We start from the raw sequence: 553288 nt of genomic DNA, 5'->3' as shown, positions 1-553288 counted from the left end.
TGCCCCTTCTCCCGCCGTGGCCACCCCCGCCTCTCCGCCGGCCTGGGCGCTCTGTGTGTGGCGGGGGCGGCGGGGGGGGGAGACGGGGACGCGGCGCCCGCCCGCAGCCGCCCGTGCGGGGCGAGGCGTGGGCACCGCCGGCGGCACAGCGGCCTTAAAGGCAAAGCAAGGGCGGAGGAAATGGCGCCTCCATGTGACCGAGCGGGCGGCCGCCGCTGCCGGCTGTGGGAGCCCGTCGCTGCCGGGCGGCCGCTGAGGCGCTGAGCTGACATCTTGCCCGCCCCACATTTCCACCGCCCCGGGCGGCGGTTGCGGGCCAACGGTTGCGGACCAACCGCCGCGGGCCAACCGCCGCTCGGCGCGGGGGCGGCCCTGAGGCGGCCGCACCGGCGGGGGCTGGCGACGCTCCCCAGCGTTTTTCGGGCGGCTGCGGCACGGCCCCAAACTTTGCTGTGCCTCCAACCTGATAAAAGGCCAGCCTGTGGTCTCCCTGGGCTCTGGTGGAAATCCGACTTTCCGGGGCGCTCCGCTGTGAGGCCAAACCCGTCCCCCTCTGGTAAAACTGAGGGGTGCCCGGCTCCTGGGACCCCCCGAGGTGGTTCCCCACCTGACTCTAGAGCGGAGGGCTGGCGCGCGTTTTCGGCGTTAGAAACGTTGAGAAATGTGCAGCTGGTTGGTCATAGGAGAGCAGTCACAGCACCAGCCACCTGGAGCTGCCCCTGCATAATAATTTCCTATTTTAGTACGTGTAGAGGAGCAACAGGGAGCTTTTTTTTTTTGCCCTCCATAGCATAGAGGAGCCTGATTTGTGACTTTGCTCCATTTTCAATGGCTAGCCATTGTTTAACATGCAGTCGCAAACCCCCCCTAGAATTACACATGCTGGGTCCATCTACATCCTTTGGCACAGGGATCAATACAGGGTTACCAGATATCATATGAGATGACTTTCACAGGAGCTTTGAGCCTTGAAGTCTATTTAATTATTAAGTCAGTGGGTTGTAAGATTTGGACTTCTTTGGAAGGCGCATGAGCTAAGCCTTGTCAGTGACTGGAAACAAGCACGGGAGGATCATGGCTGGCTTCCCTTCCTCAGACACATTGCAGGATGAGGTAGTGCTCTCTTCTTTATCTCACAGTTGCACACATCGGGTCAACACCCTGCCTCCAGCAGAGCTCTTTTACACCTCTTTGTCCAAGTGTCCCAGATATGACTGAGCACATGGGCTTTACACAGCAGGCATGGCATTTGAGTGCTTGCAGTTTTGAATGGCCAGCTTGAGGGGTCTTGAGTCTGGTTTCCAGGAAGCCTTGAGGCTTCAGGACTCCAGATGATGTTCCAGGAGAGCCTTGCCACTGTGGGTATTTCCCACAGAAATATGCAGGTGAAACAGGACCCTTTATAATTAGTCTCATCTGCATAACAAAGGCTAGTCGCTCGGTGGTTTATCCACTGGATTCAACAATACAACAGAACTACTGAAATTTATCCTTCAGGCAGATAGCCACATCTCCCACCATTTACTGTTCAATAATAAACATTTTGTTCTGGAGCAGAGAGTACTGATGAGAATGGGTTCTGTGAAAGTGGCATGCTTGTAGCAGAGGATTGAGAATGGAGAAAAAACAAATGCCTTCTGTCTGTGCCTGGCACCATGTCTTCTCTTTGCCCTCATGGCAGGCATGTGATGCTGAGAAGAAAGAAGCCACTGCGCTGCACTGTGAATGCAAAAGGTCAGCACTGTCATGGGGAGTCGGAGATGGAGGCTAGCAGTGATACTTGTAAGCCCCAGAAAATCATGCCTGATGCTGTTTTTCATTTCCCCTATTTTAATTAGTCTCCACTCACAGAACTCATAGTGCTATTTTTCTGTAGATTACAGTATCTGCTAATATCCAATATTTTCCCCATGTACATATATCAACAGACTGGTTGGGTCTCTCAGATCAGCTCTGGTCATCTGGAAAATTTACAAAATTCTCCAGTTTCTTACTTCAAGATGTATTTCCTGTAATTAAAATCATGGTTTCTTGCTGAACCACCTCTGTCTTTTTCAGTGTCCTTTCTGAAGTATGAACACCAGAAAGGACATGATCAGTAATCACATTAATATCATAGCCAGAAATGAAGATCACGTCATTATGTATCTTTGCTATTCCTATTTATACCTGCAGTGATCCCATATTATCTCCTTGTGCTATGGAAGAAAGAGCTGTTCAGCCAGGCTGTATACAGTTTTGGTATTTATCCTGTAAGTGCAAATGAGCTATCACTGATTTCAGAAATTAGCATATGTAAATTATTCCAGCTACTTTCTTTCAGAGCTGTTCTTTTCTCTACTTCGTTGTTTTATATTTATACTTAAAAGCAGATGGAACAATGCACTCAGAAGAGAACTTATCAGCCACTGTAGCTGAAAAGACCAATGCCAGTGTAGCTTCAGAGGTCTTCTGACAGTTTCCTGAACTTGGTGTTTTTGAGAAGAGGGAGAAGTGGTCATAATAATGCAAATAGTTATTACTGTGTCTCAAGAAGAAGTATCTATCTGTCTTCAGCCTATGATTATCTAAGAGTTATTGTTGTCCTTGTGATTTTCATCCTGTTAATGTAATTGTAAACGCTGTTGTATTTCATAAGAGAAATGAGTTCACAAATGGCATCTGGTGACAAAGGACATGGAAGAGGCAGAGGTACTCATTGGCATCTTCACCTTGGTCTTCCCTGTAAGATTTGCCTCAGGAATCCCAGGCCTCTGAGACCCATGGGAAAGTCAGAAGCAGTGAAGACTTGCCCTCAGAAGAGCAGGATCAGGTTGGGGGGAGGACAGGGGAAGGCTTCCTGAGCACTAGAAAAAGCAAAAGTCAGTCTTGTCTTTGGGGAGAGCAAGAAGGAGGAAGGATCTGGGAAACTACAGGCCAGTCAGCCTCACTTTGATGCCTGGGAACATGATGGAGCAAATAGTCCTGGAAAACACTTCCAAACGCATGAAGGACAAGAAGGTGACTGGAAGTAGTTGGCATGAATTTACAAACACAAAATCATGCTCAGCTAACTTGATTACCTTCTGTGATGAAATGACTAGTTTGGTGGATGAGGGGAGAGCAATGGATGTTTTTTATTTTGACTTTGGCAAGGCTTTTGACAGACTCCCGTAACATCTTCATAGACAAACTGAAGTGCGGACTAGCTAAAAGGGCAATGAAGTGGATTGCAAACTGACTGAACTTCTGGGTTTAAAGGGCTGTGATCAGTGAGATGAAGTCCAGCTGGAGGTCAGCCATTTGTGGTGTACCAGGTTAATTGTATATGGCATTAAAACCAGCCCTTTTTATCCGTGCTTGGTTTTCTTCTAATTTAAATAAGAACACTTTCCTCACCAACTCCTTGGTGCTGAAAAAGGCATTCAGTGATAACCTTAAAGTATGAGCACTTCTAAGCACCAGAAACACCTCTACAGTGAATGCTTAATGAGGTTGTCATTATTTATCAGGAGAAACTCTGGCTGCAGCAGATGCACAGCTGACACAACTGAAGGCACATGCTCACTTCTTCGCTGTGGTTCCTAGGAAAATATTATATCCTCATATAGCTCCATACAGACAGCCTGTAACGTAACTAGCATGCATGTTTAAGGAGTGTGGTGAGCAGTAGTGAAAGCATTGCTCAGCTGGCAAGTGCTCCCGCAAACTGTGTGTCACAATTTCCCAGCAAAATCCCATATCTGGAAAGAAGAAGATGCTGCAGGACATGTGCAATGAAGATCTTCACTGTTAAGGAGAAGCAGTGCATTTGGGAAAAGAGCCTTGGTTTTTTTGCGAGAAATTTAGATCACTTTTATTATTCTGTTTGAATTTGGGCCATGTTTATGCTGAATAGCATTTCCCAGTAGATGGATGTTGTGGTTTAGCCCCAGCCAGCAATTAAGCACCACGCAGCCGCTCGCTCACTCCCCCTACCCCGATGGGATGGGGGACAGAATTGGAGGAGTAAGAGTGAGAAACACTCCTGGGTTGAGATAAGAACAGTTTAATAATTGAAATAAAGTAAAATAGTAATGATAATAATAACAATATAATAATGATGATAATAATAATATACCAAGCAAGTGATGCACAATGCAATTGCTCACCACCCACTGACCAATACCCAGACAGTGCCCAAGCAGTGATTGCTGCTCCCCCGCCAACCGCCCCCAGTTTCTATACTGAGCATGATGTCACATGGTATGGAATAGCCCTTTGGTCAGTTTGGATCAACTATTCTGGCTGTGCCCCCTCCCAGTTTCTTGTGTACCTGGCAGAGCATGGGAAGCTGAAAAGTCCTTGACTAGTATAAGCGGTACTTAGCAACAACTAAAAACATCAGTGTGTTATCAACATTCTTCTGGTACTAAATCCAAAACACAGCACTATGCCTGCTACTAGGAGGAAAATTAACTCTATCCCAGCTGAAATGAGGACAATGGATCAAGAGACCTAACTCAGCAAACCCTGCAAACTCAAGCAGAAGATTTCTTTTGCTTGTGGAGATAAGGGGGTTTCTCTGAACTATCACTAGTATTACAGCATCTACACCAGGGCTTTTGCTGGCCTTGATAGCCACCAGAAATGGGAGGAGCAGGGCTGACACCCCTGACTTACACAGCTGTGTCAAGCAGACTTCAGCCACATGCATGAAGATTGCTTGTTATGAAGAGACTCGTATGCCATAAGTATTTTCAATAAATTCAAAGGTCTTAGGGTAGACTGCTAATCATAAGCTGAATCCCGGGCCCACACTGAATTCACTATGACAACCTCTCATTCAAGGTATGATTTACTTAGGAGTAAGTGACAGTATCCATTCCCATTTGATTTCAGCAGGATTCAAATGCTAATTCTAAGTAATCACATCAGTTAATAATTAATGAGACTCCAACCTTCCTTGGCTTATGTCATATGTTTAGAATATGTCTGTGCTGATAAATAGAATGGACCAAGCCCAATCTCTGTCCCTGCAAGGCAAGAGACAGAGTGTTGCTCACATATAGCATCTGTTTAGATGCCATATGGGAGCTTCAAGGGGTTTCACTCATACTGCATATTGGAAACAGTCTGATGCTGTTCCCTGAACTGGTCCTCAGACTACTGGCACTGTGCTAGCTGGCCAGGTCATCCAAGGGAGTGCGATACTAAAGAGTATGGACCATTGGATGGTAGAGCTTATGGCCATGCACTGGTCCAGTTTGGTTTACTACAGGGCTTTAGTGTTATGAAAAAGGTCTGTAGATTTTATTTAAATGGGACAAAACCTGTTGTATACTATCCATTGTGACCTGATATTTCTGTAAATTACTTTCAAGTCCCACATACTGTAAAAGAAAGTGAGCTTCTCTCCATGGAAATTTTAAGCCATCTCACAGGATGGAACAGGTTTTCTGTTGCTGCTATTTGGGTATAGACCCAGCCTCTCCTCAGTGGTGCTCACTGGCAGAACGAGAAGCAATGGGCACAAACTGAAACACATGAAATTCCATCTGAACATAAGAAAACACTTTTTTTCCTGTGAGGGTGGTGGAACACAGGCACAGGTTGCCCAGAGAGACTGTGGAGTCTCTGTCCTTGGAGACATTCAAAACCTGACTGGACGCGGTCCTGGGCAACCTGCCTTGGCTGACCCTGCTTGAGCAGGGGTTGGACTACATGATCTTGAGAGGTCCCTACCAACCTCAGCCACTCTGTGATTCAGTGCTTCTGTACATGACTTTGTCATTACAGAGTATCTTCCCTTGCAAGATCTCGAGGGGCTTTAAAAATTCCAGTAATTAAATACTTTATTTGATGGTCATAAGCATTGGTAAAGCTTGTTTACATAAGACAAAGGCATGAAAAGACAAATTCAGGGATGAAGCAAAGTCCTATCCAAGTTTCACATCAGAACTCTGATTATGATCTCACACTGGCTTTATAGCAGTAAAACTCTACTGTCTTCAGTGGAGTTGTCCCTGCTTAATACCAGTACAGGGAGAAATAGTCTGTGGAGTGAACTCATCAGAGACAAGTGGCAAAGTGCCATAGCCTACATTGATTTGGCATTTATAGCACGTTGACTTCAGGCAGCAGATACAGCAGACTCACTCCTATTAGCATCACTAGGATTTGTTACCACCAAAACATAGTGAAATTTGGCCTTGAGTTGTAAGCCCTCATGGCTGAAGTCATACAGAGGGTCATTTTTAGGGTTGGTACTGAAACCAAAAAGGAGTTCTCAACTCTCATCTCAGGGTATGTTCAGCCTGGCAGGACTCCATGTCATGTTCGCTGTTCGAGCTCCTCCTCTGCTCTCATGAGGTTTTGTCTCTGTGTTGTATACACACATCACCTGCAGGCCCACAAAGTCACTTCTTCATCAGCCTCTTCCTAGCTGCACCCAGTGTGGTTATCCACAACACCACAAAGCTCAGTAAGGAAGGGGCTCTCTGACAACGGACCCGATCTACTCTTTTTCCTTACATCTCTGAAAAAGTTCCTTGGTGTGGCATTCGTGACTTCTTGGACTCCTTTTGGGAGGGGTGGACGTTTCTAGGGCCTCTCGTGTTTTCCTCCTTCAGAATCTTTCTTTGGCCCTGGAGCCTCATGCATGCCCATGTTTTTGCATCTGTTGTCCTCTAAACTCATTAGACAGCCTGCCTACTTGGCCTCCCCATCTCAGATTGAGGGGATGGAGGTCTTTTGTCCCACTGGACATTAGCTGATTTACCAGGATTTTCCAAAAGATACTGGACCAAACAGCAACGCAGGTGAGATAGCAAAGCTGCATCAGTAAATAAGGAATTATATTTCCAAATAAATAAATAAAAGCAATAGTGCACAACTGCAGAACGATTTGGACTGAGAAGAACTCAGCAAAAATGAACTTCTGATGTTGCCTGTGTACCAGCTGATGATTTTTTGTCAGCAAATCACCTACTGTCACGACAGTACGTGACAATTTCACTATGTGACAAGCCAGACTCTAATGGGTCTGGCCGTAGTCTCTCCTCCCCCCAGTGTTTGCATTCAGACTTGGATGCAAGCTTGCACTTGAGCTTCATCCGTCATTTCTAGCCTAGAAACTCCCAAGAATCCATTGTCAATTCAGCCTGCTCATGTAAAGAGGGGATAATACTGGATTCAAAGAAGCAATTTTGCACAAGTGTTTTTCTTGCCAGCAGTTGATTTTACAGTATGCAATAGAGAAGTCACAGCACTGCTGGGGCAGTGCAAATACTAATATTGCTTTTTGCCTCTTAATTTTTTAATTTTTATTTTTAATGTACCTGTATCAACATGCTGCTTCCTTCATGTTAACCTAGTTCTTGTGGAATTAGTGAGTTGTTGGTTTATCCCTGAGTTTGTGTTGCTCAGGATCAAGGTGGTTAACACAGAAAAGAAAAAAAAAATAGTTCTCTTGCGCTTGACACCACTGACTTGGTCAGTCCCTTGGGCATAAGACAGACTAAGGCCCTGAAAGTCCATTTCCTGCTTATAGAGAAGGGTCAGGACATTGCCTCTTTTAACTCTGGCAATTGTTTTTCTTTGGTTTGCTGCCCACAGCCTGTTTGAATAAGCACACTGCCATTGCTATATGAAAGAAATGAAAGGCACATCATTAATTAAAAAAACCCCATTATATAACCAAATGGCATTTTCTTTATCTTCTGGGCTTTCCTTGACATTTTTGTGTTAGGTGGAAATCTTGCTACAAATTTTAAACTGGAAAAATGTTTCTAAACTATGAAGATCTGGTAATGACTAGCTTTCAAACCCAATTTAATCTTTATTTAAAGAAAAACTTAGTAACTTTGCTGCCCAACTGCACCATCTACAGGCAAAACCCCTCCATGTTGTGGTTATTACAAAATGTTAGAACTGTATTAGGCACTTTAATCATTGCAATTAATAACTAGAAGTGGAATTTTCCACGTTTAATCTCAATAAGTATGAGGTTTTTACATCTTTTGTGTTTAAAATTACACTTCCCACAACTTTAAATACCTTGTACGCTTTGGCCAGGGAGTTTTGCTTCTGCAGAACTTGTGTTATTTTGCATTTATCATGGGGAAACAGAAAACAAGATTGCCTTGGACCTTTGTTGTATTTTAAGAGTTTAATGGGATCTAGATAAAAGCTGCTGCATTTATGAGCTGTCACACACTTTTTCATAAAGACACCTGCATAAGGATTATCATAGAATAGAATCATAGAATACCAGGTTGGAAAGGACCTCAAGGATCATGATTAACATCAACTCAGTTGTCACCACTATGCCGTTCTTACCATAATTCCTCACTGCCTAAGGTTAAAGATACTCTTAAAATGACCTAGAAAATGCTGCCTCTCTTTCCCACAGCAAATAAAACCTTGCTAAATATTCTTGTATATCATTATGATAAAATGGGAAGAGAAAATTTAATGCCTGAGCTTGTAAAATAGGCACTAGTTTTGCAAGGCTGTTTAAAAAGTGAAGACTATTAGTATGTGAGGCCACAGTAGTTGCACATCTGTAGCTATGGCTTATATCTAACATGTGGTTTGGGTGTCTGTGATATTTCAGTAATCAAATAGGAGAAATATGATGTGAAACTGATGGATCAAATCTCATGAATTGCCCTCCTCCTTTTTAGGAAGAAAGCAGATCCTCTTCAGCTGTTGTCTCCTTCCTGTGAACACATGTGTTTAAAAAAATATATCCAGGGATAAACTAAAATGAAATACAGTCCTTAAAAGTGGTACATAGATATATGCATTCTGTCAAGAAAATTCAGAGGAATTTAAGTGATTTTGTTCTGGTAAGGGAACAAGGGGCTAAATTCAGGATAATTTCTCTACTTGGATTTTAGTCTCGTATGTAGTGCCTTTGCTGGGAAACTCTGTGGAGCAAGAACATTGTTTCTCTCAGTGTGTATGCAGCACCCAGAGTCAGTAAGGCATGGATCCTGATTACAGCCTTTTTGCATTAGTATAATGAATACTTCCTCAAATGCTGCATATTTTTGGTCTGCTTTTGCACATCCTTGCCTAGCAAATTGTCTATTATTTTGCATTTTGGTTGTTGTCTACCTGTCTCTCAGTTTTTCCCTTTTTGTGTGCAGCAGTGCTGGTTTTTGGTGTTAAAAAGAGTTGGCATGTTTCATCCCTGTCGTCCATATTTCAGCAAAGGCAGAAGTGACTTCCATACGTGTTTTGCAGAGTGCTTTGGGATCCTTCAGGATGAAAGGTGTGATATAAATATAGGCTACCATTCATTCCCTTTTTTCCGCAGCGCACACAGTGCTGATAGGTTTTGCTTTCATCTTGAGCTCCCTTGACTAAATTGTCAAACATCTCAGTAATACCATGAACGTTTGCTTCAGGCACAGTCATAATCACTGTTCTGTTAGCTCCGTCCTTACAAAAGGATGGCTATTCTCTGGGCACACAATTGACTTTCCTACTACCAAATGTCTCTTTATTCCTGTGGTCCTCAATAGCTTCTCTTACAATTTCCTTTGAGTTTCCTTGCTCAGGTCTAATCCTCTGGATCTCATTCAGGTCCCATTTCCCATTTGCCGTGTCAGTTCACCTGCAGTACATAGTAAAGTCTGTGCTGATCCTGTATCCTGAGCAAAAAGGACCAGCGTAGGAGTATTTCTTTGGACTTCTGAGTCCTGTGGCTGTCTTTCTTCCTTCCACTGTGTTTAGATGGCAAAGGCTCTTCCTCTTTAGGCAGAGCGCTGTGAGAAAAGCAATAATCAGCTTCTCCAGGCTACCTAAGCAGCACCTCATTCTCTTCTCAGAAAGAAAGAGGCAAAACACAACTGCTTTTCTGAGCCCTTCTGCCCAAATCTGTGGGAAAGGGAATAATTAGCCTCATTAAGCTACAGGGCCAGCAGCCCCTTGCCTTCCCTGCCATCCCCTTAGTTGACCCCACTGTACAGGCTGCAGCCAGTCCCACAGTAAATACAGCTGAGCAGGTGAGCTGCTCCCAGCTGTGGCCACATCCCCGCTTCCTGCGCTTTCTCATGTGCTGCCGTGGCACCCACCCAAGGCTGCACAATTGGCCCTTAGAGAGCACAGATGGTTAATGCAGAACATGGCGGGGCATTTCCTCACACTCCCCCTTTTTCATTCCTCATTATTTTAGCTCAATTATCTTTGCTCCCATGTTTCTGGAGCCTCTTGCATTCAACTGCAGGCTACTTCTTTTCACCCTGACACACTGCTGTCAGGTGGTAATATATCGCTTACCCAAACATGAGCCTGTCAAGAAAATCAATGAGCTGCAGCGTCCCTTTGGGGCCAGGCAAACAAGTCTTGTGTGATTTGTTAAAAGAGATGTGTGGGGCTACACTGTCATGTAGGGAAAAAGACAGGAATAAATAAATGGCTATAAACATTTGATTTCCTGATCTTTGAAATTGATCCACTTGAATCACTGTGTCTGGTGCCCAATTCAGCAAAACCACATCTTTCTTTACTCCTGATTACTTTCCTGAGCATACATTTGGGCTGCAGTGTAGCAGACTGGTATATTCCATGGCATAGGATCTAGCTTCCCTCATTTTTACATAAGTGTAAACTGGGACTACATCTATAGAAGCCAGTGATAGCGTCATCATGTAAAACTCATGTGTGTATGATCAAAAGGAGTCCTTGTTTTTCTTTTCCCACAACTCAGAACAGAGCTCAGAAATGCAGAACCATTTTGATATTTAAAACACATTTGATATTTAATCAAAACAGAAATGTGGCATGTGAAGAACATGGGCATATATCTGCACTGAGCTTTGGGAGACATTAATAATGAATTATGCTGATAAAGAACAGCTGTATTCTTACATCAGAAACCATGGGGACAAATAATTAATTTGCCTTCGCTAATTTCCCAATTTTTTCCTGGCAAAAAGTCTAGAAATGCTTAGACTACAGATCTAATTGCCATGACAAGAGTGTATGCATTAAGAGATTGTATCAGTTATTGGCCCATCAGATGTTATTATGAAAGCTGAGTTCTGCTTCTGCAATGTTAAGACCATCCCTCCCCTCTCCCCACCCTGTCGCTTCTTTTAGTTGGCTAGTAACAGGAAGTCTGGAGAAAAGAACGTGATAAAATGTCAGTGATAACTTTCTTATTTGATAGAGAGGAGTCTGAGTCTGTTTCTGAATCTCAGCTGAGCAGGGCTGCACACAGCTGTGAGGTGGAAGCGGGGAACAGGGTACAATGTTAATTCCCTCTTGAATGACAACAATATGCAGGCCACAGCTTATTTGTCCCCTGCTCACTCTAGACTATGGAAAAAAAGTAAACCCTTACGTTTAAATTTGCTGGCTTGAGTGTGGCTTTAAAAAAAAAAGAAAAATCAAACCAGTTGACCAGATGAACGTGGGAGTTGAGTTGGCTGGCAGAGGAGAAGGGTAATGGAGGGATGATGGTTTGAGTATCAAATGTTTTTGAAGGGAGGATGCAGATTCCACTTACCATGCAGGAGAGGAGCACTGTGCCCCTGCTACCATAGGGAGTGCAAGCCAGAGGGCAGGGAAATTGCCGTGACACAAGCAAAGCTCAGCTGCCCCCAGCTCCCAATGAGCCATCTTGTGCAACAGCCCCTTCCAGGAGAGAGCTTGGCACTGACTTCTCTGCCCAGCAGTGGCCCATGGTAGCATTGCAGGGTGCAATGGGATATGTGGTGGTGGGCTTGGCTGGAGGGGAAATACAACCAAGATTTTGTCTAGCTTGTCCACCCTACAGATGGACCCTTCTTCCCTTATATGCCTCTGATGCCGGAGCATAATGTGGGTTTAAATGTGTGTTTTAGAGAACAATAGGGACATAGACATATACAGAGTACATACATACAACAACTATACATCACAAACACTCCTATTGCAGCAAGCCTACAGACTGAGGAAATTATTAGGAACTGGTAGATACTCAAAGGACAGAATGGAACTCCAGTTCCTGGGAAATACAGGCTAAACTTCAGCTGGTATAGCTCTTCTGAAGGATGTATACCTTATATTTATAACTGATCAAGGGCCTTTGAATGAGTCAAATTTTCTTTTGGTGGCAGGCAGATCAGAAATCTTGGCATTGTTTTTTGTCATGAAGTAATCTTGACAAGTATATATGGCTGCTACTTAAAAATTCCTACTGCGTCGTTGAAACACTTCCAGGCATCACTTAATCAGGTGAAGGAGATCTTAGCTCACTCCTTGTTCTCATTCAGGTTTGCCAATTATAGCTTGTCTAGAATTTTGTCTCCTCTTACTTGCAAACGTGTCTTCAATTCTTGCTAATTTCTGCAGCTAGACCAAGCGATCAGAACCGACGTTTCTGGCATGTATGGTATGTGCTCTCTCCCTGTGCACCATGCTGGCCACACTGGTGAGCTCCGTGAGCCCTCCAGCCTGGCTGGATATAGGTCTGGTATTTTGTTTAGCATGGGCTGGGAGGGCTTGAGAGGCAGAGGTGCATGGCTGCATGGCACTCCTTCGTTACATAGTGCAGGTTACACATCAGTACCAGGAGTGCCAGCTGTGTAGATCCCCTACAAAATCTGTGCACATGGAATGATTTGGGGAAGCTATTTATGTATAGTTTGTAAATTCAGGTTTTTACTGTGGGCTCTTTATGCTAACCACTGGATGAACTGGACTCCATTTTGGATATCTGCTGCTGTTTTTCTCCCATGTTGGACTGTAATCTTGGGTGCTGGAGACACCAGGCTGTCCTGACAGGGGAGCTACCTGAGGTGCTTTCTTCCAGGCAACAAGCTGGCTCCTACCCCAGAACAGATTTATCAGAGAGTGCTTGTTGAGCATGAAAATCATCTCGTAGAAGTCCTTGTACTTAACAGAGCAGGCGTTCTTCTATTTTGGTCACCCAGTTTTAGAGCCTGGTATTACAGCTGACCCCACTGACTCTGATGAGAAAGACTGGTGGAGTCTTGAGGGAATATGTGCCACGCTTGTGACATGCTACACTAGTGCATGTTCCTGAAGAGGTGACCTTCAGGAGAAGTGGGGACTTGAGGGAGACATCACTGCTTCTAGTGCCTAAGCAGCTGGATGGGAGCATCAAAGAGAAGGCTCAGACATTCAAAAGCCATCAGAACATGGACCTGAGCAACTGGCTCTAGGTGACACTGCTTGAGTAGGAGGATTGGACTAGATGACCTCCAGAGGTCCCTTCCAGCTTCAACCGTTCTCTTGTTCTGTCATGTAAGCATGCAAATGGTATATACCTTGACATGCAAGACCTGGAAAAGATCCTTAAACATTGTCAAGAGCATGTAGGAATGAACATCTGATCCCTTCACAGCAATTTAGTAAGCAGCCAGCAGGGAAAGCTCATCGAGAGCTGACACAAGAGTCTCTAACATAATGTAGAGGAATCAAATGAGCAACGATTGACAGCAGCCATCTCCACTTCTACAATAGCACAGCTTGTAACAAGTCTGTGATGCCACAGCTGTGGCTTCAGGGGTTTTGGCAGGTGGGTGTTGCTGCAGGTGACATTGAGCTTGTAAGCTTTGTAGGTAAGGAACAGGCCTACATGCAGCATGGCCACAACAGTCCTGTCCTTCCTTGTCCACGCCTTTGTGCAGTCTGTGTTTCACAGGCTCAGGTTTCATGTTTGGCTATAGGATTGATCCAACTCCTCCCCTTTTTCCTCCTCCCCTTCCTCTTCCTCCATGCTTCCCCACACCCCTTCCATTGCAAAAGTCCCTCTGCCTGTGCCTCTGCACAATAACTACATGAGAAGTGCTGCTCAACTCGAAAGATAATCCAGCAAAAGAAGTTTTATTTATCCCCTGACCTGCTTTCATGTGTGGTGACATGAACGGCTGGGCCAGAGCTTCAGTGAGAACGACAGAGGCGCTGGAGCAAGCGGAGACTTAAGTGCCCAGGGAAAACGCACATGGCAGCATCTCTGGAAACTATGGGTGTGCTGGAGGGACTGCAGAAGGGTTCAGAAGTGGTTGCAAATATTAGATGAGTTAGGTGGTATCAGACAGGTTGGGAGGTAGGGTGTCAGTGAGTGGGAAGGCATTAGTGACTGCCAGAGGATTGTACACTCTGTATCCCTCATCCAGGGAACTGCAAATTGCTCTTAGTCGTTAGCAGCAGCTCAGTATCCTTTGAGGTGAGGGAGATTTAGCATCACCTCTGCAGCCAGGAGCAACAAAGCCAATGCCATTCTGGGGCACGCACAAGCCAGAAAGGGGGAAGAGCCACTTTCAGACAGTTCAGGAAATGCCCTCTGTGTGTCGGCGGTACCACACTCCTTTCTTCAGCGCCTTGTACCAGGACGCAAAGGGAATGAGTGCTTGCAGTGAAGCTCCCTGCAGCTCTGGCTCTCTGCCCACTGCCACCAGCCCACAGACCCCGGCCCAGGGGCTCAGAGGGGTTGCAGCCAGACACCCGTCTCACACCACAGGCTGGGCAGGCTGAGAGCCAGTCCCTGCGTTCGGCCTTGCCTCGGGGCCAGAGCTTGAGTGTACGGAGGGATTCCCACTGGAAAATGGTGATGCCACATCGTCCAGATTCTGTTTTGGTGGGGTTTTTTATTTTATTATTTTTTTCCGGTTAAGATAAACTGTTAGCATCATAGTGTGAAACGATTTATTCCCCAGATCTCTGGACCACTTCATTACGCCCTTTAGATGCTGTGACGTGATTTATTGTGTGTGACAGAGTAACCTGCAGAGGGCAGCTTTACTCTTGCATCGTAGGCCTCCGCCGCTTGCTTTGTGTCATCAGCACTGCTCAGAGCTGATTTCGGTGCTGATTTCTTTCATTCCTGCAAGATAAAATAACAGTTTACATCATGTAATTTTTCTCTGTTTCCTTTTCTGTAGCCTGCTTGTGACAGAGGAAGTCGCCCAATCTACTATAATCTATTTGGCTAAATAACATACAGTTCATTTGCATGGCATGTGATTACAAGGTTCTAGAGGACACTAATTAGGAAGAAAATCTGGGGAGAGAATAGGGATTAGAAAGTATCCGTCAGTCAGATGCCTGTCAGCCAGCATAATAATAATAATTAATCATAATTAACAATATGTTCTGTGTCAGTAGTGCATCTTATCTGAGGACTCTACAAGCATTTTGAGTTTAATCTGCACAGCTCCTTCTGAGGGGAATAGACACGATCAAATATTTAGAACTAAATTTGCAAATGGCATTTCTGAAATGAGACCCCTAAGGCAGTTGTACACAAGTGCCACAATAAAATGCCTGATTTTCAGACGTGCTGAGCATCTGCAAACCCCAGAGTTTGTGTGCTAGTATTAACTTAGATGTCTTCTAGCACAGACGACATGAGTGCTGCCTGTTTCCTTGTGAAGGACAGCAACGTTTCAAGTGATAGGCAGGCTGTGCTGAGAAATGCAAGTCTGACCCTGTGGTCATGACTGGGTTTACCTCTACGCTATACTATTTGCATGCAAGCACGTGCTCTGCAAGGGAAGAACCTGATCATGCATGCAGGACCAAGTTCTTATTCATAACCTGTGCACAGGTTGGGGATGTGCAAGGGCAAGCATGCCACAGGTCGGTTCACCTGCAAATATTCCAGTTCCAGCTCTTCTTTAACCACAGTGTGAATGCTTTGAATACAGCTGGGACATTGCCAGCAAGGATGGAAAATGTGCTTTTTGCAGGACTCAGTGTACTTACTCCTGCTAAATCAGCTCTCAAATCATTGTACAGACATTGTCCAAAGCACCAAGTGTTCTGGTAAACAAAATACCAAGTTGCCTTATAAGTCAAACTTCTGAGTCATAACCAAATCAACAGTGATGAGAAAAAACTTCCAGCAGTTTTGTGAAATATCTTTTGTTTTATATCTACACACTTGTTTCAGTGTTTTTTCCCTCAGATAGGATCTCAGGATGTGTAATGCTATTTTTATTGGGATCAGAAAAAACAAAAAAAATCCAGATTTTGACCTCGCACATACAATGCCTTGCTGCCGCATTTCCCACACACAGATGATTTCTATCATTTTCATACTCAGCAACCCTGAAATCAGAAGTGTTACACCCTTAAAGGTCAGCCCCCCCATCTATCCAGGCTCGCTGGGGAGATACATATGCCATTTCAGGTGAAAAGTGTTTGTTTTGTCCAACTAATAGTGTGGTTAGTCACTAAATTGGATGCTACTCCACCTCCTGCAGACCTGGCAATTTTTTTACTAACACAAGTTAACTGAATAAAGGCAAATAAACCTGTGCCACAAATGACTTTCTGCAACCCCAGGGTATATAGCCCTTCCTGGCCTGTGTTCAGTCTTTTTTGTCCTTTTTTTTTCTATCACTGTTGTAACAAAGAACTGGTATACTCTGTGGGGAGAGAAGCCTAAATGCTGCCACATGATCTCCTAGGTCTGTAGCACAATGGTAGAAATCCTCCAAGTTCTGTAACAAATGCAGATTAGTTAGAAAATCCCTCTTTAGAATTGATTTTAGTATGGAAGGAAAAAATACATCCAGTGTTGCAGCTTTAGTGCTACTTATTTGAGATCAAAAATTTTTCCCTCTCTTTTTTTTGCTAGTTCTCAAATTTTCTGTTTCTGCTATGCTGCAGTGCTTTTGAATCAGAATAACACAAACCCTTAGAAAATGATGCATATAGGACAAAAGGTTAGGAGTTCTGGCAGTGGACCAAGCAGCAGATTATAGATTTGTAATGTTGCTTTTGAGTCACAGAGTTATCACCACTTTGTAAACAAATGGGCAAGCTTCACAATCATCCTAGCTATTGTTTTAAGTTGCCTGGGAATACAGGCAGAGTGTTCTACACTAGTGACTATCTGATACTAAAGTCAGTAATAATCACTACCATGGGGCCCAACACATTTCCTCTGTCTTTAAAGATAAAATTCTGCTATTCTGTTCAACACAATACATAAAAATCTTGTTTGTAGATTTGGTGATGTGGCTGCAGAGGTTTCTAGGGGTGTTGAGAGCCCACTGTGACTTTTCTCCAATGCTCAGCTGGAGAGATGTAGTCTGAGCTCCTGCAGAAATCTGTCTTTGAATTTTTTGCAGAAGGGTCTTTTTATTTCCACAGATGTTACTGTCTTTTCCACCCTACAGGCAGTCTCAACCGTGCTGTGACTAAATCCACTTAAACTACAGTTACCCCTGTGCCTGCAGCGGACAGTATCACTTGGGGCAGGAAGTGAAAGTTCATCCCTTAGGAAGGAGCTTGCCATGATTTTGAAACGCACAGCAGTAACCTGGTAACCGACATATCCATTCCTGTTACATTTTCTAGGTCAGCATGAATCATTCTTAAGGGACCAAATTTAACCAGGCAAGTTGAAAGCACTGTAACCACCCTGCGCTCCCCCTTCCCCAGCTAGTACTGCCCAAGGAGAGGTTTGTGCTTTCATGGCACATGGTGTGATCAGGGCGATGCAGTCCCCATCCCCTCCCCATCCTCTCGGGGTGCTGCACACCCCTGCTTTGCTATTGACAGCGAGGCTAACAATGATTCTGGTTCCGAGGATCCTGTCCCTGGGATCCCACTGAGCAAATGCAGAATAAAATGAGAGAATAAAGCAATTTCAGTCTGAGTCAGGAGACAGGAGGTGTACATGTAAGGGCACAAGGAACCAGCGGGAAGCCACTGCTCAAAATGAGAGGCAGATCCCAAAGCAAGGTGCCAGGCAGAGAGGCAGTGCTGGTCTACACCCCAGTCTAGCCCTATATCAGGACATGAGAAGGAATCCATGAGCTGGAAATACTAAGGGTTCCCCATGACACACATTCAAGGGTAGCAACATATGTATGAAAACAATACTCTTCCCTTTCCATATGCTGTGAACAACAGCATCAGCAGCTGACACATGACTCCTTTTTATCCAGTTGAATAATACTTTCCTGCAAAACAACAGTGTATAGCATGTACATTTGACCACACTGCAATATTTCTTTGGTGTTATCTCTGAAGATACTGTGGGCCAGAGTCTTGACTGTTTTAAAACCTGAAGCTCTCATGCCATAAAGCTAAAAAATGTGCTGGCAGGGGTTACAGACTGCAGTGATTTGGGCTGAGGACCAACAGGGTATGATATACTGATTAACATTCAGTCTTGGTGCAGCAGTTTGTGGGCAAAGAGCATCTCTCAGCAGGAATAAATCATGAAAAACACAGAACACATCTTCATCAGTTACAAGTATTTTTTAGCCCACGGTTATAACCAATTAGAAAAACTCTTTTTGCTTGTGATGAACTCCTTTTTTGACCTTTTATAAGATACTCCACTTCCTCATGCCTCAGTTTCCACACGGGGGATAAAAATATTCCTTTACCTTGCAGGGTTGTTGTGCTGATTAATTAATGCACAGGCTGCACTTTTTAGGCTCTTGAGATTAAAAGTGCAATGTATGTATTTACTTTTAAAACTGTATTTTACTATCTTGCTGAAAAAGACATCATTTGGACCACTGCCAGCATGGGGAGGGAAGAGTTCTCAGTGGTCACAGGAAATCAGAGCTAAGCATACCTTGTGCACCCCCCAAACCCTGCTCTTCCAGGACTTGCTCAATGCTCATTGCAAGACCAGAATATCTGGAAAATACCTGCTGTCTCTATCCAGGTTTAATTTTGGCTAAATACTGTTCAGGGAACAAATTGTGACAGGTGATGTTCAAACACAGTGGGCCTTCTGTTGGCATCAGTAGTTGTATGAGAGACAAATTTGGCTTGCTATCCCATTTTAATGAGTGCATGAGTGTATGTGTCTCCTGTGTGTAACACTGAGACGGTGTTAAAGCAGGCCAGGATTTGGTTTAAATTCCTCAGCCTCTGGGGCTCTCTTATTTTCAGCTGAAGAAATCAGCTCTTCAGCAAAACGTATGTCACCATAGCAGAATCAGGGATGCCATCTGCAGTTTGAAAGCTGGACTCCACAAAATGATGCCTTTGCTTTCAATGTCTGCATTGCAGCTCCTCATGGAGCCTCTTCAGTGTGGGCCTTCATTTTAAAAGAGAGGTCCTGGTTTGTTCTCTTGGAGCAGCGCTCACTGTTTCTCAGGCTGCTGTGCAGGGTAAGGTGAGTACAGTTTTTCTTTTAATCTACCTGTGCAATAACGCCCAAAAGTGTGTGACAGGGAGAAATGCCACTGTGCAGAGGACAGCAGGCTCCAAAGCGAATTTTTAGGTACAAAGAATGTGTGGGTTGAATGAGTAGCTGACCAACAACTGAGAAGCTGTGGAAACCAGAATTTTCCTAGATCTAAGAGATTTAAATTTTTTGATGGAGAATAGCTGTGCCGCATTGTAACAAAGCTGAACCGTTTTTTTGACTTTGTATAAACCCTTGATTTTCACAAATCTTGATTTTCGCTGACTGGGAAGCTGGAAGCCGTGTGCTGTGCATGCAGTCTGTGAGCCTTTTGTCGTTCTGAATGTTGGTTCAAGTAATCTTTCTTTGACAGCTCATTTGCATCTAAGCTATCCCCAAAGAGTCTGAGAGTTTGGAAATAATAGAGATGACATTTGGGTAAGTGTTTAAAAATGCACAGCGGCAGCATGCTCGGAGGCTTGCATTAACAAGCAGAAACGAATCCTGAAAGTGAGCTATAAAAAAAGTAGAGAATCTGTCTGAATGAAGTAAGCTTCACTGGGCTTCTGATGACTAAGTAGGAAATGTTTTGTGCCAAAACCTGGGAAGGTAAGCGTTACTCGCAAGATGACAGCACCAGAAAATAAACCAACACCAATGAGGCTTATGGCTAGAATGCAGTATTGAGCACAGTGTACTCCCAGCCTCTGTGAAGTGCTCCATTGAGAAAATTTCTTGCAAATCAGGCTGAATGGCAATGGAAAAACAGGGCAATAGAATGGTTTCAATGAGCCAAAAAAATTATGTGATTTTAAACGGTCCTGTCCTCTAGCACAGGCACGGTGCCAACAAATCTGTTCAAGCAAGCTTTGAGGATTAGGGAGATGCAATTTTGCTAGTTCCCAGGCAGTCGATGTCATGTGCAACTCTAGAGATGTTGATCAGTACCAGTGGGGTGTATCCTGACAGGAAAAGAGCTGGTGGCTGGTGAGTTTGGAAGAAAACTGCTTATGCCAGGATGGGTACATTGAAACTCTCCAGGTGTTAGGTAGCTCCATGAAACCAAAGCAACACAGAATTGTAGGTATCGGGAGCACTAAAGTTCATAAATTGGATTTACCACTGGTGTTTCCGTGATGTGCAAATATTCTAATTTTTACTCTGATTGCTATTGTAATAGCTCGTAAGGGCAACAGTTCAGCTGAGGGCCTGATTTTTACAAACATATAATAAGAGACAGTATTTGCCTGAAAGCTTTTTAGTCCAAATGGGGTGAAATGAATAAAGAATTGAAGAAGAAGAAAAAAAAGCAAGGGGAGGGGAGGAATTGCCCTGAAGTAAAAGCATAAATTAGGGGAAAGCCAGGATTTCCAAGTTCAGCATCATGTCCATAACAACCGTGCAGAGCTGCTCAGTGGGTATAAACCACAACTGTATCATGACCAACATTTTATACTCATTTTGTAAAACATAATTGCCTTCATAAGGGAAAGCAATGTGACATGTCAGGCCCTCTGAAGAAAGAGGACAGAAACACTCAGGAATTTAGCTCTAAAATGGGTATTTTGGGTTCTGGAATATTACAGAAGTATATTAATTTGCTGTGGAGGAACAGAGATCAAATTCAGGCTGTGTACAGATTCAGGACCTAGCTATGAGCACCAAGGCCTGATCCTGCTAGGGGAGGCACAGGGATATAGGATTTACGTGGTGTTCACAACAGCATTGAATCATGGCTCACTCCTGGCCAAACTCCTGCCTGCCACTGTCTATACTTAACAAAACACAGCAAGAACTGCTGAGCATTGGAAATAAGTTTTAAAGGTCATCGATTTCAGCCATTTATCCTTCCCTGTTTTCCACATGCTGGATTATGTGGTTTTACCTGGAGCTTTTTCTGAGCTTTCTTTCTCTCCTGTGGCATAAAAAGTCAGCCTGCAGTCTAAGTTCCTTTGCCCACCAGCGTCATGCTCAAGAGCACACAAAAGCCAGAAACACTCATATAAGTTACCTGCAAAGGAAGATCAAAGGCAATGAACTAGTGGTGACTGTTCTCATTCGTTTCAGTAAGCAGCCGTAGTGCTGCAGAGCTCCTGCTGAGTGCCAGTGTAGCCTGCCCTATTTCCTTCAGACCTCTCACCCCAAATAGTGCCTGTTCAGCTGTATTGCTGGCTTCTTTTAGATCCAGAGGAAACACTTGAATTATAAGGAGGTAATAGCATCCTGCAGTAACATATGGGGAAAAGTCTTTTATATCTGTGTTCCTGCCTGGAAAGCCAACTGGCTCAGTCAAGTCTAGATGCAGGCAATAAGCCGGCAGGTAGGCAGCGTGGGCAACGGGGAGTTTGGGCTTAGCAGGACTGAGACCCCAAGCTAACACAACAGCACAGACAAAATCCGTCTCAATCGCTTTTTTGCAGAGGGCAATTAGCCATTAGGGGGCATTTTTACAGAGAATCTCTAATAAATAACTCAGAAGGGAACAGGATTTTCTCTGTGATGTGAAAGATGGAGATTTTGAAAACTCATTGGCTTCCTCTTATTCTGGAACAAAATCTCAGAGGTTTTTTTGCAATACCTGTCTGTATCCTGTTTCCCAGCTAAGCACTTTCCCTTCTTTCCAAGTGGACTGCACGGAGAAATGGCCAGGGGAGGAACTAGCTGCTTGGGCACTTAAGTGAGGAGCAGACTGAGGAAACATTTTGATAACTGATGTTTCAAAAAACCCAAACCTTTTGTTTTAAGAATTTCTGAATTCCCTTGGGGAATAAAATAAATAAGATCCCAACTCAGAAATAGAATTGAAATATCCTGCAACACCCAACTGCTATTCTGGAATGGGATACAAGTAAAAATGTGATGAAAGACTCAGATGAAATTGTCATTCAAAAGAAGGTTTCTTGTTAAACAAATAGACATTTTTAAAATGCCAGCAAGGTCAGTTTAAGAAGGAAGCATCTGATTATTGACAGATTTTTCACAGAGATTGTAAAAACTCTGAAAGCCAAATGCTTTGTCAAGTGGAAATTTTGTGTTCATCTACTAAAGATAAAATTATTTTCTACTTTTTTTTTCTGTCTTATCCAGCCTTTCACCAAAGGTTTGAGAATTTTTTGGGGAAAAAAAACTGCATGGAAATCTTTAGGGTTGTATTTTTTTTTTTTTAAAGATTTCTGCAGAACCCAACCCATTTCAGAGTATGGCCAGCTGTAGTGAGAACACAGAAAAAAGTAAACAGCAGAGGACAACAGAACTGCTCCTCCCCATAGAAATGCTTCTCAGAAATATGGATGGAAGTAGCTGGAGAGTTCTGGGGCGATCCTGGGTTTTGTCTTGGAGTGGTGAGCTGGAGAAATATTTATTTGCAAACCTCAGTCAGGGAATAAGGAGCCAGAGAAATGACTGATCGGAATCCTAGACCTGCTGAATAAGACCTGTTTGAAATGACAGCCCACTGAAGAGTACAGTATTTCTTGAATCAGTTTAGAGCTTCAGTGTAGAACTTCTGTGATCACAAAAATACCTTAAACGCTTTTTAATTTCCTTAGTGCATCAACTCCTACAGATTCTGGACACTCCCAAACAGAACAAAGCAGGTGACTTGCTTGTTCTTCTGGACTAATGTGAGAAGCAGGCTATATCTTTATTTTAAGAAAGTGGGAGTGGATGTGCCTCTTTGGTCCACATTCTAAGAAAGTCCCTGTGCTGTTTGGGAACAGGCAGCTGTGACATGCCTTGACAGGGGTTTTGCAAAGGAAGGCAATATCCCATTCACTCCCCTCTTTCTAACTCTAACCCTAACTCCCTCTAGAGCAAGGAGTTCTCACAAACAGGCTGCAGCCTGTAAAACATGATAAAATTCACCAAGTCCATTAATATTCATAAACTACAAGAGGCTCTGGAGAGATTCTCGAATGCTTTATTACTCAGGTAATTTCCATGCTTTTTCTAGATTTTATTCCTTCAGGCTTCTCCACAATATTTCCAAATCACCCATGTCACATATCTGGGGGAAATAAAGACATCTCCAAAGAGCACAGTCCATAATCTGAGTACTTTTTTGTTGTTTGCTCTTGTTTCAGATAGATAAGGTTGAACAACGTGATTGCATATGTGGTTAGTGTGTATGGTTAGTAACATTGAATGCCTTATCTGTGGCTGCATCTACAGTTGCATTTTGATGTGGTACAGTAGTGTAGTGTTGAAATGAACCCCCTGGTCATTCCCATTTCTGGTACACAGAATTGCTTGGCACATGGGAACTAGGCTTCCTTTAAAAGAAACTGCACCAAAAGCTCTACTCCAGATATGCATCATAGAATCAGAGAATGCTTTGGGTTGGAAGGGACCTTTAGAGATCATCTAGCCCAACCCCCCTGCAGGGAGCAGGGACAGCTTTAACCACATCAGGTTGCTCAGAGCCCCGTCCAACCTGACCTTGAATGTTGCCAGGGATGGGGCCTCCACTGCCTCGCTGGGCAACCTGTTCCAGTGCTTCACCACCCTCAGCATAAAAAATTTCTTCCTTATATCCAGTCTAAATCTACCCTCCTTTAGTTTAAAACCATTACTCCTTGTCCTGTCACAACAGGCCTTGCTAAAAAGATTGTCTCCATCCTTCCTATAGGCCCCCTTTGAGTACTGGAAGGCTGCAAGAAGGTCTCCCCGCAGCCTTCTCTTCTCCAGGCTGAACAACCCCAACTCCCTCAGCCTGGCCTCATAGGAGAGGTGCTCCAGCCCTTGGATCATTTTGGTGGCCCTCCTCTGGAGCCGCTCCAACAGGTCCATGTCCTTCTTGTGCTGAGGGCTCCAGAGCTGGACGCAGTGCTCCAGGTGGGGTCTCACCAGAGCAGAGTAGAGAGGCAGAATCACCCCCCTCAACCTGCTGGCCACGCTGCTTTTGATGCAGCCCAGGATACAGTTGGCTTTCTGGGCTGCGAGCGCACATTGTTGGCTCATCAAACATGCCCCAACTCCCAATGAGGATATAAGGCCCTGGACCTATGACCAGTCCATCAAAGAGCTTCAAACCACATGCCTGGATATGATCAGATGGCACCCTGCATGAAACCAGATTAATTCAAGCTCTGGATGTTCCTTGTGCAAAAGGCAGAAGGGAAAAACGCAGCCTAGACTGTCAAATCAAATCAGATAAATGAAGTCAATAGCAATGGTACAGATCACTGTCTTCCCTGGAGATATTTGCTGTGTGTCAGTCTTGCTGACTGACTGATTCCCTCTTTCTCTATGACATTTGAAAACCAAAAATAAATTAGGAATTTAATATAAATAAATTAGCAGTTAGCACTGTTACTGCTATGCAGGTAGGCCTGTAAAATCTGGGCTAGGAGCCCTAGCAATTACACTACGCTATTCAGCGAGGCCTGGTCAGCCATGCCATTTGCCTTCACAAACCACTGATGCCAGACTTGCTCGGGCTGAACTCTGGGTGATGAGGAGTTTGGTGTGGCTTGAACTGTGCCTCGCTGTCAGAGGCAATGGTGCATAACTGTGGCCCTGCCTTCTTGCAGCCCTCAATAAACCCTAACATTGCCACTTTGTCACATGAATGTTTTGCAGTCTGAACTGTTTGGTAAGGATAGCTTGAATTTTGGGGAGTAGCTGAGTGTAAGTAGCTCCTATTTGCTGTTACTTTGCCTGTGTTAAGCACTGGATTTCTCTTGGACAAGCAGTGATATTTATTGTCCTGCCTCTTGCGTGTGCTCCATTCCCCCAATATTTTATGAGGCTGGAGCACTCCTCGTGAGCTGAGCACTGTGCTGGGTGTGCTTCAGATGCTCAGTGTTTCCCCAGCTCTGCAGTAGGAGACTGGAGGATTTATTTGCGATATGAATTGCATTTGTATGCTTTATGATTGCTCTGTGCTTCATGCATCAGAGCTTCTCCACACTTCTTGTCATTATTCTGAACACAGATGATGCTGAGAAGGCACATCCTGCAGACTGGTGACACATCAGGACAAGTGGTCCAGGCAAGCTAGTTTCTCCAGCTGACAGCTAGAGGTTTGATAGCACTGTGTGGAGCTGCTTTTGCTTCACCACCTAAAGAAACTGATTATAGCTAGTCCATTTGGGGCTAGCACAAGTTCTGAGGCAGACCTCTGGAGCTGTAGCAAAAGTCTGGGTGACTCTGCTCAAGCAGACCCTGCCATGGGTGTAGTCATTCCAGATTGCATAAACCCTTAAAATATCAAATCTCTGCAAATTAGTATTATCTTTCTTCTTCCGGTTCTTGTTGGTTTCTCAAGGAAATGTCTTACAAGGGCTGCCAGTGATACCCATCACTTTTTAATACAGTCAAAGCATCCAGGTATCTTTCAGGGTAATCTCATTTTCAACCTCTTCTGTTTGTTCTCACAAGAATGTAAATACAACTTCAAACCTTCAGGCCTTGTTCTGCTCTCATCAGATGACAGTCACCCATGAAGGGTTGGGATGCTGGGGCTGTGATGGGCTGTCTGCCGCAGGCTGGTTCTGTAGGTGGTAAGATGGCAGAACAACATCTGCCTGGCCTCTGTCCAAAAATAACTGAGCTGGAATCCTATCCATGAAAAATAGACTCCAAGAAAAGGGCAAAAACATAGCTGTAATTTTTTCTGATCCGCTCTAGCTACAACGTTAACTATAATGAAATGACTGTACAGCATGAATAATTATTATAGTCTTATTTGCCTTTCTGCTGTATGGAAGAATTAAGCTCCTTGAAAAAATTTAAGAACAATGTAGTCACAGTCCATTGGAAACAATTACGAGGGCAGAAGAACCTGAGATACAGCATCAAGTACCTTTGATTTTTTCTTCCTTTTTTCCCCTCTCCTTTTAGTTTTTCTTTACATGGCTTTGCTGACAGCATTATGTCACATTTTTCCTAGATAACTTTTGTTGTGAATTTTGTAAGATGTTTTTATCCGTTCTTCAAGGCTAATGATAAGACGAATTGCTCAAGTCATCCTATTGTTCTGCGGTTCATATCGACCTCATGATTTAATCATTTGACATGTATACATTCTTTGTACATTGATACATTATTTTTTCTATATATAAATCAAATGGGAATCAAAATAACAAAACAAGAAAACATACACTGTGAGCAGATTGTCAGACAAGGCAAGCCACCAGGCTGCCACTAACAAGGTTTATTGATATATTTATGAAAAGAATCCTCCATTTTCATCTCTATGTACAGTTGATTTGAATGTCATTAAGAAGTCCATTGCTTAGTGTTGGGAAAAAAACCCCATTAATTATAAATAAACAGTCAGTTCCTGATTTTTGCAATGCTTAGCATAAAATTAGAGCACAGTTAAACCAGCACACACAAAAGCCTCTGGCTTTTGGCTGAGCTTAGGGTGAGAATGAGCTGCTATTGATGGGCAGAGATCTGTAAGCGTTGCATTCAGACCTGTTTCAGGTAGTCAACTTAGATGGTAGAGCTCATTTCCTAAAAGAAGAAAATGGTGTAATTACTAATTGCTTTCTGACTGGCAAACAAAACTCAGTTCTTGGGTTAGGCTTTCCCAGGAACTTCTTTACATACACATGGTTGTTCATGTGAGCTTTGTCTGTTGCATACAGGTAGGAGCACAACAAACGATCAGGAAAAAATCATGTAGTGTTTTTCTCCTGCAGGTTTGGAGGAAAGAAAGAGAGGGTATTACAGTATTGGCATATCCAGGTAAATTTATTACATATGAAACTAAAAGCCTTAATTTTGGTACTTAAGTACCTCTGAACTCCATGGTCAGTCACCTAATAAGCATGGCCTGTTTGCAGCCAAAGGCCGGCAGAGATTCTCCTTCAGCGTATGTAGAAAGGACTTGCATCTTTGTATCAGGAGCCCACAGGTTGTCTCCAGATATCCATGGCTGGCAGTGCAGTTTCATCCGCAGATATTGTGGCCATGCGGTAGTTCTGAATACATTTCATAGTGGAGAGGTAACATAAAGAAGCATCATGATAGGTTTCCATATGCTACTGCCTCTTCACTGAGCAAAAGACTATGCATGCAAGTTGGCTATGCATGACTGTTGGCTTCTTCCAAAAATAGAGCTGGTCATTAAAGCGACTCTGTTCTTTTTTGTTGATGTTATTAAACTGAGAGATAAATCAAGTGTTTGTGGGTATGTAGGAAGGAAGGCAAGTAAAAGACAAAGCAGAAAGCCAGAAAGAGGCAAATCCATACAACACACAGCATGAAAGCACTCGCAGAAGTAGGTTGCGTGTCCCTGCAGTGTTTTTATTTGTCTTTCAGCCCACCATAGTATGTGGAAAAATAGGCCTCATAATGTGCTGAAACACTGGAGGAACACGGTAGGCTTCTGTTTGTGTTCCTTGAGGGACTTCAACTTGCTGAGACTGACCTTAATTATTGGGATTGAAATGATAGTCAAAGAAGGGCTTGAATAGGGATGTTGGTACTTTTCGCTGTGTCCACAGAAGTGAGAAAAATACCTCAGGCCAAGGTTGCTTCCCCAGAGATATGTTTGCTCGGTTATCTAACAGATCTTGCAGTTGGCAACACCTATATTTAATTACAACTTCAGCGTCGTGGTAATGGAAAACTGTTTTTCATTTGTCCTCAGACTCTTAGATGTCAGCTCATCTGCTGCTCTTTTCCAACTCCCTGATGGAGCCGCAGTGAATAACAAGCCGGTGCTTCCGGATGCACTGTGCATAAATACTCCTGGAAGCTACCCAGAAAATACCCTCCAGGAAAATTCCAGAGACACTCCTGATGATTCACTCAGCGCTAGTGAACTACCTAACTGGATGTGAGCACTCACCCTGTTGGAAAGGGCTTAATCTAATAAGCAAAACAGGAGACTGACTCTCAGCCCTTTTTATTCTTTTTTCTTCTTTCAAAGCCATCTGCTTCTCCGACCTATTTCAGAACATGCAAATTCACAAGCGAGGTGAAATTTCCCATTGACCAGTAGCCTGTGAAATATAATTACTGTGCTAATTTTGAATTCCAAGCGGTCAGCACAGGCTAGGAGTGCTTGCTCAGCAAACACGTTAACACAATTACAACAAATATTAAAAACAGCCACACTGAGATTTGGCAACCACTCTGGAAAATGACAGGTAGCTTTTTGGGGGTCACAAAACAGACAACAAAATGCCTGATAAATGTGTTTGCTTCCCAGAATGTTGCACAGATGCATTCTCAATAGAAACGATTGAAGGCAAAAGGAAATGATAGCGAGAGAGCATTGCATCCAGGCTGCTTACCCAGCAACGCTCAGAAAACAAGAGGCTGTTATGAAACCTGTGCTCTCTTGCAAGGTCTTTGCTACCTTGTATGACCTCTGTCAAGTTATGCGCTCATTCAGCACTGCAGCCTGTCTATAGCAGCGGCTAATGACACTAAGCCTGCCGGATGAATCCTTGTGGGATTTATGGCTGTGCAGTGCGCAGCGTTTCAAGGTATACAGTGTGCCAATTTGACAGTATCAGTGACAGGGGTAAGGCTGTGAAGCTGTTTCAAAAAACCTTAGAAAAATCCTGCTTACAAGATAATTTTCCCATTGCCTCACAGTGGAATAGAAGAGTGAGGCTTAATACTATCTTTTAATGGAAATAATGTTGCTGCTTCCAGTAAAGACAGTACATGGGTCTTTTTTTTTTTTTTTATTCTTTCATGAACACCTTTGGGATTCATCTAATATTAAAGAATGTGTTTTGATGGTGACAGCAGGAGGTACATGAGCCAAGCTCTGGAGTAAATTGTACTAGCACAGCTTCGCCAAAGTAACTGCGCACGTCAGTTCTGCCCATTAGCATCTCTAACACCGGTGGTGGGTTCCAGGCTGTGATGCATGGTAGAGGGAGCTCAGCTCGACAAAGTGAAGCCTCAGCTCTTTTCTGGGGAGGGAACACTCCTTGACCTGCTGCGCTGCTTACCTTGGAAGAGGAGCTACAGGTGCTGTGGGTGTGCTCATAGCAGGACCTGAGGGAATCAAAGTAGCAACCATTTTGCACGCTGTCTCCACTTCTTGGGAGGGCATATGTGCAAAGTGTGCATGGAGTGGAAGGGGGAATATGTCTCCCCGCATCTGAGACCAATTTCCATCTATTGTAGCATAGACAGAAGAATCAGAGAACTCAGCAGAAAATATACAGAAATTCCTAATGCAAAGATAAGACGAAATGTACTGACAGAGCGGGGGGAAAATCCATTTTGACATACATGCTTAAATCAAACAGACCAGTGATTAGAGCACTCATTCAGATGTAATCTGACTTTGGACAGATCTGACTGAAAATCCAGTTTCAAAAGGCAATTTCTCTCTCCCCTTGGCACTGCATGTCTGCAGAGCAGGATCTGGGGGCAAAAGAAGACCTAGGGGTGCTGCTAGGTGGAGGTGCCAGGCAGCACGGCACTGGCTTGCTGCAGGGACTCGTGGGAGAGTATAGAAGCTGCCCTGCAGGTTCAGGACAGGAATCTGCAGTGTAAATGTGTTTTAACAACCAGCTGGAAAAAGCATCCTACATCACATGGCTGGCATCGTGTGGGAACTCCACGTAAAAGCAGAATTCAAATCCAGCTCTCCAATGCTGAGAATTGCTCCTCCCTCCCCAACACTAACATGTTCTCCAAGTCAGAGCCATTTGAATGAGGCAGGGTAGGAAGAAAAATAACCACAACTGAATAAAATATGTATGTCTATATGCACAGATACATAAATATATGTGAATACATGTATCTGTACGATCTGGAGGGTACACACACAAGGGGTTTGCATAGGCAAGTTTTTAGGATGACAAACCAACATATTTTTCCTTAGCAGCATTCTTAGAAAATTTTAGTTGATGTTTTAAAAAACCTCCATCAGTCTGAAACAGGGAACACAGTAAAATAAATTTTGAGTAATGCAAATTGGTGTAGTTATTTGAATAGAGTTAGAGGCAAACATAATAGTTGTTCCTGCCTGCCTATATTAAAATGTCTCTGCTATACAAAATCTTCCATGAGTTGCAGCTCTCCTTTCTTTGAAGTAGTTGTCTGAGCTTGTTTACTATTTATTGTAAAACAATACTGAACATTTTGCTGTTGTGTTGGGTCACAGGACAAACATGATGACAAACAAATGAAAGAGCACAGGCAAACAAAACCTAGGGGTCAGCATATAGATGTCTGACATTATATGTGATCGGAAATTATTCCAAAAGTCAACATATGCAAGTAGTTAAATGTGGCTTATATTTTCCCTTTGGTCCAGGGCCCTGACTTTCTTCATGGCAAACACTCGCAAACACACCATCTGTTGTTGAAGAGTGAGCAGTTTAATGAGGAAGATCAGATTCTTTCCATCTCACTTATTCCTTAGTGCCCGTTCCATTTTCTGGGCAGTTGTCATCTGCAAGTAATACAAAATTTCCTTTGGTTTCCTTGAGCTGCTGTTCAGACTCTTAACTCATTAGATTGGTGATTTGGGATGCAATCAAGGATGTCAAATACATTTTATGTTTTTTAAATAATTTGCTTTTAAAAGGAAAGAGGCCTAAGGAAATCACTCAAATATTATTGTCAGAGCAGCTGTACAGTGTTTTAAAAACAGAGCTGTAGCACCAGCAGTCATATATACATGCACCTGTGGACACACAGTCTCTGTAGTCACCTCATTCCTTCACCAATCTGTTGACAAAACTACCAAGGAGGTGATACTGGTGTCCCTGTGTCCTTCATCTGGACCATTTTTTCTGACCTTTGGGCCTGTGGTATGGTAGGTCTCCATGGCACATTCCCCACACTGAGCTGGTGCACTCATCTCTTGTGGGCCTTTTCCACTTGCCCTGCTTTGCTTACGCCTCCCCTTGGCAAAAATGCTCCAGGTCCTTTCCCTGCAGTTTCCCAGCACTCCTTTCCCACTGCAAACCTGCCAGGAGGGAAAGCAGGATTTTCTGCTACAGGAGATGATGATCCTCACTCAAGCTTTACCCAACTGACAGCCACATTAGCAACCAGCAAGGAGCCAGTGAGCAACCTGAGGCTTAATTTTCATAAAACTGAGCCATTTATTTCTATAATCCCATTGTACGGCTAAAGAAGCCTGACTGTCCAGGTGGAGCAGCACAGGCTGCCACACTCCATCTCTGCCAGCTACTCCCTGTGGCAGTTTGGCGTTACACTGTGTTTGTGCCAAGGAAAATGCCAGCAGGGGCTATGTCCAGACAAAGACGTAACTGGATCAGTCCTTATGTTTGAGATGAAGGTCCTATTATGCCGCTGTCACCATGAAATAGGGCCTCAGATATGGCCCCTTTACACAGTCCAGCTGGTTTAACAGCAGTCTGGAGAAACTGGGAATCCAGATGGTCATAGCAGCAGTGATGGCAATGTATGGTTTGGGTGGATAAGGAAAACAAAGCTCAGAGAATAACCAATATCTCATCCTAATTAATGGCCATGTAAAGACTTGCACAGTAAAATGAGACTTATGACTCACCTCCCTTAGCCCTAAGCAGCTCTGGAGGAAATGTTCGTTTTGCAGAGAAGCAAACAGAAGGCAAGAAGCAAAGATAATCCCCCCCCCCCCCCCCAATATGAGTACTTCTGTTTGAACAGAAAGACCTATCTTTTGTAGGAGGGCACAGAATTTTCCAGAGGAAACCCTGGGGTAGTAATTACCTGATTCTTCAACCTACAAACCAGAGGGAAAGCATGAGTGTCAGGGGGAAAGAACATGTCTCGGTATTTAACAAAAACAAGAGGCATGCCCAAACCACGCAGTTGAGATCCTGATCCAGATGACAGTCTCTACTTTGAACTCCAAAACTGGAGGTTTATCTGGTTTCACTTCAATGCCCCTTACAGATAAAAGCCAGGACCAAAGTATAGAAAGCTCAGATGATGGCCTTGGACTTGGGCCTATTTTTGTGGCAAACTGTGATACCTAATAAGAAGATTACCGAGAGGAAATATATGTATCACAAAAAACCTGTCAGGCAGATGTCTAAGAAGCAAAAATTCCAGTCTAGACTGGAGTCTGCTGCAGGCTAAGTCACTTACGGAAGAGAGAAACAAAAGTTTAGGACTATTAAACAATTAGCAACCTTCATTTATTGAAGACTGTGCAAGAAACATTGCTGTAAATTCTTGTCTGGGATGAGTTAGCTACAGACATGTTTCCTCTCAAAGCTTTTGCAGATTCAAGAACATCACTAGCAAAATCCCATGATTACTGACAGTAGTTTAGGTCCCTGTTTTGCTTTTTTCTCAAAAAGATATAGCAGCATCACTGTTTTTGGACTACACATCTGGAAAGCCAGCTGTCTTCTGCTTCTTTGACACTTAGTTCATCAGAGATGCAAGTGCCTGTGCTGTGGCATGTCATGTTTTAAAAAATGCAGCAATGTCCTTTGCGAAAAAGGCGAAAGATCAGGGGGACAGGCAATTTGTAGGAAGAACCAAAAGATTATAGGTAACTCTAGGGATTTGGGGGTTTGGCTTAAATGAAGTGTAGGGAAAATACTGCTATGTAGCAAAGAAGCAGCATGCAGACAGAAGGTGACTTAACGTTGAGGAAGCTGGTGTGTTCCTGGGGTTTGGGTTCAAGATATCAAGAATGCAGAAAAGGACAATCTGAAGCATGAGACTGAGCCAGGGGAGATGAGCAGGCCAGGGTTTGTGGAGAGAGGGGGAACAAGGAGACTACAGGTAAAGAAACTGCTGAATGTGGAGATCAGAAGACCATGGTGAAGCCAGAACATTACATTTTCAGATATGAAGCCAGAAGATCACATCTTCAGAAACAAGGCCGTGCAGCATGTGAGAGGTAACAAAACATGCAGCAGCAGCCATAACTCAGGGTACAAGAGCTTTACACTGGATGCTGTGTGGAAGCTGAAGGTGAAGTTTTAATCTGGTGATGGTTTGGTGATAGAATTATCACTGAATTTGCAGAACAGTTTTGCTTCTCTGTTTTATTAACAACTTGCAAAACTTTCCGAAAATGCCTTTTCCTACGACTGAAACTGTTCATGTTTGCACTGAAGCAAAAGCTATGTGTGCCTGTGTGAATGCCTGAGCCTGTTTTGAGGCTATGTAAAACTTGAAGACATGACTCGTATGACAATTTCATAAGCTGGCCAGAGCTAGTGAAAAATATCCTTTCACTAAGACACCAAGCTTTTTTCCCTTTGAATACATTCATTTTACTAGAACAAAACTACCAAAGTTTACCCTACCAAAGTAAATTTTTACATGAAAATTAACCTTATTTAGGAGAAATGTATTTTGATAGGGCCGAGTCAAAGGGAGTTTGCAACAGTGTGGGGAAAAAGTCCTAACAGACTGAAATATCACCTTGTGCCTGGATAATACTTCTTGGTAGGTATCTAGTAAGGTGGTGGTGAAGCCACAGGGTGTTTCGCACAGCAGTGCTGTATCCCTGTATCCCAAACAGGACAGGCTCCACTGCTTCAGGAAAAAATGTACTCTGGTGCAATTGTAAAGGGCTTCGGTCTTCACAAGAAATCCAGGGAGACAAGACTGCTGAGAATTAGCTCTGATGGTTGTATCTGCACCACCAAAGCACTGTTTTTTCTCTGTGGCTGTGACTGGTATTAGATAAAGAAGGTTTTGGCAGCCTGGGGTTGTTAACTTAATGTTTACATAGCCAAGAGTGGGAAAAGAAACATGTGACGCAGTGCCATTTATTATTAAAAACCCCAGAAATTTATTTGATTATTGGGGAGTTGCCCTTTTGTCACTTGTTCCTTACCCTTGTTGGTTCCTCTTTCCACAGTCACATGTTTCTCTCTAGCTCAAGGATGTGATTTTCAGGCTGAGTTACAGCTATGTTGCTGATTTTACGTTTGTTAGACTGCGCTCTGTTTCTGGGGTTATTCTGCCTCTTTCCGTCGCTGTAGAGCTCCCTGCCACATAGAGAAAATATTATTTGCAGTAGTGACCTTGGCTTGCAGGACATGGTAGTGGACTTTGAGGGAAATCCTTCTGGTAGGAACAGTACTTGAGGGGGAAATGCCAGCACTTGGGCATGTGGGAACCTACCCATGATCGTGGTCTTTTGGGCAACAGTGTCCATTGTGGCAATACATTAGTGTCTCTCTTTTTCCTGCCAAAAGTTTTTCCACACCTATCATTCCTACCAGTTTCAAATGCCTCCTCCAAGAAGGGGCTGGCAATTATTCTTAAAACCAGAAACTGAGCAATCCTCTCTCTCTCCCCCGCCCCCCCTCGCCCCTCCTTCTCTCCTTTTAAAAAGATCAGGGAAGAAGGACACAATCCTCCTCTTCCTCCCGTTGAAGCAGAGGGATTGTTCACCCAGGGAATAGAACTGTGGTCATTTACTTCTTCAGCTGCAGCGGAGGTTCAAATGCACATCTCCCCCAGGGCAGGAGAGCCCTAGCGACAAGGTGGTGAGGCACCGCTTTCAGTGTACTAAATATAAAGACCTTGCAATTGCCCTTCAAGAGTAACACGCGTGTTGTCAGCACAGTGCCCACACAGGGTGCTCTCAGGACACTTCGGTAGCGCTTCACTTTGTGGATCTTGGGGAGGTGGAGGAGGAGGTCAGCTGTTCAAACCACAGCAGAGGTGAGGGTGTTATAAAAATTTCCAGTTCAGTCAACAACACAGGCAAACAGTTTTAAGGTCAAACACGGACACCTGGTGTGTCAGTGTATCTTCGGGGCTAGTTTGCTGCTGGGCACGTGCTTTCTGCATTGCCCTTTTGGAACCTCACCTTCTGAAGCAAGAGTTGGGTCGGCTTTGGAGCGGAAGTCCAATTTTTGGCTGTGTCTCTGTGCCTGGATTACTTCAATCATCAATATTGTTTGAATGAGAGTCCTCTATTGACTATTTATAGTTCTAAACAAGGAAAACAAATACTGTCTCTTCAGATGAGCTGCCAATGTCTCTGTAATTCCCGCAGTTGTAGTGCTATGATTGGAATTTGGTGCCAGATGCATGGATTCCTCAGACAAACAGCTTTCTGGCAGGAGAAAGGAAGATCTGGATCCAGCAAGCCTGTTTATGTAAAAAGTTGCCATGTTACTGTCTATCATTACCTGCATTATTTTGCTTTGAGGAACCAGAGAAGGTAGACACCAACTACTAGACGAAAACAGAGATGGCAAACACCTTCACACATAACGCACACCTAGTTAATCCCATCGTAACCACTAAGTGACCCTGAAAGGCTAGCTATAGACAAACATTTTTGCCTAGGCACCCCAATGGTAGGAGGAAAGATTAATTTACACTTATTTTTTTTCTTGCTGCCACAGATAGAGATAGTGCCCTTTGTGCTCCTGACAAAGCACAGAAAGAGACGTGTGTGTGTGTGTGCGCGCAAGATCCTCACTGGATGGTGTTGACCAAAGAAAGCCAGATTCTTTCCCAGAGCAGAGTTTGTGTGGACAGCTGCTAGAAGAAGAAAGGTTGGCTTCAGAGCCTGGTGATGGATCCCAGAAATCACTGGTGAGAGAATAAAAAAAGTCTTCAGGAATAGGGAAGGGTCAGCAAATAGTGGACAGGCTAAATCAGGTCACTCAGGAGAGGGTCAAAGTGAAGGCAGAGAAAGGCATCAGCTTTCAGGGGCAGGCTGATTTCCCTCCCACTCGTGTCTCACCCTCCCCCAGCCTCCAAGCAGCCAAAAAGGATTCTACATTTTAGTTGGCGAGAAATCAGCAAGTGGCCTGTTGTTACATTCTCCGTAAGTTGGTATGGTTTGTTTGCTTGACCTTTTTCTTTCGGGAACTTGGTGTACACGTGACTGCGGTGAAAGTTAGCCGCTGGCCAGCCCCCGCAAGTCCCCAGTCCCGGCAGGAACAGGAGGTCAGGCTGAACCTTGCGCACCATCTCTGAGCGTAGGGGAGCACCAGCCCCGTTCACTCTTCTGGATCCCTGACATCCCGCTCTCACACGGAGAGGAATCATGATTCCCACTGAGTTTTCAGAGTTACCACAGTTTGTGTTTTCCCGCTACTGCACCAACCAGTGATTCTTTTAGCTGGGGCTCTGAGAGCCCTTCCTCTGTTCCTCCTGGTGCCTCTTCCTAGCTCACACCACCCTTTGCAGGAAACTAGAAGAACCTGAAACCGTGATAGCTTTTGCCACCCAGTAAGATAGTGTTGAGCCAAGGGGCTCCAGCTGGTGGTTTACCTTGAAGTTATGAGCTCCTTGCAGACGGGGATGTTCGGCTGTGGCCTGCCTGGAATGTGCTCCAGTGGGAGTTTCCCCAGGGAGTTCCCAGTCCAGCAGTGGCTTGCCTGCCCCATCATGTCTCATCCCCTGTCCTGTCTCTCCTGGACTACTGCTCGCCCAAACCCCCTCCTGAGGGCCAGCAGCGCTCCCTGTCGGGCCGCCTGTCCCGGGGGCAGACACAGCCCCGGACCCTGCACCCTGCACCAGGAGCCCGCGGGGAACTCCCTGCCCAGGCTTCCTCCAGCAACGCTGTGCTCAGGCCCTGCCACGGAAAGTCCGCCTCTCTTCTGGCAGTTTGCCCTGGTTGTGAATTTTCTCCCCTCCTGCTGGCTGAATCCATGGGTACAAAGGTGACCGAGGCCCTTGCCTGGCACTATGGCGTGTGCTCAGTGAAATCAGGGTGGGTGTGGAAAGTCAAGAAGGATATTTGACCAGGCATTACTAAAGCTAAGATTTGTCAATTTGTAATTTTAACACTCCATGGGAAGTTTGGTTGTTTAAAACCGTATATGGGAAATCTGAGCTGTAATTTTCCCCCGTCTTTGATCAACATGCCAGTGTGCTGCTGTGAAGTGAAACAGCGTAGGCTGACGGATGAGAATTTTCCCCCAAGGGCATTGCGTTAGCAATGCAACAGTGCTGATTTAGCAAGGAAATAAATCTTCAAATATATGAATGCTGCTGTGTACATGCTTTTATGGCAGTTGGGGAAGAAATCAAAATAATTTCAAAATACAGAAGGCTTCATGCTACAGGTCTTCAGCATTTCAACATTTGTACGAACCTTGAAATGAGCGACTACTTGCTGGAGGATAGAGCTGTGCTTTTGTAACAGTTGCAACTTAACCAACTCAGACATCCTGCCTTTGTAGTCCCTGGCAGGCCGAGCTCTCCGTAAGCAGAGATCTTGATGCAGTGAAGGGAAGATGAAAGGCAAGCAGATACCAGTGGAGGGCTGGGAGTTCCCAGCACTAGTAGAGCAGGTGTAGTTATTGCTAAATCCCTGTCTTCTTTATTAATAACATTTAAGTATAACAGTATTGTAGTGAGAGTGTCTCTCCTCCAGTTCAAACTCACAACCCTCTCTCCACACAGCCGCTTTTGAATGCTATTCTACCGTCAGGAGGTCCAAGGAACTAACAGGGCTCCCATGCTTAAATTTACCCAGCAAGCCACGCTGTCTCTGAAGGCGAGTTTTTCCCATTTAGGTGCTTGGAGCAGAAACCCAAGACTATAGCCTTTAAAAATGACATTGCACACACCCGATGGGATTACAGCAGCTGCATTGCAACTTTGAAGACAAATGAGAACTGAATTTTCTGCGAGTTTTCTTGCCAAGTTGTACTAGCTTTGGGTAGCAAATACCGGTATAAGAGCTGGCTTCATTATGAGTGCCTGGTACGCACAGCTACGCTCACATAAGGCGAGAGGCACCGAAGGAAGCTTTGCGATCAATCCTCCTGCTCCCGAAGAAGCAGCATAAAGGACACAAACCCCAGTTGTTCCCACAAACTATTCTGTTTTGGGGGGTTTTGTTTGTTTGTTTGTTTGTTTTGGGGTTTTGTTTTTTCTCCACTACCATCCATTACAACATTCAGATGAAGTTTCTTAGGAGAAAGAACAGCACTTTGGCGAACAAGACCTGACTCTGCAGCGTGGCTACGTGGCACACAGGGTTCAAGACTTCCTATTGTTTCTTTTATGCCCCCCGCAGCTCTTGGCAGCTCACGTGGACTGGACACAATACCTCTTCTAAGAAACCGTGTGCTGGAACAGCAAACATTGAGCAACGCATACCGCAGCAATTTTGGATGGTTAAGCAAAACTTTTCTAGCATAGTGTGATCAACTCCGTTCAAACAATGCTTCTGAAGAAAGCTGCCCGTGAACAAATCAGAGCTGTTCGTACATTGGTTTGCATCCCATTAGATCTTACATACAGACTAAGTGAGGCATTTAGTGACTTGCAACCTTCCGAAGAGGTTACCTGGTGCTCAGTTCTCAGAACGGGTAACAGCATTCTGTTAAAACCACACTGGTGGTGGAGCATGCCTACATACCACTCTCACCCCTCTTAATTGGAAAAACAACAAACCCGGAGCACAGCACCGCACCTTGTGCCCCACGCTCTCCTTCCCCCGCAGCGACCCAGGCTCCCCGCAGCCTCAGGTACAGCCAGGCCTCACCAGGCTCTTGCCTGGACCCGCACCGTGGCACCTCTGCCCCGTCCTCTGCCCGGCTTTTCAAGACGAGGCAGATGATGTTTACGGAAGTCACAGGCTTTGCCTGAATTCCAGCCGTGCCATACGACCTGTCAAGCCCCACCTCGATTAGAGTTCTAACTACTGGAATTATTTTTATTAGGGATGTCTAATTATGCAGCCAATTTAATTACAAGGACCTGGAGTTAACACTTGCCTACTTTAACAGCTTGATCTGGTTGAATGCTTTAAATCAGATGCCTGTATTAACATCTATTTATATTAATTTACAATCCATTTCAGCCAGCTGTCATAGGATGATGGATTAGATGTTGCTAACATAATTCTGTTAGCACAGAACAAAGTCATCCTGGGAAGTGAGGAAGGTTTGGTTTAGCATTACACTGGTACACCTGTGTGTGCACCTATTCTTTCCTGTAAACGGCTTATAGGGACAACACAACTTTTCTTCAGAACTTTTATCACTCTCGAAAGTGAATTCAGCAGCACCTGCTTGCCAAGAGATGAAATTTCCATCTTTCAAAGGGTAAGTTATCTTGCACCTGGTGCACTCGACATTGAGATAAACAGCTCTTGCATTCAGAATTCATTGCCAGCCACCTTCCCCCTTCCCTGATCAGCAGTGTTTCAGAGCTAGCCTGAATTTTAGGCCCAGGTCCTCAAGCTTCAATGCCTGATGAACAGTCTTGACAACAGGACATGCTACTCTACAATAAGCTGTTTTAAATAGCAATAAATTCATTTTAAAAGGTCATAGTTAAGTGAGTTCAGTTCACACTCGCCAGAATAGAGGTGGATTCCAGAGAGCTTTGATGTCCTGCACTTACTGGTGGGGGTAAGCCAGAGGACCATGCTGGAAGTGCTCAAGCACCATCTCTTCAAGAATGTGAAAGCAGAGTCATAAGTTAGTAAATATGAATAGTTTCTCAAAAAAGACACCAACACAGCTGTAATTAAGATCTTTCCTGGACAGGATTGCTGAAACTCCACATCTCTACTCTCAAGCTGCATTTTTATTTATCTCATCTCACTGGAATCTATTCCATATCTTTGGGGCAATTTACAGTAGGAAAGTCCTTCACAAAGTTAATTCTGAAGGCTATTTTACAGTTGGAATATATCAGCTGTTTTAAAAGTAGACTGCCTGAGCAAAGGTAGTTACACCATGTCAGTTTTCTTCCCTCCCTTGAAACTTGCCCACACCTGAGGAAACTTCATTCCCTCTTAACACACAACACAGCATTCAAGACTGTAAACATGAAAATACTTCATACTGGATATTCAGTTCAGTAATGCCTCAGATGAGTTTCAGAACAAAATTAAAGCCTTATCAATAACACAAGTAGATTTTTCAAGTCCTTTATTAATCTGAATATAAAAAGACAGAAGTTGCCTACTATATAGGACAAAGCTCTTGCTTCATGAGGAAACAAAATTTTCTTTACAAAGTGAAAAAATAAATACCCTCTTAGAGTAAGGTTTATATGCTAATGTGTCATAAAAAAGTAGAGTTTTAATATTTGACAAAATGTCTGTGCAAAGAAACAGATGCATAAACACACATTACTGCTACATTAAGGCAATATGAAAAGTATAGTCAGAAAATTTCAGTAAAGTGACAGTGTACTTTTCTAGCTTTGATTAAGCCAGTATTGCACCCAAACATGGTCTCTTAGTTCCCTCTGTACCCTGGAGAATACACTAGGAAACCAGAATCCAAAATGCCCAAGTAGGGGGGTGGAGATTAAGAACATCTTAGCAGGAAATGACCTACCCAGTAAAGATGTTAACTGAAGAAAGCATTTAAAATTATACACAACCCTTATTTTAGGAGTTAATGGTACATGTTTAATAGTTCAAAAATCAGTCTCCAAAAATAAAGCCAAGTTGAAGGGCAGCTGACTGCAGCTCCCAAGACCACCAGCCAAGCTGGATGCAGGAAACCTGGGAGTACCTTGCCCACCGAGGGCTGTGAAGGGAGTCCTGTAACAGTGTTTCCACAGGACATCACCAACCTGAAGACTTTCCTGACCCACCCTCCTCAACACTTGCAGGTTAACAAACTTGTCCTACCCTTCCAAAGCTACTCTCAGAATTGTTTGCTATTTCACAGAATTCCAAATTAAACACAGCTGCTTGATGAAGCATTGTAACTTTAGTTTAAGAACCAATGTTTTTAAAAAGAAGTTCTCTCCTCTTTAAAGCAGTTTACTAAAAGCAGAAACTATGAGCCATACTAACTGATACCTGTAAAAGCTAGTCTTACTATTAAAATAAATGGAGTGACTGTACTAAAAAAGGATTTAGAGAGTGTAAAACAAAAGGCTGCATTGCTCTCGCTGGGTATATCACTATACATACACCACATTTCTCCAGGGTTACCTAGCTTTTTGGCAACACTGCCATGCTACAAACTTACACATCATTCTCCTTTTAAGTAACATGAATTGATTACACTTCTGCTCTCAAAAGATGTCCCAAACCAGTTTGGACATGCTGAACAAAGAATATTTATGTTCAAAAATGCAGTATTTTTGCTTTTGATCGTGGATAGGTGCCAGAGCGATTGCTTTCTTCACAATCAATGGTTGCATTTCATATTAGTGCAGTTTAAAAAGTACATGATGGGTTTAAAGTGTATACGTAGATCATATCACAGTCAGATTGAGAAGACTGGTGTGGGTTGGCAAGTACACATGCTGGACATGCTCTACACGAGATCTGCAAACAGGACACGACTGGAAAGGAAAAACATTAGCAAATTAGTTTACTTCATACTTTGAGAGTCTCTACACTTACTGGAGAATTCTCTCCATGTACACAGTAACAGAGCACTCTTCCATAACCTCCGTATTTAAAACAGGGTATTGAGAGAAACATGCAGCTAACTCTTACTCTCACCGCAAGTCAAGTTCACACAGCTAAAACTTACCTTTCAAACACATCATTTAAACATAATGTTCTTTGGAATTAGTTTACCACAAACAAAATTTTAAGAATAAGTTTTCCTAGAACATCAATGTAAACTTATTAATCCATGGCTGTTAAGTATACAGAAAACCCAAACTTCCACACATTTGCTAACTCGCATCTTAATGGCATTGCAATTACCTGTAATTGGGCAGCACAGGTCTTGCAGCATACTGTGTGGCCACAGGGACAAAAGGTCGAATTTATTTCTTCTTCACAACACACCATACAAAGCATGGACTCCTTTAGCTTCCGCAACTTCTCTTGCAGAGCTTTTGTTTGTTGGCAGCTAAGACCCTCACAATTGTCACAGTTCATGCTACTTTCTGAAGACTTAAGGGGGGAACTTGGTGGGGTTTGGTCACTTCTTGAAACAAGATCCACAATGCCAGCATTATAAAGAGCTCGCCTTGCATGATCATAAACTTCTTTTGATGTTCTTTTAATGTCAAAGACATATTTTTTACCCAGATTAATGTTTTCATTCAGGAATAGAGATGCTAGGTGGCCCTTTAAGTCTCGACTATACTGCATCATGACAGCACTGGTGACAGTGTCACACCTATAAAACAACACAACAAATGCAAACTTGGTTAGTTAATACCAATAAACCTATCCCTACAATAATTTGTTCCCAAAGTTGAAGTAACAGCACTGAAATTAAAGCAGTAAGAGCAGTCTGAGGTAGTATTTAAGCTCCTGAATGTTGTTTGTATGACAGCTCCACTTTGAAAAGTGTAAAATGAAAAAGCGACAGTTATTCTACATCTTCAAAAGTGTGAAGTGTCTGGTAAAATGGAGTCAGCCTATGGAAGGGACTTAAGGCATTATGCTAACATAAATAGCCAATGCTTTCTGAATCCACAGTTCAGCTTGGCAACACCTCTTTACATGATAATTTCCAAGCACTGCATTAAAGAATTCCAATTAGTAGTCTCTGGAATAACACCTCTTTCTTTAGACAGGTTCTCAATTTTTAGCATACAGTCAAGTAACATCTTTAACCAAATTTCTTCTCAGTACTTTATATACTAGTATTATATCTGAAGGGAACCAGTGTGAATGCAGCACAGAGAATTAAGCTGAGCCATCTCTATTTGCCACTGAGCATTACAGCCACCCTAAGCATGCTTTCACATATTTCAGTGGTACAGTTAAATCTGCAGAAGCCTATTAAGGCCTATCACTTCTCTAGACAGTGTAGGAGAGAAAATGCAAGCCCAGAACACAAGGACTACAGCCTCACTGGGTCTAAGGTCCAAGATCTAAGCTTATGGCCAAATGCTATTGCCTAGCTAAAATTCTGCTTAAATTAAAATCAGAAACTGTGAAGGACAGCAGAAGTTACAAGCAGAGACAAAGATCAAAAAGTTAGGACTGTAAGTTATATAATGCTTTAATTGCCTGGAAAAAAGTCTGAAGAGGGCAAAACAGCAGTGCAAGGGCATGTAATTACAGAGCAGAACAAGACATGCTTAACATCAGGCTCACAAAATAAGCAGTGGTTAGAAAGGCAACCGGCTGATGTTAATTGCTGTAACTGTATTAGAATAACCTAATTTGAGAAGCTGGACAAGTCTTTGCCTAGTATATGTACTTCCCTCAGCTTTAAGTCCAATTCTTCTCTTACAAAGTAATTGAAACTGATATGTGGTAGTTAATTTAGAGAAAACACCGCTAAGTGTCTTTGACAGTTCTACTGATGAGTGTTGGACATCACAGTAGGAATGAAAACGGGTTTAAAAAAATCAGCCATCGACAAATGAGTCTAGGATCCCTACCTCAAAGAACACTAGGATCAAGACAATGCTGCTGGCATGAAACAAAATCCTGGGCATGTGAGCAAGGATAGAGGAATTGTAGGAAGATTTAAATACATGGGATGGGAAGTGTAGGAAGATTTAAATACATGGGATGGGAAGGTGGCATACAGATAACTTCTAGCAACTGGAGGAGCCAAATAAAGAGAATCAAGGAGTACATGTGCCTGTGAACTATACCTACATATTCTCAAAGACAGGATCTTTCTTCTCCTTTGCTCTCTCATCCTCCCTCTTACATAGGGGCAAAAAAGTATGTATTGTTTATGAAGCATCAAAGAACACAGTAAGTTATATTCTGAAGTGCTGTTATTCATACTGGTAGACTGAGAAATTTTTGTTGTCTTGTACTCCCACCCCACAAAATGGAAAGCAGCAAAAACCTGTTCAGCTTGTGGACTTAGGGAAAGTAGAGGCTGCAAAGACAATGAAGTTTGACTGCTAGTTGCTTAAGCACTTAATTCAAATACTGTGGAGAAGAGCAGCAGCAGTTGACTCTAGTGGCAATACTGACCTGTAAAATGCATGCGTCTCTGTAATTGCTCTGTAGAGTCCACTTGCTGCCCTTGTACTGATCATCTTAAACAAGAGAACTACACTATTACCAGACTCCTTGGTAACAGTCAGATACACATTCTTCCCAGACTGAGTTGCCATTTGAACAACAGGATAAGCAATCCTGTAAGTGAATATTAAAAGAAAGAAAAGTTATTTAGCTTTTAAGAATAAGGGCATTTTCCACAAACTACTACGGTGCACTTTTATCAGAAGTTACAATGATCTCCAACTGTTGTCTGTAATGCTGGACTGAAGATGCTGCCTCAAAAATACATATAAATCAAGAGTATTAAGGCCAGTTGTAGTCTTGATTATAAGCACGTAGTGTCCTCAGACCCTACATTCCTATAGCTCCTTTTAGTAATTCATAAAACAGTTTTGTACATTTATGTAAAAATTAGAGGTGTGCTCAGTACTTCTGAAAAATGGAAGATGAAAAAGGTTCCACAAAACACATACCTGTTGATAGGACTCAAGTCATCTTTACAGATGGATATGCCTTCAGGTCCAACACCAATAAGGAGTTTTTGCCCTTCACTATCTCTCACTGAGTGCCACTCTACCCCGTAGTTCTCCAGTGTCGTAACAATCTGTAGAACCTGGTATTCAGCAGAAGCTTGACTTACACCTTCTAGCTCCTTGTGCTTTGCAACAATGCTGTTGATAAAAAGATTAAGGATAGGTGAAGTAACTCAAGTATGTGCCCTAACCATCAGCAGGTTGTTTTAACATGGGTTTTTAGATGACCTAGTTAAAGCAGGTCAGGAGCATTTAATAATGTGTTTATCTGACTATGGATTTCCAGTAATCATTAACCAGAAAGAATTGATAATTACCAAAACATCCCAAGAATGTTCAGAAGACAATACTGTGCATTTGCTTAGCAATTAAAAAGCTACATGTAATCAAGGCTTTCCAACTAACACCCCCCGCAGCGTATTTACCTGAACAACCACTAACTCCATAACTAAAAAAACCTTCAGAAAAGCATGACACACTGAAAGTAAGTTTCTTGATATTCAGGAACTGACCTATGAAGGTGTTTCAGGAATCCTGTTTACTTCTCAGTGTAGGGGTACTAAGCCAGATAAATTCTTGTTACTTTCTCTAATGTAACTTGATTACCCTACTCCAAGTATTTAGATACCTATATTTACCCAAGTACTAGAGTTCAACAGCTTTTGATTTTCACAAAAAAAGCCTCATAATTGAGCTTAAAAATGAACTGAAATCAGAACATTAGTTAACCATGCAGCTTGTATTTTAACCTCCAAAACTATCTAAATTATTTATTTTAACACCACAAGGTAAACAATAGCATCAGCAATTAAGGGCATAACAAAATCTTATGCTTTTGTTCTCCAAAAAGGAGGTTATATTTTTGTGCTCTTTTTACCTCTCCAGAATGGTGGTGGTGAGCTCTTTTGCACACAACTCTTCATAATTGTACTTGGCAGTGTTCTGGTTATAATCTCCAAACTTCATCTGTGCCAACAATGCACTAAGTTCAATTGCATGCTCTGAAGAACACTGAAGATTACCCGCAAGAAGATCTTCTTTTATATGCAAGAAAAACATATGCCTGCAATGGAATCAGAAATGTTTGTTTATACAAGGTGTTAAAAGATGTCATTTGATAAACATCTTGATTACAAACATCTCAGATACATTTTGTAACCATTAGTTTGGTAATCAAGAATTTGCGATGAACACACCAAGTAGAGAAAGTCTGGCACAAGTGAAAGAAAAGTGTAAGTGAATAATAAGATGGAGGCCCTTAAAGATAAGGCTACAACTGAAGACAGTATCTAAAAGCACTATTAAAAGAAATGAGCTCTTTAATATCATGTTCTTAAGAATAAGAACTGCTTTAAAGGGCACTTAGTAATTTCAATTTAGTGAGTAAAAGATCAATGAAATATATTTGGATTAGTTTCCTATGCTTAAAATGCTTTGGTTGCCATTTACAAATTATTCTGCATTTCAGAAAAGAAAATTTGTGAAGAGCAGAACAACATACACATATCTATCATGCAACAGGAGAAGCCACACTTTCTCTACACAGCTGAAATGCCTCTGCCACCACAGTCAGAGGGTAGATGGTCCTTTTGCCAGTGGCATGATTAGAGTAACTTGAAACATCTGAAAAGGCATTGTGGAATAAAGTACAAAAACTACTGCTGTGTAGGCATATTTGTCAGACCAACCTTTACACTTGGGATCAAGGCAGGTTCAACAACTAGCTGGAAAATTTGCAAAGCTGCTCTTAATTATCTAGTAGGTCAGTTAATTAGACAAATCAAAATTTCCACCAACACTAAGAGCAGCCTTCTAATTTCCCCTATAGTCCGACTAAACTTCTATAAATTCATCCTTATCTCCCCTCAGGGAAGATAATTAAAAAGTTTTTTAGCTTTTGTTCTTGAGATGCAACATATTTATGGAAACCAGATGCAGAAGTAGTTATGTACCACTGAAAAAAATCTTTCAATAAATGAAGCCTAATACCCACAGGGATTTGTCTTTGCTTCCACAAAAATGTGACATTTTCATTTTACTTCTAAAATTAAGTGTAATCTACTTTTCTTAAAAGGCTATATTGAATCACTCATTACTGAAGTTCAAGATGCCAGTAAGCAATTAGCTTTCCTTCTGACAGCAAATTTGGATAACATCTTATGTATATCCTGTTGTAGCACCCTACAGTTCCATGTACAACAGGGCAAACAGGGCTACTGTTTCACCACTGTGAGCAATTACAACACTTGCAAAATTTGTTTTCATTCTTAACTCTACTATGGTAAATGCTGCAGCTAAGAAAATACTGCCCTAAAGATACCCCATATCCAGAACTTTTGCAATCAGGAAAAACTAGGTATTCAATTATCCCATAAGCTGCCCTGCAATCCATTTCCTGCAGCAAGTCACAGCTCCAACACCTCCTTTTGCAAGCAGTTTGAGGCATGCTAGAGCTTCACTGCAGTTATGACACAAGTGCTTAATTGCACCACTCTGATGTCTAGACATCAATCTACACTTCAGCAGTTCTAGTGGGCATCTGGTAGAAGCTAATATCCTCACTCTGTGCAGGATACAAGTTTAGGTGGCAAGAGGACCAGAACTTCAGACAGTACAGTTGTCTCCACTGTTAGCAGGTTATTCCTTGTTTAGGCTTTTCTTGGAGCAAGTCCCAAACCTCTGCTCCAATGCCTTTCTCCTACCTTGCTAATTCAAAACTCTTTCAGCTTGGGCCACATACAAGCGTATCTGTGGCTTTTAAATGCACAGGCTGTACACACTCCTTTTGGGGCTCAGTCCATAAATCCAAAAGTATTTGATGAATTACTAAAGCCCTATTGCCAAAAGGAATTTCAAATAGTAGGCATTTCCTTAATTCCAATCAACATTTCATAAAGTAAATGGCTTTTCATGCTCTTCTGATCCTGTTAATATCAGAACAGGTTTTCCAGTCATTATAACTATGTACTAATTACATGTACAGTGTTTCAAAGAAATATCTGACAATTTTCTTCTCATTAGCTGATGGGTGTTTACAACTACCACACCTAAATGCTTGTATCTTCAGTTTGTTTTATGCATACAACAGCACTGACTACACAGGGAAAAGTCAGTCTTCTCCCCTTGCTGGGAAGATCTACTGACATCAAGAGGGGAGCTGAAAAACAAAAGATTGCTCCTGCAAATACAGATGCATTACAGAAACAGCTACAGAATAAACATGGCTTGTCACATTCCATTACCAAAATGCCAGTGATGGCATAGGTAGACAACCCAGTTTAAGGCACAATGTGAAATAGCATCACAACAGCTAATATGCAGTAACTTCTCATAACTAGCTCCTATCACATAAGGGAAAACATCTCAGAGACTAAGCTACTTTGCATGTTTCTGATAAAGGGGACAAAGGTATGGCATATCTAAGGGACAGTTATTGCAAAGTAACTAAAGCTATGCAGGTTCATGTCCTGGCTTACACTATGGTAAGCTATTTTGTTGAGTCAGAAAAAAAAAAGACAAACATCCATAATTTAACAGTCCACCTCACAAAGCCATTGGTCTGCACCTAAAAACCCCGTTGCTGGCCCAAGCCCATTGCCTGAACTGCACCCATAATAGGTCAGAGACTAGTTAACACAGGGCCTGCCAGTGAAATTAGTTTTTGAATTACTTCATACTGGTCTGCTACAGCAGCTGCCCTGAAGCAAAGTTCAAGTAGCAAATTCACTGTTGTTCCTTACTTTGAGTCCTTAAGTGTTTGAGAAAGGAAAAGCATCTAGAAATTCCAAGACAGGGAGGGTTGCAAACATTTTAAGCATCTGAAAAAGTGATTTTGATTAGTGCAGATTCTTAGTAGCCCATCCAGCCTTCCTAGGATTGCACTTCTCCAAAGTTATATTATTATCCATTGCAAAATCATCCCCCTTCAAGGTTCAAAACATGACACCAGCCAGAATCTGATTATAAAAGCAGATTTTTTTCTTTTCACACCAAACTGAAAAAAATCTTTTGATCCTTAAACGGAAAGGCAAAAGAATGTGCTTTTTTGCTGAATACAGTCAAGCAAAACTAAAGCACTAGGAGCCTTGAGGCAGTGCCTTATCTAACTCTGCAAAGTCTAAAGGACCCAACAGATCATCTGTAGAAAACCTTGCCATATTACAGATTCTATTACTTACCAGAAAGTATTAATGTAAGTTTTTGTAAATTAGATTGTGATCTAATCACTTCATAGCACTTAATCCACTGTCCCTCCTCTCTCTAGGAATATCTAGATACAATGAAAAAAATTGTTAAAGCTTTTCCCACCTCTAAAGATACTCAGGTTGTACAGTAAAAGGGTACTCGGTTTTTCATGGAGTTATTTCTGTGTTAGTATTTTATGCTTAATGGAATTTTTACAAAGCAAGTTTTAAAACAATGAACTGTTTTAAAACTGAAACCTGAACTGTTTTAACTGAAGTCCTCTAAAGGACATTCACAGCACTGCTGGTAGAATGTCTTAGTTTGACCACCATAAGAAACTAATTGGTTTTATTTCTACATCATTCACCATTTCAGTTATACACAACATATTAGTATTACCTGTTATAAATTTGACAAGTAACTCAGTCAGACAAAAGGTATATTTCCTACATCCCCCCAATATTCTCTTAGCACATTCTGCAGCTTTATTACTACTCTTGCCAAAGTTTCATTTCACTACCAATCTCCACAACTCTGAACTTTACTGATCGATTATTGTAGCTTCTAGTCATCTTCACATCTGCCAGACATGTTGGGACATTGAACGACTAGTGGCAGCTTTAAGAACAAGCAGTACCTTCCATTGCACTTGTAGCCCAAGTTCTACACATGACATCATTAGTACAAAAGACAGTCTATATAACCTAAACCAGCATTAGTTCCCCACCCCCGAAGCTCATGCTAGCTAGATAGTCCTGTATATTCAATTACAGAACATTTCCTTTGAGTTTGGTAGTTCAAAACAGTACATGGAAATACTGATTAGTTTGCCAAAGCTTACTTCATTAGTCACTGCCCAAGCAGAATTTCTTCCTTTCCAAAGGAAGAAAAAGCAGTTTTAGAATTAGAACAGGATCACATGCTTTCTTCCAGCACTAGTCACACTAGTGATTTTGTATTCATTTTGTATTGTTATTTTTGCCACAGTGCTTTTCATACAATTTAACTTCTACATGCACATTAAAACACGTAGTAAAATCAAATGTACAGTGCCGCTGTAGAATGGGGAAGCTGCAAGGAGATACCAGCAGATAGCCCTTTTTACAAAAAACTACAGCTACCAAACTAAAGTCACAAACCTAGATATCACATCAATTGCCTTTTGCCTCCCTCTGAAGCAATTTATGCAGGCTGACTATACTGAACAGCACTACCAGAAACAGGTGTCAGTATTTCACTTCAATGAAATTCCTACAGGAGGCAAATCACTTAGTTATTGCCAACTGAATTGGCAGTAACAGCCCCACAAAACAAGTGCTATGAGAAGTGTAGAGTATACATAATACAAGATTAATTTATCTTTAACTCATTGAAGACAATTATGTACATCAGGATTCAAAGTCCAGCACTGAAAACTTTGTTTCTACTACTTCAATCAAGGAAAGGAAAACAGGGCAAACAAATCAAAAGACTATATTAAAAGTTTTAAGCTCTAAACTTAGCTGCCAGTGGAAAAAGTGACAAACCCCAATCCTTTACCAATAGAAGTATCTGTATATTACTAAGAATTCCTAAATTAGAAGTATAGCCAAGAGAACCCATTCTCTTGCCAGACTACCAGCAAGAACCTTAGCATACATCCCAAGGAACTGTCTGTTCTCTTTGAGGTATGACACTCTTTACCACAGGGTAAGGCTCTTTCCTACTATGAAGTAAATTTACAACTCTGTAGTCTGAAGGAATCAAAATTAAGAGGCATTATTGTTCTCCCTGAAAATGTACTGATAAAGCTCTCTTAGCAATCAAATATAATTCTGTTTTTAAAAGCAGCTATAAGGCCACTCCATATGAAAAAGCAAAGCCATGCACAGTTACAATTATGTTCCTCAGTATCTTTGTTCTTATTTGCTCTCAGAGTGGGTGAAAGGTTACCAACTGCAATTCAACTCTGATTTAGACAAACAGATGCATTAAACTCACCCTGGTGAATATTACAGCAGACTTTTATTGCATTGTAACAAATGCCACGACACTGCTGCACAGGCTGGACGATGCTATAGGATAATAGGATGTTTTTCTGATTTTCTACCTACTACATGTATCTAACTGCTCAAAATACTTTACAAGCTGTTCTTAATTTTAACTAATTCATCAATACAACTGGATAACACTGAACCCCCCCCTCCCAATGTACTTCGTAAATATAATTCAAATACTGGGAAATACCACACACCACTTTCAACAGCTTTCAGAACAATAATTACCTATCTCAAGGCTGGCAAAATGCAGCTCTTTCGAATGCTTCGTGAGATTGTGTGGCTTGTTAGAATCTGACATGTTATTTTAAATCGGCATGGCTTTCAAATGAGTATTTGACTTCCAGTCATCTTACACGAGACAAATAACTTTGCCCATTTTGAAGTACATCTGGGTAAATCTTACATTGCTCAAAAATGCTTCAAGATTACTTGTACTTTTGTGCCATCACTGCAGCGTTAACTTTATCCTGCCAGACTTAAACCCATTGTTCTCCGGGATGACCGTTTGGCACAACCACCCTCTTGCGCAGCTCGGCAAACACTCTCATCGTTAAGGTGGACGCGAGTTTCAAGACTTCCCTGCTACGTGTTTCGCAAAACAAGCTTTTGGCCGGAGCAGGCGGACTTCCCGCCCCGGGGCGGAGGCGCAGGCCGATGAGGGGCGGCGCTCCGCGGTTGCGGGGCCGTGCCGCAGCCGCCCATTCGCCCGCCCCGCCGCGTAGCCGCGAGCCGAGGTTACTGCCAGTCAGTGACCTGGAGTTACACCGCGCGGGGCCGCACCCGCCGCAGCGCGGCTCCTCCCGGCCCGCCGGGAGCACGGGGGCCGTCTCCGCCCCCGCCAAAAAGCCTCCTGAAAATCCCGGCTGGGGACCTATGATCATTTCCCCGAGCTCCAGCTCCTCGCTGCGATTCGGTGCTTCGTAAAATTCGATACGAAAACCACCCTTAAATCATTCTGACAAAAGAACGGCTTTTTACTTGGTTTACTACCTGTTGCATTACCTATCAAGAAACAGAGAAAACAGTGAAAACGAACATGACATAAGCCAGAACTCATGACCTAGATCTTGGACAATCACACATATCTAAGCAAAAAGATGGCAGTCCTTTTCAAGCTGATGTGATTCTCCATTAAAAAAACAGAGTTACTGAAACCTCTCTAAACAAACACACCATTCACATTTCAGACTTGTTTGTAAAACTCTAGTTGACAGCAGCAGATTAAATTTGAATAGCATTCTTGCACTGAAGCTCCTTCATTCCACTGAAAACAACTCCAAACTACAAAATCCTGCAGTGAAATTCAGTACCAGGCAGTCAAATAAAAATTTAGAAATTGAGATCCAAAGAACAATAGAAATAAACCACTTTTAACCTTGTAGAAGGAAAGAAAGTGTAGTAAGAAGGGGTTTTTTTCCATGCAATTCTTCCATTCACAAAGCACTTAGTGAAGGTGGTTTCTTGCCATCGTGGTCAAAGCTACAATTATAACCTCCTCTGCCTTTGCGCTCAGTAGCAAGAAGGTTCCCTTGCACAAGATTAAAATGCACAAGGTTGCGATCTTCCACTGGATTGCACACTGATTAAAGATACCAGAAGCAGAGGCTGATGTTCAGTTGCCAGAGCAGCTTTTCACACAGCATGTAGAAACCTGAACATTAAATTGCTACAAACATACACCTGAGTTTTAAGTGCAAGACAAGGATCTCTAATGAAGTAGTACAACTGGAGTTAACAAAGCTTCCAAAGTACACAGAAAAAAACTGGTTACAACTCAGTCACAACATTTGCTATTATCATGATGAAGCATATCAACAAAATTTAGAATTACTTGCAGCTTTCCAGATTTCAAAAGCAGTCTCAACATGCATCTAATTTATACATAAAAACAGCATCAGAGCCATCAAGTAAAAGACTTCCTCAGCATTCTTCACACAAGTGACCAGAAGGCAACAGCTCTGCCAGAAACACGCTGCACATCAGCTGTGGACATAACTGCTAAAGGGAACCAAGGATACCCCCATCACTATTTCTTCATCAACCAGCACAGTGACTTTGCAAGTAAAGGTACGAAACAAGGTGTCAGCTGTTACTGTACAGCTAGTCCTTGCAATTCAATGATATACCTATTGATTTAAAGTTCAGTGACATGTTTAACAAGTTTTTTGTCTTCTCGATACCACACATGCTTACATGCAAAGTAAATATGAATGCACAGTTATGTGCATATGTAAATCCTCAAGCAGACCTGAGAAAAAAAAAGGGTAAATCTACTGAAACTCAGTGTCAGCACTACAGAGATATACATTAATCAGAGGCACTATGGAATTCTAGGCCTGCTGCATGTAGGCTACTGGGCATACACAACTAAAAGGCAGCTATTGCAAACCATTTTACAACTCGTATCTGTTTTTAGTAAGAACACTAAAAATACTCCAAATGCAGACTGAACAGCTTAGCTGAAGCCTCAGGACTATTCATATTTGCCAGACAGAGTGACATTAAGTACTAGTTTTAGAGCCTCTTGCTCTTCAAAATTATACATAATTATTTCCAGAGCAGAATTTTAATAGAACTCTTCTGATGACTGAGCCAATTTTAAAATTGTTTGTTAAAAATATTAGCTTAGAACAGTCTTCATTCATCCAGAAAAGAAAGCTGGTCCCACCTACAACCTTTTAAAGTCATCTTTATAGTGGAGAAGTACTTGCTACTTTGATGTACATATAAGAGCTCTTGTTACATTCTAGCTACACAACCTGTCTTTTAGGCCCTTGGGATATGTTTCACCAGTTCAAGCTCTGTAACTGGCACAACCTGCCAAGTCTTGCATTGACAGTGTTGAAGGCAGAACACCGGTGTGCTGCAAAAACCTTGTGAAGTTCAACAAACATTCATCAAGGATAGCATCAAAATGCCAATCATATCAGCTTTAAGTTTCCTCAGATTCACCCTAGTTTGAACTGTGTGTGGAGACACATCCAACACACTCAGGGTAATCTCTTCTGCCTCATCAGGTATGAAATTGTGTTGCTCCTTTGTTCATTGAGAATATTTAAATGAGAGGACAAATTTCTTTAAGGCAAATACTCAAAAAGAGCCCAAAGATATGCAATGGATAGCAGAATTTTTCCAAAATAAGGTACATCAAAACTGGAATTCGGTTAGAATGCATTTGCCTAACTAAAGCTATTACATAGGACAACTATGATCTAACTCCATAGCATTCTGAAAACTTCGACCAGATTGATGAGCTGAAACCACTGCTCCCCAAAAGCCTCTCCCTTGCACATTAGTTCAAAAAAATAAAACAATATATGCATGTTCTGAACTCAAAGCTTTTTTCCTATGAAATAAACACCAAATCACACTGTCAGCTTCTGACCAAACTCTTCAGACAAATATTCTGTGCAGAACAACCACATTGTATCCATGGTCTTAATTCTGAAAGCACCAAGTTAAGGTGAGTAGTGAAAACATGTTCTGGCATTATCACATAGACACTAGATTTCAGTTTGCCCCATTTATATTAACTATACAATCTAAAACTAACAGGAAAAATCAGTTGAAAGGTCAGCATTAAATATGTATGTGCACAGCTTTCTTTAAAGATAACTCAATTGCAATTCACACAGTAATCAAACTCAAGGAGTAAAAGCAAATGTTCACTACTAGTCTTAGAACACTAATGATTACAACTGGCTAAGAGCATAACAATTTAGTTAAGAGGACTGGCTACAGAAGCAGCAAAACAGCTGTTTCTTTTGTAGCCTCAAAGGGCCTGTAGCTATTTGAAAGTTACTGTAACATAATACCAGACAAAAAGGAATTCAGCAAGTTTTTTTGCTCTGTGGAAGGAATTGTTTCCTGCTTTTCTGTACCAGTGGTTTAGAATGACCTAGAGTAACACCACTGAACAGGGGTTACTATCGGACATACAAATACCATATAAATAATTTGCTACTGCTAGCTTAGTTTCTCCCACTTCGAGCACTAAGTGCTCATGGAACTACCTACACTCATTGCTTACTGGTAGCTACACAATACTTGAAGTATTACCAGTTTTATTATCTTTTTTCTCAAAAAAAGGATTAATACATGTATAACACTAAGGTTTTGAAACTCCACAGAAAAGTCAAGTATTACCAGAAGATGGAAGAAATAAAACCAGTGTGTAATCACCTTCATAAGTTACAGAAACTGAAAACAAAACAATAAATTAAATCTACTTACAACCATCTTTACCTTACCTTGTCTGTTCTTGTAAGATAAGATGCGGCTCTACAAAAAACTTGACTCTTAATTTCAATCGGTAAGGGGCTAAACCATCCATCTGCTGGGAGATCCTGTTCCTCAAATTCAGCCACAGAATCTCCCCTTTGCTGCCAGTGAACTGCAGTCCAAAATAATCAACTTCTATAATTCCCAACCTTCTGCAAACCTGAAAGAAAGAGGTTCTTTATAATGAGGCTACAACATAATGATGAAAAAACGCACCCAAATCAAGTACTGTTCCAGACTGCTCACTTAACACAAAAAAATCCTGCTGTAAGCACCTTCATACAAAAGATTACTTAATTACTTGGATTTTAAGTTGCATTCAAAACAGCATGTAGACAAATACTGTGAATAAACTGGGAGACTTCTCCACTAGTTGAAAAACCACATGGACTTCCCTGGTCAAATTCCTCCCCCCTCCTCATCCCCAGGACAGGCACTTAAGAGGGTCAGTGGATTTCCAAGAGAGGAGAATATCTGTTATTCAACATCACAGCCAATAGCACTTACTAGGAAAGAAGGAGAAAAAAAAGTATAACCCACAAGTTTTATTTAGATGCCACCAAGAAACTGGGCTGCTATGTTTGGCTCTCTCCAGCATCCTCACGGCAGCCGCCGCAGCCACACCGAGGCGGTGGCAACAGAAGGACGAAAGCACCTGGACGACAGCTTCGGCCCGCACGGCCCCAGCAGGCCACGGGGACCATCTCGGCACCGCCCGGGCGGCGTCACCCCGGCCAGGCGGGTCCCACTGTGCCCCCCACCCCAGGGACAGTTAGAGCAAGCTGCAGAGACGAGGCCGAGGCCTTCCCCAGGCTCCCCCGCCTGCCCTTCCCACAGGCGCCGTAAAGGAGAAGGTAGAAGGGCCGGAGAGCCCCGAGGCGGGGGATGCAGCAACCTCTGCATCCAACATGGAGCGGGGAGGGGGACGCACACCAAAACAGAAGGGAAGCGGGGGGGGGGGGGCTGCGGCTGCTCCCCGCCCCACCGCCGCTGCGCAGGCTTGCGCCGCCGCCGCCCTCAACGGCCGGGGCGCGCGCCGGGGGCGCCGCGAGCTGGCGAGGCCGTGCCCCCCCCCTCCCCGCCCAGGCGCGGTGGCTCGCGGAGGGGGTGACGCGCGCCCGCCGGCTGTCGCGCGCGCCTGTCAGGCACCAACGGTCTGCGCTGCCCAACGGTCACCGCTACCCCCCCCCCCCCCCCCCCCAGCTCTGGAACCCCTGGAAGGCGGCGGGGCGGGAGGGCGGCGGGGAGGAGAGCGCGGCGCGGCCCCTCACCTGGTTGAGGCAGTCCTCGCCGTTGGCCTTCGCCTCTACCTCCACCTCCATCACCACCGCGTCCGGCCTGGTCACATAGCACAGCATGGCTGGGGCCAGCCAGCGCCGCCGCTGCCACGGACACCCGGAGCGGCTGCTGCTGGCGGGGAATCGCAGCTGTCGCTACAGGCTGAGATACGCCCGCCGTCCCCCAGCCGCCGCCGCCCACGCCCGGACACCGCCGGCGCCCAGCCAGCCGTCCCCGCTCCCCTGGTGCCTGCGCTCCGCCGGCTCCGCTCCCTCCACATATACCCTCCGCCTCCCCCTCCCCACCCCCCCGGCCGGCACCTGCGGACCAATGGCAAGGCGCCTCTCATCGCTGCCGGCCGCCCGCCGCCACCAATCAGCGCCGCCGTCGCCGGGAAACGGCGACGGCCGGGAGGGCGTTTGTTGTGGTCGCTCTCTGGCGCCCCCTGCCGGGCCGCCGCCACCCGCCCCCGCCCTGCCCGGCGCTGACAGCCGCTGCCGCAGGCCCTGCCCGCCGGGGCCTGGCCGCCCGAAGGAGCCGGTCCTGGGGGCCCCCGTCCTCTTTAGCACCCGGCGTCTCCGAATTCCCTTCGTCCGCCGTCACCTGCAACAGCCCAGAACTTCTTACCCTGCAATTACGTCCGGTTACATCGAAGCAAAGTAGCTTCTTCTAAGTGAAGGTGGAGACCAACCCCACGTGCGCAGGGACTGTCTACAAAATTAATTTGGGAGTGAGTGGCCGTGAGCTGTGCGACAACCAAATATTATCATGGCTCATCTCTAGGCTTTGCAAACACTCCTTTTCGTTGAGGGGAAAATAAAATCCGGATTAATGCGCTCTCTCACATACTCTCTTCAGCCTTGGTCCAACTTTATGTTATGCAGCAGGCAAAGCACTGGAAAAATGGAAATTTTAAGAAGGGCTGGTCAAGTGATACTGCAGCCTCCACGCACTGTCATGCTAATGGATGATGGAGTTTTACACTTATTGAACTCTGCGGTATGACGCTTGTAGGTACTTCGGCCAGGGGAGGAACACCTGCACCAGGCAAAGTGTTTGACAAACATACCCAAGGTACATAAAGTAGTTTATGGCTGCTTTAACGATGTAAATTGAAATGACTGGGAGGACTAAGTACAAAATGCACGCTGTGTAGGTTCCCCAAAAGAAATGCAGATCAAAGAAGTACAGAGCAGTGCAGTGGTGAGGAACAAGTAGGCTGTCAGGGGAAGAACTAAGAGAGGAAATGGGTCTGAAAATGCAGTGAAGGGTAATAGGAAGAGCAAACTAATGCTGTCACCACAGGGCTATCACCGGGCTTGCTATTAGCTTGTTCCCATGTGTATGGGTCACTTGCCTCTGTTTGGGTATTTCTGCTGTGCTTGTCAGGGTTGTTAGTATTTTCAATTTGTATTAAAGGAACTCTCAGAACAGCTGCTCATTCTGCTGGGAACTCTGCAAACACAGTATATGGAGCTATAGCCATTTGGTTCATGTGAGCTCTGTAACGGGAAGACTGCTCAGTTCTGAACCAAGCAGAACAGTAGGAGGCAAGTAAGAGTCAGGACACGAGATGTCAAACCTGAATGGTGCTGCATTTCACCTGTACACTTACTAGCTTAGATTCTCATGCCCAGGTCTGTAGTGTTTAAGTGGAAGGGCTTAGAGTCTTAAAAGACCAGACTCATAGAGTGAAGGGTAGAAAAAGGGAAATAACATGAAAGAAAGATGAACAAAATTGCAAAATTATGTTAAGTCTGTGATTTTATGGGGGAAAAAAAAAAAAAAAACCGCTTTGGGACAGACTTGATTATGAGGGGATTAGCCACTAACAAAAAAATCACAAAATATTTTAATATGGAAAAAAACCTATGTTCTCCACTTGTTCTTTAGTGGAGTTCTGCATCCACTGTTGGAGTGGATGCAGAAAATAAGATTTTAATTTCATTTTAGTTTTACTTCTCTACATTGTGGTGTCATGGTATTTTGTGCGATTTCTGTATTTCTGTCATAACCAAAGGAGTCCTACACTTGTTATGAAGAAACACAAGACCTGCCATGATGACTCATGCCATTAGTATTCTGATGTCCTTTCCCTGACAGTAGCTCAGATCAGATGTTACAGAGGAAGGTGCAAGAAATCTTTATGTAATTGTGAGATAATGTGCTTGTGTATTTTCTCTGGCACTAAACAGTTAAAGCTGGCTTATACCTAATAGATTAGCCTTTACTTATTTATCCGTTTAACTTGTACACTAGGCATCGGTTCACCTTATGCTAGGCATTGTCCAGACAGATAGAAACATATGGTTCTTGTCCCAGAGATCTTGTCTTTTCTCTCTATATTAATATCCATTCTGTGTTTTCCTTTTATCTGACTTAATGTAAATGCAGGTGGTTTTATTACGTCTGTAAAAGTGTTATCCTGCTTTGAAATCTGCTAAACTGTAAGCCAAAAAAATAGTTTGTGGCAGTAAATTGCATAGATTGGTTAAGCCCTGTGTAAAACAAGCATTTCTTTTCAAGGGTGTCGTCTGGACACCGCTGTCAGAGAAATACATTCTGTTTCACAGTCTCTCTGTGATATTTTATTCATGCTGTACAGGAGAGAGTAAAGGACTGAGTCCTGCATTAGCACACAGGAGGCAGCTCTTGCGACAAGTGCCCATTGCAACCCTTTGGGCTCTGTCTGAGAGAAAAAACTGAAACGTCTTGCAGTCTGTTGCCTGGTCTCTTTGATGAATCAACAACACTCAGTGAGGTACACTGTCGAACTGCTCATAGCATGGATGTTCACCCTTTGTGTATCGTAAAAGAACATTGTTTACCAACATCTCATCTCAGTGCCGTATGTCATGAAGTGCTATGTGCTATACCATGGTAATATCTCTATGATGGGTCAGTCTTTTGCTATTGTGTCAATTTGTGTGTAAGTAATTCACCTTATAGACATTAAAATATTTAAATTTCTTTGCCTGACACTTGTTGATTATTTTTCCTTGATGTAAACCCTCTACAAGGTTCATTTTTGGTCATATCCTACTTCACATAGCAAATATTAGTTGTAGTGCCTCCTTGTCTGACATTTGAATGGAAAGCCTGTGAAAAGTCCAATTGTTTGGAGAAGGGAAATAATAAGTTCCAGACCTTTGAATTTAGACCCCAACATGGCAATAATGACCCTTGTTTCCAGTAAAGGCTAATGCCTCTCCTTGTACAGATTTTTGTTCAAAAGGTTTCCCAGGTAGTTGCCTCCAACTTGTTGCCATGATACTCCATCTGGTGAGGAATCCAATAGTGTAGTTATGGTCTCTTTACCCAGATATCTATGCAAGATCTTCTTTAAGATCCTCTCTTATGCTAATTATTGCCCATGGTATTAACTCGGATCAAATTCAGGATACTTTACTGCTACGGAATACTGTGCTATAGGGTAAAGGGTTAGAAATGCTCAGCTCCTGCATGTGCTCAGGATGAGGCTTCATCGAGTATTTAGAAGTACCTAGCATGTATCTTTACTATCCGTTGGTGGCAGTCACATTAAAGGCATGCATGGAAGTGCTGCCTTATCCCAGCTCTTGGTGCCAAAGGTGTGCTCTACAGACTGTGAGGGAGACAATAACCCAGAAAAATGATGAGCTTCTGTAGCCCTGTATAAAACAGCAGCCTGCCCTTCTCTAGGACAGCTAAACACCAACAGACTTCTCACAGTGCTGGTTGCATGTGGTGCCTTTTGTTCTAGCAAGAATGAATGGCTGCATGACAAAATATTTTTAATTGTAATCCTAGTTTATATAATAATCAGAAGCAGTATGAGGATGTAGATCCTGGCTTTCTGTTTCCCTATTCTTGTACCTTGTATATGCCCTTCTCCTGTTCTGATTTATTTTTTCTCATTTTGTTTGGCTTAAATAAGAGAGTAATAATAAGAGCTACTTAAATAAATAGCTTTAAGTACATAGAGTTTGTTAGGTTATTGACACATTGTCAGGTTACGCTCACACCCATCACAGGAGAACCATGAAAGGCCTGTCTCCATAAGCCCAGAGGAGCACAGGGGGCACAATGGCAGGCAGAAACCCAAATTAAAGACTAAGAGGAAAGGGGATGCTGTCTAGTCCCCTCCCAGCGTGTCCCAGCAGAGTCTCATCCCCAGAGTCCAGGCATGAAACCCATCACCATGAGCCAAGGGGAGCAGCTCCCCACATTACCTCTTGGACTAAGGGGAGGTTGCTAGCTGGAGGTGTGGGACACATAAGGGGATGCAGGACAAGAGCTTTTGGGGATCGCACAGGATTTATTATGGGGTGTTCAGGGGAGGAACCCAAGGCAGGACAAAGGAGGGATTTAGGCAGTAACAAGTGTGGAGTAAGGGAATAAAAGCGTTCATCTGTGTAAAGATTTGGCTGGTCAGGACGCTTGTCTGGCGATGCCCTGCACCTGACCAGCACAGTCTGTCCTGTCTCCTTACTGAACTCCACCTTCAACTATTTTCCAGTAAGGGACTCTTTACTCTGGGGGGGCCAGGGTGGGTGGGTTGTCTGTGGTGCAGCAACTGGAGCGAGTGTGGGTGTGATTGCTAGCGAAGATAATGCCAGACGAGCCAGTGAGTAGGTAAAGTGGGCTGGGGTCCAGGATGGGTTTGGAGGTCTCTAAGGGCCACCTCTGGGTATGAGAGCAGCTGCGTGTCTGTAGGGGTAAGAGCACAGGGGGTGGCTATCGGGAACAGGGGAGTGCGGGACAGTTCTGGCTGCGCGTGCGTGTGTGTGTGTGTGTGTGTGTGTGTGTGTGGTGGGCTGTACCAGCAGCTGGAGCAGGGCTGCAGCCTCAAGAGCTTGTATGTCCAGGTGGCAGCAACTGGGAAGACTGGGATCCAGGGGCAGCTACTGGACAGACCGTCTAAGCCCTGCTGCTGGAGGGGTCCACCTTGTAGATATGTGTATATATTCCCACTTATGGATATCCATCCTGCTCAGCCAGAGCAGGGAGCAGGATGAGGCTGGTGGTGCTGTCCCCGTTGGTGTGAGTGCTCTGTGTGTCTGTCTTTGATCTGTATGGTCAGCAGTGTATATATGTATATTTGTGGTGTATACATGTGCTCTGTGTGCGTGTGTCTACTGGGAACACATGTTCAGCCTCACTGCTGGTTGGACCTGGGGGCATGGAGTGGCAGCAGCCTCACCTCTCTCAGGCTGCCGGATTAGGTATATTTTCCACTAACACAAATCCTTAGAGAAAAGCACTGGAAAGCACATACCACACCATTGTTACCTGAGTTCTGCTTTCCTTTTTTTCTTTTTATTTTCTGACTGTCTCTTTGTATTCTGTATCAAACTGAGTAACCAAGGACCAGGACAGCACAAATGCATTTTAGGATGATATGAAATGGAACTGAGTGGGATCACATGATTTTAGTCAGTCTCTTCTGCTGTCTCCTCCCTGGGTAAAATTGCTTTGTGCATGAACACAACGGTAGTGTCTAGCTTCTTTATTGTCACTGTCAAGGCTGCTGGTCGTGTTGCAAATGCACATCACTCACGTGGATGATGGTCTTCTGAATGAGAAGCATGGGGGGAAGCATAAAACTGAGGAGCTATTCTGACAGTGATGATTGCTTAGGGGAAACACCATTACCCATCCATAAACATCCGTAAACACCCAAACACTTCCTTTTCTACCTGAAAGATTCTTTTGGTGTTCTCATACATACCATGCCTCTGTCTGAGCTTTTTGAAAAATATTCCTCTGCTCTGCACTGTCCACAGTAGTTAATCAGTTTCTATGGAAAAAGTGCGTGTCAGTAATTGACATGCTTCCCACAGCGCTGGTTCACCTTTACCGATATAATGAACACAGAATAATGTGCTAAGATTGTCGATGCAGCTAACAGGTCATAAGCTGACTGTTTTATGAAGCATTATCTGATGGTCATCCCCAAGACTCTTGGGGCGTGGGGGGAAGTGGAAGTTAGGGATTTCAGTTCAATCTTGGGGTATCTGGTCTGGGACATTTTAAGAACATAAAAACAATCCCACCAGATCAGACCAAGGATTCACATAGCCCTGAATCCTGTTTCTTGGGGATTTAGTCCAGTGGTAGATGGCATACTTAACATGCAAGAGGTACTTATTGATGCCTATATGCTGCAAAGGGCCCAAGGCCAATACCTCATGGTATATCAAAGAGTATAAGAAGAAATTCTTACTCTTACTCCCCAGAATCCCTTCCCAGCCTCCACTGATTTGCAACTCAGGGACTTCCAGTCTATTTTTGTGTTAGAGAAATAACTTTGTCAAGTAGAATTGCATTTCCTACTCCAAAAACCAGACTTATTGTAGAAACCCTATTCTTGTTGTTGGGACATGTATTAGCTGCTTGTGAAATCTATTAATTCCATTTCATAACCAATTTATTTATAATTGATAGCAGAAAAAGAGAAATCCCTCAGTCTGCACTTTCTCAGAAGCTCCTAACATCAAATCACCTTTGAATTTGAGCTTGTTTTCCAGGTCATCGATTCCATTTCTGAGCATTTTACTTCCTTTAGTGCTTGTAGAATGGAGTCATCATTGATTATTTTCATGTTGTTAAAATGTGCTCTCGTGGTCTACAATCAAAGCTTTCACAAATTAAATTCTCACTAAGATTCATTCCTACTACTGTCACTATAAGCTCATATATTAAAGCTGTTTGCCCTTCTTCACACCACTTTCAGAACTGCCAGGACATTGAGAAAAATGGGTCAGAATTTAAACAAATTAAAATATGAAGAAAGACTTGGTATAATAGCTATTTCTCTATGTGTCAAACAACCAATAACCACAGTTAAAAAAAAATTTACATATGTCTAGGAAGGTTTTACATTGTCATAATAATGAAAGTCAGTTGCACAAAATGCGAAGGTGTATAATAAAAAAAAAATCATATCAAAGGTTGTTTTTTATTCTGCATTATCAGAGCTGTCAAACATTGATTTTATAAATCTTGTAGTATAACCCTGTCAATCAATCAATATAACCCTTTCAATGGGCTTTTATTACAGATAACACCTAACAAAAAGACTTGACAAAATACGTATTCCTCTATTTTCGGTTGACTTGATCTGTGCATTTGACCTAACTTTGCCTATACTCATTTCCACTATTTCTCTAGTGCAAACCCATCAGTTGTTTGTCTGAAGAAAATGCAACGCACTGTCACTGATGGAAAAATTGAAAAAAAACCCCAACAATGTCATTAAGGCTTGATATGATAACGGAGAACATGAAATTGTAAAATAATGTAGCTTCTCATAATCAATTCTTCTACTTTTTTCTGGTTTTCTTTTTTTTTTTTCCCAAGGTTGGTTTTTAATCTGTGTGTTTTTTCCAGCAGTAAAGCATAGGGCTTTCAGCAGTGGTTGAGTTTTAACGTGATTTGGTGTCAGGGGTTGGAACTTAATTTTTAAAACTAAGTCAGACCTCCTTTCAGTATGACATTTGCTACAAAGCAGAAGACTACTGAAGAGGTATATGTACCTTTTCAGTGACGCACTTTATAATATGCTAGATTATATTGATGTATATTGACTTTTTAATTTTTAGTGCTGAACACATATTTCTAAATAAAATAAGCATCAATTCAATTATTTAATCCTGAATTACCTTTCTAAGGTAAAATATAATGAAATGCATTGTCTTCTTATATTTTGCATGATGCAATACTTTTCTAATGATTGTGAAATGAGATTGATCTGTTTTTCTTTCTCATATAATTCCATATAATAATAGCAACACAACACATTGTGAATGGGTTTTGATGTGAGATCTGCCCTTCCTCATTAGCACAATTTATGAGCTTTAGCCTTATTCAGTATAATTCAACTAAATTAAGACTATATTAGGACTACCATACTTGTCTTGCTTATTTATTTATTTATGGGGTGGGGGGTGTTTGTTTGCTACTACCTTGCAAATTTCAGTTTCACTTACATGCATAAAAAATGAAAAAACACCCCACCTCAATTCGAAGAAATGTTGAGTGTGAATAATAAATTTTTGTAACAACTGTAACAGAGGAACTTAAGAGAGTATGCTTTCCCTCATTTCACAGATCCTGTACATCCTGAGCTCAGATTCATCCTCACCTTTTAAGTATCTGTCTGGGTAATCAAAAATATGTATAAGGCACATATACAAGCAGGGTGAATACTAATGGCAAAGATGGTCTTAATTGTAACATTTTTTAAAATTTGGAGTTCATGATTTTGCAAATATAGTAACTATTCAACAAACTCTATTACAATATTTTTAAACTGTTTTTCGAAGAAAAAAAATTAATTCCTCTCCCTGCCTCTTTTTTTTCTTTCCCTTGTTACATTTTGTCTCATCAAACAGTCTCAGTGTGACATTCTTGTGCACTACAGAAACATTAGCTCCACCACACTGGCCTAACTGAAGCTAACATTATTAATAGCAGTAGTATTTTATTAAAAAAAAGAAATCGTGTTTTCCTTTTATGATTGGAAAACACAGGCTTCTGAGAGTACTCAGTGGTCAGATGATGTCACACTGGTTATTTGATTGCAGAAACTGAAATGATGTGAGGTGAATTCCTCCAGAATTTTGATTGAACAAAAGGATCGATTTTTAATGCTATTGTTCTGTAATAATGGTCTGTTCTTCTGATTGTAGAGCTACTTATCAGAGTTCATGGATCCATGTCCAGGTCAAAAAATTTCACATCAAGTTTTAAAAAATACCCTATCATATGAACAATTCACAAAAATTCAGAAAGGGAAGTGGCCATTTTCTGCCAATGAATTTAACAGTAGGTATTGCCCAGCTTCTTTTAAATATTAACTCTGAGGAAAAGAGAGTATTACGGTTACTATTATCAAATCAATTTATATCTTTTATTTCACTTAGAATTTATAGAAACATCATAATTTTCTTTAACCTAGCAATAATTTTCTAATGATTAGTATCTTTAAAATATTTTATTATATTATTTTATTCTACATCCTAATATCTCAGTTACAATTAGTATAAATTTAATTCACACCATTCTTAGCAGCAATGGAATACATAATTTGCTTATAGCCTAGAAAGGAGAAATAAGAAATACCTGGGTTATTATATCTCTCTGTCTTCTGATATACACTGAGCAATACTGTTTGCTGCTAAATACCATGTCTCCCAAGTATTATTATTAAAACAGATTGTTTGAGAAGATAACATTTGATAGCTGTCAGTTGTATTTACTCCAGAAAATGTAGTCTCTAAGGATTTAGCAAGTGAATGTCTGAAACGAAGGCACATAAACTCAAAAATGACCTGGTTGCACAATTTTGTAAGAATATTTTTCAAGAAGGCATTTTGATGGATTATTATCTTTCAATTGAAAGTATTTGCAGTCAAGACAATTACGGTTTGTTTTAAATGTCAACCAACAAGATTGCCAACAAAACAGAAACAAAGCTGGTTGCTCTTAGAACCAACATAACTCACCACTGTTAGCCATTTTTTTCTTACAGTATCTTAACTGGTCTATCTTCAGTAACTTCAGTGTTCTTATTTCTTATTTCATAATTAGAAAAAAGCTTAGGGTCTATAGTTTTCATGACCACAATAAAGAGCTCATAAACTAATTGGAGGGATTAACATTTTCATATGTTGCTCATTATTTTTAAGAAAAGCAAAACTCTAATTGGACAACATAACAAAATTTCCTCTTCTTTAAGGCTTGAAGCATGCATGGAATTTGTTATGAGCAGAAGAGGAACAGATATCAAGTTGTGGTAATTCCAGTTAAGTAGAAATATAATGAGCAAATTAAGATAGGTTACAAACTTCCAACTCTGCCATAAAAGGGAAATAAACCTTTTACAGAAGTGATTATTCCTTTCTGTGAATAAGCTTATCCTTTCCTAAGAAAAGTCAAAGTAAGCAACTGTAGACAGAGTAGGTTTGGAGAAGTTAATGCAGTGTGTGTGGGGGTTCTCTACATGCCATGTTTTAGGGAGAATTTAGGTCAAAGTCAGTGATTTTGTCACTTGACAGATCCAGTACTTATCACTTCTACAAAAAAGGGAAAATCTAAGTGACACAGAATTCTGTCACCCTGGTGGCACAGAGTGTTTTTCTGTGCTGAGGTGTGGAGTAGGTAATGGCTTCTTTCACAGCCCTGGAGGGAAATTAGCTCATAGATTAGCTGCTTAGCCTGTGTACTTATATCAAAGACAGCACACGTAGGGGGTGGGGTGGGGGGGAAAAGCAAAAAAAAAGCTATTTTGTCATTTAGTTAAAGAAAAAAAATGGTTTTGCTAGAAAAATAATAGTTCCTGCTAAAAATATACACCCATGTGTACGTATACATATATATGTATGTTCATATATATGCATATGTACTTCGATTAATACCTTCTGAGTGTGAAAGGTTAGTTATCTTGCATTGTAATTGTTTCCCCCAATGGGTGACACCAATTGTTTCATGAAGTCAATGAAAAAATTGCCAGTTTCAAGAAATGGATAAAGTGTGACAATTGATTTTCTAAAACATTTGTCTCACAGTTACATGACACATTCTTAGCAGGATCAGGAACTTGTTAGACAAGAGGCAAAGCTCATGATACTGACTGTGTTGTGAATGAATTTGTTTGCATGAATCCGATCCCCAAACTGACACTTGCTTAGTGTATTCCTGAGTGCAAAATAAAAACAGTAATCATTTTCTGAAAGCTGCTGATAGGTAGACTGCTTATTACCAATATTTTTAATAAGCTCATGAAAAAAGATATTATATTCTTAGAAACCCCCCCCAAATTAGCTGTAGTTGCCTTTACAGCAGATGATGAAACTGCTAACAGAGCTGGTAGACATAACTTGATATGTTATTTGATTAAACTGGTATAGTAAATAATCCAAACAGAGGTCACAAATGTTATACAAATTTAAGGATACATAGTTGATATATGTGAAAGGCTCCAAGAGCCACATTTGCAGCTTATGGGCACTGCAGTGGCTCTATAGTACAGGGATGAATCTACTGTGGAGCATGAAAAGAACATTAGTGAAGAGAAAAAAACAGCAAGGACTTGAGGAGGTGCATCTGTAGGAGGAGAAAGAGGTTGTTTGCCTGATGCAATCTGGGAAACTAGTTTGAGCAGTCAGTAGTGAGCTAAGGATCTGTGAAACTAAGGCAGTGCAGAGGAGACAAAACAGACAAACAAAATAATATATACAGGTTTAGGAATAGAAAGAAACGTAATGAAAAAGGTGTGTCCTTGATAATGAAAGAAGAGAATTAGAACTTGATTTTCTTTCCTTGTGAAAGACTGGAGGAGGAAAGGGGATAAAACTGAAAATATGAAGAAAAATGAAAAAGGTATCTGGAGACTCTTGTGGGAGAGCTCTGTACATTAACCACAAAATACATAAATTAATGCAATACTTTGCAGAGAACATAATCTCTTGATTCAGGATCATCGAAAACATAAAAAAGACTTTTCAATTATTTCATCTTTTCTGCATTTGCCTTGTTTTGAATTTGATTTCATGCCTGACGAGTGTTTGAGAATGCCTATCTGTAGATAGCAAAATATCTTAATAGCCTCTAATGCTACAAGTGAAAGCATGTAAGATTGGTCAGAGATTAAGGTAAAATCCAAGAAAAGTGGGCCAGAACTGTGCTTTTAACCTTACAAACCAAAATATATTCACATTTCTCAAAAGGCAAAATGGATATGCAGAAATGGGTATTTCTGTATGAAAGTATCTCAAAATTATGATGTACAGTTGACCATAGCTGGGAAAGAGAACAAAAAGGAAATTGTAGAGTTTTCTGTAAAATATATGCTACAAAAGTAGAAGTCAGATAAATTATCCATATTCTCAGAGGCTACTTTGTATGCTCTACAGCTTAGCAAGAAAAACAATAATTTCCATAGACTGTTTTTGCATCTGCAGTTTTTGTGGGAAAACTGTATTGCTCTGAAAGAATTCCAGTGTGTTTTGTTGCAGTCTGAGTGAGTCATGTGCAAGTCATTAAAGCCAGAGCCTGTCAATTGTAAACCCATCATTATCGTGTAGGCCAAGGTTAAAAACAAAATGTCTGGTTTATGATTCCACTCACTCTTCTAGCACTATATCAATTCTCGTAACCAGAAAAAAAGTGCTTGAGAACTGACAGTTCTTTGCAATTTCCAAAACCTCAGGTTAACATCCATTAGACAGCATCTCTTTGAAGACTCTCTTGGTTAAAATATTATGTTTGCACCTGGCAGCTCTCACAAAAGTTTAAAGAAAAGAAAGAAGTGTAGCTACAAAATAGTACATGCACAACTCTAACTTCCAGCACAGGAAATGCCATTTCCCTGTCTCTGCCGAAGGTCTTAGAGATTCAGAAATTCCATTTACAAAGAGGATCATATACTCTTTATATTAATTATTATTTTAGACTGAGGAGAAAACAAAACCAAGCCAGAAAAAAAGAGTGGCATGCCCATGAAAGAGCACAGGACCATATCTCTTGCTTGTGGAAACCTATTTTTCATGTGCCATCAACATGGGCTCTTTCACTTGACTTGCTCTGAATTTTTCACAGAGCTCTAACAACTACTTTAATGTCAGTGTTCATTTAAGGCCAGTATAAAACCATCTGTCTCTTCTCATAGATTTTTAAATCCCTAAATGACCTCTGGATAGTTTTTAGAACTTTTTTCTTTTCTCTGCAGTGTCTTCGGAATTGCCAACCCAGCGCCTTTAAGTATCTCCCTCCTTTTGTTACTGAGGCCTTCCAATTAACTGGCGACTGGAAATATGGTGTCCTGTGCATCAGTCTTAATTACTATCGTGGGAACTCATTCTCAGCAGGAACTCTGTGAGTCAAAACTACATTTTGTAAGAACCCAGTTCCCTTTTTAAGCTGTTAGCATGTAGCCCTTGATCTTGTTCTGCTATCCCTTTATCAGATGTTCAGAAAGGTTGGTTTGTTGTTTGGTTTTTTTTTTCCTAAACATCAAACCACTCCCAGTTTTGTATTCAATTTGCAAATCATATTTTAGTAGGTGGAAAAAATGATCTGTTTGTGAAGCTGCTTTTGGCTATGGCAGGAAGTCATTAATGGGCAGTTTCACTGGGTGCTGGCATCCCATAAATAACAACTAGTTCCATGAACGTCAAAACTAATGAAGCCTATGGATTTGTCTTGTGGTTGGATTCCCAGCTGCTTAATAATCTGCTGCCTCTCACTGAGGCTTTTCCTTTGACTGGAGCATTCATAATGTCCCTCTTATGTGGTTTCTCTGGTGTCTAATAAAGGCTGAGTTCATGCTGCAGTCTTTCCTCAGTGAAGAGACAAATACTGTCTCTCTTCTCCACACAAGTACCCAGTTTCACAAAACTTATATAACAACTTGATATCTTTGAGACAACTGCCTCTCTGTCAGGCTTAGCTGAGACTGGTCAACAGTTTCAGAAGTTACTGGGTTAGGAATCAGCAGAGAGCACGATACATGTACCGTATTTACTTAAGAAACCAGGCTCAGTGTTCTGTTTGGTGGGATTTTTTTCCTTTTTTTTCCCTTACATCCAGGAACTGAGGCCACAGTGTTCATGTCCATTTGTTTATGCATGTCTGTCAGTTTTTGCTAGTGAGGAATAAGTTAGCAGCCTCTGCGTTTGACTATACGATTGTAAGAGGAGTGTGTTGGTAACATTCTTCAAATATCCATGGCCATTTCCCATAGGACAGACTCTGTAATCACCCATCAGTGTCATAAATTCCTTTAAATTTTCTGTTCCAGGCATCTTGCAGTACCGGCTTCCTGGCAGAGCACTGCCCTCAGATTGCTTGTGCAGGCAAACTAGGTTAGGCACGAGTTTTTCTACAGAATTGCTTTTCCGATAAGTACTTGCACCCCTTCTCTGTTGGAAAGAATTATCGATGAAGACCAATACCTCAGGGACTATCTATACATGTTGTGGCATTTACTAACTCTAGCATGCTAATTCCATTACCACGTATTGACATTTGTGTTTGTCCAGCTTTGGCCCAGTAATCATGTTGCTACCCCAATTTTTATGTGAGTCTTTTCAGATGGTCTCTCTTAGATCAAAGCCAACCTCTATGCAGACTTTCCTCTCTACATCAAAAACAATCTGTGGCACTTTGTGGTGTAACACCTCATGCCAAACAAAACAAGTGTGGCAAACGTCTTATAAAGCAGGTATTTAAGTGTATGCTAATCACTCTCTACAATTACCTGGAAGGAGGTTGTAGTGAAGTGGGTGTTGGTCTCTTCTCCCATGTAGTTAGCGATAGGACTAGAGGAAATGGGCTCAAGCTGTGCCAGGGGAGATTTAGACTGGATATTAGGAAAGATTTCTTCACAGAAAGGGTAGTCAAGCATTGGAACAGGCTGCCCAGAGAGGTGGTGGAGTCACCATCCCTGGAAGTGTTCAAAAAATGGGTAGATGTGGCACTTTGGGACATGGTTTAGTCTAGTCTACCCTTAATTGGTTTAGTGGGGACTTGGTAATGTTAGGTTAATGGTTGGACTGGATGATCTTAAAGGTCTTTTCCAACCTAAATGATTCTATGATTCTAATACACACTTTGTTTTGCTGACAGAATCTGACAGAACACTGCAGATACAAAAAGGAGAGAAAAATACTTGGCATCATTTAATCTAGAATGTCTTCCTGTGTAAACAGTAGAAAGTATCCTTTTATATATTTACTTATTTTTGCTGTGTGAAGCATTACTTTGGTGAAATGTTTCATCTCTTCTTTAAATGTAAAAAGTTATTCCCTCTACTTGTCCCATTGGTCCCTGAGGAAAAAGCATTTCAAACATTATTTTAGCATATGCTTCACCATGGCTTTTTGCTGGGGTTGCAAACTCTGGTCCAGCATGATCCTTTCAGCTCTGCTCCACAAAAGCTTCCTTTTGCCTTCGAAGATATCCTTAAACTCTTCCTCAGTTGTTCTGTTCTCCTGAACTTCAACTGAGATCAGCTTCTTGATGGTAGCAAGAACTTACTATAATTTTCAAGTCAGTAATGGGTACTTTAAATGTAATATTATTGCAAATTACATGCCTCATGGAGACAGAGGTAGGGCTTAAAGTAGTCTCTTTAACTGCTGATAGTCTTTCCCTCGGTGCTCCATTACTTTTTGGGGCACTATACTGTCTTGTACATCTTTGTCCAATTAAAATGGACAAAGAAGTAACCCATTTACTGTCAGGTCTCCATCTTCTACTGTAAGTATTGGCTTTTGCTATAATGGTGATTTTTTCTGAACTGAAGGTGCTGTTGTCATTCTCTTTCGCTGTATTTACACCAGCATGCTCTGCTAGTACTTGCAAATTCTTGCGAAGTGATATAGTTTACTGAAGTTATCTTATGTTGTGACTAACAAGCCAAACTCAGCTTGTGTTATTTACCACAGCATGTGCTGGTTTTTTGCAGGCTTACTTTGACCTCCACATGTCTTCCTGCCTCAAGCTTCTTTTATCAGAACTGCATCATCTGAGCATTGTCTATTCTCTACAATGGTTGCTCTGGACAAAATAATTTCTTATTAGCAGATTCTGGTTATTTTGTCATGGACTAATTTTAGCCTGCCTGTTGCACTCGTGCTTTCATGCACGCTCTTTCTCAGATTTTCATCCCATGTCCCCATTATAATTTGGTCTTTTATTAGGTCCTTAATTGCCTCCCCAAATTATCAGTTTGTCTCTTCTCCTTTTGATTGCAGACTCTGCTTTTCTAAAGTCTTTCTGTACTCTTTGGTGGATATTTACATACCTTTCTTTAGATGACTAAGTTAGAAGGCTTGTGTCCTACAGCTTCCTATACAGTCAGTGAAGAGAGAGAGTAATTCCTTATGAGGACAACTGCAGCGTTTAAACTGGGCTCTGAACTACTCTTTAAGGAGCTTCCTACTCCCAGCCCTTCCCTTCCTCTCTCTTTCCATTAATAATCTATGAAGACTATCCTTCCAATTTAGCTACCTAATTTCTAAGACTAAATTTAGGCAGTCTGAGTACTCCTAAATGCTCAGTAATATATTTTTCATGTGTTTCATTTCTAGACGTTATAATGTTACATTTCTATAAAGCTTTATAGTTAGCTTTTTCTGCCTGAGCTAACTGGAACCTATTAAAATAATGCAATACTGTTACCCAAAATAAAGCTACCTTCTGACCAATCATCCTGGTTTTGCTGGCATCCACTGATTTAACCTTGCCCAGTTGTCCTCTGCACTTTACCTCTCCTGCAGAGCGTTTAACTGGTCCATACCTTTACTGAGGTTATTTTCTTCATTTGTACCAGTACTCCTGGTATCACATCCCGTAGTTAAAAAATCATTCAGAGCCAAATATCTGACAGAGCCCTGCTTCATTCAGCATCTGACTCTGACTGATCAGCACTGTCTGCCATAAGTCTCTGAATAATCTCAGTGTCCACTTGTGGCTGGCTCATGTCCCAGCTTCTTAAAAAACACAGTTATTCGGAAGCAGTGCTTCTCCAAAACATTGGTGTTGTAAATCCAAATATATTTTTCAGAGCAAATCTAAAGAAAGGTCCAGAACATAAAAGTCATAGCCTTTGAAGCCTGTTCCACCCCCAGCATGCCAGTTTCTGATGGCATTACTCTACATTCAGCCATAACTAATAGCCATAATCAAAGCGAAACAGTATCATAGGGTGAACTCTGCAAAGCAGATTCCTACAGCACTTTAGCCAGATGGCTGTGCTAATCCAGGAAGACTAATTTACAAAACACAACAAAAATGTTCCAGTGTTAAGAAACAAATTGTAAATAGGGGTACTAAAACAGGATGTAATTTTATTGGAAGTTACGTAGAGTTCCATTAAATTATTTTCTGTGCTCTAAAAGATGTAGACATAATGCCTATTTACTCTAGCATTACACGTGCAATTACAGCTTTTGAAGATTTACATCATTCATACTCATGGCAAACAATTATCAAAGAGGGAGTGAGGGATTTTGAGTGTGGAGTTTTGTGCTTACATCTTGCAGAGTTTATTGAAGAAAATAAGATTTTATGTTAAACATTTTTTGTTAGCATTTCAATGAATCTTTCATGATTTTTCAAATTTGAATAATTTGCTAGGAATCTGACATGCAACACAACCTACAGATTTAAAAGTACCTGATACTATTGTTCTTTGTTATTTAAAATACTAAAATATTTAGGCATCTTCAGCATGGATCAGAGTCCTAATGCTTTAGGTACTTCAACAGATGGGAGATACTGGTTCCACTTTTCATATTTGTACAATAGGTATGACTGAGTACTCTATAACAAGAACTGCTTTCATTGTGTATTGAAATGGGTCAGCATAGGTCTAAGAATGGGAGATATTTTAAATGGGTATTGCTAACCTGCCAAATCATCCGTTTAAAATAGAAAGTCGTTCTTGGATCATGGATACTGGGTCCTGCACTTCGGTCACAACAACCCCATGCAATGCTATGGGCTTGGGGAAGAGTGGCTGGAAAACTGCCTGGCTGAAAAGGACCTGGGGGTGCTGGTTAACAACCGGCTGAACAAGAGCCAGCAGTGTGCCCAGGTGGCCAAGAAGGCCAACAGCATCCTGGCTTGTATCAGGAATAGTGTGGCCAGCAGGACTAGGGAAGCAATCGTCCCCCTGTACTCGGCACTGGTGAGGCCGCACCTCGAATACTGTGTTCAGTTTTGGGCCCCACAATACAAGAAAGACATTGAGGTGCTGGAGCGTGTCCAGAGAAGGGCAACAAGGCTGGTGAAGGGTCTGGAGCACAGACCTTATGAGGAGCGGCTGAGGGAACTGGGGTTGTTTAGCCTGGAGAAGAGGAGGCTGAGGGGAGACCTTATCGCTCTCTACAACTACCTGAAAGGAGGTTGTAGTGAGGTGGGCGTTGGTCTCTTCTCCCAAGTAGCTAGAGATAGGACAAGAGGAAATGGGCTCAAGCTGTGCCAGGGGAGGTTTAGGTTGGATATTAGGAAAAATTTCTTCACAGAAAGAGTGGTCAAGCATTGGAACAGGCTGCCCAGAGAGGTGGTGGAGTCACCATCCCTGGAGGTGTTCAAAAAACGGGTAGACGTGGCACTTTGGGACATGGTTTAGTGGGCGTGGTGGTGTTGGGTTGATGATTGGACTGATGATCTTAGAGATTCTTTCCAGTCTTAATGATTCCTAGTTTTTACTTTCATTATAAATGATCCAGCCACCAAGCCAGGAGGCATGGGGTTGCTACTCTACCCTTTATTGGTTTAGTGGTGGACTTGGTAATGTTACGTTAATGGTTGGACTGGATGATCTTAAAGGTCTTTTCCAACTTAAACGATTCTATGATTCTATGATTTAATACCTACAAAAATGTACAACACATTATCAGAGTCCCGTATTTGGGACTTTGATAAAGTTTTGGGTAAAGCTTATCACTGTTTCTACTCCTGGAGACTGCAGAGTGCTTTATTGGTGGTATCATTTTGAAACAGATTCCAAGTTCTTCAGCTATATTGATATAATGTGGGTTGTTGCTGTTTGTTAGCCAGCATATTCATCAGTACATTATACTATCATGGCCCTAAATAATAATATGGGCTATGTCTGGCGGTGGATACACCTCAATGTGAAAGGACAGAGTGCTCGTAATGAGAAAGTAGATCTGAAGGATAAACAAATATTTTATCTTCGGTGGTATTTATAGGCCAAAGTGGCTTTTGTGCCTGCACCAGAATTAAGTAAAGCAGAATTAAGTAAAATTTCATTATCTTAATTAAAAGAATACAGCAACCTAGGAAATTATGTATTAGTGGAAAATATATCATACCAAATCTGGCATGCTGCAATTCCATGCCCCCAGGTCCAACCAGTAGCGAGGACAGACTGTGCTGATCAGGTGCAGGGCATCACCAGCCAAGCATCCTGGCCATCCCCTGCTTTCCCCAGGGCATCCTTTGGAAGCTTTGATGCTGTTAGCTGGAGGATTTTGTACACCGATCGTAACAACTGTAATTATCTGTGGTCCATACATAGGCCTTACAGAGAAGCATCCTTATACTCTCTTTCTTTAGAATAGCCATGAAATGTTGAGCTGGAGTCTGCAATGCATTATAGTTCATATAAAAAAATCACTATGGAATGAATAAAGTGATATAAAGCCCTCCAAAAAACAATTAAGAAAAGCTTGATGGGGGCAAGAAAAAATTCTGCTTGAGGAAAGAAAGGGCTGGACCACATTTGTCTATGGATTATGCAGCAAACTGAAGGGAACACAGAGCGAGCAGTAGATAAGCAACCTGGATCATCTCAAGGCATGATAGCTTGTGTGGTATCTTGCCAAGATTTTAGACTTAAGAAAGTTACTCATCCTGCCTGCAACATGACAGCAGGATTGAAAACTGCTTTTGAGTTTCAAATAGGTTTTATACTGCTTCACTGCTTGGAAGGACGGTTCACAAACAACAATTTCAACTGCATCCAGGCATTTCTCTTGCTTATATCATGTACATAAAAATAAGGAAATTAAATAAGACTTCTTAATAAGACATTCATCTGAATAAATCCGTAACTGTCTTGAATTAAGTGTTTATGAGGTCCTGAATTCGATACTTCATCTTCACAAACTATAAGGCACAGAGAGAGTTTGACAAGCAATTAGGAATCTCAAGATAGAAAGCACTATTGAAGTCCAAGGTATTCTTATTATTAATCATTGTGTAGCTCCCCACTACTGTAAATCTACACCAGTACATTGAAGTCAATGGAGTAATTGAAGCAACATTGATTTTTTCAGAAGCTGCAAAGCTGACCCAGAGCGTTTCAGTTTTATTCAGGTTTCTTTAAAGAAATATAGTTGTATTTTCTCTCTCTTCTCCCTTTTTTTTTAAAGTTGAAGAAGGTAAATACCAAAGCAAGCATTAATTGTTTAGAATTGAGCATGAGAGGATTAAGAATGTATATTAAGATTTTTTTTTCAGCCTTTCATGTATATAATGTTTCTATTCCTGTTTCTGAACCAGATTGTAATTTTAGTTACAGCAATGTAGTTATACAGCATTGCTAATGAAATACAGTGCTATTAGTGAGATAAACATCTGACTGATAGTATTTTACATGCACTCCAGTGATAAATTTACATTGTAGCAATTCTTCATATGAGAAAAGTTTGCCAGAATACATTACAAAGATATTTGTGTAGTCATAGAATCATAGAATGGTTTGGGTTGGAAGGGACCTTAAAGATCGCCTAGTTCCAACCCCCTGCCATGGGCAGGGACACCTTCTACAACATCAGGTTGCTCAAAGCCTCATCCAACCTGTCCTTGAAAACTTCCAGGGATGGGGCACCCACAACTCCTCTGGGCAACATGTTCCAGTGTCTCATTACCTTCATTAGAAAGAATTTCTTTCTAATATCTAATCTAAATCTACCCTCTTCCAGTTTAAAACCGCTAGCCCTCGTCCTGTCACTACATGCCCTGATAAAGAATCCCTCCCCGTCTTTTCTGTAGGCCCCCTTTAAGTACTGGAAGGCTGCTACATCTGTGTGTGTTTGTCATCAGAGTGAAAAACAAATGCAATGGATTAATGAGAGCAAGGAAGTTTCCTACATACACCAAATAAAATACTATGCTTGTTGAAAGTAAGCTTTTGTGTGTTGATTGTTTGTTCACCACTAAATATATGGGATATGTCAGATAACACTGGGGTAAAAAGCATTTACCCCAGTGTTTTGGATTACCTGAATTTAAGGTACTTATTTTGAGCTATCCCATTTCCAAAAGCTAAAAAGGTGGAACACGGGGGAGAGGAGAACATCCCTGTAGCAGCACTAGAAGGAGTGTGTGGGGAACAACGCTGTTCATGTCTGTGCTTCCATACCTGTGCCTGCTTTACAAGGTGGTAAGGACATAGACTGCCATTAAGTAACTCCAGTGACTCTTGATCTGCAGTATGCTGTGCTTCCCACTCCTCCCATAGAATCATAGAATCGTTTAGGTTGGAAAAGACCTTTAAGATCATCCAGTCCAACCATTAGCCTACACTACCAAGTCCACACTAAACCAATCAAGGGTAGACTAGACTAAACCATGTCCCAAAGTGCCACATCTACCCGTTTTTTGAACACTTCCAGGGATGGTGACTCCACCACCTCTCTGGGCAGCCTGTTCCAATGCTTGACTACTCTTTCGGTGAAGAAATTTTTCCTAATTTCCAACCTAAACTTCCCCTGATGCAGCTTGAGCCCATTTCCTCTTGTAACTTGCCTGTTACACATCCTCACATCTTCATCCCCTAGAGTACTCCTTCTCCCAAGTTGCAAGTCCTCACTCTTTCTCCACCAGTCTGCTCACCCCAATCTGTTACTGCAAGCCTCCTCCTTCCCTGCCTTTTCTTACAAACACATGCTACAGTCCCTCACTCACCATACCACACTACCAACCCACCTCCTTTCTGCTAAGATCAAGCTCCTCCAACCTTGGAGTTCTCCATTTATTGCACACCTTACACCTTCTCCTTGGGTTCAGCTTCCCCAAGAGGCTCCGATATGTCACACCAGTGCAGTTTCCTCCAGCTTTTCCCAGTCAGCTGCTGTTTCTGCTGCCCTTCTTGCTATCTGTACTCCTATGTCTACCAGCACACACAGAGTCCCCTCCTGATTTCAGCCTCTTGCCTACAGAATCTTGCTTGTGGCAGATGGAAAAATCCTGGTACAGGTTGTGTTTACTGAAAATCCACTTGGATGGGACTCTGAAGAAAAAAAAAAGTAAGATATGTTCTGAAGAAAAGCCCATAAATGTATGGTGGCCTTACTACTTTCTCAAAATTAGCATTGTATTAATACATTATTTGTTTGAACTTGGTGTTAAATAAATGCGGATTCTGTTATGCAACATATCACATCATGGGGAATACAGTATACCATGAATTTATCACATCCGACATGGAATAACCTCAAGCAATAGGTCAAAATGAAAGCATTTTTTTGCTTCTTATTCACAGTCAGACCCAATTACCCTGTGGAAAATATCCAGTTTTGAAAGAATGGGTCAGATTTTGAAGCATGTAAAGCAGTCACTTACAAATCTGTGTAGGGTACTTCACCAAATCTATATTTACCCAAGCCTTGTCAAGCTGCCTTCAAACAGATGCTGTAAATAACTCTTGTCTTGAGTCATATAATTTTATTGCTAAAGCAAATGAACTGGGGAGGAGACAAAGAACACAAAGCAGAATAGGAAAGGTCAGTGTTACTCTCTCTACAGTGACAATAAAACACGCTAAAGCAGGGGTACCAAAACAGAGGCGGTGGTGGTGGTGGTAATTGGAAGGAAGGGTACCATAGTACCATCCTGCAGTAGCATGTGAGGCATAAAGCAGCAACGCATGAAGAGGAGAAAGGGTGATTCACCTGAGAGATTGCCACTACTTAGTACTGCAGCACCTCTCATTTCGGGATCTGAAAGGATACAACTACGCTGCAACCTTGAGTGCTGCCCTTGGTACTGCACTTGCATTCTCTGCAAGCGGCAAGTCTGAAAAAAAGGACCTCGGGTTTGACCAGCTGTCATGAAAATACAACCAAAAAGTATTGTACACCAACCCTCGGTATCTTTTTGAAAGAGGAATTGTATTTTTACCCCGGTTTCACTGAAAAAGAACTGAGGCATAGATAGATTACCTGCCTTTCCCAAACTCAAACCATAAATCAGTGGCTAAGCTTTCATTAAAACCCAGATATGTTCTCAACCGTGTACCCTTACTACTCAGAAATGACCTGTAAAAATCTATATTGCCTCAGAATTCCCCCAAATTAGCCAAAGAGCAGCAGCAGTTGCTGTTGCAGCAGCAACCAGTTTAGATCTCTCAGTTCAGCTCTCCTGTCACACATTTCCCATGACTAGCTGCCTAACTAGGAACTTTGTATATTTTAAAATCACATTTCAAAATGAAGAGCTGCAATTTCTAAAATTGTATTCCTGTATTGGACTATAACACTATATAACTCAAACATAATGCCTGCTGACACTTATGCATTTCATACACACAAGAGTATCAAACCTAGTAAGTAGAGAAAAGAGAGCTAAAGGAGTAATTGGTAGCATCAGCTTCCAAGTAGATTGGCTGAATTTAACAAATCATGAGAGAATTTCATTTTTGGGTCAGCCAGCTGGTAAGCCTAACAAGTGCAGATTCTATTATTTCCATGCCTGACTCTCAGAAAGACTGAAAGGAGGGGAGGAAGAGGTACACGATACATCGGCAGAGCTGCGCTGCTGATTAAGAGGATACCAGAAAGCTTACTCTGCAGTACCGAGCGCTTGGATGCCATCTGTCTCTCCTGCTCAGAAGATCTGCAGTGCCGGACAAAGAGATGGGAGGACTCTGGATAACCCAGGCAGCCCCGGCAATTCACTGCTGCTCCTGATCTAGAAATGGAGGGTTTAACTCATCGCTCATTTGCATGCATGTCTGAGGCACAGAAAGGAGGATTTTGCTCAGCATGGTTTTTGCAGAACCAATCAAACCTAGTGACAGGAGGGGAGCATTACTTTGCTAGGTGTGCTGGATATTGGGAAGCAATAACTGTGTTATTACATTGCAGGCTATATGTGACATGCTTAGTGTACGTAAGCGCGTCATTGTCTATCTTCAAAGATCCATCACCTCTTGGTGAAGGATGTCCCTGGTTTATACTGAATTAAGGACACTATAAAAGTAAATTAGGCAGGACTGGAAACCGAGGAATGCTTTTTCCAATTAAGAATGCAAGAAGCAATTAGTTAGGCAAATTGCAGTTGGAATTTGGCCAGTAAAATAAAATTCTGTTTTTATGAGAAGCAGCATAGGGTCATTAAGAGCACAAGTCTAATCTGAAAAAAGGAGAGGAGATGGAATAACTGCTCTTTTTTTCTTGTCTTAGTAATGTTCTTTCATTTTCCTGATTTTTGCTTATAAATTACTTAATTATATTCTCTATTCATAAACATTCTACTATACAGTTGTCTGGAAGTCTAATCCTACAATTGTTATTGCAAATTAACAGAAATATGATTTGAAGGGCTATACATTCAGACTGTAAAATATCAGAAGAAATCCTTTGATCAGGAAATTAAACATATCTTAGTGAAGTCAGTACAGGTCTCATAATAAACATATATATTCTAATATAAATATGGAAACTCAAAATGTGGATTTGGGGACTTGTTTAATTTTTGTATATGAATGAGGCACTTTTTGTTTCTCTCATGATTACAAAAGCCAGAGAAAATAAAGGTGTCATTTTTGACACAGGTGTAAATTTGTGTTATGTGGGACATTTTTTATTTGTTTGCAAAGCAAATTTTTGCTGCATGGAGTGTAGGTGAATTTCTAAACAAAATGAAGAGCAAAGCAAAATCATGACAAGCAACGATCCCTGAACCTGATAGGGCCACAGCTTGTTAGGAAAAAACCCTATGATAACAAAGTACTGTACAGGCGGATAAAGGTTTGTTGTTAATATGATGGTATGAAAGCTGAACAAAGAAAACTGACAGGATAAGATGATTTTAACTTTTAACTGTACATATAAATATATATGTGTGTGTATGTTATTGAGAATGAAAGGAAAATATTCCTTCAGATGGCTTTACAAAGGGAAGAGAGAGAAGAAGCAATTTTCATTTTTCTTTTGTAATCTAGATAGTGTAAAATTATTCTGTCTTCACAACCTCAAGGCGAAGAAGACAGCCTGCTTCTCTAGCTGTAAAAAACAATCTGTCAGATCTTTTTAAAGGAAGTCAAAACTGATTTCTCATAAAATAAAAAGCAGGGGGATTAGAGCTTCGTGGCAACAATGAAATCTGATCAAAACTTTTACAGTGAAACCCAGAGCTTCAGTGAGGTCCTGCTTCAGGCATTGACCCTGCAATAAAAGCAGTTTAGATTCTGTACGTTCAGGGCTTGAACTGCCAAACATTTAGAACTCCTTATTCATCTGCATTTAAATTTTTGCAAAAGTGCCTATATTTGAATAGAGCTGAAGGTTAACAAAATTAAAACAACCTGCAACATACGATCCCCACACCTACAGCATCTACACAATCCTTGTCCTCCCCTTAGAAAAGTGGTTGCAAGGCAGGTGGAAAAATATTTTTCTGAAAATACAATTCTAAACAAACTGTGTCATGTAATGTGTTAAATTTACTATTGTGCCATATTACATGCTACTATGTCCAACCGGCATTCTTTTTGCATACTACCTATTTGCTGTAACAGTTAATTTCTAGCTTTGGGGTGATGCTCAGTTGTTTCCCTTTTGTGGATTTGAATACGATCACAGTCTCCCCAAAGTTTTCAAGAACCCAAATATTAAGTTATTGGACTACGCTCTAAGAAAATACATATTCTTCTCTGGGTCTAAAGCCCAATCTAGTGCCTATGAAAAGACTCTGATGAACTTTTAAACACTAAGCTCCGGCACCTGGGGTAGAGTCAAAGGAATTGAGGCAAGGATCCGTCTTTTCTGCTCAAAACCTTTTTGCAAAGGCTGAATCATAGAATCATAGAATCATTTAGGTTGGAAAAAGACCTTTAAGATCATCCAGTCCAACCATTAACCTAACATTACCAAGTCCCCACTAAACCAATTAAGGGTAGACTAGACTAAACCATGTCCCAAAGTGCCACGTCTACCCGTTTTTTGAACACTTCCAGGGATGGTGACTCCACCACCTCTCTGGGCAGCCTGTTCCAATGTTTGACTACCCTTTCAGTGAAGCAATTTTTCCTGTTATCCAATCTAAACCTCCCCTGGCGCAGCTTGAGCCCATTTCCTCTTGTCCTATCTCTAGCTACTTGGGAGAAGAGACCAACACCCACCTCACTACAGCCTCCTTTCAGGTAGTCTGATTTAGTGCTGAACAAGCTCAATTTGTGCAAGTAGGGTGTGGGGAAATCTTCCAGTGCTGCTCATGCTTGGTCATTTGTCAAAACAAAACAGAATCTGTCCTGATAAGGAATTTTATGTCTGTATTTGTTTCTTTAGTAGTTAGCATTCTGTGGAAGGTGTGCAAACAATCAGTCCCAAACCTCCTGAATACAGGCAGTTCTCTGTGCCAAGTTACTGGAAGTCCAGGACAGTAATTAATTTACCAGTTTACAGAGACTGCAGTTGTGTTAGGTGCTGGCTAGCAAAGAGCTAGTACAGCTCTAGTGCAGATAAAAAAGCTTTCTCTGATAGTTACAGAGAGATTTTAAAGGAACAAAAGGAACAGCAGCCTACAACTACTTGAAGGGCAGTTAGGAAGATGATGGAGCCAAACTCTTCTTGGCAGTTACAGACAATGTAATCAGAGGCAGTCGTCAAGTAGGTTTGGGTTGGGCATTAGGGACGATAGAGAGAGAGACATGGTGGAACCTCTGTCCATGGAGGTTTTAAGGACTTGGCCAGGCAAGGCCATGGCTGGCAATAGTTCTGCCTTGAGGGGACTTCCAGAGATGCCTTCAGCTGGCATTTCTGTGACACAATGAAGTCAGATGCCCATTTTCTGTAGGCTTACTTACATAATCTTGTGCTTTTGGAAATCCCTGCGTTAACAGGATTTTAACCTTCACACTGGTGTACGAAAGCAGAGATGGAAGAAGTAACAACTGGTAGGAAAGAAAGGATACTCTTTGTGCTTACATTGACTGATACTTTCCAGTTCCAAGGAAAAACATCAAGTAGGTATTTTGTTACTGACTGAAAAGATGTGACATTCACATAACCCCCAAAGAGGTAACATTCAGCACTTCTAACTGAATTGTATTTGGATTTTGTTCATGCATACACAAACCACAAAATTCAGGATAGGTGAAATCTAAGGGACAGAACCTGATTACATAGAACAGGCTGGCATTTCACTCTTAAAATAAAAGGTGTATTTTCCAGATAGTTGCATTATGCAGATACTACTCTTTGCATTCAGGTAGTTACAACACTGCATCTATCCTGCAAGTGAGGGCAGAGTTTGGTCCTGGAGCAATACATTTATTTTATTGTATGTAAATGGCATTTGCCTTTTGCTTATTTTAATGGAAGTTTCAAAATCAGCTTTGCTATATTATATTTAGAGATATATACACTTCCATCAAAGAGGAGTTTCTACCCCCTCACCAAGAAATGTGTGATAATTCTCAAAGCCCAAGCATGCAACCTGTCTTCAGCTTGAAGCCAGGTCTTTGAAATACAGCATCCATTTTCAGTTACTTGAGGAAGCTTTGGTTTGGGGAAAGGAGGAAGACTAGAGGCTGACTTATTTTGCTTGCAGTCAAGTGGAAGAAGTCTCACCCAATGTTACTGTAATAGAAACACAGGAAAGGAATGAGCAATGTGGAAATCTGCAAAGTTGCCTGGAGGCCAGAGCTGAGTTTACAGCAGGCTGCTCACCTCTGATCATGACGACTCTGTAGCAATGCCAAAAAGCAAGCATTCATACCAGACTAAGCAGAATACTACACCTATTTACAAAGAATAACATGTCAAGAGCAATTTTCTTTAGAAAAATCCTTATTAATCATGGTGGTTTAAAGGCTTCCTGCACAATTTAAGAAGACAAAAAAGGAAGAGAATATGTTACAGCAGAACTAGGAATCCACCTACCACATTACTTAGTGTTCACTGGAACTTAAAAAGGTACTCAGCCATTTCATAAAATGATGACTCATGTAGCATTACTTCTGTTTTCTTCCCTAAAAAGGAGATGTTATTTATAAAAAAGTAAAAGATTGAGAAAGCAGCTTGGCAAGATGTCCTGTCACATACTTCAGATCAGATTCCTCACTTATAATTTATAATTTCAAGAGGCCATTCAGTTTATAATTTCCTTTCTTCCCTTTTCTATCACCCAAATGTGAGAACAAAGACAGAAATAATGAGCCAGAGAGAATCTTTTGCCTCTAGAAATACCCTCCCCCTGAAACCAGAAAACATATTATCAATTTATTCAGTAAAGTAGAACAAGTTAATTAGGAAGCTAAATCATAGAAGTATTTTGTAGCTTCAATTTTTATACATACACTTTTCTATACGTATTATATATTTTATAAACTATGTGTCCACCTGAAGCACATGGCAATGATAGCCACTAGAGCTGCGTTCTGGGACATCAGTGAGTTGTCCTGGCTCTGCAGCCTTGTGGTGACTCCACAGAAATTCTGCCTACTCTTGTTCACTGAAAGGGAGACATGATTACTGTCTTTCTGCAGATGAACCAGAAGGAGCTCAAGCTTCCTTAAACATGTCTGCCGTGTTCATCTAAATAACCTGAGGCATACCAGCAGACAGATTAGGCTGCATTTTCATGGCATCTTTAAGAGAGTCTAGGTGCAGACAGCAGCTGAAATGCGTGATCTCACCCTCCCCCAGCACCCCAGGAGATGTTGCAACTCCCAGATTTGCACTGGCGCTTGTGCTCATGCGTAAGGCAGAGCAAAAAGTGATCTCGCTGGAAACTGTTGCTTTTTGCTGGGTTTTCAGCCAGAGCAGCCCCCCGACCTCATTGCATGTGAGTGCATGAATGTGAGTGGCAACACAAGGAGGCGTGGGGAAAGCAAGGCATGGAACAGAGGGGTGGGTAGCAACCACCTCTTTCAGTAGCAGCTATTACTTAAGTTAGCTCAAAACATTCATGCAACCACAATCACACTTACTCTTCCATGGTACCTTCTCTGTGGGGATCAGGGTATCAGCCAAGCAGTGTCCTTCCTGGCTGGGCACCCTCCCAGGGGCAGGTTGCAAAGACCAACAAATTCCTTCACCTTCCTTCAGTGTCTTAATCTGCGGCATACAAAGCTCTTGCCTCAACCTCTCAACTTTAAGTGTTTCTATTGTCTTTTATATGTACAGCATGGGCCAACTAGAGACGACACTTTCAGACACAGCTGCTAGCAAGTAGGTTAGACATCTAGTAGAAGAAAACATCCTGGTTTTATTTTATGAGAAACTTCTCTGATTTCCAGATGGACTTTGGTTCCCTTACAGCACGCCGGCAATGCTAAAGGCCACCCATGTGGTACAGATACCAGATTGTGCTATAAAGGAGCTGGGAACATAAAAAGTTTCATCTGGCTGGAACACTTTGGGACAGCGGTACATTGCAACAGCCAAAGGGGCAAAGGAGGGATGAAAGGCTAATGCTATAACTTTATAACTTTGTTACTGCAGGTCCTGAAATACTGTTTGGTTGTAAAATTTTACTATTCATGTCCCTGATGAAATGTGGGCAGGTCTATATCAAGCAGCCAAGGGCTTTATAGGGATGGAAATCTAAGGCTGAATTAGGAAAATTGTTTTAATGTATGGATGACAACTTGCAGTTTGCATGCAACAGAATTGTAGAATATGCATTTTGATAGAATATACATGACAGCATTCAGAAAAGGGAATAATATTCTACCTTACCACCTGTGGGACAAACACTGCCCATGGATTTGTGTGGCATTTGCATGTACAGTTTAGAAGAGAATTTGTAGACATATATATCTAAATAGAAAGATAAATGGATTTTGTAAAATCAGAACTCCTGTTTGTACTGATATGGTTCACCATAAAATACTGAAGAGTGCTTTTAGTGGTCCTGTTCTGGTAAGTCTTTAACTTTTTGGAGTGGTTAAGTAACATTTCTTTTTTGCTCTTGTAAAGGTCATGTAGCACTGTGGGGGAAAAGAGGGTGGATTTGAAGTCCACCTTAAAAGTAGTGAGCTTTATCATTTTATCATCATTATTTCTACTGGAAGGCTGTTGAAGAACACCATTGCTCTTAGGACTGCTCTTTTCATTTTCAGCTGAAACCAATACACTTTCTAAAACAAAACCAAAAAACCACAAAACCCAAAGCTGCTTGTTCAGCTGAATTCTCCTTTGTGGCAAATTAAACTCATTTCATTTTTCCACTTCCCTTAGCAGAAATGACAAACATTTATACAACAACAGTTTTACCGATCCCTTCTCTATAACTCTTATAGCCCTTTTTGAGTTAGAAGACATACATATCACTTGAATTTTCTTGCTTCTAGACCAAAGACAGCCAGTTGTTTCAACCTCTATTCATAGGTCCTATTTTCTGAACCTCTTCTTTCTGCTGTTCTCTCTTACAGCCTCTTCAGAGCACGGTGACCTAAGCCGGCACACACCTAAGCCGGCACACACCTCCCACAGAAGTCCCTACAGGAGTGGAGCACAGTAATTATCTCCCATGTGTTTTTTATGACATTTTTTGTTAATACGCCCCAGAATACCATTTCCCATGTTTGGCATCACATTGCTGGCTCATATTTCACCTGTAATTCTCTATAACAACATCTTGGTTTCTGCCATACTGTTTCTCTGCCAGATATTCCCCAATTAGTATTTCTACATTTCATTTCCCTTCCCTTAGCGTAGCACTTCATACTCACCTTTCCTGCAGTGTTTATACTGGAAGTGACATCCATATGCATATCAGTCAGCCTGACTCCTTTATTACAGAAGAAATACGTGGTAGCTCTTCTAGAAAACACTGCTTACAGGTGTGTTGACGATCAGTTACATCTGCTAGGGGAAAAAGAGACAGGTAGGGCTGCATATGGCAGAAAAACATTGATCAACGATTATACAATTAAACTGTAGTGTGGATTCAGCAGGCCCTCAAAGCTATTTTATGCTTGTAGATCATTACCTAGAAGTGAACATACAGGTCTCCTGGAGAACATCACAGAAAGAAGGCAAATTACACAGTAGATTTATGACAAGAACAAATGCATGCATTTCCGCTGCACCCCGTGAAACCGATGGATTGCGGCAGAACAGCAGGGCTGTAGGAGTCATTTGCTAGTGAAAAATGTGCAGAGCTGGTTTAAACCTTTCAAAGTACAAAGGGGAACAAGAATTCAAGCTCAGGCATGACAGTTGCCATATGCCAGGGGGTTTTTTTGTATATTCTTCCTAAAAAATACAGCGCAGAGGTGGAGGGTTGGGGTGGAGAGAACATCTCATTTAGGCATAGATTGCCCTTATTTGCGTTTATGGAAGTGTGTGAAGAACTTCTCCCTGTCCTTTCAGCTCAGGTCACCCACAGAGCAACCCTGACACTCCAGAAACCATTTGTTTTCGCTGTCTGTCCTACTGCTCACCCAGGGAGGCCTCTAACCTCAAATGGTCAATATAGTTACCCTTCTATCTTCACCACCCTGCAGAACAGGGCAAGGGGAATACACTGTAGATGGTCCAGCTCACACATTACCAAGCACACTTCATGAAAATCCTGAAAGCCCATCCCTGCCTGATATCAGAGCTCCTTCTTATCAGGAGGTGGCACTGCATAAAAGATTGTGCTAATTGTGACAATCCAGCCTTTGTCAGCAATTCTTTTGGAGGTGACAGCATGGAGGAATGGCAGGGTATTTTCCCAAGGAAACCCGAGGTACCCCTTTCTGTAGCCTAAACAGTTCTGCATCTGCATAGCTTGATGCATCTCTTCATCCTACCTGACAATTTTTGCCCACTGTAAGGTGTATCCACATATTATCTGTTCTCAGTTTACTTGTACAAATGGTGTTCAGTGGGAAAGGTCTGTTACTTGTCCACAAAACCTACATTTGCACAGTTGGTCAGCATGGTCTGAAAACTTCATTTAGAAGGAATAGAAATACTTAGGATAGCAAAATAAGGACTATTAGAGTAATGGCCCTTATGCATTACTACTATGGGTTTGAGAAATGAAGAATAAGTTATTTGGTAGGGTAATGTAAAATGGAAATGGAAAACCATAATGAAAATTTTGTGTCTCAACTATAGTCACTCTATTAGTGCATCTATCAAAAATTATTCAGCACAAATGACAAAACAAGTGGAATTGTCTCTGCTTATGCATAACTATTATGTTTCATAGTTCATACACTTGACACAGGGGAATATATACTGGGTTTTCAGATTCTTCAGTGACACTGATAACCATGTATATGTGCATATGCACATACATACAGATGTGCGTACATAACTGTGCACACATATATAGATATATAAAAACACAGACACAACATTGCACTTGTAATTTTTTTGCACTTGTAAAGTGTGGGTAAAACCAGCAGTTTAAAATGTCATACCAACCATATACATTTTTCACTTAGAAATTTGTATGAAGTTGCTTTACTCAAAACTGTTTTCCTTATAATTTTTCTGTGAAATTCTCTTCACTTTCTTCTGATTCTTGAAGTTAGTATTCAGGTTGAAATACAAAGCACTACAAATGAAATACAAAGCATGGATCTCACTGAGAGCTTGCATGAACTCTGGGCCAGTGAAATCACATTCCTTGAATATTCATGTCCCTGGGGGCTGCGTGAGCCTCGGTATTGAATAGCATCTACAAGTACTTGATTTGCTTTTTTCTTTACAGCCTGTGGTAGGTTGAAGACACTTGGTCATTGAAACTTCCCTCCAACTCCCTGCTCCTTGTCAGAGGACCACTGATTAACACCTTAGAGGAAAGATTTATCCTCAAAACTTCGCTTTTCATGATGCCGACTCTCAACCTGTTTCTCAAGGCTTGGCAAGAAACATATTCCAGACCAGACTGTCAGATAACTTTAGGATTTGTGTACAATGACAAAATTTCATATTCTCATTGTGATTTCTGCTGCTAAGAGCAAGTGCTGGTGAAGCTGAGAAGAATTTGGCTTGTCAATTGTCTGCATGAAATGAATTTAAAGATAGTAGTTCCAAATATAGCAGCTTATGAAACTGAGCATCACCAGACTGTCACCATCTCTAAAGAAAGCAGTAAACGAAATACTTGCTGACATCCATTAGACTGACATGGTGGCAGTCTGATGGTGTAGTTTAATGGTTTTAATGGTGTAGTTTAATGGTAACAGACCGCCATGGTGGCAGTCTAAGGTGGCCTAGAGGCTGCTTTGGTAAATGCATGGCCTCAATGCATACCACATCCAGGTATAAGAGTGAGTGTGGGTATGGTGGATAATAAATATGCCTTGTTCCTGTCAAAGTCACCGAGGATCTCTCTTAAACCAGATAATATTTGAAGGGGAAAATGCATGTTGATTGTAGCTGAATGTAAATAGCCATTAAAATATTGAAAACTAAGTTACAGAGGACAATTAAAAACCAATAAAAACATTTTGTAAAATACAGGGTTTCTAAAATACATTCCTGTATGTCATTATGGATCTCTGAGACTTAAGAAACTGAAAGAACAACCCAAAATCTTCTACCCTAAAATGTTATCTTTAAGTATTAACTTTCTTCAGCTCACCTAGGGGGTCTTACTTTGTATCTCCAACAAATGCTGCTAGGAATCTGTGTGCACTCTACATCCATTTTTTCAGCACTGAACAGTCTACTTTCCCAGGTTTTGCCATATCCCTTAATGATCACATTTCTTCTTGACTAACTGCTGATCCTACAAGTGCCAGATTATATGAGGGTTTTTTTTCCTGTGTGCCTCAAATCAATAGATGCTGAGCTCAAACTACATCTGCTGAACTATTCTTTGGATTGCCTTGTCAAGCATTATTTAAGTGAGGCTGGATAAAATGATTTTGGGTAGGACTCACTTTCAACATATATCATATTCCACAATGAAAACTCCTTTTGTAGAGCGCCAATATGCAGATGATACTGCAGATCAGTTGCAGCAGCTATTAAGTCAGATGACCTTCTCCAGCTTTGCTCTTAGATCCTATTTTGTGCTTTCCATCAAATGCAGTGCTCTTCAGTACCCTTTCCATACAACAAGAGGGACAAAGCCAGAATCACTCTTATAGCTTACGATTGGCCGTGGTACTTTTGGCTGACAGACTTGCTACAGATGTAGTAAATACAGCCTCTGATCCAGCCCTCAGACAAGGACCTACACTCACAGTATCATGATCAAGTACTCCATCCATAACTTCAATCACTGCATCTGGGATCATGACGGTTCTCTGCCTTACTACTATGGATAAGGACTGCTCTCTGCAAATAACAAAATCACAAACAAAACACTCAATCAACTGGAAAGACATTAGTTACCTGTAGGCAAAATAACTTGCTTGCTATATTGATAAGACAATCTTTCAGAAAGTGGTCTTATCTCTTTCTAACTACAGCCTAGCTATTTTATCCCAGAGTCCAAAACAGGTGGCAGGAATGTCTCCTTGTATTGTCCGCTGCCTGGCACATGTCTTTCACCAAACTTCAAAGTTCAGGGGCATCTTCTGTCTTATCTAGAAGAGTGTCAATAGGAAAAACTGGCAAGGCAGCTGTCTGATCTAGGCCACTGACCTTTGAAAGAATTATACTTTGAACTTTGCCGTTAGTCATGCTGCCAGCTCAGAGGAGCAGTAATGCAAAGACTGGCTGATGCACCAAGTGTTCTTTATTTGCACCACCGTAAAGACAACATTAGCTTGTGCAGATACAAACCACCATGTGAGCATGGAAGGAAATTATTTAACTTAAAGCTGCTGTTGTTCTTCTAGATGTCATCAATGTGGAGTTCATGGCTCACCCTCTGTGCTCACTTTCTTGCTCCCTCCATCAGCTTCAGATCTGAAGTATGAAGGAACAAGGAACAGATGGATCCTACTGCTTTCACCTTTGCTTGAAAGCATGAAGAAGCGTAGAGCATGCAGCCAGCACTTACCAGGTTAAAGGCTCCTCTGTCATGCAGAGGAGATGCACATACATCTACAGTAAGGTCATCCTGGACCCTGATGCCTGCTAGATCGATGCTGGCTTTTTCCAGGAGAAGAGTAAAATTCCACAGCTGAGTACAGGAGTCACTCTGCAAGAGCAAAATAAATTGCGAAAGGAAGAAAACACTGTCAAAAGGGTAAAGGATAGGGACACAAGTTTTTTGCAGTTTGCTTGGCCCTGCATACTGCTGATATTCTCCCTGTCTAAAATTTATACTGAAAGTTCTTTGTCAGTAGCTCTTTTCAACACTATCAACACTAGTAATTAAGTTTATAAAATCCTAACTTTTCAGTCAGTCTTCCTCACTCCCCATTATTTCTGCTCCCTGAAGGGCAAAGAGCGAGCTTATGAGTCCACATCACACATTTTCTTACTCTTTGGTGTTTGTGAACTTTATCTCTGTTTTTTCCCTGAGCTGACATGAGTGTGAGTCATATGATCCCTGTTTCTGTTTTCTTTTCCCAGCTGTTCCAGGTACGGTGAAAATGACTCACATGAGGGACCATAAAGATGTACTTGTAGCTTGCTAAGAGGAAAACTGCAAATCACCTTTCCACTTTCTATTTCAATTTGCTGTTTTTAAAAGGAATTCATTAATCCTCCTGCGTCACTGGCACATTGGGAAACTGATGGTCCAGTTTCTCTGTGTGGGTGGATGACCAAACTATGCCAAATCTTACCAAAGTTGTTAGACATCCATATAATCCCGGTCATCATCTGTACCATGGAAGCATGCAGAGAACAGAATCAGTGAATTTTGAGGCTGTCATGGAAAACACTGCGACTCAATTGATGTGTAAATATTCAAGACTAGTCCTACAGCAAATGAAACAGTTTGGAATTGTCATACTCTTTTAGCTGTCTCTGAATGTGCTGGACTCAAGCTTTCAGCTGGCATTCATTTTTACCTTGATATCGGGTGCTATTGTCAGTTACCGATGCATTTAGACAGCAAACAATAAATATCTTTTTCTTTGTTAATGAACTTGCCAGCATGACATAAGGGCTAATTTTTTAAAACTAAGATTTCTCTATTTGTCTCTAAAATGTGTTTTTATCAGTTCTGGAGGACAGAATAGTGAATAAATTACACATAACATTAAAAAAAAAAAAAAAAATTGATGTTCTGGCCAGTGTCAGAGCCACAGTGAAAAAGAGACAAACTAGATGAAAAGCAAGCATCTGAAGATGGAAATACTTCTGGTATGGTCTGGATGGTGAGATAGGAGAAAATGTCTTTTTTTCCATGATAAGGTAAGGGCTTATTTTCTTTAGCAGTACAGGTAAAGCTGGCACTCCAACACAGAAATTGTGGGCTGTATTTTTCAGGAAGAAGATTGTGTGCTAGGGATATCAGTTTATTAGAATTACATTCCCTTGTGCTTCACTTTCACTCTCTACTGAATATCAGGGTCTGGTCTTTGGTGGATAACAAGTGACTTGCTAGACCACTGTTCCCTCTTCTTGCTCCCTCCTTTCTCCCCAGCCTGAGGATATGAAAGGTACCAAGCCGCCTTTCAAAATGTGCTCTGCTTTGCAGTTATATATATAGATCACTTGCTGGAAGTCTTTAATCATGGGGGCCACAAGAAACAAGCTTTTGAAAAATACTCATGTTATATTTGTTCATAAACATGTTTTATTTGAGAACAATGTTCTTCAGTTAAGAACATTTGTTTAAGTTGCAAAATAAATACTTTGGCATCGAATTCAGGCTGCCCAACCTCCTGCTTCTCCCCTCTTCCATTCATACCATGCTTGTGGAAAATAATTTCCTTGTGTTCAAAATGGTACAAACTTAGGCCATGATGAGAAATTATTTTTCTTACAGGAACATACCTCATTTGGTACATGGCCAGATAGAGCTGAATGAGTGAGCAGCTATTCAATAGACTGCTTTCTTCTTGCTTAGTGTAAAGCCCCAAGCTCTATTAACATCACCAGCCAAACCCTAGTAAAAGGACCATTATAAGTTTTCCCAGGGGTTATCGCTGGCAGTCATCCCTACAGTATCTTGGTGAATCATCAGCATGTTCTGGCCTAACTTAAGATTTTTAGGCCTGATGTTTTGTGACTACTTAACATTACACAGTCCCATTGATTTGAAATGCAGCCATGAATGCCGCAGCACTTTCACACGCCAGTCTCCTTAAACAAGGTGCTCAGAAAATTACAAATACAAATTTGCATCTATCTATGAAAAATTTACTTACCTCACACCACAGGAATCTGTTGTATAAGTAAGATTGAGTTACTTGGTATCATATTTATCTTTTACAGATAATTAAAAAATAATAAACTTGAGGTTAGCCAAATTCTCTCTCCATCCATCTATTCACCTGCCTGCCTCTCCGCCCTGACAACGTGTGAACGCTGCTGGGCAGTTTCAGCCCAATTTCACAGAAGGTCAGTGATGTCAAAGATAAATTAATGCACTTAAGATTGTGCACACTTGGGTAGAGGCAAGGACCTAGAATGGGCTCAGACACAACACGGGCAGCCATTTGCTTAGGCAAATGGAGAAGTTATAGAAGTAGGGAAAGGGGATTAAGGAATGGAAGGCTGGAAACCATGGGAAAACAGTTTTTATTAGTTCTGTAGTTCATGAAAAGATTTCTTTTTCTATTGACTTACATACATCCCAAGTTTTTTAGGTAGGGCCCCTCTTCTTTAATAATCTGCTTCACTATACAACCCTAATTAACTCCTAGAGAAAGCTTAGGGGAAAAAAAGAGTAACTGATTATATCTTTAAAGACTGCACCGGAACGTATATACATCAGCAGGAAAGGTGTGGATAGCAAACTAAACCTGCACAAAGCTGCCTTAATTCTGGCATTTCCTACATTATAAGTGTTTGATGCTTGAACCTTAGAATCCTTGCTTTTAATAAGGTGTTTTGCAAATCTAATCTTTACACATACACAGATGGGAGCCACAGGACTAAGAGTGTGTGCAAAGCATTTCTGACTGAAATACCATTCCTGCAATCAAGAGTTTGAAATATAGAGTTCTTGACATTGTCTTATTAGTGAATTGCTAAATCTGGCATATTTTAAATTCACAGTTCAACTATAGTATTTGAAAGCAGGAAACAATTACTGAATTTGCTTTTAGAAATGCTTAAGTGATAGCAGGATGTGCAAAGTACAACAGCTTTTTCATGTTGATGCAGCTGGGTCCTGAGTTTAAAAACTGATTTATTTTATGGATTTCAAATAACACATTTAATACCTTGCATCTTGAAAGAACTGAACAGAGTTTCATTGATTTCAACAGACTCACTTACAGATAGCAAAAGGGTAACAAAGTTCTATTTGTGCATTTTTTTCCTCTTTCTCACAGGAAAAATATTAGACTATTAAATTTATCATTTCCTCATTCAGGAAGTAGATGATAATTGACTGAAGAAAAAAAATCCCACAAGATGTCTGTAGTTACTCAGTGTAGTAATATATGAGCCCAGTGAGGAGGCCACGGCTGTAAACAGGATGTAAGCCTCTAAGCTGCACACACAAAATACACTCGTATGAAGGCAAGTGTTAATTACACATATGTTTGTGCTTGTATTTCTCTCCATATATGTTTATGTGCACCTAGTCATGGGTGGAGATTAATTAGGGAAAAAGCCATTCTGAGGAAAGAAGATTTCTGAGGTCCTGGATCAATGTTCAAGGCAAATACAGACAGTCCCAGGCTCTCGCAGACTGCCATGCTCTGGGCTCCCAGGGTCCAGGTCACCATGATGAGTCTGACGTATGCTAATACAGGTCTGGAAGCCTAAGGTAGAAATTTGCATCTGTGCATGACTAGGGCAGGAATTAAAAAAATATCGAGAGGATGATAGAGAGAAAAGAAGAAATAAAATGGTGGTGCAGAAAGCATACAAACAGATCAGATGGAGCTTTTGCAAAGTAAGACACCTAGGATATATTGGAGATGCCTTGCTGACTACATAGGCTAACTCACTACAAATCCTTTTGAGTCCTAAGTGGTGGCTGAGGGTTTTGAGTCAATCTGATGGCAGAGGGAATGAAAACAATATCATTCAGTGGCTACAAAATCAGATGTGTCTAACAGGTTTTTTCTCTCCCATGATGCCTGCATTCTGGGATCTAGCTAGGAAAGGTTGGTTTGAAAAGCGTGGTAAGCATCACCCAGGAATTCGTGCTCTGAATCTCCCAGCAGCTCTGGCCTTGCCCCCCACAACCAGGAATGCCACTCAGAAGTGCTTTCCCTCTCTTGAGAAATAAGGTTTTGCTGCTCTGTTTTCCCACTAGCAGAAATCAGCATAACATGGGAAGGAATAATACAGGAATTGCAGACAATGTTTCCTGATTTGCTTAAAGAGAGGAAAATGAAGAGAGAATAATTGACAAAGGAAAGGAGAAGTTGTGAATGGAAGTGACATATCAAGGCATTCACTTAAGCATTTGATGGTTTTAACTCTCTGTGAAATTCCAGATGAGGATTTGAAAGCAAGAGAGTCTGCTGCCTGCAGCCAGGTCAGTACTTCATCATTTCTAACGAGATGGCATCGCTCAACTGGACAGAAATAGACTGCTCCTCCACAGAATCTAACACCCAAGCAAAATCCACAGGACTTCGCTATAGTTCATAAATACAGTCAGGTTACAAACCCATCATTTAAAGGCCTTTAAAATAACTGATTATTCGGGCATCTCCTGTGATAAACTGTCACATGATTTAATTATCTTCTGCAGTATCAATTTAGCACGATCCCTCGAGATATGCCATTGAACTCCGTCTTCACACTGAGCAAATGGTTCAATTATATCCTCTTCAGCCCTTTGGACGCAGCGAGGCACGTTCGTCAGTCACACACCCCACTGAAGTACCAGACACCAGTAGTCATCTTTGGCAACTTGTCCTTGCTGCTGGTTTTTTTGCATTTGTGCCAGCTACGAGCCCTGTGCTCCATCAAAGAGCAGAAACCAACGTAGGGGAGAGTGGAGGAAGCCCCCAGGCACGCGCAGGGGCCGGGCTCGCTTCACTGCCAGCAGAATGTTTGCGCTGCTGGCTCTTTGCCTTCTGCCCTGCTGCACCTTCCTGTCCCTGCCTGGAAGCAGTTTCCAAAGGGAGAACGCTTCCACCTCATTGCCTTGTAGAAGCCACTGGTAGTTATAGAAAGCGGCTAGGAAGGCATTCAAAGATACTTCCAGTTAAGCAAAGCTTTGTTCCCACACATTTCACAGCGACCCGGCTACTCTTGTTTGATCCTGCAGTAAAGTTGCTGGTGTGCAACATCCTCCGTAAATTTTGTGATGACAGAAGCTCACAAAATCTTTTGTGAGACCATAAGAATAGCATATGGTTTCATTGCAGAATATAGCAAAGCTGTGCAAGGAAAAAACCCTTACTCTACCCCTTAGTTCACAACAGATCAAGGAAAAACCATAAGGTGAACATACTTGACAGCAGAATGCCTGGGATTATGAAACCAGAATGGCAAAAGAGAAACCACAAACTTTTTCTGTTGTGGAGATGTTTATGAAGAAACTCTACAGCTGAGCAGGCCAAACTTCGCAACAGCTTGGCTCCAGACCTAGTGTTGTGGCTCAGAGTTATCTCTGCTTATCTCAGGGGACGTTGTTTTGAAAGAAGCATTCTGTTTTTCTGAGGTCCTCACTGTGCTCAAGGCTCTCCTTTAATCTTGCAGTGCAGGTTAATTCTGCCCAGCTGAAGGGTAGTGTGCCAGCAGCACATGAGGTTTGGGCTGGGCAGCCAGGCCCTGCATACATGCTTGCCTTAGCTATAAGTTGCACAGACTCCTGCTAGGTTTTTGAGAAAACCTGATCTCCCTTATAAGGGGAGCAAAGCCAACGCTCACATGCTGGAAAAGTCATTAAAAACAACAAAGCCAGCAGAAGCCTGACAAAAAGGTTTTCACCCTTCCAAAATTCAAATGCCAGATCCCTGGAAATAACTGAACAACACTCAAGGTAGTGATGCTAAGCAAGCTTCCAAACAGCTCTGGGACTCGAGAAAGCAGATGGATACAGGGAGATGGGTGCATTAGGTCTGCAAAGTCAGCACTGTCCCATTCCCTTGGCTGGTTGAATTCCTGCAAAGGAAATTCTTCTCCCAGTACAGTTTGAGAGTCAGTGGTTTTGCGGATAATCCACTAAATTATTGTTATTAATATTACTAATATTATTATCTTTAAAGACCCTCTGATCCAAAAACTCTGTCCCATATCTTACATGGCTTTCAGAAAACTATTTAAGTTTGTTATGTTCCATCAATATGAATCACAGCTTGCTCAAGTGCATAAGGACTACAGCAAGGCGAAAAATCATTTATGTGAAGGAAGCAGTCAATTACTCCATCGATGTGTGCTGCTTCATAGGCTTTGCACTGCCAATCAGTGTCACAGCTTTTCATCTCTTTTTCTGAACAAGTGCACATTATTTCACACAGTTCAACTGATTTTAGCCTGGCAGCACTTTGTAAATAAAGCTGTCCCTTGTCAGTTAACTTCTTTCCCTTTGCACATCACCTCTGCACATCGCCGGAGAAACAAGCAGCCACCATCAGTGGTTATTTGCCCAGACAGGCACCAGAAGGCAATCTGACCATCTCCATTTCATGTCAATGCAAAACACAGCTGGAGAATAAGTGTATTTGTAGCCTGGGAGCCATCTCAAAGTGGAGCAAGATTCACAGTATCCTCCTCTGGAGCCTTTGGGCAGGTGGCAATCTCTGATTACTTGGTGCAAAGTTGAGTTATTTTGAAATGTCAGGACTGAGGAGGGATTTGGTGGTGTGATCTTTGTGGGTTGGTGGTTTTTTAGGGGTTGGGTTGTTTGGATTTGTTCGTTTTTTGGTTTGGTTTTTTTTTTTGAAGTAGCTGCTGAGTGAAGAGCAATCTGATGGGCAAGAAGCAGCAGCAGTCTCATCACACTGGTATTGATTTTATCTGCACTGCCCTTTGATTGTTCTGTTGGAATTTTTCCTAGCTAGTGGTTTCAGCAAAGGGTCCTGTTCAGCTAATAAAGACATAACCATGTAAGCTGTTGAAGACCTTTTCCATTTAGAAACAGGGCTCATGAATCTCTCAAATAGCCCCCACCGCACCAGAGACCTCTGTTTATGCAAACTGCCCTAGTCTCTGGCAAAGGCTGTGCTGAAAACAACAGGAGGTTGTTGTGTTCCTCCAGACAGAAAAAGAAAAATAAAAGCAGCATTCAACCAGGACCTCCTCAAGAGGGTCTTGCTTGAGTGAAATGGTGCTGGAAACTTGTAAAAGCTTTGCAATGTCCTACCCAGCTGGGAAATGCGCTCACTGCACAAAAGACAACTTAGTTCATTCATGCTGTACAGCAACATTCACATTTTTCCAGCTCAGTGACTCTGATATGCAGACATAGGTAAAGCCAGAGTGAGGAAGAAAGACATTTCAGCTTTTTTCTCCAGGCTTTTAGCTCTAAGGCAATATTATCCAGTGATTAGGTTACTGCTATCCAGACCCAGCTGTTATTTTCGGATTTGCCCTTTTCCAAGTTTCTGACATCGGACAGTTACTAAAATTCAACGTGCCTCAGTTCCTTCATCTATAAAGTAGGGGTGAAACACACTTTTAAATATGAGGGCAAAATGTTTTGAAAATGTTGGGATATTTTCCTAAGAGTGACTCTAGAAAAGCAAACTATTTCCATCTTACAAGCTAGCATTAGCTTGTAAGTGGACCTGTCATCTCTTCAAATACGTGGTAGAATTTTGTTGTGACTGGGTAAATAGTTTTTATCTTGTCCACCAGGAAACCTGGTATCAACAGTTGTATTTAGCTGCTTGGATCCAGCTAAGGAATCTAAAAACACTCTTATCCTACGCATTACCAACAATTCAATAGATTTTCCAAAATAATTCCACATAGAAGCATGCCCTTAAGGTTCACAACTTGCACTGAAATCAATCAGTAACATAGGATCAGGCCCTAGTAAACAGCTTTAGAGGCACTTTGTAGATTGATTTACTCAGTTAGACTGTTCTTTAATTTAATATAAAGAAATATCCTGTCCCATCTCAATTCACACAGCCCCAGAGGGATGTCACAAGAAAATGCTATCCTCCTTAGAAGAAAAATAATTAATTTTATTACTTTCTAGTTAGAAACCAGTTTCTGTCTCTGACTCAAATTTCCCCCCAACTCTACAGAGAGACTCAATTGGAGCACAGGCTCACCTCTGCAGTGGTGGATTACTAGCATCCCTGGAAATGGAATAAGGAATGCAGGAATGACAGTGCTACTGCTGAAGGAAAAATAGCACCACAAATGTGCCTTGTAAAGGTGGATGAACAAATGCCCCTTCACTATGTAAGGTATCAATACCTTTTTCCTCAAGAGTTGTTTCTTAGAATGTTGATGGTAAACAGTTCAAAGTATTATGACAATTGTCTTTATTTGTCCTTACGATGAGCAAAACTTTGTCCTTTTGCCCGTAGTGAGATAAAACCAGTCAAACGGGGTATTTCTGCATATATTTCAGTCAACTTTATTCCAAAAGCAGAGAAAAGGGATGAAAATTGCAAGCATCAGTAGAGAAACTAAACGTTTCTGTAGTTTACAGCCTAGACATGCCTGCTGAGCTTTTGGACTATAGCACCAAGTCAAATAACACTCAGTATGCCTATTTGACCAGCGGTTTAAGGTGAGGAAGGATGTAGAAGGATTTTAGGAAGTGTAGCAGATATATAAGAAACACAAGAATCCTAGGATGTAATAATAGTGTAGGAATTGTTATAGGATAACTTAAAAGTGTAATTGGCAGAGGCATTATCTGACCTGGTCAGCAAGGGGAAGTTATGTATTTAATTATAAGCTAAAATCAATACGTGCACAGAGAAGTCATAAGGTACATCTTTAAGAAACACAAAGGTAACACACTGGTCAAAAAAGATAAAGACTGTTTTGGAAACTGAGATTTAAGTGCACTTGCTCACATGCATCATATACGTGTGAACTGTGTCACAACATTGCTTAATATTGTTGCTTCATAATATTGCTAATTTCTGCATAAGCTTGCCAGAATTAAATAAGCTTTAAAGGTGAATATTTGCATTTAAAAAAAATCCAATAGATAACCTTTTCTAATCTGGTCTACTTCTTCATACTCATGGTCTCTTTGCTGGTTGATCAGAAGCAAAAAAAAATTAGAAAGCCTGCCGAGGCTTAACTTGCCCAGCAGAACCCTTGTGAGGCCGCAGGCATTAGCCTTGCGGGAAAAAGCTTGCGCTGGCCTTATCTGAGGGAGGGCAGCTCCCGTAGGGACTCAGTGGCAGCAACCCCAGTATTTATTAAACACATTCGTTTGCAGTTCCTAGGACTGCTCCACACCTCTCGCTCCACAAAACAAAGGAGTGAGCCCCATTTATAAGAAGCTAGTGAACACCACAAGCTGACACGTTCAAGGCTTTCTGGCCCTTGTGCTCAGGAGCACAGGGGTCAGTGAAGCAGGGTTTAGCTGCCTGCATCAGAGAGTCTCCTTAATGTTTTCAGGAATGGTTTGAGTCTCCTTCATAATGAAACTTTAATTTCAAGTCCATATAAAAAAAAACCCCAAACAACAATAACAGGAAAGATATTCCAAAAAAGGATGCCAGAGGTATTTTAACAGGACAGCAAGATGCCTGCAGCATAGCTCAGCTCTGCCTTACCCCGTGGCATCCAGAACGGGTCTAGTTTTATCTGTTATTTTTCCACTGCTTGTCTCTTGGCTTCCTCAGCCATCACAGCCCTATATTTACACAGCTGCCTCTGAGGCTGTAAGTCAGCAGCAGCGATTGTTGCACAAACAAATGGAACATGTGGATCTTGCCAAATATCACTTACCCCAGTTCTCCTCCTCCTCCTTCTTAAGCAGTTTATGTTTTGGCACTAACAGGCTTCCTGAAAATTAAAAAGAAAGTGCTTTCCGCTGTGTTTCATGTATAATGCATATCTCTTTCGGCAGAAAAAGTTTTGAATAGCTTTAGGATGGGAGAAAATACAGATAAACGAAGTTTCAGCGTAATGCAGCAAAAGTCACCGTCACCTTGAGCCCAGCGCCGAGGACTCTGTGCATGTTACCTACCACCTGAGCCAGAGCCCCCTCCGCTCCCAGCCCTGCGCACGACCCTTCAGCTTTAGCTGGAGAGATGCATCCTGCCAGGCCAGGCTTTTAATAAGCAGCCTAACATGCTGGGGTCAGACTCAGCAGCTGCACTTACTTCTCTCCCTCCTTCAATTATACCCTGCCATGCTCAGGTTATCAAAATGGCAAACCAGCTTTTCACACCTTAAGGATGCGTTATAAAACACCATGTTTTTTCAGCGGCATTTTGATGATCAATTGACTTTCAGCACAAGGGATATGACGGACCTCCAACATCTGTTTCTTAATTTCTTTTCTTAGTTACACCAGTTGCAATAAAGGAATTGATGCCATTATTTGCCTCTGGAGATAGAAAATAGCCCCTGCGTGCTGAATGAATGCTGTGCAACAGGGAACACCACAGACTGAATATGGGAGGCAGATCAGGATGAAGAGATAGCTGTATTCTGAAATTATCAAAGGTCTCTGAAGCTACAAGTGTTGCTATAAATAGAATAACATCCTGCCTTACTAGAAACTTCAGACAAGTCCATTTCACAGTCCTTCATTCCTCTATTGCTCTAAGTAAAAATACAGACTGGGGTAGACAGGGTTGTATCAAGTGCACTAACAGAAGAGGCATGTTATTGAACACAAACAATAGCCAGGTATCCATTTAGCAGTGTTGAAACCATAGACTGCAGAGAAATTTAGACTAGGAGGGACCAGCGAGGTCTAATGCATCCCATGGAAGGGTGTACCTCTCTGGGTGCCCATGCCAGTGTGGGATCACCCTCAGGGTGAAATATTTTTCTTTATATCTACAATTTCTCGTGTTGCAACTTGTGTCTGTTGCCTCTTATCACTGTGCATCTCCAAGAGAAGTCTGACTCAGTCCTCTCTATGCCCTCACGTTAGACAGGGGTATACAAGAAGATATCCCTCTTGCCTTCTCTTCCTTAGGCTAAACAAACCCCATTTTATAGGTAAACCCATTCAGCAGTTTCTAGCATTGAAAGCATTCATTCTTTCACTGCTGGGCTCTCCTCCCCAGAACACAAAAGCTGTTGAGACAGACTATTTGCAGAGGTTGAGTGTGAAGAAATAGTGCATCAGGAGAAATGAGGGTCATAAGAAACCAAAAGCACTTCAGTCTCACCCCTCCTTTTAGCAAATGCCTTTGCCAGTCACAGCTGTACCAACCAAGGATAAAGATAAATCTAAGCCCATTCAAAAAACTACTGCAGCAGGAAGCAGCCTGCTTGCAATCCCACTACCTTTTATTACAGCCTCACTGAGCCACACAGTCTGCTAACTTTTGGTCAGGGTCAGTGTGTGGGTGGAAAAAAATTGAAGGAGCAAGTAGCAGTACCTGCTGTGGTAAGAGATGTCAGCTCTCCAGCATTTTCTCACATGAGGAGGTATTGAAACACCACTGTCACACCATGCTTGCAGAGTACTGCAACATTGTCAGGGATATAAACCTTTAGGTCTTGCTTGGGTCCGGTAGGTTGCATAGGACCCAGGTGCATCCCACAGACCCTGCCCACCCATTTGGCACCTCTGCATGCCTTCCTCTGCAGCAGGAGGGGTTGTTGACTGTCTGACACCTTGCTCCAGGGAAGCGCTCAGATGATGTTTCAGAGGCACAGCCTGGGCTGCTGCCCATGGCCAGCTTCAGCACTTGCCACACGCCTCTCCTCTGTTTATGCTACAGACCCTGAAATGGTAAGATTCCTCCCATGCAGGGCAGGATTATGTGGGATGCCCCAAACCTCAGGCCTTCATCTTTTGGGGCTCCAGATGCTGCAGCAGAAACTGCTGGGCAAGGAGGGGTTGCCCTGGAGCTAGGACCTCCAACAGCACCAGCATCTCCTGCAGGTTGACATGGGTCTGAGGGACGACTGGTGACTTTTACAGGTTAGCAAACCTATCAGCAAAGCAATTTTTCACTTTGTTTCCCATCATCTTCCTCATCAGTCCTAAAACAGTGTTTTCCTTTTGCTTTCATTGCAGACGGAGCGCCAGCCTGCAGGCAGGCAGCCTGCAAGACTATCGCAGGCTTGGCTGCCAGGCTGATGCAGGAGCTGTGGGCACTGCTCAGGCTCCACAGTACATCCTCTGTGCATGGCCACCCCACAGGTGTGCACAGAGGCTGTGGATGTGGGGCAAAAAAAGGGCTTAAAAAACCCCTTCACAATAGATTGTGATCCAGGAACAAGGCAGCTTGTTCCTCAGACCCCACTCTGAATTTGCAGAGCTGCTGTCAAGGAAAGTGTCATACTGGAAGGTACCCCTATGGTGCAGGCATCCAGATGAGCGTGGATTGGGCTGTCATATGTATCAAATAGGGCAGCCACATTTCATTTTTCCTGCTAGCAATCATTCTGAGAAGAAAACACAAAGCAATATAACAGTAGGGAATCTCTCTAATTAAGGTCTCCCAGATTGCCCTGAGGGATTAAGCAGGAAGAGCTGTCACCGAGCCCTGAGAAGGCTGCAACACATCAAGACAGACTTTCCGATGCCAGGGCCAGCAGGTTCAATGTGGATTGGCAGAAGCCCACTCTTTGCAAAATATCTGCATAAGAAAATTCATTAACATTGACGATCAACAAGAGTGCTATTCTTTGAAGAACTAGGGGTTCATGTCAGCCTTAGTGAATTTTATTTCACCTGATTAAAAAAAATACATCTTTTGCTACTGGATTTTCCTTTTAGATGCTTTCAGTTAATTACACTGCCAGTATCTGCAGCCAGAATAATACCTTGCCTCTCTTTGTAGTTGGATACTTTTTCAGCTGAGGCCAAATGAGACTTCGGCCTTTGAATGCACCTGGAATGGTAAGAAGCTGTTGTAGCCAACAGTGGTAGCTTCTTGCAGGTGCCAAAAGGATTTGGGAAGACATTCCTTCACTTTGAATTTAGACCAGGTGATGATACCTGTATTAGCATTATTTTAAAGAGTACCATCCTCATCACATCCTTAGGAACTAATTTTTCTGTAATCAGTTTCAAGTTCCAAATTAGAATATTCCTATATTCAATTTATGCAAGTAATTTTCCATAGTTATTATTAGCAGTGACACAAAGTAAGTCTACCACATGCATTTTCAATTTTCATAAAGAGAAACTGCAAACCTAAGTTTTCTAATGTAGTTGGAGACTTCTGGTATTTCCTGAACTTCCTTTGACTTCTTACTGTTAACTCCAGCCAGAAAGTCCAGTACAATATATCCTGTGCTGCTGAAGAGTAATTATTTCACTCACGCTAACCCATAAGGGGGTCAGACTTCATTAATTCTAATCTATTTTACACAGATGTTAAAGCAAATTAATTTTCAAGTTTAAATAAAACACAGGTTTTAAATATAGATTAGCAATAGCTAAGAAACCATCAAAGAGGGTAGTACTGCTCTTATTGAACTTACACCCATGGGACTTTGACAACTGAAGAGTCAGACCCCTTCATTTCTTCTTTAGTTAAGTGGCCCATATTCAGTGGTGTCTTACGTGACTGACATGTGAAAACCAGACATTTGTCATCCCTAAATATGCTGTTTACAAAATTTACAATGGTGTAAAAATAGTTATTATTTAATATTTGATTTCAGTGATGCTGTAACTCTTTACAGTTGGTACACTTCCACCACAATAAAAATTGAAAGAGTTCTTAAAATGCTTGCTCTCCCTCATTTTTGGAAAGCAGTGGAGCTCTTGCACAATTATGGTAGGAATAAACAAGTTGACCAGAAATTAGAGACAACTGTTGTAAGGAAGCCTACTTACTCAGGTGGCACTTAGGAATATTTGTACTGGACAGAAAAACATGAGCTTTTAAAAACATGGAAGAGCCATAGCCAGATGGAGGTTTCTGCATGACTCACCTGATTTGCCAGATCAACGTGCATTAGTAGCGTGACACAACTGAACAGAAAGGAAATTCTCTAGCTGAGCTATAATAGCACAGGATTTCTGCTGAAAAATCAAGTGGGAAAACCATGAACAGCACTTAGTCAGAGCATAAAAGGAGTAAGAACACGCTGCTTTGCCAGGATTTTTTTTATGGCTATGGCACTGCGTTTTCTTACCTGAAGCAGATGGTATCCTTGAACAAGGCAGTGAAATTGGTCTGGCAGGTATCCTTACCAATAAACAGTATTAGTTAAATATTATTAAACAGAAGTTTCATAGTGCTATTAAAAGTGTTTTAAAGATGGATAATCAAGAAGCTCAGTCCTGCAACTCATTGCACACTGGGATCCCAAACAAAAAAGTCTAAATGTGACCTTACAAGGCCATGTAGTGCTTGAAGTTGTGTGGCAGGTAAGGAAACATTTTATTAGGTACAGTCCAGAGTACTTATTTGTAATCTTGAAACTTAAAGCCAACAGTGGAAATGACGTAAGTTGTTAGCAAAAAATCATGAGAACAGAGGCACATCATTTCCCAGCAAAATGAAGATACAAAAGGAAAACTGTGTTTGCAATAAGCAAGCCAAAACCAACTGTCCAATAAGTATCACTTCCCATATGTTTTGGTTTTCCTTTAGTGTTCCATATTTTTTGCTTTTGTCTGCAAAACATGCTTCGATTAAAGGAACTTTTGCCTATCTCCTATCTAAAGGACACCCTAGTGAAGCATTCCTTTGATGTATTGTACTCTTAGAAGAATCTCTGTTTGCATCATGTTTTCTGAGCATGGTTAAGCCATTAGATTTCAAGTTATATTTCAATATATCTCATAGAGATTGAAAGAGGTAATGTAAGCACATAGGTTAGCCACGCTGGTTGAGACTGACCACTGATGACAGGATATGTTCTATTGTCAACGGTTCCTAAGGAAACACAGGTGTGTGTAAAAAGAGAAGACAAACACTTTTGCCCTGCTATACAAAGCAAAGAATACCATTATTAGATTGCCCAAATATTTCTCATTTGAAGTGAGGATGCTTTGTAGTCCAGGAAGACTTTTTTGCAATGCTGATTTTGAAGGATATGATAAGTTATTCCAATGACAAATGACAGCAGACTTTGGAAAAAGTCCATCCGGAGCAATCGAGCGAAACCTGAGATTTCAATGATTTACAGTTTTGTTCCATTCTAGCCCATGACATAAGAGAAAAGCCAGTGAAAGGTTCAGCTGTCCCAGCCTCATGCTCTAGCATACAGCTGCTAGGCTCTGATGAGAGCAAGGCACTTGCCTCTTTTGAAAGGTTACTGCTTCTGGATGCTATTAACATACACAATACCCATACACCTCTTCAAACTTGAGGGCAGGAAACCTATTTTGCAGTTGCAAGCCCTTAGGTGGGGCAGGAGCCTTCATCTTGGTGCCAGAAGTCACCAGCTTCCATCCTTCACCTTCTCCAGAGGTTGCACTTACCTTAATACCAGGGGGAGTTACACTGCCTGCCTCTCTATTGCAGATGGGATTCAGGGCTCTTCAGGCTGCTACATTTCAGAGAAGATCCTGTCTATCTCCCTTTCCTCTTCTCTGATGCTGTTCTCCTGTAACTCCTCCACTTCACAGCACAGCTCCTCCAAGACAGCACATCTCCAGCAGGACAGGGGGCCATCTCTCCTGGCCCCAGAGGGAGGTCCCAGGCACGCCCTGCAGCCTGGGTCACTTGCAGGGCTGCACCCACCATCTGAAACTCACTCTGCATTGGGGCCTCTACCTTGGCATGGACAGCTACCAGGGAAACTACTCTGTGGTATGTTACCGCTGTGTCTGAGACCGTTACAGCAGAACAAATTCACCTGAGCCCCTCCTCTTTATACCCTTCTGTATAAACTGCTCTATCTGTTGGCTGTGCTCTGGGAGCTGCATTCTTATACAGTCCTCACCTGAGCACTGGCTAAATTGGTTCTTGACCCTCCCTAACTGGGGACAGCTGTAGCAAAGGCTTTGGGCACCTGGGTCAAAGGAAGCTGATCACACTCCTTAGAAGATGCTACAGCAGCTCCTCTTACCTTGTCCTTACCTGGTAGCAGCAGGTACACTTGAGTTTCTTAAAGGGTTCCCAAGCATTCCCTGATGATCTTGGACCTTGTCACCAGAAGCTCAGGAAGCTCCCAAAGCTGAACCCAGAGACTGCTGTGCAAAATGCTGCATCTGTTGGCTGCCTCTGTTAGCTGTGCTCTCATAACATCCAGTTCATAATATTCTGAATTAAGCCTCTTTTTAAACCATAGTTGTGACAGAACAAGCAATAATGGATTTAAACTAAAGAAGAATAGATTTAGACTAGACATAAGAAAGAAATTATTCACAGTGAGGGTGGTGAAGCACTGGAACAGGTTGCCCAGCGAGGCAGTGGAGGCCCCATCCCTGGCAACATTCAAGGTCAGGTTGGACGGGGCTCTGAGCGACCTGATCTGGTTAAAGCTGTCCCTGCTCCCTGCAGGGGGGGTGGGCTAGATGACTTCTAAAGGTCCCTTCCAACCCAAAGCATTCTATGATTCTATGATTCCATGATTCATATATGGGACGGTGGGTCAGTAAAATGGTGTGATCTATAAAACATGAAAAATGATTGGGAGTCATTTTTCACAGCAAGTCCAGCTCAGTCTGTAGCTGCCTCTCGCTCCAGCCAGGTCTAGATGTTGCGGAAGATCATGAAATACTTGCACTTCCTCCATTTCAACTTTAAAATACCACTTCAGATGCTGAAGCTGGAAGATTAAACCTCAATTCACTATCATGATTTATGGCACCAGTGGATGTTTGCATAAGCCATGCCCCTGTGCAGTTTTTAATCCTACTAAATTCTTGATCTCCACATTGTGTTATGGCAATGAACTCAAGAGTCTGTTTCTACAGAAAACCACGACATTTCCTAGGACTTGTTTTGCATACACCTGTTATCATACAAGGATCTGTTCTCTGCTACTGAAAATGCAAAATCTGGGTGTTATTTTGACCCTTCTACTTCATTTAATACAGGCTTTAAAATGAAAATGACACTTGCTCCCACAGGCCTTGAACACAGCCCTGCTTTTGTCGATCAAAATTATGAGTCTCATTAAAAGGCAACCCAGACCCTTAGTTAGCCCAATAATGTAGCTCACTTCCGCTGTTTTTCTGACTCAACAAGTATGAAAGGTACTACTTCTTATTTTACCAATATTAGGCATGAGCAAACATGGCTTACAGTGCGATAGTCAAACCAGCTGTAAAAATGAATAGGTACTTCTGCTCAAGTTCACTACTCTGTTCCACTCCAGCTGGAATGAAACTCATAAAACTTAAAACGCAGTTGAGGGAAGGCTTTCACACTTTTATTGCTTGATGTTGTTTCATGAATTGCTATGCTGCTATTTCAGCCAATCTGATGACCACCAGGGCATGACACAGAATTATTATTCAAACAGGAAATTTCAGGTCCAACACTTGGTTTCCTGTTGACGATTCACATGATGCAGGTTTGGGGTTTTTTTTGCATATTTTCCAGTAGAATATCAATAACAAAAATCAAGCAGTGGCTGAGAGTGAGTGCTAAGATGCCTGTGATGCTAAAAAGACAGTAGCTTTTGAACAGATAACACGTTTCTGGAGGTGGGGGGCAAGGAGACTCAAAGGTGCAAAAAGTTGAGAAGTTTGGCAGACTGCAGCAATGCTTCTGGCACTGGGTAAAGCTACATCACATTTGTCAATTCATATTTTAGGATTCTCTCCTTATTTGCCTACAACTAGCAACCACACTACGTATTACTTTGTCTAACATTTTCACATCAAGACACTGCTTAATGATTGAAGCAACACTGGGGAAAGAAGCATCAGAAGACATTAGAAGATTGCACATCACACCAATTTAATGCATTACAGAGCAAATCAATTGTGATGGATGGAACTTCAAATAATAATCTGATTACAGAGGGACAAAACCAAGAAGCATCCAGGGAATTCTACAATGTGGAAAACCAGCAGATTAGATCTGAAACTAATCTTAACTGGATAATCGGTTTTGTATTCTGGACCTGCATGCACAAAGATGACTGCCAAAAATGCATGTCACCCCAAGCGTTACCATAGGACTCAGGGACAGAAACCCTTTCCTCCTTGGTGAACATCAATGTTGCTATTCATTTCCAAAGGGCTTGCACATACTAAGACCAAATTTGGCTTTATAGCTTTTCCATTCTCTAGGGCACATTTCTGAATACTCTACATTTTATACTCCACAGGTTTTGGCCATTTCAGAGGGTTATGATGAGCTCTTTGCAGAGGGACAGTCTAAGTCCTCTATCCTGCAGACACTTAAGCATGTCCTTGTGTTTAACGCTATGAATAGTCACACTGACTCCTCTGGGAATACTCAGATACTGAAAGTCAAGCACATATCAAAGTGTCTGCAGGATTGCTGGCTAGGGAATGAGACACGAAAGGCTGTAGAAAAAGTATTCTTTAATGAGACTCTATTAAAAAAACCTCAAATATTATTAAACTTTGGTTAGTTTGTTACTGATCGAGAAGTATACTGACTCTAGCAGTGTGTATTTTCCACTGTAATTTTTGTTATTTGGATACATGCTATTATGCATGCATACAGTGATGTTATCTACACTAATATCTGTCAGATATTTTACTTTGAATGTCATAAGCACATAAAATCAGTTAATTCCTTCCATGTTATGAATGCAGAATACTGATTGTGGAGCTATTAGTAATATGCATTCAGAGTGTACAGTGCACTGACTCTGAAGGATCCACGTTTGAATGCTGAATAATTCACAAAATTTGACAAAATGCAAATAAGGTGACTGACAAGATATCAGAATGCTGAATTCCTGGAGGAATACAAAGGAGGTATTAGTATTTTGTTCCTCTTGTAGAAAAATTACTTGTAAGACTACAATTTACTTAATTTCAACTTTTATTAAAAACCCTTTCATTACTCTGACCCATTGCATATCACAGCTGCATTGCAAAATTAACACTAATTTGCAAGTGCAGATGGGCTCCCTCGACAGTGAGACAAAGCACAAAACATTGTTAAGAGAGAAATTCAGGGTGGAGTTACATATATACTTAATTTTATTACATATGTTTAGAATAATTTATTATAAATATACCCCAGTGACATCAGTGCACATTGTGCACCTATGAAAACTGCATTTCCCTGCTTCTGACTTCCTATGACCCAGACCTCTGCAGATCGATTTGGGCCAGGCGTACCTTGCATTGATTTTTAATCTTAGGCAGCTGATCCCTCCCCATTTTCTCCTTCTGGGTTACAAATGCTGCCATGCAGAGATGTAGAGATTGGGAACTGAAAGACTGGTTTTCCCTTGCTGGAGGCGGTGGTGGCTTTGGGAGGGAAAGTTTCTTGCAGACTATTGCAGTGCCAAACACCAGCACATCCTGCCCATTTTGCAAGTTACTGTAGCACAGCAAGTCAGGCCCAGACTCAGACGGATACCGGCTCATAAGCATGTGTTTATCCAAAGGCATTGCTTGAAGTTTAACATTTTCTTTGATGGACCAGGGCGTTGAAAGACTGTTGGAGCTCTTGGAGGTTTTCTTCTGCTATATGTTAATAAAATAGCAATAACTTAGCCAGTGGTTTAGATTTTGAAATGTCTAATATATATATATAACTTCTAAGTCCTAAGATATTTAAGTTCCAATGTATATCCAGTTTAGCTTTGGAAAGTTCTAGTATAGCAACATTCAACCTGAAAGCTTTAAAAAGTACTTGTTACTTACAAATTATCTAAAACCCACATGCAAAAAGACACTGATGGAAGTTAGCACAAACAGTAAAGTCAGGATTCAGACCCCAGCTGTTGAAGTTTTCTTGCTTTTTGTGTGGCCATTTCCAGAGCTCAGATCCTGCTCAGGGTTTGAGACTGTGATGATGCAGGTTATGTGATGTGCTATGATGGCCTAGGTTATAATTACCCAGATTTCTAACCTTCTCTGTCCTTTCCTCCTCTGGCCTATGACTCTCAGTCTTAGTTTGAGCTGATCTACATTTCTAATGTTTCTTCTTGGGCACTGCTGGTAGCCTCCAGCAGTGACCTTTCTCATTCTGTGTTTTCTGCATTTCACTATAAGCTTTTTCTATTAGCGAAATCTCTTCTTGCCCCTTTAGCTCTCATGCCACACAGGTGCCAAGCTGGTGATCCAAGCCCAGTTCTCTGTGAGCCTGTCCTGTCCTTTTTGGAGGTGGTCGAAACATGCTGACAGAATGCAATGCGAGGAGGACTTCTGCCTTACTGCTTCAGTGACACATGGAGCATTGCAGGCTCCCACATTGCAAGGTAGTCCCTCTTATGTCACCTCTGTCTACCAGGGCCAAATAAAATAGCCCCTTTTGCATTTCAAAAGCTTATTGGTGGATGTTTGTACCTTCATGGCACCTTATAGGTTGTTATACAATGTGATCTGTTTGCACCCACTTACTTGCTGGCAGTGTTTGTCTGCGAGCAAGCCTTCTGGCAATACCCAGCAGCATGACACCATGTCCAAGACTGAACCAATTCATTTCAGAACTGATCTGGGCACCCACCAAAGCACCGTGTCCTGACATGCACACAGAAACCACAATCCTTGTCAAGAAATGAGATGAAGAATACAGACAGGCAACTCTGTGGCAGTATCACTGGTGTGCTCGCAAGCTACTTGCTGTTCGCTGTATGATAGATTAAAACCTGCCTTGGTCATCACATTCTTCCATAGGTATTAATTTTAAATAAAAATGGAATTAATTGGAAATCTTGGCTCTTGATAAAATCAAGTATTCCTTTGCATTAAACTCTGCCTCACAGAGAGAAGTAGTCACTCTATTATTTGTCTAATGAAATATATTATTTGTCTAATAAAACGGAATGTTAAGATTTATCTATCAGTGGTTTGCTAAACATCTCATTCATTTTGGTTTGCATAGCGAAGCTTTGGGATGAGGGTGCTGATATTTTTTAATACCTGCCAGTCCCCAAGGAAGCTGGAAAAGGTTAAAAATTTATTGCAGGCACTCTGAATACACTAATGTCTTGCAGACAGAGCTGGAATTGATCCTTTCCCTTCTCCCGCTAAATCTTCAGCAGATGAGAGTAGCTATTTGCTTTCCATTGTGCAAGCAGAGCTCCTTGAAGAGAAATAAAATCTTTCTAACTTGGAACATACTGCTTGGAGCAGAGTTGGATTTCTGTTACACAACGACTGATTATTTCCATCCTAGCAATATCTGGGGCAAAGAAATTGTGCCTTCAAGAGCATCAGCTCCAGGTGAGCAGAAAAAGAACTGACAACATGGAGATGTCAGCAGAAGCATACGAGACATTTATTTATCTGGGCACAGGCAGAGCTGGAATAGCAGCAGCAGCAAAAAAAGTATGCTTTTTTTTTAATTAGGAAAAAAAGGTGGAGCATGTTCAACTAGGAAGCAGTTTAATTTATATTAATATAAAGGCACAACTCAGTATAAAGGCAGGAATTTTATTGTGATGGTGAAGATAAGAGAGGAACGGTGTTGTATCTTCCAAAGTATTTCTGGTGCTTCTTTTAGTAGAGCACTTCTTGAAAAAAATTGGGTTGACTCCTTTTCAGCATTCGACAAATGTTTCTTACGAGCCCATGGCCCACCTCAGTTCTAACTTGTGAAATACTAGATTAAAATGGTACATACTGTTATCAATATAACTTTATCAAGATGCTACCAAATCTCTTGCACTGTAGTATCTGCCATTGAAAAAGATGGGGTAGTTCCATTTAGTTCCAAATTTGACCCCCAGAAATATATACTCCCAGCTCTTGTGAAAATTAATGGAAAGAGTACATGAAATCTGTGTTCAGAGCATACCCCTTTATGAACTCTGCTTCTGAAGCATTTCCATATTGCTTTGATTTGCAGAAGTATGTGATACAGTGGCACCTGAAGATCCCGCCTGCTCTTGGGGGCCCTTTGATCTGGGTACAATCCAGGCTTGCAACTGGAGACAGTCTCTGTGGAGTCCTAGTCTGATTTGTTGCCCTCTCTAGGCAGCAGAGAGGGAGCCAGAAAGTTGAAACATGCCCTGTGGTATTCTCTGCTTCCATATAAACAAACTTCATTAAGACATAAACAGGGTTGAGCTAAATTGTATATGAATTTACATAACTATAGACTTCTCAGCAAATTCCTTTTGAAAGGATTTGGCTGGCTAGACTCCAGCAGCATCCTCTTATGAGAAGATTGCGTAGAAATACAAAGTAAGACTGGTGTAGCACAACCTACAAAGGTGGCAGATAATTTAATAGGAGCTGAAGAGGTGCATCAGCTGGAGTCATTTGCCATGTGCCCCGGTCCCAAGAGTGGTGGTGTCTTCCCATAACTGTTCATTCTTCTAGGCAGCTAATAAAACCCAGTGACTTGCTGTTAGTAGATAGTTACCAGAATTCTGCATGGGAAAGGTCTGACTTGTTATCAAATACAGAGCTGATCGTGTCATTAGTCTTTTATGCATAAATCACAAGTCCTGTGTTATGCGACTATTTTAAAGGGAACGTATTCACTGTCAGCTACATACCTGAAGCATGCAATAAACGCATATAGAAGCAGTAAAGCTCTACTTTTGCCCTGCATACCACAGTGCAGAGAGCAGCTGTGTAAGGAAGGCAGAGTGAAAGAATATGGATGGTGTTTGCAGGAATCCTGTAATCCAGAAACCTCAGAATGAAAATGTGAATGGGAGCGGTAGGCTGACTGGGCTGCCCTAGGACTTTCTGGTTGCAGCTGTGGCCTGGGGTTGCCTTCCTGACTAATCACCACTTCGCTTGCATAGGACTTGTTTGTGAAATGTCTCTGCATGTAAAGCAGAGCTCTCTCACCTACATTTCTTCCCCAAAGAACAATGTTCCTTGCACCAAAGGTTGCGTAATTTAACATTTGAACACATGAAAAAGTGCTTTCAAATCATACGGGAAATTCAGGAATTTTTTTCTTTCTGGTACCCCATTTTCCTATGAAAAGGCCCTCTTTCTTCATGGGTAGGTTTCTTGCTACCTTCAAATGTTCTGCTCTGCCTCTCACTGATTGACACATCCCAAAACTTTCACCATTGGTATTAACAGATGTGATGGTGAGGTTAGGAACTGACTTGCAGACTGCTTTTAACTTCAATTGCTTTTTAAACCAAGAGCAGCTAAAGCACTAGAAAACCCCGGGTAAAAGATAGCTCTGCTCTGTTTAAGAGAGGATTATTGTGGTTTAATTTAAACCGCTCCCTTAATCAAATTGACATAAGCTTGCTTGATATCTATTTAAGTTTCCATATTATTTTTTCTCTTGTTTAATTAAATCCATTTTGAATTATGCTTTAAGGCAAACCTGCACAACTCTGTATGTACACAAGCTCTCAGATGGTGTTACCCAGATCCCGTTTGGAAATGGTACAGCTCATTAGCTTTGCTGGCTCCCAGACAGTTCAGAGCAGTTTGAATTTCCTGCCAATTCAATGGTATTATTTAGTTTGTATTTAAAAGCTCGTGTTTCCTTTTGACCCATGATGGTCAGCAAGCGCAAGCACTGAAGGGCCTGGTCTTTCATCAGCGTCTGCGAGAGCAGAAGAGCTCTGAGACTTTGGATGAGTGCAGTGCATTGCCTTTTGCTTCCTTTTACTGCTGTTTTATGGAACAGAAGGAAGAGACAATGTGAGCTTTTGTACAAAAGTGAGGTGACCTTTCCAAGTTACATGTGGGATCTGCTGCTGTTTCTATAGAGACCAAATGCATTAACCTGAGTCAAGTGGGAATGCCTGAGGCTCATTGAAAAGGATATCGTTTCTCAGAGAAAGCTGGAAGGTTTAAGTAAAAAGGTTGATTCATGTGTTTTACTTTTTAAACAAAGTGAAGCTGCATTTAAACTTCCTCAATTAGATGTCTGAGCAAAGACATACTTTTTGTGTCTGGTTTCAGCTTCCAATTTCCAACTAGCATCAGCCTTACAAAAAAAATGTCCTACTTTAGGGTCCCAAATGCTTCTTTGGCTGAATAAGACTCTTACAAGAACTGGTTTTGGACTGGTAAAAGACGCTTCTTGTTCAGTCAAAGAGTCTGCAAAAATACTCTAAGATGCTGTTTAGTTTGTCCATCCTGCATCCATGACCTCATAAACCAAAATCAAATCTCCACTCAAGGCAGGTCCTAAGACCTAACTCATTCCCTTCAGACCTAAATCCATTTTGTTTCAGTACTCAGAACTAGTGCACAGAATAAAATACTTTTGGCTATGTGTTAGAAAGATTAAAAAAAATAATAATTCTAAAGGGATCAGTTGCATTCCTTTTCTGGGAGCTGACAAGAAAAGAGCATCGTGATAAATTTCTATACTAACTAATAAAATAAACTATTTTCACTGATTTAAGGTGCTAGGCCTATTTAATTTGTGGGTAGGTGGACATGAATCATGTCACAAGTATTGCTTGCTGTCCTCTGTCTAAATATATACTGTCTGATCACAGAAGAAAAGTCAGCTTCTGCCTATTTGACCAGGGAGTTCAGTTTTTTGGTAGGGGAACAGAGGGTAAAGCTAGCATTCTCTCTAAATCCAGATTTCTACTTAGTCCAACAGTGGTTACCCCTTCCAGTGGCTTCCCCTTTGCGTATTTGGGAGTCTGAAAACAGGTTTTTTTGTTTAATGATTTTTCTCTTTTCATTTCTTAGCACACACTCATATGCACACTCCTGGCTTTGGGAAGGGGGTTATGCCTGCTGGGCTGTAGAAGTTAAAAAAGTAAAATAACAGTGAATACCAGCTCATTTAAAAACAAAACAAAACAAAACAAAACAAACCCAAAAATCAAACCGTAGTTACAAAATGGCACAGTTTAAAGGCTGATTTAAAGGCTAATTTGACAAATATTGCATAGGAAAGAACCATGCAACTTACAAATAGGAAAAATTCTAATTATCATCCATGAAAAAGAAATACTGCGATTAGTTTGAACTGTGTTGAACCTTTGACTACTTCAAGGAAAGTATTATTCAAAAAGGCAGCCAATGCATAAACAGCTCTTCATATTTTACCCAGCTCGGCTGGCTTTTAGATCAAACAAGTCGGATCAAAGTTTGGTTTTACAAAGTCTCCTTTAGATGCAAGAGTCCCAAAAGTACTTTATAAAATGGTCCTTTGAGAAATAATATATCTATCAGGTAATAAGTTAGAAATGCAGAATTTAGCAGAATGAAGAGAAATGCTGGGTATCAGCAATGAAATAATTGGTTTTGTCATCTCAAATACAAAATTAAATATTTCTAAATGGCTTTCATTTTCCATTCTGCTCACCGATCACATAACACACACAAAATGCTGCCATAAGGGCCTGAACACTCTATTGATCTTAATAGTTTTGATGGCAGCGCTCACTGCTGCGTGTTAGCATTCCTGGAACGCTTAATGGTCAATTTTAGGATGCCCTTTGAGCGATTCTCTAATTGTACAACCTAAGGGTGAAGGTTGTGTCTCAGACACAACTCACTTCAAGTATCTTGCTCTTCCTGTTTGCTGGCTTGTTGCAGCTGGAGACAGAGATTGTCGGCTGCCTATACCTGGTGCTCTGGATGTAATAGGTCATGGAGCGAGAGCATGTGGAGAGGAAGAAAGTGCGTACAAGGAGCAGAAAAGCTTTCTCAACTGGAGCTGTACTGATCCGGCACTCTGTGGGCACATGTTCTTTGTTTGATAAGGGTTAAGCTTTTTATTAAAGACGTTCATGCGGGTTCATGTGGGTACTTTGTGTGCCTGCACAATACGATACCTCCAGATAAATAAAAGAGCATTAGTTTTGAACACAATCCTGGTTTATCCAGTGCAATAGCACATGCATATGAATAGACTGGAAATATTGACACAGAATAACAGAAAAGGTTGAGTCAATGTTTGCTCAACGCTGCAATCCAGAAGTCAGTTTTAGTGCAGCAAATTCTGAGATTCCTGAGCAGGAAGTAAACAAAAAGGTCAAAGCAATTAACAGAGAAGTTAGGTGAGCTCAGTGCATGCAGAAACAGGCACGGCAAAGCACACTGTTTGTTCCAGTCTGCTGGTCAGCCTGAACACCTTGGCAACGTCTTATTGCCTACAGTTTTGCAGTTGCGTGTTTTCCTCCCTTGTAGGGGGCATTAAGTCCATCCTTAATTAGGGGTGTGTGACAGCCAGCAAAGGCGTCGAGGCCCTGGTGGGGAGCAAGGAATACAGGGATGTACATTTGTGGGGGTTGTGTTTTATCAAAATGGAGAGCCTCTCATGTTCATATTGGCAATGAATATATTGACTTCTATAGGAGCAGCACTGGGAGCTGAAGGAGTCATCAATCTTGTTACAGAGTATTGAGTAGAAGTGTAATAGATGCTCAGTCCGGTCTGTATATTTTTCATTTGCAATAGCAATGTATCACTGGATAACATACGTTTATAGGAATTGATCTGACAGCCAGAATCTGTAACTAAGGACAAGTAGTGCAGTTCAGGAAGGTGGGATCAAGCAGGCAGGAGAGTAACAGGTCTTTGAGTTTTCCTGGCTAGCAGCAAGCAGAGCCGCTTACCTGGCCAAACCCCAATCTGTCTTATTGCTGCAAATTACACCATCTGTGCCACCTCATGCTGGGCAGCAGCGAAGCAGTTAATGTGACTTTTGTGGGAGAGATATGAGCTCCTTGCACGCCTCAGTACGTAAGTCAATATTACAAAGCAAACTCCACAAAGAACCTCAGGTTGTCCGGCAGAGAACCTTCATTAAAGCAGCAAGTGAAGAAGTACGCTTATTTCCCAGGGGTCAACCGCTTACACCTTAAACTTTCAAAAATGAAATTTATTCCCCGTATTCCAAAAGACATTCTACATAGTAGTGCCCTCTTGGGATTATAAAATCAAAATCTCTGACATTTTCCTGAAATGTCTGTGATGAGAAGGAGGGCATAGGGATCACGTTGTTAGACCTAGCAACAATCCGAAGGACACTGGAGTGCCCCGCAGTGCAAGAGCTCTCCTTTGGAATATCTGAGCCTCCCTTGGCTGAGAGCGGGTACCTGCGGGAGGAAATCAACACTCCAGCAAAGTCTGGAAGTATAGATGGCTTCCAGAGAGAAACAGAACTAAAGCCTCAGACTGGAGCTCCTCAAAACTCTACATTCAGCTGCAGGTATTGTTCAGCTGAGGCTTTTTTCTAGCTGAAGTCTTTATCACATGTTAATGTGAATTTGCAGCCACAAATGTGGGCACTTCAAGCAGTACGTGGCAACTGGAAGAAGTCTTGAGTGAACAGGACTCGGCAAAAAAAAATGTCTAACTTGGGGCTCTTTATCCTTGAGAAGATGGAAACAGAACATCATAACTTCAAAGTGCATAGAAGACTGCTGCAAAAGGAGCAGCTTCTTTTCTTTATTTTTTTGTCAGGTGGGACAAGAAATAATGTGCTTAAACTGTAGGAAGATTCAGGTCACACACTAGCGAAATAAACTTTCTAGCAGGAACACACTGAAGCACTTGAGTAGCTTCACTTGGAAGCTCTTGGGATCTTCTTTGCTGGAGGCATTGAAGTCCTAGACCGATCTGGTGACCTAAATATAGCTGGCATTATCTTGTGAGGAGGCCAGACCAGCCTGCTTCTTGAAGTCCCTTCAACACTGCTTCTTTTGCTCAGGGTCAAGAAAACTCTACTACAGACCAGGCCAGTTCCAAGACTTCAGAGGAACTTCAGAGAAGATGCAGGAGGGACGATGTTTACCCTGGCAGAGCAGTCTGCCCAATCACATGCTTTATTTGTGCCACAGAGACAGCACTCAAAACCTTGCAGGTGTGCTTTTTTTTCTCCTCGTGCATGATTTCTGTGGTGGTAGATAATATTGTAGAGGTTTTTATACAGTTTGTCAACTACTTTCTTAGCCACAAAACATGACAGCATGAGGCCCCATTGTCTGAGGGTAGAAATTTTTAAAATTGAAAATAAATTTCCAAGTTGAGGCCCCCAGAAGTCAAAGGGGAATTGTAGACCAAAACAAACACACAAAATTAATATAAATGTCTCCCTATATAAATGACTTATAGAAAGCAACTTTTCTCATGCCGCATGTTTGAGACGCTCAGGTAAACCTTAGAAATATGCCTCAGAACACTGGAAGTAATGCACAACATGTACAATGTTTTACTGTTTTCCCTGACATCAGCTGCATTTGAGATTTTGGGAACAGCTTGTATTACCTCATTCATCAATCTCTTGTCCTGTTCTGTTCCCACGTTTTTCTAACTTGAAGTATAAAAAATGTTCCTGTTTTATTTAATCGTTTCTATGTAACAGATATCAGACCACAAGGAGGGCAAGTGGAGTGAAAGAGCTAAAGCAGCGCCTGTTAGGTATGTGTGAGTCTATGAAATAGCTCACCTGGAGGTAAACCAAAATATTGGATAAGAAAACTTTTCTTTTTCTATTTCTTCAAGAAATATTTAGACTTAAGAAACTAAATGCGTTAGACATTTCATAAAGAGCTCTCTCTGTGCTCAGACTACTGAACTGACAGGCTAAGATGAAAAGGAGAATTAATTAGAATTAGTCTTAGTAGGAATAGGGGAACTGTTGGAAACAGATCAAATTCTTTCAGGAGAAAGGAAGCGGCTGTTTCATTACCTAAAAAAAGGAAAAGAGAACATTTTTTGATCTTGAAATCAACTGATCCAAAGCAATTTGCACCTGATCAACTGAGGAGTATTTATTCAACAGCCTACAATGTAATGTAGAAACACCTATGCTAATTTGAGTCAAGCTGGGTAAAAGAAAGCAGTGTAAATTAGCTGGAAGGGAGTTCCATTCTGACATGATTAGACCGCTTTCAGTGCTTATGATACACTGTTTTAAGCTATCTCAAACCTTTTCACACTGTGCTAGCACAGACTTAGTTCTGCTGTTTTGCTGCAGAAAGTTGTACTGTGGAATGGAAAAGGTGGAAAATAACTGAATTTTAAGTTGATCTGAAAAGTCTTTTTTCTTTTTTCCATTCCCTAAAGAATGGTTTGTGTTTAAAAACCTTGTATTTGACTTATATGTTTTCTATAGATTTGGGGTTTTTCCTCACCATTTTACATGTCTAAGTAAAACATTATTTTGAAACAAAAAAGGATGCTTTTAAAAATTTAATTTTAATGAGGGGAGGGGCTTGCTAAAACAATTTTAGTTTGGTGGTAATTTGTGCATAATTCTGATCAATCTAATTTTTCAGTAGTTAATGTTTTAATTAAAAATTATTTGCTCCATGCCCATCAGTATTTTCAGTGTATTCAACTAAAAGAAACATTAGTTATCCATGTGCATCTGCTTACCTGTGTCATAGTGCAGTCTTAATACTAAAAGTGCAATTTGAACATCATGTGGTCCTGCTGACAGGCTTGCGACCGACAAGCATGAGAAAATTGCACATCCCTGCCTTGCTCTTTTCCCACTGCAGTGTGCTCAGGGAATGTCATGAGTTACTGCAGACTGTAAGATATGCATGCACTTAAAAGATTTCCATCCTAAAGAGACATACAACAAAATGTAATCTCCCTCTGCACTACCAAGGACGTCTTTCGTGTCCTACACTATCTAAGAAATACCCAGTTCATCCATTCTCTTTCTGAGAGGCAGGGAAAAAAAAAAAAGAGAATTCAAGACCTTGGAAAGTCTTACGACTGCTAGAGGAGCAAATTTGGATAATAGGGCCCATGTGACACAAGCTGACAGTACATGTTCCATCTAAAGAAGAAGAAACAACTGGGATTCAGGAAAGGAGAAGATTGGTGCCTCAGAGCAGTGTCTTCAAGCCAGCAACCACTGAAAAGGCTATAGCCAAACACTGGAAATATCCGTTCTGGGGTAAAATGACTCACATACTACTGAATCCTAGCCCAAACAGTGCCTTCCAATATGAAGATTTGGAAGGCAGAATAGTTTGTTTAATTAATTAGAAAATAGGTATTATCCCTAGGAATCATTGTATTTTCATCCCCCTTCTTAAAACTATTTTCCCTTCCCCATGGTTAAAGAACAATTTAATCTAATCAAGATAGCTTTTTATGTCTCAAGATACATATTTGGTCTGAGTGCCATTTAATGTGCTCCAAAGAGCTGAGACACCCCTCTGAAGCTGTCTATCTGGCAAAAATGTATGTTGCCACATGCGTATAGAGGAAAACAGTTTCAGAAGTGTAGGCAGGGATTTTCAGAGGTAATTAAAAGGAAAGAGCTCGATAGCAAGCATGTCTGGTCATAGCACATTTACCCTGGGGACATTTACAGTGCCTTGAAAACCAGTAGAGAGGAACATAAGAAAAACCAACACAGCTCAAGGAGAATAAAGTCATCGGTCTTTTTAAAAACAACACAAACTGCTTTTAGGAACTGTGCAAGGATAAAAAGGAGCACACCAAGTTTGGTTAACAGAATACCCAGGTATTCCTTGCAGCTAATTCAAGTTTACTGTAATAAACTGCCCCTTCCTTCTCATATTAGCCTGGTTTCAAACAGCTGTAAGAAACAAGCCAAGGGAATATGGCTGAAACAAATCAATGAGCAATACTTGTCACCGAGCAAGGCAGACAGTGCCACGTGAGGGCACAGGCTGTATTAAAATATTTGCCAAATTTTTCAGACAGGCAATTATCACCTCTGTCTTTTGTAGGCTTCTGATGTATAATGTCATATTCGCACACAAACACGTTCTCTCTCACTTCTGCATTTGCCATTTTAACCGCATTTCTCTAATTGAGCTCTTTTGATGGGGATTAGCAAGCTATTTTATCATGGCAGCTATGGCAGTTCACCTGGAAGAGATGAGGGTCTGTGGGGTCAGAGAAGAAGCCAGACAAGTTAATCATCCTCTGAATATGAAAATGACAGAGGAGGGAAGCAGTCTATTCTGTGCAAATAAAGAACTTTTGTGAGAGTAGCCGACTGAGCTCCATGCAGCTTTTTCACCATAGAAATGGAATAGTAAAAGGATTTTGGGGGGCCAAAGGTACATGCTGTACTGCTGACAGCAGTCAGAAACGGATAATTATGTCTTACCAGAAATAAGTACCCCAAAGAGAAGGAAACTTGTTACGTATGGATATCCCTGAAGGTGAACACGCAGTGTCTTTTTTTCCCTTAGCACACCTAGCACGTGCTGGAGGAATCTTTCAGGACTCTGTTTTTAGCGAGTGAGGAACCTCTTTTTCCCACCCCCAGGCTCACTTATTCGCACTACAACAGCAACAGAGGAGCTCAGCAACAGCATCACCAAAGTCACTACAAGTGTTTCATAAGGATGGCTTAAATGGGGAGGGAAGAGACAGGACTGCCGAATCGGAGCTCAGACTTCACTGCCTGTTGGCCCAGGCATAACAGGTTGCAGCTTAACGCAGACCCAGTGGATTTTTTCTTAATAATATAGTGTTATCTTCGCACTGCAATGCAGACTGGACACCTTTAACAGATAATGAGAGAAGGAAATGCAGAGAGTTATGCTCTTGTAAACGCAGCTGATTCCACCTCTGGTGTGTCGCTTGAGCTCCAATCTTCCAAAGGAAGGCAAAAGACCTCTAACAAAAGTGCTTTTTAGCTGGAAGACTGAAAGGCTTCCCATGAAAGATAAAATTGTATGTGTTCAACCCTAGCATTTATATTATTGTTCCAAAAAGCCCAGAAGACAGAAATGTTTAGACATTAGATTGTCAGTCTCTGGGGTAGGGCTGTATTTCCCATGTATGTCTATAGAGCCTAGCGTAATGAATACCTCTGCAAGCTAAATAAGTAGTAACTACTGAGATACTTCTAATGCCTACTGAGATGCCTCACTATATGTGAACAAACACTGAATAAAGCATTTTTTAATATCTAAAATGGCACTATCAGTATGATTTACTTGTTTTTTCACCAGTAACTCCAAGAGTGGATACATAAATGAAAATCTAGTTATATGTAGCTGCTGCCTGATGTTTAAAGGTTAAAAATCAGATAAAATCTCACACAGCTTTCCATTGCTGTGTGAGCATTGCTGTGTGAGCATTTCCATCTGCATACACCCACTATACTTGTGAGCACAGAAAATCAAAACCGTTCTCCTACGACAGAGCAATTCCCTGCCTGAACAGTACCCGTCTGTCTGTGTTCATGTTGAAAAATCTCTGAAAATCTCTCTGACACGTATTTTCCCGCAGGCACTGAAATATCCAAGTCACTCTGAAGGCAGTGGGTGTTAGGAACCCAAATGACTTTGGAGATCTGAGTCTTGATGTCAGGTGAATTCTTTCTACCTTCTTTAACACTGAGGTCCTTTATGCAGAAGGCTGAATACCGTTTGCAAATACTCCACGATGCCTGCTGAGAATATGGGACCTTTGAAAGGTGGCCTAAAACGAAGCTATGCTGGGCAATACTAATATACCAAATACATTACTCATCACTGCTTCCGGGCTGTTTAATTATGTGGCTGAAGGAGGCTATTGCGTGAGTCCTTCATACAGATCTGCCAGTATCCTTTGAGGATGAAGCTCAACTGTACATGATAGGGTGGATAATACATCTTTTGTTGCTATGTGGGTAAGCACAATAATCGAAACTATTTAGAGGATAATTGGTGTGCTCTATTTTGAAAGGAAATAATCTGGTTTCCAAGGGGACTAACTAGGAGGCCTAAAGCCTGTAGTTTATCTCAGTGTAGGAATGGGATCATTATGGAGGAAAACAGAGCACCCATCCAATTAAATTACCCCAATTGTATTACGAATGTAAAAGAGGAAATTGTATGTATCCCAAAAAGGAAAGTTTCCCAACTCTTCCCCTTCCACCCCACTTGGAACCTACCCTGGAAGCACTTGGTCTCCTGCAGACTACAAGGGGGCTTTTGTGCTCAGGAAACTTGCAAGGATTGTTCCCTGCAGATTACCCAGCTACCTCTTAAACCCTTCTTTGTCCTACATGATCAACACGCTGGAGCTTGTCAGGCTGTATTCATCCATGCGGTAAACTGCTGCATCTACAACTCCTTGCTGGTATTTTTGCAATCAACAAAGATGTAATTGAAAAAAACACTGCTCGGAAGGGGCAAAACATTTGCCAAGTATAAGTCAACTATTATAAAATTTCATTTCTTTTGGGGAAAAACATTACTTGGAACTTCCAACTAAAAAATGTTAGGGGTGGGGAGAGGGGAGGAACCATGTTACCCACTCCAGAAGCTTTTATTCAATATTTGGATATTGCTGTGTTGCTCTCTTCTTCCAACTGGACCAACATCCCCAGATGACTAGGAGGTTATGCGATCTGAACAGCTGATTGGCATATAGATACTGAAAATACTGCAGTGGGAAATGAACTGCTGGTGGGAGCTTGTGCTAGGCTGGGATATTCTGCCTGACCAACAGACCTACCTGCCCTGCTGCTGCGCTGGTGTTAATCAACCACTGCAACCATCAGCTCTGTTATGCCGGTTTCTAGCATTTTATGGGCCAGGTCATCTGCTGGTAGGATTCATTGTAAAGCTGTGTCTTTCTTCTCAGCAATATTTTTACCTTCTCCCTCCTTGCTAACAGCTTTCCTTTCCTCTTCTCCAGTAATCTGGTGTCTTCAGTAACTTGGATTCTGTTTTGGTTTTGGGTGCTGACTGCGTATGCCTGTGACCAGATCAAATTAATCAGATGCCATTAAAAATTAATGCATTGGAGCCTATTTTGCTATTCTGTTTCAAATACAGTCATATATCCAGGCCCAGTATGCTGGATAATTGAACCTTGATAAGTATGTTCTGGAAATACTTCGGCAGTCCCGTTGTGGTGCCCAGAAAGCATGGTCGGGGGCAGCACCAGTGCATTTTAGGATGATTTACTACATGTAGAGAATAGCATGAAGTGTCAGACACCCATCATATTTGTACTGACCTAACTGAGTAAACCAACTTACTTTTTACAGAGGATCATGAAGGTCTGACCATAAGAAGAGAAAAAAATATATTCCAGGCTGTTTCGTACATTATTTGGTTCTAAATTATTCAGCACTTCTAAGTAGTGGCCTGGTAGCACAGGTTTGACATTTGGCTTTTTTTCTTCTGAAAACTTTGAGTTCAGTGCAGCCTTAATAATCTGTGCCTGCTCACTGGAAAGAAACGGATGGACCAATTCATCAGAATAAGTCCATAAGTCAGTATGGTAGCTGGAAAAGCTCTCTGCAAATCCTGTATGTTACTGCACATAGGACTGATATCCTGATGATCTACTGCCTGTGGCTCTGGTAGGCGATCAAAATGAGCATTCATCAAGAGGGCCACATCTAATTTTGCATACACTTCCACTGCAGCTCTGGTGCCATTCCACCGAGGCTGGACAGCTGTTGCTGTCTGAGCCAGCCAAGGGAACCCTGCCTTGCACTACAGTCACAGCAGCAACTTCAGTTTTCAGTCTGAAAATAGCTGACTCCCCTGTTTTGCAACACTTTGCAGGTGCAGAGTATTGTGAAATTCATATTATAAAGATTCTTCTTTTACTTTTTGTGGCTTGCAGTCTGAAAAACACAGATTGGGAGCTGATGAACAAGCACTGCTAGAGCAGCCCCCCCACCAAGCTGTTTCCTCTTCATGTTTTGCCAGTCGGTCCCAGCTCTGTAGGAACATTTAGATCCTCATCCATTATAGATTTTAGCAGGAATTAGGCATTGTGCAGCTGGGCCTCACTATACATTTGTCTGGTGCAGGGTTCTTTCATAACACAGAGTTTGTTTTAGGAGGCTGGGATTCCAGGAGACCCTGCAAGCCATCAGAACCAGTTCTTCAAAATGCAGATAACAGCTATTCAACAAATCACCATGCACCATTAGGTGAAAACCGCTTCCATTTCTCTATGCCTTCCGTAGAGACTTATGATGTGTGACTGAAATAGAGCAAGCCCATCACAATACATGTCCAATACAATGCTCGTTTTCAGTCAGTGCTGTCAGTGTCTCACTTCCAGGGGAAATAAATTCAAATATGAATTAGATTCCCTGGAAAAGAGTTTGCTATTAGAAAGGTTTCCAATGCAATTGTAACAGAAGTCAATGGATAGCAGAATTGTTTTATTGCAGGTGAAGCATCGTTTAAGAAAAAGCAAGAGTCTTAAACTATATAGTTCTTGACAGCACCACTTAGAATAGGAAATATCACAATGCAGCCCAACAACAGCTCAGTAAAAGTTGCTTTTTAAATGGTAACTAGTAAATGCCAGGGGCAAGGTTACAAAGCAGCTCGTTAGCAGCTCAAGGGTACTCTAGCCACTTCTTTCTGTCTTTCTCTCTCACAACAGGAGGCAATTTCAGACTGCAGAGCACAGATGTGTCTGGCAGATACATCCTTCTTCCTGCATCTTAAATAAGTGTCTCAGAGATTGTGAGCCATTAATCTCATAAAAAACAGGTACTCAAATAGGATTAGAAAAAATATGACAACAAAAATCACCTAAGAATTGTCACTAGCTGTAAGAACCAAATGGACACCTCCTGCAGTGAAAAAACACACTGTCTGCTATTGCTATTATTACTCAGACTCCTAGAACAAAGGCTGGAGGAAGCCATTTATCTATGTATTTCTAACTTGTCCATCCTTTTGGGACCAAATGCCAATGCCATGTGCATTCCCTTAAATATTTTATTTAACCACTCCACAATGCATGTTTGGGCACACTGTCATGATGGTGACTAATGTGGTAATTTTGCACTTTTGTGATTATCTTTGATCGGTGAGTGAAGTGAGCACAGCTGCTACTCCCTCAGCTCCCCATGCTCAGGCTGGTAGCCCACAGCCAGGTCCTCCCTGTCTGCCAAGGCAAAACGGGAGAAGTATTTCACCCAGGAGTGAGTGAACTGAACCTCACTGCTTCACAGGCAGGGATTTTCCTCCCACCTCTGCAGTCACCTAAAATGGAGTCCAATATTCCAACAAACAATCAGTTCAAATGTCATGGAGCCTCCGAGACTGAGAAAAATTATTAACTCAGTCTGATGTTTTTGGAGACTGGAGCATGGGTCAGTTTTAATGAGTCATTTAATGAGGGTAGGATGGCCTTGCAGAGGGACCTGGACAGGCTGGACCGATGGGCCGAGGACAACTGTATGAGGTTCAACAAAGCCAAGTGCCGGGTCTTGCACTTCAGTCACAACAACCCCATGCAGCGCTACAGGCTTGGGGAAGAGTGGCTGGAAAGCTGCCTGGCTGAAAAGGACCTGGGGGTGTTGGTAGACAGCCGGCTGAACATGAGCCAGCAGTGTGCCCAGGTGGCCAAGAAGGCCAACAGCATCCTGGCTTGTATCAGGAATAGTGTGGCCAGCAGGAGCAGGGAGGTGACTGTGCCCCTGTACTCAGCACTGGTGAGGCCGCACCTGGAATCCTGTGTCCAGTTTTGGGCCCCACAATACAAGAAAGACATTGAGGTGCTGGAGCATGTTCAGAGACGGGCAACAAGGCTGGTGAAGGGTCTGGAGCACAGACCTTATGAGGAGCGGCTGAGGGAACTGGGGTTGTTTAGCCTAGAGAAGAGGAGGCTGAGGGGAGACCTTATCACTCTCTACAACTACCTGAAGGAGGTTGTAGTGAGGTGGGTGTTGGTCTCTTCTCCCAAGTAGCTAGAGATAGGACAAGAGGAAATGGGCTCAAGCTGTGCCAGGGGAGGTTTAGATTGGATATTAGGAAAAATTTCTTCACAGAAAGAGTGGTCAAGCATTGGAACAGGCTGCCCAGAGAGGTGGTGGAGTCACCATCCCTGGAAGTGTTCAAAAAACGGGTAGACGTGGCACTTTGGGACATGGTTTAGTGGGTGTGGTGGTGTTGGGTTGATGGTTGGACTGATGATCTTAGAGATCCTTTCCAGTCTTAATGATTCCTAGATTTTACTTTCATTAAAAAATAATCCAGCCACCAAGCCAGGAAGCATGAAATTGCTACTCTGCCCTTAACTGGTTTAGTGGTGGACTTGGTAGTGTTACGTTAATGGTTGGACTGGATGATCTTAAAGGTCTTTTCCAACCTAAATGATTCTATGATTCTATGATTCTGATTTGCACAAGGCTGCACATGAAGACACTGCCAGGGTGGGAGCTTTCAAGTCCTGTGTCTAGGACTTGGAGTTCATTATAAATTACTCTCTGACTATAATTTTTGTGCATCGTACATAGTAGATAGGCACCAGATAAACTTAAGAGACACAACTAGTGATTTCCAATAGGACTCCTGAAAAATGAGGTTAGCCTTTGACTGAATTTCTGCACAATGGTTAAAACAAGATCTTGAGAATTATGAAACCCAGGCTTTATTCCTGACTCTGCCACTGATTGACTGCATGATCCTGAGAAAGTTTTTCATTTGCTCTATGCCTTTTGTTTCCCCATCTGGGAAAGCTGATACTCTGTCCTAGGTACATATGTGGAGCTCAGTTGCTTGCTGTTTGTAGTGCACTTTGACATATACATACAAAAAGCATTTTGAAAGTGTAAGTTATTGTAACGTGTTCAATGTTTTCAGTTTCAGGTGAGTTTCCTCTCAAGACTAAAATAAAACAAGACTTTTAAAGGATATTTTCCTTGCCTAGCTAGAAATGATATGTGTAAAGTAATAAAAATGTTACAGAAAAGCTTTGGTTACACTGTTTGACAAAAAAAAAAAAAAAAAAAAAATTGCATTTTCAACTACTCTACAATTTATCACTATTATCAGAGCTGGGGAAAAGGTTTCCTCTGTACTCCATTCCTGAGAACACATTGAGTCTTTGCCAATCAGGAAAAGCCATATTTTCTTGAGCACAAATTTCTTCTTCCGTCTTCTTCCTGCCAAAACAACTTGTGTCCTGTTTTATGACACACAGCAGTCAAATCACATTCTAGACACAGACCTGGATCCATCCAGAAGGTGAAATGTAGCACTCACTCATACAGCAAAACCAAGGTGACCTCTTGTGCACACTTGCTCAACACAATTCTGAATCACTTTGCCTTCTGAAAACCACCTCTTTGAGGAAAAAAAAAGAAGTTATGCTACCAAAATCTATGTTAGTTCACTAACTTCTACACAGAACTTCTCACACAGATCTTTTATCAAAACAGCCCTAGCTGGCTTTAATACTTTACTTATGCTGCATCAAAGCTCATATGGTATTTGATATAATTTACTTACTGCTTTCAGTGTAAGCTTCTTTCCAACTTGTTGCTTTTAAATGAACTGTTGCTTTAATGCTGTAAATATTCAGCAAACATCAATATTATGGCCAGCACAATGCGGTTCAGTGTACCAGTGCCAGGTTTTCATTGATTGCTGCTTGTATGTGCCAGTTTTAAGGCAGGCTTTTAATAAGCTCAAAATATGTTCATGGGATTGGTCTCAAAATGTCTCTAGTGGAATAATCAAGCTTATAAGAGGCTGCAGAGAAAACCAACAATTTTATTCAAAGAATTCCAGCTCAGACACTCAGTCAAAACAATTCCTGGCTTAGCCTCATTAAGCAGGTCTCAAGCTGAACATCTAGATGACAAAGGCAGCTCTGAAGGGCTGCTTAGGGCTTCCCCCAGCCCTGGCACCAGGGCCTTTGCAAATATTGCATTGCCACCCCGTGGGGAGACTTCAGGCTGCTCCAAAGTCCCAGTCCCCAAGGCCATCAGCATGTTTGTTGCTCCCTGGGACTCCACTGCCACCAGGGATCCCAGCCTACCTCCATGAACTCTCATCAGCCATATTTCACAGGCTGAATGCAGTCCACCCTGCTGACCAGCTTCTGCTACTATCCCACGTTAACTACAGATAGTATCTTCATCTTAGGCTTTGACTGTCCAAAAACCTGAGCTACTCCCAAAGCCCTGGGCAGCTACCACCCACTGATGCAGAGCACTGGGGTCCGTGGGACACCAGACTTCAGCCTGAAGGACCCAGGCGGCAGCAGCAGGCCACTGCCCAAGGGAATTGTGAAGAGGGAGAGAAGGGGACATGGGTAAGAGCAGTATGAGCAACAGCAGGGTAAGATACCCAATTTTGGTGGAAAGTACTAGAGCAGAATAACGTAGCACTTTAAAGGAGAAGCAGTTTGGGAGATAGAATGCAAAGGTGAACATGGGTGAGGGCTTTCCCTTGTCTCTTGATGTCAAACATAAAGAGCTCCTCTGTACTAGCAACCCATTATTTTTGTTATCACATTCCAGCAATTCTAGCAATTCTGCAAATGAGAACTGAATCAAGCCTGGAGCTTTCTGGGAAGAAAAAAAGGACAGAAATAGAACAAAGAAAGGCACAAGAACAAATGGAGGATACTCTTTTCAACTGGGAGCTGTGATTGTTACAGTTTACTAGGACCTTGGAGATAGTGAATCTTTAAAGCCAGTGTGATGATTTGACCACATTGATGGTGCATATACTAAAGAGAAGAATCTGGGGAAAACGTATTTTTCCAAAATAGAAAGGAAGTAACAAGGCAGTGGTTGTCATTTCATAGACTTGCAACTTGATTTTAAAGACTTTAGACTGAAACTAAATCTTTAAAGTTAATCTTTCCAGACCTTAAGTGAAGAAAACAGATCAGAATTAAGACCTGAACTCACCTAGGGAGATAAGCTACATTTTCCTTTACAACATTTCCCAAAGACCAGAATAAATACAACATGTTCTGGAAACTCCTCTTGCAAAATGTGAGCCCTTGTCTGAAGTTCAAATGCAAGCGTATTTTCTTGCCTCATCTTCACCATCCAGCACATTTCAAGAGCAATGATTCTCACTCTAGAATCAGCGCTCTGCCTTCTGTTGGCAACTCAGGCATGTTCCCAGGGGAACATTAATTTGACCTGTGGCAAAGAGACATTCCTCAGTGCAGTTCAAGCTGGGATAACTCAAATTTAAATGAACAGAAAAAACTTCAGTCTTTCTTTTTTTAATAGAAAGGATACAAACCCAGGAAAAAACCTGCTATTTACGCAGCCTTTCTATGACGTGGTTAGGTTAATTTTAGATTCTGGAGGTGGTGCTGGTTTTGCTGTTCTGTATTTTTAAAGCCCCATCACCACACAAACATCGCCTTTATCACATATCATACCGTTATGTTATTTCCCCATTGCAAAGTTAAGAATGTGAGTTTGAGAAGGATGTGTACAAGCCCGTACAGGGTACAGCAGGACCTCGAAATTAATCCAGGTCTCCTGAGTCTCTATCAAATACTTTGTCATAAGATTACCTTTCATCTAGGTTAGATTTCTTTCTTTACTTGTACAGAGACACCAGCACCAGACTTGCACAGAAAGAAGACAGAGTTTGAGGGACTGAAGTAAGTGTCAGACAATTTTGCACAGTAGTCACCATCCTTTTTGTCATGGGACCATTAATATGTAAGTTTGAAGTTCTGAAAGAAGACTTAGTCTGTTCCGCTTTCTTCCTCTCCCACCCTTTAAAAAACAAACCATCTACTTTAGCCTTGAATGCTCAAGGTTAAACTCCCACTTTAAGCACATACACAGGAACAAGCTCTTGCTTCTGCTCATGTCAAAATCCTGAAGCTCCTGCTAAAAATGAGATAACTACTTTGGAGAATGAATCAATCAATCGAATGACCTCCTTTGGAGTTCAAAATATGTAGTTAGAAACTGTTTGTTCAGGTGTTTATTTTTTCTCATGTATTTCTGGCTTTGCCTGAGACTACACTCACAGTGTCCAATATAGCTTGGAGATAGTCTTTTTCTGTCTGAAGAGAACTTGTATTTTTGAATGATTGACAGGCATTACAAAACCGATTGTGATTTCTCCACAACACTGATTGCTCAGTGAGCTGTCAGATATTATGCAGCTGTAGAACAAAAAAGTGTGTTATTTGCTGGAATCGAAACATCAATTAGATCTCTTGATAAGTTAATTCATATCTTTAATGAAGAGTGATATTTTCCTTTGATGTGCAGGAAGAAAAGTGCCCTGAGTATGAAAAATGTTTGCTAAGTTTGCTGCAGAAGGCAATCACTCTTTCTATCCTCTTTTTGAAGTATTTTGCTTAAAGGGGGGTGAAGCTTTTGAACTGAAAAAAGTTCACTGAGCTTAATGACTCCTGTCAGACTATATGCATCTGCCTACCTGAATAACATAAAATAGAAGTCAAACTGGAAAATACAAAAGTTCTTGCATGGTCTTTGTTTTATTTATTAATCTCAGAGGAAAATAAGGGGCCAAAACCAAGGATATGAGGTCATTTCTCACTCTTAACTAGATTTAATTTTAAAAACAAGTCCGGGTGGAGGCTTAATTCCTTCTCCCACCTCCCCTGGCAACTTTCAGTGCACCTGTAACCACTGCAACTGCTTGGGTCTCAGAGCCCAAGGATGGCAGGCTATGGTTGAAACACACAGATGCAGTGAATAAGTTGAAATATTTCGTGATTGAAAAGGACATTGTTTGGCTTAAATGCTGACCATGCCTGACAAATAACTATGAACAAATGATTATAACAAATAACTATGAAGGACCTACAGTCAAGGTACAACTCTGGAATGTGCTCTGGTCTTCTCCTGACAGATGTCAAAGGAACTTGGTATAACATCAGGTATATTAGATTAACTAGGATTTTGATTGCTATGTTTTCCTCGTGATCAACTCAGGATCATCAGCTGTGGATGAAAACCAAAGCCTAGCGTTAGTTTAACTGGACTGATGAAGACAAACTCCCAACTCCGTATTCTGGAGATCCTCAAGTTCTGATTTAAATTCACATAATCTTGATTTAGATGCATCTCAAGAACAGAGCAGGCTCAGTTCACAAGGTCTGTGGAACAGGTCTTCAGCAAGACTAATCTGTGCCCATGCCACCAGAGAGCTTAACAAATGACCATTCCTACAACAAGAGGCCATCTGCAGTTCTTTCCAGCTGGCCTTCCAGCTTCTCTCTATTGTCTACTTCTCCAAGTCTGATTAGGCAGGAAAGAAAGAATGGAGCAACGGTCAGGAGAATAACCTAGAACTCTTCAGACCTGTGTTGTCTCTTATTTTACTGCTCCATGAATTCAGGTAGAAAAATGGAAGAAGAAACCTACTGGGATTATTGAATTTAGCCCCAAGGCTATCACATGTGCAACGTTAAGGGCAAATACCATCTCCTTCAACACATAGCTTAAAATACCTTATAGCAAATGTAAGATTATTCATAGAAAAAATGACCCAAAGTAGAGTGTGCTTCAGGAAGAAGGATCAGGTCTACCCTGGTATGTATCATAGAGATTAAAATTTACTGATTTGACAGAGGCGCATCCAGAAGAAGTGGCAAGACGTGACAGTGAAGTCTCTGCAAAAAGAGGTAGCTGAATTAGAGAGCAATGTTTACTCACCAAAAAGTTCTAGCTAAATGACCGCAGCTCTGCACTTAATGCAATTGGTACATCACTGAAGTAATGAAACCAGCCTAGGGATGATTTGGCTTTTGAAATTTAGCTTGTGGTTGGCTAAAAGAATTGAGGCACAAAACTGTTTTGGTTCTTGGCTGTTATTTAATACAATGATCTATGTTTTTTAAGAATTCTTAGTATTAGATTTACAACTTGGGCTTAAAACTGGAAGGATCAAGCCAAGATGCTTTTCTGGGACCCCAAAAAACCCTACCCATTTTTTTGGAAGGGTAAGCCATTAACACAGAGCTGCTAACAGTGATTAGTAAACCAGCTTTGTACAGAAATAAAAGCATCAATTACATCGGCTGCTTTCCAGTTCTATTGAAGCACATAAAAAAATAATTTTTAAAAGGCTCGAAAATATAGCCCATGCCTAGAGCTGTTTAAATGATTCAAAACAAATGTGTCATAATTTGGCTTCCATAATATTTTTCTTTGCCTTTTTCTCATGCACAAAAGGCTAAAGCCATTTCCTTCTGTTTGAAGAATTTTGTCTTCTGAAATGCATTTTCCTGCAATGCAGTAGGTCTTTAATGAAGCAAATAGGATTAGGCCACTGGAGGAATGGTTTCTCCTGATTTTTGAAAATCTAAATCCAATATTGTTTGAATGATGCTGGCAGTTCTTTCATTAATCCTAGTCCAAAAGATGTTCTGAACTTTCTGTCAAACTACATTGTATAACAACAGGACAGTGATAAGGGTTACTAGAATATCTCTGCTCCTTATAACAGAACACTTAATTAGGCCAACACTCTGTAACTCTTTCCATTGCTCCAATATAAATACATTAGAGAAACAATATTTTGGGCTGTCCCTCTCCAGGGAACTCCAGTCAGGCTAAATCAGCCTCTATATCCAGATTTAAGAGCCATGGGCAAGTCTGGGTAGGCAGCCTGCAGCACAGCCACAGTATAAAATTGGGGCATTAGAAGCCTCACAAAACAAGCCAGGTCATCCAGGTAACTGTGTGTTTCTGCCAAGAAAACTGTTTCTGAACTGGAGGTTGCTCCCAGCTCGGTTATGCTGGTCAAGGTCGCATCTCATCTTTTCCCTACTTACGTAAGCGGATAAAACCTGCCAGAATAGCTCTGCTGGCCTGAGCTAGAGCGATTTGATGTGGGAGCCCATCAGAACTGCTACTGAAGGGACGAACAAAGACGTAATCTATGTGGCAGTCAGCACGGAAATCTGCCTTTGCTATGGCCAAATTCAGTGCTGCCAATTCTTCTCAACTGGCTCTGCCTTTTGAAATACTAAAATATTAAGCCAAAAATTTCCCTGTGTATCCTGTAAACAATACAGTGAAGAAACACTCACGTAACAATTTCCTTCCTGATTTCTTCTGACCCGAATTATGCGGTAAATGAGGCTTTTGAACACGCTGTGCCCTTCGGCTGATGCCAGGTCCATGGTATAGTCATCAAGGCAGATTCTGTGCTGCAGTTTAGCAGTTGTCATGAACGTTTGTACTGCTCCCCCAGATGTTCCCAAGCTGCCACATGCAATCCTGGCTGTACTTCTCCCTTCTGCCTCCCAAAGGGGCAGCATGTGAATAGTCAAAGGATCTGCTCTACCTGTGGCAAAAACTTGAGGAGTTCTCCAACTCCTTTTTATGGTTGAGTCTTATAGTCAAAGACTTGAGACTCCAAGTCTTTTTATGTTTTTCTCTATGAAGAAAAAAAGAATCACTGCAATATAGCATTGAGAAGAGATAATGCAGGACTACAGTGATTGTCTCCAGCCCATCACAGCATCTAGCCTCCCTGCTGTGCCCTATATATCATATGGCATGCATTTTCCCTTTCTAAGGGTGAGGCATTTAACTGGATGTGTGCAGGTGGGAAATTGCACAACTGTGATACTGTCCCTGAGGGAATAATTGGATTTAGTGGGTTAAATCCAGCTCTATTACAGCTAGATTTGGATGCAGTTCTGAGCAGGTGTTGTTGCACTCACTTTTGAGAGGTCTTTATAGCCTAGTGGACATGAGGTGCACTCAGTGGTCTTCTTGGGGGCAGAGGGTGCAGGATGCAGTGTGGGGGGAGGATTTCTCACTACTCCCATTAGCTATGGCCATGGGATGCTAGCACATTGCATTTCCCTCCCACCCCATGAACTCTACTCACCCCAAGCCAACCCACACCGAGTGAGCCGTGCCAACCAGCTCACATAGCTCTCATCATGCCAGGTATTTACTGCACTGCTTGAATATACTCCAAACACTTTTGTCTTTATCCTGCCTTTTTTTTTTTGCCCATGACTCTTTGAAAATATTGTATTGTAAATCAGACTTTCTGCTTAACCAGCTGCATGCTATACGTGTATATTACAGGCCACCACCCCTATAACCCAGTTTCCTGTTTTCTTCCAAGTTCAGTCTTCATGACTTCAATTCCCGGAGACACATAGCTCTGCCTAATCTCACTGTTCTTGCTGTCCTACTCTCAGTTCTCACCCTTGCCTCTCCTGCTTCGCAGCACTTTGTCTCCACCTAGCAATTCTCTGCCTTTTCTTATGCCATTTTTATGGCCCTAATCGGCATTTGTTTCTTTACCTGAGCTTTGTTTCTCATCTGATTCAGTGCTGCCCTTTCCCATGTTTGCACCTTACAGTTAATCACTGGATTGTGTCTGTCTCACTCTCAACACAAGACTCGCAGGTCACAGAGCTCATCTTCCTACAATACTCGTAGCACCTATGGTGTTATATAAATAATCCAAATGGGCACTGTATCACATAAGCTATGTCATACAGCCTGGACCATGGCCAGAGCACAGATGGAGATTTCTATTCATGGCATCAGTCCTCTGTCTGTTCCCCTGTTCTTAGCATATTATTTTTCTGCAGATTCTGAGAATAACCAGTGTTCTTCTAAAGCCCAATTCCTGTGTATTTTCCACTGTGACTCAAAAGACAGGAGCATTTTCCTTTTCTTTCCATTTCCTCAATCTTTTGTGCATCAACAAAAACACTGTAAGGAATGCATTGCAATTAGCACTTCCTCAGATGCACTCATCTGTTAAGAGCACTCAGCGCGGAGCCAGTCTTCTGCAGGTGGGTAACTTAATGCCTCCTCTTACCATTTTTATTTATCTCAATTTAATTGCCAGAAGTGGTAAGCTCTCAGCGGTCTGCATTGAATTCATGATCATGCAAGTACTTACGATGATGGATTGTGTGGCTGTGACAGCTACCGTAAACCAGAGATGGAACAGGGATTCTCAGAACCAAAACCAAGAGCACTTGAAAAAACTGGTGCAGACGGGATGTAGAAAAAGACCTGAAGTTGATACACATTCAGCAGCTGGTAACAGAAGATCCTGTTTAGACTTCTCAGATCCATTTTTATGCAATAAGGTCTTTGTAGATGCAGACATTTCTCCCTGCTCTCATTTTTACACCTAGTAGGAACAATGGCTTACATGTAAAGTGAAATACACACCACTGGCACTAGCACATTTTCAGCACTGTCGTCACTGAGACCTGAGAATAGGACTGTGAGGTGTCCACATCACAGAGCAGAGTATGACAGCTTTGTACACCAATTGTTTTTCAGCCTGTCTCTAGAGCAGAACAGGGATGGAAACTTTTTGCCTTCTCCCGACAGAAGGTCTAATAATAACCGTACTGGCACTATGAACCACAATGATAGGTGAGTTCATCTTGTGCAAGGCACTGTGCAAACAAAAGCAATTCCACTTCCAAAGAGCCAACAGTCAAGCCTTCATCCAACAGCCACATTGCCCTTGAAGTCAAATGGTTGACTGTGCCTTGCATAAAGCTATATACAGTTGTATATTAGCAGGATGGAGCCCAGAAAAACAGGTGGTTATTACTGATTAGTGCTCACCACTAATGTGTTAATTCCTTACAGATAATGGGGGACACGCGTGTTGTGAGGAAAGACACAAGTGCTAGAGCAGTGCTGCTGTGACGCACCAACCCACCAGGCGTTGCGCAAGAGGAGCTTTACAGGAGGTGTCGCATCTATGAATGTACTGCGTTGGCTTCTCAGCAAGCTCTTCCTAACAATGTTTCTGGTGCATACATTGTTGTGAGAAGCCAGCTGGCTGCCATCTGAGAGCAGATGCCAAGTGGCTGTCAGATTGTCATCTTGAGTTTTAGTATTCAACTCGTCTTTCTGTGAATTGGCTTTTGGCCTTTTTTTCCCCGGGAAGAGTTGTGCCTGAGCCAAACAACCTCAGATTTATCTCCTGTAAAAGAAATGAAAGTATGAGTCACTATTGCTTCTGGTGAAACAATTTATAAATCAGATTTTCAGTGCTTTAAGTGGTTTTCCCACTTTTTTTTTTTTTTAGTTACATAACTTTTCTCCTGCAGTTCCTAAAAGAAATCTCAGAAAAACACATAACAGCCATTTCAGACAGTTTACTCATTCAATCTGTCCATTATGTAATTAATTAGAAAAGCTGAGAGAAATATAGTTTTTCAGCTTCTAGCTCCTGATGCTCACATTTTAAGTTTTAATAAAAAAAGATGGTTGCATATCGTCTTCAATATAGTACTGGTCAGTCCTGGAGAGATGTCACCAGTTTATCCAAAGATGCAAGACAAAAATGAATGCAAGCTAACTGAAAAATTCTCAAAAGTGTACAGCAAAAATCCCTGGAACAATTTTTCCATAACTAGTGATCCAAAAGATGCAACTTCAAGTAGCCTTAAAGGATTGCTACCTCTAAGAGAAGGGCTTCACACACACTCCTTGGGAATGGAATAATTTTCAGATGTGTCATGGTAGGCAATTTAACTTACTGGTCTTGTGGGAAAATAATACCCTTACAAGTTCTGGAGACCAGAATAGAAAGAAGTCGTTATTGCCATTGAAGCAATAAAGTATCTGCTGCTGCTGGGAAGATACCTACGTAAGTAGAAAAAGCATGTTTTCCATAAAAACTACTTGCTAAACAATATGCAGGGCCCAGCAAAGAGATAATTCCAAGTAACTTGTGCTGTCATGCAGGATTTCCATTCTGCATTATTATTTGACTACCTGAAACTAATCATACTTGTATTAAATCCCACAAATGCAGAAGCACTATACAGGGTGCATATTTGTTATATTGTTTCTAATTCTGCTAAAAAAGTAAAATAGTTGTTTCTTTTTATACTTTGGGCATTCACATTTAACTTCTGACAATAAAATATTATTGAAGTTTATCCAATGACACAAATGTAAGCATCTATTTGTTCACTACCGGACTGAAATGGCACTAGGATTCTGACTGAAACCAAAGGGCTCTCAGATAGCTACCCCAAAGGATGGGAAGCAAATAGTGCATGTTTTTACTGCCCCCATTAATGCATGAACTAGAGCACTAACCAAATGCTAAAGAGCATAATCAGATGCATATTTGTCTGTACATTTTTGTTTAAGAGTTACCATGGATTAGTTTCACAGGTATACTTTAGTTCTCATGGGCGTAACTGTCAGAATGAGAGTGAGATATTCTTTCACATTTCCTGGCTTAGGAATAGATGAGAACCTGTTCGCACCACTCCAATCCGCAGGAAGCTCTCAGTTGATACTGCTGCAATAAATTGGAACTTTCTCCTTTATTTTTTCCCAGTGGAAAGAGGATAAGGCCAAGGAAACTGAAAGGAGGAAAGATGTTTCATATACACTCAGAGTTTCCAGAAACGTGTTTTAAGCACAAGGATCAGGGCAAAGCGAAATGCACCTTGCAACAGCCGATGGAAAGATCACAAAAATGTTAAAGGACTTCAAAGGTCTCATACAGAAAGATCACGTTGGTCTGTCCTGCCAGCTCCCATAGAACTAAGCTCATGATGAGGAAATGCATTTATTTTTAGGTCTTTTCAAGATGGAGAGGGCTGATGTCCTGACACAGCAAAAAACCTTGGGACACTGCCAGCACTTGGCACAGCAATCCTTTCTGTATAGCTCATGTGGTGAGAAATGCTGGCTCGGGTGAAGAACTCTTGATGTCATTTTGGGAACAGCAGTAGGAAATTAAAATGTTAAAGTAGAGACAGCAAAGGAGAGCAAAACACAACATCCAATGCAGCAGCATGCTATTTCCTGGGCATCAGTGCCTGGGCTGGCAAAGGTTGGAGTCTCCTAAAATAGACATTGTTCTGTATTTGTTGCATGTACTGAAGTACCATGTCAGAATTTTCTTGAGGTCTCTAAGTAAAAATGTTCTCTCATTTGAAAGAGAGAAATTGCAGCAAAATCAGGCACCTTTTCCTTTACCACCGAGCTTCTGGTAAGTTTGCATTTCCAGGAATTTTTAATAGAAGAAAGAAAGAAACCAAAGCATTTTAAACCACAGTTGGAATTAGACATATTGCTGCAGTGACACTGGAAAGCAGGTGTCTAAATTACTGCGCTTGAGGGGGTGAAAAGCCAGACAGAAGAAAGTGCAAGCAGCAGGGGTTCACCCCTTCCAGTACCCAGCCAAACAGGGTTTTAGGAGAAAGTAGAAGATGAGAACAAAACCGACATCAATCACTGCAATGGAAAGAAGAGATACATGGGAGAGGCAGGGCAGCCCCAAGCACACATCTCATTGGCTCTTCACAGGTCTTCATCTTAATTTTGCATCTTATTACACAACTGTGGCAGGTTAATAAAATGAAAACAAGATAATTATGAGGCCACAGAAAGGGCCAACAGTTCCAGGAGTGGCAGCAGCTCCCCATGGAGCTCAGCAGGGCCCTTCCTACCCTCCCAGCCAGGGAGCTCGGCAGGCCAGGGGGCATCAGGGACAGCCCCAACCCTGGGCATTGAGCACCTCACTGGGGGCAGGAACGGGTGAAGGCCAGGCTGGGACATGGCCCATGGCCGGGCAGGGCAGGGCTGTGCAGAGCTGGAGACTAGCACTGCTGCAGCATCACTGAGGCAGGGACTGATGGCCCTGGGGTGCTGAAATGGGGTCCCAGGCTGTGGCAGGGGAAACCAGGCACGGGGAAAGTGGGCAGATACATTAGGGCTGGTGATGCCCTTGGGTCCCTCACAGTTAAAGATGTACTTGTGCCAAGTTGGATAGATCCAGAGACATCCAGGAAGACTGAAAGGTCTTGTTCAGAACAGCATCTACCAGTTTCACAGTAAAATATTATTTCAGTTGGATGTAACAAACTCTGAAAAGAGGACAAAAACATATTTGTCATGTGTTCATTTTAAAAAGGGAATAAATCTAAGTATGGATTTCTTAAAAATTAAAAATTGGCTGGTTTTGAGAAAGATATGATTTTGTGGTCTTCTAATTTATTGTTTCTAATCTTCACATGTTGTTTTTCTCCAAGTTTCTCTGGCTCACCTTAAAATCACTGCATCAAATGGGAAGCTTCTGTCATCTGACCAGGCTTGTTGGAAAGAACATTCCTCATGAAAATGTTATTTTTGTGAAAATGAGAAATGGAAAAGGGTTTTCAAAAGAAGGCATATTTAAAAAAATAATACAAGGAAAAAAATCTATTTTAAATAGCAATCTTTGAAATATCATCGATTTTTTAAAATTGTTTGATCTGCAAGGAGGTGCACGGGACAGTTGAAGAGAAAAACTTCCCTGTGGTTGGTCTCCAGGAGTTACAGCACTCTTCCCATCAAACAGTGAAAGAGTACCCAAAAGACATGAAGTGCTGTAAGACTGCTGTAGTCCTGGTCTGGCCAGATCTCTGAAGGTCTTGCAAAGAGGGACAGGGAAAGGGACAGCCCTTTCCCACAGGGATCTGAGCTGCGAAGGGAAGAAGAATGCTTCTGCCAGCACTGGCCAAGTGGTCCTCCATGCAATGGAGGATGCCTCTGGGGCTGTGTCCAGGCTCTTCACCTCACCAATGGCTCTGGCACACAGTTGGGGCCAGCTCAGGGGCCTCTGCTGGGCACTCCCTTGCTTGGGTCACTTTGTCTTTGACAGCCTCCCTTGCATCACTGCCAACCCTGGCTGCCGTGGCCACCAACCCATTTGCTTTCCCATGCCATGACACTTGGACCTCTGCTCCTTCTGTGCTGCCAAAGGCACACACCAACACTGCTTCACTTTGAAGAACGTTGTAGCCATGTGTGAGTGTGATGACTCTGCTGGCCTGGGAACTGGTTAGAGGAGACCTGGGTCTCCCTGGGTCCCCTCTAGCTAGAGGCTCTCTACCCCAGGAGGACAGGGGCACTGCTCTGGCCTCTTCTGCCCCAGGGGTGCATGTCCATGCTGCTGACCTTCCTGCCCCTCTTTACAGCCTCCAGTGTGTGGTTGGAGCTGGCCGGCCCCAGCACCACCAGCCAGACAGCATCATGCCACAGCTCCTTGGCTCCTGAGAGGAGCGGCTGGTCAGGCCAGGCTGGGATAGGAACTCCCCCGCAGGTCTCTGCACTGGAGAGATGCTAGACCAACACCGGGGCTGACTGGAGACCAGGTCACTGGCTGAACTTCTGGACACTGGCACAACCAAGCATTTGACTACTTGTCACAAGAGCTCCACAGATGGGTATTTCAAAATCCTGGCGATTCCTCATGGCATCTCCTGGTTTGCCTAGACTGATCCATAGACACAATCTGTGTGCATTGCCATGTTGATTAGCACCCTGGGTGGGGGATCTGGCCATTCAGAAACTCCTTCAGATGGTTCCTGCTGCAAAACTGACCAAACTGTGCATAGATCAGATGTCTACAAATAGTCAGTATAAACTGTTCCTGCGTATGCAGAAATGGTCGTATAGGGCAGTCTTCTCTATGTCATTAAGATAGTTAGGAGATGTTTTGTACATAGCATAAGGAGTGATGGATGCTGCCTGTGCTGGGAGTGGTCATGTATGAGCACTGGCCAGCTGGACATGGGAATTCACATTAGAAGTAACACAGTGGTGAATACTATACTGCCTTACGAGCTTGTTTAAAGGCTGGTTTAAAACGCTTTTCCCGGATCAGTCTGTAACTTCTGAGGCATGCACCCCCCTCCTAAAAATTGCCTTAAAGGCCCTGGTTATTTCAGAACCCCTTTTGCCTTTTAGAGCAATGGCTCAGGCTGGCTTGAATAATATGTCTATCAGCGTTAAGATGTATTTTACACCATCATAGCGTTTGGAAAACTGTTGTATATCCACCAAGCCTGCCTGCCATTGTGTATCCGCCTCTACCACAATCACTTTGTTCCTTTTGAAATGCTTTCTTGGCACCTTGTGTAAGTTGTAGGCCTCCTGGTTTGCAGGCCAGGTTGCCACTTGGTTTCTGTTCAAACTGGCAATTTGCCTTTTAGCAGCTTCAGGAAGGAGATTTATATCCAAAAACCTTCTCAACTCCCTAGGCACATAATAAAGTCTTTCAACAGAAGCAGTGGCTTAGATGTGTCTACTGTCACGATGATACTACACACATGTGAGAAAAAAAACATCAGGCAAATCAGTATTTCTTTTTGTTGAAAGCCACCTTCTGTGCTCATCCTCCTTTCCTGGGCTGCTATGGGCCTGGGCAGATCAGGGCATGGCTCTGCCTCCTGCCTCCTCAGTCAGTCACCAGAGCTTGTTGGAACTTTCTACAAGGCCATTGACCTATGGATGAGGAAATATGTACAGCACCAGCCCACACCCCGTGATGGCCTTACAGGTAGCTGTGTTCCTCTCACAGCCCCAGGTGAAGGCAGCAAATGGCCATCCCCATGTATGCTGCAGTGAGGGCTTCCTGCTCTGACACACTTCCAGGAAACAAAAAGGCTTTCAATGTATGGAAATAGAAAGGCTTGTGTCCAACAATGCATTTGGGATCCCATCTCCTAATGTAGACTTTTAGCTCCTTCAGGGAGTCCCAGCTTCACACCAATGCCAGCAGTATCTCATTGAAAATTAACAGCCTAGAAGCTTTACTGGATTTGGCCTAGCATTCCTGTTGGTTTCTTGTCCCATAGCTATGTTTTCCAATCGGTTCTAATTTAAATGACTTTTTATTATCTTCATGGTAATCGCAAGCTTACAATTAAATGCAGCATGTAGTCTGCAAGAAGGAAGAACAAAATATTTCCCAGTAATGGCTACTTGGGGACTACGAGAACAGCCTAAAAATATTCAGAAAAATAATGTGTACAAACACAAAGCTGTAAAAGATTTTTTTTTTTTTAAGTAAAATCAATGGGATGAAGCTGAGCAAAGAAAAAAAAAAAAAGTCAGACGGTATCAGGAGGGATGTCCTGGCACTCCATTAAACTCCAAAATAATCTCCTAATGGAAGCAGCTGGAAGCATCATTAGCCCCAGTCACTTAAGGCAAGACAAGGCAAAGTAATGAATGGAGCAATGATCTTTGTGGTCACAGAGCACCACACTAAGCAGTTAATGAAATACACTTGTATTGGTATTTCAGTTGAACTTTTGGAACTGGTGTAGTGGTCTATACTTCACCCATACCACATATGTCCATTATATGCTCATTTGGAAAGGGGGGGGTTGGGGGGGTGCTGGGTTACCTGGAACAAGAGCAGGAGGACCTGCAAATGCACATCATGCTTCATGAAGAACCACAGAGCAGCCCTGAGGGGCACTTCTGAGGCTTTTGGAAGACATGAAGTATTTCCTTGTCACTTAGTAGTTTCAAGGCCCAGGGGCCTCTTTCAGGTGTCACAAAGTCCACTTTCCTCAGATGTGGCTGTCAAGCTTGCTGGAAAAGACAGATTCAGAGGATATCAAGCACAGACACCAGCTGTTAGATAAGATAATGCTGCTGAATTGTCAATGGAAAATAATTTCCTACAGCATTGCTCAAGAGACCTGTCTAGTCACTTGAGGTAACTGAAGCAATGAGGTTTCCACTGTTTCTCTGCTGAAAGTTTTCTACTCAATATATCCCCTGTGAAGAATTGGTCCTAATACTGATCCCAAGTTCTCCTTTGCTCAGATTTACTACTCAACCTGCAAAGAAAGTTCTTTATGTGACACAGTTGTCTGATTAACATCACTGTTATGTGATGAAACAACTGATGCAAGGTGGATAAGGACATCATGTTATCCCATTTATGATGGTAGTCTTATGATGTGTCGCAGTGTTGTCAGGCCCCTCCCAGAATAACCATAGGCAAGAACTACCAGGAAAATTTTATGAGAATGTCTCTCTGGCTGCCACCTCAGCCGCATCTAAGACACAGATGCATCTCAACATCTGCTCTATGCTATCAGGTGACAGACATATAAGATAGATGGCAGGCAATTAAAATTCAAACAGTTTATGAGTGGGAATACTGGTTCAGCTACGCAGATCACTTTAGAAAGAAAGTTATTTTTCAAGGGAACAGCAACATCACTGTATAGTTAAGCAAACCATAAACTCTAGGGTTACCTTGAGAAGATGGATTGCCGAAATCAGTGTTTTTCAACATTAACCTTTTCCTTCTGGAAAGGTCAGTTCATGCCTCTATTTCACTGAACATGGGAGCTTAAGTGCTAGAATTAATGCAGCTTAGGAGCAATCACCCCAGGAGAGGGCCTGTCAAAACTGTAACAGCATAAAACAAGGGGATTTGTGTGTTTTTTCAGTCTGCCACATGCAGCTCTTACAGCCACTAGTATAATGCCCTTTTGGAAATCCCTTAGTGATAGCACACTTCATTTGTTCTACATTTAGGTTACCACTTCTCAACAACTAATATGGGGGCAAAGGGGCTTTGTTTTTTTAGCTACAGAACTAAGCAGAGATATTATGGTACTGCAAAGCAGCTCACGCAGCACCTCTCCACCTTATTCTTACAGCAGCATCCTAGATTTCTGGAGATAAACAAAGTGATGGCACATTGGAGGCTTTCATTCCAAGATTTTTTCTGGAGTTTTGAAACATATTTTAGATTTAGAATAAGCATTACCTTATACATATGTCCTACTAGGCAGATAATCCCTTGTCTCCTTATCTAGCGACAGTCTTACTTATTTTATGTCATTAAGCTTATTGCTGCTATTAACAGCATCAAAATTCAGCAAACATCCTCCAGGTTTGCCAGCAACGATGTATTCACAAATTGTGCTCTACAGCCATTATGGTTTTGCACACGTAAGAGGCTATACTTGTAAAATGTAGCCTTAGATGGTGATGCTTGAAAACTACTTACCCTAGTATAAAATATTCTATCTGATGATGTAGAGAGCCTTTCAGAGAAATGTACCCCTATAAAGTGTAGGTTAATCTTACAGGCATAGTGGTCACTGAAATCACTGGTCATGAGTTTCCAAGCTTTCAATTATCCCACCCCATTGGACTTTTATGGCTTTCTAACCCAAGCCCTCACTCAGAGACCCAATGCAGCACAAGAAGTAAAAACAGCATGGATGTGCAGGTTCAGGAGCATACTGATATCTTCACTGTGCCATCCTCCCTTCTGCCGAGGCTAGTGCTTTCACTCTGTTCTATTCCATATCCTAGATGGCTTACTGAGAATTCTTGATACTGAATACATTTTTTTGATTCATCTAAAAGGTTAAGTCTTTTGACTTAAAAGAAAGCAAGCCAAACAAAATAGCCTTTTAGCTAGCACATATTACCTTTGCTACTTGTGGGCTAGGTTACCCTTTCAAAAGCATGCTTAAGAAATAGGTCTACTTCTAATATCCCACTCATCTCCTAGAGTCTGTAAGCGTCCATTTAAATCTCAGCTCTTTCTACAAGTATCAGAAGCTAGTAGGTGATAAAGAGAAAAGGACATTCCTGACAACAGCAAGCCTACACGCTGAAGTTACCTGCAGATAAAATCCTGGGCTTGTTAGAGCTAAAAGTTTGATGTAAAAGTGACAAAGAGGCTGTTCATCAAGAAGAGCAGGCAATCTGAATACCTTGGGGTTTGTCCCCCAAGGAAGACATGGAAAGCAGTCTGCGCTCTATGCACAATGCCCTGCAGACAGACCGACAAATCTCAGCACACAAGAGGAAGCTGCCCTTTGAATTGCAACTGCTTCTCATGAGCGGTGACAACAAGAACAAGAGCTGGATCTTCACCAGTATTTGAAATTACAGCAGCGTCTCCCTTTTCATATGACTTGTTTAAGAAAATGCCTTCTCACCAGAGGAAAGCCTAGGCAGAGGTAAATGAAAGCCTCAGACATTTCAGAACAAGTTAAGTTTTTACTTGTTCTGAGAAGTTCTAAAAATAAATCAGTTAACTAAGAGGGAGATTATATTCTTCTTTCTTGAATCTAGCTTCTATTACTACACAGACAAATTTTTAAGTCAAGATATTTTAAGGTCAGAATAAGCAGTAAGATACAGTCAAGGCTGTCTGAAACTTGGAGGCAAAGTTAGAACAGAGTTATTTGGGGGAAACGGGAGTAAAATTTATAAAAAGATCTAAAAATGAGTCAGAGGGCAGAAAGATGAGTGACCACGTGTGTTTAAAAATATGCCAACTGCACACAAGGAAAAATTTGATGTGAAAAAAAATTGTACATGCAGCAGCTGGCAAAAGTTTAATAATTCTGAGTTCTCACTGGACAAGTGAACTAAATAATTCAAGGCACTTTCACAGCTACTGAACTGAATTTATGAGCCTAGATTGCTGATCTCGCATATGGTTCAGGGAAATCTGCACCAGTCCATATCATTATCACCTTCATTTCTAACTCTCTTACAGTTACAGCAGTTTGGGAATGTTCAGTGTGAAAATTAAGTTCCTTACAAAAGCAGAGCTGCTGAGATTCTGGCTTTACACTTGATTCTTCACTTTTCAGTCATTGCTGCCTTTATTTCTAATTATCTCACATTACAGAACCACCAAAGGAATCCAGAGGCAACTGGAAATCCACCGTGCTGAGAGCTGTACAGACAGCTAGAGACAGTCCCTGCCCTAAGCAGCCAGAGAAACAGCAGCAAGGTAAGAAAACAGCCACTGTTTAAGAACATTTTTCAGGACTGGTGTTTACAGATTATGTATGATATCTACTGGGGCTGCATCATCTTCAGTTAACAAGGTTACAGTAAAATGAGTCCTAGTATCACCACTTTTAGGATAATGTAGAGCAAAATCATGGCAGGGAAAAGGCAGCAATGCAATGGCTAACAAACAGCATGTAAGCATTGGAAGATAAGCACAAAATATAAGGGATGATTATCAAAGGTCTATAAATATAACCTAGAGAAAAGAAAACTCAAGGGGCCATAGCTTCAATCTATAAATACCATCAAGGTACAAATATAAATGAAGGAAGGGAATTACTCAACCTCAGCAGATGCTGAGACACAGAAGCAAGCTAACAAAGAATTGAGACTAAGCTCAGACTGTATTTCTGAATGCTAAAACCAGTTGGAGTCTGAAAGAGACTATCAAAGAGGGTATCATCCTGGTAATTCTCACAGATGTATTAGGTGAGGCATTAGTGGGAAGAAATGCAGGCAGGGTGCAATCTTGCAAAGAGTAGAAAGACAAGCTGGCTGACCTAGCTCCCACATCTGGCTGGTGTCAGGCCTGGCCTGAATGGATTCCCAACCCTTGGGACAGGTGTTTGCAACACTCAGGCTCCTGCAATGCGACAGTAACATACTAGCTGGAGAGCAAAGAACCATAGTGGTAACAAGATGAAGCAAGACCTTTTTGAAATCGAAAGACAAACAAAATCCAAATTAACTTGGGGAGTTTACGAGAGTTTTTAGGTCAACTTCACCCCAGAGCATTAAGGCTTTTGTCTTTTCTTTTGTTGAGGGGAAGCTTGTCAAGTACTGACATGGCCTATAGCTATTCTCACATGGAGATACTGTTGTTGAAAACCTTGGCTCCTAGGACGCACAAATCAAAATGCAACATTGCACATGGGACTAGCAGTCCCCCGAGCGTGCCTGCAGCTTATGTCTGAAGGTAGCTTATCTTGTGCACGTTACTCAGGGATAGGGGACTCTGGGAGCCCCAGTGCAGCATTTGGTTGGAGGAAGAGTGTAACTATCCTCTGGGCTTCTGTAAATCTTCCCTGGTGATGACAGTTACAGTATGGTCAAAAGGAAGTTCAGGCTTTGGCCTTGTACGGATAAAACTGCATGCAAAACTGTTGTTAATGAAATATCCCATGTTAGGAAACCACATCATTGTGGTGCTGCATACTATTTCAGCCTCATTCATTGTAATATTAATTTCTTGTTTAGGTGCAGGGCTAAAAATGTCTGTTATTATATATGCAAAAATGGGAACATTAATATTACTATAGGACCACTAATTTGTTCCATTTCTTAGGTTTTTTTACATCTGTATTAGCAACTGCAACCTTGCATGAAAAATTTTCACATTTAACACATTTTATTGTCTTGGATACTGAATCCTGACTAGTAACATTATTTTAGATGTGTTACTGATAAACAAATTTCTTGCAGTGCAAAACACCAGGCTTGATAGAGAACAATACAGCAGTTGCTCTCAGTCCTGCCAATTGCCAAGCACTTCAACTTCTAGCATCTTCAATGATTTCCTGAAGACCAAGTCTCTTTTAAAGGCTCTGGATCCTTTAAAGCCCAACGAACAATAAACAGCACAGAAGAAGGAATAATTCTCCCTGTTAAGCCTCCCACAGAGACTATTCTCTGTGCCAGTGTACAGATGAATAGGCTTTGAATGCTAATTGTAACACTCTGTGTACTCTTCCTGAGCTAATCATCTCACATGGTACAGACAAGCAACTTTTATTATCAATTCCATTCCACCACACAAACCATCCTGAAATGCTTTTCCAATAGCTAATTTAGAGACCTCCCGTTGGCTTAGTTCAGGCTGTGGTAGGTTTGTAAACAAGCTGTGTTATTCAAGAGGAATTTGCTCTCCCTCAGTGTCTCTCTTACTTACTCTCTCTTGCCTAAAGTATTAGGATCTAATTGAAATAGTTGCCCAAGAGTGGGAAGCAAAGCATATTAATACCTACTGGCAAAAGCACGTGTTCAATGTCTCAAGAGGTTTCATGTGCAACAGACTAGAAAATTCACTTGCAGACCTAAGTAACAGTGTATTTGCTTTACGAAGTAAAAAATCATTGCAAAAGTATGTTTTCTCCTTTTGATAGCGGAGTAGTTTTTACCATTAGAAGTTACATACAAATTTGGTTTTGTCCCTTACTTTGGAATGAGATATTGTATATATGATCAAAGCTAGCAGTGATAACCTTCAGATATAAAACTTCTGCTGGGAACTCTGCCAACATGAACAGCAGACAGCATCAATAAGCTGAATCCTAAAAGCTTCCTCACACCTTGTATGGGCTGTTTAGATCTGTATTGAATGGGTAAAGAAGGGCTGCTAAAACTGAGTATTTTCCATTGATACAAGTGACCACAACGGCAATGTGGTGAAGTCACTTTCAGACTAGGATTCTCTGCTTTTATATCCCCAGTAAATGTACTCCTAATCTGTTCAGAAGTCTGTTTAGTTAAAAAAAAGAGTGAGTTTCACAGAAAGAAGCCTTCTAATGTTTCTGGCACTGCTCTGTTCTAAATCTTTAGGAAAAGAGAGTTCAGACTGACTGTGGAGAAACAGGCTTTCTTTATAAGCTAACATGTGAAGAGCTGGTAGCAGTCCTTGGGGCACTGGGGGACGGACAACACACACCACTCCCCCCTCTGCAGAAAAAAAAAACCCAAACCCAACCCAAGAGAGAACTCCTTATCTGAGATAAAGGTAGTTTTGTAATCTAAAAGTATTCTTACTAAAGAACAAAGATTTTAGTGTAGCACAAATGGACTTTCAGAGGCCCTTTGTAATTATTCCCTCCTTGCTAAAAGTTCATTTGATCCTATTGTGTCCATATTCCACTGTAACAGGTTGTACACTATTCTGAACTGCACCAGGGAGCTGCTGCGGCTATATACTACAATCTGGTGTGGGAAGCTATTTGTAAGCCATTAAAAATCCACATTGAGTTGAAGTGTGGGCATACATTTTCCTGCCATGGAATTAAGATGCAAAACAAGGACCTTGTCTTCAGATAAGCCATTCACCAAATCCCCAGTTTATGTTGCAAGCTGAAAGAGGAAAAACACTGAATGATCTGTTCTCTCTTACAGCTGAAAACACGTTTATGAAAGTGACTTAATTCGTCAGCCACTCTCTGTAACCTATTTTGCTCAGCACTGGAGCCACATTTTTCAAAGGGCTTAATATCTTTCTTCAACAACTTTTGAAATGGGAAGTGCAGACCAAACTCCCCTTCTGCTGAAGTCAGTAGCAGAATCCCACTTCTTCAGCCAGCAAGTGAATAACTGTGGTTCCCACTGGCAGTATGAGTACCTCAGGAAACAGTATTCATGTCCCACATAAATGACCCGTTTGTTTCTTGTCCACATTGACTGCGTATGCCACAGCAACTTTTTATACAATACATGCAAAAGAGCCTAAAGAGTGTTTTAGAACTGCATGAAAATGGCATCTTGTCTTCACTTCAGAAAAGGATCTTTTATGTACGTTTCCTCTGGCTTTCTCTCGTTAGCAAGGAGATGAAAATCTCAAGTATCTCAGAGCTCATTATTAATACATAGTCATTCTCTGCTGCTCACAAGGGAGATGGAGAGACTGACAGAAGGCCCCTGAGACAGCAGCCTGATTATACAACCCCTATACATAGACAATTCCTAGTGACTACATAGAAGAAAGGACTAGTTACAGTTACTACCAATATTTGTTAGGCACCAGTAGTGCTTGTGGTGCTCTATAAGGAAAACACTGTCCTACTTTATCCTGAAGAACACCAGATGTCAAAAGACTCTTTTGAAGATGCAGAGATAGTGACAACTTACAACATTCCTGTCCATTTCCTTTTTGCTTTCTACTTTTTCTTCAATCATTAAAGGGCCTGTAAATAATAATAGAATGGTGAGGGCAGGCTAGTGACAATGACTCTGATGAAATGCACTTTAAGGAAGAATTTGAATGAGAAAATGGAGATATCCACAGACTGGGAGATAATGTAGTAGCAAGCTAAGGAGAGCAAATGAAAGGAGCAATGGCGTTGGCAGTGATGACTATACAAAAGGAACCAGAGTCAGAGATTTGGCTTGGTGAAGCATTGGAATGAAACGTTTGATCACGGAAGAGAGAGCAGGAAGATTCAGTGAGACAAAAACATGACTTGATTGTCAGGCAGGAGAAGATAGTTGTAGGAGTTGCATTTCTGACAGACCAGTAGGGAACAATGAGGATATGTAGAAGGTGGGGAAAGGTTAGAGGTTATCACCTAATGATACTCAAGATGAAAGAGAGTAGGATTCTTATGGTATTACTCTTAATATGTAAGGACATAGAACATTAAAATGTATTTAGGACATGAATAGCAGGAGCCTCCAGACAAACAAAGAAGGGGAAGGAAGTAGTTCAGTCATGTTGGCATGCATCACTGGGGAAGGAAACAGACCAGGAAAAGACCAGAAAGAAAAGCTATTAGGGGAAAAGAAGGTAAAGTTGATGGAAAAAGCTTGTGACAGAGCCTTTCCATCTTCTTGAAGTCAGTAACACTTAACGACATTTGGAGAAAGACTGGCAACAAGAAGGCTTAGGGAAGGAAATGGAAGTCTCAAAGCGGGACTTAATGGGAGCACCGGGACTTCTGCTTAAGAAAGATTTGAAAAGACTCTTGGAAATAATTCAGTACAGACAGTCTCTCTGGATCCTGAAATGCCCTTTCAAGACATTCAGTGGTGGAAGAAGCAGAAGCAAGACGTGACCTGTGGTTGGGTGTACGTCACTCAAGTACAAAGGAGAGAATTACAAAGTAGAACCTAAAGAGTTATCCTGTGAAAGCAAAAGAAGGAGCAGGTGGTAAGAAGACATGGAGCTGCAGGGACGCTATAGACATGCCGATAACTTAGAGGGTATAGCACAATGGACAAGGAAAGAAGGAAGTCACAAGGAGTGCTAAAACAGCAAAGGCTGGTGACCACTGAAAATTTTGACAAAGAACAGTCGGATAAGGGACAATTAGGCATCTATATTCAGTTCAGTTTCTCAGCAAGGAGGACATCTCTGATGTTCAAACATGCTCATGGTTCTTGGCAAGGAAGAAGATGCCACATTGATGCAACTCTGAATTTAAAAAAAAAAAGGAAAGGTAGTAAAAAATGAAGGCAGTCTACAAAGTTGTATTTACCCAGAGATAAGGATAAATATAGTGTATTCTATCCTAGCTGACAGGCTGCATAGTTAATCCATTCCTTTCCATTTTGCAGACTTCGACAAGAGTCAGCACTTGCGCAAAGTAATGAAGCATCAGTATTAGATGTAATCAAAAGACAAGTTCATGCAGTTGTTTAGATTCATTCCTTGTCTGATCATGCAAGATGCTTCCTTGAAGTAATCTACAGGACAGTACTTAGCAAATGCCACCTTGGCTGAAATCAGCAAGTGTAGGATCCACTAATTATAGTATCTTGGCTACTTCAGCCTGTGGTTTCTGGACCCCTGAGGAGACATAGATTACTTCTAAGGAGTCTGCCAAAGCAAGTCTAGAATCAGTAAGTTCAGATTTGCTGTACAGGATCTGTATCTCCAGTGAGAAATTTTAAGGAATCTGTAAATTAAAAAGGAATGTCCAACTACATAGTAGTTTTCAGTTCCTTCTATCCCCAGATCTTGTGGTTGGCCTAGAGAAATAGTACAGAAAGGTAATTAAGCATGCAATAGCTTCCCCTCTTCTTGAGTTTTATGAAGATTTTCCTTCTTTCCCTTCCACCCCCAAGGGCATTCCATGCTGTTTAGAAAGTGTTTGTTCAAAGATAGATTAGTCTGTGTATAAGATCCTAAGAAAGATACGTATATCTGAGGTCTCTCCATTCTAGAAATAGACCACATGCTCTATTACATGTAGTCAAGTGACTCAATTTTTAATAATGACACTATCACAGTGGAGGATGAAGAAAGGATTTACACTTTACTGCCCAAAGTAATGGGTAATGACTCCTTTTTCTTTCCAAAAGTGCTAGTTTTATCAGTCTTTTACAGAACTCTCTCACTTCAATTACTCCAAGGTTGGTTTTGACACAGAATGAACTGAACAGGACACTGGGATTTGCTTTCAGAAAAGAGGAAGGTTACTTTAACCATACTAATTATTAGTAGTCTACTAATATTAGTAGTCTGAGAACCATAATAAAACCTGGAGTGTTCATTTGACTGTTAATTTCTACATGGTATTCCGCAAGCAGGCAGGAACTCACTCTTCTTGCTCCAAGCCAAGTAGAAGCCATTAGTTTCTCAGCAGGACATACCCTGAGTTCATTGTTACACTATTAAATCTATACAACTTCTAGGGGCCTTGCAGTCTGAGCAAAGTGAGCTTGCACCTGCCTTCAAGACACAAGAGAAATAAACTCTCTTTGTCCGTGGGCAGAACTACTGTATCCTTGTTTCTCTGATTATCAGAAAAGGATATACACTACTTTTCCTCAGAGAAGGAAAAAAAATACTGGTAAGTTGCTTAAAAAATTAATATGTATTTCAAGATTAAAAGTTAGATCTTTTTATTACACCATGCAATTTTCCTTTTTATATCCACAGATAGCATTCTCATTCTATACTCCAAACTTATGTCAGTCTTTGAACGTAAACTCACTGCTCTTTCGTCTTAAAATACACAGCAATAGGGGACAGCAAATACAGGTGTATAACCTTTGCTGAGGAACATGCAATTTGCTGTATGCTCTTAACAAAGAAGAGAGATTTCCCCAACTGCCTAACAAACAACACTGGATAGTACAAAACAATTATATATCCTCTAATCATGGAGGGCTCTCTGAATCTGCACTTTTGACCTGAAGGCTATTAAGGAACATTTAAAGGAAATATGAAAATGCAGGAGCCAAGATCAAGTAGATGGATCAATATTAAAGAGAAAAAAGGGGACATATTTAATGTAGTTCACATAAGTTGCTCCAAGTATAACTTCAAACAGTATCACCTTTTTTATCATCTACTCACTTAGAAGTAAAAATAAAATAATTCTTTTGATTTTGCATGAAAGACAATACTTCTATCATATCTTTGTAATGCAGTACAAACCAGCTTCCCAGTGACACTGCCGTAATTTATTTCTGCTTTTTCCATTCGAAGAAAATTAAAATGTCACATTTAACTTCTTATAGGTAAAGGTGCATGAGCTATTGGAAAATCAAGGAAGTCTGTTGATGACTGTAGAAAGTTCTAAAAGTCTTTGCCTATGTTTAAGAGGTCCACCATCTTCTACAGACAATGCCAAGACCTTGTAAGAGGACTCTCTACTCTCTTTGTATTCAGGGATTACTCAGAGCTTTTTCTTCTCCACAGAGAGCACTGAAAGCAATAGCAAAGCATGGCATCTTTGAAAAAGGATGCTCCTCAGGGTCAGATGTAGAGAATGTTCTGTCTGGATGACAATCATACTGACACTTTCAAAGTCAGAAAAGCCTCATATACTTCCTCCAAGCCTTCAATTTCTGCCCTTGGAATTTAACCAGCATACTCTATAATAGGGTTGACTATTGGCAGTGTGGGGGCTGCATCTGTGTACTGGGATTAAGGTGGTCAGTAAGGCACCCAGATAGAGGAGACTGCTGTGTACAGGTGGTTACAGATCTAGTTTAGGTCTGCCAGGATTTGTTAGGACACAGCTGTACTGATCTGACTGCTAAACATCTACCCAACTACAGCAGAGTTGCATCAGAGCTCTATAACACAGAAAAATCTTTTCAAAAACAAAGAAAGAGAAAAATCTGAGTGCTTTAGACACTTGCCTGTAAGTTGACTGTAAGCAACAAAACAGTTAGATGCAGTCTCCCAATAGAGTAAGTCTGTGGAACCAAAGGCAACGAGTACAGCATGGGCCAACCAAAGGTGACACACAGCTGGATCTGCTAGTCACTAAGAAGGAAGAACTAGCTGGAGATATGGTAATCAATAGTAGCTTTGGCAACCTGTTCTGATCCCACAGATGGCCCTGCTTTGAGCACGAGGTTGGACTAGAGATCTCCTGTATTATCATAAGATTGTCTGAACATGACAACCAGTCTAGCCTCTGCAGCATCATGAATCCTGAAGAACACTGTGACTTCTTTCTTTCCATTGTCTTTTTAGATAATGTGAACACTTTGATAGGACTTGCATGAAAATGAAAGGAAGAAGCCAGATCTCAGTAAGTATCTGATGCCATCCTATGCCCTTTAGAGCCATGCAGCCAACTAGTGTCCCAGACATCCAGCTTGCTAGATGTGAAAGGAAAAGTGAAGGTAAGCATTCCCAATTAAAAAAAAAAAAAAAAAAAATCTGCTCTATCTACAACAGGAAGGCAAAACAAATAATCTGTAGCTTTTTATTGCAGTGGTATTAAAACTTTTATTTCCACTGGCAATAAATTGCTAATATCAGCAAAATTTATTCTAGATTATAAGACTATGCAAATATCTATATAAATCAAGTGTAGCACTTGGATCCTGGAAGCTGGCCAGTATAGCCCTCTGTGTAAACAACTTTGGCTATTTCTGTATTAACCATCATGGTTATGCCTCTCTCCTGGACTATCGAGCTAGAAGATTACGCTTCACTGTATGTTTCTCTGTGTGGGACAAAGTCTAGCAATGGAGCTGCATTTACAGGCAATAGAATATGTAAATGATATGCACTGCAATTAAATAAATGTCCATTCTTCTGAGCAAGGTCCATTTAGGAATGCCCTGCTGGCTTTAGAAAAGGATTGTAGTTCATAGGTTCCTGATTGAAACAATAAACGAACCATGTGAGTGGTAAAGTTAGCTGGAAGAACAAACACAGAAGATTTGTTCAGTGACATAAATTAGGACTTAGAATTATCTCAACAGTTCACATAACATTTGCTGTGCATGAATCCATTGCCTGTGATGTTTAATATTGCATGTATGATTTGGCAGATCCAGTGCAATTTTACAGTGAAGCAAGGACACAACAGATGACAACTCTCCACAAAGCAAAAAAAGCGATAGCTGTATTCACATATTGCAGATGTAGTGAAATGGATCTGGGGTTTAGTAATTTTTTATTCATCTGCATGTGGGATTGTTTTGTCTGTTTTGCAGATTTTGGTTTGGGGGTTTTATCTTGTTTTGGTTTTGTACATAGGTCGCTACTGCCTAAATAAGAACTTAATATTTGTAACGTACTGAGTGCATCACTTCATGTTTTGGAGTACAGTGCCAATTGCTTCTTGTAACACAGAGATAGTAACAAGGAGCAATTTGAGACACTGATACTGTTCAAACCAAAATAGGAAGGATGATAACCTTGCAGATAAAAAGGCATGCAAAAATGCATGTGTGTTTTGTCCGTGTAATTGTAACTCTCTGCATGCATTATGACAGATTTTAAATACTTGAACTGAGGAACCTAAACATGCCCAATCACCCTACACAGAAATCTGTGGTTAGAAAAGAGCCTTGCCAGAGAGCATTTCAGAACTTTCATACCCCCTGCTATACCTTTGCCAAGAGGACTCAAGGAAGAACTTCAGCTAGCGAAAGACTTGCAAAGGGTACCCTTTGATGATAGGCACATTACAGATACAATTCTTGCTCTGTGCAGTCACCAAAAACCATTTCAAGTACCAAGATCTATAGTTCTGCTTTCTGCTATGTTTAGTGCCATCAGCAAAACCCATGAAAAAAATTAGAAAACAAAACCCCAAACTAAGTAACTCCTCACAGAGGATCTGGGTCAAGAACTTTCTTGTTGCCAAGTAGCAACTTTGTTCTGACTGCAGGGTAGCAGGGGAAAAAAAAAAAAAAGCTCTATATTCAGTCTATTCATCTAATACATAGATGAAGCTATGACTTCTGGAAGTCCCAGAAGGTGCAGATATGGCATACGGGCATGTACTGGCCCCTTTGAGCATTGCTTGCCATCGGTGATAACAGGGTTATTTAAACACACTCTGCTGAAGAAATAAACAGCATTTTCTATTCAAGTGCCTGAGCAGTGAGCAGCCAGTCATATTAGTGCTGAAGGAAGGAGTCTAAGGTTTAATTTCCAGGAAGGTTGTCTGTATAACAGCCGCTATGTCAGAGGAGCAATATCTAATTTACACAACAAAATATCCTTGCACTATTAAGATGCAGGCAAAGACTGCAAATCAAAATTAATTACAAGTGTGTCTTGGCTGCATAGAGACAGAAATGCTGCAGCCCAGTAGAGAAGCAAGAAAAGCCAACCAGGGCACTGGTGAACATTTAATAGGAGTTTATATTTTGAAATGCATGGAGTACATCAGTGGGAGGGACAGCATGTAGCAGCTTTCCCCTCAATTTGCAGTACTTTTGTTTCCCAGACCAAAATAAATGTTTCACTTCTGTATTTTTTTTAACAAAACTATAGGGCATTTTCATAGGTGAGGATGACAACTACCTTTTGGCTTTACCCATCTTGTTTCAGGCTACAAATAGATTCACCTTGTCATTGTGAATACCCTTTGCCCTCCTTCCACCCCCAACTATTTATTCAACCATGACAACATTTTGGGATAGCATTAGCAAATGGCTGGGATAAATTTCACCGTGATTTAACTTGGCATAGCCTTTTAAGTGAATGCATTTGCTATTACAGACCCTCATAATGGCACCCCTAGGTACAATACCCTATTGCAGAATATCTGTGTTAAACATTATGAATTCCAAAATAGTTACCTCCTCTGGATCAAAATCATTAAGCTGAGTAGCCTGACTTAATTAGACTTAAATGTCATCAGTGATTCACTCTGTTTTAATAAACTCATCTGTTTTCACGTCACTTCTGTAATTTATGCCATAAAAAGCCAGTCGTGTTGTTCCAATGCCTTGGGAGCACAGTTAGAAACTATCTGAACACCTTTCAGGGCTACCTTCTCAAAGATTTCATGCCCCTGTAACAGATGCAAACAGTGTCTATGAAGGCAAAGCCTTTTCAGGGAAAGGCATCACAGAGAGCTTTGTGGCTACTAGAAAATTCAGAGCAACAACGTAAAAAAAAGAGCACAAGTGTACCGAAAGAGGAGCTCTGCTGAGAACTCTGCTACACTATAAAGCTCTGAAAGTGAGTAGAGTAAGAAGCAGAAAACATAAGGAAATGGGTGTTTATGGGAAAATTATTTCAACATGGTAAGTCTCAAAATTTGCCTGGTAGCTTAGCAGGTTCACTGTCTTCCCTAATTCTTTCAGAAAGAAGTGCCAGAGCTGTGGGTCAGAGCCAAAGAATAGGCTTTCTTCAACATATACTCTCTATTCACCCTGACCTTTCATTATACATGGCCATTAAAGTTACATCTGGAAATCTGTGTAAAGACATTGCATGTATTCAGTCCACTGGCAATTTAAAAGTCAATATATGACTTACCAATATACTCCAAGTACACTTTTAGCTGTGGGAGGGCAGGAAAGGAGCTGTGGTAAGGATCTCACTTCTGTGCATTGAACTGAGTAGTGCACAGATAGCCATCCTAAAGGGGATTTAAGCACTCTGCAGTGGAACTGCATGTGATAACCTCCAATGCACAACACCTAGGAACATGCTCTTGAGCTCTCCCCACATTTAGACTAAAATCAGAAAGCATCATTTTTATGAGAATAGAGTACCAAAAAAAGAGAAAATGTATTCTCTAAAGATATTCCCCTTTGATGATGGACAGGGGCCAGAACATATATAAACAACTAGAGGTTACCTAAGTTTCATAAGGTTGGTACTTACTACTGTGATGGATCAGGTCTAGGAACAGAGTTGGCTGGACAGAAAGCCTGCCCCAATCTACTCCAAAGCACAGCTGGGAGTAAACAGGTATGCTAATGAAGAAATTACATATGCTACTCATTTACCAGCTCCCAGAGGAGCCTTAATAGCAGAAGTTGATTACACATGCAACAGCAAGGAGGTCCTATACCTGATTAAACACATTTGTGGGTACAGCACTCCTTTCTGTGCTAGAAGCAAACAGGACAGGCAATATACAGCCAAAATTAATTGTAATGCATCTCCTGGTCAGACTAACAAGACCAAATGTTCACCCTGTTTGGTGGTATTTCTAATTAGAGACTGAAAGACACTATTTGATATCATCTGTGATTAAAGAAAAAATAAAAAAAAGCAATTAAATGAGCATACAAATACCCTTGGTATATTTTGTTTGTTTGTTCTTTTTCCTCTACAAATAGTGAACAGATTTGTGTGCATGAGTTAGTGATGATTGGATATTGCTGAAACTGTGTTTGCTTTTCATTTTGTTTGAAGCAGCTCCACTGGAACCAGGTTTGTTTATTTACCTGGTGTTTGACAAATAGTCTCAGACACTCAGTTATCAGGGATTCATGCTCACATCTCTTATTGGAAACTCCATTCTCCTAATTGTTGCTGTAAGCAGGACAACACAAGAGGTGGTTTTGCCTCCAGGCTATTTCAGCTGGGTCTGGTATCAGCCATGTTTTATTACAACCTGTAAGACTGGGATCTCTTTGATTGTCCTTCCTAAGATCTACGGTTTCTTTTTCTTTTTTTCTTTTTTTTTCCACTTTCACATACACTCACACACAGAGCGTACATTTAAAGGAATATGTTGATCTTAATGACCTCTCAAAATTTATCCTGGGGCTAATCAGAGGCTTGCTGTGTTGTGCTGGCTAAATCTATCATGGTATTGAATAATTCACAGCCTGCCTTAAAGGCTCCAGACTAGGTGATTTACCCCATATTAATGTGATGCTTTTGCATTTTAATAGGCTTATGTTAATGTTTTACAAAATGATAAAGCATGCTTCTGAACTCTCCAGTGACAAGGGATGATGGTATGAACCACATAATTCTAGCAAAGGACAGCCGATAACATCAGATTTATGAGTGTCGCTACAGCATCTGTCGTAAGCTCGGGCCAGACCAAACCATTTTGTTCAGTCTTACCCCTATTCTGATTGCACAAGTGGCTTTTCCCAACCTGTCTGACACTTTAATGAAAGTAGTCAGGCGTAAGAGAAAAGGTAGGGCATTCTGAAAGCAGAACTAAGCATTCCAAAACTGTTTTAGTGCAGAGGTTTTATATCCCTTTGAGAAAAGACCTAGAAGAGAACAAAAGCGATTTCATCGCTCTGAGGCTGGAATTTCAGAGTGCAGTGCTCATGAGTGGGGTCATATTTTTCCATTTGAAAGGGAGACAGCCTGTCAGCAGAGCTCAATGTGTCAGGTGTATGTTGGGTGTTGAGAATCGTAAAATGCAGGCCAGGTGATGTGAACATTCACACCCCTTCCCTCCAGCTGTACTGCACCTTTCTATCTCAGCTGCTCAACAGGTCACACATGTGCTTTTACTAGCCTCTCAAGAGAACAAATGAATGGCACTTATATCTTAAAATCTGCTTATGTGCTTGCTGTGAGAAGGGATTTGGGGGAGGAAGCTATAATGTCTCTTCAATATCTGCTTTGTATGCTTCACTGGTAACGGTGTCCTTGTACCTACACAGGGTGGGAACGAAAGAGCAAATACTTCAGCCCTGGACCTTCTGGTAGATGGCAAGGTGGCAAATGAACTTCAGTTCTGCTAAATGCAGCCTAATACATATGGAACGGAGGGGGAAGCTGAACTGCTTACCCATCTGACATTGGTCAGCTCAAGCTTTTGAGAATGGGGCTTGCTGACAGTTTGCATGGTAGGTGGCTCTCCACCTTCATACAAGGAAAGGCTAGAGAAGAGGAAAAAAAAAGACAAAGAAATGGGAATAGGGAATGGACAACAGTACAGAAACACAACATCAAACAGAGTGTGAGGCATTATCTGGATTGCAGTGTGAAGTACCATTTCCTATCACTGACAGGTAAAACAATTGCATTTACTGATTTCAAAAATAAATTTTTGTTCCAAAGGGCAAAAAAACACCCACACTTTTATTTTCTTCACGTGATTTTGTGTTTCATAATTCTTGTGACAGGAAGAAGGGGCAGCATTTAACAGAGTAAGCCATGTAGAAATGCTAAGATCTTGAATGCCCAGGTGCTCCCCTAGCAAGCAGAAAATTCATTTCCTGGCTTGCAGCAGAGACCCAAGCCTTCATTTCACATACTCCAACCCAGTTCCTCAAATGCCAAGGTATAGAAGCCACCCCTAGCATAATGAACATGCAGTGCACTATGGAACATCTGCTGTTGTTTTTTAAATGGACTGTGAGCAATTATGAAACTCACCTGGGATATAAGAGACCCAGGTTTTCATTCAGTGTTAATTTAGACAACCATGGTAGCCTCTGGCTTACTGGCTGTTCTGGGGTGGGGCTGCTTGTTTCCAGAAAATTCATTCTGCACCTGAGAGATCTGCATGACAGCTGGAATGTTTTGTTAAGACATGTCAATGTTAACAGCAGCAGCAAAAATGTCCACCAGTTTTTCCGGACACTTCTAAAAAGATATTACAGAATTATTTTTTCACACCACATGTAATTTAACTGCAGAGACCCATGGCTACAGTTCTGTCGTGGTTTAGCCCCAGCCAGCAACTAAGCACCACGCAGCCACTCGCTCACTCCCCCTACCCCGATGGGATGGGGGAGAGAATCGGAGGAGTAAGAGTGAGAAACACTCCTGGGTTGAGATAAGAACAGTTTAATAACTGAAATAAAGTAAAATAGTAATGCTAATAGTAACAGTATAATAATGATAATAATAATAATGATACACGAAGCAAGTGATGCACAATGCAATTGCTCACCACCCGCCGACCGATACCCAGACAGTTCCCGAGCAGCGATCGCTGCTCCCTGGCCACCCCCCCACAGTTTATATACTGAGCATGACGTCATATGGTATGGAATAGCCCTTTGGCCAGTTTGGATCAACTATTCTGGCTGTGCCCCCTCCCAGTTTCTTGTGCGCCTGGCAGAGCATGGGAAGCTGAAAAAGTCCTTGACTAGCATAAGCAGTACTCAGCAACAACTAAAAACATCAGCATGTTATCAACATTCTTCTCCTACTAAATCCAAAACACAGCACTATGCCTGCTGCTAGAAAGAAAATTAACTCTATCCCAGCCGAAACCAGGACAAGTTCAAAAAATAATTATATAAAAAGTGACTGAACATTTAAAAGAATAACAATACCAGCTGGAATTTAAATGATTGCTATTAATACATAAGCTGGAATAAACACTGAACTGCATGCTTGAGAGTTTAAGCCAATCTTTGCTACCAGGTATTAGAAGGAGATCTATTGAAGATTATCCTATCACTGCCTAATTTAGGGTTTCATGAGTCTGCATTGGAGCATGTGGTGCAGTCAGACAGGAAACTTAAGTATGAGGCCATGTTGGTATTTATGGTCTTCTATATCTATAGCATGTGCAAAACTTAAAACCAAGCTGTGCACCTTCAAAACTTTAGACAATTAAGTCATGCATGTGGGTGATTGAGAATGTTGTTACACACATGCCTGAGATTAAATATCTACATTTGAAAATGTGGGCCATAATATACATCTATCACTATAATCAAGTGCCCATAAGACCAATCAGGTTCAATACCATGCTGAATCATAGAAAAGAACAGAAAACAGCCTTAACAGAGGTGCTATTCCATCTCCCAAGCTCTGAGAAGGATCTGTACATGACATTCCTGATGGATGTAGTCTAACCAACTGTTTAAAACTTCCAAAACAAGCAACTCGATAACAACGTTAGACAGTCCATTTTTGGTGCTTCATAACTTCAGTGCTGGAAAGTCTTACCCGGTTTACATCTCTCTGACTGTAATTCAAGCCTATCAGTTATATTCACAAAAGCTATGGAGAGCAGATGGTATCCTTCATCTCCGCAGCAGCCTTTACATTTCCTCTCCTCTCCTCTCCTCTCCTCTCCTCTCCTCTCCTCTCCTCTCCTCTCCTCTCCTCTCCTCTCCTCTCCTCTCCTCTCCTCTCCTCATTCTTTCAATATTTCTCCAAGGCTATGTTTTCAAACTTCTCATTACCCTCACTGTTATTCACCAGACTGACTTCAACTTGTCCATCTTTCATGAAGAGTCGTGCTTAAACTTGACAGAGTACTCCAGCTTGGATCTAATGAATGTTGAGTAGATCAGAAAGAGAGGCTGATGTGCCTTCCAAGGCAGGCTCCTGTCTTACACTGTACTACAGCATCTTCCTTTTTTGCAACTGTTGCCTTATGTTCAGCATGTTATCTACTAGATATGCCAGGTCCTTTTCTGCAGAGCTGTTACTAACAACCAGATCTATCCTGTGCTTATGTAGCTGATTCTTCTTGTGTAAGAGTACAACTTTTCCTCGTCCTTGCTCAGCTGCATCCCACTTGTTCAAGTCACTCTACGGTTTGTCAAGGTCTTTCCAAATCCTCATCTTTTCTCCAGTTTCTCCGTAGTCCCTCTTAGTGCTGTGTTATCTGCAAATGGAATAAACAGTTTCTATCCTGTTGTGCAGGCCCATGACAAAACCCTCTATATCAGTATGGACACCTTATAAATGCTAGGACAAAATAAAAATCTTCAGTTGAGTCAGCACTTTCTTAGAAACTGCAGTCAAACAAGCACAAAATTGAAATCTAGAAACACAGATTTTTTTCATTCTTTTGCTCATTAAGTACTTGTTTGTTACAGTTAACAACCTAAAAAAAATCAAGCATTCATCTTATTCTAAAATCAAACTGAGTTAATATCAGGAGTAGATGACATGTATTTCTGTTTTAGCACTAGTCAGTTTAAACATCAGTCATACAAGAACAGAGTTACAGCTGAAATTAGTTGCCTTCTCAGAATAAATGAAGCAGGAAGCCTGTTATTTCCTCACTCAATCTTTTGCATATAGTATATGTATTGTAAGTATAACCCATGTTTTCAAGGTCTGCAGAATGTAAATGCATCCGTATCTTGCAAAAGGAGTTCTAAAATTTACTCTCAAGACACTGATTATTCTGGAGCATGAGTCATTTAGGAGTGTATTAGATAATAACAACCTGCAGTGAAGGGTAATATTTGGGGAAGAAATTTTGTTCCATAGTCCAAAGTCTTTTTTATCTTTTCTAATATCGAACTTTATGGAACTGGCTCTTCTCCTTGTGGTAAATACAGTTTTATGGTGTTACCTAACAGATCTCTTCAACTTTGGAAAAAATTTCATCTATTTCCCTACACTTACATAGGAAATTACAGCAGAACTTGTTATTTCCCTGAAAAGTTAAACATTTCTGAAGTGCAGCCATTGCATATCATTGCTATCATTTGGTCACTCACAAATCCTCTCCACCAAGTTGCACAGAGTGTTTTATGTTTCAGATACAGTTTCATACATTAGTAGAACAGCAAGCATAGAATCAGAGAATCATAGAATCGTTTAGGTCAGAAAAGACCTTTAAGATCATCCAGTCCAATCATCTTTCTGAAAGAAAAATCAGAACAATGGGAGCTCAAGAACATAAGCAAAGATGTTCTTACTGGCTCTTGTGTTCTTCACTGATCAGAACATGAATAAGAACTCCTGTGTGTCTTCACAAGCTCTCTTCAAGGCTAAGAGTATATTTGGAATCTCCATATTATGGGAGATTCTTAATACTCATCTGCCTTGCAGGACTTCTCGAATATTTTTTTCAGCACTTCAAGACTTAAATGAGAGATGCTGTATAAGTGGAAAGCATGATGATGACAATTTTTTTTAATGTCTCAGCACTGATGACTTATTACTATTCTTCACTCAATTTCTTAGCCGAAGCACTTGATAGTGTCATTCAATCATCTATATAGTAAAATCCCTTATTTACAAAAATAAAAGACTTATCCTGATTAAATTGTCTCCCTTTAAACAAAGATGAACAATTTTCACTGTGGGTCTTCAACACTTAGCTGAAATATAACCAAACAGATGTCAAGAATTGGTAAGAAGCATCTTAAGAAGCTACTTACATTATGAGTGGCTTTGTGTAGTTTTAAAATTTGTATCTTTTCTGTTCTGAGTGGCACCACAGTGGAGACTTACTCTTGTTGCATGGTTATGTTGTAACCAATCTATTTTTCACAGGGCTGTCCAAAGGAGAAATGACAAGTTAATTAATTAAAAGCTTTATGGAAGACAATGCCTAAAATAGGATTACCAATTAGTGCAACTACATTGCTCCCCATCCCTGCAGGTATTTAAAAGATGTGTAGATGTGGCACTTAAGGACATGGTTTAGTGATGGACTTGGCAGTGCTAGGTTAATGGTTGGAGCTGATGATCTTAAAGGTCTTTTCCAACCTAAATTTTTCTATGATTCTATGATTCCACATTTTGAGCAATGGTTGCTTGAGAACCTGAAGAGACCTTGTAGCTGTAATACCCTTGGACAGTTGTGACAGTCAGGTATGTATACTGTCTTACACAGAGGAGCTGAAGCCATGCCTAGCATTTTTAAGTGCTCCCACAAAGCAAAAAAACCAATGACAATGGTTTTTAATACTCTCTGAGTTGTCACTTCAAGGCAGGGATTGTTTTTGTGCTTATAGGACACCTAATAAAACACAGCCACAATTTAATCAAAAGGTCAAAGAGCTTTTAAAATTGAAATAACAATAAATAACTGCTATAGTAATGTATTTCACAGAACCAGCCTGAAAACCCCGAAGAACCTGGCTAGAATGACTGAGCCAGTAGAGAGCAGGTGATAATTAACTTCTTATGTATGCTAATGTCACATTAGGACTTAGAGCAAATCTTGCTGCAGCTTTAGCCCAGTATTTCTTTACCTATTCACCACGGACAGAGAGAACAGATAATCCTTTTTCTTTCTGAAGCAGCCTTTTATGTACTTGAAGACTGTTAATTCAACTCTGTTCGGTCTTCTGTTTTTTACTCTCTGTAACACCAATTCACTCAGTCTTTCTCTGAAGGTCATATGTTGCAGACTTCTGCTCATTCTCATTGCTATCCCCCAATATACATCTAAAGTGTTCATTTTTTTCTTGATGTGCAATGCTATTTCCTTGACCTAGCAGAAATATTGCAGTGTACTGTTAAATACAGAAGGTTTGCAGAAAGCTGATAAAATACATCCTGTTAAAAAGTTGAGCAGCAAATAAAAAGCTAGAGGAATGATAGTCCATAGCAATGCCTAGAGCACTGTTTGCTAATGTTAACATAATAGTAAATGCATGCTTGTGTGACAACTGGCAGGTAAACATATAGTCTGCTATGAACAATTTCAAACCTCTTGGGGGCAGTGGAGGTAAGAAACCAAACACTCCTATCCCAAAAGCAGATTCCAGCCAATTCAGTTTAATAGGTAGATCTCATCTCTCCAGTGCTGCATCAGTTCAGTACCCAGTATAATGAAATGAGTCATCCTGTCACCTCTTCCTACTCCTAATACTGTCAGAAAATTGCAACAGCTTAAGTAGCTCAGGAAGAAGTCTCTTCCTGCTGTTTCCTAAACTTAACCCACTTAGAATCCATGTGTTACAGAACAAGAATACAAACTGAAGGCTTCCTAGCAATATTTCAGTTGATAACAGAGGGAATGGCTGTTATTTCGCAGAGAAGAAAATGTGAAATAAGTTTAATGAGACAAAATGAGCCTGGAGAGGGTTAATAAAAACCATTCCAGAGAGATTGCAAGTAATTTTATAAAGTGCATTGTTGATGGCATGCCTACTGGACAAGGTAATACAGTGAAAGATGTCTGAGGAGAGGAAGTGAACCGAAGATTGAGACTGGTTTGTACACATTTGAAAAAAACCCGTGTCTCAGTGAAAAAACAGTATGCCAGTCTGCTTTCAAATATGTAATCAATGCATTTTGGTTTGTTGATGATAGGGAGGTAAGTGCATAGCCATGTTCAGATTAGCACAAGTGACTGTGAAGTGATTAATACTTAAGATACCTGAGGCAGAGTAACTAGAAGTGGAAGATGTAATTAAGAAAATAAAGAACATGAATAGTAATGCGCTTCGCACCTGGTGAGAAAGAGGGCATTGGTTACATGGTGTGATAGCCACAGATGGTAACTGAAGTGGGAAATGTGTGAGAGGTAGTGACAAAATACAAGGATTTGTAGGAGTCTTCTGAAGAACACCTTATTTTCAAAGGTGCTTTCAAGTCAGGTGTACACAACCCTGTAAGTCAATTGGAGAAGGTGGGGGATGAAATTTTGCTTGTTAATCACAAATATGTTAATGGTAGCAAATGGCAACTCACTAGTTATTTAATCAGTGTCATTGCACTACTATAAGGGTTTACTTTAAGACTATGTTAGGTAGTTCTCTTGTCTTAAAAATGCATTAGCAATAAACCTTAACTTCTCTCATACTTCACAATTTAGGCACATGTTTATTGAAGTATAGGTAAATAAATTGAAATAATGAGCACATTTAATTAGGAACTTAAATTGTCTGACAAATTATATCCTAAGCTGCATAGAACACGAGCCCAAGACAAGGAAACAGTTCATGTGTAACACCTATCAATGCATGCAATGATGCAATGTATATATCACTATCAAATAACATTTGAGGTTCCGTACTCACCATGTCTCTACGATTCCACTTCAGTTTTGCTTGCCTTGTAGTTAACAAGTTAATATTAAATAACAAACTCAATAACAAAAAATACACAAATGCCTGCTCAGATGCTTATGTTAGAAGAAAAGGCTGTGATCTTTTTGCGATTTATAAAGGATTAAGCAACAACCTCGATAAAGCAGTAGCTGTTGCTTTCATGTTTGAGATTGGTGGCATTCAGGAAGGTCTCCAGACAGCAAAATGTCCTAAAAAAAATTGCTGGTATAATGCAGTCACCTTCAGCAGTGCTTCCACCACCATCTCAATTATCTCCCTTGTGTATTCTAGCGTCTGACAAGCAAGCAGCCCTGAAGCACATATCACAGTCCATGCTTCCTCTTTCATTTTCCAAATATCATTTAGCCCTAGGTATGACAGAATAGGATGCTGTGGATGTTCCCTTCTCAGGGAAGGGGCAACATGCTCAGGGGACCAAAAATATCCATGAGAAATCATGAAACTTGCATTCATTTTTTTCCTGAAAAGTGAATATTTTGGTATTTTCATGGACACAGGATTCTTAATACCAATCTCTCAGGCTTGGCCATAGAGCAAATCATGCTCCCATTTGCTCTGGGCTGCAGGGCACATATCAGCTCAGGAACAAGAAACATGTACGTCTTGGAAAAACATCCTTTGGGCATGCAATAGGTGCTCTACTCCCACAGCACTTCTAACCACCTCTGAGAAATGAAGGTCCTGTGTTTGTACCTATGGGAAGATCTTATCTACACCGTGTGCTCTACTGTGGAGGCAGAAACTAACCTGTAGGGTCTAACCCTCTTCTCAGTAAATCAAAATGGCAACATTCAGCATTATTCCTTGTACAGCTCAGAATGAATTAAGTTATCCTGCAGCAAAACCAAGATGTTGGAGTGAGGAAATTGCATATGACTTTTTGATCTCAAGAACCGCTATACTATGTGACTGGGGAAAGAAGAGGGGAATTTCAGGAAACAAAGGCTAAGTAAAAAGAAATCAGATAGGAAGTGAATGTCAGTATTTTTTGGTTTATTTCAATATGGGATTTTAAATTGATGACTTCCTGGGCTGCAGATTAAAATGTTACAGAGGATGAAGATGATCTTTCATGCAGAGCCTGTTGGAGGCTTGGAATTCACTCTCCAGTATTTGACATAGCAGTTTTAATCCTCATGTTAGCTCTTGGGAACTATCTGACCAAAGGTAAATAGCCAGCTTGTCTCTTAACGAGCATCTGGATGACAATTTACAGTAACCTTAGGTTCGTGTGGAAGGGATGCTGCTTAAAGTATGTGTGCTGTTTTCTGGACAGGACACTGGAGCAGGTTTAAATAAGTTTTACTGAATGAATTTAGACAAATGTTTTTAGCAAACTAGAAAATTAGTTAAATAAGTTCAGCATAATCAGATAACTTTCCTAATCAATCATATACTAGAAATTATTTTTCTGCTTAGCCAAATCTGCATTTATATGTTTCAGGTACCAACCTCAGCAGTAAATAGGTACTATATTCCTGTAGTACATAAAGGACCATTTTTATTTTGCACATATGAAAACATTTCTACCAATAGTTTTTAGAATACTCTAGTGCCAATTTTTCTTAACGGATATTTATTTCATACAAAAAATACTTTCACATGTGAATGCAACTTACCCTATAACTGCTGTAAACTAGTATGAACAGCCTAAAAATATTTAGTCCCCACTTCTTCAGAATCAGCTCTTAAAATGACACTGTTCATAAAGACCTTCAATATTGGATTTGGGGCTCTATTGAGATTCAATAAAAAAATTAAAACCTTATTGTCAGTCTACCACCATTGCTAGTAATGAAACATAAACTGGATGGTAAATCAGTGAACCATATTGGTGTCTCTTCTATAGGAAATACAAAAACATATCTTGGTTTTGATAAATAAATCACCTCTAGTTACAGTATGGCTGTAGTTGTGCGGCATGCACTACCAGAGAAATAAAAACTCTAGGTCCTGCCTAGCAAGGTGATTTATCCAACAGTTATACATGGGTTATAAAGGAGAGACCTTGGTTTTCTCCCTTTTCTTGTGGATATATAGATCCTTCCCCTGACACCGTCCTTTTGGCATGCACTGGATTCTAGTGGCCTCCACTCATTTTATCTGGACAGCAGTGGCCCCAAGAACTAACATGCTCGTAAACCCTCTGTTATAAGCATATTATACCACCAGATTTTTAAGTGGGACTTGAAACCATTCTGTATTAAAACATGATGGTACAGAGTAACCACTATTTAACTGAAACCAGAAGGGCTTTTCACCAAGCAACATTCATAGCAGAATCCCCACTAACTTCAGGAAGACGAAATTCAGCAAGGGTATAGTAAGAGCTACCAGAAATCTGTATTTACAGCCAAAACCACTGACATTACATTCTTGCTGCCTTTATAGTAGGAATCAAGTAAACTAAGATAGAAACTGTGTGGATAAAAATATTTCTATGAATCTGAAAGTCAGTGACTATGATTCATAATTACTAATCACTTCTTTAACATATGCCTGTATTCTTTTTAAGGACTAAGGTTAACAATAGTTTCTAGTGTTTCTTGCTTCCTATTCTTTCACCAGATTAGCAACTGCAAAACATCTCTCTCATTTTAATTGGCCAAAAAGAAAACCGTAAAGATTGATCACCAAATACTTTTTCCAGACTTTAAGATAAGTAGGGTTAAGAAACAGAAGGAAAATTAAATAAGAGGAGGGGGAGTATGAAGCAATGTTTAGTGCCTTTGGCATTATTTCTTTTAGTGGTGAATGCTAAGTAATGCTTCAAACTGAGATCACAGTTGAGCAGACAGAAAAGGAAAATATCATTTTGTGTGTGAAGTGCTCAGAAAGATGAACCTGTCAAGAGGTAGAGAAATAGGTCACATGAAAGTTAATGGAAAGTAATAAATTGAATAGATTGTGCCACAATGCTTCATCTCAATTAGAAGTTCACATGCTGAATGCCATTTAAATTGACAGATACCCAGCTCTTATCAGCCTGCTTATTTATAGTCTTTGCATTTATAAAGGCTGCTGTTTATTCCACTGGGTAGCCTCTGGAATCCTCCTGTTGCATTTCTTAGTAAAGAATAATTGAAGTGTAAAGTAGTGAAATGCCAGGATTCATAGGAAAAAGTTTCATGGGATAACGTTTCTCTATTACAGATGTTTAGGTGCTTCAGAATAAACTGATGTTAGACTGGATTTTTCCTTCCAACAGTTTCTGGCACTAGACTGACATGAACTAACCATTGCTCTTTGACCATAGTAATGCCATCACTTCAGGAGGCAGCTCCAACACCCCTTTTTAGTAGTTCTAGACAAAAAAGAGTGGTTTGGAAGGCAATATACAGAACATGTCGTACCTGCACGACATGCCACAATGCTGCACCCCAGCTTCCCACACAGAGGTGTGATGAGAATAATGAACTTGCTGAAAGGGCTATAATATGCTAACTGGTGGGTTACAGCTTTATCCTTGCATTACTCTGTTGCAAGAAGTGGATAACAGTATAGAGATGACTTGAGCCACTTGTAGATGAGACAAAGCTTTGTAGTTTTTTATGGGAGGGATGACTTAAAGCTGAAGGTGAGACACAGAAAGATACCACAGGTACTACTAAAACTGGGAACATGACTGCAGCATGCTGAGGAGAAAAAAGTTAGGCATCAGAAGGGTGCACTTTTTGAGTTGTATGTGTACTCTCATTCTTTCCAGGTCAGGTGTCTGACTCAGAGCTCCATGTTTAAGTACGTCATCATTCTTCTTAGGTTAAGCACTTGACAAAACTCACTTGTCTCAGGCTGATAGCGGGAGACATTGTGTACATAATTTCTTGCTAGTCCTTGAACTTGTTCAGGAAATGAGAGCTCTGGTGTGTAGCCCTCCTTCAGTGCCAGGATCTCAACCATATTTCCTCCAACTCCACAGTAAATGTCTGCATTGTATAAGAGTTAGGGAGCACCTTTCACTTCCCATGTTATAGCTGTGCCACTGAGCTGCCTAGACTGCCAGAGGCAGCTAGCATGCGGGAGCCTGACATTGCAGGAATGGTCCACCACTACAAGGTGTGAGGGATGAGTATGGATCTCTGGTTTGTGATGAACAGATGGACACCAGAGTGCCACAAGCACACTAAATACAACAGAAACACACAGGGTGTTTGATAGCTTTACTGACTGAGAGCAGAGCTGAGACAGATATTAATCATGAATCTACAAGTGCGCAGGTGTTCCAGGCGTGGCGGGAGGCTGGACTACATGGGAGACATTCAGTGTAGCCTTATCTGGGGGGACACAGTTCATCTCAGTGGCTAAGAGCAAAACAAAACCCAAGAGATTCATCAGTGAAAGAAAAACAAGCTCATAGTGCTGTGGCTCTAGTTTACAACAGATCCAAGATCTGTGCTGCTCTGACAGTCAGGCTGGCAAATATCAAAGCCAGGAATAGCAGAAAAAACCTCTTACAACTTGTACAATTGCACAAGTATGCAGACATCTTTTCAGAGAGGTTATAAATGAAAAGAAGTGTTCATCCTTAGCTTACAAACACATAAATGTGCACTTCTACCATGCAAATCAAAGTATCTGTGTTTGCGATTTGAAAAAAATCACACCTGTGTCTGAAGGTCTGATCCTGAATTAGCTGCTTACATTTAACTCTCCCAAGCTGTATATGTTCTAAGGACCTGAGCACTAAGGAGTTTGCACTGAATTCTTGCTGATTCTTATTTGTTCAGCATAGCTGAGAAATTGAGCACTTTGGGTAGCTGTCACCTCTCCTCACCCAAAGCCTTAGGCTTATTCTGCTGTCAAAAGCCTGAAAAAGAATGCATCAAGGTCTTTTTTAAAATGCTTCTAAGTGGAATTTGTACTCAGTTAACATTTAAGTACTGCCTACAATGCATGTAATAAAATGGGAGCACGCTTTGAAAATCCCTGATTGAATGTGCATGTCAGCTGGTGCTCTGCTAGCCTAATGCAATTTGATTTTGATATAATGTAATGGAGCACAGTGATGAAAAACAGCAATCCCAGTAAGGCTCCTCTTTTCACAGTTTATTTATTTTTGGCCGCTGAAGCAGGCGCCTCTCTATCCCTCTCTCTTTCAGAGCATGTAATCTCAGAATAATTAGCTAAGACCACTTTTCTTTGTGTCATAATTAAATGAAATCTAAGTAACAGACTATTGCTTTTATATCGCAAAACCACAGGGGCAAATTTTCAACTAGTATATAAGGGCAGCACAGATGTCAGCTGAACAAAGAAAAAACCTACAGCAGCAACAACTTTACTCACAGGAAAGCAATGGACTAAAGGGACCCGACTGCCCTGTAGGTGCTCAGAAGAGAGCTGGCTGCGTTCCACACTGTTTCAGTCACCTGCTCTTTAGCACCCAGGCAGACCAGACTGTGCTGTGACTTGCGTAAGGTACATTAATGTTTAAAAGAGAATTGTATGAAGCTACTAAATTAATTTCTGTGTGATTCTGCTTTTGAACACAGGTTTCTACGGTGAAAGGCTAATGCATTAACTCATCGCATCAAGCACATCTCATTATGCAGAAGTTAATGTTAATACACTCCATTTCCTACATTTTTAAGGATCTGATGCTTACAGGGGCTTTTTTTCTCCTGATCTTAATTGTAGTATCTGCATCTTTTATCTAATTTAACATGTAGCTTGTGTCAAAAAATTCCTTTGAACAAAACAACAATCAGGCTTTCATGAAATCACAGATCATCTAGGAAGCAAGGAAAGTAAGCTGTGGCAGAATAGAAGAGGATGCTATTCTCAGTCCCAGTGGGCAGCAAAGCTAAGCAAATGAGAGTTACCCACTGAGTTGAGTACATTCGCTCTTGGAAGAAAAATGCTTTTTCACTTTAGTAGTGTATGCAATTATCCTCTTTCTCTCCCAGCCACATGCATACACATCTGGTGCTAATTCTGGCCTTTACAGGATGCTTTTTCATCACTGTGGGGAAGGGAAAAAAAAAAAAAAAAGCTGTAAATACCCTGAACAAATACTCCTGGCATAGAAGCGCTAAGCCACCAGCATAGAGAATAGTCTGTGACACTCTAGCCTCAAAGATTTTAAAGGATGTATCCAAGGCCATGTCTGAAGTATGTTGTGCTGAACCAGCTGAGATGGTTGGCAGCATGTCGTGGTTTAGTCCCAGCCAGCAACTCAGTACCACGCAGCCGCTCGCTCACTCCCCCTACCCTGATAACTTCTTTTCCCAGCCTACGCAGGAATGTAGGATGAAGTGTAGGGAACCTTGATGAAGTCTGTTGCTGACATTTAAATAAATTAATGATGTACTCTGTATACAAACAAGAGAAGCTGATATTTCAGCAGTGATGGGCCTGATTAGTTTTTAATGATGATGAAGCCAGCACTTTAATGGTTTGTGTTGAGCTTTTTAAGCCAAATTTTCAGTGAGCCTGTTCATGTGGAAACATACTGCTTTTATTGGTACATTCAGCTATGTGAAGGTATGTAGATACTGCCTAAATCTAAATTGTGTATCAAACACATGCTCCTGATTGTCCCAACAGCAGGCTTTGTTCAGAGAGCAAATGTGACTCCCTTCACGCCTACACACCTGTTTCCTACCCAAATAAACCACAAATCTGAAGGTGGAGAGGAAATGGCATGCATCTGGGTCTCTCCCAGACACATCACAAAATGTCTAGCAGCTTTATACATAGGAGCTGAGAAGTGCCTCCAGCTCAGTTAATTTAGACATAGCCACTGCCATTTTCCTGTCTGCTGCACTTCCAATGAAGGGGAGTTTCTGTCCTTCTGTGATGGCAGCTATGAGGCAGCTGCTATTTTATGAGACCAATCGATGCAACATATTAAAAGAGCAATTTTAAGATGGATACATTACTGCTGTTCTTTCTTGATTTGTTGCTTTTCTAGATCCTGATATTGTCAGTCTGAAAAAGACTGGATACTTTTTTTTATAGATAAAAAATCTATTTCCATATAGCAAAGGGAAAGTGGGAATGTTCAACTCTGCCTGGTAGCTTCAAGAAACTAATTGAAATACATATTCTTTTATGATGCTGTGAAGACATGCTATTAGGAAAGCATTAATCTTGACCAAGACTACAGAGAATCGATTCACATGTCATACTTAAAACTTAAGTTTCTAATAAAAAGCAGATAATTTGTCTGAGTTTGTGAAGTAATCTCAAGTCCTTGAAGGGGAGATGTTAAGCCAATTAAGGGGACAGGTGTAAGTTGCTCAAAAGCCAACAAAAAGATAATGTTGTTCTCTTACTTCCCTTGCTACTCAAGTGTTGCTTGCAGCCCCTCAAAATCAGCACAGACACAAATAAATTAGATGGTCTATCATTAATATACTACCTGTGCTTATTTTTATTAAATGGCATGAGATAATGTGGGATTTTAGGGGTTTATTTCTTTATTACATCAAATAAAGGTTCTGCAATAAGAAAATTGCCCATTTACCTTCCTGTCTGGAGGTAGGTGAAAAATATTTTTTCTTTCCTACTTGAATACAAAAATCTCAAAATTGTTCCCATACCCAAAAAAAGACATCTAAAATCTCACATTAAGATATTGTGATAGGGCAGAGACATGTTGCAAGTCCACATCACATTGTGATCCACTTTAACTAAAAAGTTATTTAGGTTTTCAACAAAGAGGCTTTCTTAAGCATAACATCCATGAATGCTGACATAAGTTAAGGATATTTAGTGTCATACTCGGAGCCCACTCCCATAGGGGATTTTTGTTAGAAGCTGAGACAACATTGGGGGCAAAATCGACAGCCCAGCTTAAGTGCATGTACAGCAATGCACGTAGCATGGGCAACAAACAGGAGGAGCTGGAGGCCCTTGTGCAGCAGGATGGCTATGACATAGTCGCCATCACGGAAACGTGGTGGGACGACTCTCATGACTGGAGTGCTGCACTGGAGGGCTATAAGCTCTTCAGAAGGGATAGGCAGGGTAGGAAAGGCGGTGGGGTGGCTCTGTATGTTAGGGAGTGTTTCGACTGCATAGAGCTTGACAGTGGTGATGACAAGGTGGAATGCTTATGGGTAAGGATGAGGGGGAAGGCTGGAAAGGCGGATGTCCTGTTGGGAGTCTGCTATAGACCACCCAACCAGGAGGTAGAGGTAGATGAGGCATTCTATAAGCGGCTGGCAGAAGTGTCGCAATCGCTAGCCCTTGTTCTCATGGGGGACTTCAACTTGCCAGACATCTGCTGGAAATACCACACAGCAGAGAGGCAGCAGTCTTGGAAGTTCCTAGAGCATGTGGGGGATAACTTTCTAATGCAGCTGGTAAGCGAGCCTACCAGGGGAGGTGCCCCGCTTGACCTGCTGTTTACCAACAGAGAAGGGCTTGTGGGAAATGTCGAGGTCGGAGGCCGTCTCGGGCTTAGCGACCACGACATGATAAAGTTCTCAATTTTGGGTGATGCTAAGCGGAGGGGCACCAAAACTATTACCATGGACTTCCGGAGGGCAGACTTTGCCCTCTTCAGGACCCTGGTTGGGAAAGTCCCTTGGGAGGCGGTCCTGAAGGGCAAAGGGGTCCAGGAAGGCTGGGCCTTCTTCAAGAAGGAAGTCTTAAGGGCGCAGGAGCGGGCTGTCCCCGTGTGTCGTAAGACCAACCGGAGGGGAAATCGACCGGCCTGGCTGAATAGGGAGCTTTTGCGGGGACTCAGGGAAAAAAGGAGAGTCTACCGCCTTTGGCAGAAGGGGCGGGCAGCTCAGGAGGAGTACAGGGATCTTGTTAGGTCCTGCAGGGCGGAAATTAGAAAGGCAAAAGCCCAGCTAGAACTCAATCTGGCCAGTGCTGTAAAAGACAATAAAAAATGCTTTTATAAGTACATCAGCAATAAAAGGAGAGCCAAGGAGGATCTCCATTCTTTGCTGGATGTGGGGGGGAACATTGTCACCGAGGACAAGGAAAAGGCTGAAGTACTTAACGCCTTCTTTGCCTCTGTGTTCAACAGCCAGACCGGTCATCCCCAGGGTACTCAGGCCCTTGAGCAAGAGGATAGGGATAGGGACCAGAATGGAGCCCTCATAGTCCAGGAGGAAGCAGTTAATGACCTGCTATGCCACCTGGATGCTCACAAGTCTATGGGGCCGGATGGGATCCACCCAAGAGTACTGAGGGAGCTGGCAGAGGAGCTTGCCAAGCCACTTTCCATCATCTATCAACAGTCCTGGTTAACAGGGGAGGTCCCTGATGACTGGAGGCTTGCCAATGTGACGCCCATCTACAAGAAGGGCCGGAAGGAGGACCCGGGGAACTACAGGCCTGTCAGCCTGACCTCGGTGCCGGGGAAGATTATGGAGAGGTTCATCTTGAGCGAACTCCACAGGCAAGTACAGGTCAACCAGGGGATCAGGCCCAGCCAGCATGGGTTCACAAAAGGCAGGTCCTGCTTGACCAACCTGATCTCCTTCTATGACCTGGTGACCCGCCTGGTAGATGATGGAAAGGCTGTGGATGTCATCTACCTCGACTTTAGCAAAGCTTTTGACACCGTCTCCCATAATATCCTCCTCGGGAAGCTGGCAGCTCACGGCTTAGACAGGCATACTCTTCGCTGGGTAAAGAACTGGTTGGGTGGCCGAGCCCAGAGAGTAGTGATAAATGGTGTTAAGTCCAGTTGGCGGCCGGTCACGAGCGGTGTTCCCCAGGGCTCTGTTTTAGGGCCAGTCTTGTTCAATATCTTTATCAATGATCTGGATGAGGGGATCGAGAGCACCCTCAGTAAGTTTGCAGACGACACCAAATTGGGTGGGAGTGTCGATCTGCTCGAGGGTAGGATGGCCCTGCAGAGGGACCTGGACAGACTGGATCGATGGGCCGTGGACAACTGTATGAGGTTCAACAAGGCCAAGTGCCGGGTCCTGCACTTCGGTCACAACAACCCCATGCAACGCTACAGGCTTGGGGAGGAGTGGCTGGAAAGCTGCCTGGCCGAAAAGGACCTGGGGGTGTTAGTAGATAGCCGGCTGAACATGAGCCAGCAGTGTGCCCAGGTGGCCAAGAAGGCCAACAGCATCCTGGCTTGTATCAGGAATGCTGTGGCCAGCAGGAGCAGGGAGGTGATTGTCCCCCTGTACTCGGCGCTGGTGAGGCCGCACCTGGAATCCTGTGTCCAGTTTTGGGCCCCTCACTACAAGAAAGACATTGAGGTGCTGGAGCGTGTTCAGAGGCGGGCAACGAAGCTGGTGAAGGGTCTGGAGAACAAGTCTTATGACGAGCGGCTGAGGGAACTGGGGTTGTTTAGCCTGGAGAAGAGGAGGCTGAGGGGAGACCTTATCGCTCTCTACAACTACCTGAAAGGAGGTTGTAGTGAGGTGGGTGTTGGTCTCTTCTCCCAAGTAGCTAGCGATAGGATGAGAGGAAATGGGCTTAAGCTGCGCCAGGGGAGGTTTAGACTGGAAATTAGGAAAAATTTCTTTACGGAAAGGGTGGTCAGGCATTGGAACAGGCTGCCCAGAGAGGTGGTGGAGTCACCATCCCTGGAGGCGTTTAAAAAACGGGTAGACGTGGCACTTCGGGATATGGTTTAGTCTGGTCTACCCTTGATTAGTCTAGAGTGGGCTTGGTAGTGTAGGTTAATGGTTGGACTGGATGATCTTAAAGGTCTTTTCCAACCTAGATGATTCTATGATTCTATGATTCTATGAAAGTGTATTTTGTAGGTAGTTAAATGTCCCCCTATTTTGAAGGCTGTGATAAAACATGACACCTTTGGAATCAGGAACTTGTGTTTTGTTCAGCTCGGGTGAGGATACTTGTATTTTACAAAATTCTAAAGTAACAAGAGCAATGAAACCTGATTTCCTAAGAATGTCTCTTGTGGCTAGATTCGCTGGCACCTCACACAGTGTCAGTTCCAGCTGGTGCTCTTCCCATCTGGAGTGCTTGTAATATATAGACTCTCCCATATAGACTCCCCTGTGCATCTTAAGGGTAGAGCTCATGCTACAGTGGGCACTCCCTTTACAAGGCTGCTGAAGCTGCCTCTTCTCTGCCCCCTGGAAATTGTGTAGAACATTAATACCTCTGAGACAGCTACATCTTCCAAATTTTGAATCGTTCAGACAACTTCTGCTAAAGTCATCAGGCACAGATCAGACAAATAGAGAGGGACACTGTGTAAGTCCTGTTTCCTTCTGAAACTAGTAAAAAAGAGCAGCCATGCATGCCCCAGTAGGATTGTGACAGGACAGACCCAGCTCCGTATCCCTCTGATCAGCTGCAGCGTACTTCTCCCTGGTTCCTGACTGACACTAGAACAGTGTCACAAAACAGTTAATTACAGAGGATGCAAGGCAAAAAATGAAAGAAAATAAGTACTCTTACATCTGTTTAGTACTGTTCACATTTTTCTTCTCCCTAGCAGTAGAAGTGTACATTGCTAGCTGACACTGACTTGGTCTCGCTCTTAAACCCTGCAGGAGAAAGCACTGATGTTTTGAATGGTGTTAGCTCATCCTGTTCTTTCCCAGCATATCATGTTACCTTTACAATTGAAAGAAGGATCCTTTTACTTTTCACATTGAGGTACTAGGACATACATAGCATTTAAAATGTGATATTAATTTGCATTGGTTGCAGATTGCACTCCATTTAGTACATGGAGAGACTAGTACCTGTGCGAGTAAATTGCAAATGATGTGACAGATGTTTTTAAAGAGTACCATGTAACAGTGTGTCAAAGTTTTCTTCTTTTACGGTGCATTAAAAGAAATCTTACCCTTGAACTGCTGAGAAAATAATTTATCCTGATTTTTTTAAAATCCTGATTCAGTCCTCTTAACATAATTTCCTAAGCTTTGAACTCATTGAGTCTTCTAATAATGTCCTTAAATGAGGGAAGGAGGTAATTTTCTCTCTCACTGCCTTTAGGGGATCATCAATCATGCATCACTCATAAGTGTTAGCATTGCACCATAGCTGCCTTTTTTTTTTTTTTAAAGAAGCCTAATCATGCACGGAGAAAGTGCTGTAGAGTAAAAGTTTCCATTTCTAAATTGCACAGTCTTTGTGCAGAATTGCTGTACCTCCTGCGAGGCAATTTTAGTATACAGCCCTACAGTGATTCAGATCCCTAGTTACCATAATTTTTTTTATAACCTTTCCTCCACGCACTGCCACAACACATTTCTATAACAAGCAAATTCCATGGATGTTAAAAGGGCAGATATATAAATGAGTTGTACTGTGATAGTGTCACAGAAGATGTGCTTATTAAGCCAAGGGACGATACAAGTAGTCAGCTATTTGAAAAGCCAAGCTACTTTTATTTAAAACCCAAGAAACTGGCACCAAGATATTACGAACTGGTTTGATTGAGCACTTATTCTCAAACATTTGCATATTCCGTTAATTTCAGTATTAAAACACTGTCAAATTAATATACTAGTCTTTTCCACTTGAAAGTGGATTAGATCACAGAAAATGTGATGGTCTTCATCTGAGCCATCAAGTGACTTTTCCCACATTACGAAAATCAATATTTGCTTTTCCAAAAAGAACTGCAATTGGCAGTAGGTAATTAGGAGAAATGGAGTCTGAATACTAACCATACCCAATGGCAATAAATGTACAGGAGGAAAGCACGAAATAATTTCTGAATCTCACTGTTTGTTGAAAATAAAAAGCATTTCCATATTAGACATTACTTCTTTCAGGAAAATAAATGAGAGATGGAACAACTACCTGAAAGGAGGTTGTAGCAAGGTGCGTGTTGGTCTCTTCTCCCAAATAGTTAGCGATAGGATGAGAGGAAATGGCCTCAAGCTGCGTCAGGGGAGGTTTAGATTGGATATTAGGAAAAATTTATTCATGGAAAGAGTAGTCAAGTACTGGAACAAGCTGCCCAGAGAGGTGGTGGAGTCACCATCCCTGGAGGTGTTCAAAAAACGGGTAGACGTGGCACTTTGGGACATGGTTTAGTGGGCATGGTGGTGTTGGGTTGATGGTTGGACTGATGATCCTAGAGATCCTTTCCAAACTTAATGATTCCTAGTTTTTACTTTCATTAAAAAATAATCCAGCCACCAAGCCAGGAAACATGAAATTATTACTCTACCCTTAATTGGTTTAGTGGTGGACTTGGTTGTGTTAGGTTAGTGGTTGGACTGGATGATCTTAAAGGTCTTTTCCAACCTAAACGATTCTATGATTCTATGATTCTATAACAAAATATCCTTGGCACCTTCCTTCTTATTTACAAAGTTCTGTTTCCTGAATACACCAGTGCACAGCAAGAGACAACGTCTCTGCTCATCACTCCAAGGCCCCATAGCATGATGTGCTTGTTCAGAATCACACTCCCAAGGACTGTTCCCTGCTTCTTTCACCCACTCTTTCCACTTTCTTCTTCCACTGCTTTCACATACCTTTCCATTCAAACAACCCTCTCTGAACTTCATTCACCCCTGTAATACACATTTCTAAATGGCCTTACATGAACCTCTGCTGTGGGCAGTTGCATGCCCATATTTTGGCACAGCAGACACTATTGTTTCATAAATATGCTTATTTGTTTCTAAATGCTTGTGGAAAAGGAACACATCTTTTCCCACTATGGTTTCATTACACTTTAAAACAGTCTTTCATGAGGTATATATAGTAGCAGCAGCAGGGAGCAGCCTACGCTTGAGGCTAGCAGTCTCACAGAAATACTGTGCAAATGTGACTTACTGCTTTCTCCTCTTTCATGCAAGACTTGAATAACTGGCACTGCCTCATGCCTGTCAAGAGACTGCTCTGTAAATCCATTCTGAGCAAAAAACAAAATAAGTAAAATGCACATGTTCACCAAGTCTGTTTTTTCACCTTTTGAACTCCAGAACAGCTTTTTAAAGCAATCAGCTATAAGTGCAAATAATACTCTGCTGCCACTTAGCCTCCTTTCCCAAGAAACCCATTTGCAAAGTATTATTTGTTTATTTCTCTCAGGACAGAAATAAGCATTAAACATGGGAAAGTTAATACACTTCATAATGATAAACCAGGGGTTTAAATGAGCATGAAAACTTGCTGAGGCAAAGCCTTTAAAATTATTTTAAAGCTCTAACAGGATCCCTTGCATGCATTTGAAGCATATAGGCACACAAAGCACTGACCCAGGACATTGTCACTGCTGTTTCCATTATCATTATGACTTTGCAAGCTGTGTCTTATTAATGAGCATTCAGTGTAGTGCTTTACCTATTGTGGGAACTGTATCTTCAACACGTCCCCCCTTTTTCTGAGAACCATCTCCTAATTAATATGAAACCGCTGTGAAATAAGGTAATACTACATGTAACAGAAGAAGCCCAGAGTAGAAGATTTGCATATTGACCAGACAGTCTAGCATAATGCAGAGATACCTGGGCTACCTCAATGACGAGCAGCAAGCCAGCATGGGCCAAGTGCGGTACCTCCCTGTGCAAAGAAGGGAGACATTGAATTACCCCTGCCAGCATTACGCAGGAAGACTCACCTCAGAGAGAGAGAAAATAAGAGAAGTGAAGACTCATAGTTTTTAAGCATGAAAATATTTGGTGTCCTTTTCCTTTGCAGCCAGCCACCCAATCATGCACGTGGATAGCACACAAAATTTTTCCTCCTGGCAGAAGAGAATGGAGAATATACACAGGTCAGTGCAGCAGGCTGGTGCTAGGGAAGAACTTAGCCTGTCCAAGAGAGGAAGGGAAAGGAGAGTCAGCAAACAGAGTCTGCTTCTGTAAATAGATGCCACAAAACTGAGCATACACAGGAAAGACCTCATTTAAAGGTTAGATGAAGAAGTACTGCAGCAGGTTTTGCCTCCTACTTAATTCCTGCTGATTCAACTTAATTCCTAGGGTCCCCAAGGTCAGTGCAACTGCCATGGCTCTGTCTTTTCTCATCCCAAAGGCATATATGATGCAAAACTGTATGCATGAACAGTCTGGGCTGGACTGTGCTTTCAGAGGTGCAGGCTTTTGTATCTCCTGCAGCACTCTCAGTTTCCCACAGGATGACTGATGTCACTGGCACTGGTACAAACAGTGCCTTGCCTGAATGTGTGTCACTTCCATGTGAAAGCACAAGTTGGAGAGGTTTCCTGGAAGTCCTAGTGTATCTGTGCAGAGACTTACATGCCTGGTCCCATGGAGGGAAGCAATCTATTGCAGTATGCAGACATGATGGGCTCCTTATCATGTACACTTTCTCAGATCCGGATGCTTTTTTCATGCAACTTTCTCAGCTCTTCAAATCAAGACTTTGTAATTGACCCTGCCAGCCAGAACTGCAATACTTCAGGTTTCTTTCATGTACCTTCACGTTTTGGTTGGCTCCAAATTCATCTGTCAGGCAAACAAGGATGAAAAGAAAAATAATGTGGGCTGCTTAGCAGGAAACTTTATCCATTTAAAGAAAATCTTCAAATAGTTATTAAAATGCAAGCTTAGCTTTTCTTCTGCTGCACAGAAGCAGCCTCAGTGTGACAGTCACTATTGACTATTTACAGAGCAGATTTTTCCCATTCTAATGTTTGTTTTAATGGCTGTTTCAAGTGCAGCATATAACTAGTGAGCAGTTAAATTTTGTGCCTGTGAGAGAGCTGTTATGTGTTGAAATCCCACAGCATGTCACTGCTAAGCAACATTCAGTTTCTAGCCTCTACTTGAACTCTGATATTCTTTGATTTCCACATCCACATTCTGGTCTCCATCAGACATAACTCTTTCAAGTGGTCTACACATATAAATGCTAATTGAGTACTGCCTAACCCAAAACTCATTCACAATTTCAATGCAAAGGCTTCCACTGACCTCATGGATCGGAACTTTGATGAACAAAAGAGCCTCATAACGGTAAACTCGCCTGAAGAAAAACTCTCTCTGTTTAAGTTAAGTTAATTTCTTTTTTTCTAAAGCAATTATCTCTGAGTTCAACAAAAAGAATGTTAGACATTTAAAAAACATTTCTAAAAAAATTAAAGACTCATTCTTCTAAGAGTATTTTCCCTATGTCAGTAAACATCTTTAAAGTATAACAATGCTGTTTGGAAGCATCAAATGAAACTTTTATCTCCTAAGAAAATGTCAATTTTTAAAAATAAATTGAGGCTTTTGAAGGTGGTCAATATTGTTGGAATATCTTCCTATGAATATGATAATCACTGAGCCATCAGGATAGCCTATTTCACTGAAAGGCTCAAGATGTGCAGGATGATAGCTTTACAGATCTATGTGTTAGCCACTAGCTAACAAGGTGTCAGGCTGATAGAGGCCACAACTACTCACCCGCCAATCTACAAACCATTTCTCCTAAGAAAAGAAAAGGAAATAAATTAAAAAGGCTGATTGCATAGCTAACCAGGTCTTGCAGATAGAGGAACCCATAAAAGCATGAATATTTACTTTGGGAACCTGAACAATGGAGTGCTTTTACCACCCAGTAATGTGACAGTACTTGGGAGAACTGTTCTGCCTCCATTTACTGGTTTATAGGCAGTCAGAGACAGCTGGCTGTAACAGGAACTATCAAACAAGACTTGGTTTGCTGGTTTTTTACTTCTAGGAGTTGTGAAAAGTTTGCAAAAAGAAGTTTTTCTACTTTCGTTGTTGCCTTGAGTACCTACTGTAGATGCAGTTCTCAGAAACAATAAATTGTGCATTTTGATTATTCTGATTGTTACAGGTGAATCTTCTTTTATTGGAATCAGCAAGACCACCACTGACTGAGATATATTCTAATTAGTCTGTGTTTCTCTGTTGCAATGACCCTTCTCATTTTTATAAGTTCACTGCAGTTTAGGAAAAAGATACTTGGAAATTCAGTAATAAATATTTTCTGAATTAAATTTTAAGTAATTGTTGAAAAAATGTTGAAAAAAATGTTGAAAAAAGTGCCAAAAATGAGTTTTTTGGGAAAAAAGCCAAACTGGAATCAAACTAAGAGTTGTGCTCATGTAGAGCCTCATTCCATAACGAATTAAGAGTTTTTGACTTCCAGAGAGAACATGGCATAAATTACCTCTTCTTATATTTATTTATATTATTGGTAATTTTTATTGTTTATTGGTCACTGACTGGTTCTGCTTGACCTCCCTTATTCCATTACAATTTTAGCTACCTATTATTTCAGCTCATTTGTTTTTTTGCCAGCTGTATCTTTCTGGAAATGTGCGTCAGTAGCATACCCACCTGTATTTCAACATCTTATTCAAAGACACAGTACTGACATCCACAAATAAACACACTTCTGCGGAAATCTGTTCCACTCCATGTGGCTATGCTAGCAGGAGTTTTCTGTTTGCATTTTTTTTAACACAGATAAGCCATTCTTCTTAAAAGGAATCATAGCCTTCTGTGCTAAAGTTTCATAAATATAAAGCTAGGTACAAACAGAACATTTTCAGACAACGTTAATTCCTCTACTGCCCTGCAGGAATCAACCTTTGTAAATATGTTAATTACCTAGAAATACAGTGAATCTCTGCCTTGCTGAAAGGCAGAGTATCATGGCATGACTTGGTGTGGTATGCAACTACCATGCTAACCTGTTGGAGAGAGCTTTTACTCCCTTGGTGAACAAGCCTAAATCTTGCAATCTACCAACTTCATCTTCCAGGTATCCCACCTCTTAACTCTAGTCCTTTCCTGGGTGATGTTTTAAGAGATAAGACAGACATCATCTCACCTACCCAGACGCTCATTGAGTCACTTCACTGCACCAGTGGAGGAAGAGTGTTCCACTGCAGGCTATGGGTACAGCACAAAATGTGAGGAGGGAACAGCGTGACAGGAGACCAGGTCTCTGCCTACAGCACAGCTGCAATTCATCTTAAGACAATTTCACCTTAGATTCGCAATGAATAAGTTCTATGCTTGTCAATCTCCCCCGCCCAGGATGTTTTCTGAGCAATAAGAAAATACTCTATTCTGTTTCCTACATGGTTGGAAAGATATTTGAGAGGATAGGCTGTGCAGCCTTTTGCTGTTGTGCCACAGCACAGCACCAGACAGGATTCAATCTCCAGTGCACAAATCGGTGTATCATTACCCTGCAAATGCACCTTTGAATGCCATCTCTTTTGCAATAGCCCTTTTACAGTCTTATCACCATCTTCTGTTCTTTTCTTCACAACTACTTTGATTCTTAAAGTCTTGCTCAGCTCAGCTTTCCACGCAGTACATGATCCAGCTGGAAGCCTTCTCTTGTTTTTGCTTTCCAAACCCATGGATTTTCCCTAGCCCAGCATACTTTCTATTCCCTCTTCTGTTTCTCCTTTTGCAGTCTAGAGCCAGGCTTCTTTCTGTTCCTTCACATTTACTACTCTTGCTGTAGACACCTTCTCATCTGTAACCTGCCAACTGAAGCAGATTGCCTCTTTCTCTCTGCCTCATCAATTCATTCCCTCTTTTCAAATCTCAATCAAAAGCATAGATTTTCTCCCTGCCCTGTATCTTTTAATTTTTTTCTTTGTGTTATCGGCTTTATGCCTGACTGCTTTAATTAACTCACTGTAGAATGTCTTTACACAACTACTTTCTGTAATTTACAGTCTTCTGTATCTGTGAGGGGCATTTCAGAGTATATTATTTATGACATTTTCTGTAAAACAGAGCACAATTGTATTCCTGTGGTCTGCCAATAAATCAGTCTTACCTATAATAAAGTTACGTCCTGAAAAGGAAGACTGTATATCATGTCCATACAATAGAATTAATGAATCAACTGCTTTAGAGTATACCAAATTAGCTTGTTTTTTAAAAATTTCAAATAATAGTTGGATCATCTTAAGGGTAGAACCCCTTTCAGGTAAAAGCAAGGTATTTTGACCCAGTTAAATGAGTAAAATTTGGTCAAGTTATGACCAAGGCTCTCTAATTACTTTTATGAATTATGAATTTGCATTGGAAACTGTATGTATCTGCCCCAGCACTTTAAATTTACTGTAGGTGCAACTCCAATTCCTGCTGAACACCTGACAACCTCAAAGGTGGTCTCTTTGCAGAGACAATCAAAGGACAAAAAGCAAATGAAAATCCAAAGCTAATGATGGAAGACATCAGATGTGTCTGTCCCTGTCCCTCAGGGAGCCGCTGGTCCTTGCTGCACCCTGACAACTTCATGGTCAAGGTCATTATGTCAGTAAGTTACACAGACTGTAGAAGTATTGTCCCAGGAAAAGTGTTGTCCACAGATGGGGGACACAGAGATGTTCACACTCCTCTTGCCCACACTCAAATTGACATGGGGATAGAATTTTACTCACCAGTTTCTGCATTAATTAATCCAATTTAATTTTTTCATAGAAAGCTTAAGAACTACAAAAAATTTGGACAACTGCATTTATATTTTACTGGATTTAATTATGCCTGTAGCCTAGTAACTGATAAACTAAGTCCTATTCTAGGTCATACTCCCTGCCAGTAATCTTTCAAAAATACATTCTCAGGGAGGGAGGCAGGAGACAGAAGATACGGAAATCAGTTCAGGAGAAAAAGAAACCAGGCCACAGCCTACTTAATCGAGACAATAATGTCAGATGGCTGGGCAAAAAATTGCAAGGGAAAGAAGAAGCAGACATTAAAGTATGTGCCATGTGGAGAAAGCATACGCAGGAGAAGAAAACCTAATCAAGTCCTGAAGACTGCTGTTAATGTTTCTCAAATGGGGAAAAAAAATCCCTACTCATCTTGCTTTAGATAAATGAGACAGATATGCTTTAGTAATGCTTTTAGATAAGCTTTTTAGAAATGCTTTAGATAAAAGAGATAAATGTATTTATTGTTCTTCTAGTCTTAGTTTACCACATCACCCATTGCTGTGGTTAACACATGGATGACATGGGTCTGTGATGGGAAATATCCTCTCTATTAACATCTGGTTGATAACCTGAAAATGTGAGAGGCCCTACTCTATGAATACATTCCTACGCACCTCCTTTCCATCTTTTGGAAGACAATGATGTCGTTCTTATAATGCAAAGATTTTAAAAGAAGTAAAGAAGTGGTCTGCTCCCCAATCTGCTGTACTGTTAACTCCAAAGCAGTTTAACACCACCCTGGGAATGGTGTGCCCTACCATTCAGGGGAATAGATGTAACCAGCGAAAAGGGCAAAGCTGGTCTTGCAGAGCTCTGTAAATGTATCAATGAGAACTGAATCATAGAATCATAGAATCGTTTAGGTTGGAAAAGACCTTTAAGATCATCCAGTCCAACCATTAACCTACGCTACCAAGTCCACACTAAACCAATCAAGGGTAGACTAGACTAAACCATGTCCCGAAGTGCCACATCTACCCATTTTTTGAACACTTCCAGGGATGGTGACTCCACCACCTCTCTGGGCAGCCTGTTCCAATGCCTGACTACCCTTTCCATAAAGAAATTTTTCCTAATTTCCAACCTAAACCTCCCCTGACGCAGCTTAAGCCCGTTTCCTCTTGTCCTATCTCTAGCTACTTGGGAGAAGAGACCAACACCCACCTCACTACAACCTCCTTTCAGGTAGTTGTAGAGAGCGATAAGGTCTCCCCTCAGCCTCCTCTTCTCCAGGCTAAACAACCCCAGTTCCCTCAGCCACTCCTCATAAGACTTGTTCTCCAGACCCTTCACCAGCCTTGTTGCCCGTCTCTGAACATGCTCCAGCACCTCAATGTCTTTCTTGTATTGAGGGGCCCAAAACTGGACACAGTATTCCAGATGCAGCCTCACCAGCGCCGAGTACAGGGGGACAATCACCTCCCTGCTCCTGCTGGCCACACTATTCCTGATACAGGCCAGGATGCTGTTGGCCTTCTTGGCCACCTGGGCACACTGCTGGCTCATGTTCAGCCGGCTATCTACCAACACCCCCAGATCCTTTTCGGCCAGGCAGCTTTCCAGCCACTCCTCCCCAAGCCTGTAGCGTTGCATGGGGTTGTTGTGACTGAAGTGCAGGACCCGGCACTTGGCCTTGTTGAACCTCATACAGTTGGCCTCGGCCCGTCGATCCAGCCTGTCCAGGTCCCTCTGCAGAGCCATCCTACCCTCAAGCAGATCAACACTCCTACCCAGTTTGGTGTCGTCTGCAAACTTACTGAGGGTGCACTCAATCCCCTCATCCAGATCATCAATAAAGATATTAAACAAGGCTGGCCCCAAAACAGAGCCCTGGGGAACACTGCTTGTGACCGGCTGCCAACTGGACTTAACTCCATTTACCACTACTCTCTGGGCTCGGCCACCCAACCAGTTTTTTACCCAGTGAAGACTACGCCTGTCCAAACCATGAGCTGCCAGCTTCCCAAGGAGAATATTATGGGAGACGGTGTCAAAAGCTTTGCTAAAGTCCAGGTAAATGACATCCACAGCCTTCCCATCATCTACCAGGTGGGTCACCAGGTCATAAAAGGAGATCAGGTTGGTCAAGCAGGACCTGTCTTTCATGAACCCATGCTGGCTGGGCCTGATCCCCTGGTTGACCTGTACTTGCCTGTTGAGTTCACTCAATATGAACCTCTCCATCATCTTTCCCAGCACTGAGGTCAGGCTGACAGGCCTGTAGTTTCCTGGGTCCTCCTTCCGGCCCTTCTTGTAGATGGGTGTCACACTGGCAAGCCTCCAGTCATCAGGGACCTCCCCTGTTAACCAGGATTGCTGATAGATGATGGAGAGTGGCTTGGCAAGCTCCTCTGCCAGCTCCCTCAGTACTCTTGGGTGGATCCCATCTGGCCCCATAGACTTGTGAGCGTCCAGGTGGCATAGCAGGTCATTAACTGCTTCCTCCTGGACTATGAGGGCTCCATTCTGGTCTCCATCCCTATCCTCTAGCTCAGGGGCCTGAGCACCCTGGGGATGACTGGTCTGGCTGTTAAACACAGAGGCAAACAAGGCGTTAAGTACCTCAGACTTTTCCTTGTCCTCGGTGACAATGTTCCCCCCCCACATCCAGCAAAGGATGGAGATCCTCCTTGGCTCTCCTTTTATTGCTGATGAAACAGATGCAGAGAGAGGTTTTCTGGAACACTGCTTTTACAGCCTCTGTGCCTTATGGACATACCTGCACTGACTTTGTCACCGGGGCAGGGACTGACGGGTCTGGGCTGAAGTGGGACTCCTGGGCCATTGGCAGGGGTTTCCCTCAGGCTTCCAAAGAACAGAAGCTGTTCCAGCCGGTGTCTTGCAAGGCAACTGTCCTGCTGGGTTAGGAACCACAGCCCTGTCCTCCTCTCTAGCTTTGAGCACATGTGTTTTTCTAAAGACTATTCTGTTCATTAGAAAAAGGAAAACACTGAGCAGCAAGCAATAAATAAATAAATAAAAATGGGAAACCCTGTGCTGCAAAAAGTGAAATTCCCTGTCTCTTCGTTGTCTTCCTGAGCAGCCATTCCTCAGGATCCAATCCCATCTCTAAAATGGCTTTTCGTTCATAAATTTCCTGTCCTTAAATCAGGTAGCCTCCCTGACCCCTCCTCACAGCTTCGACGGTGATTCTTGGTCATCAACCTACCTAAAATATGTACTTAAAAAACTGCTTTGCCTGTAGCAATAGTTGATATTTTGTCTATTCTCATTTGAATAATTAATCATCAAGGCCTAACAAACTTTCACTGATGGCTTTCTGCAAGGCACAAAAATCTCACTTGGCATTCCCAGCTTACTTCAGTAAAGATGAAGGTGTAATAGACTCACTTAATGCTCAGAATACAAAAGAAAGTGTGTAATTTGATACAGATACATAGAATTCAAAATAGCAAAGAAAATTCACATTTGTAGATCAAAGTTTACGGAGCTGCCATAGAAATTCTCAGGCAGTTATGCAGCTTTGCCACAAATCCATATCAGAAATGTATTTAGAACCTAAATCCTGTGATTTTGCTTTCATTTTTTATTTTTAAATAATTTATGTGTATGTTCTCAGAGTATCTTTACCCTGAAATCTTTTCTTTTATGGAAGAAGACTAAGACACTGATAAGGGCCATTAGAATTACCAGAGCTTAACAAGGATCTGTACATGTTTGCATAAATAATTAGGTTCAGAACAAGTCTTCTAGATGAGGACTCTGAATTAGCACTTGCAAAATAGTCATACCATAGCACTTGTGTTTGGTACTAATTTAAAGTTGTCTTAATTCAGTGGCACCAATTACCATCTCCAGTGACTTAATTTTTCATTCATGTGTTCAAAATAATTTTTGCTTGTCATTTCAGTTCTGTGCTCCCATCTGCCCACCGTCCCCCCTCCCAAGAAGCATGAGTCAGCATCCCTGATGGGAGAGGTGTGGCTCACAGAGAGTATCTGGCACTGGCACTGGACACTGGCAAACATGGACAGTTCGGCGGCTGGAAGAGCTCAACAGAGAGACAGACATACCACTATGCAGGATCACCTCTACTGCAGACCCAGCAGGGTCACTTTTTATCATTCACATCATCATGTGTTTTTCCCTCTGCTTGCAATTTTATCATGTTATAACACAATACATCATATGCCAGCAGGCATTTCAGGGTAGTTTGGTTTATTTGGATGAAATACATGTTTATGAAGAGAGCTGGAACCTTTTAGGAAGGAACTTGTTTCTCATGGCTTTGTTTCCAGAATGCAAAACAATTGAGTGTTGAATTTTCTGCAGGCAACCAGTTATGTATTGATGACTTTCCCAGCTTTTGGGACGTATAAAAATCCAGTGGCTAGAGAGGCTGCAAAATGATGAGATACTTTTCTCTCACTTTTCTCTCCACCCTTCAGAATGGTTCCAGATATATTTTAGATTGGGGAAAGTTGTCGGTCATGGACTACTTTTTGCAAGCACTCTCTTCATCTTGTCTAAGGACCTTCTTTCTGATATCTATGTTGTGAGTGGCAAGTGAGATGCAAGCTTCCTCTCCATCTCCTTATGGCAGGGACCAGAATAGAGTGTAAGAACAGGAAAGCAAGCATATGGACAAAGACGGTAGGGATTTCCACAGAGGAAAACAAAACAGATATGGGAGGACATAAGCCCATGGTCCTCCAAATAACCACTCATCAACACAAGGAGGAAGTCAAAAACAGGGAATGCAAACAATCTTGTAATATTTAGACCAGAAGGTACTTTTGAAATGTCATTGCACTTCCTCAGATTTTTTATTGGCTGAGAATTTTCTACTTCACTATTTCTAGCCATTCATACTTCAGTCATGGGAAGAAACAAGTGAATGCAGAGCAGGCAGAGAATGCCCCTGTCCTCAAGATGGATGCATTAAACTGCACTCCTAACAGAATGGGGGAAGAAAGTAATGAAGCAACAGTAAAGGAGAAATAATAACAACATGATCCAAGTCTTATAGCAATGGGTCATACCAAATGCATGTATCCATACATACTACACAATCACAAATTCCTAGTCACCGGAAAAAAAATTATGGAGATTCTTGAACACTCTTTCAGAATGGTACAGTATCCCATTCCCATATTTTCAGATGGACCTTCAGGCTATCCATCTCAGCATGACAATTTTTGAGAAACAGAGGGGGGAGGGGTGGAAATGAAGTTCTGGTCGTACTACTATTACTGAGATAAAGGGATAGCAATATAATGTAAACAAAAAATTTGTAACATTTTTGAAAGCAAGCTCCCATCTGTTCTGGATACACAAAAATGCTACAGAAGAGACTATAATTTACAGCATAAATGGTAGTACTGTTAACCTCAGTTTAACAGGAGAAGGAAAACTGCTATACACGTCAAACACCATAGCATTATATAAATGATCCACAAAGAGCAGAAAATCAAGACACAGAAATCAGCTGGTATGAGTTATTCCACAGGAGAGCTGGGGCCAGAAGCCCATGTATACAGGTACGCCTGACACACTTTGTCAAACCAGTGCTGAAACATACTCTGCGGTAAATAAAATACAATAATTCCCTGAATTCTTCACATCATCTTAAAAAAAAAAGACTTTTAAATATCTAATATAGTAATGATTCTGTCAATAATCCATATTCACTCTAGCAGCTGCTGTGAATCATGGCATTTCTCACTCACAAACCCAGAATGGCAAATACGGCTGTCCGGGAACACAGGTCCTCTCCAGCAGGGCTGTGTGAGTAGTGTGGCATTTGTAACAGCACTTAGATGGTTTGGGAGCACAAGTCCCCTCAAAGTCAGGGCACAGACAAAAGAATTTAATCCACCATCACAGATGCAGGATTCCTTTTCTAAACGGATTGGTGATAAGAGCAGCTGGAATTACAGACATCAGAAAGAGTTATTTCATTCTGCTAGTTGAGAGGAAAGAACATTTTCCAGTTCTTCAGCAGAAATATACTTGCTGAAATTATTAGGATGAAATAGGTCTTACCCTTAGGAAACTATACGGACTACAGGGATGTGCATTTGGCCTATTTCGTAGAGGTGGCTATTTTCCTGCAGTTACCTGGGAAGGGGAAAGAAAGGGAGGCTTTGATGCACTAGGTAGAACCACAAATATTATGGACTGATTTACTGAATAAAGATTCATATTATACATGAAAAAAAAATATTTTTTTTCTGTATTAAACAATTATTTTCCTCTTAATGCAATTGCTGCTATTTTTCTGTTGATTTGTGTTACTACAGGGTAACTGTTGTTGAATTTAACAGGTTTGCCCAAAGGATATTCCTTGGGAGGCTATACAAAAACCTTTGAAAGTGCGCAAAGGTCATTTGTATATGAGGAAAAACTGGAAACACATTGCTGCTAGAATACAAAGGCTATACTTGCCCATCAGTGGCAAGCAGAGGTTTTGCAGCAATATGGCTCATCTGGTAGGACACAGGGTTAATTGGGTGACATCTCCACATTGCCAAAAGTTACAAGTCAAAGCTACAAAAATCATGACTTTAAAAGAGAAATTTTCTCCTGTGTTTTGTTTGAAAACCAAACACTGCTGGAGTTTCATTAGGTTAGTATATTTCATCTTAAATAATGTTTCTTTAGGGAGCCACCTAGCATCCCAATGAACAATAACAGATGTGACTGTTTTGGCTCAGTACCAGTCAATGGATATATACAAATTCCTGGAGGATGCTTTCACGTTAACAAGCTTTTTGTTGTTTAACAGTAGATTATCACTGACAGTAACTGCTGCTGCTAACTGCCCATTAAATCTTTTAACATACAGGATACATACATAGGTACTGAGTGCTGAACAACTTCATGTGTGGCATCTAATACCTGGAAGTCACTGAAGGAGCATGTTTCTGCCACAACATATACACACACGTACTGGGTTGAGGGTAGGAAAATGCCTGAGATAACTCATTACACAAGACCAAACTTCAAGTCAGACTTAAAAAGGTGCTTGCGAAAGCTTACTGGATGTTTTGCTTCATGGTTAGAAGGGTCAGAGAAGAAAGGTGGGGAAACTGGCTTATAAAGGGTGATGCATAGAGAATGACCAAGGGCTGGTGGTGCTGGGGAAGCTAGGTGACCCCTGCTCTGAGCGGGGAAGGCGGGGAAGATCCCTGGGGTATCATCCATTTACAGGACAGATACAGGATGCTGGGAAGAGGAGGTACGAGAGAACATAGCTTCATGCTTTGACACAGGTGTCAGCAGAACTGCCAAAAGCTGCCAAAAGTAACCACTGGCAACTTTACAAATGGAAACTGGTACATTCACAAGACACAAGCACATGATTCTTAAAGACCATCCCATATTACTGAGAAGTGAAGAGTTTCTGAAAGACATATTCCTGCGCTGTAATAGCTATATCAAGTAATTCACACTAGATACTCCTTTCAATACAAGATGCCATATCTCCCAGACATCTTGACAGTAAGAAATAATCACCTGACTGTGAAATAGCTAGTGCAGTCCCAGTGCTTTCTTATCAGCACTAGAAAGTTCATGTGCTAGACTAGGAAAAAAAACTGATTCAGAGAAACAGTGATGTAAAAGAATCAAAGCAGCAGTTAGATAAAAGACGACTGAAAATTAGGTGCAGATATTTCTCTAGTGTTCCTTTTTTTTAAGGACAAAACAATACAAATTCTTTAGCAGAAGACACGTAAAGATAGGCAATGGTAATGACATCAACAAAGTGTATTAGGACAGCTAATTTATGCGTATAATAGTCACTATACCTGCACAGACCAGAATTTGTATACTTTAATATTTATGTATTTGCTTAAATTATACTAAGACCCTTAACATTGTCAGAGTGGTGTAAGTTGGCATCTACATAAATGAAAGTTAAGCCCACTGCTACCTAATTTGCTCATGCAAAGGAGACATGCTCTCAGATATTGTCTATAGCAATACACATTTTGATCAAGAAAGAGATTTAGATCATATGAACTGAAAATGCAACAATTGTTTTATCACAAACAAAAAGTAGATGTAAAATAAAAAAAAAAAAAGAAAGAATATATACCATGCTTATTCTGCATTGCAGTTCTATCCTGAAACTTTAGCACTTTGGTGCAGTATTTGCTATATTTCTTTTATGTTTAATGCAACATAAAGCCATCATATTTAGAAGCAGTCCCTAGCTTCAAGACCTGAATTTCTGCTCTGTGAAATTAGGAGTACTTCAACTGAAAGAAAAATCAGCCACATAAAACCTGAATCCAAATTTTCTTGAAACCTTGGAGCTATGCTCTTGGCTCTCCTAAAGTGAACATAAAAATGCATGCTCAGATTTCTGAAAGTACATCAGGAACATTATTTAGGTTACATGGCAAACAAATTACACTGAAGAAAAGACCCACAAGATCCTGGAAATTTTACTACTGCAGAGCTCAGTCCTGGGGACAAAAGAGAGAATTCTACTGACACATAACAAAAAAAAACCCCAAACCCCAGTGTTTTATGCAGGGTGTGTGGAAAAGGAAGGGAGTAAAGCTGATGGTGGGAAAAACAAGTGCAGTATCTCGTAACAAGGGAGTTTGTTATTATTACAGCCAAGCATAGGTTATTATGCGTGGACATTTAGGATACAAGCAAGCACAGCATTAGAGGGAGCCCATATTGCAAGATTATTGAGATATTACCCTAAAAGAACTTCACAACAAAATCTGTGACCATAACAAAAGGGTTCAGTGATCCGACCAACTGGAGTGTGCAAACTGGCAGTGAGAAATAATGAAGCAGTTCTTGTCCAGTGTGATATACCTTTGTTCCCAGAGTTTTTCCAAACTTTTTTCTTTACGGAAACAGACATAAATAACTGTTGTGTAATAACATCTCACTAAAGCAGTACACTTTAATGACATTATCTTCTCTGGAATGAGGAGTGATACTGTCTTGTGCTACTTAGTTTAGAAAAAAACAATACTTGATACCCTTCTGGAAGATATACAACCATGTGACATTTGATCACAGTAACATAGTGATACTTTGTGATGCTACAAAGATTATTAGTTATGCGTTTATGAGATCTGTATTCCTGTCAGCAAGCACATATCAGATACCTGACTTAAAGTTCATTTTCTAATTGCTGAACATGTGTTTCCACTATGCCTTGCATTGGCCTAATTATCCTTAATTAATTCTTGCTTGGTTATGTTGTTGAAGAGAGTGGGTATTTGCAGAAACTTTACTTTGTGCTGATTTTAAGGAGAGAACAAAAACATTAGGAAGACTTCAAAATAATTTTTCCAGCATAGGTAAGTTATTGCTGGTTACTCTGGCAGTTCAGCTAACTGCATTTTAACATTTAACATTTGACTTTTGGCTAAGTAACAAAGATCTTGTTCAGTCTTTAGGCAAAACTGTACTTTAGTCATTGACACCTAAGGAGAACTTCAGAACTGGGTCATTAATAAAATTCCACAATTGTGGGGAAAATACATACATGTCTTCCTCCACAGCACAAAGCCAAACTTAGAAAAAGCTGCCCTAGCTGCACTTTGATAAAGGCCTGTATGTGACACTTTGCTTTTGCTTCATTTTTTGGTGACTCAGATGGACTGCCTGAGACAGACAGACATATGTGTATGAAGATGATTATATGCCAGGTGGGAAGCATTTTCTAGAACCCAAAGCAAAAACCAGCTTTATTGATTTAAATATATAATTGTTGGATTGTTGAGATTTGTTTGTGGTTTCCAATTATGATGGGCAGAATAGAGAATAATTCTATCCATAAAATATTAATGGCACTTAAGTTCTTCAGGCAAGAACACAGTAACCACTGCATTTCTTTTTTGTAGATTGTTACATTACTAATGCCCTCCAGTTATTTTGCTCTGAGACCACCCCCCTGTTATTAACGCACAGCCAGCATTCAAATTGTCATTTGCATAAACTTTGCCTGCCTCTAGCAAGAAGACAGGAGAAATGCCTTTTCTGAAATCACCAAACAAGTACTTTTCCAAAAATAAATTGAGGATTGCAGCCATTTTTTAGTTTCTGAAATAAATTAAGCTTTCAGCCAATGTATCAAATTAGTATGCATTAGAACAAACTTGCTGATTGTGATAATGCATTTTATTCTATCTCCATTTTTTGCTTAATGTTAAACATGCATTCGTGCCAGACTGATCTCTGATTGTAAAAATTATGGGTTTCAGTGAGGAAAAAGGAAGGTAGGATTACATCAAAACACTGCTTCTGTGTACATATACTGCTAAGACAACTTTGAAAAATAAATATATAGTTGCATTTTTCCCCGTACCTTCCTTCCCATACTACTCCTGTATAATAACTTGTACAGTATTTTAAACCTCTAAAAAGCCAATGACATTTTTCTCCATTCCTCTGCTTGTTTGCCTTTTACTTCATAAGAATAATAAGTGCCTTTAATGTAATAATAATAGTAAAAGCTCTTACATGTTCTGGATTAAAATGAAACATTACAGGGCCTCTAGATTATGGACCATTTTCATAGGCCAGAGTCTAAACTGAAAAACATTCTCTGGATTTACACTGACATAATTGAGATGGGAATCAGATGCTGTTCTATAACTAAAAACCCAATTATGTCAATCAAATATATCTTCAGGAAGCTAGAAAGCTACATAAAACTTGATCATCCTGCTAACATTAATATATAATTAGTTAATAAGCCCCTACAGAGGGGAAGTAATTTAAAAAATTGTAGTGCTAGCTGTATTGCATTTTAAAGACTAACGTCACTTATAAAAGGGTGCACCTAACTGGGGTTTTTTGAATTGACATTGCACTACTACTTTACTTTGCCGCAAGCTTAGTAATCCATTTAGGAGCTGCAAAAAGACAAGTTCAGAGAGAGAAATCACAAGTCCGTTACGTATATGAAGTCATTTGTCATCATGGATATTATATGAGAATTTTATAAGGCTGTAACAGATGCTGAAACTTCTACTTGGGCTAAAAAGAATTTATGTTTCAAAAAGTAGCCCTATTTGATTTCATCAAATAAATTTTCCACACATGAAGAGATTACAAAACATCTTAGTCTCCTGACTCTTGAAAGCTCTTTGACATGTAATATTTTGTCAGAAAATTTTGACACTGAGTCAAAGCCAGCTCAGTAGAATCAGATTATGCAGAAAATGATGCATGGAATCTTAATCTGTAAGAAAATCTGGACAATTTTGTAAAATGTAATAAAATAAAAGATGGAATAAACCCATGGAAATCAGGATTTGTATCTTAATATAAAAGAAATGTATTTTTCTTGTAAAAAGGAGAATAATCGGTTCTCAGTAAACACTTTCAATCTTTGGCTGTAGTACTCTATCCCTAGTAATATGGATATTAACAAAACATGATTTAGCTCTATTAACGTAGCTGCTAGTCAGCAGCATATTCCACAAAGATGCTGTGTGCATTCACGAGCTTCCACCAATAGAAATTCTCATCTAAAGAATTCCCTTAAGAGATTTGAACCATATTTTCCTGTGACGATGTGTTTGTTTCAAAATCTTTTCCCATACTTTCCCCAGCTCTAATACTTGATACAATGGCTGGTGAAATAGAGATTAAATGGGAGACTTAGAAGTGCCAAAATAGTCCAACATCACTTCCCAAACTGCTTCTACCACGGGCAGACTTCCTCATATCTACTCCTCCCCAAAAGATGTGCTATGATTTCCCTCATCCTTGTATGTCAAACATCTTGTAGTTTTGAAGACACACAGAATCTTTTGTGTTAAAGGCTTCAATATCATGTTTAACAACAACCTCCAGTGATGAACTCTGGATAAATGAATGCACCCTCTAGAAAGAAATGAATTAAAACCAGGTCACAATAATTGAAGAAAAAACTAGATTATAGACTGAGGGCAGGGAGGAAGAGGTAGTTAAAAGGAAGGAATCCCCCCTAACATACTGGTAATAGCAAACCCATCTCCTTTGATGTATCCACAGATAGCTATAATACTGCTTTGTGGCACAAATAGCCCACTGGTGTGAAGCTACTCAAAGGTCATTTCTTTGGCATGCAACCTGCAGAAAAGCAAAAATCTGACCTAACTCAAAATACTGTTAAGCAATACAAAGCAATCCTGAAACTTCTGAACTTTGCAAAGGGGAGAATAACTTTCTATCTGTGACTATTCACTTCTAGAAACTTCAGTGTGCATGTTTTTATTAGAATGAGAAAATTACCTTTTTTTTTTTTCCCTAAAACAAGATTTGTCCTCACTATTTTGGCTTTTCTTAACCCAACTTAACAGTTAAATTGAAACACAAACATTGACTTTGCAAACACTCAACGTAAAATCAACCTGATTGCACACATTCTTACTACTTCCCCCAAGAGAAACTGCAGTATAGAAAAACTACTCTCCTTAGAATTTGTGTACACACAACATAAGGTTACAGCAGAGAGAGAGAACGCATTCAGAGGTGGAAGTAGCCACAGTACAGCCTTCTTAAACGCCCAGCTCCACTTGGGCCAATGCATACTGGGAATATTCCTGTACTGCTGTTCTCTGCCTGTAGTCTGAGGGAACACAGCAGCTGCTCAGAGCCAGGTCAGGTACCTCTGCCTCATGCTGTGCTGTGCAGCATAGGTTTTTCGCTATTTCAGCATTTTGTTTAAAGCTCTTCTTCTTGATGGTTACTGTCACAGCCTCTTTGTAACAGAATTCAGCAGGACATCATATTTCTAATCTCTTTGTAACAGAGTTCCATAGGACATCATATTTCTAGTCCTTCTGCTTTGCAGGCTGAAAGATCCCAGGAATTATTTTCAGCTCAGCTCAGTTCTCTCATTGCTGTCTAAACATACACAGCTTGGAATTCTGCATTGCAGCTCACACATCCAGTGAAATGCCACAAGCGCTTAAGTATTTCCATGACCTTGACTCCCTGTTCCTTTTTCAAAACAAATCTGTAAGAGGAGATAAAATCTTGCAAGAGAAAGAGACCTGAATCCCACCCTGGCAGGTTAAAATATATCCAGCTGTAATTTTAACACTTTTAAAATCACACTCATTTCAGATCTTTTAAATTTATTTTTCTTTTTTGCTTTTTTTCTATTGATATTAAAAGTAGTGTCCAGTTTACTATAGGTTTTAAAAACGTTTTTGGCTTACAGTTGCTCTATGGTAGAGCAAAACATTAGTAGCCTACATTAAACAACTGGATGGTATCCATGTCTCCACAAACACTTGAAGTACCTCAGGTTAATGGGAAAATTTACTTAAAAAATGAGTTAGAATAAACTCTATATTAAAAGGCTAGTAAAGAAAAATAAATGCATCATTCCCTTGCCTATTCTTGCAAAAACAGACCCTCAGAACTTTCTAAAAGAGACTATTCACATGGGTAAAGTTACTCACCCTTAAAAGTGTTCAGAGCTTCTAGGACATTTTGTTTTATGAAATTTGGAGTCCTAAGGGTAAGCTTGTGTTTTCTCTTTTCCCTTGGAAGTCACTGTGCTCCCTTTCTGCGACTCCAGCAAAGCAGGGAGAGAAAAATACATGATAGGGAACATATGAGTCTAAAGGTCACTACTCACAGTGAGATTTGAAGAAAAGTGTAGTAGCCAAACGTGCATATGTTCTTGCAATGCGTAAATTTCAAGTTGGCAAACTCCCTGTGAAGGTTACTCTCTAAAAATATTGGCCAAGATTTTGAAACACTGCCATAGCTGTCTTTAAATCATCCTTATTCATGGGTTCAGGAAGGATGTCTCATACAAAGAACAAGTAAGCATCTCTTTCGATGCTCTTCCAATCCCTACATGAAGTGCTTTTTCAGATCTTCCCCTAGTTTAACAGTGTTTATTTTGTCTGCACCTAGTTTTTACTCTACCTCTGTGGATTTTCAAGTGTGTAATCAGAGATGCAATCATACTGCAGCCTTTGCCTCTCCATGGGACTAATAGAAATCCGCTGTAATAACCTTGTTAACTCCTTATGCCTCTGTTAATCTTATCCAAAACAGGAAGTACATTTTAAATTATTTTCCTTCTCATTCCTCTAATTGTTTATGGGACTGAGCCTTTCCTTTTGTTTTGTTTTGTTTTATGAATGTATTTCTACTTCTGGATCATGGTCAAGTTCTCTTTTCTGATCCTATCCTTTCTCAAACTTAGCTGTTCAAGCTCCTACTCAGTTGGCAGATGCAAATAGGAAACACCCTCAGGAGATGTTGCAGTAGGGAATTCTTAAAGTCACGTTCTTCACTAGAGTTTCTGCTCTGGATATTGTTATTCCTGTATATTGCTGTATGGTTTGAACAAAATCCTTTCTTTGTAATATCCTTAATTCACACACTTTATCTTCCCCGCCCCCGGTCCTGTTCTCTCCCTTCACTCTCTCATGTTCCTTCTTACAATCATCCTAGGCTAATTTAACCTGAAAGATTAATTGAAAAATCCCCTCTGTATTCTAAAAATTTCATGTCATCTGCAGCCACATCTTGGCCTATAATAAATTGTACTACTTCCTTCTCATCCTTTCTTTTTTTGTTTTCTGTTTAGAACATGGGATCATCAGCTAAAAAGTCTACTATACCACCTTTTGCACAATGTCTGGCACAGTGTGACCCTGCTCTGAACTGTCCCACAAGTCCCACAATAATTGATCCTTTGGTATCTACCTGCTAAGACCACAGGAATCAATAGCCCTATTGACAACACACTTGGGAGAGGAAAGCCTGTGCCTTTAGAACAGTGAGAGGCAATGTCCTAGGTATTCTCTTTCCTTTACCACCAGTTCCTGAGTTTGCTTGCTTTGAGGCTGCTTTCTTGAAGGTACCTGAGCAGTCGCCTTTAACTTTAGCAGGTAGTGACAGGTAAAGCAGGAAAAGTACATTATATTCCTGTTCTCTTTGATCTGTTATCCTGAGACACAACCTTACCTAGTGGGGTTTGGTATCACTAACCTCTCCCCGACCTTTGAAAATTCTGCTTATTTAGAAGTCCACTGATCGTGGAGTTTCACATGCTGTGTACTTGGCATCTTCCACTAAGCAAGTACAGCCATCTGTTTTAGTTCGTCATCATACCAGTCAGCCCTTCAAAGCACCATAGACAACTTTTTTAACATTAAAATGCAGAGACCTTCACATAGCAATAAGGAGGAAGAGAGAATAAATTAGGCAATGCTTAGAATAGGAAAGACAGCAACCCTCAGATAAGCTATAGATACTACATCTTCATTTGAATGTTAGCACGTTGCTAAGGAGATAGGCAGGAAGAGAATTTGGAAGGGGGTATCTACCTTGAGAAGCAGGGTGAGAGAAGCAGGTTGCCAGCTAGATTTCGGTTCAGAACAGAGGACAACATCCAAAATACAAGATGTTGCTGTTTATCCCAGTCCTCAACTCAAAGCATCTGGGATATATTCTGGGAATCCTAAGTAAGATTAAAGACTGAAGGTCAGTAACATAATCTCAATTTTACACATAGAGAAATCCAGATAGAACTGTAAAATTTGCTTCAGGTCACCCACCAGATCAGGAGATGTAGCAACGCCTTTCTTATCCAAATAAACCACCATGTTGAAACAAATCTAAATAGCTGCATTATTAAATTCTTGCCAGATTGGGTCCACAGACTGCAGCCATAGAAGCAGAGTTGTTCCACAGATACTCCATGCAGAGTCTCTGTTACTAGATTGTGATACTTCTGCTAGAGGCAGAAATTAATACCAAGAAGAAAGCAAACAGCAGCTACAGTAAAAGCTGCTGAGCATTCCAAACTAATAATTTAAGCTCTCATAAACACAATTCCTTCAGAATGAAGACGTTTAGAAATAGCAGTCTAGCAGCCCTAAGCATGCTAGCGCCATCACCAGAGAGCTTCATCCTCTGGGGAATTAGAAGTACTTGTCTATGTTGCCTGCATTATAATCAGCCAATCTCGTTATGCCTTCCTGCTTCATAATTATAGATCTTATTAACAGAGATGCATTTGATAAAAAAATAGGCATTACAAATTGCAGTTTTCAAAAGAAGAGGGAATCATTTAGTTTTGGGTGCCAGTGAGAATGTTTCTTCATTTACCCCAATCGCCAATAGCTCCATTATTGTTAATATCATTAAATTAGATTATTTAATGTCATTAGTGCAGACCATTTTTGAGAATTTCCAATGTAGAAAAACTCCAGCTAGCTAGTAATAACCAATCAGATCTTAACCTTTTCTAGACAATGCTGACTTCAGTAGAGCTGTAGAAGTTCATACTGTTCGATTGTCAGGCACAATCTAATATCCAACTTTTGGATAAATTGGAACCTTTTCCATAAAATTTTCCATTCTGAAAATGGCTAGTAATAGCAGTCTGCAGCTTTCAGTATTCACTAAGCTTTCAGTATTCACCATCTAGTAGTTCATCTACTTTAAAAAATTGTCATTTATATCGAAAGCTAAAGCTAGTGTGTTTCATTTGTTCAGTTTAACTATGATAGTCCAAGTGTCATATAACCTCTCAAAACTATTTCCCTGTACTGTTTGTAGTTTGTGCCTCACTGGCAGTTCTGATTTTGGCTTTTTTTTGAAAGTGCCTTAAAAGAAACAGAGGGAGAGTGTTCACAATTTCCAAACTCTTTATTGAAAGTGTAGTTTTGTTAGAAAGTTTAGATTTAGTTAATCACCACCTACCTAGCCTCAAATTCCTTTTCAACTGTTCTGTATGTGTTAAGCGGGACAAAGCAGGATGTTAATTATGCCAGGGGGACGGCCGGGTGGCTAGAGCATGTGGCCTGTTAGGTGCCACCACTGCAATGGCACATCGAACAGCCCATCTGTGCCCAGAAAGGCCACAGCATTTGCCTACAATCTGTAGTGAGCTGGGAAGTTTAGAAGTACATAAGCTCCCAGTGCATGTACAAAACCAGGATTTGATTAGCGTCCAACAGCAAGGTGGGCTGGAACAGTTTATCAGGCCTATGAGAAGCAGGCCTTGTTCTGCTGCTTTTTGCTATTGTAGATCTCCTTGAAGACAGTGAGAGCTACGACTGTGTCTCTGACAGTATAATCTCCCTGAACTCCTCAAAGAATTCCACATTTGAGTCTGTGGGATGGAAAGGGATCATTTACATAGTGACAAACCAGTTGGTTTTAAACCTGCTAAGGAAATGAACTGGTAGAGGTGGTAATTGACCACAACTTGTCGTTGGGTCCAACTTTTGAATTGAGTGTCATACAAAGTCTTCACAGACAGAGGGAGAACAGGAACTGGGGAGCCTCTTAATGCCAGTTCTGAGTGACTACCTTTATTGTTACAGAGAGTCCTGGCCATGCCATGTATAATATTGAGGTTATTCTGATATACGTTTATTATTCTTACATGCAGTTATGATTAACTAGTATTTTAGTATTAAAGGAAGGAAAATAATAAGAAACTGTATTTGGTGTAAATAACCCTTAGCTTTGGTAGCAGTGGGAGTTGCAGGGGTGGTCTCTGTGGGAAGAGCTGAGGGGCTGACCTGTGCGGGATGCAGCCTTTTCCAGCTGGCTCAGCAACAGATTCACAACAGGTCAAAGCTGCGTCCATCAGCAAAGTTGTTTGTGGTGCCTTAGTGAAAACATATTTAAGAAAGCACAAAAAAAAGCTGGAGAGGCATGGGAAGAAGAAACAAAAAGAGTGAGAAACAGCAGAGGGGACACTACAGTGATAGAAGGAGGAGGAAGAAGCACTCCATGGTGCTGGAGCAGATGTTCCCAGCAGCCTGTGGAAAAGCCCATGTCGGAGATTTTACTGATGGAAACTGCAGCCTGTGGAGAATTCATGCCAGATCAGAGGAAAAGGGGGAGAAGGAAGGAATGGCAAAGAGAAGATCACTGTACACTGACTGTAACACACACCCCCATCCTCCCCTGCACCCCTCCAGGACAGGGGCAGAGGAGTCGGGTGTAAAGGAGTGAAGTTGAGCATGGGAAAAGAGGGAGGAAAGGTGTTGTAACATTTGTCTGTCTTTGTTTCTCACTACCCAAATCTATTGTAATTGGCAATAAATTAAATTAATTTTCACCAAGTTGAGTCTGTTTTGCCCACAACAGTAACTGGTAAGCAATCCCCTGCCTTTATCTTGACCCATGAGCTTTCTTGTGCCTGTTTTTCTTCCTATTTTTTCCCCCTATCGTGTGGAGGACGGGGGAGTGAGTGAGTGGCTGGGTAGGGGTTTTGCCCTTAGCTACAGTTAACCCACCACAGAAACACATAATTAAACCTCTTCTTCCAGAAATCAGCAGGCATCTGTTACTTCAGCTCAAATAATTTCTGCATATGTATCTGAAAAGCTTTCGTAATAGTTATTGTACCTTAAACTGAAGATTGCTTTGATGAAAGCAGTCGTCTTTAGGTAAGACAAAGCACAATTTTCCTGCTATCAACATGGAGCCCTGCTTCAGTACCACAGATAACTGCTACAGTTCATAGATGGTGGTTTTGTTCAAGTGTTTCTGAATCCTGTTTCTTATATCAAATAACTTGAACAGTTGATAAAAGAACTCAACCGAGCTCTAGGCTATATGAAAAGAAGAAAATGAAACATTTATTTATTAAAAGAAGGCACCACAAGAAATAAGCAAATTAAGGAATATTAATATTCAGCTCCACTCTTTTTCTTGTTTACAAGAGCTGGCTAAAAAGTTTCTTGAAAAACAAGTTTCAAATTATAAATGCTGATTTGACAGAATATAATTGATGGAAGAATGCATCCATTCACTGAAATTGCTCAGCAGGAACCTTGTTCACGTGTCAGACTCTGCAGGCTGATGAGCTTCTGCTAATGGCTCCCCTGCTCCAGAGAAGATGAGAAGGACTTCCATGTCTGAAGCATGCGAGCTTCGGACTTCCATGTCACTGAGGCACCGAGAATTCCTTCTGCAATGTCTGGAATGCAGTGCCTTGAAATCACTTGAAATCACACAGATGCTGTAGTGGAAAAATAATATTAACGTCTTATGTACGCAAAGGCCCCCTAGATGCAAGCTGGCCTTAGACAAAAATGTGTACTGCTTTGACATTTCAGGTCTAAATGGGTTCTGTAATGAGAATAGTTTTTTTAAGAAAAATGGGAGAACCTGGCTTGTGCCTGTATATCAGTGGATCTGAACATACACCACCTATGCTTTTAACCTTATGCAACTTCAAAAATCCTTGGAGAGATACAGCTGTTATTTTATAATTTGAGTATTTTGCTTCTCTGCATCATGATTCACCTTTCACTTGCTCTGGAAAAGACAGTATAACAGTATTTTAAAACCATATTCCATTAAGTTACACTTACGTAACCTCACTAACTTCAATAGGCATCAAAACTTTGCAAATGGATCTCCCTGTAATGACACTACAAAATTAAAAGACATTCTGTTGCCCTGATTAATTTTAGTTAGAACTAATAGTTCGGATAATTTTATTAACTTTGATGGACTTTTAGATTCTTTTTTTTCTGAGATGCGAGTATAACATGACAGTAACTTTGAACCTGATTTCCCAAGGAAGTGAGACTTACGCAACTGTACTGTGAGGCTTTCCCTTCCTAAACCTTTGAGTCCATTGAGCATTTCAGACTTCAGAGAGATACGCAGTTCTCAAAGACAGCAAATTCCTATATATTTGTATAAACTGATTGCTAGAGATGGATCAAAATTTGTGCTACCACTAAGGAAAAGCCAGTTGCAGTTCAGCCAGTTGGCCAGTCACCATGGATATAATGAACAGGCAATCAGCACACGATTATTTCAGCAACAGCATATGTTGCCACATTCTCAGCCAAACTGGCAAAAGACATGGGAAGGAGCTGGAAGAAGTACTTGAGCACTGAGGATGGGAAGGACTGAGGAATGTGGCAGAAAAAAAAACTTTAAAAAACTTAATTAGTTCCACTGCTCACAGAACAACTTTGGTATCTTAAAACTGTAGATTTTGCCTTGGATAGAGGAATGTATGAATCTCTTATGCAGAAGATGTATATGTACTTTAACACAAGTGATTCCTGCCTTTTAGTCTATATTTCTTTAAGTGATGATTTATTTATAAAAAGATGCATTTTACTGGAGAGAAAAGAGCCTATGTTTCATTTGTGGGCAAAATGAAAAGCAAGTTGTTCTGCTTTATAGTACCAAGGAAATGTAAAGTGAGAGCTGTTGAAAAGGATTTGCAAATAGGAGAGTGAATGGAAGTAGGTGATGCATTCTTATTCTGGTAATGACAGAATGGACTAATGGCATCATCAATATGTGTATGTAAATTCAATTAATATGAACTCTATAGAATCACTAAATTTTAGTAAATACAAGTTGGATTGTTTTTCATCTCCCAATGTCTGTTCTTCAGCCTATCTGACAATTCAAAGACACTGCATGGTCTATTTAAAATCCAATAACTTTTGTGAAAAATAGTGTGTCTGGTGTAAGTGAGATAGCTAAGATTTTCCTCTGCTACTGCAAAAATGAAACTATTACAGTCATGACATTAATTTATATATGCACACACATGTATACCTACATACATAAAATATGATATATATTACATTATTCTTTTTTTCTTAAGTCATATTTAGGCTCTTCATAGGAAAAAAAGCATGGAATCTCATGCTGAAATAAATCGTTGGACTAACATGAATATTTAAGGATGAGAACCTTGACAAGACCTAAATTCTAGTTATACAACAATTCCATCAGTAATTGCTGAATATGTAAAATCTTGTATGCTTGCACGTATTTGAGTCTTCATTTACTGATATTCAGAAAGCATTTTCAGAACCCTGAGTATCAAATGAGCTAATTTGACATTACTGAATTACTCCTAGAGACTGGTGATTTATCAGAAGCAAAACATAGCACTGCCTGATTAAAGCAACACAGTAAAGGTATTACAGTAAAAATGCTATTACAGTAAGAATCAAAGAATCACCATTTTAGCTCAGTCTTCTACATAAAATCTGGGGCAACCTCTACTTTCAAAGATCTGTGTCTTCAGTGTACAGGGTACTTCCAAAAGTTGTACATATGAGTAAAAAGGAAGTACAAATGAAGTCATAAATGGCCATAAGCTGAAAACTTAATATGGTATTCCGAGCAAGTAAGATTATACAGACATCACTGAATGACAGAATGGTTGAGGTTGGCAGGGACATCTGGAGGTCAACTGGTCCAATGGCCCTGCTTGAGCAGGGCCACCTAGAGCCAGTTGCCCTGGACTATGTCCATGTGGCTTTTGAGTATCTCCAATGAAGGAGACTCCACAACCTCTCTGGGCAACCTGTGCCAGCGCTCAGTCACCCTCACAGTGAAAACGTGTTTCCTGATGTTCAGAGGGAACCTCCTGTGTTCCAGTTTGTGCCCATTGCCTCTGGTCCTCTCACCAGGCACCACTAAGAAGAGCCTCGCTCTGTCTTCTTTACACCCTCCCTTCAGGTATTTACACACATTGATAAGATCTCCTATGAACCTTCTCTTCTCTAGGTGAAACGGTCCCAGCTCTCTCATCAGCCTTTCCTCATAGGAGAGATGCTCCAGTCCCTTCATCATCTTTATGGCCCTTCACTGGACTCTATCCAGTACATCCATGTCTCGCTTGTACTGGAGAGCCCAGAACTGGACACAGCACTCCAGGTGTGGCCTCACCAGTGCTGAGCAGAGGGGAAGGATCACCTCCTTCAACCTGCTGGCAATACTTGGATACTTTGCCTAATGCAGCCCAGGATACCAGCAGCCTTCTTTGCCACAAGGGCACATTACTGACTCATGGTCAACTTGATGTCCACCAGGACCCATCATATGAGATGATATTCATAAAATGTATTTTCTTCCTGTTCAACATATTGTTTAAATACACAGGGTGAGTTTGTAACATCAAGGCAGATGTGAGCAAAGTCTTTAATATTACTGCCATGTACAGACAGTGCTAATACAAACAGCAGTGTTTAAGCCTCTTTATTGCTTACTCAGTAAAAATAATTTCCTAGTTGAAGCTGCTGGATGCAGGATACACCTAAGCAAACAAATAAATAAAAACTTGCTATTTTATGAGGCTAACAGACATTCAGAGATGGAAGAACAAAGGACTCTAAGCTAGACATTCAAAGCCAGACCTTGAATACGTATCTTTGGACGGAAACAAGTTTCTGGTTTAAAACCTGAGAGCAGTTCATAGTCCTTGTATCTCCCTATCATACTGCTGGAGTCCAGAATTAATCTAAACAATAAAACCATGCTGAAACTCTTAATTTATTATACAATTGTTGGAGGCATGCTGCAAAAATGGCACAGAACTGCTCTACAGGAACAAGTGGATATTTGGCTACTAGACATGGATATTATTGTTATGTAAAAGTACATTTAAGATTGGGGGGTTAAAAGTTGAATGCATGAATTACTGAAGCGATGTTTGATATACTGCGCTGAAAGAAGATTCCTTGTTGTAAGGGAATGCTGGCAACACTCTGTCTAGGTTTATTTTTATTGTCCTTTTCCAGTAGAAAGGATGTATGATATTCTTAAAGCATGTGAAAGCCTGGGACTATCTTAGGAAAGTATACGTACTAGGAAAGTTTTCTGGTTATGAATAACATTTACAACTCTTCTGACAACAAAAATAATATTTTCAAGCCTTACCTAGTTCCCTTACTCTGCCACAAATGTTGTTGATCTCTACTACTGGGAAAAGGCAAGGTTTCAGATGCATCTCTAAAGGCAATGTATTTTCTCTTTCTCAGTTTAACACAGACATTTTGCTGAAGGCTTGTTAAGCCCACCATGCATTCCATGTCAGAGGTTTGGTCTGAACAACATTAACCTCATTCTCTCTCATTCCTGGACAGTCCAGACCATGAAGACTTCCTACAGAAGCCAATACTAACTCTCACAGCAGTTTTTCCATTTTATGTACTGGGATATACAGGCCAGAACAAGCAAATATAGTGCCTTACATTTGGGACTGAAGTGCTTTTACTTTCAGATGTGGCAGAATGGGCACATCCCACTTTTAATGACCTCAAAAGCCAGTTCCATAACTGCAGGCACCTCAATACAAGCATTTGGACTCTCTGTCTCAGTGTTTTTCATATGAACAATATTTGTCTATGCAACGCACCTTGATATCCAGCAATGATAGCTACTTTCCAAATGAAGAGTATACTTAAAAAAAAAAAGAAAGAAAATTGAGAGAGACCAGACAACACTTTAAATCAAAACTTGCCTATGCAATTCTTAGGTCCACTGTGAAGCTATGTAATTTGAAATATGGAGTACTTTCCAGGAGGATGAGGTACTTCTGCTGTAGCTAGTAAAGCAACTCTGGGTTGTCACAACAACTGTAAATAGACAGATAAAATAAATCAAACTGACAAAATGCACTGTGATAAGAAAGTTCTGCAACAGTACAAGAACCATTATGACTATTCCATTTCATTCAAACTGAATTATGCTCAATAAATAAAACATAATGTGATGATAAAAAAAAGGTCTGTCTCCAAGCTACTTACAGTGTAAGTGGATTAGATGCTATGCATAATGGACTAGTAAACAGCAGACCCATATAAACTGAGGAAAGAGAATTCCATTTCAAACACTGAAACAGTATGAAGTTGACAATTGCACAGAATTATTAGCCAAATGCTAGGCAGTCAGCCAGAAGGCTTCAACAAAAATTGCCTTAAGCAAGAGCAGCAAACAAGGGGAGGAGTTAACAGTAAAAAAAAGCAATTAAATTCACTCATGGGATGACTCTTGTCACCACAAAGGCCAGAATGACAGACGATTAAGATCTTGTTAATGGAAAAAAATCCAAAAAACAAAAGCTGATTTAATTTAAGAGGAAGTCAGTGAAATTAGCTGTTTAGTACCAAATACAAATCTAGAAAACTCCTCCATTAACAGCAAAGGGACAGCCATTTTATTCTGTTAGTATGTTGAAATTCCCTTTAGAGTTCACTCGGATAATGAGTGATTAATGTCTGTGTGTATAAAACTAAAACTGTGTCCTAATTGGGTTTGGCTGAGCTAATTGCCTCTGATCAATAAAACTGACACATAGTATGCCGGTCCTTCAAGAATCTCACTCTGGGCCTCATTCCACTTCCCTCAAACCATGCTTCTGACATCCAGGGGAGCAGAAATTGGTCACGTTAATAGAAAATTGAAAGTAATACAGCAGAACTTAAATAGAGCAGTAAGCACTGGGGAAATGTGTATTTTATTCGACCAAAATCGCCTTGTGCTTCATGATACATCCCATCCACTTGCAGCAGTTTCCTAGCATTTTTGCAGTCCCTTCTCTGCAAACAGCATTTCTGTTGCTTCACTTACAGCAGCACAGAGACACCAGTAGAGCCTCCTAGTGCTGACACAGCGTACAGCAATAGAAGGGGAGTCCTCCGGGAACACCTCCAAAAGACATAGGCCTTGAGAAAGTTCTCTCCCAGACACACGCCCTCCTGTAAGTGTAGCTACAGTCACACTAGCATTTTTTGGCACCGCAATGACAAGGAAAACACACGACTTTTTCCTCAAACAAACCAATTATTCTTTATAGCCTAGGGGAACATCTAGTCATATGATACAATGCCTACTCTAATAAATTACACACAGGAACAACAAAAAATAGCAGATGCAGACACAACATAACTACTTAATATGACTCCAAATATTATTGTACAGCATTCATTCATACTTAATACATCTTTTAAATTTCTTTGGCAGCAGGGCCAAGAGTATACAAGCTATGCAGTCTACACAAGTATGTCTTCTAATTAACAGGCTAAACCTGCCTGATATAGGCAGCTGCTGTCTGTAAGATCATGGGATCCTCCTCCCAAAGACACAGAAATCAATTGTTACAAAGTGCCTCCCCTCAGATTATTTCAACAGAAGCAACTGGGAACAGTGCAACCTAGTATTCTGCTAGGAGGCGGGGACATGAGGCTCTTGTCTCCGCTTTTTTTCCGAAGATCATCTGCATTGTCCATAAAAATACCAGTGAAACAGTGTAACACAGATCTCCCCACCCTGCTCAACCAGGAGAAAGGAGCTTATGAAAGCAACACTGTGACTATGTCAAATACCAAGTGGCCACTACACACTGGGCTTGACACCATTCAAATCAGAAGCGGTTTTCAAGGTGTCCTTCTGAGATTAAATAAACCATGAATTGTACTTAATGCATTATCAGTAATATTTTGCTCATTTAAGAGACATGCACTTCCAGAGAAATGAATACTAGCATATGTCTATTTTGTTTTTCTATACACAGCTGTGCCCTCTAGTGGAACTGGCTAATTCACTATGTATTTTGTCCTTTTCGCAAAATCAGCACACTCTATCTGAACTACATTCAGTAGCTGGAGTTATGACCCTCACTTTCTGTATTATCTTCGAAGAATTATCTTCGAAGCTGCTGTATTATCTTCGAAGAATTTAATGGTACAGAAGTTTCAAGATACTGAGAGAATCCAAATTATAAAATTTTAAATAAAGTCCTCCTTTTTTAAGTATCCTTCCCATTAGTTGTTATTTTGTTTTGTGGTCTTAGACAATGTCAGAGATAAGGTGAATTCAACTAATTTGGGAAGAGACAAAATGAGTTGAAGTAGTCTGGAGCCATTGCTGATCTATTCCGATGATACTTTCTGAGCAAAAGCACATTAAAAATACATAAAATCTCAGTAAGAGTAGAAAATACAGTTTCAGTCCCAGCTTTCATTTGCAAGTTGACTGGTAGAGAAACAGCCAGAGCACATGATCCTATTACGCAAAACCACAGCTGATGGACTTCCAGCAGCAGCAGGTTTAACATTTTGTCTTTGGTTGTCTCACAACAGCAGCACTGAGGAAGGGATGGTCTTGGCTGACTATTTTTAAAAAAGCAAAAAGATAAAAGACCAGGAATAAAGAGAAGGTAGAAAAGAGGGTGTGGTGAAAGGAAAGAGAGCAGGAGCCCACGTCCTTTTTTTATAAGTAGTTTCCAAGCTCTGCCACCTTCAGTGGTGACAGCAAAATTATTGTTCCCATCTCCGTGACAGCTGTGACAGAAGATTAAGAAAATACAAAGTTATCCCACTGAATCTGGGTAGGTTTCAGGAAAGGAGAGGAACAGCAGCCTTGTTGAGATGGTCACTCCTTTCAGGGTGTGTTTTCCCACTACATCTGGTCAGGTACAACTACAGGCTGCCCCTGGAAATGTCTGTCCGCAGGTATGTGCTCCTGTCCCTTCCCCAATATCAGATTTAGCAATTAAGGTCCCGCAGAAGGGATCTGTTTAGCTTCCTAACTCTGCTAAGCCACCAACTCCCCCCACCCCCAATTTTTCCCTACAGATCAGAAAAGCAGCAATTCATCACGTGTTCAATCACGAGATATGATGTAAGGAGAGTGGGAGATGAGGACCACGGAATTTCACCATTACTTATCTCTATCACTGTGATGTGTGTCCCTCCAAAGTCTCTTTCACAGAAACAATGAAATTGAAGTAACATATGCTTTGATTATTTTGTACTCCAGTTAAGTCTCATTTACAACACACCTATCTGGGCTCATCAATTCTAACTCCATTCTATTTTTTTAATCATTATCTTGGTGCAGGACACTATACATACAAACTTTTAGTTTGGACTAAGCCAATCTTCAAATTTTCCATAGAAAAATATTAAATATAGAATTATAAATATCTTTCATGCTGTCAGAAAGTTGGGGTCCATTAAAAAGTTAACATCTAAAACAGGTCTTTGAACCTTTATTAATCTGGAGGTTAAGTCACATACCTGTTCTTGTGTGAACCAAATTAAGAATAGTTTTACTATTGGGACAGAAATTATTCCTCCAGTTCTCACTAGGACTGGCAATGATTACTGTCCATATCTTCTTGTGCTAGTTTCCAGGAAAAGCAAAAAACAAAAACAAAACCAAAAAAAACCCCCCAAAACCCAAACCAACTTGCTTTATTGAGATAAAAAGATATTCTCTATTCATATAACCTAAAAGCTTTTCGTCAGCTGCGGAGACTTTATTACATCGCTAAAGCCCCAAGAGTTAGTACAGGTAAGAGAGGAAATTAACTCTTCTTAGGAAGCTATAAAGGTTAATTTGGAAAAGAGAGCTCTTAGAAGCTGCTAGAAATGGTAATGTGGCCTCAGGATAAGTGAGACTATGACAGACAGCTCTTATGATGTAATGCTCAAATTTAGTTTCCATTTATGTCATGTGACCCTGCTGAAGCTTTGGGCACATAAAACTCTTTGATAGATACCAACATTTCTTTTCAGCATGCAGTGGAATTCCTGCAAGGAATTCCTGCAAGAAATGCTGAATCAGACCTTAATACCCACTTTCATTTTAGCCTTTATCAATTAAAATGGTAGTAGTAGAGTTTTAGAATAAAAGTTTATCTCAGGTATTTCTAACATTTAAGCTTTATATCAGTACAGAACTAGCTAGAAAAATAATCTATGTATAGAGTCCAAGAGCTATAATGTCCACTAGTTAACTTTTAATCATATTCTACAGATCTTTAAAAATAGAAAATTATGACATTTGTACCCAAAACCTAAAAATAAAGAGAGATTGTTAAACCATGCTTATGGTTTAGCCATAAGCTATCCCTCCCATATTTTTAATTCTCCCCACCTATCCCACTGCATGTGTGATAACAGTGTCACAAGATTAAAGCAAGTACTGTATCATTTGACACAAGTTGTTTCTAGGGAGCCCCGCTGATCAACACTTCAGTAAAATTCCCTTGCCCTGTGTCAGAGCCCTGAGGGTGCTTAATGGCCCTCACTAACCTCACCTGTGGCTTCCATGCACACCCTCTGTATGGGCCCAGGAACCCCTCCTAATCTTAGACCTGGGCCTTCAGTCTCTGCTTGAGCTTCGTTGTAGGGGTGCTGGTCTCCAGCAGCGTCTTTGCCCAACACCCTAAACCATTTACAATTGCATGTGAAACATTGTTATGAGTTTCTGATTTGGGAAGTGGAACTTGGATTCAAAATCATGACGTGTATTTCTGAAAAAGAAGCACAGGAGCTGGTACTTGGTTCTGACACAGAAAACCTATGCTTTGCTCCCTGCTTTAACTGAATGGATGTTGTGTGTTATTTTGCACCACTTGCGTTATTTTGAAAGAAATTGAAAACTAGGCCAAGAACGAGAGTAAAAATGTTTAATGAGAGCAGAATTCAGTTCTGCTAGACTTTGGTATATCTTCTAAGTTAAAGGAGGCCTGATATAGCACTTCCACTTCAAGCATTCAGAACTTATATGAAGGCCAAAATAGTTTCTACCAACAAGACTCTGAGGAGAAGAGGACAAAATTACCTCCACAAACCTGAGAAATTTTGAAGGGCTGAGAGTTTTGCTTACTATTTCAAGTCAGTTTGGAAATGTCATATTGGAGGCTATCAAGGTAACTGCACTCAAAAGCAGAGACCAAAACATAGACCAGATAGACACCTAAATAAACTCTATTTCACATCAGATCAGCAGAATGGGGAAGTATTTAAACCCATCTTTCACTGCAAAGCTTAATGGGGATTATAATAATAAATAAAGCCTAGTCTCTTTGCAATATCACTCCCTCAGAGCAGTCTTAATGTAAAGTCAATCTAAATCAGGGTCACTAAAGCCTAGGAAAAGGTGGAATCATGCAAAGGCAGGACTAGGGATTTCTTTGGTCTGCTTAAGCTGTTACAGAAATGTAGCCTAACTTATGCCTCTAAGGGATGGTGATCTAGAAAAGTAAAGAAATCTTCATTTGCCACTAGGATTATCCAAGTCAAATACATTCCTGTTCTTTTTGTTTTAAATATTTATTGCTACCAACTTATATCACTGTTCTTTACAGATGGGCCAAGCATAGAAAGCCTACGCTTTTGTTGTAGAGACCAGTATAGCCACTTACAGGATACTTGCATAAGATTTACCTGTAGTAATACCAGAGAAGCAGAAGAATAAACTAGGAAGTCGTGGCTCAAATTCAGGTCATAATTAATATCAAATAACCAGCTGTGAACTACTTAATTACTAAATGAGCGGAACAGGTCATTGATATTAAAAAGTTACTTGGCATTATCTCTAGAAAAATTGTTCCAAAGCCCCTGACAGAATTTTAGTTGAATTAACACCTGAAGGATCTGTTCCTGTCTCAGAAGTTTGCCTTGCTGTTCAAAGAAGTAATAATCTATGTTGGGTCAAGCAGATGAACAGTTGTCATGCCACATAAACACTGTTTGTTAAATTAATTGCTATTGTACATGAATAATAAATAATTAGTATAAATATGTAACTTGTGTAGGGCTCAGGATGAAGCCATGTAATTCAGCTTCAGTGATGGAAATGCTATAGCTCCGCACTTTCTGGACAAACTGAGGAATGTCCAGATCAGACCAACAAGAATGAGAAGTTTGGAAAGTGACTACAAGGACAAAAAGAAAAAAAAAAAAAAAAAGGAAAGATCAAGCTAAACATGTGAGCTGGTAACTTAAGGAGTTTGCTTCAGAATCTCCTTCATTTTAAGTTTCCAAGAACCAGTGAAACAAAACTCTACATAGCGTATTTATAATTCACCACAGCCCTTGAGCATAGCATGTGCTTTTAGAAGTCTCTTCCACTCCTCTATTTCTAGGGTTACTGTGATTGTTAACACTGTCTCAACACGTCTCTTTTCCCAAATTCTGCACAGAGATGGCAATAAGATTGTACAAGACAGCAGTCTTTGAATAGTTTCTTTTTAACTGCAAAAGAAGCAACGGAGTCTAAAAGTGTTTACTGACTGTGAATTATTAGAGCCACCACTGACAAAAACATTCACAAGAAAATTGAAAATATGTAACACAGAAAAAATTCACATGTCTTCTCAAAGGAAAGGTGAAAATTAAAGGTTAAAAACCCTGCCTTGTTTTCTGAAACCTTTAATCCCCGTAACATATATATTACCTAAGGCCAGATTGCACAGCTTTTGTCAGCATTTGTAATGCATGTCTGTGAATACATCAGAAAAAACCTGTTGATGCTAGTCCTTCCCCTCTTAGTCTGGAGAGCTAACTATCCAGGGAAGTGGAAATTCTCTACTTTCAGATGTTGTTAGGCCAAGCAAGAGGAATATCCTGTCTGCGTATCATATGCTCTTTTACAGAACTTCATATGCAGCGTGCCATGAAAACAGTCTTTCTGACCTCAAGATGAGGCGAGCTACATAATTTCAGTGCTTGGAATGATCAACCCAATCATTTTTATTTTAGCAGGCATTTAGCTTTTAACTTGTATTAAGACCACAGAGCAATACTGGTTTTCAATAAGCCACATCAGAAACAACCCATAGGTCCCATAGTCTTCTAAAAGCACACAAGCAGAAAGTGAATGGGATTATTCTGTCAATTTTCCAGTTGATTGAATGTACCTCGAACCACTCTGAGTATACTTCTGCAGGATCGAATGACACACTCAACAGTCCCCCTCTGCATACATTCCCCTTTTAACAAGTTATCTCAGTGGTCTCCGCTGAATTTTTTTTGAACTTAGAACCAAAACTGAATTGGTTAACAAATAAAATGTTTTGACTTTGAAATCTCAGCTGCTTTATGTAAAAATTGAAGTCTCAATTAAATGGAAATTTAAGATTTCCCAGATTCGTCTAAATCCTGGGTCCATGTTCCTCAAATATTAACTAAAAATACACAGGGTGGGAGACTGCCTTCCTATTACTGTGACTGTAAATAGTCATCCAGAAAGACCAGCCAATTGTTCTGAAAAGGTCTGATTCCACTTAAACTGTCTCAAGATGAGCTGAATGACTCGTAACAGTAATTATTTGAACAGACAGTATCTGTAAGCTTAATAAAAACTTTTCACTGCATTATTTACTGTTTGTAATAACAGCCTTTTTTTTGTGTGTGTGTGTCATTCTTTTTAAGAATCACTATAATCTATACCAGCCTGGCAGCCTCCAAAGAAAACAGCAGTGGGCCACACAAACTTACAGTTCAACTACCTGCTTTGCAAGGACTTTGAAACGTTATCACCTATCCCTTCCTCCAAGAACCCAGCAATCCCGGGGAGACCCAGATGGTTTTGCCTCCCATACTTTCAAGATTTTGTCGCAAAGCTCGATTCCCTGAGTTCGCTCCTACACCACCATCGCTGATGTCAGAGTCGTTAAGCTGAGGGTCCCAACCTGCCAAGGACCCTACTGCGGTCTTTAAAAAGGCTCTAGCTGCAACTTCAGGGCTCCACATACTTCTCAAAGCCTATCCTTGGAAGGGCCCGGGCTTTAAAGGCAGTTCTACCCGGCGTTACTCGCACACCGGGAACGCAAAACACGGGACCTCGCTCTCCTCAACAGCCCAGCGCTGCCAGTACCTTCGTGAAGAGACTTGCACCGTTACACGCTCCGCCCCCGCCCGGGCGAGGCCTTCACCGGAAGAGAGAGGGCGGGCCTTCCGCCGGGCGCGAGGGCGGCGATTAACCGCCGCAGGCTGGCGCTGCGCCTGGCACCGCCCGCGGGCTGAGGGGAGGCGGGAGCTGGGCCCCGCCCCGCCCCTCGCGCCCCGCCCCGCCCCGCCCGCCCGGCGCTGGCCTCCGCAGCCGGAGAAGGCCGGGACGATGCTGGAGACGCTGCGGGAGCGGCTGTTGAGCGTCCAGCAGGACCTCACCGCCGGGTGGGTAGCACTCCCGGCCCGCCCCGGTCCCGCGGGGCTTGGCGGGAGGCAGGGGAGAGGGACCCGCGCCCCGCAGCCGGGTGGGGAGGGGGAAGCAGGTGACCGGGGTGGGGGTGGGGGCGGGGACTGGCCCGGCGGGCGGGAGGGAGGAAGAGGAGGAGGCTGCGGAGGCGGGATCCCCGGCCGGGGCCCTTCCCTCTCGCCGCGGGTGCCCGGCGGTGGCCTCCTCGGTGCCGGGACGGGCTGGAAACGCGGCCCCTGGGTCTAATCCCGCCCCCCCCCCCCCCCCCACGCACCCCTTCCCGCCTCGGCTGAGCGGCTGACGGCGGGCTGGCGAGCCCGGGCGGCTGCGGGGCAGCCTGCAGCTGCAGTCAGGAGCCGAGGGGAAGAGGTGTCGTGGTGTTTGGGAGGCAGCTGCGGGCCGGGGAACGAAAGAGAGACTGCTGTTTAGAGAGACCGAGGGAGATGTGATGGGGTCAATTAACGCGCTTGAATTTTTTATGAAGTAGCTGACCTTCAGGGTTTTATAGATTAATGTAATTGCTTAAAGAGCATCGCTGTACTCTGTTCGGCGTGCGAGAAGCTTTTCTTTCCTTGGAAGATGAGTTACTGTCACTTGGGAAAGGAAGCACAGGATAAGCGGAAGGAGCAGCCTCTTGCTTACATTAAAAAATAGAATGATATTCTTCCTATATTGCCTTACAAGGTTTTTGTAGATAGGTGCTGTGTCAATGCTATTTTTAGTACAAGCAGGTGGTCCAAATGAGCAGTGCTGGAAGTCAGTGGATGGCCAGAGAACAAGGTCATGCCTGTGCTGCAAAACTGTTCGCTCATAATGAGCCACTGAAGAGTACCATGTTGTAATCAAATACTTTTTAAAACTGCCTGGTCTTTGGCCATGTTGAGGCACCCTTATAATACTGTGGTAAATATTTGTATATAGTGATGGATGTCTGTGTGTTTGAGAAACTTAAAATAAATAGTTTATAATTATTTCTTTGCACCAGTATATGATGGTCCAGAGAAATTTATAGAATAAGCTACCAATCAACCAGATATTGCTTATATGTTATCTGTCTCATCTTAACAAACAGTAATTGACTATTAAAATGTCTTAAGAACACAGACTAAGGCATTGCTTTATTGCTGTCTGTCTTTCTGTTTTGCTGTTATTTTTAGAACTTCTCACAGAGTTTGATGCCTCAGTACAGTGTAAGGTTCTTTTGAAAAAGGTGTCTTTCACATGATGAAAGAGGGCAACAGAAAGGTCATAACATGCTGGTTTCGATGGTCATTTAACTGTACCTCTGTGTATTGCTGCAGTGGAGTCAGTATATTTCCATATAGTCTCTAATTTGTCTTCTTCCTTGTATTGCAATGTTTTGTTCTGTTTTGAGAACAGTCTCTGATTTCATCATGTCCATCTCTGTGTTTTAGCAGCTATATTAATGTGCCCTTCTTGGAGTGTCCCTTTCATTTTTTTTTAATCTGGAATGTATTCTTTGTTGCCATTGGGAACCTGTATCTTTAAGCCATAGTAGCAGAGGCTGTGGAGAGCATCGAGTTTTTTTCTGTAGTGTCCCCATAGATTCAGGCCAGAACGCGACTTGTCCTGTTTTGACCCTTTTCCCTTCCTAGACAATGCAACCGCGATGCCATGGTGTTCTGGATTACCCCGTTCCCTACCCCATCAAAGTGGTAATAGAAGCCATTTTATGCTGTTAAGATCTCAGCTCAAAATGGTCAAAACCCAGGGAAAGTTTTTCTGGTGTCAAGAATGCTGGGCCAGTTGTGGCCAACTTGTTAACTACACATGAATGCTTGCAAAGTGGAACAGCTGGATTTCTTGAAACATTGAGGGAGAAGCATTTCCAGGGCTTCTAAGGAAAGAATATCCCTTCCAAAGGAATAAGGGAATGCTTATGTATGGCTGAAAAAGGTTAAATCTGGGATTGTGTGATCTACAGAAAGAGCAGTTTAGGGTTATTGTCCATTTCTGTGTAGAAAGAAATGAGCTCCTCTTTCCCCTGCTCCGCTGTGTCTCCTGTCTACTTCTGTGTATCTTGTGAGGATCTAGATTTTGACTCATTTTCCTGCAAGCAATCTTTTGCAGGAGGAGGGGGAAAAAGAAACAAGTGAGCTGTATTGTGCTCAGGCAGTAATTTGTGTACTCCTGCCAGCTTGAGTGATGTGGCTCAACTACCTCTACTTTGTACAGAGAACACTGCTGAAAGGACGCCAATATTGTGTAGTCTAGTGATAAATCCTTTTATTTCTGACTGTCTGGCAGATATTCTAGTAAGAGAACTGGTAGTTGTGACCTAGCGTTTACTTCAATCCCCTCTGTATGCAGAGGAGCGCTGCTGTTACAGGCTGGGCTGCGTACTGGGGAACATGATAGAGGAGAAGGACATTGCAGAGCTTTCTGCAACAGTGGTGTTCTTCCTCAGTGGGCTGTGGTGTTTGGTACTTGGCTTGACTATTATGAAGAGCTCTCTAGCAGGGAGTGGAGATCTGCCTTAGCATGTTGTCTTTTCTCAAATTGTCAACGATCTATTTTGCTGCACAGCTTTGAGGTTTCTTTGAGTTCCTGGAAATTGGTGGTGGCCAAGACTGGGGGAGTGATTTGTCTCACCATAGAAGCAGCCTGAATATGTCTATATTAGTGTGTTTCTCAGTCACTCAGGGTTATGTATCTGTGTCACATCGTTGATATCATTGGAGCTCATAGCTCATTTCTATCTTGCTCATGTCGTTCATTTCTTCCTAATCCTTGCTGTCCTGGACAGCTGGGACTCCAAAGGGCATAGAAGCTGAGGACATCCATCATCTTGGTGGTCAGAGAATAGCAGGAGGTTTTGGTTCTCATTCTGCCATGCTAACTTGACTAGCATATATGGGTTGACTGCAAAAGAGTAAAGTGTGGAAAAAAAGTTGTGTGGTGTATGTGGGGGTTGTTTGTTGTTGGTTGGAGTTTTGGGGGTTTTTAAATTTGTTTTGTTTTTTTAGGAGGAAGAAAAGTCAGTTTGAAATTGGCCATAGGTGAAACAAGCTTCAGATATGCTCAGAAGCAGCGCACTGTGGTGGTGCTGCTGGAGATTCTGATAGTTGGCAGAAGAAAAGTTGTGCTTGTGCTAGTTTTGTGTTGGCAGACTTATGGCAAGTGGGTACAAATGTTTCTGTGACTGTCATGCTTTTCCTTGGCACATATGCCTTCTTGTAAAGGTTGTTCTTCAGGATTGGATTGTTTGTTTCTGTGCAGATCTTTAATACCCGTCTGCTAAGGAAACAGTATCGAGAGCTGGTTGATGTGGATATATAGCTCCCATTAAACTTTCCATACTCAATTGCTTGATGCACTTGTAGAAGAATCTCATAATTTAGATGCAGTGTAGGTGGAAATGATTTCATATGACATTCTCCACCAAACTAAGTGAAATTTGATTTATTTGTGAAATAAGCTGAAACAAAATTAATAGACTGGAATTAACACATTATGTGTTCAAACAAGTTCTCTGGTTTTGGTGTTGGAAATGTCTGATGGTTTTGTGTTTTCATTTATAGGTTGAAGACTTTGGGCGACAAATCAAGAGAAGCAAAAAAAAGCAGGCAGAGGTACTTCTGAAGACCTTAATATATAGCATTGATCTAGAATGTTTTTGTTAATGAAAAATTTGAAAGTGGCTCATATAAATGAGCCAGTTACTAAAACATTTGCCTATAATTTTACAGAATATTATTTTGATAACAGAAAAGCTTAACTCTAATATTGAGGAAATACTTTGTTTAGTAGAACCTTAATTGATAGGCCTAAATAATCTCAGATGGCCATCAGTCAATTTATAAATCACTACTTAAATTATGTAGATATTCAGTGTTATTGGAGTTCTTTATGAAAGATTCAGGTTGCAGCATGCTGAAATGTGGTTGTTTACAATCTCTGTGAATCTCAGGTACTAAAATTGTAATTCAGTTTTGTTTAGTGCAAGAACAGAAATATGAGACTTTTTATTGTGGAAAATATATGTATAATGGAGTACTTCAGCTATGTGTTTTCATCTCTGTTGCAAGAAGATTTAAGAATTGTGGTGGGTTTTTTATCCTCTCCATTTTAGTATATTGTTCACTCTTTCAACCTGTGTAAACTGTAGGGAAAGACTACTTAATGTCTGTAAATTACATCTGTGAATGTTGCTTCTTCAATTAAGCTCATACATGCTTTAGTATAAAGCATGTTCTTACTTAAACACAACGCATAGACACAAATTAGTGAATCTGAACAAAAAATAAGGCACCTGAAATAAACTCTATTAAGTTCTGAAGCTTGATGTTTTGGATATAAAGGCTTTTTTTAACAGAAGACTGGTTGCATTGACAAGACACAGAAACTAAACTAAGAATGGGTGAAAGTTTGAATAAAGCTATTTTAGGCAACTGCCTTCTTTGTATGTTTCCAGTCCATAATATTTTGGTTCATCTGGTGTAATGTAAATATCCATCACTTTTTGAGAAAAGCACTGGGTGAACCAATTGGATCGTCACAAATAGGGGAATGCCAGGGTGACTTCTGCTGTGCTGATAAGGTTCTGGGACAAATATAGCTTAGTGATTTTAAGGATGGCTGAGAGCTTGTGGGTCAGGATTGGAGGAGAGGCCAGTAAGGGTGATGTTGCAATAGGAGTTTGTTACTGACCATCTGATCAGGGAGTGATGTCTTCTCTAAACAACTTGAGGAATTCTCGGTATCATTAAACCCCCATTCTTGTGGGGGCCTTCAACTTCCTTGACATCTGCTGAAAGGACAGCACAACAGGATGCAGTCAAGAAGAGTTCTGGAGGGTGTCAGGGATAACTTCTTCATACTCTCTTCATAACTTTTTTGGCATGTAGGAATAGCCTTACGAAAGTCAGAGCTCACCTAGAAATGACATTTTCAAGAGATGTCAAGGATGAGGAAGAAGAGCTTCTGCCCTGCATTGGTAATAAAAGGCTGAACAAAGAAAATGTGGGATTGTTGATGAATGGGGTGGATGATTCAGTGACAGCAAATGTAGATGTTGTTGAGGTACTCAATGCCTTTGTTGCTTCAGTCCTTGCAAACAAGGTCTCCCAGTCTTCTGTGCTTAGTGAAAGGAAGAGACTAACCAGTAGTGGAAGAAGATCAATTTGGGGAACTCAACCCATAAAAGCCCATAGGACCATATGGACCAAGAGGTACTTCATGAAATTCAAGAGATACAAATCCAAAGTCTTTCCCTGGGAAGAAATTATCCCCTGCAACAATACAGACTGGGGCTGACTGACTAGCCGGGAAGCAACTTCGCTGAAAAGACCCTGGGGGTCTTGGGAGACAGCAAACTGAGTATGAGCCAGCAACATGCCTGGCAGCAAGGAAAGCCAACAGCTTCCTCGGCTGTATGAACAGGACCACGGGCAGTGGGATTGAGGGAGGTGATTATCGCCTGCACTCAGCACTCCTTAGACCACATCTAGCTACTGTTTTGGGCCCCCGATGTAAGAAAGACATTGATAACCTGGAGTAAGTTTAGTGGAGGGCCACCAAGATGGTTGGGGTTGAAACTCTCCATATATGAGGAGAGGCTGACACCAGGGCTTGTTTAGCCTGGAGAATAGATGGTCTTGGGGAGACCTAACAGCAGCCCATCATTACCTGTGAGGAGGTTATCAAGGAGATGGAGCCAGACTCTTGACACTGATACATTGTGGGAACATGAAAGGTGATAGGCATAAGTTGAAACAAGAGATGTTCAGACAGGAAAAGGCTGTAAGGAAAAGCTTTTTCTTCATGAGGACAACCAAGCAGTGGAACAGGTTGCTCACAGAGCCTGTGAAGTTTCTGTTCTCTGAGGTTTTCGAGTTGCAACTGGACAGAGCCCTGAGCAAGCTGGTCTGATCCCATAGCTGGTCCTGCTTTGAACAGGAGGTTGCACGAGAGACTGCCTGAGGTACATTCCCACCTTAGTGATTCTATCACTTTTCCCTTGGTTTAAGGGGAAAAAAGGTTTCATTTATGGTATTTATTTTTTTCCACTCAAATTGTTTGGATGACAGTGCAAAACAGTCTATTCTGGTAGTCTTCCAAGAGATGAATCTTGGATGACATCAAGATCTTCACATAATACATCCTTAAAAGTGCTGCATTGTTAATTTTCTTTAACTTATGATAAGTTGCCTTTATATTTCAAGCTGTTATTAATAAAAATGTATGCATCCAATGGGAGATCATTAGAGCAGTAAACTGGCAAAGGTTCTTTAGCTTAGTATTTATTTTTAATGTAGACTACATTAAGTGCAATATATTTATTGAGGGACATAAAGGGCTTGTGTAGTAGTCTTATTTTCAGAATGTTTATGTCCACTGTTTTAAGTTAAAACAGTGTTCATCCTGCATGTTTGTTAACTGTGCTAAGAAATTACCTCATAAAGTTTGTTTTTAATGGACATAGTCAAAAAAGAGGTAAGAATGGGCTACCATAAAATAACAAGGGGAAAAAAACCAACCCTAGCTTTGGAATATTCTTATAAGGTACACTGTGTAACACATTTTAAACCAGAATTGACAAAATGTTTGTGAAAGTGAACAGTAGGGAATGTTTCTCTGCTCAAGGTATCTGTCAAACACAGATGTGGGTGCACATATATTTTATAACAGCCTTCTATTCATTAACAACATTTGTATATTTACAATTTGTTTTATAGAACTGTTCAGTGTTTGCCAGAGTTTTCTGCTGGACTGGAATTACTGAGCAGGTATGACCTTTGATTTCTTTGTTAGTGTCTGCTTCCTATAATTTCAGAAATAACTTTATTAGGCTAAGAAAAAGAGAAGAAAATGAAGGTGTTACTAATAGGGTTATTTGGATGTTCTGCAGTGAGTAGAGTGGGGGTGGTTACCAAATGATAAATATGTTTAAAGCTTGCCCAATGCTTAAGTGCTGTCATGTTAATGAAACGGAAGTTCTGAAGGAAAAGCAACATTTGAAAGATGACTTTAGTTCAGGGTCTATTGCACAGGGATGAAGGAGACCAGCACTGAGGCCCAGCCTGTGGTTTTAATTTGACATTTTATAACTTTTACATATTTGATATGGTTTCATTCAGTTATAATAGAGACAGTATGCCTGTCATTGCCATGAAAAGAAAGTGTATTCCCTGTGTATTTAATGACATTTTTTCTGAGTAACAGAAACTATCTGCATTATAAATTTCCTTTGTATTTTTATCTTTTTTTTAAAAAAAACAAACCTATCCTCTTTTTTGGGGGGTGGGGTGTGATTACAATCTTGTTATTTTTTTTCGTTTTCTTAATGAAATTGGGTTCCAAGTAGTGCTTAAGGCTTTTATGTGTAGTCTTATAAATATTGCTGGGTCCGTTTAGCTCTTAATGTAAGCTAGCAGTTTAAAAAACATTAATCACTTTTTCTTTGAACGAAATTATTTCTTAGTGTATATTTCTTTCTGGTATTTACTGTTCTACCAAGACAACTTCACAGCTTTTTAAACTGTTATTTCTGGTAGTCCCTGTAAATATAAGCACAGTGGCATCCATTAAATCCTCTTCTTTTGTAAGGGGAACACAGTAGAATAGTAATTTATCTGTCTTCTCTTCAGGTATGAAGATGCTTGGGCTGCCCTTCACAAAGGAGCCAAAGATTGTGCAAAAGCTGGAGAGGTAAGAAAAGATAACAATGCCACACTTGAAATATTTTAGAATGTGTAAATACTTTTAAAATAAAATTTTTAGTACCAGTGTACTGGGTTGACCCTGGCCACTAGGTAAGCACTGACACAGCCTTGTTCAGTGCCCCACAGGTGGGACATAAGAGAGAACAGGAAGAACAAAAATGAGAAAACTCACGGTTCAAGATAAAAACAGTTTAATAATTGAAGGACAGAGGAAAAACAAGTGGTGCAAAAGCAGTCACTCACAACCTCCCACAAGCAGACCAATGCCCAGCCAGTCTCAGACCAATGGTTACCATGGAAGACCAAACCCTTAGTTTTTATTGTTGAACATGATGTTATTTGGTATGAAATATCCCTTTGGCCAATGGTCAGCTGTTCTGGCTGTGTCGCCTCCCAGCTTCTTGCCCACTACCAGCCTACTCACTGCAGGGGGATTAGGGAAGAGAGAAAGCTTTGACACTGTTCCAAGTGTTGTTCAGCAATATCTAAAACATTGATGTGTTATCAACACAATGTTTTGGTCAGAAATCCCAAGACACAGCACCATATGGGCTGCTGTGAAGAAAGTTAACTCTATCCCAGCTTGATCCAGTACAACCAGTATAATGAAAAAATAATGCTCCATATTGCTACTTAGGAAAAATACCAAGCTGCATTGTTTTTTACTGTGGTTTTAAGATAGTGTTTAACAGGCAGCTGATGGAATGGATCAGAATATTCAGTTCCTCTTGTTTCTCACAGCTCTTCCAGATTTGATGGTGCTCAGCCTACAATTAATATTCTTGAAGTATTAAATATAAATATTGTAAAAATATAAATTCTCTGTGATCGTGTTTCTTACAAGGTAACATCTAAGAAGAATTATCTGAAGTTCATTCTCCTGTTTACTTCCTGATATTTCAATGGTAGTATTAGGTTAACGGTTGGACTTGATGATCTTAAAGGTCTTTTCCAACCTAAATGATTCTATGATTCTGTAATTACTATAACAAACATCAAGTGTGAGAATTTCCTAATGCTTTTAAAGTGCTTTTCAACTGATAACATTGACACCCAGAATTTCTTGTCTTCTGTCGTTTGTTCAGAGAGTTGCAATCACTACTTGCACTTAAGCAAAAAATAGTAATTATATCAGCTTACTGTTTTCCTGTGGGATATGTTAGGTTAGAGAAGGATATAGAGAAGTACGACTTTGTCAGTGTGTGACAAAAAGGTGATGGTAAAAATAAGGCATATCCAGAAGTTCAGGTGGTTAGTTTTTGCACTCTTCTGCCGTTTTCTGAAAGATTTTAAGTTAACCGGGAATATTGTTTTGAGACTGCTTAAGACAACTTAATGTGGCCTATAAATGGCAATGTAAACAGTAAATAATAATGTAAACAATAATGTACCATGAACATTATTTAATGTGATGTAATGTAAACAATTGCAGAAATGATATTGCGTGTTACTGCTCTAGCTTTTTAAAAGCACTGGGGGGGCTGGGAAAGTGTAGAATATATTTGGGGTTAAGGTGTGTTGGTGGTTAGTATCAGGGTAGGGCTGTTGCCTGACACTGTTTGCTGCCCTCTCCTAGTGGACAGGAAATGGCAAGATTTGACTTGTCTGGCTGAAAAGATTGAGGAAGTGTCTGTGCTTTCTCCTAATTTTGTTCAGTTTTCCTGTCCTGGAAGTAAAGTGGCAAGTTGTGTGGTTTATTTCTGGAATGAAGGGAAAGAAAACTTCCAGTAAGTGCTACCAATGCATTGCTCTGCTGTTTTGGAGGTCCACACCAGTCTTTCCATTTCAAACTCTGTTTAAGGGGCAGACAGTGTAAGCTGGGTGGCCACGATGCAGAGCAGGATTGAGCTGTGGGGTTCTCTGTCCTGGCTGAAACCTTCATTTTGGCCGGCTGCATCTTCCCTGACTCTTCTGGTTTCCTTAGGAGTCTTCTCTGTATCTTTTTCTAATGGATAAAAAACTCACTGCTTAATGTATTTTGAAGAGGTGTGTTTAGGGTAAGAAAGATACTATCTTATGTTCTTCTTTCTCTTGCCTAATAGTATGGCCCACCTTTTCCACATGTTCCAGTGAAAACCTTCAGTTATTAGAGATGAAGTTCTCTCTGCCAGCTTTGTGTGTTTTACTGCTAATGGTGATTTTTAATAGAAGATCTCTTAAATTACTTGCTTACAATTTTGTAATACTTGCAATAGTTTGCTTTCAAAATTGCAGTTCTGAAAACAATGTGAGGTTTCATATATATAAAAACCAGTGTAACTTTAATCTCACATGTTATGGCTGCTTGGGAAAATTAGAATGAAAAGCTTCCAAAAAGACTTTGAACTTTTCCATGAAATTCAGATGTTTACTTTTGGGAGAATCCAAAATATGTATTGCTTGTGGGTTTTTTGTTTGTTTCTTTTTTATAAAAGGAGAAAATACAGCGTTTGATAAAATAAGAATTGTTTAAGCACACAAGATTGACTGTACTGTATCAGACATAAAGTTCCACTTGTCCGATATCCTATTTCTGGTACTGGCCAGTAGCAGATAAATAAGACAGCAAGACTACTTTATAAATGTTGAATAGAAAAAGGAACATGAAAATTTCAAGCTTTAATTGCTGCCTACAGTCTTGCCATGTTAAATTATAGATGCTAACTACCACTTCCATCTACAAAATTGTCCTAAAAATATTGCTTTTAGATGATTGTAATTTTAGCTGTATTTAATTCTCTCTGGGCTGAAGTGTTTTTCTGGTGTTTGCCCCCATCTCATGATAGGGTTATGTGTGGGTGGGGTTTTTTTTGTTTGTTTGGGTTTTTTTCTTCACTGTTTAATGGATATAAATCCCATATCTCATTCTCAAAAGTAGATTTGGCTTTATTTAAATAAGGATGTTGGTCTTCTGAAATGTTTCAGTACTCACTGGGCTTTGGAATAAGTATTCAAACCTTATCTGGTAAAACAGGATGGCTTTTTGACAGGGATAGTTAGTTGGAGGAATTTGGCAATGGGAGAAGTTGCCATTCTTCTAAAAGAATTTGTCTGAAGTGGGTAGAATTGTAAACCTTTGAGAACTTCCTTTGATCGTTGCTGAGAACTTTTCAGTTTCTGCAACTAAATTCTACAAAAAATGAAGAATTAGGGATGCAGATACAGCCATGGGCTGCAGTTGTGTGCCAAAGGAAGAATGGGTAATGGAACTAAGAGCAGGGAAACTATGATTGAATCATCTCAAGTATCATATATAAGGAAAACATTTGTTACCTAAGATCTCTTGATCTTGCTGTTTTTCATAGAATCTGACTTATATAAATAAAACTTTTAAGCAGTTATCCTCTTCTCATTATACTATTGTATAATAGAAGTTAGGAAGAATCAAACAACAAAAATTGACCTGATATAGAAGTGTGTTCATAAAGACTTGCAACTACTGCAGTTAAGTTTATCACAAGAGCAGCAGAGCAGGACTGTTATAAAGGCAAATTTTAAAAATGTCATTCCTTTTATTTAATTTTCTAGAGTATTTTGAATGTGCAGAATTTTCAGTTTTGTTGTTAAGATTAAATCGGTATGACTAGCGACATTAAACTAAGTTATTGATCTAAATAAGTCTTACATTGCACCACTGCAATGTTGTTATTGTGTAGCAGTACAATGCTGCAGTCAAAATTCCAGATGCATGTTATTTACAGCTAATAAAATGTATAAAATATTTCCTGCATTGATGAGTATATTGAGAAATAACTTTTTATCTTATTTTGATCAATGCATTGGGATACAAATATTTCATACTACAGGGGCTTGCTTAAGCATGTTGTATATTTACTTGAGAAGTACACAAGTGGCAGTGCTATAGGGCTGCTGTGCTGACCTTATGCTTGCAGATGCGTGAATTCTAAAATTAGTCAAGATGCTCACAAATAGATACATAAATTTGCAAGTAAAGTAAAGAACCTGTTTGTTTCAGCTGGTGGATAGTGAAGTTGTGATGCTTTCTGCACATTGGGAGAAGAAAAGGAACAGTCTGGTGGAACTACAGGATCAGCTGCAACAAATACCTGGGTTTTTAGCAGATCTGGAATGCCTCACAGCAAGCTTAGGTAAGGTTTTAGAGACATAACAAGCATTCAAGTCAGTACAGAGGATTAGACTGAAGTTCAGCTGTTGTGAACTTTGCAATTATAAAATTTAATTTTGCTTCCCAAACACATCCTTTCTATTATAAAAGTAGTTCTTAAGCAAACTGGTTTTGTAAAAGAGCAAAATTAGTAGCGGTTGCTCTCCCAGCAGCTAAAATATTGTATGTGTCATTATTTGGGAAAAAAAATTGTGTGACCCCTGCATATCTTGGTGTGAACAGTTGAAAACTATTATTCTTGAAGTCTTTTTAAATTCGTAAGGATTTGTAAGTAGTGTGGTAGTGTGAACACTCATATGTAGTTGCTTCTCTTTGATTGAGTCTATATCATTTTATATAAAAATTTGTTTTAAATCATCACTTGGTTTGGGGAGGGCAAGATATTTACCTGGCTTGGGGCACTTTCAAGGCAGAAACTTTTTGTTGAGAGTTGGTTGGTTCCAAAGCTGGTTACCATAGTTTAAGTTAGCATACAAGGTTAAGTTATTCTGAAGTGATACCCAGCTGGGTGAAACTAGCAATGCTACATATTAAGGTTACCAAATACCTCATGTTTGTTAGATGGGTTCCAGTTTTTATAACTTTACCAAATGTTAACCTGTTGGTTTAATTTAAAAGATGAAAAGATGAATTCTTTAGTGGACTACTTCTGGAAACCTCTCGTACAAAATAGTTGATCCACTGTTGAAAATGAAATTAGGAAGAAATGATCTGGCCTCTTAGTCTCTGAAAAACTCTAGTGTTACTGAGCCTTGAAACAGGGACGCAGTGTTTGACAAGTAGCAAGCCTTTCTGTCAACAGTAGGCCTCTTGCTGCCTCCATGAAAATCTGCTCAAGTTGGATCAAATTAAAGTTTTGAAAAACTGCTGTCTGTGCTTGGATTTTAGGAGCTAAGTTTCCCAGGAACTCTGCCGGCACTATTCTTATACCAGCTGGGAAGTATGCAGAAATTCTTCATGTAATTGCAGCTCTTGTTTTTTGTGAGGTGGGCTGGATTTGTGTGCTGGCATCTGATGTGAAAGGAAGGAGGGTTCTTTTCTGTGTTCAAAGGCTAATTTCTCATTCTTCTACGGTCAGTGGATATGCACAAATCGGCTTTTGTTCCTAGGTAGGCTGGTAATAACTTTGCTATTTCTTTCTGAACCAAAGAATATATTTCATTTTTTATTACGTTTTTCTTATACCACTTTATTTAGTAAGTCTTTATCATGTGTGGTAACCATTTAATGTTGGCTTTTTGAAAAGCTCAATTATTTTCTAAGGAAATACCAATTCAGATGATGATTTATGTAAATACTGATTTTCATATCATCATGCACAAAAGGATGCAGTCCACTGGTAGACTGAAGATAAACAAAATAATAAAAACCTAATGGAATTGTCTTTATAATTCATAACTGCAAATGCTATAAATCCTGATGAGTTTGGGTTACCTTCCCATTCCTAACCTTATAGTTTTATGAACCAGAATTAATCTCACCCTGATTGTAGAATTACTTGGAGAAGGCTCAGTGGCTCTGGAATATTTTTGGTACTGCACAAGTGGGATTTAAGGAAGCATTAACCAGTCTGCTTGCAGAAGCTAATTAATTTTGAAGTCTACTGCTAAGGTTGTGAGATTTGAACCAAATCTTCTAGTCTCACCTTGTGTCAGATTTCAAGTAATTTCCCTAGAGGCTTTTATTAGTTCCTCCTAATCATTGTGAGTTTTTTGGAATTGTTTTTTTCTGATAAGTTTTATAGAGTCTATTTGAAGAGAAAGGTGTATGTGTATATATACACATATACACACACACCCCAAATTCAGCATCTACACTTTTCAAAGTGATTTACCAGAAATTTGCTGTGATATTCTGCTCACTCTTTTTAGTTTTTATAACTCTGAACTATCTGCTTTTTATAGATGTGAACTGTATTTGCCTTTCCAAGAAATGACTAATACTGTGGCCATCAATTTTAAACATGAATGAAACATTCTGTAAAAAAATACGTGAATATAGAATTCTAAACTGCTGTGTCCTGGGTTGTGCATCCAAGATGTAATTTGGCTAATCATCATTTCAGAAAAGTAATAGTTCTGTATTGTGACCTGATACACTTCTAATAAATCTATTAATGCTTTCATTTTGAAAGTAGATAGGAAACCCTGCCTACTTTTGATAAAAGAGATTTCAGACAATGGAAATGAGCCATTTCCGTGACCTACTTAAAATTGGTATGAGTCGCGTATGGATTCTTCAGCTTTTTCTGTGTATTAGAAGACACATTTTCATTAGCACTTTTATAAAGTCCTTTAACTTAGGTACTCACATTATCAGTCATCCCTCACTTCAAGTAAAAAGCCTGTGTCTTCATTTGATAAATTTACTGCATTATGCAACGTCTTGTAGCTACTGTTGAAAACTTTGAAGAAAAAAGGACAGTTATTGCCCTTTCAAAGTCCAGAATTTGAATAATCACTTAAGCCAATTTTTATTTGAGATGTTGTAGGAAATACTGCTTGCCGGTATCTGACATACTTAATATGAAATACGCTTCATGTTTGAGCAGGGGCATTTTGCTCAAATATCAGTTTTGATTCCAGCAAATCAAGCCACACAAACCTTGATCCAAATCCAATCCCCCCCTCTTTTTTAAAAAAAAAAAAATCAAATGGTATTGGTTTCAGACAGGCTGGTCATGAACATAGGTGACAGATCCAATGTAGGGTGAAAATATTTAGATTGGTGAGACTGGAAGGAAAATAAGTCTGGGATTCACAGAGATAAAAGCCATTGCTTCCTACCTTTTAATAAGTATTTTTTTCTGAAGTATGGGTTAGATGGATGTGAAAATTCATTAGGGAAACAGAAACTTTTCTCACAGCTTAGGGGAGGTAATCCCTGTTTATATCTTGAGCACAAGGTCATGCTTTATTTTCAGATTGTGTATCAAGTATGAAAGTTGCCATTGTCTAGCTTTGCGAAATTCAATCCAATTTGTTCAGAATTTGCATTAAAAAAATAATGGCCACATTCCCTTTGTTTACGAAGTGGGATTCAAGACTTCTTAATGGCTTCTTTGGATATTAAGGAAATGTACTAAAACTTGTGAAATATAAGGTCACAGTGATTATAATATCTTTTTCATTAAATACCAGATTTTCATTTTGGTAACATTTGAACTGCTTTAAGAAATTAATACCCCATATTTTGGGTACTTGTTTTGCAGCAAAAAAGTGTGTTTTAATGAAACATACTTTTTTTTTTTAATTTCTTGATAAAAATGCCGAAGATTTTTTCCAGTTTGAATAATGCAGTATACTTCCAGCAACATCTTGTATTCTGAGATTATAGAAATTAACTTTTGTTCATTTCATCAGTTTGTAGATAGCCTCTGAAGCAGTACTTTTAGGAGGAAAAAGTGTAGTGAGTGATAGCCCGTAGACTTCTCTCTTTGGGGAAGACATGAGTGTCTTTGGGGAAGAGAAGTCATTAGTTTACTATTATCTATTTATTAATTGTCACTTATGTCAGGATTTAGATATTAGCAGGTATTGGTCAAGTAGAAGTGAATTTAAGACCAGACAATATATTAATCAAGATTTTTCACAGAGTTGTCATTTAAACTGGACTTCTGAATGGTGTTTGTTTACTTAAATAACAGTTTCTTTTTCATTAGCATCTAGCAGTTGGATAAATGTTTTGTGATGCAGAAATCTAGAACAAACATTCCATTAGAAGACTAGTTTTTAGTGGTTTCTTTTTGATTTTAAAATTATTTTTCAAGTTAGGAGCTGTAAAAACTTGTACTGTAAATGAATAGTGATTTGTGGTTGGGAAAATGTTTAAAGAAAATAGTATTTTATTATTAATTAAAACAATTTTTCTAACCAGTTGACAATTGTTTAAAAACTGCTATTACTTTTCTTGCTTTTGTGAGTTTCATTGTCCGAGATGAAACGGCATTTATCTTTTATGGAGAAAATCAGGGAAAATACTGCGGAGATGTATGTAAAACCAGGGAATTTGAATAATATGGTGTAATGATAACCTATGTTCAACAGGGAGTTTTTCATAGGCTACAGGGCACAATGCTTCAGCAGAGAGGGTTGTTGTATAAGGTGAAGATAATATATGTATAAAAGGCATATAGTTTGCTGTTGTAAACTTGGAAATGCCTGTGGCTTGAATACAGAAGGAAAAAATATCCTAGTATACTTGCTATGTAGTTTCAGCAAAGAAGCTGTTTTAGTTTCATGTAAATGGTGTGATACTAGTTGGGTTTAAGATCTTTTCTTCAAAAACAAATCAAAATTGAGGGCTAGTAGAACTGTAATTATGTAAAGAATTTTTTTCTTCCTATATATATATATGTCTTTCACTGCTCATTTTAAGCTTCTAGTAATCTGTGTCCCTGTCTGACCTAGAGGTAGAGATAATTTCTTTGATGTAATTGTTTCCATCCTTTCTGTTTTCTGCCTTTTTGCCTTTCAGTCAGAAAATGAATGAACTTTGTAAAAATGTCTTTAACACTCCTTGATGGTTTCCGTTGTCTTGGTGGCTGGGACAGTGCAGGAGAGCTACACTTAAGGTTACTGTAGGAATAATTGAAAACTGTAATATTTCCTGATATACAGCTGTGATTTAGCTTTTCTAACAGTTTTTGTACTACTGCAGAACTACAGGTAACATAGGTTTAAGTTAAAAAAAATGTATATGGTAAATTTAAATTAGCTAAACTTTAGAAAGAAAGCATTTTCAGATACAAAATTGTTTTTTGTTGCTGTTGAGGTCTAGATAAATACTTTAATACCCGAGTAGCTGGTAAACTAAGAAAAGCAGCATACGCCGATAGAAGATCATTCAATCTAATGTCATCTGATCAAACTTTAACATACTTCAAAAACATTAAAACTAAGAATTAAAACTTGTAATAGTGTTGTTATACCTGTGATAGTGTAAGAAATACAGGCCAAACTAACATAATTGGAATGATGTGACCTAAAGAACAAGTTATTTTTTCAGCTATCTAATAAAAAACATTATTTCTACCAAGTGTGGCATATTACTATACAGGAAAATTCTTAATCTAAAGGTACAATGGATTTTTTTTCCAGCCTCCTTAAAAAGATGAAAAGGAGAGGGTATTTTTGTCCTTTATAGCAGTGCTGTTTCAGAGAGAGATGGTGATTGTTGCCTGACCACTTGGTTGTGGGATTTCTTGAAGAGCTGGAAAAGAAGTAGTAGTTGTGCAGGTATTCTTTAGACATTAGCTGGCTTTCTGGGGCAGATTCATTCTAGGTGCCACTTTGAACCATAAACTGGAAATTAAGAATTTCTAGATTTTGTATTTTTGCTACATAACTTTTTAAAAGTATGAGCTTATTTATCTGTGAATATAGATGAGAGCTGATAAAAGCATTATGGCTAAGGTTTCAAATTGATTAAGTATGTAGCTTTGTTTAGAACTTCTTCTGATGCGCATGCATACGTTCTTATTTGGGTAGGAGAGACGTTAATTCACAACCGTAGTTGGTGCTATGTCTTTGTGATGGAGCTAGTCTTCAACTTTTTTTATGAAAAGCAATGAAGTTTTCTTTCACTTCAGAAAGAAAAATTCTGAAACCTATGTTGCAGTAAAGCAGGGTTATTGTCTTCTGGAGAGACACTTAGTGTTCATTCCTCTTCTTCAGGAGCCCAGTGTTTTATGCAGTTCCCACTAGAGGCTGCTCAAATGCTAGTGCTAGGAATCAGTTGCCCTCTAGAATTCCCTTTTCTTCATCCTCTTTATTTTCCTGTTCTTTGTTGTTGTCTTTTTAATATTATTTCGATAGGAAGTACAGCAAAGCAGGTGCTGGTTTTTTTAAGTGCAAAAACCAGTGGTTGGTGGGTACCTTACTGAATTTTCTTGAGCCCTGCTGTGTTTGTGAATTTTGCAAATTAATAAGTGAGCAATCATTCTGAAAAGCAAGTTAGCATAATACAGGCATTTGATTTTAATGCACTCAGAAAAGTCCATTTCTTAAACAAAAAGGGACCACCAGTCATAATTCTAGTCATGATATTGCCCTTTGAATACCTCTGGATTTTATGAGAGGAAGTTGAATATGTGGTAAACAAGGCATGTTCCACATCACAATCTTTAGAACTGAAAACATTTTTTTTTTTCCCTCAAACTTGTTTCCACATTGTCAACTGCCTTCCCTGCCCCACCCACCCCGCAATGATCTGTAGACAGATAAATAATTTAAGGAAATCATTGCTGATTATATGATTTACGTTTCCCTTTCTGACTGTTGTGGAGCAGTACCTTATTTGTTAGGGAGTAAAAAATCTTATGAAGTAATTGGAGCTAAACATATGAACATGCATGCTATTAAATTTGTTTGCAAGGTCTTAACTTTTGCTGTTCTAGGGCGACCACTAGGATAGCAATTTCTAATTGAGTAATGGCTAAGAAAGCTGAAATTTTGTGTGTGTGTGTATATATATATATAGCTCCAAGCAGAACGGCCAAATCAGAATTGAAGGTTTGACTGGTGTCTTCAGCTTGCTGTTTCCTTCTTTTGAGCATCCGAAACACAGTAAATTCAAATCACATTTTTCTACCTTGAACTTAATAGTTATTGTCTTGCTTTATGAAGATTGTTTCTGTCCATTACAGGCAAAGGTAAAACACAGCCATTTGCCAAAACTCAAGAGTTGCTTTAGGTTTTCTGTTATTTCATTCCATTGTCTGTGTAGTTTTCATCAACGAGCACGTTCATACACTGCAACAAATTAGTGTATCTGTCTCTGAACTGCAAATTCCCTTCTAGTCTTTGGTTGGTATTTTGTTTGTAAAAATGTGATTTATCCTTCCTCCGGCGATTTACCTTCCCTTTGGCATAGGAGAAGTCCTGGCAAAAGGGTGAATAATAGTTCTGTATTCACACAGCTCTATCCCAGAGTGACTAGGTGGTTAGAGTTTGGGAAAATAGTTTTTCCACTTTGGGATCCTGAGGAGGGACATGGATTTCAGCATTAATCACCTGCAGGAAGAGTGATCCTTTGATACAAAATTCACATGGGATAATTCAGGTCAGAAGGGACCTCAGGAGTTCTGTAGTCCAAATTTCTGCTCAAAACAGAGTGAGCGATGAGATAAGATCAGGTTTCTCAGGGCTTTTCACAGGCATGATCTCTTTTAACTTGAGACTCTGAACAATTATGATTAAAGAGGAAATTAGGAGGTTTTGCATGTTTTTAAGTGCATGAGTATATAAAATAGCTAATGGTATATTTTTATGTATGAGAAGTCAATTTGACAAATTAACATGTAGAGCTTAAAAGGGTTATGTAACAAATTTGCCTATTGGTAAAGGGTCTGTCTTCAGAGTAAACTTTCAAAGTCTGTATTCTTTTATGTTGTCATGAGGTCATGTAAAAGTTAAAATTCTCCTGGTATGCTTTACTTTTGCTTCATTTGAATAATTTAAGATTAGTACTGGTTTTGGTCAGCACAGCTTTATTCCTCAGATGGGTACCAGGTAGGATGGGGTAAACTGACAGCGTGCCCAAGAAACAAAATTAAATTATGGGTTCTGGGTGTGTCTTTTCCTGAAGTATAGATCACAAGCCTGTGAGACCAGGATGCTGGGGCAAATACAGTGGTTTAGCATCTTACTGAAAGGAACTTCAGATACATCTCCCTTAACGTGGCTCTGCTGTCACTCTTTACTATGTGATATGGACTGAAATTTGTTTATCTTTCTGAGCCATTTATATATGTGTAATTATTGCCATGTTAATTATGTACCTTTATGAATTCCTGTTTCTGTTCAGGTGAGTTGTCCATCTATTGATACAATTTGGTATTCATATAAGTATTTCTTATAGCTCAGCTAGAGGCAAACTTTGAGGAAATGGAGAATCATCTATTGTGTCTTGAGGACCTATGTGAACAGTGTGAGTTGGAAAGATACAAATGTATGCAGACGTTACAGCTGGAAAACTACAAGAAAACAAAAAGGTAAATAAGAAAATTGCTATAAATATAAATTAGCGTAAAATATAAATGTTTTGTGATTATTTCTTTTTCTGGTAGATAATATAATCTCTTTACTTTCATCTTTTAGAGAAACAGTAATCTTTGACAGGAAGTTGCAAATTTGTAATAGATTCACTGAATGTCAGTCTAACTCTTGGTGATGAACAAAGAGTGTGTGTGGAAAATTATCACTACATTGTTGTTAAGATGAAGTTGTGCTTATTATTCTCTACAAACAATTGGAGTAGGGACTATTGTTAATAAACACTGATTAATTGTTGTTTCTTTTAATCCCTTGCCCTGTTTTTTAATTTCTTTTCTTCCATGTATTGTACCTTTAAATTTAGGAACTGTGTTTTCCTCTTTCTTCCTTTCAGTTCTGTCCTGTCCTGTCCTGTACTTTGAGTACTTTTCGCTCTGTCTGAAAGGTATTAATCTCTTGCTGTTCTCTTACTTGCAAAACCAGGGCATTACTACTTGGGATCAAAGTTCAACTTGTAGCAGTATGTGTGAAAAGTCAGAACCTTCAACTCTTGAGCTTCATGTTTACCTGAAAGATAAGGTAGCAAGAGATAAATGTTAAGAGCTTAAGTAACTTAAACTGTTGACTTTCTTGGTTTTGTTATTGACAGTGCCAGAAAATAACCTTACTGAAGGAGATAAGCAGTATTAAGTCCATTATATAAATGAGGAAACAAGGAGTTAAATTGAAGCAATTTGTCAAAGACAGTCTCTGACAAACCTGTGCTAGGGAGTGGTGGGTAGATGTGGATGCTGACAGACCTGGAGCCAACACTGACATGGGGGTAACCAGTTGACTTCATCTGTCCAACCAGGTGTCCCCCTGATAGTGAGGTGAAGCACGCTGGCACCCTCCCCACTTCTCTTGATTGTGGAAGCAATACACTCATGTGGTATGGGCAGAACAGCTGGTTTGGTTTACGGTCCTAAATAGGATGTGATGGTCAGGGGCAGGGCTCCACCAGACGGTGTTGGTCACATTTTGTGTAGCTTATCTGCTTTCCTCTTTCTTGACCCCCCTTTTGCCATCCTTGTACCTCTTTTTCTTATTTTTTCTTTTTCTTTTTTTTAATCCCAGTATCCTCCCAAATAAACAATCCACTGCTAATTACTTTTTCCCTATTGGTCCTGGTTTTACTACTCAAATTTGGTCTTTCTGATACCATTATCTAGGGAATCTTGTCCTTCTGTGGTGTTACAGGTATGGTTACCGAAGTACTGCTGGCATTGCAAGTTCTGTCTCCCAGAAGGTCCCTGATACCTTAAAGGTCCCCCTTCAGTTTTCTGTGAAGTTTGGCTGTTTCTAACTTAACTCCCCTTTAACCATCTGTGAAATCCAACCATCCCTCATGGTGCTATCTGTAGCTTTTGTCAGCTTCTTACTATGTTATCTGTCACATCCAGCAATTTCTCATGTCAGGTCCTTTAGTTTTTCACATCTTGTTCAGTTAGCTTAACCTCAGGCCAGGGCCTCGGCAGTGGTCTTGTCACTTTCCTGCAACCTGGATTTTCTCTTTCCCAGGCCAGGGCAACATGATTTTCTCTCTCTCCAGGAAGAGTCAACAGTAGTCAGTATGGCTGAATATTCACTTGCTTGGACCTATTTAAGTAATTAAATATTTAATAGTAATAATTTCAAAATTCTGAATAAGTACTATTTAACCAAATAACATGCATTTAAAATGTGCATAAAGCAACAGATTTGTACTCCCTAAAATATAGTAATCTTTCTGAAGTTTTCTGAGTTTTGTTTGTTCTCTCTGCCAGCCTCGCTCACTCTCCCCCTCCCCTAGCCTTTGCTTTCAACATCAAAATAAAGTGTTAAACTGTTGCCTACTCTGCTTAGCAGCATCTAATCAGTTCTGTAAATAGAATGCTAAGCAAACTACTTAATGTAATTATAAGCTGATTACATTTGGTCAGATCTAGACAAAACAGGAAAAATGCAGCTAATTTCTGGTTGATCATTACCACTGTATTTATTTAGGTAAGAAATTAACTGCTAGCTCATTACTAGAAGGACACTTGCCAATGTAGATACTTGAAGAATGAACAGCCAGTTAACTTAATGTGAGTGTGATTTGTTTTGTATGTTTGGAACTTATACTCTGTCTTCCTCTCTTCGGCGTTTGGGGTTTTTACTGTGATACCAGCTACTGAAAGAATCAAATGGGGGTTCAGCAATCTATGCTCTCTCTTTAACACAAAAATTATTTTCAGGGAGTGAGTGGTTTTGTGTATTAAAAAAAAAGTATCTCCTGTGCTTTGACAATATAGGGATGAAAACTGAGATGAACACAAACTCTAGAAACTGTTGTTATTTTAAGCAGGTAACAAAAAGTAATTTCATTACAAAGTCACTGTAGAGCTTAGGCTAGAAGCTCACGTATTTCAAGTCTTCTGAAAAATCTTCATATATGAAAGATTTAGAAGAAAGTGCTTTAGGTCAACATTAAACCTTTGAAATGCAGCTTATGGTAACTATGGGAACTGAATTTCAGGAATAGGTCTCCCTATTAAATAGAGCAACTTTATTTCAGTTCAAACAGATCAATTTTTTCCCTTTTGTCATCGTGTTGAGTACTAGTTTCAAAGTAAATCATCAATCCAGGGTGTTTTCCACAATATCTTTTAAAACCTGGTGTTTGGTGGGATTGATTGTTTTTCTGTGTGCTTATCTCTGGATTTTTAATATTGTCTTTTTTTATTTTTAAATACATTGATCAGGGTTCCAGTATTGTTGTATGAAGTCTAGATTACACCCTTGTTTTCTCTAGTTAGCCTTGCTGCAATTGTTTGCATGTATGTTAGCATTAAACCATGCTGGTTTGTTTCCTGTCCTTTTCTCAATCAAGCACAATTCTCCTTCCCTTCCCTTCACCCTCCTACTGAGGATGTACTGTTTCTGATTGCAGAGAACTCCTTGTATCCCTCCAGACTCCTATGGCAGTTCCTGCATTCCCAAGGCAGTGCACTGTGCCCTTTAGGAACCACTGTCAGAAGCTCACTTTTGTGCTAATTTTTATATGCAGCGAATTGCAGGCTTATGGCATAAGATAAAATGATTCCATCCTGAAGCTGTACTTCCTATGAAGCTCTTGGAACCATTTTGTATCCGTTTCAGACAGATTACCATTTTTTTGCAAAATAGCAACTCCTGGTTATTTTATCAATTAAAAGGAGCTGCCCAACTGCAACATTTTGTAGGAATACATTGGAGATAGCAAAGAGTCCTTGTCACTGGAAATGAATGAATACATTTTACTGTCTGTCATTTGACTTTAAACATAATTGTCTGAATTTTAATTTTTTTAGGATTTCTTGTTTAAGAATCCTTTCTGTTTTTCAGTACTTGTCTCCTTTGAGAACAGACATAGAAGAAAAATGAATGAAGAAATCTAAAATTCTGAGTCTGAAGTATGCCCTGATGCTAGGGGATACTTCAACAGATGAATGCTTAGTAATATTACAAACCTTAGTGGGACTACTCTTTTTTCCTTTCTGGTGAGATTTAAAGAAATGCTTTACCTGAAGAGAACATATGTTCTTAAAATATACCTTTATTCCTAATTTTTGGATTTGTTACCAATTGATGTGTAACCCCATGCATTGGTAATTAGTGCAGTAGTTGAGGAGTTGGACAGATTGTCATAATTCTTGTTAGATGCATTGCCATGCCGTGGTGATGGTTTTATGCTTCTGGAGGATAAGAATGTTTGATTCACTTTCTCATTCAGAAGGGTATTAAATTTAGGTCAGTTGCATTGTGTAGATTAGAGACATGTATGTGAGAAAATGTCTTAACTGGTTACCACTGTTAAGTTTATTTCTTCTGTATGGTCTTCTGTTGATTTTATCTCTCTTTCTAATTTCTTTGGGAACAGAAGGGACAGTAAGGATTGTTGCCGGTAGATACAGTGGCTTATGTTAGGCCTCACCAACATAAACATTCAAAAAGTAAATACAAAAAACTTCTTTAGACAATTCAGACTACTCTGCTTTTTGGAAAAGTTCCTTCTAACTTGGGCCAATTAATGCTTATTTACTCACTAACATACAAAAATATTTTGCAGTATTATTTTTCTGCTGTGTGTTGCTTTCAAATATTATCTTTACCTCCTGCAGTATCACTGTAAAAAGCTGCCATTTTTTTTGTGATCCTGTTTAACCTAAATTATTATTTTTTTTTTTATCAAGGTCAGACAAGAGAAGATGGAATGGGTAATACATTGCCATACAATATCGTGTTGCCTAAAAAAAGATTTCTATGTCTGTAGATCTTGTTTAGATCCCATAGCGTTCCCCAAGTGATAAGCTAGAAGAGTACTCTGTACAGTACATAATTTTCAGTAATGACTCCCTCCCATCTGGCAGTGATAAATTTAAATTGTACTTTCATAACCATTTTAAACTTTACATGTTAATTTGTCAAATTAACTTTATATACTTAAAGTACATACCATTGTTGCAAATGTTTCTAGCGAGTATATTTTTTTCCTTCCAAACTTAAATGTACTGTGAATTATTTCTAAGACTCTAGCTACATGTTTCATAGTTCTCATCAAAATTTTCATCAAAGCAAGATATATATTCTTCTTGATCAGCCTTCTGGTGGTGTAGATTGTTAGCTGCTATACCTCCATGTACCTGGGTACATAATAATGATTTTGCAAGGGTGGATGTGGAACTTTTATATCTTCAGGACAGCTTTCATGGTAGACCTGCATTGGATGACTGGCTTTGAGTTTTCATTAGGCATTAATTGTACAGCTAAAAGTTTCAGTGCTCAAAGCAGAGTTCACATTGCAGACATCTTTTCCATCCTGCTGTTCATGAGTGCATACAGCACAATCAGTAGTGAGTGTTTTCATGGTGATAACTGGCTGGAATTAATTTTGTGGCCATCAGTTATTGTGCTTCTTTGGACAGACACATGGAATGAGAAGTCCTGTTGATCCTGAAAAACTGGGCTTCCACAAGCTTTGGAAAAGTTCCCTTGGTAATTGTGCTGCCTTTTATGTAATTTTAGGGCTCCAAACTTTCTTTTGTTTGCAAGAACACTTGCAGTACAGTATTTCGCATGCATTAAACCCAAAGGAGCAGGATGCTTCATTATTAGTGAATTTTGCTCCCGTCAGTGCTCCAAGTATTTGAAAACATTGGGCAAGACTGAATACATAGCAGATCAAAAGATTGTAGGGGTTTTGGTGTTTTTTTAATATTTGCAAAGTGTGAATGTGCAGTATATTTTCTGTCACTTCTAAGTTGATTTAATTTTGCCCTTCTTTTGTGGTGGTCTTTGCTTGATGCAGAGAGACAATGACATTGTTATAAAGAGATTTGTTGCATAGCTTCTTATAGTTCCTTTTTCTTTTGAATACGCATATAAAAGATTTTTTTCTTTGTTGGCTTTTGTGATCTGTGATTAAAGACTGAATGTTTGTGTTGGATCCTCTGCATTTTATAGCAACTTTTACTAATGTTGTCTAGAAAATATTAAACATGATGTCAATCCTGCATAACTTTTCTCTACCTTTATGTAGTGCTGGTTACTGGGCATAATCTGCAAATCCTGTCAATCTGTTAGTACTAGGCATTCTTTGTCCAGACTTCTTGTACCAATAATAGAAACAGATGGTTTAGGACTGCCTTAATCATTGTTTTGTACTCTCCCTCACCTCAAAACTGCATTATTTATAGAAGTAATTAATTTATTGTGACTAGTGGCAGGAGAACAGGACTTAGGTGTTTGTCACTACCACACTAAAATCCATTCTCTGCTTGTGAGCAAGGTAGTGTGCATCCTGATAAATTCTGTCTTTCTTCACTATGAATTATTTTCCTGAGATCTTTAATAATTCCTTTTTGCTTACATCCAAAACCAATTTGTTTAAAAATTGTTAAAAAAAAAATGTGTTAAATGCATTTACTGACACCTCTGTGAGGGAGATTTTACATTGCTGTGTGAATGGGATGTGTTGAGGATGTCTGAAGTGGTACTTCGGTACTTCTGTAACTTCTGACTGCCACAATTGCATTCACAGCATGAATAGTAAAGAGCATGTGTGGGGTTACGGGCTTTTTTTACTGGTTTGTTTTTGTGGTGTATTATATGTCACTTAGTGGAAAAAAGTTTCAACAGTTTTTGAATACTGTAATTTTTTTTTCTCTTAATGCTTATGAGGAAATTGATGGCCAAGTTAAAGGAAGGATTTTGTTGTGTGGCTGCCTACCAAAAACAGGTTTGCAGGAACCTTTTTCTTTCTAGGAAAGATTAAAAATGGTGGAGTTGATGGTGGAGGTGGCCTTTGGTGGAGTTGTTTGGCCCTTCTCTTAAACTTCAGCTTCTCTTAAATTTCTTTGTAGCTTCTCAAATTTCTTTGTAGCTTGTAGTTGTTTGTAGCTTCTCTTGAATTTCTTCTCTCAAATTTCAACTTTAAGCTTTCTTTCCTAAACTTTTGGTTGTATGATAAAAATAAACTGTGCTGATCCATGTATCTTTCAGTGATCCAATGACATTGCATACTAAGATAAAAGTTAAAAAAAAAAAATTAAAAACTGTCCCCTTTTTTTGGACAGCAACAGGATGAAAGCAAAAATGTAAAAACTGGGTTCTGTGCAAACCCCTACATCTGAAGGCATAAGCTTTTTTAGAGGGAGCTACGAATTTATTCCACATTTCAGATTCCTCTTTGGAATGGTTCCAATGCTAAATGGCCTGTATCAGTCTCTCAGCAGAGGGCAAAATACTTGGTTGCTTTTAATGATTTAACTGCTACCATTTTCTTCTGTTTTTAATGCCATCTCCCTGATTTTTACTGTTCTTTTGAATGATACCACCTGAAATGTGACCCACAGTGTTCTTCATCAAGACTTGTTTCTTTTTTTGAAACATCCAAAGAGAAATGCTTTCACTGTACCCTGAAATTGCTGAGTTTATTAGGGTAGTATTTGGTTTTAGTTGTATTTATTAGCTTGATTACCAGTTAATGTTTGCAGTTTCTGTTATGAAATCTTTCTTTGATCCATTCCATCTTGTGGAATGAAGTTGATGTAGAAGTTTTGCTGGAAGACACAGAAAGACTTCAGCTACTTTTGTGGCGGCATTTGAGTATGGATGCAAAAGAATCTCCATTGCAACATTATTTAAATTACTTAATCCTTTGCTCTTCTCTTTTACTGGATAAAATTTCGCATTTGATGGTGAAGAATCCTGACCTGTCTTCAGTGTTTCTTCAGATAAATAGAAGACCTTGCCTGCTGCTTAATTCCAACAGTATTTTAGTAGTAGTTTTAGTTTTCATTGGGTTTTCATTATTTAAAGGCTTTTCATTGCTTCAGTCTCAAAGGTATTTCAAAGTAGTAGTTGGCCTAAGTGATCTGCAAAGGGTGCTCAAGCAATCTTGGGGAGGGAAAGCATTTTTGTGTCATCATAAGTGCTAATCCCATTTTTGTGTCATCATAAATGCTAATCCTAAATACACAAAAAAGTACTTAAATTACTTCTCAGTACCATGCAAGTGACGTAAGTTTTGAGTTCTCAGGTTTTTGACTTTTACTTCTGATGACATCCAGAGGAAAGTCCCTCTCATGGCTTTTTAGCTTACTAAAGCTTAAATCAGGCTATGGAAGGAAATTTTTTGTATATAGTTTTGAAAACTTAACAGTACTAGACACAACAGGTGAAATGCAGTATTTCTCAGGTTTTGTTTTGGATCTTGTTAGGTGCCAGAAATATCTTTAAATTAAATTGCAGATAAGCAGCTATACCTTCTTTAAATGTTAATTTTTGTTTGTAAATAGTATTTACAACTCAACATTTATAAACACATTTTATTGTAAAATCTTTCAAATTTAGTACTCAATTTTTGCCATCCATATGCTGTCTTGAGATTGTGTTTTGTTTACACATGGGTCTAGTAGTTTGTATTTATTGGCTGTTACTTTCAGACCTAGTGTTATAAAATTGTTCCTGACATTCATTTATGACTCTGTTACTTTCTTATCTGCCTACTCTTTCCTTGAAGATAAAATGTGGAACTGTCAATTCTGACTGCTGGCATCATTGTAAAGAACTTGGTGTTTCTGTGGTCTCTAGGTATTTAACTGAATTCCCTGGTGTTTTGTTACATTTGGAAAATTGATCTTACTGTTACAGCCCTTTGCAAGATACAGTAGAACCTGAGAACTTTGTCTTACTTTTGTTGAACAAACTAAGTTCCTATTGATTTCAGTAACTTTAAAGCAGGATGCTTTTGACTCCTCCTCCACTATTCCTCTTTCTGGATTTATTTTTATCACTGGTATACAATAGAATCTTCTTCCTAGTGTCCATCTCTTCTGCCCAGTGACTAAAGCAGTGTTAATCCAACAGTGCAGTGAAAAGCCTGAGGGGAATGGAAAGGTAACTGGGAATTTGTGTTTGTCTTCTAACTATTCATGTAAGTTCTGGACATGTCTGTTACTCTGTGGGACTAGTTATATATTGTAGACAGTTTGTTTCACTTGTGGTTTCCAAAATTGTATTTTCTCACCACAAATCCTGAAGCTCAACTTTGCTGTAAATGAAGGACTTGAGACCACTGACAACATGATCATTAGAACATTCCAAGTAACTTAAAAATAATAATTCAAAAGACAAATCCTGTCTCAGCAGAGCTTCAAAGGCACTACAGTTTTAATTTACTTCAGGATTCATCGTACTTCTTGCAAATAAATAATTTTATAAAAGGTATGCTTCAGACTAAAATGGGGTATTGTATTTTTTTTCAGTGTCTCTATATATCCTTTTCCTCTATACCTGTGGCTCGGGTCTTTTTTGATGAGATGTTTCAGAGAAGTTCTCAATGGTATCTCTTGCATTAACAGTGCTTTGATTTAATTTCTTTAGGTTATTTTGAACCATGAGACGTTTTCAGCTGTGCATTTTTAGGCATAGTGCATAGTAGCGTTTTTAGTCAGATTTACCTATGTCCATCATGCTCAGAAGGGGCTGAAAATCTGATTAGTGTCTCTCTTATGTTGGCATTAAAATACACCTGAATATCATCTTTGTCCTGTTTAAGTTTTATCTTGAATAAGTAGGCAACCAGGCTTATGCAACTGGGGTCTTGCTGACAATTGTTGCCCTTTACTTGGCTGCTATCCTGTTGGTCATTTTCTACTGAATTTGAAGGGTACAGGATTTCATAGAGTAATTAAGCCCCCCATCTGTTTTATGACAACAAGCAACTGGAAAGGAACAGATGAAAATTACTACCTACATGTGTGGCCAAATGGTTTTCACGGGCATAACTCCAGTGTGGATGGAGCCTGTACAGCTTCTTGCCTCTCAGGAAAGAAGCTGGGCTTCCTAAGTTGCAGTGCACACAGAACAAGATTACTTTTAAAGTGCCTTCATGCCTTTATAGTCTGATTATTTTAGCCTTTAGCCTGTTAGTTTAGCCTTTTTTTCCTTGCTCAGTGGTACTAAACTTCACCTTTCACTGAGAGGAGGTATTTATTTTATATTATAATACAACTATTAGTTAAGTCCTTTCTTCTGAAAGCTTACTGTTAACTGTAAAAAAGTAAAGAATATTCTTATTTGTGTAACTAGCCAGATTTGTTGGCACTAACCTAAAATTTAGTAGCTAGAGTAAGAGCATATAGTCAGATGCCAAATAGCGGGTTGTATTGATTAGTGGTCAGACTCAGCATGGGAGTTCCTTTAATCCTGGGTAGATGCTGAGCAGCCCACACTGGGCTTCAAGAGCCTTCATGTGTAGCAAGCCTAGGGGCAAGGCAGGTGTCTGTTTTCTTTCTGATAATAGTAAAAAGGATTATCTCATCCATCTGTGAAGTGCGTGAATTTTTTTGGACAAAAACTCTGTAAAATCCAGAAGCATTTCTCTGTGGAAAGCCTTCAATTGCCTTAAACTAGTTAGACAAATGGGGTAGAGGGGAAGGCTAGCCTTTTCCTGTGGAAAACGTGTATAGGGTAATACACCTTTGAGCTGAAGCAGTTGACAGAACTCATCTGCTGAGATGGTTCATTGTACTGCAGTTTTGTCTCCTAGTATGATGTTGTTAGTAAGCTATCCATCAAAGGCTGAGCTCTGCTGCTGTAGCTGTTGTATAAACCTAATGTGAAAAATGATCGCAAAGAATGAACCATTTAAAGTAAAAGCAAAACAAATACAAAAATGTAATATATAGCATCAAAGCTGGTAATTTAATCTGGCAAGATCTAAAATAATAAGGGGTAGCTGTTCTAGCTACTCACCAAGGCCTATTTCCAATGCAAGTTTTTACCTCCTGCTTGCCTTTTAACCTCATTTTGAAGATGTCTGTTTTCCAGAACTGTTTTCAGTTTAATCTTTTTCATTTTAATTACCCCGCTTTTTCTTTTATAGAGTGTCTATGTTCCAAATATGTAGTTTCTTTCTTCTTTCTTAATGCAACTTCAATGTATTTACTTCTGCAGATGATTTTTTGTCTCTAGATTTATAGAGAAGATGTAGGAAGTATCTTCTTCCTGACAGTTTATCAATAAATACAAAATTACTTATTTACTTACTAAGGGGAGGAGAAATGTAATACTTTAATACATTTTTTTCTGTATATCTGTCTAGAAATTTGTAGTTACACATCTAGAAAACGTACTGATTTAATCTTAAGTCATCTGTTTTTCCAGTGTCTTTACAAGTCATAGTCTCCTTTCTACTTGAAGTTTAGTGTCTGGTTCTTACCAAAGCTGATGATGAATGAGATTTAGGATTAAAATTTTAAAACTTCAAGTTTCTATTTGGATAATTTGATTAAAAAAAAAATCCTCCATGTTCCTGATGCAGAGCATATTTTCAACAGCATGTTTTTTAATATATATTTCTAAATATATGTTTTATTAAGAGTGTTGAGAGACCACAAGATGCAATTGATTCATCATGTTGTCTAAAATGCAAAGAATCTTCAGTCTTTGGATCTGAATTGGTATGAGGATACTAAGAAATGCAGATCCTTAGATTCCGAATCTGTATTTTTACTGTATGCTAATTGTAGATATTTTATATTTTTCAGAGGTATGTGTTCTAAAAAAAAGTTTCGTCAAATATTCATTTCAAACTTTCTTAATGAATGGCAATTATATATATAGATATAGTGACAGCATCTTAATGCATCAACCCTAAAATTGTTCATGGATTTTGAAAGGGAAAATTCTGGGGTTTTAGACAAAAGCAATGAATATCACTGTCAGTTGGTTACTGTATTACCATCTTGTTTGCTAATCTGTTTGAACACAATGACAGTAATTGTTTTGCCTTCCCTTTTGGAGACAAGTGGCGTAAGACCTGATTTTAGGAGCAAGTAGCATCATTTTTTTTCCTCTTACTTTCGCAAGATGTTTCCTCAGTATAGTTTTGTTTCAGTCTGTGGGAAACAATCATTTCCTGTGATTGTTGTTTTGTTAAATAGTATGCCATTATTAAAACATAAGGAGTGCAGCTCATGAGAGTGTTTAAGAATTTTGTAATTATATTTAGAGTAGACAGGGTAGGAAAAATTTATTAGGGTATGAATCTGCAAATTATGGGTGTTGTGAAGTAGCTTTTTTCTCTGGTAAAAAGGGAGAAACTAGCTTGGGAAAGGGATAGAAGAGAAGCAGGAAGGGAAATAGATACTCACAGGAAGTTACAACTAATAGGCTTCTCTACTGTAAATCACACTATAGCTTATTTCCTGGTAAAGCACCCTTTCTTTCAAAAACCTGTATTTGACATTTAGTGACAAAAGTGGGATGTGCACTGAAAATGTGGAGGTAAATGTATGCTCTTGCTTCTTTTAGAATACTTCATCCTGCTTAGAAAGTAAATTGTTTCAGGCTTGAAACAACAGTTTTGTCTGTTTTTGATGCAAGAATAAATGCTGGATGGCATCATGTGTTAGGGAGGAGAAGGAGGAGTTATGGTATAGCATATGTATTGTGAAACAGCATATATGGTAGGTGAGGCAGTAGTGACTGAAGCATGTTTTAGTCTATGGATAAGTGAATAAAATCATTTATCTGGACAACTGTTAGTTCAGTCTTTCTAAAATTTATTTTTCTTATAATCACTTTTGCTTCCAAAATTCAGAATTTGCCTAAGCAGTCTTCAAGGCACAGACTGAAAAGATATTTGTTATGAGTTTTTTGTAAGGAAAAGGCCAGGTTACTTTGATTTTTCTTTAGTCTCTAAATTCATGATAAATCACTACTCTGTTATGATGGCAAATGGAGCATTTTGCAATTTCTTGAAAACAGAGAAAATGTTTCTCTTAGTTTTATACCCTTTGCATTTGCAATTGCATCAATACTAAAAATGGAAGGTAGCCTGGTATGAAGGAGAAAAGATACTATTGCTGTTGACTTCACTTCTTAGCTTTCTGGTATGTGAGTATTGTGGGTTATCTGTCACTCTGTATTTTAAAATCCTCTCCTTTGAGGAATGTCACTATATGCCTTTGTTGCCTTTAAAATGTGTTGTAAGTGAGTGAGTTATATTGTCAAATTTTTCTCCTTCACTGTTGCCAAAAGGGTTTTGAATAGCACTGACGAAAATGGAACATTGTTATTCACTACGCTATAAATTGGGAAAGCTCTGCTAAGCAATGCATGTTTTAGTACCTAAAGCCTTAAGAAGTCTTGGTTATTTTCACAACAGTGTATCTAGAAATTATGTGACTAGATACAAATTTGCAATATTTATATAATTGTACATGTTAATAAACAGGTGGTAGACTAATTTCTAAACAGGTTGATAGTGTTTTCTTTAGATCAACACAATTAGTAATATTACCCTTACAAACGATGATACTCAAATTCTTTGATTTTTGTCTTTTAATGAGTCTTAAACTATGTAAAATATCTCCTGTAGTTCTTGATGTTGTATTTCTAATAATTTTTTTTTTAATTCTACTTTTCTCCCACAGGAAGGAACTTGAGACCTTCAAAGGTAAATTCTGTTTTTAATTTTCTACTTGAACGTTTGCAAGAGTTACAGTAATTCTTGTATTCAGTGAAACTAGTAACGAACTGTTCCAGTTCTACATTTGATAATGTTAGTTTTATGTCGACCCAGCAGGCTGTTTATTTTTCAGTTTACCTGTTCTTGCTGCTGGTTTCCTTGGGAGAGTCGTAAGTGTAGGAAGAACACAGATGGTTCTGCTGTCTTAGCTAGGTTTCAGAGATTCTTTATCTAATTCAAGCCTTTCCCTTGGTGTTCAATTTTGGAAGTTAAGGGCTTTGTCTTCAACTAGTTGGTGTCTTTTCTAGCATGAATGTGTTTTTGACATGTGTCGCAGGCTGTTACTTGTTAGACTTTTGTCTAGCTATTTCTAGGAAATTTTCACAGTATTATGTTACATCAGACAAATGCAATTTTTATAGCTCAGATTGTTGGATATACATGATCATATATAGAAATATCTGTCCTAAATAACAGGCAATGGCTAGAAACTCTGTCATGTATTATTGTTTAATCTGTGGTGCGTAGATGGAACACATTACCATTTTCAGTAAATCTTAAATTCAGGCTCACTCTACCAACTAATGTTAATATTTGATCAGCTTGACAATTGCTATTATCTTTTGCTTTGAATAAGGTGTAACTGTGGCTTTGTGACTAGTCTTTATTTATGGGAATGAAGTCAATTACATTGACTTATGTCAATTGTCTCTTGAAATTGAAAGAAGGGATGAAAATTTCTATCAGCTGCATTCCTCTTCGCCTTTTCAGTTCATTACTATCTCATCTTTACATAATGCTAAAAAAGGAAAATAATAAAGCTAACATTAACAGACAAGCAACACAGATCATGTAAAATGTCACTTTATCTGTAGCTTACCATAACAACCCTTTTTTTTTGATTGATTTGACAGCTTTCAACACAGATGAGCTCAATACAAAACCAAAGATAGTGCTAAGCTTATTCTGTTCCAAAGCAAGGCAGCTACTTTGTAGTACCTGATGCTTGTGAGAATAGTGAATCCTGTTTTTTTCATTTGTATTGATTTTAAGTGAGTTTCTGGAAGCCAGAAGGATGGTTTCCAAAATTACTTCTCTCTTGGCTTCTTGCTTTTCCAGTAAAGATTGTAACTTTATTTGACAGTAGGTATTTTACAAAGACAATTATTTTCATGGAAGAGGAAGGTGTTAGTTGTGTGTTGACCTTGAAATTTATACCAAAGTAAGTAACTGGTTCTGTAATGGATACAGAGGCATACAGATTTCTAATACTAGTTATGGAAGGCTTGTCTTGGTAGCCAAGAGAAGGTTTTTACTTTACTACAAAGAGGGAAAACTGCAAACAGATGCAAAAAAAAAAAAAAAAAAAAGCCAAAGTCTTTGCAAGTTTCTTCACTGAAAAGTTCAACTGCAGTCTGTGGCTAATGCAGCCAGTATCAATGGGAAAGGAGTAGGATTTCGTGCTATAACAAGGAGAGACCAAGTTAGAGGATACTCTAGGTCTGTTGGACATTTTTGAACCAACTGATACAGATTTTTTCTACAATACTCAAAAGACTTAGCAGAAGCTATGGAGGGCTGGAAAAGCACAGAGTAACAGACTTTAAAATGGGTATTGAACATCAGTCAGCCTAATTTCTGTATTTTTTTGTACAATGAACTGATGGACAAGCTCGTACCTGGCAGGAGAGAGGAGTAATAGCTAACAAACTTTCAAGAATAGCCGTATCAAGCAAGTCTCAGTTATTTCTATAAGATGACAACAACATGCTTTAAAATTAACAATAGATACCATATTTTGACTTTGGCAACAACTTTCACTGTCTTGCCTGACATTTTCACAGGAAACTGAGATTAAACTGCTAAAAAGCAGGTGCACAGCTGATTGGAAATCCATACTTGGAGGAAATGTTTTTATGGTTTCTTGCTTACTAAGTTGTTCTTTTTCAGATCTGATGCTACTTGGAATTCTTGTTCTTAACCTGGATGGTGAAATAGGTGTTCATTACGCTACACTGGCTTCAGTCAGTCTTTTTCCTGTCTTTTGGACCTTCAGCCAGTTTCTGAGTATCTAGTGTGTATTTCATCAGCTGGTTAGAAACAGGGAGAGTAAGAGCTTCCTGATCATGAAGGATTCTTGATTATGTAGTGACAGATGTTTCAGTTCTACAGCAGCTTTGCCCAGTCTAACTGGTGGCTCCTTCTTGCATTTTTCTGTTTTAAGCTACTTGCAAGGCTCACTAGATTTGTGCAGAAAATGATCTGTCATTTGGTTTGGTTTCGGTTGGTGGAGCATGCTGAAATAACTCAGTAGATGGCTGTAGAAATCCTGGCACAGCAGTAGTGGTATGTATATAACCTTGTAAACATTCTAAGTGTCCTTGTAGACCTAATCTTTACTAAAGACTTATTTTAATGTTGAAACAAAATCAACATTCACATAACCAAGAAACAGAATTGTTTCTGGTTTCATTTAGATCTTCCTACTGTGTGTGCTAAGGTACAAAGTGGTAATTCATTGACCTATGAAGTATATTCTTTGAGGATACCAGGTATCATCAAGAAGGGGCTCAAACAAAGCTCAGTGTATGTACCTGTTTGTAGCATTGAAAAGTGTTGAGAATCCACTAACACTCTTGCTCGTTGATGTTATTACCTTAAGTAGCATGAAATAAGCACATAATACTATTTTAAGAAATTATGAATTATTTTTGTATTTGTCAGTGGAGGTACTGGTTTAGAATTTGTTAGAATTTTTCACATTTGTATTACAGATTGTACTCTTTTTCATCATGAAAAGTAGATTTCATTTTTCTCCTTTTGTTTTAAGACTATTCACAGGGCCAGACATTCTTCTTTGTTGTTTGCTGTACCCATAGTGTATAGGGGCAGAACAAACCTCTCCAGTGTCTTTTCTTCTAACCTCAAGGGTTTTCTATTACAATGTAGGCATAACATATTATTTAATAATCTTTGATGCTGAGAAAGTGAAGGTTAGAAGCTTTCCTGCTTCTTTATATTAAGCATCTTTCTCTGAAGAAGGCAGAAAGTGACTGTGTGGTGTCCCTGTTGATACTGCTGCAGGACTGGCATTTGTGTACTCAAAGTGTGAATGTGCACTAGGACAAAACATCTCAAGGGTTGTCCAGTTTATTTTTTTAGTAATTTATCTTTCAGAAAGCAAAGCTTTCAAAGATGATAGATCTATGGATGAAAACATTAGGTATGCCATATGAAGTAGTCTGCAAGTTTCTTCCTAGCGTGCATCAATTCCAATGTTTGGAGAACTGCTTGCAGGAGATGGCTTATGCTCTGTGCTCTCCTGTCCTGGCTGAGGCTTATAAACCTGCTAAAAAAACCCAAACCTGTTCTGTTGTGGATCTTGGCAATTTCTTGAAATAGTAGAATTTATTTTAGACAATATTAGTATTTTATTATTGTATTAGTAGGTATTGTATTATTATTACATTAGTAAGTGTGTATTTCTTCTTAGTATTTGATGGATTGTACTCTTCCATGGTTTAGAAAGGGCGTGTATAATTTTCATTTTCACAGCTGAGAAACTAGAAATTAGATAGCAAATATGTGGTTATTTTCTCTTGATACTTGAAACCTTGCACTGAGATTTGAAATCATTCCACCATTCCTCTAGGCACATGGTACAATTTTTTTTTTCTTTTTTAAAGTTAATATTTCTTCTGTTCCAGCGCAGCCAGGACTGTGTAGTAAATATTTACATAATACTGTTAATCTCTTTACAAGATGGAAGAGTGAAGCAGAGCAGTGAGGTAGATAATGGAAAAAAATTTGAAGTTATAAAAGTAGTAGAATTGCACAATGGTAATAACATATGCTGCTGAGTTTACTTCAGACTTTGTCCAAATGGGAAATGTATACATGATAGATTTAAAAATTGCTTCTAAAAGTTTCTTTTTATTTTTTTAAAAAAAAAGTTTAGGATTAAATGTTTTGAGTTTGTTTCTGGAAAGAAAACTAAAGCAATAGAGGCCATTTAGAAATCAGCAACACAGCGCTTTTGGACAATAAAAGGTGGCAGAAACTCTGTAAGGACAGATATGCACGTGGCTTTGCCTACTGAGTCATGCATATTTCTAAGCTTTAACAGGATTAGTTTCATTCAAGCTCAGGGAAGCTGGTCATATGACCATTTTCAGCACTACAACAAAATATGTTTTCAGCCCTTTACATCAGAGACATCTCCCAAACAAGTCCTGATAAGTTTTAAAAGCTTTATCAAAATAATCTTTCTGAGAAGGAGGGTGGTGAAGTAAAGAGGTGTTTTTTCTTGCTTTTCTCTTCTAGGTTAAGTCATTGGGTCACATTTGATATGCAGATCTTTTTTCATCCCTCTTCATGCTTCTAAGGTGCTTCTGTTGAAATTGCAGTTTTCTAGTCCTTTTATCAGTAGCTTAAATATGTTTGTATCTAAACTCTAATTTCCTGACTTTCGCTGTTCCCTTCTCTAAAAGTACATGATACTTGAAGCAGTCTGTTGACTCCATCCCTTTGTTCTCCTTTTTTTGAGATCTATTCGCCTCAAATAGTATCATATAGTATAGATACAAATAGTATCAAGCTGATTTTTTTTTTTTTTCTTGAGTCTAGGGATCCTCTTCATCATGCTGTATTCTCATGGCTGTCGAAATAAACATCTTTTTCCTAATCTTCATACTGTCTTCCAGATATATGGGTAATATGCAATGGAGATCTTTACAGCTTGTGCTTGACAAAGCTCGTATGTTCAATGATGTAGCTGTTCTAGAAGTTGTGCTGTAATTTTGAGCACACAATCCTGTATGTTTCTTCTGAGCAACAGTAGATGACATTGTGGTAGAAAGTCATACCAGCCACATGGAGTTCGTTTACTTTAACATTTCCAAATATCCTACCCCAGAGCCTGTCACATTAGGAACATTCAAGGTGTTTCATTACTGTAAAGAATTTTTTGTTGACAAATTGTGTCCATAACCAAGCTGGTTAATAGCAAGAGTTCTAATTTAATGTTGTATTTTGTGATTTTGCATTTCAGTTACTCATTTGAGCAGGGGAGGGAGGGTGTCTGGTTTTCTGGGTGCCTCTTCCAAAACATGCTGTGGGAGATAGGCAATGCTTCTGCTATGAGTGTTTCCTGATTGTTTTAGAATTTTAGGTGACCATGGTCAAAAACTTCGATGTTTAGACCTTGTAGCACAGATGTAAAAGAAGACAACTCTTATGCCAGAAAAGAGTTGGGAAAGAATTGCTTAATTCTATTGTAATAAAGCTAAGATGGAGTTAAAATTTGAAAGATAACTCCAGTTTCAGGGTTTTTCCTCATTATTTTGCTATGAGATGAAAATATTCTGATAGATTTCTAGTTATTATTGTATGTTACCAGCTTCTTTCCTATCCAGGCTACGGGATGAGAACCTTGTAATTTTGGATGTCCTGTATCGTCTGCGGCAAGACTTGACCAAGACTCCCAAATATGATAATGATTCTCTTGAGAATGGAAAGATTTGAGACTTGGGCATTTTTAGTCAAACCTTGAGGGAAAGGCAAATAAGTTTAAATACTTAGGTCTCCAGTGATAGTGTAATAGGATAAGACAGATGGAGGAGAAAAACAAATTATAAAGTGTCCTTATAGCTGCCTTGATTTTGATTTTGCTTTCTGTGTTTTCAAGTTTGCAGACTCTCACATCTGTTTAATTCTCAGGATATGTTTCAAAAGTTTCTAGATCTGAATCTAGCAACCTGCAACTTCTGTCCTATTTTTTGCCTTCCTTGAAATAGATATGGACTTCAAATAAAGCCTTTTAAAAAATCAAATAATAATAATAATTTTAAAAAATCCTTTTAAATAGAGAAATTTAAGGATGATTCACTCTTGGTCTTTCATGAATTTCAATCCTGCCCAGTAGACAATTGAATCTTTATACAGCAAGGCAGATATCACCAGTACTGAGATGTAAATGCTTTCAAATACACATTTCTGTAGCCCACAGGTGGATAGTGTTGAGTTGCACACATCTGTTTCTATTTGGCTGAGTTATCAGACTTAATGACATACTTTCAGAATTTGTTCTATATATGAATACATACCCAAGAACAGTGGAAGTTTTCCATTTTCTGTCTTGACAGAGGCTGTATGTGATAGTGCACAAAAGCAATTGCTTGCCTCTTGCTGACCCCCTAAACATGACTCTTTTTTTTTTTTTTTTTTTAATATTGGCAACACTATTCTACTGAACATTAGGTGTAGCTGAAAATTTATTATCTGCCTTTGACAAGACAACAAAATATTTGCTGGATTAAGTATTATGTCTGAGGTGAAGCAAACTACAATGGGTAGTATCTTGTGTATGCATTTATTTTGCAGATGACTGGAAATAAATTTGTTACCTAATAGGTTAATGTCTATAAGTGTCAAGTCTTCAGGATGGACAGTATTTTCTATACAAGAAAATGAATTTACATTTCAATGGGGGGGGAGGTGTTTTTTAGTGTTTTAAACTGCAGAAACAAAATTATCTACAATTTTATCTTTAATTGCTACATCAGAACATCATTTCCCATTATGCTTTGCCAAAAGGTGGGCTGCACTGTCAACTGGATTAGTAATTTGATATGATGGGAAACTATTTCCCCTCTGCCCATTTTTTATTAGTTTTCAAATGGTGAGGGAAAAACAGGGCTTCTTTGATAGTGGCAATACAGGCTGGGGTGGATCTTAGTCAATTATAAAATGGCATCCATTTCTAAGGTGGTTATATGTATTGGAAATGGGTCTGAATTTTCAAAGCTGTAGATAGGGAATAGAGTTTCTAAAGGAAATCTAAAGTTTAGAAAGGGATGCTATAGAGATACCAGATTATTTATGGACAAACTAGATAATCAGATTTCCTTGGAACAAATATTGTGTGCCCTTGCAACTCAGCTGATCAAAGGTAGTTTTTGATTTTGTCACTTCTTCCACCCCAAACCACTTCTGGTTTAATGCATTAAATGCTTTCTTTACTTTTTGTTTGTTATGTGTTTTGGCTATAATGTAACTTTGTATGTTATAAATTTGATAGTGCTGTTTGTTTGTTTGTAACATCTTTGCTCAACTAGATTTCAGGACTTGATATGATGGCTGTCACCTGAAAGTAGTATTCAGACGATGAGTTAATATAACCCACAGAACGCCAATGTTACAGAGAGCTCTGAAACCTTGTGTTTATCAGGTTTTTTAATGCTAATTCTGACTAGAGGAGAGTGGAAGGTGGGAACACTTTTTTCTTTTTTTAAAATTCTGCTTCATCTACATGTATTTTTAGAGAATCTTGTGTTTTTTTTAATGTGGCACCCTTATGCTTCTTCATCCTGTCTTATGTTGCTTTGTATTTTGAGGGAGCTAGTTTACTCTCCCAACAAATTTTAATATTTATGCATTTTTGTGGCTTTCTCTTTTTTCCTTGAGGCTTACTCTTTGCATTCTAGTGTTACACTAAGTCAGAAGCCCTGCTGGAGGTCAGGTATATCGCAACAATTTTGACATCACTGCAGCTGAAAATAAGATGGCTCTTGGATGTGCAGGTACAGCTCCTGCTGAAGGAGAAGCTGGCCCTGTGCTGGAGTCAGCCTTGCAGAGTCCTGGCTTTGTGAGGAGTGGAGGCCAGCATAACAATAGAGATTCTTCTGTGGCTATTGCCAGGATGAATAGCTAACTGTGTAGATAATAAGGAAAAAATTCATGGGAACGTAGGTCCTGTCATACTCAGTTTATGTAGAAAACATTTAAAAGTGTAATATTTTAATTGTCTGTAATGCTTAAATGATTGATGTGGAAAAAAATACAAGTGTATTTTGTCTGCAGCTCTAACTTGAATTCATCCTTTAATTACCAAAGTCCAGACTGAAGGCGAGATTATCTCACGATTATTATTATTATTCTTTTAATCTTTCCAATAGGTATTTTTGGTGTTGTTTTCACCAGTGAAATAAAACCGAGTTTTGTAGGCCCATATGTTCTTGGTAATTTTTCCTCTAATGATGACGATTGGAGAAGTATTTGTTACAGAATTCCCTTTTGTCTCTACACTGTATTTTGAAAATTGTCATCAAGGAGCTCTTTAAAATGTGATCTTTTTAAGTAAAAGAAAGCAATTGTTATGGCTATCATGGTTTCCAGCAGCACTGTGCACTTGCCTAAACTGAAGAGGCAACGCGTGCCAGCATTCCAAATTCTGAGCAACGCCTTACAATTTCTGAAACATAAATGCACCGTTGTGTAACTGCAGCATCACCATAACCAAAGATTCTCAGTCATGTGCTGTTTCTGTAATTTTTTTTTAACTGCATAACCATTTTTTGAATTTTTGATGACAATGTAGTCTGGATATGTAATACAAAAAAATCAGTTTTCAGTAGAGAAGACTGCTCCTAACTTATTTAAAAATCACATCCAAGATTTTTAATATTTTATGTGTGAAGTAAGAATAGTATGTAATCTGGTTTGTGGGGTATCTGAGCTAAGCCACGTTAAAGCAAAATACTTGAGGGGAGAGCCTTATGAACATCGCCTAATAAAACGAAGAATTTGGAACCCTTCCGTACCTTTTTCCTTGCTTCTAAATCTTTTTCAATCACTTCCAGCTCTCTGCCAAATAAACACATGCTTGTTACTGCATGCCATCAGATTATAACCCGCCAGGAAGGTTTCTCTCTTTCTAGCACCCCTTTATTTAGCAGCATGTGGTACCTTCCCAAATACATGCGTGCATTTCTGGTATAGCCCAGCTGCTGGTAGCTTGTGTTCAGGTTCTGGAAAGGCGCTGAGTTGAAGTATCCATGTGTATGCATCTGTGTGTGAGTGACCCATTGAAAACTGGCAGTCGCGGTATCACTGCTTTGAAAAAGCAGCCTTCTAGCATCGGTCTTTGTTCTGCATCAATGAAGATGCACATCAGTGGAGCTGCTTGGTAACCGGAGCTTCCACTTGACCAGTACTGTGTTTCTTTTTACTTGCTTATTTCTTCCTGCCATGTCATCTCCAGGAGCCACTGAGAATACTCAGAAGAATTCACGTAGGTGGAACTTTATTATCATCTTTATTATTTGTCAGCTTAATTTGCCAAGCTAATGTAAAATGCAAAATGAAATTAAAGTTAGCTTAATTAATTTCCTCCGTTACCACCGTTGCCTGATTTGTAAAGGGTGTGCTATAAATGAGAGGTTAATTATCAACTTGATTTAGCAAATTTGAAAGAAAGAGTGACTTGGTGTCTGTTCTGTCAGAGCTTTTGTTTATTGCTTTGCTTTTGTCTGTCGCTTTGCATTATTGTCAAAGTAATATTAATGGAAATTAGTAAAAGAATACAAATACACAGAACCCTTGTTAGCTAAAATTCAAGCAGACTTGTCTAAGGGTGGGGTGATATTAGAGGATGAGGGGAGACAGAGAATTATTATCTGAAGATAAAAGCCAAATATAAAAAATGAGAGCAGTGAATTCATTAGTATAGATGCAGTCATGCTAATTCTTAGTTTTCTTCAGGTAAAATAATAAATAAATTATTAAACTGTATATTTTTAAGTGAGGCAATTAGTGTTATTTACATCCATATGAGCGTCCTATGTCATACGTTCTTAAGAACATATGTTCTTAATAATGCAATTGATAACATTTTTATGCTGTTCATTTGTAAGTAACGATGTTTTTTTAAACCGTGCTTTAATTGAAATAGAAATAAGATGTGGATTTCTACTCTGATTCTTTTTATGTTCTTTTATATAACCACTGAAAGAGGTTTTTTTCTGTTACCATTCATGTGGGGTTTTTTTTTTCAGTCGATGTCCAGGACCAAAAGATAAAGAGTAAATTGAACTATTATATTATTTTAATAACCTGTTGGAGCATGCCTTTATCAAGGCTTTACCTATGAGTTGTAATTCTGACTGCTAAATTTGATATTCATGTTAAATAACAATGTAAAGTTGAATATTTTGCTTTAAACAGATCATCTGGTATGGGAGAACTCTTTACATTTGTATTGATTAGAAATACTTAATTTATCAAAATAGTTGTTTTCCATAAACCTAGCCAGAACAGTTGACTGTTCGCTTAAAGATGGCAAAATTTACCCTCTGTTCTGCTAAATGTGGTGTGACCACTTTTGCACTCAAAATTGTCAGTCTTGCAAGCAATATATATACTAGTGGTGTAATCCATTTTGTATCCTTTAACTGCTTTGCACACATTGACAGAAGTTGCCTTTTTTCTTGTTTCCTGAAATTGAAATGGAAGTATGGTGAATTGGGGCTGCAGCTGTGAATCTTTCTTCTTTTCCTTTTTTGCAATCATACCCTGGACAGTAGAATAGCTATATTGTGTGGGGGCAGGGACCAACCTTGAAATTATATTTCTATAAGGATTAGAAGATGGAATTGGAGAATATTTCTGAAATGTGCAATATCAGTCCTCCAACTACTGCTGGGGGGAGGTGTAGCAGTAGGTAGAAGCTTTAGTATCAACATTAATATTGGCAAGGTTAACACCTTTATGGTAACCAGGGTTATTCTAATGTTTTTTTAAATCACGTTTTCTTCTATAGCTTGGTGACAGAAAAAAGTAAGGCAAAACTAAAGATGGCTTGTTATATTTTTATGATAATCTGTTTGCTCACCATCTATGTAGGCTGAGGTTAATGAGAAATTAAGAAATACTCATCTACCTGCTTTTAAAAAGATTGCTTCGCTCTAACAAGATCAGATGTATGGGGTGCTGAAAGACCAAATGCTGTTGGTTCTTGTGGCCTATGAATGCATGTTGGTGCGAATGAATTTTTGAACAGTTTTATAATGACAGTATTCTTTCTTTTGGCATGGTTCTTTTATTATATGTTAGAAATGTAAATGTAAGTGCAGACATTTCATCAGTTTGATTTGTAGCTAAATAAATGTACACTAATAGATTATATGCTTTTTATATTTCTCCACATGGCATTATTTCTTTCTATAGTGCTGCTATAAATATGCTACTATTCTGGTCCTTACAGTGTTCGGAAATAGTAGAATTGTTTTAAAAGCTGCAGTAGGAATAATTTATTCCTTCTTTATAGCATGTCCTTACATAAATCTCAGTCCCGCCTTTCACAGCAGTGTGTTATTGAACTACTTGTTCTGCTGAGTTTTTAATGATGCAGATGGGAAGGGCGGATGGCTGAGGTGTGCATGTAGGCATGTAAGAATTCAGAATGTTTCCCTACTCCTGGTCAGTAAGTGGATCAAAAATGTGGATATTCTGGTAAATGACTCTGCCTGTTTTATTTACGAGTGTTATGTATGCTGTGTTAAATTGTATCAAGGCATTAGAACTGAAAATGCACAAACATAATTCTTCAATACTGGAGCTAGTGTGGCATCCTTTTTATGATTTATTTGTTTTTCCTGAACAGGTGAAAGAATATTCTTTTGAAAGATGCCTTTGAATGATTAACATAATGAAATACTTAAAAAGTGAGCTATTTAAAAAGTCAGCAAAACATTTTTGTATGTAGATAATATTTCTAAATTACATATTTTTAGTAGAGTGTGTGAGTTAAGGCTGAAAGGTCAAGAGGCAGTTTTGACTAACTGAACTCATTGTTTCATTTTTAATCACTTGGGGTACTCTGTGGATTAAGAGGAAATAAAAATCTTGTGGAGATGTCACTCGGCCCTTTTTTCCTTTTATGTAGAAGCCAGCTAATGTGATTTTGACATTACATAAATGAGACTTGATCAAAATGTAGTTGGCTGTGTCTCATTTTAAATCAAACAGAAATGGTGCCATTTATAGGAATAGGTTTCTGGCTTAATTAGATGATTATATAATCACTCCAGACCTCGCACACCAACGTTTCTATTGGCTCAGGAGCGGGTTGACTTGGATCACAATCTTAAATCCTCATAGATTTATTATCTCTTCTCTGGTTATCGAACATTAAAGTGAAAAACCCCACGCTTCCTGGAGGAGACAACTAAAAATACATCGGGTGGGTTTCAGTGTATCTTGCGCATTCACATGGGTAGGAAATGGATCTGGTGGCGCTTGATAAGCTCAGGTTTTGTGGCCCACTAGTGATGTGGGAATTGCAGTTTTCCAGACTCAACTGTCCTAAGCCTTAATCATAGGTGTAATGTAGTATTTTTCAAGTCTATACAGTGGAATTAGAAAGGTGGGCTTTTTACCTTTGTTTTACAGAGCACTAGTCAGTTGTCCATGCGATTGGTCTCACATGCAGGGTAGCTTCTGGCATTTGCTGGAGAGGAGGATCCTCAGGAAGGCCCTGCAGCTTCAGCCTCCGTCTCCACAGACCTATGTGACTGGAGGAAGTCTGTCCCCTTTAGGGGTTTGGGTGACATAGGTATTTTCCCTTTTTGCTTGTCCGCACATATTTAGAGGGTTGTGCTGCCAGTCACTTACTATCTGGTTCTCATTACACCTGAACATGTTTTGGAAGCAAAGCTGTAGGAAGGCTGACAGAATAGAAAGCCAAGTCCTTGATTTTCAGCACATTTGGGGAACCATAACTGGTATGAAAACTTCCGCTGATTACAGTAGGGGAAGAAGTCTGGCAGAGGTACTTCTCTCTCCCTCTCTTGCTCTGTTACTACATAGAGTTCAGGGTGCTTCTGTACCACTGAAGACTTCTCATGTGTATTAGTGATTATTCAGTCTAATTGTCTTAAAATTCATGAAGTGAAAATTAATTTGGTATATGGAAGAGTTGTGGACTAGCTCTACAACAAAAGAGAAAACAGAAAAGGTTTCATCTAAGACAGAGCAAAGAAAGAATATATTTTAAGTCGTATCATAGAAAGTTGGAAACTTTGAAGATTTCTGGGACAAAAGAAATCCAATTAATTCAGAAGGAAAGTTGTAAAATGCAAGACAATGTCTAAAGGTATTTTTAATGCATTATTAAAAATGTCATGAATGAATTTCAGAAAAGCCAGGATTCTTACTGTATAGTCCTCTTTGCAGTCCTTGGAAGCTCAAGATTTCAACTATGATTATCTAATCATAAGACACTTTCATTTTAAGATACTTTAAAAATAGGTGCTTTTTTAATTTACATTGTGAGTACTATGGCAATTTTAACATGTATACTGCTGCTTTTTGAATGAAAGAAATAGTCCAGTATGCTTCTGTAAGCAATGTGTTCTTTAAGTAGGATTCTTATGCTTAAGATACACATTATATATATGACTCTTTAATATTAGCCTTTGAGAAATACTTACTAGACCTAATTCAGTTTTAACTGGCACATTCTGTGTTTTGTTCAGGCAGCAGCACAAGTATGAAGGTTAAGTGTTGAGAACAGGTGACTCTAACAGCAATAAAACGTGCAGAAAATAATAATTTTACAGATTTTGTCCTCTGGTAGTTAATAGCAAGCCAAAAAGTTCTGCAAGTGACAGGTTATTGAGCAAAAATGATTTAGGAGGAAAACAATCTCTGTCATAAAGTCACACTTGAGAAATGAACTATTGAGATTAACTCAGCTGTGAACAGGGTAAATAACATCCAGGGATGGATCAGTCATGAGATTTCCAGTGGACAGCTGCAAATGAGAAGAGGTGTTAGAGAAACGATTGAGTTAGGAGAAGAGAGCTTATTTCACAAGATGCTAGGAGAGCTTGGTTTCTGGATGGAGAGGGGGCCAAGGAGACTTCTACATGTAAACATGTTGAAGGAATTAGCATCAAGAAAAAGAGAAAAATTCCTGAAAGGCCAGTGTGTGTTGGGGTGGGGTGGTCTGGCAGTTTTGTTTTGTAGTAATTAGTATGCCTCCAGCTAATTGTTAATTGTGTTAAACTGTTCTAGTATTAATTCAGCAAAGAGGCTTTCTTAAATCCCATAAGCACTGAAAATACTGTCTGCCTATGTTGTGATACTGTTCAATCTTTTATTTTGTCTAGCGTCAGTTGTTTTCTGACTTACCCTAGTCATCAGATTACTGGGGAGGAGGAACATATGAGTATTTGAACAACTTCTGCTGAAATCTGTTGGGCAGAAAAGTTTCTTTCATAAGCTATTGGTTTTGTGAGTTTCTTGGAAAGTGCTGCTCTTCTGTCTACAGAGGGTGAGAATTAATAGCACTGTGGTGTAAATTTAGTCATTGATGACTAACCTGAAACTTTGTTATATAAATGTCAATTTTGCCATATTCTGTTAATTGGATCCCTGTTCCAGCGATGTCCTTACCCATCATTCTTAGTTTCTATTTTGATATAGAAGCCAATATGGCATCTGGCTGCTGGCAAAGGCTACTGTAAAGAGTTCCGTATAAAGCCACAAGATTGTATATAACCATTAACTTTGTTCAAAAGGACAAGTCTGAGGAAAATGTGGGAAAGCTTTTTGGTTTTATCATTGCCAGAAGACTTAACCACATCCCAAGTCCCAAACCCAATTTGGATTCCATCACAGATGACAAAAGCTCCAAATATCACTTCCTAACTTTAAAATGCTCTGACCTCTAAGTCTGGTCATTTCTGTGATGAACATGCCCTTTCACATTCTAAGCATAGGGGTTAGGATAAAATTTAATAAAAATATGTTTGATTTTTCATTTCCCTGTTAAAACTTCCATTTAAAAACATCTGTTTGCTAGGAATGCCTATTTGCCATGAACAAAAATACACTGTTTTACCCTTGGTTTTCAGTTCCATGTAGTATGTGATATTTTCTGTTTTCTGTTTTACTAAACTCTGTGGAAAGTCTTAGATAACTTGTGTAAACATGAAGTTTCTGTACAACCTAGCATTGTGTCTTCCTTTTTTCTGTAAGTACAAGTTGCTGACTTCCCATTGCATTTGTAAATGGAGCGTTAGTGGACATCAGCGTGATCTCTTATGTCATGACCTAAAAAGAAAATTTAAAAAGCTGCATGCCCTCCCTTCCAAAGTCTTGGACAATTGCCAGAACTTTGCATTAAAGCCCACAAGCAGTGGTACTAGGACAGTTTTTGCCTTAAAAGATGGGTGGAGTTATATGCGGATCACCGAGCTAGCATCTCTAGCAGGATGGAGACAGATTTGCTCTGACAATATAATGCGCTTTGCAAGCTTCTATTTTAAGAATTCTTTGCACTGTGACTTTTTTAAGACCATATTGGACAAGTATTTTGTTTCTCTTAGGAGTCTTACACTTGAGGAGGCTCCAAGTTCATACTGACACTGACAAATTCTGCAAGTCAAAAAGCGTGTATACCTAGAGAAGTATTTTTCATGACTACTTCTTAACATAGCTGTTTTATATTTCATAGTTCAGCTACTTCAGATTGTTCTTTTGTACTGTCATCTCTTGGCTAGGTGCGATCCAGCCTGCATAACACCTGAGAAATGATTACTGCAGGACTTCCTATTTCATCTCTTTGCAAAAATCTTGGAGTGATCTGAAAAAAATCCGAGTTTTGCATTCATCTTCAGGATGAGTGCAGCGGGGGCAGTGAAAGTGCACATGGCATGTCTGTGTGCTGCCTTACTTGATAAGCTTCTGCTCTGACCTCCAGATCTCCTCTTGAATGAGAAGGTAGCTCTGTTTCTGGGCTCTGACAGTCAATCTTTTTTTTTTTTTTTTTTTTTTTTTTTCCCTTCCCCCTAGCATTGAAACAAAGATATCATTTGTAATGACTGAATAGTTGAGTAGCTTGTATTTTGGGAGGCAGGGAAGGAGCAGTATTAATTTGCTCTATCAGTTTATATAACCTCGGTGACTCAGTGGAGGTATATTATGCTTCCAGTACTGCTGATTTGACTAGTTGACTGCTGCCTTTCTCTCAAATCTGTCAAATCTGTTCCTGTAAGTGAATAAAGGTGAAGGGTGAAATCTTTTCAACTAGCTAGGACTTTTGAAGAATATTTAAGACAAAATTAAATGTGAAATGCCCTACGTTGAAGTCTCACTTTAAATGTGAGCAGAACTCAGTATCTTCTGATCTGATCACGAGAGGTATTTCCAGATAGAGAATCATCAGATGTGACCTATATTGTTATAGGCTGGTTCACTGTGAATATATGTTCTTCATTTTACCTGTGGGTTTAAGAATAGCATTTCTTGGTTTAATTTCTAAATACATTACTATACGTGCATGCTTATAAAATACCATCTCAGGCTTTTTTCTGATATTTTTTTTCCCCTAGGCTGAGTATCATCATTTAATTTACTATTTAGAAAGCATTAAACTAGTGTTAGAAAAAGCAGGCCATCAGCCTTTAATAGCTGCTGATATGATTACAGTTTTCACTTTAAAAAACGGATTATAATAGCAGTATGCAAGTATATAATTTCTGACCTATTTTGAATGGTAAGTGGAAATGGCTACTTCAGCAAAATGCAATTCATTCTAGCCCTTTAATACTTACGGTGTTCATATGTGAAATTATTTGTAATGTATTGGGTACAATGCATTTGTACTTAAGTGTGCACTTATACATCTTTCATTATTAAAATTGACTTAGGGGTTTTTCACCTGTATAGATATTTTAATATATAAAATTAATTGATAAAAATATACTAATGAAATATATATGCACGTATATTTTATTTAAACCAGACTAATGTAAAAAATCACTTGTTCTGAATATATAGAGACAAATCAGCATTTTACAGGGAACCTGATAGATTTTTGAGTGAAAGAAGGGAACTAATTAATGCTTCATGAAAATCTATAATCTTGTATATATTTTATGGTTGGTTGTGAAGAACTTACTGCTTTCTTGAATAATACACCAAATTTACCATTTTTTTAATATAGTTTTGATATATTATCAAGTCTTAGTGCTTTTTTTTCTTCCTTCTGGACCAAAATTTCAGCACTTTATGGTGAGATTCGTCTCTGTGTGATGCAGCCACTGTTTGATGTTGATACTGTATTCACTGCATATATAAACACATGTATTGTCAAGGGAGCTTGTTTAATAAATAAGGCACACATTAAAAATAGTTTAAAATGAATAATATCAGCAAGCGTGTTTCAAAATAGGAGGCTTTTTACCAAATATCTACAGTTTTGTAGGGCATGAAATGATAATAATGATGGTACTTTGATTCCTTATGCATGCTTCAGTTCTCATTAGCCTTGGATAGTCACTATTATAAACAGATTTGATAGTCTGTAAGAGAATCACATTAGGTTGAAGTTCAACACTTGCTGAACACCTTCTTGGTATATCATTCATTCAGTCCTGGAGAGAAAATACTTGTCCGTCGTGGTTTAGCCCCAGCCAGCAACTCAGCACCATGCAGCCGCTCTCTCTCTCCCCCTACCCCAGTGGGATGGGGGAGGGAATCAGAGGAGTAAGAGTGAGGAAAAACTCCTGGGTTGAGATAAGAACAGTTTAATAATTGAAATAAAGTAAAATGGTAATGATAATAATAACAATATAATAATTATAATAATAATAATATACAAAGCAAGTGATGCACAATGCAATTGCTCACCACCTGCCGACCAATACCCAGACAGTGCCCAAGCAGCGATTGCTGCTCCCTGGCCAGCCCCCCCAAGTTTATATACTGAGCATGACATCATATGGTATGGAATAGCCCTTTGGCCAGTTTGGATCAACTATTCTGGCTGTGCCCCCTCCCAGTTTCTTGTGCACCTGGCAGAGCATGGGAAGCTGAAAAGTCCTTGACTAGCATAAGCAGTACTCAGCAACAACTAAAACATCAGTGTGTTATCAACATTCTTCTGGTACTAAATCCAAAACACAACACTATGCCTGCTACTAGGAAGAAAATTAACTCTATTCCAGCCGAAACCAGGACATTGTTCCAACAGAGCAGGAATGTATTTCTTGGGTGATTCCCAACCCCATCTCAAGCCTCGTTCATAATTTCTAGTATATTCAGGAACTGATATTGAGGGTGATGCATGTACCAGATGCTGTCCCTGGTGTGTTTGTCTTGGAAGACATCATAGTCATGGTGTTCTTCATGTTCCAAAGGTCTGATGTTAGCCAACCCCTGGGACAGATCAGATCGTTTCAGTGTTAGTCTTCTGAGCAGTTTGTTCTTTAAGTGCTTTAACTCTTCACTATCCCATCTTGCCTGTGTGTTTTAAAAGGCATCTCAAAGTCTGAGCATCAGATGTTTAGATCCCATAATATTGTTTGTAACCCACTTCCATCAAATTTAATCTTTTATTTAAAAAATAAATTTTGGTCTTTGTGACTATGACTGAAACTTCCCCTGTATGAAGCCAGTGAAATCAAATGTGGTGTCATCTGTTGGAGACTACAGCAGCAGCTAAGACATGAGAAATATTCTGCCTCTATCTCTGTTGAAAGCTTATATCTTAAACTTCATAATTTTATTTCTGTGTTAGTATCAAATAAAAATACTGTTGGTTGCTCTAAAAAGGAGGCAACAAATCTCTTTGCCTATGGAAATTGGATGCTGTTGGAGCTGACAAAGCAGATACATGATGACAGGAAGAAGGAGAAGGAAACAGGGCAGATATAATGGTGGCCTGAAGGCAGTGTTTTCCCACTGTCATGCCAAATGTCTTGTGAACAAATAGTTCATATTTAATAAAGGCCATATTGTGTTCTAATGATATCCTCCTCTAAACTTAGTGGATGTTCAGCTTTTGAGAGGCACGTTAGGCAAGCTTAGATATTAAAGTGAGGAAAAACTGGCCATTGAGTAGGGTCAGTTCACCTCTGCTTACAGTTTATCTTAATGCTTTAAAAATCAGCAGTTCAACTTTCTTTTTCAGAATCACTGTGCAGAATCACGTTCTGTAGGGGCTCTTTGAATTGTTACAGGTACGGGTGGCTGTACCTGTTGTAAAGGTATAGCATGTGATTTTCATTGCTGTAGAAAATGGCACCTCGTGCAGAGAGGTGCTGTTTAGAGAAATAGAGTAATAGTTAAGAAATTGAACTCTTTCAGAAATCAACTCCATGTTTACACTACGCAGGAAATGTGTATGCATTTTGTGAGGTTTAAAGTACCCGGACTAATTACTGTTAAAATATTCTAAAGAATGAAATTAAAAATGAAATTAGTAGGACCTTATACATATTCAGGAGATAAGGAAAAGATTACAAATTAAGTATTCTGTATTTTTAGTTGGCCTAAAGATGAATGTTTTTGAAGTGCATACAAATGGCAGAAGCTGATTGATATAGATGTCACGGGAATTGATTCCTCATTTCATACTGTATTGCAGCCCAGGCACAAATAAGTGCTTGCTTTCCAAGATGTGGCAGGAGATGTTGAAGACTTGCATGGGATCCATGCGCTGGAAAAAAAGAAGGTGGGGGGAGAGGGTGAGGAAGAGATTTCATATAGCTGTGTGTGTTGAAAGGAATGATCTCATAGGAAGCATATTTTACAGGTTTCACAGTCCTAATTATATTGGCTTCCCTTTTCAGTCAGCCCCCTTCCTTCTTCCCTTCCCCCTTGTAAGTGCTTTTATCAGCTTCCTGAGTTTCTGCTTTTTATTCACTCCTCACTGTCACTTTGATGTCTATGCATCCTTTAGGTGGGTTTTCTTTGTTTGCTTGAATAAGATTCTGTATCCTAGGTGTCATCTGTCAGTTCGTTTTTACTATAGGCATAGGGTTTAGTCATTGATGGTCATGCAGTATGTGCTTTCTCACTCACTTGTAATTGTTCCTACAGTCTCTTGGTTTTTTGTCTGGCAGAGTAGCTTCAGTAATGCGTATTTATTTGGTAACAGCCAATTTTATTGCAGTGGCTTTTTGTTCTTGGTGTTTGGTTTCAATACGGTAAAGCCTTCTGTGCCTCTGTTTTAAATTTCTTTCTTCTGGTTAGTATCGTTTTTCTCCTCACAACTTGTTTAATCTCTACCAGACTGGAGAAATCCAGAATAAAGGGTCATGATATCTTATTTATTATCTCTGTTCGGCAATGTGAGTTGTCAGTTGCGCTTCCCCTCTGCCCCTGCCCCATCTTCATTTCTCTTACTTTGTATCTCCTTTCCTTTCATATTTCTCTAGTTTAGTGCTCCACTGATGCATTAGTAACATCACACATCTGCTCTGTCCTCTCCCTAGTTTGCCGCATGGGTGTCTCCCTTTTTGTTATATATGCGTTGAGGTGTTGGGCTAAGCAACTGATAGACCTGGTAAGTTTTATACTGCTTTAATGATAATGATTTCTCCTAATAAGCAGATGTAAAACTGTGAACATCAAGTAAGGAAGAAGTCTTAGCTGTTAATAACGCTCTTTTTATGAGGATACAGATGACCTGGTTAGTTATGTTAACCAGTGACACTTGATTAGCTGTATTTAATCCCAATAAAATAATCTGTTCATCTCAATTAATTGAATTAATCTATTAATCTAAAAGTGTTAAGATCTTAGGTCTTCCACATGTGAGAAAAGACCTGCTAGTTTTTCCACAATATCTTTAAACCGGCCTAATACAGTACTTGAAAATGAATGTTGCAGTCATTTAAATCAGTTTGATTGGAATAGCAAACTTCAGAAATAAATTTATCTGTTACTGCAAGCTAAACCAATATTGAGCACAGGTTAAAATTACACTGTTATTTCATGCCTGATGCTGCCATTGATGAATTAATGGCTAAACTGCAAAAACAGTTGTGAGTGAACAAGGTTGCCATTATGGCTTTAGCTGGAGCTGACAGTATGGTGGCTGTTGGTTTTACATCTGATGTCAGTTCTATGCCAGCTTTAGGAGGACAGATGACAACTGATCCTCTTTAAAAAAACAAACAAATAAAAACCACCAGAAGGGTTTCTTCTTCGGAATTGTTTGGTCTAGTAGAGTTACTTTGTACCCAGCCACCAGTGCTTCCTTGGTGTGGTGGTGCCAATTTGATCTGGTAACATAAAATCAGGTTTATTCTTTGGGGATTGATGGTCTCCCTTGATTTTGCCAACATTGATGCACTGATTTACTCTGGTTGTCTTTAAAGAATAAGCATGGTAAAAACTTGAATGTCAGAGTTAAAGTGCGAAAACTACTGATATGTTGTGACCTGGTAGCTTCCCTTGCTGTTAGTAGCAAATATTGGCTACCATATGGAATACAGAAATCCTGGAAGACTTAAAGCATGAGACATTCCTCCGAGTTGAACAAAACAAGAAAGTAAACCCAGCCACACTCTTCTGTCATAGTTTACAGGCTGTAAGGAAGGTAGGGTTTTGGTTTTCTTCCCATCTGCTTGTGTCGTATGGGTTGCCCTTCAAGGTTTGTCCTTAATGCTTTTAAAAAAATAGACACGGCAGAGTGTGGAAACTGTTATGAATTAGCAGTAAAATTATGGAAGTGCTTTGACACTGTATATCAAGACAACTTTTATTCCACCTTCAGTACTTAAACTTGCAAGTTTGAACAGTTTAGAACAATTCTGCTAGAAAATGGCACACAAATAAGTAAGCCAGCAGGAGCAGGTCATCTTTCAGGATTCTCTGTTTTTTCTCCAAAAAGACTTATCTTAAAAAAAAAAAAAAAAAAAAAAAAAAAGTTTTCCAGATCATCAAAAGAATTTTATTCTTACGACTGAGCTATTTAAAGACAGCTAGTATTTTGCAAGTTGGAAGTTTTGTCTGGGCTGCTTTTTTTGTTAAAATCTGTTACTTCCGAGCTATAGACCATTTATTACTCTGTAAAAAAATAAAATGAAGCAGCAAGTTGAATGGTTTTGAGCATACAAAAACTAGATGCACGGAAGAAAGCTTAAAATGTTTAATGAAAAATTTAAAACTCTATATCCTTTCTTTAGAACTGACATACTGAAAATTGCCTTACCTCTGAATCACAATCTGTGTCCTAACTAAACTGTTTTTCTCTTTCACATAAGTAATTTTGTTTTTAAAAATGAAAATACTCAGTGGAAAAAACACGCTGATGTATATTTTGGCACTTATCATAAGATGTCCTGTTTCTTGTTATAGAATACCTTTCCATAATAGAAAATGAGGAATTTTAACTGTGAAAATGAAGTCATATATTCTGAAAATACCGAGTTATGTTCAGCCACATTGTTATGTTTGAAATGTAGTACGATTTTTTGTTTCAGTTGTCTTCCTTTTATTGTGCTTGTATAGTTCTTACTGTCCATTTGGCTGAATTTAAAAGCAACCCATTAATTGAACAACGCTTTTGTAAGAGAATATTATAATGTAGTTTGAAGAGATCTGTCTTACAGTATTATAAAAAGCCTGGAAAAGACATGCCATTGCTAATGTTGCAAATTAGCTTTACTAGTAAATAGCACTGTTACGTGTTCAATTTTTTAAAAGAATGGTATCTTTGTTTTGCTTTTGAGAATAAATAGGGATTTTTAAAATAAGCTGGTCTGTCATAACTGATACTCTGTGTGTAATGAATATGGAGGACTACATGTATTTTAGAATTCCTCAGCTGGTAATGCATCCCCAATAGCTGTCTGTTAGCAAATTAGTCCCCTCTCATATTATTTTGTACAGACTGTTAGGATGCTCCTGGATGCTGGTTTGTTAAAGTAAATGGTACTTCAGATTTCATTTTGCTAATCACATCAAACAAAAGTGTTTAGTCACCAGTAGGATTACTAAAGATAGTCTGTAGTGTGATTCATTTTGGGACATTAGCTGAACAGTGTTGAACTGGACTGGATTTGTAATCTAATGGCCCTTTTTCTTCTTAACTTCTAAGAATGAAGAAATAAAACCAGCAGTAGTAGGATGAATGAATAGCAATTTTTTTTTTGCTTGTATTGAAGAAGTTGTTTTGACAGAAATGAAAGAGGAAATAGACTTAAGGTGTCAAGAAAAAAGAAATACTCCAAGTATTCTTTGTGTGCTACTGATATAATGATTGGCTTATGGTCTTTCTAAAATATTACTGCATGTGAAACTTTGACATTGCAAACAACCTAGGCTTCTACATGAGGAAGAGAGTGATTTCACTGGCAGTCCTGCAGTTCTGACTACTTGAATATTTAGGTTTAACTAGTAGCATTTTTCCCCATTATACTTTGCTTAAAATAGAAAGAAATTGCAACAAAACTTCCAATGCTTTCTCCTATTTATTTCTTTGGTAGTTAATCCCTGGTCCTTTCATATTGATCAAGCCCACTCCAAACAGGCAGCCACACGTGTTACAGCTTAAGTACCTCATGTGCATCTTTGGACACAGAATCTGTTTTTATAGAAATAAGGGATATATTTGTTGCTTGGTTAAAGTGTGAAATTTAGGCTCTGTTAAAAGCCCTGTTTAAGTTTGAGTAATGAGGCCCTAATGTTCTTAACACTAACAGAAAACCACTGCTGATAACCGAGAAATAGATCTTGCAGTTGATTACAGTAACACTCACAGGCTTTGTGCTTTCAGAACTTTAGTTTGATGACTGATTCAGATGAGAGAAGAATGATGATTTGGAACAGTTTCCAGCATCAAATACTTCAAGTATAATTTGAATTTGCAAAATGGTCTCCTTCGCTATTGAATAAAAATGTTTTAAGGGCTCTGATGGACATAGAAGTTTCATCATTGTACAGTGTTATTTGCCACACATTTGTAAAGCACATCTGTTATCAAATGTAGTTTACATAATGCATACTGAATGCCTTGCCATGTGGAAGAGATGTGAAAAAATCAAATTGTCTTTCAACTGGTTGCATAATTTTTTTTGTGTAAGGTAGGTTTTGTTCTTTTCTGATTGAGCAATCATTGCATACGTTAACCTAAGACTTGTATTAAAGTATGTCTTTTAAAAAAACAAGCCCTCTTTAAGTCTAAGTCGCTGTCAACGTGAAGTCAGTCAGACTAGACTGAACAATACTGAGACTGAATCCACAGCTCATGCCTTTTGGCTCCGAAGCCTGTAGGACTCTTTGGCATGCTCTAGCCCTCCGTCTGGAGAGGGAGGTATAAATTGTATATTCATATCAGAATACTGGTTATTCTGAAACAAATATATGGAGTAAAACCCTTGTTTTGTTTTAGTTAGTAGGAAAGAAGACAATAATTTGCTCACCTTCAGTTTTTTGAGGCAAGTTTTAGTTAAGGACTGAATGGTATTGTTCTGCTAGCCTGTGTATCTGAAGATGGTTATAGTTTGGGTGAAGAACAGTTTCACCACAGCAAGTGTTTGGGGTTTAGTGCTTAAGGACAGGTAAAAATTGATACCTGCTGACTGATTTGCCATGTTGTGGAACCCATATTTTCAACGTGCACAATGTGTTGTGACAGCAAAACAGTATCTCATAATTTATTTATGTATCTACCCATGCACATAACTTGATCTAGAAGGCAAATATCTCAGAGTTGTGCAAAGGTTAGGATTAGCACTGTTCTTGCAGTAGCAGAAGCCATTTGCCTGTCTCTGAGAGCCTTCCAGTTCCAAAACAAAGGTGGTTAGCTTTTCGGAATGGAAAATAGTAATTAAATTGTTTGATAGATCAATTTGTACTCGGATAATGGGATGTTATTAATCTTATTTGGGACGGTTTCATGGACTTTCACAAACCTGAATTAGAATACCGCAATGTTGTGGTTTCTATTTTAAGTACTTTGGGTTTAGATTTGCTATTGATTAGTTTTTCCATTTGAAAATTAGTATTTTGAGGTGAGACAGAAAAAATAGTAATTGGAGAGTGTATGCATTAAATACAACTTTTCATGACAGTAAACTAGTGCTGAGTCATTTGAACTGTTTGCAAGTATAATTTCTGTAATAATGGGATTTGTCTATAGTGTGTGGCTAGATTTTAAAGCCAGATAGTCTTCACAAATAAACCTATATGTACTGAAGATACGTGTGACATTGTCAGGCTTATTTATAGTGAAAAGAAATACTTTGCAGCTTACTAGCAGAATTATTGTTCTTACCGTAAATGGTGGACTTGCAAGGAGGCAGGAAACAAACATGAGCTCAGATGCTTGCCAGTTTGTTTATTTTGGACTTAACTTTCTATGCTAGGGAGGCTCAGCTTAATGTTATCCTTCCCTTGTCACTTTTTCTTCTCTTTCAGTTGGGTAGAAATCTGACTAAAGGAGGAACGGGGGAGTTAGAAGATCCCCTTCCTAACAGAGCCTGTCCTGGTACAAGTTGAGGACGATTTGTGGTGGTGCTCACATTCCACTGAAGTCACATTACTAAATCCTGTCTTCTAGACAGGCAGTTATTGTCACTTAGTGTTCTGGGGACCAAAAATTAAATTGAACCAGGAAACTGGAAAATAGTGGATTGTAGATTTGTTATCACAGAAGCACTCAAGTGTGGGCCTGGAGGAGAGAATTCTGACCCCCTAAAGCTTTTGCTGTAACATTACCAAACTTTGCAAGACATGCATTTGCACATCTGAAGGTAGGAAAATACAGAAGCAAGTGTGGAAAAAAACCCTAATGTGCTGTAGAACAGTATGTCCATGATGATTTTGACTATATTTAAAACCAATTAAAACAAGTCTAAAATTGTTCATGATTACCACATTTGCAGGCGTGAAAATTTGTCTGCTCTTAATTAAAAAAATTCACAAGTAGGCAAATACACTCATGTTTCAGGATGTTTTTTATGAGAAACAAAATGGCCAAAAGTGTTCCTACTGTTTCTGAACCACGGGAAATCTAGTTCTAAAACGGTAGTCCATTATACTGCTGTGGACCACCTTGCAGAGGAGTCCTCAACCTAGTGTATTTTTAAGCTTGCGGAGAATAGAGAAAGGTGAAAGCAATCGAAAGAATATAATGTGCCATATGGCTGCTATGTAGGATATTCTGCTTGGTTTACTGCAGAAAAAGTGCAGTTGTGCAAGGCAAGATTTATGCTTCTGTATGTGACTTTGGATGCTCTAGGCTTGTCTGAACCCCGACATTAATTACAATGTGTGCCATATTCACTGTCTAAAAACCAAAACAAACCCAAACCTTTGTTCAGTGAGTGCAGTTTGTCCATACCTTGGGTGTATTCTCATCTGCGGTAACGAGCCACTGGTCTGCCTTAGAAAGGTCACATACTTTACAAGGCTTTAAAAAGTACGAGAGCGCTGATGAGAACTGTGAAAGTAAAATAAATGCAATAACCTTTTGTTTGGCTGACCCAAAAGATCCTAATTCTGTCAAGCTCTAATATGCTTTTCACACACTGTGAGGCTCTAAAGTTTGTGTGATTATTTTTTTTAATCCTAGATGTGTTTACATTTTTAGAACCCGACTCATGCATTTGCTGTTTGGTGGAACATATTTTTAGTATCTCTTAATTACGATGATTTCCTGGTAGCCAGATAAAGTTTGGAGTTATGTGGAAACTTTTTCCCAAGCTGTGTTTCCCGTCGCGCCCGTCGGAAGCTGCTTTTTCCTCCAGGTGCTCCTTTGGTAACTGGAGTCTTGGCATACACAGGTGGTTATTTTCAGTGGTTTATTCTGATATTAATTTAGGCTTATTCTGTATTTTTCAAGGATATCAAGTAAGCAATTTGTTTGTTTAGAGGGAATTTCCAAGGTAAGCCAGCTTGTTGAAGCTGCGTATTGGGCAACTTAAAAAATCATTTCTCTGCACTGGTAAAACCTCTGCTTTTCCTCTTGACTTGGATTATTTCTGGGCTAATTGGAGTTTTCATATTCTGATGCAATCTATAAAAACACTCGTTAGAAATTATCAAGACATACATAGTAATTTTTAATGCCTGATTTTTTAAAATGAAGAAATATTTTAATAATTTTTATAATCTTAATTTTAGTAAAATATCTCTTCACAAAAATGCAGGCTTTTGAGAGTCATCTGACAATAAATGTCCAACAGAGATGATCTTTCTGTCACTGAAGTCCAGTGAAATCCTGAGTTCACATTCTAGTGAATCAGGACTTAATTTTTTTGATTGTAATTATTTGAATATACCCTTGGTAAAAAAAATTTACTTTGTAAAGAGACTGTTAAATCAGATTTTAAAAACAATTAAATCTTGTAGTTTTTACTTGTTTTCTTTTCACTCCTACTTGGAAGAAAGACTGTGTGTACCTAATTCACGTATCTTACAATTTTTTTTCAAGTTTTGCCAACAGTCTCTCCCCACTTCTCAGCAAAGTATAGTGCAAGAGTGCTCTGAACTTCCTCCCTCATACTATCAAAGCGTATTCTAAATCCTGTCAAGAATAATTTCAACATTTGTGAGAAAAACTGCATTCTTTGAAGCGCTCCCTGGCGTCTTTTCTTGCTTTGGTATTTTTACTTAAAAGGGTATGTAATGAGGCAGTTGCAAGTATAAGTTACTAAGTTATAATGCACTTGAAAAGTTACTTAGCTGGTTGTCTGCCTTCTGTTGTCTGTTTTTATGTTTTTGTCGTCGTGATTTTTGGAGGCTTTCAGTTGTTTAGTGAATAGCCAGCTTACTGATAGGTTTTGATAGTCTCGCGCAACATTCTTGTAGCCAAATGATGATGTTGCAGTCTGGATAGATGAGCAACAAGATGGAGGAATAACTGGTTGGCTCAGGGGGTAGCAGTTAATGGGTGATACTCTGCCGTCGGGCTGGTAACCAGCAGCACACTGGTCTTTCCTGGAGGAGGTGATGGAGGGCACTCTCATTTGCAGATGACACCAAATTGGGGGATCAGTTAACACAGCGAGGGCAGGGCCTGCCATTCGGAGCGACCTAGAGAGGCTGCAGGAGTGGGCTGACAGGAAGATTATGAAATTTAACAGGTATAGATGCAAAACCCTGCACGCAGGCAGGTGGAGCCCCTGCAGCAAGGCCAGTCGGGGACCGACTGGCGGGGGAGCAGCTCTGGGGGTGCGGTGGGCAGCGAGCTGGGCACGAGCCAGCAGCACGCCTGGCATCCGGGGAGGCCACGGCATCCGGGGCTGTGTGAACAGGAATGTGGCCAGGAGATCAAGGGAAAGGACTATCCTCCCCTACTCGGTGCTGCTTAGACCACGTCTAGGTACCGCGTCCAGTTTTGGGGCCCCCCATCCAGGGGGAACATCAAAAACCTGGCGTGAGTTCAGTCAAGGGCTGCTTGAAACTTTGGTATCTTTAGTGAAAGCAAAAATCCCAGAGAAGAATACTTGCATACATTTTACAGTCTGATTGAATGAGTCTACAGAAAACAGGTGCACTAAAGAGCAGGGGGAAAAGGGCATTTAGTCTAAGCTCCTTTTTTTTTTTTTTATTAGTCTGTGCCTTTCCCTTTTTAAAACAGGTACATTTATGGATTCTAGTTCACTTGAGAACTATAAAGGACCATAATAAATTAATTGAAGGAAAGTAAATTGATTGTATAACAGTATGAAAGCACCAGAAAGCCATCTATTTGAACAACTTGACATCTTCCACATTAGGTCTAAGGCATGTGTTAGTAATCTCAACAACCAGTGTTTTCAGTTGCTGGTTTTTTGTAGTCATTCTTCTAATTTTTTTTTTTTTTTTTTTTTTTTTTTTAGCCCTACTTATTCAGGAAATATGTTGTGTATAACTGGAAAACGTTTTAGGTTAAATATAAAATGGTCACTTAGCTTGTTGTTTGGACAGAAACTTTAGCTACTGCGGCAGAAATTTTAATTTGGAGGAAGCGTCAGTCAGTCATGTGAATGATGTGAGAAAATAGTGTCCTTTATGCTTGAGGTACATAGTTATAAGCCTTTGTAATTTCTTGAATTATAAGCCTTTGGCCTATTTGCACAGCTATATGGTGAATTTTTTCCCTAGAAAAGAGGCTGAGGGGGGGAACACCTACAGGGAAAATCAGTGCATTAGGACTACATAAGGACTACTCTCCGGGCACAGATTTTTTTTTTTTTAAATTAATTTTTTTTTTTATTTTATTCCCCGCTTCCCCATTGACCTTTAAGAGCACAGGGCAGCCCTTTTAATGACTGGAATTAGCTGGTACAGCTTTCCAGGTCCCGTTAGCCGATATAGGCAGGATCCACAGAGGCAGAAGCAGATAATGACTATGGCTTTTTCTCATGCTGAGGTGTTTGTAGAAGTAGTTGTCCCCTGAAACTTGCTGATAAATCCTTGCCTGGCTAGCGGAGGCGAGGGCAGCACAGTATCTCAGGAGGGCTGCACGTACCCAGAGGCTGCTTCAGGCTGGGGTGAGTGGTTCCAAGGTAGAACCAACTTCCATGCTTCAGCGCCTGCATAGCGAGTGGAAGGCTAGGGATAGCGCGTTGCTCAGCAGCGCTGGAGAAAATGAGGTTTTGTAGCAAGTGGAAGTTTTGTGGACGGGTGCTGCCTCTTTGCTTGGGCTGCGGAGGAGGCAGGCTGTAAGTTGTAGTGTGGCTGCGAGGGAGGCGAGCTGTGGGTTGGCCGTGGGGCTGTTCCTGGGAATGGTGCAGAAGGCTGTACGTCAGCACTTGAATTTCCAATTTTTAAGAAATATTTTGCCTCCTTTTGGTTCTGTTCTCTTGAAAGTCATAGCTGGTGTAGAATTAGTCACCTTCTATTTGGGTTATCATGGCAAGTCCTGTAAGTCTGCATCAATTGTGAATTAGCGTTTTCTCTGTAGTCTTTTTTTTTTTTTTTCCTGTGCACAGCAGTGTGATTAAGAAATAGGTGCAGTTAGTAATTCAAAGGTACAATTTTATAGTGAAAGGAAAAATGCAATAATATTTTAAGCATGTCAGGACTCGGCGATGTCTGTGAGGATTGGTATGTGGACATGAACGGCATATGAGGGTATATGGATATACTTTTGTCTGTCTTAGAACTCCTCTGGTGCTGGCTCTATTCAGTGTTTTATAAACATGTAAAACTACACTTGGTGTTGGAAAACATCATTCTGAATAGCTTTGTAATTTAATAATGTAATATGTTAATTTAAATGTAAAAAATGTAATAACTGACAGCATTTTTCTGTTGTTTTACGTTTGACCGTCAGCTTCACCTAGCCATCCTTCGCATTTCTGACAACAGAAACCCCACATGTAACGGTTTGGTTTTGCTTAGCCAAGCAACTTTTATTATACCTGGCAGAGCGTGAAATCATGCAGCAAGGTTGTTGATGTTAACTCTAGGTAACTGACTTTGGAGAACAAGCCTATGAGAATTCTTCAGCTAGAGTATTTTGTGTTTCTTTAGAATACGTTAGCACAGCAGGTAGCTGTTACCATTTGGCTTTGGCCAGTGACAATTTCAATAGTTAACAGGACATTTTAGGCAAAATGAAAGAAACAGACTGCAGTACTAAGAAAAAAGTTGTATCAGTCTCATATGTCTCTGTTCTGGCGTTAAAAATATCCTGAAGTACCAATATAGAGTGCAAAACTGTCAGAACATATTATGAGAAAGACAGAAAATTTATGTTGTCAGTGAGAGCCGCTGGCTTTTATTATTACAATTGACTAGCATTTCTGCATCATACGCGATGTTATTAATAATTGCTCATCATTCGGGACTGTAGTAAAGGAGTTGCTCCAAGGAACATAGAGTCGTCGTACACCACACTGTAATTGATATTGAAGAGGTGTTGACTTAAAAGAAAAATGCTCTCCTTATTATACACCGATGTTTTTACTTCTGAAATCTGCTTTAAGAAAAAGATTTCTGCTTATTTACTGATGTTTGAATGGATATTTGGTGTGTCAGTCCAGTTTTATGGCTCCTTTTGGCAACTATCACTGCTCAGTTGCTTCTGTATATGATCTGGGACCTTGATGCAGGCAACAGAGTGAATTACTGCCCTCTGATGTTTTTGCCTGGTTTAATAAAACATGTTCTGCATTTGGATAATAATCTCCATAATGGTAAATGCTTTTAATGAATTTCATTATTGTAAAATATCATTAACATAACATTTTCCCTGGAAGACTGACATGATGCTTGTCCTAGAAAACCTTACGCTCTTTCAGCATTTATCCGTATGGATTCCATTTTCTAGCTCTGTCTGTCTGGTGTGTGAAAGCTTGGACAATTTTTACCTAGCAGTATTTGCTGGAGCTTCCCCTAATGGGTAGAATTGCCTAGACCAGCAGCTCTTCTTGACACCCCGGTCCTTTCCATCAGCAGCTTAGCTAGCAAATTCTCTTCTCTCTCTCTTTTTTTTTTTTTTTTTTTTTGTAAGGAGAGAGCTTGTGAAACCGCTTTAGAAAAATGAAGAGAGAACTCTGAGAGGAATAGTTCCAGTTTATATATTCCTCCTAAAAAGCATTTTTTTCCAAAGCATATTCTAATAGTGGTCTGACTAGAGTTAGTACTTCAATAGCCACCACATCTTTTTTATTCTAGAAGATGTCATTCTTCACTAAACAGAACAATTCTTTTCTTTCTACATCCTCTGGCCAGTCAGTGACTCCTGTAGAGCAAAGCAGGAGGGAAGGAGATCTTCTAATGATATTCAGTGTAACATTCCTTTCGCTGTAGGAGGAAAGAGGAAGTTCTTGAGACCCAGCAGAGATATGTAGAAGCAAATTTGGTTGTCACTGTATGTCGGTACAAGCTATACAAGCTGGCCCTTTCTGTTTGTTGTCATATTAGTAATTCATGGCAGTTGGGCCTGCTTTTTTTGGTGTCAGTATCATCATCATCATCATCTTCTGGCACATTCTTTGCTGCTATATACAGAGGAGAGAGCCTGTATATTGACGTTAATGACTGTGGTGGTGTCATTGAAAATGGTGCTGTTTACCTACCTCCTCTCGACTCAGGCTGTCTGCACAGCTTCTGTGGATATGTACCTGCACTACGTGTAGGATGTTCTTCAAAGGATTTTTCCAGTCTGTCTGGAGGCTGACAAAAACAGAATCTTAGACGCATGTGCAAGTACGCGCATATGTATGTATGTGTATTTATATGTATGTACGTACAAGCATGCATACATATATATCTTTCCACTTGTATTGTGGTGGAAATGTGCTGCAACGTTCAAATGAAAAGTATTACTTTTGTGTGTATTAGGTACATACGACAGCAGAAGCATCGTTATGTGATAGCTTTTTTTGGCAGAATTCTGAAATCCCAGTTATTGATGGACAGTGCTTTCAGGTGTTGCCGTTTATAAAGTTCAAGGAATCTGCATCTTGCCTCAAGATAAAGACTTATGACATCACTTTAATGTGAAGGTTATGCTGCCTAATAAATGTCTTATCCTCTCAGTTTTAAAATGTAGTTGCAAAGCGCAGAAGCCGCCTTCTGTTACAGCCTGCATTAACAGTGTGTAGTAACAGTCTGTCAGTATTGAACTGGTTCAGTAGCTTTTAAATTCTGAGTGTCAGGGGAATTACACATGCATTATTTCATTTGTTTGTTTGTTTTACGCTCAGCTGAGCTAGATGCTGAACATGCACAGAAGGTTTTGGATATGGAACACACCCAGCAGATGAAGCTAAAGGAACGTCAGAAGTTCTTTGAAGAAGCCTTCCAGCAGGACATGGAGCAATACCTTTCTACAGGATACTTGCAGATAGCAGAGAGGCGAGGCAAGTTTTAAAATACCTTCTGTGTAACAAACTCACAACTTGGAGAAAAATTGTTGAGGGGGTCAGCAACGGTTTTAATGCTTACAGCTGATGCGTCGCAGTGTCTAAATTCTTCCGGGGTGGAATTGAAACTTCAGATAGGCTCTTTGAAGAAACTTTGGGGTCCAGGGGAACTAGACAACATAGAAAAATCAGTCAGACTCTCTGCTTGGTGTCTGAGGAAATGCAAAGCAGTGAAGTACATCTGGAACAGCACTTTTCTCTGCAGCTGAAGAGTGCATCTGTATCTGTAAAAATATGGGTGGAGGTGGCCGCTTCTGTCCACTGGAGTTCCAAAGCCTGGGATTGTCACCCGGCAGCAGGTGCTTCAGAAAAGTTTTAAAAGTGCAGATGAAAGCTCAGTGTTGTATTTCAAAACAGTTCCCAGGTGCTAGCTATTTCCATTGTCTGTGTAATATACAGAGTATGTGATTAGGACATGGGAGATCAGATTAAGCTCTCTCCTTATTATGAGATGACTCAAGTCTGGCGTCTCCTGACTAGTTAAAGCGCAAGAATGCCATAGACTACAGACACTTCTGTGTGGGAGGTGTCCGTCTGTTGGGCCAAAACTTAGGGACTGCAGGACCAGAAAGCGAGCAAGCAGGAGATTATGTCAGTCATGTGGCGGGAAAAAACGTAGAGATTCTGCCCCTGCTCCGAGACCAGTTCTGCCGTCATTTGTAATGTCGGAGCAGAGAATACAATCCAAGATTTCCATTTTCTGCATGAGTGCTATAAAAGCTCACCTGCAAGATGCTCTAGACTGGTTGCTAGGACAGCCTTCTGAGAGGTGGGATATCTAAGTTTTAAATTCCTTTGGTCTAGGAAGGAATTGAGTTTGGGTCTCCTTCTTTCTACATCTATATATATGTAGACCACTTAGGCTAAAAGTGTCATGGGCTAGTTAGTACTGCATACGTGGCTCTGTTAGAAGGTTAGAATACCTAACTCTCTGAACTTGAGCTTTGCAGTATAATGCAGAACCCACATATGTCGAAGAAACTGGTTTTATGACAGATTTGATCCTGCAGCTGTAGTATATTGGGGAAAAAAACCCACAGTAAAGTGATAGGATTTTGTCTCAGTTTGCATATGAAGGCTTTTAGTGGTGTAATTATGAAATTGAGATAAACCATTAAACTGATCATTATAATATTTGATGTTATACATGCAGCAACTGGACTTAAATCTGAGTACCCCAAACTTACTTGTTCTGTTTGTGTGCTTTATTGTTCAAGGAAGATGATGTGCATCCAAGTATTTAATTCCCTTATGAATTGTCAGTATAATATTGACAATAATAAGTAGTTTGCTTGAGTAATTAATAATGTGAAATCCCCATGCTGAGAGAAGATATTGGATATCAGCCTAGGTTTGACATACTATTGTCATTTATTAGACTGATTGATTGAATGAGGAAGAAGAATGGCTGCTGTCTGTTAACATTAATCCTTATTTCTGAATTTTCATGTCCGTTTGTGTATTGATATTTAGTGATTGTGTGTTTAAATGTGCTTGTTTTTCTCTAAAAAGACTTCTAACTGTGAGAATTGGAAAGGAGTGTTACAAAATGGAAAGTTTCAATCTTTGCCCCTGAGCCCCATCCTAGCGTATTTCTGACAATGCTCTTGCTGTAAATATTGTTGCTAAAGATGTTTTCTTTTACAAAAACAGTAATGGACATTAGTTTCACAAATAAGATTGCACAGAGTACTCTCGGATTTGGGCTGAGATTGCTGCTGAGCAGCTCCCGTGGGTGTGCTCCTTCCATATCTAGTTTAATTATTACTAACGCATACAATTATAGCAGCTATTGAAGCCTTTGTAGGTAATAACATGACGTAGCTGACTGTCAGTTTGCTCATTGCACTATTTTTACTACAGAACCGATTGGAAGTATGTCTTCCATGGAGGTGAATGTGGACATGCTGGAACAGATGGACCTAATGGACATGTCTGACCAAGAAGCACTTGATGTCTTTTTAAACTCGGGAGGCGAAGACAATAATGTGCTTTCTCCCATGCTGGGTATGATACTAGTAATGACAGCGTGCTTAGAGACAAAGTGATAAATCGCCAGAATTGCTCTAACTTGTAATGGATTGTGTTATCTCATAAATCATTACACTTTATGTGGATTGAATATTTTACATTAGTGGTTTTCAAAACATTAGCATTTAGTTGCAGTACAAGAGAGCTTGCTGCAAAACTGCTTGATATTTCTGGACTGTCTCTTTTTTTTCATCTGGTTACTACAGCTTCATGTTACATTTGTCACAGTATGGGTAGGTGATGTATTACATACTGCTTTTAAGGTGCATTTTTCTCAATACAAAGTTAATACAGGACATTTTAACAAACATCAACAGAAGTTTGCGGTAATTAGGTTTTTATTTTTAAGACTGCTCGCTTAGAATATGTCCAGAATTTTGGCATTTTGAAGTAAATTCTGACCAGTTGTGTAATGTCTCTGAATATCTCTCACTGAAGATCTTACATGGTTCAACCCAGCAGTTCGTATGTATAAAACGTGACAATGCTCTGGAAGCTTCTGAATAGTGATTCCGATACTGCAGCTCTTTTCTGTAGCCTTCTTACTGCTAGTAATATTAGTTAAATTGGATTAAATTAATCTTAATCCAAAACTTTGTTTATGTGTTCTGATGAACAAAACCAGACTTAGGTTTTGGCAAGTTGCAGCATGATGAGGGATCTGCTTAAAGCAGGTAATTAGTAATACTGGATGCTTTATCCATGAAGGAAGTGTGCTTTCTTAATTAGAAACTTATTTTAGTAGCAAAATGCTTTTTCCCATAAGAGCCAAAATAATTTTTCTTGTGGGAGATGATGAAGCTCCTTTAAATGTACTTAGATTTCTTTTGAAAATACAGGTTGAAGTATTTTTATAAAACTACTTACAGTGAAGAAACAGTGTGCTTTAAATTCTATCCTATATTTTGGGATATGTAAAGAAAAATGTTTTAATAATATCCTGGGGTAATTTTCTTCCTCCCTATGTAAAGGTGACTTATTACCTGCTGTGGACATGAAAAGCTTACGGTAAGTAGTCAAGGCACGCTTGACTACTGAAGATTTTCATGTTTTATTGCAAAAACTAAATTCAGATGGCTGGTTTTGGATAAACATCCAATTCAGGCATTATTAAATTTAATCATTGTCTGAGCATGCGAGTAGTTACAGAATCAAGGACTATTTTCCCCTTGCTGGGTCTTTGGCAGATGTTGGACCAAGAAGCTTCATGTCTTAACAACAAACAGCGTAACTGGATTATCTAAGGAAGTGTAGAAACTGCTAGGTGTGGTTGTTTTTTCCTAAATAGATGTAAAACTTACTAGCCTTTGAAAAAAAATATGGAACTTATTTTGTGCTGTATTACAGTGTGTGTGTATAGATAGTGCCCTATCTAGGGCCAAGGAACTTGTGCCCTAGTATCAAGCCAAATACACAATAGTCTTCATAAGGTAAACTCTTCATTGTACTGTCAGTGGAGTACTGGGTTGGTAAGGGCAAGATTTGTTTGACAATTTTACTGAACACCACAGAATACAGGTAAGTTATTTTAGTAACTGGTAAAAATGAAAATTGGCTCAAGACATTAAAAGGTTTTCAAATTTGTCTTGCTATTAACATTGCCAGCTTATGAGCATTTTTTGCAGCATTTGTTTGCAATGTTTGCAACATTTCATGATAGTAAGTTGAACTGAAAAATTTACTCACCTCTGCCACTCCAGAAAACTCCTCCTCCGTGTGCGTGTTGTGTAAATTAATCTAATGCATGCTGGGGTGCGCAACATGAAGACAGGTGTCTTTTAAAAACGTCTTCCTGGTATCACTTGTGTTCAGTATAAATTCATGTACTACCCACAGAAGCAACTCAGTGGACCTGCTAGACATCCTGGACTGACACGGTCGGTCGGAGTGGCAGGGTGCTTTCAGTCCAGGCAGGCTGGTCGGCTGTCAGAGTCGTGCATGTGGTTTATCAACTTGGGTTCAAACTGGAGACCTGCTGAGGGCACGTTTCCCCCTGGAGTTCCTGGGTCCCAGAGAAGCTAAGGCAATGATGTCACATACAGGCCTACCTGCTGTCCAAGTTTAGGTCTGGAATTTAGGATTGCAGCTAGTTAGGGCAAGGAATGTGCCTGAGCAACAGTGTGGAGTACAACAAGCCCCTGTTGCCTCCAGGTGCTGTTACGACTCTTTTCTTGGTACAGTTTAACTCAGATACTTGGTCAGACTATGGGGACCAGTCACAAGGCAATACAGTGTGAACTGCTCTGCAAACAGCCTTAGCAGAGGTAACGTGTAGCGATCAGCTCATTTCCATCCGACCCTCTTGAAACCTTTTGATACAAAATCCCACAGAATTTTTAAGAGTATTTTCTCACTAAGGTTACTCAGTGCTGAAGCTGGGTGCCCTGACTAGGGGCACCCTTGTCAGATATAGTCGGGAAGGAAAAAAGGGCTTTATTTGGCAAATCACACAGAAAGAGCATTTAGATGTTTCCCTATTTTTCCTTCTTATTTACTGCCAGGAAGTGTCCAGAGAAGAGGATCTAAGAGAATTTTGAAATCTGAACTCCCAAACTGCAAACACTGTTACACTGAACTTGCTTAGAAGAAGTCTTTTTGCATAGGATATGGAGGAAGCATAGATTTAAAATCCCATTCCTGTGTGCTTGAGCTATGAATTTGTTTTGCTTCTGCATCTTCGTTTTTAGTCAAAACTGGAGATCACTATTATTGCCTATCTCCCAGTTATTTTTCTTCTCTTTTTCAACTTCACCCAGGTTTATTTGTGTCAATTCTGTTGAACAGTTTGTCTGGAGGATTTTCCTGTTGGTGATGATTCTCAGCACATGCTGAAGTCTGAACGGACTTTGGTAAAATCAGAGTTAGGAGGGTTAAGTGGTCTTGGCTAACAGGCGAAGTGGACATGAGCTATGCCTCTTAACAGAGTCAGGACTTAATACCACTGCAATCTCACCTTACTTGATCTCAAGCATTGGCAATACTAGAAGGAGCGAGAGACATACACACCATCAGAAACAAATTAAAACCAGCCTGTGGCTTGTATTTGAGATCAACTTCAGAAAAGCCAAAAGGCAGCTTTGTGTTTTGGGAGGGGTTTTTATTGGTGTTTTGCAAAAGAAGCAAACCAGCCTGAATGCGACTCATTAACCAATATTGAGCTCCGTTAATGTACTAACTTCTTGGTTCGCTTGCTGAGCCACAGCTTGATTTTCATTGTTGTTGTTCTTTTTCCAACTATAAGGGCCCGACTCCACCACCTACGTGCATGAGATAAGTCTTCAGGTTCCGAGCCAGTCTGAATTACGACAGAAACTGTCTTCGCTGTCATCAACCTGTACCGATTCTGCCAGCCAAGATGCAAGTGAAGGAGAGTCTCCAGTTATTCAGTCTGATGAAGAGGAAGTTCAAGTGGACACTGCTCTCGCTGCTGTAACTGAAAGAAAGGGCGCTTCTGATGTTAGTGATGAAAGTGACTCTCAGACTATTTGAATCTTAAAACCATATCCTTTAAGAATGACTTCTGAATGAATGAACAAGTGAATGAAGAGCTTGCCTGTGTAACAATTTGCTAACCAAGCGTAACAGCCAGATCTTTTTACTGAGTAATACCGCCTTTTTACAAAATTGCCAGTCATGTGGAGGTTGGTTTTTAAAAAAGAAAAAGCGCCTAAAGCACACACACTTTAACAGCAGTCTTGGGGCTCAGGGGAGCAGTAAAACTGTTGTATATACTATGTATAAGAGAATTAAAGGGGAAAGATACAAGTCACTTTGACCACTAACCTTTAAATGGCTGATTGGAAATACTTAGACTTGATGTGTAATACTGAACCCAAATTGTTCCTTGCATGTTTTCGGCTGCTGCAACTGAAGATTTAGGATCCAAACCAAAACGAAAAGTTATTTTCTACTCTTTACTACCTACTGTCTACCTACTGCCTTTGTCTACCAATGCAGCAGTGTCTACTCTCTCACATTTCTTATGCAGGACCAATTTAGTTATCATAGGTGTTAAGGAAAAAAAAAAAAAAAAAAAAAAGAAACTGAAAAGGAGGAGAGATGCGTATTGAAATGTTACACTCCTCGTGGAGCAGATATCTTAGCACTGTATAAACCTACTCCTCTTAAAATAAAGTATTTCTATCCCAACCATGTCTTTTACTTGATTACCCAAATATTTTATCCGTGACAGTGAACAGAGGAGACTAATTCAGAAAAAAATGGTTATTTCTACTGAGCACCAGTGTAATTTAGTTTTCTGTGGTAACATCTGTTTGACTACACTGATGCAAGCCAGCAATTTAAGGGAAATAATCCTGAATGAATTATAAATTAAGTGCGTACATTTTATAAACCTTAGGACCCATAGTCATCATCATCTCGCTGCTGTTTTTATCTGCAGTCATTTTTCTCTCTAAACGTGAGGTCTGAACATGTCTAACACCTGTTTCTTGTCAAGTCTCACGCTCTATTTGCAGGGACCTGCTCCCCTTTGAGAAGGCTCCTGGCTCCTGCTCTTCATGCACGGAGGGAAGGAATGTAATCAGAAACAGCGTAAGTAAAAGGATGAGCTGTGCTGTAGATCCCTTCCAAGGACCTGCCCTGGCAAAGCCAGCGGCTGAGAGTGAGGCATCTCCTGCTGCTCGCCAGCTGGGAAGCGGCCAGTTTACTTAAGGATTCACTCCATCTCCTGTTACCTGAGAAAGCGTTTCCTGTCCCCCCCTGGGAAATGAAAGCTAGACGCTCACCACCTACAATTAGAGACTTACTGTTTAACAAGGCATCTGTGGAAAGACATTTTTCTTGAAGGAGCTTACTTTACTCACTCACTTCCCAGAAGACAGACAAAATGTCCAAAAAAGTTTTCTTTTTTTTATTAAACCTCGTAGTACAAACCTGGAAAGTAAACAAAAAACTGGCAATAAACAACATGAAGTCTTTCCTTACAAGGAAAGAGAGCAGAGCAGCGCTAATAAATTAAATGTCAAACTGTAAGCCATAGTCAGAAGTTTACTGTCAAGAGGGAAAAGTACACAGCAAGGCCATAAAAACCAGACAACCACATTTGAAAACACTTGACTCTGTTTATGTTATTGTTAAATATTCCAAAACAGTTCAGTCTTCTGCAACAACAACCAACAAATTGTATTATAGGACTTTCCTGACAGTCACCACTGGCAAGCTCAGTGCAATATGGGTAGCTACGGTATTGTTGAATTCAATTACGAAACAAAACAGTTTGTGAAAACATTTTCCCTTTTTTATTCCACACATACTGTACACACAACCAGAAAAGGGCAACAGCTACTCCATTATTATTTTTTGTTGTTGTTCAGTGATGTAAGCAGCACTTATAAATGTTACAAGAAAAACCCTGTAAGCATCCAATCCAACCGATGAAGAAAGTGAAACGTAAGGCTTTTCTTCATCTTGTCTCTTCGCCATCCCTCCCCCCACCCCAAGAAAAGGCTCAAGTATTTAAAAAAATTTACAGGCATATGTACAAAAGGTGTGATTTTTCTTTTTGTTACAACATGAAGAGAAAAAATAGACAAGATGAAAGCAAATGCATTTTCACATTCAAAAGAAATATGCAGACCTGCTAGTGGCTCTAAATGTGATCATATAATGAAACAAATTCAAAACAAAAATTAATGCTTGACTGTGTAAAGGTGTGAAAAACAGCAGTGGAATGGAAATGGAATGTTAGAAAGATTGCACGTCTATGACAAAAGAAGCACTTATGGCTTCAATCACTTTTTTTTCTTTTTTCTTTTTTCTTTTTTTTTTTTAAAGGATGCTATTGAAGGGTTTTTGATAAAGTAGCCAACAGCACCAAAAAAATAACAGAATGGATTTCCTAATGAAATCAGGCACAGTTTTCCCTCACGTGACTCCTCAAGGCAGGCAGTCTTTTTTCCTCTTTTTTTTTTTTTTTTTTTTTTCTTTTTTCATTTTTATTTTTCCCCCTCAAAACAGATGCATAGTGATGTGCTGGTAAAAGAGAACATACTCCAAATCTCCTCCTTTTGCCTACAGTTAGGAAACAAAGTCCATCTTCAGCTGCCATAACCTCCCAAAGAAAGTGTGTATTCTCCAATTTAAAAAATTACAAAACTCATCTTGCCGTGACAGAATAAAAGACAGCCAAAGTAAAGCAATTTCTTTCAAGTTTTTGTCTCCTATCCCTTTTCTCTCTAGAAAAATCTGCTCACATGACTGGAGAACAAATTATAAAACACATCAAACTTTAACGTATTCAAAAAATGGGTTAAAAGCCTTTTTTTCACAGTTACCAAAAAGGCTTTTTATTTTTTCAGCCATAGGGACAATACAAATTAATATTTTATCAGCCCCTTGCCGGTTTTAAAACAGTGAACATACGGCAGTTTAAAAAAATCAGACTGCTGTTGTATCTATCTATTCTAAGTACAAAAAAAAAAATTCAACAGTTTAATGCTAAAACAAAATTAGTTCTCTAAAACCAGAAGAAAATCTTCTTTAGAGCTAGTGCAAAGACAGCTTGTATTCTACAGCAAGTACTCCAAACTATGGTATAATAATTACAAAAAATATATATAAATTGACAAAATGAGAGTGTTGGCATCTTCAGGATTAACTTGAAGCACTTTTGGATGAACTGGAGGATGAAAGCCTAGATGATGGCACGTCAACTGTAGCTCTCTTACGAGGTCCTCTTTTTGGTGTAGGCTTGCTGATACAGTTCTCAATGCTGCCATTTTTACCAGATACTTTTCCACAGATTTGATTGACTAGACTGATTATTTGTTCCTGTTCAGGAAGTGGGGAAAAAAAACCAAAACACAAATCAGCATCTGCTCTTTCTCCAGTCACTTCTGATCGACATAGATGTAGTGCTGCCTTTTTGACTGAAAGCACTTAACTGGGCGGGGGGTGGAAATCTATATATTTACAAACTACGCAGAAGCTTGGCTCATACGCTACTTATTCACAACCAGAGTTTTAAAAGTACTGTGTGGGAGTCCAAATACTGCCCTTGCTGAAGCTTCCCCCCACTCCAAACTTAAGGACAGTAATCAGAAGGATGAGAAACAGCTGAGCTTGGCTACTAAGCAAGAATGAACAAAGAAGCTGGGCTGCAAGGTTACTTCACTAGGGTCAGAAATGTTATTCAGATACAATTTAAAACCAACTACCAACTGCTGAACAACATTAAAAATGCCATGGATTTAAATCCACAGTAACATTGCTTTTAATTTACTATTTACTAAATATTTCTTTAAGAAAAAGATTCCACTTTGGCTTTTGCCACACAGCTTATCTCTCTCCCCATTCACAGCCCTCAAAAAAAAAAAAAATTCTGTCATAATAACCAGGTACACAGTTAATATCTTTCAGAAATGTAGAAACTTTGTGACAGTGGGTTTTTTTTTTTTTTACATTTGAAAAAATCATCATCATCCAGTGCTGAAGGAAAGGTTTTCTTGCCTTTTCCAACGCAGCCTAAAATACCTACTTTGTAACTACAAAACCTAGCAAAAATCATTATTGTATGTGATTCTGCTGGCAAGAGTGGCTTTGAAAATCTCAACAGAATTAACAGATCTGTGAAAACACAGAAAAATCTCAAGAATAACAGAAATACATTAAAATTTCTGAATAACTTCCTGAAACACTTCAGTGTTCATTGCACTACAAAGCCAGTCTCACTGTTGTCTGGGCTTCTTAGGTTGTACTTGTTTCTATCTGCAGTATCTGATACCAGAACAGAGTCTAGAATTAAAAATGAACAAATCCGCAAGGGAACGATCTGCCCCAGACTTACGTCGGCCTTTTGGTTTGTTTCCCCACACCTCTACACGTATCTGTCAGAAACTGCTGAGAAGCCCGTCGCAAAAAGCTTCTCGTACCAGCGCTGATCTCTAAGCTCATTTTGTAATGTCTCCCGCTGCTTCACTATCCACAGCTCGGGCTAAGAGTAAAACGCTCCCCCAGTCTCCATTGCCCCCATCCCCTCACAGGCGCTGGCTGCCCGCAAATGGAGCTGAGTGGGCATGTGGAGAGGCGTTGCTTGCCCGTACGGCCGTGTGGAGTCAGCCCAGACCCCAGGCACTGGTCCTGAATCGCCGGCTTGAGTTCTGTGATGAGCCATTCAGCCATTCCTGGCCCTCTCACCTACACGTCCTCTACAAGTTTGCCTTAAAGAAGGGTCAGGCTGGACTGGAGTAAGCCAGCATGAACCTTCAGTTACCACCAGAGAGAGGCCATCCTAAAGCACACAAGTTATTGTAAATTAACCAGTCAAAGCGTAGCCTCGTGCTCTACGGCAGCCCAAAGCGTTCAAAGGCCGCTCTGTTCTGTTACAAATATTCACGCGGTTTATGCTTCAGGCTTCCTCTTTGTAATCATGTTTCCCCTCTATTTCTTTTACTTAGCTCATAATCAAGTGCCTTCTTCCCACACCAAAAAAAACCCGAACGGCAAAGCAGGGTCTCCTGAGGTCTCGGTAGGGCAGCTAAGTCTAGTCCCAAGTTTTCAGTGTCAAAGCTCACCAGCATCACAAAACTGTATTGTACAGACCTCATCATAACGGTACATCATTTTCAGTCCCCGACAAGACTTCTGTTTTTCCACATGCCGCAGGGCACACTCCAAGCAGAAGACAACGTTTTCATTCTCCTGTACAACCTATAAAAAATGCAAGGCGGGGCGGGGGGGGGGAGAAGTGCAGTAAGCTCCAAATTGTAGCCATGTTACATGCACGGTATTTCCCGTTGCAGTGTGTGAATTATTAAACCTGTATTTTACTACAAGTTAGTAGAAGGAGGCATAAACAAGAAGCATTACACATTGTGAAATGATTCAGAATGTGTAAGAATAGGAGAGTACATATCCCTTTTTGAATGCTAATGTTGGCAAATACATACAATTTTTAAAAAAAACACCAATAGTAATGAAGGCCAAATCCAAATAATGATATATGCATAAAGCTTTATTGGTATCTAATGTGTAGCCTAAAGATTTCCTGAAAGCAGCTGTTTCCCATTATTTTAAATGCTGTCTTGGATAAAATCGGAAGCTTAGCCACAGGATTCCTCAGCTACTGTCTTATTCAGCAGAGGTCACATTTGCTCAGCTGGCTACCTGCCAAGCCTACAACTCCAGCTTGGAATTTGACAACCGAGTTGACTTTTTGTCCCTTATTACTGTTAAGAATGACAAGGAAAAATCCTTCCCTCGATTACACTTACTCCAGAGCAAACAGACCAGAATTAAAGAGTTTTTGGTTGGTTGATTTTTTTAAACAAACTCATTTTAAAGTTACTTCAAACTAGTCCTGCTTAAGCATGTCTTAGCTGCTCAGTGGTCTAAAGACACGTATAAACTCAGCATATTCTGTCCCAGGGAGGGGAACAGCTACAGCTCATCATTTAACAGTTACATTGTATTTCCATCAAAAACCTAACATTTGTAACAAAGAAAACCCAAAAGATGACAGAAAAAAGGACTGAATATGGACTCACACGCACTGTATTATGTTTATTTAAATACCTGATCTTGGAATCAAGTGGTACATAAGGTTGTGGGAGGGGCTTTTGGTATTTTTAACGAAATAATTGCTGTATTTCTAGGTGTTCTGCATACAGCTAAAAACCTGAAAGTGGCACCACGGTGGTTAGCACACCTTCAAAAGCCAGTAAGCAATTACTTCTAAAAAGAAAGAAAGCTTATGGGCACGACTTCTATTTTTGAACAGACAGGTTGGCAAACAGCATCTCAGCTTGATAGATAGGATACATCTACCCTGCAATTTGGCTTGCAGGGAAACTGTCGCAGCACGGGCTGTAGCTGCATGCCTGAGACTCGGGGCATACGTTTGAGTTGCTAGCTCATCCAGCGAACTGTTCTGCTGTGACCTACTACTACTGGCAACCTGCAGGTATCTGTGTTGTTACCCCTCCTAGTGCAATGCAGACACGCCTGTGGGCGGCCGAGAGCGGCCGAGTGACTGGTTTATCCCTTCCTTACAGGGGGAGGGAAGCTAGCTGACACTAACCATTGTCTTCTGTCACCGCTGCCCAAGGCGATAAATGTTCTGACACAAACCAAACTGACGTCTGCGCGTCTTGCTTGGAGCGCACGAGATGGCTCTGTAGTCACGTGCTGTCTCTCAAACGCTTATACTCCACTACAGTACGTCAGAACAGGGGGGACAGCACCCCAGCGATGGCAAAGCATTTTACTCACCATGGAAAGATAGCACAGGTGCTGACAAATCTGACATCTCCTCTCTGACGTTTCTAACTGCAACCACTTTCGAGGCTTTTTCTTTCCATCCATCCCCGTGCTGCTGCTGTCGTGGCTGCCATAGCGCGCTGAAGAATGGAGACCTGCCTCATAAAGCTGCCGCCGCTGCCTCAGCTCCGTGTCCCTGTGAATGTTTTATGCAATTAGACATTGGCATCGCCTCAGACCACCACAAAGCCACATATAATCGCCCTTTTACCACAATCATCACCGAAACCTTAGCTCCACACAGCAAAGCCCTGAGTGTTGTTGGAGGTTGGTGCCATTCCCTACGCATGTTGAGAGACAGCCAGCACCACAGAAATGCTGCCTAATTGCAAAAGCTATCTCCGGATTTTAACAGCGACCACTGTATCAAGCCAGTGGTTCTCAAACTGCTCCACAGAGAACTGGGGACTGCTGAGTACTTCCTGGAGGTCGATGGTTGCTTGGGGCCATGTGGAGAGTCGGGAGATGTGGCTAACATGACTGTCATTCCTGAAGTTGCCAAAAGCCACCCTGAGGAGGAGGAGCCGTTGCTGTCAGGAGTAACATAGCCACCTTCGTCAGGAGGCAGAGATGAACCAAGGACCTGCTGCCGTGAGGTGCTTCAGGCAGGAAAGGGGGAGCAGGGCAAGTGATCGTGCCAAAAGACGAAGATCTTGCTGTACACCCAGGGGAAAAAGAAGGAGATGTCAATTTAAGAGCAAAGACTAAGCCCTCTAGCCGCCCTTCACCCACGGCGTCCGCAAGGTGGACAATACTTCCTATGCTGAACTATACAGCATTAGGAGAGCAGGTCGGGTTGGAGCTGAGTGGAAGACAGCAAGTGTGGAGTGCGCTGAGCAGATGGAAGGGGAGAATAAAAAAGCTCACCACCACACACAGCTGAAGATGGGTGGAGAGCCAAGCTAAGCAAATGTCATGGGCAAAGTGAGCAACCAAGGCGGATCAGGAGAGGAGGCAGCGAAAGACACAGAGCAAGCAAGCGAAACAAAACAAAGGGGAAAAAAATGTGGTACAGTGTTCCACTTTGGTTGGGTTTTTTCAGGTTTTGTTGTTCAGGATTTTGGTTTACATAAGCAGCCACAAGAAGGACCGATATCCTCCAGAGAATTCCAACCTAAGCATAAGAACAAGTTTGAGAACCACTCTGATAGAGGTCGATGTGATGGTCTAACAGCAAGCACCAACATTTCTGTTTCACCTTTCGCACTTGCAGACTTTTCCTCTTCAAGGGAAAAAAAAAAAAAAAAAAAAAAGCACTTGGAAGTGATTATTCCCACAGGGGAACCAGCTGCAGGTAAAGCAGTCAGCACACCTCTTTGTATTTCTTTCTGAACACTAAAACAACACATGGGCTGTTTTCCCCTTCAGTATGTCACTGGAAATTTTCCAAATGAACATGCTAGTTAGTTAAATACAGTTTGTAGATTCCATTCATCAAAACTTTCTTGACATCTCGAGTACCAGTTGTCACAAACTTGAAAGATAGGTAGCAACTACATGGTAGGGAACAAAAGAGAAGATCATTACACAGGAAGCCAGGCAACATTATATTTTCTTTTTTTACCTATCTTAAGAGAAATCCTAAACATGTTTCCTCAACACTGGAGAGAAAAAGGAGTGTGAAGTTTTTTTTCTTTAAAACGTTCAAGTTCTAATGCAAGATGCATTAGCACCCATGCACAAGCTGCTCGCTTATTCAGTGGTTTATATCAAGACAACTTTCTGCGTACAAAGTACCTTCTGTAACTGTAGTGTAACACTCTTGATGCTGAAGACAAGGGTTCCTGGTGCGAAACCCATTACAGGCATGGATTGACAGCGGCTACTGATGCCAAGAGGTTGAAAAACTGAAGAAAGGTATTTAACCACTTGGTACCATGTAGCTCACCTAATGCATCAGGAAATCTTGACTCTCAGCATGAAGAATCAACAAAATAAAAACCCAAGGCAAACTGTAGTTTTAATTCTTTGATGGTGCCCAAAGTAGGGAATTCTTAGAGTAAGACATCCTAACCACGGGCACTCTCACATCAGATACAGCCAAGGAAACTGCTTCTTCCACTTGTGGCTGTCTTCAAGTATGTTTGCTGGGCTTTTGCTTGGTTAAGTAGGTGAAAGACATGCGTCTGAAATGGTTACTTACGTCATCCACCTCTGGAGTCTGTCAATGAAAACAAAATAGATACAACAGGCCCCCAATTCGTTACCTGAGCTCTCCAAGAAGTGATGATATCGTACTCAGAGTCGGTCCGTTTTCCTTTTTTGCTTCCGCTGTTGCAATCTGATAAAGCAACTTTTCCATTGAAAATGGTTTGGCTATACGTCGTCTCTTCATTTCCTGGGACAGAAATTGCCAAATTAGTTCTTAAGCAAATTTGAAAATAAAAAGTTATGAAGAACTAATTCAATGTGGCAAAAAGTAGCCTTTTAAAACAGCCAAAAGTAAGAGCTTTCTATAGGCCAAATTAAACAAAGTATTTACATTCCTAACTTACACCCAGCACCTAACTTCATGCTGAAATAAATGCTGATTATAAATCAGTCCTTTCAGTGGAAAGCCAGGTGCCCAAGTACTTTGCTGAATTGGGTCTTCCTGTTGAAAGGACTATGAAAGAACATTTTCTGCACGTGCTTTACGTGAACCAATGCCACAGAAAAAAACCTCGAAAACCTAAACCAAACGCATGCCAACAGACAGTCACAATCAACTGCTTTCTCGAAGAATACCCTAGTGCCTTTATATCTAACATTTTGATCTCATTCGAAGTCACCAGCAGAGAGCAAAAAAGTATCTGCAATGCATGATGGCATATATGCTAAGAAATCAATCTGTAGGCTATCTTTTCTTAATATGCTTTACTGTGAAATTTAATGCAGAAAAAAGGTAAGCAAAGCCTGCATATACAAAGAGAATGAAGCAAACTGCTAATACTCCAGTGTCACCACATTTCGGGTATACCCCTTTTTCAAAAAAGAAAATTAAACTTCATCAGTGGAAAAGACAACGACAGGAGAGATGTCAAGAAAATGAGAAAAATAAAGAGAAGGATGCCCAGGCATAGATTAGCATGCAGTTCACTACAGTGGAGGAACCAATATCTCAAAATTCTCTCCCTAAAAATTTGTTTTTCCTGTGGAGTCCAAGAGGAGTAACCCAACCACTTAAGCTGAATAACACACTCTTGGCACTCTCAGCCATTCAGTAAGATCTAGCCTTCTGACCTGCTTGAAGCCCAGGACTGCTGTTATTTTGCATTTTTTAAAACATCAAAAAGACAACAACTAGCAAAACAGGCAGATGTCAGGGAAAAGAGACAACAGGCAAAAGAGGGGGTTTCAGTTCTGCTCAGTTTTGCCTGCTACCGATTCCGTGTAAGCTTTTAAAGCTACGGCTTTCATTCCTTTCAATATGAACCAACCGATTTTGGTAGCTTAAATCCTTTTGATAATTCTTACAGTGTAGGCAAATTCCTTGATTTACTGTGCAGTTGGGGAAAGTCTAGAGTTTTCCCACTGTCTGAAGAGGTATGTTTTGTTTTATATAGTTAGAGAGTTTTCAAATAATGCTAACACTGGAGCGTAATGTGAAGGTGCCGTTTTGGTTAGGAGATAAGCCCACCAAATACCTACTCGGCACAAACAAAACTGAAGATTCATCTTTAACCTTAGGGTTTTTTCACCCTGTGTTGTAACACTAATTACATGCTCTTAGTACTTCTTTTATCAGAACCGACGTATCATAAAATGCGTCATTTTTAATAGCACCGATTGCATGCATTGAAGCGATAACTAATATATATATCATAAAATGGATTAGTAACCTTTGCTGACCAAAAAGCTTTCAGAAGAGGGTCACAGGTAAGAAAAGCCTTCTTCAGAAGGTTCTGCTAGAGCCTGCCTGGGGTCAGAACGGCTGCACTTTTAGGAGTGGTATGAGAAGTTTTGTTGCATGTCAGATTTGCTTTGCATATTGTCCGAGGCTGCGTAAGAACAGCCGCTCCAAGCCAGGTCAGAAGCCCGCAGAGGCAACACGCGCAGCCAGGATAACAGGCCACAGTGGGTGGCTAGAGAAAAAAATGAGGTACGCTCCTGCTGGCTGCCAGCTCAGGGACCTCCAGAGCCCGAGACAGGTCTGTGCTGCGTTTAGCACAGCGCACTGGATCTGTGCATTTATCTGAATTGCTGAATCCATGTACATTTTTCTCTTCCACACAGTAGTGAAATGCACAGATAAGTATTTTGAAACAGACTTTTGTTTGCTTTTGACCTGCTGCCTAATCATTTCTTTTAATGACATGTTTTTCAATGTTATGAGAGACAGGGAACATTCATATAATTATCGTCACCCTGCCACTTGTGATCCGATCTCACTATTGTGTATGTCTCTCAGTCATTAATTTTCCAGGCTGAGTAGTCCTCTTATATTTAATGCACAGGCTAATTCATATCTTTAATCATCAATCTCTGCAGTGCTTTTTCTAGCTCCTCTATATTCCTTTTGCAATCAGGGACTCAGAATTGCACAAGTATTCAAGCCACGGCCATACCAAGAGCCTACACAGTGCCATAGCGATGCTTCTGCTTTTTTCTCTAGACTCTCCTTGCAATTCCTAACATTCAAGATTTTTTTTTTTTTTTAACCTCTCCGGAACACTTGGTTGGCAGCTCCATAGGAATCCAAGACCTTTTTTCTCAGTACCAAGAGCTCATTCAGAGCCTGTCGCTGTGTCTGTCAAATTAGCGCTATTTTTTCTCCTGAGTCATTTAAAATTTATCAACCCATTTTCTCACTCAGATCACTCAGTATCATGAAATCTTTCTGTAACATCTCATAGCTTTAATTTTTGCTGTCATTAGCATTAATAGCCTCAGTAAGAGGATTAGTTTTGCTATTCACTTCCCTTTCTAGGTTATTTATGGACACGTTGAACTGTACTGGTCCTACTACAAATTCCTGAGGAATGCAGAAAGAGACCTCACTCCATGATGAAAATGGACCATTTGTTCCCATCCTCTGTTTCTCTTTAAATCAGTTACATTTTTGGTGCATGAACTTTCCCCCCCAACCCATGGCAGGTTAATTTCTTTAAGAGCCTTTTCTGAGGAGCCTTGCCAAAAGTCTTCCAGAAATGCTCACAGGCTCTGTCAGCTGGATCTCTTTGGCCATACACCCTTCCAAAAGTTTTGAGGCCTGGGGGCTGTGACCTTGCTGCAAAAGCCATGTTGACTGCCCTGGTCACATTCTTTTCTACATTTCTTTTTTCTTTTGGCTTTTAGCAAGTTGTTCTTTGAAATCTCTTTTTGGTCTGCATTTGTGTGTATTTACATGCATCTTGCTAGGGTGGTTGTTTTATTTTCATTTTCATCTTCTGGACACAAAAGTGATTTTTTTGGTCTCATTTCAAAAAGACTCCTTTCTCCTGGTGTTTCACCATGCCAAGTTTAGTGGGGGTTTGCCTTTTGAAATTTTTCTTTTTTTTGCTAGGCAACGTGCATGTGTTGTGAGCCTCTACCATGGCATCTTTGAACAATTTCTATGCTGCATGCAAACACTTAACCCTTCTTTCTGCATTCTCAATTTAACAAGCTTCCTTGGTATTATGCGAGGCTCTTTTGAAATGAAACACCACAGTAGTGGATATTTTGCGTTTTACTGCTCTTTCAAGGTTCTTAATCTCTGCTCACCATCACAGTGCAGCTATTTGATAGCGATGTTTTGAACTGGGCTCCACCATTGCTGAGAAGCGAGACAACAGTTTCTTCTCATGTGGATTTCCTGACTAGCTGCTCCCTGAAGCCATTTCAGTTCTGGCATCACACACCAACACAACCACTGTCCTAGCTAGGGGGAGGAGACCAGCATTGCCCATTATCATCCTACGTCCTCTCCTCACAGCTTCTCTCATCTCCTTGAGTATAATGCAGGCTACATGTACACACCATCCAGGATGGTGAAGCAGGAGGAGCGGATGTGCAGCGTGATACAGTTGATGCTGAGGACCCAAATGTCCACAGGACGTGTGTGTGTAAAGCCGATGGCTTTACTTCAGATCAGTCTGGCCTGGTCCTGTGGCCATACCACCACCAGTGTTTGGAGGACATCAGGTGCACTTCTGGAGCACCTCTTCCCCTTTGGTTTCATCTGAAAGCAACCCAGTCTACTCAGGCTAAGACAGCTCTGTGATAGGAACCAAGGAATGGTAACTGTGTGGCGTTTTAAAGGAACATTCCTCACCCAAACTAAAACTTGCTGGGGGAAAACATACAAAGCCCGTGCCAGCATCTTGGCTGGACAGTCAGGAGCACAGTGCTAATACCATGCTTTTCCTCTTTAAGATGGGAAGATCAGTGTACACGGATTCTGTCACTGGTGACAGAGCTCAACCTATTTGACTGTAAGCTCTCTTCTGCGTGCAGCGGTGCTGCTCCAACTGGATGACTAACTCCATCTTTCCTAAGTACTTCTTCCTCTTGTATTACGGCACCAGCTGAGTCTCTTCTTTCCACCAAGTTTCTGGTAGGCCCTATACCACCAAAGCCCTCTTTCAAAACCAGACATTCCTTCTTATTTCCAAACCTCTAGACCAGAGGGCATTCATTTAGTCCAATATTCTCTTTTCCTGTTTCCTAAATGAGTTTTACTGCCTTTGCCCAATGCCTTATTTGATGATATGGAGTTACTCCTTTGCCACTCCAAACACAAACTCTTCCACCACACCTGTAAACCTTCTCCTAATCCTGACTTTAAAATTTCAAGGGCTCTTAGGGTGTTTTTTAAAAGCCAGCAACCTGGTTCCACATATGGTTTAGGTGAAACCTGTCTGTCCCTTTACACAGGCTTTATACAAACTCCTTTATTCCAACAATTATCCCAACTCCTTATAAACTGAAATCAATGCAATTTCAGGTGCAGAATTTCATTTTTCCATATATTAAAGGAGATTGAGCAGTCATTCAATAAATGAAATGAAACAACATTGTTTAGTAATATAAAGAGAGTCACTCTAAAAAAAAATCAGGTCACAGTATCACAGAATGAAAACAAAGTTAATGTATCAAACAGCTGAAAACTGTCAATATTGCTGTCGAGCATGGACAGACAGGAAGGTACAGTTGTTTGTCAGAGAGTTCATTAACAGTCCAAAAGGGGAATCTTACTCGTTACACAGAACTTCTCACAACCTCTGAAAAGCACAATCCCGGCCAGCCTTTGAAAATGGCAAAGTGCCTTGGCAAAGTGAAGGAACCAAGGAGGAATTTCCAAAATTTAAGGGAGGTAAGAACATAGGATAGTTTAAGGAAAGAAGAAGGAGACGGGAAAAAAAAGAAGGAAAAGAACAATGTAGTAGGTGTTTCCAGAGTTATTTTGATACAAACACGTATCTGTGGTTCTGTAAAGTTTGTGAGAGCTGTGACTTCGCTTTCCAAGGTAGGTTATCATAGATTGGAATTTGCTGGATTTTCAGTCGGCTTATATTTACCCAGTGCAAAGCTCTTAAAAATTAATCAAAAGAAACTGTTCTTCAGAATTTGAGGCACCAAGAAGAGCTTTTTAATTGCTGCATAGTGATTTCTGTCTCTTACAGGAGTGGCATTTTCACAATATCAAACAAGTGTTCAGTAGAGCAATAAATACAGCATATGGAGTTAATATAATTGTGTACCTTCATACAGAAAAGGTTAGCTCAGGAGTCTCATTCCTTACGTACACACATTTACAATTCCCACCTTCCCCCAAAATAAGTCTGTAATAAAATAACCTTTAATTTCAAACTAAGTTAATATACAGTTAGTATAACCAGGCTGGAAGAATTCCATTAACCCTAAAGAACCAAAACCTAAGTGTGGACATATTACATTTACTTACTTACTAACCGCTTGGTCTGAAGCTGTAAATGATAATTTACTAGTGGCTTAGCTATAGAACACTACCAAAATAGCATCTGTAACCCATAGTGGTTTTTGAGGAGGTTGAGGACATGTAAATGACAAATATTCTTTGTCCGAGAACAGAGAAATGTAGCCAAAATCATGATGATCGGGCAATTCACCTGTTTGTTTCTGCAGGCAACCTGCCTCGGTTGTGTGAAAAGGGAACGGGAAGTTTATTTACAGCTTAGTATCAGATGGGCTGGTCAGTGAACCTAAAGATTTTCAAGTTGATTAAAATTGAAATCGCCCTGATCAACAGCTTTTCCTGAATGAAGGGGCAGAGAAAGACAAGCAATACAGCTGTGAGTATTAATTGACTCTGCCTATCATAGGAGCTAACAAGCACAGTTATTCAGATATTTGCACCTGAGATTCTAATAGTTCTAGAAAACATCACTTAAAAAAAATTAGTAAGCATAATACAATATATTAGCTCTGAAGGGATTTCTGAAAAGCTTCCTCGCAAACTGGTCTGCAGGCATAACAATCTTCTGAATTTTTCAAATATACAGAAGGTTTTAGCTATCAATTATCACCCCTGTCGCTTTTCTGAAAACACTGGATCGTCTTAACGCCTTGCAGAGCTTTTTCCTTTTTTTATTTAGTAGTCCACAAAAATAGACGTAATTGTACTAGTCTCACAATGCTATCAATCCTGGAATGTCTGCTTTGCTGTCGTTTTAGATGGCAGGGCCGTGAATCCATTTTAACTCCTTTTCTCAACTTACCTTGGCTGTTTTAAAGCCCATACTTGTCCACTGGGTGGTAGCAAAGTGCACTGTTTCAGAAACACTATAGCCACAACACACTTTAGACACAAAGGATCCAGGAAAACAGACAACAAACTGCCCGCTCTGCTGTACAGTACGGTGCACCCTGATCCCCTCCTTACACAAGATTTCTGGGGAGATCTAGAAAGACATAACAGCAAAACAAAAAAAAAGAAAAAAGGAAAAAAAAAATCAGAACTTTCTTTTACAGTTATATCCCCTTCCTTGCTGGGTACTGCCACATGCTACTTGTTGTGAAGAAAAGATGTACTCTGCTAACAGCTCAGCTCTGTTTGCTTTCTCTCTTCCCTTCTGCACATGCTGAAGCTCAGTGTTTGGAGTGAGAATTACAGAAGTGGCTCTTATGAAACCAACAGTTTAAACTTTCACTTGCCAAACAGTCTCAAACACAAAGCCTCAAAACAATATTATCTACTACTACAGAAAGTAACGCAGGCCATTCTGTTTTCCATCTCGATCTTTTCAGACTTGGCACTGAATCCACCTTGTTACTGCACTTCTGTTAGAGACATTAACATGGATAGCTGAGGGAGTTGTTTTTATTGTGGGCAACCAAATTTATACTGAATTGCACTAAATGGAAACTGTTATCCACAAAATAAGCAAGAGAGCCAAAAATTCTTTGAAATCCTGTGAAGTATTAGGCTTCTCATATCCATGCTGGCATCATAAAATGTCAATCATGGCAGATTAATTGATTACAAAACACTCCCTTTGTGAGGTTAAATACATTATGGACAGTATTAGAAATGGACATTTATTGCACTGTCACATTAATTTTTGTTTCAACATTTTAACACGTGAGCCTTGCTAGAAAAATGCTGTGTGGGTAAACACTGCAAGTAGAAAGTAGCCAGATTTTCACAACAGCCTCTGCATCATTGCAGTGTAAGACAAAACCGAAATAAATCCCCAACCAACCAGCCTTCTGATTCGCCTCGGGTTCTCAAATGGGAATAGCTCTCCCAGTGTTAACCTACCATTACATTACTTTCAAGCATTTCCAGCCCTGGAGTGCCATTGGCTTGCAGCAGGGTATGTACCACATCATCAAGTTTGTTCTCCTCCGCAGCAGGAATGCAATACCTGTTGTTTTGTCAGAGGAAAAGAGAAAGATTTACTGTGGAGTAAATAATGGTCCACAGCTACACAGTAACAGGCAATTCAGACCAGGGCATTGATTAAAAGAAAGAAATTAAACACAGGCTTTCCCGCACAGTTCTTTTCGTAAAACACTGAGCATTCACGGAAAGCTGTTTATTTAGACTCAGTCTGATGGTCTTCACTAGATGCCAAAGGACACAAAATCCCCCAAACAGACACGTGAAAACTCAGCGCTCTGTAGAATCAGAGGAGAGAAATCAGCAATAGAATGATGTTCATTTTAATGGCACCAAAACAGCTAATTATGGGCAGAACTTTGCCACTTGTAACCACCAATATATGTTCTGCTATCTTTATCATAAACGGTTGTATTTATTACCAACAACCAAAGGATCTTTTTATTTAATAATGCTTGCTGTTCTTAACAATCAAGAAACCACAAATCACCTTTACTGTTAGTACACAAAGTAGCCTAAGACCTTCTTGCCTTGCTTACTAAACAAATCCCACATCCCTCCCCTCCCTTGCAACAAAAGAAAGACCTAAGAGCAGCCAAAGCAGCAAGAGAGATTTAAAACTCTGCTGGGTATATGCCAAGCTGCACATCCTCCTCTCCTTAAAAAGCCAAGGAAGCAGCTGTCCTCTCTGTGCTCACTGCCAGCAGTGCTCCCTACGCAGAAGTGACAAGAAATAACCCAGGAATCTCAGGTCTAGATTCACACATCCAGAGAACTGCTATTTTGCTGGATGCAGGGTGGCGATATGGTGACAATTAGCCGCTACTCTTGCTTGCACCCTGCCAGAAGGGTAATGGTTTACGTCCACCCAGGAGATACCTGTTCCCAAGATCTGGTAGTTGGTACCTGACAAACCGAGCAGCACAGCTTGGTGGGAAACGCAGTGCAAATCCTGGCATTCCCAAACCTGCCCTGAGTTGCTGCTGCACTGGGCTTTATCTGTGACTACTCTATTTGGATTTGTTATGCTTGGGCAAATAAAAAGCATCTCCAGATTTATCATGACTTATCTCAGTTCACTTCAAGCAACGAGATCTCAACCTGGAGCCCATCCGCGCCCATGCCAGACACACATGCACACACACAGAGACGTTTTCCCAAACTTGGCAACCAGAGTAGAGAAACAATCTGGAAAGATTTTGGGGAAAGGGTGCAGTTTTCTTGTCATCCATCCAGTCTCTCCACCAATTTCATAAAGCATTCTGCTGGCCTCACAGACCTTGTCAGGATATTTGCTTATAACATGCACTAATATTAACTCCGTATGCGTCATACAGAGTTATCCTGCTTGATTAGTCTGTAGGAGGCTGTACTTCCTATGATTGAACATCTCCTTACTGTTCACTGTACTGATGATGACTTTGATTTGTCTTTGTTGATCTTCAAGCCGAGAACCAGAAGAGATGACAATACCTACTCATACAGCTAATTGTAGCCACAATAAGGGCTCTAGTACACCTGGGCAACCAGCTCATATAGACTGACTCCTTACCTATATATTGACAATTATTAGGACCTTGCCAAGAAATCCTAGGGTTATAGAGAGGTGAAGATAGGCGCAGGAAAAAGCACAGTAAGGATATGTGAAGAGGAGGGCAACACAGAAGTGCATGCAACTATCTGACCACCAGCAGGACTGAGGCATATGCTGCAATTTCACTCACTCACAATTCTTCATGTACCTATAAAAATGGGAAGTGAGCAGCCAGCATAGACTTCCAAGTGTCTTGGGCAGAACAAGATTTTCTTCGATGGACGGGCACTGAGGATCCTTCCTGAATAAAAAGGTTAGGTCATTGACCTCTGCCCTGCACGAAAATTGAGTTCTCCTGTGTTTCCTCTTCAGGAGGTAACTGACAGATTTGACAGTGACCTGAACAATCTACAGGTAAATGAAGCACCACTGATTTTAGCACCACAGGGATCTGTCCTTGGAAGAGAAGAATTCTGGATGCTGGGTGGACTTGGCAAGACAGAGGAGAGCTTTGGTGCCCAGTCGCCTGCTTTGTTATCACTGAAGCACCCACTGAATGCAGTGCTGTCAGGGCTACTCCAGATACTATACCAGACCTAGAGTTATTAAATTAATATTTTCCTCAATAAAGTTGGGCACTTTATTGCAATATTAAAAGTTGTAATGAGTTAATAATGCACATTAGCCTGACACTTCAGCCTGGCAACCTTGCCCAAGAATAGCTTTTACAGACAAATGAGTTTCCTGTCTTCCTTCTTATGAGTTATTCCTGCTTACTATCCATATTTCATCAAGGCAGTGATCACAAGTACACCTGAAGCTAGATACTTATGTGTATAAGTAAGCCCCTCAAGAAAAAGCAAATTACTTCTTTGGTTTTATTCTTCTTGGCTTGGAAAAACAGAAAGAGTAGGCTTTCCTAAAACTCTGGCTGGCTGCATTCAAGTCTTTTCAATCCCAAAAGGCACATGTTTTGACATGCACAGTACGAAGAATGGCCTCAGAACTTAATTACGGGATTCCTGAATGTCTTCTATTTGTAATTTACTGTCGTTTAAGACTAGATGAATGTCAGAGAGAGATACAGACTCACCTAAGGTTGAGGACAACGTGGTTTGCTTAGCAATTTGTTCTGATAGTATACTATTATAAAAGATTACAGATTCCTGACTCACAGAAGAGGGGGAAGAGTCATGAAATGCCCATGACAGAAAGTGACAGAAACTCCCAGGTCTGCAGCATAACCCAGTGTTTACCTTTACCCCTTGGTATGATCACACACATTTCTCCAACTTGAAATATTTAGAGACAGGAGCTCCTGCTTTAATGGTTTCCTCCAAGATTCCAAATCCTTTTTTCTGGGCCATGTGCTTTCCCAGAGACAGCTGGGTCAGCACTGCTGATATCAGCACCAGCTGAGAAATATGGGAGTTAAAGGTCAGGGCTGAAGCACACACTTTGCAGGTGAATGAAGTGCAGTTGACACTGCCACTGCCACCGCAGGGACTCCTGGATGCAAGGGGGTCCTGCAGGCCTTCTCCTGTCACACCACACAAGGAGCCAAAGGCTTCTGTAGCCCAGGGTTCAAAAAGGAAACTGCTGAAAGGGAACCAGCTTCTCACCTTTGCAGGGGGGTACCATTTAAACGTTTCTTCTCCATTTATTGCATTTTCTCTGATCAAGAAAAACAGTTACATCACTTATCATTCATTGTTCTCACTGATGATCCTCTTGGGTATTAACACCAGTATCACAGGAAGCTGGCAGAAAGGCATGTGATATGCCAGCAGCACCTGCTTCCGCTAATCCCTCCATCAGCTGTTGTACTTCCATTGTAATCTAACTCATCATTGTCTGTAGTAGTATGTATGCACTGAATTCAGGAAGGATTCACCGTGTTCAAAACCACTGATAAGCTGAGCATTAAGTCTATTTGCACGCAGTGTCTACAAAATATGAAATGTAGCTAGCAGCTAACTGGTCGTGTCCACACTGAGACACTAGAATGATGTGTGTAATCATATTAAAAATTGATTATCATATGATAATGAAAAAATATTCATAGGAGAGAAAATACTAGGGACCTGGCAGATACAGAGTTCAAGATATTTTGTGTAAAATAAGAAAGTGGTGCCTATTTAGTCAGACACACTCCGATTCAATCATTCTACAAGTGACAATATGGAGCTAGTTTGACAAGTGTGTCTCTGTCAGACTAAGGAAAGCCTACCTTGACTAGCTGTCATTTGGCTTCCATGTCATGAAAACTTTACATAGATTAAACCCTATGTCAACCAGAAACAGTTTACTGCTAAATATCTCAGAACAGAGTGTGGAAGATGAAGCGAAACTTTTCTTCCAGGAAAGGGTGTTTCATTACTTAGGTTTATACTACATTTTCCCATTAAAACTGTAATGACACACACTGGACCTTCTAGGTGAGATTCATTCATGCAAAAGGTACTACACAAGCTGCCTACAGACAGCCACTGCTGTGAATGCAAAGAAAACAAAACACAGGAATACCTACCAAATGCAATCAGCACCAGTGTGTAAGTAGTCAATGTATGGAAGGTGATTTTGGTCTCGAGACCAGCATGAGGTAGAAAAGACCATGCCAATATTTAGCCAAGGAATTGTCACTCCTAAAACAGAGAGATTGAAAATTAGTTTTGAGTAACTGTAGTTTCTAATTAAAAGACAGTGTGAGAGGGCATTTCAGTTGAAAATCTTGTTCCACCCGCGAGCTGACCCTTAAGTTTTAAGTCTTCCTACCAGAGTGAATAATTCACAGAGAATAATTTAACAAAATCAGCATTTTCCACTAACAAGTATCTACCAGCCAGTTACAGTGCCCTTGAACATATTTGTTTTATAACAGCTGTAAAAATTTCTTGTTCTTTAGAAAATTTACAAATACCCATAATTCAAGCCTAATGCCATTGATTGGAGGAGGTTGCTTCATGTTGTCAAGCATACACGTACTTGTAAACAGGTATCCTGTTTCCCAGCTGGTTTGTTCAGGCTCAACACCTGCACAGGAGACTAATTATGCTCTGTAGCTTCTGTATGTTTCTACCAGTGAATTGCAACGGCACACATGCAGCTGGAGCACTCGTGACCATTCATTTAGAAAACTTATGTGCTGCTTTGCCCAGTGCTACAGACTATGTTTGCAAGTTGCACAGCTCTGTCCTTCATCACCCTGACACAAAGCAAGAACACTGATGCACTGGCAACAAAGGAAAGGGATACTGCAAGGACAACTGGTTCCTCCCGGGTACACGGTCTCAACTATTCATTAATTCTTTATCTGCACACCTGCCTTCATTCCTTTAAATGCCACCTGCTACACAGAACTGCGTGTCTACCCGGTCAGCCGGCGAACAGAGGGGCCAGAAAGAGGGAGAAGACTTTGGTGACACCATTACCACCTTTAGAAGATACTTACACCTGCTAGGAACATAGGAAAGAGACTTGCTTACCAGGCACAGCACCAAGATGTCGCAGGATGGATCCTGTATTATTAGGAAGGACTGTGAGGTTCCACCCATGCCTGTTTGAGGGGTGACACAGAGGCAGACTCATGTCAGTGCACATTCCCGGGGCCAACACCCCCAGCGCCAAGCTGCCCTGCCGGCCTCGTGTCCTCACTTCCACTCAGCACAATGGGGCAGCTGGCACGAGTCAACAAAGCAGGTGGATTTGGTGATCTTACCTTGAAAATGGTTCAGATTTTCCCACGGGAAAGCCACTCCCGTGGGTGTTGGTATCTACTTTTCCACAATGCACTGCTACATGGCAATCTTTCTGTTCCACTATCCGCCAATATTCTTGCTGTGGTAAGAGAAAGTGGTAACGCATTTTTAATTCACTGAACAAGGTATCTCTCATTCAAATATAAACCCCAGAAATTTACAGGGCTTTCAAGACCTCAGTGTAATTCAACATAAAACACCGCTTAAAAATAAGAATATAAATATTTAAAAGTAACAATGAATTGGGAAGACAGAATTCAGATCCTCTTGGCTCCTGTGCTTCAGCACATGACGGATTAAGAATTCTTTCTCTCCCTCAGTTCATCAAGACCTTTATTAAAAATGCCAAAAAATATTAAGAGGAATCAGTACCACATCTAGCTAACCATTTATTTTCCTCCCACACTAGACAGCCTTAAACTTATGGTAATACCTGAACGTCAACTATACTGAATCCTCACATCCCCTGAAATAAAAACTTTTACCACCCCTTGTGTTGGCCTCACCTCTACTTCAGCTACTGTAGGCTCCTTCGTGAAGCACATGTTCATGATGTTTCTTGCTGTTCGGTAGAAGGTTGTTAAAGAAACAGACCTACCCTGTGGAAAAAGAAAATAAAATTAAAAGTGAAAATAAAAAAAGTGCCTCCATTCCCCCTGGTCTCACATTTCTCCTTACATGCTCAATCCCAGATCACGGTAGGCGGAAGAGGACAATGTCTCCAGAACATGTGTAGGTCTAAAGCTCATTTCTTATCTGAGAGAAAATACTTCAAAAGATACAGAAATGTAATCACATTGAATCACCAAACCAACCATCTAAAAGGCCAACTGCACATTTGCAGAAGGCCATGTACACTGCTTTGTCCAGCACAACAAGGCTCTGTGTTTGATAAATACAGAAGATGGGCAAGGCCCAGCTTTCTATGACAGGTTGCAAAGGACCCAGCTGGCAACCCTACCTGCATTTTACAATCAAATCCAATACGTGATCAAAGGACCACGTGGCTACGCTCTTTACATACAAACAGGTGAAAAAGACTTAGGAAATTCACAAAAACATTCAGCATCAAACTAGTATTGTATGTGATGGAAGGGGGTCACAAAAAGTAGAGTTTACCAAGATTACTGTAATCACCTGCTTACAAAAACTAGTTATGCTCAATTCAGTAAAAGCAGTTCAAAAGCAAGGAACCAGGACCTGTTATTACAAGGCTGAGAAAAGTAAAACACAGTAAAATTGCCAAATGCACGCGCTCTTTCTTGGCACTGCTGCAGGAGCTGTACGAGAAGAGGATCTGACTTGGTTTTCTGCTTGACCTATACCTAAGTTTCTGGATACCTGCTTTCACACATACCTATAATAGCAGATGCTCTGGGAAACATCCTCTGAAGGCTTTGAAGGCAGAAGCACGAGAATCCACTTGCTCTTTTCAGCCCAGACATACTGGTATGCCCAAATAGGGACACCCCTATCGCCTTCTCTGCTCCAGGGCGGAAGAAACATCCTGGGAAGCTGCGAGCCATGAGAGCTGGCAGGTGCCACACTAGCTGCTGTGGCCATACTGGTTTGCAGGCATCGCTGCGGGCAGAGACTAGCATCACTGTGCAAACATGAAGTTGAAAACATCTTTGCGCCCTCGCCAGATCTACCACTCCTTCCTCTAACTCCCATCGTGTCCACTGGTTGCCCATCTGAGCAACCACAGACTTAAGAACTCCATGTAAATGAATGTTTTATTACTCTGACTATTACCTTTCTAGTTTTTCAATTATGAAACAGATCTGCCAAACCACCTCAGTCTTTTCTTGTGTTTAATTTATTTAAGAACTATGCCCAAGAGTAAACTAGAAACAACTATACAAGCAGCTTTTCCCCCAGAGGCCAAGTCTATCACTTTGCCATGCTCCTACAGTTGTAACATTGTCACTTTTTTAATTGAATGCAGCATAATTAGCTGTAACAAAAAAGTTTGTGAAATGCCCAGGGCCTGGGGCCCTCTGATTCCCATAAACTTCAGTTTTGGATGCTCTGTGATACAATAAGCAATTTCCTTCATCTTTTAATGCCCTCATGAATCATTTATTGAGGCAGCCTTTTACTACAAAACCTCTCATAAAACACAGGGCGCGCACCAACAGTCGTCACACTTGAGCATAGACTTCACCGCTTGCAAACCAACACAGGCTCTGCAGCAGCTTCCTCGTTTCAGTTACTTGCCTCTTCCTCTCATCTTGCACAGAAAAACAACAATAAGGACTCATCTTCCAAGACTAACTGTCTTTCCATTTTTCAGATATGCAGCAAGCAAGGCAAAAGAAAGTGGAAAAACTGAACAGTTTAGCCCTTTAAAATTGCATATACCCATTTCTTCCTCTATCAACAATTTGGCATTTTTTTAGTCTCCTAAAAGTTGTAACACAAATTAAACTGTTGAGGCATTTTTGTTGTTTGTTTTTGTTTTTAATCTGAGGGATCTTGTAAAATTTTCTAACGCCAACTCAGAAAATAATTTCAAATGCTGTAATGGAGCATTTTAACCTGGACACAAAATGAATTGCTGAAGAGTAAAATGCCCTTTTCAACGCCCTCACAAATGTCTCAACAGTTCAACAACTGGGAGCTTCAAGCTACTGAGCAGAGTCTCTGTTGCTGCAACAATACGACAGAGGAAGGTTTAAGGGATAAAACTTCCTATTTCGTTTCCTAATTCTTCTCTGGCCTCTGTGGTGGCCGTGAGAGTCAACCCAGAGCATCACCACCACCACCAAGCCTGGAGGGAAGGCACGGAGAAGGACACTGCAACACTATGAATGTTAAAGACGTTAAAGCAACCATAAAAATGAGCAGAAAACAGAGATTTCACAATAGTCACAGGCAGGAAGGAGGGACTCCTCGTAAGCAGAATCCAAAAATGCTGAGTCCCTGGCTGAAGAGAACTCAGCATGGGATTTCTGGGTCAGTTTTATGTGAGGGTTGGCAAAACTTGCATTGGTGATTTCTTCTGCGTGTCCCTCTAACAGGTCTGCTAATAAGCCTTCAGTTTGTTCTGTATGGAAACAAATGCTGGTTTCAGTCAGCTCCACTACAGATGTGTAAAATATTTTCAGAGCTAAAACTGGGGAAAAAGAAGAGTGAAAATCTTGCAGCAGATCCTTCTTCGATGACAGAAGTTTACTTCATGTACTTACAAATGACGACATTTTATTAGTCAGGTAGAAAAGCCATACATTTAGGAGTAAAGAAAGCAACCGCAGCAGCCTGCAGCACACACTTAAAAGCACAGCAGGCCTTACAGCCTGGAAAGGAGCAACACTGAAAATAATCTGGGAGCCCTGGCAGAAAGTCAGCCAAACACAAAGGAGATGTACTCTAACCTTGACATGCGATATGGTGGTAACTGCTCCTGGAAGACCGGATGTCTCTTTTGAAAAACATGTTCCAGCTCAAGCATGTGCTGACTGCAGAAATTACTGTGCGAAATCCTAAATGTATGGCCTCTTCATGGTCTGAAGCATAGACTTTATGGCCTAAACTGGACTACAGCCATATGATTACGACGTTCTCCTCCAGCCCTCCATCCATTGACCCGGGCATTTATCAAAGGGGTGGAGAGGGGTTTTTTGTTTGGTTTGTGTGTGTTCTTTATTTTTAATTAGAATTAGCAATGTGCTTTAGAAAGGAACCATTACAATCCTGTCATCTGTGGAAACTGTAACATGAGGACATGTTCTGTTAAACAAATTTCAGATTCTTTCAGAAACATGCTAATAGGTAAAGAATACTTCCCCCTCCACAGACACATGCACAGAAAGACACCATCATTCAAAGAAAAACTGAGAATGCAGGATTAAAAGGCTTGTTTCATAAAATGCCATGAAGTACCCTCTGCTTAAATCCGTAAGCCAGCACCACCTCACCTCAGTCTTATTAAAAAGCCTAGTGATGAACTATAGTCATTTTACAAGTCTTGTGGGTTACTATGGTACATCAAGATTGTTCCACAGTTTCTTATTTCTATGTCTTGAGGCTTGTTCTAAGTGATATAACCAGTTCTCATGCATCAGTCCTTCTACAGGGCTCTCCCCCAAGCGCTGTGAAAATCAAGCTACGTGCCTGTCTGCACTCAGACCAACCAGGCGTCCCGCAGGGCGCTCCACAGCAGAGATCTCTCCAGAAACCCACCACGGATTTGCTTCCCCCTGTTTTCTCCTTGGTCCATCACCTGTAACAGCAGTCCCCAGTGTCTGCAGCACAGATGAGCGTGGGATGGGATTCAAACAGGCAAGCCCCAGTGTCCAGGAAGCTGCCGGCACCACGGCAGACAACCCGAGGCGTTGCCTGAGCCAGCTCTGTGTGCTGCAGCTGCTTTGATGGGTGGGGAGAGCACTGGCCCGCAGGCTTAGCAGTGCTCATCTCTAACAGCTTCTATGCTCAGAATAAAAGCTTTTCTACCCGGTATTGTTGGACTCATACAGGGTCTGATGTTGTCAGTACTGCCAGTGCTTTTCGGGCAGCAGCAGCAATTTGGGAGCTCTCAGCCTTTTGGGGTAAAGGCCTGGGGCTCACCAAACTCAGGCTGTTTATACTAGCTGTGCTTTGCTTGCTTGCCTTTTTTATTTTCTAAGTTTGATTAGGATATGTCTCACAAATCCCAATCTTGCTTTTTGAGTTACTTTGTATCCTCTAAACTTTAACCTGGGACTTGCACTGGAAAAGAAGATGGAGGCATTCATTTCCCCACTAAGTTTGAGGTTGCTCGTACAGCAGTCAGGGTAAGTTGTATCACATTTTTCATTTAACATCATTAAGCACAGGATATTAAGCACAGAAATGCCACTTTGCTATTCACAAATGCTGCTGTCATTAGACAAGCTTCTCTCCAACAGCAGCATTGCAAAAAGATTGCTTTTCAAAGGTGGGATTGAGGCCGGAGTCCCTGAGTAAAAAGAATTTTCGGGCTGACAAATCATAACAGGCTGCAAAAGAAACCTGAAGCAAGCTTTTAAAGCTCAAGTCATGAGCTCATGCAGTCCCTAAATAGCTTAACAATAAGCCACTTTGGGCTATCTGGCTTCATTTCCTGGTGATGGAAGTGAGATTGGAAGGGGAAGAACAGCGTATTCCTTTACTGGGCACAGACACTCAACGCTCTATTTCTCTCAGAGCACGGCTACACAATTCAGCGCAACTCAAAATTGCACTGTGAGTTGCAGTGCCAAGTCCTGCTCCAGAGTAGGAGACTGCCAAATAAAATACAGTGAAAGAGTCAGCATTCCTTCGTAAATGGATGTACTTGATATGTGGAGGACTAAGCATCCATGTGACTGTTAGTACTGAGCAAAATCTGGCATCGTGGATGAAAATATTGTTTGCATTTCAATTTGCCCTTTGTAAATGTAGTAGTATTTCTAGTGATGTTAGTCTTGATGTGGAGCACTACTTCGCTCAACAAGAGACTTGCAAGAAGCAGGAATGAGAAAGCAGAATGTCACTAGAAAATGAAAATAAAAACTGTGTCTGCTAGGATAATTGGGCAGAGCTATTCAGGGAACCTCTCACAAGGAGACGAAGGGGGGCAGAGCCCAGTGCATCTCATTATGACAGCAACACCTTCCAGCTTTTCCAGACAGCCCGTGAGAGCCAGGCAGATCAGGAGAGAGCCACCAGACCGCCCAGCTGCAATAGCCGCTGGCTGCGCTGCTGCCTTGGGGGTGGCACCGCAGCCCATCGGCTCCCCCCAGCTGGCTGAGTTTGCACCCGGATGCCACCCAGATGACAGCATCATCAGTTCTGCAAAACAAAATCGGCAGAGCCTGCCTCATTACCTTGTATATACACTTGTGTAAGTCGCTAAGAACTCCCTCCTCCTCCTCCTCGTCCTCCTTCGTGGTCTCCTTTTCCTGAGCGAAGAGCCGCCGCCTGCCTGTCTTCAGTGGGACGTCGACCTCTTTTAACTTGTTGCGGAAGCCATTTTTGTGAACCACGCCGTTGATGAGTCCGTTTTTGGGCTCAAACCGGGGCAAGGAATGGAACTTGTAGGCATTCTCTGAATGTCCCTCCAAAGGTCCTTTCCTCTTCTCCAAGATTTCCTTTTCCAGCAAGACCTCCTTCTCCAGTTTCTTGTGCTCCTCGGGGGAGAGGGAGTCATAGGAGAGCAAGTACTGGCAGTAGGCTTCTTGCAGCTTGGCCAGCCTGTCCTGTGCAGTTTTGGGGATGCGCAGCATGTCTGCCAGCTTGTTCCATTTCTTGAGGTCAGTCACTTGCTGCATCCCCCCCATCTCGTTGATCAGCTGGACGAAGCAGGCCAGGTCGAGCTCGCAGCCTCCTGGGGTCCACGTGTGCCAGGCAGCAGAGGAGGGGAAAGGGAAACACAGGAGCAGGTTAGGAAAGCTGTGGGCGGCTCGCGTCAAGCACGCTACCAGGCTGGGCACATACGGATTGTGCCATCCATACACCTCCGGTCACCTGGGCACAGGAGCAGGATTGTCCCTATCTCTTATGACTCCTGTTAAAGACAGGTGCATGCCACTGTTTTGCCAGCATAATTAATTCAGAAGATCATATTTTGCTATTTGCAATAGCCTTCCCTATGGTTAAATTTGCTCTCCTCCTTGAGTTTCATTCCCTTCTCTTCCCAGAGAACCCCCAGCTATCTCCTGACACGCATCTTTCCCCTGGTCATTACCCAGCAGTCAGAGAGACAGGAGTTGCCCAGCTCTTTAAAAGCCTGCACACTCCCACCCCTCCCCTCACCCGTCTGGTTTATACCAGGAAGAAGCAGAACAAGTGTCAAGATGGATACTGGCGATCAAAAAGACAAGTACCTATCCTTTCTGGAGGCGAAACACTGATTATCTAATGTCTGCACAACACTTTGAATACAGTTAGTATTTAAAAGGAGCACAGTAACATCATTAATTTCACTACAGGTAGAAAATTCCTTTAAAAAACTCCAAGGGAGGCAGGGGGTTTTTTGGGGTTGGTGCCTGCAACTGCATAGAAAAGTTCCAGGTGCACTGTTCTTCCAGTCTGAGGCCATCCATATTTTATACTCCATTATGTTTTTGTATGTTTTAAGATGACTGGCACATTTGACATTCTGGTCAAAAAATAAAAATGGAGTATTATACAAACTGCAGCATAAAAAGCAGCCAAATGGACAAGAAAGAATAAAAGAAACATCATAAATACTCTCAAAGCACAGAAATAAATCATCAGTAGAAAGAGTCAAGAAATGGACCAAAGACCACCTACAGCTCAATAGGGCACTGCTGAAGGAAAAAAGAGAATTAATACAAAACTTGCATCAGCATCGCTGCTGCCACATTGTCTCTCCTTCCCCCTTTTTTTTTTTGAGAAAAGTAAAAAATCATTATGCCATAGCCATTTCAGAGCACTTAGAAATGCTATTACATGCACAGAGAAGTGCAAGAAGCAGCGTTATGGTAAATATTTACTGACAGATGCACAGCTACAGCATCTTCAGGGCCAGTCATATCATCTTGCTTATTAGTGCAAGCAGTATTACTTTCTTCAAACTACCCTGTGCTGCATCTCAGATGCTTCACAGCTGATCCCGATTTTCCTTCTTCCCTCTGCTTTCCCCTCTTGCACCACTTGTGCCAATCCAGTGAGGAGGGAGGCTCAGCAGTGTAAACCCGAGTGCAACATTTTGGGATGACAACGGCTGCGACCGAAGCAGAGCAACACCAGAGGCTGCTTGCTAATGCTGCCCGCATAGTGCTGGGCAAAGGTGTGAAAAAGGGGGAAAGGATTTTGGCTACAGTCAAAACCAAGGGTAAAGCTTTGAGGAGCATATGACAAGGGTGGAGGCAGGGCCATGAGGCAGCAGATTTATCCAATTTAGTAACTTTTTTTTGGCAGGGTGGGGTGAGGGGGGGGTGGTGTCAAAATGGTTCAGTCTTGCAGCTGAGAAAAGGTAAACGCTGTGGGGGGAAGAAACAAGTTTGAAAGGTTTTCTTTCTTTCCTCTTTAATCTTCCCCATAAAATAACTTTCAAGGTGGCCTCTATTACAGGCTGTTACTTTTTTGGTCTAGTGTTTTATATGCACAGATCACAAATAAGCTGAAGGCATAATTCAAGATGGCTTTCCATCCCAATAGATTCAGTGACCTACATAAAGTTGAGTAATATACTCCTAACTTCGAAAGAAGTGTGGTCCAGCTTTAACGTTATATGTGTTCTCCAGTGGGACAAATAGTGCACACCCAGCTTAAGGTCCTACTTTCAACACTGTTTATGAGCTATTTAAGAAATGTGATTTTCTCCCACATCATGGAATGATCGCTCATAATCACTCTGCAGTATTAGAGCTCAAGTAGCACACCATTCAACCGGAGCCTCACATATCTGGCAGATCCTCCATAGGCCCAGCTACAGCTAATGTTTACAAAATGGTCTCAATTATAATTCCATTTCACACAGTCATAACTTTTGGAAGCATTTATATTTCAGGCTGATATTTTCCAGGATTGACCTAAGCATGGGGGGGGGAGAAAAAATATAGTTTAAACCCCATTTATAAGCACCTATAGCAAAATAGCTTTGCAGAAATAGCATGACTTTTTTTTTTTTTTAAATTGTCTTAATTTCACTAAGGAATATTTTTAAATTGCCTAGTGAGCAAGCTCTTTTAAGAAAAAAAATCTTAAATCTTCAGGTACACATGTAATACCGAATGCTGACACTATACAAGTCATTGGCAAAACTCCCACTTACTTCAATGGAAATGTGATTTGGCCCTGAAAGGAGGGATATGTACGCATGTGTACTTGAATAAGTGTGCATTTACCACCACAGATTATTTTATATCTTTCCTGCTGGAACCAACAGATTTCTCATCTTTGTACACTGATGATCTCCAGCTTCTTTTCTCCATTTTGTTTTTAATTTTAAACACAAGACAGGTAGGAAATTAACTGCAGAAAGGATACATAGGATGCAAATTTTATAAGAGACGACTGTTTGCTCTGGTTATATAGCACCCAGCAGAATAGAATCCTTGCCTATTAATTAGGCTCTTAGGTGCTTAAATAATACAAATAATTAACAGTAATGCCATCTTAATGCTGAGTTAAGGTATTTCATTAAAAAGTTAACATTGTTCCAGGAGTGTTAATCGAGCTGTCTTGCACATTTTCTTCTCTCTCTTACCAATGTAAATTTAATTCATTATTCTTCTCTATTAGCATACAACCATTGCATACATTAGGCATACAAAATGTTCACTTATTGCTGCTTGAGTGATTTTAATTTTCAGTTTTCCTTGAACATTTTTGCATGGCTATTGCAACAGAGCACTAACCCTCATTCCTCCTCCTTAGATTCTGTCATTTCTCTGTTGTGCCCTCCATTGGTTCACCATAAACTCTGCAATCTATTTGTCTACTTTTATGCATTTTCACTCACTTACCATATGTGATATAAAAAAGTCTGAAAACGGGGTGGGAAAAAATGTTGTGAACAGTTTAAATAGAAAAGTGTGTCCTTTAATCCAACTAGCATTGATAGCTGCCTCTGATCGGATAATGCCTCAAAGGCAGAACTCTAGCCTCAAGTTGCAACATGCAGGTCCTGCAAGCTCTGACTCAAAACACATCAAAACCAAACAGAAGGGCTAACAAAAATTAAAAACACAAGTTTGTTACTATGTCATGGCTGCAAAGGCAGTAGAGATGGAGGTGGCTCATTCAACAGTTCATTTGTATGCTGCTGTTGTCATGTTTTTACAAACTATTGTCACATTTTTGTCACGTGTCATATTTGACAGCAGACTATAAACCAAGAATTCTGTTAAATAAGTGATTCTCACTCAGGCATTAGCCCTGGCAGACACCTGCTGGGAGAAATAATGAAACCTCCATTTTGCAATCAACCACATTTTACTGCCTATTCTTGACACTTAATGGTTGTTAAATGTCAGCAGGTCACTGCAAATTTGTAATTTTAAGAGTCTGAGTACCCAAATAGAAGTCAGTTCCGAGATATTTTCTTACCCCCTTGGCTAAATGCTTTTAAAGGAAGGGGAAAAAAAAATATTTGTATTAAATCTTGGCAGGATTGCAACCTGTTTGGAAAACATCCTTGGAAAGGTCCAAAAAATATTCTGAGGCAACATTTAAACCGAGGCTATTGGTATCTGTAGTTGTACTACCTACCAAAATAGACAGCAGGGAAAGGAGGAGATCGTGAAATCTGGAGACCAAGACCCCCACATAGCACTTTTTTTCCCTGGGTGAAATAAAGAGCTGGCAGGAGGAAAGTGGCAATATAAAGTCTCCCTGGAAAGCTCTCCAACAACCTACCTGCATCGTGCCTGACCGACAGATAAAGAGAGAGATCCAGAGCTCTGCAGCGTTAATTGAACAGGGGTTCGGTTAAGCATAAAGGCAAACGGAGCATAAAGTTGTATACGGACACTAACAAGCAGCGGCAAAAGGCCAATGAAACCACAGCCCTTACCTATGAGTGGGAGTTCATCCATGGTAATGCCCTGAGATTTGAGGTGCTTCTTGATACAGGCCAGCCGCTGCACGTTGGGTCCCCAGCGCCTGCCTAGCTTGTGTATGTGCTGAATCTGTGTCACAAACCGCATTTCATCATTTAGCTTGCACTCAGGTCTCCAGTCTGGAGGAGGAATCACCCTGCACATCCCATACTTCTCTACCTGAGCTCGGACTGACTCAATGTATATCAGTGGGTCATGAAATTCCTTGGTGGAGGGCCTAAGGATGGGAATCTCCCCCAGCATCCCCCACCCAGACTTACTACTGCCCTTTTCGTGCTTTCCCATTGAGTCTTGTGGCTTGTGCAAGGACTCCGCTTGAGAGGTAGAACGATTTTCACAGGAGGCATTTTCAGTTTTGCCATGTGCTTGTTTCCCTGGCGTACTCTTTCCAGCAGTGGCTCTTTTCGGCCTATTTCTTTCCAAACTCTTCTCTGGCACTTCCTTTTTAAGGTGTCCATTCAGCAAAGGCTTTTCCACAGCTGCCTTTTTGCTGGCAGCTTCTGCCAAGTTGACGGCCCCTTTCATTCTCTTGGTGGGCGACTGTATTTTGTCTATGTGATTCGTCTCTTCCAGCCTCCTCTTCGAATTGCGCAGCCCCTCCCTTAACTGTCTCCCCACCTCCTTAGTGCATGTCTTTTGGTTCAACTTGCCATTGACTTTTACACCATTAACAGCGGTATTGTTAGACTTGGATGCTCCAAGGGATAGCACCTGTTTGCGGGTTTTTGCATTGCTACTTTCTATTTTCCCTGAGATTGTGTGGTTGACAGGTGAACTGGGTTTGTGGTGATTTAGTTTGGTTTCCTTGACCAGTTCTTTCTTGGCTTTGGTGTATGTGACAGTTCCCTTTGTCACTGTTGCAGTGTACTTCACAGTTTTGGACGGTGAAGGTCTGACTTCTCTCATCTTTTTGGCACTGGCTGCATTTGCACTCGGAGATGACATTCGAGTGATCCCGTTGACTTTAGAAACCTGCAATGCCAGGAGTGTTGCAGGGGGAGCAGAAGGAAGGAAACAGAAAACAGAAAAGTAAATTAATAATGTTACCACTCAGCCATGGCATCCCAATCACTGGACAACCATATTCTACAGTCCTGACTCCTGGCCCCTTCATACAATCTTCATATAACAGTTTTCACCCAGGCAAGAGGAGGGACTAGGCATTTACTATAAACAAATGAAATACAAATATTTTAAAAAAAGAAAACCAAACCAAAAAGTCCTCAGAAAGCCAATCTTGCTTTTGGAGGGTACAAAGCCTCTGGCATTAAGAAGGGTGAGGTCCCTTGCTTGCTCTACCCCCTTCCTTGTCTACCAGAAAGCCTGTTACAGTATCACAAAACACAGGTAGTCTGATTTACAAACTAATACTTTCATTATCTTCTTTTCTGGCCCTCAGACACTCTCACTCCCCCACCCAACTTCTCTTAAGTGCACACACAGTTTACCACTTCTTAGCAGACAAACTAGTCAGCATATACTACCTACTCTAACTGGAATGGGCACGTTTTGCAAAAAACACACTGATATTCAAACCAACCTCCTGTCTATACATACATACATATAAAAAGAGATATTGAACACATTATGCACCCAGCAGAACAGGATGGCCATGAAGGATCCAGTCTGTCATACAGATTAAATCTTGGGAGGCATCTTGTTGCTGAAGTTATTATTTGAAATAAAAATGTATACAGTAGTTCAATGCATTTTTTTAAAGTTTCATATCTGGGCAGTTTTGCTGACACACATTTTATTACATCATATTCATCACTAATGTGTCATTGCAACTTAGAATTGCTGGACTTCGATGCTTTCTGTTAGACATTTAAACCCAGCTATGAAACTAAAATTTGTATGTTAACTATAAGCCATGTTAAGCACTGAAAGCAACCTTCAGCTTCGAAGGGAATTGTGACAGCTCAGCACTGCCAAAGCTAAAACCCACTACTAAGAAAATGAAGTTCAAGTTTAAACCTCAAACAAATTTCAGCATTTAAACAAGTTTAAACATTGTCTTCTCACCTCCTTAAACTACTGTGAGTGCAGAAAAACACATCCAAAAAATCAGGAACATTGATAAAAGTGCTTAAAATGAAAGCATACAGTACAAACACCCCTCATCAGTGCTCAGGTAAATAACACCATTCCTGCAAAGTCATAATACTTCCCCGTGGTATTTCAAAATACTTGCCAAAATAGTAAGCATGGCAGCTTCTCTCAAATAAATGCAAGAATTGTGGTCACTTACAAAGTAGGGATAAAATCTTATAAAACAGGGATCAAATAGAGACTGAAAAGATCACGCTATGGTCTTGTATTAAGTGACTTGTGGATGAGGAACTGGAACCTGGGGATTCGGCATACACGCACACGTATGTGTATACACGCATTTACTGTGTGCATTTTCTCCTCTGTGCTCCAGAAGCTGGAGCCAGAGTATCACCCTTTTAAAACCCATCCATATTCTTGTCCTTCCTGTCCTAAGGTAGAAACACTTAAGGAAAATCCAGTTAACTGATGACATGAGTTTTTACCTTGAGCTTTCCAAAGATATATGAGATATCATCTGGAAAGCACACATTTGCTAACAGAAATGCATTTAGCCATTTCCCTTGAAATTCAGGCAGTACTCTGCATTTGAAATGGAGGCCTGGGTTTGACTTTTACGGTGCTTTTTCACACCACAGAGCAGATGGGGGTAGAGAGCTGCTGAGACATTGCCTCCTGCCTGCAGCAGTCAGAACAAGAGTTGAACATCTCTGGCTTTATAAATAGCCAGGAACATTGATTACAGATTTTGTCTAGACTAATAGAGAAGAATCGATTGAGAACTGGGAGGGGAAGGTAATCTGGGTGACAGTGATCATGAAATGAGTTCTCAATTCTAAGATGTGACAACAGTAGAGAACGGAAAACAGACTTAAAAACCAAAAACAAACCAAAAAAACAACCAAAAAAACCCCAAACCCCCAAAAAACCACCTGCAAAAACCCCAAGCTAGAGCAATTCCCACTCAGAGGAAGGGCACAAAGCACAGGCCATTATGTCTGTTCACAAAGTTCTCTAATGACTGGAAAATTAGAAAAGAAGCACAGTAAAAAGTGGAAACACAATTATGTGACTAAGGGCAACTATACAGGAACAGCAAAAGCATGCGTGGGTGAAATCAGAAAGGTCAAGGAACTAAAGAAACTTCAGTTAGCAAGGGACATAAAATGAAACAGAAAAAAAATTATAAATACCTTAAAAATACAATGACAACAAAGAACAGCAGAGATCAACCACCACACAAGGAAGTAAAACAAATGCAACAGTTTGGCTAAAGTGTTTGTGCTGCTTCTGCATTAGCTTTCACCAGAAGTACCACTGACTGAGTACTTACCAGATATATAACATAACCAACTCCAGCAAAAGAGCTAGGAAGGCAACCCCAGAGCAAGCTAAAGTGTACCTAGATGACTTAGGGCATGGCTCCTGGAAATAAGTTGAGGGCAGGCAGAGTCTACCTAACTTCAAACCCTAAAATAATTATGGAACAAATCATCAAACAGTTCATTTGTAAACACTCAAATGATAACAACATAATGTTAAAACCAAAAAAATAATAAAAACAAAACCAAAAAACCCACCCATAGTTTTGCCAAGATAGCACATCAAGCTAATTTAATCATCTTCAGACAGACACCTGACTGAGCAGGTAAAGAAGCACCTCCACTTCTGTAGGGCTCCAGTCACTGTCCCACATGACACTCCATCAAACAAGCTCCTGAGACACGTCCTAGACATAATTACTCTAAAAGTGGCTTCACAAGAGATTAAATAATGTCATCCTCAAGAGAAGTTATCGTTGTCACAATCCACTGCCATGCTAGTCACATTTCAGGTGACTTTCTGCAGGGACTTGGCTTGGCTTCTGCTCTACCAAGTACTTCCATCAGTAACTTGGATTATTGTAAAATCTGCCACACGTGGAAGGGACTGTAAGCACTCTGGAGACAAGGTCAAAATCAAAGGTAATCTTGAAGAACTTATTTCAGAACATTTCTACAATAAGAGGAAGTGCTATTTTCAGGAAGAACAAATCAAGTACATGTAAGGGAGGAATAACATTTGGGGACCACAGTGAGCTGAAACGCGATGTTAGGACAAAGCACACAAATCACTTTGTGAGACCTATTATGAAGAATGCCGAAAGCAAGGGACAGAAGCACAGGCTTTCCTATGCAAGGCTGGACCCAGCACTGGGCCTGCACTGCAAGAAAAATTTAGACAGTGCGGCAAGTCTAAAGGAGCACAAAGTGCTCAGGTATTTGGAAAATATGATCTTTACTGAAAAACCAAGGGAGCTGAGCTTATTAGTGTGAAAGAGATGATTATGGGACAACTCTGTAACAGTCTTCCAATGCATAAGGAGCTCCTCTGAAAAGAGACAGTAAATGGTCTTTCCATGCTCACTGGGAAAAGCAGGAAAAAAAACCCCTTTAATTGTCTATGACAATGATCTGACGCATAACTAGGAAAACTTTTCTCATTAGTAGAAAAGGAAAATGCTGGAAGAAGCTGTCAATGGATGTTATGGAGTCTCCTCTGCAGGAGGTTTTCCAGAAGATTTAAACCAAGGAGGCCATAGCTACTGCGCTGTCAGGTACAGTCAAGACAGCATCTCAGAGTGAGCAGTCAGGCTATGTACCTTGTCACTCCAGCCTTCCTATGATTTTTATTTTTAAGAAGTTGTGACCAGAAGTCTGAAGGGCCATCCAGGGCACTCCTTCAGCAAGGGGTGGTGACAGAGGGCCTGAGAACAAAACACAGTCATGGAGAAAGTGCTCATGAAGAAAGAAAGGCAAGATCCTCACAGCTCCTCCTCTTCAAAGGAAGACATGCCATCAGCACCATCAGCTTTAGGCCAGAATTAAAACTGCCAAGATACAAAACTCTGGAAAACTGAGTTCATTAAGAAAACAGCAACTTATCACAACTGTTTACAGAGTTGTTAGAATACCTCCACACAATGAAAACTTAGATCTCTCAGGGCCAAATCTTGAACTGAAGAGGTACATAAGCTTCGGCTATCTAACCTCCAATCCTAGATTATAAGCACACTATTCTGAGTTTTTATTCAAACTTCATGAAGTTATTCCAATGACAAACAGGTCCTGAAGTAGAGAACACTTGGCTTTGAGAATATCATCAGGAATTCATTTCTTTCTTTCTGGTTGCTAACTAAGGAGACCCCACAAGAAAGAAACACTGCTGGAAACTTCCTCAGGACCATCATCTTTCTAGAGCAGACACAACATGATGGTTTACAAATGCTTCTCCCTCTTCCCACCCCAAATGCCTGTAGGTATCTTGAGTGTTTTCAGAGAGGATAGCATAATCTTTAAGATGCAGCAGTACTATATAGACCAGAACAGACCACGCTTCAAACAGGAATAGGCTGCAACAAACGTCTTCCAGCTGGAAACAAGTGGAACAAACAACGTGGTCATAGCCCACCATCAAAGCAACAGGTGGATTCAGGATTTCACATTGACAAATGTGAAATTCTGGCTGGTCAGTCATCACCTATACGTTCCTGGTCTGTACTTGTCTCTGAGGACCCATCAGATGATTGGAACCAAAAGTACAAGAAATTGTGGTAGGCATTTTCTTACCTTTCTACTGTTGATATGTCTCCCCCCAAACCAAACATACACACACAGAGTCAGCCTAAAAAATTGGCCACACTGCCAGGTGCGCAGGTTCACCAAATGGGGGTCTATGCCACAGCTCCATTCCGAGGCAGTGCTTACACTGAGCGCATAAGAAAGAAGTCAATTTAATTCAAATAGTAACAAAGTGATTGACATTAGCCTTACATGACTCAAAGTCTCGAGCTAAAGGTGAAACTAGGGATACGAATAATCTTTGCTTTTCAGCTATCTTCTCAGTTTTGCTGACATATATCTTCAGGCCACTCTTTTCTCCACTTTACTGAACACTTGTCTTGCAGTAAAAGACAGTACAATAATTTTAAATTTTGTTGTCTTTTTTAAAAGCAAATGGGACCACAACATAGTCTTGCAGAAATTTGTTTGTTGGATTTGAACTGGTCTACATACACACCTCTGCATAGCACCTAGGATCCATGCTCCAGACACATACACACACACAAAATAAAGCCAACAAACAACTTGTCAGATAACAACTACAGCAGTAACAGCAACATTAGCAATACCAACAACAGGTTTGGTCCCAAACAAACTCAAGTTATGCAGCTGATCTCGAATTCATTCATAAAAATACTTCTGTGTTGATATGAGTTTTGCAGTGCTAAATTACCATATTAGGCCGAGAGAGGGCCCCATCGAACTACATTTCCTTTGCCCACAACCCCTTTGAAGTAGGGGATTTGGGAAGATAGCAAGGGAGGAAGAAAGAGAGAGAGGGAACACGTGACAAGTGCAAGTGCACACCAGAAAAGGAAAGAAAGAATGAGAGGAAAAAAGAAAATCTTGGGTAATTTCTAGTGTTCTGCCTTTATTTTCTGTAAGACTGAACAAAACAAAAACACACATAAATAAACCATGTAAATGCACGTGAACAAGGAGCAAAAACATACTGGAAGGAGGAGGAACATGTGGCTGGCACCCTGGGAAAACAACTCTCCTTTTGGAAAATACTGAAAATGTCAACAAAGACTCAGGACAAGGGCAGGAAATTTAGCAAAGCAATGTCACATAACTGGTAAGTCTAAGGTTTTGCACAAAGCTAAGTCCTTCTGCCAGGCAAAATGCATAATCCACCCTTAATTAGTTACAGCCACATTTTCATCAAAATTGGTAAGAAAGTACTTAGGTTACTGTGGGTTGCAGAAGAAAATTTAAATACCTAACCTTTTTTGATTCTTTTTCTTTTTTTAAAAGACCATCATCTCAACTTACAGCCCCCTTATTTTCTGAAGCTTGAGGACCACACTCAGTGAGGTGTCTGTGTGGTGTGACTGTTGGTTGTACTGCATTGCTTTAGAATTTCTCTCCATTTTGCGCAGCACGATTGAAAACATTTAATACTCTACGAAGCAAAACCCACTTGGATCGTGGACAAAATTCTTCTACACCTGTCTTTTCTCTTCTCAGAACTACCTTCACAAGTGATGGCAGTTGACTTTCACAAGAATTTTAACCATTCATACTTTGATGATACAACTTCAAAGTGTTTCACACAAGTGTTCGAATGAGTTAAAATAATTACGTATGAAGTGAATCCTTAAGTTTTGGGAAACTTGTTCAACATGAAGAGCTCATGGCAGAGCATGTCACAGGAAGGACCATAGGATGCTGGTAGTCACAAAAAAGAAAGCCGGAAGGATGCAAAAGAAGGCAGGCATTCAAGCTGATGACTATACAAGCAAAAATTGACATGGGGGAATAAAGAATGGAAGTGTTCCAGAGGTACAGAGAAATATACTGTAGATAGCCTTCAGGATCTCAGGTTTGATTCAGAAGGTAATGCAAATCCAGTGGAAGCATTTCAGGAGAAGCTAAACGTCACTGAAGCTCAGGGCATGGATGATTTCCTTGGCAAGAGTGCCACTGTTTTACTTTTTGCCATTTTTAATTTCCAAGCTTATGACTGACAGGTGCCATTTAAGGCCTTGATGGCACTACAAGATGGCAATTCCAGTTCCACTGAAGTCCAGGCCAGCCTACTTAGGAGAAAAACCTTTAGATGCCAGCAAATAAAAAGACTGTCTCTAATTGGCCTGTTGAGAATTAACCACTGGGGAAAAAAAAAAAAAAAAAAAAAAAAAATCTAAGGCATAAGTGCTTTGCCCTAGTGCAGGTACCCTGCTAACCCAGCCCCAGACTGAGTAAGAACACTGACTGGGGATTTTGAAAGTCTCTTATAAAAACTTATTTGACAGTTGCTATTTTAGGAGCCCTTTGATCCCACCATCAAAAATAGACGGAGATGCATCCTGCCCCAACGCCAGTCACAAGCACCGAACAATTGGTCTGCTAAACTTTCACACCCAAATCCAAGTCTGGCTGAGACAAGCCTCTCGCTGGATTTTTTTGCTAGTTTTCAACAAGGTAACACAGAAGTCTGAATTTCTTCCCCACCTGTTACGTCCACTGTGAAGGAGGCAATATCCTGGAGCACCTTCTTTATGCATTGGGCAAAACATTTTTCCCGGACTCCAAGGTTTGTGTTGCCCACATACAAGACAAGACACTGAGCGTAATGTCATCTTCTCTGCAACGCCAGTGAGCCTCTAAGATAACGCGAGCAGACCAGCCATACACAAAAGGAGTTCACATTTCCACGTGCTGCCAGCATTGGCACTGTCACCAGAGGGACCAGCAAGAGCGCCAGTCAGAAAGGTTTAATAAATAGCAATGTGAACTTTACTCTTTCATATGTATATATACTGGATAATATAAAGACAGGGTTGTAAAGCATGCTTTATCATACTGACTTCCTATGCGTGTATCACTTTTCTTTTTTCCTTCTTTCTCTCTTTCTCTCTCTTTCACTGAAAATTAACTCCCTGCTGTCTCCAGAGCACGTTTTTAAGGATTGCCATGTCCCCTCTGTGCCAAGCAGTAGAGAACGGAGCTAGCAACTTAAAAGTCTGCATTTCCCATGTGTCCACAGTAGAGTACAATTCATTACCTGTTTCCTTAAGTCCTGAGCCGATCTATGAAGAGTGTGGTGGTTGTTAGCAGTGAGCCCTTTCGTAGAGGAGCCAGTGTTTGTAGTAGGATGGTGATTAGCAGCAGCCTGGTCTTTTCGGCTCTCAGCCTTATGTTCGCTGTTCCTCTCCTTCCCTGGTGTGGCCTCTTTGCTTTTGTGTTTCTGAGCAGGTTCTTTCTCCTTCGATGATTTGCTGGACCCATTGAAAACTGAGAAGAGAGAAAATAAGACTATTAAGGCAAAAAAAAGAAAAAAGAAAAAAAAAAAAAAACAACCACATACAAGACCAAACTCTTCATTCAAAACAATCCAACTTTCTCCGCTGTCACTGTTGGATATTTAGTAAGCATCTTCTTACATCGGTTAATACAGAAATAGAAGCACTATTTTACATATTTCTTTACATGAACAGATTTACTAAAGTATTTCCTTTGCTTGTTAACACACATTATCTTCAATATCCAAATTAAAACATACAAGGTATATTACTGTTTTGATTGACCTAAATTTAGACTTATCAGTTTGATTTTTATTTATGACAGTTTTAATTAACTTTTTGCTGTTGCAGCAAGGGAATTCTAAACATAACCTAAACAGAAAAAGGATTCATTTTTACATTAACGTAAAAGAAAGGAAACGTTCCATGAAAAAGCATGTTTTGTTTTCATCAATATCCAAACTGCTGAACCAAACTGACAGCAGTTTGCCTATAGCAGACAAGCTGCAAATAGAAAAAGGTATTTCTGCAAAGAAAGGAATCACTAAAACCATTTTGGAATGCCATATAAAGTAATGCTGGGACCTATGCTGAGGACCCTAGCCTTCTGCTGAAGTGAAGGGATAAGAAAGCACAGAACAGAAACCATATTTTTTGTACAATATTAAGCAAACGTATACAGGTCTGTCGCAGCAAGTTTTGTTCCAGTCCTTCTGCTGAATTTGTTTAAGAATAGTCACGGCTCTTTTGTTGTCAGGGAACACGAAAAGCTGAGGTTAAAAAAAGAAGTCACATTTCTTTGTTTGTTTGTTAATCAAAAATATGGTGAATTTATGTCAGTGTTGCTCCCTTTTCAGTGAAGCACTAGACAGAGATCTGTGAGGCTTGTGATTCAACACCCACAAGGGCAAGCGCCCTCCTGCCTTCTCTACTCATCTACTCTTGTTTTTTACCCCTGCTGTTTTTGCCATGGTTTAGTAAAGGACGTAAATAAGAAAATTCATAAATACTTAATAACACAAGTATCTAAGTATTTATTACACACAACACACGTTATCTCTTTGGGAATATTAGCTAAATTAATTATTGTTTTATTGTGAAATGAAAGCCTTCTTTTGTCACTAAACATGATATACCTACGATACACACCTTTTTATCTAAATTGTGAAGCTTAGCTGTCTCTACAGATGTCCTGTAGTATTACGGTAGTAGTAGCAGTAATACTAATAATAACAACCAACCAACAATCCTGCTGGACAGAAAAGGGGCATCTAAGCTGCTTTTGAGTAGACACCTACCTCCACAACCTTCCCAACCAGCTATCTACCTTCCCACCGCACTTCCAAAAGCTGAAACTCCAGCAAGCTATTGATGAATTTGTTACTCAGGTCACCTATCATATTCAGTCGGTTGTAAGTGTTGAAGCAGATTATGTAAAAAATAAAAAATTGCAATTGCTCTTCCTCCTCTCTTCCTTCCCTCTTACATAAATTGAGTGAGAACAAGAGAAAAGCCGTCGGCAGCGAAGTCACCGCAAATTCCCCAGTGGCTCTGTCACTCCTGAGCTCAGGAGCAACTGGCGCTGCCCCAGCCAGCCAAGGATTTCTCAGTGATTTCAGTGAAATTCGCGTAACCTCCGTGTCTCATTTCCAGTGATGGAACTGATAATAATTGCCAACCCCTCTCGGGGAGTTCACGACAATACATTTATCCTCCTTTGTAAGGAGTTCTCACATCAGATGGAAGGCGCTACAGACGGACGAAGCACGACTATTTATTTTTAATAAGACATGGCACAAACAACCGATGGCAGCTTTGTTAATATGTATTTCATCACTGCGAGTGATACTTTCCTTCAGAGGGAACAAACTGTATATACTGATCTGCTCATACAGAAACGTTAAGTCAGAGAGATTAGTTTTCTGTATTCAGTTGCCACTTTATAAACTGAAAATTACTAAAACAGAAAACACAGCCAAAAAGCCAAATTGTGCACTTTTATGGTTCACCAAAAAAAAAAAAAAAAAACCCACCAGCGAACATGAGACAAGGTATATTTTATATGCAACAGCTCATTAATTTTAAGTGTCGTGGGAACCCTGCCAGTTTTAGCCTCGGAGTAATTATCTTTTGTCTTAATTTGTAAGATTCTTGAAAGGGGGAAGAGAGAAATAGGAGAGAGAAAATGCTCAGTCTCACAGGAAAAGCTTAAAAACCTTAAAGCCTGAAAACACAATAAAAAGGGAGAGACGTAGATGCAAAACAGTCCTAGTCAAGCTGCCTCCAGTTAAACAGTAGATGGTATCAGTTTCTATAAAAATCAGTGTTTGCTTCTTCCAACACCTAGAATATTGTTATATCCAGCTACATAGGCATAAAAGCCTTTCTGCAATAGTAAGTTCTGCAAAATTCACAAATATATGATGTGAACAAGTATCAAAATGTTAACTTGATTAATTACAAAACACTATCACAAGCCAAGCATTTAAGGGGAAAAAGAAAATCCCCTGGACTATGATTCTGCTCCCATCTGAGTAAAAATGTAGAATTAAGTTATTTAGACTTAGAGAGTACAATACAGGGTTAAACTCTGGCCCTAATAGCTAGTAGGACAGTTCAGTGAAAAGATGAAATCACCAGGAAAGACCAAAAAGCCCCCCAAGAAATCTCATTATTGAAGAGTAACTAATAATAAGACAGAAACACCCACTTCTCAAAGGAAAAAGAAAGAATAAACCCCCCAAAACCCAAACCTCTGTATTAAATATTACTGAGACCAAATCTGATTTAACAATAAAATGATTACTAATTCTTTTGTGTCTTCCTATGCAGCAAATTGCATTCTCCTTCATGTCTGGCAGCTCTTCAGTATTTCTGAGGCGTGCAGAAAAGCAAAAAAGGTGTACCTTATGTTTTAACTAAACCCATATATAGGTATGTCCCAGCTACAGTCTCCCATCCTAGAGATAACTCTGATACATGCAATATCCAATGTTCTGCTCCCAGTTTTTTTTTTTTTACTTGTGAAAGACAAGTCAATAAAGGTTTCATCCTTGAAGCAATAATTTCATTAAAAAACCAGAAAGACAGAAAAAAAAGCCCAACCCACACGAGTGGTGAAACTCACATTATTAAAGCAGAAATCTTTTGTAGTCTTGAATTATGATTATTTTATGCTACCTTAACCAGCTCTGTATTTCCAGAACAGTTTTTATTTAAAGGTAAGAGCACTAACAAATAATTAAAAGTGCAGGTAAATTATTAGTGTTCAGACACTTGAAATAGAACAAATGGATATCATTTCATCTGTATCTATCTGAATACTCATTCTCAAAATGCAGTGTCCTCCAAAGCAATTATTATTATTATTAAGCTGAAACAATAAGAGTCCCAGAGTGAAATACTTGTGGGTCTTTTGGTTAGCAGTGATGATCAAATACAAAGAAACTGAAGCACTACATTCAAAACTTGCAAGCACTGGGGGTTTTTAAACCACTGATATAATTTATGGCAGCAGAGCAAAACCTTATGGCAGGCATGATCCCCACGGATGCATCATGGCGCTCTCTGCATCAGGGGAACTGGACCCCGGGCACCAATATTCACCCAGGATCCCATACAGGGACTTGGCGGTACCTCATTTGAAACTGTGATAAAGAACCCCTATGCAAACCAATGCAAACTGTATAAATTGTGTGTGTACTAGGTGCAGCTATAATAATGGCTAAAAAAGTTTTTTGATCAAGTAAAGCCACAGATGTGCTCAATTACTACAGATTAACTAAGCATTTACTACAGGGATTGACACTGTAGTGAGCTATAAACATTTATTGTGTTTTCAGCAATTTTCTGAAGTATTCCTGCAAATTAATTTGCATGCAAATATTTTATAGGATACATCCAGCCAGCCATTCAGAAGCCAATTTATAATACATACAATAATCAGGCTTTCACTGTGTAAGCAGCAGAATTACTGGAGTGGGTTCAGCCAACTGCTGACTCCATGGGCAAAGCTTTCTCTCCAAAGCCCTCCTGCAGATTATCCCTGCACTAGATATGCTTTATACTTGAGATAACAGGGCAGTCCATTGCAGGGACAGCAGAGTACTGATGTATGAACCCTTTTGCTTTATGCCAATGTCCGGAAGATAAAGGCGCGGACCGTACATCTACACATACGCCGCGTGTTGCAGAGCTCGTGCCGCGTAAAGCAAGTGATTGTGCATTCATAAAACTATCCAAAACAAAGAGGGAAGATAAGAGTGAAAGGGAGAATTTTTGTTTTTAGAAGGAGAAAAGGGAGCCTTGCCAATGTTGTGAACCCAAGCCAGCTATTCCAATGCAAACCTCATGTTGTTACATAGATCATGTTTGGGAAGAGATGTAATATTAATCAACTTTCTGGCAATAAGTATCCGTTACTGTATAAAAACATTCTTGCTCTGGCTTTAATTCAGTTTTAAGTCACTGTGAAAACATTTATGTGGCTCTCAAACTGCCTTAAAGGGCCCAGGCAATAATTCTTTTCTCCTCCCGGAGGAACTAAAACAATGATCTACTTCCATAAAACAGCATTTAAATACTGTCAATTGTTTTCCTCAAGTGTTGGGTATGTTCAGACTTCTAGAAACCATATCCAGTGATAGAAGCTGTCTTCTGGAGCCCCCCAACATGATCTACCTACTCAGGGTCAGCAGCAAAGGTGTACTTCAGGAGAAAAGGACACCACAACATCATACAAAAACGTGTGGTACCGCTGTTCCCACACTTCTCCAGCCCTAACCCAATGCTATGCAATCTGTCAGTGGACAACTCTGCAACAAAATTTCCATAGCTGCATGCTAACAGAAGTCAAACAGGAGAACCGTGGCATATAACACTAAATTTCTCTTTGACACTATCAATAACACAGCTCAAAACCCTACACGCACAGGAATATATTGGGCCATTGAGAGGAGCGTTATTGGTATGAGACACCACGCCACCGTTTGCAAAAATTCAATACCAAGTGTCTCATCTTAGCACAAATTCATTACTCTCACCTAACCATTACGACACAAACAACATCAAAAGGGTCACTCGCTAAGCAGCAAGTCCATACAAGAAGTGTCTATGTGTTATCACAAGTCTCTCACCATGATAACAATTCAATTTTTTTGAGCAACTTCCAGCTCCCCTATTCTTCTCCACAGGTCATACATCTAGCTACTGAAAATCCACAAATCCCCAAATGTGTTGTGCCTGATTTGCATATTTTAATATGTAAATTACTGCAAAACGGGTAATTTTCATGTTACATATTTTTGCAGAAAAATTAAATGTGCAAAAATGTTTATTGCAACAATTACTGGTTCCATGGTATTTCAACAAAAGGCTGTAAATCATCAAAATAATTGCCTACCCATTAACTATTGTAGCACTCTGCCTGAAATTTTCTCATTCTGCATTTTAGCTGGATGCAGAAAATATTTTTCTTCTAAATGTTTACTTCTTCAGGATTAATTTCACTGAAAAAGATGCATGAGCCTAAGACTCCTTCTTATGTACCCACCCACAAATGTCAAATTTAGTTAAAACCAAAACTAAATAAGGAATTGCAATCACAAATTAGAATTTTCTCACAACACTCTCAGATGGTAATATATGTAAAAGATATGCCATTTAAGCCCAAGATGTACAAACACTGCATTGAACTATATCCTGAAATAATAAGAAAAAAAACCCCATCTACAATCTTTTCCTGCATCATCTTTGTTACTACACATGTAAGGAAATTACTCTGCTAAATTATCCATTGCAAATTGAGAAGCAAAACATTCTTCTGTATTTCTGGTAAGCGAGGAAGACAGCACTAAAGCAGGGTATAGTATTTCTAGTGATGCCTGCTTACTATGCACTACTGCCAGATCTGTTTTGAAATTTGAGCCCCAAGAAAAAGGCATCTATACCATTTTCTCCCCTGCTCATTTCAGGCAAAAGGCATGCAGAGCAGTTTTTATCTGACCATGTTAACGAAACACAGCACGGACCAGTAACTGTTTTCTGATGCACTGGAGCTCGTTTGCTCCAGCTAAGGAAACAAGACTGTCCTTCATGAAGAAGTCTGGTTACAAATAATCATGGCTAACTCTGTTTTTCTAAATGTAAATTAGAACTTAATTGTCCGTCTCAGGCATCCAAAGACAAACATGACATTCCCAGGTATGCTGGCCCAGATGTGCACTTCTCTCCACCTTTGAACTGCTGTGCTGGTGTGAGAAATACCTAATCCTGCAATCATCCTTCTTGAGGAAATTAGCCAACCATTATTAGAGGAACTGTAGCCGGCTGCATGCAATTTCAAAGTTGTCTACGCAACTGTATCTTGTGCACGCTGCTCCTCCTGAGGCCCTTTTCCAGTCCACAAGCCCTTTCAAGTAGAGTAACGCCTATCCCTTTTTGCTTTTGTGATGGGACCGATAACCCAACAACTCCCTAACTGCATCTTCCAGCTCCCGATCCAGCCTGCCTAACAAAACACTTGGCACCTGCAAACATTTTCCTTCAGGAGCCTGCAGAGAAAACCTTCCATTGTGCCACAGAATGAAATCAAAGTAGGATTTATTTAGTTGGGAGGAATTCAAAGAATTAGTTTTAAAGAAACAGAGACCTAAGCCTACCCTTTTACCTATAACTTGGAATTTCCTCCGAGCAGCGGGGAGACGTAATTTAGACTCGGTGCCTCCCTGTCCCCCAGGGAAGCAGAGTACAGCTCACTTGTGGAGAACCTGCTTTCCCCAGACATCAACTCACAGGAGCTGATGACTAACGCCCGCCTCCCTTTGCATAAGGTCAATTTTCTAATAGATCAATGTCTCTCCATCTCCTCCTCCATGTTGGCAAGATGCCCTGTCATCCAGGCTGTGGTTGAGAAGCTTCTCCCCACACCTGGAAGCTACACTGCAGAAAAACCACATTGCTTAAGCCAATGCTCCTGTCTGCTCCTTCCACCAAATTCCTTGTGTTCAAAGCCATGTAATAGTCTCAGATAGACTGATGGTCATTTGAGATGCATACGAAACGCAAGCGGGGAAATAAGCATATCCATCTGAGCAGCACGCAGGCGTCCCATGGCTGGGCATTCTGGATCTAAACACTGAGTATTATGGGGTTCCTACACCCACACTCAAAAGGGTCAGTAACAGGGCTGCAATTTTAACACAGTCAACCAAACCTCTGCTATATCTGCTGCAATATGCAGCACCACATCATCCCTAATTTTCCATGAATTAGAAGGTCTGAAGTTAAAAGGGAACTACGTGCTTTAAAAAGATGAAATCCTTGACTGAAACAGCAAGAGGGATTTCTCTATTCCAACTAAATGTTCATATGGTTTCTTAGCTGGGAAAATATCCTTTTGAAGTCAGTAGCTATATGAAGACCAAGTGATTCAGTTGATTAATTTTTGTCCTTTCACCATTTTAACCCTGCTATAAACCCTAACTCAATTAAAATAATTCTGATTAGGACCAAAATTCCACATCAAAGTTTTAGAAAGCTTCTAAAATCTCCCCCTCCCCAAAGACATATATAATTAAAAGCACAAAACCCTGCCAATTTTATTGCTGAATTTGTCAGAAAAGTTATCAATGGTATTTTGCGGACAAGGTAAGACTAGATGACCTCCTGGGGTCTTCTCTGACCCGAATTAATCTATGACATGTATTGTGAGATCATACCGTAATCCATAAGCACGTACGAACCACTCACACGTTTTACTCTACATTACCAGAGAACAGTTCTCTTGCAAACAAATACTGAAAGTGTTTAGACAGTATCTTCTCTTAGTGAGAACTGTTCATTTTAAGTTTAAGCATGCTGAAAAAGACAGTAATGGGAAGAGTTACATGCAGAACATCGCACATGACATGAGAGATATCTACCCAGAACTAATACTAGTTTCTAACCAAGGCAGAAAGCACCACCAATGACATCCAAGCCTTCATCTGCGGCTAACTTATCTGAACATATGTCAGACCCGGCCTAATCAGCTGAAGTTTGGCAATGACATTAAACCAATTTTTAAGAGCACGGCTCTAGCATTTTCCCTTGTTGCAACCACAGCAATATCTTAGAAAACAGTTTAACCACAAGACTATCACTGCCTGCACCAAGATATTGCATGAAGGAAAGACCTGCACATTGCTACATATCCCTTTTCACACTACCATGGATGTGGGGGATAAACACTTCTCCTGCCAAACGTTTTACTTTGGTCTTTAACAGTTGGATATGTGTGCAGCACATCAGAAGTACTAAGGAGGATGAAAAGGCACAGGTAACAATCTGATGCTTTAAATATATCTATGTAAGCAGTGAGGTTGGAAGGCAACAAGTCAGTTGTGCTAATTACTTCAATTCCTGCAACAAGCTATGCCACGTGTTATATGTGCTTCTTACTCAGGTGTTTTCGATTGAGTTAGCTGTCCAAAAGGTGGCTCAACAGGCTAGGTTATAACAAATAGTTTGGTGTGCAACCCTAATAATACCCCATATTGGCATCAGAAGAGGATACTGACAAATGACTTCACCCAGGAAAGTTGTTCTGGCCCCCATTTAGTAGAAAGCACTCATTTGACACTGCCTAATGACCTTAATCAAGCTCTGAACCTTTGTTGTCGTATGTCATAGCAAATGCTTAGCATTTTCAGGTCCAAAGTGCTTGACTACACATTGCATATTAAAAACAAAAGACCTTAATTCATTAAAAATAGACTCTCACGCTAGATTAAGTTCATTTGCTGCACCCGTCCCTGGTCTGCCTTTGTGTGTGGTCTCATTTAAAACAGACACACATGAACCAGAACCTACTTTATTCACAGGAAACAAAAATACTATTGGCTGTCAACCAAAATAACAGACACTGGAAAATGGGAATACCCCTGGGTAAGGAAATTTTAATTAAAAAAAAAAAAAAAAAGAACAAAAAAAGAAATTACAATGATGAAGCAGCAGCAGCTGCCTTCCTGGGAATTTCTGTTTCGTCACCTTTGTCAAAACATCTCACATTGTCTCCTACGTATTTTATAAAGGTCTTTTGCAGATCTATTAAAGCAGCAGCTTCATTTATGCTCACTCTGATCTATATTGATAAAGATTCTGAAGCCATTAGATGGCTCATTAAGTTTGCCTTTACTTACCCCCAATTAAGATTTCAGGTGTCTCTGGTTTTGAGCTAATTTCAAAGTGGCTGCCATCTGGGACATTCTCAAGGAACGTGATCCGCTCCTTTTGTAATGATGTGTCACATTTAAAACTTTAAGGCAGCAGTTCTGTTATGTGAAATCTCATTTTCCATATGTGGAGTTTTGTACCTGTTATTGGGGGGGGGGGGGGGGGGGGGGGATTTAGAAATCAATCCAAAGTACCAAGTTTTGAACCATAGTTTTTACAGCATTAAACTCCTGCTCACAGCTGACAGTTGAAATGGTATTAGGCATAACATCCCCTCATACGTCTCCACAAATGGTTCACAAAAAGAGAGTTTTTGAGCTTGGGTGTGGAATAAAAAAACAGATTCAGATGTAGTAGTGAAAAATAATTTTGGTATATGTAACAAGGGTGTCTTTTATAGAAAACTCCCTTTTGAAAAGCAGCGATGAGGACCAGCACAGTGAAATAATTGGGATCTACTAATCTCTTTTTCATAGCAGAGAGTAGCATAAAAGAACAAAACCAAAAAACAAACAATCAAAAAAATCAGTAACAGGTCACAACCATGTCTCAAAAAGTGCACTGTAGAGAGACCTTCCTCTCGGTCCTCCTACTACTCCTACTAAGAGGAGGAGAGCTGAATGGGCAGTCACTAGCAGGAAAGATTTTCATGGTAAACTAACACTGAGGAAGGGGATGGAGAGCACAGGCTCAATTTTGAAATTATGTCAGGCAGAGAGGGCACAGAGTTGTTATGATACAAGAGCTCTTGCTGGAGAGAGAACCACATCACACAGGACTTTGGCAGTGGAGCATTATAACAGGCTCAGAAAATTTTCAGCGTGGCTTTTAGGTCTTCCGTTTTACACTAGGTGATGTTGCAACATACACGGATCCATTTATCAAGATCTGGCACGAGGACACTGTGACAGAAATACTGTGTAATGAATGCAGCCTTTGTTGATTTGCAAAAAAATAACTGACTTGAAAAAGCTTCTTCCATAAAATCTTTCAATCAACAAGATGAATGCAGTATCTTAACCTACTGCAATTATGGTATCAATATTGCATGTGAGAAATTAAGTGTTGCCCCTGTCACAGATTTTGATAACGCATAAGAATGCTTATATTTAATTTCGATTAAATAAAATCATTCTAGATTAAACATCAGTCTCAAAAAAAGCCAGAGTGACTCTGTGTGTCTATACACATATGTGCATGTATAACTCCAGTATATATGTGTGTGTGTGTGTGTGTGCGTGTATATATATATATTTCCAGCCCTGCAGTTATAGTTCTGCCACAGTCAGAGTTCAGATTGTCAGGAGAAACAGGTTAAAGCAGAAGATGCTAACACTACATCTCAGTCCATTTTCTCGTTATGGCCTGTATCCTTTTTCACTCAGATCCAGAAGGATGGACGAGGATTAAACACATTAGCTCATAAATTTCTTTACCAGGCAGTGCAGAACAGCAGCACTATTTAGGGCCTACCTTGCCCGTTTGGTACATGTTTATGCGTTTTTCCTTTCCTGGGGGTTGACTGGCATGATGATGAAGCATTGTTTGTGGCTGTTTTTGTGTCCTCTGTCTCCTCCTCCTCCTCTTCTTCATCCTCATCATCCTGAGAGCTTCCAAAATATACCATGTTGCTGGGCAGGGCTGGAGAACCTGATCATTATAAAGAAATGGCTCATTAGCATCATTACATTCACTTACTGCACTAACCATATTGATCATAACCTACTTTAGTGTTACGCATAGCAAGGTAAGAGGGGGACTCAGCGATGGAAGGTCACACTAGTGCATGACTAACTGGAGGGGTTTTATTTATTAATTTTTTCCAACAGGATACGTATGTGCTTGAAAAGCGCAACCACATTCTGTTCATACTTTAGACAATCAAACAGCCTTGCTACAAGCCCTAATTAATAGCTTTGTGTATTCAGAAAAGGACTAATGCACATGCTTAATTTCAAATGCGTGCTTAAGTGCCTTACTGAAGTCTTAATGCACAAACTAGAAGCTTACAGCTTTTCCAAACAGAAGAAAAAAGAGCATTTACAAACCAATCTGCACCCTGGTAATATTTTCAGGTTACTACTACAATAAAATACTAGTATTTAAACTTCACAATGCTTTGCAGACCTCTACAGTATTGTACACAATGCTTTGCAGTGTTCTGGTTCAGTTTAAACAAAGAGAAAAGCCGAGACATTGAGCTGCTTAAATTTGCCTAGCAGGTCCCTGGCGAAGGAGACGAAAGAGCAAAGGTCTCCAGATTCCCCGTGTGCTCCTCTTGAGGATGTTGCTTCTCATCTCCTGCTTACTTCCCATGATTCTCCCCCTAACCTGCCTTGTTTGCGCAAGGGTGAGATACAACATGCAATTCAGTGAGAGAGAAGTGCGGATTCATAAGCTTAACAACAATACAGGGTTGTAATTTCAATGTAACTCTTGCACAAAATTTCTTTTATGTATGTCATGCAACAGCGAGTGTATAGGTTTCCCTGCACTGCATCAGGACACATGACATGACTGTAGCAATCTAATAACTATTTTTAAATGTACAAATACTGCTGACAACTAATGGACACTTTCCCTTATGCCTGATAGTAGTTTCTACTTCGAAATGAGTCTTCTGTCTATCCCCTCGAGGGACAAGTGCCCTAGGAGCCTTCTACTTACTCACAAAATGATTTTTTTGTGAAGAAAGGGAAAAAATAGAAAGTCAATAGAAGTGGAGAATGGGGACTCATCGCTTCAATTATTTTCCTGTAGCTAAATAAAACAAAGGACAAAGAGAGCTGGGCTACAGACCAACAACACAAGGTAGTGGCTATTTGGCTGATGCTTCCTTAGGAAACACTTCTGGCTTCAAGCTCTTCAGAACAGCACTTCTGTATTTTGTTTGGTTTTGAGCTGTTGGTGTTGCTATTGCCAACAACTAACACACACTTATTTTTTGGCTGTGTATTTCTTCTCCCACCAGGTTTGTACAAAATACTCAACTACAGAAATTACATTTTAATGAACAGATACCTAGATATGGCACAAAATCCGGGACAGGCTGTTTCTGCAATAGAACTATCCTTTCCTAAGTGTACTGGTTTTGGTTGGGATGGAGTTAATTTTCTTCATAGTAGTTTGTATGATGCTATGTCTTGGATTTGTGACCAAAACAGTGTTGATAACACAGGAATGGTTTAGCTATTGCTGAGCAGTGCTTGCACAGCGTCAAAGCATTTTTTTTCCTGTTTCTCATGCTGCTCCGCCAGCAAGCAGGCTGGGTGTGCACAAGAAGTTGGGAAGGGACACAGCCAGGACAGCTGACCAAAGGGATATCGCAGACCATATGACATTCTGCTCAGCAATAAAAGCTGGGGGAAGAAGGAGGAAGGGGGGGATTTCAAAGTTATAGCATTTGTATTCCCAAGTAACCATTATGCGTGATGGAGCCCTGCTTTCCTGGAAAAGGCTGAATGTCCGCCTGCTGATGGGAAGCAGTGAATGGATTCCTTCCTTTGCTTTGCTTGCGTGCGCAGCTTTTGCTTTACCTATTAAATTGTCTTTATCTCAACCCACGGATTTTCTCACTTTTACTCTTCCAATTCTCTCCCCCATCCCACCAGGGGGAATCAAGTGAGCGGCTGTGTGGGGCTTAGACCCCACCTGCAAAGACTTTTACTCTTGGCCTCTATAACGGCCCCTTTGGGACTATGGCTGCCTTGGGGAGAAGCAGAGAGAAACTCCCTACCGGCACCCCACGCTGTGCATTGGTGGCAGCCCTGGGACAGCTAGGGGAAACACTGCAGCAGCACCTAGGGCATGACGATTCTTCCCCCCTGAAATAATGTACGTATTAATCCATCCGACCTAGACATAAAGGTATGGACACATATGGTTATCCTAGGGGGAAAGCCTCTTTCATGCCACAACTTTCATATTTATATAACTAATGATCAAATTAAGACTGCTGACATATTTCAAGGCATGGGAGCTGTAGCAACTTACAGAAACAAAAACCTTCACATTTTTTATGCAAGCCCAGAACTTTCTGGCGCACTCTAAGCAATCAACCATAGTAGGTACGAGGTGCTGAGAGGCACATTAATTCTTCTGCTTGGAGGGGAGCTTTAAGTCTCAACAGCAACTAACTAGAAGACTCCAAAACAGTTACTCTAGGACAGTGCTGCCTGAAAAGTAAATTGTCTTTTTTTTTCCATCTAGGTACCCAAGTCTGTGGTATGGATTCAGAAGTTAATAGTTCTGCAATTCTGTACTGTGCATCAGTTCTAATCAGGAGCCAAAGTCTGGCACTATCAGTACATTAATGCATTGACAAATGATGGCAGTAAAAGAAACTTACTGTTAGGAACCTTCAAAATTAAGATTCAAACACAGACTGAAATCTCTCTATTATAATTAGAGAAATAGTGAGAACCTTTATCCTTCTGAGACACTAAAATAGGAGACCAGATAGAGCGTCTACTCTCTAAGCCTCGTCTTCCCTAGAGTTCCACATTCCTGAGCTTTTTTTGTCAGCTGCTTTCAACAGCAACTAGCAAAAAAATTATCATCTGTGACGCAAATGTTATTATTACAATAGCAATCTTTTTTCCTTTTTTTTTTTTTTTTTAAAGAGCAGAATAAAATATAGTACTGTGTCATTTGCTCAAAAAGGAGGGAGGGCCTAGCCCAAGTGTGAAAGCAGATACAAACTTCACCTAGCTCCTGGTATTCAGTCATTGTAATCTCAGTGCATAAATCTTCGGTCAGAATGACATTTTTTAATTCTTTCCAATTGAGAACTATGAACAACAATGGTTAAACTGCATTCCTGGGACAGCTGGGACTGTTTGGGAAGTACATTTCCAGAAATTAGACTAGCAACGTCCAATAACACAGGAGAGTCCTGCTAGCCCTCACTTTACTGATCTAAGTGCTCTGCAATATGAGACCTCGGAGAAAAGCTGGCGTTCAGTCTGAGTTGCCTCCTCCCTGCCTCCTCCCCCCAGCTTCTCCTACATATTTATTAACGCTGACTTGCAAAACAGAAAGAATTAAAAAAAAAGGCTGGACTTGCACATTTTTGTTCTATTTAAGCATTGTTATGGATGGAAGACGCTGAAGAAATCTAAAAGTGATCCAAAAGCTTTGAGTTTTCTTGCTTACTTTTTATATTAGAACTATTTTTATCATCGTCTTTTATAACAAGATTTCAGTTCTGGAATAGCCTCAAACACTGAAAATTTGTTCACACCTATGGGTTGAGCTGGTTAAAACCACTTTCACTTTAAGTCTATGTAGCTAAACATGTCCAAAAGGCTGAGAAAACGCTAGTTTAAAATGCTGAAACAGGCTGCTTAAGCTCAAGATACTGCAAATACCCTTTATGAGCAAACTGAAGGAAAGACAAGCCTGTAAGTACACTGTCGATTTCATTCAAGCTAAAAGAATGACAGTTATGTTGATTAGGCAACACCTAATGTGTAGGTGTAAGCGGTTGACGTGCACTGGTAGTTTAGACCAAGCAAAGAGCTAAGAGAACACCCCAAAACTCCACTTATGGAAATAAAACTCAGACTTCTCATGACTGAAGAACTAATGAAGCTCCTACAAACAAAGCTGCACTGTTAAGAATGGAAGCTAGATGACTGCTCACCTTCTTTATTATAATAAAAATACCTGTCCTAAGTATCCCTCCTTGTCTCCAAGGCCAGACAGGGATGTGTATACGATGCCATAGCCTACCTCTACAGGGGACCCCATTTGTTATGGAAAGCTCCTAATTTATACAAACAATACTAAGTAGTGTTATTGTAGCCATGTATGTCTAAGACCATTGGAGATGTGGAGAAGAATGTGCACTCAAGAGCTGGTCTGTTTTTTTCAGCTGTATCAGTTGGTCTAACAAAGTATATTGCCCTTCCTCATAAATCTGGCCTGTCTTCATCTCAAGTTAAGAACACGGTGGTTTTCCTTACAGACAGACTTCATTGACCGTTGTTGCTCTCAGGTTTCTCCATGTATAATAGATATTTATCATGAAAATGATGTATGACAGCAAGATGATAAAAACCCTCCAAAATGGCGTGAGAATAAGGAAAACTGCAGGTTCACCAGACGCATACATACACACACACTCACAGAACATACATCTGTAGACGCTTGCTTGTTTTTTTAATTTATGACACACTATTCTGCACATTTTTGTCTTTGCCTGGACACACTCAGCAACAGAAACCCACGGGGCAGCTACGCCAGTACATTCTTGCACATATTTTGCCAGCCAAACAGCAAGAGTAAAGATGAACAATCATCCCTGCTCTTCCTCTTGCCCTCCCCAGCACCAAGGCATGATTTTCAAAGCCTACCTGGGGCAATCTAAAGAGCGACATTAGAATTTAATTAATAACAAACAGCAAAAAAGAAGAGCTGCAATGCTCCAGATAGAGGGCAACATCTGTGCCTGGGAGGTGGTGCATGCCAGGTCTCAGCACTCTAGGTATATAATTTCCCCATTCCTCACTTTCCATCCCCAAGAAAACAGCAGAAAAATCTGCAAGAGAGTTATGAGAGCCTGTGGCTGTATTGAATTTTACAAGTCTCCTTCTGTGCCGGGAGATCCCAAGTTGTGCAGGCAGCTGCTACCATGGGCCCTGCAGCAGATGAAGGGGGAGAGCAGGGAGCAGCCCTCCAGCACCTGGGGAAAGCACGCAAGCAGCCCTCCATGTTGAGAAACCCACCCTGTGGTGCACTAGATCAGCAGGTACCTGAAAAACCCACTCAGTCAGCAAATCTGATGACAATCTAGAAAATAAATTTGACTTCCCACCACTTATTTAGAAGACATTTCATACAAGGAACCATCTAGACTGTCTGTGGCTGCATGGACATTTTTCTTGGCATCAAAAATGGTCTACAGAGCATCTACCTCCATCTGGCCTCTTGTTCTTATTCCTGTGCCACCACCCCTACTGTGGCAGTATAAGTTTTTTGTGGGGCCATGTGGTGAATCGGATCAGGGAACTGATTCAGATAAAAATCCCAGACTAAGGAAATTAAAGTCCATTAATAAATGCTGTAACTGTAATGTAATGTTACAAGCTCTCAAGTAAAGATTTGGAAAATTTCTATGCACACTTTTTCTTATTGAATGTGTAGCTTAATATATCACTTGATGTTATTAAACAAAACATGAAATGCAGTATGTTTCCAATCTTGTGTTGGAGCTGCACGTTTTACATTCTGTCCTGATGATGTCTAGGCACACACTTCCTAAGTGCCTCCCCCCCCCCCCCCCCCCCCCCCCAAGACAGTTGATTTGTTTTGCATCGATATTTGCATAAAAGCATGTGCCATCACCAGAGAACTGGACAAGGCAATCGCAACATGTCAGGAAGGAAGGAGAAGCCATGCAGAAGTAGTAAGCTGAAAGAAAGGGCACGCAGCAGCAGCAGAGCAGAAGAAGGGAGGGGCTCAGATGTGCTGGGGCTGGAGGAAGAGGTGAGTGCCGAGAGATAAGTTAGCAGATGGACAGAGGCTGCAGGAGCAATGGGAGAAGGAAGATACTGAAAGAATTACTGACATTAAATAGTAACAAATACAGTAAAGTGGGAAGGACACCTCATATCAAGCAGCTTTAAAAGGAGTATCTGTCTGATAATGCTGTCGACCGGCTGCCCTGATCTGGACATGTGCCACTCACTTTTTCCCACTTAACAAGTCGCTGTTAACTCACAGTCAAGAGCAGAATTGCTATGGCCAAGGCCAGGCAGCAACCTGGAAGGAACTTCCCAGCTCTCCCCTCCTCTTCCATATCACTGCGGGAAGGACAAATCGCCAAAGCTGGCCCTCATCATGCGATTTTGAAAGCCTAACAAACTGCCATGGCTGACTATGGGATTGCAAGCAATGCGGAAAGCTCAGCCAGCTAACAGAACCCCAGATACCCTCTCCTCACCACTATCAGAGCAGGAGTTACTGCTCCTGTGATCAGATGCCGCTATGCATGGCAAATTTGGAGAAAATCATTAATGGTGAGTTGTCTTTTTTAAATTCACTCATCATGGTTACAATGAGCTATGAATTATTACAAAAAGGGAGGATACTCAGCTCTTTAAAAAATGAGGTTTGAAGTATGTTTGGCAACTGTTTCCATCAGTATCTGCAGTTTCATTACTGAAATTCTCTCTTGAGCATTTTTGTCTTCCCTCCTATTGTGAGAGCAACACAAAAGAAAACCTAACTATATGGGAAAAAAAATTACCACAACTATATACAAAGTGTTGCCTAATGCATATGAAAGGATGACAAATGTATTTTTTGTCATCTGTTATAATAATTAGATGCTTATACAACAATAAGTACGAAATAAAATATTTTTTTTTTAGTCATGGTGCCGCTTTAAGCAATTTTCTTGGAAAGATGTTACCCTTTGCATGTGCAAAATTCAGGCTTTCTACTAACAGTAGGCAGAATTGATGTTTATGCAACCTGTACATACAGATGCATTGACCTCAGCAGCAAGTGCCTGATTAATAGAATAAACTATACTCTTTTTCAGCCATTTTATTTGGCTAATGAGGTTATTAAATTTTTTTTATTTGACAAATGTGTAATTTTCCCTCCTAAATTACAGTATGTTTTGTTTCTCATTAAATTGCATTAACTTTTGTCTTGGACTAGCTAAACATATTAAAAAAACTCTGAATTTGGATCTGAAGAGTGGAGTCAGAAGTATGGAAAGTGCATGCACTTTGCCAAAAGCACTATTTCATTACTCTTCAGAATTAGCTGGCAGTGTTTCTGCAATATTTACTGAAGTACAAACCAAATGTTTTCATCTGGACAGGATTCAAACCCTGGTATGTTACAACCACAACAAAAATCATCTCAATCCAAGAGCCTTCTCTGTAATTTGGGCTGTGGTTTCTGCAAAACTGGAGGATTCTTCTCCATGAATTATTTACACCAACTCCCCCTCTAGGTCCCCTCTTTTTTTTTTTTTTCTTCCTAACAATTAAACATAACCCAGATGTGCTTTGGAAAAATCTTAAAACAATTTAAGACATCAGAATGATTTAAGCACAAGGCAGGTCAAGGTATGTGGGACTTAAACCTGCCCCGATAAACATGCTGCATGCCAAGCCCTACAACAAGCCATGTCCAGAGGTTTGGCTTCTCTGACACATGGCCCCATTTTGGGGCTGTATGCAGGTAGAAAAACCTTGCCTCCCAAATGCTCCCGACGTACTGGCATCTCAATGCTTAAAATTTAGGACCTGCTTCTCATTTATTATATGTCCTACTTATTACGTTTTGGCAGGACAGCGCCAAGTCCCTGAAGTGCGAATAAATGTAATTTATGCCCACACTTTATGGTCGTTTTACGCAGCAAGGCTAAAAGAGAATGAACTGCATAAACTCTATAGGAAAGAGCAATTGTATCTCACTTGTCTGACTCCACCTGCAAGAACAGTCCCAGAGGGAGATCCCCGGTGCCTGAACGAGAAGGAGGAAAAGGCCATCCCAAGTACAGAAATAAAACAGAGCTCAAACACACCAATGCTCAAACTCTCCCTTCTTCTGTCATTGTATGAATCACAAGATGCTTAGTGTTACGGTTAACTTGTCTGCTAGTGTAGTGACGTAAACCCCATTTTCTTCTCAGTCTATTCTTCAGAGCAGTAGAGTTAAAACCAAAAAGCCAAAGAAAATTGTTCCTTTTCTAGGGAAATGGAGTAAGGGTGAGGAAATGTGTGAATCCACAGGAAGAAAATAAAAGGTTCACTTTCCAAAGTTACCAAAACATATACTAGAGTAACAGACTACTGAATATTAAAAAAAAAAAAAAAAGTGCTTCTCACATCTACAATTCGGATATGACAATCTCAAAGCAATTTACCTCCACTAACCTGGCTAGATTTGGCAGTGAACCTCAAAACCAACCCTTCCCCACATAACACCTCAACCCCTGACTTTACGTTCCCCTCCACCATGAACAAGACAAGTCTGCAAGTCCCAAACCACAGCAGTGCCATTCCCAAAAGGCTACCAGGCTGTGTTTCATACCCAAGAGTTCCTGAGCTCCATCCCTAGCACAAAATAAGTCTGTCGGGGAGCACTGAACCTATGGTAGGTTCACAGGTTACAGAAGCAGGCTCACATGTTTCTGGCTGGGAGGACGGGCAGGAATTGACTTTGCCAGAATACTTTACGTTGCCCACCTGGGCACCAGAACTGTGGGCAGTAAGGTTTTGAAGTGCTACTGCTGCCATTGCAGCACTCAGATTTTATGCCAGTAGCTCATCCATAATCAACGTCCAGCTATGCCAATACCTATATACATAATTAAACATTTATCCTCATTTTACAGAAAAACTTAAGCAGCTCGCTGAGGGACTCTGAGTGAGTCTATGGCAAATACAAAGGCTGAACTGCAAGATTAGTCTCCTGTTTCAACGAGTTAATTCCATCCTGTGGCTTTTTGCAGGGGTAGATATTGGAATCATTAACATGAGAAAGGGGCCCCAAAACGGGAAGAGCAGGGGAAAACTTTGATTCAGCTGTAATACTACACACAGGCTATTCTATCTTGCACTCAGCAGCTCTTCCCACTTCTTAAATCACACAGTGATGTGAAGACGCATCCTCCGCTACATGCCTGGAGGGATGGCCCTCCAGCAGCACTCCCATCCCCTGGGAAGGCGTAACACCATGGTGTTGGTCGCCTGTCTCTCTCTGCGTACTTCATACACGTGCTGCTCACTGTGAGCCCGCATAGTCACTTCTCCCTGCCAACAGCGATTAAAATACTCTTGTCCTAAACCACTGTGAGAGTGAGTTAGCAGCCCAGAGCAGTATATTCTACAGGTGGACTAAATGGTTGCACATATGAGAAGTATCTCATATTTTACACTTCAATGTTACTCATAACTTGAAAAAAGAACTTTGAAATTGTGATATTACAGTTACTAAATGCAAACTTATTTTTATTGAATGGTTTGCACAATTAAAATTCAACACCCCAAAGTCTCTTCTTGTGTTGTCAATCCATCCTAAAATTTTAGTCCCAAATAGCAAACGATTGAACAACAAAGTCAATAAAAAGTCTTCTTCCAGTATTTTAAACAAATTATTGTACGTCTGCATGCTTTAGTATTATTTTGGAGTTATAAAAACTAATGCAGGCTGCAAAGCAGCTCACATTTTTGGACAGTGTCAGCATTTCATTACTTTGCTTCCAGCCTAATCAAGTTGCTGTGCTATTTAATGTGCTTACTCTGATCTAGTGAGCATGTTTCCATGGTGGCAATGTGCCGCCTTGTAAGGCTGGTGCTCCAAGAACACGACTGATGCAGTCACCGGCTCTCAAAGTCCAGTGTACCTATTGAAATTGAACTACCAGGCAAGCATACCTTCTGCCTCGTTAAAGCTAGGCAAATTAACAGTTGTTTTTTAACATGCCCAAAATTAAGAGCTCCCAAGTTTTTCATTTTGGGGGCTCTCCCATTGTAATGGAAAACCTCTGCAGGTATCTACTGGCACAAGCAACCTCTCCTATTAAGACCTGAGAGAGAAGATTGGGATCAAAGGAGCCCAAGCCTACCACCCAAACAAGGTGTTTAGAAAAATAAAAAGCCTGTTTAAGAGCAAACTGAGAGAGGACTGGGGCACTGAGATTTAGAAGTTACTGAAGTTTGGACAAATGTGCTTTAGTGAGATTTTGTATTTTGGTTTTGCCCAATTGTAATCATGAGATCGTTAAGTCATTGCAGTACTCAAACAAAACGAACGGTCACACGTTTTGCAGAATAGTTGTTAGAAGAGCCTGAAAACTCAGTTTGTGAGATCTCAATTAAACCATCTTTATTTAGGAATCCCTGAAATTCTCTAGCATGTAACTCCCGGAGGCCCAGCTTAATTAGAAAATTGATCATGGGAAAACTTCTTAAAATGTAGGCTCCTAATCATAGCCTTCCTGTTAACACCTTTTGCCAAAGATCTATCACTCACAGGGAGTTGTTTCTCCTTCCCCCTTTAGCCCTATATTATTCCACTCGCAATTTTTTTAACCTGTAAATAATTACAGAGAGTAAAGGTAACTTAAATGCACTGTAATGGAAGCTATTAAGAAAAATTTGATCAGAGGCAGAAAATACGGTAAAAGCCATTGTACAACCGCATGGAGATGACACAGTCATATCTATGCACGCTGCTGAAAGATACTAATTATGCCTCTGGCAAAGGGCATACGGGCTCCTTCAAAGAAGCTATTTAAAGATAAGAACACTGCAGACAAACACTTCAGAGATATCTGCGCTATTCCCTTCCTTCTTGTGTTGGAAATTCTAGGTCACTATTTAATAAAAAAAGAAACAAAGAAAGAAAGATTTTAAAATAATAGAAAGCAGGGGACCCTTGCCAAATCTGGTCAGTTAGATGTATTCCAGGGTGCTCTGATATTCATCAACTGTTACAGCTTTTTCATTCTGCTCCACTTACCTTTTAAGAAGTAATTAGTACATTGCATTATCAAATCAAGAGTTCATAAAACAAACTAATTAAAAATATGTCTAAAGCCCTTAGTATTCTGGGTAATGAAACCAAGCAGGTCATCTTGGTTAAATTATCTCCCTTTGACATTACAGGATGTTAAAAACAAAAAAGTTAAAAAAAAAAAAGTAAATAAAAGTGATTTGAATCATTAGATTTTCTGACACATATCAGGAGGCCAGGTAAACAGGGCTTCTCTTCCTAAGTATGGGACCTTACGCACATCAAGGGCCTTTCTTCCACATTGTCACGTGATAGTACTGCTCCATCACGCACAGAATTCAGCTGCTGCCACTTAAAATAAACCCCCCAGAGTACTGAAGAGTGAACTTGTAGTGGTGACGGGATTTTTAAATTTCTCTGTTTAAAAATAGAAAATGAAAGTACATGCTGACACTGCGAGAAATTTAGACTGTGCTTCTGACACTGCTGCTGGGTGTGGTGGGACAAGGACAGAGACATGCCCACAGAGCTGTTTTCCCACCAGTCCTGGAGAAGAATCCCTTGCCAAAGAAAAGCTTTGATCATGAATGCAGGGACTGTATCATCAGAGCATTTTGAAGGACTAGGACCTAAGAGAGTCCCAACTTAAAAAAAAAAAAATTAAAAAAATTTTTAAAATTACACAAACATGGGGATTTACTGTCCTGGATCTTATGACTACTACACTCACTACTAAACAATTTTCAAAGTGCTGAACTTACACCCTGTGCATGTGCTCTTATTTCCATGGAATTGTATGTTGCATTTCATCACAAAAGTGCAAACAGCCAGGGCTGGACAGACATATCTGGACAGAAGTCAGAACAACCACATGTCCCACCATGCAAGCCATTTTGAATCCCTCAACACTTCAATAAATAATAGCACAGAGGTTCAAAACCAAAACAAACCCCTTCCAAAAAAACCCAAGTCTTCCCTATGCAGGGTTTAAGTAAGCTCCTGGCTCTTCCCTCTCCAAGCTCACTGGATACCACCAAAGAGCAGCACCAAGCTAAGCCTGCCAGTGCAGGCCACTTGTGGGACCTTTCTGGCGCTGGACGTACCAATGGGCTGCTACGTGAACTCCCTGCAAGCATATTAACAACCAGCTTCCACCTCCTTTTTTCCAGTGGGGACGTCGAAAGAGGCAACCACCTGGAGCTAAACCTCCCGAGGGACCAAACGGCAGCCAGGAGCTCCTGAAGGACACAGCAGTCCACACACTGAAGCCAGAACCATGCTAATACCAATCTCAACAACCCCACTCCTTCTCTCTCCAAGCCACAACCGCTCTCCAGCTCCTCCAAGTAGCAGATGTCCAAGACAATTTCCCCCCATTTTTACTGGCTCTTTTCAGGCTTTATACAGGGGTGATGGAGCAATAAGCTTGTGGAGGTGCTGAAACAGCAAGCTGACAGCTTCCCCTTTCTGCTTTTCTTCAGCCCATTTAAGCAGACCAAGAACATGTCATGTGTGGCACTCAGAGCAGATTTTCCCTCGTGGTTTTTAATATAATTGTAATTGGGATCTTGCCGTCTGAATGCACGTGTTGTCTGAAATATATGAGTACTCCTGCATGCTGAAGAAATTAGGAATGAATTGCAAGTTCTTAATTGACAGTACAAAACATCAATTACTCTACAGATGAATAACAAAGAAGAAAATTACAGGTGCAAGAGCTAAACAGCCACTGATTAAAATAAGAAAAAAAAAAAAAAACCCAACAACAAATGTTCTGAATGAAGCACTGGAATAGGACAAAAGTACCCATGCTTCCCATTTGCATTGTTAAAGCAGAATGCTGAGAGACAGCAGGAAATAAAAATGGGAGATAAGTCACATCCCCACACAGGTTGCCTTTCTTTAAGTGCAAGTGCCTTCAAAGCTATAAATAACACATGCTTAGTTAGCAAGCAGTGGAAACAAGTGTGTGAATGCAGCCATGTGTGCTCACACACACCCCCCCCAATCTGAATTTTCCCACCAACAACTGTGGCAGTTGGCCCAGATCACAGCAGTGACATGCTGCCAACAGACTGATCAACCTCACAACAGACTAAATTAGAAATACATTTCCAGAGATTAAATTTCAGAGGACTGTGATGCCACTTTAAACTCCATTAGATTCTGCTCCTTGCAATCCTTCAAACAAACACAAAAGCTAGCAAACCACCCCCCTTCACCCCCTCCACCCACCTGCTTTACCAGAAGTCCCAACAGGATGGAGGCTCCATATTGGACCAGAGTCAAGACAGACAAATTAGCAACCAGTCTAAAGCTACCACTAACCTAAAATCTCACAGAAGAGAAGAAAAAAGAAATCAAACCATGCTGCATTAAGGTGAGAAAGCCTCAGCAGGAAGCTATGGGTGGTGTTGACCAGTGCTGCTCGCAGATGCAACGGAGACCTCAGAACCGGAAAGGGGAACTCAAACACAAGCTTTGAAGGATTCAATCCACTAGGTAACGGTTTTGCAGACAAGCCCTATCTGTAACAAATGCACACCCTTTCAGCAGGTAATGGGACAAAACAACACAGCAAGAGGCAGCATTCCAGCACATCAAAGACGGAGCAGTGACTAGCTAAGGGGACGGCGTGGGGACGGCGTGGGGGGTGGTACCTGCCAAAAGAGAAACATACCACAAGAGCTAATACGACAACTGGGAGATGCTATCTTTGGTACATGACTTGGGAAATGGAAAGTCCCAAGAAAAATGACCACTCAGGTAAGGTCTCCTTCTTTATCTTAATCTGGACAGTCGGCTGTATGTCATGCTAAGGTCCCCAAGTCTGACATGCAGACTCGCAGACACACACCAGTGATCCCAGACACACACCATACAGCTCCAGCCAGGCTCAGGCACCTGTTACTGTGAGATAATTAGGGTGTCTTGCTGTACAAGTTCAGATGGCTCGTCTGCACTTGGGTTGCAGAGTGGAGCTCACCTGTTTTAGTTATCACCATGGGAACAATCCAGCTCCTGGGGCAGCTAAGAACAACTGCAATCCCTCCACCCACTGTCAGATGAAAAGCCTTGCTCAGATTGAACAATAAAGGACAACAATAAAGTAGGTAGAGAAGGGGAATTTCCAACCAGATTTCTCCTCTTGCACTAACAAGTACTCTGGCAAGTTAAGCACTTCTTCAGTTTATAGTCAGACAAAACAAAGGAGGATGGGGAGGTCTTAAGAGAGCTAGACAAAGACTCATTCAGGATAACAGAGTGCTAAGCATAAAAGAAATTTCCTTTTGCACTATTACCAGCCTCGTTTTATGGTCTTTACAACCATGAACTCGAATGCTCCTGCTGCAGATACAGTCAAATTGCTGAGAGCTGGAATGCACACAATATATTCAAGTGTAGCACCAGTGCATTTGTCTAGCTGCTACTCAGTGTGCGGTGCTATGGCTTGTTTTTTCAAATGAGACTGTCCTCCTAGGCTGCTGCGAAACTCCTACCTCGAAGACAGAGGAAAGTGAGAAAATCTTCTGTCTTGGGCTTCCTTTTGGAGAGGTCAGAAATCTGTGTGGCGGGAGGGGGTAACAACGGCTCCACTATCTTTATTGGAGTTGTGCTGGGACTGTTTGGCTGGGACTGAGCAAACTTCCTTTGTGCTTGCAGCCTTGGCCTGTGGAAACAAGAGCATATCAGAAGCATGTTAGGCAGAACTTGCAGGAGAGACATCAGAACATAAAAATTCACCATTTTTTAAAAAATGGAAAAAAAAGAAAAAAAAACAAAAAAAAAGAAAAAAGGGAAAAAGCGGGGGGGGGGGGGGGGGATCTGAATCCATCTCCCACCAATATCATATTCCTACCTGGGTCAATTGCAAAGACAGTATTTTATTTGCTTTATGCTTTGGTGTCTTCTGAGACAATTTGGAAAACCAGAAAGGGAACATCTTGACTATAAAATCTGTGACTACTATTTCATATGTTCTGAGTATTTTCTTGCACATCATACAATTACAGTTTACCATTCACTTATTTGGAAATTAAATCTGTATTTTGCACCATGAAAATGTCTTTTTTTTTTTGAAGTGTTAGTTTTCTTTGCTTCTTGTTTTTAATTAATTTACAAATTAGGTTAATTTTAGCCCCATTAAGGTTTTAATTTATTCCAATCTGCTAGAATCTTATTTACATGGTAGAATATATATTAATAGATAAGGTATCTGTGTTACTGCCCAGTTCTACAAAAACAAATCAAAATCTTCAGGGAAAGATATTTTTGACAGGGAAAATATCAGGTAAATGCCATTAGGGTTTTGCTCCCTAAAAGACAGTAGGCAAGGAGGTCTAGGGTGAGGTTAAGTAGTATTTGTGACAAATTTTTAAGAAGGAAGGACATGCATGGAGTAAATTTGTCTCAGTCCTGGTACTGGGCGATGGACTGACACTCTGGTAAGTTTTAGAGCATGCCCAGGTACGGCTGTAGGAAATGAACAGATGCAGGTGGTTTTGGCAGTCAGGCTGCAAATTATTTCAAGCCTATCTGAAGGCTCTGATTAACTGCTAGGTGGCCATGAATATGATTTTCTTTAATACGTCTAGAACGCAAATTGGTATTAGGGAAAGCGCTTTGGGGCAGGACAGATACCCGGAGGGGGTCTCACTGGCAACCTGGCTCAGCTCAGCATTTAAGAACATGCTAATTTCTCACTTAAGCAACTGGGATTCTAATTATGATCTTTATTACAGCTTCAAAAAGGAGAGAAGCTACTGAAAGAACTTAAAACCTCATTGAGAAAGGATGCAATTTTATGTCATTTTCTTCCCTAATAGCAGAGTATTTACATAATGTCAAACTGAAACACGTATCAAATAACACGGAAGGAAAAGCTAGGTCTTGTCACTCCACAGCAGGCTTGACTGTTACGACTTAAGGAAAGCACAGTTATCGTTCAGTGTGGATGAAACACGTAATTGGCAAACCTCTTCTTTTTCACAGATATTAAACTTAAATAGTTGGATAAGAACAGGTTTGTTACTGTATTTTAAACTGCCACAATTTTGTGGCTAAAATAGGAAAAAAGAAGAAAGAAAAAAAAAAAAAGAAAACCCCAGCAGTGTTTGTATATGTATACACACGTCCCCTAAAGACAACAGAGAACAAAAGTAACGTTCAGCAATTTTCTCCCTAAACTCTGCATAAAATTGTCCATGTACTCACTGTCCAACCCCCATCCACCCAAACAACAAGAAACACCAGCCATTCTTACTACTTATTTTCATCTCCTTAATGGCAAATATAACATGGTGTTGATAATTTTTTTATCATGGTTCTTATAATTTGTGAACTGGAACTAAAAGACTATTGAATACATATATTTCCTCCTATCTATGAACTATTATCTTTCCAGAATGAAGGTCTTGTATAGATCTGCCTGTATATCCCCAAAATTACTCAGATTGCCTTACAAAGCCTGCCTGCTTGGAGGAACAGGAGGACTCCCGTACAGGATGAATGGGATTTTAATTTCAACCAACTACATTTCTATCACCAAAACCATACATGCGGCCAGAGAAAAATGCTTTGTGTTGGCTTCTGTTCTGCACAAAACGTACGCTCTCTCGCCAAAAACCAGACCATAAAGGTTAGCAAGCAACTCTGCCTGCTGCTCTCATCTGCACAGTGATTTTTCCCCATTGATGTGTTTCCTCAGCTGGGCTGTTAAAAACATACACTATCCACTCACTGCATCTCTGCAACTACCTGCTCAAACCTCATGTGATCAAACATAAGCAGCAGTGAGGACTCCACAACCACCACCCCGCCGAAAAAGTAAAGGTTAAGCCCCTGTTTCATTGTTCCAAATTAACCCTTTGCAGCAAGGATCAGCCAGGGTTGTTTGCAGCATCCCTATTATCGGCCCCTAGAGCACTGAAAGAGGATTAGGGAATGACTTGTAAGTTCAGCACAGACATGAAATGAATCAGTGAATTGAAAGGACTTTTCGTTCGACCTGTCTTTGAAAATACACTCTCTGCTAGTCATCCTTCCCCAGTACAAACAATTCCACGCTTGTTTTGCTTGCCCACTTCCTGCGGGGCACGTGGCCTGGCCTGGCAGCATCACTGGCCCTTCGCTACCCACCATGCCCCCGTGGGGGCCCTTCGTTTCAGCAAGGACAGTGAAAATGCCAGATCTTCCCTCCACCCAACTTTAGGCTACGACCGTGAACTTTTGCCGCTTCCCCAGGGAGGCTGTGGAGACTTGTTGCTATATGGTCAGATGTGTCTGATACGCTTCTCACACCTCTGCTGATGTTTGCTGTACTTCCTCCTGCTTTGTTTGAGCTCACCAGTGCCAAAAAATACAGGCCTGCTCTTTGTGAAATATCCATTTTGTATTAAAACCCTGAGCAGTTACAGGAGGTAAGCATCACCAATTCAATTTATGAACGCTAGTAAACAAAGGCACCCTTCTGTGACTGCAGCATCCTTTAGGTTTCTGCAGCAACTACTGTTCTTTGCATGGATAGGCATGTGCTCCACAGGCTTCTACTTCAATGCCTGAGGGTGTACAGAGTGAGCCGTGAGCAAGAAACAAGCTATTCTGTAGCTACAACACATTGGGATGCAGCATCAAGGTTAGGAAACAAAAGCCAAATTTTTAAGCAGCCTTTGCTCCAGATTTGTGTAAAGATGACCAGTTTCAAAGGTGGGCCAGCAAAGAAAAAACATACACATTTCAAAATATGGGCAACAACTTAAAACTGTTTCCTTGTGAAGGAATGTATGCATCTTAATAAACTCATGTCCCCATGAAAACCTCCAGAAGCGTAAAACCAATTATTTTGGGTATGGTTTCACGTTACACTTAATCCAATACAAGTGTGAAGCTGCTGCCAAAAAAGGAGGTACCCCTCCTCCAGTACGGTTACATCAGATGAAGCATAGCAGCCCGTCATACTCAGTTAAGGCAGAATAGGTAAGGAAGTAATAAAAATGCTCAGAAAGACATTTTGTGTGTGATCTTGTCTACCTAGACTTTAGTAAAGCCTTTGACACCATTTCCCACAGCATTCTCCTGGAAAAAACTGGCTGCTCATGGCTTGCACAGAAGTACTCTTCACTGGGTAAAAAACTGGCTGGATGGCCAGGCCCAAAGAGTGGTGGTGAATGGAGTTAAATCCAGTTGGCAGCTGGTCACAAGTGGTGTTCCCCAGGGCTCAGTACTGAGGCCAGTTCTGTTTCATATCTTATCAATGATCTGGATGAGGGAATCGAGCGCACCCTCAGTAAGTTTGCAGATGACACCAAGTTGGGCAGAAGCGTTGATCTGCTTGAGGGTAGGAAGGCTCTACAGAGGGATCTGGACAGGCTGGATCGATGGGCCGAGGCCAGTTGTATGAGGTTTAACAAGGGCAAGTGCTGGGTTCTGCACTTGGGTTGCAACAACCCCATGCAGCGCTACAGGCTTGGGGAAGAGTGGCTGGAAAGCTGCCTGGCAGAAAAGGACCTGGAGGCTGAACACGAGCCGACAGTGTGCCCAGGTGGCCAAGAAGGCCAACAGCATCCTGGCTTGTATCAGGAACAGTGTGGCCAGCAGGACTAGGGAAGCAATCGTCCCCCTGTACTCGGCACTGGTGAGGCCGCACCTCGAATACTGTGTTCAGTTTTGGGCCCCTCAATACAAGAAAGACATTGAGGTGCTGGACCACGTGCAAAGAAGGGCAACAAAGCTGGTAACGGGTCTAGAGCACAAGTCGTATAAGGAGCAGCTGAGGGAACTGGGGTTGTTTAGCCTGGAGAAAAGGAGGCTGAGGGGAGACCTTATCGCTCTCTACAACTACCTGGAAGGAGGTTGTAGCGAGGGGGTGTCAGTCTCTTCTCCCAAGCAGGAAGTGATAGGACATGAGGAAATGGCTTCAAGTTGCACTGGGAGGGTTTAGATTGGATATTAGGAAAATTTTCTTCACGGAAAGGGTAGTCAAGCATTGGAACAGGCTGCCCAGAGAAGTGGTTGAGTCCCCCATCCCTGGAGGTATTTAAAAGATATGTACACATGGCACTTAGGGACATGGTTTAGTGGTGGACTTGGCAGTGTTAGGTTAACAGTTGGACTCGATGATCTTAAAGGTCTTTTCCAACCTAAATGATTCTATAAACACATACCACCACCAGTGCGTCTTTGCTCTTTGCTTGTTAATGCAACCATTTCTGCTGGAATGACCTATTTAGCAACAGGAGACAGACAGGCACAAGCGGCAAAAAGAACAACAAAAATCCTGCTTGCATCCTCAAAATAAATTGCTTGCTCTGTCCTCATCAAAAGGGTATACACTACATAAGACTTGCAGATACGCAAACAGAAAAAACTTTGCAAGAAGGAGAAGGATGAGGGAAGAACTCAAAATAATCTAAACATCATGCAAACACCCAACAGACAGCCAGAAATAGTAATTCACCTTCTCTCAACAGAATGTTACTTTCCTTCTACTGCTTTTGAAAGACTTTAAACACCTACCTACGACATGAAGTTCAAAAATGTCTCTGCCTGGGGAAGCCTCACCTCCTTTTGGTATGCTTCTCTTCTACTGAACCAACTGTTTAGGTCCAAGACAGCAAATTACAGCCAGAGACTAAAACTCCACAACAAAAATATCCCAAGTGTACAAATTCAGACGAGGCTAAGAAACATTTCTCTCCAATGCAAAATATACCTTTTGAAGCTTTTCTAGACTAGAATTTATTTTTAGTTGAATATTTTAAGCAAATTGCATTCTTTATAATCAAAACACTATAGTATGTGTTAGCTAAAAATACTTCAGAAATGCCTTTTAAAATAGAATATCCTAGCACCATTCCTTTAGCTTGTAGAAAAGGACACGTTTAGGAAGAAAACACCTACTACACAAAGGCGGTCTTTTCTTTGCACAGCAAAGCTCAGGCTAGTAATACCAGTCTGTGTTAAATTTAGTAAACATTAATACTCTAGATAACAGCGCATGCTGTGTTAGCTACAAACCAAGTATTAAATTATCAGTATGCGAGATTTAGTTGTACATCGGTTCAAAAATCTATTTTCAGTTTATTACTCCATAACTCCTAAGCAAAAGCAAAACATAAAACGTACACAAAGAACAATATACACAATTGAATTGATAAAATATGTATGTATTCATACTAATCTCTTTAGAGTAAATTCCAGGGTTGAGAGGCTGTCCTCATACCTAAGCATCTCAACTGGGAAGAGATTTACAAAACAAACTATCTTTTTCAAATGTTCTCTAATCTCCAGCAATCTGCAGGTTTTCACAAAACTTCCGGCTTGTAATGTACTACAGTATTTGTTTGCTGTTTGATCTCACAACCTTTCACTTGCTCCTTGAACTTCACTTTTGCCTTCATTGTTTCCTGCAGCCTGATGTTTATGTCCTTTTTCTTTATAATGGCACCACTAGAGTTAGATTTCCAAACTCTATAGGAACCGCAGCTTAAGTAGCTGCTTGAGTGTCAGAGTTTCGTGACTAATTCCTGTGCCCCTTTTCAATGCAGTATGTTTTTCACTTTCTGAGCTGCTAGTGAGCAACCTGCAAGCTAAAGAATCTACACCTGTGTCTTTCTAAAAGCAGCGTCAGTATTTGGTTACTTTGCTTTTGTCACTTCTCCTGAGAAACTGTTATGTAAGTATTTGTAGATATTTACTTTTATCGCATTAAAATCGCTACTACTAACTAGCAGCAATGAGCTGGTATTAGTTTTCACCAAAAACTGTGTAGATAGTTAGGAATACAGACTCACTTACTTCCTGATCTAAGGCTAGCTGTTGAGGAACCATCCTCTATCAAAACACATCTTTAAACAGGAAGAGTTTGGGTTTCTTTTTATTGCTCAGTTAGGCTCTGCAGTTCCCAGATCTCTTTCAGTATTACAACTCTCAATCTTGGCAGCAGAAATTCAGTGCACCATATATTTACTTTTTTCTATTCAGGGGTTTGTCCTTGCATGGATACAGCTGAGCTAAGTTCTGCAGAACCTTTCCCATATTGCTGTCTCAACCTGACCATCCCATACAGCTACACATAGTCACAGTCAAGCATTGTAGTTGTCCCTCCATCAGCCATTAGCACCCATTACAGGGACAGCTCTGGCACAGATGGGCGCTCTACCTCACCAATTTTTGCTTTTGCGCTGACCATTCTGTGCTAATATCATTACAGTTTCCCCTCTGCCGTGTACCTGGGTTATTTGTTTCCTTAGCATGACACTTCGCTGGCTTGGCAAAATAGTTACCTCTGAGTTTCACTTGTCCCTACCCCTGATCTAGATCAGGCTTGAAGCGCACCATCATTTGTTCTCATCAGAGCCGATACACAATTTACACATTCCATTTAATTGCACTATACAACATGACACTCAATCTACTACACAGCATGCCTGTATGCAAAGATTCGTTTGTGTGTGCAGCTTCATTTATTAAGGTAAACGTATCTGAAAGTGATAGGCTGTAGATGTGTTCTGCCCTTATTTAAAAAAAAAAACCAACATAAAAAAGTCATTTAGGCTTTAATAGCCAGGTGTCTGCTGCAGATCAGATGATTATCAAGTGTATAATATCCAGCTCAAACAAAATCAACCACGTGACAGGCACTTCTAGGCAAGCCCAAGGTGAGCATGCAAAACTTGGTGCTGGAGGTATCATTCTTCATGGGACAACCGGGAAATCGTTATCACTATTGCATGCGCCAGCAGGAAATGTGGCTAAGTTACATTTCACCCTTTTGCTCCTGAGAACAAGCCCAACACATTCACTCCAAATAGTAACCTTCTGGAGGATCACCAGTTCATGAGAACAGGGCTCCAGAATTCAAACCAACCAGTTGTCTACATCAACACTGCCAAAACTTAAATTAAACCATTTTTATTTCCCAACTGTGAGCGTAAACATTACCTGGATAAGCAAAAAAAAATGGGGGTGGGGTGGGGGTGTGTGTGGAAATTGCCCTCAGAATACAAGGAGATCTTGTTGGCTCTCCTCGCCACACACACACCTGAGTGCAAATGTTAGCTCTGGTAGTACAAGGCAGCATTTCTATCTGTATGTATTGACATACCACTGTGTCCCAAGTTACCACATCAGGTGAATAAACAACATCACACCAAGAGCAGAAAGCAGGCGTACAAAGTTCTTTGAACTGCCTTTCTTCTCCTACATCCCCCTAAGCTTCTGGGTTAGTATTTTCTGCCTGTATCAGTGGTATCTGTTTCCCATTTCAACAACATGCTGGGTCGGTTGCTCCTGCCAGCAAGTTTGCAGTAGTGGAAATCGAGATTCAATCATCATCTGTGTCTCCGCACCCATTTGTATCAGGGGAGAACTAGAGGGTAAGAGACCTGGTCACTCCCACCCATGGAGACACCAAGTACAGGTAACCAGTGCAAGGCATGTGGTCACTCTAAGACGTGACTCCTTCAAAATGATTTGCAAGATCATGTAATCCAAGATATTACCAAAACGTGTATTACTAGCTAAGAGTATAATTCTTAATCCTGTCATCTGATTAGAAGAATCTGGGTTAATTTTCAGTAAATAAATCATTCCAGTAAGGTTGAATGCAACAATTTTCAGAAGTTATTTTTACCGACCCCTTAATTCACTCAATCTTTTTTACCTTCTGTGGTCAAAAAATTTAAAATTGGGCTGAAATTAATAACACAATTTTAAGCCAGCCTTAAATTCTTAAGTGAACAAATCAAAGTAAAATACTAAGCCCATCTCCATTCAGTCCTTGATTGTTGAGCCTAACAGGGCACGTTTCCATAAATAACACTTCTTGCTCTAAAACTTTAGCCACAATGAATGGATGCACATTTTCCTTTGTGGTTTTTTTTTTTTTGTTTGTGTTTGTTTTAAATGGGGAACAGTTGGTTTCTGAGAACCTTCTCTCCTGCAAACAATGGAAAGGTGCTTGGGAATGGCATTTAATGAATGATAATTGAGCTAACTCATATGCTTAATGACTAGTTCAAAGTACAGCTGGCAACTTAAACTTGTTTGCTAAATTATCATTAATTCTGGAATCACCTGTTTTTCCTGACCATGCTCACTAATGACAAGAAGGTATTTGCAGTCTCCAAAACTGCCTCACTTCATTCAGTTTAGCAGAAATACTTAAACCCACTAAGTGAACTAACTGGCTGTTACAACAACATGCAAGACAGCCTTGGGCAAAGTGGGAGTTCTTAAAAGCTGCTGGACACTGTCTACCAGCCCCCACCATGTTAACTGTGAAGGAACTGGACAACTCCAGCCACCATATACAAGGCTGGTATATATACTCCACCTCGCATATACAAGCAACCACAATGACATAGGGACACAGGCTTTGCCTGCTAGACTGAGGCCCATACTAGATACTACAGAAGGAGTTGTAGAAAACTACCACTGCATTCAAACAGCTATGGATCCAGGCAGTTCAGGTGTTTCGGTGGTCTAGATAACGTTGAGAGGGATGAATCACACTGGGTACTAAATGCCCTGGGGTTTTGTCCTGAAACATCCATGGTGGCCAGGGAATTTTGACGCTACCCTCATGTAGCAGTAGGATTTCCCAGTGTGAACTTGAGTCCCCTCCATACACCTCAGGATACACAGGCGCAAAGATGAACAAGAAACAACCCAAAAAAATGAAAGCATCATTAGTCAAGCTTGCAGCCCTCCTCCAGGAGCATGGGTCTCCTCTTGCCCTACCACTGCAACTGGTTTTAGTTGGACCTGACGCAAGAACAGTTCATACTTACCATATGCAAGTTGCATCACTGCAGCCCTGTACACAGGGTCGCAAGCTCTCATGCTCAAACCAAAACAGGACCCTGAGTTACCAAGGCGCAACTCCAGCACAATACAATTATGAAACCACACAGTCACATATCTCAACAATAGGATGCTTCCAGTCCAGCCTCCAGCAGCTGGAGAAAAGTTGATTTACATTTAAGTACATCAGTTACCATCAAATACTTGAACACTTCCACTCATCCCATGTGCTGGTGGCTGTGGCAAGTACAGGAGGGTTTAGCAGCTGCTGCCCAGGGAGAAGGAACAGTGGGAGCATGATCAAATGAGGATATGGCAGCCGAATGAAGCTCCCAAGAAGCTGTTTTCCTACAGTTAGCTGCCTTTGTCATCAGATCACACTATAGCAACTGTCCTACAGATTGTCCATAAATCCAAGTCCAAACATTTATTCCTCTGTAAGTGTAGGATCTGGACAACCTATTTCAGCAAGACAATGGCTCTTTTAAATCCACTTTCTCCAGGGTTGTCCCACCTGAGATTGGACAGGAATTCTTTCTCCTCCATACAGGCATGTGGTGAGCCATACATGGCAATAGATGGCAGAAGAGATCCTTCTGAATACCAGAGACAGGTAGTGCCACCCTTCCTTTGTCCTGCAATAGTTCTTAAAAATTCCCATTTTGGAGTAGCTTCATTTCTAGTCTAAGAACACGAGCACAGGTACTTTAACCTTTGACTGCTATGGGTTGTACTCAAGCAGTGTCTACACTGCAACCACGTTGCAGGTTGCATAAAGCCACCCAGGCTAAGTCTTCAAAATCATCAGTCCATATGGGAATCTAACAACAATGCTGCCAACACTTCACTGTGGGTCCTAAAAACGGTCCTCCCAAGGTCCTGGTTATTGCCAACACCCTCGCCACCACAGCCAACAGCATTCAACTGGGCCAGCTCAGATATGCTTACACAAGCTACAAATGCACATAGTAATGCAAAAGCAACCCCACTGAGAGGGGACAAGAAACAGGAATGTGTTGCAGGAGTCCATTTTGGAGGGGGCTGTGTGCTGGATACATCTCTCTCCTTGCTGTTCTTTGGACTGTGCATGCTGCAGAGATTGTTCACTAGAGACAGCTTATGATACTACAAAAGACAAGTTGACTCTATGGGACTAAGCTACAGTGGGAGTCACCGCATTAGTGCGGATCAGTACTGAGTGCCATTGGATGAGCACTTATTTCAGCAGTACCATCAGCTTCAACAGCTTCTGCCTCCTACCCATGCTCCCTCCTGTGCACGGCTTGCTTCTGCTGCGCCATGCTCTGGAGCAGTTCTTGCTCTGGAGCAGTTCTCATCTCTGTCTGCTACTTGGTTATCTTCACCGGAGCACCCTGCAAGCTGCTTACCAAGCACAGCTGAGCACAGATACCTACAGAAGCACTCAGCAAATGGAGACTTCAGTTACTGGTTCCTGTGTCCAGAAATGGGGGCTCCCCCTCTTTTCTGGTATCATGACCCAAAACTCCTACTTCTCAGCTTGAGCCAAACCCACCACCCCATACCAGCAAGTTTTACAGGAAGCACATCACCAAGGAGTGACTTTACGCTAGGCCTGCCATTTTATGTCATGCTGTTGCACAGAGAAGAGCATCACCACATGCCAGAAAATTAAAATGCAAAACCACAGCAGCAGAAAAAAGAATTCACATTTTCTTGTTTTTTAGTAACCACTAGCAGATGTCTGAGCGAGTATTATGTCCTGACAAACTTTTCTCCAAGGAGAAAACCACAAAAATAAAATTATTTTTTCACCTTAAACCCTGTCCCATGTGCTGGAAGTAAACAAGGTGAGCTCCATGCTAACAAACACCTTCCACACTGGAAGGAGGATGCAATTTCCAGTTCACTTGCACGGTCTCCACCTACTGGCCAAGAACTGGCAACATCCTCCTGCCTGGACTCCACAGGTGGAAGAGCAAAGCAATCCTAGTTTTCTGATATTCAGTAAAGCCAGCATGGGGAAGCCTAGGGGCACAAAACAGTCTCCCCTTTCACTTCACCCGCTCTGCAACATCATCCTTCTGTCTGCATTGGATTACATGTAACTGGGACCTTGTTATCTTCCACAGATATTTTTTTCAAAAGCCTTTTTGGCCCTACAAAAAGATTTCCCACCCTATGGAAGGGAGCCTACAGAATGTTAAAACCTACCCATTTTCATAAAACTTGAGCGTTTCCCCCCTATTTAATTACACAGAAGTCAAAGCTACTTTTAGCACAACACACCATGTAACTTCAATATTCTTCTAGTATCATTTTCAGTGCGCTCAGACATCTGAGGGACATCTGCAAAACCTGTTTGCTTCCCAGTTCCCAACCAGGAGACATTAAACAAAACCAGCACAGTTCAGATGACAGAGCTTCCCCCTTCCTTACTCATGCGACGCCCTCCGGCACTACCCGAAACCCCAGTTCCTGATAAATTCAGTGCTGTTCTTTGTTCCATATTCCTCTTCAAAATGGTTGCAGATTCAGACTGAATGGTGAATGGTATGCCAAATAATACCAAACATATCAGCAGCTCCCTCCCTAGTAATTTGACCAACTGCTAAAACTCAAGAGGATGCAACATCAAAGCCATGCGGCTGAAGGAAAATTCTCTTTTCGCTTTGAGCAGCTTTTTCTCTGCAACTGTGTTCTTTAAAAAAAAAAAAACCAAAACACCTTATTTTACAGATCATTTAATTCTTGTTTCCCAAACTCAGAAAAACATGCGTACCTCAACTCTTGCAGTCTTTCACCTTTGCCCTAAAAGCAACTTGCACTAGTCAAAAAGCCAGAGATTACTTCTGGCAGAGATGTCAGAAGTAACAGTGTATGGATCATTTTAGCCATCATCTGAATGGCTGAAAAACTTCCTGTTCAATTAAGTCCTCCATTAATCCCTACCATTTGAATAAAATTTTCCATCTGCTGGCAGGAAGTGATAAAAGTCACACGGTCAGTAGGTTGTGAGTATTTTAACCTCTTGTAGAGGTTGCAGCTTGCAATTTAACCACACCTGAAACCAGATATCTGCACTTCCCATGGGGCCGGCCTTTCAAAGGCTCCTCTACCAACTGGCTATTACCAGGACTCAACATTTCTCTTATAAAACTACAACGTTTAGATACACAGTGAGAAAAAAAAGTAAAGACACGACACACGACATCCTAAACCTGCTGCACAGAGTTTATTCTGATAAGCAGCAAAGTGATTACTTTTGCATAAAACACCCATCAACCACATGCACCATCTTGCCAAAAAGGATTACTAAAATAGAAACACATGAATGAGCTATCAAGGGGGGGGTGGGGGGGGGGGCAGAATCAGTACATTCCATTATGTTAAACCTATACTATCCTCATATAATTCTGAGGATAAAAGACAAACTTTAGCAGGTGCTATCTCTACTTTTTGGTCTCTCTTCTTTTCTTAAATCATTGTAATTTTTTGCATTAAGTTTCTCTTGGAAGCAAACTGCAACCTTATCCAGGCTTCCTCCCCAGGAGTCAAACAGCCCATTCTTGCAAGTCAATCAGGCAGATGTAGTCAATTGTCCCAGTAACTCTGTCCATGCCTTCTTTCAAGCCATGCCACATCCTGCTACCAGTCAAACTGTCCTGAAAAGGAAAGGGGCCATTCACCCTGCACCTCTTCTCCGAGGGATGCTAAATCCTATGAGGGGGCTGGCTGGACTGCCAGACCACGCTGCCTTTCTCTTCCTCCTGAATGCCAGATAAAGTAGTTGGGAACTAATGATATGGATGGAAACTATGGTAACAATTCCTGTGCCACCACAATCTATAGCCTTCCCTGCCGACTGACTTTCTTTACCTGCAGTAGTAAGTATTCAATACTCTCTTGCTTCTTGCCGCATGTGTTGCGCCCCCCCACCCTGGGAGAAAGAAAATAAGGTGCGTATCGAACTCATTTTGGTACCAGGTAATCATAGTAAACCCCCCCACACACACACACACACACAAACTGTGTGTACACACCACAGATTTGCCTGAAAAGTGACAAAAATACAGTCCCTCTGAGATGACTTTATTCACAGAAGAGTGAGATTTATCAGTGCTTCATCTTCCCCAACACCCTCCTTACTTTTACTCTTAGGATATGGTGGTATGTGAGCAGCAGGACACCTGATGTTTGACAGTACAAGCCAGACAAACTAAGAGCTTGCTGATGGTGGAAGGAGAAAGTCACGTTCCTTCTAGTCTTGCATCCCGCTGTGGACTCAGACCAGGAGGGGATGGGAACGCACTGCCCAGGCGGGAGCAGGGTGAAAGGAGTGGGATCATACCTTCCTGGAGCAGCAAACCACTACATTGCCTCACCTGCATCCTTCCACTCTAAATGAGGGTGCTCAGTTTGGTTTAAACTGATCTCAGCGAGGGCTGCTGCAGAGAAAAAAGGTATGGTATATGTTCGTCCCTTCATCTCCAGCCACACGTTCCCACTTATGCCAGCACTAGAGCTCCTGAGACCCCATAATCAGCTGGCTGAGGAAGTCAATCTAGCTGAAAATTAATTTATAGGTTGATTTTTTTCTTTGTCAGGTTGGGTTTCATAAGCACAGAAGTGCTGGCACAAAAGAGGTGGCAAGAACTCACGGGAGGGAATAACAGAACTGCCTTTTCCAGTAGCAGCTTGCATTAAGATCACCCTAAGCTGACTGAGAAACACATTAGTTACTGAACTGTAAAATTTTAACAGAAAACGTGCCTGGCAGCAATGCCAGTGTAGTCCCCTTTGCTGTCAACCCTTTTGCAACAAGGAGCCTAGTCTCCATGAAGATTTTGCAGGAAGGAAGACAAATTTGGGTGAAGGGTTTCTTTTAGTTGATAACCTTGGGGGTGGGGGTTGTTCTTGTTGGTTTTTTAAGTAATGAAAAAGGTCTGATTTCCTGCACTTCTGCCCCCATGAGCAGATCACCCACCACTCTTCCCCGTACCATCATAATCAAAGCCCCAGCTTACAAATGTTTGTGAAAGGAAGGAGAGGATGGCATTCCAGATGTCTACACCGACAGTGACGCTGCATGAAAGCTGAGCACTTGTTGATCTAGGTGCCCCATGGGCAAGGCATCCTGCTCAGCGGCGGCCGGCACGCTGGCTCACACTGGGCTCCTCTGGAAGTGTCTCTGAGGTGCGGCTGCCCTGCCCTGCCACTGATCAGCTGTGTCTGGCCAGCACCTCATGCCAGCACCCAGCCTCAGGGGACACCTGACAGCAAGAGTAAAGGAATGGCCCTGAGAGCAGACCACTTTTAATTTCCAGGAACACACATGCTTGAACAACCTTAGGGTCACATTCAGTAGATGTCTCAGTTAGTCTAAACACACTCTTATACTTACTTAATCTCATACTTTGAGAGGAGACCATCTTCAAGGCATTTTAACCTGCCGGCAACCTGCTCTGTGACAGGCAGCGAGACGCCTTCCTCTTACCGCAGTGCATCACAAACTCAACCTGGCACTTAAGTACTTCCCCACTGTATGTGTACATACACACACATCAGCCTGCTCAAACACCTCTGACACCTAGTCTCAAATATGAACTGCGACACCAAGCCTCAGATGTGATAGCCCCAGTGCACACCTTGCTCCTCGCTGCATCCTAGCACTTTTATTTTATTTCCAATCTGATCCTCCATAATAGACTGCATACCTAAGCTTAAACTTCTTCCCAGATCTGCATTTTTCAGAGAGTCTCCCTGCAAGAGAGAGGTTCCCACCCATCACTACAACTGGCTGCACCCATCTCTCAAACCCCACTGGAGTCAAAATTGGCTCTGCCACAGCCCATTGGTAGCATCCACTCAGCCCTGTCACCTGTGGCTCTGGCTCCAGGGGACAGGAGGCCCCTCAGCAAGGAAACCCCACCTCACTAAGCACAGTTTTCTAAATCTGTCCAAAAAGGTCCAAAACCCTGTGGTGCTTCCCAATGCCACCTGTCCTCCTCAACAGCACCGAGCCAACATTTGGTCACTGATTTACTGGGAGTCCTCAGGCAAATCACTTTACTTTTCTGTCCCTTTTCCAGGCTGAAATCAGATGTTGACCAAAGGAGGGCAGGCAGAAGGATTAAAATCCTACGAAAAATGGTGTGTGAGTGCACCCCCACCTGTTTAAATTGGATGACGACCTGACGCCAGTTTGCCACATGGCCGTGCAATAGGTCTTGGCAGAGTGCTCCCACACAGGAGTGGCAAGAAATTGGCAATTACTTCAGCCGGGACTGCCGGTGAACATTTGATGAACTCCCGGCACCAGTTCATTTAGCTCTCAAAAGCCGTGCATCTGAAAGGCAATTGGCAAAAATGCCACAAGAAACCTCACCGAAGAATGAAAGAAGTGAAATTGGAAAGAGCACTTGAGCAATAAGAGAAAGTAGGCAATAAGGCCAGGAGCAATAAAGAAAGTAAAACATTGCGAGGGAGTGCAAAGAGCCATCGGTATGTTCAGGGAAGTGGAAGTTACCTGAAAATAAAGTGGAAATCCCACAAGGACCAGACGACTGAGGAGAGAACGGCAATGCAGCTGACAACATGCCTGATTAGAAAACTGCAGAAATCTGACAAAATACACAATCCTTTTCATACCCAGCCAACTGCTGAGCCACAGGTAAACAAATATGTGGAGGATTTCATAAAACCCCTGAGTACTTTCTCTATTTTAAATTATATTAATTACGGGTTCAGTAGCTAGGGATACTGTTCAAAATAACAAACAAATGCAACCACAATGGGTTGTGTAAGTGACTGCCCTTAGCACTAAAGGAAATCTTAATAGCTTGAAGGTGAGAATTAAGTCGACAAAGTCAACAAATAAAATAAATGCATCTTTTATCACACCATTACCAAGGGAAGAAAATGCCAAAAGGCAGAACTAGAGATGCTTCTCCTGAGGCCTTGCCAGCAACACAAGATTGCCCCAATTTAATTAAATAAGTTTTGTTAAATCAGTTCAAATCCACATGGGCTGTTATGGGTTAAGAGTAGGTTAAACCAGTGCCTTGTTGACAGATAAATCAAAAAGACAGCCTGTCCATACAGCCGCTTGTGCCAGTTTAACTTCATTAATTTAAAAGCTACATCTTAAGTTAAATTAACATAAGCTATCTAGAAATCTCAGCAAAGCATCACCACTAAGACTTGAATGATTTTGGATCAGTAAATCCAAAAATCACTTCTAAAGCTATCCCAGATTCCAGCCCACCTACTCCATGACCTGCTGTCTTCTGTGATGGTTTTCTACTGCAGACAGAGGCAGATTTTGCCTTTGGAAGAAATTTAAGCTACAATTCCATCTCTAAATATTCAAATTCTGTACTTTGGAAAAGGTACTGACTCCAACTTCACATTTTCAATCTATACGGGCAATATTAAAAACACACCAGATGAAGACATCCCTGGTCTCATACAGGGTTGAAAATCCAGGTATGAGTGTTGCTGAAAGTGCTAATCTATATTTTTGTGAATTCACCAAGTCTCTCCCTACCCACGAGGGATTCCTCACAGCCAGGCAGCTTTAAAGTGTTCCAGCTCTTCCGTGCATCACTGTTACATAAATCTGCAAGATCAGAAGCTACACTAGAAATAACTGGGTCACTAACAATATCCCTTTTCATAGCCATTGCATGACCTTAGCCAGCCCTACATGACTGATCTGGCTCACAAAGCTTTAAGCTGAATAAAATCAAACTATATAGGTTAAGTTTCACTTTATTCAATGTTTTACACATGCATATACACGCACACACATGCGCCTATACATATGTATGTTATCTGCAATAAAAAGCAAGGATTGGAGACAAAGATCAGAAATACGAATAGCCGATTTTTAGATTACTATAATAAGCTTTGCAGAAGGTATTTCATAATTTAATGATAATAATAAACCATCATAATTAACTGCATTTTACATACCTCTCCCCTTCCCTGAGGGGAAAGGAAAGCTTTAAAAACAATCAAAACCCAAAACTCAACACTCCTCCAGACTTAGTAAGGAACCCATCCTACCAAAATCGGTGAACCAGACACCGTAATACCTGCAAAACATGCCCCTGAGGGAACTGAGAATTTAAGCCCATTTCCAGCTCTAGCCCTTTAAAGAAAGTTTTCTAAATCTGAATGAAACCAATGGAGTGCCATCACCCTCGAAGTGCAGATGCAAAGCGAAGCAGCTGTTGTCGCTCACATCTCCGCCTTCGCCTTAGGAGTGTCAAATTAAAGACTACTCAGTTTTACCCGAGCAGTTCCTTTAGAAGGATTTAGCAGCCAATTTAGCAAGATACAATCACTTCCCCGACGAAATGAGGTTTCAAGGCAAAAACCAGCAGGGGGGTGGGGAAAGATACTGACCTATGTCTTCTTCAACAAGCCAAGAGAAGCGGAGAAGGAGATCTGTGGTGTCAATCCCCACCACATGGCCATGGGGTTCCCTGGGTCGTAGGGGACAAGCAACAAGTCAGGGCAGCTCTTACTCTACACCCCCCTCAGAAGATAGCAGGGAACTCCCTACAAGTATTTCTTGGCAACGTTTCAATGCTCCCCATTCCATTTAGTGAAGGAAAATCATGCACAAGGCACAGTCTTTGGATCAGCTATAGCTGACCCAAAACATCAATCTCCCTGATCTAGACAGCTGCAATGGAAAGTGAGACGTGTAAAAGCTAGGGTTTGTCATTATTTAAATGAATCATTTGAACACTACTATAAAACAAAGTGCTACTCTCCCCTTCCTCAACTTGTCACGCTTCTAGACAAGAAAGACAAAGAAAAACTACAGCACCTTAATTTACAGAACCTCAGAAGCAACTCAGGGCGGGAGGGGGGGAATATTGGTCTACAAATACTGTACAAGTAGCAGTATAAATACAAAAACTGAATTAATCCATTTCATAACACAGTAGGGTAACAGCAGCTACAGGAAAAATGTGGGCTACACCCAAGTTTCCCAGTGCTAAAAACAACTCCATGCAGAAGCTGTGATACTGAAGTGAATATGCTCATGAAGCAGAGGACATTCATGACCTGGGGAAACAAGTCATTTCTACGTCAGGCAGGGGGATGCAGTAGAGTGCGGGGACTCCTCAGGAGAAGCAGTGAAGGTCTACAGTATGTGAAATGCTATTCCAGAGCAGCACAGATGGACTATAACTATTATCAATGAGGACTTTAGATGGCTATAGTAATCAGCTATCCAGAAGAAACAGCTATGGCTTTTAATACCATCTCCAAGAAAAGAGCAGCTGTTCCTTATTTCCTGTAAGAAATATAAATCTGCAAGAAAAAATAAAGCCCTTAAAGGGGTGGGTGGGGGATGGGGGGTGGGGCAGGGTGGTGGGACAGGACAAAACCCTTTAAAAACTGCAACTTTCACAATGCGAACTCCAGCAATTCTACCTAACACATGGCACGGGAGGGCTCTGGGATGCCACCAGTCAGGGGCTGGTTGCTGCAGATGTCAGTAAGCAGTTTGTTTTCATCAATAACACAAGATGCCTGTAGCATCACCAGTTTTACTGTGTTCATTGTTTACCAGAAAACACAACTGTCTTATCTTTTATTAGCTGGCATTTCTCAAGGTTTCCTGCCTTTATTTTTCTCTCTCTAGTATAAATGAACACATTTACAAATTATACAAATAACACAGGCTACAGAGAAAATGAAGCTGACACGGTGGGACGTTCATTGTGTGAGGCTGGAAAATTTAAAGCAATGATAAATGCATTAAGTTACGTTTCACGTATCATTAAGTAATGCCAAATTCTATCCTTAAAATACCCGCCTCGATAATGCAGCCCTCCTAACAGAGGGGTGATCCCCCAGCAGACAGGGCGAAGCGCCGCGCTGCATTATATAACAACATTTTCCAGAGGAATGAGCAGAGCGCTTTCTGCAATGCACGGAGAGCGCACAAGCTGTCACTGTGCACTCAGCAGCTTCTTCTACAGGGACTGTTTAGCAGAATCAAGTAACTCGTGGGTGTATTAAAGGAAGAATAAATGACATTCAAGTAACATCCATGTTTTGAAATGCGGGTAGTGCCTAGCATCATTGCATCGCCTAATTAAAATCCACATGAACTCAAAGCTGACACCCATCCAGGGGTAAATGACCCTCACATATGCACCTCAGCTATTACTTCTGCCTACCTATTGAGCTGGTGGAGTGCAGCTCTGCACTGCGACACCCCCTTTCTGTGCCAGCTAAATGCCACTGATTTATATATGCTGGCATACATAGGGAGGGAGGGGAGGAGAAAAGGCGGGGGATGGACGGATGGACAGGTACACACAAAAAGCCATCTCATCTCATCCCACTGAAGGGCTTGCCAGCTGATGAGGTGTGCTGCTGGCATTGACTATTGCCAGTGCTCAGGCCTCCTTGCTCCGTGTTTCATCCACCCCAGCAATGTAGCTGAAGATCTTCATAAATCCTCCCTCTGATATTCAATCTGGAAAATAACCACTGCAACACAACGCTTTGGAGCTTTTCATTTCTACACTCATTAAAATAATTAAGGAACTGAGACTCACATTAGGTTTTTTGTGGGGTTTTCCACGTCCTCGTTAAGAGGTTCCATGGCTGACATGACTCAGAAATTTAGAGCTTATTATACAGAACCACCTAAATTAGTATTCCGTTCATGGGCTTAATAGGTATTTAAGCAATGTAAGAGACAGGTTTTGTTTTGTTCTTTTTTAATTGATAGAATAAACTGTATTCAAATGCTCAGAAAGTCTCACTTGTCTGTGAAGCAGAGAGCGCTGAATGAGCTAAGCACAAACAGTCCTAGGACCCTTTGTTGCCAATAAGGCAAATGAGACCAGTGGGCTTCCTCCTCCATCTCCAAGCCCTTCGTAAATAAAGATAGCAGCTCGCCTCATGTTCAGGAAACGCTGTAAACATTTGTTTTCATTAAGGCTCTTACTGGAAAACCACGCAGATTCTGTTGAATAAAACCTACCAGAACAACACTTCAGAAGAAAAGGTTGGGATGGTCCAAAGAAACAGCAGAGTAAGGAACAAACAAGGAAGAAAACAAAGCAGAAAAGTCAACAACTAATTCATGCACACTGGACTGTCTAATGATCACTAAAGAACTACAGAGAGGAACACAAACAGAAAATTGATTTCTGTTTTAAGGACTAAAGGGTTTGGTGCTTTTCATATAAAATTACAGAAAACCCTCAAAAGAGGTTACCTCGGAAGAGCAAAACATTTCAGACTATGTTAAAAAACAAGAACCTGAGTGGAAAAAGTAAAAGAGACTCTGCTACCCTTATCAATTATTATTGGGGGAAAAAAAAACAGAAGGCAAGCGAAGACTTTCTTCTTCCTACATTTTATTTGGGACCGTGAATAACATTGCCCTACATCTTCAACAAATACCCTCAAAGTCCTGCCTTCTTGATATTTAAGGTAAACACTATAATATTGAAGGGGTAGGTGAGGAAGCAGATCTCTGCTACCCTTGCACTACTACATACTGGTAGAAAACTTAATTTTTCTTCTGGAAGCATGTTGCTAGAAAGCTTCCCATAATTTCCACCCCCCAAAAAGGTGCCTGACTCAACAGGGTATTCTATGTTGTAACAGAAAAAAAGGATTCCTGAAGGCGTGCATGTCCTCTAGCCTCCACTTAAAGAAGGTTTTGTTGGTTTGCTTTTTAAGTTGGGAACGTCAAGTTCCAAAAGACATGTCCCTGAGCAGTGAGAAGAGTCTTGGAAAAAAAGCACATCCAGAGCACAGGAGAGATCAGAACAAGTGGATAGTATCAGAGTCTGGAAAATTGCCCAGATACTGAAATACTGCTGTCTGTCCTCATGTCAAACCCTACTTCAGCCCAAAGAACCTTTAAAAATTGTTACATGAGATTATGGTATATGAAGATTAAATTCACACTTCCTTTTAGAAGACAGAGTAACAAGAACTTCTAACAAATTCCCTTTTACCTTGCCTTTTTCATGTTAAAAATTAGAAATAATGATGTGACAGAGCTGCATTTCTAGCAACATCAGAGCTCTGTCTCAGGAAAACGATCTTCCTCTCCAAGAGCTGAGATAAAACAAGAAACAGCAACAGGCCCAGACCCTGCCTTTCTCACCCAGCCCAGCCCAGAAACTTCCTCCATGGCAAGCGGACCAAGTATTTCCGCAGTGACCTGTCACTGTTTTGTGGAAACTGGGAAATTAGCATACAGCTGCATCCCCAGGCTGGCAGAGGGCTTTGAACAGCATGTAAAAACCCGATAGAGAAGCAAATCAATCTGAATCCTTGAACTGAAGACAGCATGTAACACCAAAGAATGACACACACACCGCCCCCAAACAGCTAAAGCAGTTAGATTTCGTGAGACTGGACAGTTTCAGAGTAGGGGGTGGGGAACCAGCGCTAAGAAGATGCAACCAAGAAGCTGAAAATAATGACCATAATTTGGAGTAAAGTTCCATATTGGGAAGTTTCTATGACTAAAGCAAGAGTCACACAACGTGTTTTAGGAAACACAGGGTACTTCTGTTACCTGAGCTGTTTTCATTTAACTACCCTGTAACACCAAATAAAAATGTAAAGGAGAGATTCTTCCATTTTTACTATGAACAGCACATACTCTTTGTACTCCCGTTGAATTAGTAACCCTGCACATAACCTATAGCTTCAGGGGAAACGATGCGACGTAGGACCTTCAACACCAACACATACTCGGCCTCAAAAGACTTCGAATGATCAGTCCTGTGGGTGAAGAGGACGTCTTTCTCTGCCACTAAAATAATCAAGTACCCAACAGGTATGAGACCCAGATCAGCAGCCATTCATTCAGTAAACAATTTGTCAGAGTTCACACTGACCAGCTTCAACAGAGGCAGCAAGCTGACACAAGTCAGGTAAGAGCCTGGGGAAGTACATGGCAGAGAGTACGTGGCATCGCTTTCTGATGGCTCATTCTGTGGTGTAAAACTCCAACATACACAGAATAACATAATTGAAAAGGAAAATAAACAAGACTCTTTGCTGAAGAATCTGGAAAAACAGAAGGATATTAAGCAGGGCTGCTCTAAGTGCAGTCAAAACCAGGGGCACTTAATTCACAGCATTCTTCAGCCTGCAGACATCTTAGGAAAATGTCTGACCCACTGAAATCGATGACGAATAAGCACTGTCTTTCAGTGGATCCAGGAGTTAACTCATGTTATTTAAAAATGGATTTGAATGCAGTTGTGCTGCTAAAGCACTCTCAAAATCCTCCTTCGGGGACATAATTTCTTTTTTGTTTACTTATGAATACCTATGTTAATATCAGAACAAGGAAGTGGAGACAAATACATAAATCCAAAAATAGACACATATATAAAAATAAAAGATATAAATAATATAGTTTCCTTTTAGTTTACTCTTCAAAACAATAAACAAATATTACTCCGATCTTAAATCCCTCAAAACTCTGCCAATTAATTTTTAAGATGGAAGAGAGATACAGCGATTAAGTGACATGCAAGGCCACACAGTATGGCAAGACCTTGAACATGCATGTTCCCTACCCTGTACCTACCGTACTAGGCTACTAGGGCATACTGTGGTTTTATTGCACGAAGAGGAACAAATGTTTGAATTCGTGTTCTAGTGGGGTCCTGCAACTGTTGTAAGCTTCAAGGAAGGAAAAAGCTTTTTTTTTGTATGTTCTTTTTCTGAATTACTCCAGTTAATTCTCCTGATAAGAATAACGTGGCCTTTACTCAAATGCTATCTCCCCTGTTTTTCCACTTCTCATCTGATTCACCTTTAAAGTTTATTTTGCAGTCCATCTGGAAACTGGAAGCAATTAAATACTCTTAAACTGGTATGGCATGTAGGACATGCATCAAGGGTAAAGTTGACGACAAGATTTCTACATAACAGAAATGAAATAAAGCTGATAAAAACCAAACCTTGATTGCATAGTAACATTTGCCTAGGTATGACTCAATACTTACATTCTAATTTTCAGATAATGAGAAGATTTCATAGGCCTAGAAACATAAAAGCGAGGTTCTCGGAAATTGTGCCACACCAGGTTCATCTTCTTGTTCTCTTATGAATCAACTAGATGGGATGAACCAGATTTCATGACAAATCAATAGTGGTCAATTTTTCTCACATAAGACAAACAAAAAAAGTCCAAGCACACCGAGATACCTCAGTTAGCGGGCCAGCCTCATTTCAGGCTTCTGACCTAAGAGTCCAGGGGGTTGAAAGATTTCTCAATCCCTGTTAAGAAAACTTCATGATTTTCAATGTGCAGGTGTAAGGAAGATGACACTAAAAATAGAAGTAATCAAGAAAGTCCCAGCTGCTCACTTTCACAGCAAACTAGACGTATGCAAAAGAAAAACATGAGACTCCCTTCTAAAAAAAGAGTTGATTAAAATTTTAGAGTAATTTATTTTTAAATACACATTTTGCTTGACAACTTGCAGAACAAATTGTCACAGGGCCAGGAATAATCTAAGGCATAATAAAAGAGCACAGAAGACAAAAAGCAAAGGGTTTCAGAGCCTCTCCCTCACCTCACCAGGAAAGAGGAACCACCAAAAGAGATGAGCTGTTTGCTTGCTTACAATAAATCTGAGAGCAACGTTACCCCAGAGGGCTGAGCTGATCGGGGCAGCCTGCCACCACCCAGAGGGGTTGATGCTCCTCCTCTTTGTCTTTCTCCCCATGGCCACCTCTGCTGTGCTCACCGAGGTGCCCAGGGGATCTGTCCCTGAGACCAGTCCCACTAACCTAGCAGAAAACCATCTGCCTTCGCTTTTGCTAGGTGGCAAACTGTGCCAGACCCAGCACAAATGGAGTCAGGGGAAGCACGCTCCTCCTTATCATGTATCCCTTGGCTGCATAGTGGGCCATTAGGCTGTAATTTCAACCCAACACTCGCAACAGGAGGCAAAGTGATTTGCATTATCCGACCAACAGCCCAAGGTAGAGTATTTATGCAGTTGTAAAACAGAGGGACTTCTCAGTAGGCTCCTGACTGTGGAAAGCCACAGATAACAGTGCTCAGCAGGCCAAAGGAAAACAGTGTGACATTGCAATTCATAATCAGCTAGGGCAAGATCTCCCTAAAGAAAGAGGGAAAACCTCTGAAGATGCAACTACCATAAGAAACAAGCGTTCATTAAAACAGCAGTACAGCTACACTGGCTTTCTGGGTGGGATGTCCCCTCAGCCAGGTAGTTGTGGTAGAACTTCTTGGTTGGAGAGCACGTTTCAGATCTCTAAGTCATTCACCAAACCACTGACACCAAGCGAAACGCTTCCCCAAGACAAGGGGTTCAGAAGTACAATAGCACACGTGCAAAGGAAAATATCCTATCTGTTGCAGAATAGCTGACTACCCAAACATCCACGTTCCTCTGTTGAAGCTGGAATATATAAAAGCTGTATAAAGAGCTATCAAACTTATGATGAGGTGCAAAGAAAATTCTCTCGGACTTAAAAGGCTAATGATGTGTTGTCTCAAGTTTTCATTTCTTCATTAGAGAAATTTTAACTTGCACCCGAATATGTTTATACTGAATTCCAAAAGCTGCCATTTAAAATAAATAAATTCTAAAAGCTGTCCTAGACACTCAGCATACATACACACACACGTACGTTACCAGCTAATTCATTTTGCAGAATTATGACTCCAATGAAGAGAAAGATTACATCAGATAATAGCTCCAGGAGTGACCCTTTTAGCTAGGGATCTCCTCACTCTCTACTCATACCCCAAATTTTTCATTCATACAAACGAGTATCTACAGGATTTCATGAAAATGAAAGCATTACAGGCAAATGACATGCTGCAATAGAAGAGATATTAGAAACGAGGTCTGTACAAAATCTACTTACTTTATTGAAAAGATAAATAACAGCTGCAGGAGCTCCAGGAAAGGAGGAGGGCAAAGGAGGAGAAGAGGAAGAGTGGACAGTCATCTCCATAGTAACTACCGCTATGAAACTCAGGGGAGAACTTGTCTGAAAGCTGAAAGAAGGATGCTACCAGTGGAAATAGACTGTAATACAACTGGAAAAAAAAAAAACAACTTGCAAATAATTTGCCACATGGTCAATGATCTCTTAAGCTTTAGTTTATTTAATCAGAGCCAAGAACAAATACCAAGAGAGAAAAGCAAAGAAGGAAAGCATAAAATCAAAACATAATGATGACATGGCCATTACTGTACAAATTATTTAACAATAAACATACCATTAAAATAGTAAAAATACAAATGTTCAGGTTAAGAAGAAAAAAAAAATTAGCTTCCCTCAGGGAATCCTGTGCTACTGGATACAGCAATGAAAGAAAATAAAGGAAAAGCACTATACCAACATTACCATATATATTTTACTATCAACACAAGTGACCTGAGAAGATCCCAGACAACATATTTACAGTAAAAAAGATCTATCCTTTTCAAATTCAGTTCAGAGCTCAAAAACTCTTACACTCCCAAGCTTCAATGCCAGTGATGAGGACCACCCTACACCTCTCTCGTCCATCTGGGTGTCTTGAAACCCACTCCCTACTTGGGATAACATCTGCTTTGATCTGACCCATAACAGCACTAACACCCACACTGTGGTCAGTTTTGGTGAATCAGCAGTAGCCCACGCTCACACTGCCATTTGCAAGGAACATGTCAAGAACATATTCCTACAACTCACATTGTCCAGATCAGCCACAGGAATAAACACAGAATAAGATTTGTTATAGTTTAGTGTATGCCAAACCAGCATACAGTATAAAAACAACCTTCAAATATTTATAAAAAATACAACGAAAAAAACCCAAACAAACAAACAAAAAAAAAAAAACCCACACCAAATATACTTATAAGTCAATGTTAGGATACATTTCCACTTTATAATATTGGAATGGTGCTTTTTGGTTTTTGTTTTTTTTTTTTTTAATATCAGCATCTTTGCAGAGCACATAGAACAACATTAGTCCAACCCAGGCTGGCTTTTAACTCAGCACACATACAAAACACTCAAGTCAGAATTACAGCAGAAATGATGTTGTATGCAAACACCCATGATAAATCTCCTCTAAATGTCCATATAAAAGAAACCAGATGCTTCCATCACCAGTTTGCTTAAATATTAGTTAAAAAACAAACTAGGTCTTACAGTGCTTAGCAGCAAGACCTTCGAAGATCTAGTTTGGAGACTGGAGAAGCTACAGTAATGCAGCCTACTAAATCATGTCTAGCCTACCACAATAAAATGAAAAATTTCTTCTGGCAAATCAGCCTTACATTCCAAATGTTATACTGAATTAAATCAGTAGCCCACTATTACTACAAAGTAGAAAATATCAAGAATCTTCAGACTGCACTTCTCTTCCCATATCCTTTGTTTCCTAATCGTTCAAAAGACCACTAAAAAGTGGCCTTCATAAAACTGTTACAAGGTTTAATCTCAGCAAACCACTTACTGCCAAATATTACAGCATTTTACATCTTTATTTCAGGAACAGGTTTCTGCTTTTCCATTCCTGGCCTTTTATTCTTGCTAGGATTATTTTTATCTGTTGACATCTTTTTAAGCTCAAATTTTAATTTTATGCAAGAAACTGAATCTGTTTCATTTAATTCTGAAATCTTACCCATATTTGATTGTGCTGAATGTTTTCTCATTTCTCAAGTAATCTCTTCTTTTCCAAAAGAATAAGACCACTGCAAATGCTAGGATGGCTAATTTCTAGGAATCAAAATTTTAAATTAGAACGCCATTCTTCAAAATAACCTAACAGAAAAAAATCATGGCATTGCTGTGGTCTTCAAAATACAATTGTATGCCTTTTTTTTCTTCCTAGCTTTGGTTTTTAAATTCATTTTGGGGAATTAAGAATGAAGGAATAAGTGGAAAGACACTCACTTGTAATACCTCTGAAAGTTTGGGCTGGGGTTTTTCTTCCCCCCATTCATGCTGCAGGATCATGGAAATTGATTCATGGAGTGAGCAGACAAAGCTGTGGGAGATCTCATGGGCCTCAAAGTTTGTTTGGTGAGGATGCAACATTTTACCTAACAGGGTAACATGACCCAAAGCAAAACACATACATATTTCAAGTTATCCATGTTTCCACTGTTTAGGATGAGGCAGGTTGGCTTTGGAACAGCAGCAACAGCCAGGATCAGCTAACTAAAAGCAATTAGTCCATCTCTGCTGGCATGACAAAATCCCTGGGAATGTCCACCACATATAACATTTCTTCTGAAGCAGCATGGGGCTTTGAGAAATAAAAACACTCACTGGCTGTCCAGATGTGGTCCTGGATGGAAAATGGTTCTAATACCAACCTGTCTTTTTGAAATGCCACCGAAGTAGATTGTCCATAAATGCCTTTACTCTCTGGACAGCAGAGTAATAGAAAGATGATTATCAGAGAGGAACAAAGTCAAGAAGGTTCTAAAAAGGATCAAATTGGACAGGTGGCTTCCCTCCCCGAGATCTCAGCAGCAGCAGACTGGGCACTGGGCTGAGCCATCAGTCAGTAGCTGAACTGAATATCAAGGTAAGAGAAGGCCAAGCAACAGCACAGATGTACATGGAAAATGACAGAAGAAATCAGATGCGGTGAAGAGTTATGTGAACCCAAATACTGGGCTAGAGTCTTATACAGACAGTGGCTTATGTGCCTCAAAAAACCTCTTTCACATTGACACATAAATTTGCTTGGAAAAAGTGTCTTTCAGTACAGAATCAATTATTTCCTACATTGGTTCAGAGCAACCTCTCCCTGCTGTTTAAGCAGTCAACATCTGGCCTGTCATACACAGGGGTGAGACGTACAAATAAAGTGAATGACAGTAGGGATAGGTTATCAAGCAGCTGAAAGAGTGTTTGCCATACACAGAACCACAGAAACAACTGTACCTGTCCAGTCTGGCTTTGGAAACTCCCCTGGTCCCTCAGGGGACGAGCCCAAGCCCAAGGTCATGAAGACCACCTCCTGCAACTCTGACTTCTGAAGAGAAGGTGGCAGGTGAGGACAAGCAAGTTTGAATCGGACACTGCTTAACACTTCTCAGCGGCTATAAATCATATTAAATCACTACTTGGACAAGTTGTTTACTTAGCTGTCTACTCACACAGTTAAAGTGTTCCCAGATTCTTGTACCTTGTTATCTCTTTGCCTGTTGAATAGAAGAATCCATGTCAACTACCTCTGTTTGTTCCTTATGAAAATACTGAAAGAACATTAATCACCTGATTTTTTCCTTTTCAAACTACATACACTGATCTCCTTGACTTGCATTATAAAGCACGTAATCTGTCTTTTTACTATGCCTGTGCAAATCCAGTCCAATGCACTATTACTGGTTTGTTTATAAGGCTTCTTATTTAAATATAAATGTGCTGCACTAAAAATATATTCCGCTCATATCAGAATTTCCGGGGAGGGAGGGAATCAAAATTACTACACATAATGCTTACTGCCATTTTGATTTTATTGTGGACCAATGTAGTTCTTCATAAGCAAATAACTAGTGCAGATTTGCATAGCCTACTGAAATCAGAAAAAAAAAATAGAAGCACCTGGTTGATAAGTGGGATTACATTATGTGGTAGCAGGCAACAGCTGAACACAAATACATTATATAGTGTTTCAATTAGTGAAAAGACTATTCACTAAAACGGTCCTGGAAAAACACTTTGATATTATGAGCAGTCTCCCGCTTTCACACCTGAGTCATAAAATACTGCTCTCTCCATCACCTACAATACCACGCAGAAATCCCTCACAAACTTATATATGTGGGAACGGGAGTGACCTTGTATTACATCTTGCATGGAAAGTGCTACGTCTAGTGCTAAAGAGACTGTTCATTATTAACTATAAAAGCAATTTGCAAAAAAACCAAACCAAACCAAAACAAAAAAAGCAGAAACCAAACCTTAGTCCCCTCAATCTTTTGACAGCTCTGCTGCAAGAATGTCTTCTGCAGCTCAAGTGGAAAAGGGTATAGCACTAAAAGAAATCACTTAAATTAGCAGCTTGCCTAATACACAGAAGCTTGCCTACCCCTGACTGGCTTTTTTTTGTGCTGGGGGTGCAATACAGCTCTGCCAGCCTAGCAGCTGTGCAGCCGCCAGCCAAAGGAGACCAGCATACTCGCCTCCCCCTCCTTGGCCACATACTGCCACCTTTTCATTTGACAAACCTTGACACTCTTCTTGCCCCACAGTGAGCCAGCTCAGGGAGTTAAATTGGCATCTAAAAATAAAAATTTTTAAAAAAGACAGAAAGGGAAATGGAGCAGGCAGCAGGGAGCCAGCACCAGGCAAGGGGCAGGAGCACATCCCACAGACTGGCCTTGTTGTAGCACACAACCACCCTTCTGATTGTCACATGCTTGAGACCGTCAGCAGAAAGCTGCTGTATTAATTAAAGGCCTCAGAAAATTCCTAATAAGCAATTTCTGGCCAATCTAGCTGTGGCAGCTTAAAACAGTACTGCTCCCCAGTGAGTTGTCCCTTTCTCCTGCTGCCAGCAACCTTCCCTTTAGTAGAACTGGACAAAGTGTCTTCTCCTGGGAGCTGCACACACCCTCGGTCCAGGGGGTGACATGCATCCGCTCTGCTGCTCCTGCAAGGGGGGGAAATTTCTTCAACCCTGTTTCTCCTCTAAACTAAACAAAACTGTTTGTACCCCTTAATGGAGAAAATATTCTTAACATTGAGTAAAAAAACCTAAATTTAAAGCTTAACTACTATTAAAATCAGTCAACCTCCTCCCAACTTCTCCCAGCCTTCTATTAACAGAACTTTACAATAAAAGATAAACACATTTGTGCGTTTGGCAGCTCCTTGTATGCATTTCTGGGAAGGGGGCCATGTAAATGAGTAGCCACCTGATCAGTAACAGGAAGCAAGCAATAGCCTACTGTCACCAAAGATTAACATACTGTCATATCTAAGTCTGCTCTGCACGTCTCTTCTTGGGTAAGGTGAGCAACTGTTGCTAGAAAACATATAGCTGTCTCTGCACACTTACTAATTGCCAGCGGTTGTACTCTTAAAAGTTACCTATAAAGATGCATGAGCATCCAGCAGAGTGATTCAAACACCTTTGGCCTGTTACCTATTGACCTTCTCAACTGAGAATCATAGCTGGAAATTGGAGATCCATACCAAGAACATGCAGCTACATTGAAGTTACACTTCTCCTCCTTCAGCAATTAGCTTTTTTTAATGGGTTTTTAAAATGCACGGTCTTTACTCGGTGAAGACCATCCAACCTGACAGTTTATCAAGCCTGTATACCAACGCTTTTGTTCATCTCTCCCAAAACCATTCAACAAACTAACAACTGCTCTGACTTACATGGCAGTTAGACAGCAACCCATTACACAACAGAGTCAGTGTAACATTCAAATGCCTAGCTTTTGCCAAATGTTAGAATAACACTGACACCTCTTTGCTGGCTGAAAGTAGTATTTACTACCCAGGATTAACCCTGTGCTTCCCCCCCAGACCTGGTCACTTGTGATAGACACAGCTCAGACCAAAGCAAGTATTGTCCATTCTTTGAGTGGAAACTCAAATCTCAGTATTCTGAAGTCCTGAGTTTGCCACTCTTGCCACTGCCAATCCTCCTTAAACCCCATTTATTCTGGAAGTAGGGCTCACAATTTTTGGACTGATCTGGAGACTTTGCACAGACAAAGCTGTACATGTACTTCTTTTCCTCCTTACCACCACCAAACTACCACAGCTGAAACCTGCAGCATAACAAAATGGCAGGCTGCACACTTTTGGTACTGTTCCGTCATTTCTGTTGCAATCTAAAACCCTACACTTAAAAAGAAATAGAGATGAGACTTTCCCCATTGGCTGCAAACCTGGCTGTGTAGGAAGCTTCCTCCAGTCCCCAGAGAGCAAAGGTGTTAATTACTGACAAAGTACCTACAAAGACTAGTTGGAGCACTGGGCCACAGTGTTCAAAAGCCTGGTCCATCAAAGTATCTAAGTGAGTTTCTGAACTGAAAATCTGCAGCTTTGTATTAAATCAGCATACTTTCACCAGAACCACAATCTCTTTCCTCCCATCATGATGTGCTCTCTGCAGCATGTGTAGCTCTTCAGTCAAGTTATGTTACTAGGAAAGGTGTTGAAACTGGGTGAAAAAAAATGGATGTGATAAACCTGAAGCAGTGCTTGGTTGGGAGTTCTACTGTTGCGTTATGCAGCTTGGCGTGTACGTGTGAAATAAGGAATACTCAGCAGTAATCCCTTCAGTGGTCAACAGGCAGGCTGGTAGGAATTTACCTCCCCCACAGACACTTCTCAGCACCTACCTAACAACTAAGTCCTCCGACTAGTAACTCGCTGGGAGCATCCACTGCCTAGTTTTGACCCAAAGAAAATATACACCAGAGATGGCTGGCACAGTGAGACCACAAGGCAATGTTAACTACTAGCAAATTCATCCTCCACTCAGCTTGCTACAAGAATTGGCACTTGCTATCCATCCAGGCTCTCATGCAAATCATCTCTGAAAATGGAAGAGTCTGGACCAACTATAAATGCAAATTAAACACACACATGCTGCACACATGCATGAATCTATCTCCCTGTTCCATTTATAGAACGTGACTGGCTCTAGCAGGGGAGGAAATGCTGCCAGATCAGTCCACTGAAGTGACCAACCTAGGGACCAGAAGATTGCCAGACACGGTGGCTGGGAAGAGGAGGGAAGAAGAAACTGGGCGGAGACTGTTTGCCTCCACGGTACCAGCCTGCCATTACACTGAAGAACTGCAAGGTCAAACCAGAGCCTTAAACTACTAAACAAACTGGCGCCCCTTACAACAGTCTCCCTTATTTACTATGCTTAATTGCTTAGCATTCTTTTTGTTTCCACCACTGATGTGAAATACAGGTGACCTATTCCTCTAGAAGATGACAGGTTCAAGTTTCCAAATGAAACATTCCTGCCATACAACCAAAAAACCCCCACCAACACCCCACAACCCACAGAAAACTAAATAGTAACTTACAGATATGCACGGTTCCAACGTCACAGAAAAACTGGTACTCAAAACTCACTGTATTATATAGAGCAAGTTCCAAACACATATGCTTCGCTAAGTGCACCAATCCCTAAAATCATTACACTGCATATACCAACCGTTATAAACCACAGTATTTCAAGACGTTCGTTTTGGGGAGGGGAAAAAACTGCATGAAGTACATGCTAAAGCTACAGTGTTTAAATGTGTAATTTAGTACAAGAGCACTATTAGTTGTACACACAGCTGAAGAGACAATAGAGAAGTTTGATTTTGAGGAAGCCCGGGGGAAGACAAGGAGGGCACAATTTCTCAAAAGTTCATGAGCTGAGGCAGTGAACCCATAGATTCCATTTCAGTCCCACCTCCCTTCCTCATCCTCCTGCATATCCTTTGTCCACCCAATATTCCTGGCAGAACTCTTTGTGTGATCCCAAGATGACCTGCATCAAGGAAACATTACATATTCAGCTAAACAGAACAAAAAAACTCAAAGGAAACAAGAGGAAGACATCAAAACACTGAACATGCTGCAATACAGCTTAAGAAAAGAAGCCCAGAAGAAGTCTGTCTGCAAAGAGGAAGCTGGGGGAGGAAAAAAGTAGATAAAAGTCTGTGTTGGGTGTAAATGGAAACAAAACAGGAACGTTCTCCTTCACAGCAACTGCAGCAACAAACGTAGTATTATGTCAACAGTTCACGATGCATGAAGAAGAACTGAAATGATGCCTTGTCTTCCACAAAAGCGAGAAATACGTTTTTCATCTTAGCTTCTGTTTTTGGGGGGAAGGGCTTTGTTTTGTTTTTAACCTGAAAAGTACCAAAGGCACCGAGTTCTCTATTATTAGGCCTGAACCACCCAGGTGCTTCTCAAGTGTCTGAATTCCCACAGCCAAAAGCTAGCAAATTTTCCTCCAAAAAAATTACACCCGCAATACTCAAATGCAGTTTCTTGGGACAGTGATGTAGCAGTTCCACTCATTTCTGAAGCTGGACTGTGCAGGGCACCAGAAGCAGGGACAGCATAAGGGACAAGCCCTCCTGCCCCTTGCCAGCCCCAAGAGAGGAAGGGGATGAGCCCTCAGTTGCACTGGCAGCTGCTCCTGCAGCCGTGCTGTGAATGAGAGATGAAAACTGGCGCAGATTAAAAATAAAGAACCCTGGCAAAAAGTCTCAATCCGTCTTCCTCTCACTATTATTTTTAATCCTAACCAGCTCCTGGAACCTACTTATGGTGTGACCCTGCAAGCAGTTGTGTCAGCACGGCTGAGGAACGAGGGGACAAAGCAAGTACAGGGGGCAGCAAAAACTCCTTAAGATAACACGAAAGCAACAGTGGCAATGCCATGAAACGATGACCACTGTCTCCCAGGATCACACCTACAGTGGATGTCACCTAAATTTCTAAGCAGAAATCATTTTCAAGCCTCCGTTATATCCATAAAGCCAAAAATAAACACACAAATATTCTTCCCCTGACCAGCAGTAGGATGCAATAGGCCTTACAAAATTCATACCAGTATAGAAGATAACACAGATGTTATTCTGATACACTGCAGGAGCTAAGCGGGCATATTAACTAGACTTTGAGTCTGTTGCTTGGGGGGTAGAAAAGATTGTGGGGATCAGGGGTGGGGGACACGGGAAGAGGAACAGGGTGGTGTCCAGGAAAGCACCACTCTCCTCATCCTATCGGGTTTCTCAGGGGAATCATAAGGTCACGCAGAAAACAGGAATACTTCTTTTATTTGAAAGAAAACTTTATTTTATGGTTCATTTTGGCTTGGGACTAGGATGTGAGGAGTGTGGAGGAAAAAGGTTGACAAAGCATTTTCCATTTCTTTCTTTTAAATGGCATTTTTCAGACAGCCTGTTTTGGTTCTTACTTCATACAGAGGACAACTCCCAGCCTCCTGCATTCTCAGCATATTTTCTGTAATAGATTGGCTTGAGTCCTAGGATTTTAACCCACATTTTGCACGTTCAGAATAAGAACTTGCAAGAGTTCAACAAGGACCTCATAACTGACTTCTAGGAAAGAGGAGGCAGGTTGCTACAGCAGCATTTCAAAGTAGACCTTTGCAACCGATACCCACTACACTGCCTTACTATACAGTTTTTCTTCTCAGAAGCATCTATTTTATTTGATTTTTTTTAACTTCACATGGTTTCATTCACAGAAAATTAAAGATAACAACAGTAACACTAACTGCTTTAGTGATGTTTTCCTTGAAATTACACACACGTACGTATTGGCATGTCCCTGAGAGGCTAAAGCCAGGGGAGGAGGAGGGAGGGCAGGAGGGGAGAGAGTCTTAAGGCATTTAATTTAGAAAACACGTACTGCAAACTTACAACTGCTTTTCCATGCTTTCCAAAACAACAAGAACCATCTATACCGATGGATAAAGCAAAATTTACTATATCCTCACTCTTACTAGAAGAACTCCACACGGGAAAGTATGTTTATAACATAATCACAACCTTATAAGCACAAAAGGGACAAAGCAGAAAGGCTATACTTTAATCATAACGTGCTACTGACCTTTTCCTTGAGGGCCCTTCTTCAAAATCTGAAGAACTAACATCATTGCTCGTTGAGGACACTTGAGATGCATCGTCCTTCTCATTCTCCAGCTGTTCTGATCCCGGTCCTAATCCTTTAGATTGGCCATTAGTGAGAAGTCCTGCAAACGTGACAAAGTAGTACACAATATTCAAAACCTGCATTACCAGTGCCAAATGGATTTTATAAAAATTCACGCATGACACTAACAGAGTTGACGCCCAAAACAACCATCTTGCAGAGAGACATGCTGATAATACTGATTTTGCGTGGAGGTATCCAATAAGAACCTGTCTGATTGTGCATTTCCAATTTGGTTTACTGTAAGCTCCCAATCATGAATAACTACACTACTGGTGTTTGTAACCACATTTATAATCTTGTCACATCCTTACTCAAAAAGGGATACAGTCATAAACTCATCCCTGTTTTACAGAACTCCTGTTGACTAGCATAGATGAGAGCCTTTTGTATTTCACTGTAGATCAATATAAAATTAAGCTGCTGTTTGGTCAATTTGTCGTTGTCTTGCTCTTCATTCTGCTGCTTCCAACTACTACAACATATGATCCATTTAAAAAAAAAAAATCCTAAATCCCAAAGGGGTGAAGATCAAACGTCTGTTTCTCAACTCTGATTATTCTAGCCAAATGTCACTCAACTACAGAAACTCCAGACTGCCAGCAAAGGTACACAAGGCAGGGGAAATGTCTGCCACAGCTGCCTTCCCTTTTGCACCTATTCTCTCCTGGAGGAATACTATAGCAAGCAGAGTCATACAGATGGAAGAAACCATTTGGCCTTATACAAGCATAATGTTTAACAAATTGTGCATATTCTACTCAAGTAAGTAATATAATTTGACTCTTACAAACAACAGCAGACAGACAGTGAAGCTGCTCAGACTTAAGGAAGAATTAAAATAGTAACATATTCTTCAGTAGGCTTTGGGATAAGAGGGAGGAAAATTACTAAGAATTTGATCAGCTCAGTATTTACTTGGTGCTTTAAGAGCTTATTAGCACAGGAGCTGCAATTTTATCCAGGAGAACGTTTTCCCATCTCTCCACCAAAATACTTCTGCAAATGGCATAAGAGCTTTGTTTCACAGCTTTATTGCCTCAGAGAACCACTGGTAGGACTCCCTTCCCTTGGTCATTTCAGTCCCCCTTTCTATAATTGCCGGGAGGGGGCCAACCTCTTCCAAGATAAGCCAGGCAGCAAGGCTTCAGAGTACTACACCAAAAATGCTTACTAGTAATAGCAGTTTAAAACTTTCCACCAGTGCTACATCGGTGCCACACCATTTCAGACCTCTGTTTTCAAGAAAATCAACGTTTAGCACCATCAATGCACTTACTCATCGCATAACCAAGCATTCAGCCAAGCTGAGCTTCAAAGAGACACCAGAGCATAACCAGAGCAAGAGCCAAGGCACCTCCTCTGGCAAGCTGTCTCCTCTAAGTACTGGCACCTTGGCCACAGCCAAATGCTCCCCCCCCCCCCAGCAAGGCCATTTATTCACTGCTTGCTTGGGCACTACGACTGAGTGCAATACCGTGTATGCTAGCGGGCTCTTGAACCTTTCAGCGCTTCCGATTCCAATCTTAATCGCTCTGATCGCCCATTTTTAAACAGCCTAATCCAAAGTCTGCATCATACCACTACATCATATTGCTCTTCTTTTTCCAAAGTTTGCTCTTACTCATTCTGAACTACACCAAATTCCTCCTGACTTGGGAGTCAGAAGTGGCCACGTGGTGCAGTTTTTGTATACTGTTTTTAAAATACCACCTACAAAGTAGAAGCCTGGATTTTTTGTGTGAGGAAGATGCAGTGAACTGTTAGCTCAATTTTTTTCTTCCTAATATGGAGCCCACAAAGCAAAAGTTGAAACTAAGCACCAATTTTTGCATTAAAATATCTCTTCTAGCCAGCCTGAGACTGGCAGGGAGAAGTTAAATGACCAATTTACATTTTCACTCTGCTTTTGTTAAATTCCTTTTGATACTTCCTTTCCATTAAAGAGATCTCAAACTGTGACCCAACAAATAATACAAATTTCAGTATCGGCACACGATCCTACAACAAGGTTTGTAATGTAACACAATGATACAACGTGGGGTGACAGCATCCCTTCAAAGCATTCCCAAGGAAATGAAGGTGACCTTTTAAAAAACATTAAATAGATTACATTTCTATGCTGAATTCACCCTCACTAGAAGCCCTAGTGCCCAAGTTTATTCTTAAAAAAGTATCAACTTTTGCTTTGCATTTTTCCAGGAAACCACTGTTGATAAAACTTACAATTTTTAAACTCCAGAGAAGTCTAAATCAAGCATATCATTTGAGGCCTGATACTCAGTAACTTAACTCTTACGGCAGAATTTGATTAGGTTTTCCAAAAGCAATATTTGTTCTGGAGACTTGCCATATGTAAAACCCAGTAACCTGAAGTATATGAGTCAAGAAAATCACCTTTTGGGCTGTCAACTTGCACGCACTTGGAAGGCAATTTTTATTCATCCTTTCACCCTGCCAAACCATCAGTGCACTTGGAAGACAAGCATGATTTGTGTCCCTTAAGGAAAAATACAGGTTTGTCTACTATTATTCATCATAACCAGCACCATCACAAAACGCAGTAATATTGCGGATAACTGAAGTTAGCTGTAGTCAGCTGAAACCAATTAAAACAAGTGTCCTAAAACGGAGTCATAAAACTACAAATGAGAGATACTGATAAATAATGGGAATGTGTGTCATGTTCTACGCATTTTCAGGGCCAGCATAATTGCAAAATCTGCTCCGAAGTGATGAAAGGCGCAGACAGCCACAGTCCACAGCCTCCTTCTAAGCACTGGAGAGAAAGCACATGCTGAAGTAGGCTGTTATAAAGTTTATTGCCACTCAATCATTTTTATATCAAATGCATTCAGTTTGCCCCCAGATACCTTTTCCTTCAAACACCATTCCTGCTATCTCTAACTGCGATAAATTCTTTTCTGCTGTGCATCAATTGGGAGCTATAAAGGGTCTGGAGGCCCAAGGATGGGGTGGGGACCCCACAGTTGCACCAAGTGGCACTCGGGCACCCCCATCACCATTAATGAGTTGCCACCAGTGCAGCTGGTGGGACGTACAGGTCTGCTGGTGCGCTGCAGGAACAGAGTCTGGAGCACATCCATTCACATGGGTCGACTCCCCAAAGTTAACCAAGTCGCAGGAAGCAGCATCTGTGTTTCTTAAAAGCCAAGTACTGCAACTCTGTGTGTATGTAAAGAGGGAAAAGCAATCGAGCAAGAAAATGGTCTTCTGCATAGCCTGAAGAGCTGAACCACTCTTCAATCCTGGCTACTTTGGAGCACCCAACAACAGTCAAAGAACCAACAAGCCATCAAGAGCCAAATAAAATCAAAGGGACAAATAGTTCCTCTACTGCTTTTTTATGGCTGTGCCCTTCAACCTCTAAATCATGATGCCAGCGAGCCCTGGCTCATGGCAAAACCCATGACTGGTTGTGTTCTCAGCTGCCGTAGACCTGGCAGCGGCTGCCTGCCCCTTGCCCACTGGGCACATCTCAGCCCCAGCTCTCACTGCCGTCTCCCCTGGCAGCTGGACTCATGACCAACCACAAGGCCTGAATAACTAGGCAGAATAAATCAGGGTTGATAAAAATAGACTTTATTCCTGTAATATAAAGTGTTTGTTTTAAAAGTCAAATTAGATTTTTTACTATTTTTTAAAAAAACTAAACCTCATTAAAATTAAATTTGAAAGTACAGCAACTTGGATTATAAGTCAGTGCAGGATTTCATATATTAAAATGACTTACGTGAAATAATAATTTATATATAGAGTGAAGCAGTGCATATTTGCTGCCAAAGTTTAAAAGGAACTGAAACACTGAACGGCTCAAAGTCACTGAATGAACACTGCTTTAACTAAGTCACTAATAACGATTATTTAATTAAAGTCAGAAATACAGGAACTCACATATCAAATGACATCTACGGTCCCTTAACACTGTCCTGGCTCTAACTGATCAAGACTACATACTTTAAGAGAAAGGCCAATTAGTAATTCCTAGTAATTAAAAAGGGTAGCTTAAAAGTGAAACACGGAGATCTTAACATCCTTTCTAAAATGTATCTTAGCCACATAAATGTCAACTTCACAGTTTTGCTGAAGTCTTTTTTAAACTTCTGCATAAGCTGTGATAGCAAACTGCAATTTTAGTTACATGCTGCTTAAAAAGACAAAAAAAAAAAAAAATCCACTTATCCACTTACCAGCTTCTAACTGCATTGAGAAAAAGCAGCAAATGTGAATATTAATCCACTCTGTTACCAGCTGGGGAAAGCAGAACAGCCCTTTCTGCCCTCTGCACCCCAGTCATTACTAAAGAGACTTCTATCACCTCCTTTTCATTTGCCTTCCACACTCTCAGTGTTTTCAAATCTGCCTGTGGCTACAAGTTTGTTTGTGTTTTCACATGAAGGAAGGGCTCTGCAAGGAGCTGAACTGTACCCTCTAGAGCGATCCAGACAGAATCCGGATATCGTGGCTTTACAACCTTTGCAGAGTGTGCTCCCTCTTGTTCCCCCTGCATCTCACTATCCCCTTTGCTTCTTGACTGTAGTTGTTAACTGAACAGAGGTCTTGCTGAGCCTTCTCCAGCAACGGCCATGTCCCTTTCACCGAAAACTGTGTTTAAAGAACAGTTAAATCTGCTTCAATGAGCTTATTTCAGGGGGCTTGCATTGACTCAAACAGACTGCTTTTCATAATAGTCTAGCAAGTAAGACTTACTATTCCAGTGCAGGCAGGGCTTAATTTATATTGGTACAGATTCGCTAACCTTACCATTTTTGGTGATACACACACACACTTTTAGCAGCAATCTACAACTGTATTCTCAAGCCATGATCTAACCCATCTCTGGTCATCTGGGAGAGATGGCTGACAGGCATGTGCAGGGCAGGTCTTGGGAGCAGCTGAACACGTGATGCAAAATCACGGTACCTGGGAATGCACCATACAATAAAACACCGTGTAAATATAAATATGTAGGATGAAAACAGAGGAGGAAAAGAGAAGTAGAAAGCAGCAATATAAGGGAAGACTGAAAAAATGCAAGGGAGGGTTTGGGGTTAGTTAGTTGGTTTTAAGAACACATGAGATTACAATTACTGGTATGTTCCTCATTATTAAAGTTACTGAATAATCAGGAAACCAAAGGGCAGCATCTGAACAAACCTCAGTATCATGTGGTTAGTTGAACACAGTGGTTGGGTGAAGGGACTTTCACAACGTTTCCAAAACACTATTTCTACATCGCTTACTCTAATGCCAACAAGGCAACTGAACATGAACATTTCCATGTTCTTACAACAAGACAGCAGCACCTATTTTAGTTCGCCATTTCCCAGTCCTAAGGCGGTTTAGGAAAAGAAATACATTCAATTGTATTTCCAGTCAGTTCTCACAGTCAGAGGCAACCCACAAAGTCATCACATTAGACAAATCAGCAGTCAACACCACACAAACACAAGCCAAAGATATCAAAAGCATGAACTGACCTAAGTAAGGGGGAATTTCAACATGACCGTATACACAGCTTTCTATATGGGATGAATGCCTAACGTCAGCCAGTCCACACAGTTCAGGGCAAGGGAGCCATACTGCAGATCTCAGCTATATGTGAAATACGTAACTCTGCTCCCGGGTGCTTCTTGAACACACAGGGACACCCACTTCCCACTGCCAACAGATACTGGGTTTGCCTTCCCCTGGCACCCCCCTCCTTGCATTCCTCCCTGATCCCTGCAAGCTGAACCGCTCTGGGCCCAGTTTCCAGAGCAACTGGCAAAACAAACAAACACAAGTTAGAAGAAGTTAAAAAAGTGGATTTACTCGAAGCAGCATTCTCACTGCACTGGGACGACTGTTACTTATGAGAGCATGCAATAGCATGGATTGTAGTTACATAGGCCCAGAGCTCAAGTTTTGTTCACTTACGGAGTAACATACCCATCCAAACTTCAGCTGTGCAGTTTTGGGAGTTGCACAGGAAAGCTTTGCTTTAAAAAAAAAAAAAAAAAAATTAGTTTTTGCACTGTCCCTTTTAGGAAAGCTGCCACAAATGTAATTGCAATGTAAGAAAGCAAGGGGGTTGACTATTGCACACCGTGGTCTGAGAAGTCTGTGCCACCTGAACATGGGCAAACTCTTCAGTATGACCGCACTGTGGAAGACCACCAACACGAGTTCTACGCCTATCATAGAAAGGGAAAAAGTTACTACCTTCACCTCTTTAACTGTTTAATCTGGCCCTTAGTTTCAAGCAGGTAATATTCTGTACGAAACTCTACATATAATAAACTGATGGCTCACCTACACCTCTTGTTTTCCTTCAACCTAAGAACTACAGGACCTAACAGTGTATTATGAGCTGTAACTTCATACACAAGTTCACTTGCAAAGTATCATTACTGAATAGTCCTCATCAATTTTCCAGAAGTAATAGACAAACAGCTGCAATACAATACAAATTCACATCTCATTGCCTGTAACCCTAAATTTAGCTTCTACCAAAATGCCCTTACTTGCCCGAGTACATGCAGAAACACTACCAAAATCTTGGTAGGCGCATTAAATAAAACCATTAATCATTTGATGCCGAGTTAAAACATACTGGTATCTCCAAAACATCTGCAACAGTCTGCATTAATCAGCATACTGTACAGAGTTACTGTATTTAGCTCTGGTACAGCTATGCACAAAAGATAATTTAGTTTTATAGTGCAAATGCCATCTGTCACATTGTCACAGCATGACAAGGTATCACATTACATATTAAACAGACAACATGCCTCGAAAATAAGGCCTATTTTCATGCCATGGTTGTCTTAGAGACCAAAGAACTGGGTTTTCATGGTAGTAACATAATTTAAAAACAAAACAAGCCAAAACATTTTTCTCTGGGATAAGAGACACCTATTCCCTGTCCATTTTTTTAAGGATAGCTGTCGTAAAGAAAATGCTATTATGATCTCATTTGGTAATGCAAAACCACAACAGTTTTCTGTCTCTAAATAAAAAAAAAAAAAACACCCACAGCACGAAACAGTTGTTGTTTATACCACACAATGCTCTGTGTTGCCACCATGATGGTAATTAACGGTACGTGGGCTTTTCAGATGACAAGCCACTGGACATTAGGTTGATTATGGTCCATAACCGAGCATGTGCATAAAGCAGTACTCTTATGCCAAAAACTGTTAGCAAATAGCTTGTACAGTCTTCATAAATGAGTAGAAGAGTGCTTTTATATGTAGATATACATCATTACTATGGAAGCCAAGCATGAATGACATTACAGCACAAGATGTGTTTGTCGGCCTGTCAAAAGACAAGATCACCAAAGAGAACTGGTTAAATAATACAGGTTGAAAGAAGCTCCTTACTCCCATTACGTCTCTGTCCAAAATTTCTATTAAGCAACCAAAGACATTTATGTGACACTGTTTCCTGCCTATGAACCCATTATCAAGTACCTGTTAGCAGCATTAATTGAAATGATATTGTTCTGGTGTTTCAACAGAACACTTTTAAGGGTGTTTTGGTTTCATTTGGAGCGGGTTGGTTGGCAAGGGTGGTGGTATTAAACCGGTAGAAACAAGAATATAACAGTCAAAAATGAGAAACTACCCCAGGCCATAGGACATACTTCAAGCCTCAGTTTTATTTATGAAATATGCATCTGGAAGACATTTAAAAAAAAAAAACCAAAACCAAAAAACCAACAACCTACCAACGCCTGCAACATATTATATACAGAGAAAAACCTTACCTGAAGTCTATACTTCTGTTATTTTAGGTTTATACAAAGGAAAAAAAAAAACAAACCAACCACATTCAAAGGGACAAAGCTTTCTGATTAAAAGACATTTCTCCACTTTTAAGGACACAATGAAAACTGCGACTCCCTGCTTCCCCCAGGCAAGACACCCCAGGCAAGACACATGACCCCTTCGGGCACCTTATTCTTCAAAACACAGAAAGGAGGTCATCAGCCTGGGCTCCATGGTGGCGTGGCCTGGACGAGGGAGGGAGCGGGAGTCCCAGGCAGGCTGAGAGCAGCAGGGTAGGTGTTCATACACAAGTGAAGGAGAGAGCAGCAGTAATGCTGACTCCAAAAAAGCTGGGGGAACAAATAAATCTCTCCTAAATCCCCTTCCTACAAATGCAGAGAGCTGACCGAGTCAGAGCTTAAAACTACAAATAGCTACCTTGAATTTTCCCAAATTTTTTAAATTTTAAAGAGGGGAAAAAAGCAACCCCAATGAATGGTTGCCCCAAGACCCAAAAGCTAGGGCTGTCCCGAATGAAGCAGAACAGAGAGGAGGAAAGAGAGCTGATGGCCACCACCCTACCAGCTGCTCCCGACCTGTTTTATCGGTACCGTTGTGCTATCGAGCTCCTACCAATTGCCCCTGCAGCTGTATGATATAGAGAGCAGCAGCTTTTCTGGTAAGTACATACCAGGCCATGTAAAGGTCATTAAGTTTTGACAAACAGAAACACAGTTAATTTTATAGTATCGTAAGCGCTCCCTGTTAGCACTGGGGAAATGAAGACCATGTACTCTTCCCACGTCTTGCCAAGGAATCAGCAGTATTTGATGTCTGCATCTTGCATCCACCAAGCCCCCTTGACTGCAGTCAGAAAGCTTCAGAGGAACAAGAGGACTCCAAATGCAAGATCCTAGCTATAGACCTTTGCTGTTCAGAGAAACGTGGGTAGAGAAGGCATAAAGCCCTTTGCAGAAGCAAGGGAACACCACCACCAGGAAGAGAGCTTGGTTAGGACGTGGGGACCTGGATTCTGTCCACCTATATGTGAGCACCAAGTGAGGGCAATTCTTCCCCCTTCTGAATCACTTTTACAGATCCATTTTAACTGTGATACACCACTATAGCAGTCTCATTTTTCAGTCAATTATTTCCCCCCACCTTGGCATCACTGGGATTTGCTTTTAGCCTCAGTAACATACCTTACCCCCTTTTCAGAGTTAAGCTTCCATTAGGAATGTATGGACATAGGAACAATAAATCCACGCTTCAAAAATACCCATACCTTGGCACTGAGGGGCTAGACAGATTAGTAAAAATGCAAAAAAAAAAATTTAAAAATACATTCTGGTATTTTAAGTAACATGAGAAGGAAAGCTATGCTAAGAGCATGTCTCCAGCCAACAGCTATTCTACACTCCACAGAGTATAAACAAAGGAGGAAGAAAGAAGATGATCCGAGGGCTGAAGCACCTCTCCTACGAGGCCAGGCTGAGAGAGTTGGGGTTGTTCAGCCTGCAGAAGAGAAGGCTGCGGGGAGACCTTATTGCAGCCTTCCAGTACTTAAAGGGGGCCTATAGCAAGGATGGGGACAATCTTTTTGGCAAGGCCTGTTTTGACAGGACAAGGAGTAATGGTTTTAAACTAAAGAATAATAGATTTAGACTGGATATAAGGGAGAAATTTTTTACAATGAGGGTGATGAAGCACTGGAACAGGTTGCCCAGAGAGGTAGCAGAGGCCCCATCCCTGGCAACATTCAAGGTCAGGTTGGACGGGGCTCTGAGCAACCTGATCTGGTTGAAGCTGTCCCTGCTCACTGCAGGGGGTTGAGCTAGATGATCTCTAAAGGTCCCTTCCAACCCAAAGCATTCTATGATTCTAACATTCAAGGTAAAGGCAAACACAGTGAAGCGGGGAAGAGCCTGCTAACTGGAAGAAAATACAGCATATGAATGTGCAAATAAAACAAGAAGGGAAATAAAAAGGCATGCAATGTCTCACTGCTAGCAGTGAATACTTGGGAGCCTGAAAAAGGAGAGATGCACAGCTAAAAACCAGAGGCTTAGCAAGGCTTGGCTATACTTGTTACGATTTCTAGGAAACTCTTGCAGGATGTGTAATTCAAAAACAGCCTATCTGCATGAAACCGGATACAACAGCAAAACAGCATCTTGACGAACATTTGCTACACACTTTTCCTCTAACAAAGCATGGTTCCTACTGATCTGCAGTGAGGGATCACACAAACAGGACAGGCTTATGATCTCGGCAGATAGAGGTGATGAAAGGTCCATTTCTGGAACTGGAGTCACGGTTGGCCAGCATCTTGGGCCTGTGAAGGTGACACCAGCAGGGACTGGGCCAGCTCTGTGGCAGCCCAGCCCTTCAGAGGAGCAAGAACAGGCAGCCTGAGCTAACTTCTTTCTCACATAAACCAAATTAAATTAAATGACTGGAGGAATAAATGTAGGACTTGACTTCTACATATACCTCAACAGTGAGCAGAACATCAGACTCTGGAACAGGAGGATTCTAGCACAGCAGCGTGCCGTAGGACAAAGGCTGGGGAAAGGACGAGAGGAGTGCCAGAAAGCCCTTTTGGGGAGGTTATCCTCTGCTTAATTGTCTCTAATTCTGCCCCTGTGTGACAAAAGCCATGAAAGGCGAACGCTGAATGACATACTCCTAATTGCACAGACCCATTTGATATTTTAATGCATGTCATTGAGGATTTGCCTTTCATGACTTTTGCCAGGAGCACGGGCAGCCCTCCAGACAGATAGAAGAAATTTTTTTTTCCCCCCAACGTGACATGAGCTACAAAGGTCTTGTTTGCTGCAAGAACACACAGCCCAGTGACAGAGCAGCAAAAGTAACCCTCCCATGCAGCCAGCAGACGTGGGTATGGATTCAGCCCTTTCTTCACTGGAGGTGCTTTGAGCTTTCAGTCAAAAAAAGGAGGGAAAAAGTCCTCCTCCTGTCCTGGGAAAAAATAATTGAGCTAAATGCTAGAGGTTCTACAAGAACTCAAGTCACATATGACAGATACTTGAATTAAACCATTTTAATTACTTTCACTCCACATTTTCAATAACTTTTTAGTGAACATGCCCTCCCTAACTCTGAGATCATCCATCAGCCAGCTCCAGGAGTCAAGCTGTCAACCCCTTTTGCTGACAAGGATTTTTTTTTTTTTTTTCTGGCATGCCACCTCCTTCCAGTAAGCGCCTGAGTTATAATCTCCGAGTTTAGAGCAAGTAAATATCCACCAACTTTAAAAAAAAAAAAAACCAGGCCCCAGTCACTTCTAAGTTAACACCCTAGCCCCTTCAGCAACATGGCAGACAGCCCTCCCCTGCCTCAGGAGGCCGGGGCAGCCCAGCTGGACGGAAGGCAGCGCGCAGCACGGCAGGGAGGCAGGCTGCCTCCCGCAACCCAACGCCGGGAATGCGTCGCAGGCACCGCCTGCAGCCAGATTTCCAATTCCCTGCCAGCCTGAGCGCTCGCGTATCTGTTGAGCGCCGTAACGTAGGCTTGACAACCACGCCAGCATAAGGCCCTGTGACATCCCAGGAGGAGGAGGGGAAGGAAGAAAGCTGCCTGAGCAATTCTCACTTTTTTTTAAGCCATTGGTTTCCCAGGCTTTTTTCTGTAACCCTAAATTTCATCCATGATGCTTGGTGCCTCGCTGCTAGTAGGGAAAGGCGATTGTTTTTGGGGCAAAACCAGCAGCTGCTTTTCCTGGGAGTGAATCCTTCCCCTTGACACCATCTACCCAGTGTACTATTTATTTCCTCTCCTTCACAGAAGGCAGCTACAAGGCACGGTAAAACAACACAGAAACTCAAACACCTGGAAAGCCCCCAAAACTCGGCCTTGGAACTTTTGGGACTCGTTCCTCCTTGTCACTGGTTTTACATCTAGCTTGCTAAATTGATTATAAAAATATATCTATATTTTCTAAATACTTGGCATGATTTCAACGTATAAGACAGCAATGTGGCCATAAAAAGATTTTCTTCCATACAGTAAGCAAACATATTTCAAACATATTTTCAAAACCAGGTTGCTTAAAAAAACCAAAACAAACCAAAAAACTCCACCTATCTTTCTGTGAAATCTGTACTTGCAGAATTGAAATCACCCCTTCCCAGGGGAAAGGGATTACTTTTTTTTTTTTTTTTGTGGGGGCAGGCAAGTGAGTATCATTTCCTCACTTTCTTAAATTAAAGGTCGGAGGAGTACACTTCATGCTCGGGATGAAGAGCTGCTCTGCTGTTTTGACTCAGCCCCATGTAATCTGTTTGCAGAGTTATTGTCAAGGGAGAGGAGGCTCATGACAGTGACAGTAAAACGTTTAGACCAACTGCCGCAAACTGAAATCACAAGTGCAGTATGAAAGCCCGACGCGAATGAACAAATTGTTCTGCCACACGCGTGCACGGGAGCAATGACATTCCACCTCTATTTGAGCACTAAGCCTTTGCCTAAGGTAAGCATCCCAGCCCATCTCCTGCGCGACGCTGACAGCGGCAGCAGGGGTTGGCGGATGTCCCTCTGATGCACAGCAGCTGTCTACCTGCTGGGCACGTGCAATGGGAAAAAACACACCGGGAAATAAATCTGTAGCTGGAAGATGCTTAGGAGAAACCCCTGCCCTCCCGGACCGGCTCCAGTGCCTGCAGTGACTGAAGAGCAGGTGAGGGGACAAAGCAGGAGAAGCCCATGCCTCAGCCGTCAGCTGAGCCCGGAGTAACTCGCCACAGGAACAACATGCAGGCCAAAGCAAGAGCAACACAAGCTTAAAGGCATCAGATAACATGAACTTCAGCCACCTGCCAGAGAGTACGCAGAGACCGTTCTCACTTTAATTGGGGGGACAACTGATTCTCGCCAGCATTAATGCAGTTCTCCGAAGCATCGGCATATGAAATGTCAGCGCTGTAACAAGCCTTTAAGGAAACGCTCCTCATATGCCAAGCAATTTCCATCTCTATTTCTAGCTCTCGAGACCAGCAGCTTAACCTTACTTTCACCTCCCTTTTGTGAGCTCTACAGGAGAACCACGGGGGGAATAGATGAGAGCTGGGGTAGGGGGCCAGCCAATTGAAAACCTGATGCTGGAGAAAGGGCTTCTGAAATGTTAAGGAGACTTCCCGCCACACCACCCCCCTGGAGGAGTTCAAGAAATTCCACTGCCATGAAATATTCTGCTGCTATTAAACAGCTTTTTTTGCTCACGTTTCGGGACATCAGAAGGGGAAGTGAAACAACACTAGCTGCTTCCTGACTTAACAGAAACCTTGAAACAACCATCATCACACACTTATACAATCAAGACTATACAGTGAAGTGTATTTAACGATTTTATCTTTCCAAATAAGCAAAGGAGATAAAGTACTATCTTGCAAATTTTAAAGAATACTGATCCCCCCCCGCAAAACCCAAGAATGTGTTGCACAGAATTTTCCTTCCACCCATTCGTGTAACTGAAGGCTGATACCCCTTAGCATATTTCTTGTTTTAAGTGCAGCATCAGAGAAATGGGGGTGAGGGGGTGGGAGATGCATGCAATGGAACAGCATAGACATGCAGGATGAAAACAGTAAGTGAGCTTTCAAAATATACCCAAGAGGCTGTGTGTATGCTGAAGTTTGCCATTGTATTACTACAATCAAAAAAAACCTGACTTAGGGCCAAAAGTATTATTGATATCCAAAAAACCACTGCACAACTCTATTTCAAGATGATGTGACAATACTGTAGGAAAAAAAAAAAAAAAGACAAAAATGATGACTGAAATCCCTCTGTACATTCACAGTACCCTGTAAAAAGCTAGAGAGACATATTAAACTGATCAGTTCAGACAACAAAAGTCTTCCTGGAGTTAGAACATTCCCTCCCTACAATGTTTCAAGGCATCTCTACCAAGCCCAACTCAAGCTACAAAGATGATTAAATAGTATTAACGCTTAGCATGCATTTAGCACTTTGTGTGTTCAAAGTGCTAACACACACACACCTCCCAGCCCCCGAAAAAACACCAAACAAAACCATACCAAACAAATGGGAGAAGAATTCTATGGGACAAAGCCATAGCAACATTTATCCTGCAGTGGGAGAAGACGTCCATAGCCCCATGTGATGGGATGAGGCAGAAAGGACGGCGTCAACCACACCGTGGATATGGAGCCACTCTCCCACAGGGGACGATGAACCAATCTAATGGGAAAGCAGCACTGCAGGTATGCCACGGTGCGTTTCAGAAAAGGGGCAGTACATGGAGCGGGAATCATCCTTGTCAGCATCAAAGCTGGGACCCCTATTAGCCCGTAACCTACACCAGCTGCTTGATGCACTGACAGCCTTTGCTTCTTCACATGCTCGGGCCACCCAGGTCAAGGTTTAACTCCCACGTAAAACTGTTTATTAGTAATGCCAAACAGCTACACAGTAAGGGAGAGAATGAATGTGAACGAAACCATCATTTTAAACACCTTGTGCTCCCCCCCACCCCAAGCTCCCCCATCCCATTTAATGGTAAAAAGAAATGGTATGACTGGATCCCAAGTGGTGAGCAGGATATGAGAAGGAAGGAGAGTCCAATTTTCTTCTCTACTGGTATGTAAATTCAGGAAAGGCTTTGGCAGAAACTAGATAGATAAAAGTGGACCACTTGTAAAGGAATGGGGTGGACTTCTTACATTTAATTTCTTTCTGAACTTAAAATCTGCCTCAGAGATCTTATGGAAAACACTTTCAAGTTTAAAAAAAAAAAAAAAAGGTCATTGGGGACATGAAGGCCTCATTGTTTTCCCCAAACTTTATATGTCAACACATACACATGCATAAAAAAAATCCTTACCTCCCTTTTGAGACATTAAATCCACACAATGTTTCTTGGAGAGGGTAAAAAGAAAATGTAGGTCAAGATGTTGAGATAGGGATTGCTTCTGAAAGATGAAAGCGTAACAGGACTAAGCTTTCATTCCTTATGTTTCTTTGAGATTTCAAACAGAGTGTTATTTGATAATGGTTTCTTTCAGAAAATTGGAATTTAATATAGCTAATTATAAGTTAGAGAATTAATGTACAGTCAGTAGTCCAACTGAGCTGGTATACCATGCTGATGCTTTTTACCAGCACGTTCCCAGTGCTTATTATAAATCTTTTCTCCAAATACTAAGGCCAATCTGCTCTCACATTAGGCTGGATGGCCCAGGAGTTTGCGGGAGGAGGCAGGAAGGGGCAAAAGGCGGCGGGGGGTGGGGTGGGGTGGGGAATCTGTGATCTCCACGGCTGTAACACTGAGCCTGCAGCAAGCAGCCTGGAGTTGTCGGCATGGCACGGCACAGGAACAGATCCTCCCGCTTCAAAGGGAGCACAGAAAATAGGAGGACAAAGACAGAATGAAAAACACAAGTAGCTGGAGAGGAAAAGTACACAGAGAAACAGGAAAACACATTTTCCTCCTTCTGATTAAAAGGGAGGAAAAAGGACGATGACAGACAGTGAAAAATGTAGGCAAACAGAAAGGGAGGGTGTACTCCTAATTCTCTGGTATTAACATGAAAGTATCTGAGAATTATTTGTCCTATGAGCAATCATAAGCTAAAAATCCTGACCTACATTTCACAGAGAGCAAGCGGTATAAATAGGAATATCCCTCACGACAGGCACCGGCAGCAGATGCAGCTAGATTTGGACCGGGAGACAGTTTCTCTGCAATTCAGAAGGAAGCCACGCATCAGTGTTTCAGGGACCTACGCAGGTTTGAGATGGTCTGTTTCTAGAGGTGGCACAAAATGTGTTCAGCAACATCTGCTGCACATCACTGGTTAGTACATAAAATAAAACTGTAGCTTGCGTAGTCTTAAACATGGATCGTACTTGAGTGAGTTTTGGGGGGAAAAGCATGCATTGCGGGAAGCTCTGCAATCCGCAAGGTTCCAGCAGCTTCCCCTTTGTTTTTCACTGTAGTTTCCAACTAAATACTAAGCCAGCATATTTCTTTAAATTCTCTGATGGATGTGTGAGCTCCTGCAATGTAATCCTGTCACTGAGCAAAGCATGAGCTCTGTGTTAAGGTCTCAAGCAGAAGGGCCATATCCAGTTTCTTCCTCAAAATGGTACCTACGTTCAGTCAAGCTATAAGCTTCTGGGGGAAAAAGGGGCACGTTTTTGACATAATTAGTGGAAGTTTCTTACACATCAGCAGATTAATTCGTCTGAAGTCATATTTTCATTTGGCATGTCCCCATCTGGGTTAGAGCAGGATGTTCCTTATGAAAGTCGGTGTTGCCTTCCAAAATACTCTTCTACTCCTAACAGGCCACATCGAGACAAAACCTGTCCCTTATAGAGGGCACCTCCCCCCTCTTCATACTGGAAGAATTCCTCAAATCATTCTGCTGAATTTGGCACTACCACCTGCTCCCAAACCTTGGGGCTGAGTGCTCGTGTTTCCTTAACGTCTTTCTTCAAGCTGCAGAACAGCATTCATTTTTAGAGAAAAGAAAAACAAATCACAAGTTTAGTGAGGTTCTTCCTATCACGCTTAGCGCTTTAGGGAACTGAAGTCTTCTCGTGACAAGAGGACACCAAGACAGTCCTTTTCCATTGCTTTCAACCTGAGTAAAGGGAAGCAGAGCCAACATGGAAAACACCATCTCCTTCAGTCTACTCTCTGGTTCCAGTTGCCTGAAGGAGAACCTAGTCAACCTAGGTCAGGAGGGAAAGCAGTCATTGGACAAAAGCTGAAAGCTATTTTCCTAAAACCTTGGTAAAATTTCTGAGTCCTTCATCTGTACGGGCAGAATTTCTACTGGAAGTAGGAAAGCACAAACTGAAGACCAGTCTGTCTTTCTCAGCAGAGTCTGTTCCTTTCCAAGTTTTCCTGCAAATTTAGTTTTCATGAGACTATCCCCACCGAGTCCAAGATGATTTGAGAAACTTTAAATAGAAATTTACTTAGCAGTTATAATTTTGATCCAGCCAGATGACAACCCAGCAACATCTCGACATCCAGCTACACCAGGGAAATTGAAGCACTGCAAAATCATCTTCCCCATAAACCCCAATATTCAAGTTTGCAGACAGTATCTTAAACTCCCTTTTCCAATCAGTCAACTATTCTAAAAAAGTCTGCTTTCCAGGCTGTTAATGGCAGATGCCTAGATCCATAACAAAAAGAAAGGTGGCTTTCTGTGCTAAGCAATGCCTTAACTAACAGCCCATTTATTCTACTTTATGAGCAGAGCATTTGTATAATACCCTGTGTTACGCTCTGGATGTTAATCAACCTTCAAGACTTTGCATGCCACTTCTATTGGAGCACCTTCCATGCTGGCATAAAGGGGACTTTGTACCAAACAGTCTTCCTCCAGCCTAGGAGAGATCAACATCAGCTCATGGCTCAAAACCCTCTCTTTCACAAAGAACTTTTACTCTTCAATTCTGGTCCCTTGTTAATGAGACTTTAGATATTCAAGGACACTGCCATAGTGTGCGAAGGTAATCTATGAAAGACTGCATTTAAAACTACAATTGCAAATGGGCTGTGTTTATCTACTTAGCTAAGACAGCCTTGTCCATTCCAATTAGAGAAGGCCATTTTTGGACAAATGTAAACTGGCATTTGAAGTTCATCCCTGCAGGACAATGAGATGAGGTAACGCTTCTGGGACAGGTTTCCATCTAAATAAAACTTGACAGGTAGTCCCTAACCACAGACCCCATTGCTGCCCAAAAGACCATCTTCAATTGATTTTGGGGAGTGGGTAGAAGAGTAGTGACAACTACGTTTCAAGAAGATTTGGAATTCAAGCCACATTCTAGTAACTTCTATCCCTTATTCAGGCTTCCACCTGGAGATAATTGTTGCTGACCTCCCGAGATGTAAAGAGGCAGAACAACTACTGTGGAAAACACCAGATTTTATTATGTTGGGAAAATGATAAAAGTTCTTTGCTTACTGTCTTGTCAAGTAGATTGTCATGTTAAAGAAGTGTTGGGACTCTTCTCCTTGGAAGAGAAACAGCATGTTCCTGGACAGACACACCACAGGAACCAACAGAAGGGAAGGGGAATTGAGCCCTCCATGCAGACTGCGTAACAGGAATATGCCTCTCCCCAACCCCAGCCCGCTCCTGTATGACTCCTGAGATTTGAGGCTCTGTGCAACGCTACTGCTACCTTCTGGCATACAGAGCCAGAGGGTGAGAGAGAGCCTGAGACTCTGAAACAAGATCCCAACATCACAGCAAGGGAGCAGGGGTCAGGAAAAAACAGAAGGGGATGAAATTGCTCTTCAACCTTCTCCATCCAATACACCTGCATCTGTATGCTTCAGTACAACCCAGATGCCTTTTCTCTATGTCCTGTATGAGAGGACATGCTTCTACCATTGCTCTAGCACCCTCTTGCTAACACTGTGACAGCATTTCCACCCTGAAGCAGAAAGAAAACTCCCACATTGTGAAGAAAGGTAAAAACTGTACTCCCTCTGTGCCATTTTCATCATTTTTAAGCTTCTTTCAATCTCTCCACATACGCAGCAGGCATGACACAAAAACACTGGGGTGCTTTGCAGCCACGGTAAACAGAGCATCTTTAAAAACAGACGGCCATGAAACGCTTTCACCTTTCACAGCACCAGAGGAGATGACCACTGTCCAATGGAGGTGTTTTAGGAAGAACCTGCTTTTGAGGCAACCTGGCTGAAACAGAGCTTGTCAAGGTGCGATTTACCTCTAACACATCTGTTTAGATGCATGCACACAAAGGCTAGGAAGAGGCTGAACTGAAATATTTTTAGGGTCGACTGCTGCTGAAGCTAAGTGAGGGATGAGCGAAGGAGGAGAAAAATGCAATTAAATGCTGGTGTGGCCTTTGGGCATTACTCGGAACGGCTGGCTGAGGCCAGATCTTTTGCAGGAAAAGTGGTTTATCTCCTGGCTTCCCAAATTGCACCAGAGGTCAGCTGAATAGGTTTCAGGAGTTTGCCAGCTCTGTCCCTCTGTGGGATCTTTGGCAGATTGCTCCAGCTGGGCTCCTTCCAGCTCTTTCCTTTTTCCATTTTAGCGTACAGCTTGAATAAAGAAAACAAGATGAAGGCTTTCAAAGATAACGCAGTCTTTCACAAACAGATGCAGAACAAAGCACAGGAAATTCTGAGCAAAGTAAAAAATGAATGTTGTCTGTTCAAGGCTTATCTGGAATGAGTTAGCCTCTTAGTGGACAGATCTGAAACATCACACGGTCCCGACTGCAACTACAATGCTCACTAACAGTCTTGCGAGGGGAGAAAAGAGGATGGATAAAGGTAGAAATTCAGCAGCCTTTAGCTCTCGGAGCCAGAAACCCCTGCAGATGTACCAGAAACAACACTTGAGAGTCAAGCTTGTCACTGTCATCCCCTGTTGCCCTAAGCACAAGGCTTCTACATCTACATCTTTGACTGGACACCCCCTTCACAGTATTAGATTCATTTAAATTGGGAAATAAAGGACATCAAAGGCAGGTTATTGAAAACATGTATTCATCTAATTCTGGATACAACATCACATTAACTGCATGTAATAAATCTGTGCTAGTCAGACACACAAAAAAGATTTAAAAATGCATGCGTATTTATTACGATGTAGAGCAATCTGCTATGACTTAACAGTATACGTGCTAAGCTATATTTATTTTCCGGAAAACATTCACCCACAAGCGCTGGGAGTTATCTGCTATGTGATGAACCTCTCATCATCATCAGTTATCGAAAGACAGCAGTTATTTCAGAATGGTTTCTTGGAGATTTTAAATCAAAAAGATCCCACCGAAACCAAACCGAAACGTGCAGTCATGAGCTCAGAGCGCAGACCAATCTCCGGGGTTGTTACGAGCCGTGAAATGAACATGACTAATTCCTGAAGGGTTTCGTTGCTCAAAAAGGCGACTGATTTTCTTGCTTTTCACAGCAGAAATTCTACATTCAAACGTGGGTTAATGACAACTAAAAATAACACGGTACCAATCTACTGACGTTTTCTGTTTACTCCATGTCACTACAAGGATCCCCAAATCCATTTTGACTGGCAACCCGTACACTTAACAAGTCAAAGCCTGGGAACACAGGTAATGGAGGGTATTTGAGATGAAGAGTAAGGTGCATTGGCAGCTGTGTCAGGCAACTTGCAAAAGTGTCTACTGTACCCATCAGCAGTTACAGCCATCTGTCACTAATCTCTACTTTTTCTTTTAAAACCACTTTACTGCCAGGGTTGACATGATAAGGTTTATAGCACACATGACATCTGCTCTGATTAAACACAGCCTAATGGCCTTAAGAACGCCCTGCTCGACCAAATAGTTCTCAAACTCTTTCCACTCTTTCAAACAGCAAGCCATTTCTAAAATGCCCCCCATATAAAGAAAAAACTGCTGTGGAGGTTGTAAGACACAAGACAGGCCTCTGAAGACTGAAAATGTGTTCTCTGTAGTACTCTGAAAGTGCTCCACAAAACGTAGTCTTGCACTAATAGCTCAAAGCTATAGCGAAAAATAATTAGGGAAAGACTTACTCAAAGCTAAGCACAGACACAGTTTCAGAAAATGCAGTTCCCTAGGACTGACTACAGTCTGTATATATGACTGAAACTTCTCTCTGCTTTAACTTGTGACACTGATTTTATTTCCTGTTGCATTCCTATTTTCTTAACAGAGTAGGTTGTTTCAGCGACTGACTACTTCTTTCCCTGCTGCTTTTCTGCTTATATCCCTTATTGTCTGTCCATCAAATTAAAAACACTAGTTATTTAATGCACAGTTTCCTTCTGTCAATCATGGGCAATGGGGGAGCAACAGGAATACTGAAATTTAAACCCTCTTTACAACAGCAGCTACGTATTCCAACCTGCAGACCTTTGGTCTCCACTAGAACATTTTAATAAGCACCGAAATAATAATAATGGTAAGCATTGGGCATCAGACAGACAGAAAGAGGTAAAGTACCTTTCTCCCACCTCCCATGCCTTCTGAGAACTATTGCTCTTAAAGAGAAGCATTGTGCTCACTTTTTCTGAGCGTACTGCTGGATTGCTGCCTTCTCCACTTTGTGTCTGCACTTTGTGCGAGTTTTCCATCCCTTTTGGTAGCGTGATCCACCAGAAAAATCATGCTGTGGGACTCCATCATTTACACCACCTTCAAACAGCTGTTTAATTTCGTGTTGATTTCTATGTAAACCACAAGTTACCTCTTTACCTCCTCTTAACACAACCCAACAGCTGGAGAGAGTGACCAGCACCAACCACCAGTTCTCACCTCAGCAGATCACCGGCATGAACTTAGAATCATAGAATCGTTTAGGTTGGAAAAGACCTTTAAGATCATCCAGTCCAACCATTAACCTAACATTACCAAGTCCACACTAAACCAATTAAGGGTAGACTAGACTAAACCATGTCCCAAAGTGCCACGTCTACCCGTTTTTTGAACGCTTCTGGGGATGGCAACTCCACCACCTCTCTGGGCAGCCTCTTCCAATGCTTGACTATCCTTTCCGTGAAGAAATTTTTCCTAATATCCAATCTAAACTTCATCCACCCCAACCTGTCAGTTTGAAGGACAATGCTCTAAGCATGGTTTTTAACATCTAAATAAAGGTCTAGTCATTAAAAAAAAAAAAATTATTAACAAATTTAAAGTTCTTTATCTGCCAACCAAAGAAATGGTCGAGTTAGATGCACCGCTTTGGGTTCTCACTTAATATTACAGTCAAAAAAGCAGCTTTGCATAAGTTATGTCTTACTCTCATTTCTAAAATATAAGCGAACTAGAATTGACAAAAGGTACAATTTTTGACAGAGCTGGCAATCCTACGAGGTAAAACCACCACCATCCTTTTGGCTGTACATGCCAGCCAAAAAGATGCCAGGGTGCAAATTTAGGCTGGCTGGCAATTTTATGGCTGCCAAAGACAGAATGAAGCAGTTTGCTTGTCTGCACTCAAGGGTGCTCTCCAGACTGCTGATACAAACAACAAATCCAAGGCAGCAGCTATGCAGAATGACCCTGAGTCAAGGAAAACAAAGTTGTTGTTCCCTGTTGGGGTTAAGGCAAAGTTTTGTTTCATGGACAGTCTATGCAATTAATTTCACCACTACATCAGTGGTGTTTTGGTTTTGTTTTTTTTTTTCTTTTTTTGAAAAAGAAATACATAAATCTAACACCTACACTTGTGAAGCACTTTTCAATGAATTTTTAAGCTGCATCTTTTTTGCTCCTATTTCTGGCAACTGTTGTCCCTTCTAGCATCTGAGGCTGTGGTTAGATGAGTTGACTGCGCCAATCCTAAGGCTGTGGTTAGACAAGATGACTGTGCCAACTGAGCAGCTTGATACTATCAAAAGGGACGAGTCCAGTCTCCTCCTCCAGCTTTCAGTCAAGGTACTCTGGCCCCTCATTTCCACCAAGTGAGCACGACCTCCTGATGAACCTGTGTAGTTCATTAAACTAGGAGAAAATTATTTCTTTTTTTTAAATAATTTTTCTGGGCTAGTTTTCTGCCACTTTAGTACGCTGAACTGGCTGCACTGCACAGGCAGACAAATGGCAGAGCCAGCACAAGACAGGAGGTGAAAGGAGGGAGAGCAGACCCGTCAGCTGCTGCTGAGCTCTTTCTTACCTTTCCTCACCTTATTTATTTTAGACCTACAGTAACTCAGTCTCCTACAGATTATGCACGCACCTCTGCAGATTCTTCATTGCTGTTTTCATTTTCCATTACCTACAATTAGCAATATGCAGGGAGGCACGATTATTTTTAGAATTACTTTGTCTAGAAATGCACTCAGGGGCAATAGCAACTCTTTTCAGATGGCCATGAAATGAAGTTTTAAGAAAATTAATTACACAATTCCTCTGTTTCTCTGGTTAAAAAAAATCCACCTCTGTTATGTTTGAGAGAAAAAGGATGACGGGTGTCCTGCAAGAGAAAATTTTCTAGCAGTGTTGCCAAATACTGAAATTGTATTAAGACAGGAGCACAATTTGGACATAATCGAATTGGGTAGAGATCACTGAGGGTGCAATTTGGCCTGCAGAATTTTTATAAGTGGTGATGATGGAAAAGGCAAAAAGAGCCTGTGTCAGCCGATGAACAAGTAAGTCCCTGGCAGGCTCGAAAATGAATTCTGTTCTACAAAACAAAGAAAGGAAAAGAGACTTGGAAATTTTCAATGGAGCCCAACCCCAATGTCCTGTTATTTATTTGTTAATCTTTAAATTCACTTGACAGCAAGCACCAAAGTGAAAGTGATGCTGAGTGCCATGACAAATCTGCTCAAATGCTTATTTTCTGAACCTTTTAGTTGAAAACATCTACATTTAATCACAGTTTAAAACTAGCTAAAAAGACTGTTTACTCTGAATGTAAAGGGGAAATACCGCAAAGTTGAAAGAGGTATTTCTGTTTCTGTAAATGCATTTTAAAAATCCACTTACACAGACAAGGGTCCTTGGCACACTTACAATCTTCTACTAAAGCTTAGGAGACAGACAGACATTACCCACTGTCAACAAATGCAATTTCACATCACTGATGGAGTGAAAAGCTCCCTAGGCAAACGTTAGCATAAAACCTTCTTCCAGTATTTAATTGCAGCCTTCAGAAATAAGAGAGGTGAAGTTCCCAGTATATTTGAACCATCACAGCAAATGAAGAGGGCTACTTTCTTGTTCAAAATTGAAGGCTGGGTGGTGGTCCAGCCTACGTGTCTGCATGCCGCTCTGGGCACGTAGGGGCGCAGCTGAGACAACAGCGCTTCCCCAAGGGCTGCTGCGTTTTCATCTGCGCAAGTGGGAAGAGAAGAGACGTGGCCTCAGCCCAGAGAAGACGTGGTTGCCCTGCTGGCAGCTGCTGCCACCCCCACATCGTTGGCTTTTGGCAAATAATGCATGGCACTGAGCTGAAGCACACGGCTTAGCTGTGTTTAGGCATTTCTACCACGACTGTCGCAATTTTTACTCCACGCCTGGGGTACCATCTACACGGCCAGGGGAAAGAAGAAAAAAAAAAAAAAAAAAGGTTTCACCAACAAGTTGTGGTTGGATGAACCCAGCCCCACGCCACCCTACAACTAGGCACCTTTGTTTCGACATGGCCCACTGGGGACTGTCGACAAAAACCCCCGTGCAGCAAGCAGGAAACACTTGAAAATCTGTGCGGCAATAACAAAAATAGCTATTTCCAGATAGCACTGCTGCCTGCCCCAGCCAGCCTGGCCAGCCAGCGTGGCAGCCAAGAGATGGGCAGACCCAGGCATTGGAGCAGGCTGCTGCCACTGGGTCTGGCACCGCGGTCCTGCCACAGACTGCCTCAGAGGCTCCTGCCTCTCTGTGCAGAGACAATTCATTTTTGGAAAAAGCAAACCTCCAACAAAAGTCACATTAGCTTTTGTGCGGGAACAGCTGAGGGCAGCAGACCAGTACAAGGGAGGAAGGGGCACGACAGCCATCCATGGACTGACCACCACCTCCATCAAAATGCTGACATTGTTCCTTCTCTGCTTAAAGACGACACATAAATGAATAAATTACTTTAACAACCCTAAATGTAAAGTGAAGTGTCTCAGAATAGCAAAATTACGTATTTTTTTACTCATCTACCTACCAAATGAGCAAGACTTCCAAATTCTGCCTTGCACCAAAGCATTCCCTTGCGTACATTTGATTTGCCAACTGATCGTGTTTGCCACAAGCTTAACCTAGCTGGCATGTTTGGAAATTGCCATGACATCTTCTAGGATAAAGTGTAGCTGGTGAAAACGCACTATTTGCTTGAATAATTCTAACGTCTGGGTTGTCATCTCTGTAGATTAACTAACCACCTTAAACTAACAAGCAAACTTTGGCACTTTTTCCATTTACAAAATGCTACCACTTCTGTATCACAAATTTCTTCTTTATCGCAAATTTTGAAAAATAGAATTTAAAATCTTATGTCATAAAAATTTGCTTTATGATATACTCTTTTGAGGGTACTGGATTTATTCTCACAAACAGAATGCAAGCAATAATTACATCTTTCATTGCCTTTTTTACAGCCTTATCTCACATTCTAAGCTACACAAGAAGAAAACGATTTCCCAAGGGAATTAGTTTTCCTTTTAGACGAGGATCTCTGAAAATTAGTATCACTATTCCAAACACCAATCCCTATTCTTAAAATCCTAACGCAAATGACAGGCTGCAGTAATCAAAATCACTAAAGAGGTCCCTCTGGGGTTTCCAGCGCACGACCTTGTTTCCATAATCAGAGTTCCAGTATCCCATTTAGAGCTGCAGAGGGTTTCTTGACAACGTGCAGAAGCACCTCCTTCACATTTTATATTCCCATGTGCTGGAGAGGAACACACAGCAAACAAAGGCATACTGTAGGGTATCACTCTGTACTCTGCAAATATCTAGAGTCAACATAAACATGCATGAAATATATCCACAGATACAACGGCCATAATACACCCACTCGCCTTTCTCCGAAACCCTTCTAGCTGACAGGGGGTGGGGGGGTGGTCACGGAAATAAGAGTAAAGAAAGCAGAGAAACAGTTAGGATGAAAAATAACTGGCAGCACAAACATGGAAGAAAAAATTATTAGGTGAAAAGGAGATATAAAAAAGGTAGGAGTAAGGAGACCTGCAAACACACTACCACCCCCAAACAAAACCCCGCTACTTTAATCAGAACCACCTAAGTAACAGGGTTTCAGCCACAAACTGAAAATGGCAGGATTGTTTTCAGGATATCAAACATCTTTCATAGTGAGGTGGAGGCAGCCAAGGTATTATAATACATATAATCTCCAAAAGTAATTTGAATTTTTGTTTATTTTAAATTTTATTTTTCTTTTATTATTCAGAGAGGCATGGAAGTTAATTGTCTCTTGTGCCACTACCAGCACATCTTAGAAACTTTAGTACAGAAAAGACTCTGGTTAATGGGTTCATCTCTCACATTTAAAATTAACTTCCTTTTCGCACTATCAATCAAAGAGGCACCACTATTCCAGCTACCAAATCATTAATGATACTACTGTACTCGCCAGCTGAAATGCCACTGACAACCATCTTCATACAAGTTCAGTTGTAGCTTGGCAAATGCTGGCAAAGCAACTTTTGTTTATTTTTATTTATGCAACTTCAGCCACTTCAAATCCATAAAAACTTCTTAAAGACACCAGTTGCAAGGGGCTGGTGTGTATTTTACCTTCGTTTATTGCCAAAAGTAAGTACTTTCTACTGAAACAAATTACAGGTTGCAAGTCTATAAATAAATAAACCTCAGGCATGACAGTTACAAAACCAGAACCAAAGAAACTCTCTCTGCCCTACAGATAGTGGCACCAAGATCAAATCCTGCTACCTAGTTGTTCATGGTCCCCTGACCTCCCAGAAGTACGTGAGACCAATCCACGTTTCCCCATTGAGCAGGGAGCTTGGAGAGGTTGAACCCTGCTCAGACCCCTCCTTCCCATTCCTGGAAATGGTTAAATTTGCCAGGTACTGGAAGGTGACCGATTTTATTTTCAACAGCTGAAGGAGCAATATCCTTTAGAGCTCACTAGGGACAGTGACAGGGTTGTGCAGCACAAACCCTACACTTTCCTTTATGTTTGCAAAGCAAAGCACCCTAGCCAGAAGTCAAGCCAGGGGAGCCCAGCTTTCCAGAGGCAGTGAACACATTTTTAACTTCAAATTATTTCAGCTAGATTCCCCCTGTCCCTCTTCCCAAGAGCTATGGGTGCTGAACATTAATAAAGAGATCATTCACATAAAACTATATTTAACTGCATGCTACCTTTTGGAATAACACACAAGTAACATTGTTTGTGGCCTGCATATTGGAACAAAGGACATATGCAGGGAAATATTTTTTACTCCAACAGTATGAAATCATGGATCTAAGGCTCACCCTTAAAATACTACAGTTCCCTAAATTCAGAATAGCTCAGTAATTTCTTTGGATGACCTGCTTTTTCCTCAGTCCAGAGACCTGTGGATTTGAAAATACATGGCTATGTTTTTTTAAAAGATGTAATGAACAAATTGTATGTTTAAATAGATTTTCTTAATAACACCACACAATATCAATCCCCCTCCCTTTTGCAAATCTTTTCTCTGTATAATGAAACATTCTTCCAAATATCAGTGGATAAAAAAAGCTTTTGCACAGTGATGTTGAAATAGAGCAGCACTGAGACAGGACATTTAAAGAATCATTTAGCAAACAGAAAGAGTATCACAGAATATCATTCTGGCTCAAAAAAAAAAAAAAACAAACAAACAAACAAACAAAAAAAAAAACCCAAACAAACCCAAACCCCCCCAAAAAACCCAAACCACCAAGCCCCCAAAGAACCGATCACCTACTTCTGTGAAGGAGAAAAAGCAGCGAACGCTACAGTTCTCAATGCGAGAGGCAATCTCTAAAGATGAGAGCCATGCCGCTGCCAGAAGAAGCCAGTGGCATACTCTGCGTCTGGTACCTGCATCGACACAGTATTCCCAGCCAACTCACTTTTCATCTAAGCTGCCTTTGGAGAAACTAGACACCATAAAAACCTCAGTCATCCTGTAACCTGGCACACCATCAAAGCCTCCTAACACACAATTACTGTGCTTCACGCCTTTAGACATTTTTCCTTTGACTAAACAAAACCCCCACAATGGAATAAGTAACTTTCCAAGAGAAATTGTGTTTGACAGAAGATCAATGATGCAGAGGTGTTGGAGGGAAAAAAGCCAGTGCTGTTTTGTGTACACCTCCAAGCTTATTAATGGCTTGCTGCTAAAGGTAGATGCCCCTTCCCATCAGATCAGTATTTGATATTATTACTGAACTCAGAAGTCTGAGGTCTTCTTTAATCACATTAAGGAGTTTGCAATTGCTTATGCAATACAGTAACTTCATCATGCTGCCTGTAGTTATCCAGCCATTCCCATCGGTTTTTGCCTTGTCAGCAATAATACTCAGTGAAAATGCAGTGAAACTTGACTCACCATGTCAAAAACACAAGCTACATATAAATATGAATAACCCACCAAGTAAGCACCCAGCTGCTGCTTTAATGCATTAGCACATGTATAGTTATGCACATGCCTAAAAGGAACTGCCATAAACCTCCATAAAGAAACAAATAAGCTCTTGTGAGTGAAGAGAAAACAGTAAGCCTGCCCAGAAATCTGAATCCTCCCAGTCATCACTTTCAAGGCTCAAGCCAGCATGACAAAGCCTTTTCAAGAAAGGGTCCTGTGTCAGGGAGTGAATCTGAAAGAGACACACTTTATATTCACCTCTCAGGACACCATGGCTTTTTTAAGCAAGCTGTAAGGAAAGGGGGGGAGCAGCAGATAATAACTGGCCAAAGGATTAAATAAATAAAATTAAACTTCTTTCAAGCCCCTGTCATGTCGGTTTGTCTACATCTCCTTTTAAAACTTTAAACAACTGCTCTGTGAACTGCTAAACTAGGGGAGTGCAACGTCCCAGCATCCCCTAAGTCTTTTTATGTAGGTCCTATACTATTTCACCTCTGGAAAACAGACAACATAGACTGAGATCACTCCAGGGTTACAGGTGCTGCTTAGCCAGTTTCTTGCATCTAAATGACAAAGAATTGGTAAATTCTGTTCAGCTGTCCTTCCCCAAGATAACTGAAGCCAATCACCTTTAAATGGATACCTTCTCTGTCGACATACTCAGCACATCAGGTAGCAGACCGATCAGAGCACCTTCCTTCTCCACCGAACAGCAGCCTGGCCCTGTCCTCCCGCCTGACACCTATCCTCCACCCTGATCCCCATCTCAATCAGTTCACCAGAAACTGAAACATATGGATTGTTCAAACCGGGCATTGTAACGACTTCAGAAACAAGTTCTTCTGTGCAGATCAAAAGGGCACGGTGCATGCCAGATGGTGCACTGGTCTCCTTCCTTGCTACAGCAGAAAAACTACATTGAAAAGGACTGAGTCCTTCCAGCAGTACAGTACCACAGAGGCAGCTCACCATTCACTGCCTTGAGGCTCCCGCTAATGCCATCGCCGTGCTGCCGCTTCTGTGCGTTCTTGAACTCCTTCAGAGATAAATAAAGGACCTTCCGCACCACCCTCTCCTCTGACCAGGGAATCCCATCGCTGTCATCCTAAAGAAGAAGGAAATGGAAAGGAGACATTAGTTGCATGAATCTGAAACAAAAGCAAAACAAACAAAACCCAACAGCCTAGGGCTACACAGATTGTTTGTAATTAAAAAAAGACAAGTTGAAGAAAAATACTGTTTAACAAAATGCAACCTATACTCAACCAGTTCTAACAGAGACCAGAAACACAACTATTATCATCAAATCAGAGCATTAGTCCCTCTAATCCTTTATCCTGCAAACAGCAGTAGCCATGTGCCAGGTGTTAGACAGGAGGAGAAACTTATTTGTTAAAATCCTCATAATGAATCCCTTATGGAGAAATCTGTCACAGCCAGGAAGTGCTCTCCCAGATAATTGGGGGGGGTAGGCTCTAAATTGAATGTTGCAGAAATTTAAGAGAATTTTTGTGAACCAACTTCTCTTGTTGCCATTTGGCCTTGGTTTGTGCTTCTTGGCTCAGGATTTTTTTTTTTCCTCTGGTTTAGTGATTTGCATTTATTGCAGCATTACAATGAATTGTACACTGGTAACAATGAAGTTATTCTGAATTTATCTTGGCGTAAAGCAAAGTGGAATTTGGCCCACAGGGCATATGTTTTCTACTTTATTTTTAGGAGGCAAATACTATATTGTCAAAAGGAATACTAGCGTCTGTCATATTTAGCACTTGCTTTAGTTAAAAGATTAATTCCCTGGAAAAACATCTCCCTAAAGCCTTTAGCATTCAAATAAATTAAGTCAGCAAGTTGATATAAAGACATAAGTGAGATCAGGTAAATCATCATATTTTCATAAGCCCTGTAATTGTCTCGGGGTCTTTAAAAAAATCACTATTTGAGCATTCTTGCCCTTAAATTCCTCAAGGGCCACATCACTGCCAAGCAAAAAGATTACCATTTGTAGGCAGGCCTTATTTAGGTAAGCGTACCACAGCACACTGCCACACTCCCCTGGAAACCCCCAAAAGCCCCATCAGCGATCCATGCCAGGAGGCAGGAGGGTTTGTACCATCTCCTGTGTCAAAGAAGTGACTGACACCATAAACTTCAATAAAAATAAGCACGGTTTAGGGTGGCCATTGATAGCTTTTTCTTTGCTCCTCTAGTGAGATATTGGCATTCAGCTGCAGAATTGCGATCAAAAACATTCCCCTCCCTCCAAAAAAAAAAAATTGTATGACAAATGACAAATTATTGGGGGTGGGGGGGTGGGATGGGGGGGCGGGGGGGAGGGGGAGGCGCAGAGAACAAACAAAAAAGGCAACATAATTAGTGCAGTGAAAGCAGCCGGCATTTTGGCAGCAGGATGTGCATTTCACACGAGGTACAAGCTACTATACTTTTGAACAAGGCTGAGCTATGGCCAGGGAGCTTTAGAGCTCTGCTCCGGGCCAAGAAAGCAAACTTTGTAACCCAACACCCACAGCAACCGGGGGCGGGGGGGAATCTCCAGGCAAGCATTTTAAAAGGACTAGTACATCCAGTTACTTTGTCAACAGAGATTTACACAAACATTTCTGGCTTACCATTTTGCTGCCAACACGACTTCAGCCCTAACCAGACGGGCCACTAAACATAGGAGGGCTGGAGCTTTCTATTTTAACAAAGCTTGCCCAAAGACACCCCATTTACATTCCCACCAACTGGTAGGTACGGAGAGGAAACCCGGACACGAGTCCCACTGACCAGGGCCTGGCGGGATGTCACACATTTCTGTTGTCACAGAAACTACTTATTAAATCCTGAAGCAAATCGTGCTCAGTTAGGAAACACTCATAAGCACCTCCAGCACCCGTCTGTCTTACGGACACAGGCCTGCAGACATCGCTTGCTCTCTTCATCGGCATTTGTAGAAATTGCTAATATAATGGACAGCAAACATGAGGAAGAGGACGAAGAGCCCTCGGGCCAGGCACACTGCTCCTGACTCTGAAGCTCAGATGAGTTACACAGAAACCCACCAACAGGCAACAAAACCATCACCCTGTATTTTTATATACTTTACACCAGGCATACACGAGACACGTGTAACGATTGAGCCCAGTTAACGTAAGCCATACTCGGAGACATGCCGCTTTCCGTGGCCCCTGTCAGCCCCAGGCCTCTCTCCTGCGAAACACCAGGCCTGTCCCGAAGCCGTGAACAAACCCCTTCCTGCACCAGGCCCCGCAGTCCCCGAGGAGCTGGAAGTTGCATGAAAACACCCATCGGTTCCTGATACCACTTTTATCCCTGCTAAAAATGCATCCAAAAAAAATTAAAAAGCCAAGAAACGCATCCTACTTAAACCCACTTTGTCACGCCAGCTCACTGCAAGGAGCACATGGCAGAGTTTGCAGTTTCAGTCGCGACAGGGTGAAACCTGCTGACAGGGTGAAACCTGCTGACAAGACGAAACCTGCTGACAGGACTGATCTTTACATCAGCATGTGCCGACCAAGCGGCCGACGGCAGTGGGGAAGCGACCTCCGGCAGGTACACCCCGTGCCCTGGGACGCGCCGGTTACAGTCCCTCCTGCAGGAGGGAAGGAGATGATCACCGCACGCCAGAAGCCTCTGGTCTAGGCCGCCCTCTCAAAGTATCTCTGTGAACGTCCTGAAGCCATCTTCCCTCTCCCCAGACAACGCGCTGGACACGCAAAAGGATGGCGTGCAACCCAGCACCCCATTTTCTGAGGGACAAGGCTGCCGAGATGTCTTCCCGGTGCCAGCTGGAGGCTCCGGCCCGGCTGCCGGAGACGCTCCCGCCTTCCCACCGGCCCCGGGGCTGCGCGGGCCGTAGTGCCGCCAGCGAAGAGACGGGTCCCAGGAGGCGGGGACAAAGACCTCCCTCAGCACCCCCTGAAGCATCGCAGTGACGTTTCACACCACGCTCAATTCACGGAGCTGTAAAACTCGAGATGAACCATATTGGCTTCATCCCCCCCCTCTCTAACAGCAGCGCTGTCAACAGAAACGCACATGGGGGAGTCGCTCCCACCAGCCCCGCTGCGCCGCGGCTGCAGCCGCCGTCCTGCCTACGCTGCTCTGTTGTGGGCTTTCCCCGCACCCACCACTCAGCTTGAGAAAAGGTCCTCAAGTTCCCCAACACCGTGTTATCCAAGGTCAGCAAAGTAAAGGGCTAAGCCGCTGCCAACACCCGCATTCACGTGGCTCCATATGCAGGAGCAATAAAAAGGTTTCACAATCGTCGACGGCATCTTCCCCCGAGCCTGCGGCACAAAAGCAGCCGCAAGCCGGAGAGCAGCTGACTCGGAGCCCAGCTGAGCTGCTGCTCCGCCGGCAACGCAGCTCCAGCTCCCGACACGTTTAACCATAATTACATGGGTCAGATCGTCTCTGCCTCGTCACGCCAGTGGAGGGAGAGCCGCCGTGCACCCCGCTCTGCACTCACACCACAAACAACTAGAAGTTGTCTCACGTTAGCAAAACAACATACACACGCCCAGAACCACTTAGAAATATCCTCAAGTGAAAGCCTTGAGGAATTTAATCTATGTAACTTCTCAAAACCAACCAGGAAAAAAAAAAAAAACCTCAAAGGGACTGACTCGATCGCTGTCTTTAAGTATTTCCATAGGGAGTAGAAATTTGATAATAGATGGCTCCCGAGGCTGGCAGAGAGGGGTACAATCTCATCCAACAGCTGGAACTTGAATGCAGAAAAATGTAAGACAGAATTAAAGAACAATATCTGCAACTGTGCAAGTAATTAGCCATTGAAACGACTTACGGGGAACTAATGGATTGCCCATTATTGACATAGACCCAAACAAGGACTTAGTAACATCTTAAACTGTAGGTTCATCGCCACAAGCCCACAGCCTTCACTGTGCTGGTCAGCCAAAATGATTTCTGCCTCCCAATCTGACAGTAAGATTAGCTTATAAACTCAGTAAAAAAAGTAACAGACGCAAACAACCAGGGAAGCCCTGGGGCAGAATCAAGAAACAGAACTGCATCATTTCCTTTAAACTGCTAAAAAAATTCATTATGCCACCTTCTTTGTTATGCCATTTCGGGGAACCACACGTCGTACATTTATATCTGAACTTCAGCTACCAGGGCAGCCAAGCAACAGTTCAGCAAGTTCAGTCCGAGGGGACGGGGAAGAGGAGCACAACCTCCGTTTACCTACGCAGTACGTTCCTGCACAGGATGCTACCTCACGGACAGCAGAGCAACTCTCTTTCGTGCTACCTGCCTGGCAGCTTGCTTTCAGCTCTACAGTTGTAGAGGCGATGTCTGCAGGAAAGTGCAACGGGCTACTGCCACATACTGCTAATTTGGGAAGAAATATATATACACACGCACGTGTGGGTGTGTTTTTGCTATGAGCATATTAAATTTATGTAATACATTAAATATACAATACTTTAATATTAATGTGTGTACAAACTAATATATATTAATATATAATGCATAAATATAGGTATATAGAGATATCTATAAATAATGCACATCAGTATATAATGTGTATATACTTGCAATGAAATCAAAATGCGCAGCACCTGTACCTTTCACCATTCACCTACAGCTCAGGTGCTCATTCACTGCGGTGCAACTCCCTAGCTTGCACATGTGGCTTGCATGCAGCCTTTCTATTTCTGAAGTCATACTCAAATCCTAAAAAAAAAAAAAAAAAAAAAAAAAGGCAAGGCAGGCAGAAATGACAGGCAGGCTTCACGCTGCCTCCTGGGTAGGTGAAACATCAGCCTGAAGTAGTGGGCACTGCTGCATGCTGCTTTGCTCCACGAGAAGCAGCAGAAGCATACGCGTACGCATGACTCGAGCTTCTACGTTCATTCATCGCCAGATACAGCATTCTTCAGCCTGGCCTGGCCTTGCCTTAAGCAAACAGGAGTCAACAGTTCATGGGGTAAACCAGAGCTGGAACAAGGGAGAATGCATGCAGCACTCCATGCTATTTGTTTTACTTTTATGTAAATACTTTAACAGCAGCGATGGTTTTATTTGAAAAGTCAGGACTTTGTAAGGTACAAAGATACTTATAAGCATGTGTGTTATGACTCAGTGTGGCTGGCGTGTTTCCAGCTCTCTCTTTGGGTCTTTCCCAAGCACGCATCTCCTGACCCCATTCTTCATGCCAGGTTGCAGAAAGCAAAACAACAAAACACAAACCCCCTCTTTTTTTCTTTTTCCAGCACTGCAGCCAATGCTTGGTTAAAATCACTGTGGCACCCAATGCCCTAAATGAATATGCTTTCATGGTTCAACAGCCCCCAGAGAGTCTTTCCCGCAGATGTAAGAAGGTCATTTTGAAGCAATGGGAAAAATAAACCACAAGCTTCTACCCTTTCCTCAAGGATATTTTTGAAGGAGAACTATTTCCAAGGGTGTTCTTTTTCTTAGCAACAAAACAAAGATCTGTCTTTTGCATGAAAAACAGACAACACATTTTCAGAGATCATATAAATTACTTTTCAGCTGAAGAACCAAAATGGAAATGTTTATTGACTAGATTCAAGACCTGCAACAGGTTTTTGCCCGGCAGCTGTATGTTATCAATGGAAAACAGTTATACCTGGTTTTCTCTAAAAGCCAGACCTAAGAGAAATTGGTAGAAAACTTAGGTACGCCTTCTGAGGCTGAAAGAGAGCTTCTGTGCAGTCTTGGGTGAGTTACCACTGCTAAGTGCAATTAGCACGCTTCTTCATTTGCAAAGCCCACTTCCTCGGTATATGTATGGCACGGCGTGAACCTTATGAGAAAGTGCAAAGTCTTACTACTATATCAACACGCATACTTCCCCCACTGCATTATCAGAGGTCTCCATTGTATTGCAAACTCCCATCAACCTTCTCAGCACCCCGAACGCACATCGTACTCGCAGAGAAAAACCCCGCCGTCAGCCCATCGGTGCAAACTCCCTCTCTACATAACTTGCAGAAGCAAGTGGGCTGTTCCACGACCAGACGGCAGAAGCTCTTCTCAGCAGAAACTCCTAGGAGAAGTTCGAACTTCCAGGGTAATGATTTGAAACCAGGCTCTAATATATTCAACTGAAGCTATATAAATAAAGATTTTTGGCTCCTTCTGGCAGCTATCACGCTGCTTGGACTTCTTACAGCCACGCACAGCATTGTGCAAACTGAATATACCCATATATACCCACAGTAATATCCTTGCAGTTTTTTGCTTACTATCAAGGTCCCTCCACTCCCTTCTCCTCTCAGAATAGAGTTCACACTTACTTAATATTTAACCTTTTAATCAAGTTTAACTATCCAAAGAGGATGTAGCAGTTTCTCATTTAAACCAAACTGCTTTTATTCAGTGAGAAAAAATAAAACCTCATGAATGGCTTAAGCTGATGAAGATTGATACGGCTTGGAGACTTTATAGTACAGTGACTCATGCCTTCTGGAAAATGTAATCTGTTCTGTCTAGTTTAGGAAAATAGGTCATGTTTTAAAAATGTGCTAACTAACATGAAGAAAGGGGAAATTTTCTTTATTAATGGTTCTGTTATAGCATTTATCTGGTAATTATAGCGACTTTTCCCCTCGTACTCCCAGAAAACTTCCCCAAAGAACTCGCGTTACGTTAACAGCTCCCGACTAGCAGAACCAATGTTAACACGGCAAGGAAACGACAGAGGAAAATAAAAATCTCCCTTCTTCCTGCTTTAGCACTTCTCCTACAGCTTTCATCCCCTGCAATCTCCTGTTGGTTTGCGCTCGTTTGCCGCCTCCTGCTGCACCGGGGATTGTGTTTCCTCCTCTCAGACTGAATTCTTCTAAGAGCAGTACGGGAGAGAAATGCTCTGGTTTTTGGGTCACTAAAGGCCTCAGGCACTTGTGAGCCCAGCGAGCTTTAACCTGCTCTTGCAAAAAAACATTAGGGTAGAAGAGTTACAGTCGAAACTTCCAAACACAAGTCGCTAGTGTCTTCATACAGGCTCCCAGAATTGAGGCATAAAAAATAGTTCCTAACTTTATCTTAGGCCTAATAATGAAATATTTAAAAATAGTAGGTTCATGTGTTAATTGTTTCTTTTACATAAACTCAGGAGGCCTCGGCGCTGTTTCTGCACCTCTAGAAAACTACTACTCAATACGAAACTAGTGAAAGCTTACAAGACATCAACTGTTTCCCGTGTTGGTCTGCCAAGATAAACACTTAAAAAGGCTAAACCCAAACAAATTCAGAGTAAAGCCAGGTCTAAAGATTCCTAATTTATCAACTGACAGCAGGACTTCAACTCAAAATCATCTCTCACTGATAGCAGTGACTCCACAGCTATGGCTTTCTTAGGCCAGACCAGGAATCTAATCAACCATTTTGCAACTGGAGTGCCAGAGTTTCAGGCTCTGACAAGAGCTGGCAGCACACAGAAGCAAGCCACAAAAAGCTGAGTGTGGCAGAGTGCTGGAAGAAAGAGGTGTGCGGGTACAAGATAATTATTCAGACTGGGGGAGTGGTTTTCATAACCAGCTTAAGTGAATTCACCTGCCACCATGGGGGATGCACCTGCCCCGACCCCAATGCCAGCACTAGCCCTTCTGCGGCCATTTGACCAGCTTGATTGGGGAAGGAGTTGAAATCTCACCCCAAGACAAGAAAAATGATTGTTTTCAGCCAGATCAGCTCCCTTACTATGAACCACGTGGCCGTATGGGAGGGTGCTGCTGGGGCAGAGAGAAAGGCAGGATTGGCCCTTTTAGCAGCAACCCACGCTTGGAGGGATGCAAGCCCATCACGACACCAAACTCTGATGGTCACCGAAAGGAAGGGAGGGCATCGCAGACGGTATTCAGGAAATTAAAATCACTTTGCTTTAATGTAACTATTGTAAACCCCAAATACCTCATTGCATTCAGATGAACCATACCCCCTTTTTCCATGATAAATAATTTACTTTAGGGGAGTGAAAGGGAAATATACGAGGGTGTTATCTGTTAGAGGGACAGAGCCTGCAACATCTCAGGTAGGTCACAACCTGACAAGGTACAATCTGTCTGACCATCACTGGCAGCCGATTTATGCCTGAGCAAAACCTCTGACCTGATAAATAGGTTCCTTATTTGGTACTATCTTCAAAAAAAGGGAACGTCTCCTAAAACGCACATTGAATTATCTTTGAAAGGGTACTCTGTATGCAGATACATGCCTTCCAGGCAGAAACCAAAATAATTTAAGCATCATTTCCCATGTAGGTGAACAGGTCTAAATCCTTCTTGAAAGAAAAACAAACAAACCAACCCGATGGGGGACACTCACGCTGCACGTCTTCACGTCTCTGAAACACCATGAAATAATGTATACTTATCTTTGATTACAGACTACTAAAAAACTAGAGCTGAAATTGGATTAGAAACTTCTGCTGAAAAACAATTTATTGCATAACACAACTCTGACAGCCTGGCTTTCTGACCACCAACTGAGCCTTTATAAATATCTGCTGGGCAGCTGCCAAATCAGCTCTTTGAGTCTTGGCATGTCCGACATCTGAGACAGTAGTCAAGGCAGCCACATGTCCTGTGCCATCCACAGCCCTGCACTTTTATGGTTAAATGATACCGTCAAAGAACAGAGTAGTATGAGCCATTAAACACACAAAGGTAAAAATCTCCTGCAGCTGTGGATCTGACAACTCTGATCAGGCTGCAGAAGACCGAGAGCCACAGCAGGATTTTTTTTTTCTTTTTCAGGATCTGGTATTAATTTGAACATAAAAGTAGCTTATTAAGAAGAGGGAAAAAGAGAAGCGAGAAATGGTGGCAAGCTCCAAAAACCTCTGCACTCCTAGCTGAAAACCATTGCCATTTATAAATTTCACATTCCAAATATTCTTACTCTGTCTCCAATTCTAATTAAAACTCTCCACCAAGTACACTTCAGATAGACACATAAAACCCAGTATGCACAAAGAGTATTCAGCAGCTCAAGATAATTAAATTCAAATATATTCTTTCTAATTAATTTCATTTTGATTCAGTTCATATTTTTATAAGGTGTTCAAGCTCCAGTATGCAACCATATGAATATGGTCCAATAAAAAGCATTTTCTGCAGTTTAAATGTCTGCTAATAAGACCTACAGATGTGAAGTTTAATATGGCTAATCCAATCCTGCCGCATATTACTAATTATCTTAAGACCTTTTCCACCCTCAAACAGAAAGCCTGATCCTTTACTTGAAAAATACTTACCACTTTTGCATGCCAAAATAGTGTCAAGGTAGCAGGGAAGAGAGGAAGACACAACTACTGTGTTATAACTTTGCTTTCACTATTTCTATGGGAATTTAAAGAGATCTAATTTTTCAGCATCTGAAAGGTCAGTGGTGTCAATACTTTTGAAGCTGGAGTACTGTTGATATGTTTAGCATCTATCCTCACAAGTACAACAGAAGGTCAGTGCTTACATTTCTTTGGTAGGACTTTGGTACCTGGATGATGAAGCCTTGCCTATAATAGGAAAAGATCTGCTCATCTCTCTGCTTTCTAGGAGTACAGTAGTATACAGCAGCAAAAAATGAGCATCTACCAATATAAAACTTACATTGCTCCCTCAGTGAAATAAATACACTAGCCCAAAGCCTATATAGCTTAGCTACATTGTTTAACATAGCTGTGCCCCCCAGGAACGCCGTGCCTTCACAAGCTTGAGGCTGGGGATGGAGGTCCCCTTGCAGGCTCGGGAAGGTCACCATATCCTTGCTGGATGATCCTGCGCCAAGCAGGGCGGTTCGCTCACTCACTCCCATTTAAACCTTTCCAGTACGAATGGGTTGGGCTGGTTTAAAGAGATGAAAGAGAAGGTCTTGGCTCATCTGACTCACTTTGATGGCACTGCAGTAGAGCATGCTTACACGAGTAGCTCCACCGCCAACCCCTGCAAGACAATCGTGGCCAGCAGTGGGGTGGGCAGCGTTGCCAAAGCCTGGGCATGGCAAACTCGACCCCATGGGGTAACACACAGTGATGGACCTGCAAGTTTGCATAAATTTGACCCAAAGCAGATAGGGGTGACGCAAGAAGTCCCTTGCCTTAGCTTGGAAATGTTTTAACTGGGTTTCCTCCTCTTTCACGTCAGTCTACAGGACGCCACTCATTCAGGCGATCACCAGGTTTAAAAGAAGATTAAAAAAAAAAAACCCAACCAATCAAACAAACAAACCCCCAAAAACCGAAACCAACCCACCTTGTCAAACTTGAAACCCAGGAGTGGTAATGACAGAGCCAAATGTGCTGAACTACTGCTGGGAAATCTCAGGATATTGGGTCCTGAATCGTTTTTACTGAACCGGATGGGGAACTAAATCAGTTGTATTGACACAGGCTCCTGGGATGGACATGCTTGATACTGTGCCAAGAGCATGACATGTTGATTTTGCTTGATGTACTACCCAAAAAGTGAGATTTTTATCAGACACTTTTTGTCCTTGTTTACATTCCCGACTGGCAGAATATCCTTTAAAGCTGGGGTGGGGGGGAAGTATCCATTGAAGCTGGGAGAAGTAAACTAAACCTGTACTCGTCACTCGTAAGCCAATTAAAGACAATGTATGAGGAGACTCTAAAGCTACTCGAAATGTATTTTGAGGTCAGTTTAGTTACATCAGCAATTTTTCTGCACAAAGATAAGCTATATAATCAGTGAAAACCTACGCTCTAAAGGTTTACCAAGCTCACCCTTCAGTATTAAATGTATTTGACTTCCAAAATACTACCCAGCAAACAAATGATGGTATTTTAGTAGCGCATGGAAACAAATAAAACCGGCATTTGCTCCATGAGGCAAATCACGCGGTAACAAATCAGATGAATGCATCCCTGTAACCTGCCAGAAGGCCCACAAAACATTTTTGCAAATAACCAGTGCCAGAAGGGGGTAAAGGCTGTTACCTGGAAATGAAGTTGCAGCAGATCGTGCAGGGTACCAAAGTCAAGAATTTCAGACAGAGCTAGGCTGAAGCGCTGCTCTGCCACACACAAGCTTCAGTTCTTGCTACAATTCAAAACATGAGGGAGGAGGAAGAGCTAATGGCTACTGGCAACTCTAAGATCTGGCCTGATTTGCGAAGCCACACTAGGTCTCCCCTGAACGGTTAAATTAAGAGAACAGGCAGCTGAGAGCTTTCGGGGGGAAGTTCTTTCTTATGGAGATAGCAGGCTTTCCAAATTGCACAGAATGATTTTTAACACATAGGCGTTTCACAACAACCAGATCTGTGTTAAACTGATAAGGAAAAAACATAATCAAGTTTCAACCTTTCCATGATCTTTCCCTTTTTTTTTTTTTTTTTTTTTTATATTTTTATTTTTTAAACCACCAGGTCTGTGTGAGAACCTTCAAAATAATGGTACAATCATTTTTCTTTTGCTTTTGCAGGTTTGTCGGCAGGCAGCGCTGGGCCGGTGCCAGGTGGCACAGCACCGGGGCAGGGGCGATGCGCAGGCAGGGTGCCAGGTGCCCACGCCTGGCACAGCAACCGGGGGTCTGCAGGGAACAAGCCCCTCCGCTCCATGAGAACTGTTTGGGTTAGCGTTCAATTCCATCATCCCTCCTCCACTCCCTGATCAATGGCAACATTCAAACTTTACTGAAGATATTAGAAGAACATCAAAGACAACCATTAAGCTTTTAAGTGCACTAATTGACATTTTAGCACTTACAAATCCATCTATGTGTTCTATCACTCAATTTAAGAGACTTGCTTCCCCGCCTGGTAAGAGTTCCCCCTGTTTTTAGCAGGCAGAGGGGGATTTTCAAAGCTTTTTTTTTTCCTCAGACAGGATTTTAGAGAATTCAAATTACAAATATAATGCACTTCAAAAAGTAACACGTTTCACAAATTTAAGAGCTCTTCCATAAAAGCTGTAAATGGCATCACAGCTATAACTCACAGGCTTCTAAGCTCCAATGAATTCTGCAGCTGTTACAGCACATTGAAGCCAAATCATTGTTACCTTCACACCACCACAACTGAAAGCCCCAGCTATGATATTACAAACTGCACGGTGCTACATGAAAGGGGGAGGGGGGGGGGGAGAAAGAAAAGAAAAAGAAGAACCCCTGGGTGATTTTGCAGCTCCTTCTTTCTTCCTCTGCGAAGCTAGCATAAAACAGATGCTAAAACTGTGAGCGACTGCTTTAGGTCTTCCTACGGTGACTATCCCAACAACAGGATCCAGGGAAGCACTTCAGAACAACCCCCCCATGGATGCTGTAAAATCAGAGGATAGAGCACTCCCCTCCCCAGGTATGGTGACTTACAGCAGACGAGCCGCTACCCAGCGGCCAAGCCCAGCCTCTGATTGCAGAAGAGCATCTCAATGACAGCAGGTCTGGACCCTTCTTCTCTTACTGTCATATACCAACATGTTCACCTTCTGTTCTGTTAGAGAAATCCTCATTCAGTCCCGATATTTAAAGCAACAAGAAAGATCAAATTAAATTCGCAGGGTTTTAAGCCGTTCAGTTCATTGCTAGATCTATTTTAGGGTCTGAGGCTGCCAGCCACCCCCACAGAATCTGCACGCTAAACAAGGCTTTTGACAGGCTTGTTTATGCCTTCTGCAGCAATCAAAGGCAAAACATTGCAAATCAAAGAACCAGGAGACAAATACACTACTGTGCATAGCAGAAACCTCAAAAAGCTAGCCAGCAGCAAACCTGCTGCTCACCGAGCGCCACAGAGCAATATGAGATAGCGCGGGAAAACAAAAATGGATGGTTCAAGTAAGAACAGGCTTGTGCTGTACGTATGCAAACATCTGCAGGCAGGACCCTCTGAAGCACACATCCATCAAAAGAAGCCGATGCACAACTGCCAGACAAGGAGCAGACAAAATTATTCATTTTCTCCAAAAGTACCGTGGGGGGAAGGTCATTATTTAAGAATTCCAGTTTAAAGATTGCAGGGGACTTTAGTTTTTTACTGGTATCAGAAAAACACCCAAGAAAACAAGTGGGCATGGACAGTGTACAGTATTTCCATGGCTCGGATTTAAATGGAAACGCAAAGACTGCATTTTGGGACCTAGGCAGTTATGCTACACCACGCGGTTACCTCCAATCCATGCCCTTCCTTAGAGAACGCAAAAACACATTTTCTGTTCAATTCTTCCCTATGTTGAACACGTGATAAGGATGGAATCAGTTTTACTCAGTGACACACGCTGTGAACTGCATCACCCATACTTTAGCAAACCCACCATGTCAGGGAAGCATCTAAGATGTACGTTAAAATGACACCCAGAAGAAATGTAGTGGTACGCCTTTGCTACTGTGTTCCTTTAAACCTTTCACCTCTTAAACTGCGAGTTCAATGACAGATTATAAACATCATAAAAGCTCATAAACCTGCCAGCTCATTTCAAGATTACTTGCTCTTAGCCTTGCAATAACATCATGACCAGTATGAGAATTGCATCATCTCTCTGCAAACCACAACCCCTCTTTGTTTGCATCAAGCTAAGGTCACTGCAATCATCCTGTTCATGTCACTGGGACAGGCAGGTGTTGCCGCCTTACCTTGGAGGTGGACCTTCGCAGGTGAGCTTCACAGTGCGTCACCCACCTGCTAAACCATCCTGAGCAACATCCCTGACATCTGCTTCTGACAGAATCACCTGCTACTTCACCCTCCTCTTGCAAAACCAGGTTTTGCATGTTACCCGTACAACTGACAGAGACATGAAAACCTCCTGCAACTGCAGCAGAAGTAAACGCCAAGTTAGGATCTTCATAGAATCATAGAATGCTTTGGGTTGGAAGGGACCTTTAGAGGTCATCCAGCCCAACCCCCCTGCAGTGAGCAGGGACAGCTTTAACCAGATCAGGGTGCTCAGAGCCCCATCCAACCTGACCTTGAATGTTGCCAGGGATGGGGGCTCCACTGCCTCTCTGGGCAACCTGTTCCAGTGCTTCACCTCCCTCATTGTAAAAAATTTCATCCTTATATCCAGTCTGAATCTATTCTTCTTTAGTTTAAAACCATTATTCCTTGTCCTGTCAAAACAGGCCTTGCTAAAAAGATTGTCCCCATCCTTCCTATGGGCCCCCTTTAAGTACTGGAAGGCTGCAAGAAGGTCTCCCCGCAGCCTTCTCTTCTCCAGGCTCAACAACCCCAACTCTCTCAGCCTGGCCTCGTAGGAGAGGTGCTCCAGTCCTCGGATCACTTTTGTAGCCCTTAGGGCATCTGGATGGGCCCCTCCATCCCACGCAGCAGTGTCCACCTCCAGCCTTGCCCGAGGCTGAGCCAGGCAGCGCGGCAGCTGCCCAGAGAGCAGGCAGAAGCACAGGCTGATAGATACCAGCCCACACATCATTAGCATCAGGTGCTGGTTGTTTGCATTAGCCCGCAGTAGGAAAAGAGGCAGCATTTCATTATTTGGGCTGGGTTTCCTGCATGACCAGCCACATCATTTCACCCCTCTCTAGGGAAAAGACTGCGGGCTGGATGGAAGCTGTCTGTTAGCTTCTCTGGAAAAGGACAGTTTTAGTGAAATGAAATTGTCGTGGGGGTCTAGGCAGAGCAGATATCAACAGGTTTATGCCAAAACATTCCAGGAACTGGCTAAATCGTATCTAGCATAACATCAAGCAATGCCACAGTGATGTAATGGTTTTGAAGGCAGACTGCGATCAAGTCCGTGACTTGTAGGACAGACCATACCCACCCCACCTACAATAAACTCAACCTGATCCTCACACTTCAGGCACACACCAAACCACTCTGGTTTTTGGCTTTGCTGTGTGCTCGCAGAAGGCAAAACACAGTAGCCAGAAAAGGGGAAGGGGAAAAAAAAAAAAATTAAAAAAGAGACAAACCCAAAGACTGGATTAGAGAGCAGCAGTACATTTTTAGGCATAGATCAGCTCTTGCAGTCTCTTGGCAAACGATATGGCAGCAGAGAATCATCCAGGCAAATTTAGGAGCTGTGTTTCTGTTTATTTTAATTTGCAGTCTATTGATTTTACTCTTTTGTGAGCTCATTCATGAGTAATATTGGAACTGGAGGCTGAATGCAATGATGGACTGGGCAAGGCACGTACACCCACCAAAAGAGGGCATCTCCTCTGCCGCCAGCCTCCGCTCCCAGCAAAAGCGTCAGCCCGGCTAGAGCCCAGCATCGCTCCTGTGATGCTGCATGCAGGCAAAAGATTAACCATCCATCATTACAGTCCATTGCAATTCCTTATCAAATCTCCCTGACAGATACAAGGAGGAGGGCCAGACTACTGATGATTACACTCCCTGTTGTGGGCAGGCACAAACTTGGTAGCTCAATTTTGCTACTGGAGCAGTCTTAGATGCGCTGGGCACGTGATTGCACCTAGTCACGTTACAGGAATGCAACAGCCTCTGAGAGCGGCGGCTCCGACAGCACACAAGGATAGAGCTACGTATGCCTTGGGAGAGCAGATCGTGCTGAATCCTAATTAAATTTAAAAAAAAAAAAAAAAAAAAAAAAAAAAAGGTGCGACTTGTTTAAATGCCTTTGCATTGCTAGGTGACCTACTCCTCCCTGCGACTCCTGCGTCCTAGCCATCGCAAGCTTTTGCATACAGATGTAGCAGCAATGGTACGGCTTAATCAGTCAATGTTTTCACAACACATATTTCAAATATTAAGCACTTATTGAAGACTTAGAAGTTACTGTGTAAATATTTGTATTATATTATACTGCTAACGCTTCCTTGCCAACTGTGGAATTTTAAATCTATCTCGTCTGATAAAGCTTTATTTACATATCACACTGCTCTCGATATTCAACAAAGTGAACTGACTAAATTTACACTAACTCCATTCAAGGAGTACATGTCAGGAAAGAGCAATTCAATGTTTTTTTGTCTCTAGTATGTGACTAAACTAAACCACAGGCAGTCACAAGGCTTGTTTCGGGTTGATGCTAACTGTTTTCACTAGGTGACAATGTTCACAGGGAAAAGCATTGCAAAAAAGCACCTTGCTCTTAAAATCTCCCACAACCAGCACCAGAGTCTTATAGTAAGTCTCTGCTGAAAATTTGGGAAGCTGGTGCTGCCCACAGACCTTACGTCCACAGCGCTGCTGCAGTCTGCTTTAGCCCTCTGAAGCGCTCCCAGGATGCTACGATGCCCCCAGGCCATGCAATAGCCCCAGGGGTACCAGAGCTATTTCCAGAGGGGAAAGGTAGGATTTCATCCACCCGTTCAACATGGAGGCAAGCGGAGTTTGTCACTCGTTTATTTGGGTCAGATTATCACCTCCCACTATTTTACAAGAGGAAGGCCGTGAGAAGCTGCTAATGCTCAGACAAGCAGCTAATGCTTGGGAAAACATGATCAAGACGCAACCAGCAGCAAACGCAAACACCATTATTAGTCCCAGACAAAGTACCTTATGTGGAAAAAATAACAGCCACCAAAATGCAGTGAAGTTTTTCACTATTTCTGAAAAAGACAACAGGTTTAAGCGGGCTGTTTTTCCACACATGCGTTAGGAAATACTCACTGTGCAAACCCCTTTTTCCTGCCCCTCCTCTCCTCCCCCCTAAAAAGCAAAAAGGAGACTTATGGGACTCCGTATCGACTCCAACAGTTGATAGCGAGTTGATCATCACATCAGCTTTGAAAAATCTGTGCGTCCTAAGCACCCGCTGTATTGAAGGAAACCCTGTAGTGCAATAATCTGTTTACTCACTGAATCCAACTCGCAGATTTATTCTTTATTTTACATACTGAATGAATATTTACTCTCCGATGAATTTAGTTAGACTTGCACAATCATATGTTGAAAAGGGAAAAAAAAATGGAGTTGAAGTCGCACGCTACCTTTCGACAGCTCTGCCAGCTGGAAATATGCCATCAATTGTCTGTTCAGAACGTGACACGAAAGCAGAGGAGCCTGCTTGATAGAAATTCACTCAATTTCACCATGTTTACTTCGGGTTTAAGAAGATGGCCATGAAGAAAATAGATTAAATATTTTTCCTTTTACAAATATCCTCCTGTCTTATTCTGTAACAAGCTTTTAGCCTCATACCAAGTTTATGACATTTCTAATTTAAAATGTTGTGGAAATTGGAAGAACAAAGTAGAAATGGAAATATTAGCAGAATTTTCCTTCGTTTCAAAATCTGAACAGTATCATACTAAGAGAAAAAGTACGTCCAAGCATTCTGTATGTGTTACTACCAAGCTATGCATTCATTAAATATATGTGCATTTCTGTTCTGGAGAAATATGTCCCACTTCCACAGAAAGTCAAAGACATGCATAAACAAATAGCAGAAAGCAGTAATTTTTGTCAGCCGGCTTATTCAAGAAATACAAAATTCAGTACATGGCACTTTTGCACAAGTCTTTCCCCCACCTTTTGCTATGCACAGGGAAGGACAGACAGACGTACACACAAAGAAGCACATGGCACGTATTTGCCCATGAGTTGCAGCGTATCAAGCTTCAGGCTGCTGAGCTCAAGCTTGCCATCGCTCACAGCGCCGTGACAGTGGGCCAATTTACCAGCCCCAGCCTACTACAGATAAATAAACAAGCAGCACGTTGTTCACAGACATCTGTCTTATTTTTTTTCCTCCTTACCACTCAAGAAATGCTACTAATACAACAATTACTTAACCATATAAATCTGAGGTTAATAAAAAGACCGTGCTTTGAGTGACAATATCTACTTTGCCATCACAGAACTAACTCTTTATTCCCTATAAATAAATGTTATTATCCAGGAATTGAACTCTGAGTGGTGAACTAGTAGCTTGCTTTCTTAGATGTTTCAATACATTAAGTGCTTTGCATTATGGGCAGATCAACTGCCCATTCACTAAGAAAGGTTACCAAAGTGATGCTGTAATCTCATTTAGCTCCCCCAGTGTTTACCTTCTACGGCTAGTCTTGGATAGCAGGGAAAAAAAATGTGCAAGAATAAAGCTGGGACATTCAAATGTGGAAAGGTAAGAGAAAATATTTACCTCCTAGGTTAGAGATCCTTTTGCTCCAGCTACCTCACCAAAAAGGTATGGTGCCAAAAGGATGAAGAGGTAGAAAGTGGTTTACAGATTGGAAACATTTTGAAATGTAGATGAAAAAGAAGGAAAATCAAAACGCTGTGAAGTAACTTAATTGTTAAACAATCTAGTGCATTTTACAGCAAATCTCATTGGGTAAAAACCCAGATCCATGACCAGAAATACACACGTAAGATCAAGGCAATGAAAAGGAGGACAAAAAGGCATAAAACACAAAGTTTGAAACCAGTCATTCCCTTTGCTCCTTTTTTCTCTGTTTCTGCCCTGTAACTCTCGCCAGGGATGGCAATCGGGGAAGATCCCCACAAAAAATCCTTCTTCCTGTAATAATAAAACCCCTCACTCCTGTTGCAGAATGAGTTTCTGACTTGAAAACTGCTGGCACTCGGAAAACGGAGAGGGAAAAGAAAAAGCTCAAAATTCACCACCAAAAGGACTGAGAAGGGAAGGGCAGTAAGAGAAAAACAAACACAAACAAGGTTACTCGTGCAAAAAGAACACATTTTGCCTCAGCCAGGTAAAAAACATGAAATACTAATTAAAAAAAAAAAAAAAGTTAAGATAAATAGGACAAAAAAAATTTGGCAGTCAGAAGGCTGACCAGAGCCTTTGGTTTAGGCAAAACACCAATCCAGGGAACAATTTTTAGATGTGGACAATAACCAGCCTTTGGTGCATGGTGTGCTGTAAGTGGAGACCCGCTGAGTAGGGAAGAGCAAGGCTGGGTGAAAGGCCAGCACAACGCTGGGAAACCCAAGGCGTACGCCTGAGTGTGCAGAACTAAGTCTAACAAATGAAGCATTCACAGACGTTACAGTATTTAATAATACGATGTTGCATACAGCATGCCACTGCTGAACGCCATGTCCAATTTCACCCACGAATTAACAATTTTTACGCGGACTTTCTGGAACCTAATGCGTGCTTGCCTACCTCTGCTGATATCACCCCTTTTCTCTGCAGATGTACGTAACTAGAAACATGTTTGGCCCAGGATAAGCCATCAAGGACACAGCACAGTCTATGATGCAGATGGCACCACAATCAGGTTCTATAATAAATCTTATTTTAATTTAGAAAGTAAGTTTTAAGATTCCAGGCACATTAATTAACCGGGACTAGGTGATGCTCAAGGAGGGGGACCCATCCGCTGTAGCTGCGGGTGTTAGCATCTGCGCAAGGGGATCCTGTGCACTGGGTGGGGGGACTGTGAATGGGCTCAGGAGAGATCAGCGGCCACCCAGGCAGTGGGATGAGTTTACGACAGCGACTGGCACAGCCAGAGGTAGCTGGTGTGGGTGATCGTGCTCACATTGTAGAGCTGCCATGGCTGGGGAAGGAGGGAAGGACAGGCATTGAGACAGGAATCCAGAAAAGGGGGCTCTCAAATTGTCTCCAGGCCTGGGATGGAGGGTGGTGGGGCTGCAGCTGGAGCAGTGGTCCTGGACCAGGATGGGGAGGCATCAAGCACGGAGGGATATCGGGAAGAAGGAGACCCACATGGCTGCAGAAAAGGTTCCCACCGTTTCCCCCCATGGCACCTTGCAAACAGTTCAAATGGGTTCATTTCCTCAACTTTATGCTACAACATTTCTCTACTAACTTGAAAGAGAGGAAAAGACAAACTGTATTTCTGCCTAAGCTGAAACTCAGGTTGCTAAACCTCCTTGGGAGCAGGTCGGTGAGATTTCACTTCTCGGGAACAGAGACTTGCTCATCCCCTCGTGCCTTCACACAAATTCCCCAGGCCGAGCACCAGAAACCCACCCCACTACCCAACCCCAACGCTGCTCTACCCCCAAGGCCGGTCGCGTGGGGCGAGGAAGTGGCAAGAGGCAGGGCACCCATCCCGCCGGAGCACCGGCTGTCAGGGAGGGAGGTGCACACAAACCTGCCCTACACACAGAGGAGCCTTCCCGTGGGACGTCCAAGCCAGCACAGCAGGAACCAGCCCAGAAAGGAGGAGACAAAATGCCTTCACTTGCTTTTTTGCTTTGTTTTGCCCCCTCTCCCTCTTACCTCTATTGCTACATGTAGCTGATAATAAAACCATTATGGAAGTTCAAAAGCAAAATCAATTAGTAAATGGAACGAGCATCTCTCCATTTTAGCCAAGCATCTTACAGGGCCAATAAACAGCTTTATTGCTGCATTTGAGCAATAAAAGCGGGGCTGTTTGTTTAATTACTCGTGTATCAGAATCAGGCTCGGGCGCTGCTCTGGAAACACGGGCACTGTCCCGTCCACTGGCAGGGAACAGGCCAGGCGATGCTCTCAGAGCAGCTTCCCCGGCTGCTGCGCCAAGCGAGACACAAGTAAAAGATTCATCTTGCACACCATGTTCATAGATATAAATGACTTAATTGAAACAAGTTGCTCCATGAGCAGCTGAATTAACGCGACCTGACTGCACGTGGACCCATGTGTTCGGCTCCCCCAGCACCGTGCTGGCCGCTGGCCGGCACGTGGCACCCAGTGGCCAGCTGCTGGCCACTGCTCCTCTGGGAAGGGCCACCAGCTTCCCTCATGCTCCTCAGTTCAGCCACAGCGCTTGCTGGCGTTATCTTGGAGAATCCTACCTCTCTTTCTAGTTTCCTTGAGATCCACCGATGGATTACGAACCTGCCGGCAAAGGGCAGAAGGATGGGAACGCACCAGTCTGCTCCCCGTGCCCGGTGCCCTCTTCCCTTCACCGCATCCTTGCCTTGCTCCTCCTCACACCAGGTAGCACAAGCATGGCCCAAACCCTCGTGCTGGCTCCCCGGGCCCTCCACCAGCTTTCCTCCTCTCTAACAGCGCACACCGGATTTCTGCTCATGCTCTTCCAGTCTCCACTGACAACAGCCTTCGAGACGGCTGTAAAGCAGCTGACACTTTGCCATAATTTTCCCAGATTTTCTTGCAACAGCTTGGCAGGAATCTACCAGCATTACACTTTCAGGAAGGAGGAGGAAACAGAGGGAGAGGGGCAAAGCATGCAATTGCTAGAAAACACAAAACCAGTGACAGGGCGTCAGATCATCTAGTCCACTCTCGGCATTATCTTGCCCCTACAGCACAGATGCTCAGTCCAGCCCAAAATACTCCACTCTGATAGCACAACACAGACAATACCTGCAACTGTCTACTCTTGGAAATATCTGCAAACTAAGTCAGAGATGTTATAATTTTATGAATGCAGCCCACAAATTTCCAATAGATTTACCTCCTTTTCGGTGTATATTTCTCTAAAGGCAACTTATGGCTGTTGCTTCTTCACTTTTGGCTCATATAAGGTCCAGCTTTCTTTTCCTTCTCAACACAAGGGGAAAATACAACTTTTAAAGTATTACAGCAAGTTTATGAGCAAGGTGGCCAAATCTTACAAATCAAGCATTTAAAAACAGGTGCTCCTTTTTCAAATGTGTCCTGCATATTCTGATATCATCTCCCTTGCCTTTATGGACAAAGAAAGCAAGTGTTAGGGGCATCTTAGTCCATCTAAGAGGGCACATGCTTAGGTCTGGATTAGCAAATCTTTCACATGTACTTCTTCATGAACTAGAAAGTGGGGAAGGATGCTACCATTCCCACGTGCAACCCAAGACTTCCAATTTAATTTTTTTCTTCATGTCAGTGAATTCTAAGATTTCATATCAAGACTGTATAATTTTTCTAACATAACACCAATAACTATGAATTAAGACGCACAGATAGACTAACAATGGCCTGCTTCTTCTCCATCTCTGTCAGAATAATTTTTTTTTTCCTTAATGAGCTGAACAAACAAAAAATCCATCACAGCAATGACATCCACTTTAAAACACGTCACAGGTCTGAGGTCAAAGAAACTGGTCAATTAGAGAGAGGGGCTCTGCAGTTTATTCTAGAATCTGGATGCAACTGAAAATTAAATCAAAACACCAGAACATCTGTAAGGTGGAGTTCATAAATACTGTACATAAGGGGACTGGTGTCCATTCTGTCTTGTGAACACTGTCACAGTCAAGTTTCTTCTCATATAATTTTGTTTAAGGTTTCAGAGCTGTTGTGGTGAGACAGGATTACCTAAGAAAGTCAACCAACACAAAACTGATCAACGTGCATGTGGCACACATGAAAAAACCTTCTGGAAGAAAATATAGAAGAAATGGTTTTCATCAAATTGTGGTCTCCAAAAACAAGGCTGCCTGAGATCACTTTCAGTGCACTGATCAGAAGAGTGACAAGTGACATCAGACTTGGCGTGCAGAGCTCATTACCTGTTTACCAGCACTTACCACAAGCCAACTGCATTTACGGGAAGTTTCACTACACTATGGAAATGCTGAAGGCCTTTGTAACAAAACCAGGATTCATCTTTCAATTATGGCAGGTCCAAACAGATCTCAATTCAGCAATGTCGGAAACATACGGGAGGCATATCTCAAGGAGTCATACTAACAATTTGACATTCAGCAACAAACACTGAAAATTCACTGGGAATGAGTTACTATAAACTCAAGCAAGCAAACAGCTAGCTACCTAAAATGAAGTATTTTCCATTCTGTACAAATTTTGCTGTCTTCCAGTGTACACCTTAAGTATATGAAAAGGATTTAAAAAATCATTGCATGAGAATTTAAATCAAGACCCACCGTATCTAGTGGCATCCACCGAAACACAAGGGTTTATTTCTGAAAATCAAAAGTCTTTTCCCAATCATTTTACCAAGAATAAATGACTCAAAACATCTAAAAAATGCTGATTTTTTTTCAATTCAGCATTACAGGTAAGTAGCACAGCTTAAGCATTAACAGTCTTAGAATAACAGAGCCACATTAATAGCTGGATAGCAAGATCAGGAATCAACTGTGTAGTGTGACTGGAGAGAGAAGTAAAAAATCCAGGGAAACGAGGGCATTTATCAAGGCAAGAGAGAAGACATCGACTATTACCTGTTTCAAGGTCTCACTCCTTTCCTTCTGCCCCCAATTCCCAACCCTTTGCTTCAGCTGCTCCCAAACAGCAACTGTTTTTTTTTTAAAGAAAAGAAGAAAGTACTAAAGCTGTAACAGAGCTCAGAGAAGTTCACGGCAATCCTTTTTTTCCTTCCATGTTGGAAACGTACTTGACTTGTAAGAAAATGCAGAACATCAATCTGGTCTAACCTGAGGACTGAGTCCTGCATCCATGCAGAAGCCAAGGTGCTCGGGGGGGCGAGAGCTGAGCCCATTTCTCCTTTAGACGCAGACCGAGCTCCCTCCACACCCAGCTGCATGGAAGTCGTGTGCTCTTACTCACTGTAAGCAACCAGCAACTTGTTACTCATGCTTTTAGCTGAAGGAACCTTTGAGACAGGTCTTCACGCACGTCTGTCTGATTTTGCAGAGGTTTTTAACTAATTTAAGTAAAAGCGGCAATAAGGGTGTGACAGCACAGCTTCACCCTCAGCTACGAAACCACCACCACCTATTTTGGGCATCCCCAGAAGGCCCATATTCCAGTTGCTCACCCAGGCTGAAACCCATGCGGCTGCATCCTCACATACTTTTTTCTTTCACATATTTACACCTCCGCTGCTAGGTTAAAGCCAGAGCAGGCAACGCCTATCCCTGCTGAAATCGCACCTTCGTGTTATTACACAGACACACATCATTACAAATGCAATAAAGTCAGGAAATGCAGGTATAACAGCCCAACCTCTCGTGTAAACAGAACTGTAAATCAGCCCCTGTAATCAACCTTGCGTTTAGGAAAACACTTTTAAGATCCCATCTAGGCTTGCCTGGAACCGTGGTTCCACGCAGAGCGGGGACTCCCCAGCCCCGGCACGAAGGCAGGAGCGTGGACGTTGCCTCTCGCAGGGGGATGAAACCCATCCGGGCTACAGAGCCGCTCAGGAAGGGCCAAGGTGTGCAAAAGCGGAGCTGGAGCTGCCGGAGCGGCGAGAAAAATGATGGAGGGTAGGCACACGTCTGAGAATCTGATTAACGTTCCTGCCCCTGTTAATAGTAATGCAAAGAGATTTCTTACTGCGGAAACAACGTGGTTAGGAACAAAGGAGGTGCCTGGGAAGTTGAGAACCAATTTAGGGATTTTGCAGCCCTGTTTCGACAGTCCTCTGCTACCTTACTGCTGAATGATCGCTGGGACTGCTAGAATAACAGACAGACAGATAAAAACAGAAGTCCCTAAGTAGGGTGCAATGAGTTCTGTGTTGTTACAATTTTAATTCACCTGCAAATCCTTACACACGGTATAAAAATAAAAAAAAAAAAAATCGCAGACACACCAACTACCACACACATGCTAATCACCTTAACAGCTTGGGAGGGGAAATGGTTTTTAGCCTCTTAAAATTAGAAGGCGTATGCGTCCAAAAAGATGCACGGTATAAAATTATAGACTCTTTGGAATTCAAAAGCAGAAGTCAGGGAGATTTTCATCAGTTGAGGATTTCACCAAGAAGCATATCTAATACTCCCACGATGTCAGGGGAAGTGGATACAGTGGGTATACTTAAGTATTTCAGCAGGAAGTCAGGCTGAAAGGAAGCAGGCAAAGTTAAAAAAATTACACTCCTCTGAATATACACTTGCTACTCAGTAGTAATAGAGCTAAGTTTAAAAAAGGGGGGGTTGGGGGGGTGGGGCGGAAAAGCAGTACTGAATTAAGAGGATATCAAATGCATTTTCTCTGCTCAGTAACCAAACTGGGCAGGAAACAGCCTGTTAGGAGCACTGCATTCAGAAAGCCGGCCAGCCCTCTCCTCAGACAGGCAGCACCAAGTGATCCGCACACCCGCGTAAGCGCGTGCGCATCCGGGAAGACCCACTGATTGCAACGCGCTCTGCCTTAATTACTCCCGCCGATGGCTATCGTACGGCTGTACATGCTCGCATCCGAGAGCAGCATTTCCTTTAGGGCTGCATGGGAAGCCAGAGGGGCAGAGGGGAGTTCAGCTCAGGCAAAGCTCTTAAAGCTTTTTTGCCTTGGCGAGCGTGACTTTACCAAGCGAACTTCGTTATATACGATTACCGCCACTGGAAATCCCGCGCACTTTAGCACTTGTAAGACCTCTAGGTGTTGGCAAGGAAACGCAGAAGGATGCGCAAGATTAAAACCAGAGCTGGAAGTTGAAAATCGCTTTTTGAGTCCCTTGCATATTTTTTTCCTTTGTTTAGCTGATCCAGAGCTGCAGTCCGCAGGGGGAAAAAAAAAAAAAAAAAAAGTGTTGGCATTTTCTTCGCAGGCTTAATTTCCCTTTATGGTATCCTTCCTTTCATTCAGCTGTTCCACAGGAGTTACTCTTACATCTGGCAGGCCAAGACCTATAAACTTTGTCCAAAACTACACTTCTAAAGCTGACCGGTGCCAGAATCCAGCTTTATTTCTACGACAACTTTACTCTTCTTACTTTTTTTATTTTAAACCTAGCCTTTACATCGAACGACTTGCTGGAAATAGAAAAGTATTTCCAAAGAGGATACATTTCATCTCCAGGCCTTTCTTCACCAATCCACCAAATTAGGTAAATTATTATGAGGAATTAACCAGAAAAGCATGGTCAGCTAGAGGTCTGGGTTAAAGGAAAGACATCTGGAATCTGTCTGGTTCTTCTAGAAGTATTCTGAATTTCCCCCCAGGTTTCAGTACCTCCAGACACTGCTTTATTAAAAATAGTACAAATCAATCCTTAAATTCCTTTAGCTTCCATCAAGCGTTTTCTGCAATGGCAGAAAAGTCGGGGGGCCAGTAACCACGCAGGACGTGGCCATCGGAGATGCCAGCAGGTAGGCTGGGAGGTGGTGGCACTGCCACACGTTATAACAAGGAGGCTGAAACTCATAAGCTGATGTGTAACTGTCCCCCAAGCCAGACCACAACATGTAATGGGGAAAATCCCATGAAATACCTTATTTCCTCTGGAAAGATTGGTTTGTCTTGATTTTTACAAGTACTTTCATAACTGATCCGTGAAATAGAAAATACAGAAAAAGATTTTTTTGTAAAAGAAATCTAGCTTTGAATGGTGGAAGCACTTAAAAAACACTGCAGTATTTGCAACCGACACATTGTATTTTTGACACTAGAAAGAACAAAATAATCTACCTAACGCCACTGCCTAAATTAGTTGGAAGGAGAAAAGGTGATAAACAGATTTTAATTTCAATCTAATGATTCACAGCTTTCGGTCCCCAGCCAGATCCAGCCAACCAGAAAGGTTACTCATTTTGGGCACCATAGTACGTACCCTCTTTGACAGGGTTAGCTTTACTTAGCAGCCCATGAAACAAGCAGAACAAATACGTTTGGCTTATTACTAGAAAAACCTTCGGGATACATTGCTTAAGATCACAAACACTTTCAAATTTTTAATTTTTCTTCTGTTTTCTACAAAAACTTGGTTCAAGCATTCACATCACTGTACCTATCTGTGACACATACACTTGAGACTATTTTTCCATTCCCAAAGAGATAAACTCTGTAGATGACTACTTTTCACTCAACCTGAAAGTGGTGGTCTGTGTCTTTAAGTCCAAAAAAAAAAAAAACCTTCCACCCCAAATAATGAAGCTAAACCTTTCCATTCAACTCTCCTTTCACCACAGCTGCTTCTCTTATCACTCCAGCTGTACTTTCCTCAGAGCTGTGACATGATGCTCAGGTCTGGAAGAGCTTAGAAATATTTATTTTTTTAACACAGAGGTTTGGGGTCTTTTTTCCAGTAGAGGTAAAAATACTAGGCTGGAATGATCCTTTACATCCTTCTTCCAAAACACTAGTTCTAGATGAAACACTGATTGCCAAACAGCTTTTTGCATTTTATAAATTTTCAAGACCAAAATCTCTGCCTGAGGAGGCGGAAAGACTGCAGAACTCTATCAGGCAAATTCTATAGTCACCAAGAACCAGTGAGCTACAGATATTTTTTTATTACTGTTTTTAAACAATTTTATCCATTCTCAGTAAGTTTCTGTGATGAAGATTCACTACAGGCCTAATGTTGCTAAACGTACTTAAGAGTAAATAAAGGCAAAAAACCACTGCAGATGAAAGAAATGCCTGAAAAAGTTGGGAAACCAGTCACAATTTCTAGTAGGCTTCAGAGGCTATGGGGCACTTAGCATTTAAGTTGAGACAAATGTTTCAAGAATCCTAAGGAATACAGAACATAATGGCAGTAATTTACATTTTGGAGTTAAAAGAAAGAAGGCATGCATGTTACACAGAAGGAAAACACAAAGAAAGAATTACTTCAACAGCTATGAAAATCCCTTGGGAAAATAGTATTTCAGTTTGAATGTGTTTCTTCCTATTTCTTTCCCCTTCTGGAAAGAATTACTACTTTTTTTTTTTTTTTTCTTTTTAACAAGTATACACATATAATATACACGTATGAACTGCATTTAAATTTGTTCAATAAAATTACTACATTAAAGAAACCACACACATTTCCAAGAGAATCAAGAAAGACAGACAGACCCTGTTCTCACAAACCAGAAATACTGCCAGATACACAGGATTGCCCAAAGTCACAGAACAAAGAAAACTCACGCAGATGAGCAACATGTGGCAAACCTTTAATCAGCCATTTTTTCTATGCATGCTAACACCAGCAAAAGCCAGCACCAGGAATGTCAATATTTCACAGAGCAGAACAAAACCAGCCCTGACAGCACAGGGGCATCTCACAGTGCCAGCAAACCGCAGTACTGTGCAAGCCGAAGAAGAAACACCTTTGAAAATCAAAAACATAAAGCATCTTGGACGATGCGTTCAGATGATTTGGGATCTTAAGGGGGGGGGGGGGGGGGGGGGGGGGGAACCCAAACCCGTAACTTTGTAATTCAAACAAACTAATGGCAGGCAGTCATCCCATACGTAGCAGAGTGCCTATAGAAGACATTTATTGAGACACAGAGAGAGAGACCTGGCTTGCCAGAAGAATTTGTTTGGCTCTCCTTCTCCCATAGTCCCTCAAGCAGACAGAACGGATAGGCTGCAGGTAGCTCCTCCTCTTTCCCAAGGCTCTTGCCATCCCTCACCTGTGCCATGACGGGACACACACCCACCGTACGTGGGCACCACTCAGGAAGCCTGCGCTTCCAGCATCAAATCTGGAGCGATGTTGGGGACCGATGTCTCGCCTTTGTCTGGCTGATGGTTCATCTGTCCCGCCATCTGGCTGGACCCACTTACACAAATGCAAAAATGCAGCTCCTCACCTTTTTCTTCCCACCAGGCAGGCACCCATTAGATGATGGAGCACCTACGCTTAATTTAGACGTGAGAGATGCGACCCTTGCTACAAAGTGAAAGGCAGGCTGGGGAGGGATGACGGCCGCACATGCCCTCCCAAACCACTCGGTGGCAAACGCAGCGGCCAGCAGCTCACGAATCACCCACTCAAGTCCCCTGGGCTAGACTTGGCGTGCACGCAGGGGCTTACTGGAGCCACCTCAGAAGAACCAGGTTCATTTCGCCGGGCTCAACAGAAAACAAACCTGCAAGCAGCTTTGCAGGTAGGTTTGTCACCCCTTCGCATCCCAGACCCTCCCCAGTCCGGAGTGGGCAGCACGGTCTCCCCATCAGTTTCAGGAGAGCAAGACCGGCTCGTGGCCCACCGACGTACTGGTCCTCCTCCCTGGGGACCTCTGCGTCCCTCCTCGGCACCTCCGTCAGCTACACAACGGAGAGCCAAGACGTGTCCTTCTAATTCAGGGTACGCAGAGAGGTGGCTTTAGAAAGGACAGATTTTCCTGCCTCCCCAAAGCCCACAGAAAAATGCGGGGGTGGGGAAAGTACTTCACAGATTTTTAAAAAAAAAAAAAAAAATTACAGTGTAAGGGAGGGAGGTATCTGTAGCCAAACATGAGTCAAACTGGCCATGATGATAGAGAGAAATACTTCATAAAGCCACTGCTGGAACTTTTATTGTACTTTTTAAAATTCTCCTAAGGGCAAGGCTTTGTTCAGTTTTTGCTCATTAGATTTCTGCAGTTTCTACCCTATATTGGGCTATTTGACATTATAGGTGGCTTTAACCCACACAGATGCATCAGCGCTGCATCAGAAACCTGAAAGGAGCTGCAAGATCAACAGCCTAAATCATTTCTTGTGCTGCAGCTTTGTTCTCTCCTTTTACCTCTGATCCGGCAAATTAAATTCTGTTTAACCTAAGAGTCGATATTGTTACTGATTTGCATGTACTTATTACAGACGCATATGTGGATTGTCTGAGAGTGAACATTTTTCAGAGTGATCTGATGAAGATTAAGGTAATTTACTTGATAAATGCATAAACATAAACTTTAAAAAATATTTAAAAGCACATTTCACTGTCAAAACCTTCATATTCTTTAGATGCTAATCTATGCATTTAAGCATTAAGTAGATCTGCATTTTCAGACTCATAATGTTTTCATCTTCCTCCTTTCCTCTGCACACTCTCAGCCATACTAAATTTCTCGGTGGGAGTTTCTGCTGCCCATTAACAGCTCAGAGCACAAGATCATGGAGTTACCACAGCCATTTTAGATGGCCCAAACCCCAAAAACAGAGCTGAAAAAAACCCCAGGTAACCTGATTAAGAAAAAATGGCTTAACGTGCATTTTGAGCTTTTGTTTGTCTTTTTTAATGAACAGTGTGTTGCAAGGAATGAAGACTGATTTATAAAGAGCCACGGATGTTCCTGCACAGAAGGCAATCCCTTCTTAGTTTAATTATTCACCGTGAAAATAAAATTCCCTTTAACCATTTCAAACATTGCCTTTTAGTTTGACTTAAGTGCCTCCTTGCCTCCTTGCGCTGTGGTTGCGCGTGCCCTGGTTAAAAAGATCGTGTCGGAAGTCTTGCTGGAGCTGCAAGAGAAGCAGGACAACCTATTGTACAGCAAGGTTAAATACAGCAGCACTCCATTTACTCCTCCTGTACAGCCTATTACGTCGCACGCTTCTGCCATTTAATTTCTACCCATATGTAAGAGGCTTACACATCCCTTCATTAAACCCACCTGCCTACACCTCGCAAGCATTTTACCTTTTCATCTCAATCTCTTCAATTCCACTACTTTTTAAAACAAAACAAAACAGAAAAAACCCAACATTTTCTAGCCTTTTACTCATTGCATGATTTATTTATGGCCAGCTTTTTATTCTGTCAGTATTGTGAGATGAGAAAAATTAAACGGTTTTGGAGCTGGCGTCAGACCCCCAAATTCTGTAAGAACAACAGAGAAGTTTCATAATTATAGTTTGTTCCATTCCGCACCATTTTATTTTATTTCTGTTTGACTATCAATGCACGCTGTAACGGAACATGAAAAGGTTTGCGAGAGCCAGGCTGGGTGATGCCCGTATCTTTTCTCCTCAGTAGTTACAGTTAATTTACAACCCAGTAACGTGCATGTCTCGTTCAGATTATTCCTTCCAACGTGCATTACTCAAAAATTAATTTTATCTTCCAGCAAGCTGCCCACGGAGCCTACCGGGGCTGTATATCACGTAAGAGAGGAAGGAAGACACTTATTTGGTCTCTGGGCTACAGCTTGTAACTCCGTGACGGAGGAGTACAGCAAACGGCACAAGCCGCCTGCAGATAAGAAGAAGAAGAAGAAGAGCAGGGTGAGCTCCGAAGCCGCTCCGAAACAACCAGGCTTCGCAACCAGGCTTGCTCCTTCTCGGCGCAAGCAGGGATGGACGACGGCGGACCGGGTGGATGGGGCTGCAGGCTGGCAGGGAACACAGGGACGCGGAGCCCCAGGCCAAAAAGGCCACAGGCTGTCGGGGGCTTGTCGAATTGATGGGGTCTGAGCCCCATTTAATAACCTTAATCCCGCGCAACTCTAAAGCAGGCGGGTTTGGTGTGTTGGTTTTTTTAAGTAAATCTCTGTGTACACTCGCAGAGCCCTATAAATAAAAAACATGCGCATTTATCGCCAATTAAACTCCTATGTAAATTTATATGCAAATTAAGTGCAACCCTCGGGCTCCTGGCGAGGTGCCAGTTCAGCCCCCGGTACCGCAAAAGTTACGCACCGCCGATGTGGGACCGGCCACGTTCCAGTTTAGCCAGGAGAAAGCACGGACGGTCCCATCCAGGGGAGAACGAAACCCGGGGGGGCTGCAGGTTCCGAAATCTCCAAACACGCCGCATCCACACCGTCAGAAAAAGCACACACGTCACTCAAATGCAAGGGAAAACGCAAATGCATGTGTCATTTTGTGAAGAGTGGATTTCTTTCAAGCTCTTCTCCTCCCCTCCTCCTGCCTCTTCAATGCTTCACCCAAGCCTGCACAGTAGGAGCCAAAACCTTTTCATAGGCTCCGTATACAGGTGCAGTAACACCCCCCCCCCCAAAAAAAAAAAAAAAACAGGAAGACAAGCAGGCGGCTATAGGGGAAGAAGGAAAAAAAAAAAAAAAAAGAAGAAAAAAAAAAAAACCCGATTTCAAAAGCACATTAATCTGCTTGACAAGCCATGAACCACATCGCCGCTCTAATTAGAAGCAGAATCTGGGGAAGCAGAGGGAACACGGAGGTGCAAGCATTTATAACAAAAAAGGGACTTGTGATTTAATGACCTCCTCTGCTAGTTTAAAAATTAATGGGGCCAAATCAGATTAAAGCATTTTTAATACAAACCAGTCTGACATTTATCACTGATGTTAACTGTAAGGTAGCTCCCCCATCATTTCAGCAGAATAAGAAATTCTGCTCCTTTTTCATCCAGGCCAGCTCCGAAATTAATTCTTAAAGCTGCCTCGTATTTAAGCTGTTTCTGCTGTGGTTCAATGCATACTGCTGACTTTCGGTCTCAAATCCCAGTTATTTAGGATGACTCTTCCCTGTCTCGCTGCTCCAGGCACAGCCTGGGAAGGGAGACGGGGGAACCCCAGCCCCGCTTCAGGCAGCGAGGGCAGTGCAGCCAGCGCTCTGCACACCTGCAGGGCAGAGGGGTTTTGACCTCCTCCTCCTCCTCGCACCCCAATGACCATCGCAACAGCTTCTTGCTCTGAGGGGCTTTTTTTTTTTTTTTTTTTTTTGCATGCTTATTTTTAACCCAGGCCAATGCAATGCTCCGTTTCAGAGAGCAGCCCGAGAAGGAACTGTGCTGGCACAAGCGGGAAGCAGCGGGTCCCGGGCTGGATGGACACGGTCGGCTGGAGGGAGGACGGCCAGCTGGATGCCATCCACCCAGCCTGGGGCCACACCAAAGCCCCTCGCACGCCGCCGGCCACTTCCTTGCATCAGAACCTGCCTTTGATTTATAGTTTGCGATTTACCACCACCACCACAGAGAAAGGGAGGAAGCGTGGCAAGCCATCTCCTCCCGATGAAAAAACAAACCTTTTTGAACGTGGCATTTCTGCAGTGCTTTGAAGGCAGAGTCAGCCTAGAGAGCTGCATGTGCCAAGAGCGTGGGCTTCCACACGAAACCCTTCGGGGCGGGGGGGGAGGGACACGGGGGACGGGACCCATCTTGCAAACAGCGGTGGATGGTGAGGCAACAGCAGAGCCGCAGTCGCAGCGCGCCGGTGCTCCCACTTCTCTCCTCCTGCCCTGTCGCTTTGGTTTGGTTTCAAGGAGAAAAATTATAAAAGCAATCATCTGAACCTCTCTCTTTCTCGCAAAATAAATTATACCCGAATTATTCCTTAGAAAAGTAATTTACTGAATTGGGAATACAAAATTCTGGGATAGTCAATTAAAATAGTGAAAAAGTCAGCCAACTGCAAACAAAAGTTAATATCCTTTGGACAGGTATATAAAAACCCCACGGTTTAAAGGCTAACGTCACAACTTTAAAGAACTCTTTCAAACCAAGTTACCAAGACCGCTGAAAGGAACCTAGTTTATAAACTTGGGTGATTTATTTCTCAAGCGCATGAGATTTATATTTGCTTGCTTACCACTGAGGGTCAAATTTTCTTGAGGGATACAAGCCACTTCCAGAGAGATATTCTCAATTCAAAGTGTATCACGACTTGAGTTTTACTTCTTACAGATGCACAGTGCCCATCAAAAAACGAGCTACACAGAGGAGCTTTGAGCCACGGAATGAAAAACAGATTAGATCAATCCAACGCATTCCTGGGGTGTACAAAGACACTGATGAGAAACAAATGAATGCAACCCCAAATCTGGTATTTTGCTCTCTCTCCTGTCCAAGTATCACGATATCTCAAGCCAGAAGAGAAACCCCTCTCCCTGTCCAACCTGTGGCACGGGAGGGGCTCGGCTTCCCAAAAGGCGACCGACCTAAACCCACCCACGGCTCCCAGCACACCTGGACACCTCTGTGCAACTGCCTGCGCTGCATCTGTAAAGCACCAAAATTAAACCTACAAAAGCCTATTAAACAGCAGCAAGTAGTTAAGCTGCAGAGAAACAGCCCATTACGCCACTCCACTTAGCAGGTAAACGGTCTTATCTCTTCCACTGCTGCCTTGGAAAAATATGCAAAGCTGGGAGAGGAGGAAGGCGTGGGGAGAGCAATTTTTGGCAATGACAACTGTCAGAAGGAGCTCGGTCTGAAAAGAAAGGTGAAAAGCTTTTCTTCATTTGGAGCTTAACGGCACGGAGGGTGCTTCATGTTATATATTAAAGCAACATCTATTTTTTAAAAACCTAAGAATATAGTATGAGTACAGACTGCCTCAGGGGTTATACCAATTTCCTGCTTATTAATTAATTGGCTTGTTAATACAACAAATTGCAGGCCTGTACTGCCTAGCGAGCTCAAGGAGCCTGTGTTCTCCCTGCCAAGATCAATGTGCATTAGTCTAAACCCTCTGATGTTGAGCAGACTCTGCTTCTGTCAAAGATAACTGAGAAGCGACATTAACTCTTAGAAACATCTGCTTAATATTGGAGGGACGAACGAATGATACGGCATAAAGTTTAACTCCAAAATGCCATCATTTAAAGTGTCGGATGAAACGTCACTTGCAAGACCAATACAAAAAATAAACCAAAAAAACCCCTTACTTTGTCTGCCAGCAACGCTATCCATGAAATATAAAACCGAGAGATCTGTAACGGTCTCGCAGGTCAGACATAAAAAAGCCTATAGCTCCTGCACTCTCTATGGTCTGGACCTCTAGATAACACAAACCTCATGTTACTGAAGTGTATCAGTAGAAAACACTCACCTGGCTGCAATCTGAATACAAATAAACCATCTTTGAGGCGCTTCCCCAACACACCAGCTTTGTTCTTTGGGTCACGTTAACATTAGCCCAATTAGGTCCTTTCCCTGAGCACGTATCAATTCCCAAATACTCGTGGATAAATTTAAGAGGCGTCAGAACGCAGCCTTTTTATGCATTGTTTGCCTCTCTGTTTTGCAAGGGCTCACGTAATGAAGACTAAAGGGAAGAATTTAGCCCTGAAACCTCATCTAGTGTAAAATGGGACTCAGATTATTCCAGTAATGTACATTAACATAACTTTCACTATGTTGTAATATTTTTTATATATTGCCTCAAAATAAAACTATTTTCACTTCCCTACGTCTTTCAGAAGATACAAACATTTAAATCGGTGCTTATGCCACTTAAATGAAAGAAGAGAAATATTTGGCTAGGGTGAAGCAAGATGCTAACGAAAAGGACTGTATTTATTACAAGCTGTCATGCTTAAAACACTTTTTTTTCCTGGGTGAGGGGGTGGGGTGGGGGGGTGTTCTTGGAATTTGAGCTCCAGAGATGGCTCCCCCATGGCATGGCTAAAGTCGAGTGTCCTTAGCTTTTACCAGCTCCTTTCTATCAATTCAAACTAGCCTCCCCCCACTGACAAACAAAACAAAATACCCAACAGCCTTCCAGAAATAAACATCTTTAAATTCCATGTGTTTTCAGTTGTTCCTTGTAGCTAGTTTTGTTTCCCATTAATTCATTCATTTACATAAATACCTTTGGAAGGAAAGCTTCCAGTGATGATAAAACTTATGGGGATGGTTTCATGCTTGGCTTAAGCTGATCTAAAAGCAGGCTGTTGCTGACAGGGGCACTCCTGCTCTCCACTGAATTATTCCTACATTTATTTGTAGCCAAACGCTGACTATATAACAGGAAGGAGGGACAAGCTGCCAGCAAGAAAGGGAGAAGCAGATCTCAGGCTGCCTTACGTCAACTGGGAAATCGCATCCCAAATCCTACGTCGCAATCTTTACACCTTTTCACACCATTTATAGTCTGTCCCGTTGGTCCCTGCACCCGGGCAACAACCAGCACAAAACTCCAAACAACTCACGCAGCACCTCGACTCTGCCTCTATTCATTTTATCTCCAGCAGCAGCCAGATGTTTTCTAGGTCAAATCCCCAGTACCAAACCACCGGAAAGGCGACAGTGTTTTTCTCAAGGCCTTGGCTTTCATAACCTTGAGTTGCACAGGGAAAGCAGCACATTGGAAAATCGAGAGCGGGAGTATGCGGGGCGGGCAGCCTTCCTCCGTCTGACCCATCCTGAAGGGACACCCTGTCGAAAGGAAGAAACTTGGGAGGCTGCGTATGGGTTGCACAACCACGTAACTGTTGAGAAAAACCTGACACAGAAGCAGCACGTGCTTGCATGCATTAAAACGTCTCTCTATGGATGCTTGTATATACGCACAGTTACCTGCTCAACAGGCACATTTTCACATCATGGGAAAAAAATAAAAACTGCAGCTGCCTATCAATATTTTCACCAACAGCAGAGCGGTATTACAGTATCAATTATCTACCAGTCATCCAAATTTTAACCCCAAACTTCTCAAACTCTGGACAAAAAAAAAAAAAAAAAAAGGCAGAGTTCTTTGCAGTGAGAATCAACATTTTAACTCACCATTTAAAAATGGTCAGTGGTGAATAAATTCCTTCTAACTGCGTATCAAACTTTAGTCTCCAAGAAGTAATTTTACGGATGAGGCCAGAAGCCACTTCTAATACGAATTTCAAAGGATGTCACTGCAAAAATTAATTATGAAGTCAATGCACAGAAGCAGACAGGTTTGTTTTTAAAATATTTCTGACCTCCCTCTATACTAAAACACATAACATTTCAAAAACTGTGCAGACTGTCCCGTCTCACATTCTCTCTGGGCCAGTGCTCCACCAGACAGTGCAGGGACCAAACCCAGTCATTTTTCTTTTGCAGCACCAGAAGCCGAGATGGAGGAGCTCTTTCACTACCTAACTGCTGAGGAGGTACTTCATCACAGCTGGGCTTGACCAGGTAACAAACTGCCGGTTAAGTAAACAGAATGGAAAGCATGAAAAGAATGTTATTTTCAGATCCCTAATCTCTATCAACACTACACATTTCCTTAAAACTGCCCCCAAGATGCAAACAATGACTTGAACCCCATCGCACCAGGACGCTGTGCAACAAGAGAGTCTTCACAGTAGGACAGGACAGAGTAAAACCAGGTGTAGAGAGCCACAAGGGAGTGCAGCAACAACGACCAGCACCAGACGGGAAAGAAGGAGAGTTAGTGCAAAGGCATCACATAGTACGACTAGCTATGTAAGCATTTTCCAGGGTTTGGTTTGATAAAAATGTCTTTCATATATATATATATGTTTTTATATATATATATATATGTTTTATATATATAAAAATTGTGTATATATGTGTTTATATGATACCTATATAAAATTATAAATATGGTATATTACCAGTAAGTCCTTATGATCCTCATGGTTGTGATCTTAGACGCTCACCCAAGGACGACGGTGCACGCGCACAGAACCAGGCAGATACGGGGTGTACACGCTTGTGCACGGTGCAAGCCGAGAGGATGGTGACCAGCACTATTAGCAGGGCACGGGAAGGCAATACCCTGCTGCCTTCCCGTAAAAATTCAGGGGGGAAGGAGGGGAGGCACAAACCACCTGCCCTGCAACACAAACTTCATGTCACAGTGCCTTGGGGAAGGACGACAAAATGGAGCAGCATTGTAGTCTGCCTAAAATAAAACACACTTGAGTGAGGCTGAGCTGTATGAACTGGGTACTTATCCTTATCCCAAGGCCACGGCTCTTCAGCATCACCCTGCACTCAGAGGAATGAAGCTCCAGGGTTTCAGCATCAGGGGTTTAACCCAGTTGGGTGAGGAAAGCACCACTGCCTGGCTGCTTCCTCCTCCCCGGCCATCACCACCTCTGATCGGAGCAATTAGCACGACCACTTATTAGCCCATAAAAGCCCAGACCTCTAACACCAAAACGAGTGTCATGGAGAAGACAAGTTAACGCAACTGGCGACAAAGTGCTAAATCTCCAAGTCATGATAAAGATAGAAGAGAAGCTATGCTGGCAGACGCAGCCGCTGCAGCGGTAGAGGAGAGAGGGACAGAAGAAAGAAGCCAAAACATTTTGTAGTCAGAGGGAAAATACCTACGAGGAAATTCATTCTGTTACCAACATGTGAACTGATGCAGGGATGGCTTCAAGGATGTAAAAACCCTACCAAAAGTTCATGGCCTCTCCAGTAAGGATTACGGGGCATAAATTGCTTGGACAACTAAGAAGGCAAAATAAAGCAAAGCAAAAGATAGGAAACACTGACGACACGTCTAACAGCGGATATTACCAAATGCTCTGCCAAAATTTTTATTTTTTGCAACCAGTTGGAGACAGTTCTTGCATGACTTGCCCTCTCCAGTACATACGTTGCAATTCCCTTTCCCCCACACCATAAAATAAGAGAAAAAGGGAAAAAAGAAAAAAAAAAAAAAAATCTCATCACTCTAGTTGACTGTTGTATCTCAAACAGGGGATCCCAGTGGATTTGTGAAGCTAGCCAAGCTGTCCTTCAAGCATGAAGGGAGGATTTAATCAAATACAAGGTGTGCCAGCTTAGCGGAAGCCTCTCTCACAGAGATTACGTAAACTTTTTAAAACACTCATAGGAAAACACCTCAGAAGATTTAGAGGATTTGTAAGTTGAATGCCTGATGATACCCTGAAGGGAAAGAGGACTTAAAGATAAGATGTGGGCTTGACCTTACACCGAAGGCATCCTCCAGCAGAAAAAGAAAGCACGGTATTTGAGGAAGAGCAAAGGCAACAGGATCCCCAACATTTTGCCATTGACTGCGACGAGTATCACCGAGAATTCCATTTTCTTGTGTCCTTCTAACACAGATGTCTTAATTCAATTATGTCCAATAAAGAGCGAAAGACATCACATCAGCTGCCCTGGGAACAAGCCCTTGTTAAACTCTCCCTCTCAAGCAAATTTGCCAACCGATGCCTCCGCACCTTGCGATGCAGGAGCTGCCAGAAGTACAGGCAGCCTTTCAGTGGAGCCCGCCACAGCCAAACCATCTCCCAACCTGCCTCCCAGACGGTATTTATAACTAGAACACAGCATCTTAATGAAACGTTTTACCTTTCAAAATATGTAATGTTTTCTCAACAGAGATGAACTGAAGTGTCAGGTGTTTCAGTGTCTAGTCTCCTGCCAAGACTGATTTGCAAACGCTCTACTTATTGAAGAGGCTCCAAAAAAAGCTCTTTTAGGGCTGTCTCACTAAATACCCGAATTCTCTTTAGACAATCAAAACGATGCAGGCAAAACCAGTATTTCTTACCTCAAATCTTAGTCAATGCCCCACATGTTTTCCTTAAAAGAAAAAAACCCGAGTAAAAGTAGAAGCGCACACAAATCCGAAAGTCACAAAGGGTCAATCTTCAAGCAAACGAAGCAAAGCTGTATTTACAAAGTAACATGGAAACTAGGGATTTTAAACATTACAGCAGATTGACCGCAAGTATTAATAAAGTTTGTGTTGTGCCAACATTCCCCTTATAAAACTCGTATTTTCAGGGCTCTGTTCCACACTGAGCACGTCGTTCAAGATTTCAGACCACAGTGCATCTAGTGATGGTATACTTAACTCCTGGGTATCAAAGAATAAAGAATAAATCTTTCCCAGTTTAAAAAATAAAAAATAATCCTTAATTACTTTGTCTAAATGCCCACATTTTCACACATTAACTTAAACTATAGTTGTTAGAGAGTTTCAGAGCTGGTTCAGGGCAAATTTGACCTCAAAATTAAGGTCGAAGAAAAGCAGAGATTTTTACTTTTGAAATGTAAGGATTTTCATTGGCGATTATACCTGCAGATCAACTGTTGTGATATTATGTTACTGGGCCAGCAGTGAACTGCTGAAAAGGCAAAAGAATATTTTTAGTCCGTCTGGAAAGATACATGAGAAGAAACCAGCACCATCACAAGAAGTAATAAATGTCTTCCAGTATAATGCTATGAGATAATTCTTGTTGTTTTCATAATTTTCTTTTACAATATCTGAAAAGTGAAAACATCTGCCAGGTTCAGACAAACTTACATGGAGGATTTCTACTGTTAGATGTATCAAACGCATTCATTTTTAAAGAGGTACTTACTGAGGACACAGAATCTTCCCCATTTAACGTTTAATATTTTATCTAGCACCGTACATAAGGACATTTCTGAAATACTCAATTGTATTATTTCCAAGTAGTTTTCCTTTCAGCCAGCATGCACCTACACTAGCTATTGAAGTCAGAGAGCCGGAGCCTACACACAAAGACGTTAACAGGTTGTAATAGTCCTTTGAAAAGCTCTGTATCAAGCCGAGACATCCCGGTAGTTTTAAACCTGGCCTATGTTTCTTCTAAATAACTTACATATTTTGTAGCCTCTCGCAAAGAAAAAAAGGAAAAGTTAAAAACTAAGCTGGCAGGAGAAAATTAGAGAAAGAATGGTCGATTATAACACAGCTTCGAAGGGAAAAGGCTGGGGTAGCTTCTGCTGCATTCAGTGAAAAATTTCAGAACTCATTCAAGATGCAATATTAAAAAAAAAACAACAGCAAAGAACAAAACAAAACACACAAACAAAAAAAAACATAACCAAAAAACCAGATAAGGACCCTTAACATGAGCATACATACATGATCTATACCAACTCAAGAAATGCCACGATAACCCCTTTTTATCCAAAACCACCCCTGAATTATTCCGTGGGAAATAACAGTTATTCATAAACCCATGAGGTCCAACCTCCGTACTCGTACTTCCCCCCCCCCCCCGCACACCCCGCTCCCCCAGCCGCGCCCTGTTTATGAGCGAGGTGGCGCACACATGGACAGAAAAAAAACTAATTCACTGAAACCTGGTTCGCATCACACAGATCTGAAGAGGCGGTGTGAGGGAACTCAGAAACCACAAACACTTCTTGTTGGGCGATTTTTGTTTTCTGAAACGCACACTGAAGCCTACACGAAACCTCCCCGTTAATTTACATGTTTTGGACATGTTTTGGAGTTTCCTTGTTAACGCAGATTTGTGTGTTTCACCATTCATGCAGTTCTTGCAGAAGTAGCCATGTATCAGCACGCTGCACAGCCCGGGCTGCCTAACTCAAATGCAGAAGTCTGAATTTCCTTCATGTCCCACCACCAACCACAAAATGTCCAAGGGCTCTGCGACATGCCGATGATGTGGAGTTTACTCCTTTTTTCACAATTTTGCATTCTTTTCACTTCTATTTTTTTTTTTTTTTCCCTTTCCACATTTCTGAATAATTTGGGGCATATGAACAGCATACTTGAGAGGAACTCTGCTGTTAAATAAAAAATGGAAATAAATATAAAAGTTTAAGGTCTCTTCATTAAAGAAGCCCTAGGAATTTGAGCTATTTATCTTCCCGAGAGATCTCCACCGTTTCAAATTGCAATTTGACAATACCAAACTCTCGCAGACATATCCGGAGGATTTATTCCTTTTGAAAGGGCCGTCGCTGAACATACCATCTAAAAACACTGACACTCGGAAGCCCCGCGGTGGCTTGGAGGCGTCTCAGCTTAATCCTGCGCCAACGTGAGCGGCTGTTCTCGCTTTCAAAGGTGCAACAAGTCCCGTCCTGATCCCCAGCACGAATGCCCGGCACTAACGTCCTCGCAGGCACCCGAGAAGGTCCCTGGTGGGGTTTTGCTTCTGCTGCAGCTCCAAAGCTACCAACAAGGAGCTGCTACTGCTGCAGCAGGGGCTGGAGGCAGAGACAGCTTCAAAAGCTCCAGCCAAATTCAGCGCATGCTGCCCCTAATTACCACACCGTTTTCCTCCAGCTATATCCCCTTAGGGTTTGTTTTTCTGAAATCCAGAAGGCCGATGGAAACCAATCTGAAGCAAAACCCCATCCTGCTTGCATTTCTGCACCGTACCGAGCTGCTGCAGTGAAGCGCGTATCGATAATTAGATGACGACGGTATTTTTGAAGCTGCCACTTATCTGTTTAGATTTGAAGAGGCAGGAGTTTGCCTGCCTGCAACTGTCTGATGTGTTGCCTTTATCACTGGTCTCCAGAAAGGATGCATAAAAAACTTAAAAGTCATGCAGAACGTCTTGCAGAGGCATTTCCAGCTTCAAGGTTTCAGCTACAAGCGTTTTCTGTGCCTGTTCAAGTGAAAAATGATCCCTCGTGCCACAAGCTGACAAAACTATTTTTCTTATTTGTAGAGCTTTTGCTCCCTTCTCCCGTCAAGTCTTGCACCTTTTCTTAAGCCCATGGGGTTTTGCAGCCAAAGACTTCTGCAGGATTCCTCCAAACCAGAAAAGAGGCTCTTTAATAAATACCATTTATAAACCTAAATGACCCAAATTTACTTCTGGATAATGGAATTTTTATGTGTATATTTTTAGCAAGACCTCAGTCCTAGGATTAAGTTGAAATTTATGTAGGTAATTACCATCACTGGAGAAAAATACAGGATAATCCACGTATAACAGCTTCCTCTTGTAATTGTAAATACTGGCCACTGTGTCCTATCAAGAGCCGGCCACACAAGTGGATAACTTAACCATTCCTGTACTCGCGCAGGATGTGCGCAAGGTGGTATTAATGAGAGAAAGGGCCTGAAGTAGAGCTCACCAGACCAAATAACCTCCTGACCACACAAGTAGAAAATAATTAAAACAACGCACTGCTCTAATTTGGGTTTCGGGACCAGATGGCGGACGCTCAGGCAGCCAGTGGGTGAGGCAGCAGCGATGCTGTGACGGGGAGGGAAGAGGAAAGGTAGCGTAGCCCTGGTTCGGGGTATTTAAATACCTGAAAGGCTGAAGGTAGCAGCGTCCTCCTGAGCACAAGACCTCGGAGCAGGCGGCTATTTTCAGGGCAACCCATTTCACTCAGGCGTGCCAGGTGGGAGCTGGCTGCCTGCTGCAGTCAAGCCACAACGTCTTTAAGCGGGGAGAGAAATGCACGTCCTGCTTCCGAATTGCTGCCTTTAGAGGTGAGGATTTAATAACATGCAGGTAAGCACAACAAATGGGCTGGGGGTGGTTCTGAGAAAAAAAAAAAAAATCCTCCTTCTGAAAGGCCGCTTACAGTAGAAGAGCATCCCTCAAGCAGAGCAGGGGGGGGTCAGGCTGAGCCTCTGCGCCAGGGCTGCGTCGCCCTCCCGTACCCGCTCCTGCAGGAGCTCCTAATGCAGGGAGAGGAAATCAAAGTGGTAGGGTGACCTTCACAGGCTATAGACAGCTTGAATGCAGTTTAACCCCAGCATTAAGGATGAAAGCCTATGCTCACGAAAGGCAGGCATTAACTAATCTGCTTACCCGTACGAAAAAAAGAAAAAAAAAAAAAAAAAAAGCCACGTACACACCAAAAAACACACTGTGGTTTACGGTAAGCCTGCCAAGAATGTAGCAGCATAATCATAACAGAGTTTATTTCAACACATCATGGCAATCGTGCTTAAACACTGTTCTTTGCAGTGGAGCAGGCACGCTGCCGGTCACCCCTCTAACGCCTATCTGCAGCGGCACGGAGGCTCCGGCAGCTCCCACGCTCCATCCTTCGCCGTATCGCGCCCGGCCAGTGCCAGCCGACGGGTCTCCTCCCGGAGCCTGCCCCGGCCCCCTGCAGCAGTAACTGCAAGCAGCCGTGCAGTATAAATCAGAGGTTGGAGCCCCATACGACAGAAAGCCGGGGGTGGGGGGGAGAAATTACCAAAACAAAAATTAAAAAGCATTTGCCTGCGCACGTCCGCCAACGAAGTCGACTGAAGGAGCAGGAGGAAAATAAGGCATGACAGGAGGGGAGACAATTATTTTTCCCCCCTTCATGAGTATCTTCCTTCCTGTATCAAGCGTGTTCCTTCCCTGCCTTCTGACCCCTTCGCATCCTACGTCCCTGACAAGTGCACGCCAGCTGAAACAGTTTCTAGTAAAAGATTTCGGCATATAAATATTTCGACTATGGACATGGCATAAACATATTAAATAATGTTCTCTTATCTTCCTCACATAGAAATCCCTCGCCCTCCGTCTCTTCAGTCTCTAAATGAATTTGCTTTCGTCTAGTCAGCAATGCTTTTTGGCTTGAGTTTAATTAAAATTTCAACCAGCCTATATGAGAGAGATGGTATCTTTCCTTTCAGAGACAGAAGACAATATCCTCTAAGTATTTCATATCCTCATTTCTTAAAATCAGCTCATCAGAAAACCACACTCCTCAGCAACAAGTGTTAGATTATCTCTAGCCACCAGCATCAGTGTACTGAAAGACTGAAACCATTTTACTGCCTCACTGAGATTTTATTGTACATTTCTCTTTTCTGGTGGATTTCTCTGCTTTTCTTTTTTCAATGTTATTTTATTACACCAGTTCCGTCTGGTCAAAGGATTCCTTAATTATGCACAAGGTTCCCAAATTAATACTGCATCTTTGGATTTCATAAAGATTGAAAATATTCTGGGCTCTGCTCCTGGGTGCGGCAGGGGGGAGGTATTGTTGGTTTTTTTAACCTTTTGGTTCAGCCACACAGTTGACATTTTTCAAACTTCCCTCTATATCCACGAGACCTAGAAACACCCAATTTCAAAATGAAATTTGATTTTCTCACACAGGTGAATAGCATCAGGATGCAAGAGAGTTCTAAAAACCTCCACAAATACCATGCAAATAGTTGAAACTGGATTTCCACAAACTGATTTTGCTTCTTTCCTGAACTCTGTCCAGAAATACCGTGTCAGGGTGTACCAAGGTAGGTAGGTGGGTGCCAGGTAGGTCTGAGGAGCTCTCCAAGCTAAGGTCTAGCCACATTTCTGCTTCCTTGCTCCCCCCTCCTGCAGCCCAGGGCACACCTCTCACCCAAGAAAGAACCTCTCCGGAGCGGAGCCTCTCCTGAGCCACTGCAGCAGGGCACGTCTCTCTTTTGGAAGGGAAGGAAAAAAGGCAAATAAAACCATTGGCACAACCTAGCTGGACCTCCAGTGGGAATGTACCAACTTACAGGATATGCTGGAGCCCAAATCCAAATGCCTGTCTCCAGCTGTGCTTAGAGAAGAGCCCCCTGGCCAGGGGCTCGGGTGAGCACAGAGCTCTGATGAGTATGTCCCAGCTCCAGAAAGAACCACGCAACTAAAAAGAAACCCTGTGACTTTAAAAGGAAAAAACCCTCAAATCACTTTTGTCATTAAATGAACTCAAACATTGGGGCGGGGGGGGGGGGGGGGGGGGGGGGGGGGGGACGGGGACACGCGGCGGAGAGAAGGACACGATGGATGGACTCGCTCAAGTTCAATCAGGATTTTCTATTTAAAAAAAAAAAAAAAAAAATCATCCTCAACAGACCAAATTCTTTGTAGCGACACTTGTGAAATTCGCTGTTTACTATCACATGAAGTATCTGCATATTTGAATATTATTTTTAAAAAGCTATTTATTGATAGGACTATTTCCTCACTTGATGAGGCAACTTAATTATACTGCATAGCAGAAACTGCATGATAGGTCGCAGGGTTAAAGCTGACACATCAATAGATCATTATCAAATATACAATTTTCTCATTTCTACTGTTTATTCTAGAGAGCTGAAAGTCAATGGATAATGCCACTATTAAAACTGAACACATACATTTGCCAAAGATGACGCTGGCCCATTCATCTGCCCAGGATCCCTCATCAGGCCACCAGCTGGTGCTAAGGAAACTCCCAAGGACGCTTCAAGGGAATATTCCACATGCAAATTCACAATTAAGATCACAGCCCTAAACAATTTTCTTTTGACTCACAGATTTAATGTAGTGGAAATTCATTGTAAGGTAGAGGAAAAAAGCCTTATATTTGTATATTTGCATAGAGATATATGTGCAGGCACTGCTTTTAATGCATTCATTTTTTAATCAACATTGAAGTGATTTTCTTAAAATAATGCAGTAAAAACTAAGCTGAATTTCAGATGGCTGGTACTTTCACCACTTTAAAGTGGACAGGCCTCCCACTTAATGCGAGTCTTGTTCTTTTACCACCATCACTGCAACCTTCTGAAAGCTATTAATATTTATCTTAATGCAAAGCAATACGGTCAAACTGCTGCTTCCGTCAGAAGCCCCAAAGTCATTTCCCTGCTTTTCCTACCCCTCCCTCCGAGGTTCTAGACTGCATCCCGTGGCCGCTGTCGGGACGGAGACCTGCAGGATGGAGATGTTCACAATTACCGTCTGCTGCCGCTTCTGAGAAAGACCTCATGCAGGAAGCTCATGCCATTGACCTCATTTGATCCAGTCGAAAAGTAATAATGGAGCTCCTGTGGCTAATTGCCAAGAGAGAAACACTTAAAGGACTTGTTTCCGACATCCTCCTCTCCTCTGATGAAGATCTAAACCAGCAGCTCAAGACAGGCTTCTGATTAGATCAAAGTAGGAAACAGTTCATGTTATTAGCCACATAGTTTCATCTTGTTTATGAACCGCACCATAATGGACCCCAGACGAGTTAAAATACAGTAGCTCGCAAAAAGCATGATTATCAGAACGTGATTATTCGCATCCAGTATGTATCCTTCTAGTAAATGCTTGAAAATATTTTCTGTCCCCAACTTCACTGGCATTTAGTGCAGATTAGCATCGGGTTTTCTAGTTTACGACCTCACCAATATTTGAAAAGATCGCTTCTGTAAATAACCAGGAATGTTTAAGAAACCAGTTTGCTATATTTGTTATAAAGACATGATACAATCTCAACAGGAAGCAATTATTTTTCATAAACTAATTCCCCCATATCCAGTTGTCTAAATAATGCAGAAAATCTCTTGTATATAAAAAACATCCAAACACCGTTGCAAAACGATCCAACTACCGGTGTTCACATCCTGCTGTATAAGGCAAGACACAGCAACACTTAAGAATTAAAGGTGTCTTTGACCGATCGCAGCACTGCATTTTCAGAAGCCGCTTGCCCCCAGCTGAAGCTGGTTTAAGCAAACCTGGTTGCCTTTGCACGGCGGAGGAGGCGCAGTCGGTCAGCTGTGATTTCAGACTGCCGTAATGTAAAGGCAAGGTAACCATCAGGCAGCAAAGGCTGCCAGTCCTCACATTTCTCGATGGCGTAAACCAAAGCTCTCCTCCTTGGTGGGACAGGAGGCTGGAGAAGCAAGTACTTGCCCAGGAGATCGGGGAAGCTGCAGTTTCTATGCAGGGTATGACCATGGATGCGGGTGGCATTAAAAAGCCACTTCTGCCTCCCCGATGCACGGCAGGCAGCAGTATGCTGAGACAGGGCGCTCTTTGTTCACCTCTAAATTTCTTCACCAAAAGCCAGAGATGACTCTCTCTCAGGCTTCAGCCTAATTTACATCCTTGAAATATTGCCTCCATCTAAATCTTTGTCCAAAAAAAAAAAAAAAAAAAAAAAGTATTTATGAAAAAAAACCCCATGCATGTATTACATTTTGTCATTTATATAGAAATATATACATGTGTACACATATATACACAGAGTTCCCTGCTTCAGCTGCACGAGGTCTTCACGCAATTTATTTTCTTCTCTGCACAACGTACAGTAATCTCCCAGTATTAACTTTTCATTCAGGCTCTCTCCACTTATGCACCGGCTTTCATCTCTTCTTTCCTTCCTAAGCAACAGCCTGACGTTACACCTAATGAGAGCCAGCCTAAGCAGGCAGTAAGCAACAACGGGCTGCCATAAAACATCTGAACAGACCAGAAACAAACACGCTTTCTTATTCTCTAGCGGCAACAAGACCCTAAAGGGAAGCCTTGTCTGAGCTGCTTCCTTACACCTCCTTAATAACACCAGCCCTAAGCCAAGTAATGGCAGCGGAAAACAGGATGGAAGGTGGGTGATTTCTTGCCACTTGCCTCCAACATCCTTTGGTCAAAGCAACGGCATCTCCGCGACCCTTCACAAGATCAAAAGGTGGCAGCTCTATTTACAACATCCTGAGCAATTCAGGCATCCCACTCGGCATTGTTTCCCACCTCCCACCCAGTTCCCTTTTAAATTGGACGGTTCCTAATGAAACCTCTACCCTTTATGAGTTTATAGCCACGGCGAGTCAAGGAGTGCCGTGCAGACAATTTTAAAAGAAATAAAGAAAAAATTCTCTGTCTTAACCTTGTTGCACGCGAAATGGTAGTGCATGAAAAGGGGGGAAAAAAAATTGCTTGGTATTTTTAATTACTAACTTGAAGGATTTATGCTGCTGTGCATTTTATGGTCTGCCTTCATTTCCCAGCAACGCGTATGCTACTTGGGAGCGTGCAGCTTCTAAAAGAGTTGCTCTTGCTCTTAAGGCAGCTTAGCATTTTAAAGGTAAGGAAAAAAAAAAACTTTAAATGAAAGCATTTGCTAAATGCACAGGATGTTGCAAGCATCTGCTCTCTTTGCGCCTTCTTTCCTTCTTGCCCCCTCCCTTTTTTTTTTTTTTTGTTTTTTGTTTTTTGTTTTCTTTTTACACAACCTGTATTTACAAATATAGGGCCACTGTCATACCCATCAGCAAGTGACAACACCCCTAAGGGAAGGAAAGAGGACACACACACTCTAAAGAGCCCCCTGGAAGAAAACCCAGAAGCAGTTCCCCAAAACATGGCGTGCAGGTGTTAACAAGCTGGGTGCACCACCCCCCTCCTCTCCCAGCAAAAGCAGGGGCTCCCGAGCCCGAGGGCACAGACCTGCCCAAAGCTGGGGCCAGCCCGGCACGGGCTCCTGGCCAAGGGCCAGGACGCGGACACCAAGGGCCAAAGCCACCACTCCTCCTCCCAGCCCGTGGCCCCCTGCACCGCGGCTACTGACCGTATTTAAGAGGCTGATGCTCATCTGTCCCCTTTTAGCCAGAATGCATCACGCTGAGGGGACAAGCAACTTCCCAGTGGTCCTTCAGAAACACATTTCCCTCATCTTAAGGCACATCTGCTGTGAGCACTGAACACTTTCTAAAGAGAATCCTATTTTTCAGGCGTATAATTTCTTTTTCTCATCTCCCTTTCCAGCTAAACCAGTAGTTTAATGTGCTTCATATATTGTCAAATAAGATGTGTCTGTGTGTGTAAAAGCAAAGAAAATTAAAAATCACAAAATATTTTAATTTACATAAGAAAAAGTTATGATTACAGTGTCTTATAAAACTTCTAATTTCATCAACTTATTATATGTCATTCTTCAATGGAGAGAGCACTCACAGTATGAAGAGTTCTTAAATCAAAAACACACTGCCAGGGAACAATCTTAATTTTAATGATGCTCAATAATAGGGATTAAAATATTTTATGAGTCACAGTTTCCATAAAAAAAGGCAAAACAAAAAAAGGAGAATGGTGATGATTTTGTTCAAAGTGTGGGACTTGTTCATTAAATTAAAAAAAAAAAAAAAAAAAAAAAAGGTGTGGGGAGGAAGGGAATAGGCATCCAAAAACGTATATGCTGCATTGTACTTTAAAGCACTAACTATTTTTCCCTTAATTGGTTTCCCCAGCTCCCAAGGAATCTGCAAACCCACCAGCTCCACAGCACAAGCAGCCGCTGTCCTGGCCGCTCCAGACAGGGGATGAAAGAGCCCTTCAATCTACAGATCTATTTATATTCCCTCACGTGGCGACTATAAAAAGGTTTCCTTTCAGGCTGAGGTTTCTCAGCATTAAAGTTAGCAACTGTTCGAATGTGAAAAACCCTATGTACGCTGCTTTTTAAAACGCAGGAGACGCCTTTGTGTTTGGGTAAATTCGGTTTAAAGCAGCAACGAGGGAATCTCACACATCTTTAAACTTCCCGCGTAGTGCCTTTGCAAAAAGCAAATGGGACCCAAACCCACCTGAAATAATGCATTAAATAAATGATGCCACTGATTCTCAACGATAAAAAATTTTGACCAAATATTCTCTATCCCAGCCACCTCTGCGTTCTTCCCTGTCTGCCCGCTGAGGCAGCCAGCCCAGCACGCCACGCCATTCCCGAGGGCCGGAGAGGGGCACTGGGTGCTGGTGTTTCTCATCCAAGCCTGCCCCAGCCTTCCCAGCCGGCCTCACACAGAACAGCTCTGTGCTTCCACTTCCTCCTATGTAAACACCAATAATTATATTTCCATACCTCACAGCGTGTAGAAAGGAATGACAGCTCATACCTTTCCACAAAAAAAGTCTCCCACTCTGCCATGCAAGCTGCTGCAGAAAGAGACTTGTGGTGAAAACAAACTGCTTAAAAATTAAAAGGCATACAATAGAAACTTGGTGCCAATTACTACAAATCCAGCTCTACCATGGGAAAGGAAAGCACTGCTTTTAAAGTCAAAGAGAGAAGTACTGTGTCTGGCTAACGTGCATGGTGTTGGTCGTCTTTTCAATTTGCTTTAACAATTTATTCTTTCCATTAGCTCAAGAACAACAAGCCTAGAAGTTTAGTTATTAAGGGTCAGTATTCTAAATTTGAAATAAAAAGTTTTAAGATCAAGACTGCAAGCCAACTCCAGCTCTCAAGCCCGCACACTCCTTCAACTCCAACCTTACCAGCAAGAGCCCGGGCTTCCTAAAAGCAAATGAAATCACAGCTCTGCCTTGGGAAGACTATGACAACATCTTGGGATGACAATGACAATTTCTTTTTTTTTTTTTTTTTTTTTTTTTAATTCACAAGGCAGTGAAAAGAGACCAGCGTGAATACATCCACGACTTCGGCACAACAAAGCTCTCCGAGGCAATACCACGTGACGGCACTCCTGCTCTGCCCATCACCCACCACCACCTCCACAGCCATGCCCTGCACCCACACTGTGTGCATTACCTACCGCTTTTAATTAACATCAGTCCTGCCGAGCAGCCTTGCCCGGGGCAGTTACTGCCACTCCAGGCACTAGACCTGCACTCATGATTGCCCGAGCAAATGTCAAAGCTGGGGGTGTAAGACATTATTACGGCCACAAATGTAGCTTTTCCAAAAGAGAAGTCATTTCCAGTTTGGGTAGCAGAAGTAAGAGTGGGCTGGATGGTCAGCCAGACAGCCAAGCAATGGCCAATGCAACTCCTCCAGAGCTCTGGAGTTCAGCACCAAGCTTAGCAATACCATTGCTGCGGCTAGTTAAAGCAGTGGAAATGCTAAGTATTGGCCTCTAAGGCTTATTCCTGGGTCACAGAAGTGTAAGAGCGGTGTTAAGTGTCTCCAAAATGTTGCAACACACGAGTGTTTCTATTGCAAGGGGATTTTTAAAGGAATACGTATCTAGTTTGGGTTGGCACAACTAGAAAAAGAGAAAAAAGGGGGGAAAAAAGGCTGTCCTAATCCCATTATTTGTACCAGAGGAAAGACAGGTAATTCCTTAATGGTCCATACAGTTTCTCCTAACAGCAAAAGATGGTTTCTCTATTAGTAGCACATTAGTTAACAGAAATTCAGAATCATACCAAAACTGGTCAAAATATTTGTACGCAATCAAGTCCTCTGTAATCGCACTGTGGTATGAGAGCAGCCTCCCTTTCCAATGAGCATTATCGTAAGAAATCGGGACTCAAGAGGATGAAGTTTTAAACCTTTTCCACCTCTCCCATAGTTGTTCTCCCTGCTCCCATACACCCTACCCATTGCTACAGGGTTGTCTCTAACGGGAGCAGCCGGTAATGAGGAGCCATGATAAACAGGCCAGGTGCCTTGCGTACCAACCAGAAACATAAATTATTACAGGGTTTTAAATACATACCCTGTTCCAAGAGCTCTTTTATTAGTTATGCATATTTTAAATCAAATCCTGTGGAAAGTAGCTTAAAGGACATTGCAACCGAGAGCTGTGCTAGCCCAATAAAGCACATCAATCTCCCATATACAGCGAATGAATGGCAGGTAACAGCTGTTAGACTATACAAAACTCTTTTCTGACCTAGACCGAACATGCATTTGATCAAATTGTCTCCAATAATGCCAGGAGCACTGCTAACCAAAAGATTAAATATTCTGATTTCATTAAAAAAAAAAAAAAACCAAACCCAAGATGCAATAAATATTTTTAGCTCCAAAATAGAGGAAAGAACATTCTGTTTTTCCCATTCTTTGAAGTTACAGTTGAAAAAATTGACGTCCATCCTAATATCCAGATTATGTAAATCCTGCTCTGCAAAGACACAATGCTCACCCAGAACTGAAGAAATAAAAATGGAAGAAATGTTCTGGGTCAGGATGAACCATCCCGTTATCTACAGGGACAAATTAAAGAAGCCAGTTTTGCATTTTGTCCTGAAGCAACAGAAAACAAAAATCCTCCTCCTGACAGGTTCTTCTAATGACAGAGATGGCCAGGCAGAAAGAAATCCACTTTACCAGAGCCCTGGTGTGCATCAAAAGCAGTGTCTGAAAAGCAGGATTTGTCAGAACTTGTAAACCCATGGAAAGGTTCCTTGACTCACGCCGACTGATGCCAAAAACGCCTTCCTTGTAAATCTGCCTTAAAGGTAGCATGGATAGAAAAAGAAAATTGTCAGCGTATGTAGAAAAATGAAATTATGCCCTTTGTTTCTTTACAGTACGCAAGAAACCTTGTCAAGAAAATTCAGAGGGTGGATCAGTTGGGTTTTGCTTTGTGTTTAAGTACACACAAAATGTGAGGTCTCGTTCTCCCCGAAAGGCTCCTGGATTATAGAGTGCAGAACGACAGTCTGTCCGGTGGGATGAAAGCTGTAGGAACTAGGAGAGCGGAGTTTATTCACACTCTACAGCTGTGTGCTTCTTTTCCCCTCTCCACCAGTGACTGATGAACACGTAGGAGTACGAATGCCTTCGCTGAAGGCTCCGCATCCCTCCCGCTATCATAAAAGGTTTTAGAGGTTTCAATACACATCGAGTTCCTCCCACAATTTTCTGAAGCAAAACTAATGAAGAATCTGTTTGACTTGCGGGTTTGGGGACTATTTGTTGTTGTTGTTCATGTGCTTTTTTTCCCTAGGAGAAACAAAAGGGAAAAGCCAAATATGACTCCCCTAACATCAGACATTAGGGAGAATGGCGTGCAGAAGATCAAAACATAATCTTCCTACTTACCACAGCATAAAGGACAAGTTTTAATAGTCTGTACATGCAGACCACAAGCTCCAGCCTTTCTGAGCTCTTCAGAGCATTCTTAAAATAAAAGCTTTCCTGGACTTCAAAGGCTAATCTTTGAAAATTCACAAGCAACAGGGGACAACCACAGAAGAGAACCACGAACACAGGAAGAACTGGTGTTACAGATAAATTCCCTCATCAGGCAATGGGACAGGTGTCTTAAAAGCAAGAAAAGAAGAATGGCAAATTACTAACGCTTGGTACACTCTGAATCTCCCAGCTAACTGATAGTAAGATGAGGGGCAATCATATATGTCTGCAGCCTTCCTGCAGGAAAGAGGAATCAATCATTCCGGCCGAAGGATGCCTGAAAACCGGCAGCAGAAAATTTCAGCTCCTATGGTATTAAGTAATGATGTGATTCACCTGCCACTGAAACCTCCATGGAGACAAAGTTTAGTACCTCCCAGAGGGGAGCCTGGGAAAGGTAGGACCATGCATGCGCTCTCATCCCACCCTCCACTCCCAAGCTCCAACCTGAGGTGCTCTACAGAGAGGATGAAACACACAGAGTCCTTCCAGGAACAGCATCTCCAACACCACATTTGCCCAGTACTCATTAAACAGGCACCGGGACATTAAACAGACGCAGCTGGGGATGAGGGGGAATGGCCTTAGGGAGTTATTGGGAAAGAGCAGAGGGTTAGTTGCAACCTCCTGGAAGGCAGAAGGAAACTGGAAGCAAAACGCAGCCCAAGACCTAGCGACCTCTGAGGATCCAGAGTATTTTTCCCCGCTTCCCAGCCAACACACACTTCTTTCACACGTACCCTCACACCGACCCTCCCTCCTTCTAAACCAGGCTGAGGTGACACCCCTGACGAGGAGAAGGACTGGACGGGCCATTGGGGTGCTGCAGGAGCCAGGGCCATTTGGCCAGGAGGGCAGCAGGCGCCCCAGCTCCTCGCGGGGCACCTCGCCAGCCTGCCGCACCACGTGCCCTTGGAAAAATCCCGTGCTCGGCTGCAGGGCCGGCTGCCAGGTAGCCCCCCAGTTACCTCTGCACGCATAAAACGATGGGAGCCAATCCCAAATCTGAGAGCTGGAAGTGATGGAGCATCAGAGCAACCCAAAAGTGGCATGTCGTTTGCTTTCATTAAGCACAACACCCGGAAAGTCTTTTCTACACACGCTTTCGCTAAACCTATGACGCCATGCTATGGGATGGCTGGTCGTTATGGAAAAAGATTGGAGAGGGAGGATGAATTTGAATTAAAGAAGCATCTTTAGACAGATTCAGCAGGATTGACCAAGCTGTACACAGACAATATAAACTCTTAATACACCTAATACACTGGAGTGATGGTCCTAACTAAGAAAAAGGCACATGCTGAACAAGAGTTACCTTGTTTGCTCTCTTCCATGTTAAGCCACCCAGTTTTGCACATTCTTAACACGATTATCTAATAACAGTCCCTGCCTATATGTTTGGCTACATATTTTACATATAGCTCTGCAGAACAGAGAGGTACTGAGGGGGAAAGAAAAAAAAAAAAAGGTACAAATGTGTGAAGCTAAATTATACATATTTAAGCGATCACATGCCTACCTGAAAATCTTGCACACCGTGTTCAAATTCGCGTTTTGTAGGAAAGGCCTGGTGATATTTGGTCTGCTTAAATAAATATTTATTAATCTCAATATAAAAGATCAGACACCAAATTTATATGAGCTGAGCACAGTTCAGGCAGAAGCCAATAATAGCTGCTTTCAGACTTCGCAGCGTTGGAGTCTGCCAAATGGAAGTGACAAGTCTGGACCACTAAGAAAAATGAAGCCATTTGGTAAGTTATACGCTGCGTAATAAACAGTCTGTCAGTTTGCTTCTAATCCCCCCTCTTCCACAAGCATTTTTTTTTCTTTTTTTTTTTCTTCCTTTTTTTTTTTTCCTCCTTTTTCCTGATGCGCTCTGGAGAGCATGTGTGTATTATAAATTAAATAGAAGCTACTTTAGCTCCACAGACCACATACGGTGGACAACTTAGACAGGTCATTGTTACCTAAACAGAATTTGGTTTTTTGTTTGCATTGTACCTTTCCTTTCTGTTTTGACAGCAGGTTTTAAAAAGAGGATCTTACCCTCCTTAGAGCTTTGAATCATTCAGGAAGAAAAGAGAAAAAGGAAGTTGTTCTGCGACAATAGCACAAAAGTAAAACCTTGCAATTTTTCGTTTCTTCCCATGACATCTGTGGGTAGTCCTGTTCATAACGCCTTTGTTCCGGGTTGATTTACCGCAGTTTGAGACAAGACACCGTTCAGAGTCTATTCCAGGAACTATGGAGGAAGTAGAAGGAGGATGCATCTAATTTGTTAGCTATCGTGACATCGCCGCTTATGATTAATACAAGGCGTTGAGAGAGCAGAGTGTATTTCCTCCAAGCATCCTCCATCTCAGCCCCTTTTTGTACACGCTGAAGAGGGTGGGGATGGCAAGGCTGCCACAACAGATCTGCTACTTGCAACGTGGCTTGCCAACTGCGCTAGGAAGGAGAACACCTTATATTTCAAAAACTACGCACCCTAGCTTTGCACAGCCAGCCAGCTGGCTCTGCCCAACTCCAACTCCACAGAAGAGGACTCTGACGGTGTAAGTGGGACAGCCAAGAGGCACCGCTGGAAGAGAGGATCCTGCGGTAAAAACCCAACAGCAAGGAGCAGGTCCGGGGAAAGTTCTTGCCTTGTTTGCATGTGACTCCCAGCAAGCCGCTGTGTACGCTGGACTCCTTATTTACAGAAGCACGGTCATACCCCCTCCTGCCTGACAAGATTTGTAGGCGGAGGAGGAATTAATGTCTGCAAAAATCCTTGAAGATCTTTTCATGGCTGACATTGCAAAAGTACGAAGTATTAAACACTTTGCAGGGAGAGCAGGCAGAAACCATTCAGTCCAAAACGTTAAATCGAAAAAGTCCCCAGCTAATCCTTACCTCCACCAAATCCTCCCGCTGGCAGGCTACAAGACCCTGCTCTAGTGATGGGGGAGGCCACGCAGCTCACCCTGCCCACCCACCCCACCAAACCTACACGCGTGGATGTGCTGGAAGCATCAGCCTTAGGTGGCACATAAACCACAGGACCTTTGCTTGCAGCACACAACACAGGTACCAGGATAAGTTCCCACCTACTCACATATCCCTTGGGGTACCAGCCAGGCAAGGGAGGGTCACGCTGCCAGAATAACTCACATCTCTCACTTTTTGGCTGCTCTTTTGCCCCGGGGTATCTCTCGCAAAGGGCCAGGAGCAGGCTACAAGCCAAGTAATTTGCAGTGGTGGTGGGAGCCTGTTCCTGGCACCCACCTCTCCCCCCCACCCCCCTGCCTGGCCTGTTACGTGACCACATTCACAACATGCACAGCATTAGCCAAAAAGCCCTCCAAGACAGCTGGTAATTGCAGTGTACTGCTGTCTCCATACATCTCATCCTGCAAAGTCCACTCCTGCTTGGCCCTCAGCACCAAAGCGCAGGCGCCTCAACCCACACACTCAGGCTCACCTGAATTATTCTGCAATATCCATCTACTGTTGCCGACCCTCCCCAATGAGCAATGACCCTCCTGCAAATACCGGCCTCAGGCTGCCTGGCTGGTGGTTCTGCCTCCTGTAAAATGGGCACCAAAGCATTTACAGTGGGTTTATACTGGGTCTCAAAATCAACGCAACCTTTGTAAAGTAACAAAAAAATGAAACTGGAGAATAAATTTTCTAGAAGTTCCTCAACATCACGTGAATGGAGTAAAAATTTCTTCTTTTCTATTAATTTTTCCTTTTTTTTCCCCTCTTTCTCATGCAGTTACTGTTTCCAGGAGCTTATCAACAAAATGAGCCTGCTCACATTGGCAAAATCCCAGTTCACTCATTTTCTTAAGTAGCGTGTTATCAAAACGTACCGACACAAGCTGTACTTTCTGGATACAAAGGAAGCCCTTACAACAACTCAGTAACACCGCATTTGCGACCAGTTAGGTCAGTCCTGCAGCCTTCCCTCATCTCCTCCCTAGTCTGTACTAAGGTCAACCAATTCTTGACACGGAGAGGCTGTCAAAGACTCAACAGTGCTTTCTCAGGCTCACGACAGATCAGCTCAGTGGAGGACCCTGTCTACTCCTATTTGCTGTCACTGAACATAACCCTTGTCAAAAAAACCCTCTAGGAAACAACAGGAAATGTTGGTATTTTTTACAGGGTGAACCTACATTATTCTTCAGACTTTGGCCAGGCATTCTTTCCATAAGTTTTGATGGGAAATAGATAACTACTTTACCAATTGTGTAATAAATACATTCTCTACTACATCATGACCAGCCGGGTTAGCTCAGTTGGTTAGAGCATGGTGCTAATAACGCCAAGTTCACAGGTTCAATCCCTGCTCACTGCAGGGGGGGTTGGGCTCGATGATCTGTCAAGGTCCCTTCCAACCCAAAGCATTCTATGATTCTATGTTGTTATATTCTCTACTATATACTTCTCACCTTTGTAACATCTACAGAGCAATTACCAATAGGGACAGAAGCCCCAGATTTCACCTTCACTCCTCTGGCTCATCCAGGCTGCTGGGTATGATGCCCAGTCCCTGAAGCTGCAACGCAGCCGTGGCTCGTGGAAAGGGGCTGGAAAGGAAAACCGGGCAGAATCACGTCTGCATGCACAGCCGCGCATCGACGTCACAGGAAGGCGGAGGTTTCGCTTTGGCATTCCCCGCCGTGAGTCAGCCAGCGTGCCCACTGCTTCTCAGGAGGGCTCTGCTGCCTTTCAAATGAAAGGCTGAGGGATGATTTATGGCAGTCAGGGAGCCCGTGTCTGTCCAAGGGTGCGGTTAGACAATGTAATTGAGCAAGCTCGCTGCGCTCGCAGGCCTGCCCCACTCCCTCCTCTCCATCCCCGCACCTCCCTCTTCACTGTTTTTTTGGATTGGGTTTCTAACAAATCAGCAAATTGATCATGTTTACCGTGCAAACAGATGAAGGGCTGGGCTGATACAAGGGGCAGAGCAGAAGCCTGCAACTGGAAGCTGAGGAGGAAGGAGGAGGGAGCAGGACTCGCCTCCTTAGGCAGAAGCAAGCCACCAGTCTGGCTCAGACCATACCATTTCACTTCAAAAAGTGTATTACATATTCCAGTCAACAGCTTAATATATGGATTTTGTTTATCTCGTTTCCATCTGCGCTTCCAATTACTAACCCTTTGGAGTTAATAATACAGCATTTACCCCAGAAGACTGAACTGCTTTAGGCACACATTTTACTTCCTGATCTAAGGTACAAGGTGGCAGCCACAGGTTCACAATGTTCATGAGCTCCGTCTCCAGAAGTGGCTGCCATGCAGGGTAGGCACCGCAGGACCCTTTCACAACAAAGCAGGAAAACCAGTGCCCCACAAAAATCCCCGGAGGTTCTCCTGGTGCTCCCCTGGCAGACAGGGAAGGGCTGTGCTCGCAATTACTTTTTTCCTGCGCGTCGCAACGCCGAAGCATTTCCTGACACAACCAGGCCGATGGGATGGGTTGCATTACTCCGAGGCTGAGAAGTGGCTGAAGGCACGGGAGGTCAGCACACCCTGCTAGGGCACAGACCGACATGCGGAGAGCGTGAACTGCCCCCCATCAAATGCTCGTCAAACATGCCTGTTGTAGCCACCTTCTTCATACATGCACAACCACAACTTGCAGCGAAACAACCTTCGGCCGACGCTCTTCCTTTCCCCTCACCAGCGATGCGTAGCAGCCTGTCAGGAGCAAGACCAGAGCCCTTCCTCCCGCCACCCTCCTTCCCCTGGGGCTGCACCGCAGCCCAGCCTCTCTGACTCAACCAGCCCTCTTTTACACAGCTGGCACCTTCCACAATTTCCGAGCTATTAGCATTTTCCTAAAATAGTCTTAATCTTATGTAAAACGACCGGCATTGCAACCACGCCGTACATTTGCAATCCCACCGTCTACCACATCTGAATAAAGTCGGGTCGAAGTTTAATGGGGGGGTACAGAAGGGGCGCCATGAGCTGGGGCTGCTGGGCGAGAGGAGTGGGGCTCTCCCCTGGCTGCGTGGGCTTTGCTCCCAAAGCTCTTCTGTTCCTCTGGCTGCAGCAATGCCGCCTCCCTCCATCCCTGCCAGGTTTCCCGGCCGCCGGGCAGGAGGGACGGACGCATCCCAACACAGAGACAGCTGCTGAGCTTTGCCTGCCTTTCCACTCGTGGGACCACCAGCTTGGGATCTCTCCAGCTCGCTTCCATCAGAAAAAACAGAGAAACGGTGAATTACTCGAAGGACTCCTAATCCTCTTCTGGATAGGAACTGGAAGACAAGTTCAAAAGCTATTCGGAGCAGGATGACACAGACAACGGCACCATACATGCCCCATTTCCCTAAGAAATTAGGCTGCTCCATCATCAGTGCATCAGCCTGGACTGCTGGACACCTACAGCTTCGGCGGGGGGGGGGGGGGGGGGGGGGGGGGGGGGGGGGGCTTTACTGTACTAGACGTCTACTGTACTAACGGCATGCAAAAAAAAAAAGTCCAAGGGGAGCCCTTGTCAAATCCGAAAGTAAACAAGCTTTAATGTTTAAAACTCATTCCAGATCACCAGCACAGCCCCAAGTAGCGACTCTGCGGCTCTGCTCATCCCTGCCAAGAAAGTTCATCTATTTGGATGAAGTAAGCGCTCAAATCCAACGGGGGAAAGGGGGTGGGGGGGAAAGAAGAGAGAAACACAGTCACATTTGGGAGCACAAGAGGTGGAAATTAATGCAAAACAAAAGAGCCCAAACCAGGCAGCAACTTATAAACACCAAATATTGAAATTCCAAAGCTGACCTGCAAATTTCACGGTTAATACGATGCAGATCCCTTTTCTGCAGTTGGGTTAAAAGTGCACAGCCCTCTCCTAGGCAAATCTCCAAGGAATTTTAAAGCTTGAATGAAAATACTAATTACAACATACTAAAAACAGAGCGAGGAAGTGTGCGAGATGACTTTCGAGCACTGCAAGGAAGAGAGGAGGAGACGGTCCAGCCACTCTCAAAGCACGCAGCAAGAGCAGCTTGCAACGACATTAACTCCTTCCTAATGAGACCTGGCAACTCGTAACAGATCCAAGTGCTCCCAAAGCCTTGCACTGTACCTGTTACAGCGATGCCCTCGTGCTTACGCAGTTTAGAAAGGCATCCTTCAGAAGAGTGGCTATCCATCCCCGGTATTTGGCATGACCAGTGCAGCCATCCTTTTTTGTAATTACGGGAAGACTGTATCTTAGCAGCTGTTTTTGCAGGGGAAAAAAGCAGATATTTAGTTTTTAACCAACAAAATCCCTCACGAGGTTAACTAAAAGTGTAAACTGAATTCCATGTTAAATTATCCTCTGTATGCCAAAGCCACAACATCTAGTACTCGTTATTACTCTTTCAAAAGAAACAGTCCAGAGTTTACACACACATGTATGTTCTGAGGAGAATATTTTATAAACCCCACAAAAACATTTACACAAAATAACTCAATTTAGGCCAGCAGAGTAAATCTCTCACACACAAAATGTCAGCCAATTAAGCTTTTAGCAGAGCACCAGGGAGACCGATTTTAGAAAGCTAAGCAGGTTTCTCAGTCTAGGAATGCCTGAAATCTGTTTATTCTCAGTCAACAATGACTTTCTGCCTTCTGCCAATTACTAAAGTAGTGGGGGGAAAATGGATTTACTCTCTGCTTTTACAGATCAGTTGGCTTAGCAAAATCTAAACTCGTACACAGGCGCCTTGCAACTCCTTTCATTAATGCAAGCAGGCGACAACAAAAAATTTGCTCTACTTTCCCCCCTGTCCTCAATCTGCTTATCCTTTCTTGCTGACAACTGGAAATGGCTGGTCCTCCCATGGCATCCTTCTCCCTCCTGCCCCCCAGGCTGCGGGATGTAGCAGGGATTGCGGAAAGAGCCGGCGTGCAAGGACACAGCAATGGGCTGGCCATCAGGTCCAGGGAGCACCCTCAAACAAACGGACTTGACGAGCCATACCAGGGACTTCAGGCCCAGCAAAAGCCCTAAGATGAAGCTCCTCGAGGCCGTAACACCCTGCTGCCAAATGGGGAGGTTCGCTCCTCTGCTCGCCCTTACCCTTCTCCTCCCCTTGCTTCCCACTCCCTCCCAGTCCCAGATTCACCCCGCACACCCTGCCTCCCCTTCTCCATCCCACCTCCTGTTCTCCCCTGGCTCTGGTCTCACCAGACATCTCCATGGGCCAAAGCAATTGATTAATCTGACCCACGCCACCCATTCCCGCAGCAGCCAAAATGCCAAATTGTCACATCTTTCCCAACAGCAGCCAAACCCTCCCTCTCACCTGTGCACCCTCCCCGCCCTCAGCCACTTCAGCACGCTCATCCGGCAGAAAACCATCCCTCCGCCGGTGGGGTTAGTTTCCTGCTGGCCCCACGCCAGGCCCTTTGATGGAGCCAAAAACGCCAAATACTGCTGTCAGGGTTGGGACAGTTCATTTACTGATGAACGCGGAGCAGCACTTCGCAGGCATCTTGTACTCATTAAAATTATATTCTTCTTGTCTGTGTTTCTTTCCAGACTGAAGAAAAGGTTTGAACATAACGGTATCTTGGAATGAGTCCCAAATAAATTTCCATTTCCCAAAGGACAGGTTTTCTCCAAGGCAAGTAGTGGAAATTTGCAACAGTTTATTAAAAAGAGGCAGCCTTACCTCTGGCCAATATCATGTATTATCTGGATGTCATCAGAGGTCCTGGAAAGTAGCTTATTCCTAAAATGCCTGGAGGCTCTACAGCACGTATAATGCTTAACAAATATTCCAAAACACACTAACTTATTTAACTTTCACTCAATAACATCAGCTTTCTGAAACAAAAAAAAAAACCCAAAACCAAAAACAAACCCTTAAGACACTTTACCTTCTTATAACAACACATTTAGAAAACCCAAGTAAGTACTAAAAAGCAAATAGATGTGCACGTACAATTCTTCCCTTACCTTCACAAAACACTGCAGAGATGACGCTCGAACCGCTACAACTGCGTCTTGTGTTTGTGTTCCACCTTCAGTTACTATAGATATCCTTCCCTAAGAGCATTTTTTGACCGACAACATCCCTTAAGACTACCTAGACCCACAGGAGAAAAACACTGATTACAAAAGTTATCTAGCAACTACCAGCAAAACATGGCACACAAAGTCTGGCTGTTATACCCCAGCCAAGCACTGGCAGAGGAGAAAATGAACGTTTCTCTTCATGTTCTCCACATGTAACACACAGCACTACCATGCCACTGCAACACTGCTGCTTAAAAAACAATATAAATGACCCAGCCAGTGAGAATCACAAATACCTGTCATGCATCTATTACTGGGATCTACATTGCTAATGATGAAAAACTAATTCTCTCCCATTGTGAGCCAAATTTAGTTGGCTTATGAAATGCAATCAAGACACTTCTACATAGGCGATATATCATGAATGAGCAAAACAATGAATCATTTTGTTGAAGAACATGACAACAAAGAACTTCAGCAAACCTGAAAAATAATCTAAAATTCATACAGATTTCTATGCAAAATTCAGGAAAATTTTTTGTTTTTTTAAACAAGGAAGAGGAGATTATTTCATAGTAAGAAGCTAGGGAGCTAAACCCATCATCCCAGCTCAAGACGAAGTACATTGTCACCCTGGGTTTGAAGGGGACAGCTCATTCTCCGACCACCTTGGAGTAAGGTCAGAATAAACAGAGTGCTTTGTGCCTCCAGCTCCGTGCCCAGGACGTGTGAGGTTGTGGGAATTAAAGAGAGTGCTTGCAAGTATTTGCATGGCAGAAGGAACTGCCCAAGGGACAGCCAGGACCAACAAGAGAATGACTAGCCTACAGTATTTATATCAAATATAACTGAAGAGATTATGAGGCACTGTGTGTACTGGGTATGGTTACCAATACCAGGCATTTTTCCACTTGAACTACTTGGCAGCTTGAAAACAATTCATCCTATGGAAATTATTCAGCATTTATGAAATGCTGTAAAAAGCAAAGGGAAAATCCACTTAGTCATCTGTCAATCCTCCTGTTGTGAAAACACCACAGTTTTACAGACTCCAAGGTTGCTTTAAAAAAAAAAATCGTACATAAATTTCTTCATTTTATGAATGAAGACAGTTCTCCGTAAACCCCATCTCGGGGAGGATACTAGATTTTCTCATAAATGTCTCACGATGAAGAAACGATCTCATGAAGAAACAGCAGTATATTTCTATACATGGGTTTGCTATCCGGATATGATAATTTTTCGAAACCTCAAACAAAATACCACAGCCTGCTAATCTGCTCTTTCACGGCAGGTAACCTCAGACATCCCATAACTCTACGGCGTGTTCATTTTTGCCTTGTTTAAAGGCTCTGACGAGTGTAGGGATCAGCCCAAGCCCTTCCTCCTGCTCACCAGTCCTGTGTCTTAGCATCGACCTTATTTCATGCTCCAGATTTCAGAAGTTACTCCATTTCTCCCAGGAGCGTGCGCAGCATTCCTTAATCTGCCTGAGGTTTTATTTACTTTCTAAATAAAAAAATACCATTAAAAAATAAAAGGGTTGTTTTGACAGGGATTTTAAATTGCACTGGAGTCAGGAAATTAACAATAAGTGTTCCCCAAGCAACGCAGCTCTGCCCAGCCGCCCTCACCGCGGGCAGTACGGTCGCCCCTTTCACCGCCAGCTTGAATGACACCGTGCAGCTCAGCTTCGTGCTGCAGCCCATCCCTCGCCCTGCCAAACCCACGGCTGCCCCAGGAGCAACCCAATTTGGGGACTGCTGGATTTTCCTCATCCTTCTGCAAATGAAGGTTTGGCTTTTACCGCTGCGATAGGCAGCGCTTACCATTTCCCCTCTCCTTTCCACGGATGAACCTTTGTCTTCCCACGCGGCAGGAAAAAGAGGGAGACGGCGGCCACGCAGTCACTGGTGTACATCACGGAAACATGTTACAGAAGCAAAGGAGATCGGACTGACACTCATCCTTTCAGAGCAGGATTCTCAGTATTTCAAAACACTAAGTAATAGCTCAGTTAAATCTTTCACTGCGGTTGAGTCAGAAGCCCCAGATTTCAGGAAAGGAAATTGAAAAAATACGCTTCTTTAAGGGACTGATATAAGGACCTTCCCAGAATGATATTATTCTGGCTCTTACTGCTCAAAAACAAAGCACATGCTTTCTGTAAAAGAGAAGCCTGAACACTGCTTTGGACAGGGGCAGGGAAGCCAGAGTTTATGTTTATAGACGCTAATCTAATTTCACGCCTTCCTCTTACTCTCGCTACCCTGTCTTAAAAATTCATGTTTTATGAGATTCATGAAACAGGTATAGCTCATGATGAGATAAGTCAGCTGATACTTTCGATGAGGCGTTTTGTACCAAGCATTAACACCAATTATACAAGCCTTCCACCGCACTTTGTTTGCTGAACCCACGCGCTTAAGCTGCTTGCTATATTACTGCAAACAGTTCATTAGCAAGAAGTTTACGGGCCTGGGCAGCGTTAACCTTTCCTCAAAACCGTCCCAAGCTGAGAACGTGGACCTTGTGCTGTTAATTACAGGACTGCCAGGCGGTGACGTGATGCTGGAGCAGCACCTCCATCACCACGAGCTAGGAGAGCCCCGCGTCCCCCAGTGCCGCCACCCTCCCCGAGCCCCAGCGGGGACAGGGGCGGGCAGGCTCCTCCGTCCCGTAACGGGTTCACAAATTTCATTCGTAACTTGAAATGGGAAGGGGTCAAACCGAGCTATCTGTGGTTTTAAACGCTGTCATTGCTCTCCTGCCTGCGTGCAGTTGAGGAGAGCCTTGTGTTGGGTCTGGGCGATTGGGAGAGTTTATGGCTCCACGCAGGGCAGGCACAGCCAGCGCCTCTTCAGACTGGGTTGTTCAAATCCAGGATTCCTGGATCAGTCGCTAATTAACCAAAAACAACCCGAGGTGTCCACAGCCCTCGGTTTCAATATGCTACGCCGTAACCTCTCTTCACACACACTCTCTGTACAGCAGGTTGGGAATAAACTTACACAACAGGCAGCGCGTAGGCTAAAATAATTTTAAAAGTAACATCAGGTCCGTATTTTGTCTTCAAATTGCTTTGCATGTGCAAACAAGGGATGGTAGATGGGAAGTAAGTGTATAGTGAGGCACTGATAAAACATACTCACTTACTGTCCAAAAACACACAAAAAATTAGCTTGTTTAAACTATCAAGAGACCCAAATATGAAACAATAAGCATTCCTGACCACAGAGTTGCTTTCATAGAGTAGACAGGAGAAACGCATTAAGAACAACAAAAAAAGAACCAGAAAAACCCCCCATAAACTGCATTTCAGAGCAAGGTTTCACTGATGTGCTCTGCAGTTTCACTAACGTGAAGAATGCTCCAAAATTTTTTTCATAAAAACAGAAGCAGCAATTCTTCTTAAGCTCGCCAGATAATTATAGCGAGTCTGGAAGAAATGAGAAATCTGCAAGTTTAAACCCACCACAAAGATACTGAATTCAAACAAATTTTGCCACGCACCAGCCTGAGCAGAAATAACCACGTGGGGAACGGAAAGTGAAGGACAAGGCACAGCAGAGCCATGCCAGGCATGCTTTGTTAGAAGCAGGCAGCAGGGGAATTCACTTTGCTGATAATAAGAGAGAAATATTTTAATCTCTTTCACAAGCATAATCACGGAAACAACTGAAAACCATGACGGACCAATTGATGGTTCGTTACTGGGAACAATGCTTTTTGTTTGCTAAAGCTTGCTTTCTGAGATCTTCTAAGTAAATGGAGACACATCACAGATTTGAAAGGCAAGGGAGCTGTTAAAATTAATTTCAGTTCCAGTTGTTGCAGCAAAGGAAGAAAAACCATCTTCTCTCATTTGGCCATTTGCTTCAAGGGCTGCCTCGCAGAAACACGTTCTTCCCCGAGCCACCTCGGGTCCACACGAGTTTGTCCACTGAGTCTGCCTTGCCCACGTTGAGAGTAGTTTTGTTATTAGTATGCTTTAAACCCAGGAAAGACTTCAAGAAGACAGATATATTACCCTCTAAGCACACGCTTCGAGAAACTAAATCCAGCTATTTTGTTGTGCACAAACAGCTATTTTGTCTTTCAAGATCAAAACACAAGCAAACAAATAAACAGAAGGCGATCCAACTGGAAAGATATTTTTGATGGGAGGAAAAGACTTTGCTAACCAACTATTAGAGAATGCCAAACTGTCTAACACTCAGTATACTACAATAAAATGGTAACTTAAAATGAATATACATGCACTTTACTCACGGATTTTAACTGGTTTAACACATCTATTCTGCAAAGGTTTACCCAATACCATCCCAACAACATTCGTTCTCCTGGTAGGGCTGTCAAATACATCCTATATATCCTCAAGGGATGTATGCATAACCAAAAAAGCATGTGTGAGAGATGTGCTAGTTCAGCAACCGCCGGCCCCACTGGGCACCAGTGCACGAACACTCACAGGTCAAACAATTCCCATAGTCCTGTCCCACAAGACATGGGGCATCTCCCCAGCCCCACTGAGTCCAGGAACAACCTTGAGGACCGCAGAATACCTATTAAGAAGGCAGCACACTGCAACAGGTTGTAGCAGCACTAAGGCAATGCTAACCAAACCTGCACTTCTGCAGAATAAATCAGCAGAGTGTGAATGCTCTCAGTCATGCTTCAAACACACCGCAGATCACCCACTTCAACTTCTGGTGCAAGGCGATCAGTACGAACCTCCTAAAAAAATCCTCCTGAAATGCACCGGTGTTTTTGCATTTCCCTATTTAGCGTTTTACATTCCTTTACAAAAGATTTGCTCGTGGTTTTCTTGAGAAATAATATCATAATCATAGACTGCAAGATTAGAACAGAGTTTATGGTCTGAGACCTGCCAGGGTATTTATTGTGCTGCTGCACGGGGGAGGTGGTTTCCTTTTTTACATGCCCTTGTGGGAATGAAGTCAAAAGCGCACCCCGATGCTAAGCTGAGGACAGTCCATCCGATGGAAAGCAGCAGGAACCATGCAAGGGCACTGACGAAAATGCATTACTTAATTCTGCAGGATTAGGGTGCTGGTGGGGGTGCACCCCCACCGATGCCAACAGGCTGCGCCTGCTGCCTCACTCATGTTGTAAAAGGAATTTGCTAGCCTGTGACACAAAACTGATCTTTTTCAGAGCGTTTTAAGGCACCCCACTGTTGTTGAGAACGCCCAGAATTTTGTAGGGCTCAAAACTTAGAAGGTACTTTCCAAACTAAGGACAGCGGGAAAGTATCCCTTTCCATAATTTAAGATCTTCTTGCGGGACAAAGATAAAGGCGTGAAATGAGAAAAAAAAAAAACCAGGAATGACTGCAGGAATGCTTATTACCTAATTTTTTTTTTTAAATGACTTAGCAGGGTTTTTTTAATATACAGAAGTTCTATATACACTTTTCTAGTTGCCCTTATAAACCCAAATCACCACTTCTTACTTACCCCCTTTTTTTTTTAATTCCTGTAAGCCTCAGCGAAACTTTAAAATTCTGCATGTCCAGATGAGAATCTTGTTTATTTGGTTTCCATTTTCTTTTTCCCCTCAGAAACAGGTTTGCAAAGTATATTTCCAAAAACTTGAGAAACTTGGAGCATGACCAGCAGCCTTTTAACCCCAGGTACCCTTCACTCCAGACAGAGTTGGGATACCCAGACTGGAAGGTTCGCTTACAGGATATTTAGCTCAAGCATTTGGTAACAGTGGCTTTCACACAAGCATTTGTACAGTGCTCCCCTTTCATATGTATCCGATGGCTCACTCTTTCCAAAATAATCCCACCAAAGAGAAAAAGTCAAGAATCAGAATGATGTGGCTCTACCAAGAGAGGCATTTATTGCAAAGTACAAATTAAAACCTCCAAAGATCACAGGGACCAAATACATTTTAGCATAGGAAAAAAGACACAATAATGATTAGCTGGCTACCTTCTGTTTCTCTGCCACCCCCATTACTAAACCATGGAACAAAACCTCTTTATAGAGGAGAACCTAATGATCACTAAATATACCTTTAGTCTTTAATTTGAGCGAAAACTCTGACTAAGTGCATAGAATTAGCTGAAAATAGCAATACAGCTGGCCACCTTTGGCAGATTCACAACCAGTATGTTTCATCTTTTTGTAGCCACTTCCTTTTGACTGCACCACCTTCATTTAGCTGCCAAGTTGGAAAGAAGAGCAAATGTTGTGCTTCTTTTTAGAGACCGAGAGGAATTAATTCTTTGTATTCTAAGATGAAAAGGCCTCCGTTCAAAAGTGTATAGGGTTTTAGTCCCTTAAATCTATCCATTATTTGCTTAAGGAACTCTCTCTAGACTGAATTTACAGGGTATGACAGCAAACAAAAATTTCTCCAAGACAGGTTTGCACTCAAACTTAGTCTACATTTCATCATATGGAGAGAAACAAACACTGAAAGAAAGACATGCAAATATATATATATATTTAATCCAGCTGTTACAAGGAAGCACGTTTTCCTTTTAAACAGTCTTTCTTTAAATCAAAGTGGGGTGTTAGTGAAGCCATTGTAACACAGCTTCTTTTACCCAAATCTGATTTTACAAATGCAACATCCATGAACTGCCAGGTCCGAAGATCTTCCGAGCACAAGCCCTGCAGGGATGGTATCCACTGTCCTGTCAGTAAGACAACAGATACCCAGCACCGCTAGGTGACAATAGGAAATGTTTTGTTAAGACACGGGTCTCACAGAAAGAAATGTCCCAACTAGCTACTAATTTCACCAGTAGAAAGTCAACCCAAACAGTAACGCACACATGAAACATCAATGTAACCTTTCCCACAACTCCAGTTGACTAGTTTTGCCGATTTTTTGTGTTCTTTTTGTCTCTGCTCTCCCTCTCAGCACTTGAACAAGTGAAAAGTCACATATAACTTACTCAGCACAAAATAAGGAATAAGCCATCTTTACCCTCTACCAGCTCATGGTGCACATGGTTCAAAAGCAAAACCTCTTCCAAAGGAAATCTGCAACCAATTTTGAGACATTCATCAGGTCCGTCAAGCGAAGCATATAAGCAGTTATCTCCTTGCATAAATACAAGGAGGGACAGAACAACATAAAAAATATTTTGCAAAACATCATTAAAAGAAAAACACCACAGCTGACAGTCCAGCCCAGTCCGATCTGGCCCATCAACCAAAGAGCCTTGTAGTCACCGAGAAGAAGGGTAAAGTTAGCGTGGTTCACGTATCACTGCCACTGCGTCTCCTTTGGAAAGCTGAGACAGAGACACCACTTGCTATAGCCCGGCAGAGCAAGGAAGTGGGTTAGAGGGGCAGCTCCAGGGTTGGAGTGCTACGCAAGTTTTTTCTGGCAGTTGCGCCCAGGGGAAATAAAATACGCAGTCACACTTCCCTGCAAGACTCAGAAAGGACAAGCAGATCAAATGCTGCTCCAAATTCACAGTAAAAAACCAAAAATCCTCCTGCCGCTACATGACGCAAAACCAAGTAAACAATTTTTGCCAACCCATGACACTCGGAGTGTCTCACCATACGGCACTGTCGTGGTTTAACCCCAGCCGGCAACTAAGCACCACACAGCCGCTCACTCACTCCCCGCTGGTGGGATTGGGGAGAGAATCGGAAGGGTAAAAGCGAGAAAACTCATGGGTTGAGATAAAGAGAGTTTAATAGGTAAAGCAAAAGCCACGCATGCAAGCAAAGCAAAACAAGGAATTCATTCACTGCTTCCCATGGGCAGGCAGGTGTTCAGCCATCTCCAGGAAAGCAGGGCTCCATCACATGCAATGGTTACTCGGGAAGGCAAACACCATCACTCCGAATGTTCATCCCTTCCTTCTTCCTCCCCAAGCTTTATATGCTGAACATGATGTCATATGGTATGGGATATCCCTTTGGTCAGCTGGGGTCAGCTGTCCTAGCTGTGTCCCCCCCCAAGTTCTTGTGCACCCCCAGCCTGCTCGCTGGTGGGGTGACATGAGGAGCAGAGAAGGCCTTGACTCTGTGTAAGCACTGCTCAGCAAGAACTAAAACATCCCTGTGTTACCAACATTATTCTCATCCTAAATCCAAAACACAGCACTATACCAGCTACTCTGTCCCAGCCAAAACCAGCACAGGCACGTGGTGGTATTTTTCTTAAAGCCCGTATTCTCCCTGTTGCAGAGCTAGGCAACGGTTCCCAGCTCCAGCTGTTTGGAAATAGTCATGGCTGTTATTTTTCTGAGACAGAGGCTTGCACCTTAGACACAGTCAGGACCAACCTTAACTTCATCTGGCTGCACTAAGCAACATGCATTTCGGCACCCCTACCACAGGAAATCACAGCTAATATAGCATACGCTCTCAAATCGTCCATTTAATGATACATTAATTGATAACATACTAACAACTACGTATACATCATTTCTGACTGGTCAAAGAAACAACACCGATTTGATTCTGCCTCAATGACCCACCGTTTTGTCCAAAGGAACAGGCCAGTCCTCAGCCCCACTAAACCCTTCAGCCTCAAGATGCACAATCTCAAATTTACAAAATTTCAAAGCAACATTTCCTGATGAATTGGACCTAATTGCTTTGGCAAACCGATTTTTCTGTAATTATCAGAAGACAGAGGGCAGGGAAAGGAACGTTACAAATTTTTACTGCAGTCATTGCAAAAAGAAAACCAAACCAAAAAAACCCCAGATTGCTAAGACTGCTGCTGGTAGTTGGGGTATTGCAGAATTATTTTAACATGCAAAACATATAGAAAGAAAAGTTATAGAAGACATTAGAACAATTTGTTGTCTCCTGTGGTCTGAGAAAGCATATCTGATAAAAGAAGTAGCATAAAAGGAAAGAAAAAAAATTTGAAATTTGGTTGGGGCTGGGGGGAAAACCAACAGACTCATTCAATGTCTTCCTTAGAGCACAGCAATATATTTTCTGGCCATAATCATGTCCAACTTCACTCCACGCACGATCCAACATTCCCTGAAACTACTTCTGGCGCAGGAATGCACTGGTTATAAAGCTGCATGTGACCTGCACCACATACTATAAAGGCATCTCTGTTAGGCTACACACAGCTCTTCTTGCACATTGTCCAACAGGAGAACCTCCGCAGACTGAGAACCAGATTGTGTGTGTGCTGGTCCACTGGTCGCTACCCCAATCCATTTTTTGCAACTGTAAGAAGCAAGGTGGAAAGAACTAGAAAACCAGACTTCAAGCTAAAAAGCTGGACAACAGGCTAGGATTTAACACATACAGCTGAAGAAAGCATTTCACTCAAGTCTTTGATACCTGCCTACCTATCTATCTATCAAGGAAGAAACACAGCCGAGCAACGAGGCTATGCAAACATTTCCAGGTTCTAAAAAGATCGAGCCAGTCAAGCTTCCCCCTTGTGGTTTGCATGTCGTCATCAGCATTGGTTCATGTTTGTACAGCCTTATAGCTCAAATATGTTTTATATGTCTTTGGAGGACGAGTGCACATATTTATGAGTTACAGTGATTGCTTCTTCGTGAGCAGTGCACAGACATGTGCACAACAGAGGTTCCCAAGACTGTAATCCTGTCTCCAACTAGAACGCCGTAAGAGAAAGAGAAAGGCAGGAAACCAAACTAACATACAACAGTACTGACACGTTTTATTAGGAAGGAGCATATATAAATTGAACAATGCCGCAACAGCACAGCCTCAGCAAATCCTCCCTGCTACAGTTGATTCTTAAACAGCAACATTTTGCAATGCTAAGGTAAACAAGCTCACCTTCTATATTTATTTTGTATTCTTCACCTTAAAAGATCCCACAATATGATTTCTTTTTTGTATGCATATATATATCTCAGCTGCCATTTCCATTCTCATTCTTTCCCTCCTTCCCCTGCAAATTATGTCGCAGCATTGGGTATACTAGTTGGTACACAAGAATGAAAGTAAAGAATCCCATGAGGAGGAATTTACTCAGCAGAGATCCATTAAAATTCAATTGCCAGTTTCCACCAGATGAAGATCTAGCCTCACAATTAACCGAAATTTGAGTGGGATTAATACAGAAAGGTGCACCAAAACTACAATAGAGCAGGAATACCACAATACCTGTGGTTCCTGCTGCTTTCCTCTGCTTAGATACCAGGAACCCACAGCCATCATTTTCAAACATGGACACAAAGATCCAAGATCAAGGAAATCCTTGGAATTGACATTTTCTTTCCAGCCAAGACCAGGTCAAGCCCATGCAATAGCTGCAGATCTCTCATTAGAAGGCCTACTACAATTTTTGTTTGTTTCTAATCAAAAACTTGGTTTTGTAACTGGTTGATTTCCAGGTGTCTTTTGGTTTCTCAGTACAGCTAAACAGATACAGCATTTGCTAAAACAATCGCAATATTTAACCCAAAATCAAGCTGTCTCAGACCTTCATGTCTGATAGCATCTTGAGGAGTTTATCCATTCAACTACAGCCTCCTCTCCTACTTAGTACCTATGACCTAGAAAAACCAGCACTAAAAATTTTTTAAGACTAGCCCAGCGTCTCTCCTTCAGCCACCAGTTTAAAGGAACTGAAAAGCAGCAGCAAACCTCCCACCTGGTGCGGGTAAAGCAATCGCCATCACCACAGCCATCGGCAGCGAGAACATCTTTCCGCAGGCTCTGGAACCCTTTGTCTTCATTGCAGACGTTTTTCTCCCTCCGATCCCAAAAGAGACTAAATAAATAAGATTTTAACTCACATCTACACGTGTTTCAAATTAAAATTCTAAAAATGGTCGTTTCCCCACGTATTTCAGAAGCCGCCTATAAACAGCTCCTCTATTTATATAGTCCTAAAAGCAGGAGAGCCTCTTAGCTGTAAGACCAGACGAAAGCTGAACTCATGCCCACAAACTCAGAAGTAAAGCCAGATGTCAGATACCAAAGAATCAGACGCCCATGCCAGCCCACATTCTTCACACCATATATTATTTTTATTAAAATTATTATTTTACCACATTATTAGTAAGCTCCACGTTTCAGTGCAAAATCTTGCCCCCTCAGGTACCCCTCCTTCCCTCCGGTGTCATGTGCAATGTGAACCCTATTGCTGCTGGAGAGTTTGATAGAGCCTCCGACCTGACCTGCTCAGCTCTGCTCTGACCTGAGGAGGGATGGAGAGGGCGGGGGGACCGCAGAACCCAGAGTGCCCTGGAAGCAGCAGAGACGGCACTAGACAGAAACGAATTTCTCAGCTTGGCCCCACTCTCATTTAACTCAAACAGATTTAGAGAAAAAGCTACATTACCACAGTTGCTTCTGAGCCAACATTTACTCTGGCAGGCTATCATCAGAGCTATTGAAGTTTTTCTCTCTCTTTTTATCCTACTGAAGTGTTATAATAGGAGCAATAATACATTTACGTTCGCTTTATTCTTCCTTAGCACACAGTTCAAAATTCTATAAAATGACACTGAAGTAGGTAGCAGAGGTGTTTTGGCTGTACTGCTTACATCCTCCAGGCACTCAACCTCTCTTCTGTAGGCTACAGCAAGGACTAACCCTGCCACTTGATACCAGCTATTGACATTTTGATTAAGCAGTGCTGCCTACTGAATGGAAAGGATTCTCCCCAAAATATTTACACAAATCCGATGCACATAGATGGCTTCAGGATCAGTAAGAGATCATGAATTATGCTGTGAAATGAATGCATTTTCATACTGAATCAGTATGTCGGCCATAGCAACAAGCTTGGAATTGACAGGCGATCCAGGAGAGCTTCGGGAGTCCTGGAAGCCAGTGTAAAATAAATAGCAATAATGCACCGAAATGCATCAGTTCCGGGGCTAAGAATTCCCCATGTCTTTTCTGAAAGCCTGGAGACTCATTTTTACATTTAAAACACAGAAGAGAATTTCTGTGGAAAGGTGAGGGCAGAAGATGAAAGGAAGGAGAAAGATCAGAGAGGCAGAAGGGAAGACACAGCCTATTATTCTGAAGAATCAAATGTTTAACCTGTTTGTTTACACAGTCCTGAACTGAAATTTATGACAAGGTATGCAGCACTGCTTACAACCTCTTTTGTCATATGTATGAGATAGACAGCGTAAGGCCCAGCGATCTAATCCAGCTGGGATCCCATAATCCAGTATTGCTTCCACACAATCTGAAGGATACACGTACAGCAGAAGAGTAACAAGAATATTAGGGACAGAGAAAGAAGGGTAAAAGCCATCTAAAGTAGTATGGATGAAGGAAAAGGACAGACAGACAGAAAAACCTTGCAGCAGCTGCCTTCCCAAAGAGCATCTCCTATATCAACCATCAGGAGCTTTCCCACTCGACTCTCAAACTGCTAGAAACCTCACATCACCTCACCTGGGTCACACATATATATAACATATACAAACCCCCCCCCCCCCAACACGTATATTCCATTAGTAACAGAAATAAAGAAGAGAGGCTGACCAGAGAAGATGCATCCTTTCCAGCACAGCTGACTCTAAATTTATGCTGCTCAACTTTAAGATGCTACGCAATCATCTTGACCAACACATGGCAATTACACAAGTGGCTGATGAGTGGTGTTAACCAAGAGCACTTGACTGTGTGCTAGCAAGCCAGTCAACGATAGCATCCACATGTAAACCACTGGCTCGCATATAAATGAATCTCAGATTAAAACCAACATGGAAATGATTGCTGAGATGTGGAGTAAGTCGACTGTCTGTTTACCACAGTAAGCATGCTATTTTCTAGTGTCCCTGAAGATGTTGCCTGTATCATTTCCAAACTTTTTCTTTTTGTAGTCAAAATGAAGATAGACGATTTAAGAGTTGACAATCTCTTCCCCTTACTGTTGGAAGACTCATAACAGAACCAGCCCCCACCTTTCTGCACTCAACTGCATGAACAGTTTTGTAAAATCCTGCAACTTACTGACTGACTACCCATCACGCAAAATGCAATATGGCTATCAAGTGTTTCAAGCCCCTCTGCAGGCACTAGTATTCATACCAGGGACAAATCTTGCCAATTTTTTCTGCAAAATGTCGCAGAGACAAATCTTCCCCAGAGCTAAAATGCCTTGTGAAAGACTCTCACTCTTTTCTTTCCCCATTACTGCAATATTCTTTCACTCCACATTGATGAATCCCATCAGAATATTTCATAGAAATCACTTTTATAACTACAGTGTTGGCTCGGTCACTTCCATCTTTGCATCCCTCGAATGATTCCCTTTTCTCTGCTGTTTCACACTTAAAAGCCCTCTACAACCTATCTTCATCTTCCCTGGCATCTTTGCATGAACGGTCCAGATGTTGAATCACACCTCTGATTAATCCACTGCCTATTTTTGAAACCATAAAAAAATCAAATAGGCCCAATAAGCTTTATTCCTTTTTTAAGCTACATCAACTCTGCTCCTAAATTTTCATCTTTACTAAAAAAAGAAGAGGGTTAAGGCAGCAGATCTTCTTAAGCTATGCTTATAGTCAGAAGGCAGCTTTGGCAGCAATGTGGAGTCCAGGTTTACCAGCTCTCCATGGCCCTTTGTATCAAAACATACCAGTACAAAAAGAGTGAAATGATTTTTCTGTAGTTCTGAGAGTGCAAATCAAACTGTTTTTCCTGCAACAACAATTCTAAGATTCAGACTTACTGAACATTTAAATGAGTATAAGTTTAAAATGAATCCTGCTCCTTTGCCTCTCATCTGTATGGGAAAATGATGTATTAGTGCATTTTTAAAAATGGACAAGGAACTGTATCTAAAACCAGGTACAGAATTATACTTAAGCTTTCTAACGTCACACATTTTCTTGATACAGATATGGCCTTACTCATACCTGTACCAAAGCAGTAGCTACATGTAATTTCTGCAGAAGGTAGAAGTTGCACAACGTTAAGAATAAACGGCTAATAAAAATTAGCTTTGTCAATGCGTTAAGAGACTTGATACACATAGGTTTAGTGCAGTGACATATTTCACACAGGTTTAACTGTTGAGTAGTACAGTGCTATTTTTACAGAGGCACTCTTTTGACTAAGACTACTTTTTTGCTGAAATTGAGAGTCCCAGCTGTACCAGCTAATGAGGCGTACATGTGCAAAGCGCTACACTCGTTACAATTAAAACCACTACAGGACCACGGTAAAAATTTTCAAATCCAGAAGTAAACTACGGATACTTGAAAAATCACACAGAGGAAGTATTTTCCTGCCACTTACTAACTCAATCAACAAGGGAGAAAGGCTGTATTTAAGACCCATTTTGAGATGAGGACTGCTGAACTCTGGGCTGGGCACTCCGCGTTCCCCTGCATCCATTGTGGCAACAAAACCCAGCTCCAGCGCAGCTGCCCTGAAAAAGTGTTTTTGGAGAACAGCATCTAAAATGTGCTGTTGGGGCCCGGATACCAACAAGGATGGCAATCCAGAAGTAAAGCAATTTTCCATTAAGCTTATGGATAAAGCATTCAGAAGATAAAGTTTTAATCTGGCCACATGTGGTAGCAGATGTGGTTTTTTAATTGCTGAAAAAGTTTTTTTTCCCCTTATCAGAAGACAGACAGGTGGGGGGGGGGGGGGAAGTCTTAATTAAAACTGTGACAGGGATACCAACCTGACCAAAGTGAACTGTAAGCACCAAGAAGTGAGTAAAACTGGTAATCTCTATCACTCGTTTTCCCCCGTGGTTAACTATACTCAGTCCCAGTTCCAATGCAAAAATGAGAGAGAGGGAAAAAAGCAAAAAAAGCTTCTCTCTCCTTAGCACCTTTTTTTGCAGCTCCTGTTCCCCAATGCTCTAAAACTGCATTTTGTTTTGAAACAACTTTCCTGGATTTTCAGAAGGGTGCTTCCCTTCTGCAGGATCTTCTTATTCACAAAAGCAGAAACATTTCTGTCAGTAGAATACTTGAATTCAGTCTGATCAGAAAGACAGTTTATTCTGCAAAACTTAAAACCTCATACCATAATGCACAGAAGTGCATTAGCTTGCATCCATGAAGAGAGAGAAAACTGGATAGATAAAAAAGAAGGGAATTTCTATTCCCCTCAAACATATTTGCCAAAACTCCGAACTATGCTCAGTTCCTGATGAAATCTTTCTGCATGATCTCATCCTTATTGCATCTGGTTTTGGAAGAGGCTCATTCAAAAAAATCAGATTTGTCAGGCAACAGACAAACTTTAGTCACTATACTTCTCCCCCCGCCCCAAACTACTGACCGTGGACAGTTTTTTCCTTGCCTGCATGTGCAACATAGACTGAGGGCTGATGAGACAAGCTCCCACACCTGTAGGAAGTGGAGAATTTAGGCTAAAAATTCTGACTGACATTTAACTTAACACGGTAATACTTCTCTGGGGGAGGGGAGTTTCCTATAGTTGCATTAATTCAGGCTAAAAATACCCATGCTGACATGCTGTCATGTGAGAATCTCTTTGATTCCAAGAGTTTATTCAGAGCCTTCGTGTTACTTTGAACTTTTTTGTTGTTTAATATGATCATCGTTCCATTTGTCATCATATGACAAGAGCAGACAATTACACAAGCTGAAGATATGTCTGCCAGTCATAGCATGCCATCTTGCTGCTGTCAAGCAACGAGATGTGCCTCTACACACCTCTAGATTGAGTTCATTAAACCAGCCTGCAGGATATCCCTCGGTAATGACACAGATGAAAGACCAAATTAAAATTGCTTAATTCAGATACACAATCTCTAGCATTTTCCACCTTGCAGTCTAACTGGTTAAGCTGCATGTTTGAATAAGCCATCCTAGCACAGAAGCAGCTCTAATTCTCCACTTCCATCACTTTTAATTAAAACATCTGAAAGATTTTCAGAGTTTGTTTTGTACTTCCCTCAGCCCTGAACGTCAGCTAAGCTATTTTAAAGAAAAGCAGACCGGGCAGCCTCATATTAACATGCCTTCTGTCAACCGAAGCACGGAAAGCAGCTCTCTCCTACGTTACAATTGCCGAAGGAAGAGGTGAGCACACCGGCTGTGGTGGGAGTCAAGCGAAAAGCCGTGTATCACCTCAGAGAGCATGCATCAGTGTTTTCAGTGCTCACCACCGCTTTCCCAAGGGCAATTTGTTGCCTCCAAGGCCTCGGTGCTTCGTTAGTGACACCACATTAGCTCCATGTTCCTCATCCAAAATGCAACTTCCTAGTACAGCTTTCTGAAATACTATTTTTAACCATGTGCTTTTTGAAGGGTTTTTTTTTTTTTTCATTTCGTAATATTAAATATGAAGTTCTTGCCACACAACTGTCCGTCTCTCATACAAATAGGACAGAAGAAGCATGCTTAAAAAGCAAATATCCAGCAATTTTGCATTAACACTGTGAGAATTCCACAGGGAAGTAGCACCTACCTCAATTAGTAGATTGAGCCATGTTTTCAAACAAAGCCTAATTAAAATAAGCTCTTCTGAATCTCCGTCAAGAGCCAATTCACCAGCAAGGGGACAATTGCTTAACACAGCCTCCTATGATGAAATAGGTTCCCCACACTGGCGCAGCAAACACCCACATTAACAGACGAGAGTATTTCCAAAGCCAATCCATTTACAAGTCTAAATATAAAGCTGGAATCCCCATTTCCATTACTTCCTCATTAGTGGCTTAACATAGAGAAGTGGGGGGAGAAATCTAAATAAGTAAGAACAATAAAAATGTGTATTATGCCTCAAATATTGCTACAGCATTTTTCAGGACAGCTAAATGTATCCAAGGCTATATGTAACTACTAAAGTGTTTTCTTTACCAACATGATTTGGCACAGTACCAGCAACCCAAAGGGCAACAGGAAACCACAAAGCTGAATTGGCTCGAAATTGGAGTTTTTCTAAAGCCTGGTTATACAACAATGCATGTTTTTTTTAAAAAGAAATTATACTGTAGATACTTTGATTTAATTTTTAAAACAGTCCCATGAAGCAGCTCTAACTCTAAGCTCAAACTCAAGGGTCAGCTGGGACTCGCAGCGGAAGCAAGGATGCTGCGGTGGGCAGGGGTCAGGGATGCAGCAGCAGCAGCTGCCCCCAGGGCAGGCAGCACAGGCAGCTAACCAGCCTGCCCTGGGAGAAAGGGGGGGAAAAAAAAAAAAAGAAAAAAAAAAAAGACACGTTCCCTTTCTGCTCCTTCCACCTTTTGGATTTAATCACCGTTTCTTTGTTTCTGCCACCCGACCTACAGAAGAGCAGAGAGCCAGAGGAAAAAATAAAGCTGTGGGAGACCTCAGGAGGTGGGCTCGCCTGCCCCCCATCCCCTCAGGGAGCACTCGTGGCGTTCAGGACTGAATTTGGCCTCTTGTTAGGGTCCCAGGCAGCACAGAAATCTCATCCCTGCTCGACTTTGGGCCGGGGAACAGCCAGCCCTGTAATGGGACAGGGCACGGGAGCAGCCCGCGTGTCGGGAACAGCCACGTCACGGGCACAGACCTCACCTCCTGGCGCTCCGGCACCCATTTTCTGCCTGAGAGGACCCCCTGTGCCTCACAAAAGCATGTTTCCATCGTTGGGGGATTAGCGTAGCAGCCCATCCACCATGCCGTGCGCACACCGAAAACAGCAGCTCCCCAGCTCAGCCTGGCCTGGCTGCTCTTAACTGCACCGCGCCCCCAAAATACAAATGCCCCAATGATGCGCTCAGACACTTTATTTCCATCGTGCAAATCCAAACTACTGCACTCAGACGCTTTATTTCCATCGTGCCAATCCAAACTACTGCAGGGCCCTAGTGTTAAAAAACGGACAGATCTTTTGCCAAGGAGGTTTGGGGTTTTCTTAAAACCACCTCCCTCAAAAACATTCAACCCATTTCCATCTCTGTCAAGAGAAAGTGCTACGCTGCAGTTTCATCAGCTGCAGTTTAAAGCCTGCTATCTTTCTTCCCCCAGTTTATAGACCGGAGGGACGGAGCCGGCAGTGACAGCTCAGCTCCTCCAGGTCCCGGCTAAGCGCCTGCTGCCGCTATACCCTGCTCAGCACCCCAGAAGCAGTCCTCCCACACCATTTCCAGCCCCTCAGCAAACAACAAATAATAAAATATCAGCAGAGACTCCAAGGGAATTAAATGGTAGTGCTTCCAGCGACTGTAAATGAGGTGCGGGAAAGGGAGGGATGGAGGGCACCAGCTGCCAGGTAGGGATTTTTTTTTCGGCTGCCGCTGCTTTTCTAGCTACAAAGCACTGGCAGAGGGAGCGTTGCAAGCAGCTTGCTCCCTGGAACAGCATGAGAAGAGGAGGCTGGTCGCGTTTTGAGCCTGAGCCTGGAGATAATAGAGGGCACGAGAGCAGCAGCAAGCGCAGGGAGGAGGAGGCGACTCCTTCTCTCATGTCTGCTGGGTTACAGCAGCTCATGTGCCTCGGTGAAGCAGCAGATCTGGAAACGAAGCTGAACTCCCTGCCTTCCCACTTCACCTGGCAGGACTCAAGAGCATCCTCGTCACACATCGCACCCGAAGAAGCGCTGCTTTAGCCGCAGGCCAACGTTTCAGCCAACAAACATGGATACTAGCAGTCGTGCACTGAGCTAAACGTCGCTTGCTCCAGCGTAGGAATCTGCCTGCGTTATGGCAGAAGAGCTTAAGCGAGGACACAGCTTTGCCTGGCCACGAAGACCAGCCAGAATGAATCTCATAATCTAATTTGTATACGACTGTGCCTAAGCTACCCTACACTCGCGGTGTTCAACTCCTCCTGTACGTGCCCACTGAAACGCCCACCCACAAGCATGCTTCCAGACAGGCGTGCCTCCCTACAAACCAAACTCGGCCTCTCCGGTGACAATACTGCACCCCCAACCAGGAAAGCAAAGGCTGCCTGAACGTTTCAGCAGCAGCCTACGCCGACACCATTTAACTCATCTCATTTCCAAATGCAAAAGACAGGTCTCCAATATACAGACAACAAATCCCCACTAGCCCATTCTTACATTCAATTTGCATAACAGATGACTCTACAGCATTAGCAAAATTCCACGCTGCAAGCACATTTAATAAAATCATAGCGACGACGGCTTAAACAGCGCATTAGTTAAAATTCCTGCAATGCCTGTTATCGGTGGAGTTACATGATACGGGGAAGGGTGGCGTGCCCTAATGAAACCTCGCGCACGCAGCCAGCAGACTGCAACAAAGACTGGAAGATCACATGAACGCCCCCAGAGAAAAAACAGTTTAAGACCTGAACCCCCATTTCTACCCCGCAAAAGCCAGCCCGGCATCATGTAAGCAAAAGCCCTACTCCACGTTACATTCCTGGAGGCTCAAGCAAAGGAAAGCAGAAATGGTAGAGGAACTGTGTGCTCGGCCCCACTACGGAGGCATGCTTTGCATTCTTAAGCAGCACCCTCTGAAACCAATCACCGTTACTCTCTAATTGGTTGGAAGGAACCTCGTTCAAGCCTTCACAGCCAAAAGAAGTACCCTGACTTCTGGTGACCATAGGAGGCTGTTAGCAGCAACTCCTCCAGTTGACAATTCAAGGGGGGCGGGGGGGGGAAACCTGCATTAAAGCTGTGCAATTATTTAATTATGACTGCTTACAATAATCAAAGTAGTAGCAAAAAAGATGCACAAGACGGGAGGAGAATTACTCGCCACCAAGGCAGGTACAGCGCAGTAGTTCAGCTGCACACATTTACATGAGTCCAGGGCAAATGCTGTTAGAAGAGGGGACTAAATTGAAGGGGATCCTTAAACCACCTTACTCCGAAAATATTTTGCTCTAAGGCAAAACACGCACCGTGTATTTTAAAGCATTAAGACACTAATTCTGTAAACAATAATGCCTCCAGCATGCACACCGCGCGCTGGAATGGATTCCTCAACTTGGCCTCATCACTTATGCATCTGATGAAACAAACACTGACAGCTTTTTTGCATTTGTAAAGGCCCCACAGCAGCTGTGGTGATCCCACCATAGAGCAATGAATTAAGCCTGAAACCCAGCTGGGTCTGCACAGAAGCCTTTTTTGCACAATACAGCAAGACTATCATTGTTAACCTAGGCATTATTGTAAAATATTCTGCATTACATTAAGAACGGAGATAGAGATGCCTTGGAAAATTAGCTCTAATAGGCAATTTATAACATTTAAAAATATGGATACCACATTGATTGCTAATTGACAACAGATTTCATAGTTTCATTTACACACAACCACAGTGAATCAGGTAATTACAGAATATCGCTTAAGTAGGAAACAAGGCAAAATTAAGAAATAATCCACATTAAAGTTATAAAACATATGACAAACTTCTATAAAATGAATGTATAAACAGCTAAAATTTAAAGTAACTATCAAAATTATCAATCTTGAGATCAGAAGGAATTTGAGACGGCCTCTTACAGGAAATGGACGTATGCACGCTTTCATCTAATACCACCGTTAGAGTTTCTTCTGGGACTAAAGCAAGCAGCTTAACACGTTAAATAGTAATGTTTAGTCAGGTATTGATTATATTATTTTTCCACTTTACAAGTACATAAATATGTACTGAAAAAAAAAGAGTCAGGAATGACTTGGGAAAAGTAATTTGAAAGTAATTAATTGCAAAAGAGTTTTCATAGACAGAATACATTGATTCAGAACTGAAACTCTACTCTTCCATTGTGTTTAACATCATATTTAAAAGAGAGGCCAGAGAAATCCAAATAAAGTTGTCTACTTTATGAAACAGACTATTCAGCTCATCTTGCTTAGTTATTAAGAACACTTCTTTAAGACTGAACCACAAAAACATGTATTTTCCCACGAATGCAGAGACACATGCAAAAAAAGCAGCTAAGCTGTGTAAAACACTCAGAAGAATTCAAGGTTCTATCCCACTGACAGGAAAAAATTTTAAGCCTGTCCTCACAACACCGTGTGAGGAAACCATTTCTCAGGGTACCACAACGGAAATATACTTTCTGATTTCAGGTAGTACATAGGCAGATATTGTGTGTGGTTTGTCTTCCCCGCGTTTCTCCTCCTAGAGGATTACTCAGCGAAGTACAGAGACTTGCCGATGACGACTTCACACAGGCTTCCAAATGGTGACTTCCAAAGTAAAGGTACAAAAAGAGCAGTGGAGAGCACTGATGAAGCAGGAGGAGGAAAACAAAGTCACAAGGAGCAATCTGGAAACAAGCAGCTAAATTAGAGGTAGGAGTATGGTTAGCAGAAATAGCAAGACGAAAAGTATCTTCCATTTACCATTTTTGAAACCCATGCATTTCTCCACAATGCCGAACTGATCTAGCCAGAGAAACTGAAGTCTTATTAACAGAAACCAAAATTACACGCAGCAACAACATAAAAAAATCCTTTTATTTGTGGCATTGCCTCTGTTCCCAGGCCTTTTTTATTTTCAGCAGGAAATAAAATAAAAAACTGAGGAGAAGGGAAGGAAGGGGGAGAGAGCAGAAGGTGAAAAACTTACAGGGAAAAACAAAGTTGGGGTGGGGGGGGGGGGAGGTATTAGGGAGAAAATGAACTTCAGACTCTGTGCCACATTTGGCTAAAATTAAGTAAGACCCAATTGGCAGCCTTTGAATATATGACCCTCCAAAGGCAAGCTGTCAGCTCGATAACAGTTGAAGGAAATAAATGGACAACTCTGTACTGTTTTGAAAGTCTTGTGTAATGAAGTTACAGTTGCATCCTGGAAGATGGCCAAAAAGCATAAATCAATGAGCAACCAACCTTGTATCATTTTTATCACAACAGTAGTAGTCATCCAAAGGTAGGTTGTTTATTAAGCCCTAGCAATATTTGCGTTGGTCCTCCACACCAAAAAGCTAAGCTGACAGTAACGAGAAGACTCGCTGTGCCGAGAAATCGTGGGCTGAGGTACTTTTCAGAAGTGACAATAAAGCAGCTCTTCAACCTAGTCCAGGAAGAGCCAGACACATGAATCTTGTGTAGAAAGAACAGTGAGATTACCGACCTCGCCAACACAGAAGAGCTGAGAAAGTTTACTTAGATAGGCACTAGACAAGCCAGGCACTGGAAAATATCATTAGATGAGGCTGTATAGCATTACCCTTTGCTCCAGAGAACTTTCTCATACTGCGGCATGAACCAAGTATGAAATACATGAATGCGAGAACAACAACTGAAGTTTTGTTACGGGTAACCCTGAGAGCTGATGCTTGCACCTTCAAGAACCTAAAGGTTGTGTCATTGTGGAAATATTCTTCGTTTCTCTCTAGGGACTTCCTGCACGAACAAACAACCAAACCAATTTTAAAAAAAAAAAAAAAAAAGCCATGCAAATGACAGCAACCTGGGAGATGCAGATTTAAAACCCTGGTTTTGACAGTTTTATATTCTCTTATCTATGACAGGATTAGGAGCCCTGATAACCCGTCTGCTATAACTGAGATTTCCCTTACTAGATGTTGTCCTAGTTTCCAAGCTGAACAGTAGGTCAGCCAGCCAGTCTTAGAATCGTTCTTACAGTCTTTTGTCTCAAATAATGCCAGCTATTCAATCTTCTTTCTTACATGCTTAAAAATTTATAAGATATTACTTCGTGTTTCAAAGGGCTGCCTCAAGAGATCACCTATTATTTTGTTCTTTTCCTTAACTAGACTAGTTTATGCATGGGCTTAACATTATTCATGTGTGTGGAAATTAAACTATGTATTAACTCCCTCAGATCAGCTGCAGATCCTTGCTTTTATTGAAGAAGGTGATCTAATCACTGAGAAAGTCTAGTGGATTGGGAATTTGGAAACCAGCTGGAACTATCTCAATGGCATTCTTCCACGGAGGAATGAGTTTTCAAAGTTGAAGTGCTACATACTACGTTGCTTCAGCTTTGTAACACATGGGTTCCTGATTAAAATACTGGGTCTTCCCTGGTGGGAAAAAATACCTGGACATTTGGAGAGCACTGAATAAAGGAAAATGTGGTGCAGAAGTAGGAAGCCGTTTAAGGAAAAAGGACAACCTTTCAGCCCAGATGCGATTTACTGCTCCATGGGAACAGAAGAATGGTGGTAAATCATATATACAGAGGATAGTTGCAAGCAAATTTCAGAACACTTCAAAAGCATGCCCAAACAGACATCTTCAAAGTCTTCTTCCAAAGACAACAGTATAGTGTGCTCATGTATATTCTTCCACTGTAAAAGATGAAGAAGCACTTCCCTCCTAACCTGTCATGCCCGTCAGCCAAGCTGTAGCTGATCTTCTGAAGGCACAACCACAACACTAGGACTGAGGGAGCACACGAAAATAAAAGTAGCAATAATATTGCCGAGACGGCTAAGGACAGGGACATTGGTAGGAACTAACTGGGAACTCAGGGCAAGCCATCCTCTGCACAAGCAGAATTCCAACCGTGAATACATATCCTGGCCATTTTTCTCACATTATACTAACCTTGGTTTCACAAACTGTGCCAGAGGGCAGGTTAGCTCTCCAGAGTGAGCACACTCATGCTTCCCTGACAAAGCCCCAGCTGTAGCTGCAGTCATGCTTGTAGCGTGCAGGCAATAAAATGACAACGCTCTGAAGCACCTCTGAAAAGAGCTCGTGTGAAGGAGATGCATTCTGCAGAGCTGATGACCAGGCAGTCCCTCAGTCGGTACCACATACCTACTCATCGTTATGCAAGGTGAACAGGGACACGAAAAGGACAGAAAGAAAAGAAAACAGCAAAGGCATATCCAGAAGAAAATCTTCCAAAAAGCTAAAAAGCCTCTGACCACTTTGCCAGGGAATCCCTGCGGTCAACTCAACACTATTCCAAAGGGGACAGCAGGACACGCACGGACAGGCGTGCGTGCAGGAACACTGCTCCCGGTCCCATTTGGGCCAGGAGGCAGAGCCTAGCAGGAATGGTCTCAGCAGTCATCAGGCATGAGCTGGCCAGGGGTTATAATGCACTAACAGATGGGCTGTCTGTAAGGGGAGAAAACAACAGACTCATCCCTGGCAGGATCTGAGAAAAGTTGGTGGAAAAAAAAAAAAAAAAAAAAGGAAATATAGTTTATCCCTTCACTCTCCTGCATCCAAATTAGTGAACCAGTAATCTCAAAAATGCCCACAGGGAATTAATTTCCCTGCATCCTTGACTGTAAGAGTTAACAGGCATAAAATGACATGACAAAAGGAAGAGGAATCAACAAGAATATAAGAAAAGGTGCTTGTGAGGGGAAAAAAACATGATTATCTACATCATAAACACATTTCCTTCTTCTGCATGATACACCACCAGCTTTCTTTCATAAGAGCCAGCTGAAGTAGTATTATAATGAAATACTAAGTATGATATAAATAAATTATATTACCCAGAAGAATTTAAGAGACCCTACTTTTCTGAACGTATTTATGCTGAAAATTGTATTCCTGCTCTCCAAAGCAACAGGGCCCAGAAATCATTATACCTGGTCTTCCACCCAGCCTGGAAAAAATCTGTCCACCTTTAGTTATTTTGGAAGGTCATACTCAAATGGAGACTGCAAAGATCCTTTCAATAATGGAAGCTGTGCACTGGTTTTTACGACTGGTCAGACGTGTCACGTAACGCTGCTCTCGACTGAAAGAGCATGAATATTAATGTTTTATAAATAAAAGCCTTTAATGTATGTGAATTATGAAATTAGCTTTTCCTGAATGCTCACATCAGCAGGATTCGATTTCCCAAAAGTTCGTAAAAGGACTGTAAAAAGGGATGAGCAGGGCCACATTCGACTTTTCCTCCACAGAATTTGCGCATTAACAGTTTGCTGAGCCTTGCATAATGTAAGTACACAGACAGTATTTTCTATAACCAACACCCAAATTCTGCACGCAGGCTTGAGAGACAAGTAGCAACACCGCAGTGCAATCCCTCCCCTTCCACAGTATTTCCTACGGAGCTGCCCCAAAATGAACTGCAGGAACCTTTCCTCATCTCCCCCTTTGGCCCTCAGGAAAAGAATAAAATACTGCGACAATAGTTCGTTTTGCTTTCTTGCCAAGAGATGCCAGCAGCTTCGTAAGAGCTAATTTCCTCAGACAGAGACAACATGGATAGAAGAGCCCAACTGGAGAAATACACAGACATCAGAGAAAAAGAAAAGCATGGGACTAGAAGACAAGAGGGTGGGGGGTGGGGGGAAGTGAACTGTAAAAAAATGCCGGTACTATGCACACATTCACACTATAACGAAGAGTAAGGAAAGAAAAAGACCAGTTATTACATTTAAACAAAATATTAAGAGAAGACACTGGAAAAGCAAAAAGAAAAAGAAACAGTTCAGAAAAGAAAACAGACAGGACTTCCAACTAGTAAAGCCATTAAAACCATTAAATGGCTATCACCCTCTTAGAAAACTCACATTCCTGCCTGCAAATACTTGCACACACTCTTAAACAGGAACGGCAAAATCTCAAGCCCTGAAAAGCACTTCGGCATGTGCTTAACTCACAAGCTCCAAGTACTTCAATCGACGTCAGTAAGAGTATTCATACATTTGAGACGGGCACGTGCTACAGTGCCTTGCTGGATCGAAATTGAGGGTGCAGTTCCACATCTCTCCTTAATCCGCAGCAAAGCCAAAGAGGTCCTTGTGTCCCACCATTCCCTTAACTGTGCCACTAAAAAGTCTTTGCATGCTTGCGCTGAAACCAGCCCATTTAAAGATAAGGGGGTAGGGGAAGAAAGAAGAGGAGAGCGGCAGGAAAGATCAGCAGAGTCACCAGTGCTGGCTTCACTGGTGAGAAAAAGGCATGTGATGCCACATCCTGATGTTCCTATAATTAAAGGAAACCTTGTTTTTTGTAGCTTCTTCATTTGACACGGTTTGGCCTTCTCACGCTACTTGGGAACCTGGGGCAAAACCACATCAGAACTTCAGTTCACTTGCACATTCAATAGACACGAGCGGTTTTAACAAGAGAAGCTATCTTAACTTATTCTTCAGTAGCACAAGATAAACCAAATAAAGCCATGGGAAATTTCTGGAGGAACTCCCTTCTGTAAGCAGGTCCTTGTTGTAGAAAGTAAAACAGTGCAGTGGCTTCACTTCCACAGTGGAGCTCCCGTATTGGGGGGGCCCCCAATTTTAAAGAGAGTACTACTTCTTCTACCACATTTAGCAGTGGAACCCAGCTTCCCGTAGCACAGCTATCTTATTTTCTTCCCCTTTTTTCTTTTCTTGTTTTCTTTAAAATTGTTCAAATCTTATCTAAGCAAGCATAACACGTAACACCAGTAGTACAGTTTTAACCCTCTTCTAACATATTTTAGCACTTTGGAAATGATTATGCCATTACCATGGCCACAGGCACAAACATCTTCAGCTTCATTTTCATCTACGTGGCCTAACTTCGTTTCAACCTTATTTAATATTCACCATGCTTCCAGCAGTAGGACAGTACAGCAAAATCCATGCCCAAACAATCCTTAGAACAGGCAAGGACAGCTAATTTTGCTAGGAAATAAAACATGTATCTTGACTCCTATTTAGTCATAATTTCACAGCCCATTTAAGCTCACACTATTGCTAACAGAAGCAATGAAACCCCTCCCTGGCCACTTCATTTGTGTCCCTGCAACACCTTCCCCAGACCAAGTATTTTTACAGCTACACCACAAACTGCAATATTAAATGAATCCACATTAAAAATCAAACATGTTTTGTCAGTTCAGTTTTAACCTGGAAAGTCCCCAATATGCGGTGGGAGCTATCACCTAGTACACATGTTGGCCTGCAGAGAGAGGGGGAACAGGCAACCAGAGGAAGGCTAAAGCGCTTCTTTCAGTGCAGTGCAGGCTTAAAGTGATCATAAAAACACAGCATTAGGCAGCTTACTGGTCCACATTCACAATGTTGTTACTGAAGGCAAAACACAAAAGCTACACACAGGTCATTTCCACCACAGATAGGAAGAAGGGGACAGTAGAACGCAACAGAATAGCTTCTCTCTACGGCTACTTCTTGTTTTTGTAGTTTTTATTGGTTCAAGGCATCACAGACAGACTTGAAAAAAGAAAAAGCCAGCTTCAAAATTATTTGCCATTAGGACAACCATTATTTCTTCCAAGTTATAAATAATTCACAAGTTACAGCTACTGTAACATGCTGTAACTCCAGCTTTTAAGTAACACAAAGCCTCTTGTCTTACAAAGTGGTATTACTGTGTCCCCATTATATGTTGAATAACTAGAACAAAAAAATTAACATTGGTAAAAGCTTTTCAAACTTAAAATGAAGGCCTCAGTAGCAGAAAGACTACCTTCTTCTTACAATCTTACTCGGGTGTAGTACAGCTTTTAATAAATTATTAGAGGAAGTACTATTCCAACCCATTAACTTCTGCTTTATATCCAAAACTGAAAAGGACATTCCTCGGTCTCAGAAAGCCAGTCTGCATGATGGCAATAGGCCATGAGAATTTTCATCATTATCACTATGCTTGGGGGGGGGGGGGGGCGGGGAATGACTATCAATCAGAAAACCACATCTCGGGCGTCCATCTATGTCAACCTTCTATGAAAAACACTCACATTAAGACCAGTCGTTTGGAACATCACCCAAAAAGGAACCGCATACAAGACCAACTTAGTTATCAGTCAACTTTACAAACAATAACAGAAAACCTTCTTTTCGCTTGGCTTTGAGTTTTGTAAACTCAAAGTCTGGACCAAGTTTTGTAGGGCTGAAATCAAACCAGAAGCAGTTCTATTTTTTTTTTTTTCAGCTCGAGTTGAGTTAAAAAGTTAATTGATCTGGCATACGTGCAGGGTTGGAAATTTGTATTGCGGGGTTTTTAGCATGCACACTGCAGCTGAGAGATTTGGCTTACAACTTTGATGTATCAAAAAGAAGTCTGTGGGACAAACTGGCTGAAAGTAATATCCACGAAATAAAAAAGGCAAGAAAGAAGGAAACATATCCCTTCTCTAAATCACCCTTAGTCTGCCTAACAGGCACCTTATAAAAAGAAAAAAGCTATAAACATATGGTGGTAGCCTGCAGCAACATGAAACTCTAAATGCAATTTCTAAACTATGTACTTTTGGGGCATAAAGATTCACGGTTTTAGAACAGCATAGAAAATTATATGCTAAATACAGCAACTAATAAAAATAATGATAAGCACCTCAAAGACTGAGACACTTGACAGACTCTTGTCCAAGACTCATGGTTTCTGTACACTTTATTAGCAGCAACCTCAAAAAATATTTGTACATTGCAATTCGTTTGACTCACATGCTTTACATCTTCAGGCTCCTCTTTGTATTTCTTATAAATGTAGGCCATTCCCAAACATAGCTAGAAAATTGTTATTAGCTGTTCAAATGCAGTTGTTAGGGCCCAGGGGAAACTGAATTCCTGTCACTGAGGAGCCTCAAAAGCTCAAAAGTCTTGGCTGGACTCCCCAAAATGCAGCGTGACTAGCAGAATGCCTAGCACAAGACTAAAGTTTACCCAAAGCAGTAGCAGATTTTTTATGCAGAAGAAAATAAAGCACAGTCCTCAAAGAGAAATGAAAGTCCATCCCCTAACATACAAATGTGGGAAAGGGCAGAGAAGACTGTCCTGTTCTTGTGGGCAGTGAAGGAAAAAAACATCAAGTCAAAATGCCAGTACACAACGTTGTCCAGAAACATTGGGGAACATGTATCTCTACCCACTCACACATATCTGTTTTAAAAATAGGCACATAACTGACTTCCATATGCATATAGTTGCAAGAGCCAGTAATTTCTCCAAATTCATTCCCATCATTCTTAATTTAAAAGCATGCATTGCTTCAACGCTAATCTGCAAGCAAAGCTAAAAATGAATTGCTCGTAATATACAGTTATCCTAACTTGGCTCAGACAGTATAGTATCAAAGTGCAAAACTAAGATTAGTAGATTATGTCAGAATGAGCTCCCATGGTTTATTTTTGAACTTTATAAATATCGTTAGCCAGTCATCATAGTGCGTGTGTGCCAAAACATGCTAATCTCCTGCAACCATCACGTCATCCAAAAGATGTCAGACCAGCAAGGCAGGCTCAAAGAACTGAAAGCAGAGTGCAGGGACGCGAATACCACAAGCCCTCCTGGAGCACGGCAGCAGGCCACAGTTTCTCAACTTGATTCTTATTATTTGCATTTCTTCTAGCCTTTAGGAAGTAAAAGCAATATAGTAACAGCCACAGATCCAAAGCTGCCTTTTTGCAGAGCAAATCAAGGGAAGAACCTGGCAGAAAAGACCGCAAAAAACCAAGTAGGATAGACCAAGCAGATTACACATTACAGAAGAGAGACATTTAGAAAGGATCAAGTCATGCCCGTCAAGTGATGCAACGATAAACTCTTCTGAGGGCATCGTCACATTTTTGCTAAACAGATTTTAGCAGTGTCAAAATGTCTGACTGCAACTGCAGCAATCCTACAGGCACTAAACCGAACCTGACCAGAAACTACTCTTGCTCCACAGGCCTGATCTAGGTGCAGAAAGTGTACAGAGACCTTAGTATAGGTTTCTCATTTTCTTTTCAATGCATTTTTTTTTCTAATCACACAATCCCATTTTTATGCCTGATTAAAGGAGGTTTTGTTCCCCCAGATAAAAATACAGGATATGGCTTATGACGTGTCAGTCCGGGATGAGAAATTTCCTGCAGAAAGGCTGAAGCAGTTTCGGATGCCACTCTTCCCTACGTGAACTGGCGGAAGAATGATTTCCACCTGAGCTTTTTTCCCTTTTTTCCGTGCTCAGCCAAGCCGGTCACTGTGAATGGCCTTCTGCAGCAGCATAAATTAAGCCGATAAACTTTGCCCGGGAGCAGATGGGGTACACTCACACCACCCGACTGCTCGCAGACCAGGGAGCCGTGGCCTCTAGCCGAGAGCCTCGAGACACGGCGTTCAGCGTGGCAACGCTCTCAGCACCCATCGTGGCCACGCTTGCACGGCAAGGCAAAGAGCAGCATTTTACAGCTTCAGACCCTTCGTCTGCGTAAGGACGCGACGGACAAAAAGAAAGCACGCGTGGAGGGGAAGAGAGCTAGCATATTTCCAAACAAGCCCTTGCTGCTATAATTAAAGGGTTTATTCCTTTCCCACAGCCCACCACTGGAAATACCAGGCCTCTGCCGGATTACCGAAGGAACAACATCAGAACAGGATGTCATTACACGAGGGAAAGTGTGAAACCCGAGTGAGCGAAACGGCAAATGGTTTTAAACCTTCTACCTACCGATTCATTGAGAAAACGTTTTTGTGACCGACCGAAATAAGCTCACCCCTACAAATGAAAACCAAGAGCTCCCAAATAAAACCTGCCCGTTAAAAACCAAGAAGGATCACATCCAATATTCCCAGTAGTAATGAGCCAGCAAAACAACCCATCAAAGATCTAAGGGAACACCAAACACATTTTGGCAAGCGTATTATTTCCTGTATCTGAATTTCAGCGCCAAGTACTCCTCACATACTAGACCCAAATTTTACAAGCGATTTGCAGCTTTTAAGTTTCCTGGTGGCTTCCTACCACTTAAAAATGCTTTAAATAAAAAATGGTAGTAAATGTAAAAAGTGTATGCGTACCATACCCCATCATTTACTTGGACATTAAACCCCAGGTATGTTTCACCCTTCTCCCTAAAGTTGTAACAACAGGTTAAGAGGCTTTGTATGGAAGGTGAAGAGCTAGATCATAAAAACCGTCAGCTGAAGTTTTGGCCCGTAGCATAGGGACATTTAGGGCCATCACTGTCAGGAACCATTTAAGGGAAGCTCAGGTTTGGCAACACTGAAATTTGCATTATTAGACTTGAAAGTTAATGTCCCGTTAATCTTACACAGAGGCAGTCAAATCCATCAGCACTATTGTTTTCAGACTGTCTGCCCACTAAGGCAAACAATGTATCATTTACACTTGGTTTACATTTATAGTTGGGAACAAAGCCATGCAAAGGACCAGGGAGAAAAACCAGAATGTTTTAAATGCAAATTTGGATTTTGCAGCAATGCATGTATCCCTCTGCAAATTCCACATCTGCTAAATCACACAAAAGCTGGGTGCTTGTAATAAAAAATAATAAACGTGTTTCTGCTTTTCCTTTCCCTACTTTAAAATTACCCTTAAGCCTCCCTTTCACTTGAGAGCTGCAAACTGGAAACTTCAGACATGAAAGCAGCTGGTGTCTCCCCTCCCTCCCCAAGTTCAAGTTGATTAAATTCAGTCACTATACAATATAAATGGCCAAAAAAACCCCAAACCAACCCCAAAAAACACTTCCCTCCTCCTCAAGAACTTCCAGTTATGTTCAAACCAGGACATATCAGTAACGTGTATAAACAAAAGATAAATTTTAAACCTGAAGTCTCTTTAGCTTCAGACTATGAGATTTAAAAATTGACCTACTTTATGTAATACTCCCACAGCTGAGTCATCACAGTATCAACTGGTCTCTATCAGCTGCAGGGTATGATCATCACCCAAATAAAATCAGGTATCCATACTGAAATGCATCTTTTGTTTTATTATTATGCTAAAAATATACTGTTAAACTAACAGCCCAGACCATAACTGGGGAGGGAGAAAATCCTGAAGAAAGTTTGAACCGCGGAAAGTAGTCCCTGTATAGCAGATGCTCTGCCTCGGAGCAAGAGCCCGTAAGCTACAGGACAGAGTATTGGACGAGGCTGCAGAAATACAGATTAGTTCCATCTCTGCCACCGTTACAGTACGCAGCTTCAGGCAAGTAATTTAGACTTCTTTCTGTTTCATCAAACAATAAAATGGAGGGAATGCTACTGCCTTACAGAATCAGCTGACGTTTGTACCACACTTTAGCATATGCGTAACATTATCTGTTATTTTACATCTACAGAAAAGGAAGGGGTAACACATTTTCAATACTGGCTTAGTAGGCCTCATAAGAGAAGGTGAAAGTGCTTAATGAACATTAGAAACTCGTCACAGGGGCCTTGATTCATTATAATTCACTCTGGACAGCGTCTTACACAGACTTCTGACTCACAGTGCATCGGAGTGAGTAGGAGCCTGGTAGTATCTCAGGGCAAAGCATTTGTTGATAGCAAAAAGTAAATATTCCTTTAAAAGAAAAGGATTTTAATTACTAGTTTCTAGTTACGCGCCACCCTGTAACCACTTACAACACGATGCTGTAGTCTCAACAGACCAGAACGTTAAGAGGAACCCAAACTCGGATCTCGAGTGCGGCTAGCATCCTTACACCGTTAGCTGAAGTTATACATAGGAGAAAAAAAAAAAAGTTGAGCATGCTATGCTGCTGGAATCGTTACTGCAAGCCTGAAAAAGACCCTGCACAAGAAAGCTCCAGAAGGTTATCTGAAATAAGATGCAACGTACACTGAATACTACGTCTGCTGCCACCGGTGAATTTACATTATTTCTTGGAGGAAGTGGTCAAACTTAAAGCATGCTGTCAGTTGTGGGACGGGGGGGAGGGAAATGAGGAAACTCCTGCATAAAACAAAGCAGGGCAGGAGGGTCGGGCTGAAGCCCCGGGCTGCCCAGGGCCAGGCCCCTGCACGCAAACATCCCTTACATAGGAGGAGGTGGTGCTGTGTGGTCGCTGTCCCCCCCCAAAACTCCCTGAGCCCGCTTATAGCACACCCAAGTAGAGAGTATCGTTTCAAAGGCTGCAGCAGTCCCCGGAGCCCTCCTGGGATGTCTGCAGCACGCTAATCCTGGACAGGCCTTGCCGGCCCTCCGTCCCAGGGGCTTATCGGGCCGTCCGTAGGTGAAGCGTGTCACCTCATGGCAGACTACAGCACTTTTACCTCTGCAAGGCCAAGGAAACAAATCACACGAGGCGACAGTAGTGACATTACTCCTTAATTATATTTTGCCATCTGCCACGGTGGCAGAACTGTGTGGGTATTTAAAGACAGTAATCCAGGTCTGATAGTCCGAGACCTAAGCCAGCAAGAACAGAAGATTGGCTATTCGGCATCACAAAAATGGGCAGAAAAATGCACCTGTGAAATTACGCTTGAGACTTCAAAGCTTTTCGTTTAAGAACTATTAATTCCAAGCGCATACTGAATGCAGTCTGGCTTCTCGGCTGATGCTTTACAAAGCTGTCAGTTTTCTGAGGCTTGAGCCAAAAGGCAATATTTGATATGTAAAGATGTTTGAGAAGGAGGAGGGTAAAGTGAGAAGAAAGATTTGTATGAGTCAGCCATGGTTCTTTTAAAAATTAAGCGATAGCATTTTTAAAGCACAGAAGAAGAGAGGCATAGATGGATTTCCTCATTCCTGGGTTATCAAGTCGCTAAAGATAACGCTCTCAAAGTTTAAGAGAACTTTTAATTGCGACCACTGACGAAGCAGGGAGCCGAGCCCTGCGCCGGCAGCCTGCAACGCGCAGGCTTTTACTCCATTGTTCTCACCACCTTTTTGTTTTCAGAATTCATTTCGCAAACGCCGAGAAGCAGGAGCAGCCCGAACAGGCTCCGCTCCCGGTATGACAACCCGCAGCGGTATCAGGAGCGGGGCCCAGCGAAGCAGCACTCGGTGCCTGTGCAGGGCTGGGAGGGGGGGGGGGGGGGGCACTCGGCCGGCCCCCCGCTCCCCACGGCGGGCATCACCCCCGGGGCTGCCCTCACCTCGGGGGCGGGAGCGCCAAGGCCCCCACCATTGTTCGCCGCGGCCCGGCAGCGGGGCAGGCCGGTGAGGCGAGGCCTGCCGCAGCCGCTGCCAGCCCTCCCCGCCGCCTCTCCCGGGTCACCCGCGGCGGTGCCCGGGCCGCAGGCCTGCCCCGGGGGCGCGGGCTGTCACCGCTGGGACCCAGTCTGGCGGCGGGGGGTGTGTGTGTGTGTGTGTGTGTTGGACGGCCCCCACCCGGGACGAGCGGCCCCCGCGGAGGCCGGGACGCGGCTGCGGCCCCGCTCCGGGGCCGGGCGGTCACACCTGCAGCAACAAAAGGCCCGGCTGGCACCGGCGGGGAGGAGGAGGCGGCCGCGGCCCGGCGTGCTCCGCCGGGCTGCCGCAGCGCCCGAAGGTCACGGGGGCAGGAGGAAACGCGCCACGCGTGTCGCCACGCCGCGTCCCCACGCCGCCACCCCCCCCCAACGCGGGGAGACGTGACCGGCCCTCCCCGCCACGCGGGGCGGCGGCTGCCACCCTCCCACCCCGAAACCGGCAGGGCCGGGCCGGGCGGCCCCGCACCTGCTCACCTGGCCCGGGGCCGGGCCGCCCCCTCCCCCGCGGCGCCGCCGAGCGCTGCCCCGGGGCCTCCCCCGCCCCCGCCCCGCCTCGGCTCTGACGTCACGCCAGGGGCGGGAGGGCGGGGGGGGGGGACGCGCGAAGCGCGGGGCGGGGGGGGGGCCGGAGCGCCGAGGCGACGAAGATTCCACGGCGCGCAGGCCCTTCCCTTTGTGACGTCACGGGAGCAGGGCGAACCTGGCCGGGCGGCGGCGTGGCCGGCGGCCCGCGGGCTCCCGTCACAGCCCCGGCAACCTGTTGCTGCCGCCGCCAGCACGCCCCGCCGGCACCGCCGCCTGCGCCCCCGCCCCCTGCCACAAATAAAAATGGGGCGGGGGGGGTGGGGGGGGAGGGTGGGGAGAAGAAGAAGGAAGGGGGGTGTTAAAAAAAAAAAAAAAAAAAAGCGCCGCCGCGAAGTTGTTGCAGCCGGGGCGCCCGCCCCCGTCCCGCCCCCCTCCCCCGGGGCGCTCAGCCCCTGCCCCGCGGCGCCGCATTGTTCGCCCCCCCCCCCGGGCCCCGGGGCGGCGGCGGCGGGAGCGGCGGTTTGGGGCGATCTCCCCCCCCCCCCCCCCCCCCAATAATTAGCACGGCGGTTTCCTCCCTCCCCCCGCCCCGCTTTTGTCTGCCTGCCTGGGAAACGTGGACGCCTCGCGTGTTTCGCCAGACTTTCCACCCGCCGCTCCCGTCTCGATGCAATACTTTAAACTCGCCGGCCCCGGGCTCCCCGCTCCTCTGCAATGCGGATGTATTTTAATTCGGAAATTTCGGGGGGAGGGGGGGTTGAGGGGGGAAGGGGGGGGGGCCCAGCTCCAAAAGAGCGCGCAGCACCCCCCCAGACACACACACACACACACCCCCCCCCCGCCCCGGGGCTGCGTTTCAGCGGGGCGGGCAATCGATAGCGGCAGTCAGCTGGAGTCAACTGCAGTTTTTACCAAATCTATAGAATAGCGAGGGAAAGTGTCCCGAAGGTCACCCTCCCTCGCCAAGAAACACCCCCCCCCGCTGAAAAAAATCGGCACAGTCGACAGGCGCGATATACACTACAACTTTTAACGCCTCGCATCAAACACACCCAAAAGCGAGGATTTATATTCCTTTCCCCCCCCCCAAATGAAGAATTTTTTTTTTTTTTAAATGTACAGATAAAAATGATTATTCGCTCTACTGCGTATTTGGCTAATCGCCTCAGTTTTTCCAAACGTAAAGAAAAACTCCCCTATGCCAATCAAAACGTAACTGGAGCACGAACAAAAATCCAACTATCCATCCACATTTGTATGTTTAAAGGATTAGACAATTACAAGGGATTGGTTAAGCGGTTGAATAAAGAGAGGCAGAAATACAGCCCGGGCTGCACTGGATTAGCCCAAATTTTCGAGCCATCATACCGAATTATTCTAAAACTGCACCGAGCCATTTTCCCCATTATTAAAGTCAATCCCAAGGAACGCGTCCCCCGTGACGCGATCCCCGACCGGTTTGGTTTCTATCGCAAGGCAGAGAAGCAAAACCATCACGTAGAGGAGATGGGATGTGGTAGTGCGAGAAACCAGCTCGCCATGACCAGACACTCGGTTTCAACTTAAAGGGCTTTCAACAACCACCGCCGCCGCTTCACCAGACGGGGATATACACACGCAGACCATTGGGGGGGGGTGTTAAAAAAAAAAAAAAAAAAGCCAAAAAAAAAATAAAGCCTCCCTTCGCATGCAAAAGCGCAATGTTAATAAAACCGCTTGAAAATGCTGTTTCGTGACATTATCGCGGCAGCCCCCCGAGCTCCCCGCCTTTCATCTAAAACTAGATTATGATTGTGTCATTTGAGGTCAATACATTTATTCACTGGAGGAATCGCGACGCAAATCTGGTTTTATAACCCAACTGGAGAGAAGGTTTCCCCGTTAAAAGGGGCCTCTGAAACTCCCCCACCACACCACAGAAAAATAAAATTCAGTATTACATTTGTTTCGAAAGCCTTACAGCTGCAGGATTAGCTATAAACTTGACATTCACTGCCATTTCCTAAAACTGGGAGTCAAATGATATATGTTATGACCACTTACGTATTTCTTTTGAATTATATTCCTCTTGGGTCTTTCTTTGCTCATTCTGGTATCCAAATTCTGATTGCAAAAGGGGACAATTGCTTCATGAATTAAAGCCGCGACAATTTTTAAAAAAAAAAAAAAAAACGAAAAAAAATCCTGGGGGGAGGGGGTTGTTTGTAGTGGTATCTTGTAATCCGACTTTCTTTCCTCACAATGTGATTCTCCTAGCAATAAATCCGAGAAATGGGGGACGGAGGGAAAAAAAAAAAAAAAAAAAAAAAAAGACGAATGCGAAGGAAACAAAAAACAAAATTCACTTTAGTGAAACATTATAATGGAAAATATCCCCCTAAACGCAAAAAAACGACGCCCTTGATATCCCCTTTTCTCTTTCTCAAGCCACCTAAAGCGATCTGCAGGTCCTTTAGTGTCAGAGCTGTAGTTACATCTTGGAGAAGGAAAGGGGCCGAAAGGAGAGGATAAATAATCGAAACGTTGGAAGTCACGTTTGTGCCGCTGCAGCAGGGAAAGCGGCAGAGACAACTCCAGCAGCGGCGGCGGCGGCGGCTCCGGCGGCGGCGGCTCCGGCGGCTCCGGCGGCGGCGGCAGCGAGGGCTGCGCGCACCGTGTGTGTCTCCGCTCCTCCAGCTCCCCCCTAACCAATGAGAGCAGCTCTCCGGCAGCAACTTTAAATGGACCTGGCTCTCTCTCTCTCTCTCTCTTTTTTTTTTTTTTTTTTTTAAATATATATGTCTGCGTGTGTGTGTGCGCGCGTGTGTGTATATATATATACACACAGGGGCACACGCGCACGCACACACACACACACATACATACACGGCTTAGGGCCTGGCCTTAACTCCCAACCGGGACGGCAGCCGCAACGCCCGGCCCCCGCTGCGTGCAACGCATGCAACAGGCCTCGCCAAACGCTTCATGCGGGTCAAGCGTCACACGCTTCCCTTCTCTCCCCCCACCTCCTCCTCCCACCTCTTTTTTTTTGGCATCTAAGCGCGGCCACCCGGCAGCCAAGGTCGCCGCTTGCCCCTGCGCCGCAACCCGAGCGGGGAGTTTGGCGACGGTCCCTCACCGCGCAGCACGCCCGGTCGCCCTGCCCTGCCCCCCCTCCCCGCCCCGCAGCAGCCTCTCTCCTCCCGTCTGCCAAGGGCTCTCCTTTCCGCTCCGTCCCTGAGCCCCGCCGCGCCTCTCCCGGCCGGGGCATGCACCGGGGCCCGCCGCGCTGGCAGCACCTGGCCTCGCCGGCGGGGCTCCGCGCAGGGCCCGAGAATTGTCCTTGCTCGCCGGAAAGTTGTAGTTCCCTCGCCACAAAATGGCGACGGCGGGGAACTACAGCTCCCGGCGTGCCGCGCGCGCCCGCCCCTGCCCGCCGCCGGTTGGCTGCTGCGCGAGGAACCCCCTTCGCGACGCTCGTCCTTTCCTTCCCCCTCCCTCCCCCCCCGCCTCTCTTCCCTTGGTTTCCCCCTCCTTGTCGTGCCCCCCCCCCCCCGGGGCGCTGGGTGGTAGGGGCGGGGGGGGGGGGCGGTGCTGTGTGAGGGGCGGTTGGGCCTTGCGGGGTGGCGGTGCGGGGGCGGCCGCCGCCGCCCGGCGGAGGGCACGGCGGGGCAGGGCGGGCGGAGGAGGGCGGGGGAGAGAAGGGGAAGTTTATTGGGGATCGCTGACGGGGAGTGGGGAGGCAGGCAGGCGCCGCGGGAGGCTGCCGGGAGAGCGTGGGGATTAATGTGTCTGGGTTGGGCTGGGAAACGGCGGCACGAAACGTGGCCTCTGTGGGCTGCGCCGCCGTGGAGGCGGCCGGCGGCGGGCTCGGCCGCGGGGCCGCCCGCTCTGCCCGCCCGCTGCGGGCGGTGTCAGCTTAGGACAGGCTGCCGGGTCGTGCTGTGCGAGGCTCGCTCGGTGCGTCCCAGAGGTATCCTGAGGTCGCGCCTCCGCCCTCCGGAACGCCTCTGCCGCCGCGCTGGGCTGCCCCGCGGGGGCACCCGGGCCCCCGGGCGGCGGCGGGGCCGGGCCGGGCCGGTGGTCCGGAGAATAACCTTTCTGTGTGGATGTATGCTTTTAAATCCGCGGCTCTGCTGGAGCTAGGGCACGCCGCGGAGAGTCCAGCGGCTTCCCGGGAGCAGCGGGCGTCCTCCCCGAGAGGCTGAAGCGCCCGCGGGGAGCTGGGGCCGGGCCCGGGGCTGGGGCCGCGCCGTCCTGCCCTCCCCGCAGCGGGCTCTCCCGTGGAAGTGGCTGGGCGCTCACGGGACTTGGAAACGCGATGACAGTGCAAAACCCTGAAGTTCAGATTCTCGGCTTCCCCCCGCCCCACCCCCCCCGTTAAAAAAAAAAGCAGGAAACTGGGTGCAAAGTGGAAGGTGCATCTTCAGAGAAAACGCAACAGTTCTTTAATGGTGGATTACATCTGCAGGCACAGGGAGGAAGGAGGGTAATTGATGATCTCCCTGGTGAGGTATCACTGTGCTCGGTGGCCGTTTGTGCTTTTTCTGTACAACTCACCGCAAACTACGAGGTGACATACGTCTATGCTAACGCCTGCATTTGTGTAACGCTTTAGGGACTTCACGCTGACTTCCAGATGCAGTTTATATGCTCACATCCCTTCGGGAGAAGAGTACCTCTGCTCCGTAGGGGCAAAAACTTTTGCGTAAGGCTGTTGAGTGGCTGTGCTCAAAGTCAGGAGACGAGGAGACCCAGGACCCACCAGAACCTCAGTCACCAGTTCCTAGTCTTTTCTCTTAGCCATGAGGCTATCCTTCCTCACTTAGGTAGATAAGTGAGCATCGCATTCTCCCTTTACCTTAGGAATACAATGCAAATCATGTTTAAGACACTAAACGGAAAAAATCAAGTTATGTCATAATTTCTTAGTTTTCCCTTCACTTCTTCATGCTTCCTACTAATTATTTCAGGGCTTTTTTTTCCTAGTCTTGTTTGCTAAAAAACTGAAAAAAAAATTATCTGTGCTTGGCTTCATCCAACATCAAGCTTTTATGGTAATACTACTTGTGATCAGGTTAAACTTTTGAAGCCTTTTCTTTAGGCCTCTTGTAGGAAAATATACGTTATTTCTAAGTGTAAATCCAAAGAGAGATTTTTGTTCCTTTAAATCGGAAATACGCACATTTCATGTGGGACTGCTTAACTTTCTGCCCTCATTTTTATTAAGGTGTTTATGTAGCTTGAAGGTCTAGGACATACTTGAAAGAGAACACTTTTGTCTCGGGTTTTCTTCAATTAGTAGTGATGAGTATGCGACTCTCCAGGAGACATTTTGGAAAACCAGAAAAGACAAAGACAATCATTCATGTATTTCTAAGTCAACAACTGAGCAAAAAGTTCTCGTAGCAAACCTACCTAGCTTTTCTCAAACAGCGTAAGGTAGCAAAACCAACTATTCCCCCCCATACACACACTTTGGAGATTACTTCCAAAGTGTTCTTAAGTCTCAGTGTTGCTATGCTTGCTACTGGCTTTTGTGCGATGTATTGAACAAGAGCTTACTGTCAGTGCAAACTAATGAATTTTCTTCTCAAGGCTGGGTGGCAGAAACCTTTTCCATAGATCCATGGCTCTATTTACATTTGTGTCCTGTTGTACAGAGCATCGTATTATGTACATCCTCAGTATCATGTAACTGCGGTTGATCTTGCCTTTCAGTTTTAGCTTGTGTGCGTTTTGGAGACTGACCTTTTAAATACTGAAGTTAAACTGGTTTACAAAATTAATTAAATGCTGATACAATAGCACTTGGTATAACAGGCTAACTGCTACTGATGTCAGTGTTTGCCATTACATTTGATCACATTTTTTTCTGATTTGAGAGTGAGTTTCATCCTGGCCACTTCCAACTATATTGTGCCTTTAAAATGTTTGAGAAGTGACTAATGTTAGCATGGTAGAGTTTCATTGTTTGCATCTCATTCATTGCTTCATTGTATGTAATCCTTTTACAAGGAACTGTACAGATTTATAAAGGAGCCCCAAAACTGGATTTATGTGTTTTAAAGTTAGTTTTTATCGCTGTCCAGAGCGCACCTTCCCAACAACTCGTAAAGGCCAGAACAGGCTCAGTGGTCTGATATATGATACTATTGTTCAAAAAGCTTTGGTGTGGTCTTTTTTTTTTGGGGGGGGGGAGGATTATTTCTTTGCGTGAGAATAACACGTTTTATGCGTTGTGCATTTGGACTTGTGTATACTAAACATCCTAGGTGCAGTTGTCTCTGAGCAAGAGGTGAAATACAGTCACTTTCTAGCACATAAGATAATCTTCTAGTACACTATTCCAGTGAAAAGTGAGAGGAAACTTCATTAAGAAGGAATTTTGGTGATACTTCTTCAGCTACTAGAGCTTTCATAATACTTGCCTGCTTCACATCTCAATGCATATAAAATCTCTTTGAGGTTATAGGAAAAGAACACTCATAGCTGATTTATGTATGACTGTGCTTCTTTTTTTAATCAGGGACTACTGCTTTTGACACTTTCAAACTTGGAAGACAGATGCTTATGCAAAATGGTTTGTGGTGTCCTCAGAGTTCTGGAACAAGATTTTCGGTAAGCTAATGGGGAAGGTCCTGGTATGGTTGCTGGTCAAAACAAATAAATAAAAAAGAATATTTAGTTCATATGGAAAATAAGGATCAACCAAAGCATGGCCATTTCTCTTTTTGTTGTTGCTGTTGTTTCTTCTTTTTGGTCAAACAGATAAAACAATAGGCACAAGCGGTACGGGGAAGGCAGAAAGAACATGGGGTGAATTCGTGAGCCATAATTCACCAGTCAGCAAACAAAGGGCATGATGCCAGACAAGTTCAGCCATAAAGGAGCCTTGTCTTGGGGGCAGGCTGTGATTGTTTGTGGACAGATGGCTGCTTACCAGTTCATAAAAATAACTTCTGGATACCTTTTCCTCAACTGTGCCGTATTTACCTGAATTATGCCTGCCTCAGAAAAGACGAGACTAAGTTCTCTAGCATTGAACAGGTTTTCTGCATCTGAAAAGGATGCAACTTTGAATTCGGAGATCTAATCTCTTGTGCGGATAAAAGCAAAACTTTTTGTACACTGAGAAGGATGAGCGTGGGAGGGGGTTGGCAGCTTTGCGCTGCAGGATACAGAACTTGCTTCTAGCCCTAAAATCGGGCTGGCGATCTGTGGAGACACAGTAACGCATGGGGAATTCATGTTTTTAGAGGTTTGAATGGCTTCCTAGAAGCTTGACATAGTAGGTAAAGAGACTCTAAAAGCAGACCCTCAGGTTTGTAAAATCCAGACACGTTCCTACTTGGTAGCTTTTTGTGCCACAAATGACGACACCGTTTATGTGCGTTTTGTTCCATGTTTGAGAAGACAGGACTTTCCCACAGTCAGCTGACTTTCTTGCAGCAGGTCAGAAGGATGTGGAGACCGTCAGAGAGGGGCTTCTGTCTATAGATAACTTGCCGCTGACTTGATGTCTAGACCCAACATTCTGGTTTCCACATCTGATAATTAGAGTTCCCCTCCTCTTTCTGTCACATTTTACATCCTATCTTTCCTGTATTCATATTCTGCCTTATTGTTTTGCGCTGGTCTTAAAAGTCCCATAGCATGTTACTGTAATATTGGAGTAGAATATTAAAGATAGAGTTAAAATACGTATCTAAGAGGAAAAACGGCTACTGCTGTGAATGAATCCCTTGCAGAAGAGGGAAGTAGAACTTCCTTTAATTTGTTCCCTTGGGGAAATAGAGATATGAGTAGCCAGTTGCTGGCAGTCAGTTTGGCCACTTCCCCACAACCTTTTTTACTTGTTAAATGCATGCATAAATGTACATGTTTGTTAAATATATACATAAAATGCAAACGTAATGACCATGCAACATAGTAAGCTGGTGTACACACAAGGTGGTGTCTCTGCGTCTGGGCCTAAGGGTTTCCCAACAGGCAGTTTCCATCATGCAGTTAAGCTCTACATGTGTAGTGGATTCTGTATCACATGCGCAAAGAGGCTGGATTCATGCAACGCAGATTTATGCATGTGATTTAAAGTCCTCTGGGCAACTGAGACATGGTGCCTAGCATCTCCAGGATCCCTGAGGCAGCCTTACGTACACGTGTAGGCAGACACTACACAGATGGTCAGAGTGAAAGGATATTAAAGTGGCTAAGTTAAGCACTCAAAAGTTACAAAATGCCAGAATTAGGAAATGCTTATGCAACCTTAATTCCATCCATACATCTATATATTGCTTTGTAATAATCTTAAAATAGATTGCATACCCCCCCCCCTTTCCATAGGATGATTGGTTTTTATTCAGTGTATTAAACGAGTCTGCTCTGGGGATGAATTAGAGTGCTTGCTGAAGGAGAATGTTGTCTGTTGAACTCTTACCCTCCTGTGTTCCTATGAATGCACGAAGGGAAGACATAATCTCATTGGTAAGGCAGCTGAATGTTGCTTTGGAGAAGTTGATTCTCTGCCAAGGAGTGTGATGCTGGATAAGCCATTTACATCAATCTTTTAAGAGCAGCCAGGTCAGCACTACTAATTTGTACGTAAATAGCTACAGTTGTCAGGTGGGTGATGAGTTGTGACTTGTGACCATCATAGCTCTTTGATCCAAATTTCCTAGTGTGCAGGATACTTTGTTCCCCCACTTGAAAATGTAGAAGAGGAGATGGGGAAATAAATATGTCTGTGGTTGCTAAAGTGTTCCTGTCGTAGCTCTTGCATTGTGTTCCTCATTTTATGGGTTCTCTTAGGACTACGCGTGCATCTGCACCAAAGGCTGCTAGAAGCTGTATCCTTTGAACACTCAAAGAATATACAGTGCTTAATACTAGCAAAAGATGGGTTTTAGGTACTTTGAGACTCTTCAGATCTTAATTTCTGACTGCCTCAGTTTACAATCTGTAAAATAGGGCTTATATTCCTTCAGCTCACGGAACTGATGAAAACATAGTGCTTGTGGACAGTCACGATGTTCTTGGTGCGAGCACTGCAGAAAAAGCAGTATCTCTTCATTTGGCTCTTTGTCTGCCTTCGCTCTGCTGAATTTAGTACTATGACAGCTTTTCTTTTCTTCGCATTTTATTTCACTGCTTTTTACAGCTGGCAATGTAAGGGTGCTTGTCCTTGCCACATTGTTCAGCATTTACTGCAGTTTGCTTAGTTGCCCTGCATCTGTTGAGAAATAAGACTGTGGGACGGTAACCCTTGAGGCACACAAGCTTGAACGAAATCCTGACAAGCACATGAGCTTGAATGAAAATGATCAAATTGGTATGAACTTCTGTTTTTTGTTTTAGTGCAAGTTGCTGCACAAACTGTTATTTTGCATAACTGTGAACTATTTTAGTTGAGTTAGTAATTTTAACCGGTTCATTAAATTGAAGTAAGATGCTTTTACACTGAAATAAGAGCTCTCTGTGGAAGAAGGGGAACAGGAGTGTCTCAGTGGGTGGAAGAGCGGGTTGAGAGAAATACTCCATCCCACCTTTCTTCCTCCTCTTCTTCTTCCTTCTCTGTGCCCATTAGAAAGTTTGGGTTTCTTCCTCCCTTCCCTCCCCCCAGACTTATGAAGAATATAATGCTTACTTTGAGCCATGGGGAAGATCAGGCTTGTGGGACCAGCGCAGTCTAGGTTCTGATTGACGATGTTGGCTAGATGGGCAAAGGGAGGATCTCTTTATGGCCACCTCTGCCCTTCCCTTTATGCAACAGCAGACCTGCCCAAACTGGTGCGATATGCTGGAGCATGTCCTTAAGTGGCGGGGACATGGCAGCCAAGGGAGCCCAGCACGGTCAGAAGAGGCATGGGGCAGTGCTGGAGCAGGGGAGGAAAAGATGGTTGCCCTGCAAGCATTTCATTGTTGGCAAGTGGCATGGGAAATGGGGGGAGAATTGAGAGGGGAAGTTGGAGGGTGGGAATGGAGTGCAGAGAGCCAGGTAGGTTGTGAGAAGGGATGACTGGGGAAGGGGGCAGGGAATAGGTAGCTGGAAAGGGGCAAGGACTAGCTTCGCTGTAGAAGTTGAGTCTGGTGCGGGAGGAAGGGAAGGAGTCTTTTGGGGGAGGAAGGGAAGAAGCAGCACAGGTTTTTGTGCTTCAGGATGGACCAGAGGCTCTAGCGACTCCCAGTTCAGCCAGTGCCACCCCACAAACCTGTCATTTGCACGTCTGCCTTTCCCGTCTGCACATCAGCTGTCTGGGCAGAGCCTCCCTTCCAGGGCCATTTGCTTTAGCAGCAGGCAACATCGAGGCCTTTCTAGGAAAGAAGTAAGGTTGTCTTATTTCAGGTGGCTTAATTTGCGAAGAGAGTACATGTGGCTCTAAGATGAGGTGTAGCATGCTGGAGCCCATCTTTATAGGCAGTAATGATGCTCCTCTCAATCACAGGACACACTCAGTTTTCCTGTAGGAAAAAAAAAAACAACCCACAGCTCAGTTGCTCAGAGCTGGTTCCAGCCGATGAGTAGTGTGGAAAAGTGGTGAATCAGGCCTCGAGCTCGGCTCCAGCACTGGCAGGGTCAGTGCTGTTGGTGTCCAATTTACTAGCCAAAGTTTAGCCATCATTTTGCCTTGTAACTGACCATAAATTTCACACATTTGAAACATCATTTGTATTACAGCCAAGTAGAATTAATTTAGAGCACAGTGGAGGCTGTGTTTTTAATAAAAGGCCATGTTTATAAATAATCAAGTAACACACACATAATGCAGGCTCCTACTGAAAGGACAGAAACAGCAAATTATTGTTGTAGTCATAAGGAAGGTTATCAGACAATTCAGTGTTTAATGACAGCATAGAAAAGGCCTGATCCTGTAGGGTGCTGGATGCTCTCAGTTCCTTTTGATTTTTGACCGGTTTTTGAGGTACCCCAGCACCACACAGAGTCGAGACCCTGAAATCATTAAGCAAAGAGCAGAGTGTAAGAAAGTAGAAGAACAACTTGCTTGTTCTTAGTAAGAGCTTTTATTACCCAAAAACCTGGGTATGTTTATTTCTTGTTTGTGATAGCCAGTTATGATAACTCCAGTGGTGGTCTCTGTTGTTTTTATCGAATTTGTAATACGTGCTGGCTTTGGATGCACAGTCAAAGTCTTCTGCTGATGTGAGCCAGAATTTGTGCTCTGTTTGGTTCATGCTATGTCTTCTGTCACTGCAGTGCCTATATAAACACAGTTGATGGTATGTAGTAGCTTGGTGCGAGAGGCTAAGATAAAACCCCAGCTGTTTCTGAAGATATTGCCTGCTGCTATCAAGAGGTTCAGGTTAGCAATTTTAAGTGTTACAAGGACCTGTAGGACCTATGTTTTTGAACTGCTTTCCTGAAGAGAGGGTGGAAATGTACATGCCTGGCTATTTTAGGAATCGTTCTTTCTTGAGTGTCCTTATACTTTATGAAATGCGAGCTCAGGGAATATGGATAATAAAGCTGAATTACTGCCCTTGAGTGTTTGTAGATTAAGGATATTGGGCATGAATGAGTCGTGGCAAAAGCTGAATTAGGTTTAAAATATCAGCAACAACAACAACCGAGAAAGGATGGAACAACCAAGTGTCGGTCATGTCATTATAATTCTTAAGCGATTCAGGTACTACTTAAGATTTGCCTTCTTCACTGATGCGGGCACAACACAACCAGAAAGGCAGCAGGCTTGCTCAAGTCACCAGCCAGCCAGCTTCCACGACGCCTCCCGCTGACGAGTCCACGAGAAATAGCTGTCTGCCAAACAAGCTGTTTGTTTTATTTCAAAGCCCCAGTGGGCCCAGCCCTTCCTGCCCAGCCGCTGCGGCGGGCTCTGTTCCTGCTCAGTGCCTGGCCTGGGAAGAGATTGCTAGCTGGCCCACGAGAGTGGTTCCTCCATAATTGGCTTGCGGGGAATGCTGTGCGAGAGGATCTGGCTGCTTTTTTTTTTTTTTTTAATTGCTTGTTTTATTAAAGTTTGTTTATTAAAGTGAGTATCTGGTCACAATGGAAACATGTTTTTTGAAGCCTGTGTATTGCCAAGAGAGCAGGGTGGAGCGCTGATCAGGTTATTGCTTCCCCAGGATCAGAAGTACACATGCAGCCCTGCAGGCCCCGTGGGCAGCGTCCTGGTGTCTCCTCTCTTCCCTCTTCCAGTTGAGCTCTGCCGGATCTGCTGTAGTGATGGCTCCCCGCGTCTCTACAGGCAGGACAGTGGGGTGGGAGTCACCCCGCCTGTGGCATTTCAAAAAAACAAAGGTTAGATCTATGTTGCAGATTGCAGGGGCACCAAAGCTAGCTTTGAAGAAGCCAATTTGAGTACCTCTGGCAGTCTAGCTGATGAAGTAGAGCGGTCTGGATGTGCTCATTTGTCCCACTGAAAAGTAAAATTGTTTGCCCTTAGATTACTTCTCTGCGTAAATTAGTGCAGAAAGCAGAGTCTGCCTCTGGTACCCAAGGTGGTTTAGCCAGCTTTGCAGCATGCATGTACCCGGTCAGTTGTGTTCATTAATTAAAAAGTTTTCAAACTGCCAGTGTTGCCTGTAAATTAAAAATATGCTTGTCATACTGAATTCCTATACCATTCTCCCATCAGTTGACAGGAGAACATGACGCCTGCAGCTGTCATGAAAAGTGTGGGCAACAGCCCTAGTAGCCCTTTCTAGTAAGTGCGTGCCTGGTAATTTATGTAATCATAACATAAACCGTAATATGTCATCTTGCCTATCTGGGCCATGAGATGGCCCATCTTGTGTACCAGGGAAGATGAATTTTAAAACCAAGATAATCTTGTTTAGAATGTAGGGCTTTTGGAACTGGAGCATCTCATCACTATATAATTATATGTTTGTATGTTGTAGTTTCTCTGCATGGAGCGCAACACAAATAATCTCAGGCTTTCTTAGCAAACAGTTCAGGACAAGGGAGTTGCGTGGATGAGGAAATGGCGTGGGAACACACTTACTTACCAGTGAGTCAAAGACTGGAATTCCCTCTATAACCAGTAAAACTGTCTGGCAAGTTACGTGCTCAGAGCTGCAGTGGTTTGGGTTTGCTGAAACACTTCTCAGTGAGACTGGTGTTATTCAGTCTCATGGCTAGGACTGGCTTTGGACAGCTGAGTGAAACAAATATTCCTAGGGAGAAGCATGAACTGAAGGCGTGAGGTTAAAACAAAATATCCTTTGCTGGCCTGGGGAGAGAGTAGCAGAGTGGTGATTTTTACATCCTGCCTGTGAGATCAGTGTTATAAGCCTTGAGCAATGAGTAGTTAGGTCTGTGTCTACAGGGATGAGTGTGTGTAGGTGCCAGTGTCCTTGTAGCCGTAGCAGGGATGTCTGGTTGGTTCGTGGCTTGGCTCAGGCTTGAAGAGGACACCCTTTGAACTGTTCTTTCCTCTGTAGCTACCTGTATTCCACCCTTGCTGGAGACCCAGACTTGGCACCTCACTGTGATCCAGAAACCCTGCTGGATGAACTGAGATTTCTGAGGGGAGGATTTAGGATGGACTTCTCTACTTAGGAGAATTAATCAGTGTCTCGTTGCTCATTGCCCCGCGTGCTGCAGGTTGCTATGCTGCAGAAATGTTCTTGCAGGGCTCTTCCACTGGCAATCCTCAGGCTGCAAGTGGGGGTCCCTGCCAACTGCGGGCCCCACCAGCAGCCAGGGACTTTGCAGTGCCCTGCGCTCAGGTGTTTCGCCGTTTATGTTGCTGGTGGGGAGAGAATTCCTCACCCCTTCTGTGGCAGACGTGTTTTGGGACAGTGAGGATGTGCGAGATAAACAGGATGGGTTGCTACGCGCAATTCCGTGTTGGGTGATTGTCACCACATCTGCTCAGCCAGAATGGCCAGCGGCTGAAGACTGCTGTCTGTCACCACCTGCCCTTTGCCACCCATGTGTTTCTGGCTTGCCTTCTCCTATCTTGCTTCCAGTCTGCCCACTTAAAAAAACCAAAGCTAGCTGAAGAGACCTGTGCTACTGGTTATTCGATGCAGATTTTGCTAAAATGCACTGACACATACATATAGTTCTGGCTGGTGGTAGCTGTGCATGAATAAACATAACTACCCGTGGCTGTGATGTGGTATCAAGCTACTGTAGATGCAAAGCATGCTTTTTAATAAGTGTGTATGGTGAAATGGTTATAAATGCATGACTATGCAGTGTAGTCAGGGTCTGGTATATCACTCATTTGTACATTTGTAATTAATTGTAAGAACAAGATTGTTCTTTGCATGTGTTCTTTCTTTGCTGCCAAGCACGACAGAGAGCTATAACGATCTTATACCTTAAGCTTGTAATAAAATATTGTTGGTAACCTAGCAAGGAAATTTCTTAATTAAGTTTGCTACACAAAATCCCATAATGCTTTCTAAGATTTTTTTTTTTTTTTTTGCTAGGACTCCTTAATGACTTTTACTTCTGAATATAATCAAAAACAAAATTTCTGATGTTTAAGAAACATTTCTGCATATTTTTTCCATCTGGATATAATGGAGCATAATTTAAGACTATGGGCAGAGGAGGGGTAAATGATGCATGTAATGATTGTTTTAACATTTACAAGAAAATAATTTATTTAAATTGGATTAAGCCTTAATATTATCACACTTTTCTACCTGATTTAACATGGGGGGGAGGGTGGGGGAAGGGGGAGAAGGCGATTTCATGGTAAAGTGTTTTAAGTATTTAATATTTTCTTTTCTTTTTGATCATCCAGGCATCCTGCCCCACAGCCATGTAAATTTTCCTACCTACAAATGTTCATTGCCGTCTTTTACATTCCTCTGCTGACAGTGAAGAGGTTATGCTAAATTAAACTGATAGAGAAACTGGACATCATCTTTACCCAGGATGCCCAAATTAGTTCTACCAAAACAAGAGGTGGGGGAACAGCAAAGAATAATTTGCTTTTGTCTATTACTGTTTTTAAGTACCCCATTCATCATGTTGGTATCTCTGGTATACATGTTCAGAGTGAGCCAAAGAAATAAGTACCTGCTTAGGACATGAGACCTCAGGGGCTTGTGCCTTTTTTCTGTCCCCAGCAGTTCTCTTTCCGGCCTTATTATTTCTGCTGAGAATGGGTCTCTGAGTCCGAGTCCAAACTTTATCATCTTCATCTAATTCTTTTCCCTGCTCGAGGAGAGGAATCAAGTGGGATAAATTCTGTATCCATATGCTCCTCCAGCTTTGAGTCTACTGATTGAAGTGTTTTGTCTATAATAGATGCTGTTTTGATGAGGGAAAAAACCCTCTTCTACAGCCAAAGTAGCTCCATTAGTGGCAGAACCAGCTAAGCCTGGTTTTCCGTAGGTCAGTGTCTCATGGTTTCATAATGAATTACAATTGTCTCTTCTTTCCTACAGTGGGTCATTTGTTAGGTCTCTCTCCCATGTGGATTCTTTAATGTTTCATAAGGTTTAAATTCATGTTACAGCTTTTTTTTCCAGTTAGGACACTTTTAGAATCTCTTCTCCTAGCTATTTATTTTTTACAAAGAATGCGGGAATTTGAGACCTCTGTATCTCTACTGCATTTCGTTAAGATAGAAGAAAATTAACTGGAAACTCAGTGTGTGACTACATAAACTTCAGTGTCCTAGCAAACGAAGCAAAAATGGTAGTATCTTGCTAAGTACATTGCTTCGTTTGGGTCTGTATTTAAGTTCATACCTTCTGGGAGAAGTAAGTTTGGATTACTAGTTAGTCCTGTTCATCCAGTAGAGCTACTGTCATCAATGGAAGATGTTCTGGGTTTATGAAGCATCAAAGAACGATTATGTAAATTCCTATTAAAATGACAAATTTCCTTCCAGTCCCATTTCCATTAGAGTCAATCGTAAGTCATTCATCGCCTTCAAGAAGAGCTAGATTTGCTTTTACAACTATAATCAGTACTCAGAGGTTGGGGCAGGTTTATTGTCACCAGCATACTGTTAATCACTGCTATGTAAAACAGAAAAGATTTCTTCCCAATTCCAGTTTCAGTTTACAAAGCTGGGAGAGTGGAGTGTGTGAAATCTCATATTTGTAAATTGAGCGATTTACCTCTGTGTATTATGGTGATGTAATACGCATGGAATTCCATGATACCTTTTTTCTGTAATAGATTCCCTTTTAAAACTTAAAAGTACACTTCAGATAAATGGAAGGTTAAATTCTAAACACATTCTTAGTGTGTGCATAAGCCTCTGTTTACTTGGGAAGTATAATATCAGTGGAGTACTTCTCACTTTAAAGTTTATGAATTTCTTTCTTCTCCTCCTTAATTCTTTGAGGTGTCAGTACTGAGAAAGATGAATCATTTATTAGTGGGAGGCCTGACACATGATGAAATCACTATCTGACACTTCAATGACTTCCAGTGTTGTTCTGTGAACATTCAGCAAAGTGCAGATGATGTGATGTTGCAGTTCTGTGGGTAGTGTTTTCTTCTTTCTTTTTTTTTTTTTTTTTTTTTTTGCAAATGGATGAAATGCTTTATCATCATAGTGTGTGAGAACTTCCCCATTTGGTATGAATAGCCTTTGCCTATTATTGAGTGATTCAGAAGCTCTGATGTAGGGAAAAAATAGAACACATCTGCAACTGCCAGAGAAGATCTTTATATTTCTCCTGAGAATCAGTGAAAAAGCAGAACTCAATCCACTTTTTTTGGGTGGGTGGGGGTGGGGAACAGAAAACATTCTTGGCTTGAGTGTTAATACAGTTTGGCGCATTCCCCTTATGACAGAGTATGCAAATCTGCATTATGTTACAAATGAAGTGCACTTAAGGGGCAGTTCTGTGCTGGCCACTGGATTATCCCCTGAACAGGGCAGTGGTCTCAACCCAAAGACATTTAGGGTATAAATTGGCATCTGACAATAAAGCAATTGTCAATAAACAACTGGCTGTTTGACAATAAGCTGAACAGTTTTACTTATTTTAAAAAAAGTAATTTTAGTTCTAGTGTCTTCACTCCAGTAAGCAGTTCTGCAAGGATATAGGTTAGACTTCTTGCTTTACTGAACTTACCCCTGACTACATCTTTCTTCCTCCTCCTTCCCTTCCCAGTATACATGTTTTTGATTTGCTCCCCCCTCCAGCAAATGTTGCAGTAGTTTCAGGCTATTAAGATATTCTCCTGCCTCCCACAATTTGAAATCTGGGCAATGTTACTCCCGCTCCTTTCCCAAGCCACATCACTCAACTATTCAGATGCACTGCTCTAAGTGAAATGTCACAGGCTGGGAACTTGTAGGTATGGACTTGCCTCCCAGTACCAAGTCTGGCATCTGAAAGGTGGCTTCAGGGTTTTCTTCTAACTTAACTGGTTTCTCCCTTTGTTTCCTCAGAAGCTCAAGTGCTTTTCGCAGTGAATCCAGTCTTTCCTCTCTCAATCCTTGAACTTACGATTTTTTTCTCTCGATTGCTTTATATAGTCCTCGTCACTCTTCTGTCTGAGCATCTCCAGTTCCTTATGTGTCTATCATCACAATACTTTGCAGAATGTATGCTTCACAGATGTATGGGGGTCCAGCAGAACTAAATACTTGTGAAACTAAGGTGAAGAAGGAAGACTATGGAAGAGCTGGCAACTAACCCCACCTTTCAAGTAAAGACACAAGGTATATCTTGTGGGATATTCTCCCTCTCTGGTGGCTAATTTGGGTATCCTTGATTTTGCCCTCCAGAGTTTTGGCTCTAAACTATTCCACAGCTACTACTGAAAAGAAGCAGTTGACCTTTGGAAGCAGTAAAACTGTCTTAATTATGTTTGCTGTTTGATATTGTGTGTTTCTCCCCATCTCTGTGCCAGCATGCACACATCAGATGTGATGATGTGTGCAAACAAGTCAGCAAGTACAAAACCACTTTGCTTACTGCCTTACTACTCAGGATCTGATGAAAAACCCGGTAAACTTCAGAAAGGGGGAGAAATTATTTCCATTTGCAGTCCAGATAGACCTTGATGTGTCCCTTCCTTTACCATCTTTCCCTGGCATCTCTTTACATTCAAATCATCTGTCACATTGGGCTTGGATCCTGGTGGATCATCACAGCTTCCCAGAGTGCCCTGGCTGTTGTGGGATGCTTGGGAGCTTGGCTTTGCCCCTGAGAGGGAGCTTCCCCCAGCTCAGCATGGAGGAACCGCTCATCAATGCCTGTCCTGCCACAAGAACGCAGAAACCCCCTGTAGGCTTCACAGATCACGAGGCCATTTTGACAAAACCCTGCATGCAGGTGTGTCTGACGAAAGGGCTACTGATAGCGAGGGGAGGCTACCCACCTCTTCTGATCTGATGAGGAAGCTCTTTCTAGGACCACTCCCAAACTTGAGCCAGGCAGAAAGAGCTAGATCAGCACAAGCAGTTTAAACAGCAGGTGTTGGCTAGCCCAGCCTGGAGCGCGGTTCCAAGATGGTTTAAGGTGATCCAAACCAGAGCTGTTGCAGCCTGGCTTTGCATCTTGTATGTCCCCACCCCATCTCTTGCACCAGCACTGGTGCTTGTTTGGCTCCACAGGGAGCTGAACTGGAAGGGAAGTGTTACGGCTTTTCAAGTTAGTTCTGTCTTTTCTGAACCAGTTCAGTGTGGGACCAGACAAGCATCCTTGCTGGCACGGGAAAGGGTAGCAGCTGGGCATGGAGGGACTGTGGCAGCCCCAGCTTAGATCGGATTAAACTGTCATGGAACCACGGTCTCATTTGGAGAACGCACATGAGCATCTCTGGGAGATTTGAGGGGACAATACCCCCAGGCAGGAGGAGGGGCATTGCAATAGTAATCTCTCCCAGCAGCGCAGCTGATCCAGAGAGAATATTTGTCTACAGTCTAAAATAAATTATAGAAGAACCCTCTGAACACATTTAAAAGACCTAAAAGTTTGTTGTCAGTGTTCTGTAAAACAAGTTAATCCAACATAGGCTTAAAAGATGTTTCTTTTGCTTCCTTCTCTCCCCCTGACAGCCTGCCCCATCCTCTTTTTGCAAGCCTTAAGTTATCCTCCTGCCCTGGCCCTCTTAGGTCATGGTATGATGGGCATCCTGCCAAATGAAGCTGATCTTATAAGCTGCTGCTGCCCTGGTTGTTGCTGGGACTGTTTGCATGATTTTTAATTCACTTCTGTGGTGCCCTCATTTTTTTTCCTGCCCGAGCTTGAAGTGGGAGTGTGTTTAGCTGTGAACTACACTGCTGCAAATTCATGGTCTATTAGCACCTTTTCAAAGCTCCCCTCTCTGTTCTCTGAAGAATTAGAACACCGCTATAAAAAAAATCACTCAAGGCTATTGCACAGTGTCATTGTTTCGGGCTTTGTTTTTAAAATTATTGCTAAGATAGGATTGTTTGTGTGCTTGCTTGCTTTCCCCATACCGTATTTAGATTTGAAAACAACAGCATCAGTAATAAGATACTGATGAACCTAAGGTAGATGTGACAGCATAATGTGGGTAGCGCATATACAATTTGTCAAAGCAGACGAAATAACCCCACCTTGGGCAATTTTCAAAAGAAATACACCACAGTACTTGTCAGGTCTGGGTGACTACTCCATAAACATATTACCTGCTGGCATACAAATATCACTTTGTATAAGGCAGTTACACAGTAAAAGAAAAGGGAGAGACAGGGCAAAAACACTGATCTTGCAGAGTCCTACAAAAAGCCAAGATTTCAGATAGAAAAATGCTAAAATAAAAATCACCCTGATTCAGGGCTAACTACATTTATGTGTAAACTATCCATACGTTTGATTTGTATTTCTATTCTGATAAAATAAGCGATGTTGTAATTTTCATTGGTATATTTCAGAGAATGTATCTACTGTCATTGGTAGGGATACAAAATTAAGCTAGAAATAGACTCTTTTTCACTAAGGCATTACTAAAAATTTCAGAATTACTGCCACAGTTGTGATACACACTTTGGCAGGAATATCCTGCAGTATGAAACGACTAAGAACTTCAGAATCAAACGCCTGAGTTACCACACAGTATCATTGTAGGTATAATTTTTGTATTAATTTTTTTTTCCCAAGATGCATGCATGGATCTCTTAATTTATCTTTCACTGAAACAAGTAATGAAGGAATGATAGAGAGCAGGAGAATTGTGCTAAGATTCCACAATGCTTACCCATATATGTATGTATATTTTTTTTTCCTAGGATGTGAAAAAGAAAACAATGGCTTTCATAATATACTCTTACAAAAACACTATGTATGACAGCTTTCAACACAACGTCCGTGTGTTTGTAATATGAATTTGCACACACATTTGTATACAGAGCTATGAAAATCACATCTTAGAAATCAAAGGGGGCAGATGGAATCAAAAATATTAAAATTATAGCCAAAGCATGCAGTAAACTGTAAACCACAGTTTGTTTACCTCTGCAATGCTCAGTGGTTTTCTTTCTTTGCTATTTCACTGGTAGTTTCCAGGGTCATAGGTGTGCTTAGATCATGTGACCACCACCTCCATCATTGATACAGTAGGAGTCAGGTTTTTGGCTACAGAAAGCAGATTCATCTACTGAAGTGTGGGAATAATATAGGAACAGCTTATGTTGCCCTGTATTTTGTATGTTAACTCTAGGAGTATGTTGATTTAACTTTATCAAGGCCTCCTGGAAGAGGAGCCATCCATGTGGTCAACCCTCCCAAAAAAAAGGCATAGGAAAGGATGACTTAAGATAAGGCATTCATTTGTCACCTGAGAGTTGTTAACACAATGGCAGCATGCTTGGCCATGAGCACCTTGCCTTTGTCTCCTGCTGAGCCTTTGGGACTCCCTTAGCTAGAGGGATAAAAGCCCAGGAACTCACAGAACCAATTGAATTTGGCAGGATTGGAAATGTTCCCTTTCACAACATGAAGGAACAAGGTTCAGGAGTATGCTCTGGGTATATGAGGAAGTTCAACAATACCAGTTAGCCATCAAAGGATTTTACAGAGAGAGGGCTTTGTGTAGGCTGTAATTTAAAATGTTATTTGTGTAATTTCCAATTCTTGCAGTCAATGAAGCTTTTCTTTTAAGAAGGCTATGCATCGGTGTATACTATAACTGAGTAAGAAAAAGGAAAAGCTTGACTTTGGGAAAGGGTTTCATTCTGAGTTGGGGAAAAACACTCTGAAATATCCTTGCCTATTGTATATTCTGTAACACTGCACCTGCTAAATATGGAACCATTTCCACACCTGGCATGCCTCATAGTTCTAATAAATTAAATACAGCCTCCAGTTGCCCACATGGCAAGATGATGTGGAGCCAGAAGAACCAGGAAGCATGACATCCTTAGTCTCTGGCTAGAGTGTTTTGATGGGAAATCATCCTGTTAGAAAATTTCTATTAGTGCTTCTTGTTACAGAATCCAGAAACAGGACTGAAGGCTGACCAGTCAGGTTTACTTTGCAGGACAAGAATGGCTAATGCACTGGACCTCTCTGTATATTACTTTTTGATGAGAAAAAGTTGAGAATTGGATGGAAAGCAGATGTGTCATCCAGCAATTCTAACCAAAGTGTTTTTCTTTTAATAAATAAAACAATATCTGAGTATATTCTAGAAGACTTTCCTTCTTCTTTACATGTCTATACCTGCTTCTGAAAAGATGTATACCTTTTTCCCCGCTTCTAATCGATTTCTGGGGTGTAATTCCATATTATGGTATGCACAAGCATATAGAGAATGTTAGAAATTAGTAAGAGAAATTCCCATCATTTTTAAACAGACTTACAAAGGAGATTTTTTTTCCTTAATAGCTTCTTATGTTTGTAATCTGAAAGTTGTGGTTCAGGGAAAGGTGCAGAGGCTCCTGTTACAAAACATCTCCTTTTTGCTCAGCAGTGTTAGCAGACCTTTTTGCTGCCCTAACTGACTACAGGAATTCTCCAGTGTGTTCCCATCTTCCCTCATTATGGTCTCTGCCTTCTTTACTGTCAATGCATCTAGAAATTTCTCACAGGTCAATAATCCCTGAAAGAGAACATCCATTAGGTTAAAATGAGGACTCGCTGCTACGAAACACTGGCTTTTCTTTGTAATACAAGAGCAAATATGATTCTTTCTGAACAAAGTAACTTCCAGTTGCAAAAGAGGAGTTCTTCCATCTCCACCACAATGTTGAAACATACCATTAAAACAAAGAGATGTGGTTGATATCCCCACAAAATATTTACACTGACAGAGATAGGTGAGATTGAAAAGAGTCAAAGTCTTTCAGTTTAGGTTCTGCAAGCTGTTGTTGGCCATAAATATGCTGTTTATTCCAGAAGGGTACAGAGAAAATCTGCCCTGTGAGACTTCCTCTATAGTGGGCAAAAGACATTTTTAAGAACCCTTTAAAAAGCTTAAGATCAATAGCACATAACATAAGCATAATGTACTACAGGAAGGCAACAAGGAAGGTCAGGGCATGACTAAGTTTCTTCAGTAGCCAAAGTTCAATAAAATTCTCCAGATGGTCTTAGACAGCAGACTGTTTTGTGCCACAGAGGAAGGAAAACCAGCATTGTGGGTTGTGGCAGTGTAAAGTGAGGGATAGTTCGTTGGTGATCCCAAGAGTATGTGAATGCTCTCTTAAGCCAAGTTCTTTTTTTTTTTTTTGTGCCTGCATCTTCATTGGTCTGGACAACGTTGCACCCCTTTTTTGATGGGGGTAGTGGAATGGATATATTTCTGGAAAAGGTTCATCTGTGATCAGATTTGCTGATGCCAATACCTGTTTGAGGATGGCAGTACATGCAATAACAACCATTTTGGAAAATGAGGAGATACCAGAGAGATAAGCAGACAAGAAGAGATTCTTGTTCTAAAAGACAAAGTTTTATACACAGGGAGTAAATAAATGACTGGATGCAAAGCCTAAGCACAAAGCCACTCTTGTCACATTAAATTAAGTTGATTTTCATTTAATGTCTTCAATCTAGCTATTGCTGTGCTCCATACAGAATGCAGGCAGGATCTGGAATGTTGATCAAGTCTGAGGATAAAGTGACAAAGAAAATGGCTATGAGTTTAAATGCCATAGTTCAAATAATTGTCAATGAAATGCCCTATATCTAAGACCTTCTGCCATGGTGATTAGCAGTTGTCTGTTCTTTGCTATTTGAAATATTTCTGTCCGAATTAATGATAGATGATTGTTTATGGTCACATGATTATAGTCATGATTTACCAGCATTGTGTTGGTATCAAGAAAAAGTGGAAGGTGATTTGACCACTCTTGAATGAAAGTACTCTGGAAAATTGGGATGCTGTTTAAGTTTCTAAGTTACTATTTCTTTTTAATTAATTACAGCAGCATTTCTAACAGAAGTTTACTTCCAGAAGGAATCACAACTTGCACAACCTTATTGACAAATACAAGGATTCTATTAATTCTCAGTGCCAGTGGCTTCAATGCATTTTCCTTGGAAAAAAAAAAAATCAACTCCAGGATGAAATGAATTTGCCTCCCAAACAATAAAATAGCTCAACCCAGGGCCTGGCCAACATAATTCTATATAGCTATTGAATGTTGGGCTGTAAATTTACTAAGAACCAGGAAGTGATTGGCTTGTAAACCTTAATAAAACAATAAAGCCTGGCTTTCTGCTAATGAGAGTTTAAAATTCTGCCCAGCTAAGCTTAGGACATACCTAACTGGGGAAACTAGCTGACGCAGTTATTATGGGACAAACTACTTTACAAAACAGTCTCCTGTATGGATGCTTTATTTGAGAATAAAGATTATGTTCAAGTCTTATAACAGTTACTCTGTATTATGAAGTGAGTAGTGATTCCAGAACAAATGCATTTTCAAAGAAACTGTAGAAGCCTGTATGGTGAAAAACTTGGTAATGCCAGTCAGAGAACAGATTATATCCCGTGAGAAAGCTTAACCAGAGTTCAGGCTAATTTTCCATAATGCATAGTGTAAATCAGGTTAAAACCAAAACCCATACCCAACACCAAAACAGGTGTAGTAAAAAGTTGTCTTTATTTTGCATGATTTTTAGAAAGCTAATTCCCTGTATCCTTCCCATTATTATTTAATGGGAGTTTCCTATGTGCATCAAAGGAAGCATATCCCTTTAAATGCTTTCTATTGATTTGCACTCAGAAGTCCAATTGACTGCTTTGGTGGGAGTTCCCAATGCTGATCAGTAAGAGTATGAAGTTAATAAATAATTCACTTAACAAAACTGCATTAAGATAATGCTAAAGTTTTGCAAAAATCCTATAAAGATTTCTCACATTCCTAACTAACTACTTGGAGTCAGGTTTAACTTGGTGAAAATGAGTGGAGCTCCAGAAACATTGCTGCATCATCTTCAACAAAAGTTACACACTTATTTCATCTCTTAACTTCCCAGTGAGATAGGTGAGTAGGTGTTAATAGTTAGAATTTCACCTTGTAGGGTTTTTTTCTTCTTTTTTTCTTTTCAGGGTTGGAAGGTTGAGGTTGGAAGTGATCTCTAATAGTCATCTTGTCTAAACCACCTGTTCAAGCAGGGTCACCTAGAGCGGGTAGCTCAGGACTATGTCCAGATGCCTTTTAATATTCTTTACCCTGGAGATACATATACATTAACTGGCACTGACCTTCTGGCAATAAAACTTTAACATGTCAATCTTTGAAGCTTATGTCCACTGCTCCTGTTGTCCCAAATGTCCTTTTGTTCCACAAAGCTAGCACCCAAACTTGCGCAACTTTGTGAATAAACAATATCTTGTCTCAGTGTGGGAAGACTGGCTTATTGCACACCAGGTAAACGAGCCCTATTTGGGACAACACTCCCATTTTACTATAAGAGTGTTTGAGCGTTGCACAGATTTCTGGAGTATGCTTTTTCATAACACACTTTTGTCCTCCCAGGTTCTGGCTCTTATAGGTCTTGGCAGAAGGGTCCGTGCTATCACATCCGAGTATAGCTTTGGGGCCTACATTCATATTGTTAATAATGTCACATTTTGCTAGCTGATCGTCTCTCCATTCACAAACTCCAGAAGGAAATGAAGTGGGGAGTGAACCTGGATGCATTTTACCTCTTAACCAAAATATCCTTGGGGATTCATTTGAGTACTGAAGTGCTTAAATTGTGTCTTTTTCCTGTATTCCTTTTAGTATATTAGGACCTTTGGAGAGCCAAACACTTTTCTGAAAACCAGATACTTCTAAAGAATAAGCCATCATTTGTGAGTATGATCTTAACTAAGACTTTCCAGCTGAACTAGTTATAAGTTTTATGCCTGAAATCTGTATGCAGGGGGTTAAGAATTTACCCCTTTATAGCCTGATAAATGTATATATATAAAATTTATTTAAACTCTCTAGAGATAGAAAGAGACAAAGATAAAATCCTGCTAACCATCTAGGAGACTTAACTGTGCTGCTTCACTTAAACTACTCTAGTCTTGGACAATCATCTAAATGATATGTAAATAACTGTCACCTCAGGACCTTTAGCAAGGCTCAGTGCTTTGTATTTGACTTATTAGAAGCTTTTAATGACTAGTATGAAGTCACAGGACAGAGCCACAGATATATAGTTACACATTCAGAAGACTCTATTAAAGGTCTTTTTAGCTTTGCTGTGAATTTACAATTTGAGAATTTTCAAGAGAGTATCTTTTCTGAGACAAATTTCATTGCCTTAGGATAATTTTAATTTTTTTTTCTTTAATGTGATTTGTCATGGTAGAACCTAGCCATTTTCCATGTGGGTTTACTCTGTGCTTTCTGTGGCCTGCAAGGAATTAGTTTTAATTAATATGACTGGCAAATGCATTGTTGAAATAGTCGTTGTTGCAGGCACGCATTTGTGTTAACAGTTGGGTTAAACAGCCCCTTTATCAGAGCTATTAGCACCTAATATTACTGTCTGATTAAAGATCATTCAGCGGATTATCCAGTCCCAATGCTTCCACAGACCCCCAGACAGGTGCTCAAATAAGAAATTATGTTAAGTAAATTAGCACTAGTATTGCATCGTTCATGGCTTTGTCTTGGCTGCAGAAAAGGAAAAAGTTATTGGGCTGTTTGGGTAATTTTTTTGTCCCTCTTAAGCAGCAGGTTAACTTGTACAATTCCTGTAGATTTACATTGCACAAGAGGCAAGATCAGCACTAAGACCTTTGTCCTATAGTTGACCTGACCTTCCTATCTCATCAAAGAGTACTCAGCCTTTCCTCCACCCAGGTTGGTTAGGAGGATAAGTGTGCTTTTACACTGAAAAATTATATTGCTCTGTTTTTTTGACAGTGGAAGCAGTATGTAATGTAGACAGTCTATCCTGTGTCTCTAGAAATGCATTTTATTTTAAATTCAGGCATTTAGACTGGGCTCATAGGTAAACTGGAAATGCGTAACTTAAGAAGGCAGGAAATCCCACAAGAGTTCACAGAGCATGGCTTAGCTGACAGTTCACTTTTTAATGGGTGAAATGAAGCCTTGACATTAATGAGCATAGGCCCCCTGACTTCAGTGGAATTTTGCATCCTTATACCAGTCAGATTTCTGGCTCAATTGTGTCGGATGGCAATTTATAGTACCTTTCATGTCCCCCTGAAAAGCTATGTGTCCTGTGTAGCCTGGGGACTGTTTCTGACAACAAGGCTGCAGAGCAGAAAATAGTGGGCTGATGACAGACAAGACCCCAAAGTTTTTGTGTGCTTTGAAACAGGAGCAGTGTGTCTTGTCCCTGTTGATTTCTGTTAACTTTGAAAGGGCCAAGAGTCTAATACAAGTAGCTGGAATGAGAACTAGCCTATAGGTAGGGCTAGCATTACCGTAAGAACTATCTGAGCAGTGCTCATTGTAGGATAAGGAATTTTCCTGGGCATCTATGAAATAAACATAATAAAATAAGCACTATTTATTGTTGAAGTGTTATTCTTTGTTTGCTGCTCTTTTTGGAGAGGGTGTCAAAAGGCCATGCTGGTGTCAAGTGGATTTGGACGTGTGCTACCTCACGTTGCTTAAAAATGTGCTAAAAAAAATCTCAGACTGTGTCTGGTTAGATGGAGGCAAGTGTCTAAGATGCCTAGGGACTCTGACAAAAAGAAGGAGCTAGATTGGAGCCTCTAGTTCAGTCTTGCTCTAAATAGATCGCCTCTTAGGTTAGAAAGTGGTGACATGTAAAGGGAGCTTTAGAGATGCAGCACAACATTATGAGACAAACCCCTTCTCCCCCACCACCAAACCCCTGAAGCATCACAGTCTGTAAAAGATGCATTAGATTTATCAATGGACCTTTCTTTACTGAACTGTGCTGCAATTCCTTTTGGGAAAAATTGGATTTTCATCAAAGACACAGAAGACTATAAAATTGGAAGCAGATGTGAGGTTGGATTGGATAGTTCTATGGCTTTCTTTTGTGGAAGCACTTTTGAACAAACCCAGCCTTATGTGCTCCTTGCTGTCTTGCCCCATGTAACTTTCTTGCCTGCTTTTTACATTTTCCAGAGAACCAGGAGTTGCAATGTGACTAACTGATCTAAATGTAAACTTCTTCCCTATCACATCATCTATCTCTTGATTTTCCAACTGTTCCTGTATTCTTTGGAAGATACATTTGAAAAATAACCTCAGTATTTTGCATTGTTAACAAAATAAAAAAAAATACAGGCAGTGCTCTGAGCATAGAGGCTGAATTTAGTCATGGTTACTAGGACTTTTGCTAGCCTGGATGAATTTTATACCTGGCCCGAATATGATACCTTGATTTATTGGCATGTTTTAATTTGTTGAAAACAAGCTTAGATCTCATTTACTTAGAGAAAGGTCTGTCTTCTGGCATATTGATGGTGTTATTAATGTAATTGATGAACTGGGAGGAGGAGTACAATTTTAAAGATTATTAAAATATTTTTGGTGCATTTTTATTCAGCGTCTTTGGTGCCACATGCAATGTGCTGCAATGAAAAGAGGAGCCAAGCAACAGGATTCACGATGTTGTTTATCTGTTGGTGATGTTTCCTCAGTTCTGATTTACAGCAGAACTGATCCTGGGCCCAGTGAAGTGCGGTTTCAAATCCACAGCCTGCCCAGAATTCATGAGGGCTTACCCAGCGTGATCCAAGACTTTATAATGCTTAGCTCTGCGTTTTGTACCTGCTGTATGTGGACATGCAGTCCCTTAGGAGTACATTTTTTCCCTGCACAGGGCTAGTACCTGATGAAGAGAGTCCCCAGTGCTATTGCATGCGCTCCTGAGGGCAGCATGGCAGCTGCTCCATTGTGAGCCTTCAGTGCTCTACTGCAAGCCTTTGATGCACTGATAACTTGGCGCAGAAATGCTATGCTCTTGCAGGACGGAGGGTATAGCCACGAGCCTGGAGGACCAGTCCGTGCCACTCAGGGGTTAGCACAGGGCAGGTTCTCCACTTCAGTGCCCCAAGAATTGACATTTTGGCTCATCCTTTTCACTTTGGCCTCCCATTACGCAGCTATGCATGCTTTCACTTCCTAGGTCTTCTCTCCATACTGCCCACGACATGCTCCCTCCCAACTGTCCCCCGACTCATCAAAGACCTGCTCAACCCCTTCCTCAATCCACCTGTCCTCTACGTGCTGTGCCTGCCCCCTCTGTGTCTTTTATGAGCTCCACTTGTTCCACAGGGTCAGCCTCATTTTGGCTGGCTTGTCGTCTTGATTTCCTCACTCCTGGTGCTAAGCAGAGTTGATGAGACAGGAAGAAAGAAAGTGGCAGGGACTGCTAAATCTGAACATCTCTTCTGTTAAGCTTGGAACAGCACTGAAGTTATTTTAAACAAGAGAAGCAATTAACATGCCTTTTTTAAAAATGGTAAAATAGCCTGTAGGAGATAACAAAGTGCGGAACTCAGACCCTGAGATTTAACTATGGTAAATCACAGGCGGGAGAGTGAAGTGGCAAGTTTTCAATAAAAAAGTTACTTAAAATGTTCCTTGTGCAAATACAAATCAATACGTTTCTGGAATAGGTGCACATGAAATGTGATTGTTCTGCGAAAAGTGATTGTGTCAAACCAGGAGATCAGAATTCAGCCATTACAATGCAAAAGAGAAGAGATCCAATTCAGCCCACGGGTGAAGCTACTTGTGTAAGGCTGAGCCCACCCTTGAAAAGTGCTCAGTTCATGCCAGAAGATCTTCCTAACTGTGGGGTCACTTCTTGAATCTCCACAGCTCACCATACATAATACTGTACAGATTAACTGTGGGTTTAAGTGACACTCCCCAAAATTTTGTAGAATGGATCAGGATCCAGATTCTGTTCTCAACCTCACCTGCAGTTTTTGTCTCATAAAACAGATGAAAATTGGGGTGTAGATATACTTTTCCAGAAATACAGGGTTACGGTGAATCTCTGGCTCTTTTCTGAACGATTAATAATGAATCACCGTTTTTTTACAAGTCTCAATGCATTCACCATATGCCAGGTGTCGCAAGAACATGAGAACATGTACCAATTTGAAACCGGCTAAACAGCTTCACAATGGCATCTCCACTTGGTAGTAGGAGTCTTGAGAAGGAACTACTTGGGTTTAACCTTCCTAGTATGGATAAGATACTGTCATCTTCTTGAGCATAATTATCTTTCCACCCCCGCCATCTCATCCTTTCTATTTTCCCAGTAGGAGGATCAAAAGAAAGTCAGTTAACTGCAGTATTCATCAGATAATCCAAAGGAGACATTAATTTGGAAGACAGTATTACCAAATAATTAATTAATGGGTTAATACCATCCTTATTTATCTGATTTTCTTATGATTGTGAGTGTGGGTTTCTCAGCCTAAATCCTAGTACAAAGGACTGCTTGAGGAGAGTGGTCCTGGAGGGGAACGAAGAGAGAGGAAGGAAATGTATGTCTTCTTCAGGACACTTGCTCGCTACTGATGAGTTTTAAAGGAAATTATTCTCGGCATTAAGATAATACTTGGTGAGTTGCTGGAAAGCTGAAAAACTGGTAAGCAGAAAACTATCCTAATTTTGTATGTACATGCATAGTTACTTAGGAAAGATTTGCACTGAAGCTTACTTCCTTAATCTGGAATTATTAAATTTTTTTTCTGTTTCTTATGTTACCTCTGTCTTTTGGTTGTTCCAGGTGACCACTGATAGGTCACTAGCAAAGCAAGTCTGTCTTTTCATCAGTGCGTTTTCCCCTGTGCTGCTCCAACACTACCAGTGCTATCGGTGAATACGTATGAATGCAAACAGGCCGTATAGGGGACAATCACCATGGAAAGAAGTCCGTCTGTGAGCAGTGGGGCTAATAAAATGTGGTTTCTGTTGGCTTGGTGTCCTTTGTCCCTTCCCCTTCACAGTGTGCTATGTTGACCTTTCTCCATTTCTTTTATGGCATGCCATTCTGTAAAGAGCAGCGTGCATGTTGTCTAGCCCAGCACTGTGCATGCCCAGTACTAGCTGGGCAACTGGTCGCTGCCTACTGCAGCAGCTGAGCTCTGCCTGCTTTTCCCTCAGAGCGATTGGTAATTTGGGTTGGCCAACAGCTCAGGAAGTTTTCTGAGAGGGAGGTTGGGGGAGAGGGAGGGAGTGGTAAGAGGTAAACAGATGGAAAGAGGCAGATAGCACAAACATTTAAGCCTCATTACGTACAAAACTAAGCTGAAAATGGCTGCCGGTGATTACCATTAATGAAAGTTTATCCAGAATTCAGCAATGAGATGTCAAAGGTGTGACGGCACCAGCAATGCATTTGGGCTATGCGGCAGTGGCCTCTCCCTCTCACCCCCACACTTTAATTACAGTTCCAGTAACCTTCAGGATCTTTTTGTCAACAACCGTAACAGCTGGCCAAGCTGGGTTTGCCATCCAAAGTCCATTAATTCCTCACAAGAGGTGGAGATTTATATGTGTTGAAAACCAGCTCTCTTCCTGCATCTTTACAAATGTGGGCATCGTATGCTCTGCCTGGAAATGTTTCTTTCATACGGACTTCCACAGGCTATTCACTCTATCTGGGAGATTACACAAGGTTATAATAAGAGATGACATAATAGTTGTACTCTGGTAGCCAGTTTCCAAACATTTTGCAACTGACAGGTTTATCTTCAAAAATATACCATCTCTTTTTTTATTAGAAATGATGAGGGTATGTCTTATTTTGTATGTGGTATCTAGATGCTCTAGGTAGGTCGGAGATACACACATCTGAGTTTATGGCCATTCAAGTAGATGTATGCTGTAAGCTGTGGTATGGATCAGCTGTCTAGAAAGGAAACAGTGCCCTGAGGACCTGAGCCCAGAATTACACTTTATTTACATTTTGTTGTGATCTGTGTTGAAATCTAAGTTGTGATAGATTGTGCAGTACAATGGAAGATACTGAGTAGATAAGGAGAAATTTCATCCTGAAAGAGGGCAACATTTTAAACTTTGTGCCTATAGGCTGATAAATCATACTCTTCTGGGCAGCTGAGCATCTGCAAGTCAATTGGACCCACAGATGCTGCTCCCAGAGGAAGGCTGGCCAATGGTAGTTACTGGTGTGAAAATAACCTTAAGCACCCAAGTTTGAAAATGCTTATTAACATATTTATCCTTTAGCTGGATATTGTTTTAATTCAATATATTGATCACAGATTCGGGAGTTTTGCAAAGGTACTTCAAGAAGCTTATTTAAACATTTATTTAGGTTCAAAGAAGTGGATTCCAAATGGTGTGGCGGTTTCTGTGTAGAGACATGTCAGATGAAATACTGTATGTTTGCAAGTGTTAGTCAAATCCCTTGTGACCTTTAGCTCACATAATAAGGTCGCTATCCAAGTGTCTCTGCTTAAGAACTCAGCATTTAAATGTCCATTTAAAAATTGATTTGGTTGAATGATACTGTTCATCTTGTCCGAGGCCCAAGATGTCCAAGAGGAGAGTAAAAGGAGTGTTTCCCTTTTAAGTGTTGTCAAATCAGAAAGAGTGATTGTTCCTCAGTTTTGCATATGTCAGCGTAATAGAAGCTTAGTCATGCAAATCGTTATTACTTGGCAGTTCTGCAGTAGGAAAAAACAGAGCGTTACCATATTTTATCAGTGTTTGTAGTTAAAAGTATGCCTTTCGTTGTGCTTTTCAAGAACAGATGTCAAGACGTCTTGAAAACATAAATAAATGCTAAAAAATATTTCTCTGATTTAAAAAAGGGGGAAACCACCCCCTAGCTAGTTGAATGTGTTGGTCTTCATTTCCATAAAAAGACATGAACTGTTTATATGTTTTCTTCCACTTCCATGGGGGTAAATAAAACAATTATTTGGTTAACAACAGACTTTATTTTACTGTTATTTAGTGATTCTGCTAGTATACTACAGAGTTTCAAATCAAGGATTTCTTAGCCCTTTATGGGACTACAATACGTTGTAGTATGTTGAGTAAATGAACTGTGAGAGAGCAATGATTTACTCATGTAGCCCATAGGCACACATAGGCACACATTCCTGATCTTCTATGACCTGGTGACCCGCCTGGTAGATGATGGAAAGGCTGTGGATGTCATCTACCTGAACTTTAGCAAAGCTTTTGACACCGTCTCCCATAATATCCTCCTCGGGAAGCTGGCAGCTCACGGCTTGGACAGGCATACTCTTCGCTGGGTAAAGAACTGGTTGGGTGGCCGAGCCCAGAGAGTAGTGGTAAATGGTGTTAAGTCCAGTTGGCAGCCGGTCACGAGCAGTGTTCCCCAGGGCTCTGTTGTAGGGCCAGCCTTTTTCAATATCTTTATTGATGATCTGGATGAGGGGATCGAGTGTGCCCTCAGTAAGTTTGCAGACGACACCAAATTGGGTGGGAGTGTCGATCTGCTCGAGGGTAGGATGGCCCTGCAGAGGGACCTGGACAGGCTGGATCGATGGGCCGTGGCCAACTGTATGAGGTTCAACAAGGCCAAGTGCCGGGTCCTGCACTTCAGTCACAACAACCCCATGCAACGCTACAGGCTTGGGGAGGAGTGGCTGGAAAGCTGCCTGGCCGAAAAGGACCTGGGGGTGCTGGTAGACAGCTGGCTGAACATGAGCCAGCAGTGTGCCCAGGTGGCCAAGAAGGCCAACAGCATCCTGGCTTGTATCAGGAATGCTGTGGCCAGCAGGAGCAGGGAGGTGATTGTCCCCCTGTACTCGGCACTGGTGAGGCCACACCTGGAATACTGTGTCCAGTTTTGGGCCCCTCAGTACAAGAAAGACATTGAGGTGCTGGAGCGTGTTCAGAGACGGGCAACAAGGCTGGTGAAGTGTCTGGAGAACAAGTCTTATGAGGAGTGGCTGAGGGAACTGGGGTTGTTTAGCCTGGAGAAGAGGAGGCTGAGGGGAGACCTTATCGCTCTCTACAACTGCCTGAAAGGAGGTTGTAGTGAGGTGGGTGTTGGTCTCTTCTCCCAAGTAGCTAGCGATAGGACGAGAGGAAATGGGCTCAAGCTGCGCCAGGGGAGGTTTAGACTGGAAATTAGGAAAAATTTCTTTACGGAAAGGGTGGTCAAGCATTGGAACAGGCTGCCCAGAGAGGTGGTGGAGTCACCATCCCTGGAAGTGTTCAAAAAATGGGTAGATGTGGCACTTCGGGATATGGTTTAGTCTAGTCTGCCCTTGATTGGTTTAGGTGGGCTTGGTAGTGTAGGTTAATGGTTGGACTGGATGATCTTAAAGGTCTTTTCCAACCTAGACGATTCTATGATTCTATAAGAACCAAGCTGGGGAAAAGCTGGCTTTAGAAACATTAGCAAAGAGGAATGCAGACATCAGTCACATTATAAGGTGCTCTTTACAGCGACACAGAGCCAAGTTTCTTAGGGACAAGGCCTTTTCCTTTCTTGTCTTTTCCTTTATGGAATAGTGTCAATCATGAGTAGAAGTGTCTGGTAATTACTGTTGGCCATATCAGGACAGATCTAGCCATGACTCACCAGGGCAAAAACTGGCTGGCTCAAAGTCACATATTTCTTCTGAGCTAGCTAGAAGTGGCTTGTTTGCATGTGAAGCTTTCCTTTCTGGCTTCTTTATCATTCACCGACTTACTGGTTCATGTGTAGGAATGGGGGTTTAGATGCTCATTTTTGCTTCTGCACTGTATTCAGGTACTCGGCTGAGGTTGTGAACGCTGATTACGTTGTATAAATCATTTAATGCCTGTTTGTTTCAGATGATAGAGGAATGAATGAGACCTCTTAACGCAGCCTTGCTCTTTCATGTAGGCATGCAGAGAGTCATTGTGCTGCTTGCCTCATCCGGATTACTGGCAGACTCCTTGTAGGAGATATTAATTATAGGTGAAGCTGTGAATGCCACCTATAGTTAAGCTTGCTTGACACTTTTCATCACAAGACTCTGTTTTCAGTTCCTTATAAATTGTCAAATGTATATTATTTGGACTGAAAATGTACAGACTGGGAGACTGCATCTGGCTGAATATCTAAAGCTTCAGAAAAAATAGCTGTTTTTTTTTTCCTGAGAACAAGTTTAGGAGAAATGTGTTGCTTTTTCGCCTATCTTAAAAATAAATGTGTCTATCCATTTTGTTGAGAGGCTCCAACGATTTGGAGAAAGAATTCAATAATTGGGAGGTAGAAGCAATGTGTCTCAATCTTGCCAGAGTCCAGGCTTTACCGATGACCTAGCGCACATGCAAGAAGAACTCAAGAACTGTTAAAACATAGAAGGGATGTGGTGGAAAGTAAATTAATTGTGGAGATTTAAGTGAAGCTACTTAATAACTACTATTTTGCAGGTTATCATTATATGATCTTTTCACCTGTGGAAATGAGGGGAAGCTCATCCCATTCACAAAATCACATGGGTGATTTCTTGCTTGCAAAGCACTTGAGTAGTACAAGGATGGCATGACAGAAAAAGTCAACAGACATTCATAATCCTGTCTTTGTACCAAGTCTTGAGTACAGGTCAGTAAATAAGATCTGGTGCCTCATGGAGGGCAGTAAGAATTAAAAAAAAATGTTGAACATTGATGTGTGGAATAATTAGCATCTAGTCTGTCCACTGAAGGAGGAAATGGCTTTAGGAAAAAATAGTCATGTCATCCATAGTCCTGCATGCAACGTGTATGCCAAGGGGCCTGAAATACAACTGAGTGGGAAATCTTGGAAGGTTGTAAGTTTTGAGTGATTGACTTTGTATCTATAATGTTCTTTTAATATTATTTTTGGCATATGATTTGCTACTTATCTGTAGCTCAAGCAGTAGAGGAGGTAGACAAATACATGAAAATGAAGTAATTCTACACTGAAGGAAAGAAACAGCAAATTCTTTTCTGAAACCCTTGGATAACTTCCTGTTTTGCCTGCAAAATAATTTTTTTCCTTGGAGAGGAAAAAGGTGTTAGACATAGCAATTTCACTTGGATAGAAACGTCATCACATAAATAGCCTGCTGTGAATGACATTTTAGGCAGCTCAATCAATATCCTGCCAGGAGAAAAAACAGAAAAAATCCCTCAAAAAACACTTGTAAATTCAGTGCATCCTTTAATTGCAGATATATTGGAATTTACTCATATTACTTATAAAAGAGTGAGACAATAAACCTTACATTATTATAAAGTCATAGCCATTCATATAGCAATACTAATTATCTGTTGATGAGATATTTGTATGATGCATTTTTTTTAACTTGTCAAGGAATAGTGGATCTATATTCTTAATAACAGTTATCATACACAAACACATATCACTTTTCACTCAGATTTCAAAGAACTCTGCAAAAGTTTCACAATTTTGTAGGTGGGAAAATAGCAGAGAAAGGTGAGGAGCTTGTCTAGGGCATCACAGCATGTGTAAAGTACTGTATTCTGCCCATAGCCTGGTGCCTCCCAACATCAGAGCTGCATCAGAGCTGCATTTTGTGCATGTTGTGTGTTTAGATGTGTCACATGGGTCTGCAGGATGCCCTTGCACAGCGAAATAACATGGATTTTGATTGTTGTTTCTAAGACCATGAGCTTGGTGGAAAAGTGATTTGAAAGCTAATCAAAGCAGAAGGTTAGAGTTGAAACAGGACTGTAGTTCACTAGCACATTTAACACAATTGTCAGTGTTTAATTAGGAGGCATTTAAGGCTAAATATTCAAGGGTGGCATTTGGGATTTGATGTCTGGTGCTGCAGAAAAAGGTGAGAAAAGCTTCTGCCCTGACAAGAAGTTGTGAAAACTTACAGTCTTGTGAACAGTGGAAGTTTAAAGGTACAGACAGGCATGAACTCTTCCAGCAGCTGTGGTAGTTAGCTTAAACTGTCTAAATAGTAATGCCACTCACTTTAACTTCAAGTGGCTACAGGAGTGTTTCTGTAAGCAAGCTCTGCCAACAAATATGAGGGAGCAGTAACCTCTGCAAAGAAGTGATGATCAACAGCTGGGGCTATAACCTTCCCCTGGCATGTCTGCATCCAGCAGGGAACATCTGTCCAAAGCCTAACTTCCAAAATTTACAGAACAAAGGTATAGTTTGTTTAACAAAATTGCTCGTATTAGCTAAATAATGGAATGTGCTTTGATTCTGCTGATGCCAGAACCACCCAACTTTTACTTTCCTTACTTAATTGGGATTAATTTATTCAGAAAGCTCAAGGTTTGGGTTTTCAGTTTGTTTGTTTGGTTGGTTGGTTTGGTTTGGTTAAGTAAGGAAAATAGAGCTTAGGTCATGTAAGGCTCTCTTAGCTCAGGAAAAAACTTTTATGTTACTCAGATTCTTTTTTTTTCATCAAGCTGTGTAAGGGTCAAGATGATGTGTGCGAAATATTTAGTGATAAAATTCTCCCAAAGCATGTCAAGATTTATTTGGTATCATTTAGATATGCCAAGCAGATGGGAGTATATACTGCTCTCATTAAGTGTTTGAGGTTTAAACACATGCTCTTGAAAAATGAGCAGTGGTAGAGAAAGTTGCTTCTTACATTTCAAGTCTTACTGGGTACTGGTATCCATTAGTTTCTTTACTGCTGAAACAGCATCATGAACTTCAGGTAGACATATTGCTGTTTTGATTTAACAATGACCAAAACAGCACCCAGAACATGCACAGTACCATATGAAACTTCTGCGTATCAAGGATTTCTATGTCAGTAATTTAAATTCACATACTGTTTTGTACTCGTTTTCATAAATAAATAGGAACCAAGTTTGGAAAGTAAGGGTAAATGATCCATGAAAATAATTTCCTTCCTTTTTTTTTTTCCCCTGAGAGTTGTTCTAGTTGTATTCATGCCTGTGAAAGTACAGCACCTGCCGAAGGAGTATAAGGTCAAGTATTGAGTGTTGATTCCTACACTTACTTCTTCTGGGCGTTCCTTGGTTAAATCATGCATTTGTTAGCCATAGAATAAGCCAGCGTTGAACAATCCTTGAAATAGCCTGAACCTTGAGTAAGAGCATTTTGTTATACAAAAGGAGACAGGCAGAAGAGCACTTCTGAGTGTATCATCTACTGCCAGAACACAAATATGTAATTTGATGGTATGTGTCTGTGGACAAGAGGAATGAAAGTTATTTTAAACTTCTCCCTCTTTTCCTCCTACCTTTGAGGTTATAGCTGTAATGAAATACCCCAAATGTCATTTATTCCTCTCTGCTCTTCTTTCAATATGAGTCTGCAAAGCAACAAGCAACATCTCTTGTGGAAAAAAGGGTATCTGAAAACTGTTCTGAATACTGCAAATTGGTGAAATAAGAATGAAAGTGAAAGAAATACGATAAACGGTGTCTACCAGGAAAG

At 41.5% G+C, this 553288-nt stretch overlaps 3 protein-coding genes across 5 annotated transcripts; 1 reads left to right on the top strand and 2 right to left on the bottom strand.

Moving 5' to 3' along the window:
- Positions 1–40338: 40338 nt before the first annotated feature.
- Positions 40339–56225, bottom strand: MYLIP (myosin regulatory light chain interacting protein). Of its 2 annotated transcripts, XM_075705555.1 has the most exons (7): positions 56139–56225; positions 54837–55027; positions 45240–45425; positions 44303–44500; positions 43800–43964; positions 41607–42027; positions 40339–41233 (listed from the first exon to the last, which is right to left on the bottom strand). In XM_075705555.1, the coding sequence occupies exons 1-7, from the start codon at positions 56223–56225 to the stop codon at positions 41144–41146; spliced, it is 1338 nt and encodes a 445-aa protein (XP_075561670.1). In that variant the 3' UTR covers positions 40339–41143. The 2 variants fall into 2 exon arrangements, with proteins under 2 accessions (XP_075561670.1, XP_075561671.1); XM_075705556.1 differs by lacking the exon at positions 43800–43964.
- A 162427-nt stretch (positions 56226–218652) lies between these two features.
- On the top strand, positions 218653–290026 carry DTNBP1 (dystrobrevin binding protein 1). 2 transcript variants are annotated; one of them, XM_075705530.1, is made up of 10 exons: positions 218653–218719; positions 222284–222334; positions 225440–225490; positions 226352–226412; positions 230382–230514; positions 238413–238545; positions 251533–251555; positions 283790–283945; positions 285872–286015; positions 289281–290026. In XM_075705530.1, the coding sequence occupies exons 1-10, from the start codon at positions 218664–218666 to the stop codon at positions 289526–289528; spliced, it is 1056 nt and encodes a 351-aa protein (XP_075561645.1). In that variant the 5' UTR covers positions 218653–218663; the 3' UTR covers positions 289529–290026. The 2 variants fall into 2 exon arrangements, with proteins under 2 accessions (XP_075561645.1, XP_075561646.1); XM_075705531.1 differs by lacking the exon at positions 225440–225490.
- Positions 290027–290927: 901 nt separating this feature from the next.
- Positions 290928–518182, bottom strand: JARID2 (jumonji and AT-rich interaction domain containing 2). Its single transcript, XM_075705105.1, has 18 exons — positions 517655–518182; positions 419887–420022; positions 390951–391092; positions 356024–356193; positions 341514–341690; positions 330590–330819; positions 321880–322897; positions 317222–317721; positions 311900–311992; positions 311354–311472; positions 311121–311191; positions 310166–310280; positions 306021–306126; positions 304978–305160; positions 298525–298655; positions 296270–296453; positions 294602–294709; positions 290928–292831 (listed from the first exon to the last, which is right to left on the bottom strand). Exons 1-18 carry the CDS (start codon positions 517697–517699, stop codon positions 292655–292657), a joined length of 3705 nt encoding a protein of 1234 aa, XP_075561220.1. The 5' UTR covers positions 517700–518182; the 3' UTR covers positions 290928–292654.
- Between the last annotated feature and the right edge of the window lie 35106 nt (positions 518183–553288).

Source organism: Pelecanus crispus, chromosome 2 (genome assembly GCF_030463565.1).
Source record: "Pelecanus crispus isolate bPelCri1 chromosome 2, bPelCri1.pri, whole genome shotgun sequence".
Classification (NCBI taxonomy): domain Eukaryota; kingdom Metazoa; phylum Chordata; class Aves; order Pelecaniformes; family Pelecanidae; genus Pelecanus; species Pelecanus crispus.
The sequence above is the reverse complement of the archived record's forward strand: the minus strand, read 5'-3'. Positions and strand labels throughout refer to the sequence as shown.

Excerpts from the sequence above, each read along its gene's own strand:
- JARID2 (XM_075705105.1), bottom strand. The coding sequence starts at position 517,699 with ATGAGCAAAGAAAGACCCAAGAGGAATATAATTCAAAAGAAATAC. Across the intron at positions 322,898-330,589 it reads CTCAGGACTTAAGGAAACAG|GTTTCTAAAGTCAACGGGAT; the intron begins GTAATGAATTGT and ends CTGGCATTGCAG. Across the intron at positions 311,192-311,353 it reads AAATCTGAACCATTTTCAAG|GCATGGGTGGAACCTCACAG; the intron begins GTAAGATCACCA and ends CCCCTCAAACAG.
- DTNBP1 (XM_075705530.1), top strand. The coding sequence starts at position 218,664 with ATGCTGGAGACGCTGCGGGAGCGGCTGTTGAGCGTCCAGCAGGACCTC. Across the intron at positions 218,720-222,283 it reads CAGCAGGACCTCACCGCCGG|GTTGAAGACTTTGGGCGACA; the intron begins GTGGGTAGCACT and ends TTTCATTTATAG. Across the intron at positions 238,546-251,532 it reads AACTACAAGAAAACAAAAAG|GAAGGAACTTGAGACCTTCA; the intron begins GTAAATAAGAAA and ends TTTCTCCCACAG.
- MYLIP (XM_075705555.1), bottom strand. The coding sequence starts at position 56,225 with ATGCTGTGCTATGTGACCAGGCCGGACGCGGTGGTGATGGAGGTGGAG. Across the intron at positions 55,028-56,138 it reads GCGAGGACTGCCTCAACCAG|GTTTGCAGAAGGTTGGGAAT; the intron begins GTGAGGGGCCGC and ends TCTTTCTTTCAG. Across the intron at positions 41,234-41,606 it reads CCTGTGCTGCCCAATTACAG|TCGTGTCCTGTTTGCAGATC; the intron begins GTAATTGCAATG and ends TTTCCTTTCCAG.